This window comes from Chrysemys picta, chromosome 9, assembly GCF_011386835.1.
Source record: "Chrysemys picta bellii isolate R12L10 chromosome 9, ASM1138683v2, whole genome shotgun sequence".
Lineage (NCBI taxonomy): Eukaryota > Metazoa > Chordata > Testudines > Emydidae > Chrysemys > Chrysemys picta.
The window spans coordinates 34,924,304-35,409,364 of NC_088799.1; the positions used below are offsets into that span (position 1 = coordinate 34,924,304).

At 42.5% G+C, this 485,061-nt stretch overlaps 5 protein-coding genes and 3 long non-coding RNA genes across 39 annotated transcripts; 1 reads left to right on the forward strand and 7 right to left on the reverse strand.

Moving 5' to 3' along the window:
• Window positions 1-12,082: 12,082 nt before the first annotated feature.
• Window positions 12,083-20,921, reverse strand: MRPL44 (mitochondrial ribosomal protein L44). The gene is made up of 4 exons (XM_005282587.5): window positions 20,588-20,921; window positions 17,617-18,085; window positions 14,467-14,645; window positions 12,083-13,427 (listed from the first exon to the last, which is right to left on the reverse strand). Exons 1-4 carry the CDS (start codon window positions 20,749-20,751, stop codon window positions 13,256-13,258), a joined length of 984 nt encoding a protein of 327 aa, XP_005282644.2. The 5' UTR covers window positions 20,752-20,921; the 3' UTR covers window positions 12,083-13,255.
• A 1,604-nt stretch (window positions 20,922-22,525) lies between these two features.
• On the reverse strand, window positions 22,526-58,354 carry MFF (mitochondrial fission factor). Of its 15 annotated transcripts, XM_008165885.3 has the most exons (11): window positions 58,162-58,295; window positions 55,353-55,399; window positions 55,052-55,217; window positions 51,561-51,778; window positions 49,647-49,819; window positions 46,903-46,991; window positions 36,585-36,743; window positions 34,032-34,049; window positions 28,759-28,821; window positions 23,967-24,051; window positions 22,526-23,412 (listed from the first exon to the last, which is right to left on the reverse strand). In XM_008165885.3, exons 3-11 carry the CDS (start codon window positions 55,087-55,089, stop codon window positions 23,281-23,283), a joined length of 975 nt encoding a protein of 324 aa, XP_008164107.1. In that variant the 5' UTR covers window positions 55,090-55,217; window positions 55,353-55,399; window positions 58,162-58,295; the 3' UTR covers window positions 22,526-23,280. The 15 variants fall into 15 exon arrangements, with proteins under 15 accessions (XP_008164107.1, XP_065414063.1, XP_023958979.1 ...); XM_065557991.1 differs by lacking the exon at window positions 34,032-34,049 and having other exon boundaries at window positions 58,162-58,354; XM_024103211.2 differs by lacking the exon at window positions 55,353-55,399 and having other exon boundaries at window positions 58,162-58,302.
• A 9,137-nt stretch (window positions 58,355-67,491) lies between these two features.
• On the reverse strand, window positions 67,492-187,260 carry COL4A3 (collagen type IV alpha 3 chain). Of its 5 annotated transcripts, XR_010590654.1 has the most exons (53): window positions 187,074-187,260; window positions 161,220-161,276; window positions 150,074-150,163; window positions 144,453-144,497; window positions 143,910-143,954; window positions 143,620-143,682; window positions 142,276-142,329; window positions 141,381-141,407; window positions 138,585-138,662; window positions 135,953-136,015; window positions 135,343-135,378; window positions 135,180-135,221; window positions 130,229-130,306; window positions 128,743-128,805; window positions 128,457-128,513; window positions 126,133-126,177; window positions 125,302-125,355; window positions 125,001-125,042; window positions 123,503-123,590; window positions 122,342-122,377; window positions 117,771-117,935; window positions 114,997-115,089; window positions 113,682-113,777; window positions 110,396-110,466; window positions 107,511-107,699; window positions 106,018-106,186; window positions 105,047-105,139; window positions 103,800-103,904; window positions 101,199-101,296; window positions 99,536-99,677; window positions 99,272-99,385; window positions 96,947-97,114; window positions 95,616-95,705; window positions 94,264-94,398; window positions 93,370-93,468; window positions 91,623-91,712; window positions 90,205-90,344; window positions 88,770-88,896; window positions 88,397-88,477; window positions 87,285-87,383; window positions 86,211-86,261; window positions 84,988-85,173; window positions 84,236-84,366; window positions 82,692-82,764; window positions 81,716-81,787; window positions 81,492-81,611; window positions 77,564-77,662; window positions 76,282-76,494; window positions 75,492-75,669; window positions 71,987-72,101; window positions 71,626-71,754; window positions 70,209-70,381; window positions 67,492-68,665 (listed from the first exon to the last, which is right to left on the reverse strand). XR_010590654.1 is itself a non-coding variant. In XM_065558004.1 (52 exons), exons 1-52 carry the CDS (start codon window positions 187,152-187,154, stop codon window positions 68,575-68,577), a joined length of 5,010 nt encoding a protein of 1,669 aa, XP_065414076.1. In that variant the 5' UTR covers window positions 187,155-187,257; the 3' UTR covers window positions 67,492-68,574. The 5 variants fall into 5 exon arrangements, 3 of the variants coding, with proteins under 3 accessions (XP_065414076.1, XP_005282637.3, XP_065414077.1); XM_065558004.1 differs by lacking the exon at window positions 71,626-71,754 and having other exon boundaries at window positions 187,074-187,257; XM_005282580.5 differs by lacking the exons at window positions 71,626-71,754; window positions 187,074-187,260 and adding an exon at window positions 186,590-186,723.
• COL4A4 (collagen type IV alpha 4 chain) lies at window positions 186,945-317,621 on the forward strand. Of its 3 annotated transcripts, XM_065558006.1 has the most exons (46): window positions 186,945-187,076; window positions 188,274-188,313; window positions 202,290-202,367; window positions 239,003-239,137; window positions 240,502-240,546; window positions 242,493-242,609; window positions 246,532-246,600; window positions 250,400-250,435; window positions 253,048-253,110; window positions 253,657-253,692; window positions 253,877-253,918; window positions 254,412-254,492; window positions 256,474-256,527; window positions 257,907-257,966; window positions 258,642-258,686; window positions 259,535-259,588; window positions 261,349-261,418; window positions 263,714-263,818; window positions 264,840-265,004; window positions 266,403-266,495; window positions 266,906-267,069; window positions 271,761-271,833; window positions 274,992-275,098; window positions 277,406-277,589; window positions 279,915-279,983; window positions 283,142-283,249; window positions 283,883-284,101; window positions 284,292-284,444; window positions 284,880-285,050; window positions 286,328-286,471; window positions 287,233-287,340; window positions 287,678-287,859; window positions 289,234-289,297; window positions 292,784-292,858; window positions 293,470-293,577; window positions 293,945-294,052; window positions 299,185-299,256; window positions 300,022-300,150; window positions 300,650-300,757; window positions 302,075-302,230; window positions 303,872-303,970; window positions 306,943-307,077; window positions 310,140-310,256; window positions 312,624-312,812; window positions 314,740-315,026; window positions 316,354-317,621. In XM_065558006.1, the coding sequence occupies exons 1-46, from the start codon at window positions 187,039-187,041 to the stop codon at window positions 316,615-316,617; spliced, it is 5,019 nt and encodes a 1,672-aa protein (XP_065414078.1). In that variant the 5' UTR covers window positions 186,945-187,038; the 3' UTR covers window positions 316,618-317,621. The 3 variants fall into 3 exon arrangements, 1 of the variants encoding a protein (XP_065414078.1); XR_010590655.1 differs by lacking the exons at window positions 310,140-310,256; window positions 312,624-312,812; window positions 314,740-315,026; window positions 316,354-317,621 and having other exon boundaries at window positions 303,872-305,790; XR_010590656.1 differs by lacking the exons at window positions 186,945-187,076; window positions 188,274-188,313; window positions 202,290-202,367; ... (2 more) ...; window positions 314,740-315,026; window positions 316,354-317,621 and adding an exon at window positions 231,643-232,010 and having other exon boundaries at window positions 303,872-305,790.
• LOC122174015 (uncharacterized) lies at window positions 227,855-231,642 on the reverse strand. The gene is made up of 2 exons (XR_006175232.2): window positions 231,441-231,642; window positions 227,855-228,387 (listed from the first exon to the last, which is right to left on the reverse strand). It is a non-coding gene; the product is annotated as an uncharacterized LOC122174015 (long non-coding RNA).
• On the reverse strand, window positions 292,563-320,172 carry LOC122174014 (uncharacterized). 3 transcript variants are annotated; one of them, XR_010590657.1, is made up of 4 exons: window positions 318,651-320,172; window positions 298,973-299,100; window positions 295,286-297,311; window positions 292,563-293,145 (listed from the first exon to the last, which is right to left on the reverse strand). It is a non-coding gene; the product is annotated as an uncharacterized LOC122174014 (long non-coding RNA). The 3 variants fall into 3 exon arrangements; XR_006175230.2 differs by having other exon boundaries at window positions 292,566-293,145; window positions 295,286-295,401; XR_006175231.2 differs by lacking the exon at window positions 318,651-320,172 and adding an exon at window positions 299,838-300,026 and having other exon boundaries at window positions 292,566-293,145; window positions 295,286-295,401.
• On the reverse strand, window positions 306,955-310,145 carry LOC135973688 (uncharacterized). The gene is made up of 2 exons (XR_010590658.1): window positions 309,590-310,145; window positions 306,955-307,578 (listed from the first exon to the last, which is right to left on the reverse strand). It is a non-coding gene; the product is annotated as an uncharacterized LOC135973688 (long non-coding RNA).
• A 4,332-nt stretch (window positions 320,173-324,504) lies between the features above and the next one.
• Window positions 324,505-435,230, reverse strand: RHBDD1 (rhomboid domain containing 1). Of its 10 annotated transcripts, none has more exons than XR_010590659.1 (8): window positions 434,676-434,812; window positions 415,653-416,171; window positions 414,591-414,723; window positions 399,203-399,291; window positions 394,417-394,467; window positions 392,947-393,130; window positions 382,210-382,329; window positions 336,757-337,405 (listed from the first exon to the last, which is right to left on the reverse strand). XR_010590659.1 is itself a non-coding variant. In XM_024103272.3 (8 exons), the coding sequence occupies exons 2-8, from the start codon at window positions 416,083-416,085 to the stop codon at window positions 337,399-337,401; spliced, it is 912 nt and encodes a 303-aa protein (XP_023959040.1). In that variant the 5' UTR covers window positions 416,086-416,171; window positions 434,676-434,812; the 3' UTR covers window positions 337,262-337,398. The 10 variants fall into 10 exon arrangements, 9 of the variants coding, with proteins under 9 accessions (XP_042709530.1, XP_005282628.1, XP_023959041.1 ...); XM_024103272.3 differs by lacking the exon at window positions 392,947-393,130 and adding an exon at window positions 374,759-374,837 and having other exon boundaries at window positions 337,262-337,405; XM_042853596.2 differs by lacking the exons at window positions 336,757-337,405; window positions 392,947-393,130 and adding an exon at window positions 324,505-324,722.
• Window positions 435,231-485,061: the final 49,831 nt, after the last annotated feature.

Sequence of the window (485,061 nt, forward strand, 5' to 3'; positions counted from 1 at the left end):
TTGCTTGGGCTGTCCACTGGGGTGGAGTGGGAGGGTGCACAGAGCCTCACCCGCCCACGTTCTTGGGAGTCTGGGTGAGGAGGCTATGGCACATGATGAGGGGCGAGGGCGGTCATACAGGGGCTTCAGTGGCACTCTGTGATCCTGCTGCCGTTCCTGAAGCTCCACCAGATGCCAGAGCATGTCCGTTTGATCACGCTGCAGCCCCAGCATTGCAGCCTGCCACCTCTCATCTCGAGCATCCCTCATGGCCTCACATTCACTGGTATCTTTCCTGTACTTTGATACCGTGTTCTTCCACTCATTCAGATGAGCTCTTTCATCGCGGGTCGATTGCATGATTTCCGAGAACATGTCGTCTCGCGTGCATTTTTTTCACCGCCTTATCTGAGATAGCCTTCGGGATGGAGGAGGGAGGCTTGAAAAATTTGCAGCTGTGGGAGGGAGGGAAAAAAGGGAGAGAAGTATTTAAAAGATACATTTTACAGAACAATGCTTATACTTTTTCACGGTGAAAAACACTATTCACATTACATAGGACATGTGATTTCGGTTCAAGGTCGCATTTTGCACCTTAATATTGAGTGCCTGCGGCTTTGGTGTTAGAGACCACAGACGCAGGTCTGGGCAACAGAATTCGGCTTGCATGCGGCCATGGTAAGCCATTGTCTTTCGGCTTCTGCAACCTTCCTAAAAGCAGCGCCCTCCTTTCCCACATACCAAGCAAAGCCCATTGAGTGCTGCAGTTTTCCTGTTAACGTGCAGCAGCAGAAACCAAACTAACCAATCCAATTCTCTGGGATGATCGCTTTATCCCTCCCCCCACCGCGTGGCTGGTATCAGGGAAGATCCCTGCAGAAACCAAACTAACCCCCCCCCCATCCAATTCTCTGGGATGATTGCTTTACCCCTCCCCCCACCGCGTGGCTGGTATCAGGGAAGATCCCTGCTAGCCAAACGTGAAAAGCTCAGCACCAATCCCCCCTCCTCCTCCCCGCTTGGCTAACTACAGGGAAGGATTTCTTTTCAGCCACAGGCAAACAGCCCAGTAGGAACAGCCACCTCTGTCCCCTTCATTAAATTCCCGTATTTCAACCAGGTTACCATGAACGATATCACTCTTCTGAAGATAACACAGCGAGATAAAGAACAGATGTTGCTTGAATGCCAGCAAACACCGGGACCATACGCTGCCAGGCTTTGTCATGCAATGATACCAGATTACTTGCTACTAGCATGGCGTGGTCAAGTGTCCTACCATGGAGGACAGAATAAGGCTGCAATGCCCAGAAACCTTCTGCAAAGGCTTTTGGAGTACCTCCAGGAGAGCTTCATGAGATGTCCCTGGAGGATTTCCGCTCCATCCCCAGACATGTTAACAGACTTTTCCAGTAGCTGTACTGGCCACGAATGCATCCCAAGTCCTCAGGGCAAATTAATCATTAAAAAACGCTTGCTTTTAAACCATGTTTTATATTTACAAAGGTACACTCTCCAGAGGTCCCTTCCATGGCCTCATTGTCTGGGATACCACCTTGGGAGGGTTGGGAGGGTACTTCAGTCAGGCTGAGAAAAAGATCCTGGCTGTTGGGCAGAACGGAGTGCTGTGTGCTCTCCACAAGCTCCTCCTCCTCCTCCTCCTCCTCCTCATCTTCCCTGTCAGCAGAATCCTCAGGCATGGCTGAGATTACCTCCTCCTCGGAATCCACAGTCAGAGGTGGGGTAGTGATGGCGGCCCCCCTAGAATTGCATGCAGCTCAGCGTAGAAGCGGCATGTCTGCAGCTCTGACCCAGGGCGACCATTTGCCTCCTTTGTTTTTTGATAGGCTTGTCTGAGCTCCTTAACTTTCATGCGACACTGATATGAGTCCCTATTGTGGCCTCTCTCCATCATGCCCTTGGAGATTTTTTCAAATCTTTTGGCATTTCGTCTTTTGGAACGTAGTTCTGCTAGCACGGAATCCTCTTCCCATATAGCGATCAGACCCAGTACCTCCCGTACGGTCCATGCTGGTGCTCTTTTTCGATTCTCAGACTGCATGGTTACCTGTGCTGATGAGCTCTGCGTGGTCACCTGTGCTCTCCACGCTGGGCAAACAGGAAATGAAATTCAAAAGTTCGCAGGGCTTTTCCTGTCTACCTGGCCAGTGCATCCGAGTTCAGATTGCTGTCCAGAGCGGTCACAATGGTGCACTGTGGGATAGCTCCCGGAGGCCAATACCGTCAAATTTCATCCACGCTAACCCTAATTCGAACCGGCAATGTCGATTTCGGCGCTACTCTCCTCGTCGGAGAGAAGTACAGAAATCGATTTTAAGACCCCTTTATGTTGAAGTAAATGGCTTCGTTGTGTGGACGAGTGGAGGGTTAATTTGATTTAACGCTGTTAAATTCGTCCTAAACTCATAGTGTAGACCAAGCCTCAGAAAAAAGGAGAACAAGAGGCAGAAATTTTGCAATACAAGCTTTTGAGCAGAACATACCACTTACGTGTACAGATGCTGATAGCTGGAAACAGGCACATGCCAAATATAAAGCTTTGAGTTTTACCATTGGGAACAGAGTTAAGCTAATGTTGAGAAATTTTGGAATCCCATTCTTTAAACCCTCCCTATTTCCCTTGATTTATCAAAGCTCTTAAGCAGTTTGATGAATAGGCTTACCCTAATGGGCCAGGAGCCAAAGTTTGCCAACCCCTGAAATATAGGGTTGGCTTATGAAAGGGTCATACAGTTTTTGCTATTTTTACCTAACTATCTTGGGGGGTTGGCTTATAAACGAACGGGCTAATGAACAAGTATATACGGTACTTAGATTCCTAAAGTTAAGCAAATGTTTAAGTACTTTGATGAACTGGGGACCATAGACCTTACTGTCATGAATAGTTAAACTTTCTATTTACTTTACTGGGAACACTCAGGGCCGGTGCTACCATTTAGGCAAACTAGGCGGTTGCCTAGGGCGCCAAGATTTGGGGGTGCCAAAAAGCGGTGCCCCCAATTTTTTTTTACAGCGTTCCTACGCCCCCCCTCCCCGAGCATGCGGTCGCTGCTCCACTTCTCCCATCTCCCAGGCTTGTGGCACCAATCAGCTGTTTGACGCCGCAAGCCTGGAAGGGGAGGAGAATTAGAGGGGGGGGCGGTGTGCTCGGGGAGGAGCGGAGCAGAGGTGAGCTGGGGTGGGGAGCTGCCGCACGGCTCCTCGGGCCGAGGGGGGGGGGGGAGCTGCCGCGGGGGTGCCTCAGGGCGGGGAGCTGCCGCAGGGCTCCCCACCCCAGCTCACCTCTGCTACGCCCCCTCCCCGAGCATGCCGTCACTGCTCCACTTCTCCCGCCTCCCAAGCTTGTGGCGCCAATCAGCTGTTTGGCACCGCAAGCCTGGGAGGGGAAGAGAATTAGAGCGGGGGCGGTGTGCTCGGGGAGGAGGCGGAGCAGAGGTGAGCTAGGGTGGGGAGCTGCCGCACGGCTCCCCGGGGGGGGGAAGCTGCCGCGGGGGGGGCACCTCAGGGCAGATGGGGGGCCGGGGAGCTGCCGCAGGGCTGGCGGCGGCCGCAAGTGGCAGTAACTTAATCGGGGGAAGATGTGTAGTGTACTGAGAACTGTGCTGGAATTGCAAACTATTGCTCTAAGGGTTTATCTCAGGGGTGGGCAAACTTTTTGGCCCGAGGGCCATATCTGGGAATAGAAATTGTATGGCGGGCCATGAACGCTCACTAAATTGGCGTTGGAGAGTGGGAGGGAGTGAGAGCTCCTGAGTGGGGCCAGAAATGAGGAGTTCAGGGTGCACAAGGGGGCTCTGGGCTGGGGTGGGTGAATGGGGGGGGGAATGAGGTCTCCAGCTGGGGGTGCAGGCTCTGGGGTGGGGCTAGGGATGAGGAGTTTGGGGTGTAGGAGGGTGCTCTGGGCTGGGACCTAGGGGTTCGGAGGGTGGGAGGGAGATCGGGGTGAGGTGCGGGGGGAGACTCAGGGGTGCAGGCTCTGGGTGGTGCTCAAGTGGCTCCCAGAAGCAGTGGCATGTCCCTTCTACGGCTCCTAGGCAGAGGTCCAGCCAGGCAGCTCTGCACACTACCCTGTCTGCAGGCACTGCCCCTGCAGCTCCCATTGGCTGCAGTTCCCGGCCAATGGGAGCTGTGGGGGCAGCTTGCAGAGTGGAGCCCCCTGGCTGCCCCTACATGTAGGAGCCATAGGGGAGCCATGCCGCTGCTTCTGGGAGCCGCGTGGTGTGGCCCCTGATCCTGCTCCCTGGGTGGAGCACTGGAGCAGGGCAAGCCCCAGACCCCACTCCCCAGTGGGAGCTTGAGGGCCGGATTAAAATGGCTGGTGGGCCGGATGCGGCCTGCGGGCTGTACTTTGCCCACCTCTGGTTTAGCCACACTGCAATTAAAAACCCACAGCTGGTCTGTGCCAGTTGACAGAGGCTTGCGGGGCTCAGGCTAAGGGGCTGTTTAATTGCCGTGTAGACATTCGAGCTCGGGCTGGAGCTGCAGTCTGCGCTCTAAGACCCTGCGAGGTGGAGGGTCCTCAACCTCAGGCTGCAGCCTGAGCCTGAATGTCTACATTACAATTAAATAGCTCCACAGCGGGAGTCAGCTGGCATGGGCCAGTCATGGGTGTCTAATTGCAGTGTAGACACACTCAAAGAGCAGCGGGTGTGGGAGGGGTTCTGGGTCCTGCTTGTAGGCTAAAGCAGGGGTTCTCAACCTTTTCTTTCTGAGGCCCCCCCAACATGTTATAAAAACTCCATGGCCCACCTGTGTCACAACAACTGTTTTTCTGCATATAAAAGCCAGGGCTGGCGGTAGGGGGTAGCAAGCAGGGCAATTGCTGTGGGCCCCACACCACAGGGGCCCCACAAAGCTAAGCTGCTCAGACTTCAGCTGCTGTCCTGAGTGGTGGGGCTCAGGGCGGTGGGGCTTCAGCTTTCTGTCTTAGGCCCCAGTGAGTCTAATGCTGGCCCTGTTTGTTGGGTCCCCGGGCCCTGAAACCTGCTTGCAGTTCCCTAAGGCAGGAGTTCTTAACCTTCTTCTGTCTGAGCCCCCTCCCCAAACATGCTATAAAAACTCCATGGCCCACCTGTGTCACAATAACTGGTAGCAAGTTGGGCAGTTGCCCGGGGTCCCATTCCACCAGGGTCCCCACAAAGCTATATTGATCAGGCTTTGGCTTCAGCCCCCGATGGTGGGACTCAGGGCCCCAGGCTTCAGCCCCATGCAGTGGGGCTTCGGATTTCTGCCCCGGACCCTAGCGAGTCTAATGCTGGCCCTACTTGGCAGCCCTCCTGAAACCTGCTCATGGTCCCCGAGGGGGGCCCAGACCCCTGGTTGAGAACCACTGCTGTAAGGGGCCTTGGACTCTTGGTTGAGAACTGCTGGGCTAAATGGCACTGGACTAGCAAAGAGTGGGAGTGGGAGCACAGTCTGTCTGGAAAGAGCCTGCTTAAAGCTAGATGGGGTGTGTTTTGCCTCTCTGCCTGAGGGATTTGCCAGGATTTTTCTCTCTATTTGGGTTCTTGGGTGTTCTGAATTCTAACCTGAATTCTGAATTCATAACATTGTGTTATGTTGCCACCTTCCTGCAAGAGTATTTCAGTTTTTATCTAATTTCTCTGTGTGTATACTGTGAACATAACAAGAAGGAGGCTCAGGATGCATGTTTAGAAGCTCTATAGTATGTGGCAATGGAGCAAGTACAAGGTTCCTTCCTAGCCTTCTTGCACCCCATTACATAAACTCCCTTACTTCTGTAGCTGCTCCACGGATTGTCTTTTGGTGGCTTGGTGCACAGACTGTGTAGGCTTCCCCACAGGACTAACTCATGTGCACAATGTGTTTTGTATATACCAAGCTTCACTCAAAGGTGGATTTGTAGGGTCAGATTATAAACCCAGGAAGAGGGCAGCATTTTAAAAGAAAGACTCTTCTTGTTTACAACAGATTTAATCTCTGTGTTTTTTCACCGTGACAGCAATATAAGGGTTTGTTAGACGACAGCTAGAAACTGTTATTAGTGTCATCAGTAAGGATGATAACATATCTATGTTGTTAGCTTTGACCATTTGTTCTGTGATGTCACATGCATAATAAATCAAGAGACATAACTGGTTAGCTGGAAGGGTGGGAGCACAATGACTCAGCACACTGCGTCAGTGGCAGGCACCAAGGTCTTTTCCTCAGGGATTAGTGATTATATCAAGAAAGTAAAATAATATAACATGATCAGCAGTAAACAGAAAAATTCCCCAGCTGGGGCTTCTCACCCATTCTTATGACCTTTGGATGTCAGCCCTACCTTCCCCAAAGCAGCCTCCTTCCTTTGTCTCCCAAACAGCCATTCCTTTGGCCCTTTCATTGAGTAGCAGTGACTGGAAAGGGGCAGCTGTGCTGGAGTTGATTGCTTGTTCACCAGCTAAACAGATGTTAACCCCTCCATCCCCTCACAGAGGGCTCCTTTGCCTTGAAATCAATCTGGCAAGTCAGGGGGAAACCTCAGGCTGCAAGAGTCTGAAGACTTCCTTCTTCTTCCAGTGACTTTAAAGGTATTTGGAGGGGGCATTAAAATAAGGCTAATCAAAATTCATACTTACAGATGTAAGCTCATTATTGGCATGGTTTACAAAGCACCTTTCCATGCCCTCCCATGTAAAACCTCACACAAATGGTGAGGTGTACTATGTATAAGGTTTTGTTCTGTCTACTTTTTCTTAACATTTGGGTATTGACTGCTACAGAAGGCAGGAGACAAAGACTTCTTAGATAGACCAATCAAACCCATGGTCTGATGCAATATGGAAAAGCCTGTGTTAAGACTGCCTTTTGTCACCTTTTTTTGCTGGTGAAAATAGTGCAGCTCTTAAAAAGATGGCAAACTGGTGTAATCTGAAGAAGCTGAAAGCATTCTGCACTACAAAAATTTGTCTTCCCACAATTTTTGATGAAGCAAATAGAAGATTTTCCAGTTCTAGCACTGAATATTATGCTGGGCTATCAGGAAATGTTATTAATCCAATTAAATTAGATGATAAACACCTGAATTGCTTTTTTATTGCTCATGTATGTTTCAGCTGTTAAAAGGCAGACAAGGTACTAACTAGGAGGGTGAGAGTTAGCGTTGAATTCTTGAGTCTATGGTGTGGGATGGGAATAACAGGTGGAATATTTCAAAACTTTAGTATGTTAGCCCAGGGGTCGGCAACCTCGGGCACGCGGCTCGCCAGGGTAAGCACCCTGGTGGGCCAGGTCAGTTTGTTTACCTGCCGCGTCGGCAGGTTCGGCCGATTGCGGCTCCCACTGGCCGCGGTTCGCCGTCCCAGGCCAATGGGGGTGGCGGGAAGCGGCGCGGGCAAGGGATGTGCTGGCCACGGCTTCCTGCCACCCCTATTGGCCTGGGATGGCGAACCGCGGCCAGTGGGAGCCGCGATCGGCCGAACCTGCCGACGCGGCAGGTAAACAAACTGGCCCGGCCCACCAGGGTGCTTACCCTGGCGAGCTGCGTGCCCGAGGTTGCCGACCCGTGTTAGCCTATGAAACTGCTTTTTAGAACCGATAAAATGGACTGAGACCGAGGAGGTAAGACTAAACTGAGGGTAATACCAGTTATCTATGTTAGGCAGGAAGAAAGCATTGACTTCATCACGCTTGTTTAATGAGCGGAACTTCTTACTATATTACCAGCTCCAAGTGTTCAGGACTCAGGCATAAAAAAAAAATCAGAAGACTGTCTTAAAAATCGTAAGGGATTTTTAAAATTAAAAAATGTTTTTTTTAACCTTTTGAGTTCACATTTTCAAGTTTTCTCTGAAACCACAAAAGCTGGAAATTTACATTTTAAAAGAACGAAGGCTGAAATTCCCATGTAATCACTTGACTCCAGGAGCTGGGGCTTTAAAGAAAATATCAGCTATCAAACAGTTGGCCCCATAAATCTTGCTAGCATTTTTTAAACTTCAAAACTAGCTCTGTAGAGGACAGAAATTCCATTTTGCGACAGATTTTGAAATTTAGTTTCATTCCAAATCAGAACAAAACCCAATTTTGAAACTCTCCAATTTTTTTTTTAAAAAGTGTTTTGACAAAAGATTTAATTTTGACTTTTTTATTCTATAAAATTAGAAAATTCAAAATGAAAAGTAGTGACCCTTTTATTTATTGTTTCTGTGATTTATTGGTGCTCCTTGCAGTGGCAATGTCTTTGGCTGCCAAAATCAGAGCAAGTTGCATCTTCAGAATAGGGGTATGTACAGAGCAGAGGTTGTGATAATGAATGGTTTAAGGTGCAGCACCAGCAACTCTTGAGATCAGACATAACTTGTTAAAAGTGCACAAAGTACTGTGCGCAACAGCAATTTATTCATTTTAGATGCCCAGCCAGGACTTCAATACAAGAGAAAGTATCTTCCCTTTTTTAAAATAAAGTCAGCTTAATAATATGGTGAGAGAAAGGAAGGAGAGTTCTCATGGTTACATATAAGGAGAGATGAATCACAATCAGAATATTTGATCTTAGGGATGAATTTCTGATTCCAAACAGCAAAACTCCCTACTGACTTCAGTGGAGTCAAGATTTCACCACTGATATTCAATCCACTTTATATATTTATAAATTGACTTAAATCCACACTAATGTATATTTGCATGTTAAATATCAATAGAAAGTTCAAGGCAGGGTATTATTTATTAAAGAAACTGGAAAAGAACCAACACAGAATACTGTGCTTTAGGCAAATTTGATTGTTAAAATACAGATGACACTGAATATTGCAGGTTATGTATACAAGAAATTATTACTGTGACCTGATGTATTAATTGTAACTGTATTATAATCCTTACTAAATGTGAGGTTTGAAAGAGTTAAGAAAGTGCAGTATAAAGAAAAATGTAACAAGTTGACTAATTAGGTGATTTTAACAGATTATATATTTCCGTGAGTGCTAAGTATCTAACACATCCTTAGTTCATGCCAAGTTAATTTAGTGGCCATGATAATTTCCACAATGAACATCAGTGATAATGGAATTGGATTGCAGTAATGGACTGTATTGATTTTTTTAAAGTGACATATATGTTTTAGAAGCTGCTTGATTTACTATCTTCTCGGCCTGTCCCATGAGAAATTATATGAGGGAGGATACATTGGCTGAATGCGAGCTATGCAGTTGTGCTGAATATATGCAATCAGAATTTTTGCCAGCTAGTTACATGGCTCCTTCCATCCATGGAAGTAATCCTACACCCATGGAAGCCAGTGGCAAAATTCCCACTGACTTCAGTCATGCACAATCACTCCTGTAATCTCCATTTTCAGAGGAAATGAGCATTTTTATCAGACTCTGTAGAAACTGACAAGGGTCTTTTGAAAAAGTGTTTTAAAGATATTTCCCCCTAGATATTTGTTATGGCCTGATTTCAGCAAAACACTTAAGCATATGATTAATTTAAAGCATGTGAATTATCCCAGTCCTATAAAGCATTTAAGCACATGCTAGTCCCACTAAACTAAATACATTAGGTATGTGCTTAACTGCTTTGCTGAATTGCAGTCTAGCTCAGACTCTTGGAAGCTGAAAACTAATATTTTTTTTTTAACCAGAAACCCTCTTTTCAGTCATCATATATTCACACTCTAGTCTGTTATGACAGGGTTATTTTGGGTGCTGAGCTATTGACCCACATAATACAGCATTGTAACATTTGATTTGAAAAGGGGGGCGGGGAATGTAAAGCTCTTGCTTTCCAAACATTAGCTACCTGTGAAATAATACATAATGGGGTGGTGTGGGCTTAAGCTTTTATTAACATGAGTTTGGGATAGCTTTTACTAGACCTGAGTTACTGCAAATTATGACAAACTCATAAAACCAATGAAATCTTTAAAAAAAAAAAAAAAACACACACCACCACTGGGTATTCTGTATATACCCTGGGTCCTACCCAACTTCTGTCTAAATGAATGGAAAGACTCCTATTAACCTGAATAGGAACTGGATCCGGCGTATGAGTCCTACTGTCTCAGAGGAAAAGAAAAATAACATTTTGGAAACCTCAATTACCAGAGCAGCCTTTCTAGACATAATAATGTTAGTTTTAAAGTACATCATCTCGGGATCTTCCAGAGCTAGAAACAATAACCTGTTGGAAACTTAGGCTTCCCTGGCTTTCCAATGGCCTAACTCTTACAATGTTAGTTCTCACCTTAAACCAGGGGTCGGCAACTTTTCAGAAGTGGTGTGCCGAGTCTTCATTTATTCACTCTAATTTAAGGTTTCACGTGCCAGTAATATTTTAACGTTTTTAGAAGGTCTCTTTCTATAAGTCTATAATATATAACGAACCTATTGTTGTATGTAAAGTAAATAAGGTTTTTTAAATGTTTAAGAAACTTCATTTAAAATTAAACTAAAGTGCAGAGCCCCCGGACCGGTGGCCAGGACCCGGGCAGTGTGAGTGCCACTGAAAATCAGCTCGCATGCTGCCTTCGGCACACGTGCAATAGGTTGCCTATCCCTGCCTTAAACCATCACTGGTCCAGGGCTAAAAATTGCTTACCCTACATCTCAGATCAGTGTAACTGTTTTTCTGAAGAGTAAAGGAAGCCTCACTTCACCAGGTTGTTTGAAAAAGACATACACATGTGGCATATGAAACACTGCAAAGCCAATTGAAACGTTCTTGCTTTAATATCTTCATTTTGTTTGTTTCATTCCTTAAATCCTCTGCTTCCTTCCTTCCTTAATTCTGTCTCCATTTCACTTCATCTGTTCCCAAACTGTCTTTTACTCATAAATCCAGGCTTCTGACTGGAGCAATTCCACATACTTATTACACAATAAATTCAATATACCCCGCACCATTCATTTTCCACCTGCACTCACCCTCCAAACTCATTTCTACTATGACATTCCAATTTTCTGAACTGTGGAGTAGCTTCATGCAGTTCTTTTTAAAAGCCAATCTGCTGGCAAAATGTTTTCTTTTACACACACACACACACACACACACACACACACACACACACACACACACACCCCCACCCACCTTTTGGGGGTAAAAATTCTGAGAGTCCTTTTAAAACAGAAATACTGCACAATTGAAAAATAGAAGCATGAACTAGTTTCCTCTTTTCAGATGCTATCATACATTCTGAATGGAGTGCTGCATTGTGGGTAGATGTCTATTCTTTTTCAGTGGACCTCAAGTTTGTCATAGTGAGAGCAGTATTTTCTTTAGCTGTAATTTTTCAGATAAACCTAAGGTAGGCAACCAGACCTTCCTGAGCCCATATCTTATTACTCTCATTACAAGCTATATTGACCATGATGCTGTGCATTTTAGTCAGAAACTATTTTTTCCACATAAGTAAATTGCAGTACTAGAAGCAAGCAGAAAGACTACACTTATCTACTCGCAAGCGTTTCACATGTGCAGAGATACATGTCAGAACAATGACAGATTTGTGGCTTTCTTTGAATTGACTAACTAGGCTACAGTTTTATTATATCTTAGGGCCAAACCTTCATCTCTGAAAAACAGCCCTGGTCAGTAGGACTTGACTAGGGAGCTCCGTGGATATTGTGGGATGGAATTCTCATGCCCAGGCTATAGAGCTGTTTCACAGTCACTACTGCAATCTCAGGACGGTGGAGGATTTTGTACCTGCTTTGCCACTGCTCCCCCACCCTACACTGGGGTTTTGGCCAGCAGATACATATGGCTACTTGCCCCCTCCGTCAGGCAGCACAGCCACCCATAACTGCTCAAGTAGATTCACCTAATGAATGCATTTCTCAAGTACCATCAGCATGGTATCAGGCAAGGGAGCACCAGTGAACTATCCTCTGAATTTCCCACACATTCAGACTCCCTCCACCAACACCACTATGCTGGTTCTCTCCTTTTATGGGAGTTTCATGCATAGATCAGATTTTGGCCATAAATGACCATTTTACCTGGAGTGGAGTCTTACTGGTGACTGAGATGAAAAGCTCCATATCACAAAACCAAACCTGAGTTATCTAGTCCTGCCTGACTACCCCTGTTCCAAACTGTAGGTAATCACAGACTTATTTGATAAAGACGAGTTAGACTAAAATGAATTCCAGATGCAAATCTTTTATTCACATTGGGAATGTACAGATGCAAACTTTCAGAGATTCAACTGCACACAACAGATTTTGAATGTCAAACGGAAAAAAAGTTATTTTCTGTATGATCACCAGTACCCACTGCTAAACCATCAGACTGTATTGAGCATGTAATGATATAGTAGCATCCTCATTAAAGCAGCTTTTTGAGCCAAATGTTTTGAGTGTTAGAAAGGGGTGGTGCAAAGGCAAATAGATTTTCATATAATCCAATATTGTGCAGGCCTAGAAAACTGTTCAGTCTGAGCCGTTCAAAAGAAGGGGTGAAGTCTATTGGATGGGTGAAACAAAAAGTTAGCGAATATGAAGCACCAAGATCTTTTGTCAACCTAATATTAGCAGTCACCAGGCCAACAAGAAAAGAAGGTACTCTGTTGATTTACTTTTATATCATGTAGAAACTTAAGCTCTTTCCTCCCTGTCACTCCAAACACAATTTTTTCTAATTAAGAATACGCTCTCTTTCAGTGTCTAGAAACAAATGGCAAATGTCTACGGCAAATGAACAATAAATTACCAAATTAGCAAGCAAACTGTTGGTAAGGCCTTAACAGCATCAGTGTACGCAACTGATGTCAGAGCATATCCTGTATTCTGATCTGTGGATTTTACCACAACTCAAGGCCAACTGACTTCAGATGCACGTCTCATGCTAATGTTACATTTTTAATTCAATGCTAATTTGTTGTTAATACTCTCAAAACTGGTCCAGATACCTGTACATAAGTTTTTTTCCTATACGGAGACAGTTTGCTTAAAAAAAAAAAAAAAAAAAAGGCAGTCACAGATTACAATACATTCTTAAGAGTTATGTGCTTGGACATATAATCAAGTTCTTAGACAAATAGTGGGAACTCAGTGGGGAAAACCCTCCTGCTTTGTTACTGACAAGAAATATCACATTTTCCTCAGTTACTTTATAATAGGAAACATTTTACAGAAGGAAATAAATCTATTCAAGTTTGGAGAATTCTAAACGTATATGGATGGCTGGAATTTTCAAAACATATCCTTTATACCAAAGAGCTGAATTGCTGAAGTTTGCTTTTCTGAAAACACATTTATACTTAGCATGGAGAACATGGCTTTTGTGGATAGAGAGAAGAAGTAGGCTTAGTTGTCTAAGTGTTGCTAATAGCCTTTTCTGCTCTCCATCCCTCTCTTGGTTTAGAGTAGTCCCACGGTTGCCTGTTCTCAGTGAATCCATACAGTTTCCGCAGTGCCACACGGGCAGCTTCTTCCTCTGCAGCTAACACTGTTTCGCCAGGACCTTCAGCTATAAGCCTCTTATCGCTGGGAGAAAAAAAAATATCAAGTAAATGTCCTCATGAGAAAATTGTGAACACCACCGTGCACCATTAATATATGATAGGAGTCCTCTAACCAGCATTTCATATTTACTGGAGGGAAAACATTTAGATTTTAGTGGTCTTTTGGGCAACCGTACATAGAATCATAGAATATCAGGGTTGGAAGGGACCTCAGGAGGTCCCTTCCAACCCCCTGCTCAAAGCAGGACCAATCCCCAGACAGATTTTTGCCCCAGATCCCTAAATGGCCCCCTCAAGGATTGAACTCACAACCCTGGGTTTAGCAGGCCAATGCTCAAACCACTGAGCTATCCCTCCCCCCCATACATGCGTATATACTTATTGATGGACACTCAAGTAAGAATTACACTGAATTCCTGAAGAAGTACAACGGTGTTAATTCAGATTCACATTCCATTACCAATTGCCTGAACTATCCAATCTCTGTTAGAACTTTAAAAAAATATACAAGTACATCATCGTGATATCCCTCTCTCTTTTCCTTGTAAACAATCATTTTAAAGTGTCCTTTCTTTACACAGTTCAGCAATAGATTTATTCAAAAATAGTTCAATTAGGAGAGAAACAATCTTCATGGCAACATAAATGAGGCCATGATTTGGCCTTAAATACTCTAAAGTAACTCTTGTACTTCGAGGATTCTCTTGTCAATCCCACTTCCCTTTTGCATCCTCCTCCCATGCTACCCCTGAAGCATAGGACAGTTTCATTCTTTTTCAAAGCTGTTCAACAACATCTGCAAGAACCCTATTAAAATTTGCACCTGCATTCAATGTACTGCATATGTCTATACTAGATTATAAACTCCTTGAGACAGGGACTGTCTCTTTATACATCTGTATGAGAAAAAACATGTCAATCCTCAAACGTTTATATAAAAGTCATTGCATAAATTGCATCTTTCTTCTAAAATTATTTTTACTTGTGAAAAACAGACCATTTCCTTCCTCCCTCCCCCCAAAACTGGAATCCGTTTGACTTCAGATGAACGTTTTACTAACCAGTACAATCCAACAAAGTACAGTGGAAGAACTGTACTGGCTCCTGACTGCCTGGTAAGTCTTGGTTCTGGAGGAGACATATTCCTCTTGGCCAGTTCCTCCAATAGCAAACCCATTGGGTTTATAACATCCCAGATCTCAAAAAGGTCTTTTCCAATCAGCTGAGGAATTAAGAAGTCCTGGACAAAAACATTACAATTATCAGAAAGGAAGGGGAATGAATGCTCTGGTGTCCCTGCCAACAAAAGTAATATAAGGGGGAAGGGAGGAGAGGAGCAGTTAACAGTAAGTTGCTAGCTTCGCTATGTGCAGTGTGCCTTTAAATTAAGGTTGATGAATTTTTATGGTACCAGAGTCTCCCATGCATTCTTATAGTGAAAGACAACACAGCTCAGCGGATCTGGTGCCAACCCATGTGCCAAAATACATACTCATGTAACTCCCTAGCTATAGTTCCTACAGAATTCTTATGAACGAACCTGTAGGGATATTTTGCGTTTTCTAAATGTACATTTCTGAAATAAATGGTACTTTGACTGCTCTGTGCTTGTGAGGCACTTTAGATTTTAATTCACTTTTAGCTGGGTCACTCCTTTATTCAAAATTACATTAAGAAACCACCCAAGGCTAAATATCACTGCCATATAAGGGATTCTAATTAAAGGGAGAACTGGAATCAGGCCACCTGGAAAATAAAAGCCTTCACAAAATCCAGATTAAAATCACAAATATTGAAAGTGCTACTCAGGGCTTATATAGGATGGTTGAGAACTACAATGAGACCTCTCACCATCTGAGACATTCAAATTGCTAGGACTTAACATTAAAATAGTCTTTACAAACTGTTTTGCAAAAAGATTAAAGACACTTCACTTTTTGTTTCTCTTCAAATATTTTGCTAAATAATAGCATTAAGAAGGATAACTACAAAAAATTAATTCTTAACATAGTTATGAGACCAGCAGGGCTTCCACTACCCTCCAATTAGCCTGCTGCCTGTTGTTCTGTACTGAAAGGCAGTACAAGCTGAAATTCCTAGGCCGCAACTAAATTAGCATATCTTGTAGCTCCAGTTCACCACTGGTGACAGCGACAGTGGATGCTGTAGTATAGACAGGACTTGGGTGGTTTAGACAACAGTGGAAAAAATTCATGTTCAAGTCCTCTGAACACTGCAGCTTCTACCATTGCTACCACTGGAGAAATAGAACCAATGCTGAATCATGGCTATAAAGCTAGCTAGCGTACCCAAGCCCTGGAACTTTAGGCTTGACTCTGCCATTGACTTGCTGCTTGGCTTGGGCAAGGTCACTTAATCTCTCTCTCCCTGTTATTCCCCCAATTATAAAATGGGAATACCACCACCTGCATTCCAGGGATGATGTGGGGATTAGCTACGCAGTACTGAGTGCTTTGTAAGTGCTAACTAACTACAGAGTTGTGGTAGAAAATCCAATACAGAAATGTATTACAAGATATTTTGAATGAAATTCATGATCCCTTAAACAATGAGACAGAATTTTCTAAATAGTTGCTTTTTCCTACAGACATATCTGAATGCCATGCAGCAGAAGTAACATGGTTTTGGTTGTTCCATATTATGTCTCTTAGCTGACATTTCTCTGATACAAAATAGAAGTAAGTAAATGGCATAAACTGGAAGGATAGCAACTGCTAAAATGATTTCCTTCTCACAATATATTTTAATAAGAAACCTTTCGATGTTCGATTCCAGAGAGACTCTTGTTAACAAATCTCTGAACTGATTTGACTTTCTATGCATAATGTTAAGAAACTGCAGAGTTTTTCTGGAACAGTTTCATGACTGTACTAACCATCAAATAACTGTTTAAAAAGTTATACTGTAGCCACTGATTCAGCCATGAAATATCTAACAAATCAGACCAAAAGCAAATAGTGCTACTTAAATAAATAAGTAAGTTGCTATTCCTTGAAAAGTAGAGGTTGGCTTAGGTAAAGTAGAATCATAGGACTGGAAGGGACTTCTAGGTCATCTAGTTCAGTCCCCTGCACCATGGCAGGGCTATGTATTATCTAGATCAGTGGTCCCCAAGCTTTCCATGTGGTGGGCGCTGGATGACTAGCTGCCAAGGAGCGTGGCCACCGGACAAGCAGCTGCAGAAATGCCGCCAAGAGGCGTCGCCGCCAAAAAACAGCAGCATTTCGGCGGTAACGCTTCTTGACGTTGCCGCTTCCTGGCGGCTGTTTGTCCGGCAGCCAGTAGGTGGGCGCCATGGCACCCGCGGGCACCGAGTTGGGGACCACTGATCTAGACCATCCCTGACAGGTGTTTGTCTATCCTGCTCCTAAAAATCTTCAATGATGGAGATTCCACAACCTCCGTAGGCAATTTATTCCAGTGCTTAACTACCCTGACAGTTAGGAAGTATTTCGTAATGTCCAACCTAAACCGCCCTTGCTGTAATTTAAGCCCATTGCTTCTTTTCCTATCCTCAGAGGTTAAGGAGATCAATTTTTCTCCCTCCTCCTTTGAACAACCTTTTATGTACTTGAAAACTTATGTCCCCTCTCAGTCTTCTCTTCTCCAGACTAAACAAACTCCGTTTTTTCAATCTTCCCTCATAGGTCATGTTTTCTAGACCTTTAATTATTTTTGTTGTCCTTCTCTGGACTTTCTCCAATTTGTCCACATCTTTCCTGAAATGTGGTGTCCAGAATTGGACAAAATACTCCAGTTGAGGGCCTAATCAGCGTAGAGTAGAATGAAAGAATTACTTCTCATGTCTTGCTTACCAAATTCTTGCTAATACATCCCAGAATGCTGTTTGGCTTTTTTTGCAAGTGTTATACTGACTCATATTTAGCTTTTAATCCACTATGACCTCCAGATCCCTTTCTGCAGTACCCTTTCCTAGGCAGTCATTTCCCATTTTGTATGTGCACAACAGATGGTTCCGTCCTTAAGTGGAGTATTTCTCCTAGCTCTTGCATATATGCATATCAGTTAGACCTGAATGTGGGAAATAAGTTTGTAGGGGGTCTGGCTTTTGCTGGCTGTCAGAGATAAGCTACTATTTAATTATTTTTATTTTTGGTCTTATAATTTGATACTGGGATCCCACTACAGCCATAGAGAGGTGCCAAAGAAATAAAAATAATAGTACTTACCCTGATAAATATCCCTGTTTTCTGCGGCCCACTGCTTTCAAACAATGCCCCTATTACAGCAAAGAAAGTCTGCTGCAGCACACTGGGTGGGACAGGAAACTCTGCACAAAGTGTTAAATCCTGTATGGATAGGTTTCTGGCCACATAAGACACAAGTTCCTGGCTCGTGAGAAAATCAACGAGGGCTCGTATCCCTTCAGAGGGCATCTTTGGATAAGCATCTTCAAAGCACTGAGTGAGGTAAGAGCGTGAAAGAGATACCCCTTGTTCAGAAAGTTTGTGATTATCCTGGAGATTGAGGGCAACCGCTTCTTTGCCTAGCCCAAGTTCTTGGTGTCTGGTCTCCTCACTTTTAATATAACAAGAATTAACAAATGCAGTTTTGAGGAGGTCCAAGGAAAAGGTTTCCTGTAGTCGGTGGCTAAAAGCCTGTATCTCTGCATGGTAATCCCAGTTAGGCTTCTCTGAACTATAATCATACAAGAGAGAAAGAACTCAAGAGTAGAACAGATCTTCCAGACAGATAGTCATCTGTTCCACTAAACAGCTTAGATATGAAACCATTTATTAAAAGGAAATGTAAAAATAAACAGAATATTTCAGACATCTTCAAGTAGGCTTATTGCTAGAGCCCTTGAAATCTATGGATATCTGCATCCAGACAGTTTTTGCGGATCATGGTTTGGATGCTGACACAAATTTTGTATCCATGCAGGGCTCTAAATATAGCATCTCAAAGGCTGGGAAGAAGTTGTCTGCAGCTCATAGCCTATGAGGCTGCTAGCCCTTAACCTGCCCTTCTCCCTTCTTCAAAAGACATGTCCCTGTGTGAACCCTTTTGACAGATGCCATGCAGGGCTGCCAGCACCTCCTCCCAACAGATCACATGCCCCCAAATATTATTATTTGTTGTTTGCATTACTATAGTCCCTAAGAGCCCTGGATCAGGACCCTATTGTGCTAGCCCTGTACAAACACAGAACAAAAGACAGTCACTGCCCCCACACTGCTAATAATTTAAGTATAAGATAAGAAATGATAAACAGATACAGAGAGGGGAGTAAAAGGAAACAATGAGACCATACGCCTCAGCACCATAGATCAGGGGAGGCCAAACCACAGCTCGAGAGCCAAATGCAGCTCTTTTACAGTTAAAGTGCAGCTCACGGAGCCTCCCCCCCCCAACTTCCCATTCTCCATCTACCAGACGGGGGGGGGGGGGGGAAGGGCTGACTCAGGGCTTCTGCCCTGCAGCAGAGTGGTGGGGCTAGGGCAGAGGTGGGCAAAGTACGGCCCGCGGGACCATCCTGCCCAGCCCCGGACCTCCTGCTGTCTCCCCTCCCCCACAGCCTCAGCTCACTTGCTCCACTGCCGGCACAATGCTCTGGGCGGTGGGGCTGTGAGCTCCTGGGGCAGCCCAGCTGCTGAGCCTGGCCTGACCCAGTGCTCTGTGCTGCGTGGTTGATGCCGTGGCTGTAGCGCTGCCAGCCACCGGTGCTCCAGGCAGCGCGGTAGGGGGGCACGGAGTGTGTGTGTGTGTGTGTGTGTGTGGAGGTTAGATAGAAGGAAGGGGAGTTCAGGGTGGGGGTCAGGGTGTGGGGGTGTGGATAGGGGTCGGGGGGGAACAGGAGGTTGAATGGGGGCAGTCAGGAAGGAGAGGTGGTTGGATGGGGTGGCAAGGGGCAATCAGGGGACAGGGACAAAGGGTGATTGGATGGGGCAGGGGTCTGGGGTGGGGCCCGTCAGAAATGAGAGGAGGGGTTAGATGGGGTGGCGGGAGTCTGGGGGCAGTGAGGGGACAGGGAGTGGGGGTGTGTGGATGGGGCAGACGTCCCGAGGGGCCATCAGGGAACGGGGGGGAGGGTTGGATGGGGCAGGAGTCTGGGGTGGAGGGGGGAGGCAAATAGGAGTAGGGCCAGCGCTTCCACCAGGCGACCCTAGGCAGTCGCCTAGGGTGGCAGGATTTGGGGGGCGGCATTTTGCTGTCCTTGGCGGAAATTCAGCCGAGGGAGAGGTATCCTTCCGCTCCGGGTCTTCGGCAGAGGGTCCTTCACTCGGTCCGGGACCCACCGCCGAAGTGCCCTGAAGACACGGAACAGAAGGACCCCCGCCGCCGAATGCTTAGAGGAGGAGCGCTACTGCCTACAGCGGCAAAAACCCTGGCGCCGCTCCTGAATAGGAGGTGGGGCTAAGCCACGACCCCCTCCCCTAACCGGCCCTCCATACAATTTACGAAACCTGATGAGGCCCTCAGGCCAAAAAGTTTGCCCGCCCCTGGGCTAGGGGATTCTGGGCCTCAGACCCAGGGGGGAGAGCCCTCCCATGTGGCTGACACCCCGAGCCCTGGCAGGCACATGCCCCGTTTCTTGAACTTCTGTAGATTGTCGTATGCAGCTCAAGAGGGTCAGTAAGTTTGGCTACGCCTGCCATAGGCCAGAGCCTCAGCACACCAGCACTCTAAATATGGTCAAGTTTTGTGTTGGCATTATGCAAAAGGAGCCTGTGAGGGAGGATTTTGAACGAGAAGAACGAGGGTCCCATGCACCTTGTCTGCACTAAAACTGAGCTGCGGGGGGCAGGACCCAGCGCACGCTACTGTAATAGTGACAATAAACAACAGTGTTGGTCTGGGCCAGGCGCCTCCACGCCCTGTGCTGGTTCCCGATGGGGCGCGGGGGTCCAGCAAGAGGAATGATGGTGATAAAGCCCCAGGACGGGGTGTGTGCGAAGGGATGCAGAGACCCGGGACAGCCTAGCATGGGCCTACCAATGACCTTTCTCCACCTCCGCCCGGACTCGGGGCCCGGGAGCGGGAGTAGCTGGGGGCAGAAGCGGGAAGGGGCGAGGAAGAACGGAGCGACGGGGAACGAGGCAGGGGAAGGAGCCGGGCCCCGGAGGGGACAGGGAGCCCCCAGCACGGGGCGGTAGGGCCGGGGGGATCCAACCCAGGAGCGCTGGACCCGGCTCTTACCGGCGGGTAGCGGGCGCCCGCAGCCGCTGCTGCTCCAGGTAGGCGCGGAGCCAGAGCTTTTTGTCCCGGCGCTGCTGATGCTGGAGGCAGAGCGCGGCCCGCCCGGCCCCGCCGGCAGCGGCCAGGAGGCGACGAGGCGCCCGCAGTAACAGCCCCGTGGCCATAGCTGCTCGGCGCGGACTGGGAACAGGAAGGAGTTCACCATGAGACCCGGCCGCGGGAACCAGCCCTCGGCCCTTCAGTTCCGGGGAGAAACGTTCCGGGCGCGCCTTAGCGCGTGACCCGCCCGAGGGACAGGGCGGCTCTGGGGACTTCAATTCCCAGTAGGCGCTGCTCCAGCCACAGCCCTCCCCCCAGGCCTGCCTGTCGGGAGCTATAGTGCTCTGGGCCCACCTCTACCCTGCAAGGGCGCCCGGGGCGGCGTGTGCACGGGCGGGGACAGCGTTAGCCCAATGCTGGGCCAGGGCCAGGCCTCCAGGAGCTCAGGTTACGCCGGTCCCTCCCCCCTTTGCAAGCTCAGAGTCGCCGACCCCGCCCGCGTTCCTGCCTGATGCCCCAGGGTCACTCACACAACCAGGGGAAGAGAAGGGATCGGCCCCTTTACCATAACCTCTTGCTGCCCCTGCCCTCGCTAAGGGCTGGCCTACACTAGGGGGTGGGGATCGATCTAAGATACGCAACTTCAACTACGCGAATAGCATAGCTGAAGTCGAAGTATCTTAGATCGAATTACCTGGGGTCCACACAGCACGGGATCGACGGCCGTGGCTCCCCCGTCTACTGCGCTACCGCCGCTCGCTCTGGTGGAGTTCCAGAGTCGATGGTGAGCACGTTTAGGGATCGATATATCGTGTCTTAACGAGACATGATATCGATCCCAGATAAATCGATTGCTACCCACCAGTACAGCGGGTAGTGAAGACATAACTTAGCAGCTGCCTAGGCAAGGGCATATGCACCTGGGCACTGCTCTGACCCCAATTTAGGGTTGCCAACCTTCCAGGATTGTCCTTGAATCTCCAGGAATTAAAGATTATGTCATGTGATGAAACCTCCAAGAATACGTCCAACCATAATTGGCAATTTAGGCCAGAAAGCTGCAGTGCTGCCTCATCCCAGCACACATCAGTTTTGCAGTTGCTGCATTAATACACACAGCAGCACAGCACCCAGTTAACTCTTCTCAGGAGCTCTAAAGCACGCACCGCTGTCCTAGATCAACAGCCTACACTGCCAGTGAAGGGCTGCACTCTCATCTCATCCCACCCTCTCTCAGCTGATCATATACATTTTAAGGATAAAGACTAGGGGGGGAAGGCCAGGCTGTTTAAATAACTAAAAATAAACAAGCACACTAGGCAATTGCTTGTAGCACAGTGTGGACAAAACCCAAAGGGTGTGCATGAGTGGGGTGGTGATGAACATATAACATTCAACAAAATGGGAAACCTGCTTCCAACCAGAAATTACTGAACGCTAGGATATTTTGCCTTTAATACAGACCCTACAGATTTTCTTCCTTTGCCTTTTAGAAAATTCTTTGGCTGCCTTTTAAAGTTAAAGATAATTGATTTAAAATTTAAGAAATAAAAAGCACATGCTGAATCTCAGTAAGTTTCCAAATTGGAAAACATGTTATGAATAGCAAATTCAATAAACTTGTTTCTACCTATGAGAGACGTAGATGAGACATCTATGAAGACACTCAACATCTCTAGTTTTACGTAATGAAACAGATAAGTAGTTTTGGGACAGTGATTCTGGAAATGATGCCTGGCTAGAGGAAGTGAAGAGGAAGTATATTTAGCATTTTGAAGGAAGAATATGTTTTTGTCTCAAAATACAGGATTCCTGCACATTTGAATGAAACAGTGTTTAAGAATTCCCAAGATAAGACAGGTAATGAAAACCATTTAAAAACTTACATTAAATTCTGCGTTGGTTTGACAGATTTATTAAATACACTACATTGGTACCTTATATTTCATAATCTTTAGATCACTCACAGACAGACTTGCTTAAAAATGTCTTTTATAGAAAAACATCTGCAAAATTAAAGCTAAAATATGAAAATACATATTACACACTGGATAATCTGCTGAATCATGTTAGCAAAGAATGCCTTTCATTCAATCTGTACATGTGCATAAACGAGGGATATATTCATGAACTAAGGTTGCGGGGGGTTTTTTGTTTGTGTTTTTTTTTTTTTAAATCTGGCACACTGCTGTAACTAGTTTGGCTAAAGGAAAACTGGTGCAATAATGTTTAACCATAAAATTACTGCATCTAACAGGAGAACAACAATAAAAAAATCCTCCAACTTGTATTATGTACTTTGTTTACAGAGACTTTCTTTTCCAAATCCATTCTCTTCCTACCACAAGAGAGACAATGATTATTTCTGCAGGTCACCATCCTTACATAGCAGAGAAGCAAATTCCTTTCCAAAATGAGTCTATTTATATTTACATTGAGACATGCAAAGGGACAATACTGTAAGTATGTGAGTACAAACTGATAAAAATAAATATTACTGAGTCACAGAATGTCCCTTTAACACTGTAACTCTACAGCCTTTTTCTGTGGCAGAAGTTCTCAGTGCATGGATTATAAAACAGCATACCATTTAGAGACAAAAATTTTTGCAAATTTTTATATTTCCAGCTATTAAATCTTTTGGAGAGCTGTGTCTAGCGCCGAAACCATAGCCAGCTATTGAGTAGCCAGAAAGCTACAGTAATTGAGTACATGATCATTTCTCTTTTAGCGCGCTCTTTGTTTTCTTCTTCCAGAAGCTGTAGACGGCGATTAAGTTTGATTATCTAAAAAAAAGAAAGTCTGCTTTAGTGCCCGGTATAAGACTGCTAGATTCTCTAAAGAATATATAAAAAAGTATGTAGAATGCATTATTCTTAAAGATTAGATTGCACAACCTCACTGTTTAGGAGGTTCATTGACTAAGGACAAAATTTTCCTGTTTTTGTTCAGTTCTTTATAGGAAAATAATTTGCACTGATCTTGTAGAAAGCTGGGTCACCCTCCTCTTAACTGTTACATAGTCATGCTATATTTAACTCTTTTCTTCTTTCCTCATCAATCAGTCAATCCTTCAAGACCACTATACACCATACTTGTTATTCTTCTATGAATTCCTTTGTATTTGCCAACATCCCTCTGACATTGAGATGCCCAGAATAATACAGAGTATTTTAGATGCAATTGCGCCAGTGAATACAGAGATGACCAATTACCACAGATGTGATGTCAGAGATATTCTTCCTTTGCAAATTATACAGAAATCACATATCTAACCTGTTCTCCCATTTTCAACTCTAAATCTTTTTCTTTATCTCACCAGCAAGCTTATTTTAAATACCTGTCTTCTTAAGGAAGCAGCATCCACAACTGACATGTCATCTGGAGTTCCCTCAAGTGTTGTGTCCAAGTTTGAAAGACCATACCTATCAGAGGGGGGAAAAAGTTTAGATGCTCTACATGTTGAGTGAAGAGTAATTGGTACATTATTTGATGTTCTCTGTAACAAACAGGAATTTTCAGAAAAAAAGCTCTTTTTCAACTTTTAAAAAAGCATCTGATACTTTAGGGCCCTAATTTAAGAAAACACTTAGAAAAGGGCTCATGTCCCATTTACTTTAATGTTTGCATGTGCTTAATTGCTTGGCAGAATTGGGGCTTTAATGCTTTCCAGGACTAAGTATTTTGTAGATGCTCCACAAAACAAAGAAATGGGGGAAGTAATCTTTATTGTGGCTTGGACCGTAAGGTAAATCTCTCAGAATTGCTTGATCTAATATTGAAACCTGCAAAGAGCTTGAGCCAAAACCTCAAAAATATATCCTACATGAAGGAACAACAAATAAATACGATATTCAAACTAAATGCTTATTTTGACAAAAAAAAATAAACTTGAGAATGTGTATTAGTTTAGAACAGGGGTTCTCAAATTTCACTGCACCACAACCCCCTTCTGAGAAAAAAAAAATTATTACATGACCCCAGGAGGGGGGACCGAAGCCTGAGCCTGCCAAAGCCCGGCTGCCTTGGGCTGGGGGGGTGGGATGTCAAAACTGAAGCCTATGGGCTTCAGCCTCAGACAAGGGTTCTGTAACCTAAGCGCTGCCACCCAGGGCTGAAGCACAGTTTGAGAACTGCTGGCTTAGAAACTTTGCAAACAAAGAAAAGCTACTATCCCTGAGGTCATAATCCAACAAAGAGCCTTCTAGAGAAGAGTTCAGAAATAAATCATTTTTATAGAATTCTGAAGACGCTGGAAGAGGGTATTTTACCCTAGGGAGCTAATAATAATCTCCCCCAAACTGACAGCTGTTTAGGCTGGAGCTCCTGATACTCTTAGCTCTCAGCCAGAGACTGGGAAGCTATTAAAGCCCTTGCCAATGAGTTCTGAATCACTGCCACTGAATTTCATAAACCCTTAGGGTACAGCTACACTGCACACTTCTTGCAGCAGCGTTTAGAGTACATATGCTGCATGCCTCCCCAGCATGAATATAAAGAACAGGATAGATGATGAGGCACTGCTTACACAAGTGAAGACTTGCCTGAACACTGTGGGTGTGTACCCTACCAGGCTTTCTACATGCTCAAGCAGTACCATCCCCATCTGCACTGCTATTTTTAGCAGTGTTGAGTCCCACTGCCTCCCCGCTGCCACAATCTTTCCGTGCTGCCTCTCCCCTGACACAGCCTTTCACTGATGTAGCTACACACCAGAGTGTGAATGCAGCGTGTAGCTACATGTACCCAACTGCCATCAGTGGCGTGCAGTATAGACGTACCCTTTAGAAAATAAATTCGTTTCCAGGCCACTTCCTGGACAGCCCGCTCAACATGATGATTATTTTATGCTCTAAAAGAAGGACAAAGAGTGCACTAATTTAACTCTAGTGTAGATTTAGCTAATTAACTCTACATTAATCAAGAAGGGTTTCTATCCAAATTAACCCTGACTAAAGCACATTCATTAGAGGCTGGCATGGTGCTGACAATTCAAGAAACCTGGTAAACGACCATCAAAGGCTACCTCTTAATCAGATTTTCTTGCAGCAAATAACAGTTACAAGTAATCTCAGGTACTACACCTTTCTCTGAGTGTCTGACTTTTTTTTTTTTTTTTTTTGGCTTTAAAGTCACATTTTCCTATTTTATTTATTTCTCTTTCCTGATGTGATGTTATGATGTGGGGAAAAAAAAACCCTGCAAACAGCATGGGAAACTGACTGCTTATACTGGAAAAACACTGAGACTTAAGATACAGAGTGCTGGTAAATGCAGAAAAGAAAAACTAGAAAATGAATTTTTGTACATAATCCCTCAATTATAGTAAATGTAGGTTTCACTTAATAAAAAAATCAGATGCAAGTGGGATTCTTTTAATTGGCAGTGTCCCTTTAAATAAGGAAAGTTCTTTTGCATTTAACATTCTCTTGGGCCACTTATAGTGAAACAAGTTTCTGTAGAGTGCAATTAGCTGAATACACAATTTAACTAGAATTCATAATTTCTTCTAGTTACAGGTCAGTTACCCTGTAGTTTGTCAATATTTTGGTGGTTTAAAAAAATTAAATAGAAGCTTTGATAACAATGAGAACCCTGAGAAATGCTGTGTCTGAAAGAGATTGGCTGGATTATCAATTGATATGTGAAAAAACTAGTTTTTGAAAGGCAAGGAACTGTAGTGAACTTTGTTAAGGGACAACCTGATTAGGCAACCTCCTGTCAAAAGAGCCACTGTCATCCTCAGTCACTATACAACAAACATTTCCTTACCTATAAGGATAATTAAAACAGGGGGACTTTTAAAATTCAATTTACTGTGTGTTATTTATGCTGTTTACTATTTCCATTTCCCTCAGCTTGGACTATATGAAAATCAATGAAGTTTTTCACTTTCAGGATCTCTCCACTGCAGCAATCAGGTTGCAAATACAGCAGAGGAATGTTTAAATCTACATTTCAGTATGTTAAAAACCACTGTGAAGATTTCTGCTGGTCTAGGTTTTATAAAACATTGTAGAAAAAACTAAATTTGAATCCAAGGATCGTTTCTCAGAGATAACCAGTATCCATAGACTTGATGAGTACAATTGTGTTTCATCTTTATTGGGCAGATTTCCTGGAGGAAAAAAATATGAACTAGGCACAGTCCCCTAAACCAGAGAAGGAATGTACCTGTCCTTGAGCTGTTTTAAGGGGATAATCTCACAGGCCATCTAGGAAATGAATCCTCAGGTTTTACCTAACTATAGCCTGGAGAGAATAAAAATACACATTCTCGATGGGCCTAACTGCCCCCATCCCTTCCAGAACTGCAGGAAGCGACACTGGCTGGAATTCAAAGACAACTCTGCATTAGTCCCCTCAGGATAGTGCTGTTATGCCACAGAGGTAGAAAGCTCTATCTGGATTGGAGCAAATTTATATGTGCAGAAACTTGAAAATCCCTCACAGCAAGGAAGACTTGATACTGAGGCCAGGTGGAGGCAGCTTATATTAAATGGTTCCACATGGCATGATTTCCTAATGTTGTGATGACACAAAGGCCTTTTTCTTGCTTCAGATATAGCTGTGGCATAATACTTAAATGGTATAAATCACTCAGACTTTCCACTACAATTGCTCCAGCCATCTCCCTTTGCTTAACCTGTCACAGATCATTTGTAAGGGAGTAGGGAACTTTTAGGGGCTACTGCATCAATGGCTGAAGAAAAGAAAAAAAAAAGGCATATACAATTCCCACCAGACCACTTGCAGACCAGTCTGTTGGTACCACAATCCTATCCCTCAGAGCTGGCTGAAACCTCACTGGTTCTATCAATCTCCTCAAATGGCATATTGAAAACAGAGCCATCACTCCAATGACACAGGTGGACTCCAACCTCAGACTGCAGCAGTTATGAAGTCTATGACAAGTGTATCATTATCACCTCACCAACCTCCAATCCCCTTCCAAATATGAGATCCAGATTGTAATCAGCTATACTGGCAGAGCCAGAAATCACTCTCAATTATGAAAGCTATAAATTCCCAAGTCAACCCACAAGAATGATCTGTATGGATCCGGACTTGGAGATCTGTTGAGGGTTATTTTTATAGACCAATTTTTCTGACTTTAAAACACTAATGTTTAGATAACAGAAAAAGGAGTTACCATCCCTACTCAGCTTTTAAAAATCTTTATAACTTTTGTATATTTAGGATGTCTACTTTGGGGAGATGGCAGGGGTGGTAAAGAGTGGGAGGTGGAAGATGTGATATTTACATAATATGCAGAAAGAAAGCTTTATTTCTCAGAGTCTCAGCCATCAGATCATAAATTAGGTTTTTACCCACTTACATTGAAATGACACCCATCTAACAGAAAAATGGATGGGGGAAACCCCATGCAAAACAATAATAGGCACATTATTGAAAACGTCTACATTTTACTGTTTATACACACTTTAGATATTAGTTGGCTTCACACCAATTTATTTACTTCCCTTAGGGTATGTCTACACTACCCGCCGGATCAGCAGATAGCGATCGATCTATCGGGGATTGATTTATCGCGTGTAGTGTAGACACGATAAATTGATCCCCGATCGCTCTCCCGTCGACTGCTGAACTCCAGCTCGGTGAGATGCGGAAGCAAAGCTGACGGGGGAGCCGCGGCAGTCGATCCCGCGCCACGAGGATGCGAAGTAAGTAATTCTAAGTCGATCTAAGCTACGTTGACTTCAGCTATGCTATTCTCGTAGCTGAAGTTGCGTATCTTAGATCGATCCCCCCCCCCCCCGCAGTGTAGACCAGGCCTCAGAGAAAAGCAGAGGTCAGAGGCCCAATGGACATACTACCACATGTGCTTTTATCATAGATTAAAAGCTTCAATTGACATATTGAAACTGAATTCTAAAGCTTACAACACATTTTAAGAACCTGAACCTTAATGAGAGCTTTGCTAATGACTGTGATGGGCATACGGTCATGCCCTACAGAACATCTCTAGGCACAGAAAGAATGTTGATCAAGTGTTATGTTAAGCATAAGTGGCCCAAAAATTATTTTGGGATTCAGTAATCAAGAACAATTATGTCATGAAATTTTAAAGCCTAAAATAGTGCACCCTGACTAAAAAGAAATAAGTTTACCTGGTGTTTTCATGATGAGGGTTAGAGGAAGTGGCAGCAGCCGACCCACCTCGTAACACAGGCCTATGGCAGGTTATTGCAGATAGGAGGCACAAGACAGAAGCAGGAAACAGCATAAACACAGAGAAAAGATACAACAAAAGAAACAAGGACAAAGAAATGTCAAAATATTTTCAATTATATTGTATGGTATTTCAATACAATATAATATCTAGTTACTATCGTGTTGTAAACTGTATTTTCAAAATACCCCATATAATATTCTTATTTAATATAGCACTAACAATAAAAGTATGCAGCTATCGTAACAACCTAGTCATTCTTGATGGTATAGACTGATTTATGGGAATATATGCTGTTGAGATTCAAGTCTGTGAATAAGAGCTCTTGATATAGGCTTTTTAAATGTGCTAATAATGAAAAACAATCTCAGCTCCTTCTCTTCTCCCCTTCACTTACTGTCTTTCTTCCCAATTTCTTTTTTAACTCTTTCCTTTCTATCCTCTTCGGATCCATCTCAGGAGAAACTGAAGAGCCCAGGCTTCCCAGGTTGCTACAATTGTGTCTAGTATGCTCATGGCTGCTGAACAGGTACTAAGGTCCCGATTTCCAGAACTGCTGAGCACCCACAGCACCTCCTAACTTACTGTGGAGTTGCGGTTGTGTAGCACTTCTCAAATGAGGCTGTAACTCACCTCTAGCATCTGTCTGTTTGCTGAAACATCTATGATGTGTAATCACTTCTCCAAGGGCTTGGGGTCACTTTTTTTTCCACTCTTATCTCACTTCTGGGCAGCTGCAGACATCTGCACAACATGCTAGTCCCAAGAATATACTAGGCTCTATAATAAGACTAAAGAATCCAGGTGTGATGACCTTTAGAGCAGAAATGTGTGGGCAAGAGGATACACACAGCCCACAGGTCTGGTGCTGAGAAGGCTGAGAGAACACTCTCCGGAGAAGGAGTAGAGGTGAGCAGCCGTGTGCACAAAAGAACACACAAAAACACCTCACAATTAGTAGTTTCATTTCAAGAAGATGAAGATTGACGTGCACAAGCAGAATTGTGCAGAAACCTTGAACTGTGCTTACTTGCACTAGGCCTGGCTCTGATCAGTAATATTGGTGCTTAACTTACATCAGCAACAAACTCACCCATAAAATTAAAAATAAAAAAAAAGTTTGCACGACATATGCTGAACACTAGCCAGCAGAATGTGAAATCAGTGCAGAAATAGGGTTGCCAACTTTCTGATTGCCGAAAACTGAACACCCTTGCCCTGCCCGCTTTCTCGCGGCCACACCCCCCCACTCACTACATCCCCCCTCCCTCCCTCTGTTGCTCTCCCCCACCCTTGCTCACTCGCTCATTTTCACTAGGCTGGGGTAGTGGGTTGGGTGCGGGAGAGGGCTCCGGCTGGGGGTGCAAACTCTGGGGTGGGGCTGGGTTGAGCGGTTTGGGGTGCAGGATGGGGCTCAGGGCTGGGGCAGAGGGATTGGGGTGCGGGGAGCAAGCTCCTGGCAGCACTTATCTCAGGCAGCTCCTGGAAGCGACCGGCATGTCCCTGTGGCCCCTAGATGCAGGGGCGGCCAAGCAGCTCCACACGCTGCCCTCACCTACAGGTGCTGCCCCCACAGCTCCCTTTGGCTGTGGTTCCGGCCAACGGGAGCCTCGGAGTTAGCGCCTGCAGGTGGGGAAGAGCACTCGGAACCACCTGGCTGCCTCTACACCTAGGGGCCGCAGGGATATGCTGGCCACTTCTGGGAGCCGTGCAGAGCCAGGGCAAGTAGGCAGCCTGCCTTAGCCCCGCTGCAACACCGACTGGACTTTAAGCAGCCTGGTCACCAGAGCTGACTGGAGTTGCCAGGGTCCCTTTTTGACTGGGTGTTCCGGTAAAAAACCTGATGCCTGGAAACTCTATGCAGAAAGTTATTTTACAAAAGAAAACAAAAGACCCCCGTCCCCACCAACACACACATAACAGGACAGCATTCTTGCCCAAAAGAATTAGGTCTGTTGTATTTAATAACGATCATTTGCTGCAAATATTTCCTCTTCAGAACAGAGAGTTTATTTAATAAGTTTATAAGAACATAGGAACTGCCATTCCTGATCAGACCAGTGTTCCATCTAGTCCAGGATCCTGTGTTGACAGATGCCAGAACTAGATACTTCTGAAGAAACTGTAAGAAACCCTGTAATGGGCAACTGTGGAATAGGTTGCCAAGAAAGGAAGTTTCTTTCCACTCAGGCAGTTAGTGGTTAGTTTACACTATGATGCATGAGTTTTGATATCCCTTATTCATTTCTTATCCCCCTAATAATAATGTTGGTGTTCTCATTACCCACAATTCAAGAATTTTCAAACTCTTTCTAAGTTTTTGCCCTCCATAATAATTTGTGGCAGTTTAGTTCTGTAGCATCTGGAAAACCTTGTTATCTAACTGATCTCAAACACACTACCCTTCTAGAGGTAACTACATTTTCTAGGAAACAGCTATCTGGGGGCTAGAGACTGGGAGCTAGAACACCATGAGGTTCTAATCCAAACTAATATTCTGATTTAATCTATGGACAAGTCTCTAAGGCCCGGATGTTTAAAGATATTTAGATGTTGCTCTGTTCAGTATTGCAACACTTAACTGCATTAGGAGCTTAAGTGCCTAAGTCACTTTTGAAAATGAGACTTCGGCCTTCTAATGCTGAGCAGAATAATGCCTAAATACCGTTCAAAATCTGGGCCTTAATTCCTCTATCCAGATCAAATTAAATGTAAAGCTGTAAGTTCCTGGGCAAACTGGATGGGTAGAAGTACTTTGCCCTGCCACATCTTCGTTGATTGTATATTTCAAAAAGGTAACATTCACTTCAAGTATACGTTCCTCATATAGCACGCAGCAACCATTAAAATCAATACAACTAACTTTTAGGTCTCTTTGCACTTTATCTAAAACTAGCAATTAGTTTATTTTTTACAGATCTATGAGTACAACAGACAGTTAGTCTGGTTATTAGCTTTCTATATGGGCTTCCTTAATGACCGGAGTAACTTTTGTCATAAATTATTTAAAACTTTGAATTTCCTTGCTGATATCATTTTGGTCACCACATTAAGTAGATTTAATACTAATAAATGATCAAAATTAAGCACATCCCTGATGCCATCTGTACATAGTATATCACAATATTCCATTGCAAACACAATGGAACATGGAGGGAACCATGCCGCAATGTGTCGCAACACAATAGGGGAGGCGAAAACAGACAGTAGTACAGTGGCTGAAATGGTCAATCTGAGCTCATCTTCCTTTGTTTGGAACAGAGCACATTTTGGGGGATCCCTTAACAAAATAATTCAGTAGCGAACTCATGGATGTTGAGGAAAAAAAAATATAAGAAAGACACTGTCTTTCATTCAGACTAAGTGTGAATGTCTTGGCTTTCAGTTTGTGTTAGTGTGTGTGCACATGTGTGTGAGAGAGAGAGAGAATGAGAATGTAGTGATCATTAAAGGTTTTGGTTTGACACCCCTGGAAATCCACGTCCTCTCTTTATACACAAAAAAGTAGCAGTAGTGTCAGATTCCCTATGCTGACCCACCAATGCTGATTTACAGGCCAGAGTGCCTTAAGTCTGATCTGGAAATCTTTGGAGTGAGGTGAGGCAAGAATGATGCAAGGCCATAGGAGAACTGGAGGTGGGTTGGGTGAGAAGCTCTGCTCTGATTAATTGCTTACAGTACATCAGAGAGGAGCTGTGAACTGACAGACTACAGGCATCGGACTAAAGCTGCTCTCCCCTGGCTCCTTTCAGCACCACCAGGAGAGCCCTTAATGTGCTAATGCCTTGGCAGAGACATTAGGGGTATGTCTACACTGCAATGTCAGCCCAGGGCTAGTAGAACTTGAGTTAGCAGAACCTGGGTTTGTTAACCTAGGGCTTGAGCATCTACACTCATTTGTAACCCCAGGGTAGGAATTGTTGAATATTGGGTTCCAGCCTGTGGCTCCAGTATCTACACTTCATTATGCAGGCCCGAGTTCACCACCTGTATCCCAGACTTCCTAGCACCCTCCCAAAACGTGGCCACTCTAGCCCTTTGTTCATGGTGCAGTGTGATAAAACTTGACTGTCCACCAAACTTGACTGTCCAGAGGACAAAGAAAGTAGGCCTGTGGGATACTTTTGTGAACTTCCCGAGCACGAGTCCAGTGGGGCTGCATCTGCACTGCAAAGCAATAAGTTTTGAACCCTTGGTCCCAGCTTGACTTCGACCCTCCACTCTCATGAGGTGCTTGGTCCCTGGGTTTAAGTCCTGGGTTAGTGTAATTTGTATGTAGATGGAATGGGGGTTAGGCTTGAGTCCGAGTTCGAACTCTGGGTTTACACTGCAGTGTAGACATACCCTAAGTTTATACCACTTCCAGCCCCTTATCCCCCTGCACAGCCATGGAACTACAACTCCCCACTCTAAATATACCACCCCCCAACCTCCATAAAACCTCTTCCTATCAATCTCAGGTTTCCCCAAACACTGCCAAATTCACAAAGCCCTTCTCAACTCGTCATGCCCCACAGAACCCTATTTACTCTCCCCTCTATGATCTCATCTCAAATCCCGTATCTGAATGGTTCTGTCAGCTAATCTTAGCTTCGCTAAAAACAGTTATGCCAAATAAGGTGAGCAATTGTTTGTTTAATTCAAACATTTCAAAAGCGGCCTGTTCTGAGATGTTGAGTGAGCATGTTACATTTGTCATCTGTGGGGGACAATGGTTATTTAGCTAGACTCTAAAGGATTCAAAAGAAGCGTGTGGAAAACAGAGTAGAACTTCAAAGAAGGAGCATTTTTAAAATGTCTCCTCTGAAAACTGTTAGTAAATATTTTACCTTAAAAATTATATAGAAAATTCCATTTCCCTCTGAAAAGTTATTGGTCCAAATGTAAAGTGAAAATTAAAATTATTAGAGTGGGAAAGAGTTATTTTAATTCTGATGCAAATGCAAATCTCAGCTCTAATTTAACTATGGAGTTGCTACCAACATTTTAGGGGGTGTTATTATAAACACGGGTCAACCTAAAAGGGACACTAGTTTTAGGTCCCAAGCTTAAGTTGTACCAAAAATAAAAAAAGGTTTCTCAAAACTTAATTTAAAAAATCTGGTTGCACTGAAAATGTAAACACTCCTCTGTAGCTTTGGAAACACAAAACAGACATTACCGCAGGAGAACCAGAAAGTGAAGACTTGTTATAAAGAAAATGAAACTGACCTATTTTCATTGTCCAAGCTGAATAAAATGCAAGAGTAAACAGACAGTATAAATAGTGAGAATTAAATTATATTTTCAATTTAAATAGTCTAATAGGTTAGTAATACTAATAAAATTCTAAGAATAATTCCTTATCTACAATAGCATAAAACTACCATCAGCAATTTTACTAGACTGGGACATCAACTGGCAATATTTTGAAACAGAAAAGCAAGCCAAAACCAAACCAAAGAGTATTTCCAGTAAATAGAACAATCAAAACTTGTTCATTTAAAAAGATCTTTCAGTGACACCAAATGACAAAAGTATATAATTAATATTAAAATAAGAACAGATATGCCTTGAAATACATAGGGAACACTATGCTACATAGAGCAAAGAAAAACAGTTTGAAACATTTAAAATATATCTATTTTGTAACCATGCATGTGGATTATCCAAATTTCACATTCCCACTTTAGTCACAGAATAGTCTGGAAGATCTAAACATCTGAAAATATGTTTACTCAAGAAAGAAAAAAAAAAAAAAGACCATCCCTTTAGTCCATCAATAGTTTTATATTTGAACCCTGCCAAAATTGTAGATGGATAGTAATAGTTTGCAGTTTCCTTTAGGAATTTCCATAAAGAAATACATCAAAATCAAAATAAAATCCAGAAACAGTAAGGCTGTTCTCTGAAATTTTCAGGGAAGCTCATCAGATAATTATGAGACAGGCAAACAATATTTGAAGGTTCTATTTTTTTTCCATAAATCCAAGAGAATATGGGTGAAATCCTGCCCCATTGAAGTAAAAGGCAAACCTCTCATTAAACTCAATGGGAACAGTATTTCACCATATATTTTTAATGAGTCTTCTACATGCTATAAATCTTTAAATGTTTTTTTTTTTCTTAAGCTTGGACAGTTAACTCTGCCTTACTTGGGAGGGGCAATTTTGCAAAACTAAAACATATTACAGTTATGTTTAACCTTTTATTGATATGGATATGAAAATGTTAAGTCATTACTATCCACCAAACTGTTGGACAAGGATCAAAATCTTGGTAAAAATTATGGGTGCGGTTTTAAAAAGACCCTAAGGGAGTCATTAGGTGCCCAACTCAGTGGAATTCAATAGGAACTGGGTATCTAACTCTCTTAGGCCTCTTTGAAAATCTGTCTTTGAGCGTAAGACCAACAAGTCTGGAGTGCTTCACAATTACGTGACCTTGAGATAGATAGATAATTCTGTGTGAACATGTTGACAACTCTATTAGCTATAGGAGGGGTCAGTTTGAACACTGACCACACACTATAAGATTGGCTTGACAGTCACGATACGATCCCTTACCAAAATGAATGGGAAAGAAACAGCTTAACTTAAGCCTTGTCTACACCAGGGAATATTATAGAAACATTTCATTGGGATGCTATAATCGAGAGGGTGAGGGGCAGAGTTTTTAAGAATTCCCTGATGCAGACAATTCCAGTGCTAAAATGCTATTCCAAGAATTCCCCAGTAATTACTTCAAAGGCTTTTGGGTCAACTCCGCAGGAACTGGAAGCAAGTTATGTGTACCTCTCTAATGCAGCCCATTAAATTAACAGATGAGGTTTGATAAATTAACGTCACCATTATTAGTCTTTATAAGTGATGTTATATTGTTGGATGCGTCAATCTTACAGTACTAACAAATTAAGGATAAAGGATCAAATTCAGCGTACAATAAATGGCACAAATGGGCTAATTCTGGCCAAATAACTACCCTTTATAAACCAGCTTATCCATAAAAGTGTAATAGTATACTTCTCAATAAGACGGTCACCAAAGAATGGCAGTACTGAACAAATAGTTCTCAGAATACCATCCAGAAAGTATTTCAATAGCAATGCAGTTAATACCTATCATCTGAGCACAACATGTAGACAAAATGACAGTCATCGGTTACATAATTAACTTATTTACTATTTGGAATAACAACTGGCACAGGTTAAAGGTCTAACATTTTTTCCAAAAATATTGTTTGGAAAAATATTGGAGGTGAATTATCTTAGGTAAGTTTCCAACTTGCTCCTTCATATTAGTTCCACTGAATCATGACAACGTCAACCCAATCTTATTGATTTGTTCCAACAGCGAGTAACAGAAAGGTCAAGGATGTTGTAAGAAGCCTGCAGACTTGTGATCCATCATCATTTGGATTGCCAAAAGCTACAGAAAACATCTAACAAATTAACAATTTGCAAACAGCACATAAACTAAGCCTTCCAATCACCAGATTAGCCTTTCCTATTTTGATTTTTACATGAAGGGAAATAGAAACCAAACACACACTCTTTAAATGCTATATTTGATTGAAGTAAGATACTAGATAATGGAGCCTTTTGAAATGTGAATTTTGGACAATTAAGTTATTTATAAACAATGAAAGCAAAAGAAAGCAAAGCAAAGTAATATCATCCCATATTAATTAGTAAACAGATACCACACTCCACTAAAAAGGAGAAAACAGGGGGAAGAAAAAAAAAAAAAGCAGTAAGAGCTGGCAGAATCACTGATGGCCAATCACCTGCGATTTTCATCCAGCACATCCAAGACCTGCTGGTAAGCCCTACGAGTAGAAGACTGGATAAGCGACAAAATGCCACGAGCAGAGTAAATATTAGATCCATCTTCAGGTAACATATGAGGACGACAGACACGAGCCTGTTGTAGTGATGGTGTCACACTGTTTGTACAAGCATAGCAAATGAAGAGAAAAACACTGTTGTCAGATTTTAAATAAAGAACTTCTTCAGCCAGCCCCAGTTCCAAAGTTTAAGTGGATTCCATTTGATCTTACCCTTTGCCCACCAATACCAGGTAAACACTGTCAAAAAGAGTAGTAGATGGATTCACATTTACATTTGTTAATAATCTTAGGAACCAAATACAATTTACATTACACAAGGCTGTGATTTTGTTACAGATATAGAGGGTGTTTTTTTTCCAGAAGTCCTCAGTATTCACTGACATCAATGGGAGCAGAGTTAGGCCAACATCTGACATTTTTGAAAATCCCACCCATAATCTCTTTTGAAGTACTACTTCAAGATAATTATGTATTAATGCAACCATGACAACCTGGCATAAGTCCATCTCTTGAAGCAAAAAAAGGTCTCTTACGTTTAACAATGAAAGTGAGATTATGATAGTATTTTGATTTGATTGTGTCTGACGGTTAAAGAACCAAGGTTTAACTGTAAGAAGTTAGAATAAAACTACAAAATTCATCTACCAAAGATGACGAAGTGTATGAACTGAAATTCTGACCATTCTATCAAAGAAAAGTGAACTGCGTTTAAAATGTAAGCATTACAGGGGATTTTTTGTACATGATTTATTTTGCAAACATTTCTGCTGGACACTATTAAATTCTGATCAAACATCTTTGTGTTGTATATTTATTCCTCTTATTAACTTGCCATTAGCCATATAAGCCTTTACACCAGGATATTTATTTTTAGGAAAATAAAAACAAATTTTAATTAATAATGATATGCTTGTTTAGCCTGAATTCATTCTTGCTAAGTTGATAATTTAGTACAGTAACTCCTCACTTAAAGTCATCCTGGTTAACATTGTTTCGTTGCAGATCAATTAGGGAACATGCTCATTTTCAGTTGTGCAATGCTCCCTTCTAACGTTGTTTGGCAGCCACCTGCTTTGTCCACTGCTTGCAGGAAGAGCAGCCCGTTGCAGTTAGCTGGTGGGGGCTTGGAACCAGGGTGGACCGGCAGCCCCATCAACTCCCCGCTCCCCTAAATTCCCTGTGCTGCAGCCGCCCAGCAGGCTATCAATCGGCAGTTTAGCTATCCCTCCCCATGCTGCCATGTGCTGCTCTTGCCCTCTGCCTTGGAGCTGCTCCCAGAGACTCCTGCTTGCTGTGCAAGGAGGGAAGGAAGGGAGGGCTAATGTCAAGGTGTCCCCCTCCCCCGCCCCCGCTTACCCCTTCTCCATAGAGAGCAGGGAGGGGACACGGCTGGAGAGAGACAGAGAGAGCTTGGGGCAGCAGCTGCTGTCTCAATTTCCTGATCCACTTAAAAAGACAATGCACTTAAGAGTGGGTCAGTTTACTTAAAGGGGCGGTGTGCATCTCTCTCTCTCTCTCCCACACACAAGGTGTGTGTCTGTCTCCCCTCCCTCGTGTTCGTGCTGCCTTGTGTGAGAGGCTACATTAACAGCAATGTGTTAACCCTTCAGGGCTCAGCTGAGTGCTAGTTCATCATTTAGCAGCAAGGCATTCCCTTGGAAATACCCCACCCTCTAACTTCACCACCTCAACCACGCTTCACAATCATCATAGCTGTGAACAGTATTCAATTGTTTGTTTAAAACATATACTGTGTGTATGTCTATATAATATATAGTTTTTTGTCTGGTGAAAAAAAGTGTCCCTGAAACCTAACCCCCCCTATTTACATTAATTCGTATGGGGAAATTGGATTTGCTTAACATCGTTTCGCTTAAAGTCACATTTTTCAGGAACATAACTACAACATTAAACGAGGAGTTACTGTAATTATATTTGAAAGAGTCTGATTCACTGTACTCTTTAGAATTCTGAGATGGTTTGTAATTCAAGACGATTGCTCGTGACCAACACTGGATGTTCCTTTGAGCTTCTTTGTCTATCATTGCTGCTTTACTGCTACAATATTCTGAGTTTGAGTTCCAATCTTCCTGAGCTTTTGCCTGTGTTCTCAAGAAACTGTTATTTAAGTAAAGCTTTAACTGTGGAAATGAGTATACCTGAATCCCTCCTTTGCTGGATCAGAGATTTTCATTGTCTAGTTATTCTTGGATTGTGGAAGGTGTGTTCAGCTGATGCGGAGATTAAAACAATGGGTGGTACAAAAAACAACTGTACTGAAAAGGAGGGTCAGCATCACACTGGCCATCAGTCCATTCACAACAGTGGCACAGCCAGCTTGAGGATCAACAGGAATGCAAAAGTTGGATTTCTGACTCCCAATCCAAAGATGAAGACATAAGGAGAGATGAGATGAGGAATAACTTTTACTGCATAGTATCTCGACAGATGCGATAAGCTTAGTTCGCAACTGAAGTTTTGTCCTGAAATCATGAATTACCTTGGTGCTTGACTGACAATGGCCAACATGGTGTTTATTGGGAGATATTTTCACAAGACTTTAGAGATGTAGCACTTAGGCAAGAATTTACAGAAATAGAAACAAAGACTATAGCAAACATTTATTTTGCCATTTTATGGTTTTGGCTGTGTTCTTACTTGAAAAAAAATAAATCACCTGCACGTTCCTTTTTTCCATACTTAAGATTACTTTTGCACTGTGATTACATATTATAAATATCCAGGGTGGATAGAAATCAATGATTTAAAAAAAAAAATCAAATAAAACAGATTTTTTTTAATTTAAATCAGATTTTTTTGATAAAATGCTTTTTGAAGAAAAAACCTATCTAAAGATTGTTTTAATTAAGATACATTATAGCTCAAAGATATCTCATCATGGAATAGGGATTATAAAGTCTAATTTTATAGTATGAGACAATATATTCATGTAATGTTTAAGAAAAGTTTTGTAAATGAGTTCCAATAGTTCATGGATTAGGGACCCAATCATATGGGGTCCCAGGGGCTTCTGTATAGATTACTTAGGTTAATCTTTCTATCTACCCAGTGGGACTCAGTGCTCAGTCTAGAACACACCATCAGAGATGCTTAGTTTTGCCGTTCTCAAACTGTGGATTTGTGTCTCCAGAGATAACATGCTTGTTAACAGCAAAAATGTTTTTAAAATAAATAAAGAATATAGAGAGGTGAGAAATAACAGACTTCAACCCTATTGTCCCTCTGCAAATTTCTGTACACAGTCAATCCCTTATCAATCTCTAGAAGTGCAAAGTTTCAAAAAGTTAAATGAATAGAAGATTGTTGGAGGCGGAATAGATCTGGGCAAGGAGAAGTCGTCTTGAGATAAATGTGAGAAAGGAGGGACATGCAGTAGAAACAAAAATGAAACTGTTTGAGCAGCATATTCCAGAAGTCTTAAGATCTTTCTGAGTGTAGCCTTCATTGATTTGAGATCTACCATACCATTCTCTCACTAGCAGGAAAAACCTATAATGGCAGCAGGCCGTAAAAGACACCCAATTTGGGAATAAGAACCATTCAAGAAATATATGCTTGCTGCTGATGTTTTGAAGAAAGTCACACCAGTGAACTGGTGGAAGTCACTTAAGCACTTGGATTCAGACACTGTTGTAGTGATAATCTCACTTTTAACAGAAGTAGCTGCTTCTGCCGGTGTAGAAAGAATATTTTCTTCCGTTGGACTAATTCATTCCAAATTGAGAAATCATTTGGGACCTGAAAAAGCAAGAAAGCTTGTTTTTCTTTTCCAGATTATGAACAAACAGGAAAATGAAGGGGAAGATGATTGAGTTAGCTGCAGAAGCCATTGGTATTCACCGAAGAGATCTGAAGGAACTCAAATGTGAAATTGCAGAACTACTAACTGTAGTCTGTAACCTATCATTTAAATCAGCTTCTGTACTAGATGATTGGAGGATAGCTAATGTGATGCCAATTTTTAAAAAGGGCTCCAGAGGTGATCCCAGCAATTGCAGGTCTGTAAACCTGACTTCAGTACTGGGCAAACTGGTTGAAACTATAATAAAGAACAATATTGTCAGACATATAGATGAACATAATTTGTTGAGGAAGAGTCAACATGGTTTTAGTAAAGGGAAATCATGCTTCACCAATCTACTAGAATTCTTTGAGGGGGTCAACAAGCACGTGGACCAAGGGGATCCAGTGGATATAGTGTTCTTAGATTTTCAGAAAGCCTTTGACAAGGTCCCTTACCAAAGGCTCTTAAGCAAAGTAAGCAGTCATGGGATAAGAGGGAAGGACCTCTCATGGATTGGTAACTGATTAAAAGATAGGGAAAAAAGGGTAGGTATAAATGGTCAGTTTTCAGAATGGAGAGAGGTGAATTGTGGTGTCCCCCAGGGGTCTGTTCTGGGACCACTCCTATTCAACATATTCATAAATTATCTGGAAAAAGGGGTAAACAGTGATGTGGCAAAATTTGCAGATGATACACAATTACTAAAGATAGTTAAGACCCAGGCAGACTGCAAAGAGCTACAAAAGGATCTCTCAAAACTGGATGACTGGGCAACAAAATGGCAGATTATATTTAATGTTAATAAATGCAAAGTAATGCACATTGGAAAGCATAATCCCAACTCTACATATAAAATGATGGGGTCTAAATTAGCTGTTACCACTCAAGAAAGAGATCTTGGAGTCATTGTGGATAGTTCTCTGAAAACATCCACTCAATGTGCAGCAGCAGTCAAAAAAGCAAACAGAATGCTGGGAATAATTAAGAAAGGGATAGATAATAGGACAGAAAATATCATGTTGTCTCTATATAAATCCATGGTATGCCCACATCTTGAAAAAAGATATATTGGAACTGGAAAAGGTTCAGAAAAGGGCAACAAAAATGATTAATCTTTATGAGGAAAGATTAATAAGACTGGGACTTTTCAGCTTGGAAAAGAGATGGCTAAGGGGAGATATGATTGAGGTCTATAAAATCATGACTGGTGTAGAGAAAGTAGATAAGGAAGTGTTGTTTACTACTTCTCATAACACAAGAACTAGGGATCACCAAATGAAATTAATAGGCAGCAGGTTTAAAACAAATAAAAGGAAGCATTTCTTCACACAACACACAGTCAACCTGTGGAACTTCTTGCCAGAGGATGTTGTGAAGGCCAGGGTTCAAAAAAGAACTAGATAAATTCATGGAGGATAGGTCCATCAATGGCTATTAGCCAGGATGGGTAGGAATGGTGTCCCTAGCCTCTGTTTGCCAGAATCTGGAAATGAGCGACAGGGGAAGGATCACTTGATGATTATCTGTTCATTCCCTCTGGGGCACCTGGCAGTGGCCACTGTCAGAAGACAGGATACTGGGCTAGATAGACCTTTGGTCTGACCCAGTAGGGCAATTCTTATGTTCTTATGATAACAAATATAGAGGTTGGACAAACTACAGAATGCTTCCCTCTTCACACTCCCTCTCCCCCACCCCCCGCCCCGGTCTATAAATACTAAATACCTCAGTAATGTTATCTATATACAAAAGGTTTTGTAAAGATTTCGAGGGAACCACTGAATAGAAACATATATTGTACTTCTAGTAGACATTTTGCATTAACAGCTGTGCTGAATAAATTGAAGGTCTCACAACAAGAACTAGCTGCTTGAATTTGTATACCATCAAATTATTCTGAATTGTCTCTGAGAACGTCAATTGGCTTTACAAAGTGGGTAAATATTATCACTCAATTTAATGGAGGAAAACTGAGAACCAGAGAGATTAAGTGACTTCCACAATATCACAGAGCAAGCTAAAGTCCGAGCTGAGAATATAATCCAGAGCTACATGACTCTTAGTCCTTGATCTAATCGCTAGTCCACTGTACTACATCCAGTTCAGCGAGCCCCAAACTGGCTACAAGAAAGGATTGTTTTATAGGCTGCTTGCAAGGACAGTCTCAGAGATTATTCAAATCGTAAGATTTATTTGCTTTTGGATAGGAGCCAAACTACACAGGCAGAAAGACAATTCTTATTAAGAAAGTTTTCTCCACAAAGGCAATTTGTTAACTTATATATCCCTCTAAACTAGATAATCAGTGTAAGAGAAACCCTTCTGTTTTGGTTCTGACCAAGCTTGGGAATTATTACGCAGACACAGCTTGAAGTTTCAGGGGCAGAAAATGAATTGTATGTGAAAACAGAAGTAGTTAAGGAAAACTGAATTGAGTTAATTCCCCTTCTGTGATCTTCCCTCGGGATTCAAGGGCATACAGCTATAGTTGATTCATTTGTTAAGTCTCTGAAGGTAATTCTACACAGCAATTGAACGCTTGTGGCTAGCCTGGGTCAGCTGACTTGGGCTCGCATCGCTCGGGCTACAAGGCTAAAAATTGCTGTGTAGACATTTGGGCATGGGCTGGAGCTTAGACTCTGGGACTCTGTGCTGTGGGTCTTTTATTCCAGTGTAGATGTACCCTAAAGTATTCTATACACAAAGTCAAGCAGATAGTATGAAGTAGTATATGGAGTAAACATTTCATGTACAGCTCTCCCAAGGGAATTACATACAAGGTGCTCCTACATTTCAGTGTTTCACACTTGTCATCAGTTACTCTAACTACTGTACTATCTACAAAACCTTTTTCTGCCTTTCTTTTGTCTTTTCTATTTTTGTAATTAAACCTTCTTGGGATTTAATACTATATTGCTGCAGAGATTTCACAAAAGGCATTTTCAGGAAGCATTTTAGCAGGTTTGTAACTATAGACTGCTTAAAACATGTAAATGAAGGATGTGCATTTGGGATGAAATTGAACCAACTGGGAAATTATTGAAACAATAAACTAGTAGAGCTCAGCAACACTGTAAAATATTTAAGGTTTATGGTTGAACAGTGTTTGCAGGAAGGCCAGTTAGACAACTGTGGAAGACGTAGAGGTGTCTTACTTATTATTCAGACTTGGATCTGCCTCATGCTTCTAAAGGAGCAAATTTCCAGTAAATAGATTTAGATAATCAGGATGATTAAATAGCTTTAACACAGATTAATTAAGATGTATTAGGAGTTAAAGCATGTTCCATTTCTAAAATGTAAACTCCATCACCTCCTTCCCCCACAAGAACAGCATTTCTCAAACTATGAGGTTAGTCTCCCCGAGGAGGCACCAGCCTCTTCCAGGGAAAAGGAGAGAGTCTAGAAAAAAATAAATACTCTCCTCTGCCACATATTCTTGCTGGACCACTTGTTTTAGAATAAAAAGTCATCAATCCTTGGATTCAGTGTCAGCTGGTAATAACCAACATAAAGCTCTGTTTCCCCAGCTAAGCTGAAATGGCCAAGGAATGTCCATACGTTGAACATATTCCTCTGTTTTTTGCTTTGCAACTACACCTCTACCCCATATAACGCTATCTTCGGGAACCAAAAAATCTTACCGTGTTATAGGTGAAGCCACGTTATACTGAACTTGCTTTGATCTGCTGGAGCATGCAGCCCCAGCCACCCGGAGCGCTGCTTTACCGCGTTATATCCAAATTCGTGTTATATCGGGGTAGAGGTGTATGTTCTGAGTGGAAATTCTCCCCTCTTAACTTCTGCCTGCGCTTAAATTAAGAGAGAGTTTCCACTAATGTAAGCCCAAACATTTCTTTACCCCAGTACCTTACAGGAAGAATGAGGTGTAAAGTTTGAGAAATCCTGCAACAGAATTACAGGTAGAAGTCAGGCTCTCAGCATACTAAGAACTATTTCAAGTATTATGCATTGAATTACAGACATTCTAATTATAAGATTAGTAGTGCAGAGAGCTACATAATTAAAAATACTCTTGACTTTCATGTACTGTAATTAACAGTTAAGCTTATGTGTAGTCCTTAGTCGAGAAGGGTGACTGGAATCGTGACATCTTATTTCTTGGGACAGTATCTGATCTGTGCCACCTTAAATAATAATTGTGATTCTCTTAAATAAGCATCATATTAAATAAATGGAAGGTAATTTAGAGAACCATCATTACTGCTCAACAGTTAGTTATTGTACCAACACGTGCCTAGTCATTACCACGTCAACTGGTCCTTACAAACATTTGAGAATCTAAGTATTACTGTCACTGTTCAACTCCCATCCAACTACAAATTCTCATGACAGCCACTGCATGCAATAGGGTAACAAGGAGATAAATGACAACACATTCAGCAACATCTGTCAACTCCACTCCGACCCCACACACATACAAAATCAGGAGCAGTGCCAACTCCTTCCCTCAAATCCGGGCTGGCTCTTCGAAGAATGTTTTTATTTCTGTCACTCTCACAGCACACATACTGGAATGTCACACAACCTATCAGCCCATCTTTATTCCAAAATATTATAGCTGTTAAGAGTCAGGTATTTAATGTACTTTAAAGACAAAATCTCTCTACATTTTTATCACTGTAGGGTTTGAGAGTACAATGACTCTGCAAAGTCATTTGTTTATGTGATATTTTGGAGGAAAAGATAAAAGCCCAAGCTGCAATTTGCAAAGGAACCTAAAAGTTAGGCACTCAACTCCCATTGACTTTCAGTGGGATATGGGTGCTTAATTCCTCTTAAATTCCTTTGAAAAATCTCAGCCATAATCTGTACAGTGTTATAGCTATTTGAGGTACAACATGCTCCCAGAAAGCTTTAAAAAGCAGAATAGAAAAATCTTTAACTCTCCCCTTCCCTGTTTTAAAAATAGTTCCTAGAAGTGCATGAGAATCATCTTATGCCCTAGTTATGTAGGAATTATACCATGTTAGCAGGACTAGTTTAAGCATGGTATAAACAGTTTGTCTGGCCAGAGTGGATAGGGAATAAGATTTAAAAATACAGGGCTATGCTTCTGTCACTATGTTCTAGTCTAGAGAATATTTTTAAATGGTTTTGCTCCATATACACTAGTTATGCAAATTGTATTTACAATGGATTCTGAAGATTAATCTCCAGGTTAGATGGAGCCTTTATTGAGACACCAAAGTGGACAATGCACAATGATACTTGGCTGTCAGTCAAACCAGCATGTAAAGTTAGACCAAGAGGACAAGATAAGCAAGGGTTAAACATCCTAAGAGGCAAAATGTTTTGACAGGACTGTCTTTTTAATTAAAGGGTTTAATGTAACTTGAATTTAAGCTGCTTACTGTGGGCTCTTCTCCTGTTTGTGGAGGAAAGTGAATCAGACCCATCCAATGGCAAGAATAAAAGCCTAAAATTACTCAAATAAGCTTCTGTCAATAATTCACTATACCATGGAAACTGTGATCCTTACAGCTGAATAGAATGGAGAACTAGCACATATTTCATACAATATATAGGCTTATTATCCAAGTCACAATTGTTTAGATCCAGCAAACACATTCCTAATTCCAATTAGAACACAGGGGTGGCAATTTCAGACAGTAGCAGAAGGAATACAAGGCACAATTGCAATGATTAAAAAAAAAAAACAGCCAGCCTCTTGTGTTTTTATACCATGGTGAAAAAACTTAACTGAAGTATACTCAAAATTTAACTACTTAAATGTTCTATTAAATTTCATCAAAAGGGGATGAGATGTATATGATTACAACATTTCCACATCCACCCACACCCAATAAAAAGGGGTGTCTGCCACTCGCCCGCTTCTCAACGTGAAGATATATTGATAGATTTCAAATAAATTATATTTTTATGACGTTAGAGAAAATTACTTATGTAATTATGAGGGTGCACCAATTTCTTTGCTCTTATTCAATGGATCACACAAAAAGGTGGGGACATCTTTGACACACAATGTAAAACTCAATTTCTTGGAAGAATATCCTGAAACGTGGGAGAAAGTATTGCACACAGAATCATGATCTGATAACCTCTTTCAAGTTACAGGCAGACAACTAGAAGTCACATGGAAAAGCAGTTGAGCTAAAGTTGTGATCTGCAGCTCATGGCAAAAAACAGCAAAACCACAACTGAAAAAAGATCCTAAACTCCAAACAGAACAGGAAGATTGTATCGTAAATGAAGTCAGCCAACTGCACAAAAAACAGGGTTAAAGAGTTGATTATTCAGGAAACATATTGCAGTTCTATAATGTTCAAACTTGTGTTACTTACCTGGGATTCAGTGTTTGAAATTAGTATACCAAACATCAATGGGAAAAGCAAACAGGAGGAAAGAGAGAGAACAAAATACTAATTAAGTTGCCCTTAAGTCACTGCATCCCAGATCTCTACTCACATGGAATCGTTTCTGACCAATTGACCATTTTGGCGAACAGCGTTTTCACTCATGGAACGTTCTCTCTTCAATCTTCCCACTGAACGAACCTGCAAAAACAAAAAGAAGTGGAAGAGGGAGACAAAGAGAGGAAGAGAGATTGTTTTTCAGGAGTTTTCCTCAAGCACTGTGCTAAAGGCTGTTCACCGAATCTGCTCTCAGAACACATTCATAGCTCTCATTGATATCAAAGTGAGTACAGAAGTGCACCGGATGGCAGAATCTGGCCCTGTTTACAGTATACAGAATTGAGTTTCTAATACAGTTTATCCCAAATGACTTGGTGCTGTCCAAGACCCTTGAATAAATGGAATTTTAGAAAGACAAAGTGGGTGAGATAATATCTTTTACTGGATGAACTTCTGGTGGGGAGAGAGACGAGCTTTCAAGTAAGTTTCCCAGACCTGAAAAAGAGTTCTCCGTAATCTCGAAAGCTTGTCTCTCTCCCCACCAGAAGTTCGTCCAGTAAAAGATATTATCTCACCCACTTTGTCTATCTAAAATTCCATTTATTCAAGTGTCTTGGACAGCACCAAGTCATTTGGGATAAACTGTATTAGAAACTCAATTAAAAGATATTACCTCACCACCTTGTCTCCAACTTCTGTGGGTGAAACAGACAAACTTTTGAGCTACACAGAGCTCTTCTTCAGACCAGGGAAAGGCACTCAGTGACACAGCTAAATGCAAGGTAGAACAGATTGGTTAGCATAAGTAATTAACACATATTCTAAGGCCATGTTTCTCAACGATCAGTCAATGGGCCGGCGCTGGTCCCTGAGAGCTCCCTGGAAAGCAGCCTGTCCCTGGTATCAAACAGGTTCAGAAACACTGTTCCCAGGGACTATTCAAGATGAAGTGGCCTGTTAATACCTCTGCAGTCATAGGACACACAAAAAAAAAGGGGGGGGGGTGAAGACTAGTGGGTTACACATTGTTATAATAAGCCATTAATCCAGCATCTCTCAAGACCATGATTTTTAGTGTCTAGCGAAGTTATGAATTTAAGCTCTCAGGCTTGTCTTTTGAAGGTGTTGCGAAGGCTTCCTTTGAAGATGAGGACTGAGAGGTCAGATATGGAGTGATTGTTTTGTGAAAAGTGTTCACCTATGGATGATATGGTGTTTTTGTTTTATTTTCTGTGAGAGTTCATTTGAGAGTGTAGCAATTATCTGGTTTCACCCACACAGTTGCTATTGGGGCATTTAGTACACTGGATGAGGTACACCACATGTTGTGACAGGCATGTGTAGGACCCATGGATCTTGAAAGGTGTGTTGTGGGAGGTATTGGAATTTTAGATGAATGAGGAGGCAATCCCTTATGCCCATTACTGCTTCTATTAACCATCCACACAATTACTGTTAGAAAGGATAGTAGAAGCCCATCAAGTCTGAAACAATAAACAGTAATTCTGTGTTTTACATATGCAGTTTAACAAACATTTGGCTGCTTAGAAAATTGGAGACAGAACATATCTATTAAGTCATCTTATCCATCCCTAAGCCAGTGCTGTCTTGTTCCCTGAAACACATTTTTACAGCTTTATTAACAACATTTTACTTACTGTTGATTATATCAACAATGGAAACTGGTTTTCATGCAGATCTGATACTTTTTTAATCCCGCTATTCTCTTGCTCTCAATAATATCCTGTGGCAATAGTTACACTGGTTAATTATATACTGTGTAAAAAAGAATCCCCTTTTATCAGTTTTAAATTAAATTAGTTGTCTTTCAGTTTCATTTGTTGTCCCTTTGTGCTAGTATTATAAAGAAAGGGTAAATAGGAGCTCCTGATTTACCCTCTCTAAACTGCATTATTTTATACCTTTATCACATCATCTCTTATTTATCTGATCTAAAACAAAGTCCCAATTCCTTTTTAATCACTCCTATTATTGAAGTTTTGCATGTCTCTAATCACTTTCATTATCCTTTGCTGAACCCTTTCTATTTCTGCCATGTTCTATTTGAGATGAAGTGACTGGAATTGAAGTATTCAAGGTGATGATTTAAACAATCTTATGTCATTTGCCTTTTTGACTCCCGTATGCATTTAGCAAATATTTTAATTGAACTGGCTTTAAGGACACTTAGTTTCCTGAGTCTCAGACTTAATTTAGAACCTACTGATGCATTTTCAACACACTGACATAAAATTCTGCATTGACCTGGACACCAAGATTGTTCCTGGTGCAATTCAAACATGGCCAAGTTAAAGCATACGCATCTGGAAAATAGGGAATAAAATGAAAATACTGACAGCCATGGCTATAAAATAGACACTTACCTATTAGAGCTGGTTAGGAAATATATTTTATTTCCCACCAAATAATTGAGAAATTTTTTTTGTTTTCACTGAATTTTTAGATTTTCGGTTTTCTGATAACCTGAAAAATGTCAGTGAAAACAGAATTTTCTTGTGTAAGTTTCCCTTTAGTCAAACAAGGCATTTTGTTCTTTTATTTTTAAACCAGTTCTAACGATGGTATCTAGGTTCTATATTCACTTTAACTGCAAATGGTTAGAGGGTTATCTTATTACTAGTATGTGCACACAGTACTTTGTAAAAATATTTTTATATCTACCCATTTTATGGTAATAAACTCATCTGGATCACAATGTAGGGATCATTCACCATTCCATGTTTCTTCTTCAGTAAACTTTCACAACTAGGAAAAAGTTAAAAATAAAATACTAGCCTCTTCACTCTGAGGTGTCTGCGTTGGGGGTCTTTCTAGATCCAGAAAATCTAGTGGTCGCTCGCTAAGTGAGATAACCCGGGGAGGAGTTTTCAATGACAGAGGTTTGAATGGAGCAGACTGTATAAGGTCCAGATCTGATGGTCTGGAAAATGGAATGTCTTCACTATTACCTGCAACAACATAGTTGAGATTACTTTAATCAATATCAAGTAAACACATTAACAGGTGAAAAGTTAGTGAAAAAGTTCAAGACGACAAAGACATCCCTCACACTTCCACGAATAGATCAAATATTTGCAAGAAAATTTATGCCATAGGAACTAAGGAAATATAACATCAAAATGTAATCAACTCAGAAAACCAAACAATTATGAAAGAAAGCTGCTAGTAGTCCCGCACTTAAGGATATATTGAGATTTTTTAAAAGTATTTTCCTTAACTATATTTCTGTGCTCCAAAATATCCTTACCACAACCTGTTTTTTCTAGACCTAGCCGTTATTTGCCTCTGTATCCCCACTGAGATATATTCCTGTGAATTCTGTTGACCATGATAAGTGAGGCCACACATTCCACAACACCTGAGGAACATAACTTCAGTCACCTTTAAACCTGCTGCGTGATGATAATTATTGAGTGACTTGACCACACTCTCATCATCCAAATAACCTGTTCATACAACTCAATTTTTAGACAGTTGTTTAAAAAACCCCAAACATCTGAAAGGTTTTCCTTTGTTGCCTTGGCAAATTATATATAAAGCTAAAAATGCAGGAGGGACATTTGATACACAATTTTTTTTGGGGGGGGGGGGAGGGAGGGAGGAGGTTTAAGATAGCCATCATATACATAACACCTAACCTTAGAGAATATGATTAAGCCCACCTATCTCTCACATGGTTTTTGCTTATTACAAGCCACGGTTATAGCCCTTTGACACACTTATAGCTTTTGTTCACTGTTACCTGTGTAGCATTCTCTGGACACAAATTATGATCCTGGAAGCACCTGATTCACTGAGAGCATTCTCTAACCTGCAGAATTAGGTCTTACCAAAGCTCTCTTTGTTCAGATATAAAGATGAATAGAAGTTGGAATGTCTGAGTATTTCAAACTGTGGGACAAATGCGTACCAGCAACAAGCACAAGCTTTGAAAAGATGTAAGAACTGCAGATGTTCTTAAGCTTTATCATCATAGTATCATCAAATGCATTTTATTATATACCATAAGCTTATTATCCATAAGGCCAACTCAGCAGCAGAGACATCATCAATATGATGTTGATGCTCCTATTAATCAGAATAATTTTGCATTATATCTAATGGGCCAGACAAAGTATACTTTTAGAATATACTGCAGTTACTGTAGCTTATTCCTATTATATTAAGAGTCAGAAGTCAGTCAGTAGGTATGGGTGGGTGAAATTCTGTGGCCTGCAATGTGCACGAGGTCAGACTAGAAGATCACGATGGTCTCTTCTGGCCTTAAAGTCTATGAGTACAAAGTAAATTTTGCTGGGGTCCATTTGTAGTACTCATAATTCATGCATGAAAGACACAGTAAGAGTTTGGTGCATGTAATTATTTCAGCTTATTGTCAATATACATTCAGACATAGCACATCAAAATTATGGAACAGTGCATGTCAACATCTTGCCTTAAAAATTATCCCAATGTCTCCGATAAATAAAGCATTTTTCATATTTTAAGAAACTTTAGAGGTCATAATTGATCAGCAGCTCCTATTTGGAAGATTGGGATACATTTCATAAGTCTTTGTTTTTGAATAATATTTTTTTCCCAAAACATCACTAAATGATTTTTTTAATCCCCCAAAACAAGCTAAATTGGACATAGAGCAAATCAGCATAATGCTTTAGTTGCTACTTTTACCCTACAGCGTACACATACCTGCCACTACAATCCTCTCTGGAACCTGCATAGTTACACTGGCATTTGGAAGTCCTTCTTGGATACCTTGCTCAAGATCAGCAGTTGGTGGAGCTACCTTTAATTTTTCTGGTACCCTCATTCGCTGGCTGATCCCTTCAGTGTACTCAATTTCATACTGAATTCGATTAATTTCAGCCATCTCAGCAGCTGGAGATGGGAACACTGCCCCATTCATTCTGATGAAAGAAAACCAAAAAGCCGTGAATTATTAACGGACAGCAAAACTAAACATTAGGTGGGTTTCTTTCTCGATGCACAGTAGTGTTAAGTGGATAAATTTCTCCAATAACTGGGCAAGTGTCAGATCCCCTTGACTGAGCATACACAATATTTAGTGAGAATAACTCCAATGTAAATTCAAAGAGCAAAAGTTTCCAGCTGCAAAGGATACAGCAATGACCCATATGCTACCCAAACCCCACACTGGGGCTATGCAGGTGATCTGTTGGCTCAATGGCGACACAGGGCTGCCTGCAATTCCTTACACAACATTGATAAGGTTTCCATGCTAGCCCCCACATAGGCTAGGACAGGAAGCTACATTGAATAAGAAGTCGGGGCACAGATGTGTTTGTGCAACACCAGTATCCCAAGCAATGGGAATACAGGGGCTGTGGCTGCTATTTCAGACTATAGGATGGAACGGTGACTGCAGGCTGCTGGGTGCCGGATAAACGAAAGGGACAGGGCTGCACAGTAGCCTCGCAACATGGCCCTGAGTTGGCGGGGGAATTCACTTACACAGAACCCAGTTTTACCAAGAAGGAAGTTTCTCACCAATAAGCTGTCAAATCAGTTTCAGAAATTCAGCATTCCTACAACATGGCCCATTTGATTTATTCAGAACTTCTAGTTTAAAGACAAGTTGCACCTCTACCCCGATATAATGCGGTCCAATATGACGCGAATTCAGATATAACGCAGTAAAGCAGCACTCCAGGGGATGGGGTTGCTTTACCTCCTTATATCCAAATTCATGTTACCGCAAGCGGTTCCTCTGCGCCCGCCCGTTACTTGCTGCGGCCCTCCCCGGGGTCCCCCCCTCCCCAGCTCACCTCCACTCCGCCTCCTCCCACAAGCGTGCTGCAGCTCCGCTTCTCTCCCCTCCCTCCCAGGCTTGCCGCGCCAATCAGCTGTTTGGCGCCAAACAGCTGATTGGTGCAGCAAGCCTGGGAGGGAGGGCGGGAAACGGAGCTGCGGTGTGCTCATGGGAGGAGGTGGAGCAGAGGTGAGCTGGAGCAGGGGGGCCCCGGGGAGGGCCGCAGCAAGTAAAGGGGGGTGCAGAGGAACCGCTCCCTGCTCCAGCTCATCTCTGCCTCCTCCCCTGAGCGCACCGCTGCCACTCCGCTTCTCCCCCGCTCCAACCTTCCAGGCTTGCCGGGCCAAACAGCTGATTGGCGCGGCAAGCCTGGAAGGGAGGGAGGGAGGGAAGGAGAAGCGAAGTGGCAGTGGCACGCTTTGGGAGGAGGCTGAGGCAGAGCAGAGGTGAGCTGGGGCGGGGAGCAGTTCCTCTCCCTACCCTGATATAACGCGGCCTCACCTATAACACGGTGAGATTTTTTGGCTCCCGAGGTCCGAGTTATATTGGGATAGAGGTGTATTTTGTAAACTTACAGACTTTTTACTAATATGTATCTGATGATCTGGACAGACAAAAAATATATCTACAATATACAATCTGAGTGCTCCCGAAAGTGGAAATCCTACATCTGCAGAACAGATGCACCATGGGAAGAAGCAGTAAGAGTTTTCCCACAGAGCCAAACCAGAGTACAGTATTTCCACCCTGAGATGGAGGGCCCCCTCTAGCGGCATGAAGGGAATTCAGTCTGCTTGACCATGCTCTCTTGCCTCTGTGATGAGACTAACAGTAATGGTGTTTTTTACAATATGGATAGTACAGATCCTAGTGGCCCAAATGAGACTACTCACTTATATCACATTCTCAATTTAATAACTTTCTGAAAGGAAAAGGATATCTGAGCATTTCCATAAGCTATCAAGCACTGGAATCCAAACATAGGGACAGTTTCTCAAAAGAAAGCATCTGTAAGTCATTTGGGTACCTTTGGTTAATTTGCATATTAAACCTCATATAGAGAAGTCAGCCCATTGCTGATCTGTAATTATAGTGAAACTAAGTTATTGATATATTTACTAATAATATATAGGAGAGATGCCTTTCCGCATGTCCCATTCATACCCTACCACCAAAATTAATCTCTGAGTTTTGTATTTTGGGTGACTCAAAAAGACAGTTAGTTTCATTACACAGGAGACAGGATTAAATTATGAAGTGGAAACAAATGTAAGTGTGCCAGAGATAAGATTGACCTTGGAACCAATACAGGGATACTCAGGGTTGTGATGGGGATTCCCCAACACACTATACCCCTGGCAATTAGAAGGAATCCCACCAACCTGAAAACATATAACACAAGAACCAGTGGTCAGGTCACCCAATGAAATTAATAGGGAGTAGATTTAAAACAAATAAAAGGAAATACTTCTTCACACAATGCATAGTCAACCTGTGGAACTCATTGCCAGGGGATGTTGTGAAGGCCAAACTATAACTGGATTCAATAAAAGAATTAGATAAGTTCATGGAGGATAGGTCCATCAGTGGCTATTAGCCAAGATGGTCAGTGATGCAATCCCATGCTCTAGGTGTCCCTAACCCTCTCACTGCCAGGTACTGGGACTGGACGACATGGGATGGCTCACTTGATGATTGCCCTGTTCTGTTCATTCCCTTTGTAGCATCTGGCATTGGCCACTGTCAGCAGACAGGATACTGGGCTAGCTGGACCACTGGTCTGACCCAGTATGGCCATTCTTATGTTTATGTCTTATATGTTTATATTTAAAACCTCACATCAGCAATCAGGGAAGGAAAAACACCCTGGTTTATGCAAGCTTGCAAAAAAATTACATTTCTTTTCCTTCATTGGGCTGAGAACCATGCAGAGTTAGGCTGTCTGTATTAACTCCTGCAGGTTGTACAGCTCCAATAGAAGGAACTGACAGAACCCAAAAATCAGGAGCAGAAGTGAGTCCATCTCTCATTGACAGGCGCTCACCAGTTGCTCAAGCAGCTCTGCCACACTTAAATGCATAGACTTTAGCCTCTCCCTCCACCCCACCCTTTTGGTCTCAGAGCAGATTTACCCTTCCTGCTACAATAAAGTAGCCTCATGTATTGTGGCCAAAGTACATACTGTCTTCTGAGATTTCCACACCCCAAAAGGCCATCTACAGTTCAGGCAGTAGAAGCAGTAAAGCACTTCAAGATCTTTTTGAGCTGAGAGTCCCTATGCAAATAAAAGTATTTAATTTTAACAAGAATTTAAAAATACCAAGAGTATTCTATGGCAACAGTCTGGTTAAATGGCCACAATCTATTAAGTGTTACATGTACCAGATGAGTTCTATAAGATTTCACTAACCTCCCTAGAGGTGATTCACTGCTTGTTCTTTTGTTCATTTTGAAATATTTGCCCAGCTATAATTTTGTAATCAAATATCACTACACTGCAGCACAGTTTACTTTACAACACAGTAAAGTTTGGATCTGTTTTTGTACATAAGACAGCATGACAACTGCTCTTCCAGCTGTAAAAAAATAAATAAAGAACAGCATTAGAAGAGTCAACTTCATAAATATTTAGAATCTAAATATCAGTTTCATAATGCGAGTCTGGCAGTACTTGCCAAGTATCTACAAATACAATACTTCAATATGCTCACATGCGTCTTAAGATTCAGATGTAATTTCTGGAGAATTCATTGATTTTCTAAATGGCAGAAAGGAAAAACAGTGAGATTTCAGCTGCTGAATCCTTACACTACTGAAGCTTACTAATTAAACTAGAGATGTATGTGTATGGGGGAAAAGAAGAGGAGGTCCATAATAAAAGATGTTGCTCGATATTAGAAAGCAGAATAGTTAGCACAGAGACCTAAGGCTGAGATCCTGCAACCTGCTCCATAGTAGGCAGATTCCTGCACCTATGCAAAACATTGGGTATGTCTACACTGCATTTAAGAGTGAGCCTCCCAGCCCGGGTAGACAAACCTGTGATAGCATGCTAAAAATAGCTGCATGCCCCTGGGTCTAAGCTTGGATGGCTAAACTGAGTCTCCACTGGTGCTACAATGTCCACACCGTTATTTTTGAGCATGCTAGTGTGAGTCACACTAACCCAAGTCTTTTTAGGGGGCTTGTTTTCAGGTGCAATGTAGACAGCCTTAGTGACCCCAATGGCAGTGCACTTGTACAGAGCAGTTTGCAGGATTGAGGCTTAAGTCAGAAGATGTAGATGCCCATTCCACTCCTGATTTAGTGTGTGACCTTTGACCTATCCATGCCTCAGTTTCCTGTGTAAAATAGCGACAATATTTAAACCAACTTTGTAAGCCATATTAGATCTTAAAATAATAACAAAAAGTTCATTACCATCAAGAGATCTCAAACTGAAAGCACAAATTAGAAAAGTAAAATTCTTAGCTCTTTTATGGTAAATGAAAAGCAGAACTGTCATTATGGAAAAATCTGAGTGGTTGAACAGTATTCAAAGTCAACAGGGAAAAGGACGTTTTAAGATGACATTTACAGAACTCAGTGGTTGTAAAGGTGGGGGAGGAATGAAAGCTGGAGAAAGATAAATAATCGCAAATAGAAACATGACTAATTATACAGAATCATGGAGAAGGGATAGAGGAGGCCAATGAGAGAGTGCACACAGGAGTGTAAATGGGAACGCAGGAGAGCTATTTTGAATAGGATTTGGAGATGAACATGAATCAAGTAGATCAAGGAGACAATACAATATGACACAGACTTCTTGGAGCCAGAAAGTAGCATGCATATCCCATTCTGGATCTCCTGAAAAGGACTGTCATTGTAACGGCAGTTTGTGATTAAGGAGTGTATATGGATGTGTATATACAAAGTTAAACAAAGGATGAATTTGGATACCATGATATGGCAATCGCCAGACACAGACAAGAGAGATGAGGGAGAGAAAAAGTTTGTCATAAACGACATGACAGTTTTGGGCTTTGGAAGCAAAGTTAAGAGGATGTGTTATGGGACACAGAGGATTGCTTAACTGTCAGCGCATCAGTCACTGAAGCATTTAGAATTAGAAGCTATGACGTAACAAAGCACTATCAGGGTGATTGGAGGGGGATCACAGAATATCAGGGTTGAAAGGGACCTTAGGAGGTCATCTAGTCTAACCCCCTGCTCAAAGCCGGACCAAACCCCAGACAGATTTTTGCCCCAAATCCCTAAATTAACAGAGCTACATGTCATCTGCACACAAGGGATAAATACTCAAATGCATTCATCATGATACATGTGTCAGACCTATTTATGCACATCACCTCTTCACATCATATACATGGAAGGAATGAAAAAATGTTAGCGAGGCTTTGGGTTCCTATAATATTTAACGAATGCAAGAGAGCGAATGCCACTCTGCCAGCAGCAGCTCTGAAGCTGCAATGCATAGCGAAGATCCCAATTGGGGCAAAGAGGTAGCTTTACAAGCAAACATCTTTATTTTTCTAGTAGAAGATAAGTATTGTAAAATTAGCACAAATTAGAAAAAAGGCTGTAGTTTGATAAGCTGCTACTTTGAAATATCCAGGTTGGCACTGAGAGGCAACACTTCAAATAATGCTGCTAACAGAGTGACAATTACTAAAGTTAAAACAGAGTAAAATGGAAATTCACTGGGCCTGAGTCTGAGCGAATACTGGTATCACAGCACTGTTTTCTGCTGAATGTGTCCTGATTTACAGGGGCATAAATGAGAGGGAAAAAACAGGCCCAGCAGGTTAGAGTATTACATAATCCTAACCATTCAGGTCTCATAACTATTTAAGATGACATTTAAAACTATTTTGTTGATAGAGGGTTCTCCACAATGTAGATATACCCTTAATGTTTAGGATCTTTCAAAATGTGAAGTCAGGGGCATCCAGCCCCAGAGGGGGCTACCGAAAGCAGCACCCCCTATTAAGCTCATATATTTAAATTAAAATAGTGTGGGCAGAGAAAATGGAAACACGTTGGGGGGGGGGGGTAGGGCATGAGAAAAAGAAAATAGGCCAGCTGGGGGTATAAAAGATAATAGCCAGGCAAAGAGAAAGTGAGAGTGGCAGAGAAACTGGGATGGGCATTAAGAAGATGGGGGAGGGCAAAGCTGGCTAGGCAGTGAATGTGGGTGGGCACAGCTGGGGGGGTTGTAACAGGCCAGGGAACAACAAATGGGGGATGGGCATAACAGAGGGCTAGAGCAGGCGGGGGGTAAGGCTGGGGGGGCCTGTAGTGGGAGGGGCTAGAGCAGGCGTGGGTAAAGCTCGGGGAGCTGTAGCTAGGAGGGGCTACAGCAGGCGGGGGGGGCTACAGCAGGCGAGGGTACGTCCGTGGACCCTATAGTTGGGGTTGGGGGCAGAGTAGGGGGTGTATTGCTGGGGGGGACAGTTAGGATCTTCCGACCCTGGCTGCGGGGGTCTGGCGGAGCAGGCCCCAGCGTTACCGACTCACCCAGAGGCCGGCGGGAAGCCGTCTGGCAGGCCCCTCTCGCGCTCCAGACACTCAAGGGCTCTCTCTCAGTGATAAGGAAGCGCAATGCAGCCCGGGCCGCTTAGACGGAAAAACGGACTGAATTGTCCCCATCGAACCGCCGTAGCCGCCACTGAGCAGGTAGCCGTGTAATGTCACGTGACCTAAGAAGGGCGGAAGTGACTCTCTGGCCTTTCAACTGAGAGCGAGCCATGGGGAAGCCATATTTACTGTGGTCAGACAGATCGTGAGCGCTGTGCGCCTTTGTGATGCTATTGCCGTAATTGCCGCCACAGGCCCCTAGCTACCTATACAGTGCTGGTCAGTGGCGCTGACGGTGTAGTGTGTTAGGTGATAATCCTGAGTGAATGCCCCTAATGTCTATCACTAGTTATAGTTTACTATCACCAGCAATGTGGACCAATTAGTGGTGATCATTAATAGAGAGAGAGATAGCTCAGTGGTTTGAGCATTGGCATATTAACCCTAGAGTTTCAGAGTAACAGCCGTGTTAGTCTGTATCCGCAAAAAGAAGAACAGGAGTACTTGTGGCACCTTAGAGACTAACAAATTTATTAGAGCATAAGCTTTCGTGGACTACGTGGGCTGTAGTCCACGAAAGCTTATGCTCTAATAAATTTGTTAGTCTCTAAGGTGCCACAAGTACTCCTGTTCTTCTTTTAACCCTAGAGTTGTGAGTTCAATCCTTGAGGGGGCCATTTGGGGCAAAAATCCATCTGGGGATTGGTCCTGCTTTGAGTAGTGTGTTGGACTAGATGACCTCCTGAGGTCCTGTCCAACCCTGATATACTAATAGTACTAATGGGATGCTGGAGCAATTTTTATAGTGGGGATGCTGAGAGCCATTGAACCAAACTGTAAACCCTGTCTATAACAGAAACCCCTTCAAGCCAGGGGGTGCTGTGGCCACCCTCCCCCCGCACCCGTAGTTCCAGCACTTATGAGTACCAGAACATTAATTCTATCAGTCTGATACCAGCATAGTGCTTCTCAGCTACTAAGAACAAAGAAGCAGCCATAGGTACCGACTTCTGCTCCCGCTGGTGGGTACTTGACCCCACCCTCTGCCCCCGGCCCTGCCCCACCCCTGCCCCTATTCCAATTCCTTCCCCAAATCCCCGCCCCAACCTGCCCCTTCCCTGAGCACACCACGTTCCCGCTCCTCCCCCTCCCTCCCAGCATGCTGCCAAACAGCTGTGTGGCGGCCAGGTGGGAAGTGCTGGGAGGTAGGCGGAGGAGTGCGGCTGCAGTGCGCTCGGGGTGCTGGGAGCTTGGTTGCCAGTGGGTGCAGAGCACCCACTAATTTTTCCCCATGGGTTCTCCAGCCCTGGAGCACCCACAGAGTCAGTGCCTATGGAAGCAGCATGGCCTAATGCATAGAGTACTAGTCACAGATACAGGAACCTAAGGTTCTAGTCCTAGCTTTACCCCTCAGCAGTTGTGCAGGTCACTGCACCTTTCTCTGGCTGTTTCCCTTCCTATCCTTTATCTGTCCTATCTATTCAGATTGTGAGCTCTCTAGGAGAAGGACAGTCTTACTGAGTGTATGCAAAGGGCTTAGAGCAATGGGAGCCTGATCATATTGCCACCATAATACAAATATCTATCAAAAATATCAACATAATATTTATCAGTAATATAACAAAGTTAATAAGATTATATTTATATTAGTTAATATTACTACTGCTAATATAACAATAATTCGGTATTAATGTTACATAGGTTTTGATCTTGCAGTGTAAAATCAGTGGGACACCACACATGTCGTAGGGGACCTAGTAGTGTGCATTGCACGATCAGGGCCAAAGTAATGGTGCTGGCTAATAGCAGCCCACTCTTTAGCCAGATTTAGCTACCAACTTTGATTAAAAACTGAGTGCTCTATGATGACCTCTAATGAAAAGGTCAAATTTCAGACTGTATCCAGTAGTCCTTAGAAAATGAATTTCAAAACTATAGTGCAATAGGAAGATGGAAATTAATTTTGTCAGTGATCCATACACAAGCATCTCTTTATTATTAGACAATACATAACTAATATTATTATAACATTGACATATCAATATTTTTATTAGTGGGGAGCTTTAAATTTGCTCTTATTGTCTTTTTTTCCTCAGTAGGATACTGCATATTCAATTCAAATCCCTACCATTTTCCATCACTCGTACATGTCAACCCAGAACCAGCTCCCTCTCAAGACTGATTTGTGTGAGCTGTTGCGATGCAACCTCATGCCTTGCTGATGTTGGGTCTTAATGGTTCTGCAGTACAGTATTACGCCAGTACTTGAGGACACACCACAGCATAAAGGTGTAAACATTACACTGTTACACTATAATGATTTTGTCTCAAAACTAGAACACTCATACAGAAACCATTTACCTGTACCCTGCCCTAATTGCTACAACCATTGTCATACTAACAAGTACTGCATAGAAATCCAGTTGAAGCCAATCCTCATGATACGTTTATCAGCAAGAAGAGCTGCTCGTGTACAACATTTTCAGCATCTTCTCATATCTTCATATTATGATGAATTGATGTAAGGTTGTATTGAGGAGACGTGAAGATCTAACATCATCAACATTGAGATGGGTGGAATCTGGCTCTGGGTGATCATATAGAAGTGATGAGACCGGGACCAGATTCTGGATCTCATCAGAACCCCTGCTATGGCACAGGTCCAGTCACTTAGTTCGCACTGTGTGTTTTATCTATTAACTGATACACATTACAAAGGAGGTTCTGTTCAAATTATATTTCTTCCTGTCATAAGCATTTCTATAGCATTCATGACCATGGTATCAAAGCACAAAATTAAAGATGGCAACCAAATGTGACTACTAATGCATTTACTCTCTAACCTTAAAACCCAGTTTATTCAGGGGTACACAAAACGTTAGAGAGACATCATTTTATTATATTGGTTTTAGTATTACCTCTGTAAGGGCCAGATTATGCAACCATTACTGAGGTTAGCAATTACTTATTCACAGCACAGGCTGCAGCTGCTCAAGACCAGCTGTTTTCTTGTGGTCTGAGTAACTCTAGGTTTGCCTGAAAATCTTGTTGCAGCATGCGACTGTAATAGCTAAAATTCTAAACTAATAGATACAAAAGCATCAATATCTAAATTATGAACTAAAATTGTGATTTGGTTAATGGCCACAGCTACAGCTATAGATGTCCGAGTGGGAAGAAATGCCATAAGCAGCACTGACTGTTACATTGTTCCAAGATCTGGCACTTGCTGTATTCAGTCCTGCACATGTGCCAAAAACATTGAGACAGAGGCAGTTACAGGTATAAAATCTGATCTCTCACTAGACATCAGACAGGGCTAGAAATAAAGGTTTTATATTATTGAAAAGCTGGAAATTTCAAGCTTTCTAGACATGAAAAGCATTTCTGTCTTACTGTCATAGGACACAGGACATTGGACTTTCAAATCACATAATTTTTACTACCATCTTGATCGTCTTCCTAGTTTCATTTCCAACTTTATTTTAGTAGGGTTACCATATTTTAATTTTTAAAAAGGAGGATGCTCCAGGAGGCCCCGACCCCATCCCAACTCCGCCCCTTCCCCGCCCCAACTCTGCCCCCTCCCCTGAACACTCCGTCCCTTGCTCCTCCCCCCTCCCCTGCTTCCCGCGAATCAAATGTTCGCGGGAAGCCTGAAACAGGGAGGCAGCAGGTAAGCTGGGGCTGGGGCGGGTTGCGGTGCGGCCCAGTCCGGCCCCCCTGGCCGAGCGGCTCCCTCCGGTGGCTGGCCGGCCCAGGTCAAGAGGCTCTGGCCCTGGCGTCTCCTGCCCGGCTCGAGCCCTGAGGCGCCGGCCCCCGGCCAAGTGCCCACGCCCCTGGCCCCGGCTCCAGCCAAGCACCGTGCCGGCCCTGGGCCCCAGGCGTCAGCCCCGGGCCCTGGCCGAGCACCGCGACGGCCCCCGGCCAAGTGCCCGTGCCCCCAGCTCCGGCTCTGGCCTAGCACTGCGCCGGCCCCGGCCAAGTGCCCGCCCTCCCGGCCCCGGCTTTGGCCGAATACTGCGCCGGCCCCGGCCCTCGGCCAAGTGCCCCCGGCCCCGGCCGAGCACCGTGCCGGCCCTGACCAAGTGCCCGCGCCCCCGCGCCGGCCCCCGGCCCCTGTTGAGCACTGCGCCGGCCCCGCACCGCCGGGCCCTTCCTCCCTATTTTCCCGGACATGTCCGACTTTTTGGGATTTCCCCCCGGACGGGGATTTGAGGCCCAAAAAGCCGGACATGTCCGGGAAAATCCGGACGTATGGTAACCCTAATTTTAGCAGCTGCTATCTTGAGACATGCTACATCTAGAAACCAGTTGCAACTGTTACATTGTATATTGCCTTAGGGCTCCATCCCACTGCCACTGCAATACACCTCTACCCCGATATAACACGACCCGATATAACACAAATTCGGCTATAACGCGGTAAAGCAGTGCTCGGGGGGGGGGGGGGGGGGGAGGGGGGGCAGGGCTGCGCACTCCGGTGGATCAAAGCAAGTTCGATATAACACGGTTTCACCTATAATGCGGTAAGATTTTTTGGCTCCCGAGGACAGTATTATATCGGGGTAGAGGTGTACTCCCATTGATTTCAATGGAAGCTGGATTGGGCCCTTAATCTTTAACTCTAGCAGCCATGAGGATATTAGGTGTTGAGGCCCAGATCCACAAAGCTATTTAGGTTCCTAACTTCCATTGAAAGACTGTTGCAAAAGGGGCTTACAGTAGTTTTTGGCCCAGCTCTAATGCTTTCAGAACCAATAAACTTTTCCAACCACTCGTTCTGGATTAATTTTGAAAAAACTAAAAATCAGTCCCGTTTAAACTAGTGGAAAAATAGGCACTCTAACTATTGACTGGAAGCTATTTTAAAATTGAAATACTCATTGGTACCACTGCTTAAAGTGTGCGAAATACAGCAATCTTTGAACATTTGGCCCTCTATTTGATTATAAAGTTGTGAACAGTTATGTAATACTGGAGCTAACATTTTAAAACTATAACAGTAAAAACAATTCCATTCTGTTCTTCAAACAGACTCTGCAGATTAATGTTGACTTTACAAAAAGCCAGTATTTTTTTAATTAACCAGAAATCAGGAAAGAGAGTAAATATACAAATAACAGAGGGATGATTCTTTAATTCCTGCTTACAGCCAGTAAAAAATATGCAGTTTCTTTTAAAAGCTTTCTTTATTTGCAAAATGCATAAAGATTTTCAATCAAAATTAAGAAGGCAACAATCTTTTAAAAATTAATTTAAAATGAACATACCAGATAGCGTCTGATAGGTTTTAAATTAGGGTATGTCTACACTGGCAAGTTTCTGCACCACAAGTTATACCACGTTTATTAAAATGCTGGAATTAAATCGCTGTTGCATGTCCACACTGTGCTCCTTGTGACGCTGGAGCACATCTACATTAGCAGCTCTTGCAACGGCAAAGACAGCAGTGCGTTGTGGTAGCTATCCCACTGTGCAACTGGATGCAGGGTGCTTTGGGAAAGGTTTGCAATGCCTCATGGGGCAGAATTCTGAATGTTCACATGAGGCTCTAGTTAAGTCTTATATTCTGAAAACTTCTGCTGCAGGATATACAATTGTTCAATGCAGAGGCCAGATCTTGCTCTGGCAAATAGGAGTTTTGCCACTGACTTCAAAGGGCCATATTATAACTTTACTCATACTGAATGGGCGGTCCTACTGAAGTCAACAGAACTACTTAAGGAGAAAGGTACTATGCATTGTAAGTAAGGGTACCAAGTCAAGTTCAACGAGAGCAGGATGAAGGTGAAGCCCTACAATAGATATTAGAGCTGGATGGAAAACTAGGAGAGAGAAAAATTGCAAGCATTTTTGCAAACTTTTTTACTGCTTTTTGTTGAAATATAACTTAGACATTTCTATAGACAGCTACTGTAGTTCTTAATGTTGTGCCAAAATCTGCTCTCACTTTTCTGTCTTTAATCCTGTGCAACCTTAATGAAATCAATTACATTGCACAGGGTGTAAGCCATGGCAAATTTGGCCCATTACCTTAAGTGACACTCAAATATACAGCAGTTTTCATTAAGCAAGGGTTACTCTACAAGGGATCTGTGACGCCCAAGAGTCCAAAGGGTAGGTGCTGAGAATGCTGGTGTAGTCAATTAAATAACAGGCCCAAATATTTGTAACTCAGCTGGTTAAAGGTAACATAATATTTTATTGCCTGGTATAAGAAGGGTCATGTGTGTGTGTAACAGCTGGAAAAAAATTATCATTCCAGGAAAAATATTATCATCTACATCCACATGAAGAGTTAATCTTGCCCACAAAATTCAAGGGGTAATTGTGCAGCGTGAAGAGGCTCATTCCAAGACAAATCATTACATGCTTTTTCATTAGTTTTCAGTCAAAAGTAGGGTTACCATATTTAACAAAAAAAGAGGACCCTCCACGGGGCCCTGGCCCCGCCCATTTCTCCACTCCCAGCCCACACCAACTCCGCCCCTTTCCCCGCCCCAACTCCGCCCTAACCCCACCCCCTCCTCCCTCCCACTCCCAGCCACGCGAAAAGGGCTGCCTGAGCGCTACCGGCTTCATGGTTTGCCGGGCAGCCCCCAGACCCTGCGCCCCCGGCCAGCGCTTCCCCAGCACAGCTGGAGCCCGGGAGGGGAAGCGCCCAACCGGGGGCGCAGGGTCTGGAGGCTGCCCGGCAAACCGTGAAGCCGGTAGCGCTTGGGCTTCGGGCAGCCCCCTATGCCTCCGGACCCTGCGCCCCCGGCTGGGCACTTCCCCTCCTGGGCTCCGGCGGCGCAGGGTCCGGAGGCATGGGGGCTGCCCAAAGCCCGTAGCGCTTGGCTCTTAAACAGAGCCGAAGAGTCAGGGGAGAAGCAGAGCTGCCGCGGCCGGAGGTTCTGCTCCTCCCCTGACTCTTCGGCTCTGTTTAAGAGCCGAGCTGCCCCAGCGCTACCAGCTTCGGGCAGCCCCCATGCCTCCGGACCCTGCGCCGCCGGAGCCCGGGAGGGGAAGTGCCCGGCCGGCGGCTGGGGTCCAGAGGCAAGGGGGCTGCCTGAAGCCCATAGCGCTCGGGCAGCTTGGCTCTTAAACAGAGCCAAAGAGTCAGGGGAGGAGCAGAGCCGCCGCGAGAGGGGAAATGCCCAGCCGGCATTTTCCCGGACATGTTCGGCTTTTTGGCAATTCCCCCCGGACGGGGGTTTGATTGCCGAAAAGCTGGACATGTCTGGGAAAAACCGGACATATGGTAACCCTAGTCAAAAGACACAATCGCTCCAATGTGCAGAATAACTGTAACCTGCTATTCTCAAATCTTCACTGACTGGGAAAGTAACTGACCTCTGGGAGTCACTGATCTAATTTTATAAATCCTTCAGGGAAATATTTAAAAAGAAACTGGGAGATGGGAGCAATTTTAGCTACAGTGATTTCCATGGTCAATGAATGGTTCAAATGAAAGACTGCATAAATCCAATAGATACAGTGAGGGTTTGGCTTATATATCTCATAGAGCTGAAAGGGACCTTGGAAGGTCATTGAGTTAAGTTCAGTCCCCTGTCTTCAGCAAGACTAATTTCTGCCCCAGATCCCTAAATGGCCCCCCTAAGGATTGAACTCACAACCCTGGGTTTAGTGGGCCAATGCTCAAACCACTTAGCTATCCCTCCCCTCCATAAATTGGTATAAACTAAATGACATGAAACTATCAACAGTGTAAAGCACCAAGACATCAAACCAACTATAAAAAACAGCCTCACGTTAAGAAACATTAGGTTGGTTGCATTTCCTGAGGGCACGGAGACAGACAGGGCTTGAAGTATTCTTACTGTAATAGATTATACAGGTGGATGGCAGGCAAGGCTTGTTTATGTTTCTCTGTTGGTGAGATATATAGCAGGCAGACTGTGCATGTACAGTAGTGGAAATGGTTTCAGAGGACTCTGCTTTGTAGGACTTCTCTGTCTTTTTACTGTGAGCATTGCTTTATTCTCCCTTCCAGATGTCTGGCATGAAATAACAAAACTTCCATTCACCTCAATGGAGCCAGGATTTCACCCTGTTCTAAAAGCAACCAGCACTATATTTATTTGAAATATCAGATATCATAGGTGTCACCCTTCTGTGATTTACCCTTTTTATTTTGTTGTCCAAGCTGAAAGTTGTGATGTTAAAAAGGGAGTTCTGCTCAAAACCTGGCAGAATGATATAGCTCCATTTATGGTTTTTAATCAGAAGACAAGCTATTAAATATTTGGATATTTTTATATATACAAGGAGGGAAAGAAATAAGTTTAATTAACTTTTCCCTATACAGTCAGAGTTACTTATTTGGTTGCGTTTAGTGAAAGGATTTCTTTTCCCGTCTTTTTGATTATTTGCTCATTATTTCTGATTGCCCATAGTGCCACTTGCATTCTTTTAATACAATATATTAACACTTTGCACTTCTTTAGCACCTTTTCCCCAAGGCTCTCAAAGCACTTTACAGACATTAGCTAGCTAATATTCACAATGCTGAGTGATAGGAAAGTGAGGCATAAAGATATTTTTAAGGCCAACATTTTAAAAATATGGCCTTTGATTGTGGGTGCCCAATTTAAAACCTGCTGGGTTTGATTTTCAGAGGTGCTGAACACTTTCATCTCCAGTTGCAGTTAATGGGAGCTGCGAGTGCTCATCACTTATGAAGAGTCTGAAGCTGCCCAAAATATTTTAGCCAACGTGACTTGTCCAGGGCCACACAGTAAGTGAGTGGCAGAGTCCAGACCTGGAAACAAAACCCTGATTACCTGACTTCATCTCATGCTCTAACTGCTAGACTACATTCGCCATCTTTTACTGCTGAGTTTAAAACTTTGTAATAATCCAGGTAATATACACGTTACACTATATTTCATACCCTACTGTGCATCTCCAGTGGTCTTAACTCTGATGGACTTAAGGTCTGGATTTTACAAGTATGCTCTCAGAGGGACTCAGAAACTGATATAATGCCTTCATGTGCATCTGTTGATGCTGAGTTTATCCTCACCCTAATAGTGAACAGTTTTCAAAAGAAATGGTGGGTATTTTCCTGTATTTACAGCAGAATTTAGGACTCAGGGAAAAAAACATGACATGTGATTGTCACACTTGAAGATATAAGCAGATTTGAAGGAAAGACTTTTACACCTCACAATGCCCTCTTATCAGCAACATGCATCTGCTGAGAGTATTTTATAAAGTGTAATATTTTGAATTGTGTTTTGCAAACAGAGATACTGCAATCTATTTAAGGAAATAAAAATCTTTAATATTAATTCAATTAATGTAAATGCTGTGTTTAAATTAGCTTAAGCAGATGACCCTGGCATGTTACATATGGGGAAAACTGTTTCTAGTTATATTAACAGAGAAAATTCGAGTATTAATACAAACATACTGGAAATATTTTAATAAATAAATATAAAATATTTTACTTGCAAAAAATAGGCCTCAATGAGAAATCTTTCTTACTTCAACTGACTTCTAGATCCTTCAGCTGACTTCTAGACCCTACATTTAAAATGATGCATTTATTAAACTTGTCAAATTAATTATGCTTTATCTATAAAATTAAATAATTGAACTGGAATTCTGATAGTTGTGTGCAAGTATTAAAAGTTATTAACTTTTTAAATGTCAACATTAAAATTTTAAATAGTGCTGCATGTACAATATCATAAATACCAAAATATTCAGAGCTACAGTTTTAGTCATTTAATTTATAGAAAGTGCTTATCAGGTATTTAAATCCATTTACAGTTGAATTCACTGGTGTAAATCAGTGCTCAGAGTTGACTATTTGACCATTTGACTATCACTCATAACAAATCTTTTATTTTAAGATACTTTCACCTGACTAGATGGAATAGGAGGTTTTATTTCTGCAGATGTTCATGACAAATATTTAATGTTTCAAATACTTTATAAAAGGTGTAGATTTTGTGTTTCTTTTTGCAGTGCATTTTTAAAAACAGACTTATAACTGAAGGTTTGCGTTCACTTAGGAATGCCATGGAAGCTCTTAAGTCACGGACTTAACTCTACGGTCCACCTAAATCCCAGACGCTTTTTTTCTCACCCAGAGAAGTTGGTTCAATAAAAGATTACATCATCCACCTTGCCTCACAGTTCAGAAGATGAAGATCTGTAGTACTGCCATTACAACAGCCTTCTCCAAAAAAGTGCTTTGCAATTTGTTTAGAAAAAAGAAAATCAAAATGCTGCACTAGCATTTTAGAGCTCATTGTCCAGAAACAGTTTGGCTTTAATAAATGCACATTCTGGAGAGTTAGGCTATTCTTTGCAATAAAATCAAAGTTTGATGCTCTGTCAAGAATTTCTGTCTCTCTTCATGCAGACCTGACAGCGACTGATGACGTTTTCCAATTCCCCTGCTTTTAAAATCTGTGGTAAAGGCTTCCTAAAAGAAAGAGAATAACACATGTACTTTTCTTTTTAAAATAGGAGTGAGGTGGTGGGAGTTTTCTATATTTGCACTCTTGTCTCTGTCCCCATCACCCCAGCTCTCACATAGCTCTTAGCCAGCCTCACCAGGGCATGTATCACAAGGACTCCCTACACTAAATATCAGAGGGGTAGCCATGTTAGTCTGAATCTGTAAAAAGCAACAGAGGGTCCTGTGGCACCTTTGAGACTAACAGAAGTATTGGGAGCATAAGCTTTCGTGGAAAGCTTATGCTCCCAATACTTCTGTTAGTCTCAAAGGTGCCACAGGACCCTCTGTTGCTTTTTACACTAAGTACTGATTTTGAGCCAGAGTAAGTGAGGTAAAGTACCACAATCCCATCATTGTTATCTAGACTGTTAGGGTCTAATCCAAAGACCAAGTCTTTATATTGGGTTTTGGATCAAAGCTTTAGATTCCCCTATTTTTAAAAATCGGTTCTCATCTCCTTAAGCAAGAGGTGAAAGGTAATGTCAATGTAACCCACACATCTCCTGGTTGTGGTGTTCTGTCCCATCTAGTAGCATCAAGACCACTTAGAGAGAGAGAGAGAGAAAATGAGTCTCCTCTACAGCCTTAGCTAACAGCCAGTTGGCTTTTAGCTCATGTGGTAGAGACTCATGCACTAAACTCCAGAAGTCCCAGATTTGATCCCGACCGACGACGACCAGGGTCTGTCAGCGTTGCATCAACTGACAAGACTGGGGCATGACCATTAGCTGCCTTGAAGAATGAAATGTGTGTTAGTATACAGTGAGCATATGCTGACAGTGCAGCCCTCAAGAGCATAGGGATATGTACAGCAACACACAATGCATGTGTGTAGGGTTGCCCCTGAATGTGTACAAGATGACCACAAGGCATAAAGTACATGCCAAGAAAAGATGGAGGGATTATAAAGGACACATTCTTGAAACATCAGTGCTGTTTATGGTTGTAGGAAGAAATATAAAAAGCTTTCTGGGATATATGAACTTGGAAAATACTCACTTTTCCCCATATCGAAATTTAGCATGAAGGAGCCAAATTCTGCACTAATATACACCTTGGAAATCCCACTGAAATTGTCGGGATTGTATAGGGTGGAAATCAGTATAGAATCAGGATCGAGAAGTTCCAGTGCGCTTTGGCTTACTTGCTGCTCTCTAGAAAATTCACCATTGACATAAGCAAAGGAAACCGCTGAAGATAATGGAATTGCACCTGCTTATATTAGTGGTGAATATTTCCCGATGCATTTAAAAGACTTGTTTTGGGAAGGCTGAGATTTAAAGAAATTAAGGCTTTGATCCTCTGTTAGGCCCCTTTGTGCTGTTCCAACACTGCAAAATGACCCTAAAGCCAACTTAGCCACCCTCGCAAGAATGACTCACAGGATGTTCAGATAATGTACAGCTAAGTTAATGGCTCCTATGCTACCCCTGGACCTGCAGCAACGGTGGCTGGTGTGGATGAAGGCAACGGGTCATAGCTGAGTCACTGGGAAAGCAAAGGTTACCTGAACATTCTTCTTGGATCTAGTGAAGCCAGCCAGAAGCTGTAGGAATTTGTGTAGTAGTTGCATGTCCCTCTACCATGACATTCTATGAATGGAATGGCACGGAATTCTTCCAAGCAGGATCCAGGTGATGCCAATGCTTGGCCAGAGGCTTCTGAACCGGCACTTGTGTACTGTAACCACAAAACTATCTTTAATGAACATCTGCTAAACACCTTTTACTGAACAGAATGCAAGAAATATCTTTCTAAAAAGCACTGTGTGAAGTAGCATTCTAGCAAAGTACCATTGTGCAGCCGAGCTAAAACAACAATCAGCACAGATTAATTTTACTGAATGATGGATTATATTTTGGGATGGTGGTATTTTGACATTAATACAATTTACTACCTTGTAATGAAGTCCAGTACAGAAGCTTTAGGACAATTCAAAGGACTTTGTGGTATTTCTCTAATCCCTGCAAAGGTGTTTTTCTCTGTCAGGTGAGAGGTCATGAGAACCAGCTCCCAGGACAAAGATGGAAATTCCCTGGAAGAGGTTTGGCACCTGCTTAGTTAAGGACCATAGTAACCTGATTTCAAATGAGCCATTTCTCCAATTTTAATCTGTGCATTGTTTTCCCTTGCACTGATTGCTTCTCTCTTCATAGAAAGCGGAGAAGGAACTTTTCTTATCTGCAGTGGAAAATGTGCTGGTAGAAATGCCCATAAAATGACCCTTTACAGTAGAACACTTTGGATGGAAACCTCTTGCAGTTGATAAAAATCTGCATGTTTAAAATCAGCACACGGTCGTAACCACACCCTAGAAACAAGCTATCTTTCTTTCCTTTCTTCTTGAAGCAGCTTTACATTACTTAGGGACAAATCCTGGGAAAACAGCAAACCCCACTCTCCATGTAAAAGGGTGTTACTCCACGTGAAAAGGATGTGGAGCAGAAGGATGGAATTTTTAGTCTCGGTCAGTCATCCACAGCTGCTAATGTAGGGTATAAGGATTCGGAGGAGTAGGAAAGGTTGTATGATGATCCCCCCCACCCTCCAATATGGACACACACCTACCCCCTTACCCATCCCTCTCCATGGTAAGTCACAGAGGATCTTCTCCAAATTTCATAAATGGGATGTGCTCTCCCCCTTGACGGGGTTTATGTTGCTGCTGTCCTGCTCTGCAATCAGCACACAATTTTTAACCAGATTATGGATTTTCAGTGGAGTTTGGCCCTTACGTTTGATTTACATTAACACTGCCTGGTATTGTTAAGGCTATAACTCTAGTTTCTAAAATGGTGTTGAATATGTTTTGCCCTCAGCTACACTTGCTCTGCAACTGTATTTAGGAAGAGTTCAGCTGCACCATCGATGACACCTGTTTTTGTTGTAGTCTAGACAGTTATGAAAAAACACAGTTCATTTACTTTTCATCTGTCCACAGTAACCAGAATCCCAAAGTTCTCCTTTCACTACTTCCCCTTTTCTTCTAGAGGCTGGCACCTATTGCTTAGATAGATCCGAGACCCTTCCTGTAGCTGGTTGTTCTGGAGCTTCTGCCATTAGCATGAAAGTCAAAAGGATTAATAAGAGTCTTGCCTGTTTTTAGCCAAAAAAAGAGAGAACATTATGGCATTCTTAAAACAAAACAAAAAAACCTATGGGCAAATGCCAGAAATACTGAGAGGACAGAAATAGGGAGAGTTCTTTTCAGGTAGAAGAACGCGTTAGCTTTCCAAACTCTGTTAGCAGCACCCAGTGAGTATTTTTTGTCTATTTTCCCCTTACCATAACAAAGGAAAAACCCTTCCAGAGAGATATCCAGCCTTGAGGACATAAAGGAATTGCAGTTGTTTGGCTGTGAACTGCTATTACCACTGCTGGTCCTTCACAAACAATACATCTGTAATACGAAACACATAAATATTGGGTGAATTATTCCAGACATTTATATACAATTCCCATCCCATTACAAGCATTGGTCTGAATTTTGGAATTTGCACTCATAACATTGCCCCCATGGAAACAGGTAAACTGGTAACCAGCTGTCAGGTACTAGACTATCCAAAATACATGACTTTACAATTTCCATCCACTGCAAGGAATTGGTGAGGCAAGGAGATTAGCCCTAGAACACTTTAATCATCCTAATGCTGCCATTACTGAAATGAAAGGTTAAAACTTGCTTGCTTTAGATACTCACTGCTTGTGGTGTTATATATTTTTACCCTGGAATACTCGGCAACTTTATTTGCCACGATTAGAAAAATCTGTTTCATCCACTAACGAAGGAATATAGACCAAATCTTGGGGTGTGACTGAACTGCACGGAGTGCTGCAAAGGGGGGTGGGGTGCATGTTGATCTAAAGCTTGCTTTTACACCCTCTGGCCTTATGATGCTCTGTGCAGTGCTGCTGATGTTTTAAAGTTGCCTGAGCGCTTCTCTAACTTAGGCTAGGCTGAAAAAGGCCATATGGGACCAAAAATGCAGCTGAGGACTGACACAGTACAGGAGCACCACAGCCATGCCCCATTTCTTCCAGCCACATTCTCTTTTTCTCAAACTCTGATTCTGTAACTAAATAAATAAAATAAATTAATGGAGATATCCCATCTCCTAGAACTGGAAGGGACCTTGAAAGGTAATCAAGTCCAGCCCCCTACCTTCACTAGCAGGACCAAGTACTGATTTTGCCCCAGATCCCTAAATGGCCCCCTCAAGGATTGAACTTACAACCCTGGGTTTAGCAGGCAAATGCTCAAACCACTGAGCTATCCCTCCCCCCCAAGGACAGAGATCTGTTGTCAGCTATACATCTCTCAAGAATCATCTGTGCATACAATAGTGTGATTCTCCCTGGTCCAGTGAAGATGGCTTTAGGGGCAGATTACATGGGTGGTATGGTACAAAGTGGCTGTGGAAAATCTGGCCCTACAGGTGCAGGAGGTCCCCAAATACTATGACAGGTTTCAGAGTAGCAGCCGTGTTAGTCTGTATCCGCAAAAAGAACAGGAGTACTTGTGGCACCTTAGAGACTAACAAAGAAGAAGAAGTGGGCTGTAGTCCACGAAAGCTTATGCTCTAATAAATTTGTTAGTCTCTAAGGTGCCACAAGTACTCCTGTTCTTTTCCCAAATACTATGGTGATAGAGTCTTGAAGATGGGTCTGTAAACAGGATAAAGGATGTAAAATGAGACCCTACACCGCATAACTACCTTGGGACATTGTGCACAAGAATTCTCAGCTTTAGGGCTTGTCTATACTACCCACCGGATCGGCGGGCGGTGAGTGATCCAGCGGGGGGCACAATAAATTGACTGCTGAGTACTCTTCTGTCGACTCCGGTACTCCACCGGAACGAGGAGCGCAAGCAGAGCTGACGGCAGAGCGTCAGCTGTCGACCTACCGCAGTGAAGACACCATGGTAAGTAGATCTAAGTATGTCAACTCCAGCTACGCTATTCACATAGCTGAAGTTGCGTATCTTAGATCGACTCTATGCGGTAGTGTAGACAAGCCCTCAGTCTCTAATTTTCCTGCACTGATCACAGTAACTATGGTTTATTCCAGTATATGTTCATTAAAGTAAATTCAACTGTAAGAAGACAACACATTCCTAATGTTGAAATGAAGTGTTTCCTTTTAGCCTGTCCAAATCTAAGAGCTTGTCTACACTGCCGTGTGGGGTTGATCTAAGGCCTGGTCTACACTGGGGAGGGGGAATCAATCTAAGATATGCAACTTCAGCTACGAGAATAGCATAGCTGAAGTCGACGTATCTTAGATCAACTTAGAATCACTTACTTCATGTCCTCGCGGCGCGGGATCGACGGCTGCCTCTCCCCCGTCGACTCCGCTTCTGCCTCTCGCCGTGGTGGAGTTCCAGAGTCGACGGCAGAGCGATCAGGGATCGATTTATCGCATCTACACTAGACGCGATAAATCGATCTCTGATAGATCGATCAATACCCGCCGATCCGGCGGGTATTGTAGACGTACCCTAAGATACGCAACTTCAGCTATGTGAATAGCGTAGCTGGAGTCGACATACTTAGATCTACTTACCGCGGTGTCTTGACTGCAATAAGTCAACAGCTGATGCTCTGCCGTCGACTCCACTTGCGCTCCTCGTTCCGGTGGAGTACCGGAGTTGACAGAAGAGCGCTCAGCGGTCGATTTATTGCGTCTATAATTGACCCCTGCTGGATCGATCACTGCCCGCTGATCTGGGCCCTAATACACCTGCACATGGAGCAGCTGATCATTATGTAACTATTGCTACTTAATATCATCAGGGTCAGTGAGATTTTGGGTTGTCTTTCTTATGCCAGTTATGCAAATTAAACATACCGTAGCTTTAACTAGGATAACTGAATGTTTAAATGAACATTTGCAGTAGCCATGTTTGTCCCAGGCTATTAGAGAGACAAGTTGGGTGAGGTAATATCTTGTATTGGACCAACTTCTGTTAGTGTAAGAGACAAGCTTTCGACCTACACAGAGCTCTTCTTCAGGTCAGGGAAAGGTATTCAGGGATGTCAGAGCTAAATACAAAATTGTCTAGTATAATTAGTTAACACATATTCTAAGAAATTATTTAAATTGAAGTGGCCCATTAACACCCCTGCAGTCATAGGACAAAAAAGGAAGGTAAGTGAGTTTCAGACTGTGTAAAAAGCCATGGCTTATTACAATCTGTTGGAAGCTAAACCATCTGTTTTACCTTGTATTTAGCTGTGACATCCCGAGTACCTTTCCCAGGTCTGAAGAAGAGTTTTGTGTAGTTTGAAAGCTTGTCTCTCTCACCAACAGCAGTTGGTCCAATAAAAGATATTACCCCACCCATCTTATCTCTTTAAATGAACGTCTCAGTTTTGGTTTCGGGGTCTTCTTGATATTTTCTCATTTAGGTTAGATCTAAATTATTCACCATTTTGGACTTTGGTACCACATATCAAACACATATTCAAACATGATCAAATATCCAGGTGGCTGAATTCAGAGCTTGTATTGGCTAAGACAGGCAGGCTGCCCGGAAAAAACAAGATCGTATTACAGAACTGTGAATGGAGGAGTTTGAAATATTTCTACTGGAGCCTTGCAAATTCTTCTGTTCACAGAGAGAGATTGTTATTGCAAGTCTAGTTAATTTGTTAGCTACTGGCATAGTATTTTTTAATATTTTTTCATTTTGAAAGCTTAACTCATCTGTACTTGGCATTTTGCTGTTCAAAATAAATGAAGTTATCTGTGTAGGTCGGAAGAGGGGCTGAAGTTATTAAACTCATACCTGCTAATATAGGGCTGTAAGGCTCTGCCAGAGATTGGTGCCATGTCTTCTGGCATTGGTGCTGCAGTTGACAGCCAGTATGAATAGTCATTGCGAGAAGCAAAACTGCAAACGTCATTGGTGTTACAGAATAAAAATGGCATGGTGGTAAATCGCTGCAGGCAGCTACCAACTGTCCCTGAAAGACATAGGATGGCAGCCTTGTGAAAGCTATGAGAGATATTTAGCATAACAAATGGAACAGTGATAAGATCCAAACTACAGCACTAAGAATAAATACAGATAGAGCATGTAAAGAAAAGAAGCCACTTCTCTGTACAGTAGTACCATAAGTAAGGGACTCTGATGATTAAATACAAAGAGGCTACATTAAAATAGCATGGGGGCTAAGAACAAAATCTGTTGAAAGCAAGGAATTATTTCTTTTGATTAATTCTGCAATAATATCCTTCACCTAGTCCCTGATACTGAATGGCCAAGGGGAGCAAAGGAGACAGGGATGCTGGGAAGGAACTATCTCCCTGAGCCATGATTTCTTCCCTGGGTCTCTCTTGAGGTGGTAGAGCTACTTACTTCCCCTTTTATGGGACTGGTTGCATGAGCACTATCTAGCCCTTAGTGTACAGTGGAGATTAGTATCTCTGACTGATATTTTCATTTCAGGTAAATGATGAGATATTTACTGCACATTTGCCTTTCTCGTCACTAGTTTAGGCTCATTGCCCTATTCAGTAAGGTGGCCATGGGTTTTATAGAAAATAGTTTTAAAAAATTCTTTCTAAGATGGTACCAAGGTCTTGGCCATGTGCTTGCTCATTTCCTTGTACAAAGAGAAGAGAATAACCACTGTAGATCTGAGCTGTCCCAGATGGGCATGAAGGAATCTTTGTTGACTGGCTGTGCCGGGTAAAGATGAAGCCTCTTCTTGTTGGACCAGGTATTGAAATACCTGGGGAACCAGGTAGGCCCTGTACTCCTGGAAAGCCAATAAGCCCAGGAGATCCTGTAAAACAAAACAAAACAAAACAAATCAACACCACACCAAAACATACATAATTTTATCCTATTACTCTTTAAACAGTATGTCTCTGATTTGTTTCTGAAGTGACTGAACCCATCCGGAAACAAAATTTTAAATAGTTCAACAACTTAAATATTGTTATTATCTGCCTTCCAGTAGCATCTAGAGTTCCCAACAGACAAACAACCCCTGTCCCAAAGAGCTTGCACTCTAAAGAGACAAGACAGACAAAAGCTTGGAAGGCAAAGAGATGTGAAATGACCCGTGGAAGGTAACATAGTAGGAGAGTCAGGAATAGAATCTGGAACTCCCACGTGAATGTCTGAGCCACTAGAATACACTGTCTCTCCTGGATCAAGCTATCGTCCCACATATATCTACATGTATCTTTCTACAAAAACTACATTTTAAAATTCTCACCTAACTTGAGAAATTTGATAATTTCACGTACATTATACAAATAGATATTGTACAAAACCGATACATGTTTTAAATACGTTCAAAAGGTACATGAATAGCTTTTGTGTGGAACAAATAAAACAATATTAGTTATAAAATACAATGCAATTTGATTCTATATAGCATTCTTCTAAAATGCACAGTGCTAAAAAACATGGTTTCCTTTGCAGGAGATGGGTAAATGTAAAAACATTTTATGGTGAATGACTTAAAAACAAGCAGGTCCAATTTGCTGTTCTATAATTGACTGTTTATATAAAAAGTAAGGAGCCTTGGTGATTGGTGATGGACATGGACTTCTAAATAAACAAACAAACATTGTCAATCACAGAGGGAGAGAGAAGTTAAGCAGCATAACCAAGGGAGGAAAGGGATGTTTTCAAATGAGATCTGAAAAGAGATGATTTTAGTGGGACTATTCATGTGTTTAAAGTTAAGCATGTGCATAAGTGCTTTGCTGAATCTAAGCCTGAGTGAGGGTGTCATAATGTAATTTGTATCTGAATGGAAGGATCCCCAGAATGGAGTCCAACTTATCTGCAGCTTCAGTCAGCATGATGGGACACAAAGAGCTATGTCTGCTTCACTGTACCTCTTTGTCCTTGAAATCCTTTGTCTCCTTTTGGACCAACTGGTCCAACTATGCCTGGATTTCCACAATGGCCTGGTAGGCCTTTTACACCTTGACGTCCTGTGTTGTATACACAAGAATATATATATGTTAATATAACAATAATTATTCTACATATACACAATTACCAATGACAAAAAACAAACAAAACAAAAACAATCAGCCAGACAAACAACACCTGAGTGCAGCTTCATAACAGCAGATACTGTGGCATAGTTTTCTATAGAATCAAATGCTTTAAAGTCAGAATTCTATAACATTTCTGTCACCAGATTTTGCATCAAATAAATTAGGAAGATGATATAAAAATAGTAGCTATATGTAGAACGTTTTAATTTTCACAATAGATTGTGTTAATATTATTGTTAATTTTGTAACAGTCAGGCCTCGATTTACACGGGTTTTTTTGCATGGTTTCAGTTATGCATGGTAAATTAATTGTGGCCCTTTATTTTTGTACACGGTATGGATTCTCTTTTACATGGTGTGGCGCGGTCACCAAGATGCGCAGATCAATGGCGTAGCCAGGATGGGACACTTGGGTGGGCCCTGACTTTGTGTGGGTGGGTGGGCAATGACAGGGGTAGGAGTAGAGTTACCATATTTCCACAAGGAAAAAAGGGGACATGGGGGGGAGGAGCCCCGTTCTAGCCCCACCCCTGCCCCACCCCCATCCACTCCCTCCCACTTCCCACCCCGATTGCCCCCCTCAGAACCTCCAACCCCCCCCCGCTCCTTGTCCCCTGACTGCCCCCTCCAGGGACCCCTGCCAGTAACTGCCCCCTAGGATCCCACCCCCTATCTAAGCCGCCCTGCTTCTTGTCCCCTCACTGCCCCCCTACGACCCTACCTGTCCCCTGACTGCCCCGACCATTATCCACACCCCCACCCCATATTCACACCCCCGCCCCCAGACAGACCCCCGGGACTCCCATGCCCTATCCAACTGCTCCCCACCCCGACAGGACCCCCAGAACTCCCAACCTATCCAACCCCCTCTGCTCCCTGCCTGCCTCAACCCCTCTCCACACCCCTGTCCCCGACAGCCCCCCCCAGAACCCCAGACCCATCTAACCCCCCCTGCTCCATCCCTGACTGTCCCAACCCCTCTCCACACCCCTACCCCCCCCCCCGAAAGCCCCCTCTCCGAACTCCCGACCCATCCAACCCCCTCTCCCTGTCCCCTGACCAGGGCCGGCTTTAAAGAGCCCAGGAATCGGGCTGTGCTCCGGCCGGAGCTCCGACCAGGGTTGCGGGGCTTGGGGCCGGGCCGGAGGTACTCAGCCGAGGCTGGGCCGGTGCGCTCGGCTGGAACCGGGGCGGCGCTGCTGGGGCCCGAGCCGGTGCTGCTGGGGCCTGAGCCGGGGGTGCTCGGTCAGCGCCGGGCTGGCGCGCTCAGCCGGAACCGGGGCCGCCGCCCTGGAGCCCGAGCCAGGCTGGAGCCGCTGGGGTCGCCGGGCGCAGTTTGGCCCGGGCCGGAGGGAGCCGCTCGGCCAGGGCTGCGCCTCCCCGGAGCTCTCCTCCTCGTGCCCCCCCGCCCCAGCTTACCTGCTGCGGCCTCCCACCTGCCCCTGCTTCTTTTCAGACCTTCGTGGGAAGCAGGGGAGGGGGAGAAGCAGGTGGGCGGAGCGTTCAGGGGAGGGGAGGAGGGGGAAGACAGCTGCAGGGCCGGATGGCGTGGTAAGGCTGCAGGGGATGGGGGGAGCCGGGAAGGGGCTTTGGCTGCCCAGCGGCGCTTGGCCGCCGCTTTTCTGTCTATAAATAGCTGACCGGGGGGAAATCCCGGACATTTTTAGATTTTTAAAAATCCCCCCCGGACAGCTATTTATAGACCGAAAAGCCGGACATGTCCGGGGAAATCTGGACATAAGGTAGCCCTCGGTAGGAGAGGGGAGGCAGGAGGGAGGCTGCTTCCCCTAACCCCCTGCAGCTGGCCTTGCAGGGGGCGATGGACACTCTGCACCCCCGCATGCCCCAGGTGCGCATTGGGGGGGCCCCTGGAACCCCACTCCACCCACCTAGCATTCCAGCTGGGGAGCAGGCAAGCCCCTGCACCCCGAACCCACTCCCCGGCTGGAGCGCTGGGTGGAGTGGGGTAAGCCCCTGTGCCCCGACCCTTCTCCCCGGCTGGAGTGCTGGGCAGGCAGAATGGGGCAAGTCCCCATGCCCTGACCCTGGGAGGAGCACCGGGCTGGTGGAGAGGGGTGAGCCCCCGCACCCTGACCCTGCTCCTTGGGTGCACGACTGGGGTGTGGGGGCCCCTGACCAGAGTGTCCATCGACCCCCACAAGGCCGGCTGAGGGGGTCAGGGGAGGAGGCCCCGATCCTTCCTGCCTTCCATCCCCACCCCCATCAATGCCCACCCACCTGAAGTCGGGACCCACCCAAGTGTCCTGTCCTGGCTAAGGCACTGCTTCACACTCCCCGGCCTCCCCAGACACTCCAGATTAACCGTCGGCATTCTGACTTAAACAGCATCAGCATTATCATCATATCAAGTTCATCCTCAACATCAGTAAAGGTTAGTAGCAAGTTAAAATTTCATTAAAATTTTTTAATAAAACCTGTATTGGATAAATTAGGGAGGTCATCTTGAGAGCCTGGAACCAAAACCCTTATTTCCCATAGACCCGTGGTATCTTTTTAAGCGATTTCTATTTGCACGGTGTTTTTTCAAGATCATAACCATAGTGTAAATCGAGGCCCAGCTATATACCTTTTGCAGCATTTGTTGTTTTATTGAAATTTTCCAAAAGTACAATAGCAATCCAAAACGGTATGAGTTGCTGCTCTTAGTTGCATAAATAATGTAGATTCCAATACAAGATACATTTTCTTGTAAGAGGCAAAAAATGCTCCTTTATTCTATGCCTTTTGTTAACCCTTAGGGAACCGGCTAAGTCTTGGGAAGCTTACACCTTAAGGATTGGCCAGATTTCAGAGGAGCACCATAGCATAAAACAGAAATTGATTTTGGTTGCTAAGAGGTGCTGGTTCAGGATTCTCAGTAGTTCTAACTGGCCTTATGTGCTTCTGCTAGGAACACCCACTTCTCTGGCATGCCTGATCTGCTCCACTTCCCTGCAGGTTGGTCTCATCCCCTCCTTTAGTTTGAAAGCAGTTGGGAAATGGTGTTCAGTATCAGCTGAGGACACTGGCATGGAGGAATCAGCATGATGCTGGCAAGGTGTCTCAGCGGCAAGATCAGCTAAGCTAAAATGGAAAGAAATCAAAAGGCTCTCCACTCAGTGGGAGGAGGGTCTCCTTTGGAACTTTCTGACTGAGATGGTAAGAATCAGAGGTAAGTCATGGGGAGAGTGAAAACAAAAAGGGGAACAGGAGTAGAGAGGAAGTGGGATGGTGGCTGAGTTTACTTGGCTCCTGTCTTTCATTTAAGAACCTTTGGGATGAGAATACTCATCCTGATGGGGGCCAGGATTCTTCAAAAAGCAATTTCTGAGCTGACGTGAAGTAGAGTAAAAAAACAAAACAAATGCCCCCACATGACAATCAGACAAAAATGCTATGAGGTCAACCCCTGAAAGAGATACACATTTTGTTATGTATTATAACGGGTATTTTTTGTCAAGGTGAATCACCTTTTACAAATATAACGGTTATGAATCTACTCAAAAGGAAATTGTGAACAGCATGACAAAAATGTTTGTGAATTGTTTTTTGCACAGGTCTATGTTAAGGGAACTGCTCATCAACCCACTGAACTAGAGGGGTAAAGTTATGAATAGGAGGCTGTCAATATGACACTAAAATACAATAGAAAAGGAAAGCGATATTAAGAGAGATAAACGTGTCTATGCAGAAATTCAGGGTGCCAGCCAACCATGAACAAGTCTCATCAAGTAGCCTAGGCAAATGGTAAAACATATACCATGTAATCCTGGTGGCCCTCGAGGTCCTGGATCTCCTGGTAGTCCTGGGCTTCCAGGTGATCCAGCAGATCCTTGGTTTCCTGGGATATATGTTGCTTTCCTAGGTGCTCCAGGCTGACCTAAGAGTGGAAATACAACAAAGAGCTGGATGCTTTATATTAACACCCCACCCCCCAAAACAGTTTTGGGGCACTAGAATGAGAAAGACTGCAATAATGGTTACCAGGGGGGCCCTTTGGTCCAATAGATCCTGCTGCACCCATTGGTCCAGGGGGTCCTCGATTACCCTTTTCTCCTAAAAAGGAAGATTAGACACATGCATGATTGTAGAAGCCAAAAGAACTGTCAGTGGTTTCAGAGATTTGTTTCAGAATCCTCCGGATACATGATCTCACAGAGTCTTAACAAAAAGCTACAGTGACTGTTTACTTGGTAAAAATGGCACTGTAGGGTTCCATGATTACTGATGCTCAATTATTTACATATAAAATATAGTCAATTTACAATAATACAGATTTTTATTTGTAACAGCTGCCAAATATGGGATGGAATCCTGGTCATTTGCCCAGGGCTGTGTTGGCAATAAAATGCATTATCCTGTATTAAAATAGCATACAGAAGGCCCAATCAGGATCAGAGTCCCATTGTGCTAGGTGCTGTGCAAACATAAAAGACAGTCCCTGACCCAAAAAACTGGGGTTGTGGCAAACTAAAAATGTATCCTCATCCCAACCCCCATAACATTTTTATGTAAAATCAATCGGCTTTGGGTGGAATGTATCCCAAAGAATCATTTGGCAAACCTTCCCCCAAATCCTTATGGTGTTCTTGTGCATAGTGATGGATCATGGTGGATAAGAATAGGGTTCAATTGGCTGTGCTGACTAGAAACCATGGCCGAAAGGTCTCGTAAACCATAGGAGCCACCCTGTTTTGTATTGTGAGTTTATTGATTGAAAAGTTGCATGGAGGGAAGGCAGATGCTTTTTATTGAGTTGGTGTCAGGTTGGGCTAAACCAGAATCTCTGCAATAAAACACAACCCAGAGAGGATGAGTTGTGAGCAAACCTGGTCTTCTGGTGAATTTTCCATCCCTGACCCTTCTACAGCCACGTTTTACTAATAAGGTTCCATGTCTCCAGTTATACAACTGGTACTGTGCTGTCCACAAAAAGTATGTTTAATAAATAGGTGAATACCGGTTACACCTGGAAGTCCTGGAAAGCCAGGTTCACCTCTAGGGCCTGAATTGCCTGGGGTGCCTTCAACTCCCTGCAAGTCAGACAACAAGAATGAAGAAAAATCATAACAGTATTCAGACACTGCAAGATATGCTGTCTGGGTTTTTACTTAGAATTTAATATGTTACCGACTATGCTATTTTTCAGGCAAACAGAATGACACAAAACATGTTCAATAATTTATACAACTTAACTAAAAATTGAGAGAGAATGTCCAAAGGGGAAATAGCTGAGCTACTGCAAAATGTGCCTACAAACATACTATAATCAGACAACATCTGACCCTTCGTGTTTGCAAGCTCACTAAAAATATTCTGCCCATTGTTAAGAAGTAAACAAGTAAACAGAATTTCATCCACCAAGAGCTACACTCAGGAATGATAAAACAGCAAAATCAGGAAACTACTATAAATTCATGGTGATGTGTTCTATGCTGTCAAGGCTGATTCCCCACTCTGGCACTTCAAGTGCAGAAGGTGGGGGCCTGCAAGGATTCTAACTATTAATACTGGCCACTCCAGGCTTGTATTAAACTTCCAAGGTACAGCTTCTCTCTAACCTTGGATGGGTAGATGCTGCCACCACCCAAATGCAAAAAAAAACCCCTTTGAACACAGGAAGGTGCACTTAGGAATTCCTCCCTGTGGGGTACCCTCAAGCCCTTTCACCCCTCCTCTGGGGAAGAGCTGAGAAAGAAAACAAAGCAAATCACCTGTTGCCGCCAGCTAATTAAACAACATATTCACAAACCTCTTAGAACACAAAAACCCCAATCCTGTTCTTAAAAAAGGTAAATTTTATTAAAAACAAAAAGAAAATACATCTGGAACTTAGGCTATTGCTAGATTTTAAAAGAGGAAATAAAATAATTAAGCATCAAGAATGGTTTTCTTGAGGTCCAGCTTAAAGGTTACAAGCAAAACAAAAGCATTTGGGGTTATCACAGAGGAGTACGTAAGCCTTACAGAAAGAAAACAGATAAACCTCATTGCGTCTTCCTAGACATTTCCTGATCTACTTACATATCTGGGGTTTCAAATGAGTAGTTTCTAGGTATGATTTGATGATTTTTCATACCTGGTGCAAGCTTCTTACAGCATTGCTGCTCTGTGTCTCCTCTCCAGGAGAACAACAGACAGACAGACAAAGGGAAAGTTTTTTCCCCCCAAGTTTAAAAAGTTCTAGCCCTTCCATTGGCTCTTTTGGTCAGGTGCCCACTCCCTTCCTTTTACCTATGGGCTTTTTTAACCTTTTACAGGTAAAGCAAGTAGAGAACAGCTACTAACAGGGATTTTATAGCTAACTGGCTGGCTGGGTGTCCATAAAAGGGAGCTACCCCCCCTCCCCTTCATTTATCACAGATGCCCTCTGAAGCTTATGCACAACAAGTACTCACCTTAATTTCTTTCTTACATCACAACTTTTTTTGCCTGGGTGTAATTTTCACCAAAACTGTGAAATTAAAAAGTGAGTGAGAAAGGAGGAGTATTCATTTCACTTACTGTTAAACCTGGAGGACCAATATTGCCTACCAATCCTGGTGGTCCTGGTATGCCATCTATACCTCTAACACCTTTGTTTCCTTTTATGCTGTACACAGGGGTTCCAGAAGATCCTGGTCTACCAGGAATACCTACATTAAAAAAAAGCTGAATCAGTAAAGGCATCCAGTAGGCATATTTCATGGCAGCATTATTTACAGCACAGCTCTGCCATGAAAAGTGACTCTGCAGAAGTGGCATCATGGGGCTCCATGTTCAATGGCCCTCAATGATTCCAAAGCAAGAAGCATAAGTGTGTATTTTTTCCAGCTGCCAGCCCTGCACACACAACCTGAAATCTGGGTTGAGAGCTGCACCCAGCACCAGTTACCAAATTAGGCTTTTAGTGACACCAGTGCTACCTCCTTGCCTTTAAGTAGGCTCTCGGTAATACATGTGCAAACCCACTGGTCCAGGCCTGGCGCAGGATCCAAGGGGAAATGGGTTTATGTAGGGGTCAGGGGAGGGATTGGGATTTTAGCAGAAGATTTGGTTCATGGATTGAGAGCCATTATGTTATTTTAATTTTATGTTTCACTGTGTAGACGTCCCTCATTTTTTGCAATGGGAAAGATATACCAACTGATAAAGCAATTATCTGTTTAATTATAAAGTGCATAAGCCCCTGTCACCGGTGATTCTAGATTTGCCAAACCATCTCCACTAGATACTAAAACTTCTTTTCGCATCAATAAGAAATAAGAGCAACACACCCAGTCGTCCATCCACTCCGGCAAGACCTCTATTTCCTTTCTGGCCAGGAATCATTATGCCTGGTGCACCTGGGAATCCTGGCTTTCCATTCAATCCAGGAGGTCCAATTGGTCCTGGATCCCCCATTAGACCTTTAATACCTTCTGGTCCTGGACAACCAGGAATCCCCACGTCACCTTTGATTCCTGTGAAACATAAAAAGTTGCATAATAAGTTCTGAGATAATTTTCAGTAGGGCAGCCATTACTTTCAGAATCCCGTCAACCAAGAATGCACACATTTATTATATGTTGAAAATGGGACTGTTGTCAGAGTACGTGCCAAGTGCTGTTTGTTACACAAGACAACTTGTTGTAAGCCAATGTAGCTCAGGGCAGGCAGCACTCACTGTGGGATGGTTAACATGCTGCTGTTTATCAGACTGCACTGAAGAGCTTGGCTGTGCAAAGGAGTTATTTTGATAAAGGAGTGGAAAGATTTGAGGAAGAAAGAACAACATGGGATTGTTGGTTGCCATGATAAAAAGAATGCTATAGTTTTGCAGCGGGAACTGGCAAATCCTTTTAAACCAAGTCACAGCTAAAAATATCAGGATCCAGAACTGACTTATTTTGTTCATAGTGCTGTTCTTGAACTCCTTGTTTTACATGTGAAGGGAAATCTTTTCATTACTGAGGGATGTTACTGGATACCTCCCAGTATTAGAAAAACAATGCGAAACATAGAGATTGGGAACTGCTGTTGTCACGCTCAGGAAATCATTTCCCCCTCTTGCAACTCCAACCATGTAGATACAAGAAGAGAGAGCTGACTGAAAGGGAATTTACATGAAAAGAAATGGATGTGGCTTTCTTTTATCCTGGCAGACAATGGTTAGTGCACAGTAGCAACAGCTACCTGTGTTAGAACATATCCTGATAAACAAATCGCAATAAAAAACAAACTAGAGACTCCTGTGCTTGATTACACCTTTATAAAAGCAGAAAATATGTCCTTGATTTCTCTGTATTATATAGACTTAACTGTACAAGTAAGACATCTTGAAACCTAACAAATAGGGCCAGATCACTGATTTTAACTACAGCCTCACTCTCCCTCTTTTTAAGAGCCTAAGTGACAATTTAAGCATCCAAGTGCAGAATTTAGCTTAAAAAAAGGGGGGGGGGGAAATCCCCAAACCTGTTTAAAAACCAAACTCATGGTATCTGAAAAGAAAACTCACCTTTAGGACCAGAAATACCTTGCGGACCTTTAATCTGCCATCCTGGTGCACCTGCAAAATAACATTTCACGTGCGACTCAACAGCCCCTAAGCACTGGTGGAAGATACATGTTATATTCGTCTAACATTCCATACATCTGTTCAACATATATTGGATCAAACATCACATTTTAATTATCTGAAAAATCTTTATTAGTTTGGATCTGTGCTATGCTGCTACTCAGAAATACGAATGAGGTACCATCTTTTTTTTTTATCTGGGAGGCACATTTTACAGTCATATTTGAGGTGAATCTTACCAGTGCTCAAGCCTTTTCACACACACACACACACACACACACACACACACACACACGCCAGGAAAACCACTGCATTTGTTTTAAATCAGCGACTAAGAAAAATGAGAAAAGAAACTTAAGTATGTGAAAAGTGAAAATAATATGCCAGTTGTTATTAAGAACTTGATATGAAGAAATAATACTGAATATCTGTTTTTGTACTAACACACAAAAAAGCAACTTGAGGCTAAAAATGTGAAAACACTTTTCTTCTGTCAATGAGGAAGAACTGTAACTTTCTGTGGCTGCTGGGGAAAAAGAGGAAGAGCATCTAACTGAAGGATTTGAGAGTTAAAGGGTTGGATCCTGCAAAGATGTTGGCAGGTAAGTAATTTTATTCATATGAGTAAACCCAAGATTGGCTTCTAAGTTCTTATTCTATCTAGAAGTTGAGGCTATTGCTTCATCATAAAGGTGTAAAATCTCTAACTCTTTTTGAGGCCACCTAAGATGTTAGCAGCAATACCCTTATCTTTGTAGAAGTAGACATTAAAATGGATTATGTAATGATCACAATGACCCAGAAATGTCATGCAGGAGCCATGTGTATATACTGTATTTTGATGTCCTATGCAAAATTCATACAGAAAGTTTGTGAAGTGTGAAAGAAACCTTTTAGTTACCAACATAATTTTTGTATTTCAGGGATTCCTCTTTTAGCCCACAGGATTGACAAGAATTGTGAACAGGAAAGGAGATGAGTTTCAAATAACATGAAAATATTATACTGCAGTACCTCGTTCTCCCTTTTCCCCTGGGAAGCCAGGAATACCATCCCGTCCTTGATTCCCCCTTTCCCCAACAGCTCCGTTGGCTCCAGGGGCTCCTATTGCACCTGAGAATTATAAACTGTCATTTTCATTTTTACTTATCTGTTTGAAATGCAAAATGACAAGGAAATTATGCTCATTTACTAAAGTGTTATTAACAGTGGTGCATTAAAAAAACCCACAACTGTACTAGTGTATAAATGGTGGTAAAGTGCAGCATCCTGCTCCCATGGAACTCACTGGCAAAACTCCCATGGACTTCAATGGATTCAGGATTAGACCCACATTATGCTTACAGGCTACTTTCTTCTGTCTTTCAGAGAAATTGTAGGACCCAGTCCATCAATGGGATCACAATAATGGGACCCCATCTGGGCCACAGGGTCTCAATGCCAAGATCATATGGCGCGTTTGAGGCTTAGTGAGTGAGAATGAGAGTCTGACCTCTCTTATACTAGTATAAATCTAAAGTAATTTCATGGAAGTCAACAGCACTACTCCATATTTACCTTGGTGTAAATGAGACCGGAATCTGGCTATGACAATACTCGATACTAATTTTGTTGATAATGGCTATTTCCCCCATTGTTTTCACTTCAATAAAATGTATAGTAGATATTTATAGAACTCCCTGTATGTATCAGTGTTCGGATCTCTATTACTCTAACAATGGACTGTCATGCTCTGTCTTTTTCGCTCTCTTCTCTGATTGCTTCTTTTCTACTTCTGGCTAAGTCTTTGTTTTTTTCATCCACTGTGGAGATCTCAATGATCCATAAGGCAGAGCAGGCCTTTCTCACCACTTGTGAGGCTATTACATGTCCCTGCTATCTTTAGTGTCCTGATATTTAAAAAACCCTTTCTCTGGGTTTAAAACTGTACTAAAACTTTATAACTGTACCTATAGCTTTATGATGGAAATGTTAAAAAACCTTAGAACTCAATTTGAAAAATAAATAAAGTAATTTGCAAAAAACTCAGAAGAAATTGAAAATCTCAACTATCTCATGCCAACAGAGGAAACAAACAAGCATGCAGAGAGCTGGGAAAGAAATGAGAGAGAGGATAAAAATCCAACCTGGAGGGCCTTCAGTGCCTCTCGGTCCTGCCACCCCCTTGCACCCTTTAGCGCCAGTATCTCCAGCACATTTAGATGGCCCTGTAAATGGGGGGGGGGGGGGAGAGTTTGGGAGAAAAAGAAGAAAAAGCTGCATCACCCTGAATTCAGGTCAATACTGGATCCAGAGTTAATGGTTTGTTAGATCTACTATTATTTTACTTTGACCAGATTCTCAGCTGATGTAAACTAGCACGGCTCCCTTAATTTCAATGGTGCTTTGCCAACTCCCATCAGCTGAGGAACTGGCCTAGTTATTTCTGTTGGAAGATTTGGAGATTCCCTTTTGCTAAAAACATGTAAAATCTCACCATTTTCCAAAACCAAAACTCACCTGGAGCTCCTGGTTTTCCACAATCCCCCCTGTTTCCAGGTAGTCCAGGTTCTCCTACAAGTCCTGGCTGACCTGGTGATCCTCTTTCCCCTTTTCTTCCCATTTCTCCTGGGGGACCTGGATCACCCTAAGAAGCAGCAGCCAAATACATTTTAGATAAGTGTTTTATTAAGTTAAAATGCATATTGAATTAGTAGCATTTAAAAAAAATCACATATATTAAAGGTGATGTGAATATAATCATGGCTATTTGTTGTGAGATGATCTGCAGACAGAAAATATCAAAGTAGGCATATGAAATGTTGCTCCTAAAATTTTATAATGCACCACTGATGGTTTCAAAGAGAGATCTTAGTTTCTAAAACACATGTCCAATGTATTTTAAATATCTCACAAAGCAGTTCCCCGAATCTCTGGCCTCTATTTTCCCCCACACTCAGCATCACCAACAGCACACACACTTTATCTGCATTTACACTAGCTGTTTTAACAGCTCCTGAATATAAAATGGTCATCCTCTGGGGGGCTTGGAATTAATTTCTCCATAATATATAGTTGTACATAAAGGTCCAGATGAGTTGGGTTTTTTTTTTTAAATTCCCACCTTCCTCTGAATTATCTGGTTTAGGCCACTGTCAAAAACAAGGCTCTGAAGTAGACGGATAATTGGTCCGACCCAATATAATTTGTATGTTCTTACATATAGGTCCAAGATAATAAGTAATGGTGCCTAAATAGAACAAGCATGGGCATGGTATAAAAATCAAGACACACAGATTGGATGGAATGCCTAAGGTATAATACAACACACAAGCTGATCCACACATTTCAAATTATTTTATGCAGCAAGTAAAACAGATTACAGTTAATTTGCCTTTGAAAAAGTGGGTTTTAGCTGCTCCTGGGCCTGAATATGTGACATTGAATTACAGGCACGTGGCCTACGTTTTCTAGAGAAAGTTGAACTGTTTAAAAAAGTAACAACTCATGTTTCATCATGACATTACTACTCTGTCAAAAACTGATAGCACAACTTTAAAACTGTTATTTTCTTTACATGTGAAAAATGGATTTTTTTCTGTACCACTCGATAATAGTCAGCAAATATTTGTAAGCACCAGTTCTTATTCTCAAAAGGACCAGTCTTCATAAATAAAAATATGAAAATTATTCCAAAAGGTTCCATCTTTACAAATATGAAACTCCTGGACCCAGGGGAAAAAAACCCAACTCATTGATTTATCCTAAAATGTTGACAGAATAGGATTTCAATATTTCTCATCAACAGCAGATTATTTCCCTACAACGCTGAATGGGTTAGTTTGCTCCATAATAATTTTCTGCCCTTACTTATACTTCAGATTATTTCATCCGCATTCAAAGGTGCTGCCTATTGTGTCATTACCATAGCTTATCCGTTGTCTTCTTGCTGTACCTTTGGTCCTGGTTTTCCTGGAGGCCCAGATGCTGAACTAGCTGGTTCTCCTTTATCACCTGGAAAACCAAGAAGGCCTGGAGGGCCTTGTGCACCAGATGGTCCTGGTAAACCTTGAGATCCTCTCTCCCCTTTAGAACCTAGAGTGATGCAAATATAGGTATCACTCTCAAAAGCATCATCCTTACATATCATACTAGATACTTTCTATGCTTTATGGCCTATCTTTTTAGTTACCAACTCTTCATTAAAGAAAAACAAATAATTCACAGTACGCTTTATTTTCTTACATATTAAAAGAAATGGTTGCAATTAAAAGTAGTAAGGGAAAACTGCAGAGTTGAGATAGTATAGGTTATGAGTTACAGAAGGTACATTGCATTTATTAGCTGCTATCACAAGCAATCTTAACAAGTTCTGTCTTCGTTTAACTTCAGCAAATCAAGACATTTTCCTAATACTTTAATAATAGAAGTTTGGGGGAAAATATCCCTGAAATAACTCTTGGATCAATTTTCCAGCATCAGACCTGAAGTCTTTGGGATAATCCTAGAAGAGTTTTCCTATATCATGGCATTCCTCCAGCATTTTCCGGTGAATTTTGTGTCATTCGTGTTTTGCAAGATTGGTGTGATGCCCTATATTTTTTTTAATGGCTTTGAATTCTGTGGGTGCTATTTTGTGCCTGCTATTAATTGGAGTTGCAGAAATTATAGCAGTTAGGCACAACATTAATATACAAGGAAAATCAGATAGTCACACTGCTAAATTGTATAATTTATACCTCCAGTTAATTGCAGGCACATCATTTGAGGCTAAAATGAGGTCCGCTTAAAAAATAGTGCATAGAGTAATAAATTTAGCCCAAAGTGTAAAACAAAATTTCTTCTGTAATCTTATATGAATTGGTATAATATTACATATTGTGTTAGTTGACAAAAATACATAGTGATATGAAGAGACCATAAGGCATAAGAACAAGAACAATTAAATTTGAGCTTTCAGCTTCACCTTTTGTAATACAGTAACTCCTCACTTAAAATCATCCTGGTTAACGTTTTTTCATTGTTACGTTGCTGATCAGAGAACATGCTAGTTTAAAGTTGCGCAATGTTCCCTTATAACGTTGTTTGGCAGCCGCCTGCTTTGTCCACTGCTTGCAGAAAGAGCAGCCCGTTGGAGCTAGCTGGTAGGGGCTTGGAACCAGGGTGGACCAGCAGCCCCCCTAGCAGCTCCCCGTTCCCCTAAGTTCCCTGTGCGGCAGCCGCACAGCAGGCGATCAATTGCCAGGCAGTTCAGCTGTCCCTCCCCCCACTGCCGTATGCAGCTCCTGCCCTCTGCCTTGGAGCTGCTCCTGGGAGTGTGCAGCTATTTCTATGTAGTATATGAATTTGTAACAAGATTTTATAAAGAATCACCTGGCACTCCCATATCACCTCTGTCTCCTGGAGGTCCTGGTAATCCTTGTCTTCCAGGAATTCCTTGTAGACCTACAAATCCTTTGGGACCTGTCAGATGACAAAGTATCAACATTTTCTCAACATGTGTGCCTCAGATTTAGGCTACCTGGTACATTTATCATGAGCACAAAGTATCCATTCCCATGCTCATTGCTATGGCATCTCAGAAGTGTATAAATCAATTAGTAGTCTAAACATTTCTTCCTCTGCCCAGCACATGTACAAATTTTTCATTATTACTACTGTTTTTGGAAAGCCATAGCAAAGAGATGGGTCTTGTATTTCAACCTGGAGACTGGCAGGTTAGCAGTCATTCTTAGGTCCTGTGGATGGCAGTTCCATAGCTGTGATATCCCAAGTCTAGTCCATTGGGGACTTCAGAGATAAAGATCAAGATTTTGTTTTTGCTTTGGATTTTTCTTCCCTTGTAGGTCTGAGACTGGTGACCTTCTGGCACATTGCAAGGGCCTACATTATCTATCCACCAAATGCTTTGCAATAAGATTAGAGAGGAATTGAGCGTTTTTTGTGTGGTTTGTGGAGTTTCTTCATGACCTTATCTTGTGTTAGTGTGGATACATTTTAGTTTGGTGACTTTTTAACTTAATATAGTTTAGAATTGCCACCCATATGCCTAATGTCTCTGATAGACACGATGCATACTTTGGCTGGTTCCGCTGCATATAGAGACAGGCGAGATTTGGTTCTGCTCTACATGAGACATTAAAAAGAGGGACACAGCTGGAGCATCAGCATTCTTTCTTGCTAGTTACTGCTTTTTCCTATTACTGGTACTGGCCTCTTCCTGTTGCCTACTTGGTCTATTAATAATGATATCTAACATGGACTATTTCTCGCCTGGTGTGGGCTATTTTTGTGAGCACAAGTCCAGATATATTTTTACTTATTTAATTATTATATGATTTCTAAAAAGAAATAATCTCAAAGACATAGTTAAAAAGAACACATGGTGATGCAGCATACGGCATCAAACTTTTATCCACATGAACCTGAGAAGACTGCGCTACTCATAAGTAGCACAGCCACAACTGAGTTAATAACTACGTCATCTCAATCCAGACTAAATAAACACTTTTCAATACACCATCCCCCAACATCATGTGTTGGGAGAGAAGAATTGTAATTAAAATAAGAAACTTCTAAAGTATCTAAAATAGCTTTTCTATCAATCTGAATACCACAATACTTTTAGAAGTTTCTTACAATTGCTTTATACCACTGGGAAAACAGTGGATTCCAAACTTCTCTCCAATAGTACAAAGCACCCATTTCTAGCACTGCTGGCTCATGAGATATTTGGATCTTAGACTTGTCATTGGTCAGGACTTAATATTGCTTGTCCTGCATATCAAACACATGTAATCTGGTGGAATTCCACATCTGGGAAGAAAGAAGGGAACATCTGGGGGGCAGATTTTTTTTTTTTAAATTAGCAGCTTTTTGAAGCTGCTCATAATTTTGGAATGCTTGAAATAATCACAGCAGAGGTAGATTAACAGAGTTCAGGTGAAGTAATAAAAGTTTTAAGGGTATAATAAGATAAAATAAAATAAAATTAATAATAATAATAATAATATTATGCACTCTTCTTTGTGCTTACCACCATCTCTATAGTCTATGTAGTACTGTAAACATGCTGCTATAGAAATTTAAGTTTTTAATTTTCATAGCAGATGCTGCATACCTGGCAGACCTGATACTCCTGATGTCCCATCAAGCCCTGCTGATCCTTGTATACCTTTATCTCCTCTTTCTCCTTTCAGACCTATTCTTCCTGGAAATCCTATAGCAGCAATTGTATGGAATAAAATTAAAAACAGTATCTCATAATATCATTAAATCATCTCTTAAAAGCATCAGAAAAGGAAAAATGGAGCCTAAAGTGATTAATTTGGAGTTATCCTCTTACAAGAAAACACATTACAAAATACAAGGGCCCTCTGTTAAAGTTTCCATAATTTCTCATATGGAATTAAAAAAAGAGAGTATTTGAACATCTATAACACCACAAGCCTGATTGAAAAGGTTAAGTGTATGCAACTTGTGTGCAGATATGTGCATGGCGCCTAGCAAATACCAGTGTACCTCTGCAAATCAGGTATTTGTGAGCACATTCCATCTGTTTGCTCACAAATACCCAATGGGTGGGCACACATAAGTCTTTGCATGCATGGGTTATTAAATGTTTGCAAATGCATGCATACCAAAAGCGCATGACTAAACTTCATACACTATTGATATGACCAGCATATCACACCTGATATGACATCACACTGATATTACTTTTTAGGAATATGGATTGTAATAAGTAATTTAAAAGAGAAAATAGGTGGGGAAGCCAAAGCTCAAGGGCTTCAGCCTCAGGCAGGGGGCTGTAACCTGAACCCCGCATCCAGGGCTGAAGCCCTCTGGCTCCAATTTTGGCCCTGGGCGGTGGGGCTTGGGCTTTGGCCCTGGGCCCCAGCAAATCTAAGTCAGTCCTGGCAACCCACAAGCTGTGGGTCGCCAGGCTGTTTGAATTGTAATTTGGATGATCTGTCTCGAATTGTTTTCAAATTAAATAGAAAAAGAGATGTACCTTTTGATCCTGGTTCTCCTTTATCCCCAGGATTCCCTCTGGTTTCTGATGGTCCAGGAAATCCTTTATCACCTGGTTCACCCTTTGCCCCTAAAAACCCTTTTCTTCCCTTCAGTCCTGGAAGGCCAGGAGAACCTGCAAAGCAATATAATGTTATATGTGGAGGAAACCTGACTAGCAGATAGTAAATGGAAAAGAAACAAAATATACTACTGTTTTTAAGAATGATTGTATGTGACTATGCTAAAGAGGTGGAAGAACCAGCTTCTTAAAAGCAGCAGTCTTCAACAAGACTTCTTTTTTCACCCTCAGCTGAGAAGACAATGGCAACTTGGTTTCTTCCATTCCCACTATTACAAGGAAATAGCAGGATGCCAGAGGCCTGATCATTCCATCAGCTGCACATGTGAAATTCCCATTGGTTTTAATTGGAGTTGCCTGTGCACAAGTGCTTGGCTGACTAAATGATGTTATTTAGATCATTATTTAACCAAAGAATGGATTCACGGTGAATTAACGAGATTGCTGAGGTGAAATTAGCATGCCCACATCAGAAATAATCCACAAATTGTGTAAATTAAAAAACTCTCATATGAAGAGAGATTGAAAAGACTGGGACTGTTTATTTTAGGAAGAAGATGAATAAAAAGGACTTGATAACAGTATTTTAAAAAGTTGATGGTCTAGAGAAGGTAGGTGAGGAACTTCTATTCTCCTCATCTCATAACACAAAACAAGAGGACATTCAATGAAATTAAAAGGTTTCAAATTCAAAACTGATAGAAGGAAATACTTTTTCACCCAATTTATAAGTGGACTGTGGAACTCATTAAGGCTAAGAATTTAGCAAGATTCAAAGACTGGACATTTATCTACATAAGAAGGCATAGGTGGGTGCTCGGGGAAGGTAGAGTGCGGGCAGGGCCTGGGGCAGAGTGGGGGTGGGAAGAGGTGGGGGTGGGGGTTTGGAGGAAGGGGTAGAATGGGGGTGGGGCCTAGGGCAGAGTGGGAGTTGAGCACCCCCAGCGTGAGGAGGAAGATGGCGCCTGTGTAACAAGGATATTCAGAGTTATAATAGTTAATGCTAAGAAAAAGCATTCTGGAAGGGATAAAAATATCACGTTTCAAGTTTTAATTAATTAATCTCTAGCTATTAGGGATAAAGTTTAGACCTTCCTGGGGGGCAGATTATACCACATTTGCCTAGTCTGGGATTTCTTGCATCTTCTTCTGAAGCATATGATTCAGTGTGGGTGACAAGATCCTGTATTAAACAGACCACATGTCTGATCTACTATGGCAATTCCTATGTTCTTAAATAATTAGATAAGGTAAATATTATAGCAACTCACCTCTGTTTCCTGGAATGCCTGGGTGTCCAAAGACACCAGGAGGTCCAGGAATTCCTAAATTGCCCATTATACCTCGTTCTCCTCTTTGGCCTGGGGAAATGGAGAAATATAAAGCATGTTTCTGAAGTGTTTGCTTAGTAAAGTGTTCCCAGAACATTAGTTTTGAAAAATAAATGTTTGTAAATATGTATGTATGTTTGTTTGTGGCTAATTACTTGTAGTGATATGTGGTATGTAAATGCCTAACTATGTAATCACTTTCTCTTTTATTTTTAATTATTTTCTCATTTACTTAACATTCTTTAGGGCCCAGTCTTGCAACCCTAAGTAATGTGAGTAGTCCCTACATGTATAATATCCCCAAATGTTACTCATGTGAGTAAGGCTTGCAGCATCTGACCCTTGGCTTTTAACAGACAATATTTAATGAGATTATCTACAGACACACTATATTTCTATAATTAATTTTATGGGTTGTATTTTACAAAAGATATGCAAAATATACTGGGCATTGAAAAAATGAAGGATTTAGTCTTTGGCTGTAAATAAGAAGCAGTGCACACTTGACTTCATCCTTTCTCCTCACAAATTTTAAAACCATTAAGAACATATTCTTTAACAACTATGGGGATGCCCATTCCAAGAAACAGGGGAAGCTCTGGTTAACCCTTGGAGGGAGACAGATTCTAATCTCAGTTATGTATTTATAAATCCACGCATCAGATTCAGTATTTGAACACATTAAAGTAAACAAATGAATAATGGATTTCCTTTCACTGTACTGAAATTAAGATAAAATAAGGAAGATGGCATTTACAGGAATAAGTTTTATAAGGCAAAGAGGGCCTCTACCACTGCAGAAGTCAGAAGGAAGGACATATACTAGGTAAAAACCTAAAAACAGATAGGGAGAATTTCTGTAGAACGAAAACTGTTTCTTGTACAGGGGGATGGGCCAGCAGAAAGTTAGATTTGGCAACATCAATATTTCAATAATTAGCAGCATACTGAATTTACAGACTGCAGGGGAAGTTTTGGATTACTTCCTGGGAAGATGGAGGAACATAGTGAGCAGGAGGATCCTGGAACATCCTCTTGGCCAAGAAGCACTGTATTGGAGCCTCCAGACATTTTGTACCAAGGTCTGCTGATCAGTCTGGGCAGAACACACTCATTTGTTTTCTGTATAAATCAGAACACCATCCAGAAGCATAGCTGCCAGAGAAGCTCTGTCTGTACTGGGAGGAACCATTCTTCTGTTTCTATGTGAAAGAAATGATAGCCAAGTTATAACAAAGGGTGGTATAAACATGTATCTGGAAAATCCTTACCTGGTGCACCTGGTATTCCTGGTCTGCCGGGCTGACCCTTGAGACCAGGCGATCCTGTGTCTCCTTGGCGACCTGGCAATCCAGGCAGCCCAAATTGTCCAGGGAATCCTGGGACACCCAAGCCTGGAATACTGGGGTCTCCTTTTGATCCTAGTACACCTCTTTCTCCTAAGAAAACAAATACATGGCATACAGTAAATATATGTAATCTCCTGTGAAGAAAACCACACCAGACTGGGTCCTGTAGTCATGCCTGTGAAACTCAGCTAGCAGGGCAGTTGGCGGAGAGGTGTGGCAGGTGGCCAGCAGGGCGGCTGGCCCAGAAGCATGGCAAGTGGCCAGCAGAGAAGCTGGTGGAGAGGGCCAGAGCAGAGCCCTGCAAAGGCATGGCAATTGGCTGTTGGGGCAACGAGCGAGTGGAAAAGGACACTGCCCAACTTACTTGGGGGTGGGTCTTTTGTTCATGGTTTGTGTTTATGAACCCTAGTTGTGGTGTTTCCCCAAATTAATGCGGAGTTAATTCCCTCCTTTTATTAAAAGTTTTCGCATCATTCGGACTCTGTGCTTGCGAGAGGGGAAGCATTGCCTCTTAGAGGCGCCCAAGGAGTGGTGTGTAATTGTCCCAGGTCACTGGCTGGGGGCTCGAGACGGTTTTGTGTTGTATTGTTGAAAAGGAACCCCTAGATACTGAACCCGGCCCTTGTTGCTGCTGTTTGATTCGCACTGTTAAACAATAGTAGAATACCAAGTTAAATTTATTATAAATATTTGTGGATGTTTTTCTACATTTTCAAATATATTGATTTCAATTACAACCCAGAATATAAAGTGTAGAGTGCTCACTTTATATTATTATTTTTGATTACAAATATTTGCACTGTAAAAAAACAAACAAAAGAAATAGTATTTTTCAATTCACCTCACACAAGTACTGTAGTACAATATCTTTATCGTGGAAGTGCAACTCACAAATGTAGATTTTTTCCCCACATAACTGCACTCAAAAACAAAATAATGTAAAACTTTACAGCCTACAAGTCCACGCAGTCCTATTTCTTTTGTTCAACTAATCACTAAGACAAACAAGTTTGTTAACATTTACAGGAGATAATGCTACTCACTTTTAATTTACAATGTTACTGGAAAATGAGAACAGGCATTTGCATCGCACTGTTGTAGCTGACGTTGCAAGATATTTGCATGCTAGATGTGCTAAACATTCATATGCTCCTTCATGCTTCAACTTGTAGATTTTTTACAGTGCAAATATTTATAATAAAAATAATAATATAAAGTGAGTACTGTACACTTTGTATTCTGTGTTGTAATTAAAATCAATATATTTGAAAATGTTGGAAAACATCAAATATATATAATTTAAATTGGTATTCTCTTATTGTTTAACAGTGGGATTAAAACTGTGATTAATCTGAACTACTTTTTAAAATCTCACAATTAATTGGGATTATTTTTTTAATTGTTTGACAGCCCTAAAAATCTATATATTAAAAATCTTTTGAGGTCACCTTTAAAAGACACAGAAGAGGAAGACACATCTGCATTGCTACTTTGCCACACTGTCTCCTTCAGGAAGGGAGGTATTCTGCAATAAATGCAGATGCTAGGAGCCACAGATGACAAACCCATGGATCTGGTTTCCCCCTAGCAGGACCCTTCTTCTCTGCCACTTCTGTGCCCCAGCTCCCACTCTGGACAATGATATTGCCTCATTTTACTTCTAGGGTCAGCCATCCACAAAGCTTTCTCCATGGCGCAGAGAACTATGGAAAGGGATTTGGACCAGCAGCAGCAAATTTGATTGCTTAAAGCACTGTAATTCCCAATTAACTTCAATAAGCACATGTTTGCACAGGCTCTGTGACTCCTCACCCTAGGCATATCCCCTTCTGCCATACAAAGTTGAGCTCCATCACATGTGCTGGGGAGGGGGACCATGTGACATTCCTTTCCCCTCTGCATGACACCCCCTCTGATCTCCTATGTAATCTGAGCCAGTCTGCTCTTCTCTGTGTTGTGTAAGCAGCAGGGAGCATATGGCCCTAATGTGTTAGGACCCAGCACTGAAATGTGATCCCCTACATGAAGTCCAATCAGACTCCATGCTGTTGTTAAGGTCTGCCTATGGAGATCATATTGCAGAATTGTGGCCTTTAACTGGTCTAATATTCTCTGCATAATATTACATCAAATATCCATAAGACCTTTTCATCATCATTTAGGCAACTGTAGGGTAAAAATAAAACCAAACCCCACTCAGTCAACTATATATCAGGCAGATCTGGCAGGTATTCTGTGTATTCCTACCTTGTTGACCTGTTAAACCATGTGCACCTGGGAGACCTGGTGGACCAATAAGACAATCACCAAGCTTCCCTGGAAGTCCCTTTTCTCCGGGAGCTCCGGGACAGCCAGGTTCTCCTAAGAGAGAGAAAACATTAAATTAATTACTACTTGAATTTTTGTAGGTGGACAATAAACTTGTCCTTTCCCCCCTTTTCTTAGAGCCTCGCTTAACAAAATGGGTGTAAGGTAAAGAGTTCCTTGGCTGTTTTTTGTTAATGACAATACCTCTTGGCCCATCAGCACCATTATGTCCTGGGAATCCTGGTAGACCTGGAATTCCTCTGTCACCTTTTACCCCTGGAAAGCCGCCTTGTCCTGGGGAACCTAATCCACCCTGTTGGCCAGGAATAATTAATCCAGGGTCTCCCTGAAACAGAGGAAAAACATAAATGCATAATGTAGATTACATTTTGTAAATCTGAAAATATGACTCTCTCTGTCCTGTCAGTAGTTCATGTCTTCTGTCAAATTATTATCTCCACTCCCAGGGGATCTTTCACATTTATGTCAAAGCACTGAAAATACATTTCTCCCCTCCCCACCAAACACCCCTTTACACCTCTTGCTCTTGGTTTAGTATTATTATTCTACATGAGCAGGGCTTCCCCACACAGCTGGAAGAGTCATTGTTGAACAATAGAAGGTAGTCCCGTCCCGCTCTCTGCCTCTGCAGCTCTCAGATATCCTGCTGCACCTGTACTTCAGACAACTCAAGTATCAGTCATTCAAGTTCTACACTTAACTTCACATTACCCAGCATTCATACTTTTGGCTAAATATATATTTAAATAATGGGCCAGCAAATCAAGCAATCTGATTTGGTACTAGCCCTGCCACTAACAGAGAATGAGAACAAGGTTCAGTACATGGGTCAGCACTCAGATACCATGCCTCAGAAATACCCTGACATATGTTAGGTGAGGCTGTTTTCTTCAAAAGGAAAATTCTATGAAAGAAAAATTCCTGACAGGAAAGTCTGACCTGCTCTTTTTGACAAGCTGACTGAACTGCTTTGGACTGGCTTTCAAATAAGCAGGTAAATTCAACAATTTATTAATTATTATTAATTATTATTATTATTACCACCACCTCAGAGCCTACAAGCCCTAGTCATAACCCAGGACCCCACTGTGCTAGATGCTGTACAAACACAAAAGAAAAGGGCAGTCCCTGCCCCAAAGAGCTAAATCACATCCAGAGGAACTTAGTTTATATGCAATTACTGATTGTGTATTTAGACCACAAAGGCCTTTCCGAAGGCTGCCATAAACCGAAGTAAGTCCTACGTTACTGGGGCAGGTGGAATCTTGCTGACTAGTTCCATACCTGGACATTTTATGGGCTGTGTGTGGTACCTTTTTAATCTTTTACATTCCATTTAGGTGACTTTAAGCAACCAAACAAATAATCAGAGTAGATAGCAAAATAGGACCAAGCAGAAAAGACAGAAAGCCAGTCTGATGCAAAGAAATGTGTTTTATTTTATTAAAAACAAAACCACTTTTGGGGCTTGATGACACAGCAAACAGCAAAGCCCTAACATCAAAAATGGCGTTAGTAGCTGAGCTCTCATTTATCTGCATTTTTGATTACACCTGCGGCCTCTGACCTTGTTTTTTTTTTAAATGTCCTGATTCAGGAGAGCACTTAAGCATATGATTGACATTAGCATATGCTTAAGTCCCATTTACTTGAGTGGGATGTAAGCATATGTTTAATCGCTGTTCCTGAACAGTGATGCTTTCAGGAATTATGGCCTTGTAGATAGTTTTCACAATTAGAAACCAAATCCTGTGCTCCTTAGATCTCTCATTTGCTTAATTTGTTTGGAAACATGCTTGCTGACAAGCAGCCCTGATTAAGCTTGGGGTGTGTTTCTAAATCAAACCTTTTCTCCTGGGTATCCAGGCTGTCCAGGCGAGCCTGGTTCTCCTGCCTTTCCTGGCAAACCTGGTGATCCTTTAGACCCTCGAAGACCTTTATCCCCTGCAAAGCAAACCAAATGGCAGATGAAAACACCTTGCTTATCCATCTATTTTGCTGAATAAGCACAGAGAGATTTTTACTTTCTTGTTCATACGGCTCTGACTTTTGTAACTATTAGCGTAAGTTATGTGAATTGCTGGCAGCATTCTGACTCCAGGGTTGAATTAGCACCCACTATAACCCGTTCACCTTGGTATTCATTCAAACATTGATTGTCGCACTGCCTAGTTTTAGGACTCATTTAATTAGCTCTCTTTGAGTTGCCTTTACAAGTTGATTTGATGCCAGGTAGAAAAGGACTAGAGTTATTTTGCTCAATTTCTGTTTGCTCTTATCTAATTTTAAATGGGGCATTACTATGGTCAATTTCTTGGTCACTCACTACAGAAAGTGGCAAACTTATGATTTCAGTATCAATGCTCTGGATGGGTTTTCTTTAACTATAAGGGGGGAACACAAAGAGCCAAGGGCATCTAATATTTCTGGAATGGTATCTGGAGACATTTTAGAAGCGGGGCTTACATTTGCATGGAGAAGGACTAAATTCATGGTACTCGAAACACCTTCTATTCCCTTTACCAAGAGAGCTGGTATGGCATGAACACAACTATATACCTTATAACTAAAGCATTGGTACTTACAAAGGCCTTATCTCTGTAATATGTAAGTACCTCAGTGATACAATAGTATTAGCCATCATAGAATCATAGAATATTAGGGTTGGAAGAGACCTCAGGAGGTCATCTAGTCCAATCCCCTCTTCAAAGCAGGACCAACACCAACTAAATCATCTCAGCCAGGGCCTCAAAAACCCCTAAGAATGGAGATTCCACCACCTCCCTAGGTAATCCATTCCAGTGCTTCACCATCCTCCTAATGAAATAGTGTTTCCTAATATCCAACCTAGACCTCCCCCACTGCAACTTGAAACCATTGCTTCTTGTTCTGTCATTTACCACCCCTGAGACCAGTCTAGCTCCATCCTCTTTGGAACCCCCCTTCAGGTAGTTGAAGGCTGCTATCAAATCCCCCTTCACTCGTATCTTTTGCAGACTAAATAACCCCAGTTCCCTCAGCCTCTCCTCGTAAGTCATGTGCCCCAGCCCCCTAATCATTTTCGTTGCCCTCCGCTGGACTCTCTCCAATTTGTCCACATCCCTTCTGTAGTGGGGGGACCAAAACTGGATGCAATACTCCAGGTGTGGCCTCACCAGTGCCGAATAGAGGGGAATAATCACTTCCCTCGATTTGCTGGCAATGCTCCTACTAATACAGCCCAATATGCCGTTGGCCTTCTTGGCAACAAGGGCACACTGCTGACTCGTATCCAGTTTCTCGTCCACTATAATCCCCAGGTCCTTTTCTGCAGAGTATCTAAGCACTGCACAGAGAAATTAGATCTGTGTGGCAAGTGTTTTAGTCTCCCTCTCCTTATAGGAAGTTTTCCTTGAGGTACATTATATGTCTGGTGTGTCTCTATATGCATTTTCAAGATGTTATAGTAAGGCAAATTTTCCAGCTAAATCCTTGTGCACATCTTTCCAGACATACTCCAATTTTTCAGTTCTGATACCTGATAAAAATATTTTATATTTGCAATTTACATGCTTTAATGTAGACAACCGTACGAGTACGATCAGATGATCAGAGGAATGGAAAACCTGTCGTATGAAAGGAGACTAGAGGAGCTTGGGCTGTTTAGTCTGACAAAGCGAAGGCTGAGGGGGGATATGATTGCTATCTTTAAATATATCAGAGGGATAAATACAAGGGAGGGAGAGGAACTATTCCAGCTTAGTACTAATGTGGACACGAGAACGAATGGATATAAACTGGCCGTGGGGAAGTTCAGGCTTGAAATTAGACGAAGGTTTCTGACCGTCAGAGGGGTGAAATATTGGAACGGCCTTCCGAGGGAAACGGTGGGGGCGACGGACCTGTCTGGTTTTAAGATTAAGTTAGATAAGTTTATGGAGGGAATGGTTTAATGGTAAAACATAGTAGCCGAGGAAAACCAAGCAATGGTACGTAAATAGTATAATGGCCAACAGGGGTCAGACTAGAGACTCTTGCCTACATGCTCGGGGTCTTACTGATCGCCATATTTGGGGGTCGGGAAGGAATTTTCCTCCAGGGTAAATTGGCTGAGCCTCTGGAGGTTTTTCGCCTTCCTCCGCAGCATGGGGCAGGGATCACTAGCAGGAGGGTCTCTGCCGATTGAAGTCACTAAAACACAGGATTGGGGACTTCAACGGCAGAGTCCAGGGAAGGGTTTTGTGGCCTGCAGCATGCAGGGGGTCAGACCAGATGATCATAATGGTCCCTTCTGACCTTAAAGTCTATGAGTCTATGAGTCTATGAGTACTGTAATACCGACCTTTTCAAGAGTTATTTGCCTGAACTGTGTATGGGTTAAAATAGTTTTTCTGTCAGTCTCTCCAATGATTTTATTGTCCAAAACAACTACAAAAGAATTATAAAAAATCGTAAAGGAACATTCTACCTTTTGGACCAGGATCTCCAGGAAATCCAGTCCCTGAAAATCCTGGAGCACCATCAGACCCAGGTAATCCCAAATCACCATGTTGTCCTCTAGATCCAACATTTCCTACCAGAAGAAAACAAACTCTCAGATATTTTGCCATAGATCTTCTGCATTTAGCAATTTTGTGTTTGCCACCTTATCATACCCCATAACGATGTAGTCAATTGGTTTAGTAGAACTCAGACACCATTTTTACTCCTCACTCTAACACTTTCTTCCAGGTGAGTTTTTTCCAGATAAAATGCTAAACGTCAATCACAGGGGCATGAGTCTGCAAGTCAGGCATATGCAATGCCTTCTGTTATGTGCACAGGTCTGGGATGCATGTGTGTAGCTATGTGCATACACAAATCTTCGACTTGCATGTTCTTATTGACCACATATGAACATGCATTGTGTGTGTCTGGGGGAGGGGGTAGCTGAGGATTCCCCTATGCTGTTTAGGGGCTGCTTTAAGGTCCCTTTGTGCCATGGGAGCAATGCAAAGGGGCTTTAAGATGGACAAGAATCTGGACCCACAGTCTTTGAAATCATTTTGTGTAACCTATAAAGCATAACATTTTATAAAAAAGTAACAGTGGACCAAAAACCCCAGCAACAATATAGAACTATGTTACATAACAAACACTTAAAACAAAAAGAAGCTAGAAGCTTTGTTACAAATCTGTTCTTTCCAGCAAGCTCAGAAACAGTGGGTGAGGTTCTGTGCTACGCTTCTTTCTGGTGTAGCACAGAACTCCCAGTCCAGGGCGTGGAGGCGGGGGGAAAGAGGGATGGCCAAAGGTGGCTCAATTACTGTCTTCAATTACTGCCTTCTCTGGGGGCTGGAGCAGCCTCAGTGTAATTCAGACAGTGTTGGGAACCAGTCTAAATTATAGCAGCCTCCCCAGGCTGCCTTATGAATGGCAACACTGCCCAGAATCTCCACAGCACTAAGTGTTCCAGACACCCCCAGAATGTTCTTCTTGCCCCCACCTATGCCCCCTACACCAGGGCTTGCAAGGGGATCCTCGGAAGGCAATCTTATGGCTGTCTCTACAGTGCCAGCGCTGAGGGAATTCACTCACCCAGAACTTTTAGGGTATCTTTACACTCCTTTGGCCCTTTTACCCAGCATAAAGAAGCCAGAGTGGGGGTTAGAATTTCATGCAGAATCTCTCTGATGTGCTTAATTTTATTGCATTTAACCTAGAAGATGCTCTCACCCATTGCTCCTGGGGGTCCTGGTAAACCCTCTGACCCCCGAGGTCCTGGTGGTCCAGGTATTGGATTTACTGTACCAAGTTCTCCTTTTGGACCTTTAGAAAGTATATATAACAAAAGGTTAAGGAGGTTTGTGGAGATATAGTGTGTGCTCTTGTGCTTTTTAAAAACAATATTCATGGAAAATTCTGTTCAGTTAAAAAATACTGTGTTGCACAGTTTCTACAGCTTAGATGCTCCAACAAGCCCATAGAAATGGGCTACATAACAATTAAAGAGATAGCATTTTACTGCCACCAAAATATCCCCGAGACACTTCTTTAAATATATTAGAACGTATGGAATTGTGCATCAGGGGGACACAGCAAAGGAAGCACGCAGGCAATAGGACAGCTTACAGATACTTAATCCTCAGATCTATTCCAAAAAGATCTAACATGTCTCTCTGGCTGCATTGATTCTGAAACCTCCAGGAATAATTCCCAGGTTTGTCTTGGAGATTCAAGCCAACGAATGAGAGTTATCATGGATGTTGAAGTCCACCAGGACAATAAATGTTGAAAAGGCCAATGCAAGACCAAAAGAGACTCATTTAGACTGGGTAGGACTCATGATGTGAGAGTCTGTACACTACAAGGATTCCCAAATGTATCTTATCCCCAGGATCAACAACCAGATTGATACAATCAAATAATTTCATTTCTGGGAGGGGAAACCTATGCCTGCAGAGTCAAAGTGTCTTCTCGACATCAACTAGCACCGATGACTATTAAATCTTTTTACTGCTAGGGTCCTGCGAATTTAGTGTCTATTAGCTTATCTCAGAAACTTTGACTATCTTTCTATTGTAAACTACTTTGCATCCTTCCAAATCACATCACTTGCCACCATACAGGTCAGTTCATCAGTGTGTTTAAATGAAAGTCAAACACTTTAAAAAGGGAAGCTAGTGATAAGCTATAAAGTTACAAACCAATTGCTCCAGGCAATCCAGGCAATCCAGACATTCCCTTAGCGCCTTTGGGACCTGTCATTCCTTGTGGTCCATATCCTGGTGGTCCAGTGAGCCCCATTTCTCCAGGAAGACCTGGGTTACCAGGCAATCCTGATAACCCTCTGTCCCCTTTCGAACCATCCAGTCCCTATTAATAATTAGACACATTTGCATAGTGTGCATTGCTTATTTTTCCGTGTTAGTTCCAGCAGCAACAAGTTTTGATACATTGGACTGATTATGATCTTACACTATTTTAACAAAAGAGTAACTCAATCATCTTAAGCAAAGTACTGCTGACTTGCATAGTGTGAGACACAAAATTATCTGTTTATTGTACCCTTATCTAATCCTGTGCCTTTGTGAGATCCTAAAAGAAAATGCAATAGTACTGCAAGAATACAGGAGGGATTTGCCCATTCTGGGATACTGCCTTCTGATCCTCCCAGGGAACCTACTTCTTCCAATCCAAATTCTTAGAGACATTCCAGCAGCTAAAACTAATGAATAGGACCTTTCATCTTCCAATTTATGTATATGTAACATAGACCACAAAAATGATTTGATCAATGCTTTGATTTGACTAAATTTGCCCATGTATAATGGAAGCTGCCCACACAATTCCATGCAAATTGCAAATAAGTAAGTGTAATCAAGCTTTACCACTTTGCCACCATTTTAAGCCTCACAGAAAACATCAGACAAAAATAAAAATTTCTGTCCTATGGGAAATTCTGATATTTTAATATTTTTGTCCAAATTGGGATGAAAAATTGAAATATCAACATTTTTTGCAGAACAAAAAGTGATGACAAAGTTTGATTCCCCTAACCCTTGTAGCTACAGATAATTAGCGTCAATGCCTAGATATCTTTGATGAGTATACATTTTAAGACCAGAGGGGACCATTTGATTATCTCATCTAAACTCCTGCAAAACATACACCATAGAATATTACCCAGTAACTCCTGCATCAAGACTATATCCTGTGGTTAGGTTAGAGAAGTGGTTCTCAACCTTTTTCTTTCTGAAGCCCACCCAACATGCTATAAAATCTCCATGGCCTACCTGGGCCACAATAATTGGTTTTCTGCATATAAAAGCCAGGGCTGGCATTGGGGGATAGTAAGCAGGGCAATTGCCAAGGGGCCCTGCAAAGCTACACTGCTCAGGCTTTGGCTTCAGCCCTGGGTAGTGGGGCTCAGGGCCCCAGGCGTCAGACCCATGCAGTGGGACTTTGGCTTTCTGCCTTGGGCCCAAGTGAGTCTAATGCTGGCCCTGCTTGGCGGACCCCCTGAAACCTGCTCGCTGCCCCCTAGGGGGTCCTGGACCCCTTGTTGAGAACCACTGGATTAGAGCTATCTTTACAGATGTTACAGTGTTTTAATTCTAATGAATAGGGCTGTGAAATGTATAATTATTTACTTAGCTTTCTATTAATTCTAAAATAATTGAAAATAATGTATACCAACCCTTTCGCCTTTAGGACCTTTTGAGCCTTTTGAACCATGTTTTTTGTGCAATCCATCTGAACCTTTCCTCCCTGGATTTCCTCTGATCCCTGGATCTCCTCTGTTTCCTTTTTGCCCTTCTGGATACACATATCCCGGTTCACCGTTTGGCCCTTTCAGTCCTTGATCTCCTGGAAAACCTGGAAGTCCCTAGGACACAGCAGTTAAGAATTTCCATGTTAGATTTATGTCAAGTAGTTTTTTTATATCAACACTAAATGACTAAGTTTCTTTCTTCCTTAGGCAATTCTTTAGAGGGTCCCAGGATTTTAATTTAATTTTGTCTTCACTAATTTCACTAGTCAAATAAGAATTATTATTTTCATTTACTTGTTGTCCCTGAGGCTGATAATTTAAGTTAGGGGGTCAGATCCTTGGCCCTGCTCCTTCCCCTTCGCACTGCTTTGGTGGTGGAAAGGGATGACAGAAAGATGGCTTAAACCACTAAGGGTATGTCTACACTACCCACTGGATCGGCGGGCAGCTATCGATCCAGCCGAGATCAATTTATCACATCTAGACGCGATAAATTGACCCCTGAGCCCTCTCCCGTAGACTCCTGTACTCCAGCGCTGCGAGAGGCGCAGGCAGAGTCGACGGGGGAGCAGCAGCAGTCGATTCACTGCGGTGAAGACACCACAGTAAGTCGATCTAAGTATGTCAACTTCAGCTACGTTATTCACATAGCTGAAGTTGTGTAACTTAGATCGACTCCACCTGCCCCCCCCCCCCAGTGTAGATCAGGGCTAAGATGGGAATTTCCTGTTGCATGTTAATGCTGACACAGATGGCTCTATGTCACCCACTACGGGTCCACCAGTGTAGGGGACATTTGGGGATTGAAGCACACTTTACTCCGGTGATCCTGGGCTGTTGAACTGATGATTGTAAGCTCTTTGGGACAGAGATGATCAATTTGTTCTGTGTTATACTTAGGGCCCTACCAAATTCATGGTATATTTTGGTTGATTTCATAGTAATAGGATTTTAAAAATCGTCAGTTTCATGATTTCAGCTATTTAAATCTGAAATTTCATGGTGTTGTACTTGTTGGGGTCCTGACCCAAAAAGGAGTTGTGTGTGTGTGTGTGGAGGGGGGGGGGGGGTTGCAAGGGGATGTGTGTGATACTGCTACCCTTACTTCTACGCTGCCTTCAGAGCTTGGTGGCTGGAGAGCGGTGGCTGGTGGCTGGGAGCCCAGCTATGAAGGCAGAGTTGCCGTCAGCAGCAGCACAGAAGTAAGGATGGCGTGATATGGTATTGCCAACCTTACATCTGTACTGCTGCAGGCGGGGCACTGCCTTCAGAGCTGGGTGCATGGCCAACAGCCACTGCTCTCAGCCACCCAGCTCTGAAGGCAGCACAGAAGTAAGGATGTCAATACCCTTACCCCACTAAAATAACCTTGTGACCCCCTGCAACTTCCTTTTGGGTCAGGGCCCCTAATTTGAGAAATGGTGGTCTCCCCTGTGAAATCTGTATGATATAGGGTAAAAACACACAAAAGACCAGATGTCATCGGAGGAGACCAGATTTCACGACCCGTGACGCATTTTTCATGGCTGTGAATTTGGTAGGGCCCTAGTTATACTGAGTTATAAGGAGTCCTGGTCTATGACTGGGGCTCCTGGGCAGTATTGTAATATGTCTAATAATAAAATAATATTAATTAATTAATAGGGAGCCACTACTGCTGGTGCAAGTTGAAGCAGACACAAGGAAGATCCCTTAAAGATGCTTTGAGGGAATCTTTGTCTCTTGCCCCAGCCAATGGAGCTAGGGTTTTACACCCTCTCAAAGGGCAGCATAAAGCTAGCTTCTCCCACACTCCCTGGGGCTTGAGGAGCCACTGTGCCTCCTTGAGGAAACAAAGCATCCCAGAATTCCTAAGAATCAGAGCTGCCCTTAGCGTTTTGGGGTGGGCCAGTCAAACATTTCCAGTGCTTTGTAGGGGAAATGGAACCCCATGGCTTGCACTGGGGTCTAGGGATAATCACCAGCATTAAGAATAGGTTTATAAAGGGCAATTATCTGAATAAATATGCGGTTTGGAGTGTATGTAGTGAATTTTAACATATACACACACTTTAAACACTAACTAATTAGTCTCCACAACCACCTTTGACTGTGAGATAGGTATCATTGTCATTACCATCTTTATTTCACAGCTGAGGACACTAAGATAGAGAGATTTGACTAAGATTACAGAGGAAGTCTGAGTCAAGCCTAAATTTGAACACAGGAGGCTCTTGCTCTTAGTTCCCTTTAAAATTCAATAGGTTATACTGCCTCTCACATTACCTAGATAAGTCATTATAGCCTCTGGTAATGGGTTTCAGGAGATGGCTTATAGGTGGCCAGCTAGGAGAGGAGCATATAACAGACATAGTACCATGAGTGACAATGTGGGCAGCATTGCCCATATAAACATGCACTGATCTGGAGAACTTCTAAAAATCAAAGGACCAGTGAGCATGTATTTCATGAAGCTAAATGGCCACCCCAGGCATTGTAGTATTCATGGTGATGTGTATTTCCTTGTGATATTCAGGAAAAATGTATGTTACATTTTCCACCCTAGTGATTGGTTTACACTGGTTCATATTTTTGAGGATATCTTTACAAGGAAAAAAGCTAAAGCACATTTTTTCCACACCCCTCCCCATTTTTTAATTAAAACTGAAATTAGCCCTAATTCTAGACTCTGAAAGTACCACCTTCCTGGAACCATCAAGCTAAAATAGTAACAGTATATCCTGCATATGGCAATAAAACTAGACACCACGATTCTCATCTAACGAAAATTCAATATTGCAACTGAAAGATCCATTTAATTTAAATCTTACTTGAGGACCTGAAGGCCCTTGTGCCCCTGGAGAACCTCGAGATCCTTTGGGACCACTTATTCCTTGTCTACCTGTGACAGGTGAAAGATAAATCAGTTTTTCATTCCTTTGACAGGCTCTGGTACTAACATACAATACAGAGAATTGCTGCCTTTCGGATACAACACAATTCAACAAACTGCCTTGGAAGAGACGTTGGTAAATGGCTGGCTGGTGGGTGTATAAAGAAATCCCTCCGGTATACTTGTTATTTTGGAATTTCTTCCTCCCCATTATTAATTTCCTAGAAAAATTACAATACAGGCTCCCTACTAAAGGTTTCCTAGGTAAATGTTTTCCTTGCCAGAAAAACATTTGCATGTATTGACAACTTCCCTGAGTTTCTCACTCCCTGATACTGAATTAATTCCATATACTTCCCCAGTGTTCTCAAGGAATTGAACTCCTTCAAGATGCAATACTCTTCCTCCTGGGGTAGTTTCCTTCTAATTGTTCCACTGGAGAAATTGTGTGCGTGATGGTGGCGAGCAGGGAGTTCACCCTCTGTGAGATTAAAAGGACTGGAGTTTGCCCCCCTAAATCAGCAGGTTATTCTAAGACCGAAAGGCTCCATATTCAGCTCCAATCTGTAGTGTATTCATAGAATCTAAAGCCAGAAGGAACCACTGTGATCATCTAGTCTGACCTCCTGTATAGTACAGTCCACAGAACTTCCCCAAATTAATTCCTAGAGCAGGTCTTTTAGAAAAACATCCAATCTTGATTTAAAAATTGTCAGTCATAGAGAATCCACCATGACACTTGGTAAATTTATTTACAGCTGCCTTAACTTTACCTTTAAATCAGGTTTGTTTTTTAACCAGCAGAGCCTTCTTCCTCAATTGTGGCTTTTGGGGCATCTAGTAAAGCAGGGGTGGGCAAACTTTTTGGCCCTAGGGCCACATCGGGTACAGAAATTGTATGGAGGGCCGGGTAGGGAAGTCTGGGGGAGGCTATGTCTCCCCAAACAGTGAGGTGTGGCCTGGCCCCCGTCCCCTATCCAGTCCCCTGGAACTCCCACCCCCATCCAACCCCACCCTTGACTGCCCCCCGGGACTCCCAAATCCTATCAAAACATCCCATCTCTCTGCCCCGACCGTCCCCTGGGGCACCTGTCCCCTATCCAATCCCCCCTGCTCCCTACCCTCTGACCACCCCCGGGACCCCCACCCCTATCAAATCTTCCCTGCTCCCCACCCCCTGACCTCCCCCCTGACCTCCCCCTTGGGGTCCCCCCACCCTCTATCCAATCCTCCCTGCTCTCCCCACCCCACGTTACCTGTGGGGTGGGGGAAAGGGCAGCTCCATCCTTTCCTTGTGCATTTCCCCTGCTCATTTGGCTGCTCTCCCTGGCAGTCAGGCAGAGCTCGCTCCCTGTCTGGGCTTGGCTGCTGGGGACAGGAGCCAAGCATGCTGGGGATAGAGGGAGGCCATGGCTTGCTCTGGCCCTGTCCCCGGCAGCAGGGCTCAGGCCCCTTGACTGCCCCCCTGCAACTCGCCCTGCTCCCCGCCCCCACCCCCCGGAACTCTCCCCGCCCCCCACTCCCTGAAGCACCAGGTCTGGTGGCGCTATAGCTGTGCCGCCCGGCCGGAGCTGCAGCCATGCTGCCCAGGTGCTGGGGGAACTGTGACTGCGAGGGAGGGAGAGAGAGGAGCAGAAGGGGAGGAGCCAGGGGCTAGCTTCCACCCGCTCACTGTGCTGCCGGGGAGTTGGGCTGGCTCTTCGCAAGCCTGTCCTAACCCTGCTCCCTGACAGGAGCTCGGGTCCCATTTTTTTTACAGGGGAGCCAAGAAATCTGCAGAAGGTATGATTTCGACACAGAATTCCCCCAGGAGTAATACATAAGCTACCATTAACTTTTAGTTGTGTGATCAGTTCAGCTTTATCTATTAAGACAAGGTCTAATAAGGAATTCCCCATGTGTTGGCTGCATCGCTTTATTAGGAAATTGTTATCTTAATGTTTAGAAATTCAAAGGATGTTTTAGTACTAGCAGCATAAGACCTCCAGCATATGTCACTCAAATGGAAGTCCCCCATGATCACACAGTTTCCCCCCATAAACATTATAGATGGGTGTGTAAGGAGGCAGTCATCTTGTTCCCTAGTGTGATTTGTTGGTCTGTAGCAGACACCAATAACCCATCTTGTGCTTTATCTCTTAGAACAGTGGTTCTCAACCAGGGGTCGGGGGGGAGTTGCAAGCAGGTTTCAGAGGGTCCAAGCAGGGCCAGCGTTAGACTCGCTGGGGCCAGGGCAGAAAGCCAAAGCACCACTGCATGGGGCTGAAGCCTATGGCCCTGAGCCCTGCCATCTGGGGCTGAAGCCAAAGCCTGAGCAACGTAGCTTTGTGGAGGCCCCTGTGGCATGGGGCCCCAGGCAACTGCCCTGCTTACTATCCCCTAATGCTGGCCCTGGCTTTTATATGCAGAAAACCAGTTGTTGTGGCACAGATGGGCCGTGGAGTTTTTACAGCGGGGCGGGGGGAGGGAGGGGAAGAGGGGGCTCAGAAAGAAAAAGGTTGAGAACCCCTGTGTTAGGACATTGATCCATAAGCATGAAAGTTCATTTTCTTCTGTGTTAAGAGTGACTCAGAAACAGGTAATGACAGAGTGCCACTCCCCTTCTCTTTTTCCCCACGCAATCCTTCCTAAATAGGTTATAACCATTGATGTTAACATTCCAATCGTGCGAATCATCCCACCAGGTTAAAGTGATACCACCTAAATCAAATGTATGCTCATAAATGAACAATTCCAATTCCTCTTGTTTGTTACCAGGCTGCTGGCATTAGTGTACAGTATAGGCAATTGAAGAAGTCTTGTTTTCATGTTCTCTGGTTTCTTGATTAATTTTGTAGTCAACATCTCAGTTTTCTGCTGAGTGCTCATATCCTTCCTCTTTTTTTACCTTCTCCTTTTGCTCTCAGTGTAACCCCTCCTGACTACCTTAGCCAACCTGTCCCCAAGGAGATAGCCTCCATCTCCATAGCAGGGGAACCAATCTAAACTGTACAGCCCCCTCTTCCCATAGAAAGTGGACTAGTGGGCCACAAAATCAAAGCCCTCCATCCTGGATATCCAGTCCCTGGCCCCAAACCTCCAGTTTCAGACAGTTTTGAGTATTGATTAAAAGAAGCATCTCACTGTAATTGAGTCAATGCTGTTGGATTTGTGCAGCTAAAGATGGTGCATGAAGAAACATTGGCATTTCCCAATAACAATTTAGTAAAGCCAAGATATTTTACCAGTAACTCCTTCTTGACCATCTTGCCCAGGAGCACCAGGAAGTCCAGGTCCTCCTGGTATATAACTGCATTGATTACAAGGACTTGCTTCTTCACCTGGAACAAAATTATACCTTCATTAATTGTTATAGTGGCAAATTACTTTTGTGTTCAATGAATAGCTTGCATCAGGCCCGCTCAACTACCTAACGTATCTCCTGGGTTAAAGAGGTGTGAAAACACTGGGAATACAGCTTCATTTTAATCATTAATCATCAATAATCAAGGATTTACAGATCCTTTTAAACACAGCCTGGTTTATCTCTTGGCACCAGAGCCTACAGCATTATCAATTAAAAGACAGGATCACTCAGTTTCAATAGCCTGGTTTTTGTTCTCTATTTTAGTATTCTGCTGAGAAACACTCATAAGCCAAATCCTGTAAAGCAGGAGGAAAGCATGCCCAGGCCTTTAACTCCTATGCATGGTGGCTCCACAATAGGCTGGCTGACCCTAGAAGTTGTCATCTTGAGCATGTTGGACAATACAGAGCTGCAGTAGTCCCTGTGGTGCAATCTGCAGGGGGACACAGAGTGGCTCAGGCGTGGGGACCTCATTTCCAGCCCCCTCTCTCACATGGCATTGTGGGCAGGAAGAGGTGAGGATTGTGGGAGTGTGTGACTCTCCCTTCCCCAGACTGTCCTGAGTGGAATTACCCTTTGTCCCACTGGAGCAGTTATCTGGCTCCAGTATCTTGGCAGTGCAAGGGGGAACTTGGCCCTCTTGCTGTTTCCACACACACACAAAAAAGACACGGAGAAGTCCCGCTAACACAAATTAATTCATTAATTAATTTCTGATTGGTAATTCCCAAGGAGTAGCCAGAATCAGCATAATAATTTTTAATCCATCTATATATCTTGTTTTTTAGCTGAAAAGAAAGAATCAGTTCATGTCAATTATAACATGGCCCAATCCTGATCTCACACGTGTGGGTGTATTGTAGAAACCCTACTGCACTCAGTGGAGTTACACTGACATGAAAATGAGGCACAGCAGAATTGGATCCAATTATTTAGTCTGACAAACAGTAGAATGATCACATTCAGCTCTGTATTGAATCTTGACTGAATCTGATTTTTCAGCTCAGTTGCTGTTTTCTGTAAGTTACAGCAGCTTTCCTGAACATGGAACAGTTTGTTGTTTGATAGAAAGGTTAAATGAAATTTCTGTATCTTGTTTCTCCATCTGAATCAATAGTAAATTAATTCTAGGAACATATTTATAAACACACACACACACACACACACACACACACACACACACGATTGCTGACCTTTCACTCCACTATCTCCTGGAAGTCCTGGAGGTCCCACACATCCGGGGTTTCCTGGAACTCCTGGTGGGTGCGTTTCAAACGTTACTTTACCTGATGATAGCATGAGTATGACAACATTAATTTAGCAGACTGTTCAAAGAGTTTTAGTTTTTGCAAAGAGAGAGATAGACACCACCATGATGGGTTGTAGAGGATATTCAGGCTCAAAGGAAGAACAATCTTATGCTAAACACATCTGAAATTTTGAAGAAAGACCGACAAGGCCTTGTACATGGAAGTACCAGAGGAAAAATCTGGTAAAGCAGCAGTAAATCTCATTTGGTCTGCTGGATATGTTTATGCTAATGGGGTGATGACCTTTAAAGAACACAGTTCTGTGACTCCAGATAAAGATTTTGTACTTTTATTTTGGATAAGAAGTAAATAAATTAAAGCTCCAGTTATGAAAGGGGAAACTTTGAACCCCAAATTTATGTTGCTCGTGTCTCTTCATCAGCGCTGCTTTCGGCATTCTCAGCTACCTCAAAACAACAGAAAAGCCTTTAGAAATAGCACAATGTATTACCACCAATAACACTTGGGCTAATACAAATTGCAAAGCTCTACTGTTTATAATACAACTTTATTTGGCTTTACCATGAATTGCTACTTTGAATAAAAAATTGGTTCTGTTGCACACCCATTTGAATCCCACTGAGTTTGCATCTTCCTCAAATTTTATAACCTGCACTTAGCTGATCACCCCATTTTTCACTTACCACTTACCAGCATTGCAAGGGGCGTATTATCACACAGAATTACTGCTTCAAAGTCCACTGTAGTCAGTAAGAGCTTTGCCATTGATTTCAATGGGGTTTGAATTGGGTCCTGTTGAATTTACTGTTCCAGATTTACTGAAATTTTGGAAATGTCAACCACATAAACAGGCTTTCCTTTAACATCACCAGAGTGTTCTTCATGACTATTCTTTCTTCCTCACTGTGCAGTAGATGTGTACTGTCACCCTTGTCCAACTCCTCTGTAATGGTGGGAAGTCCTTACATTTTTCGTACAGAATCTCAGAATAATGATGGAACCCAGCACCTTGTTACGTGCACTGTTTCTGTTAATAATGTACATGATGTTTGCTCTTTGGAAATCCCTTTCAACCAGGCTATTCAGAGAATTCTCAAGAAGTCACTTCTCATGAAGTGTTAAGACACTGGGCCAGCTTTCTGATCTCAGTGATACCAGCCAATTCCACAGATATTGAAATTACTCTGGATTTGTGCCAGTGTAATTGAGACCATAATCTGGCCCATTATATACACCAGGGGTCGGCAACCTTTCAGAAGTGGTGTGACGAGTCTTCATTGATTCACTTTAATTTAAGGTTTCACGTGCCGCTAATACATTTTAACATTTTTTAGAAGGTCTCCCTCTATAGGTCTATATATAATATAACGAAACTACTGTTGTATGTAAAGTAAACAAGGTTTTCAAAATGTTTAAGAAGCTTCACTTAAAATTAAATTAAAATGCTGATCTTAAGCCGCCAGCCTGCTCAGCCTGCTGCCGGCCTGGGGTTCCGTTCACCTAGGCTGGCAGCAGGCTGAGCGGGGCCTGCGGCCGGAACCCCGGCTGGCAAGGGGCTGGTAGCCAGAACCCCAGGTTGGCAGCAGGCTGAGCGGGGCCAGGCGCTGGGATCCCAGACCGGTGGTGGGCTGAGCGGGGCTGGCACTCCAGACTAGCAGCGGGCCGAGCGGCTCAGCCCACTGCCGATCTGGGGTTCCGTCCGCTGGCTCCTGCCAGCCAGGGTCCCAGCTGCCGGCCCCGCTCAGCCCGCTGCCAGTCTGGGGTTCTGGCTGCCGGCCTCTTGCCCCAGCTGCCGACCCCGCTTGGCCCGCTGCCAACCTGGTGCTCAGGGTGGGGGGTGGGGATGTGGGGGGTGCAAGAGTCAGGGCATGGGGTGGGGGGGGGCTGGGTATGTGTGGAGACTGCAGGAGTCAGAGCAGGGGGTGTGGGGAGTGCAGGAGTCAGGGCAGGGGAATGTGGGGAGGCTGGGGACGTGTGGAGAGTGCAGGGGTCAGGGCAGAGGGCTGGGGGCATGTGAGGGGGTGCAGGAGTCAGGGCATGGGGGGCGGGTATGTGTGGAGGGTGCAGGAATCAGGGATGGGGTTGTGGGGGGGATGCAGGGGGCTGGGGTGCAAGGGGGTGCAGGGGTCAAGGCAGAGGGCTGGGGGGGCTGCGATCAGGGGGGTGCTCCCAGCCCCCTGCCCTGAGCAGCTCACGGCAGGCGGCTGGAGGGATACGCCCAGCTCCTACCACCCCCTGCCTCTTCTCCGCCTCCTTACTGGTCTGAGCAGCGAGGGCCCTGGGGCTGCTCTTCTCTCCCTCCTGCCACCGATGGCCCTTGCGAGGGAGGAGAGGAGGCAGGGCTCGACGCAGCACGCTGGTGGAAGAGGCGGGGGAGGGGGAAGCTTGGCTGCCGGCGGAGCCTGCCCTACAGCAGCAGCTGGCAGGACCACGCTTGCTTCTGCTCCCTGCCCCCACCAGAGAGAGCAGTAAGTGGGGGGCGGAGAAGAGCGGGCTGGGTCGAGCAGGATTTTTAATGGCATGCTGCTGCCTGCCGGGATCCGGCTCAGTCCGCTGCCGGGGTTCAGCAGCGGGCTGAGCGGGACCCCGGCAGGCAGCAGTGTGCCATTAAAAATCGGCTCATGTGCCGTCATTGGCACACATGCCATAGGTTGCCGACCCCTGATGTACACAGTTACACAAGTTCTATGCTGTACCTGGCTGTCCTGCAGGACCTGGTGATCCTACAGAACCAGGTCTGCCTGGAAACCCATGAAGTCCTGGAGATCCCACAGCATTCATGCCAGGCTGTCCTTTCTCTCCCTTATTTCCTTTCAGTCCTGGATATCCTTGTGGACCATTTATGCCAGGTCTCGATACACCTAACAAAAGATAAAACTGTTATTTAATTTCAAGGATCCTAGATGACCTTATAGAGCTAATAAGAGTTTTTAAAAAGTATGTTCTGTAACAGGGGAAGGTGTAGCACGTTAGAACTTTTGTTTCTATCATTCAAATGTGTGTTGAGTTTTGGCCATTTAGGGTATGTGTACACTGCTGACTTTACATGTGCCCAGGAGCAAGGATATGTCCAACTCTCCCCCCCCGGCCCTCAACCTTTTCCACACTCAAAACACCTGAAACATGCATCTCAGGATGGGTAGATCCCAAGCTAGTTAGCTCGTCTGAAGGTGTGGGTTTGTGCTCGGGTCAGCTGTAACCATCCAACTTTGCAGATTGATGTGGTGAAGGCATGGTAACAAGGTCTCAAATCTCACTAGTTCTCCACTCCCATGCCCACAATTCCCTGTACCTTTATCTTTCTAGGACACTAGAATTTTAATAAATATCTGGCAGGAGTACAGCTGGCAGCACAGTTTTACCTGGTGCAGTAAGGACAGCCCCATAAACACTCATGTTTCTAGAAAGCTAGTGGAGTATGGCATTGACCATTCTGCTGCTTTGTGCCGAAAAAGAATGAAGCACTTAAAACAGCAGTACAGGAAAGTCTGGGACTTGAACACTTGAAATTTTACAAATATTTACTATATTATCAAAGGGAAAAAATGAGAAATTTTGTAATCTCTTTACTACACTTCGGGCAAGTCACAAGTAAAATCCAAACAAACAATCATCAGTGACTGCAACTGTCCCCAGTACCAACTCCACCCCATATTACAAACTCATTTCAGGAAACCTGTCCAGAGAGGATCAATAGTGTGTGAATTGGGGCAAGCACTTACATGGTGACAATCTGAACAATCATGCAATTACTTCAACTGTCCCCATCCTAACCGGTAAACACATTCCAGGTAAACTGTTAAAATGGATTACATACCAGCGTGAACTGTGACAAGCACAAAACAGTGACAATCCCAGCAAGTGCAAATCAGATAAAACTAAAATAATAAAAAGCCACTTGTGGCCTATACCAATTTTGGCATGTACCTTCATTTAAGGTTAAAGCAGATTTATGAAAGGCTATCAAAGTGCCCCCAGTAGCAGCACAAGTCAGACATCATCCTCTTTCTCCCAGCACTGCCAGGATCTATCAACTCTTATTTTCCTTGCCAGTCTGGACCCAGCACCACTCTGGAGCTGGTTGCCTGTACTGGGCTTGCATACACTCAATGTCCTGAGCCTACTCCAGGTGGAAATACTTGTCTTTTGCCTTGCCTTGTGCAGTGTACAGCAGGCCACGATTATATAAATGGCATTGAGCACACTGGCATCCAGACATGTTTGAAGGCAGCGCCATCTAGCCTTGAGTCTACCAATGGCAAATTCTACTACCATCCTGCAGCCATTGAGCTCAAAATTGAATTCCCTTTTCCCAGGGCCCTGACATCACTATACAGTTTCATGAGTAAGGCTAGCTTTTAATCACGGGTATTTTTAGTAAAAGTCATGGAGAGGTCACGACCAATACACAAAAATTCACGGCCTGTGACCTGTCCATGACTTTTACTAAAAATACCCGGGACTAAATCTTAGGTGCTCTAGAGGGCTCTGAGGTGCTGCTGCTGCTCTAGCAGGCTCCAGGGTGCTGCTCCTGCTGGGGTCCCGCGGCTGTCCCCCAGCACAAGCTGCCTGAGGCAGCCCTGGGATCAGCCACACTGCCACTGCAGAAGTCGTGTAGGTCCCGGAAAGTCACGGAAGCCATGACTTCTGCGACCTCCATGACAGACTTGCAGCCTTATTCATGAGCCATAGCACGAGTGGGTATGTGGAGGTCCCCATAATAACTATTGGCACAGATACACCTTTCATAACAATATTGTTTGTTGGGAATAAAGTATCTGCTTCCCCCTTCAAGTACCAGCCAAATCTCCTCAGCCCCCTGGCATCGTGAACCTTTCCCGTACTTCCAGTGATAGTGCTTAAGAACCTGTCTCTGTGGTCAATCAAGCCTTGAAGAATGATGGAATAGTATTCTTTGTGGTTCACATACTCACTAGCCCCTTTTGTCGGGCAAACTACGGGCATCTGAGTGTCATTGATGGACCTAGTGGAATTTGGATGTCCCAGAGTAGTTTGGGTCCCCCATCCTCTGAAAGCCAGCTATTATTTCAGGAACATTTCTTATCTCCACCACCATTAATTGCTTCACAAACCTCCATTCTCACAACACCAACAGATGACTTGCCAACACCAAAGCAGTTTACTATGTACCTCTAGCTGTCCATACCACTAAGCTGGGGTTCTCAAACTTCATTGCATCGCGACCCTCTTCTGACAATAAAAATTACTACGTGACCCCAGGAGGGGGGGACTGAAGCCTGAGCCTGCCCGAGCCCCAACACCGCGAGTGGGGGGGCCAACGCCAAAGCCCAAGCCCCACCGCTCAGGGCAGGGGGCCAAAGCAGAAGCCCAAGGGCTTAAGCTCCAGGTGAGTGGTCTGTAACCTGAGCCCCCCAACCCAGGACTTTTCGGCCCCAGGTGGTGGGGCTCGGGCTTCGAGCCCAGGCCCCAACAAGTCTAATGCCAGTCCTGGTGATCCAATTAAAATGGGGTCACGACTCTCTTTGGGATCCTGACCCACAGTTTGAGAACCACCGTGCTAAAACTTTCCTATTCAAGTGGTCAGGCACTGGAGGATTGGTGCTAGTTCCTCACATCGCCCCATGAAGGTCTATTTCCTCATGCAGAAGTTTTGGAGCCACTGCTGGTTTCCCCAAGTCTGCAAGATGATGTGATCACACCACACTGTGCTACTTCTCCTGCACTAGAAGCGTTGGTAAACCGAGGGGATTTCATGGCAATAGCAGCATTGTTCACGTCTGTCCAGTCTGCCATGAATTAATTGTTCTCATCTCCCCAAGTCCTGCTGTTTTTGACATCTCAGAAAATGCTCCTGAAATGCAATCCAGCATCTCGCTGAGCACCTATTCCACTGCATAAACGTTTCACCCACAGAAGGCGCAGGAGCAGCTCCTCCAATGGATCCATGACTTTGACCCTGTTTTGACCAGACAGAAGTGAGAGGTGACGTGACCTGGAAGTGCCACTGGTAAATGTAAGAAGGTGGGGGAAAAACGTCTTCTGCACAGGGGTTTAGGAAGGAAAGGAACATGGTACCAAGAACACACCACAGATCAGTTTCTGGAGTGGCTCCATCTGATGCAAAGAATACTGGAATACGAGCCCTGAAATGGCAGCACTAAACTATACTAGAGCAGCAGCATGGATGTGGTTTTCTACGTGTGACCAGCACAACAAAGGTGCACTCTCAGGGTGGGTTTGCCTGGATTACACCTGCATGCACCTGATCTAGTACAAAAACTCCTCACTTAAAGTCATCCCGGTTAACGTTGCTTCGTTGTTATGTTGCTGATCAATTAGGGAACATGCTCATTTAAAGTTGTGCAATGCTCCCTTATAACGTTGTTTGGCAGACACCTGCTTTGTCCACTGCTTGCAGAAAGAGCAGCCTATTGCAGCTAGCTGGTGGGGGCTTGGAACCAGGGTTGACCGGTAGCCCCCCTATCAGCTCCCCACTCCCCTAAGTTCCCTGTGCGGCAACCGCCCAGTAGGCTACCAATTGCCGGCAGTTCAGCTGTCCCTCCCCACACTACCATGTGCTGCTCCTGCCCGCTGCCTTGGAGCTGCTCCTGGGAGCTTTCTGCTTGCTGTTCACAGGGGGGATTGAGGGGGGCTAATGTCAGGGTGTCCCCCTCCCCCCTGCTCCTGCCCCCCGCTTACCCCATCTCTATAGAGCAGTGGGGGACACAACAGGGCTCAGGATGGAGGGAACTTCCTGGCAGCAGCTGCTGTCTCAACTTGCTGATCTACTTAAAAAGGCAATGTACCTAGACTGGGGTCAGCATACTTAAAGGGGCAATGCGCATCTCTCTCTCTCTCTCTCTCTCTCTCTCTCTCTCTCTCTCTCTCTCTCACACACACACACACGGTGTGTGTGTCTCTGTCTCTGTCTGCCATGCTGTCTCCCCTCCCTCCATTTGTGCTACCTTGTAGAGTGTGAGGCTACATTAACAACAACGTATTAACCCTTGAGAGCTCAGCGGAATGCTAGTTCATTATTTAGCAGATATTTAGAAATATCCCACCCTCTTCCACGCTCTGACTTCACCACCTCAACCAAGCTTCACAATCATCATTGCAAGGAGTTACTGTACTCAGGTATGCACACCAGTGTAGACATACCCCTAGAGATGTCCATTTTCAAACATGAGAAATGATCACTGCCTTCATAATACTAAGTAAGTAAAATAAGCAAAACGAATACTGCATTAGGCTTTTTAGTGTGCTGTTGGTTCATGACACATACCTGGTCTTCCTGTCACACCTAGGGGACCTCTTGGCCCTGCAAAAGCAATAAATTAAAAATCTGAATTAAACCACTGTATATATTGGATTTTCACTTCAAATACCTGTGTTGTGTTTTTAACTACATGCTGGATTGTATAATAAGGCTGAACAGCATTTTTGACTTAAAAACCAAAATGTTACACATATTTTGAACTGTGAGTTTTAATCTGATTTTGCCTAATAGGGATTTGTCATTTATCCAGTCCTGCAATTGTTACACAAAGAACTGCCGCTGACATCCAATGAGAGCTTTATGTGCACAACAGTCATGGGATCAAACCATTACAATAGGCCGAGTGTTGAGCACCCCTGCAAGGTATTGGGTGCCCTCAATTCCCACTGACTTCAGTAACATGAATAACTTTATACAGGAGAGTAGCCCCCATTGAACTCTATGAGACCACTTGTGTATATAAAGGTTTACAGAATTGGGGCTCTAAAGAATAAAGTCTGGGTTGGTGAGGATGGATACGAGGCAAACAAATTGCATCTACTGTGTCAGAGTTTAACACACAAACCCTTCACTACACTGTGATGTGTCCTGAATGACAAACTGATCAGGGTTTGTTTTTGATTTTTGGCAGTATGTTTTCATTTTATAGCATTACCAAATTAAAAAAACCAAACAGTTAAAACCCATGTTGATGCCTTTACCATTTCCGAATGGCATGCATGAAAGGGGAAAAAGATAATGAAAATTAGTGTGAAATAAATGCTCTTTCCTAGGGACTGGTTATGGCCTTCATCTTTCAATTCCTTGCCTGGTGTGTGGCAAAGATGAGTTGATGATGATGTGTTCCAGTGAGAGTGTGAGCAGGGGCACACAAGTAAGGGTGAAAAGAACAGAAGTAAGTGTCAGGGTCCTTGTGTCCCTTCTCCCATAGTCTGAATATGGCCTTCACTGTGATGCTCAGAATACAAGTCAGGCACTTAGCTATGAGCCTCTTCGGTCTCACTTCTACTACTTGATGGCAGGAATTTGATGGCTGCACAGTGTCACTCTCGTGAGTGACACTGTGCAGGTTCCATGTGACAACTCTTCCTCCCTGTGCTGTGCATGATCAAGCCTTGGCATAGATTTCTTTTTCTATTATGTTTATAGTTTTCAGAGCTCTCTCACCAGGTATGCCAGGTTGACCTTTAAGTCCTGGGGGTCCTGGATATCCTTCATCTCCTTTTTCACCAGCCACCTCATCATAATACTTTGTCTTAAAAGAGACGAGAGAGAGAGAGAAAGAATAGTAACAATGAAGAGAAAGGCAGTCTCACATAACGAGTGGCTTGACATGAGTAATTTGCTTTCAGATACACCTGATTTCTTCCATTAACTCTCAAACCCCAAGTCATGTAGGCCGAGGAAGGTTCCTGTATTTATCAGAATCCTTCAGTTTACTTGCAAGACACGGGGTCTGGAGAGGCTGTGTTACGCTAAACAGCAGCTAAATCAATACTGATTATTCCTAGACTGGCTGTTCTGTTGGGAGAAATATTGGGATGTAGGCCATTCTTTCTGACCTTATGACATCACAAGACTTTGTATTTACTCATTGCTAATTCCAGAATAATTGTTCACAAGCCACCGTATTTGAAGTTAGGTTCTATATATATGTGTAATGAGCTATGGCCACATATATGCAGACAGTCCTGGGACTTTCAGCATTACTTGCACTGAAGGAGAAATCTCTCACCTGTGAGTATGGTCACTGGGGCAAGCTGGAGACATTCACAAACATTAAGCCAGTGTATTACATGTACATAAAGGATGGATGTTTCCATAAATGATAATACTACAGTGCTACCAAGTTTGCATGAAACATGTGCATGAGCAAAACTGGAACTTAGAGAGAACAAGAAGTTATTGCTCCTTTGTGGATTATTTTCCTGGTGAATAAACCAAGTTGACCATCAGCCACCTTTCAAACCACTGTATGTATTTCATTCATTTGACAGTGGCCAGATAATAGTGATCACCATTGCCTAACCACACGCAGTATAGTGAGGCATATATAAATCAAACAACATAACATGAATGTTAGCCCTGAAATTAAAGAAATGTCAAAGACTGAGCTTGAAGCTCACAAATATTTTTCATTTACTAATTTATTTATTTTGTACAAAGCTCTTGCTAAGCCAGATGCTACAAACAGGTTAATGTTTTAAAAAAGGACTGAGTGTAAGCAACTGGGGTCAAAGGCTGCCCTCAGACATGTACACGGGCTTCCAGGAAAGTCAGAAACCGCATGCATGCATCAATGAGCTGATTTTGCTTCTAGTTTACAAAGTCTTTTGGTATTTAAAAACTAGCAGCAATTGTTCTAGACCTGATTATGGTTTCACTTCGGAAATTTAACTATTGTGAACTTTCGTGACTGTTTCATGACAATTATCTCTCCAGTTGAAATGAATGAGGTGCATGCTTCTTAGGGCCCATTCTTGCAATGAGCTCTGCACACGGGGGGAGAGCCCCACTGACTCCATATTTTGACACAGCAGTGCTTTACTCATGGCACCATGGGGATTTCACTATGGCATCCTTCAGTCAAAATGGCATTACTTTTATGTGAACATTAAAAAAAAAATGACATTACCATGTTAATCTAAGCACAATTTGCACTTACGGGACCAGGAAATCCTGGTGGGCCAATGTCTCCTTTCCTCCCCTGCATGAGAAAACAGAAATAGGCCATCAGTTAGATACATTAAAAACAACATACTCAGAAGCCTTCACAGCCTATGTTAATCAGACAGACCTCTTAGCTGAACTTCATACTAAGCAGAGCTGAGTGGATTGCTGTTTATGGTGTTTATTAAATGATTTCACTTATGAGGAACACTGTATGTCTAGTGATATATGAGTCAAAATCCAATAAACAAACCAGAAAACCCAACCCCAAAATAACAAGGATATTACATAATTACCTTAGTGCCTGCTACGCCAGGTGATCCTGGGTAGCCGCGTTCACCCTTCTCTCCCTGTAGATGAGAGCACAGAATTATTATTAGGGGTTAGTCCTCTACCTATTTCATACATAAAATCCAACATTAAAAGCTTAGATCATTCCTACTGATGGAAAGAAGAGTGAGAGTGTCTCGGGGGAGAAAGTCCCTGTGAGAATTCCTGTACGGAGATCTCCCCACATCATCCTATTAGGTTTACATGCCTATAAGCCCAACCTTCAAATCTGGCAGATCAAGGGACATCTTCAGGAGGACAAGTACATCTGCATGGAGGCCCTCTATCCCATACTGATTATAGCCACCTCAGGGCCTCCCCTCAGTGAACTGTAGCCCATTTGAAGCTTTGCTATTTGGACATCTCTGATTGCGGTTGCCCCCACGACTCCCAAGAGTTTGAAGCGGATAAAATAACACATTATCAGCTATATTTTCTTTTCTGACTCATTTTAACAGAGCTAGATGGGGGAAAATGTGAATCTCTCCAGCCCAGCCACTCCTCCCTAGAGACTGCCCAGGCCTGTGTAAGGTCTGGAGGGGAAAGAATGCTACAGAGGCAGCCGGTCCTCCTGTCTGCATGAAAGCAGGGAAGACTGCATGCAAAGCATCCCCTCTGTGCCTGGATCTCTGGCCCAAAGCTTGGTGTATAGGAATACAGTTTCAAAATGTATTCAGATGTATATTTCAAGTGCAAATCGAAGTAGAGAAGAGCTGTATATACACAGAGATACAGTCCTGTCACACTTACACAGCTCTTATTAATATAACAGAACAATTAAAAGATGTCTTCATTACCAGAAAGCCATGTGGACCGGGGGTACCATCTTTTCCAGGTTTACCCTACCAAAAAACAAAAACAAAAAACCCATGTACACAATCACAAAAAGGTAACAAGTGATGCTGAATTCTGGAGAACAAATGGCCAAATTCTCCACTCATGTCTGTGCTTTCTATCCTTACAGCTCTAGGACAGAGATTGAAGTTATTTTAAAATGTACATTATTGTTGCTAATCACTTATAGCTCTGCCAATGCATACAGAGCTTTACAAAACACAGAGTAAGACATTCCTCTGACTAAAGAGCTAATAGTCCTACAAAGGGGTGGTAAATGCAGCCTCTTTCACCAGCAGAGTCCCACTGACCTGCAGGATGCTCTTTGAAGTGAGGCAAACAAAAGACAAGACAGTAAACAAGACAACAGCTCTGATAAAAGAGACAGCTGAGGAAATAAGGTAGAAAAGACTCGTGCAGGAAATGGGTTTAAGGAATGATTTCAAAAGGAGAAAAGTGAGAGCAGCCATTTGGTGAAAAAGAATTGGGACACTGTTCTGAACGTAGTGCAAGCAGGAAATAAAGTGTAAAAGTAAGAGTGGAAGAAGACGACGACTAAATTATTTGGGGGCACAGACTGTAATTTTCTGTGTGTATGTACAGAGTTTGGCACAACAAATCCCTGGCTTGGTTGGTCTCTAGTTTCTACTGCAGTATAAATATCAAAAATATTAACAATAATTAAAAAGAGAGGCCTAGGAAGGAGAGTGTGTGTGCAGAAGGATAATAGGAGGAAACAGGAGGAGAGATGTAGGCAAACGAGAGATTATTTAGCACTTTGAAGGTGAGCATGAGGAACTCGAATTTGGAAAGGTTTCAGAGTAGCAGCCGTGTTAGTCTATCCCCAAAAAGAACAGGAGTACTTGTGGCACCTTAGAGACTAACAAATTTATTAGAGCATAAGCTTTCGTGGACTACAGCCCACTTCTTCGGATGCATCCACGAAAGCTTATGCTCTAATAAATTTGTTAGTCTCTAAGGTGCCACAAGTACTCCTGTTCTTTTTGCGAATTTGGAAAGTGAGTCAGTCAGAGCAGTAGGGGAGGAAGTTCAGTTTAGCAGCAGCTTTTGGATATACTGAAGAGAGGAAAAGATTACATGGCAAAAGATGGCCAAGGCATGAGCACTTGTACTAGAGAGAATAGGGGAAAGAATGACAGGACTTAACAAGAGATAGTTCAAGCCTCACTGTGTTGGCCAAGAGGGTGGCCATCACAAATGCACTTGTGAAGAAGAGACAGTGAAGAGAAGAAGCAGTAGAGGCTGAGGAGGAATCATGAGAAGCTCTGACCTGTTGGGTTACATAAATATTTACTATTTTGCACTAAGAAGTCAAACAGAAAAGAGATTTTTCATAATTTACCTTTTCATAAAAATAATATTGCAAATTACTGTAAATAGCATCTTTCATCAGAGGATCTCAGAGAACCCCATAATCATCATAAATTCAATATAAGCACATTACAGGCCCAGTCTTCCAGTTATTACTCATATGACTAAAGCTATTGAAGCCCATGAGACTTTGATGTGAGGAAGGGCTGCTGGATCACACCATAAGTAAGTGGTACAAAATTAGCAGGCTCAAAGGCTGAAAACTGATTCTTTGAATACATTTCCTGTTTCTTTCCAAATCTATATGCATCCTACAAAGATTATAAAAACTAGCATTCACACTTGTCTATTAAACTCTTTTCAAAATGTGCAGAGATAAAATTAACCTCTTATATCTTCATTGCTATCAGTCTTATTATTTACATGCAATATTTCAAACACTGGAATCAGTTCTTTGAAACTGTATGAAGTACTGATATGGTAAGAAAACTATCGAAAGTTGGCTCCTTTCTCCACAGACCTGTTGGAGTGGAATGTATTCAGACTCATGTCTTCTGCCTTAATTGACAAAAATATGTCTACTTAAAATATCTTTACTTCTGCTAGCACTGAACAGCCACTACATCTATTGGAGAGCGAGCAGGATTCCTTTCTGGCTCATGCATCATAACAGAACTGTTGACCAAGTTCCAATCACAGAACCTTTGCCCTATGATATGCAGAAGTGCGCCCTCAATTGAGCTTTAAGTACAGCTCAGGAAGCATGTCCCAGAAAGAACACGCACTTGACTTTCAGATTCCAGGTTGAGTTCACTGGACAAAAATCTCTTTTCACCTGGAAGCCTAATAAATTTGCTCTGGAAGTCATTGAAAGACAAAGCTGGAACTCCACAATAACACAGAAATGTTTTCAGAGAAGAATGGCACTTTAAAGGGTTTAATTTTTCATACGTACCTGCGGGCCAGGCTCTCCTGGGTCACCTTTTTCACTTTGAAAATCTCCAGGAAAACCCTGTGACAAATCCACACATATTTTCAGATTCACATTTTTGCATCTTAATCCATTTTGTATTATTTTATTACCTTGTACAATGAAGTCTAATTACAGCCGCTGTTAATAGATCTTAATTGATGGCTAGACCAAGTAGTATAAATATGGACTCCAAATAGCAACGTTTTCCATGTGAATGTGATGCTGTATGAAGGTCCTGGATTTTGAGAGATTTACTTTGATCACTTACCAATGACCCAACTGGTCCTGGGAGACCCCTTGATCCTTTCTCTCCTTTATCTCCTTTCAAGCCCTGTCACAACAAAATAAAATATTTATTTAGTCTTTCAGATTTTTCAGTGCCCCCCGCCCCAAAAAAAAATCTAGGTGTTTTATACATAGGGAAACCCAAATTACAGACAAGTTTGAATAATTAAATAAATTAAAAGCTGATCTGGATAAGGCAGAGATAATGTTAGTAGCCTGATTAAGCAGATAGAAAAGTTGGCAATTTTTTTATCACTATCCTTGACTGAGGTGATTTGCCATTTGCAAATCAAGGGACCAATCATTTTCTCAGATGTTTGTCTCTTGGACTGAAATTTTCCAGATTTGTTCTTAACCTGAGTAAAAAATTTTTGGAAAGTTTGAACAAAAACAGTTTAATCGTTTTCAGGTGAAAAGAGGGAAAATATACTTTTACCTGTATAAAAATATTTTTGTGAGCCTTTTTGGAACAGCTCTAGTGACTCAGGCACCTAGATACCTTTGAAGATCTGAGCCTAACTCCCATTGATTTCAATGGGATATCAGTGCCTAAATAAATACCCTGGAGGATCTGGGTCTCAGTGATTTGGGATAAAAACCTGAAATTTGTCAGGGACATGGGCTATAGGTCAACACAGCCTTTCGCAGTCTACTGAAAATCCATTTGGTTTGGCCAAGTTGAAAGTGTTCTACTTTGCACATACCCACTGGTTTTTGTTTCCACAACAGGTTTTTTACAAATGATCACTAACATCCCACTGGCACTCTGCGCATGTGCATATTGGTATCATTGCCTCATCTATGACAGCTGTATGAACATATAATAAGAGCTTGCTATCTAAATAGACAAAGGGTGGGAGAAAGAAATTATTGTTATCCCCATTTTCCAGATATGGAAATGAGGCATTAAAGGCCACTTTTTCAAAGCTATTTAGGCACCTAGTGAGATTTTCAAAAGTGCCTAAGCAAGTTAGGCACCTAACTCTGAACTGAATTCAAGTGACTTGCCCAAGGTCATGCAGGAAGTCTGTGGCAAAACTGGGAATTGAACCTACATCTCCCGAGTCCCAGACCAGTGACTCAGTCACAAGACTGTCTTTTCAATTGCCAAGACAGTCTCATTCAATGCACAACTTCTCAATGTTCTATTGGTTCGGCACATGCATGTGCCAGAAAGTTGAGTGGAATTTCATTTTTAATGTGTGGGGGTGCTTGGAATATAAGGATGTGGATGGAAACAGACCATACGTCTAAGCTGCCCTGCATCATTCTATCTGACATATAAAGGTTTGCTGAGGAGGGGGCTGGGCTCTGAAGGAGAAAATAGAATAAACATAAAATACCAAAAGTATAAATACTGAGAAACTTCTGTCTTGTGACCCAGAGCAAAGCAACTGTATATATGACCCACAGCAAATGTGGCCCAAGGTAAAACACACAAGTTAGTTTATAAATGATTATTTTACTACCTTCATATTATCTGGTCCGCTTAATGTCACAATAACTGTTCCTGGGAGCCCAGGGGGTCCTGCTGATCCAGGATCACCCTGAAAATAAAAAGAAAGATGATTTAAATAAAGTTAATATTCTGCATTCAAAATCCATGAAATCTGACATTGCCAAATTAAATTAATTTGCATGACAATGGTTATTTATTCACCCACCCCTCCACTTAAAAAGACACACAAAAAGTATAGGACTTTGAATGCTATTTCTATCTTTTCTACATGCAGAAGAGTAGAGATGTGTATGTTTATTTACATCACAGTACCTAAAAACAGCTCACAGATATAAATGTGGTTTCCAATGCAGTTTCTACAAAACTGATATAGCATCACTTTCTCCCTAATCGTTATTTAAAGAATCTCTCCTCGTAGCAGTTGGAGTTCTTCTTCCACTCTGATGAAGTTAACCTGTTAGTAAAGTACATCGTCCCTTTGCTAAATTCTTTTCAAGATTGCAGCCTAATATAATACAGATAGATGGTTGTAATAGATTGCTGCCTGACACAATCAGCTTTCACGTTTGACCTAAATGTTGGAATTTTAGTTCACTCTTTCAGTGAGGGCTGCTGAGAAGAGAAAAAAATCCTAAAAACTGTCAGCAGTCATTTTAAACAGCCATTCACGTGTTATTTTGCGTATGTTATCAGTATATAACAAATATAGCAACGTCTTCTGTGAGGCTAGCTAGCTAGAATTTGGAAGAGTCAAGGTCACCTGAGGTCATCAGTTCCATTTATAGGAATTTGGCAAAGACAATTTCAATAAATATGTTTACCAGCTAGGTGATTACATAAAAAACAGTTACTCACCTTCTCGTAACTGTTGTTCTTTGAGATGTGTTGTTCATGTCCATTCCAACCAGGTGTGGGCGTGCCAGCCGGAAGACTGTTCCCTTAGCAACGTCTGTAGGGTCGGCCTGGGCCAAAATAGTGCCCTGCCGACCCCTCATCCCCTCAGTTCCTTCTTGCCGGCTACTCCGATAGAAGGGTAGGAGGGTGGGTATTGGAATTGACATGAACAACAAATCTCGAAGAACAACAGTTACAAGAAGGTGAGTAACCATTTTTTCTTCTTCGAGTGCTTGTTCATGTCCATTCCAACCAGATGACTCACAAGCCAAAGTTCAGGAGGTGGGGTCGGAGTCATCCACTGATTGGAGCACAGCTCGTCCAAAGGCCGCATCGTCTCTGGCTTGCTGTGTGATCGCACAGTGCGTCGTAAACGTGTGTATCGAGGACCACGTCGCTGGTCTGCAGATCTTCTGGGTGGGGACCTGCGCCAGGAATGCAGCTAAGTGAGCGGTGATTGGCAGAGCTGGCACCTTTGCCAGGCCGTAACACTCGCGAATGCAAGGTGTGATCCACGACAAGATGCGCTGGGAAGAGACGGGGGGGCCCTTCATCCTGTCTGCCACCGCTGTGAATAACTGGACGGACTTTTGGAATGGCTTAGTTCTCTCTATATAGAAGGACAGCACTCTGCTGATATCCCATGAGTGAAGCCTTCGCTCCCTGTCGCAGGAATGTGGCTTAGGATAAAACACTGGGAGGAAGATGTCCTGGTTCATGTGAAAGTGGGAGACAACTTTAGGGAGAAATGCCGGATGTGGTCTGAGCTGAACCTTGTCCTTATGAAATACTGCGTAAGGGGGCTCAGATGTAAGTGCCCTGAGCTCCGACACTTTCCTAGCTGAGGTTATCGCCACCAGGAATGCCATCCTGTAAGAGAGATAAAGCAGGGAGCACGTCACCATTGGCTCAAATGGGGGGCCTGTAAGTCTGGCAAGAACTAGGTTAAAGTCCCAGGTTGGGACAGACTGATGAGTTTGCAGGTAGAGTCTGTTGAGGCCTTTGAGGAAACGGGTAACCATGGGGTTCACAAAGACCGAGAAGCTGTCTGCGCCTGGATGGAAGGCAGAGATGGACCCTTATTGATGACAAGGACAGAGCCTGTTTAAGATGGAGGAGGTAGTCCAGTATGAAAGGGACCAGGGCAAGCATCGGTGACTGATGGTGCTGCTCCGACCAGAGAGGGAACCTCTTCCACTTGGCAAGGTACGTTGCCCTTGTAGAGGGCTTCCTACTGCCAAGGAGAACTTGTCTGACTTGATCAGAACAGGACAGTTCCATAGCATTTAGCCATGGAACATCCAAGCTGTGAGGTGGAGCGACTCTAGGTTCGGATGCTGGAGGCGGCCGTGATCCTGCGTCATCGGGTCCGGGACCAGCAGTAAGGTGAGCAGGGTCGCCACGGACATTTCCAGGAGCGATGTGAACCAGTGCTGGCATGGCCATGCCAGAGCTATCAATATGACCTGGTCCCTGTCCCTGTGGGCCTTGAGGAGCAGCTTGTGGACCAGCGGTATTGGTGGGAACACGGAGAGCAGACTGTCTCCCCACGGAAGAAGGAAGGCATCTGTGATGGAACCCAGACTGTGATTCATGAAGGAGCAAAATAACTGACACTTCCTGTTGCTGCGTGTGGCAAACAGGTCTATCGGAGGAAAGCCCCAGAGACGGAAAATTGAACTCACTACGTCCAACCGGAGGGACGACTTGTGGCCGTGAAAAGTTCAGCTGAGGCTGTCCGCCAGCTTGTTCTGCACCCCGGGGAGGTATGAAGCCTGCAGGTGTATTGAGTGCTCTACACAGAAGTCCCAGAAGGCTTCCTGGCACAGGAGAGAGGAGCATGTACCCCCGTTTGTTGATATAAAACATTGCCGTGGTGTTGTCTGCGAGGACTGATACCCATCTGCCTGATATATGGGTTCTGAAAACTTGGCACGCCCGACCCACCGCTTTCAGCTCTCTGACGTGGATATGCTGAGCGAGATCCGCCTGAGACCAGAGGCCCTGAGTTCTGAGGTCTCCCAAATGCGCCCCTCAGCCCAGATCCGAGGCATCTGTCACTAACGAGAGGGATGGCTGGGGGCTGGTGAAAGGTACTCCTGCACAAAACACCTGTGGGTCGAGCCACCACAGGAGGGAGTCTAGTACACAGTGGGGCAGGGTTACAATGCCGTCCAGAGTGTCCCACGCCAGTCGATAAACCGACGCCAGCCATGACTGAAGTGGGCGAAGTCTGAGTCTGGCATGCTGTACTACGTAGGTGCATGCAGCCATGTGCCCCAGCAGTTTCAAGCAGTTCCTTGCTGGAGTCAGAGGGAACTGTCTAAGGCCCCGTATGATGTCCCCTAGAGACTGAAACCTAGTTTCCGGGAGGTACACCCTGGCTTGGGTTGAGTCCAGCACTGTGCCTGTAAACTCTATCCTCTGCACCAGGGACAGAGTGGATTTGGCCTCGTTGAGAAGGAGACCTAGTTTGAGGAAGGTCCTTCTTATGAAGCCAACCTGATCCTCCACTTGGGATCTGGAGTGGCCTTTGATCAGCCAGTTGTTGAGGTATGGGAAAACCTGAATCTGCTTGTGCAGGAACGCAGCGACAACTGCCATGCATTTGGTGAAAACACGAGGTGCTGCTGGAGAACCCAATTATCCTCCAGAGCTGGGGCCACTGACGCCCCCATGACCGCTTCATCTGGCGAGGATGATGAGGAGAGAACTGGCAGCAGACCTTGCTCACTGCCTTCAGTGCTCTTTGGGTCTCTCGGCACGCAGTGTTCGATGGGATGTGACAGGGCCGCTGGAGGTGGGAGCCTCGGTACTGCAGTTGGTGCGGGAGCCACTAGATCCGGTGGTGCCGACCTTGTTGACACCAGTGGAGTCGGAGCTGAAGCCTTCGTCGGTGCCATTGAAGGAAGGGTCATTGCCGGAGCTGTTTGTAACAGCGGGGTTGGCACTTCGGTCAGAGGTGCCGGCGTTGCTGGCGGTGGAACAAAAGACGCCGAAAACACCGATGCCAACCAGGACCTTGGGCCTGACTCTGGCGGTATGCCCAAGGTGTCCAAAAGGGCCATTGGGATGATGGCTCCCACTGCTGTGGCCATGGTGTGCCAAAGCGCTTGCCACAAGAGTGAGCGATGTTCCAGCCACCGTCACTAGTGGTAAGAAGGAACTGAGGGGGTGGGGCGTCAGCAGGGCACTATATTGGGCGCCATGAAGGCGCGACTCCAGGGGGTGCTCAGGCCAACCCTACGGACGCTGCTAAGGGAAAAATCTTCCGGCTGGCATGCACACAGTGTGCACACTCCTGGTTGGAATGGACATGAACAAGCACTCGAAGAAGAATTAACATTAACTTCAGTGTACCCAACTCCTGTAATCAGATCTGCACAGACAAAATATTGCATTCATGACTCCAAAGACTAAACTGGGACTCTGCACAGATGTACAGATCCACTTGTCTGGATCCAATTGCAAGATTGGGGTCTACGAGACTTTACATTTGCTTATAGTCAATTGTAATTTGCATTGAGACACATTTGATCATGGGGTGATATAATAGTGAGAGTGACAAAACATCCTATTTTTATGGTATAACTTTGGAGGATTTCTTGGAAGATATTCTTGGAGTTTCAGATAGCATCATGAAGATGAACACTTAAAAAGGCAGGATCAGAGCATCTAAGAGTGAAGTCTATGACAGCTATTATTAGTTTATTTATTATTTAACTCCTTGGCTAGCGGAGGAACAGGATTTCTAAACACTGTATACCAATGTAATGTAAACCACATTACTGCTTTCTATTAGTAAATACTGACGGCTGGCTCCAACAAGTTAAGCTTCCTCTTAAACTGTTAGCCTGCTTCTATCTTTCACTGTTAGGTGAAGACAGTATCCTTTGATGTCACCTTGTCCCCATACATTAGTGAAAGTAGTCTGCAAAGATTCTCCATTAATATATGTAGAGCAAATTATTTTTGCTTCACAGTACTTCCTCTTCAAAAGATTTCACCATAGTAAGAAGAAATCTGAAGCAAAACTTTCTAATGTTATAATTATATTACAGAGTTACCTGTACTCCTTTGGTTCCTATGATCTTAATCCCCATGACACCCTACAAAAGAGTTTTTAAAACATTACTTTTTTCTTGTTTTAAAAAGCACCCACAAATAATGAATGAAAAAATGTTACATGAGATTTAAGAGTTTTAATTTTTATAGCAAATCTCAAGCTACCTTACGTCCTGGAAGTCCCATTCTCCCTGAAACACCCTAGAGAAAACAAAATGAAATGAAAAGGAAAAAAAACAGCACAGTAAAATAGTAAATAGTAGAATTCTCAGTCCTGATATAGGGTCTTATTCAAAGCCCACTGAAGTCAATGGGAGTATTTCCGTTGACTTCAATGGGTTTTGGATCAAGCTTCTAGTGCCAGATATTCATCCAGGTCTTGCCATGGTTTATTTTTTGTGCTTGCAATTCATTGTGGATACAAATATCTGTAGCATGTCTAAACACCTGATTTGCAAGTGCAAACACTATGTGTATAACTGGAATTTAATGCGAATTTAAAAAATATATGTGCAATTATTTGAAGATGCAAAATTATGCCCACACTAATTGAAGCTACTCTTGAAAATCTAAACTTTAATTAGCAAACAAACAAACAAAATAAATAAAAAACCCAAATCTGTCAGACACATGAATTTACAGATTTTACATACTCATGGAATTTTCATACTATCTATTGAAGTCAGTGGCCCATATTCTTGGGAGATGGGTGCCTAACTCCCTTAGGCTTCTTGGAAACTCTTAAATCATAAAAATATACTGATTTTATACTCACTGAAGATCCCGGAGGGCCTTGTGGTCCAACTTGCCCTTGGAGTCCTCGAGGACCTGGTTCACCCTTTATATTACACAAGAAACAAGAATAAATTTCCTGATGGTAAGAAAATGCAAGAATATAAATGATCCACTATGCATGGAAATATTTGGGCACTAGAGGGTGAGTTACAGACACAGAAGTAATGTTATCTCTAAATTCCCTTCTTTTCATGTCTCAGTGCAATGTTATTTAATCCAGGCTTTTGTTTTTAATGTCTTTATATTAATGATAATCACCTTTTAAGTATAGGTTTTTATAACTATGGAACCAAAATCACTCAATGGAAAAATTACAGTTTTTCCATGGAAATCATTACTGCTATTTCACAAATATTACTTGGTCAAATTTGCAATAAGTTGGGCAGGACCACTTATGAACAAAAGAATTGCCATCCTGGACCAGACCAGTAGTCTTCCTAATAATCCTGAATCCTGTCTGTGGAAACAGCCATATCCACAGGAAAGTGCCATAAGTGCTTTAGGGTATGTCTACGCTGTAATGTTAGCCCAGAGCTAGTAGAACTCGAGTTAGCAGACCTTGGGTTTGTTAGCCTAGGGCTTGAGCATCTACACTCATTTGTAATCCCAGGCTAGGAATTGTTGGACTCTGGGACCCAACCTGGGGCTCCAGGATCTACACAGCATTATGTGGGCCTTAGTCCAACCACCATTTTTCCAGATTTCCTAGTGTCCCTCTCAATATGTAGCCACTCTAGCCCTTTGTTTGTGGAGCAGTATGAGAAAAATCTGACTGTCCACCAAACTTGACTGTCCAGACCACAAAGAAAGTTGGCCCATGGGGTTGTGGGATTCTTTTGGTGGACTCCCAGAACATGAGTCCAGTGGGACTGCATCTACCCTGCAAAGCAATAGGGTTTGAGCCCTAGCTCCTGGCTTGACTGAGGGTCGAACCCTCCACCCCTGAGGGTCTTGGCACCCTGGGTCCGTGATCTGGGTTAGTGCAATTTGTATGTAGACGGAAGAGAGAACAGGCTTTAGCCTGAGATCGAACCCTGAGTTTACCTTGCAGTTTAGACATATCCTCTGTGGACACTTACGGAATAATCACCCAGATGGAACATTTCTTCCTAACTCCATCAGTTACTGGTTGGCTTGTGCCTTGTAACACGAGGATATACACCTTTGTACACCTTTACCATGTTCTCTCTATTTATTTTTCTCTCTAAACAGTCAGGATCTTTTCAGTCTCTCTTCATATGGAAATTTCTCTAAGCATTATTGTTGCCCATCTCTCTATCTCTAATATATCCCTTCTGGGATTGGGTGACCAGAGCTAAATAAAGTAATCCAGGTTAGAGCATATCTTTGAATCACAGAAAGGCTTGATAATATTTTCAAATCCATTATTTAAGTACCATAACATTCTGTTTGCTTCTTGACCTCCACTGCAGACTGAATAAAGGTCTTTATTGAGCTGTCCACAATGTTGTCCAGATGTTTTCCCTCAGTGGTTAGTTAATGTATAGCAATAGATCAAATTATTCCATCCGAAGTGCATTCATCAACAATGAATTTTATTTATTATAATGCTGTCTATTCAACAACCTTTATTAGATAATTTGGAAGTACCCTACACTCTTCTCCAGCTTCAATTACCCTAATTCAGAGGTTCTCAAACTGTGGACCACCAGTGGTTTGCGAGCTCCATTCAGATGGTCTGCAGATAGTTCCCTCTAAGGTGTGTGCCTGGGCGGCCGCACACAAAAGAATAAAGGGCCACCCACCTAATTAGTGGAGCTGCGCAGGTGTGGCTCTACTAATTAGGTGCCTGGACCCTGGAGAAGACTCACGTATAAGGTGAGGTGGTGGCCTTGGGGGGAATAGGCGGTGGGTGGGAGGGGCCAGTGGGGTGAGAAGAGGGAGTGGGGGAATTTGGGATGTGCAGGGCTGAAGCAGAGAAAGAGGCAATTTCCCCCAGCTCCAGGGCTGCGGCTGCCAGGGAGAGACAGCCCTCCTTCCCAGCCTCAGTTCTGTGACTGCTGTGCAAGGGGAGAGACACCCCCACTTCCCAGCCCAGCTTGGTGGCTGCCATGGTGGGGGAGAGAGGGCACATCCATTGCATTAGAAAGGTACGACTACTGATATTAATATGAGATGTGTGCTTTATTTATAGAACAAAAAAAGTTAATTATTACGTTTTTTATATAGCGCTTTTATCCAAAGCACTTTACAATAGTTAGCTAACGGTACAAACAATATTTGGAAAGATCATTGAGTGGTCCACCAAGACCCTCAGCAATTTTCAAGTGGTCCGCAAAAAAAAGTTTGAGAATCACTGCCCTAATTAATGCTGTCTCATCTGCAAATGGTGCCACCTCACTGTTCACCCCCTTTTCCCTATACTTAACAAATATAGTAAACACCACCAGTCCTAGCAAGCAAAACTGACCCCTAATGGCTTGGGGAAATTTGAATTTTGAAAGGGATAAAAAGAATAACTTTATCTCTCTCACCTTTATAATATAAACCCAATATCACATTCAGAACTGAAGTTATTTTCTGATTTAAGAACAATAATACATTACTTTTTTTAAAAATATACATAACACAGTGTAAATTCTTTTAATTACCTGGCGTCCAGGTATTCCTGGTAATCCAGGGTCACCTCTTCCATCATATCCCGGGTCATATCCACTTGCAGGGCACCCCTTGACAATAAGTAATTAAAAAAGCCTCATCAACTGTTATATTATGAAATTCGTTTGTATAACTCAAGGCAATAAAGCTCACAATAAGATACACAGAGAAATCCAACATCAGAAATCTCCTAATGCTGGCTATTGTCCATTATGGACAATTCTACCCCCAAAAAATCATTATTCAATACATACTACACGATATGTTCATATGATCTGTACTTCTTGGTCCTTACGAACCTCCTTCTTTTTTAGACCTACACATACTTCCTTCACACACATACATGGTTTTATCTAATGTTTTCTTTTAAGGATATGTTTATTGGATTCTATTACAAGAGTTCTATTATTGGCAATTTGCATAAACTCCAACAGAATATAGAGAGCCTCTTTCTACCTGATCTGAGTTACACCCTGATTTCACTAGAGTTACTGTGGACTTACACTGGGGTAACGAAGATCAGAATCTGGCCCAAAACCATTTGCATCATGTAACTGACGGTGTCAAGTTCTCTACATTAGAACAGTTCCTAGAGTAAAACATTCAAGTGGGGGCCAAAATCTCATTTTATTTCTTTATATCACTTACATCAACGTCATCTTTGCTTTATTGTTTATTTATTTGTGTCTTTGTTCCCACCAGGGTAAGAGTGCTGCTAATAGGATGAAAGCACTTCAGACCATATTATCATAGGTTTCAGAGTAGCAGCCGTGTTAGTCTGTATCCGCAAAAAGAAGAACAGGAGTACTTGTGGCACCTTAGAGACTAACAAATTTATTAGAGCATAAGCTTTCGTGGACTACAGCCCACTTCTTCAGATGCATATAGAATGGAACATATATTGAGGAGATATATATACACACATACAGAGAGCATAAACAGGTGGGAGTTGTCTTACCAACTCTGAGAGGCCAATTAATTAAGAGAAAAAAAACTTTTGAAGTGATAATCAAGCTAGCCCAGTACAGACAGTTAAGAAGTGTGAGAATACTTACAAGGGGAGATAGATTCAATGTTTGTAATGGCTCAGCCATTCCCAGTCCTTATTCAAACCGGAGTTGATTGTGTCTAGTTTGCATATCAATTCTAGCTCAGCAGTCTCTCTTTGGAGTCTGTTTTTGAAGTTTTTCTGTTGTAATATAGCCACCCGCAGGTCTGTCACTGAATGACCAGACAGGTTAAAGTGTTCTCCCACTGGTTTTTGAGTATTTTGATTCAAAATTTGAGGAATCAAAATACTCAAAAACCAGTGGGAGAACACTTTAACCTGTCTGGTCATTCAGTGACAGACCTGCGGGTGGCTATATTACAACAGAAAAACTTCAAAAACAGACTCCAAAGAGAGACTGCTGAGCTAGAATTGATATGCAAACTAGACACAATCAACTCCGGTTTGAATAAGGACTGGGAATGGCTGAGCCATTACAAACATTGAATCTATCTCCCCTTGTAAGTATTCTCACACTTCTTAACTGTCTGTACTAGGCTAGCTTGATTATCACTTCAAAAGTTTTTTTTCTCTCAATTAATTGGCCTCTCAGAGTTGGTAAGACAACTCCCACCTGTTTATGCTCTCTGTATGTGTGTATATATATCTCCTCAATATATGTTCCATTCTATATGCATCCGAAGAAGTGGGCTGTAGTCCACGAAAGCTTATGCTCTAATAAATTTGTTAGTCTCTAAGGTGCCACAAGTACTCCTGTTCTTCTTTTTGCATATTATCATAGTAATCTCCAAAGTCTTTGTACAACACTGCTGTATTTTAAAAAAACTGTAAGAACTTCTTAAAGGAAAAGAGTTTGATTCACTGCTGTGTTACTCTAGTTTTCATCTGGTGAAATCAGTATAATGTAGTGAAGAATCAGACCCAAAATATTCAGATTCATGTTGTGTTCAACTGCTTCACTAGTGTACATGAAAGGTGGAGGGCTCAAGGAGCTCCCTTTAATAATCTGTGCAGCAGTCAGGCATATTTGCCTGAACTCCGTGGAGTGTGCAGATTGCTATCTCCAGGCAAGCGGGGCTGACAGACACCTTCAAGGAGGTGCAGCAGGAAAAAAGGTCACGGCCTTGGTCCCTGTGCACAGAAAAGAGTATGGCATTTTCATAAAGCCATGTAGCAGTACAGGCATTCTGCAGTCTACATGCCTGGGCATTCTGGGAAGAATTCTGCCTCAAGGAAGAATTCTTCCTGTAGCAACCCCTGGGGTGGGCAACACACAGCTGTGTTTAAATGAAACAGAGCCCATATTAACTAGACTCAGCACTTGACTTTTCAAAGTAACTCATCTTCATGCCTCATTTCTTCCTGCCCCTGTGGTTAGAATGGTCTTCCTCTTCAAACACACTCTTCTGAAGCGTTCCAAAAATGATCTTCCTGATCATTTCTGAACTCCTTTGATCTGAACTCTTATCCAGTGTCTGCATGGCACTTATAAGCTCTTTGGGAGAGGGACCTGGTCCTTGGTGTGTTTGTAAAGAATACTCGTACAACACTCAGTAATAGTCATCACAGAAAATAAGAAATATTGAATTGTAACCAAGGATGAATGTGGCAATCATATACTAGGTTCCGGTATGAGCTGCATTGCTCTTCTTCTGGGGAAATAAGCTCTCTAGCTGCAGTGGATGAAGATAGCTATTATAGATCTTTTACCAAGAGCTGTACAAATTCAAAGTTTTGCTCGTCAATGAATATTCAATACAACATACTGTGAATAACTTACCTTATCTCCTTTGAGGCCATCAATACCCTAGGGACAGTAAAAATAATAAAAATCATATTGTTAAAAAAGGCAACTGGTAACATAGGTGATAAGGGCAGTCAAGATGTTTAGTAGAGGCAAACTTAAGAAAATGACTTATTTTCATGAATGGCATGGGTGAGTAACCTTGGCTGGTTCTGATGCACAAGGATGAATTTCATGCCTTATGCACCAGACTTCAATCTCAGAAGAATGGACTTGTTGGAAAGTGACCGGCCTACCAGCTGGGCTTTCAAAATTATTGTAAATTTGATTTGTGCGGCCTGACTCTTTTTGGGGTGTAGGAGGACTTTTTAAAATAGAAAAAATATATATCTTTCGAGGGATTTTGTGCCAATGATAGTGCTCCATTTTTATTCCTTGTTTATAGTTTACCTTTGAGATAATTTCTGTAGAGCAAACCAAGCTCTAGTGGTTAAAGCAAGAATCCTGGGTTCTGCTTCTGTCATTGACTTACCTTAGGTAAGTCACTTAGGTGTACATTTTTAAAGAGTATTTTCTAATGTTGGGTGCCTCCTGTTTTTGGATGCCCAGCTTGAGACACCCAAGGCCTGATATGCAGAAAGTACTGAGCATCCACAACTTCAACCAAAGATAGCAAGAACTGCAGGTGTCCATCACCTGTGAAGCTCAGAGCCAATGTGTTTCAAATTGGGCCCCCAAAATCAGGTCACTTTTGAAAATGTTCTCTTAACCTTTCCACTGTTTTCCAGCCAGTGGGGATACTAACATTATCCCACCTCACAGGTGTATTGTGGGGCTTAATTAATTAATATATTAACAACCATTTTAAGCTTTAAGGAATTAAGGGCTTTATATGGTAGAAATGCACATTATGTTTAATGTTACCACTTACTGGTTTGCCTGGAGCACCTCCTGGCCCTGGAGGCCCTGGAAATCCTTGTTCACCCTGATAGTAATAAACATTGTAACTGTTACAAAAGCCACTGATATGATTAACTAGTCCTTTCCTGTGCTCCTAGAGTATTACGGAATATTCAGTTTCCTTTACTGTAAGCATAGACGTAATTTGACTGTTATATTTGGGCAGGCAAAGTGAGCCCAGGCACATGTGCATACTGAAGCCAGTCCCCTGGGTTCACTGGCTGTCTCCCCCCACCTACAGTGGTACCTAGGCTGCCAGTGCTGGGGGGTGGAGGGGACGGCGTAAAGGGGAAGCCCGAGCTGCTGCTGGCAGCCACTCCAGCACTGGCTGCTGCAGCGATGTCGCTGCTCTGGTGCTGCTGCGATTGCCTCCCTGCTGGGGCTGGGGCTGCTGCTGCCCAGGGGACGCCACATGCCAGGTTCCTGCTTCCTCCCGCTCATTCCCATATCCCCTTCTCTTCCCCATCCCCTCCTCCTTCCTCTCCCCCCCGCTTCATTCCACCCCCCCTTTCCCACTGCCTCTTCTCCGCACACCCCCCTCCACCCCAGTGGGCACTCATGGTTGTAGAGGAAATGGGCAGGCACTAGGACCCAGGAGGCATGCCCATCTGCTGGTGGAGGACCCGGAGCACAGGGGGAAAGTGCCGGCGGAAGGGGTGGGGGCAGGAGGGGAAGTGCAGCATGGAAATGACAAAGCCACCTTCTCCCCCTACTCCAGGCCGAATAGAGCAAGCCCTGCAGGGCAGCTCAATGCTTGCAGAAATGGGGGGAGGGGTGCATGACCTCTCCCCCCATGCCTCCCCTCTGTCTGGGGGGGCAATGCCCCCTGGCACCACCCAAACTATGCCTATGACTGTAAGGCTAGATGAAAGCCATTTTGCGGTCAAATAAAATGAAAACTTGAAATAAAGTGATTAACTACAGACTTTAACTTTTCCTCAGGCTGCAGTTCAGGACTCATACCCATACCAAGAATAGAGGCTCAAAGCACAATACAGAACATAGAATTTCAAACTGCTGAGTGAAATTGCTTATGATTATTCCACTTCCCATCATCCTGCATCTTCAGGGTAGGTAAAAACAATATAGAAGACAAAGAAAAGATAGTCACACAAGTACTTGCAACACTTTTGCTTTCCATGACTATTGTGAACAGAATTTCTCTCCGATCAATCAGTGAAGTTGCAAGCTGCAACAAAAGAACTCTGCTGTGCATTTGAGAAAATGTTTGAGAATACTTTTGGGCAGTATCCACTGATTTTTAAGCTTAGCTCCTGGCAATCCCCATTGTCATCACGTTCTACTTGATCCCTACCTTTGGGCCACTGCATCCTGGAATTCCTGGACCTCCAGGAGGACCAATGTTTCCTGGTTCACCCTAAACAAGTTCAAAATTGACAGTTTTGTTATTGAACATTTATATTTTCCTGTAACTACACTGAAATAGTTTATGTGGATACAGTATGGTGAATAAGAATTGCTGATACCAAGATTGTTATCTCTAGGTTAATTGATAGAGACAATGCTGAAATTGACACTGGGTTGGGGAATACTGAGATGCCGTATAAGTAGAGGACTTGGTTTATCTTGTTTTATTTTACTTACTGGAAGACCTGGGAGACCTGAAAAACCAGGTAATCCTAGCATTCCCTAATGATACAAAAAGAAACAGAGAAAGAATAATTCAAATTAATAGGAAAAATGCATGCAGTGCATTTTTTTACTCCATTTTTAAGAACAATAAGCATTAACAGAAGGTAGTCTATCAGGGGATTTTCATTTGACTACTACATTTTACCTAACCAACTATTCCATGGGCACACCTCATATGACTGTAAACTGTTACATGGAGATTAACAGATTTTAAGGCCAGAGCGACCATTATGATCTAGTCTGACTCCTACATAAAACAGGCCAATACTTCATAAACACATGCATGAAATCTCATATATGCAACACAGCAAATTGAAAAACAGCAGCTACAGTTCTAAAAAAGGAAAAAATGGGAGTTCAGTGCCACATCTTTCAAAAATATAGTAACATAATATAGTGTTTTTATTTGATTTTATAGAAAAGGCAGTTATTAAATCACTTTAATAATAAAAAGGATACATAATACATTAAAAGTTTGCTTAAATATATATTTACCCTTTCACCTTTGGGTCCGACTAAACCTATCCGCCCTGGAAAACCCTAAACACCAAACAGAAAAAAAGCATGTATTAAATCTTTGTGCAATGTTTATAATGCCAAGATCAGAACATACCACTCATTTATTTTGTTTATTTATATTGTTCACATCTTGTGCATTACAGAAATTAACATGAACAAAAATTCACAACAGTCGGCACAAACCCCAGCCTCTACCATACCCGCTGATTATTCAAAAGGTATTCATCCCATTACAGGCCCAACAAAAATCAACAGTGCTATTTAGGGAGGTGGTCACTGAGAGAGAGTTAAGTCTCAAGTCATTTAGGGTTTTATAGACAATAACCAGCACCTTCCATTGCACCCAGAAGGGAACTGAAAGACTGCAGAGGCTAGAATACTGGAGTATGTGTGTTTATACATTACTTTGAGGCCTTAAAGTATAAGTAAACAGAATGCATTACAACAGTCCACCCAGGGGATAGCAAAGGAATGCATAACTGAGGAGAGGTCCATGTTGGATAGGACCATCCTTATTCACAAACATACCTACTGGAGTAAAAATTTGTACTTTTGAGTCATTTCCCCTTTGATAAAAGTATATTTGTTCCACTTAACATTTTTTTAACCAGTTGAACAAAATACCTTTACAACATTCTTGTAAACACAGCATGGATTTATACCAAATATTGAAACAGTATCCAAACAAAAATTACAAGCAGGATTTATTTACACAAAGAGTAATTTGTCGTTTGAGGAGGTGATTTCCTGATAACGGAACTCTTTGTCTGAGACAAATTTGAATAAAATAAATTTGTAATAAACGAATTAAATAATTGCAAATGTTTCTTTCCACTCTTCCAGGACACAGTGCAAATCCCTATGCAGCTTGACAGTTCCTACGAATTAATGAGAAGAGATCATTGCAGAGGCTTCCTTCTTCTCCTTTTCCCCCTTTTCTTTTGTTTTATTATTTGTCACAGCACCAATTTGGTTTTATCCATTTCTAATGATGATAAACATAGTTCTTGGATAGCAAATTGTTAAGAAATCACTCCACATCACAATCTGTGGCTCAAGGTTATTGTCTTTGTCCTGTATGGATAGTCTTTACACACACATTGCTCTATTGAGTTGAAAATAAAATTAAAATATTACGTATAAAAACATTCTGTTTCAATGACAAGCTGCAATAATGCCAACTGTAAATATAGAGGGCGAAATTTAGAGGTGATGTGTAAGAGGATGACATTAGATGCAATAGATGCTATTGTGGTATTCGGGCAATGTGTCCATACAACTTATGAATTCTGGTTAATATTGTGAAGTTGTCGTTATGAAAATTATTGTATCATGGAATGAATGCCTCTAACCACCATGGGCTGACAGGACCTGTAGCAAACACATACCAAACTAAGCACAATGGAGAGTACTTAACTTTAATGACTGCACTCTGACCTATAAGCCTCCTCCAGCTTGTCTGTTTCAGGTGGCATATAGAGACTCACAGGGCCACAAAAGAAGCTTTGAGGAGGAGGAAGGAAGGGGACGGACCAGCCAAGGTCAGAGAAGCCTAGCCAGGGAGAGAAGGCTCATGTTTCAGAACACAAGCCGTGCACTGCAGCAGAAAGATCCTGGATGCCCCAGATCACTATGACCAGAGCCCAAAGAATGTGCTGGAGTGGTGAGGAAACTGAAGCAGGGAAACTCATGTATGGTTTATTGTTTTGGTATAGACCTGTGTATTTCTCATGCAGTTAAGTGCAATGGTGTTAGAATCCTGTGCAAAGCTTGTGTGCGTTGTATGTGTAACACCTACCATGTATCCCTTGAAGTGCTAAACTGTGGGTTCAGAACTCCAGAGGGCTGAATCTTTGGGAAAGGGCATGTTTAAACTACAAGGGAGTCTGAGTGGTTAGTTCTGATTCGAGGGGCTTAGCAGTGGGCTGTGTGGTTGCATCTCTCAGGATAGGGTGCTAGACAAAGGATCTGTACCCCAAGAGTGTGTCCAGAGGCCTCAAGACCGGAACAGTATATGGGTTCTGTTCAGAATCTGGAAGCTTAAACACACACAGGATCTTGTGGCTGGACCCCTCTCTCAGCAGTCTGGCGAATGTCCAGCAGCGGGAACTTGACTGGACCTGTGACAGCCATCATGCTGTTGTAAACTCCCGTACACTCAGGACTTCTTTATATCTCTTTAAACCTCTTAAAGTTGTGTAAGTTGAACTTACACAATGAGGAGCTGGAAGAAGGTTTAAGTCCCAGCAGGAGATGATCTACTTCAACAGAGACATTATGGCACATTCCTGTTAGTTGTTTTGCTACATCCCTCTCTGCTAGCCTCTTGGCATGAATTTTACTTACTTACACCTGACATGATGGAGGAAGTGTATAAAAAAGCCCATGCTGGTATACGGGAGAATCCAGTCCATGAAAAGAAACCCAAGAGAGAAGGAGCCTGATCAATCAATTAATTAATTAAATAAATAATCAATCCCCTCATAGAAAGTTTTGACAAAAAAAAATACCCTTTGATTGATATTTTCCACAGATAGTTGAGTTTTCTGCCAAGAACTTAAAACCCAAAAGTTTTGAGCAGAAAAGCTACAGATTCCATAGAAAGCAGTCACTTCTTGCAAAAAAAAAAAAACTGTTCAGTATAGAAAACCAAATTTTCTGTCAAAACACAGCTTTGATGGAAAATTTCAGCCAAGCCATATCCCTCTATTACACCCAGGATATGTCTACACTGAAAAACAAAAAAAAAATCCAGCAGCAGCAAGTCTCAAAATCTGGGTCAACTGACTTGGGGTCTCAGGGTTTGCACCATGGGTCTAAAAATACAGGCATTCCCACTTGGACTGGAGTCCAGGCTCCGAGACCCTCCCCTATTCCAGGGTTTCAGAGCCCGGGCTCCAGTCTGAGTGGGAACATCTACACTGCTATCTTTAGACCCACAAGTGAATCCCATGAATTGACTGAGCTCAGAGACTTGCTGCTGCGGGGTTTTTTGCAATGTAGACGTACCCTCACTATGCGAAATTCAGAGGTGATGTATGCAGTGGGGACATGAAAATGAGACAGTGGTGCAGTCAGCGGGTGAGAATCAAAGGGCTTGTCTAGACTTAAAACGCTGCAGCTGAGTCACAGGTGCCGGCTTCCTCTAGGTCCCGGGGGTGCTCAACCCCCCTGCTCCTCCCCAGGCCCTGCCCCAACCCAACCCCTTCCCACAAGCCCCCACACTGCTCTGTCTCTTCCCGCTCCCACTCCACCCCTGCTTCTTCCCATCCAGTTCCAACCCCTCCCCCAAGCATGTTGTAGAGGGGTGGTCACCCAACTACAGCCTCAGCAAGGGTTAAAAGCCAGCCCTTGGAAAGGGCTGGGGCTAAGAGCCAATCAGAAAAGGCTGAGAGGCAGCCCATCAGGGCCAGGCTGGGCCCTATAAAAGGGCTGCAGGGCCAGAAGGCAAAGAGTCTCTCTCTCTCTCTCTGTCTCTCTCTCTCTCTCTCAGGGCCTAGCTGCTGGGAGCAGGCCACTGGACAGAGCAGTGCTGGGGAAAGGCAAGAGGAGCTGGGGAGCTCCAGCCTGGCAAATCCCCAGGCTGCAGGCCTTGTTAAAGGCCAAAGCAGGTACTGGAGTTGCAGAGGTGCATCCCGGGTCCGCTGGTCCAACCCCCCTTGCCAATGATGAGTGGCCATTACACTGCAGTCTGCTCTAGTGAACGGGAGCTAGATGATGACTGACAGTAGCCACTGAGGCGAGATGGGCTTAAAGGGTTGGGGGTTCCTCTGGGAGGGGAGACCCAGAGTGTGGGGGTACTGCAAGGCAGAACCCCGAGGTAAAGGGCACCGGGGTCCGGGAGGGACACGGGGCCTAAGGCAGGCGAGACACCGGCCAGAAGCAGGCACTCCATAAGCTGGAGAGCTAATTCCTGAGATGACCAGCAGGAGGCACCACACCGGTGAGTCTCGACCTTGCTACACATGCCCTGTCACTGCTCCTCCCCCTTCCCCCCCCCCCCAGTGCCTCCTGCACACAACAGAACAACTGATCGCAACGGTCAGGAGGAGCTGGGAAGGGGGGGAAGCTGGAGCACCCACGGAGTAGGCACCTATGAGCTGAGCTGCGGTAGTACTTCAGTGTAGACCCTACTAATGCTGATGAGGTTCTCCCGTCAGAGTAGGTAATCTACCTTCCTGAGAGGTGGTAACAAAGTTGATGGAAGAATTCTTCCATTGACCTAGTGCTGTCTACACGGGGACTTAGGCTGGCTTAACTACATCACTTGGCATGTGGATTTTTCACACCTCGGAGCAATGTAGCTGGGCCGATCTAATTTTCGAGTGTCTATGAAACAATTATCAGGGGGTAGCCGTGTTAGTCTGTATCCATAAAAACAACTAGGAGTCCGGTGGCACCTTAAAGACTAAGGGCTTGGCTACACTTGCAGATGTAGAGCGCTGGGAGTTAAACCAGCCTTCGGAGACTGCAGCAGGGAAAATGCTGCTGTGTTTTTACACTGTCAGCTGCAAGGGCACTGGCTTGGCCACATTAGCAGCTCTTGCAACACCACAAAGAGCAGTGCATTGTGGTAGCTATCCCACTGTGCAAGTGGCTACAACGTGCTTTTCAAATGGGGGGGGGGTGGAGTGTGACAGGGAGTGTGTTGTGTGTATGTGGGAGGAGAGACAGTGTGTTTTGGGGGGCAGAGAGTGTGTCAGCATGCGGTCTTGTAAGTTCAGACAGCAGCAAATCCCCCTTCCCCCTGCCTCTTTCTCTCTCTCTCTCACACACTCACAGCATTCCAGAGTAATGGTTTGCTTTGTCCCAGAGCAGATAAGCATGCCGGCAGTCGGAAATGGAGCTTTGAAAGGGGATATCTGCATGCCTGCAGCCGAGTTCAAAACAATGGCAAGAGTGGCCACTTGACTTCAGGGGATTATGGGATGTTTCCAGAGGCCAATCACAGCGCAGTAATGCAACACGTCGTCCACGCTGACACCAGGACGTTTCAGCTGGGGCGCAGCAAGCTTTATGCTTCTCGTGGAGATGGATTACCAGGAGCACTCCAGCTGCAGAGTCCAGGTGCTCTAAGTGCCTTGCCAGTGTGGACACCTCAGGAGTTAGGGCCCCTGGGGCTGATTTAATGCACAAGAGCAAGTGTAGTCAAGCCCTAACAGATTTATTTGGGCATAAGCTTTCGTGGGTAAAAAACCCACTTCTTCAGATGCATGGAGTTAAAATTACAGATGCAGGCATAAATATACTGAAACATGAAGAGAAGGGAGTTACCTTACAAGCGTAGAACCAGTGTTTACAAGGGGGGGGGGGGGGGAAGCAGAATAAGACGTAGTTCTGTAGCTATGTGCCATTTGCTCTCATTTGGATTCCCCTCTGAATATGGTCCATAGGCTCTAGTGCTAGTCATCAGGCAGCAGAAGTGTTATGCCTGTGCTCTCATCAATTACTTTCAGTAATTAGCCAAGCAGCAACTCTGTAGATCCTGACTAAGTACATTTTACAACATTTTTGAGCGAAATTGTAAACTCTGAAATCACACACACACACACACACACACACACACACACACACACACACACAGGTCAGCAACCTACCGTGGGTCCCTGTGGTCCTGGAGGTCCCTCAGGGCCACAGAAACCTGTCTGGCCAGGTACACCTTGAGCACCAGAAAATCCTTTTTCACCCTGCAAAAAGCATAACAAACAAGCCCTTAGAACCATCTCTGTGTTTTCCTTCTGATAATTTATTTCAGAGATACTAATTATTTGGGGCATCACTTAGCTTTTATTTTCCCATCTCTGTGCAAGATTATGATTTACCCTTGCTCACACTGGGACTACAAGAGCTATTTAATGGGAATATGGGTATCAGAATCTGCACCTCTGTGTTTAATCTTATTGTAAAGCACATAGATTAGCTGGCAGAAGATGTGGTCTTAACAATGCAGCTGACACACATTTCTTGCAAACAACTCTATAATTTGCTTAGCCTCCACAAGCCCCAGAATTCTGATCCTACTGAAAAACTCCGAAGGCTCAGCTGGCAGATCTGATAGCTGCTGCTGTGTAATTGAGTTGGCAAACCATTCCATTCCACTCCACTCCACTCCATCCCCATATGCAAACCATGTAAAGAAACAAAGCAATAGTGAAATATAATGTAACTGTTTAGGTACAGTAAAATAGCAGTTTGCTTTAAAAAGTTATGTTTTTATTATGCCAAGTCACATAGATTAAGCTACACAGCCAGTTTAAATGTAAATTTTGACTGAAAACTTTCAGATTAGCCTAAGGCCAAGTTCAGACTACTAACCCATGGCCAGGAAACACAGGAGGCTAAAACCATATGAGCAGAACAGTAGGGTTAAGTTACACTCTCTTTCTTTGTTGAATATGCTGGGGTTGTGAGGTGGACCATAAAGAAAGCCACTGGCTGAACACAGCACTCCAAGGAGCACCAGTACTATTCCAGCAGAAGTTTAGAGCTTTTATGCTTGTCCTACACCAGCTTGAGAGGTGGCCATTTCCACCCACTTTTAGGCCCCTTTACTCTGCTAAAGCAGCATTACGTGGCCTCAGGGCAATGGAGAACTAAGCCACATAGTTTAAAACTATTTGACATTGTCATCTATGGATAACACAGGCCATTCACTGTCATACAACACAAGACTGCCAGACCATAGGTAAAAGAAAGTCAAAGAAACTTAGACATGCATGTAAAAATACTCCCAGTCAGTTCCTTTTCAATACCACTTTTCATGAGTGCAGGTTGTTTGCACTGGCTGATATTTTCAGAACCAGATACGGAGTTAAAAGTAGTTATGTGATATGTTTAAAGGGGGCTTGGAGGATTTATTTTGGCTGGGTAAAGCTATTTAATACATTCTTGATCTGAAACATTTGTCTCTTTGGATATGTTTACACAGCGACTGGCAGTGAGTCTCAGAGCCCAGCCCGACAGACACAGGCTCATGCTACAGCACTGGAAGTAGCTGTGTAGACATTTGGGCTCGGGCTGGAGCAGCAACATCTACACAACTATTTTTAGTGTGGTAGCACAAGCCCTGTGAGTCCAAGTCTGTTGCCCCAGGCTCGGAGGCTCATTGGATGGGCTGTGTAGACATACCTATGGCCAGAGTTTAGGAAAACACCCTATTCATGACAGCACTTCAGCACAGGCTTAACTTAAAACAGATGGCAACTCAATGGGACTTAAGCACATACTTAAGTGCTGTTTTGAATAGGATGGAATTAACACAGGCACTGATTCAGGAAGGCACATAAGCATAGGTGAATAACATAAAGTAGCCTAGCATGACATTTTGCCCTCCAAACACACAGAGTTTCAGAAAAATTTCCAGACATGCCAATCTTTCTTGGCACTGTTAGTGGAAGGAATTCTTATATTAAAAGTATCAATGTACATAAAAATGTTTGCTAAGATTACAGGCTCATCTAGCCCAGTATCCTATCTTTTGACAGTGGCCAATGCCAGGTGCCCCAGAGGGAATGAACAGAACAGGTAATCATCAAGTGATTTACCACATTTCAACACATTTCAAGGAAGACTGGAGAAAGATTTAATAATGCAATACCAAGATCTGCCACTGGATGGGGTACAATACTAACTCATATGGAGAAATTTAAGGACTTGATCTTTCTTCATTAAGCTTGAATATCTTGCCAAAGAAGCAAGTTATAGGAGTGATCCCCTCTATTGTGTCAGGGACCCACAGGTGAATCCAGGCACAGCTTACTGCCCTCTGCTGATTCACCTGATGAACCTGCCCCTCTGACTGGCTGAAGGCCCCCGCAGACACATTCTTAAACCCTGAAGCAGGTTTGGGACTCTAGCTACTCAATAGGGTTCCATGCCTGCATCTGTGCTGCCTGCCTATGGTGACCCTATTTCCCAAAGTGAAAATGGGACAACAGGCAGGGCTGGCCCAAGCCCCCTACTCAGGTCTGTAAAGTTATTCATGCTCTGAAATGTTTGCCAGGCTTGGGCCTATCTATGTCATTTCAATATGCCAATCACCACAGTGCTTAGAAGCAGTCTGAACTCTACCCAGGATTTGCTTACAACGCTGCACTCATTTGTGATTAGGTTGGGCTAGTCTGAGTCTTTGCTGGAGCCACAGTCTCCTAAGCACAGCCATACTGGGTCAGATCAATGGTCCATCTAGCCCAGTATCTTGTCTTCTGACAGTGGTCATTGCCAGATGCTTCAGAGGGAATGAACAGAACAGGGCAATTGAGTGATCCATCCCGTTGTCCAGTCCCAACTTCTAGCACTCAAAGATTTAAGGACATCCAGAGCATAGGATTGCATCCCTGACCATCCTGGCTAATAGCAATTGATGAACCTAACCTCCATGAACTTATTTAATTTTTTTGAACCCAGTTATACTTTTGACCTTCACAACATTCCCTGGAAACAAATTCCACAGGTTGATTGTGTGTTGTGTGAAGAAATACTTTCTTTTGTTTGTTTTAAACCTATTGTCTGTTAATTTCAGTGGTGACCTCTGGACCTTGTGTTATGTGAAGGGATAAGTAAACTTCTTATTCATTTTCTCATCATTCATGATTTTATAGACCTCTGTCTGATCCCCCCCCTTAGTCATCTCTTTTCTAAAATGAACCATCTCAGTCTTTTTAATCTCTCCTTATATAGAAACTGTTCCATACACCTGTTCATTTTTGTTGCTCTTCTCTGTAGCTTTTCTAGTTGTAATATATCTTTTTGACCATAATGTCCTTTGGCAACCAGAACTGTGCACAGTATTCCAGGTGTGGGAGTACCATGGATTTATATAGTGGCCATTATGATATTTTCTGTCTTATTATCTATCCATTTCCTAATGGTTCCTAGCACTGTTATTTTTTGACTGCGGTGGTACAGTGAGCTGAGGTTTTCAGCGAACTACCACAATAACTCCCAGATATCTCTTTTGAGTGGCAACAGCTAATTTAGACCCCATAATTTTGTATGTATACACCTATACCCCGATATAATGTTGTCCTCGGGAGCCAAAAAATCTTACCGCATTATAGGTAAAACCGTGTTATAGCGAACTTGCTTTGATCCACCGGAGTGCGCAGCCCCGCCCCCCTGGAGCACTGCTTTACCGCATTATATCCAAATTAGTGTTATATCGGGTCGCGTTATATTGGGGTAGAGATGTAGTTAGGATTTTTTTTCCAATGTGCATTACTTTGCATTTATCAACATTGAATTTCGTTGGCCATTTTGTTGTCCAGTCACTAAGTTTTGTGAGATTGCTTTGTAAACTTTTTGCAGTCAGCTTTGGACATAAGTATCTTGAGTAATTTTATATCACATACTGTACAAATGTCACCACCTCACTGCTTACCTCTTTTTCCATCACTGGTACAGCAGTTTCCAGTACAGATCCTTGGGGGGTTTCTCTCCACTCTCCACTGTGAAATCTGACCATTTATTCCTACCCTTTCCCCCCCTATCTTTTAACCAGTTACGGATCCATAAGACCTTCCCTCCTATTCCATGACTGCTTACTTCACTTAGGAAGTGGTACTAAGTACACATTCTGACAGTCCTAGTACACCATATCTACATATTAGCTGACCCCTTCAAAGAATTCTAATAGATTGGAGAGACATGATTTCCCTTTGCAAAAGCCATGTTCACTCTTCCCCAGCATACCATGTTCATCTGATAATTCCATTCTTTATTATAGCTTCCACCAATCTGCCTTGTACAGTAGAGCCCCGACCCGGGGTATTCTCCCTGCTACCCAAAATCCATAAACCTGGGAATCTTGGATGCCCCAACATCTCAGGCATTGGCACCCTGACAGCAGGATTGTCTGGCTATGTAGACTCTCTCCTTGGGCCCTATGCTACCAGCACTCCCAGCTATCTTCGAGACACCACTGACTTCCTGAGTAAACTACAATCCCTTGATCTTCCAGAAAACACCATGCTAGCCTATGGATGTAGAAGCCTTCTACACCAACATTCTACACAAAGATGGACTACGAGCCATCAGGAATAGCATCCCCGATACCATCACGGCAAACCTGGTGGCTGAACTTTGTGACTTTGTCCTCACCCACAACTACTTCAGATTTGGGAACAATTTATACCTTCAAGTCAGCGGGACTGCTATGGGTACTCGCATGGCCCCTCAGTATGCCAACATTTTTATGGCTGACTTAGAACAACGCTTCCTCAGCTCTCATCCCCTTATGCCCCTACTCTATTTGCGCTACACTGATGACATCTTCATCACCTGGACCCATGGGAAGGAGACCCTTGAGGAATTCCACCAAGATTTCAATGATTTCCATCCTACCATCAACCTCAGCCTCGACTAGTCCACACAAGAGGTCCACTTCCTAGACACTACGGGGCTAATAAGCATTGGTCACATAAACACCATCCTATACCGGAAACCTACTGCCTGCTATACTTACCTACATGCCTCCAGTTTTCATCCAGACCACATCACACGATCCATTGTCTACAGCCAACTCTAAGATTCATAGATTCTAGGACTGGAAGGGACCTTGAGAGGTCATCGAGTCCAGTCCCCTGCCCGCATGGCAGGACCAAATACTGTCTAGACCATCCCTGATAGACTTTTATCTAACCTACTCTTAAATATCTCCAGAGATGGAGATTCCACAACCTCCCTAGGCAATTTATTCCAGTGTTTAACCACCCTGACAGTTAGGAACTTTTTCCTAGATACAACCGCATTTGCTCCGATCCTTCAGACAGAGGCAAACACCTACAGAATCTCTATCAAGCGTTCTTAAAACTGCAATACCCACCTGGTGACGTGAAGAAACAGATTGACAAAGCCAGAAGTGTACCGAGAAGTCACCTACTACAAGACTGGCCCAACAAAGAAAGTAACAGAACACCACTAGCCGTCACCTACAGCCCCCAACTAAAACGTCTCCAGCACATCATCAAGGATCTACAACCTATCCTGAAGGACGATCCCTCACTCTCACGGACCTTGGGAGACAGGCCAGTCCTTGACTACAGACAGCCCCCCAACCTGAAGCAAATACTCACCAGCAACTACACACCACACAACAAAAACACCAACCCAGGAACCAAACCCTGCTACAAATCCCGATGCCAACTCTCTCCACATATCTATTCAAGGGATACCATCACAGACCTAACTACATCAGCCACACCATCCGGGGCTCGTTCACCTGCACATCTACCAATGTGATATATGCCATCATGTGCAAGCAATGCCCCTCTGCCATGTACATTGGCCAAACCAGACAGTCTCTACACAAAAGAATAAATGGACACAAAGCTGACATCAGGAATCATAACATTCAAAAACCAGTAGGAGAACACTTCAATCTCTCTGGTCACTCAATAACAGACCTAAAAGTGGCAATTCTTCAACAACAAAACTTCAAAAACCAGACTCCAATGTGAAGCTGCAGAATTTGAATTAATTTGCAAACTGGATACCATCAGATTAGGCCTGAATAAAGACTGGGAGTGGTTGGGTCATTACAAAACCTAAACTTAATTTCCCCAATACTAATTTCTCCCTACTGTTACTCACACCTTCTTGTCAACTGTCTGTAATGGGCCACTCTCTTACCACTTCAAAAGTTATTTTTCCTCCCTTGGTATCCTGCTGTTAATTGATTTATCTCATTAGATTGACCTCACACTTGATAAAGCAACCCCCATCCTTTCATGTATTTATACCTGCTCCTGTATTTTTCACTTCATACACCTGATGAAGTGGATTCTAGCCCATGAAAGCTTATGCCCAAATAAATTTGTTAGTCTCTAAGGTGCCACAAGGACTCCTCGTTTTTGCTGATACAGACTAACATGGCTACCACTCTGAAACTCCACTTAACTGTGTTCCCTCCCTCCATTCAAGCTGCCTTGTAGAGCATGAGGCTCCATTAACAACGTGTTAACCCTTGAGAGCTCAGCTGAGTGCTAGTTCATCATTTAGCAGTAAGATGTTCCCTGGGAAATATCCCACCCTCATCCACCCTCTGATTCCATCACCTCAACCAAGCTTCACAATCATCATTGCTGTGCACAGTATTAAATTGTTTGTTTAAAATGTATACTGTGTATATGTGTGGCGAAAAAAATTTCCCTGGAACATAACTCCCCCTATTTACATTAATTCTTATGGGGAAATTGGATTCGCTTAACATCATTTTGCTTAAAGTACCATTTTTCAGGAACATAACTACAGTGTTAAGCAAGGAGTTAATGTACTGAAGTTAGTCTTAACAGCCTGTAATTGCAGGGATCGCCTCTGGAGCCTTTTAAAAAAAATCAGCATTACATTAGCTATTCACCAGTCATGTGGTACAGAGGCTGATTTAAGCAATAGGTTACATATACCACTTTTAGTCGTTCTGCAGTTTCATATTTGAGTTCTTTCAGAACTCTTGTGTGAATATCATCTGGTCCTGGTGACTTATTACTGTTTAATTTATCAATTTGTTCCAAAACCACCTCTACTAACACCTCAGCCTGAGACAGTTCCCTCACATTTTTCACCTAAAAATAATGGCTCAGACATAATCTTCCTCACATCCTCTGCAATGAAGACCAATGTAAAGAATTCATTTAGCTTCTTCTCAATGGCCGTATCTTCCTTGAGTGCTCCTTTAGCACCTTAATCATTTAGTGACACCACTGACTGTTTGGCAGGTTTCCTGCTTCTGATGTACTCAAAAAACCCAAACAAACAACCTTTTGTTGTTCATTTTTGTGTCTTTTGCCAATTGCTTTTCAATTGTTTTTGGTTAGCCTACCTAATTATACTTTTACATTTGACTTGCAAGAGTTTGTTCCTTTCCATTTTCCTCAGTGGGATTTGACTTCAAATTTTTAAAAGATGTCTTTTTGCCTCTAATTGCCTCTTTTACTCTGTGTAGCCCTGGTGGGGTGTTTTTGGTCCTCCTACTGTTTTGTCTGGTTTTCACTTGGGGTATCCATACAATTTGAGCCTCTGTTATGGTGTTTTAAAATAGTTTCCATGCAGCTTGCAGGCATTTCACTCGTGACTATTCTTTTTTAATTTCCATTTAAGTAGCCTCCTCATTTTTATGTAGATCCCCTTTCTATAGTGAATTGTTACTGTGGTGGGTTTCTTTGGTATCCCCCCACCCCCCACAAGGATGTTAAATTTAATTACAATATGGTCACTATTACTGAGCGGTTCAGCTATATTCACCTCTTAGTTGGAACAGATCCTGTGCTCCACTTAGGACTAAATCAGAATATGCCTCTTTCCTTGTGGATTCCAGGACTAGCTGCTCCACGAAGCAGTCATTAATGGTATCTAGAAATTTTAACTTTTCATCCTGTCCTGAGGTGACATGTACCCAGTCAATATGGGGATAGTGGAAATCCCCATTATTATTGGATTTTCTATTTTTTATAGTAGCCTCTCTAATCCCTTGAGCATTTCACAAATCACTATCACCATCCTGGCCGGGTGGTCGGTAGTACATTCCTACTGCTATACAATTAGTACTCTAGCATGGAATCTATGACTTTTCTAATAAATAAACTCTTTGTTTATTTTTATCTAAAGTAGGTCTCTGTTGTGCAAACTGTGAGGAGTTAAACTCCAGTGCATGCTGCAAGGCCCATCTTTCTTCCTTAGGCTGCGGGGAGCTGGACAAGCTGGGGACTGGAGACAGGGGGCCTCTGGAGGTGATTTTGTTAGTATGTGATCTGATTTGCACCCCACACCAGCCCTGAGAGGGTTAATGAGGGTCTGAGACACAAATTAGAATACCTGGCATCACCCCTGAGAGGGAGGGCCAGGGTTAAATAAGAGTGAAGCCCAGCGGTGGAAGGGCTGCAACAGTACTATAAAGCCAGGAGGCTGAAAGCAGAAGGGGGAATTGTAGGGGAAGGAAGCTGCCGTCACTTCCTGGGATAAGGGAGGTTGTCAGAGATGAGAAGGAAGTCCAGGGAGAGAGTAAATCCGGTGATCCTGCCCTGGAGTAAGGAGTCTAGCAAGAAGCTAGGAGAGGGTAAGTAGCCACAGGGAGTAGTGCAGGCTCCATGGTAAACCCATAAACAGTCAAGGGACGAGAAGGAACTCAGGGAAACAACAATGGGGATGGGGACTGAGCAGACCTGGACTGCTAGCTATAGGATCCCTGAGCCGGAACCTGGTGCAGCAGGTGGGCCCAGATTCATCTGCCAGTCACTGGTATAGAGGCATGGGCCCCCAAACTGGGGCTAAACACCACCCAGAAGAGGCATTTGGATAGTGGTCCTGTTGGACTTCCTAAACCCAGGAGGGCTGGACTAACTGGGGACTTGGCTGGAGGGCCAAGTTACAAGACAAGAGACTATTGCAGAGTGAGCACAGAACAGAAGGGGGCACCTGATGCCACGAGAGTTACTTTCCCAGATCTAGACATGGGAAGGTGCCCTAACAGTGAGTGGGAACCCTGTTGCATGACATTATTAAATCTTTATTATATTTATGTTCTTGTCAGGATAGTGTTATTAGTGGGTACTTGAAGAGTTCTGTGTTGCTCAAAAGCTTGTACCTTCCACCAACAGAAGTTGTTCCAATAAAAAATGTTACCTCACCCACCTTGTTCTCTCATATCCTGAGACCAAAACAGCTCCAACACCACCACAAATAACTTTGGAAGATATTGAATTTTGCTACTTAAAATGGAAATTTCACAACATGATGTTATGTAAAGCCTCCGCTCAAATGCAATTGTAAGATCTGTAACTTGTATCATTAAGTTCTGCAACCTTTTTTGCAGACTTTGTAACTTCAGTTATTGGTAGCATAGCCTTTTAAGTTTTGTAACCTTTGCAAGCTCTGTAACCTTTTCAAGTTACCACTTGTATGAACTTCCAAGCTTTGTAATATCCCATCCCTCAGAGAGAGTGTGAACGAGGGAGTGTGAACAAGGGACTGTATGTGGGACTGGGCGGAGAGGAGCTGCAAGGAGAAAGGAGTCCAGAGACAGGTGTGTCTGATATAATCTGCCCTGAGAAGGCAATCACGAAGTGCTGTAAAGAGAAGAAGAACCTGGTATGCATGAAAGGAACTGGTCCGGGAATGCTTCTCGGTGATGGACACAGAAGGGAAACTCAGTGTACATGACAGGAGCCGCCCCGTTCCAGAAAAAGGAAGCAGCCATCCACACAAGCAGCTGCTGCTCCTTGACCTGCTCAGCAGCCTGGATTCGTGACCGCGGGCAGACACACCAGATCTCCCCCGCTTCGGCTTCTCCGTCCCCATGCTGTCTCCGGTAACTCTCCGCCTGTGTAAGTGTGTGGGTGCATGAGGGTATGAATGCAGTGAATGTGTGCATGTATGAATACGCTCCATCTCTTTTCTATCTGACCCAACAGCAGCATCGTAATAAAACTAATAAAAGTGTGACCCTGGGTTGGTTTTTAGGGGAACAGAGGTAACACATGAAGAAACCCAAATCTAAAGAAGAGCTCTGTGTATGTAGCTTAGGGAAGCCACTTATCTGGTTTTATACTTGGGGGGGTCAGCTTTTTGGCTGATTTGTCCCGTCTCGTACTGGTACAAAACTGGATATGGTTTTGTCCAGTACCTGACGGGGATCCCATTTTGAAGAGCATGCTGCTCTGTCCCTGCTGGTGGACAGGGCATGTGAGATCACGCTGGCGGGGATGGGGTCACGCAGGCAGGGGTAGGCTCATGCCTTTCCCAGAACTGCTGAAAAGTCCAGTATTCTAGGAATGCACAAGTAGCCACCTTGGTGTAGCTTGAAAGCTCATGCCTTCCACCAACAGAAGTTGGTCCAATAAGATATTACCTCACCCACCTCGTTTCTCTCGTATTGTGATAATCAGGGTCCAGACTGCCCAAGGGGAGACGAGGGGGTCTAAACTCCAAAGAATAAACAACGGAATCAACTGGTTTGAATACAGTGTTATTGTCTCTAAATGTGTCAAGTAAGGCCTTTCATGAAACCTGGTAATGTTCTGAACGTGATGGCCGTTAAGAGATATGTATACAGGTTATGGTTATGATTATAGATAGATAGATAGATAGATAGGGGTGTGTGTGTGTGTGTAGAACATTGTAATTGTAACTAGGATGCAACTGCAGCATTGCCTTGCTGAAGTGTGGGGAAGCTATAAGGGAAGGAGGCTACCCAGGCTAGTTGTTTACATGAAACTAACTCCAAGCACCTACCATTGTACAACCTACACTGCCACTTACCGTGCTGAAACTTTCTTCGCTCAAGGGTGTGAAAATACACCCCCCCCTGAGCGATGCAAGTTTCAGCGCTGTAAAGTGGCAGTGTAGATAGTGCACCAGCACTGGCTGGTAGCTACTCCCCTCGTGGAGGCTGTTTTATTACAGCCCTGAGAGAGCTCTCTCCCAGCACTGGAGCTGTGACTACACCGCCACGTTAAAGCTCCCCTGCAGCAGCGCTTTAACACCGGCTGTGTAGACATTTCCATTTAGTTAGGGTCAGTTTTTAAAACTTTTACATTCTTCCTAGTTAAACAGTGTGTACATAGTTATTCTGAGAGGTGAACGTGAGGTAGTGAATCCATCTGAGGGCTGTCTTTACCAGAAATATCTGTTTGTACCACCACCCAGTAAATTTATTCTGTCTATCATTCATATGTTATTAATTTGCACCAATGATTTATTGGGGGAGGTGGGGGGAGAAATAGGAACAGGATAACAAATTTAGTCTCTTACCTTATTACCTTTCATTCCATCACAGTAGCAATGGCTTTTACCTTTGCAGACACAACTCTGAAAAGAAAAGATAGGAACTTTACAATAAAGGGAATTAATTATTTCAATGTGCTGTCTGATGAAGGACAATTGCCTTGAAAATATTAGATCTATGTGGTATTTAAATGAAATATAACAATTTCTAAGTAACATATCGATATCTATACATGGCAGTATGTACAACAGTCATCCTTAGCACTTGAACATTAGTTAGTTACTCATCACAACAGATCCATGAGGCAGGTAAAGGATGCTATCCCCATTTTTATAGTTGGGAAAATTGGGGCTAAGAGCACATCACTTTCCCATGGCACAAAGGCAGTAAGTATCATGAAATTCAAGAGTTTCTGGCTCACAGTCATGGGCTGTGACCATTCCTGGTATATCCTTTAGAAACTGAACATAGAACCAGAGCACAAGCACCGACATTCCAAAGTGCTGGGGGGTGCTCGACCCCTGGCTCTGTCCCAGGCCCCGCCCCCACCCCACCCCTCCCTCAAGGCTTCTCCCCACCTCTTCCCGCCCTTGCTCCACCCCTGCCCCGCCTCTTCCTGTCCCCACCCTGCCTCTTCCCGCCCAGTTTGGGCCCCTTCCCCAGAGTGCGCTATGTCCTCGCTCCTCCCCCTCCCCCCCCAGCCTTCTGCACGCCACGAAACAGCTGTTCGCGCCTGGTGGGAGGTGCAGGGAGGGAGGAGGAGGCACTGAACTGCGGGGCCCACCTGCAGGTGGGAGGCGATGGGGGGTGGGGGAGAGCTGATAAGGGGGCTGCCGGTGGGTGCTCAGCATCCACCATTTTTCCCTGTGGGTGCTCCAGCCCCAGAGCACCCACAGAGTCGGTGCCTATGAACCAGAGGAATAGTAAGCCCCAGTCTACAGAGTTAGGTCAACATAAGGCAGCTTACACTGACCTAACTCTGTAAGCATCTGCACTAAAATGCAGCTCCCACCAATGCAACTCGCACACTACACCGACTTAACTTCACCTCCACAAGAGGCATAGCTCTTAAGTCAATGTAATTAGGCTGATGCAGTGTCAGTGTAGACATTGAGTTGCTTACATTGATTGCTGCAGCTTTTCAGAAGCTATCCCACAGTGCCCCACTCTGGCAGTTAAATCGGTTCAAGCGCTCCTGGTGAAGACACACCACTGGACAAGGAGCATAGTGTGAACATGCAAAAGCAGTTTAATTACTGTGGTGGCTGTACATCTACTTAACTTAGATTGACTTAATTTCGTAGTGTAGACTTGCCCTGAGAGAGAGAGAGAGAGAGTGTGTGTGATGGGGGAAGGTGGAATATGGTTCTAAGTTACAATGGTATTTTTTTCCCTTTTGGCTCAATCTAGTTACAAATACTTTTTTCTGACTTCCTCATGTTGCACCTACCTACCCTCAGACCTCTGTACATCATGATAACTAAGGGCCTGATCAGTAAGTGCCGAAGCCAATTGAAAGATTTCCACTGACTTCAATGAGTGTTGAATCAGATCCAAAGTGCCCAATCACTTGTGTTGGAGAGAATATATCCAGTACCGATATAATGAATACACAGTATACATTCTGCTGCTTATAAAACACACAAAATACACCTATAATTTCAGCCTTTGGTCTTCTTTACTCAACTAGGCTCTAAATACAGTACACTCTACAAAAAATAGTTTTCAACCATGAATTATGGCTAGAAATTAAAACCAAAATTTATTTTTTTAAAAAGGACTGTGTTTCAAACTGGCCTAGAATAACTTGAAAACTTTATTACACACCTGCTAATCTCAACAAGAATTTAAACTATGATTGCAATCCATGGAAGCACATTTAGTCTTGGTTACGGATTGCTATTTCTGTTCATTTTAAACTCAGTTTTATAGCTATTTTTAATCTATACAAAATTGTTTTTCTACTAGAAATCACTATGAAGATCATCTCACTTTTGACAGGCACAATAAACAATATCTGCTAGATAACTGCAAAAGTAGTTTTTTATATAAGTATAATCAAAAGCAAAGGGAAGACCAGCTTAATTTTTTTGTCTTATACATCTGAATGTGGACAACAAGTATTTGGAAAGCTATAGAGTTATTATTGTTATGAGATAGTTACAGTGGAGCAAAAGGGAACAAACAGAGAAGCAGCATATCAGAACATTTTAATGGAGAGCTTTACACTGGAGACAGGGGTGTCATAAACATACAGCTAAGGGTAGCATAAAATCCCTCCTTTACCTGTAAAAGGTTAAGAAGCTCATATAATCTGGTTGGCACCTAACCAAAAGGACCAATGAGGGGAGAAGATACTTTCAAATCTGTGGGGGAAGGTTTTTGTTTTGTCTCTCTTTGTGTTGTTCTCTCCAGGTCAGCGAGGAATCAGGGCAGGGAAAATACATCTCCCAAAGCCATATCTAAACTAAGCATCTAAGACTACAAATTGTAAGTAATAGGAAAAAAATGTGTTAGATTATCTTTTGATGTAGCTTGTAAATTTTCCCTATGCTAAGAGGGAGGTTTATTCCTGTTTTTTTGTAACTTTAAAGTTTTGCTTAGAGGGGAATCCTCTGTGTTATAAATCTTATTACCCTGTAAAATTATCTTCCATCCTGATTTTACAGAGGTGCTTCTTTTACTTTTTTCTTTATAATAAAGTTCTGCTTTTAAGAACCTGATTGGTTTTTAGTGTCCTAAAAACCCAAGGGCAGGTCTGTGCCCACTTTGTTAACCTATTTGGTTGGTATATTATTCTCAAGCCTCCCCAGAAAAGGGGATGAAGGAACTTGGGGGGGGGGGGGAACAGGAACTCCAAGTGGTTATTTTCCTTAAATCTTTGTTTAACCATATTTAACAATCTTTGGTGGTGGCAGCAGTACTCATCCAAGGACAAGGAAGGATTTGTGCCTTGGGGAAGTTTTAACCTAAGCTGGTATAAATAAGCTTAGGGGGTCTTTCATGTGGGTCCCCACATCTGTACCCCAGAGTTCAGAGTGGGGAGGGAACCCTAACAGGGGGTAATTAATATTAGCAAGCATAGCATTCCAATATCATGATGATGAGTGCAAGCTGGATAGACAGATGCCTTTATTCTCCATTTGACAGCTGCTCTCTCTTCCTAGGACTTTTTATTTTCTTTTTCAATTATGTTTAAATTCCATCCAGTCAGATTTTCTTATAATTTATACTGCCTAGAATTTTAATCAATTAGGATTCATGAATTTGAGAATATCCAGGTCTAAGATTTCCACCCACGATATTAGAACTGTTCCTGAATTCCATACCACTTCAACTAACTTTAAACTACAAAAATTAAACATAAAAGTGTTTCTCATACTGCACTTCAGTCATGTTCCAAACAGGCATTACATTACAATTACTACAGTCGGGCCTCGATTTACACAGTGATTATGTTCTTGAAGAAACACCGTGCAAATAGAAATCGCGTAAAAAGATACCAAGGGTCTATGGGAAATAAGGGTTTAGGTTCCAGGCTCACAAGATGACCTCCCTAATATATCCAATACAGGTTTTCTTTAAAAAATGTAATGAAATTTAAACTTGCTACTGATCTTTCCTGATGTTGAGGATGAACTTGATAGGATAATAATGCTGATGTTGTTGAAGTCAGAACTCCGAGGGTTCATCTGGGGAGGCCAGGGAGTGTGGTGCAGTGGCATAGACAGGATGGGACACTTGGGTGGGCCCCCACTTTGGGTGGGTGGGCAGGGGTGGGGGAGGTGAGGCAGGAGAGATTTGTACCTCCTCCCTTCACCCTCTCCAGCTGGCCATGTGGGGGGCGAAGGACACTCTGGCCAGGGCTCCCCCTGGGCCCGAGGCGTGCACCCAGGGAGCGGGGTCAGGACACGGGGGCTTGCCCGCTCCCCGGCTGGAATGCTGGGCAGGCGGAGTGGGGTAAGCACCCGTGCCCTGACTCCACTCCCCGGCTGGAATGCCGGGCGGGCAGGGCAGGGTACGCCCCCAACCCCCTCCCAGGCAGGGGCGCCAGGTGGAGCAGGTAAGCCCCCATCCCCAAACCCCATTCCTCGTCTGGAACACCGGGCAGGCAGAGCAGGGCAAGCCCTTGATCCCACTGCCTGGCTGGAGCATGGGGCGAGTGGGCAGAGCAGGGCAAGCACTAGGGCTGGATGGGCCTGGATGCTAAGGGCCAGTCCCACCCGTGGCTACGGAGTGGAATTGGTGTCAGAAGACGTGTGAAAAAAAAAAAAACTGGTGATGGCCAATTGTTTGGCTTTCTTCTGCATATCTTTGTAAATTTCCCTGTAAGGAGCCAACGCACCCTCAAGCTCTCTTGAATTTCAAGCTACGTTCCACGAATGGATCCTCAGCACACACACACACACAAAAAGGTCTCCGAGTTCCTTGGCCAATCAAAAAGCCTTATCCAGACTCTCCATTGTCAGCTGCAGCTTCGGTGCCACCTTCTCACTGTCCTTGTCACTGGTGCTTGACTGAATCAGCTCCTCCAGCTCTTCCTCACTGAGCTCGGTAGTGTGGGACTCCCGTAGCTCCTCTATCTCCGCTGCCTGGAGATTGTCAAATCCCTGCCCTCCCACACGACAACCCAGCTCTGTAATTTCTTCCACCTCACGTCACATTTCAGGGAAACCACGAAAATCATTCACTGCCTTTTGCCACAAGTTTTTCCAACTATTTTTCTACTGAAGAACAGCTAGCCAAAAACTCAATAGGTAATAAAATGTTAAGTACATCAGAAGCAGGAAGCATGCTAAACAGCCAGTGGGGCCCCTGGATGATCGAGATACAAAAGGAGCACTTAAAGATGATCAAGACATTGCGGAGAAACTAAATGAACTCTTTGCTTCAGTCTTCACGGCTGAGGATGTTAGGGAGATTCCCAAACCTGAGCTGGCTTCTGTAGGTGACAAATCTGAGGAATTGTTACAGATTGAGGTGTCACTAGAGGAGGTTTTGGAATTAATTGATAAACTTAACAGTAACAAGTCACCAGGACCAGATGGCATTCACCCAAGAGTTCTGAAAGAACTCAAATGTGAAATTGCGGAACTACTAACTATGGTTTGTAACCTGTCCTTTAAATCGGCTTCTGTACCCAATGACTGGAAGATAATGTAATGCCAATATTTAAAAAGGGCTCTAGAGGTGATCCCGGCAATTACAGTCCGGTAAGTCTAACTTCAGTACCGGGCAAATTAGTTGAAACAATTGTAAAGAATAAAATTGTCAGACATAGAAGAACATAAACTATTAGGCAAAAGTCAACATGGTTTCTGTAAAGGGAAATCATGTCTTACTAATCTATTAGAGTTCTCTGAAGGGGTCAAACAAACATGTGGACAAGGGGGACCCAGTGGACATAGTGTACTTAAAAAGAGAACAGGAGTACTTGTGGCACCTTAGAGACTAACAAATTTATTAGAGCATAAGCTTTCGTGGACTACAGCCCACTTCTTCGGATGCATACTCTGAAACCTGTCATAGTGTACTTAGATTTCCAGAAAGACTTTGACAAGGTCCCTCACCAAAGGCTCTTACGTAAATTAAGTTGTCATGGGATAAGAGGGAAGATTCTTTCATGGATTGAGAACTGGTTAAAAGACAGGGAACAAAGGGTAGGAATAAATGGTACATTTTCAGAATGGAGAGGGGTAACTAGTGGTGTTCCCCAAGGGTCAGTCCTAGGACCAATCCTATTCAACTTATTCATAAATGATCTGGAGAAAGAAGTAAAAGTGAGGTGGCAAAGTTTGCAGATGATACTAAACTGTTCAAGATAGTTAAGACCAAAGCAGACTGAAGAACTTCAAAAAGATCTCACAAAACTAAGTGATTGGGTAACAAAATGGCAAACGAAATTTAATGTGGATAAATGTAAAGTAATGCACATTGGGAAAAATAACCCCAACTATACATACAATATGATGGGGGCTAATTTATCTACAACTAATCAGGAAAAAGATCTTGGAGTCATCGTGGATAGTTCTCTGAAGATGTCCATGCAGTGTGCAGCGGCAGTCAAAAAAACAAACAGGATGTTAGTAATCATTAAAATGGGGATAGAGAATAAGACAGAGAATATCTTATTGCCCTTATATAAATCTGTGGTAGGCCCACATCTTGAGGAGACCACATCTGTGCTCAGTATTCATCTCAAAAAAGATATACTGGCATTAGAAAAGGTTCAGAGAAGGGCAACCAAATGATTAGGGGTTGGAATGGGTCCCATATGAGGAGAGATTAAAGAGGCTAGGACTTTTCAGCTTGGAAAAGAGGACACTAAGGGGGGATATGATAGAGGTATATAAAATCATGAGTGATGTGGAGAAAGTGAATAAGGAAAAGTTATTTACTTGTTCCCATAATATAAGAACTAGGAGCCATCAAATGAAATTAATGGGCAGCAGGTTTAAAACAAATAAAAGGAAGTTCTTCTTCACCCAGCGCACAACTTGTGGAACTCCTTGCCTGAGGAGGTTGTGAAGGCTATGATTATAACAGGGTTTAAAGATAACTGGATAAATTCATGGAGGTTAAGTCCATTAATGGCTATTAGCCGGGATGGGTAAGGAATGGTGTCCCTAGCCTCTGTTTGTCAGAGGGTGGAGATGGACGGCAGGAGAGAGATCACTTGATCATTACCTGTTAGGTTCACTCCCTCTGGGGCACCTGGCATTGGCCACTTTCGGTAGACAGGATACTGGGCTGGATGGACCTTTGGTCTGACCAAGTATGGCCATTCTTATGTTCTTAACATGCATTGATTGATGATGAAGGCTTAATTTCATCCAGAGACTTTTATATTTTTAAACACACACACTGCTATGGTGTAATCCTTCCAGCACTGTGTCACTGTTAAGCTTGGATCACTGTCCATAGCATCTAGGATGCAGCGAAACGTGCGGTGAGAGTAATAAACTTTAAAAGTTGCGATGATACCTTGGTTAAGGGGCTGGAGGAGTGATGTGGTGTTTGGAGGCAGAAAATCCACCTCCAATTTGGGCTGTGCAGCCTGAAGGCTTGCAGGGTGGCCTGGAGCATTATCAAGGATCCGTAGGACCTTAAATGCCAGGTTCTTTGATGCCAGGTAGTGTTCTACTTCATGCACAAAACAATTCTGAAACTAGTCCATAAAAAGCCCTGAAGTGACCCACACATGCCGATTAGACCTCCAAAACACTGGTAGCTGATATTTATCTTTGGCCTTGAGCGCATGGGGGTTCTGGGCTCGGTAAAGGAGCATTGGCTTTACCATAAAATCCTCCATTGCATTTCCACAGATGAGAAGGGTAAGTTGGTCTTTCGCAGCCTTGTAACCCGGAGCAGATTTCTCATCTTTTGAAAGAAAGGTTCTCTTTGGCATCTGTTTCCAAAATAAGCCAGTCTCATCTGCGTTAATAACTTGCCCTGGCTTGTAACCTTTCTCCTCAATGAGTTCAGCCAGCTTGGGTGGAAACCTTGCTGTTGCTTCATGTTTTGCAAATGCACTTTCACTGACCAATTTAACATTATGCAGCCCATACCTCCTTTTGAACTTCTCAAACCATCTCTTGCTGGCTATAAAAGTAGATTCCTTGGCTACACTGCTCTCCCCCAAAGTTGACACAGCATCCTGTGTTAAGTGATCATACAATCTCTTAGCTTTTTCTCTAATCAGTGGCCCATCCAATGGAACTCTTTTCTGTGTTTGGTCCCCAAACCGCATGTTCATTGCTTTCTCCATCTTTTGTATGGTAATATCACAAGTATGGAATAACATTTTAGCACCTTTGCATTTGCAGCAACACTTGCTCTAATTTTTGCCTCATTTCTCTTCACTATACACACAGTCGACTCATTAAGGCCAAAAGCCCTAGTTACGGATGATGAACCTTCACCCTTAGCGAGCTTATCCAACATTTCCATTTCTGTACTAAAGTCAACCCTTTTTTCTGCTTCTTCACATGTGATGCATCACTTTTTGAGCTACTTTCTCTCAATTTCCTCTTTGAGCTTATGGTAAACACTTATTAAGGTTGATAAATAGCAGGTAAAGGCAAGTGGACAATGTGATGTTTACGAGACAATATCCGATCACACAGAGCAGCGTGGTGGAGTGGGGGCAGGAAGCACCCAGCAGATTCTAGACATATCTGCGCATCTTGGCGACTGCGCTGCACCATGTAAAAGTGAATCCATACCATATACAAAAAGAAAGGGTCACAATTAATTGACTGTGCATAACTGAAACCATGCAAAAAAATACCATGTAAATCGAGGCCTGACTGTAATCAAAATTCAGTGCAGAGCTCTGAATAGTAACACAAACTGACACTTTGTAGCACTTTCTGAACTGACCTAGGGGCCACAATGCAGGCTATAAAGTGTGCTGTGACAAAAGTTAGCAAATAAGGAACATTTGGAGCATGAGTTGGATTTTTCATTTTATACTGTTTGGGTGGCTTTAATATTTTCCTTTTATCAAAAAGTTCAGCCTGCAGCTAACTAATATATGTCAAATTCTGATGTCAAGAATAGAATGCCTTGTTGGTGGTAACGTCAAATTAGGAAAGTATAATAATAAATCACATGTATTGTATGGCTTACAAAGTACATAAGGGTGTGATCCTGACTGCCATGCAATGCCTGGAATTCCTACGGAAGTCAATGGAATTGGAGGGTGCTCAGCACCTAGCAGGACCAGCCTCTAAGGTACTTTGGTGAAGCTAGAAGGATGCACTGTATATTTATAGGATAATTGCATGTTTGGAATGTAGATGTATTCCCAGCATAGTTCTCTCTCTGATTCACACACAGGGATAACAGAAACTACAGATTGTTACGTCAAAAAATTCACAGAATCATAAAATGTAGGGCTGGATGGGACCTGAAGACGTCATCTAGTCCACTCTCCTTTGCCGGACCAAGCATACCTAGACCATCCCTGACAGGTGTTTGTCCAACCTGTTCACCAAAACCTTCAGTGAGGGGGATTCCACAACCTCCCTTGGTAACCTATTCCAGTACTTAACTAACCTTATCATTAGAAAGTTTTTTCTAATTCTAACCTAAATTTCCCTTGTTGCAAATTAAGCTGATTACTTCTTATTCTACCTTCAGTGGATATGGAGAACAACAGATCATCATCTTCTTTGTAGCCCTTAACATATCTGAGGACTTTTCAGGTCTTCCCCCTCTGTCTTCTTTTTCAAGACTAAACATGCTCGGGTTTTTTTTTTTTTTTCACCTTTCATCATAGGGCAGGTTTTCTAAATATTTTATCATTTTTGTTGCTCTCCTCCAAATTATCTCCAGTTTGTCCACATCTTTCTTAAAGCGTGGTGCCCAAAACTGGACACAATACTCCAGCTGAGGCCTTACCAATCCTGAGTAGAGTGAAACATTTACTTCCCATGTCTTTATTATACTACTCCTGTTGATATACCCCAGAATGACATTAGCCTTATCTATTTTTACCTCTACTGCAGTAAGGAAAACAAAATAATCTATTATATATAATATACATATTACTAACATTATACACTTCATATAATACAAACATAGGGTTAAAGTGCATTTATCATGTTCCTTCGACCACTTCACTTCTTACCCTTATTTATCCACTAAAAGCTTTTAGTGCATTGTTTCTTTTATTCTACTCTTTAAGATATTTTTAGTGTATCCTTTATTTGGAATTTAAAAAAAAAAGCTATGTACCTTTCATTATGGCAGATGTTGTGGATCGGTTTTTCAGAGACAATAAAAGGAGAGACAATGTCACAGAATTTTTTTTTCATTTATAGTCTATAAATAAACTTTTGTTTCTAAATCGTGCAAAACTCAAAGTGAAGCAAGTGTTTTTTCTTAAGAGATACAGGCATTTAAGACTTAGTAATATAAAATTTCCATTCGGATTCTGAAAAAGGAATTAGGCTATGTCTACACTACACAATTTCATCAATGAAAGTCAGCTTTTGTTGAAAAAATGGTGGAGGTGAACACATTGCATTTAACTCTCTTGCTACGCCGACTTAATAAAGTCACCTGAATGAGAAGCAAAGAGTATTTGCGACAAAGTCAGAGCGACATAGTGTAGACACTGCGTTACTTATGTCACCCTAAGTGATCTCCAGGAGGTTTCCCGCAATGCCCACAATGCTCTGGTCACCAGTTTGAACTTCGCTGCCCTGAAGCCAGGTAGACAGGTAGGCAAACCTCCCCCTTTAAAGGCTGGGAATTTTTGAAATTCCTCTTCCTGGTCACTCAGCATGGACAGCTCACATTGCATCTTCCCAGCTGACCCTACCAGGTGCAGTCACAGCTCCGCTCCAGCTGTAGAAACTTTGATACCTACCTTCAGTCCAAAGGCAGGAAATTTTGCGAGAGTAGCTAATTTCATGAGATTATCATGAGACTGACCAAGCACTGGACTGCCCAAGAGACAGTCCTGGCAGCTCTAAATTGTCCCCTTTTGAACAGTCACACTCTGAAATAAGTATCAGAGGGTAGCCGTGTTAGTCTGTATCTACAAAAACAACGAGGAGTCTGGTGGCACTTTAAAGACTAACAGATTTATTTGGGCATAAGCTTTCGTGGGTAAAAACCTCACTTCTTCAGATGCATCTTCTGAAATAAGACATGCATATTAAGTGACTCTGATGAATGCTTGAGAAACGGTTGAGAAGGGATTTTCTTACAGTCTCTGGTTTTGTCACAGAAATAGTGAGTACTGGAATAAGTTAACTGATTATTTAGGAAAAAGTATGATTTTTAAAATTGCCACATGGATGCTTGTTGATCCTATACACAGTCAGTTACTGTAGAGTTAACACAACTTTTTAGAAGGTGATTATTTTTATGTTTGGTGCAAAGTGACTTTTGTAAAGAAATCTGCAAATTACACTTCTACCCTGATATAACGCGACCCAATATAACACGAATTTGGATATAACGCGGTAAAGCAGCACTCTGGGGGGGCGGGGCTGTGCACTCCGGTGGATCAAAGCAAGTTCGATATAACACAGTTTCACCTATAACGCGGTAAGATTTTTTGGCTCCCGAGGACAGCGTTATATCGGGGTAGAGGTGTAAATTGATATTAATGATGAATGACTGGTACAGAGATATGGCAGAAGTGTTTGCAGATGAACAGTTAGGGTCCGATTTACACACTTTTTTTACTGATGTCAAATCAATGAGTATACTAAAATCTCTTTTTAATATCAGATGCTCAGTAAATACCTTTAGGAGTGTACTTTTCATTTTCTAAAGTAAAATTCACTATGTAGCAACGATCTTGCAATCCTTTGGCCAACTGTCTTTATTCTAACTATTAATAACTATTGTAAGAAAGGAAGTAAACTGTAGAGTCTCTAAAATGAAATAAAATAGAAGGCAACAAAATCTTCAGCAGATTCCTATGTCGTACATAAATATTGTAAAAAGGGGCAAGTTATGGCCTACAAGGAGTATATAAAAACTCAACAATGAACTTGGTCTCAATCCTGCAACGTATGGTATGTGAAGGAATTGCTGCTTCTGCATGCCACATGCTGCAGGATCACGGCATTTGTCTTGTAAAACTATTGTAAATAATAACTGCACAGTATATATATCACTTTCATTAAATGTCTTTTTACAACATTTCATACATACCTGCTCCAATCTACATCTGGAATTAATTTTTAAAAATACCCTTTAAGTAGGTGCCATTCAAGCCGGTCTCTTTTGGTAAACATGATGAGGGTATTTCTTCTCTGCAGAATTAACCTGAGTTATCGACACTCGAGTTAGCCTACCTCAAGTGAGAGTGGCCACACTGCAAAATAACAGTCGAACTGCTGTATCCATGCTGTGTTCACTCAGGTGAGGAGGTAAGACTTTTGGGGGCATATCCCAGGCTTCTTTACCTTGTAGTAAACTCTAGAAATTCTTTCCCAGTGAATTGTAGGAGAACTTGTCTCTCATTTCTGGGCACACAGGGGGAAGTGTGGGAAGGGACCTGGATGACTAGCAGCACTTGCCTGGAGCTAGCATTTATATTGTAAACTCTTAGGGGCAAGAACTGTCTATTGCTCTGTTTGTACAGTGCCTACCACTACAGGGCCCAACTCTTCTCCCCATGCACTTCAGTAACAAACTTGATTAATAATAATAGGCTGTGTTACTACTGAGTGGTTGTGTTAGCAGCAGACAAGCTCTGCTAACTCTAGCCTTTACCCTCGCTAGGCCAGCTCACTTGAGATACAAGCTCTACCATACTCAAGAGTTTTAGTGTGTGGACAAGAAGTGAATTTGAGGCAAAGCTCAAGTTATAACTCAGGAGTAAACCTTGCAGTGAAGAAAAGTCCTTAGGGCCTGATTAACCACTACGTTACTTCAGCTTTAAACCAGTGCAATACATGGATACCACCTAGACCCACAAACCATTAATAGTCGCTTGTGGAAGCCTGAATATTTTAGTGAAAATGATAAATAATCCTTTCTTAGCCCTGCATGGTAAGTACATTAGAGATCCCTTGTACTAAACTAGGACTTGGGGAAACCATGAAAAAGCAATTAAGTAATCTGCCTGCTGCTCAAGGAGTCAGCATGAGGATTAGCACAGAGTTCCCACGCCGGTTCTCATACCACTAGACTAGACCACACGGTAGAACTGTGACTGTCAAAATAGAAACAGAAACCCTGACTTTTTACTACCATCAATAATTCTCCTCTCAAAGGATAAAACAACTCCCAGTGTAATCAATGCCAGTTAACATACCCTGACTGGGGTGGGAACAAGCAAACAAAATGGTGGTCTATTATGGTTATTTTTTTCTCCCAAAACTTGGATGATTAGTTATTTTCAATGTTCATACCATTACCATAGCCCCACATTCTTGGATCTTGTGACTATCTAAATGGATAGATTTGGGCTTATTTGACATTAATTATTAATTTGATGTTTTCATGAACTCTGTGGTTTGTGTTCCACTGTACTGACTGAAATTTTTAAAAAATAATGAACTATAAACACATGAAACTCTCTAGCAATACAAAATTGCATTTGCATAAGATTTTTTAGCACTACCTCCATGGCCAATGCAATTTTTATAGCATTGATCCTGGAATATAGAGGTAATAAGTATAATTATTTTTCCTATATATTGTATAATTATTGCTTTAACAAATCTAGGTCATGAGAATTAATGAAGTTTAGTCATCAGCTAACCATATGGAATAAAGTGGTGGAAATGTCTAAACCTTAGCCTTAGGGATGCTAGGTATAAACTGAAAAGTGTTCCTTTAGCATATATGCTGATTTTATGTTATGTTTTTCTGATAATCTTCTTACCTCAAATAAAATGTCGTATGATCACATATATCAGGTTTCAGTGGTGTATGTATTAATACCATAGCAAATATGTGTTTGTTATACATTACCATAGCAAAAATACATTTAAATTATTTTAATGACTTGGTATATCTAATTTTTCTCTTGATAACCCCACTCCATCTTCCCAGTCATTAATATTTGTGCTTTATGGTGACACTTATTACAAAAGATGACACTAGAGGAAATAGGAACGGCAAGTTGTGTTGGTCTAGCACTAGAAACACTGTCTGCCTCAAACAACATACGGTGTTTAAATCTATTTCTTTCTCTCTAATGAAATCCAAGGTCAATTCCCAAGGTGAAATCATATTTGATGGGGGTCCTCCTGGTGATATCCTTTTATACAGGTGTTTAAATATACAGGGTCGGAGTCTTCTCAAACTTAAACTGGGTTTATACCTGTACAACTCCATTACTACTGATGTACACCAGTATGGGAACAGAATCAGGCTCGGGATGTTTAATTGTGTGGTTGGAGAACACCCAACACCTCTCTCTTTCTCTCAGATTTTGCTTGGAGTTCATGTGTGCGTGCAGTGGAGTCAGAGGAGGGCACACTGATCCTTCTTCCCAATTTACACAATCCTCATAAGGACATGATAGAATTGCCATTGCTGTACTTGGAGGACATCAGGGACCGTTCCGCAAAATGGCCACAGAAGAAGCAAGAACTCTATACACCCAGTTCTTTGCTATGAACCAGCCCATGGAGCTGGCTGCCTGGCCTAGAGGTACTGAGCTACACCACACACAGGGATGTAGCAGCAAGGCAATTCACGGCACACTATACACCTGCTAGGCTTGGTGTCCAGCTCTGGCGTGGGTGTAAGTTAACCCTGATAAAAATGATTAACATGATTTGCATGTCTTCAGTCTCAGAGATGCAAAGAGGACATTTCCCTAGGTTCTATGGAGCCTAGCTTGAACCCTCCTGTAGAACATAATCTGAAATGAGCATAGTATTAGACCATGTTATTGTAAATTAAATTTAGATAGTAACCATACATCTACTCCACTTAGCCCAAGAACAAGAAGATCATGTTCTCTTAATCTTTGCTTGAATAACATGTACTCCTTCAGAAAGTTGAGTTTGCCAAGTACATTAATTGAAGACATAATCCCATTTAATGAACATTATGTACCCCGAAGTTTACACTATCTTGATTTAAAAAGCAGAATCCCATTCTGGAATTTCCTAAACATGTTTTACATATTATGATGCATGCCTGGAACCAAATATCTAAGAGGCACAAAATTAAGCTAACTGCAGTGTATAAAAATACTCCAAAAATATAATTGTCTCTTTTGTGCTACTTTATTGCTAAAATCTAATACTTCTCATCTTTTAGTGGTTTTCCCACTTCAATTTCCATTCATCCTAATTTATCATAAAATTAAATAGTAGTTACTGTTCCTTTAAGGTTTAGGAGCGAAACCATCCTCATCCAGTACTACCACAGCAGGTTTCCTGGATCAATACTGTGGCAATAGGGGGAGCAATCACAGAGGGGGAGGGAGGGTTTGGGTAAAGTAGTCTGGGAACTTCTAAGGAAACAGATGGTGCTGACTGATCTCAGGACCCCAGGCTGGAGTTCCATGAGTAATAGTCTAGAACCTCCTGCTCCTCCCTATGATTAGGGTTCAAGTGGGCAAGTTTGAGGGGTTACAGCCAGCCTCTTTTTCAGAATCAGAAGAACAAAGCACTGGAAATTAAGGGGCCTTTATAAATAGCACCCTTCCAGAAAAAGGAAGCAGGTTGGGGCAATGGGTCTCTCCAACAAGCAATTGTGTATTTTATTCTATTATGTATTCTTTGCAAAGACTTTCAGGCAGATCCCTCTGACAATGGTCTCTGATATAGTTTTATTATTGAGGGGGAAAATGAACTGAACCCCAGAGCAGGAGGAATTTTGTTACAAATCCCAGAGATGCACTTTTTATTTTCCTGCCGAGCCTAACACAGGCAGTAACAAATCAAAAGGAGACAAAGTGTAATAGACATATTTCAGTTTCTATTCTCCTTAATAAAGTCCATAATAGATTTCCTGGTAGTACTGGCAGTTCACATATTACGGATCCTACTCATGCCCACACTACTGCATTTAATATGATGGGAATTTTATAATTGTTTTTTTTAAATCAAGGCAAGATAGAATGGGCAGATAGTCCTGGAGTTTTACTAGTGGTGCTACTGATAATGCACCCTGCAGTAGTGCCTAGGGGTGCCAATTATGGACCAAGGCCCCATTGTGTTAGGAGCTGCACAAACATATAACAAAGACAGACCTAGGCCCAAGGAGTTTACAATCTAAGTAGGTGTGCCGCTTCTCACTCTCATGTCTATTACAGAAACAGGAGGTGAATTCATGCATCAGTGGATGACACTGTCAGAATGGCTTAAGTGTCTGTTGGACAAAAGTTTTTTATTTAAACTCACTGTGGAGCTTTTCTGGTGAGAGTGAGCCTGCTTGTTGGAGAGTGAATGGGTCTTCTGTAAAATCAGTCTTTTATTCTCCTCTCACACTAGTTTTCCTGTTTGAGGGTCTTATTCTGCAGTTCTCGCTCAGACAGTTCCTATGGGGTCAATCATAGCACTGCCTGAGCAGGAACAGTGTAATCAAGAACATTTAACTTCCCCTTCTTCCACCAAAACATCTGCACAGATGGAGGGGTGGGTGGCATGGAGGGTACTTGGCCCAGATTCAGATTTATAGCCCCATCTTGACCAGTTTATGATTAATTTGAGGATAATTTAACTAAAATCCTACAATTTATCAAGGAGTGTATGGGAATAGGGTGGTTTAAATAGTTTGTGAGCAATATATTGGTGCTCACTATCCTAGAGTGTAGAAACTGGTTAAAACCAGTCCGAACAGCAGTATAGCTAGGCCTTGCATGTCTGCCTATATTTAGCAAACACTGTTTTTTGGGGGGACCTGACTGTGCCTATGTGGTTTCTTCATATTGTTTTTGTTGCATAAAGAGCAAAAGGTACAACAGGCACTTATTACCTCTCAACAAACAAAATACTGATATTGTTCTTTTTGTGTGCAAGATAAATGGGCAAGATTCTTATACTTGTACTCATAGCAATTAGCATCTTACTCCAGGTAGGTCAAGGTACTATTCAGTGTAATTAAGGGTATCAGAATCTGGCCCAAAGTGTTTAAATTGTCAGGCTGGCAGAGTTTCCAAAGGCTGTTCAGTAGCCATGTATCCCCGGGAGTTCCTTCTCCAAGGCTTTTGTCCTTGAAATTATTCAAAGCAGAAAGTCCCATTAGGCTAAATAAATGTAGCCTTCAATAAGAACTATGTTGGAAAGTGTTCAAATAAATCCCCCTTCCTGGATTAGCCAAAACATTCTCAGAGAATTTGGTCTTGTGGAGAAACTTTGAAGAGGTTTTGATTAGCTTGTTCTGCTGCCAACCTTTGTCCCGCTTCACCTCCTCGCTCCTTTCCTAACAGGGAGTCATTTTAATAGAGCAACCTAACCAGGAACTATATTATCCAACTGGTGAGATGCAAAATTTTACTAACAAGTGCCATGCATAACATCACCTCAAACACTGTGCTTGTATATGGCATCTCCTTACTCCCCCATCCATTGTCCGGTGGGCGCAGGGGGTATTAATTTATATTGTAGGTCTTCTGGTTCAAGGACCTGTCTTTTTGCATGTTTATACAATTCCTACCATGCTTTTGGACACTATATAAATAATATTATTTTAAAAATCAGTTCCTAAAGGCCACACATAGGGAAAAAAGAGGCTATGCAATAGCATGCCATACCACTGAACAGTAAAAAACCTTCCCTACCACAAAACGTAACTGGTGGAAATGCAATGTAGGAAAAAGGGTGCTGGCCTTCTGAAAGTAGATGGAGTCAGAGAACGACCACTATATGTAGCATGATCCCCTTGCAAAGTGACGCAAGTTCTGACATAATGGTAAATTGTGCTAGAAACGGACTATAACAATATTAGCTTTCTCAGAACAAGCCCACAATACACACTTTGATTTCTGTTATCAATAGTTCTGGAAGCACCAAAGATGTGCAGGCTACATTTTTTTTAAATGGCCACTAATATTGGGTGAGTTTCAAGTTGGGCTCCCAAAATTAGAGACAACTTTTACAAATTTTTGCCACACATCAGTTGATTTTGTGGCAATCTGTTTGGCATGCAGATGTCAAGGAATGATATAATGCAACCTACTGCTCCAAATCCCAGTATATTTTGTTATGTCAGTTTTCTCTATGTTGTTCTGTGTAAAAGTGGAGCACATATGGCCACAGTTGGTAAATTTTCATTTGAACAGAGGGAAAGAATGTCAAATAAGTTAGGAAGTTAGCCTCTCTGTGCCAGTTTTGACAGAAGCTTCCCTACCCTATCACAGAATTGGTAGGTAAAAGAACAAAACGAACTACAAATATAAAGCTGAAAAAATACAAAAACATAATATAAATGATCAGGCAAAATGGAATCCTTTCAGTGTATTTAAGAACTGTTGTGGTTTCAAACAGTTAAGAAGAAAACCAACAGCCATTGAGTTTTGCACCTGATTTCTGGAATCACGTAATTTATGCCAACATACTGAGTTTATTATTATTACTTTGTTAAATGAGGATGGTAGAGTGAAAAGGTGCCAATAAAACAGATAACCAGATATCCTGTAGTACTTGCACTTAACAGCAGAGTATTTTGTGTCAAGGCCATGTTATGATAAGACATCCCTAGGTCTAAGTTGCCACTGTAGTTCTTCCACAATAAAATCTGAGTATGTTTGTGACTATCTAAGCTGCAAAGCAGTGGAGAATATGACCCAATTTTTGCTCTGCAAGTGTAATAATTTTAATGATCTTTAAGATATAACTTGGATTATAGTTTTGTTTTAACATATACCTTGTGTATTTGTAAGAACAAGACTATACGTCAAGAGCTGACAATTCATCTGTTATGAATTTTATCATGGCACAGTAATTCATTCATTCGAGTGTCTTATTGCAATTATAAAATGCATCACGGAGAGGATTTTTAAATTATATCCCTGTTAATATAATCGGTTCTGAGCAGGAAATTACCGTAGTTGTAGTGATGTAACAGTTCTGAATACCAGATTTCCAGGCAGAATACTTAATTTCTCTTGGCCAAGACACAATAATAGGTCAGATGTCAGCTGGTGTAAATCGGGATAACTCCGCTGTTTCAATATGTTGACTTCAGTGTAATCACTGATTTATACCACATGATGATCTGGGCCAATAAGAGTAATTTCACACTCCAGTACTCAACGTCCTACACAAGGGTGTAATCAGCATTTGCTACACTTAGCACTGTACCTGTTGCTTTTTATGTGGTTTGCAGTGGACTGGTGACAGCTAATTATAGAGACAATCAAGACCAGTGCAAGCCAGCCCCGGAAGACAACCACATTTAGAGGCCAATCCTGTATATCTTAAATAGGTAACATTCCTGCTTAACTCAGGAATGAATTGTATAAGAATTAACCAACCCAACAGCACACTTAACCAGGAGTGTATTTTTATAGAGTGGTTGATTAACTGTGTTATACATTTTCAAATGTACAGCCTCAATGTCAAATGAGGCAACTATGCAAATCAGGGCAGATAAATCTCAGTACCCGAGTGTTCCCAAAAGCATGCCTAAGGGCAAGTGTTATAACTTTGACAACATTTTGCCCCTCCTACATCTTGGCTCATTGTCAAAGCGTACCATTCTGCATGACATTTCTAGCAGACATTGGTATAGGTATGCTTATGGACCACCTACAACATAATTATGTTAATTTTTTTCTTCTGCTATAACTTTCCTGTTTCATATTTCGAGACATATTTTATACTATAACTTCATTAAGGTTTATTTAAAAAAAAAAGACAGGTCATCATAAAAAAGAATCATAGAAACGTAGGACTGAAAGGGACATCGAGAGGTCATCTAGTCTAGTCTGCTCCACTCATGGCAAGACTAAGTATTATCTGGAAGACCATCCATGACAGATGTTTGTCCAGCCTGCTCTTAAAGATCTCCAATGATGGAGATTCCACAAGAAGATCTCATAAACATTTGCTTTTCAACGCTGATGTAGTCAAAACTGAACTAAAAGGGAAATATAAGCCTGCTACACTAATTTAGCTCAGAGTTACAGAACATACACATAACTGGCTGTAAATGAAAGAATTAGAGCAAGTATTGATTTCAATGGGCTTCTTATGCAGGATCAAAGTGGAAATAAATTTAGTTGTTTTTAATTATTTTTAATTAAAAATTAAAGCTTCAACAGCAGTCTTTTAAAAGATTCACATGCTCTCTCCTTTTCTTTTAAGCAGAGATTTTTCTGAGCTAGAAGAACTGGACTCTAATAATATTGAGTATTTTGTTGACAAAACTTTTGTTGGCATCTGCCATGAATGGATTAATTTTGTATTTATTTTATATTATGTTATGAATACACAGTGTGAAGTGTTACTGGTTTGTCTTTAGCAACTGGATCAGCTAACATGTCTTAAGCAGGCTAGTCACAGTCTGAATGGGAAATATGACAGTTAGTCCCGGGTCACCTCTTTACTCCAGGGAGAAAATATCTGCATCAGCCCTTCACCTGGTGTGTATTACCTTCCCATCTGCATCTGCTCTGCAAGCACTTTTGGGGGCTGAGTAAAGTTTCTACTTACTGCACACCTTTCCCAGTCTATCTGCACAGGGAGGAGAGAAGGCTGCTATCCTCCCACACAGTAACCCACAATGTAGCTAGCACACACATGGAACGGGGGGGGGGGGCGTGATTTTATGTTTCTTATGCAAGCGTGTAAGGTTTTAATATGACGTTGTAGGCATCTAGCATGGAAATGCGTGCAAAGTAACCTACTCATACTTTGCTTAGTCCCTGCCCCAAGGAACTTACAGTCTATCTTTTTTGTTCTATGTTGCACAGTGCCTAGAACTATGGGGCTTTGGTCCATAACTGGTTCTCCTATGTACTATTGCAAATACAAAGACTACATTTTAGTTAGTTAGTTTACTTACTATCGTCATTTTGATATAGCAAAATCATGAGTTGCTTGGATTCTTGTGCAATTTTAGAGTGCATATTAACTGTGAAACAATTAAGCGGCAAGTGCACTAATCATTACTTTAAGTACAGGACTCACAGTACTATAAACAAGCCTTCTAACTTTCAAGTATTATCTGAGCAGATAAAGTACTATCATTTTGAATGTTTCTGGAAGTAGAGATTTCACAAGTGAATTAATAGGGAAACTTGGTTATCTATGCCAGTCAAGCTTAATCTTAAGCAACAGAAGCTTCAGTTTCCACTTGCAGAGAAGAATAAATTCTTAAAAAAAGATTTTCTACACAAACTGACCTCTGAAGGACAAATTCATTGAATTAATGAGATTTCATTTCACAGTATAAAATATGCTTAAGGCAATAATTTGGTATCAAAGATACTGTACATAAACTGAATGTACAGATTGCTACTCATATCTGACTTTGGTGTATCAAATGACTCTGGTCTGATCTGCTACTGTTTCACTCAGTAATGAGAGCCAAGTTTGACCCTCAAATCCCTTCAACACAATGGAAAAAAACTATACACATTTTTGGTTACAGTAAGACACAAAGAATGAAACATAGTGGACCCATATACTTTTGCAGCCTACTTACAGATGTTAGGTACCTAAACACTCTGGAAAAATCCCACTAGATGCCTATCTGCATCTTTAGGGCCGTAAATATCTGGCACTTATATACCACAATGATGAACACAGTACAAGAGCCTAGAAAGACAAATTAAGTTTTCTGAAAATTGATTTATATATCTGCAGATAACACTATTGTATTAACTACTTTAAAAAAATAACACATCTGGCATTTACTTCTATAACTATTTGATAAATTATGGAAGTAGATTAATAGGGCATAAGAGTGCCATTTATTCAAAACATTCAAAAAATGAAAAATATTTGATTTTCAATGAACCTATCCTACGACATCTGCTTCTCTTTGTTAATGCCCTTCAAACCCTCCACTAGGTCTGCCATCAAGTATACCTTCTACAATTCAAGTTGCCAAATTGCATCTTATATATTACTTTATACCATCTTTTCTCTCTCCTACAAATCCAGCTGTTTTATTCTTAAGGACTTTATAATTGATTATTATATTCTCCACAGGAATTAATCACTCAGTTCCCCCAGATTCTAAAGCTTTCTATCTTAGGTTTTATCCTGCCACTCATTACCAAAATATCAGAGCATCTTCCATGTAAAATTGGTAGCTATAGTGAAATCTGTAGTGGACTTCATGGAGTCTCTAGCACTTCTCTTGTCTTGAGATCAAAACACTGCTTTTGGTTGGAGATTTGGTTTTGATTTTTTAGACTGTACTAATTTCCTCTTTGGGTTTAGAGGTTTATTGGGTAACAGGGGCTTCAGTATTGAGAATTTAATTCTTATAGTAGAAAAGCTTTTTCGAAGAGCACGGTTTTGCAGCATTTGCTAAAGATGCTCAGACTCTGGATTCACCTCGTCTCCTCTGGAAGTTTGTTCCATATGATTTAAGATGCCCTCAACCTACACTCACATGCTTTGTCCACAGTTTATGTTCTGCATTGTCCCACAGGAGCACAGTGGTTCATAGGTCAAAATTTGGTCTTTAACATAGTGGGGGATTGATCCACTAATTGCGTTGAAAATTAGTATCAAGGCCTTGAACTGGTATCAGAAGGTAACAAGGAGGGACTTGAACATGGGCCTGATGTGCTCACAAAGGCCTAAGCCATGGAGAAGGTGGGCTGCCTTATTCTGTACCATCTGAAGCTTGTGCATCATCTTCATATTCTTAGGATCTGGGGACCATCTTTTTAATCACATTTTTGTACAGTTACTACCACAATGGGGTCCAGACATTGACCTCCTAAAAAAAATTTGAGGTAAAGAATGCAAACAACAACATTACAGAAAATGAGAAAACTCCCCAACACATTCCAGAAAGCTCAAGCTCCTCGGGGCAGGGATTGTGGCTTCCTACTTGTTGCAAAGAACTGTGAACATCACTATTGTCATATAAACAATAAATAAATACCACCACTACCACCACCACCCATTATAGTTTTCACTCTTATCTTTGGATAAACTGTTTACTGACATACTAAAAGAAACAAACCTGCAAAACAGTCTATAAACATTTTGCAGCTTATGTCTACAAGAACAAAATGTTCAGAAGTAGTTGGACATTGTTCACTAGTTAAATATTTTACTTTACTTTTAAAATGTAAACAAGGATTTGTCATAATGACAGTCCAATCAAGAGGAGATGGTTCACTGATAAACAAGCTAATGCCAATTGATATTAGCAACTAAAATCAAATTATTATTATTATTTTTAATAATCTCAGGTTAGGGAGTCTCACTTTTGATCCAAATTGTTATCAGCTGGAAATATCTATGCAGAACTGATTTCCTCACTTTAGACAATACTGGCATGCACATACAAGAACAGCAATTGAGGTGACTTTGGATAGGAACCTGATCTCAATTACCCTGCTGTAAACCAAAAATAAATCTATTATATGTTTCTCTCACACAAACACAATTGAAATCAACTGAACTGCCAAAGAAATACTGAACCTAGTAGAGTTCTGAACAGACCTATGACAGGTTTGAAACAAGTTTGCAGAAAAATATGTAATGTATTGAAAAGGAAAATACAACTGTGATGCTGGATCTTCACTAAAGCAATTATTAAGTATGTTTGATTACCTTAAAAACAAACACGTTGATCTTGATTAAACGGTTAAAGTTTGTCTGCAAGTTCCTTGTGCCAGAGAAGAAATATCTGAATATGTAGAAAAAGTCACCTGAGAGTCATTTATTTAATTTTAAATACTTTATCCAGAATGGGTTAACAATAAAATAGCCAGAATATTTTAAGATAGCAGCAATGACTAAACAATCTTGTGCTAGGAATCTTTATACCAGAAACTGTTTAAATCTATCAATGAAAAATAAAGAATCAACATATTTTTATTTATATCATGGACTGCTGAATATTTTGTAATTCCACCACAACTATACAGCATTACTACTTCTCCATTGAAGCACTAAAAGATAATTGTGACTATTTTTTAAAAGGGAAAATAAACCAATTACTATAATGCAAGAAATTTAATATGGAAATTCAACAGAAATTGCTAATTTCATCAGTTTACAATTTGACATACAGCAGAAATGTTGCTGGCGAGCCACACCTAGGGTTACACAGTAGCATCCAACCACAAAATAGTTACCTCCTGCTCCACTGTCAGAACAGATGCATTTGCAGGGATTAATGGCCAGCCAGAGAGGATTGGAAATCCCTCTAGTCAGCTTGCTCTCAAGGGAAAGTTGTGTACTAAATTGCAGCGTAGGGTAATGCAGATGGTACCAGTGTTAAAATATGAATCAAATAGGCATACTGTATATTATAAAAAGTTCAAACTGAGGTTGATGTAGATGGTAAATGGTTCTTCGTGTGTGTGCGTGCGCGCGTAGACAGATATAGAGCTACTAATATACCACAAAAGGAAGAAGAATTACTATTATTAACTAAATAGTCCTGTACCGCAACCAGATTGAGGCTGCCCAGGTAAAACTCCACACTGGAAACAGAATTAAGGCTCTTATCTTGGTCTTTCTGGTGACGAAAGTTGATTACTCAAATATTGCAGAAATAACAATACTGAGTCTCTCAACAGGTACAAATTACATTATTTGTGAAACCTTGGGAAATGAGTTGATTATTAATGCAATCAAATTTGTTCTGGGTCTCTTATTTTTTTTATTTTTAATATTTAGTATTATGTATCTGAAATAGCCTGAAATAAAATACTGACATTTAGGTGCTTAGACATCAGGCTGTTTTACATATTACAAGTTTTATCCCATGGCTGTCCTTGTGCATTTTATGTAACAATGTTTCACATATGTGTGTGGGTATCTGAACTATAAGTGTTACAAAGCGATATTTTATTTTAATAAAATGCCAATTCTGAACTGTAAAACCATTGTATTTTGATAAACAGAACATTTTGTTTTAATAATTACGTCAGATCCTGCATTCCTCACTCACCATAAATCAAGGTGGACTTCAGTGACACGTTTAATTCTGATACAGACACCCCCCCAAAATAAAAAATCCTGCTGGATTTCATCTGTTTTCTCTTCATAAGGCCGTGACTCAGGAAAGTGTCTCTCTCCAAGAAGTGCATTTAAACACGTTTAAAGCAAAGCATGTACTGAAGTGCTTTACAGAATCAAGCTCTAAATTACAAAGTAATTACCTGCTCTATATTGGTTACTTCTCCTAAGCAAAAGCCCCAGGTTGCTGCCACTGAAGTTAACGCCTCCATTGCCGTCAGTGGCAAAGGTACCCAGCACCAATTCCTTTCCACTGCATATACCAGTAACTTTGCCTATGACAAAAATGTCGGGTTTTTGCAAGAAAGAAGTTGAAAGGACAGGGCTTACAGCGGCGGGGTCGGATCGCAAGGGCTCGCAGACCGGGCGAAGAGAAAACAATCTCCAGCGGGGCTGCTGAGTGGCGCACTTGAAACACGGTTTTAACCAAGTTTCTGATCCTAGATTATGACAGCGGCTGTGTGACAGCCGCCGCTCCCGTCACTTTTTTTCAGATCACTCTGAGCGCTGCTTCAGCACAAACAACAGCTACAACCAAGAGCTGCTTTTTCACTTGCAAAAAATGAGCTACAGTGAAATGACCTGCACCTTCTCTGTCACTTCTGGCCCTTCCCACCCCCGTCAGGCCCATAATTACAACACGTGCATAGATGGGGTCATCCACTGATTTGGGTGGGTGGGTGAAATATCGCCCCCTGGCACCACCTCCAGCCCCCACACAGCTGTTCCCGCCTCTAAACAGCGAGTCACTAGCCCGGCGGCAGGGACAGGTTCCCCCCGCGCGCCCCGACCCTCACCTTGGCGGCGGCGAAGCCGTCGGGCCAGCGCAGGCTGCCGAGTAGGGCGAAGAGCAGCAGCCGCAGGCAGCCCCCGCGGGTCATTTCAGCACCAGCGCGCCCGGCCAGGCCACCCCGCGTCCAGCAGCGGCCGCTCCAGGGCTGGGGTCTCTCGGGGAAGCCGGGGCGGGGCCGGCGAGCCCTCCTGGGCGAAGGGGGCGGTGGCTGTCCCTACGAGGCCCCGCGGAGGAAGGCCGGGCCGGGCGGGGAGCCAGCCAGGGGTTGGGCACCCCCCCGGCGCTGGGGGCAGACGGGCCAAGCGGCAGGAGCTGCGCGAAGGGGCGGGAGCACCGGCTAGCGGGTATCTCTGGCGTCTTTCCCGCAGCAGCGACTCTGCCTCCGCCTGGAGTCCCTCCGCAGCAGCCCTGCCAGCGGGCCCGGGAGAGCCGCCCGCCAGCCCCCTCCGCGGCATGCCCAGCGCAGGGCTTCTTCTAAGCGCTCCTACCTGGTGGGTACCGTAGAACCCAGGGCGTGGCGCCGCCGCTGCTGGGGGTTCGCTGGGATCCAGCCCTGGGTGTCTTCTCATCAGCCTCACGTGCGCCTTGCTGCCAAACGGCACAGTGTGTGAGGGGACGGCAGGGTGGGAGGTAATATCTTGTATGGACCAGCTTCTGGTGTCCCACGGAGATCTCTCCTTCAGGCTGGAGACCAATAGCAGCATTTGGGAACATTAATGGTCATGCTTTGATTTGAGTGATAAGGAAGAGCTGACTGCCACTAGTATGCAGGCCGTATTAGTGCCGCTCTGCTCTTTTGGGCATTTTCAAAATCTTGCCAGGGGTCACCACTGTGGTTTAATTACCTGATAACTTCACGTTGCTTAACCATTTACTTGTTTCTAATGCACCCAATGGCAGTATAGCTTGTCTTTGCCTGTGGTCACTATTCCTTTAGTTCTTTCCACAAACTTTTTGGTTATATACACACACAATCTGTGTAGTACTCCTGCATCGTTTCTCCCAAGCATAAAGGCTTGAAGGATCAGGGCCATATTGTGTATTGTAGTTGTTGGCCAAGAACTTTTCCCTCCAATTTTACTTAACTTTTGATTTGTGCATGTCCAAGTCATTAAGGGCTGGGCTGTAATTTATAATTCAGCTCCAACAAGGCCCAGCATGTAGCCATGCTGCCCCAGAAGCAGGGCAGGAACCAAATTGTTAGTGAGTGCCAAGCTGGCCCCTGCTGCTTTCTTGTTCTGGAGAAAACTAAGTTGCACCAGATGTCTTGATGGTGTAATATCCCCCTGCACAGGCTCCATTGTGCTAGTTGCTGCATTGTAGGGGCAGATGCAAGGTTCTCCCTGTCCTCCCCCCCCCCCCTTGCTCACCTGAGCATGATGGAGAGTAGCAGTGGGGGCGGTGGCAGCTGCTCTCCTCACATTCTAACTTTGGAGATGGGGGGGGGGCATTAAACTCCTTACCTGCCCCCTGTAGACAGGGTCACTGCCTAGCCTAAATTGATGGAATTACACAGTACAGTGGCAATTACGTGATGGCATGTAACCCATTAGATATATTCCTTTTCAGTTGATAGTCATTTCAAACCTATCTGAATATTTAGACATTTACCACTTTTTAGAGTTTGTGTTTTGTAGTGGGTTTGGTACTGACAGTTTTAAATTAATGTAGCCCTTTCTTTCTACCAGGTGGCTAGTGACAGTTTTTTCAGTGCAACAAATTTATGGGGTAAGTGATATGGATGCTAATTTTAGACAGTCAATGCTGCACACTTCAACCAGGTGGCATTCCCTACCAAGATGAATATAGCTGTCTCTCTCCCCCCATCCAAGCTGTGGCCAAATCTTATTACTTGTCCCTCCACATTATTTCTAAACTCCTCTTTTTCCTTTCAGGCCTGTGGCCAAGTTGCTTGTCCATGCCATAACTATAGTAATCTGCTGTCCAGTCTCATTAATACTGACCTTGGTGCCCCACCCCTGCCACATCCATCCAAACCCCACTACCAAAATCATCCTTCTTACCTTTTGCTTCAAGCATGTCACCTGCCTTTTCTAATCACTTCAGTGGTCCCTAATCTTCCCTCTAATTTTTCCCATACGTGTGCAGAATGAATTTTGTTATGTGCACCAATATGGAGGTGATGTGTGATGGGGCTGAGGGGTTTGGAGTGTGGGAGGGGGCTCAGGGCAGGGGTTGGAGCATGTTGGGCACCCCCATGGGAGGGGGAGGTCTCTGACTGGGGGTGCAGGGTGTAGGAGAGAGCTGAGGCAGAGGCATGGTGGGGTGAGGGCTCCAGATGGGAGTGCATACTCTGGGCTAGGGCCAGTGATAAGAGGTTTGGGGTGCAGGCTGCAGCAGGGAGAGAGGACTCCCCCCAGCCCTCTCTCACCACAGCAGCTCCGGAGCTGGGGGAGAGCGTGTCTCCCCTGCCGCCGCAGCTCCAGAGCTGGGGCCAAGGGGAGGTGTGACGCCCTTGATAGGCTGCTTATGTATGGAATGCACTTGTTAGGCTGCTTACCTTTGGAATGCCCTTTCCTTCGGAATGCCCGTCTGAATTTGTTTGCCAACCCATGTACTTTACCTCATTTGAATACCAACTAAAAACTCACTTTTGCCATGAAAGGGAGAAGATATATAACCCCTCCAAAAGAGAGCAGGACCCAAACTATCAAGGCATATATATGCCTTACTGAGTAATCATGGGACCACCCTGCTACTCCCATCCTTCCTCTCACTTTTCTTTTCCTGTGCTATTAAATATAGACTGTATGTGTAACCCACTCCAGCACAGTATCTACCCTTTTCCCTTTCTAGACGCTGGTTCACATAAGTTAAAAGCTTATTACTTCTACTTGCTAGAAAAGTATTCCTTTAGCTCAAGTGATAGAAGCTCAGGCTTTTAGTGCTGAAAGACTTGGCATCAGACCCTGCTGAGAACCAAGTGTGGGGTTATTAAATATGCTTCCTGGGGAAGGGAACATGTCCACTATATTTTGAAGTCATTGGTACATTTTGCAGTACTAAAAATAAAAAAATTGTTTAAGGAAACGGTTTTTAATCTTTTTATCCCAAAGACAATAATAATCTGATAGAATCCTTATTTATTCATATTTTAGAGCAAATTTGAAAGAGCTTACAAAAATCTTTAATTGTAATTTGATCTAAATACTGAAAGCCAGAGAAAATTGAAGGAATTAACTTGGAAGTTAGCAGAATGAATTCAAAATTGCCAAACCACAGTTAGTCATTACCATTAAGAGATCAATATTAACAATTTGAGACACTACACTGGGATTTTTTATGAAATAGGAAATAAAGAAACACTATTAAGGCTACAAAGTGAGGCACTCAAAAGTTTGTAAATGTTAGCATTAAGATAGGCTTTGCGACCTTAATTCTGCCCCACATGCTTTATAATGTAGTTATACATTATCTCATACTGTTTTTCCTCACAGCATTCCTCCCTTATGGAGTTAGAATCATAGAATATTAGGGTTGGAAGAGACCTCAGGAGGTTATCTAGTCCAACCCCCTGCTCAAAGCAGGACCAACACCAACTAAATCATCCTAGCCAAAGCTTTGTCACTTCAGGCCTTAAAAACCTCTAAGGATGGAGATTCCACCACCTCCCTAGGTAACCCATTCCAGTGCTTCACCACCTTCCTAGGTAAATAGTGTTTCCTAATATCCAACCTAGACTTCCCCCACTGCAACTTGAGACCATTGCTTCTTGTTCTGTCATCTGCGACCACTGAGAACAGCCTAGCTCCATCCTCTTTGGAACCCCCCTTCAGGTAGTTGAAGGCTGCTATCAAATCCCCCCTCACTCTTATTTTCTGTAGACTAAATAACCCCAGTTCCCTCGGCCTCTGCTTGTAAGTCATGTTCCCCAACCCCCTATTCATTTTCATTGTCCTCTGCTGGACTCTCTCCAATTTGTTCACATCCCTTCTGTAGTTGGGGGACCAAAGTGGACGCAGTACTCCAGGTGTGGCCTCACCAGTGTCGAATAATCACTTCCCTTGATCTGCTGGCAATGCTCCTGCTAATACAGCCCAATATGTCGTTGGCCTTCTTGGCAATGAGGGCACACTGCTGACTCATATCCAGCTTCTCATCCACTGTAATCCCCAGGTCCTTTTCTGTAGAACTGCTGCTTAGCCAGTCAGTCCCCAGCCTGTAGTGGTGCATGAGATTTTCTTCCTAAGTGCAGAACTCTGCACTTGTCCTTGTTGAACCTCAGATTTCTTTTGGCCCAATCCTCCAATTTGTCTAGGTCACTCTGGATTCTGTCCCTACCCTCCAGCTTATCTACCTCTCCCCCAGTTTAGTGTCATCTGCAAACTTGCTGAGGGTGCAATTAATCCCATAATCCAGATAATTAATAAAGATGTTGAACAAAACCGACCCCAGGACCAACCCCTGGGGCACTCTGCTTGATACTGGCTGTCAACTAGACATTGAGCCACTGATGACTACCTGTTGAGCCTGACAGTCTAGCCAGCTTTCTATCCACCTTATAGTCTATTCATCCAATCCATACTTCTTTAACTTGCTGTAAAGAATACTGTTGGAGACCATATCAAAAGCTTTGCTAAAGTCAAGATATATCATGTCCCCTACTTTCCCCATATCCACAGAGCTAGTTATATCATCATAGAAGGCAATCATGTTGGTCAGGCATGACTTGCTCTTGGTGAATCAATGTTGACTGTTCCTGCTCACCTTCCTCTCCTCCAAGTGCTTCAAAATGGATTCCTTGAGGACCTGCTACATGATTTTGCCAGGGACTGAAGTGAGGCTGACTGGTCTGTAGTTCCCCCGGTTCTCTTTCTTCCCTTTTTAAATATGGGCACTATATTTGCCTTTTTCCAATCATCCGGGACCATCCCCGATCACTACGAATTTTCAAAGATAATGGCCAATGGCTCTGCAGTCACATAGCCAACTCCCTCAGCATCCTTGGATGCATTAGATCTGGACCTATGGACTTGTGCACGTCCAGCTTTTCTAAATAGTCCTTAACCTGTTCTTTCGCTACTGAGGGCTGCTCCCCTCCTCCCCATACTGTGTTGCCCAGTGCAGTAGTCTGGGAGCTGACCTTGTCTGTGAAAACCGAGGCAAAGAAAGCATTGAGTACGTCAGCTTTTTCCACATCATCTGACACTATGTTGCGTCCCTCATTCAGTAAGGGTCCCACACTTTCCCTGACCACCTTCTTGTTGCTAACATACCTGTAGAAACCCTTCTTGTTACCCTTCACATTCCTTTCTAGCTGCAACTCCAATTGTGCCTTGGCCTTCCTAAATACACCCCTGCATGCTCTAGCAATTTTTTAATACTCCTCCATAGTCATCTGTCCAAATTTCCACTTCTTGTAAGCTTCCTTTTTGAGTTTAAGCTCACCAAAGATTTCACTGTTAAGTCAAGCTGGTCACCTGCCATATTTGCTATTTTTTCTGCACTTCGGGATGGTTTGTTCCTGCACCTTCAGTAAAGCTTCTTTAAGTTCACAGTACATACCTTGCTCAGTGAATGAGGCAGAAGTTCAATATTTCTTTTTAGCTTCATCCTCCAGTATATGCCGTCATTCATTATTTAGGTGGCAGTTCAGCAACTTCAAGGTGTCTAACTTCAAGTGTACAAATAGTCCCACTGAAGTCATTGGAACTAATCATGTGTTTAAAGTTAGATATCTACTTCAGATACCTTGCAGAATTGGGGCCTTAATGCACATCATCCAAATCCCTCTGAGTAAGAATTTGTTAATTTATTCTTTACTATGGCACTCTTCTTTGTAGACTGAGTTCCTCAAATATTAGTAAATCTATTTTCATAATTCCTTTGAGAGGTAGGGAAGTATTATTATTCCCATTTGTTATCCCCATTTTACAGATAGGCAACTGAGCCATAAAGATTAAGGCCCAACTTTGCAAAAGAGGACACTAACTTTGGGAGCCCAACTCAAAACATTTAAGGTCTGATCTTTTCTCCCCAGAGGCGCTAAGCATTCACACCTCCCATTTAGTTCAGTTGGATGTGAGTGTTCACACTGGGTATCCAGAAAATGAGAAACACCTAATTAGTGGCCATTTCCAAAATATTTACCCTACATTACATTGAAAGTATGTAGAGAGCCAGGGATGCAACCTAGTTCTCACAAGTCCCCGCTTAGAGATTTAGCCATAAGACATAATTTCTCTTCCAGCAACCCCTGCCACATAGGAGGAGGAATAGCTCAGTGGTTTGAGCATAGGCCTGCTAAACACAGGCTTGTGAGTTCAATCTTTGAGGGGGCCATTTACGGAACTGGGGCAAAAATCTGTCTGGGGTTGGGTCCTGCTTTGGGCAGGGGGTTGGACTAGATGACCTTCCAACCCTGATACTCATTGATCCCAACAATGGGACTATGTATAGAGTAAGGTACTACTCAGCTGGGGTTAAAGCAGCAGAATCTAATCCTAGGTTACTAAATCTGCTGCTCCAGGTCTTCAAAGAGTCAAAAATAACTGCAAAGATGTCCTATTTTTCTAATATATATATAAAATGTTAGTAAGATAAAATTTAAATAGTTTAAGTTGTTTAAATAAAGGAAATTTGCAGATATCCTACTTATGATAGAGATAACATTGAAAATAGGTATCTTGTATAAAAAAAGAGCACCTGTGGGATGTCTAACTATTGATGTAGTTCTTGGTGTAGTGTACTCTCAATGTTCTAAGAGTCTGGTCACTACAGAAGGCAGCTGTCATTTTCTGAGGGCAGAAGTTGATACAAAATGTTATAGAGAAGACACATACTGTTCTGTCACAGAGGCTTTATTTTTGTTCTATGTTTGTTATAAACTATGTATGTTTTGAAATTTAAACATAACGAAAGGATTTGGTTATTCTTTGACTTTGGAAAAATTTAACAATTAGAACAGTGGTTCCCAAACTTGTTCCGCTGCTTGTGCAGGGAAAGCCCCTGGTGGGCCGGGCCGGTTTGTTTACCTGCCACGTCTGCAGGTTCGGCCAATCACGGCTCCCATTGGCCTGGAGCAGCGAACTGCGGCCACTGGGAGCCGCGATTGGCCAAACCTGCAGACGTGGCAGGTAAACAAACCGGCCCGGCCCGCCAGGGGCTTTCCCTGCACAAGCAGCGGAACAAGTTTGGGAACCACTGAATTAGAACATTGTTTTCTTCCCTTGAAACAACAATGTTCAAAATTCAGGAAATTTGTATCTGCACCAACCTTCCATTTAATGAAGACAAGGGTGTTACAAACTACAGATGAAAGCGCCTCTCTCAGTCCTTGACTTTCTGCCCAGAAAGTAGTAAGGTCTGAGCCTGTCTTGGTGAACATGTACTTGAGCCTGTGTAGAATGGAAAAGAGAAAGCTGCATCATCTGAGTTCTAGCTGTTGGATGGGGGCCTCTCAATTGTATCAGTATGGTGAATAAGTTAAACACTGAGCTTTCAGTAAAGCATTTTCAACACAAAAATATCCTCATCATACCCAAGTAATTATCTGTATTAGAATACTAAATCTCATGCATTGAAGTTTGAATAAATAGGAACTTAAACTTTAGCTATATGGTACTCATGATCTAACAGCTGCTAGTCACTAAGGTTTCAAAATAAAGACTGATTGTCTCCTTTAGAAAGGATGACCCTAAAATAGGGAAATGCTCAAACATTGAAAATCTGGTTAATTTGAATAGAAGAAGGTGCAATGAGTGCCACTGTAGAAGTACATATTTTATATAAGTTTTATCATTTATCTGCACAGATTGGCCACTTGACATTCAGATGTACAAATGGTTATTTGTGTGTATAAATTTGTGGGGGAGGGATAGCTCAGTGGTTTGAGCATTGGCTTGCTAAACCCAGCATTGAGAGTTTAATCCTTGAGGGGGCCACTTGGGGATCTGGGACAACATCAGTACTTGGTCCTGCTAGTGAAGGCAGGGGGCTGGACTCAATGACCTTTCAAGGTCCCTTCCAGTTCTAGGAGATGGGATATCTCCATTAATTATATTATAATTATAAATCTGTTTAGGGTTTTTGCCGATACAGGGAATGTTTTTATTAGTTTTGCGGATGCAACTGTTGTCTGTCCTTGAAAGGTTAATTTTCAGACATTCCACAATTCTGTCTATACATCTTTGTTTAAAGTTAAAAAGAACGGGACCAAATAGGCTTTATTCACAAAGGCTCTTTCATATGAAAACCATAATCAGTTATGACACTCTTAAGGTAAATTTCTTCCAACATCCATCCAGTAAATTAATCAGGTGACACTTTGCACAGGGGCTTATCAATATGTAGGAGAGAAACCATAAAATTCAGAGCCATTGGCATAAATTGTTGTACCACACCTGTTTTGCTGTCATGACCATGACAACTACTGAAAAGGTGGGGTAAAGCCAAAATATGAAGGTACTATTCTTATCTCATCAGAAAATGACCACAAAAGGACACTAAATCTCTGTGAAGTTAACACGGTCATACAAATTAGTGTTAGAGAAGCAATAAGACAGTTTTACTATGAGGCAGATTATGCCAATTTCTAATAAGTAGGGCTGTTGATTAATTGCAGTTAACTCACGCAATAAACTCAAATTAATTGCAATTTAAAAAATTAATCGCGATTAATCGCAGTTTTAATTGCACTGTTAAACAATAGAATACCAATTGAAATTTATTAAATATTTTTGGATGTTTTTCTACATTTTCATATATATTGATTTCAATTACACAGTATACAAAGTAGACAGTGCTCACTTTTTCATTACAAATATTTGCATTGTAAAAATGGTACAAGAAATAGTATTTTTCAATTCACTTCATACAAGTACTGTAGTGCAATCTCTTTGTGGTGAACTTACAAATGTAGATTTTTTTGTGTTACATAACTGCACTCAAAAACAAAACAAAGTAAAACTTCAGAGCCTATAAGTCTACTCAGTCCTACTTCTTGTTCAGCCAATCACTAAGAGAAACAAGTTTGGTTACATTTGCGTAAGATAATGCTGCCTGCTTCTTATTTACATCACCTGAAAATGAGAACAGATGTTCGCATGGCACGTTTTTAGCCGGCATTGCAAGGTATTTACATGCCAGATATGCTAAATATTCATATGTCCCTTCGTACTTCAGCCATCATTCCAGAGGACATGCTTCCAAGCTGATGATGCTTGTTAAAAATAATGCATTAATTAAATGTGTTTGAAATTTCTCTCCTTCTGAGAGAAGGTCTCTTGTTCTGTTTTACCTGCATTCTGCCATATATTTCATGTTATAGCAGTCTCGGCTGATGACCCAGCACATGTTGTTCATTTTAAGAATACTTTCACTGCAGATTTGACAAAACGCAAAGAAGGTACCAATGTGAGATTTCTAAAGATGGCTACATCACTCAACCCAAGGTTTAAGAATCTGAAGTACCTTCCAAAAAAATTGGTGAGGAACATGGTGTGGAATGTGCTTTCAGAAGTCTTAAAAGAGCAACACTCTGATGCGGAAGCTACAGAACCAAAACACCAAAAAAGAAAATCTAACTTCTGCTGTTGGCATCTGACTCAGATGATGAAAATGAACATGCGTCAGTCTGCACTGCTTTGGATGGTTATCAAGCAGAAACTGTTATCAGCATGGATACCTCCTCTGGAATGGTGGCTGAAGCATGAAGGGATATATGAATAGTTAGTGCATCTGGCACGTAAATATCTTGTGATGCTGGCTACAACAGTGCCATGTGAACGCCAGTTCTCACTTTCAGGTGATACTGTAAACACTAAGTGGGCAGCATTATCTCCTGCAAATGCCAACAAACTTGTTTGTCTGAGCAATTGGCTGAACAAGAAGTAGGACTGAGTGTACTCTCAGGCTCTGAAGTTTTATATTGTTTTGTTTTTGTGTGCAGTTATGTAACAAAAAAAATCTACATTTATAAGTTACACTTTCACCATAACGATATTGTACTACAGTACTTGTATGAAGTGAATTGAAAAATACTCTTGTTTTATTCAGTGCAAATATTTGTAATAAAAAATATAAAGTGAGCACTTTATAGTTTGTATACTGTGTTGTAATTTAAATCAATATATTTGAAAATTTAGGAAGTATTCAAAACTATTTAAATAAATGATATTCTATTATTCTTTAACAGCCCTACTAATAAAGGTTTATAAAACAGCTATTCTGTTAATTTATGTGGTGACTGCTGACATATTTGCATCTTTGGTACAAGGTTAAATGCTGAACTAGTTATTTAAATAAATACTTTTCCTAGTATGATAAAGAAACGTTAGTAGAAACTTGCAGTCCTTTGACATTCCAGGAGAGTCAAGTTTTTAATAACAAGGAAAGGGACTAATGTGGAACAGTTATGCATTCTCATGGGAAATTTAGTACATGATAGAGAAGAAGTCTGTCAGTAATTCCTTCTTGTTCTGAAGTTCAGTATCACAGACATTTTGAAAATATTTGAGATAAAACAAACTGACTCCTCCTCATCTAAAGTTTGATTAATTTTCTCCTTGAAAAACTGAAATATGAGCCCTATTGTTGTCTCTCTCTTACTGAAACCAATGGCAAAACTTACACTGATTTCTATGGAATCAGGATCAGGCACTGAATTAGTATATTTCATGTGTCATTTTTTGAATTCATTTACCTAAATTATAGTTTATCAGCCTTTTAAATATTAGGCCTATTTTTTCAAGACCACCTATGGCATTTGGACACTCATTTCTAGTTAAAATTAATGGAAACTGGGTGTTCAAATTACCTAAGCAGCTTTGTAAATGTTATTCTTAATCTGCATGTTACATAGGCATAGTCAATTGTTGACTTAATACTGCTCATTTGCTGGCAGTGTTGTCACAAAATTAAATACCATAAAAATTGCCATTTTGGGACACAAACTAAAAAGAACATGTTTGTTCTACTTATTACATTGTAAGTCAATTGAATGTATGCATCCTGATATATTATTAGGTTCCTATTAAACATACACCTCTACCCCGATATAATGCGGTCCTCAGGAGACAAGAAATCTCACCGTGTTATAGGTGAGACTGCATTATATCGCATTTGCTTTGGCCTCCCCTGTTCCCTGACCGCCCCCTCCAGAGACCCCTGTCCCTAATCACCCCCAGGACCCCACCCTCTACCCAGTCCCCCTGCTCCCTGTCCCCTGACTGCTCCAACCCATATCCACACCCTCTGCCCCCTGACAGGCACCCATCGGCGGGAAGTGGAGCAACGTGGCCCCAGCCTGCTCCACTCCGCCACTTCCCAGCCGCGGTGCTCTGCTTTCCGCCACCGGTGAGGTTGGGGAAAGGACGCCCCCCCGTACTCACCTGTGGTGGAAAGCAGGGAGCTGGTGGAGTACAGCGGGCTAGGGTCGGGCTGCTCCGCTTCCCGTCGCCGGTGAGTGCGGGGAGGTTGGGGAAAGGACGCCCTCTGCACTCACCGGCAGTGGTAAGCAGAGCGACGCAGCCCCAGCCTGCTCCGCTTTCCTTGCCCCGGCCCCAGCAGTGTCGCTGGCGGGGGAGGGGGGGGAAGGAGGGGGTTGGGGAAAGGTCCCACACCCACCTGTGGCGGGAAGCAGAGTGCTGCGGCTGGAAGTTGGCGGAGTGGAGTGGGCTGGGGCCGGGCTGCTCCGCTTCTGCCGCTACCGGTGAGTGCGGGGAGGGGGATCCCTTCCCCCAATCCCCCCTGCCCTGAGCGACATGGCTGGGGCAAGGGAAGCGGAGTGGGCTGCTCCTGGCCCCCTGCTAATACTCCAGGCCACTCTGGGACTGCAGGGCCCCCAAAAGTGCCCCCCCCCAGCTCCTGCCTCCCAGACCCAGGGTGGGGGAGGGAAAGCTCCTGACCGCCCCGGAGACCCTCTGTCCCTTATCCAACCCCTCGGGCCCGTCCCAGCACCCTTAACGCACTGCTCAGAGCAGCGTTTCAGAGCTTTACTACGTTGTATGCGAACCCGCGTTATATCGGATCACGTTATATCCAGGTAGAGGTGTATTTGTTTTCAACATTACATCAATGTCATGGAAGGAAAAAGTCTTTCACCTCCTTGTTACTAACAATATAATTTTATTTATATTATATTATTATAAATATAATATTTATTAGAAAGAAAAGAGCTCCATTATGTCAGTCTGTCCCCAATTCTATGTAATGCAGTATTGCTTTGTGCAGACACTTGAGCACTTTTTTTTTTTTTAAAGGCCCAGATCCTCAAAGGTATTGGTGCTTAATTCCTACTGTGGAGTGACTTGCCTAAATACCTTTCTAGAGCTTGGCCTAAGTTTTAATTTTGACTGGCCTAGGCCTAAACACTTACTGTAGCAACATTTTTCCTGATATTTAGCATAGATTTTGTATTCCTTAATTACATCCCATTATACCTAGTTAATAATCACCTGATACCACTTGTCACGGGGTCACTCACCACACTGGTGCCTCATGCTGGGCCTTTTGGGAATTAGCTCAGTCCCAGCGGGTGCACCCTCAGGTGGTGGTGGCTCTCCTGTCATCTCCTGCAGACTTGTTACAGCTCCTTCCTCTGGGCATCTGCTTTGTGGCACAGTCCTCTGACCGTGTCACCATCTGGTTCCCCCCCTTCCGGGGGACTTCTCCAATAAGAGTCCAGCCACTCCTCGCAGCGGCTTGGCAGGCTTGGCTAGTGACGGGGGAGACCCACTACTTCGGGCCCCAGCCCACGGATCCTGCGAACAGCAGCTTCCTGATGCCTCTTCCTTCCAGCTCACTGTCTGTATTCCCTGGGTCACTTCCAGGAGCAGAAGGAACTGAGGCTGTGGGGATCTAACTCTCTTTGCCCTCTTCCTAGGGCCTCGAACCTGTAAATCCTCGTGTAATGCTGACAGACCTTGGTCATCAGCAGGTGGGATCCAACCGGGGACCACTGGAGTTTAGTGCATGAGCCTCTACCGCATGAGCTAAAAGCCAACTGGCTGCTGTTAGCTAAAGTTGTAGAGCAGACTCATTTTATACCTCTCTCTAAGTGGTCTTGGTACCACTAGATGGGACAGAACACCACATCCACAAGGTGTGTGGATTACACTGGTAGCCCATCAGGAATCCTCTAGGAAGCCAGTCTTCTCCCTAGGGCTCCCTGCAGTAGACTCTTTTACATTGGTCTGCAGCTTCCTTTTATATGGGCCAGCTGGGCCCTGATCAGCTGGGCCAGCTGCCGCCTTAATTGTCTGCAGCTACTGCCCTAAAGCCCTAATTGGCTGTTTCCCCTGCAGCCATTCCTTTGGCTGCCTGCGGCTCAGCCTCCCTAGGCTGGTTTTAACCCTCTCAGGGCCAGTGCAGGGCAGGTGCCCCATCACACCGCCCCTAGTTTGATTCCTTTCCCTCCTTGGGGTTTAGTTCTTTAAAATATTTGTAGACTTCTGTCCTACACCCCTTCTTCCCCTTTAGCTTTATGAGTTTTAGCTCTTTTAATAATTCCTTGCAGGTTACTATTTCTGCCTCCCTGATCATTTTGCTGCTTTTCTAAACTCTCTAATTGGGAAGTACATTTCTGGTAAATGGGGTGCCCCCAAGAGTTTGGGAGGGTTTTCCACATGGACATTGGTTTTCATTTGTGTGGTTTGTTAATTTTGCACAAGAATCAAGTGCTATAGACAGGCACATTCGAAGTTAATCTAAACGCATCTGTCAAGTGAACTGGCACCAAATACACTAAAGTTTGGCTGTGTCTCAGCCTCAAAAAAAGCAAAACTTCTAAACTTTGTCTCTTCTGATATGGCCCTAACATGGACAGTTAGACAAATCTATATACAGTAACCCAATATGCAGGATGTGTGGATCTCTCTGGGACTCTACACATCTCTGGGTCCCTGCAAACCCTATGACTGGCTCTGTATGAGAATGGCCTTTACATCCCAGAAGAGTTCCACTCTGCCAAACCATTCCAAGCATGTGTGTCTCCACCTGCAAACAGAAGCCGGGACAAGCTGCCACTAAGCACTACTGAAACCAGCACTCAACTCAATGCAAGAGTAGCGTATCAAGATTTCTTTATTTATGTAGGCAGAGAAAGAACCACACAACCACCAACACATGACAGCCTGCAGAGAATATTTCATGCTGGCGAGAGCAGAACTTTGAATAGGATTCATAGCCAGAAAGTTGGATTGAGATAAAGAATTTTACTTAAGGGAGAGTCGACTCAGGCTAATTGTTCTGGGTGAGATTTTAACTCTTCAGTGTGTCCTACGTAAGGGGCAGTGCACAGCTGCATTGCCTTCAAAACAGGCTGGAGAATTAATTGAGGTTCTGAGTCCCCTTTGCTCTGGAGAGGAAATTCTTCACCCCTTTTTCTGGAGTGGCTTTATTTCCCCCCTATGTGCAGCCAACCAACTACTCTGACCAATGAATAGTGGGGCGGAGTCTGGACTTCTACCGCCCCTCTCCACCACTTGCTGGCCACCTGCTTAACAGGGGAGTATCAGGCAAGTAGGTTCTGCTCTCTCACCTGTGGCTGGAGTCACAGGCAGAGCAGGGTCGAGCAGGAGAGAAAGGGGCCTTATTTTTCCACACGTCCCTGCGTGACTGAGAAAGGGCTGTGACAATAGAGCTCTCCAGAGGCTTATTTTAATAATTCTGCATTTTCAACTGTACTATAAAATGCACCTTCAGGCAGAAACCAAGCCTGGAAAACTTCAGCCTCATAGGTGAATGTTGTAAACATTTCAGAGAAGTGGGTCTTACAGAAAACTTTACTTGCACCAACCATGTTAGGGAAGAGTTATCTGTTGTACAGTACAGAAGCTGTACTGAACTGCTTACTCTAGTTAGTCTCCTATCTAATGATGGGAAAGGCTTGCTTTGAAATTTGGTAAGCTACAGCATTTTAAAGATTATTTATTTGAATTACTGTAGTGCCTAGAGGCTTGGATTGAGAACACAGCCCCCTTTCCCTAGGCAAGGTATAAACTCATAGTAAGAGATGGACCCTGATCCAAAAAGCTTACAGTTTACATTAAAAAAATGGAGAAAGCGAGAGGGGAAACAGAGGCACAAAAAGGTGAAGTTACTAGCTGGAGGTCACACAGCAAGTCAGTGGTGGAGTTGGGATTAGAATCCAGCGCTCTTGATTTCCAGTACAATGCCCTATCCACCAGGCCATGCTGCTTCTCCTATTTCTATTCTGCTTTGAAAACATTTAGCTTTTCCTGTTCTTGGTTGTGCTAGATCCCAGTTATAACACTGCAGAATCTAAAGTATTGGTGGTCTTCCCCAAGATCAAAAATATTGTTTCTTTAATATGTCATTTTATACCACATTCTCAAGATTGCTCCTAAACTTTGTTTTTGTGCATTCAGAAATCACTGTTGACATAACATCAGAGTAGCTGAATTGTGTCTATAGAGGTTGGGTATCAAAATCAGCTAGTAAGACATTTGGACCTATGATATAGCTCTATTTTTTCTCTGTTATTTAAGAATTAATGACAGCTTTTTTTGAAAAAATGTTTGTATAGAATCCAGGAATCTACATGAAATTATTAGCATTGGTTAACATAATTAAATAATAGTTTCTTCTTTATATTATGGTTTACATCTCTATTTCCATGAAGTCTTGAGCTGTTCATTGATGTTCTTTGTTTCATTAAAATGTGTTATATTGGATAACAAGTATACTGTATATAAATAAACTAATAACCTCTTAATTTTTAGGGCAAATATTCATATATTGGTCCATGTGGAGGACAAGATTGTTCAGTTTGCCAGTGCTTTCCTGAAAAGGGATCAAGAGTAAGTGATTTATTATAACAATAATTGTTATTGCAAAATATTGCTCATTTTGTGTACATCTCTCATTTAAAATCACCAGGGCTGTTGAGCATTGGGAGCTCAAATAAGAAAGTCCCGACGAGGCAAGACAGGAAACAGATCTAAGTCTGCCCATTGGTGTGAAGTACAAGCACTTGCAATATCAAAGACCATAGGTCTGCCCAAAAACCTAGGAAGATTAGCCCGCAGAGAAGGTAGGGTCGTAATAACATAATTTCATTTTAAAGAGATTAGAGACTTGTCAGGATGAGCAGGACAATTAGAAAAATGTCATTTTAAAGGCATCTTCAGTTTGGAATCTGTCAGCCTTCTCAGATGTCCTCTGAATGGCCAGTCAAAGGAGAGTATGTTTTTGTGATTTTATAATTGCATTTTTGCAGAAACTTAGGTTCTTTTTTATCTTCATGTTGATCTTAAATTTGTTTTGCTTCTCCTAATCTTTTATTGCCTTTTCATGATTTTCAGCACTAGATAAGTGTCCTAGGTATAAGAAAACTTGAGCTATTTCATTGTATTGGATTTAAAATGTGAAATTCAGCAGGTGTGGTTTTTTTAGCTAATATTGTTAGGACTAATAATGTAAGTATCTCCTTAGACAGAGATGTTACATAGTACTCACTAGGTATGAATATTGAAATGCTACCGGCTTTTGGCAGTTTATACAAGTTGCTATTTGTTTATAAGTATGTGGCCTGCTGTTACTGGTTTATAAATTTGATAAAGACGAAGTAGGTGAGGTAATTTTTTTATTGGATGAACTTCTGTTGGTGGAAGGTGTGACACTATGCCCCATATACGTCATAGAAATATTGTTATAATATGATTATAGTATATCTAAAATATATTTTATGCAAGATTGGTCTTGTGAGGTATCATTGGAAAGATTATGATTTAGTGAATATTATTATCCTATTTATATGCATGTATCATTTTTGTATCTAAAGTTAGGAATATTGATTATACATCTGTACTACAAAAGTGTTTGCACCTGGGGAACACCCACCAGACAAAATACAATCAGTCTGGCTGGTTAGCTGGGGACAAGTCACTGAACCACTAGGGAGGACAGTAGGTCTTTGAAGATGCTAATTTCCCACCTTCCTGAGAAGCTTCCTGGGGTGCTTCAAACAGCCTTTGACTCATGTCTGCTTTGACACTGCAGGGTCATGTGATCACATCACCAGGTACTGGACTCCATGATAGAATACCAGTATTTTTCCACTTGGTGAAGGGGGGAACCACACTAGAAAACAAAGGATTCCTGCCATATATAAATCCTATTTAAGATAGGGGAGTGAGATGATGGGGTTCATTCTTCACTGAATCCCCACCCAGGATGACTGCTGGAAACATCTAAGAAACAAAGACAAGGTCGGGGGAGGGGGAAGGACTGACCCCAGACTGGAAAAAGTGTCTGGCCGGTGAAAGAAATACCTAGAGTCTTAAGCTGCAAGCAAGAGCAGCCTGTCTTCAAGAACCACAGCAATCTGCTAAAAACAACACTAGAATGAGAAATTACTACTTGTAGCTAGTTTATTTAGTGTATTAAGCTTAGTTTGTGTGTTTGTTTTATTTGCTCAGTAATCTGCTTTGATCTGTTTGCTATCCCTTATAATCACTTAAAATATATCTTTTGTAGTTAATAGATTTGTTTTTGTTTTTTCTAAAACCAGTTTGTGGAACTCATAACTGGTGGGGGGAGGGAAAGCTCCACATTGACGGAGGGGGCGAATTTAATGAGCTTACGCTGTACAGTTCTCTGTGCAGTGCAAGTCAATACAGTTCTGGATTTGCACCCCAGAGGGCATGTGCACTTCAGTGATGGGCAATTCCCTAGCTGAGTCTTCCCATGCAGAGCTGATTTCAGTGTCTGTGTCTTTCTGCAGCTGAGTGCGGCCTTATCTGTGTGTGTGCTGGAGGAGGCTTGAGGGCCTGGCTCAGCAGGACAGTGTAAGGGAGCCCAGGCTGGTGGAACATGCGAGCTCAGTGGTACCCCAGTATATCAGAGGGCACCCCGAAGTGGGGGGCAGCCTGTCACAGAAGGTACCAGTTTTCAAGCTACACAGAAGCTTTTCTTCAGGTCTGGGGAAGGAAGTGGAGTATCTGAACTAAATACACATTGGGACAGCTTGTTAAGCAGTTAATCTCCACGCCAGATTCCAGTATGGAGAAGGTGAGTAAAATGAGAGGAGACATAGCTGGGGAGATGAGATTGGACATAGGAAGGACAGGAGGGACGGACAATAGGAGGCCCGCAACATATAGTGCTGCTAATGGGAGACGGGCTAAACGACATACATTAGGGTGTCTATACACCAATGCCAGAAGCCTAGGTAATAAAATGGAGGAATTGGAGCTCCTGGTCCAAGAGCTGAAACCAGATATCATAGGAATAACGGAAACGTGGTGGAATGACAGTCACGTCTGGAACACAGGTATGGAGGGGTATGCACTGTTTAGGAAAGACCGGAACAGAGGTAATGGTGGGGGGGTGGCATTGTATGTCAATAGTGAAATAAACTGTAAAGAAATAATAGTGGATGGATTAGACAACACAGAGTCCGTCTGGGCAATACTCACAATGGGTAATAGGACTTCTAGAGCCTCTCCGGGGATAGTGCTTGGAGTGTGCTATAGACCGCCGGGATCGACCCAGGATATGGATAAGGAACTATTTAATGTGCTTAGAGAAGTAATTACTAATAGAAACTGTGTAATTATGGGGGACTTTAACTTCCCGGATATAGATTGGGGAACAAACGCTAGTAGCAATAATAGGGCTCAGATGTTCCTAGATGTGCTTGCTGATCAATTCCTCCATCAAGTGGTAGCTGAACCGACGAGGGGGGAGGCCATTTTAGATTTGATTCTGGTAAGTAGTGAGGACCTCGTTGAGGAAGTGGTAGTAGGGGACAATTTGGGCTCCAGTGATCATGAGCTAATTCGGTTTAAAATACAGGGAAGGAGTAACAGAATCAAGTCAAAGACTAGGGTTTATAATTTTCAAAAGGCCAATTTTAACAAATTAAGGGGACTGGTAAGGGAAGTGGATTGGGCAAACGTATTAATGGATTTAAAGGCAGAAGAAGCCTGGGATTACTTTAAGTTAAAGATGCATGAGCTGTCGGAGGCCTGTATTCCCAAAAAGGGAAAAAGATTACCAAGCAAGAGATTTAGACCGAGCTGGATGAGCGACCGACTCAAAGGGGCGATTAGGAAAAAACAGAAAGCGTACAAAGAGTGGAAGAGGGGAGGGATCAGTAAGGAAATGTACCAAAGTGAAGTCAGAGAATGTAGAGATAGAGTGAGAAAGGCCAAAGGCCGTGTAGAATTGGACCTAGCGAGGGGAATTAAAAGCAATAGTAAGAGGTTTTACAGCCACATAAACAGGAAGAAAGCAAAGAAAGAAGAAGTGGGACCGCTGAAGACTATTGCCGGAGAGGAGATTAAAGACAATCTAGGCATGGCGCAATATCTCAATGAATATTTTGCGTCGGTGTTTAATAAGGCCAATGAAGGGATTAGGGATACTAGCACCATTACAGAGGGGCGTTCGGGATGGGGGATTACCGTATCCGAGGTAGAAACAAAACTTGAACGCCTTAATGGGGCTAAGTCGGGAGGACCGGACGATCTTCATCCAAGAATATTGAAGGAATTGGCGCGGGAAATAGCAGGCCCGTTAGCGATAATATTTAATGAATCTGTAAACTCGGGGGTGGTCCCGTTAGACTGGAGAATAGCTAATGTGGTTCCTATTTTCAAGAAAGGGAAAAAAAGTGATCCGGGTAACTACAGGCCTGTTAGTTTAACATCTGTAGCGTGCAAGGTGTTAGAGAAAATTTTGAAGGAGAAACTAGTTGAGGACCTGGAGGGTAGTGGCAATTGCGATAATTTACAACATGGTTTTACGAAGGGCAGATCGTGCCAAACTAATCTGATCTCCTTCTTTGAGAAAGTAACGGATTTATTAGATAAGGGAAATGCGGTGGACCTAATATACCTGGATTTCAGTAAAGCGTTTGATACTGTACCCCATGAGGAATTATTGGTTAAACTGAAAAACATGGGGATCGATATGAAAATCCAGAGATGGATAAGGAATTGGTTAATGGGGAGAATGCAGCGGGTCGTATTGAAGGGTGAACTGTCGGGTTGGAGGGAGGTTACCAGTGGAGTTCCCCAAGGTTCGGTTTTGGGACCCATTTTATTTAATCTATTTATAACTGACCTCGGAACCGATTGCAGGAGTAGGCTGGTAAAGTTTGCGGATGATACGAAGGTGGGAGGCGTTGTAAATTCGGAAGAGGATAGGGATATCCTGCAGGGAGACTTGAATGAGCTTGTGAATTGGAGTGTCAGAAATAGGATGAAATTTAATAGTGAAAAGTGTAAGGTGATGCATTTGGGGATGACCAATAACAATTTTAGTTACAAGATGGGGACGCATTGGTTAGAAGTAACGGAAGAGGAGAAGGACCTAGGGGTCCTTGTAGACCGCAGGATGACTATGAGTCGACAGTGTGACGTGGCGGTGAAAAAAGCCAATGCTGTCTTGGGATGCATTAGGCGAGGTATATCTAGTAGGGATAAGGAGGTCCTGCTTCCGTTGTACAAGGCGCTGGTGAGACCTCATTTGGAGTACTGTGTGCAGTTCTGGTCTCCCATGTTTAAAAAAGATGAACTTAAACTGGAACGGGTGCAGAGAAGGGCCACTAGGATGATTAGAGGAATGGAAAACCTGACGTATGAAAGGAGACTAGAGGAGCTTGGGTTGTTTAGTCTGACAAAGCGAAGGCTGAGGGGGGATATGATTGCTATCTTTAAATATATTAGAGGGATTAATACAAGGGAGGGAGATGAATTATTCCAGCTTAGTACTAACGTGGATACGAGAACGAATGGATATAAACTGGCCGTGGGGAAGTTCAGGCTTGAAATTAGACGAAGGTTTCTGACCGTTAGAGGGGTGAAATATTGGAACGGCCTTCCGAGGGAAACGGTGGGGGCGAGGGATTTGTCTGGCTTTAAGATTAAGTTAGATAAGTTTATGGAGGGAATGGTTTAATGGTAAAACATAGTTGTCAAGGAAAACCAAGCAATGGTAGGTAAATAGCATAATGGCTAAAAGGGGTCAGGATGGAGACTCTTGCCTATATGCTCGGGGTCTTACTGATCGCCATATTTGGGGTCGGGAAGGAATTTTCCTCCAGGGCAGATTGGCTGAGCCTCTGGAGGTTTTTCGCCTTCCTCCGCAGCATGGGGCAGGGATCTCTAGCAGGAGGGTCTCTGCCGATTGAGGTCACTAATAACAGGATTGGGGACTTCAGCAGCAGAGTCCAGGGAAGGGGCGGGGACGGTTTTATGGCCTGCAGCGTGCAGGGGGTCAGACCAGATGATCATAATGGTCCCTTCTGACCTTAAAGTCTATGAGTCTATGAGTAAGCAGAAGGGGTAACACATTTGAGTTGGACAGTTGAAATGAAGTTGGCAGTGGGGGCTAGATTGTTATACAGAAAGAGTTTGAAGTGGGCAAATAAGAGTAGCAGGCAGTGTGGTGTGTTACAAATTGTTGTAAAGAGCTATAAGTCCTGTTCCTGTTAAGTCCATGGATTTTGGTGTTTAGGAGAGTTATGAATGTAAATTCACAGGCTTGCCTTTTGAAGGTGTTGTGCAGGTTTCGTTTGAGGACAAGTATTGAAAGATCAGATATGGAGTGATCGCTTTGTGAAAAATGTTTGCCTGTGGATTTTGTCTTTTATCATTTTTCTGTATGAGTTCATTTGAGAGCATAGTGATTGTCTGGTTTCATCTGCATAGTTGTTACTGAGGTACCCCATGTGATGTGATAAACATGCGTAGGACCCAGGAACCATGAAAGGTGTGATGTGGGGGCTATTGGTCATCGTAGTCATGGAGATATGTTCACAGGTTTTGCATCTGTTTTTCAGGCAGGGTCTGGTGCTGCTTTGAGTTGGTGTGTCCCAGTTGGTGGGGAGCTTGCTTCTGATGATGAGCTTAGCAAAGTTTGGGGTTTTTTTCTTGGTCTGTTTGGGGTGGTTGCTGGAGCTGTGGAGGTAAGTGCCATGATTGGTGGGTTTCTTCTATACAGCTATCTGCATTGTTCCATTGTTTAAGATAATCTAGGAAGTTGATGCTGGTGTGGGAGTTTGATGGATGGGTGGTGATGGTTGAAGTTGTGGAAATCTGTGAGGGAGTTTAGGTTGCCTGTCCAGAGGATGAAAATATCATCAATGTTTCTCAGGTATATCATTGGTTGATTGTGCATTTTCCCAGAAATTCTTCCTTGAGGTGGCTATGAAGAGGATGGCATATTGGAGCACCATTCTAGTACTTCTGGCTGTTCCCATGGTTTGGACAAAGGGTTTATTGTTAAATGTGAGGTTGTTGTGGATGAGAATAAAATGGATGAGTTTGGCGTTGTATTTTGGCCAAATTGATGTCATAATATAAATTGATGTCAGCTCCACCTCAAAATACATAGCAGTGCAGTGACAGAAAACATAAGTTAGGAGTGTGATTGAGTTAGGTGATTCAGAAAGTAATGTAGGCCTATGGATTTGGGATTGGATACCCATGCTGTTGTGCAATACAGTATACTTAATATGCTTCAGTGTAACTGTAGCTATATATTTTACTTCTATCACAAGTCAATATTATATGCAAATTGTGTAATTTAAGCCAGCACACACACTGAAAGATGTAAACTGTACTAGGAAATGCCAGGAGGAATCCCAGCTATAGAGAATCTCAGAGAATGCATGCTACAGCACTAACATTACTATCCTTTCAGCTCTTGCTCCTTTCTGCTCCCAGCAAGCTCTGCTAGCCAGTGTGGAAGGGGTTCAGGCCATGGCCTTGCCCTTTCCCTGTGTCTCCCTATGCCCTTTGAGGGCTCAGACCAACTTCCATTAAAAGAAGGACTCCCACTCCCTGCTCCCTCATACACCAGCATAAGGACAGGTACAGTTGAACTCTAGGGGCCATATTCTCAGCTGATGTAAATTGGCCTAGCTCTGTGGATGTCAATGGAATTAGGTTAATTTACACCATTTGAGGATCCCACTCAATATTTTGAATTTTGTATAGTAAGTATTTAAATACTTTTGAGAAAAAAAATAAAACCACAACTGACATGAACGACCAATCTTGCAGGCAGCCTCAGCAGTGTGACTAAGGATTGAATGAGTGTGGAGTATGAACTCTTCCCCTCTCACTCATACAGATAGTCCCCAACAGGCCAGGATTAAGGCTCATTCACAGGATGATACAAGGAAACTTTCACTGCCACTTTCCACACTTGTACTTATACAGAAGACTTCAGCTTCCTGGGTTGTGAATCCCACATCTTTCCATATATTTAAAACAAAATATAACATTTACTTATTAAAGCAAATTTTAATCCATTTCTGTTTCTTTCCCAGAAAGGTTTTACCTCATTCTCTTCTAACATCTAAAACAGTCAGGTTGAGATATTTCTAAACTGGAAAGGAAATAAAACATTACAAATGAGCTCTAATTAATATAAGAAAACCTACCACTGTAATGACTAAATAATTATTTATTCAAAAGTTACTGGAAGGGCACATCCACCTTTTCACTATAAATATTATGCAATAGTGGATTAAAACTACATTGTTCCCAAGTCCACCAGAGCAGTCACCATGCATGCTAGTCACACCAGCTGGGTCCGTCCCATTGCTCCAAGCTATTGCCTGCCCCTTTTTTAGGTTCATGTTGCAAATTAAGGATTTTCATAATATGGGAGCTAAGATATTTCATACTTCAGTAATAGTATGATAACTTTGAGTTACCCCAGGAGATCTATTTATGGGGATTAACAGCATCTCTCTGTGTTACTGAGTATCATGGTTTGGATAAAATAAAGACTGATTTGAAACGTCATTTAAAAACCAAACTTTGTCAAAATACCATGGGAGAAGATTCTTGGACCGTGTCTGCTAGAAGCTAGAAGTTGTACTAATTCTCTCTCAAGAACCTGTTCCAAAGTTTTGGTCCATACCAAACTTCTGAACCTTTTAGGGGTATACTCATCACTAGTACCAAGGTTTCTAGATATTCAGTGATGTTTTTCATAGATTATAGGACTGGAAGGGACCTCGAGAGGTCATCGAGTCCAGTCCCCTGCCCGCATGGCAGGACCAAATACTGTCTAGACCATCCCTGATAGACATTTATCTAACCTACTCTTAAATATCTCCAGAGATGGAGATTCCACAACCTCCCTAGGCAATTTGTTCCAGTGTTTAACCACCCTGACAGTTAGGAACTTTTTCCTAATGTCCAACCTAGACCTCCCTTGCTGCAGTTTAAACCCATTGTTTCTGGTTCTATCCTTAGAGGATAAGGTGAATAAGTTCTCTCCCTCCTCCTTATGACACCCTTTTAGATACCTGAAAACTGCTATCATGTCCCCTCTCAGTCTTCTCTTTTCCAAACTAAACAAACCCAGTTCTTTCAGCCTTCCTTCATAGGTCATGTTCTCAAGACCTTTAATCATTCTTGTTGCTCTTCTTTGGACCCTTTCCAATTTCTCCACATCTTTTTTAAAATGCGGCGCCCAGAACTGGACACAATACTCCAGCTGAGGCCTAACCAGAGCAGAGTAAAGCGGAAGAATGACTTCTCGTGTCTTGCTCACAACACACCTGTTAATGCATCCCAGAATCATGTTTGCTTTTTTTGCAACAGCATCACACTGTTGACTCATATTTAGCTTGTGGTCCACTATAACCCCTAGATCCCTTTCTGCCGTACTCCTTCCTAGACAGTCTTTTCCCATTCTGTATGTGTGAAATTGATTTTTCCTTCCTAAGTGGAGCACTTTGCATTTGTCTTTGTTAAACTTCATCCTGTTTAACTCAGACCATTTCTCCAATTTGTCCAGATCATTTTGAATTATGACCCTGTCCTCCAAAGTAGTTGCAATCCCTCCCAGTTTGGTATCAGCCGCAAACTTAATAAGCGTACTTTCTATGCCAATATCTAAGTCGTTGATGACGTTGCTGTCACTACGTTCCATATAGAATATACTGTAAGCAATAGACATTTTAAAAAGGAAATTTAATACAATTAAGCAGCTGTAAATCTGTGAGAATTGCATTGTGTGATGTAACAGCTTTGAAATCTATATACTACTTGAAGGATTCCCTCAAATGTAATAACCTTATATTTCATATAGCTATTACCTTTAACCTTTATGTAGGCAGCAAAACATCCACTTTATGGGCGATAGCTACAGTAAACATCAGTTGAAACAGACAATGTATTGGAAGAATGAGATCCTGATATATGTACATATTTTCTGAAATAAAATATTGCATAGATTTATATTGTGCGGAATCATTTCAAATCTTCCCCCCCCCCCCCCCAACGTACAACCCTGCTTATTTTGGGAGGTATGTCACTGCATTCAGTAAACCAACAAACCTTTATGTTTTTCTCTTTAAACTTTGGCAGTAAACTGTTTGGATTTTGTAAGGGCTGCTGATTATAAAGTAACAAAAACATGTATCTTATTTCTGAAGTTTGCTCTCCAGAAGCCAAAACATCAAATTTTATTTACATTTCACTTTGAATTTGCTGGAGATACCATCTATTATTCTTCCTCAGTCCTTTTACTGGGATGCAAAAACAAGAGATGAACATTGAAATCCCTTAGTGTGGTACAGTATGTAACCCTCTCCAAAACTAACCAAAATGTACATGTCAGAAGTGCACATCTTTCAGATATATCTATTTCTTCCAGTTTAGTTAGGGGCAACACAGTAGAGCTCCATTGTTTATCACAAATTTTTTCCATCTTCAGTATCGCACCTCAGACAGACTGTCTGGTAAAGACAAAGATATTTTTCAGTTTCAGAGTCCTACATTAACCGGTATTAAATATATCAGCTTTTCACAGGAGCTTAGATTTCACTCAGCCCACAAAGACACTAGGATTTTTTCAATCTCTGTTTTGCGCTAACACCCATTGTATATATTGACAAAACAGTGGGTCAAACTCACCACTGATGTAAGCAGGCATATCTCCGTTTTAGCCAATAAAGTTGTACCTATTTACACTAGTGATGAATTTGGATTGGTGACTTTACACTGAGATGCTCTGCTACATATTTAGTCTACATTGTCTAAAACTAAAAAATGAGTTTTGGGTTAGTTTATATTTTCTAAAGCTAAACTGAACCAAAACTAAGATTCAGGGGATACCAAATTGAACCACCAACTTCAGACTGTTATAATTAATCCTACTTTACTAATGGGAAAAATAGTTCTTTGACCCAGCTAAATGAAATGGTAAATAACACATCCAAGTGCTGAAGGTGAGTCCTTGACCTGAATTGGCTTTTGAAATATAGACCTGCTGACAATGCCAATTTGGATTTTTTTTTTTTTTTGTAATCTATGGACAGGCCCGGCTCCAGGCACCAGCCGAGCAAGCTCGTGATTGGGGCAGCAGATTCTAAGGGGCGGCATTCCCTCCAATCCTTTTTTTTTTTTTTTTGCTTTACTGCTCTGCCCGCCCCGCAGGTTTCTTTTCATTTTGGTTCGCCCCTCTGTAGGGGGTGGCGGGCGGAGAAGGGGAGTGCCCCGCTGGGAGCGGGCTGCGCACTCCGTCTGCCCCAGCCGGTGCCAGGTCTGCAGCAAGGCTGGCAGGGCAGCCCACGTCCTTCCCTGCCCGCCGACCAGAGCAGCACGGAGCCCTCCCGGCAGGCAGCGCGACTGGAAGGAAGGAAGCCCTGGCCGCCCCCCTTCTCTCTCTCCCCCCACTCCCTCCCTCTCCCCCCCGCTAGCCGGGGCGTGCACTCCGCTGCCCAGGGCATGTCTGCAGTGCAGGGAGTCTCCCTGCACCCTGCTTCTGGCCGCCCCACACGGATTTTTTTTTTCCTTGGGGCGTCAAAAAAGCCAAAGCCGGCCCTGTCTATGGAGGTGATATAACCGATCCCAAGTTAGGTTCCAGCTTCAAAGTAGAATTTTCAAAGGATTCACTACACTTTTCAGTTCACTTGGTATGCAGATCTCAGTACTCATTCTATATCCCTAAGTAAGGGATCTGTCCTGAAAGAAGGCAAAAAATAGGAATCGCATCTTTACTTTGGAGGAAATTATTGTCTGGTTATTTACTAAAAAATTTCCGGGCTTCACTTTGACCCCTTTGTCTTGGCATGACCCTCTTCTGGTTATTATATGTTGAAATATTTAATGATTTCTCAGTTTGATAGTCTGGTTACAACTCTATACTTCATTGTTTTCTAATACCTTTCAAGTGGCTACCTATTGCTATAAAAAGAAGGTACAATACTTAAGGGTCATACCTTATCTTTGGTAAAACGTACGGGAGAACAGATGGCCTAGAAAATTCTGTATCATTCATTTTATGTGGTGTCCTTTTAAATTCTCAACTTGAGGAGAGGGAATTCGGGGACTGCAGAGAGTGCAGGTGCTGCAGCCTCTAAAGCTTGTGGATCCCAGGATTGATATTGGCCTCTCTCTAGTACCGGTTGCGCTCCTCCAAGGCTATATGAATTCCTTATGCTTTGTGCTGCCATGGACTTACTCCTTCATGACCCCACCAAATTTGCTCATCTCACTGCAGAGCATGCCATGGAGTTAAGTGGTCCCCCTACCCAAGACATTCTGTTTCCCAGAGCCCCAGTTCCATCTTTTTTAAAATGCCGGGTGGGGCTCAGAACGCTGGGTGGGAAAGCAATAGCCTAGTTGCTGATGTTTGTTTACAAATCATAAATAGGCTTGAATTTAGAGAGACAAATGATCAAAGTTCATGTGTGAGATAAAGGCTGTGTTTATTTAACTTGTTTTCCATTAAACAGCATGGTATAGTTTGCAAGAAAACAGGTTTTTCATGGAAAGCAATCAGTAAAATGTGTTGTATTTTAGCCTGTTTTCATTAAGTAGTTAGTTTGTAAACCAGTACAATCTGAAGCAAACTTTAAAATTCAACTTTGTAGAATTAGGAACGGTAGAGTTTAGAGAATATCAAGAAATGATTTTCCTGTGTTCATTACTGAGTTTCTGGTTGACTAGTCTGAAAAACACAAATGCTTGATCCAAAGTCCATTGAAATCCATGGAAAGATTTTCATTGACTTCAGAAGTGTGTTGGATGAGGCCCATATATAGTAAAAGGTTATTGTAGTTACATGGATTTTGTCACAGAGCTTTAGCAGGCTTTTGGGGTTCAGCTGCTTTAGAGCTAAGGATTCAAGGACTGATTGTCTTTAACTGGACTTTCAAGACATCTCTAGACTATTAGTGTCTAGTGAAAAGTCTGGCCTGGTCCTTGATTCTTGCAGAATCAGTTTTTAAACACAGGGTATCTGTGGGTAAGCTTCTCTGATGATCTATTTTTTCTTTGTGTTCTGCACAGTTAGGGCTGTTTCTTGCGTGGTAAGAACACACATGCCTTTTTACATCTCATGCTCCACAAGTAAGACAACCCTGTACTTGATTAGTTAATGTTATGTGCATTCAGTAATGTATTTTAGGTTATAGGTTACATTGATTTGACTAACTAGTGGTTAAGCTTGTTAGTTGGTGCCATTGATCTATCACAGTGGTTTTCAATCTTTTTTCATTTGCAGACCCCTAAAAAATTTCAAAGGTGCAGACCCTTTTGGAAATCTTAGACATAGTTTTCGTACCACAGGTTGAAAACCACTGTTCTGTGAAATGACAACCTTTTGCGGACCTTTTAGACATAGTCTGCAGACCCCTGTCTAAAAGACTCCCTGGGGGGTCTGCAGACTGCAAGTTGAAAACCACTGATCGATCATAAAAAGGTGCATTGGGGTGAAAACATACTTTCTGAAAGTGCATTATTTGTGATACACTTGCTTGAATGCATAGGAATGATTTTTTGCAGAAAAGATATTACTTCTGTCATTGTGGTGACTTTGAGTCTAAACCCATCATTGCTTTATACTTGTCCTTGGGCCAAACAATGTTAAGTGTTAGCTGTACACCTGAATGCGTCTGAACAGCAAACAGTTATCACATGATTAATCAAGTCTAGTACATGAGGCCAGGCGTTCTAGCTGAATGCAGTATGTTCAGACTGCTGTCGTTCCTGAGTTGGTGCATTTTGTTAAAGGGATTTTCCATGTATAATCCAATTCTTAGGTGGAATAACTTTCAACAAAAATAGCTGCTATTTTCATTTAAGGGAGTTTTTTGTGGCTATTTAAAATAAGGCATAGTAAAGGGAATATATAATAGCACTGGTGGCATTATAAACTTCAGAATGTAGTCTGTTTAGAGTTTCTTCAGTAAACTCGCTCACTGTAATGTGTTTTGCTAAGTAGATGATGAGACAGTAGAGCATTTTGACATATACTCAGTACCGGGCTGTTGCACTTTTATTAGAAAACTGCTTCCATTAAGCAATCACTGTTAAAATGGAGATAACAGACTTGTACTCATTACATTTGGAAATAGTTCTGAATGGTTCTTCAAGACAGGCAGTTGGCTAATAAGAGTGGTCTCTGTGACTAATAAATCCCTCCAGAACACTGACTTAATGCAGTTTCCCATCACACTTACGGAAAAAGCCTTAGTAAACAAAGGAGCCTTTCAACCATGGCCTCAAGGTGAAAAGGCTTCATCTGATCAACATGGGAGTGAATACTATCAGGCTGGCTTTCCCCAGGCTCCAAGAACTCCTGTTATGCTCATACAAAGCACATGGGATCTTTATAGAGGAAGGTAAATACACACAGCGTTTATTGAGAATACCACAGTTAGCATAAGCTTTTTAGACACACACACACACACACACACACACACACACACACACACACACACACACACACACACACACACACACTCTCTCTCTCTCTCTCTCTCTCTCTCTCTCTCTCTCTCTCTCTCTCTCCCCTGCCAGTGATGTTCATAGTTACCAGTCTGTTGTAACTCAAGTCAATCTAATGGCCAGTTAGACTGAGCACGAGTGTGGAGCTGGGTTCTGTCGGTCGCTATCCGATGCTCCGAGGCTTTGCAGGACTGAACCCAGAGTTCCATGGCAAAACACCCTAGCTTTATAGATGTAAATTTCCATTTGAGTCCATGCATTTTGCAATGTCATCCTGTCATCATTAGTCCTTAAGTGGTGGTATCATTTGATGGTTATTGTCGGGCTTCCCATCGTTATCTCTTATTTGTTGTCTTGCCTCACCTCTGAGGTTGTCAATGCTGCTAACATGTTTAACATCGGATACAATGGATGTTTTCTGATTGTCTTCTGGTCTTTCCAAGTCTCTCACTTCTTCTTGACCATCTGGACATTTGTGATGGCTTTCACACCTTATCTTTTTCTGATGCATGCATGCCTCATTCACACAAACAATCTCTTACAGAAACCTTCAAAGGTATACAGACAGCAGTATTGTATATTCAGCAGAATACATTGTAAATCAAGCCTTGCTAAATCTTATAACTAAAACAATTCACATTGGGGCTTCAGGCCCTCAACATTCCTCTAATCTTCTTAACATAGGTACAATAGAGAATCCTGTCTCTTACTTCCTAATTTGTAATACATATAGGAAACCATAGTAGCTTTATAACTTATTCTAAAACAAAAGGGTGACCGTAATCACTCATAAGGGTTGTTCTGGTCTGTCATTCCTTTCTGCTATTCAAAAAGGGGTGGCTGACAGGATGAAATTAAATCATACATTAATTCTCATAGTACATTATAAAATCCAGCTCCTACACTCCAAGTTTGAGTAGTCACCTAAGATGTGCACTCAGAGACTTGGGGCTTGTCTACGCTGTGCATTAGCCCACATAGAGGGGTGTAAATTCTAGTACACGCACACTAACTGAGCCATATCTGGGCACTAACTGACCCTGCTGGCACTCACTAAAAGTCCCCTAGTCCACATTAATGTAGTACTATTTGGGTCACAGCAGTGCCAGCAGGGTCCCCACGGGACAGTTAATGTACGTGTGATGTAAGTCACTGAAAAGATAGAATTTTAACACATGCACACACACACACACAAACACACACACGCACGCTAGAATTAAACTAATAGAGGGTAGAGACTAAACAGTTATTAATTAAATAATATTGGCCCAATTCTCCACTTTGTTATACCTGCTACGTCAATGTAATGAAATGTTGAATCGGGGCTAATTCTTTTAGGATCTAACTTTACTTTACATTTCTAAAACTGAAGTGCATCTGCTCATAGTGATGTCATTGTTGAATTACAGGTATTTTCTATGCTTCCTTAAAACATGTTCTAATTTGCTTTGTGGCTTTTCTTACTGCACACAAGTGTAGATCAACATGATTTAATTGCAAGTAATGGTGACGGGTGAAATATATTTAACTTTGTAAATTAAGATTGAAGTGAAGCTATCTTCATGCACTGGATAGCCTAAAGAAAAGACTAAAGTAACATTTTAGAAGACAATAGGAGCCTGAAATTAGGCTCCTCCATATTTAGGTTACTGATATAAGTGGCCTGATTTTTCAGAAGTGCTGAGCACCTGGAAGTTCCCATTGATTTCAAAATCTTTATCTTACTATATTTCACATAACATTTACTGGGTATTTATCGCATTTTTATACAGCGCACCTACTATTAATTATGGCTGGGGTTTTCAGAGGTTTCTAAAGGAGTTAGGCACCCAACTCTCATTGGAAATCAAAGGGAGTTGGGCCCCTAAAACCATTTTTGCCTGTGAAAAGAAAATCTCCCCCATAAAATGACAGGTTAGGAAAGATTCTCCCCTGGACAAGGATATCTTGAGAAGTGGGAGCTAGATAAAGGAAGGATGAGGCAAGCAATACCATGGTAATCAAGAATGGAAACACTGATAGGCATGCTTGAATTAACAGAAACTGTGCTAGGTGGAAGAAAAGTAAGGACAATTATATACATGTTAAAATAGAAGCAGATGGACAAATATCTTGACATCCTAGTTGCCAGACAGTCTTTTAACAGATCACGTAAAAACACCAGTATAACCTCCTGCTCCTTGAGAGACAAGACCTACTCATACTGTCCAGACTGCAATCCTTCATTGGTCAGGAGAATGGGCCAAATCACAGGAAAACCTCAAGGTCTGCTCAGGGGGTGCACTGGTCTACTAGTGTGTAGGAATTACTCTTCCTTTATAGCACCCGGGTGTTAAACTTCTGCCTGAGTTTAGAAGGCCTCTTTTCTTCGGAGGGCCTCCTCTGACGGTGCCATTTAAACCTTCTGCAAGTACTGTCTGGCATGGTGCATATGCATCTAATGACTGTGATGCAAATAAACACAGGAAAAGAAAAGTCACTAGTGCAAGTAAATAAGCAGGTAAGCAGCACATTGCACATTACAGGGATGGGATGTATACTGCACTCACTTTTATAATACAAGTAAAGAAAAGTTTGTTAATTATATATATGTAATGGTCCTTTTAGTGATGCTATGCAATAACCATACAATCATGATTGATATATATTAGGGCTGCAGTCAGGAATCTAATTTTAGGTTAGATTAAAATGGTTTTTAAATCCAGTTCCAGATTAGATTAAATTGACTTTTAGAGACACATTTCTCTTTTATTGTCACCACAGGGCAAAGTTAAGGTTGTTTGGATGCCTCTTAACTGCATTTTCATACCTCAGCATGTTCAGATTTGTTTTAAGGTTAGCTTTTACTGAATTTCCTAGGTTTGCAGTGTTTATTTTGGGGATGATTACCATAGTCCATAGGCTTTATTCCAAATGACTGATATTTACCCTCAACCTGAACTCCATCTTATTGTAGCTTTTGTCTAAAATAAATAAAGTTGCTTTTCCAAATGTAAGAACATATAGTCACACACTGCCAGTTGAAGCAAGTGAAGAGCTTAAGTTATGAACACAATTCAGTTGCACGCACACAGCCATGTGTACATGTACATACTTGATTTCCATGTGCATATCAGTTAGTTGCATGCAAAAATTAGGCAGTGCAATTGTATATGTTTCATTATGCATGCATTCGGGCCAATCCTGCAAATGCTTATGTGAGTAATTTTAATTGGATCACTAGTCCCTTTGTCAATGGGAATACTTACACAACTGGAGTTACTGACGTATGTGTTTGCTGGACCACACCTTAAATTTGAAAATCTTGCTGGGTTATTTTTTTTCATTATTCTGCAGAGACCAAGTGAGGGGCACTTTTATAAACTGAAAAATAAAGTCAATAATTAAATTTAAACATGGTAATGCAGGAAATGGTGCCGGTAACATGATGAGTAGAATGGGAGAAAGAGGGTCAGGTTTCAGGAGGGACCTATGCTGAAGAAAGACCAGGGCCAGAGTAGACAGACAAAAAGTGCAGAGCCTCCTAGCATATTTAATAAAGTTTTGTCTCCTACCATTCTGCTTGCCTGCTGCATCATTTGTTGCTAATTAAACAGTCACCTTTATAATTAGTTTCCTACTTTGGGACTAGCTTGTGCAACCCTTAATCATGTGGGTGTGCACTTATTCACATGAGTAGGCTCTCTGAAGTCAATGGCCCCGACTATGCAAAGATTTTTGCATGTGATTAACATTATGCACATGACACTATTTGTGTTAAGTAAGTGCTGCATAATCTCAAGGGTTCTGCAATCTAGCCCTTAGGTTTTAATTGGTAAAATTATCTCTAAGCTATTTTTCATGGGTTTTTTCCTCTCACTAAAAAGAATGTAAGCTATTTTGAATTTTCAACTTTTCTGTTGGAGAATGTCCCCAAGTATGTTGTTGAGAAGTTGTCTAATTCAGTAGACATATATCAAGTGGGAGAACATTTTCTGAATTGAAAATTTTAACTGGGAGGAAAATTTGGACTGAAATGCTTTGGAAATTAGATTTTTGAATAGATAAAATGAATCAGTCTGAAAATGGGTCATAGTCTGCATAAAATAAACTAAAAACTAAAAACTTTACACCAAAACCCAGAAGCCCTATTTATAAAGAAAGTTATTTTAGAAAATGTGCCAAACTTTCAGTCTTTGACAAGTGACTTTCAGCTTCAATTTTCACACCCACACCCCTTACACCATTTTGGTGTAATCCAAATTTCGGGAGCTATCAACAAGTCGCTTTTGTTTTCCACTCCCAATACCTTCTTCCAGTGGCTTCAGAGGGAAGCCATAGATGACCTTACACTTGGGAAGTCTATTTGTTTGCTAGGGTAAGCAAAACTACTTGGTCCAGGCTGGCATTCCAGGAACAGGCATGGCCAGATGCAGCTCTTCATGCTATCTCTCTGCTGCACAGCATATCTGGTCCTGTCAACACAATGAAAAATCTTCAGCTACTCTTGCTTTTTTCCCTCCCTCAAGCAGGTGTGTGGGAACACCGGACATTACCCTTATTGCCATTGTGGAGGAACAGCAGGCATTTTCCATATTGCCCAAGTGATTCACTGTTTATTACTTACATTCAACATCCAAAGAGGAAAGAATGGGATATTATTAGTTTACGAGTCCTGATGGAATTCATATAGAAAACCAGAACTTGCCAAGCTATCCACCAAGAAGTCAGAGAACATTCCATGCAGGTCCATTGAGCTGCCTCCAGGGCTCTATTATTCCTGTTTATTGCTGGAAGCAATCTGCAGGAGGGATCACATTAGCATAAACTATTCCTAATTACAACAAGGTCATGAAGTCACTGGCTAGATCAGATTCACACCCACCATCAGGGAACAACAGCTAGAGCTAAATTCTGTCCTAAGCTATAGCCTCTTTGCACTATCCTAAAATTGCATTAAATAAGTAGTTAGGGATCCTTGTAGCATGGAGGAATTAAGCCAAACACTCTCCTGCCACAAAGGGAGGGAAGGGTGTGGGCAGAACACACTGCATTCCAGTGATGTCCTGTGGTGTGGCAGTCTAGATATTAAAAACAAACAATGGTATCCAGTTATTAAAAAATGTAACATCCCTAGTAGGGATTCCCTTTTTGTGATTATATAGGGAAGCATACAAGTTTAACACAGAGAGCTAAATTCTGCACTCAGATACACATGTGGCTCCTATTTGAGTTCAGTGGAATCTGTGCACATACAGCTAAGGATCAGACTTGATCCCAAATGTACACTTCAAACAAAGGCATTCTCTGTTAATGTGTCATGAAAGGGGAATGTTTCATAGTACTTTTAAGTAGAATTGGCTCAACACGCTTAATCCATGCAAATAATCCTTTTCTCCAGTTCTACTGCTTGAAGAGACCGCTGCCTCCACATCCTTTTCTGATGCCCAGTTTGCTTGTGTGTGTGCTGGAATTAAGGAGAGCATCCCACCTTTCACAGGTCAAGTTGGGAATGAGGAAAAGCAACATATTAAAAGCTGTTTGACTTGCTGAGTCTTGAAGCGAAATCCTAGATTAAATATGGGTGTAGAAAAAGATTCCTGCACACCAGTTTCACGCCAGGTACTTTGTGAGGTGGGAGAGCTCTTAGGTGGTGGAATAATTCAGCAAGAAATCGAACACAGAGACAACATCAGCAAGGTCTTTCTCTAAAGTACCTCTGCTTATAACAAGAAAGCAAAATATATTAACTTAAGTAGATACGGAAACAAAGAAATCCCCACTTCGGAGCTTAACCCAGTCCTGTGACTTTGGATGCTTAATGTGAACTTCCCAATGATATTTGCTTGCCTCTCACAAGCAGCTAATTTACAGCCTTGAAAGGGGTGGGGAGCAGCAAACATAATTATAAAGGTGTTAAATTGTGTCTATGCCAGGTGTTAAGAGGGGGTTCAAATTATGTTAGCTAACATGATTTTTTAAATCACCTTTTCTGGTCACCTAGACAGGCTAAGGTGTTTGTTGTGAGAGAAGAGATCTCGGATCAAATTCAGATGTGATGTATAACAAGGAGCTTGATCCCTTTTTGCTAACTGTGGTCTTGTCTACACACAAACTTGCACTAGTTTAGTTAAACTTGTTTAGTTAAATCAGTACAAATCCCTGTGTGGACACACTTATTTCAGTTTAGTGTGTAAATTGATCCCTAATCGATTTAAGCCACACCAGAATAAGTGTGTCCACCGTTTTTTGTACCAGTTTAATTAAATTGGTATAACATCACAGCTTGAGTTAAACCAGAGCAATTCTGTATCTAGACATGCTGTAAGACTCCCTTACACTGTCTGAGGGAGTCTAAGGGCATGGCTACACTTGCGAGTTAGAGCACACAGGGCTGCTTTAATGCACTCTAACTCACAACGTGTCCACACTGTCAAGGCACGTAGAGCGTTCTGACTCAGTGGCTGGAGCGCTCCTGGTAATCCACCTCCGCAAGAGGCATAATGCTTGGTGTGCCCTGGCTGGAGCGCCACTGCGCCAGTGTGGATGCCCTGTCCTGTCAATGCGCTCTGATCAGCCTCCAGAAGTGTCCCACAATGCCTGTTCTAGCCACTCTGGTCATCACTTCGAATTCTACTGCCCTGCCCTCAGGTGACCAACCATCAGACCCATCCTTTAAATTCTCTGGGAATTTTGAAAATCCCCTTTCTGTTCGCTCAGCCAGGCGTGGAGTGCTCTCAGCGCATCTTTCCAGGTAACCATGCCTCCACATGCCCCAGTATGGAGCAGAGGCGAGGTGCTGGACCTCATCAGTGTTTGGGGAGAGGAAGCTGTCCAGTCCCAGCTGTGCTCCAGCCGTAGGAATTACGATACCTTCGGGCAGATATCAAGGGACATGATGGAAAGAGGCCATGACCGGGACACACTGCAGTGCAGGGTTAAAGTGAAGGAGCTGCGGAATGCCTACCGCAAAGCCCGCGAGGCAAACTGCCGCTCCGGTGCTGCCCCCGTGACCTGCCGTTTCTACAAAGAGCTGGATGCAATACTGGTTGGCAACCCCACCAAGAACCACCATGGACACTTCAGAGCCCAGTTCACCAAGGCAGGAGGAGGAGGAAAGCGGGAGCAAGGGTGCTGAGGCAGAGGAAGACACCCCGGAATCCCTAGATGCATGCAGCCAGGAGCTGTTCTCAAGCCAGGAGGGAGGTAGCCAGTTGCAGCAGCCGGTGCCTGGAGAAAGACAAACACCAGAGGAGGTTCCCGGTAAGCGGCTTTTATTTTGGGAAGGAAGTTATTCAGTGCAGGCTCTTGGGGCAAGGAGGGTTAGGGCTGCATGCATGCCTAGATGTGGAATAGGGTGTTGATGCGCTCTCTCACATTGTGGTAATCGGCCTCAGTGATCTCTTCAAAGGTCTCATCTAGAAGGTGTGCAATTCACTTGTGCAGGTTCCTTGGGAGCACTACTTTACTCCTTGTCCCAGTCAGGCTAACATGTCCGCACCACTGTGCCATGACAGGCGGGGGGACCATTGCTGCGCACAGGCAAGCTGTATATGGGCCAGGCAGAAGCTGCATTGCAGTAGAAGACCCTCCCTTGCTTCCCAGGTCACCCTCAGCAACGAGATATCTTCCAGGATGAACTCCTGTGGAAAATATGGGGACAGTGTTCAGTATAGGGGCTCCCTGCAGCTGTTGGCTCTCCCCAAGGCACAGAAACCCAGAGGACAGTACGGCAGTGAAACGATCAGTCCCCCTCGACTCTGTGCTTACTCACCATTTGGGGGCTTCTGTGGGTTATGTGTGCTTGCTTTGGGACAGGAAAATTCTGCTATTGTATAGACTGTGCTTGTCTTTAAGTACGGGCAAATCATTGCTCTGTCTGGTGTGAATCAAAAAGTGCAGGAGTAGAGGGAGAGTGAAAGAAGGTTCTGCCAGCAGAATGATGAGCGCTAGTACCAAAGTGCAGAGCGCCGGCAACAAAGCACGGAGCAGCTGATAAACATCATGGAGCGCCAAGCAGACTCGATCCAGGCACTCATAGCCATGCAGGCGGAGCACTACCGTGCCTGCCCCCCTCCCTGCAGCCCTTGTCCCAAAACTCTTTCCCTTGTGCCCCCATGTCACCTCCAACCCACTTTCCCCAACATCTGGGTTCTTATCGCCACCAGCTGCCTCCAACACTTGTAGCTTCACCTCCCAGCCCTGCAAACTACGACCCTTACTCACTGCACACAACCCCCATCACCATGCATTATAGCGATCCTGAAATGCAGCACTCATTGCACAGCACTCCAGACAGGAAGGCTGAGTATGAGAACAGGACATATGCAAATCTGTGATTGAACCACTCCCCACCCCATCCCCTTTCTCTTTCTGTTTCCCAAACAGTTGTGTTTCTTTTCAATACATGAATTTTCTTTTCAATAAATGATTTTTTGGCTTTGAAAACATTCTTTATTCTTGCATAAGGTAAAAGATACCTTAGCCCAGGAAAGCAACAGGCACTGCAAGTCAGTGTAGCAAGTACAGATTCCTACTAACATTGGAACCACTGCACTTCACTCCCGTGCAGGGCACCAAACATTACTGGTGGCTTTCAGCCTCAAATTGCTCCCTCAAGGCATCCCTAATCCTTGCAGCCCCGTGTTGGGCCCCTCTAATAGCCCTGCTCTCTGGCTGTTCAAATTCAGCCTCCAAGTGTTGAACCTCCGAGTTCCATGCCTGAGTGAATCTTTCACCCTTCCCTTCACAAATGTTATGGAGGGTACAGCACGCGGATATAACCGCAGGGATGCTGTCACTGGTTACGGTCCAGCTTCCCATACAAAAAGAGCCAGCAGCCCTTTAAATGGCCAAAAGCACACTCCACAGTCATTCTGCACCTGCTCAGCCTGTTGTTGAACCACTTCTTGCTGCTCCCTGTGTAGGGTTTCCTGAGCCACGGCATTACAGTGTAAGCGGGGTCTCCAAGGATCACAATGGGCATTTCGACTTCCACTACGGTGATCTTCTGGCCTGGGAAAAAAGTCCCGGCTTGCAGGTTCCTGAACAGGCTAGTGTTCTGAAAGATGCGTGTCATGCACCTTTCTGGACCAGCCTGTGTTAATGTCAATGAAATGCCCACGGTGATCCACAAGTGCCTGGAGAACCATAGAAAAATACCCCTTCCGATTAATGTACTCGGAGGCTAGGTGGGCTGGTGCCAGAATTGGAATATGCGTCCCATATATCACTCCTCCGCTGTCAGGGAAACCCATTTGTGCAAAGCCAGCCACAATGTCCTGCATGTTACCCAGAGTCATGGTTCTTCTGAGCAGGATGTGATTAATGGCCCTGCAAACTTGCATCAACATGATTTCAACGGTCAACTTTCCCACTCCAAACTGGTTAGCGACCGATCGGTAGCTGTCTGGAGTTGCCACCTGCTTCTCCACTGGCAAGGCAGCTCTCAATCTCATGTCCTTGCTCTGAAGGGTGGAGGGGTGAGCTCATCACACAATCCCATGAAAGTGGCTTTTCTCATCCGAAAGTTCTGCAGCCACTGCTCGTCGTCCCAGACTTGCATGATGATGTGATCCCACCACTCGGTGCTTGTTTCCCAAACTCGAAAGCGGCATTCCACAGTGGTGAGCATGTCCGTGAATGCCACATGCAATCTCGTGTCATATGTGTTATGTTAGTCGATATCATCATCGACTCCAAGGAGTAACTCGACTGCCAAACGTGACATGCTGTTGAGACCCATCAGCATATTCCTCAGCACTTCGGGATCCATTCCCGCAGAACGAAAGGGAAACAGAGTGCGCAGTACAAAAAACGTTGAAAGATGGTGCCAAATGTGGACGGAAGCACAGGGATTGCTGGGATGTGAAGCAATGCATCACGGGGCATTGGGACAGGACCCAGAATGCCCCCCCGCCCCATTCCCACAAGCCACAGCACCAGAATGGGAAGAGGTGCTCTGTGGGATAGTTGCTCATAATGCACCACTCCCAATGCCATTGCAAGTGCCGCAAATGTGGCCACGCCAGTGTGCTTGCAGCTGACAGTGTGGACACACTGCAGCGCTTTCCCTAATGTGCTCTCTGAGGGCTGGTTTAACTCACAGTGCTCTACATCTGCAAGTGTAGCCATGCCCTAAGGGTATGTCTACACTTACAGAGTTTTTGTGCTGTAAGTTTCACCGGTGATAGGTAACCGGGGGAAAGTAAAACGCTGGTTTGTGTACTCACTTAATTCCTCAGGCATCAGAGTGTTTACATTAGTAGCACTTCCATCGCTGATGAGAGCAGCACACTAGGGCTGCTATCCCACAGTACAGCTCTCTCCATTTTGACAATAGGTCTTGTGGGAAGAGGGTGGGGTGAGCGCAAGGCATTCTGGTCCCTGCTCAGTGCCCTGTGATGCACTGCTTCATGTCCCACCAGCCTCATTACTTCCTTGCTTCTTTCACGGCATTTTTTAACACCCCTTTCTGTCTGGCTGCTTTCCCCGCCACATCTACAAGTAGGAATGGATCCTGCTCTATTGTCCACTGCGCTGATAGCTGTCACCTGCACATCGCGCGTGGCAGTGCAGCTCTTCTTAAACTTCCAAAGAGAACTGCAGTCAGAGCTGCCTGATGAGCTGCCTGAAATGGAAATAAGTAACATTCGATTGCTTTTGGCATTAGCTGAGCACTATGGAACAGCTAGGGAAACTCGCTCAGAGTGGGGGGATCATATCATTATGCATGTCTGGGATGATGACCAGTAGCTTCAAAACTTTCGGATGCAGAAAGCCACCTTCATGGAACTGGGTGCTGAGCTTTCTCCAGACCTGCGTCGCAAGGACACCAGACTGAGAGCTGCATTCACTGTAGAGAAGTGTGTGGCAATTGCATTGTGGAAGTTGGAGACAACGGACAGTTACAAACCAGTTTGGAGTGGGTTGATCGACCATTGGTGCCGTGGTAACTTAAGTGTGCAAGACCATTAATCACATCCTACTGCGCAGGACCGTGACTCTCGGTAATGTGCGTGACATTTTGGATGGTTTGTAGAAATGGGCTTCCCTAACTGTGATGGGGTGATAGATGGAACGCACATCCCTATTGTTTCCCCGGCCCACCTTGGCACCGAGTACATAAATCGTATGTCGAATGTACATTTGGCCATTTGAAAGCACGCTGGAGATGTTTGTACAGTAGACTGGAAATGAGTGAGGAAAATATTCCCATGGTTATTGCGGCGTGCTGTACTTTACATAACATTTGTGAGGGGAAGGGCGAAAGATTTACTCATACGGGGAGCGTGGAGGCCGAACCCCTGGCTGCTGAATTTCAGCAGCCAGATACCAGGGCTATTAGAGGGGCACAACATGTGGCAGTTAGGATCCAAGATGCCTTGAGGGAAAAGTTTGAAAATCAAAATCATTAAAGTTTGTTGCTGTGCTTGGGAAAGGAAGTGTTAACAGCATGTGCTGTGCTACATGGTGGTTCTGTCTGTAATTTCAGTGAAGATGAAGTGCTAGTTGACTTGTAGCTGTGATGACATGTAAAGAAATGTGAACTCACAAATGAATCTTGCTTCTTTTTGAAAAATGTGTGCTTTTTATTTAAAAAAAAAAAAAGAGAGAAAACACCATATGCACATATATCCATCCTCAGTGATGGTGGTGTTCAGGGTGGGGGGCCCGTATACCTCACAGCTGTGTGTAACGCCAGCTGTTGTTTGACAAGCTGTCTGGGGGTGTGGATTGTTGAGGCATGGAAAAATTTGCAGTGAGCCTATAAGAATGTGCAGTGGGAGTTTGGGGAGTGCATGGGAAAGAATTCTGCACTTGCTGCAATGGGGGGCGGGCACGAATCAGGTCACTCGGCAGTGTAATGAGAGAATGCAACCTATCTGTCTGATGCTCCAGAACGCTGATTAGCCTCCCCGTGGCTTCCCTATGGAATGCATTATTCTCTTTTTGGTCTCGGTTCTCTCCCTCTTTCCAGTTTGTCATGGTTTCTCTCCATTTATTTTTATCATGTGTCTCCGCTTCAGAGTGCAGAATCACCTCACGAAACATGTCTGCCTTAGTGCATCTTGGCCGCTTATGTGTCACAGACGGTCTGCTACAGTGAGGGGTGGGTCTTCCACAGTCATTTCTGGGGAGACAGAAGCAACACATTGCTGTGAAACATACATACAGGAATCACTATGTACATTGCAATATACCTAGGGTTACCATTCGTCCGGATTCCCCCGGACAAGTCCGGCTTTTTCGGGTTAAAAATAGCGTCCGGGGGGAATTTGTCAATGTCCGGACTTCCCCTCCTCCCCCGCCCCCATGCAGAGCGTGCGCGTGGCTTACAGACCAGCCGGGGCTCCGACAGCCAGAGCCAGAGCCCTGCTTGCACTTCCCCCTCCTCCCTCCTGAAACTTGACACCACTCCCCTCCTCTCCCTCCCTCCCCCCGCCCTGCACTCACAGATCACCGGCCGTTCGCCTGGAGCTCCGAGCCTGCTGCCCTCCCCCGCTGTCGAGCGCGCTGCTCTGCAGCACAGTAAGGGGGCCGGAGGGGCCAGAGAAGCGGCAGGGAGGTTGGGGGGGGGGGGGTAATCAAGAGACAGGGAGCAGGGGGGAGGGTTGGATGGGTCAGGGAGTTTGGGGGGGGGGCTGTCTGGGTGTTGGGGGTGTAAGGTTTTGGGCAGAGTACAGGTGGGGGGTCTCAGGAGGGGGCAGTTAGGGGACAAGGAGCGGTGGGGGTGTTTGGGAGTTCTGGGGGGGGGCTGTCTGGGGGTTGGGGGTGTAAGGTTTTGGGCAGTCAGGGTACAGGTGGGGGGTCTCAGGAGGGGGCAGTTAGGGGACAAGGAGCGGGGGGGGTCGGGAGTTCGGGGCGGGCTTTCTGGGGGAGGGTGGATAAGGTTTTGGGCAGTCAGGGTACAGGTAGGGGGTAGGGTCCTGGGGGGCAGTTAGGGAGAGGGGTCTTAGGAAGGGGCAGTTAGGGGATAAGGAACAGGGAGGCTTAGGTAGGGGGTGGGGTTCTGGAGGGCAGTTAGGAGCAGGGGTCCCAGGAGGGGGCTGTCAGGGGACAGGGAGCAGAGGGGTTTAGATGGGTCAGGAGTTCTGGGGGGGGGCTGTCAGGGGGTGGGGGTGTGGATAAGGGTTGGGGCAGTCAGGGGACAGGTAGGGGGTAGGGTCCTAGGGGGCCAGTTAGGATGTGGCGAAGGTCTCAGGAGGAGGCAGTCAGGGGACAAGAGGCAGGGAGGCTTAGGGAGGGGGTGGAGTCCTGGGGGGCAATCAGGGGACAAGGAGTGGGGGGGAGGGTTGGGGGTTCTGAGGGGGCAGGAAGTGGGAGGGAGTGGAAGGGGCAGGGGCGGGGCTAGGACAGGACGGGGGTGGGGCTAGGGCAAGGGCGGGGCTCCTCCCGTCCTCTTTTTTGATTGTTGAAATATGGTAACCCTAAATATACCACTGGTAAGAAATCACTGTCTTGGTGACAAAAATCAAGCACCCATGGTGCACAAGAACCCAGCAATGGCAAGGGAACGCAGGGTTAGAGGGTTTATTGCATACACCCATTCTGAAAAGGGCTAGCATGAAGGGAGGGCACCCAGCACACAAACACAGCCACCTTAGTACTTTTCTGTGCCCTCAACCTGCTTTATCCATTGTCAAAACAAAGCAACTTACCAGAGCTCTGCTCTCTTGCCTCTGCCTCAGCAGACAGTGGCTGCTCACACTGGCTAGACACCTCCAGAGTGGAGAAGGGGCCCTGAGTGCATGCAGCAGCGGGCTCCACAGCTTCCTCAGCCTCCTCCTCCTCATATATAACCTCCTCCTCCTCCTGGCTAAGCCCACTTTCCACTGCCTCCAGATATGCAGAAGTGTCCACTGGGCACTTTGCAATGGAGGTGGGGGCAGGGCCGGCTCTAGTTTCTTTGCTGCCCCAAGCAAAAAAAATTTTGGCTGCCCCCCACCCCAGTTCTGGGTTCTCCCCCTCCCCCCCCCCCAACTGCACCCTCCTGCCGCCCCAGCCCTGGGTCACTGGTAACTCGCTCCCAGGGCAGGTCATTCAGCAGGAATTTTGGATGTGCACAGAACACAGACAGGATTGGTTCCCATATGGTTACAGAACTGCAGTAAAGTGGAACAATGTTCAGCTTGTGTGACTGGAGGATATCTGGATGCATATTATAAGACTGTCCTACATAAATGAGAAGAAGTTGAGGTGCCTTTATTATTCTTTTGTTTCTATGGGGAATGCATTATCACGGTCTTCCTTTTAAACAAATAAAACTAAAACAAAAAACAAAAAAACAAAAAACAATGGCTGTTGAAAATAGCAATTCCAGTCCTAATAACCACTGGGAAGTGTTTCTTGCTCAATTTATTCTACTTTTTCTACAGCAAGTTACAGTGGAGCCGTATATTTGATTTGGGGGAAATGAAGTAACAGCTGCCCAAATTGAGCTTGAGCACTCCTGAATTTTGAGGGTGTTCAAATCAGGAAGGCAGGTGCTAGATTCCCTTTCTGAATATTAGCTATATCTGGAAAGGAAAAGTCAATTTCTGCTTCCATGGCTCAGAAGTAGAAATTCTCCTAAGTGCCTGGTTCTGTATCTAAAGCTGCCCAGGTCCTCTAGCAGAGCCTCCCCTCCCTTACTTTTCATTTTAAATTCTAGTGGGATCCACGTACCTCCCTTGCTAGGCTTCAGATAGAGAGGTGCACTGTCCATTTAGTCCCCCCAATTCCTTCTTTGGGGGAGAGCCCAGGGCTGGGGCGGCAGGAGGTGCGTGTGGGGGAAGAGCCCAGGACTAGGGCAGCAGGGGGTACGGGTGGGGGCCAGAGCTGGGGTGGCAGGGGGTACAGGGGGGGGGAGAGAGCCCAGGGCTGGGGCAGCAGGAGGTGCGGGTGGGGAGAGAGCCCAGGGCTGGGGCAGCAGGGGAGTGCAGGTGGGGGCCAGAGCTGGGGCAGCAGGGGGTGAGGGAGGGGATGCCCAGGGCTGGGGCAGCAGGGGGGTGCAGGTGGGGGCCAGAGCTGGGGCGGCAGGGGGCGTGTGGGGGGGGAAGAGCCCAGGGCTGGGGCAGCAGGGGAGTGCAGGTGGGGGCCAGAGCTGGGGCAGCAAGGGGTGTGGGCAGGGGAGAGTCCAGGGCTGGGGCAGTACAGGGGTGTGGGGGGGGGCAGCAAAAAACCTAGAGCTGGCTCTGTACCTACCGTTCACAACAAGCTGCAGATTTCAGTTCCACACTCCTTCCCGCACCCTTTCCTGTTGCTAGTGGCCAAGGGAATGCTGGGAAATGTAGTTCTTTCCCTGCTCCAGGGCTGGCTCTATAGGCAGGGAGCTAACCAAGGAACTACAGCTCCCAGGGCCCCCTGTTGGTTCTCAGCTCCCATGCTGGATTCTTGCGCCCCTTGCAAATCTGCTGCCCCAAGCAACTGCTTGCTTTCCTAGAGCCGGCCCTGGGTGGGGGTCACCACTTAGGATTGCATCCAACTCACTGTAAAAACGGCAGCTTTGGGGCGCAGCACCATACCCACGGTTTGCCTCCCTCACCTTGTGGTATGTGTTCCTCAGCTCCTTCACCTTTGCTCTGCACTTCAGTGTTTCCCTGTTATGCCCCTTCTCCTGCAAGCTGCGTGCAATCTGCTCGTAGGTATTGCAATTCCTACGGCTGGAACACAGCTGGCACTCCTCTCCCCAAACAGTGATCAGGTCCAGTAGCTCGGCATTGCTCCAAGCAGGGGATGGTTTGCTACGTGGAGCAGCCATGGTCACCTGTCCAGGTGAGTACTCACAACAGGAAAGGGAGTTTCAAACTTCCTGGGATTTACATGGGGAGGGGTGGACGTTCGTTTACCTGGGGTCAGAGCAGCGGAGGTGCTGGCCAGAATGGTCACTTTTGGCACTGTGGGTATCCTCCAGAGGCCAAAAAGTGTTTACACTGGAAGAACGTGTCTTCACTTTCACATCACCGCAAAAAGAACAGTGGTAAGAGCTGTATGCCTCTCATGAAGGTGGTTTTCTTTTTGTGGTGAAACTTCACCGCAAAAAGTCATTAACAAGTGTAGACGCTCCCAGAGTTTTTGCACAAAAAAGGGACATTTTGCACTTTAAATGGCAAGTGTAGACATGCCCTAAGGTGATGCAATTAGTTATATTAACTTGCTGAGGGCCAGTCAGCCCCTCCTGCAGATTTTCCCAGAGGCCAGGTCCAGGTCTGGGGTTCCTCTTACACGTCATCAAGTCATTCTGTCAGGAGGGTGGGTTCCCCTCTATGGAACAAATGGGGGCTGGTTTTGCCACAAATTCAAAGGTCTCTCAAGGGCCACATGGATTTGAATAACTGCACTACTCAGGTATCAGAGGGGTAGCCGTGTTAGTCTTGCATCTGAAGAAGTGAGGTTCTTACCCACGAAAGCTTATGCTCCCAGTACTTCTGTTAGTCTCAAAGGTGCCACAGGACCCTCTGTTGCTTTGCACTACTCAGGGCATCCTTCAGCCATACCCTGGCAGCTTGGCTCAGTTGGTTCTACTGTACTTATAAGGTTCATCTTGCGCCCACGCTAAGTGCATGATCCTGCACCACTGAAGTCAATGGGAGCAGGGCTTACTCATCGCTTTTTTTTTTTTTTTTTAAAGACCAGAAGGGACCATTATGATCATCTGACCTGCATGACAGCAGGCCATGGAAAGTCCTGCATTGAGTTTAGTAAATTGTGGTAAATTATATTGTTGCTACCTATGTTTCTTCTGCTATCTCAGTTAAACATGGTACTTTACTTCTTGCCCTAAGCTGTTGTGCACAGTTGCTATGAAATGTTGGAGAGCTGCTGAGTACCACATGAGTGGGGGGCTGCATTTCAGCCGTGGTCGAAGTGATCCCTATCTCATATCCTTTCCCTAGCTCACAAAGGTGTGCTGTGGTTTAATCAATAAATGTTGAAATCCTCCAATCAAAGTCAGTAACAAAATTCAAAAGAATTACTGTTTTATTCATGGACTCATATGCAAATATCCTATATCATCTTTAAAAGATGAGGAGGCTTACACCATGGTCCTCTTAATTTAAGAAAAAATAAAGGAACAAATATAAAGAAAAGGGGCCTCGTCACCCCAAACCCCTAATTGTAATTCAAGGAAAAGATTGTGTTCATACAGAATCAAGTGTTCAAATTAAAAGTCTAAACTGGGTAAAATTTACCTCTCTTCTGCCACTTAAAGAAATAATTTTACTACTGAAGCCAACAAATATCTGTCTGCATCCCTTGTTAATTGACATTTTGCGCTCTTCCAACCCCTGAAATGAAGTGAATGTACTGGCTGTTGTTTCTGTGACTGGAGATTGCATTCCAGAATTCTTTGCTGCCCTCAGGTGGTCAGCTTTGAGCCATACGCTTTCCCTTAGAAGATTGGGCTCAATTCTGCCCTTGGATTATGTTAGATACAGTAGTAGATAGGCTAAGTCAGAAAAGAAAAAAAACAATCTTCAAAAGGAGGAGACTATGTTTCAGAGAAAAACAAATATACCGTAATTAAATAGTGACAGTGAAAAAGGTACACGGTAGGAAGTGTAGGAATGGAGAGGGGGGCAGGTAAAGAAAAACCTACCTATTATAAATTTAATAGAAAGCTTGCTGTATTCAATCTTTTGAATATAACATTAGTTAAAGTTCATTAGGCTACTTGGAGGGGAAAAAAACTGAAAAATGTTGCTAACCTTTGGCTAGGGAAGGGAACAGACACCATCCTTAAGCCTTTTCCCTTTTGGAATATATATATTACTTTAAAATATATACAGGTGATCTGTATAGTATTGCTAGGCATAGACATTAGTTACAGAGATGTTTACAAAGAAGTTACCTAATAACCATCATATTAATTTTACAGAAATTTAGCAATTGTTGAATGATACATTTAACTCTGGGAGAAAATGATGGAAGATATATAAGCTAGAAAAACTGATAGAAGTGCAAATATCACTTGAAAGAAAAAACATTCCCAATTCAGTCTGACTTTCACAGTCTCTTTGATTGTGCTAAAATAATGAGTCTCTGATCATGCTTCTGAGGGACTAAAATGTGGCACTCATTGAGTTCTAAAGCTTACAAAAGGTAGAACGTGCATTGGCATAGCCAGCAAAAGTGTAACTGATGCTAGGCATCTCACAGAAGGTATTGGAGACCCGATGAAGGTTCCAGCGAGAAACAGTTATTATCTTGAGGAACGTATTTTTCCTGGAAATTAAACTCTATTTTCATAGAGAACTAAGCACAGGGCAAGATTGCACATTTTACTGCAAGCTGTCTTTGAATTATGAGTAGGCCAAAAAGGTTAAAATAACTTTAACAAATAGAAAATCAAGTAATTTTTCAAAGTCATAGAATCATAGAATATCAGAGTTGGAAGGGACCTCAAGAGGTCATCTAGTCCAACCCCCTGCTCAAAGCAGGACCAATTCCCAGCTAAATCATCCCAGCCAGGGCTTTGTCAAGCCGGGCCTTAAAAACCTCCAAGGAAGGAGACTCCACCACCTCCCTAGGTAACGCATTCCAGTGTTTCACCACCCTCCTAGTGAAATAGTTTTTCCTGATATCCAACCTGGACCTCCCCCACTGCAACTTGAGTCCAGCAAACTAGTACAGCTTCTCTGATTTACTGTCAGCTCTCCTGACCCTGGCTAAGCATCAGGTCTTTCAGAAAAAGAGAACAGTAAGAAGGGAGTAAAAAGCAGGGTGGATAAAAATCAATTAATTTTTTTTTAAAATCGGATTTTTTTTATTTAAATCAGATTTTTTTGATAAAATGCTTTTTGAGGAAAAAACCTATCTAAAGATAGTTTTAATTAAGATACATTATAGCTCAAATATATCTCATCATGGAATAGGGATTATAAATTCTAATTCTATAGTATGAGACAATATATTCATGTAATGTTTAAGAAAAGTTTTGTATATCATAGAAAATATAATCATAGAAATGTAGGGCTGGAAGGAACCTTGAAAGGTTATCTAGTCCAGCCCTCTGTGAAGAGGCAGAGCCAAGTAAACGCCTAGACAATCAGTGACCGTGTCTAAGCTGTTCTTAAAAACCTCCAATAACAGGAATTCCATAACCTCCCTTGGTAAGTTATTAAAGTCCTTAACTTTGCTTACAGTTAGAACATTTCTCATAATATTTAACTTAAAATCTCTTTACCTTCAGTGGACATGGAGAAGAATTGATCACAATCTTATTTACAACATCCCGTAACATATTTGAGGACTATTATCCGATCAACTCTCAGTCTTCTTTTCTCAAGACTAAACACACCCAGTTCTTTTAATCTTTCCTCTCAGCTCAGGTTTTCTTTTATCATTTTGGGGGCTCTCTTTTGGACTCTCTCAAATTTGTCCACCTTTTTCCTAAAGTGGAGTGCCTGGAACTGGACACAGTACTCCAGCCTTTTTTGCAACTGCAGCACATTGTTGACTCATATTCGGTTCACGATTTACTATAGCTCCCAGATCCTTTTCAGCAGTACTACCACCTAGCCAATTATTCTCCATTTTGTAGTTGTGCATTCAGTTTTTCATTCCTAAGTGAAGTACTTTGCACATACTGTACCTTTATTGAATTTCATCTTGTTGGTTTCAGACCAATTCTTCCAATTTGTCTTCCAATTTGTCATTTGAATTCTATTCCTGTCCTTCTAAGCGCTAGCAACCCCACCCAGTTTGTCCTTATCTGCAAATTTTATAAGCACACTCTCCTCTCCATCATCCAAGTAATTAATGAAAATGTTGAACAGTACCAGACCACTGACGGATCCCACTAGATACGTTCTCCCAGCCTGACAGAAAGTCATTTTAACCAGTTTTTCACCCACTTTATAGTAATTTCATCCAAACTACACTTTCCTACTTGGCTTATGAAAATGTCACATGGAACTGTGTCAAAAGACTTACTTAAACAAAAACAAAAATCACATCTATAGCTTCCCCCTATCCACTAGGCCAGTAACCCTATCAAAGAAGGAAATTAAGTTGGTTTGGCATGATTTGTTCTCGACTAACCCATGCCAGCTATTACTTATAACTTTATTATCCTCTAGGTGCTTAATAATTGGAATAAATTATCTTTCCAGCTATTGAAGTTTGGCTGACTGGTCTATAATTCCCTGGGTCTTCTCTGTCGTCGTCTCCCTCCCCCCCCCACACACATCACATTTAAAAAAATATATATAAAGACAGGTACTGTGTTAGCCCTTTTCCAGTCCTCTGGGATCTCACCTGTCCTTCATGAATTCTCAAAGATAATCACTACGAGTTCCACAATTGCTTCAGCTAGTTCCTTAAGACAAGTACTCCACGGTGAATTTCAGTAGGCCCTACCAACTTGAATACATCCAATTTATCTAAATATTCTTTAGCATGTCCTTTCCCTATTTTGGCTTGTGTTCCTTCTCTCTTGATGTTCATGTTTATAAATGAGTTCCAATAGTTCATGGATTAGGGATCCAATTTTATGGCGTTCCAGGGGCTTCTGTATAGGTTAATCTTTCTATCTACCCAATGGGACTCAGTGCTCAGTCTAGAAGATACCATCAGAGATACTTAGTTTTGCAGTTCTCAAACTGTGGATTTGTGTCTCCAGAGATAACTTGCTTGTAAAAAGCAGGATATATAGATGTGAGAAATATAATAAATAAATGTATAGAGGTGGGAAATAACAGACCTCAACACTATTGTCCCTCTGCAAATTTGTGTACATAGAGTCAATCCCTTATCTCTCTTTAAAAGTGCAAAGTTTCAAAAAGTTCAATGAATAGAAGATTGTTGGGGATGGAATAGATCTGGGCAAGGAGAAGACGTCTGGAGATAAATGTGAGATGGGAGGGACAGGAAGTAGAAACAAAAGTGAAACTGTTTGTGCAGCATATTCCAGAAGTCTTGAGGTCTTTCTGAGTGTAGCTTTCATTGATTTAAGATCTACCATACCATTCTCTCACTAGAAGGAAAAACCTATAATGACAGCATGCTGAAAAAAAGATCCAGTTTGGGAATAAGAACCATTCAAGAAATATATGCTTGCTGCTGATCTTTTAAAGAAAGTCACACCAGTGAACTGGTGGAAGTCACTTAAGAACTTGGATTCAGAGACTGTTGAAGTGATAATCTCACTTTTAACAGAAGTAGCTGCTTCTGCCAGTGTAGAAAGAATATTTTCTTCCTTTGGACTAATTCATTCCAAATTGAGAAATAGTTTGGGACCTGAAAAAGCAGGAAAGCTTGTTTTTCTTTTCCAGATTATGGACAAATAGGAAAATGAAGGGGAAGACGACTGAGTTAGCTGCAGAAGCCAATATAAGTTTCTCATGTTGACCTGGCTGACATTGTCGATTTAATTTTTTTTTTTTTTAATATTTCATGAAACTATTTTAGTTTAAAACAATTTTAACAAAAACAAACCTGATTTTTAAAAAACTTGAATGTTTAACTAAATTCAAAAATTCATATGCTTGTTTTGTTAAAATATTATATGTTTGCTGTTGAAGAAAAAAATTCAGAATACATAACGTTGTTGTTTTAATTAAATAAAACAATTTAAATGTCTGTCTGGTGATGTTCTCTTCCTAATACAGCATGGCAAGAAAATCCTCCAAATATTAATGATTAACCTGTTGAGTTGGAAATAGTTCACCTCCCAATGACTTCATAAATATCTGCTTCAATTACCTTTGGTAAATGAAATAACCAAACAATCATTCATTTTCTGATATAGCTGTAAAACTAATCTGAAAAGTTTTCAAAATAAATCACTTTAAAAACGTATAATGTGTACCTTCTAAAAATGAAACCTACATCTATCTCTGAGTTGTGAAGAATATGTATTAAGCTTATAACAACCAACAAGAATGCACTTTTATGTAGAAATCAATGATTAAATTGAGTCTTCCTGACTAGTGATCATGATTTAAATCAATTTGATTTAGATCAAATCCACCCTGGTAAAAAGAATGACTTAGAACTGAAAGTTTTTCAGTCTTAATTATGAAGTTACTACTGTGACACTAATGTCTAAACCAACTTTAGAAGAGCAAAGAGAACCTTAAGTTAAAGGGAGACTGTCAGTTGGACAATCATTTTTCCTCTAATAATGTTGTATTTGCTAGTAACACCTAGAATGACTATGGGGGAAAGAACTTAGTGAGCAAACCAGTTCTTAATATTTTTCAGTTTGTTTATTTTGTGCACGTGGCAGCACTTTGTGTATTGCCATTTTACTGATTCCCCAAATAGGTAGTTTCTCCCTCACTGAAACATTGACAGGTAAGATGAACAGATATACTTTTTGAAAAAGGTACTTTTAAAAAAATCCCAACCATTCTATTTAAATGTACTCTGTTGGAACCTGGATTTTTTTTTAAATTAGTCATTATAAAATGATTCAGATTGACAGGTAAAATTTTCAGAAGTGGACAAGTGATATAGGAGCTTAAATCCTATAGGACTTTAGCACCTTTTACATTTTATTCAAAGCATAAACATGCCAAAAGTGTAGTATTCGTCTGCAATATCAATAGAGAGTAACCACAACAACATAAAAGTAAAGCCAAAATATTTTTCAAAGCGACTATCTGAAATATTGGTAATTATATTACTAAATGTACAATTTGTAAATATTTCAAACTTTGTTTTACTCACAGTGTTCTCCACACCATCAGCAGCAGCCAGAGGGAGGCTAAGTATATTTGTTTACTGAACTAACTCTGAATTATTTCTTCTGTTTCTTTCAGGGTCAGCCTGGTCACCTAGGGGCTCAAGGTCCAATTGGATCTTTGGGATGTACAGGGCCAGCTGGTTTGCAAGGAGAAAAAGGACAGAGAGGTGAGAATGGGCTGCCTGGGCCCGCTGGAGAAAAGGGTGATAAGGTAGGAAATACCATGGGAAGGTCTTTTTTAGTATGTAAAATGTAACGGTGAATATTGCAAAATGAAACAAATCAAGAACAATAAAAGCCTTTACTGAATGTTAAAATTACATGGGCATCTCCTGTTCTTACCCATGCAAAACTTCCACTGAAATCAGTTATAGAGCTGCCTGAGAAAGAACTGCAAAATTTGGCCCCACGTTATTAAATCAAAGTTGGCAGTAAAAAAGTTAAAATTCAGGGGTCTAAGTGCCCATTTGATATGTCCCACCTCACTCACATTAGCATCAAGAAGGTTACGTGCACATATGTGGGGGAAAAATAGAACTTTAAAATAATACTGTACAATAGGCATAACTTTGCCACCTTTGGTTATGGTGAGAAATGGAATCATAAATGGTGCCTTTTATTATAATTCAGCCTTTGGTTTTACACATTTCTACAATCCTTGAACCTTTACCCTGGCTTTCACTGGTCTAATTTCATTGACACCAGTGTCAGTGAGATCAGAATTTAGCTTCTTGTGTACAACTCCACTGATATAGAGCTTGATCCTCCTCTGGAGTCAATAGAAGTTGTGTTGTGCCATTGATATAAGTGGGAGCAGAAGCCAGCCTGTAATATGGCACATACCATTATTTTACACATTATGGCTAAATTCATCTTTTGAGTAATCCCTTGTGTTTTAATGGATGAAATTGGCCCTAAGAATTTAATATTGTCCCCCAGTACCATTTGTGGCATTCATAGCTATCATTGATCATTGTTCAAGATACACTCAGGCAGAGTCTGTCCACTTTATATCAGAGATGCAAGGTGGGTGAGGTATACCTTTTATTGGACCAATTTCTGTTGGTGAGAGAGAAAAGTTTTCAAGCTACACAGAACTCTTTTTTTAGGTCTGGGAAAGGTAGTCAGAGTGTCACAACTAAATACAAGGTGTTTAACCATAACTGGTCACTTGACCTTGAATGGTCTCTTACAATATGTGTTAACTATTTATGCTAAACAATCTGTTCCACCTTGCGTTTAGCTGGGACACTCTGAATATCTTTCCCAGACCTGAAGAAGACCTCTGTGTAGCTCAAAAGCTTGACTCTCTCACCAGCAAAAGTTGGTCGAATAAAAGATATTACCTCACCCATCTTGTTTCTCTAATATCCTGGGATCAACACAGCTACAACACTGCAAACATCTTATCTAGCCATTTATCCTGCAGTGAGGTGTTAAATTCATGATTCAAATGTGACTTTATTTCCTGATACTTTTTGACCTAATTTTACAGTACCACATCCTCATGTTGTCCTCAGTTTTTAAGTGTTCTCAAAGAACAAAAATTGTAAAAGTGATTTTTTTTTTTTTTAGGGCCCAACAGGAGTCCCAGGATTTCCTGGTTTAGATGGTGTGCCTGTAAGTACACTGCCAATATTGTGTTATAAAGATTACAATTCATCTGAACCCATAGGGAACTATTTTAACAGATTACCTTAATAATCAGATATGTTTAGTTTTATACCCTTCGTTACTGTATCACCTGGAGAGCTGCATATTTTGTACATGTGTGAAAAACAAAGTAAACCATTATTATATTTAGTATTGATAATACTTCATTCTTAACATGTTTTCCAAAAGACAGTACAAACCAACTAATTCAATCCATTAACATCCCTTTGAGGTAAGTAAATATTATTATTCCCATTTTACAGAGGAGGGACTGGAGGTAGAGAGGTTAACTGAGACTTGCACAAATCCATGCAGCACGGAAATGCCAATGCCAGGATTAAAAACTAGTAGTCTCTAGCTCCAGGCTCTAAAGTAGACCACACGGTTTCTGAATACATTCTTAAAATAGCAAAAAGGATCCCAAGGTAGTAGTTCTTTTTCTGTTGAAACATTTTGAGCACTGTCCAGCAGTCCTTACTCAAATAAAAACTCCATTGAAACCAGCAAGAGATTTCCTGAATAGGAACTATAGATTTGGACACCTCAGTATTAAGGTAGATGGAAACACAGCTTTGTGTACAAGCTGTCATATATGAATGGAAATGAGTAGGGTGAAAGGATAGGATGCTCTATTAAATCCAATAATTTGAAAATGATTTTCTATTAGAGTTAAATCCTGAGAGGCCCTTTATGACTACACAGGGGTCAACCAAAGTGGAAATAGTGCACTTTGGATGTTCACGTAGGCCAGGAAGCAGAGATCCTGTGGAGGGGATCTCTGATCCATTTGTGCTCTGTGTTTGCTCTCCATATCTGTCCATGTAGTTGGGATTGTTGCTAGAGGAGCTGTCAAATACATGGTTCCATAAGACCAAAATCTAGCATAGAGAAGAGAACAGGGTTGTGTCTGCTAGAGTTGTCTGGGAAATAGAAATCCCTTTTCATGAAAAATTGCATGTTTGAGAAAAAAATTATCCTGAATCAAGGATGCAAAATTGTTCACAGGAATGGATTTTTAGAAAAATATTGTTTCAGAAGCACTGAAATGGGATTTTTTTGATTTGCCAGCTTCCCACTTGGAAGATTCTTCTGCCAGACAACAGTCTTCCAGGTTGGCAGCTGAGGAGTAGTCATTTCAGTTTTCGCAATGGAAAACCTAACTTTTTTTTTTGGCAAAACTGAAATTTTCATGTGAAAATTTTTAATTTTGCCCCAAAGGCATTTTCAGTTGGAAAATTATTCTGATAGAAAATTCCCAACCAACCCCACTGTCCGCTACTCTTCCCATCCCCTATAATAGTGAATGGTCAATGCATCGGGGGGTTGGAAAATCAGTTCCTCCATCCCAGAATTTGTCTGTGGGTTTTCCTGAGCTCACAGTATGTTTGACTCAAGTTGTACCCTATTTACTTGAATTGCATCCTAACAGTAAAAAGGGGCCTAGCTAGTTTGGGATGACTTTAGTGTATGTCATTCACAAGGAATAAAACCTTTGCATGTTTCCCCAAATGTGATAGCTCTTTATTGCTTCCAGACGGAATTTACTCTCAAAGAGCTTGATTTTGCTTCCATTGAAAAAAAACTTTTGTTATTGATTCTAATGAGAGCAGCACCCAGCCTAATTCTCTTCCTCACCCGGCAGAGCTACTGTGCATTAAAGAAGGGAATGTAAGAGGTATCAGACCAAACACTCTAGTTTCAGATTACAGCCCCGTTGAGCCTATTGCTAGGTGTAAGGAAAATTCTCATAGATCTCAACGGGAGACTTTTCCAGTGTAAGAAGTATAGAAGCGAGACCTATGTGGGTGATCCTATGTCCCAGTTCTGGGTTACCAGTGTCACTGCTGTGTTTAGACAAAACCTGAACCTAAATAACCATGCCACATCTTTACATGTAATTAAACCCTCACTAGGGATATCCTGGAATTGAAGGGTCCAGGGGCAAACCTGGCTTGGATGGCTGCAATGGTTCAAGAGGAGAGCCCGGATTTCCAGGAGAGACAGGGTGTATTGGACCAAGAGGCTCATTTGTAAGTTATGAGCTTTATTATAATACATTTAAACTTTCTCTCCAGGTTAACACCTTTTAAAATTAAAGGGGCATTAGACTATGGCACTAGGTTTATGGCTCTGGCTACCCGAGCTCATGTCTGACTGCTTCTACACTGCACCTTATTTGAGCTGCTGACTGGGCTTCCCACTCCTGTTAACTTCAGTGAAGTGGAGGGTGCTCAGAACCTTGCAGGATCTGGTGTTAGGTTAAAGATGAAATTAAGTTTGCTAACCCTTAAATTGAAGTTCTGCAATACTTGATCACACAAGAACTCCTTCAAGCTCAGGGAACGCAGTTGTCTGGTCTGGCCTTTATGCAGGGAAAGTTCCCTATGCTACACGCCACTGAGGTTATAGTATAGAGAGCTGTGTAGGAAACATACTTGCATATATACCCACACCCTTCAGGCGTGCCTTTACTCTACTTGCCTAAGCTATGCCTCACCGGCTATACTACCGTTTATACCCATGCTAGGGGGACTGTACCCCATATGCAGCTGAAAGAAGCATGCCGTGTAGACATACCTTGAGACACACACAAGCACCTTGTGCTCCCATGTAATAGCCAGCCACAGTCTGGCCCCGAGGTATATTTTATAAGACTGAAATATTTAAAATTACCTTTAAGATGATTAGCTTTTCCCTCTGAAAACAGGAAGTGTGTCTGAATTAAAATTGGTCCAATATTTTAATACTGGCTAAAGGAGATTAAAAACTCAGAACCAGATACTCAGTTGGTGGAAACTGGTATAGCTCCAGTGACTGCAATGGAACTATGCTGATTTACATCAGCCAAGGATCTGACCCACAGTCTTTGACCTTTTGCAAAAACACGGGTCATTAGGTTAAGGCTCTAAATTTTCTAAACTAAACAATAAACAGTTCTGGATGTTATGCTAAAGTCAAACCCATTTAACTGAAGGTACTTGGTTGATCACCATGTGTAAGCATTATACTACTTGAAAGACATTAGAGGTCACCGTGTTTGCTGTATTTGAGCCTTAGTTTAATAAAAGGGTCATCTGAGGGAAGACGCAATTAATTGATTAATCTGTGCCAAAGTTAGTACTGTGCTGTTAGCACCATTTCTGACTGTTACCCTATGGCCTTATTATATTTATTGTTTGTAATCCAGGAATGCCCCACGACATGGCTAGTACTGCTCATACTAATAGCCTGAGGCCCTGACTCAGTAAGTTACTAAAACACATGCCTAACTTTAAGCATGTGAGCAATCCTATTGAAGCCAGTGAAACTATTCAGATGCTTAAAATTAGGCATGTACCTAAATTCCTTGCTGAATCCAGGCCAAGCAATATACAAGCAAAGGGTAAAGCAGAGGGATAAAACATGATCCAAATACGATAATTAACCCTCCCGACATTTCTGGTGGCGCAGTTTTAATAGGCTGCAACATGCCACCAGCAAACAATTTGATAAAAATCAAACGCACTACACCTTTCAGAACAATAAAATAACTTCTGTTCAACATGGTAACGGTAGCTGCTAGGAAATCTCTGACTGTACTATGTCTCATGGACTAGACTGTCACCTACAAGAAGTAAAGGGATGAGATCAAAGAAAAAGTGAGACATGGAACAAAACTATAGCCTGAACCCAGCTGGTTCAAGGAAATCTGAGCCTTTGCAGACCTATCACTCCCAGCATATAAAAGAACATAAAACAACAGACACGCAGCCTTGGATCCGAACTAAAATGCCAACACCAATACATTGGGCTTTCTAGGAAAACATGACAAAGTCAGAGCAAATATCTTAATTATCTACTTGAGTATAATAATGCCACACCAAGCTCTGTATATAGACTGACTCCAATTTACTAACTGATTTATTGTACCAAATACCCACTTGATTACCTACTACCAGTATCACAATGGACTGTTAATTTCCCTGTTACTTCCTGTTTATATCGTTTTCCTGTATAATTTCGTATATAAACTAAATACATGTTAATTTCACTTATCTTAAATATATACCTATTACTGTCCCTTTAAATCACAAATAAATGGTTGGAAAAATTAAAGGAAGGGTTGACAATATAAAATCCTAGCTTAAGAAGCTGAAAAGGTGACAAGATTCATTTAATAAAAATATATTGTTGTACAAAGAAATCAAACTTGAAATTTGTTTAGAGACATAAGTGTAAATAAGGCAGAGGTAAATACAGCTTGCAGTGTGACAGTTCCAGAAAGGCCTCTGTTTAACAGGTCCATTCTGCTATAGAAGCGTTTTTCAAAGTTCAGGTTGCTACCCAGTACTGGGTCGCGGCATGTAAGGCACTGGCTCACTCTGGTCAGCACCATCGACTGGGATGTTAAAAATCCTGTCGGCGGTGCTGCCCAGCTAAGGCAGGCTAGTGCCTAGATGTTCCGACACCGCGCTGCGCCCCGGAAACGGCCAGCAGCGGGTCTGGCTTCTACGTAGGGGAGCCACAGGGCTCCGCATGCTGCCCTCGCTGCAAGCACCGCCCAGCCACTGGGAACTGGAGGACGGTGCCTGCAGGCGAGAGCTTGCGCACCTCTGCCTAGGAGCCAGACCTGCTACTGGCTGCTTCAGGTGCGGGAGCCCTGCCTTTGCACCCTGGCTGCACCGCTGACCGGGAGCCGCCAGAGGTAAGTCCATGCCCCAACCCCACACCCCAATCCCCTGCCTCAGCCCTGAGCCCCCTCAAACCTGGAGCCCCTTCTGCACCCAAACCCCTCATCCCCGGCCCCACCCCAGAGCCCTGAATGTCTCCCGCACCCCAGCCCCCTGCTCCAGCCCTGAGCCCCCCCAGAACCCAGAGCCCCTCCTGCACCCCCAGCCCAGAGCCTGCACCCAGAGCCCTGACCCCCTCCTGCATCCCAACCCCCTGCCCCAGTCCAGAGCCCATACCCTGCACCCCTCATTCCTGGCCTCACCCCGCAGCCCTCACCCCTGCCCGAGAACCCTCTGCCCCAGCTCTGAGCCCACCCCAAGCCCCTCATCCCCAGCTCCGTTGTGGGTCGTAGATGTTAACCATTTTCTTCAACTGGGTCCCCAGAAAAAAAGTTTGAAAACCACTGTGCTATAGCTACCTCCAGCTGTATGCGGCTGCTGCTCTTCAATTTATTATTGCATTCCTGTGATAATTACTTTCCTATTCATTTCTGACCTCAGGCTTTAGAATGTCAGTGTAAGACTGGGCTGACACTGTGATTCATTGAGTACAGATTCTGGATGTTTATGTTCTGTGGAAGATGATATCCTGGTTCTACTGAAGTCCAGCCCTGGGGCATCCATGGAAAAAATATAGTGGGTGATTTTGCTAACTCTCATCGACAGCAGTAGGGCCAGGATTTCACCAAGTGTGATTTTGGTTTATTGTGAGGAATAAGTGTTAAGGGATAAGTGTTGTGATATATCTGTTCCTACTGTGTACATCATGCCCTTCATAGTTAATTAAGCACAGACATTCTGTTTTGCAGGAGCAATGAAATCTGTTCCTGCTGAAGCAGGTTAAGATTTTGTGGGTACCAAGACAAGCAAAGTTATGTGTGGACTCTACAGCAAGTCCCATGGACATCACATTAGACATCACATTTATTTTTGGTATAAAGTATATGTACTAATGATTGAAGAATTTAGTTTCTTTAGGTTCAGCAATTGGTAGCTCCAGATTTCCTACTTTAAACAGGATACCACTGGCTTCTTATAAATCCTGGTATGAATTTCTAGGAAAGGTAAAGAACTTACATGCTGGTAGCCACTGCGTCCATTGAAATTAAATATGGCTGGGAGTTATAGAGAGTATTAATGCCATCAAAACTGAGAAGTGTACAGTAGCTTAGAGTATCAGAGGACAGATCATAATGTTATTACAGAACATAATCTGATTTTTAATTACTGACTGATTTTTCAGGGTGTTCTTGGGCAAAAAGGAGAAAAAGGAAACTCTGCATATATTTCAGATTTCATTAGAGGTGCTCCAGTAAGTATATTATTGTGGAAATAACTATAAAATGTAGGCAGACATGTATAGCAAATGTAAGTATTCTAATAACTCTAAATTGTTTAATAAAAGCTAATTTATCTCTTTTAAAAATGGAAATTAAATGCAAATATGTTAACTGCAGTATACAGATTGAGATATTAATTGTCCTAAAGTCAGGAAATTCTCACAACAGCTATAAATTGCCCCCCAACTCTCTAGGGACAAATAGACAGGCCATTAAAATTAACATTGTATACAGTAATGGAAAATTCTACAAATGTACAAAAGAAGCTGAATTAGGGTTGCTGTGGGAATCAGAACTTCAAATTGCCATGGACATTTATGGAAGTATAATCTCAGCCTTGTATGTACACAGGGCCAAATCCTGACCTAGAGCCAAACACTTGTTGAATTTTGGGGCTGATGGGTAACACAATTGGCACAGTGAGTTGACATAACACATGGATGAAAGCTTTGTAGCTGCTTCTCTCAGTAAGATGCCTCTGTGCTCCCTAATTGCTTCCAGTTACTGCTTGCTGCTGATTGCAGGTTTGGTTTAGTATGCATCTGCTTCCTGCACACCACATCCATTTGGAGGTATCATTATTATTGTTTCTAACAGTGCCTATTATGTACTAGGTGCTTTTCAAACATAAAAGAAGGCATGGACTCTGCCCCAAAAGAGGTTATACTCTGGCTCCGATCTTGCAAACACTTATGCACAAATTAACTTTACCCGCCTTTGCAGCATTGGGATCTAAAAGACAGAGCAGAGAGAGAGAGAGAGAGAGAGAGAGAGAGAGAGATGGAGGTTCAGGGAAAGGGGAACAGCAAACTAGTAGGATACTGATAAACAAACCAGTAAGGTACTGGGATTGGCCACATCATGATAATGCAAAATTTTAATGATGCTTTAAAAGAAAAAACAAACTTATAAGCATATCCTTAACTGGTGTAAATAATATAGTTCCACTGACATCAGTGGAGCTATGCTGATTTATACCAATTGAAGTTCTAGACCTTTCTATCTCAAGATGTATAAACTAATCCTTCACTGCCCTACAACCATGACAAAACTCCCATTGAATTCAGCAGGGCTGGCTTTAGCAAGAGCGGGCAAGCCCCGCCCCCAGGAATCGGGCCACACTTTGGCCGGAGCTCCGGCCAGGATCTTGGGGCTTGGGTCCAGGTTGGAGCCGCTGGGACCGGAGCCGGAGCCGCTGGGGCCGGGGGTGCTCGGCCGCTGGCCAGCGCCGCTCGGCCAGAGCCAGGGCCAGGGCCGGGGCCGGGCTGGAGCTGCTCGGCCGGAACCGGGGCCCGAGCCGAGCCAAGCCGGGCTGGAGCCGCTGGGACCGGGGCTGGGGGTGCTCGGCTGCTGGCCGGCGCTGCTCGGTCAGGGCCGGGGCCGGGGCTGGTGCCCCGGGGCCCGAGACGAGCTGGAGTCTCTAGGGCCGGGGCCGGAGCCGCCGGGGCTGGGGCCGGGCCGGAGCCACTCGGCCGGAACCGGGGCCGGCGCCCCAAGGTCCGAGCCGGGCTGGAGCTGCCGGGGCCTGCCACCAGAGGGAGCCGCTCGGCCAGGGGGGCCGGACTGGGCCGCGCTTCCTCGCACCCCCACCCCCAGCTTACCTGCTGCCTGCCTGTTTCAGGCTTCCCGCGAACATTTGATTCGCGGGAAGCAGGGGAGGGGGAGGAGCAGGGGGGCAGAGCATTCGGGGGGAGGAGGGGGAAGTGAAGCGGGGTGGACAGCTGCTGCGGGGCCCTCTTGGCGCGGGGCCCGATTCAGCCAAATCGGCTGAATCCTCCTAAAGCTGGCCCTGGAATTCAGTCGAGCAGAGCAGACACATAGTGAGTGCTCTGCCATGGTAGTCATGCACATCTCTTGGTGGACTCACTCCTTTGTACTCTGGAGGGATGTTTCCTGATGCTTGAAGATAGGAAGAACGTTCCTTCTCTCTTCCATTCTCTCACGCAGCGGTATACCAGAATGCAGTCTGTGGCTCATTATCTTTTGCATTTAATCTTCAGTTCATCTGGAATTAGATTAATAGTAAAAACTTTACTTAACCCTATGTTTAAATGTAGGGGTTTTTGCTAACTTGAATATAGTAGAGTGAAAATGTTAAGCGAAGAGCTGGAGCTGTCACCCTTTATCAATAATTCATTTTTCATACATGCAGTTTGGGAGTATTTTTATGATTTAAAGTAAAATCAAATCAACAAAAGTATAATCAAATACACGACTTCAACTGCACTCCTATGAACTGTTCCTTGTTTTAGAGACCCATAGGTGCATCTGTATATGAAGTTAGTTATTGTTTTTCTGTATTTTCTTCATTATTGGACATTTTTGTGTTTTCACAAAGGCTTTCTCCCTTAATGTTCCCTCTTTCCTTTTGGTTGACCCAGTACTGACATCATAATCCTGTACTAATGACACTAGTCTGTTGCCCTGGAAATCATTGTGTTGTCACTAATTCATCATTATGTCTTAACTGTGAGATCAAAATGAAAATTTGGGCTTGAGGAAGCCAGTTTTCCTTTAAAATACTAAAAGCTTTAGTATGTAGATAACATTATAAAATTTCTTAGAAAAATTCTCTGGAAAATATTTAAATGTATGTTAGTAGTTAAATTATATATTTAAATGTTGTGATATCAAGTTCTTTAAACCCAAAGCTTGATGTCATTTAAATGATTATTTCTGTGTGATGAAAAATCACATGTTGGCTCACAATTCTGTGATAAAGTGAAAGTGTGATCCTTTACAGTAACTCCTCGCTTAACGTTGTAGTTATGTTCCTGAAAAATGCGACTTTAAGCGAAACGATGTTAAGCTAATCCAATTTCCCCATAAGAATTAATGTAAGTAGGGGGGGGTTAGGTTCCAGGGAAATTTTTTTCACCAGACAAAAGACTATACTGTTACACACAGTATAAGTTTTAAACAAACAATTTAACACTGGTACACAGCAATGATGATTGTGAAGCTTGGTTGAGGTGGTGGAGTCAGAGAGTGGGCTATTTCCCATGGAATGCCTTACTGCTAAATGATGAACTAGCAATTGGCTGAGCCCTCAAGGGTTAACTCATTGTTGTTAATGTAGCCTCACATTCTACAGGGCAGCACGAATGGAGGGAGGGGAGAAAGCATGGCAGACAGAGACACACACTGTGTGTGTGAGAGAGAGATGCGCATTGCTCCTTTAAAAATGCTGACCCCACTCTAAGTACATTGCCTTTTAAGTTGATCAGCAAGCTGAGACAGCAGCTGCTGCCAGGAAGCTCCCGCCGTCCTGAGCCCTGTTGTGTGTGTCGTCCCCCCCCCCGCTCTATGGAAGATGGGGTAAGCGGGGGGGGGGGGGCAGGAGCTGGGGGGAGGGGGACACCTGACATTAGTCCCCCTCATTTCCCCCCACCCCCGCACAGCAAGCAGGAGGCTCCCGGGAGCAGCTCCAAGGCAGAGGCCAGGACAGCACATGGGGAGGGACAGCTGAACTGCCGGCAATTGATAGCCTGCTGAGCGGCTGCCGCACAGGGAACTTGGGGGAATGGGGAGCTGATGGGGGGCTGCCGGTCCATCCTCGTTTCAAGCCCCCACCAGCTAGCTCCAACGGGCTGCTCTTTCTGCAAGCAGTGGACAAAGCAGGCGGCTGCCAGACAACGTTATAAGGGAGCACTGCACAACTTTAAATGAGCATGTTCTCTAACTGATCAGCAACGTAACAATAAAACAACGTTAATCGGGACAACTTTAAGTGAGGAGTTACTGTATTTAGCAAAATACTTGTCATTCCAGGGAGCAAGAGGTGAACCGGGCCCCCCTGGCACACCTGTAAGTATCTTCCTGCAGCTCACGTATATGCTTGTTTGTTTTCAACAACATACTGTAGCATGAGTACATTACTTCCATGTATTAAGAGTGAGTAATCCTTACTTATGAATGTTCTAATTGAAAATGTAATAGTGAATGATAGTAGGAGAGAGAACAGATCAACAGCTTTTAGCCTGACTTGCCTTCACTATTACCACGCACACATGAGAGATTAAAGGTAGTGTAGGAAAAGCAGAAGATGATAGAGTGTATCATGAGTGAGGCTCAAGCTGATGTGATTGGAGGTGCTAGGCTGCTTCACTTTTGGAGCACACGATACTAAGTGCAAGAGGAGAAAAGTCACAAGAATAGATGAGCAGGCCAACATAGCCAGGTCACGTTGACCCACACCAGCTGTGAGGAACAGAAGCAAAGATTGCCAATGCTTCCCACATTGCAAGTGGTCTTGGTCCAGTGGATCTGCAGGGTACTGACCAACTGATGCCCTGTCACATTCACGAGCCGCAGGAAATCTCTGTGACAAGTAAGCAGTGGAGGGCAGAGCCTCACTATGTGGGGCTGCTGGGTCTTCCCAGAGTGTGCCGAGCATCCTGGAATTGGGTTTCATAAATTGTATGGAGGGCCAGTTAGGGGAGGGGGTCGTGGCCAGGCCCCCACCTCCTATCTGCCGCCCCCCCCCAGACCCTGCCCCATCCAACCACCGTTCTCCCCTGTCCCCTGACTGTCCCTGGAACCCCTGCCCCTGACTGCCCCCTGCCGCCCCATCCAACCCCCCCCCCCTTCCTGACTGTCCCCCCTGGGATCCCTGTCCCCATTCAACGCCCTGTTTCCCACCACCGGCCGCCCCTACCCCTATCCACACCCCCGCCCCCAACCACCACCCCGAACTTCCCTGCCCTCTATCCAACCCCCCCTGCTCCTTGCCCCCTTACTGCGCTGCCTGGAGCACCAGTGGTTGGTGGTGCTACAGCCATGCCACCTGGCTGGAGCCGGGCCACGCCGCCGCTGCCGCCACCACACAGCTCAGAGCACCGGGTCAAGCCGGGCTCTGCAGCTGCGCTGCCCCAGGAGTTCACAGCCCCGCTGCCCATAGCATTGCGCTGGCGGCGGGGCGAGCTAAGGCTGCGGGAGAGGAGGAACAGTGTGGGAGGGGCCGGGGGCTAGCCTCCCAGGTCAGGAGCTCGGGGGTCGGGCAGGACAGTCCTGCAGACCGGATGTGGCCCACGGGCCATAGTTTGCCTACCCCTGTAGTAGAGAGACTAGTGTGTACTGGATGAGGTAATATCTTTTATTGGATCAACTTCTGTTGGTGAGAGAGACAAGCTTTCTAGCTACACAAGCTTTTCTTCAGGTCTGGGAAAGGTAGTCAGAGTGTCACAGCTAAATACGAGGTGGTACAGATTGTTTAGCATAAATAGTGAACACATTTTGTAAGAGATCATTAAACGCAAAGTGGTCCGTTAATACCTCTTCACCTAGGCGCCAACTCCGTGGGTGCTCCGGGGCCAGAGCACCCATGGAAAATAAATTGGTGGGTGCTGAGCACCCACTGGCAGCTCCCCATGGCCCCGCCCCACCCCTCTGCTCCAGCTCGCCGCCTCCTCCTCCGTGAGCGCACCGCCGTGTCCTGCTTCTCCTCCCTCCCAGCCCTTGTGCTGCGACACAGCTGATTCGCGGGGCAGGGAGGTAGGGGGGCGGAGGGGGAACGCCGCGCACTGGGGGAAGAGGTGGGGTTGGGGCAGGGATTTGGGGAAGGGATCCAATAGGAGCAGGGAGGGGACGGAGTTAGGGCGGGGACTTTGGGGATGGGGTTGAAATGGGGGCGAGGCCGGGGGCGAGGAAAGGGGCGGGGGGCGCGGGCACCCACCGGCGCCGGAGAAAATTGGCGCCGCTGCCTCTGCAGTCATTTGACAAAAAAGGGGGGTTAGTGGGATATAGATTGTTGTAATAAGCCATCAATCCACTGTCTTTGTTAAGACCATTTTTTTACTGTCTAGCAAAGTTATGAAGTTAAGCCCAGACTCATCTTTTGAAAGTGTTATGCAAGTTTCCTTTAAGGATGAGGACTGAGAGGTCAGATAAGGAGTGTCATTTTGTGAATCTGTTCCACCTTCTATTTAGCTGTGACACCCTTACCACCTTTCCCAAACCTGAAGAAGAGCTCTATGTAGCTCGAAAGATTGTCTTTCTCACCAACAGAAGTTGGTCCAATAGAAGATATTACCTCACCCACATGTCTTTCTGATATCCTGGGATAAACACGGCTACAAGGCTAACGCAAACAACAATAGTCTATACTAGTATAACTGTCTACAAGTTATAGTATATATAATGTACTATGTACTAGTACACATAACCATATACATAGCGTCTGTACTGCATGACGTAGGAGTTGTTCTAGAACATCAGTCAAATCGGAATAAACAGGCTGCCAGTTGTATATGACTGGAATAGTGCCAATGGGCCGTAGATGGAGTCCAAGTGATATAGGCATTTAGGAGCTTAATGAGAATTTGGAGCCACTATGTGACATGTTGAGCAATTCTGTGCGAGGAAGAAATTAAGATGCTAGTGTTTTCACAAACAAATACATCTTTTGTCCTCTTTTTCAGGGACCTAGAGGAGCTAGGGGACCAATGGGCCGACATGGATTGCCAGGCCAACCAGGCTTGCAGGTAAGACTGGCACTGTTCTATAATACTGCATTTTGAGATCATATATAAATGCTTGTCCACTCATCTAAAAAGTTCAGCCCCAGTATAAATTCATGCCTAGACATTTGCTATAAGGCAGTTAATTAAAGGGCCTGATTCTGCCTGGCACTTATACAGGTCTGCAGTGGGAGAATGAGAGTACAAGAACCCTTCCACATGCTTGTGCACACACATGTAAGGTCCAGGCAGAATTCCAGTGGGCATAGAGAAGTGCTGGTAATGCTCTCTCCCGACTCCTTCCCTGCAACCAAAGCCTTTAAGGAGGCAGGGAAGATATGGAGCCAGAGTTCCACATCACTAAGGGTAGACAAGTGGAGCAAGGGATGAGTTGTGCAATCCCATAGGGAGATAAGGCAATAGGCACACAGCCTGTGCACCTCAGGTGAGCTCTGGGAGAAATTTTGCCTTCAGGTGCTCCCTCTAAAGAGTTGCAGCTCTGGATCATTCTCAGTGAAAAGCTTTGCTTTCAAGTCAGAATATTAAGTTGTTTGACTCTCTTTTTTAAAGGGAGCTACAGGCCTTCCTGGTTTGCAAGGTGAACAGGTGAGTGTCTGCTTTCCATGGTGTTTGTACAGTTTCAGTGAAATATATATTTATGCTGATATTTAAAGTGTTCTTTGACTATTTCTTTTAGCAAAGTTTCAAAAACTTTAATTGTTAAATTATTTTGCAAGGATTTTTGTGATTATTTTTACTCACCATCACTAGTTTTAATTTTTTTCTTTAGGGCAATCCAGGTATCGGAGTGGATGGACAAAAGGGGGAGCCGGTAAGCAAACAATTAATGATATTAAAGGTGGCCTGGATGTAGAATTAAATATATATATTGCTTAGGAAAATACGTAGTCCATATAGTTTTACTTAGCATACAGTTTTTATGGTTAGTTACAGATGTCCATATAGTTTTACTTATGAGACAGTCCCTCTAGCCCTGCCTTGATCCTGCACAGAGATCCGTGTAGGCAGACTGCGATCTGCTTGAAGTCCTACTGACTTCATTGGCGCTCGAAGTACCATGGTATAGTATGGTATCGTATATACTCCTGTAATGGATATAGGGAGCATTACCTTCTTTTGATTGAAAGAGTCCCGTCTGGTTGACAGGCCTCTGCAGAGCTCTTTGTACCCACAAATCAGCAGAAGCTGTTCGATAAGAGTAGAGATATTAGTGTTGTAAGTAGGAGATTTAAATGTTTTGGAGCCATGCAGAGCCAGTGTGTTGAACCAGATATCCATTTCTACTGCTTCTCTGGCTTTTACAGGGTGATGTTGGACCTCCTGGATCTCCAGGACAGCCATTGTTGGTTTGGCCGCCTGGTTCTTTCCTGGTTAAAGGAGAAAAGGTTTGCAAATTAAAGTCTATTTTTAAACACTACTGTACTCACTTTACTGGAAGTGCTATCCCATGATGCATTTTTGCACAGATTTTATATTAAGGACATTTATTTTATTGAGTAATGTACCACCAGTATCAATAGAAATGCTGTTATCCAGTATTGTACTGGCAGACAGAGGCCAGGCCAGCCATCCTGTTACTGCTGCAGCCCACCTATTCCCTCCATGAGGTGACTCTGTGCCATAGCAGGAGGGTAAAAGGAAATACCATTCCCCTTTGTCCTTTTTCCCCACTCTGCATCATTGACAAACTGCCTGAGAGCTAGGCTAAATTTACCCACATTAGCAAAAACTCACTAAGAGTCTGTCAAGACTGACGCTATGTCTACACTACACAGCTTTTAGCGACATGGCTATGTTGCCACAGCCAAGCCGCTAAAAGTCATTCAGCGGAGCCGCTGTTTGTCGGCTCTCCTGCCGACAAAAAACTTCTACCCCCAATGAGCGGCGTTTGTGTTGTCGGCAGCAGAGTGCTCCTGCCGACAGTGCACTGTTCACACTGGCAGTTGTCGCAGCAAAACTTTGTCCTTCAGGGGGAAGGGGTTTAACAGTTCTGAAAGACAAAAGTTTTGTCGTTCAATTGCCAGTGTAGACATAACCTTATCATCTCTGGCACTAAATCCCTTTCTCTACCCATCTCACAGTTTCATTCATTCCCTTAGACCTTTGTATTTAGTTTATGTTATTGGAGAGAGGTATTAGATTTCTTCAGCAAGTTTCAGGCTCTGCTGAAGACAGGTCAAACTGTCAGGCAGCCAATCTTGATGTATTACTTATGAAAAATAAGTGTGGTCCCCGTATCTATTTTTGAATATGAAATCATGGTATTTAGAGTAATTCCTCTATGACAGGTGTGCTTTGGCTAGAGTTGTAGCACCCCAGGTAGTCAAAATGGATAGAATAATCCTAGCAATTTACTCTACAGAGTGACGGACTGTCCTTTGCTGTAGATCTTAAAGCATTTAAAATGCACCTCTGGTCTAAAAAACAATTGTAAAAATTGTATTATGGAGTTCTATATTGGAATCTCAGTGATGCTCAGATCTAATTAACATTATATACAAATGGAAAGATATTTGTTGCTAATGGCCAGCTCAGCAGAGACAAGGTGGGGGAGGTAATATCTTTTATTGGACCAACTTCCGTTGGTGAGAGAGACAAGCTTTCAAGCCACACACAGCTCTTCTTCAGGTCTGGGAAAGGAACTCCTAGGGCTGGTCTACACTGGGTGGGGGGGATTGATCCAAGATACGCAACTTCAGCTACGCGAATAGCATAGCTGAAGTCGAAGTATCTTGGATCGAATTACCTGGGGTCCAGACAGCGCGGGATCGATGGCCACGGCTGCCCCGTCAACTGCGCTACCGCCGCTCGCTCTGGTGGAGTTCCGGAGTCGACGGTGAGCATGTTCGGGGGTCGATATATCATGTCTTAACAAGACGTGATATATTGATCCCGGATAAATCGATTGCTACTCGCCGATACGGCGGGTAGTGAAGACATACCCCTAGTCTCAAAGCAAAGTGCAGGTGGAAGAGATTGTTTAGCATAAGTAGTTAGCACGTATTGTAAGGGACCAATCAAGTCTGCAGCACATATTGTAAGGGACCATTAACACATATTGTAAGGGTCCATTCCAGGTCTGCAGACTCAATCTGGGAAATGAGAGTCAAGCTGGGATCTTTCCTGCTGTGAATCACTCACAGTAATTTTGTCCTCAGTTACAGCTGTGCAACTCTGACTCAGGGCAAAAATTTGCTTTGTAATGTCAAGCTTTTTTGACTCTATACACGCACAGGTTACAGTCTGAATGAGTAACAAGATGCCATATTTACAGACACTTTTCAGAGCAGAACAAAACTTCAGAATTATACAAGACAAATATATTCTGCATGTTAAAATGAAAAAATTCTACTTATTTATATTTAGGGTGTAAAAGGAATGCCTGGGTTGGTAGGACCTAAAGGATCACCTGGGCCCAAAGTAAGTAACATGTTTTGCTATGCATTGTTTCATTTCCTTCTAGCAATAAAGATATTTAAGTACTGCAATAGGTTACCAAGGGAGGTTGCAGAATCCCCGTCATTAGAGGTTTTAAAGAACAGATTAGACAGGGATGGTCTAGGTTTACTTAGACCTGCCTCAGGGTAGGGAGATGGACTAAATGACCTCTCAAGGTCCCTTTCAGCCCTACATTTCTATGTTTTGATCATTCTCTGATTTCCTAAATGATGCTGGCAGAGTTTCCTTTTGTGTTACTAAAAACACCTTTTCAGTGAGTGAATGACTTAGGAAATAACATAGCATTATACTGTGGAATTTAATCATCACACAAACCAATGTGAAAGCATAAATGTTGCAAAATCTTCTGGAAAAATCTGTCCACCAACAATCTCTTTTACAGCTGACTATCAAATGTTGCCTCACACAGGCATATCAGTCCTTTTTCAATTAGAAGGTAAGGAAGCAGAAAGGACAGCAAACTCCAGGTTCATCCCTTGCAGATGGAGTGGGATTTTAGAGGTGTGAAGTGCATAGGAAAGGAAGCCTCCCAACTCCACAGGTCCTGAGTATCCTCAGGAAAGCTCACTGCAAAGTTACTAGTCCCCCCACCCCCGGCATAGTTCCTTTAGCATTTGTTCTGCCCCAGGAAGACTCCCATGCTGCTGTAACAGTAATAGTCAGAGAGCAGACTCTACAGCATTAACATATATTTTCTGAAGGGAAATCCATAGGGCCTCATGGAAGCAGAGACAGTTCTTAGGGCCAGGATCTTTTTTGGGGGAAGGAAAGGGAGAGAAGATGCACACAGTTAATATCTGCTGAGAAGTAAATTATGATCCAGAGTATTAATTTCTGTACTTTGAGTCCAGGCAGCACCTTTTCTTTCAGCCATTTCCTGCCACATAGAAATGCAAGTCAGTGGAACTACTCCATGTGGGTTTGGGAGGCAAAACCAGGGCTTCGGGGTGTGGAGTAAGAACTGCATTTTCTCTTTATGTTTTATTTTTAAAAACTTGTTTCCTGTGTGTTGTCCCTCCTTGCAAATAATTTTATAAATAAATCTTTTTCCTGGTTATTTATAACCGATAAATGCACTGGCACCTTAAAATCCCAAAGGTTATTCTTAGCTAGGAGAACAGCAGGTGTATCTACTCCTGGGTAATTAAAGCCAAAGGACACTGGGGTGAATGGAATGTGAAGTCAATCTAAGATATCTGGCCCTAACCAGGGGCTGTAAATGAAGTCCATAACACTGATATTTGTGTTTTTACTTTTTCTGCCCATGCACACATTGCAAACTCTCTAGGACTGTCATCTCTGGGTAATCTTTTTAAACAGAGTTTTTTGAATGATAATAGGGTGCACCTGGAAATGGAGAGAAGAGTGAAAAAGGTATTCCTGGAGTCCCTGGAATGCAGGTAAGGAAACTTCAGAATAAACCCTTTCAAGTACTTATCATAATTAGTTTATAAAATACTAGGTAGTTAGTTTAAATATGTTAAGATAATTCAAAACAGGATTTTAAGATGCTTTAAATTAATCTTCATTGCTTTGTACATAGAGTACTTTGATTCGTAAAACAAGGTATTCATGTGTTCCAGACTCAAACGTAAATCCAATTAGATTTTGATGTCCTTGCAAAGACAAAAAAATTGGAATCTGATCTTGTAAATATTTACTACTGGACAAAGTGTGGGCTGCTCTGAGCAGCCTTGACAAATTCAATGGGACTGCCTCAGAGTAGTAAGCACTTCCCCAGAAGTGTTTTCAGGACTGCATCCTTAATATGTATAGTATTTCTCACATCAGACTTTTCCAAGGCTCTTCATGATACAGTATAGTAGAAATTAGAATTGGGCCCCATCTAATTTGACTTTGATCCATTGTTCTAGGTCATACCCATCTTTTAAAAAATGTTTGAAAAGATGTTGCAGAAACTAGATACTGGGGAACATTATAGCAAATAAATAGTTCTTTCACACAAACTTGTGCAAGAAAGAACATTTATATTAAATAAATTGGAAATAGATATAAGCAATAATATAAGACTGGTTTCTGTTGTTTTGGTTTTCATTCTACTTGCTTTTAATTAGGGTAGCCCTGGTTCTTGTGGAGCTCGCGGTTTTCCAGGAATAAAGGTAAGGCGATATAAAAATACAATGACACAGGCATGGCAGCTCATGCATGTTGCCATTCACTTTTAGGTACATTTTTCTTTTTACATTATATGGTCTTCTGGTTGATGAGATAGCAGTTTTCCAATATAGTCTGCTGTAAATCTGAGTTCTGAATCTATGCACCACACCAGATTTAAAACAGAGTGGACACAGCTACATTTGCATAAATCTTTCTCCTTTTCCTGCCTGTACTCTCCAAATCTAGTTAAGGCCACAGTTACACTAATCATTAATTGTAACTACTGTGCAAATTACTCACTCCTGAATTGCATATCCAAGTATCTGTTTTGCCTGTATTACTTTCCTTTATACATGGCTAATGAATTAAACCCACTATCTACCCAGAGAGTCGTTGTAGTCTATCGGGTAGGTATATTAATAGAACTCAACAAGAAAGGGGGCACTGTGGCTTCAGATGAAGCTGAAGTGAGGCTGCTTCCCATCTACTTGTTCTTGTTAAGGGTGGAGTCATTCAGCAACCAATCAGCCAGTCCCAGCTGGATTAGGCAATAGTAGTCTGCTCATGGCAGACGAGCTTGTGCTCTTGTCCTGCCACCAGGAGTCCCCAGGCACTGTCCAAATAACTGGGTGACAGTTAAAAGATCTTTTCTTTTAACATAAGAGATCCCTTAAAAATGTATCATCTACAAAACCAAATCCTATACAGTGCTGTGAAACAATGTATAATTATTAACAGATGACAGTATTGTATGGTATGACACGTTAACTAATTTCTAATACACATTTAACTATATGACATGTGGTCCTATCAAATTAATACACAGAGACGTTTCTGTCATTGGTTCCAGGGGGAAAGTGGAGTTCCTGGTGTTCCTGGTCAGGCTGGTTATGCAGGAATAAAGGTAAAAGTGCAGAAGCCCTTTATGTTTAGTTAGCTAAGATCATTATCAGATGTACTAGCTTGTCAAGGCACAGCCCTCTCCTCATTCAAATTATTCTAAAACTCACTTCTTCCATGATGTCTACAACAAATGAGGCAGCAATAAGCATTAACAAACAAACAACTTTTGATTGAATCATCATGGTGTACACATATCTAACCTAAGTAATTTAATATCAGTATTATTATTTATTTGTATTATTGTAGCACCTAGGAGCCCCAGTCATGGACCAGGACTCCATTGCATGAGACACATTACAAACAGAACAAAAAGTTAGTCCATGCTGTATACACTTTGGAGTCTAAGTAACTACATGATCTTGTTGCTGTAATCCTCACTCTTCCCCTCCCCACCCATTCTGTCATTTTAAAATTAGCTTGTAAAAGTATCAGGGCTGGGACCACGTCTTTCTATGTGTACTGTAGAGATCTAGCTACTTTTGGGCACTGTACAAATACTACATAATAACAAATATTCACAGTCAGCAAATAAACCTTAAGTATATGTTAGCAGATCTTAAAATATTTTGCAAGTTTGAAAGCAGAGAAATAAACCTATTCGTTTTGTTTTTCTTTTTTGCATGATGAAAACCTTTTTGCTTTATTATCAAAGAAGACAAACTTAGGTTGCTGTTTAAAATAGCTAGAAGGGCCACAATTATAGCATTACAGTCAATAAAATAAGTTGAACAGAAAAAGTTCCTGCAGCTGTTGAAAAGGGGAGCAGTCAACAATAGCTCCCACACTGTCAGAGGCTCAGATACTACAGAGATGGCAGCAGGATAAAAACTTATAAAAATGAGCATCCAGTTTTATAGTCCCAGTTCTCCAAGTTGCAGTCCTAAAGAGGCCCGCAGTCCCACCAGGCAATTCCCATATTTCACAGAAAGAGATTGTACTTTCTTAGGCACCCAATTCCTGTTTGCCACAGAGAGCTGGATTGATGCCTAATCTACAAGAAAGAGAAAGTTGCAAAATTCCTCCATCACTGCTTCATTGATTTAATCTGTCATATCAGAGAGTCCTTTAACATCTGAAATTCACTTCTTCCCAATTCAAAGTAGATAATAGTACAAGCTAATTTAGAAATTCTCAAAACTGGTCCTGAAAAGATTTTCATTGCAATTATGCATATTGTATTTGTATGTTTCTCTGAAGCAGCTGGCTAAACTATCTGTAAGAACTTTGGGTATCTCTTAACATGTCATTGTTTGTCAATCTATGGAAGATCTCTTTCCATCTTAGTGCTTACCTATCATTATGAAAAACCATTTCCCAATTTCTGTATAAAATTTTAAATCAAATCACTACATTTTAATGGCTAAATCAAAATAATTTTAATTAACTATATTTATAATAAGCCTTGTGCTATTGAATTTCCTGTAATTGACTCAATATCACTTGTGTTTAACACAATATACTAATGTAACCAGATATTACAGTTAGAGCTCTGAAAATTCAAGCAGACAAGCACATTTGAGCAGTCTATCCCAGTTAGTCACTGATTTCTTCAAAGATATTGAGTAGTTTTTATAGTATTGTATTAAAAAAAAAATTAAATTAAAAATGTTAAGGTTTCAGAGGCAAACACTCAAAAATTAAGACATGTCCGAATTAAGGTTGCCAGGCCCCCTTGTGTGTATGCCATATGATACCATCTTTAATTACATGGTGGCACACTGCATGCTACTATCTATCAATAAACTTAATGAATTCTTACAGGGGGATTGTGGAGAACGAGGGCAACCAGGCCTGCCTGGAGTTTTTGGAACACCACCTGTTGCTATGAAAGGTTTCACTTGGTTTTAATTACTCTTTATATTATGTAATGCATACAGGCCCCTGTGCTCTGAGGTGCTGAGAGCAATTGATGGGAGCATACTAAGTACCTCAGAACACTGGATCTCTACTGGCCACATTCTGTCATTGCCTGCACCTTGTTGATGTCAGTGGAATTGCATAGGATATATGAGAACAGGATTTGGCCCAAAGCATGTACTTCAGATAAATACATGTTAGCAAGACCTCAGCGCGCACACAAACACACCCAGATCTGTCAATTTATTCCTGGTTCTTAGGTCTAAGAATATTTTTAAAATAGCTGGGAAGAGGAGGGCCATTCTGGGGACTGGCATGCAGATGAGCAGAGCACACCTCCTACAGCATTTCAGAATTCTTATATCCCGAATTGCCACAACATGGAGATTCTTGGCTTCAACTGAAGTCTGGGGTTGCACACCTTGGTTGATAATCCTGGCCCTAATGAAGTTGATGGTAAAACTCCCATTGACTTTGATAGGGCCAGAATTTCACCCCTAGGTTCTACCAGTTTTAAAAGTTATATCAGATTAATATAAACTCCAAAATGTATATATTATATTTCCATGTGGCTTTATGTGCTGGTGACCTAGTAACAGAATAATATGCTTAATACAGTATTATCATTAGCAGTTAAAATGATCTCATATTTGCAACATTATTGCAATAAAAACTTACGGACCTGCTGCAGCGAGTCTCGGAGCCTGGGTCTGCAGACTTGGACTCCCAGGGCTCCCATTACAGCGCTGAAAATAGTGGTGTAGCCGTTCTCCACTTAGACTCGAGTTTGGATTCTGAAGCCTGGGTAGGGGGCTGGATTTCAGAGCCCAAACTCCAGCTGGAACAGGAATGTCTACACTGCTATTTTTTGTGCTGTAGTGAGACTGAGTCTCTATATCTGGGCTTTGAGATTTACTGCCACGGGGTTGTTGTGTGGTTTGGGTTTTTTTGTATTTTTTCAGTGTAGACAAACCCAGATATACAGTGGGACAAATTCTTCTCCCATTGAAATATTAGCATCCCCACTCAGGCCCCAATTCAACAGAACATCCGCAAAGCCTGATCCAAAGACAGTTGAAGTAAATAGGTGTCTTTCTGTTGATTTCAATGGTCTTTGAGATCAAGTCACAGAGTACGTAACCATGTGCTTAAATGGGATTTAAGGTTAAGCATACGCTTAATTGCTTTGCTGAAGTGGGGCCTAAGTGAGGTAGTTTGGCTGTTAACCGATAGCAGAATTTATACCAGTGTTTTGCTATTCCAGCTTAACTCCATTTTCTTCAACTGTGTATGATCAAATATAAATGTTCGTTTATTGATATATAGCTATAATAATAAATAATACTTCTGTTCATGGGCGGCGTGGCGCATAGGCTGGGGAGGGCTGTGCCGACCCAAACAGCCCGACGTGGCCCCGCCCACGTTCCTCCCCGAAGCCCTGCTTGTCCTTCCCCCTTGGCCCCAGCCCAGGCAGGCTGCTCCTCTTCAGGGAAGCAGCGTGCTGGGACTGGGGCTGGGGCGGCCGGAACTTGGGATGGCTGGGGCCATGACTACATATGATAAAAGTAGGGTGACCAGATCACACAAGTGAAATATCGGGATGTGGGGGATGGGGGGACAGAGAAAAAAAAAAACGGAGCTCCACACTCTGCCCCCCCCCCCGCACCAGTTTGCCTCCGCTCCGTCTCCACCTCCCCCCCTCCCTCCAGTGCTTGCGCTGCCATACAGCTGATCAGTGCAAGCGTGGGAGGGAGGGGGGAGGAGGAGGAATGCGGCATGTTTGGGGAGAGGCGGGGCCAGGGCAGGGATTTGGGGAGGGATCCAATGGGGGAAGGAGGGGTCGGAGTCGGGGCGCGAGCCCGTGTGCCGGCCCGGAGCGGAGGCAAAATATCGGGACAATTCATGTCCCGACCGAAGGTAGGTCGGGACGCGGGACAAATAAGCAAATATCAGGACAGTCCCAATAAAATTGGGACGTCTGGTCACCCTAGATAAGAAAGCCATTTTCTAAATGAAAGCGAATTCTCAATATAATCCTAGGTGAATGCTTCAAGAAGATAAGTAATGTAATAAAAGGGAAGGGCTCCAGTGATAAAAGCAACTAAATTCCCCTGCTTTATAATTAAATTACTTCACATTGAAACCAATGTAATAAAGAAAAGGTGATGTATTTTAATTATAAATGGTTCCCAAATCATAATTTCAACTGGGACTAAAAGCTGTCAGTTGCACAAGGTTTTAAATTGACATTTCCTGTAATCCCATATAGGTCCTCGAGGGGATCCTGGATCACCAGGTCCTTCTGGAGAGGAGGGGTTGATTGGACTAACTGGTCCTCCAGGCCCATCAGGAAGACCTGGTGAAGATGGAGCAAGTAAGAGATCATAGACTTATAAATATAAACTGTGAGGTCTATATACTGTCCTTGATCCACCTGCCAACAGAAACTGAGCACAGACCCAGGGAAGTCATGTGTTATTTTAACCTTTGCAACATTCAGTGTGGGGAGGCCAGGTAAAACAGGGAAGGTGATGTTGAGTGAAGAAGGATTACCTGGCAGTGGGGGATTAGCTGGATCCTTTAACTGTTCATTTCAGGGTTTCTAATGTTGGAGTGTTTTAAAAGTTGAAGATGACTTTTTGTAAAGAAAGGGTAACACTGGTTTTTATATCAGTACAACTTCACTGAAGCACACTTTCAACTTCAACTTCTTTTTAATTTTTGTTGTTATTGCTCACCTGTGTATGTCCCATACATACACACACTCTCTTATATATAATGGACAGGACTTATATTAACCTCTGTCAGAAAAGACCTTAATGAAGAGGAGAGGGCAGCAGGACTAATGTGTTCCTCCTCTCCCCAGGAGTCTGTAACAGCTCTTTAGAGCCAACATCACATGGTTAGGTCTCTGACTTTGCAATGGAGTAGCATGTCCAGGTGGGGGAAAACATGGCATTCACTTTACATGGCATCCTCTCCATTGGAACTAGTGAAAATATAACCTTCTAAACCACTGGTAGTTAACTCTGCTCTTTGCTGTCCCTTCACGTGAGGGTGTCTAGCACATGGTAGCAAGAGCAGCAGAGAGGGCACTGGAATAGAGGGAACAGTTTCTCCACAAGGCTTCCTTTCCCCATGGATCCTGAGGAACCAAAGGATTTGAAGGCCATGCCCCTGCCTCCTCAGCAGCCTCAGAAACCCATTTCCCCAGAGGGAAATACGAGTTACAAATTCCACAAGATAAACTTCAGAGACCTTGGCTTTTCTAGCCTCCCCCACCCCCCATGAAGCCTTTTCATAGGAGGTACTGTATGGCCCATAATTTATTCTTCATAACTCTTAAATATTCATAATTGCTCTGTATAATTTATACTTACCTATTTTCCCGATAGGCCTCCCTGGTCTGCCAGGAGCATGTGGGGAACAAGGTCCTAAAGGTTCTCAAGGGGACCCTGGTCTCCCTGGAACAGCTGAATCAACTCCAGGAAGACCAGGGTCTCCAGGAGCACCAGGATTACCAGGAGCACCAGGAAGACAGGGTTTGCCTGGACCACCTGGTAAGAGAAACAGTACAAGTGTCTTGTGTGAGGAACATTATAAATAATTAATAGATTTATGGAGTCAGTGAGAACATGCTAATAGAAATGGTATTTTCTTGTAGGCCTGCTCTATGGTGTTGCATCTGGTATACAGTAAATACAATACTTTATTTTGTTACTATCTTTAGAATATTGTTAATTCTGTTTGAGAGGATAGGGGCCCATTCTTTGCGTGTGTGTGTGTGTGTGTGTGTGTGTGTGTGTGTGTGTGTGTGTGTGTGTAGCTTTTGAGTAGGAGGTCTTTCCCACTGAATTGGATTAATTAATTTTACAGCTAGGACTCCAACTGTTATCAGTCTTATGTGAGATGTAGGGGAAATGTTTTTTACTATTAATTTTTTCATAGGAATCGTCAGCATAGAACCAATTTCTCTCATGTCTTTATATATTAAACTAAATCTAAATGTTCACCAGTAATCGTTGAGGTGTCAAGGTTTAGAAAGAAGCCAGTGTAGTCATTGTAAATAGCTGATGGCTTCGTTCTGATGGCTGTGCTGGATGATAGAGAACAGTAGAATTGTTGGAAGATTCCAGTGGAGAAAGGACAGTTGTAGGTATTCTTGCTTTTTAAAAAATATGCTGTGCCTGATTTTCTATTGTCGTGCACCTTGTGCAGCCGTTATATCAATGCAAAGAGGGTGTAAAAAGTCACTATGTCTGAACTGTGATGTTTTGCAGTGGTGCAAAATGACCGCACGAGGTACATGGCAATAGTGAATAGAGACACACACTGTTCATTAATGATTTGAAAAGTATTTTTTCTTCAGGCCAGATCCTCAGCTGAAAACCTGGCTCTAATTTTTTAATAGTTATTAAAATGCATTATGTAGTACATTAATTATTTGTAGGTGAAGTGTTCGAGTTTAACTTCTTTTGCTTCAGTGGAGGTACTCCTGATTAACACCAATATAATTGTAATTAGAATCAGGACCTTACTCTCAAGTTAAGCCTTAACTAACAGAGAACCATATCTATTAAAATGCATGGAATGTCTGTGTCTAAATTGCCTAGATTGCTTTGAAAATCTCAAGCTAAATCCAGAAGTCATGACCAAAACAGGGGAAAATGCCCCAAATCAACACCCATTAAAAGAGATATGAACCCCAATATTCTAAAAAAGGCAGTATCGGAGAGTAGACGTGGACAGGAGTATTGCCTATAACCTTATTTTGATCTCTTCCATCCTCTAGCTTACTCCAAGAACAATTCCATACGCAGTGGCTTGTAAGCGATTTCATAACATCCCTAGCTATTTATTGAGATCCCAATGAATGAGAGAGATGGTGGAAGGGAGAGAATATGTCACCTAAGCTGTAAAAATATTCAGTCCAAATAAGTGCCCTTTTTCTTCTTAAGGTATAGTTTGTCATGGCAGAGGACTTCGTGGACAGCAAGGAATAAAAGGCCAAATGGGACCCCTGGGAAGAAGAGGTGAAAAAGGAGAAAAAGGTAAGTATGCATCAATAACAGATTTTAATGCAGAGGAGATCTTAGCTGAGCTCCATCCTTTTGTTTCACTGTTAAAGACCAGAACCTGCAAGCAGAAGTCGAGGGCAGCTCCCTAAATGGAGGGCTTGGAGCATCAGGCCAAGTCATGAAAATACGGTCCAAATTTTCAGCCAGCTTAATGCCATTGAAGTCAGTGGAATTACTCCAGTAGAGAATTTGTTCCAGAGTGTGTAAAGATTCCACATCTAGTATAGGGAATCACGTGACTTTTGTTTCCTGGGGCTGTGGTGGAATATAACAGGCCTTTACCCACTTACTTCCCACCTGCATACAGAAAAAAGAATGAATGATATTTCTGTTTATATTGTATATCACAACCAGTTCAAAGTTGTTTTCCTACATTTGTGTAGGGAATCACGGCCACTGTTCATGTGACCTTGGTCCTGCTGGCCCACCTGGTAGACGAGGGCCACTTGGTCATCAAGGAAGGAAAGGACAGATGGGATTTCCTGGAAGCTATGGAGAAAAGGGTGATCCAGGTTTCTCTGGCACAATAGGACCAACAGGACTCCCAGTGAGTAATTCTTACAAGTTTCAATTAAAAATAAAGTCAACAAAAACTCACTTCTCCAGGAAGGGAAGTGTCCATTTGGAGGAGGAAGAAGCAGAAGACACTTGGTGCTTGTACTCTTGTATTGCATGCAGTATCAATTGGGCACCATTCTCTCTGGGGTTTTTTCAGCATTATGACTAAGGCTCTTTGAAGGCTACATTTTCCCTTTTATTTGCTACAAAGGCAGTCCCCATTTTTTTTATTTCTCAGTTTCCTTTGGGGAGTTGATATTTTTTTGTTGATCTGTAAAGAAATCCTGTCCGGTGGAAGGCTGGGCTAGAAGAGAAAATGTTGGTTTTATATTAATTGATCGGGAAGGTTTTGGATGAGTTATTTTTGGGTTTTTTGGGTTGCCTTACTCTCTCTTGTGCTTCTGGTTTAGAGAAACAACCTTTTTTCTTGGAAATATTTTAGACATACACTATTTGCCATTGAAGATTGTTGGGCTTTACTTAATTAGATTATGGGGAAAGACTCCCAACAAAATATTTAAAAGGCAAGTAATATCAAATTTGAGTCACATGATGTCAGCAGGGGAAAAAGCAAACTTAAGTCTACACACAGCCACAGATTTTTCATTTTTCTGTTAGTCTCAAAGGTGCCACAGGACCCTCTGTTGCTTTTTACAGATTTTTCATAGTTATATTCAAGATCATCAGTCAAAAATAATAAAAAAAAAAAAACCTCCCAAAAATTCCCTCTACATGATATATACTTTTAATACAAACTAATGCTTTCCTTAATAAAACATAGTAAGAATTTATTTTTGGAACTCACTATTACTGTTGATTGGTAGATAGAACTATCATGAAGTTGGTAATTTTTACTCTGATTTCATTGTCATTTCAAAGTATTCCATTAATTTTTTTCTAAAAAAATATTTGAGGTGCTTAATGCAGCATTCACTGAGCTCATTTGTTTAATGAGCCAAATTGAATTTAATATAGAACCTAATGTTCCCTACAGACACTGTAATATAAAATGGTATCCAATCAACCCAACAGTATCCATATGCAAAAAGTGCCTGAAAATGACTAGATCCAACAAATTAAAGTATTTTCACTTGCCTACGTGGCATTACTGCTATATAACAATTTCACCTAAAGAAAATAATTCTTACAAAATAGATGAATGAGTTACTGGTAATAAAAGATTTATGTACTAGAATCATTTGATATCTGCACACAGCAGTTTATATTTTCTAGTATAGCTTTGTTTTAATATTGTCAAATCTGGCATGTAATTTATCATAAACCACTTTTATAAGGAAAATAGCAAGGTGAATTAATTCATCATTACAAAACACCTCAAATGTGTGTGTCTACCTCTATCTTATTTGTGTGCTTTTTTATTGGGAATGGCTGCCAGCAGGTCTAACAAATGAAAGGAAATCTCAGCTGAAGACCTAGATATTCAGTGGGTTGATTTATATGAGGACATTTGTTACCTAATCCACAGTATATCTATTAATTCTAGACAGAGACTTATTTTCTTTAGTGTGCTTCAGGGAGTGTAATTTACACCCCACAGCTGGCCACAGTGCAAAAGCAGACTTAACCTAACTGCCTTCTGTGTACGTTTCAAGAAAATGATCTATTAGTTTTGGTCCAACGTGTGGACACTGTATCCAAGAGAGTATGTATTGAAGTGCTGCCAGATCTGAATTTCTGTATTTTGTTATGTGATACAGTTACCATGAATAAGTATAAACAAAAATATGTATGTGTGTGCGGTCTTACTGTGGCTGACTCATCATAAGATATATCACTTTGCTGTACATATTTGGATATCATAAAACAGTAGAGAAATGACTTATGGGGTTTCCAAAATATTATTTCTCAGGTTATATCTACACTACCATGTATGTTGGCAAAACTTATGAAGCACAGGGGGATGAATACTCCACCCCCTTAAGTGACATAAGTTACACCAACGTAAGCATTAGTGTGCGCAGCGCTATGTCGGCAGGAGAGCTTCTCCCACCGACATAGCTTGTGCCAGTCACAGGGGTGGGTTTTTATGCCGACAGGAGAGCTCTCTCACATTGGCATAGAGTGTCTTAGCCAGATGGCCTGCAGAGGCGCTGCTGCAGCACTGTACATGTAGACAGGGCCTCAGAAAACATCACTGTGATTCAGATGTGGAATTTAAAGAAATGGCTGCAGAACTCAGTGTTATCAACGCCCTCAGTTTTATTACTGGCCTCACACAGGGGCACCAGGTTTGTATAATTTTTGGTGGTGCCCAGAACAGGTCCAAGTGCCGCCCCCCCCCGTCCCCACCTGCCTTGTAAGCTGATATATATTTTTTAAAATAATGTAAAAATGTGAGGGCTCTGGGGTGGAGCTGGTGGTGAGAGGTTTGGGGTGTGGGAGGGGCTCAGGCAGAGCATTGGGGTGCAGGGGTGCAGGCTCTGGGGTGGGGCCGGGGATGAGGGGTTCACAATGCAGGAGGGGGCTCAGGGCTGGGGCAGAGGGTTAGGGTGCAGGGGGATGAGGGCTCGGGCTGAGGATGAGGGGTGTGGGAGGGGCTCAGTGCTAGGGCAGAGGGTTGAGGTGCAGGGGGGTGAGGGCTCTGGCTGGGGCTGGGGATGAGGGTTTTGGAGTGTGTGAGGGGCTCAGGGCTGGGGCAGAGGGTTGAGGTGCAGGGGGGCGAGGGGTCTGGCTGGGGGTGAGGGCTCTGGGGTGGGGCAAGGCTGAGGCTGAGGAGTTTGGGGTGCAGGCAGACTGCCCTGGGGCCGGGGCCAGAGAAGAGGACCCCCCCAGCCCTCTCTCCCGCGGCAGCACACTCACCTCGCACCACTGTCACTGCATGTGCTCCTAGGGCCCCTCTCAGGTCCAGAAAGCCGCCTCGCCTCCTCTCTGGTGGGTGCCGGGGGGGGGCTGCTATCACATGTGCACCTCCTCCCCTGCTGCTGCCCCTCACTGTAGCCTCACTGGGGGTGAGGGATGGGGCTGCCCCTTGCCCAGCATGGGGCAAGAGTGGTGTCTGCGGGCGTGGGGGGCCCTGTGCTAGTGATGGGTCATGCCGGAAAAGGGAAAGGTCCGAGGCGGATGGGCAGGGGCAGGGTCAGCCTGCTCCGGCACTAGTGGTTGGGGGGCACGAGGACCCTGTGGCGGCAGTTAATGCTGGGAGCCAGCAGAGCAGAGGCAGTGCTGAGCTGCAGGGTAGAGGCTGGGACGCTCTGGGGCCCAGGGGAGGCGCGTGGGTGCAGCAAGTGGGGGCCAGGGGACACTTGGGTGAGGTGCGTGGGGGCAGCAGGCAGGCCGGGAGAGAGACCTGGCCCCAAACATTGGTGGAGCCGGGCCCCCAGGCCCTGAATATTGCTGTAGCCTGGGCACCATGGGCCCATATAACTCGCTGCCCTTGGTCTCACAATATTTATTTTTTCCCCCTTAAAATCCCAGCTCCTGGAGTCAACTGATGATGCAAGAATCATCTTTCTTTGTTTTTTAAAGTATATTTTTAGCCCTTATTACGGTTGCAAAGAAAAGTTTTGAAGCCATGACCTGAGTGTTCCTCAAAGCTCAGAATCAGGAAGGCAAAGAAACATACCATTAAATTTATTATTTTTAAAAACCTCATTATGTTTAACCCAATCTGATGATTTTTTTAATGTTTTGGGTTGGCAATATGAGCAATAGTTCATCTGCATTTATCGACTATCTGAGGAGCTGTAGGTATGCACATTCAAGAAATGTGCACCAAAGAGACATTTCAATATAATCATATAGATTCTTGTAGGACAACATTTAATTTTTTCTTTAATTTTTTTTATTTGAAATAACTCTTTGTTCTGAAATTTAAGCCAATTATAATAACAAATAAATAAGATCAAAATCCAAACAAAATATTTCAAAATTATGAAAACAAAATGTTTCAATTAACCCCAATTGACCATTTGTTTTCAGATTGTTGGCTTGTGAAAATGTAAGTTTTCAACTTTTTGTTCCAATTTGGGATGGGAACATTTTTTTGAATTCTCAGAATTTTTCCCAACATGGGAACATCATTTCCTACCCCGTTCCAGAAAATACTTTGTTTCCTCTAATCCATTTCAGTTATTGAAGTCTGACATTTTACTTGTAACAAAGTAATAATTCAGTAGGTACAACATTTTCAGACAAATGAGATTTTAACTTAACTGCATCCGTTCAAACGCTGGTCACGACAAAGCAAATCAGCTTCAGCTGGCACAAAAGATTTTATTTACCTACCCATGTGCTCTCACATAGCATGGGCCTGATCCAACAGCCATTGAAATCCTGTTGGCATCAGTGGGTGCTGGGCCAGATGCTATAACGGGAAGAGCATCTAAATACTACAACTTGCTTTAGTCTTAAGACTCTTAACTTTACATACCCTGGTTGAATAAAGACCAGAGGCCTGATTCCTTGCTCCATTACTATGATTTTACATAGTCGTATCTCCCTGGACATCAGTGGAGTTATTAAAAATGATACAAAAACAATGAACCTCCTTCTCTAAGGTGATCCCATGAGTTACAGTGGTTTTTTTCCTCAGTGTGTTGCTTTGATTGATGTATATTTGGAAATAATTTTAGAACAACAGAATACTAGAGATATGCTATTTATTGTGATTCCTTACTTGAGCTTAAATGGTTAAAAATTCATATTTTTTTAAATCATAAGGGCAAACCTGGTTCTTCTGGAATAACTGGTGAAAAAGGAGAAAAGGGTGACCTGGCCAGAGTGAAAATCAAAGGTAAACCTGTATTTATTATCATCCATTGTATTTCATGTACTGCATGCAGGATAATAACAGAGAGGACTCCATGCTTGTAAAATTACACAGGCTCTTTATTAAAGCAGCTCAGAGGTGCTAGCACTGAAGCCAAGTTCACACAGATTGATTTCCTGGTGCCTCCTCGAAAATCTTTCCTCCTGCAACCTGAACTCCTCCCTCCAAATTCTGTGCAGATTGCATAATAGCTTGCCATTGCTGCTACCAAGTGACTATTAATATGTCACATGAATATTTTTATTTAGGCACTTACAGAGACGTACACAGTTAGGACTGAGCAAAAATGGGAAATGACTGCCTAGGAAGAAGGAGTACTGTGGAAAGGGATCTGGGCATCATAGTGGACCTGTAACGGTGGGTGACTCACCACTGTGGTGCCTCCTGCTGGCTGTCCTGGGAATTAGCTTGGGGTTTGCCAGTACACCCTTCTCAGATGGTGTCTCGCCCGTTGTCTCATCTGTCTCCACCTCCAGGACCCGCGTCGTCCTCTTCTGGACGCAGTCCTCCAGCTGTGCCCCACTCAGTTCTTTCCTCCCTTCTGGGGGACCAACAGTCCATAGTCCAAACACTTGCCTCAGTGGCAAATTGCAGTCCCGTTCTAGCCTCTCATCTCAGTGGCAAACTGCAGTCCATTCACCGGTCACTCCCGTCAGTAGCAAGTGGGCGGGGGAGAACCCAGGCCCACCCGCTACTCCCAGTCCCAACCCAGGGACCCTATAGCCGGCAGACTCGTACTGCCCCTCCTCCAACTCTGCCATCTCCTTCCCTGGGCCACTCCCCCGCAACCCCAGCACCTCCTCTGCCTTTGTATTGGGGCCTCACTCTGGCAGTCGTCATACTCTACTGACCCTGCCCAGCACTGCTCTGTCCATGGTGCTACAGACTTCTAAGCAGCCAGTCCTCCTCCCTCAAACGCCAGGGAGTGACTGCCTCAGCCACCCCATCACAGGACCACAAGCTAAATATGAGTCAACAGTGTAACACCGTTGCAAAAAAAGCGAACATCATTCTGGGATGTATTAGCAGGAGTGTTGTAAGCAAGACACAAGAAGTAATTCTTCCGCTCTACTCCGTGCTGATTAGGCCTGAATTGGAGTATTGTGTCCAATTCTGGGCACCACATTTCAGGAAAGATGTGGACAAATTGGAGAAAGTCCAGAGAAGAGCAACAAAAATGATTAGAGGTCTAGAAAACATGACCTATGAGGGAAGATTGAAAAAATCTGTCAGGGTGGTTAAACACTGGAATAAATTGCCTAGGGAGGTTGTGGAATCTCCATGATTGGAAATTTTGAAGAGCAGGTTAGACAAACACCTGTCAAGGATGGTCTAGATAATACTTAGTTCTGCCATAAGTGCAGGGGACTGGACTAGATGACCTCTCGAGGTCCCGTCCAGTTCTATCATTCTATGAAAATGCAGTTACTGTGTGCATATAAAGATCATTGGATTTAAATTGTTTCCTGAAATTCCCTAAGCCTGCCTGTCACTGCTACCTCTCCCCAAACTAAGCACACTCCCACCCAGAGAAATTCAACATCTCTGTGGCCTTTGGAAACCATCCTTCTATTTGTCAGAGTTACACTTAATCACTTAGGGATCAAAACCAATAGGTGATCAATCACACAACATGAATTCTAAAAATAATGTTGAATGAATTATTCTATGAACAAGAAATATAATGAATAAAGTATTCTTCACAAATAATTCATTATTTGTTTGCACATGTGTATGTGCTGTAGGGTGTTGCTGTGCTGTCACACACATGCACAGACTCTGAAGCAGTACAAATTATTCCTGGTTTATTTGCCATAGATTTCCTGAGACACTGGTGTGAATCCTTTGGAGTTAATATTTTTTGCCATGTTTAATTTTTGCAAATAGAGTATTTTCATAAATGTTCAGGGAAAAATATAAAACTCTTGCAATTAAATTACTCCACATTATTTACCATGCTCCAGCATAACACTATGAGTGAAATCCTGGCTCCACTGAAGCAGATAGCAAAGTTCCCACTTAATACAATATGTAAAGAGAGAGAGAGACACCCGCCTCCCATATGTCCTCATGATATCCATATGATAAACTGCAATTTTGTGACAATTGCATGTGACAATTACATTTAGTTGTTTCATCTGCATTCTGCCCATAAATGCATCTCCCCAAAGATATATCAACTATGCTAACATCCTAAATCTTTGAGCAGTTATGTCAATCACTTAAACAAAACAACAACAAAAACTATCATTAAAAACATTTCTTCCTTGTGCCCAAATGTCCTCAAAACTACACTGCTTTGAGGTGCAGTTTACACCCCTGCATTACTGTGTGGTTTAAGGTTCAATATCTTGTAACTATGCATAACTAAAAACATGAATCTTACCTAATTGAAAAAGGGAGATTCCCAAATTGCTTCTAGCTCTTGCAGTGTACTGCAATATCTGATTTTAAAGACATGACATTTTTATGTACACAAAAGTGATTTTAGATCATTTATAGAGGCTTCATTAGTTTTAATTTGTCTTTTCTTCTGACCGTCGTACAGATAGATAGATTATGCTAAATAATAGATCTATCTTTAAAGGTAGAAGAGTGGAAGTCACAGTTCCAATAATGAAAAAAAATTCTCTAAAGCATTTGTTGGAAACCGAACATATGCACAAACAGGACAGATGGTGGTGTGATGTAGTATATCGGTTTTACTGACACTCATTTGGGTTGCATAATGTAGCCACTCCAAACTCACGGTAATTACGATCATGTAATCTAACCTCGCATATCACAGGCCAAAGAACTTCACCCAGTAATCTCTGCATCAAGCCAGTAACTTCTGTTTTAACTAGGATGTACCTTTGAGAAAGAGATCCAGTCTTGATTTAAAGACTTCAACCCACCACAATCCTAGATAAATTGTTCCAAATTAGGAGAGATGAACAGAGGAAGAAACTTAAATCCTTCATTAAAGAAATCCCACTTTATGAGCTAAAGAAAATTTTTGTAGAGCCGCAGACATTTTGTCCAAATATCAATAATGATTACCTATCATTCAGAGGAGCAGAAAGGAATAGACAAACAGCTGCTATCTATATTACTCTAAGCTTCTTTTTAATTGTTTTAAGGAATAAAAGGAAAAAGAGGACCTCTGGGGGCTCCAGGGCTTCCAGGCCAAAAAGGTACTGCTGGCAGAGATGGAGATCCAGGATTGCCTGGAGAGAGAGGAATTCAAGTATGTTTAACTTTGTTAGCAGCTGATTCATTCTTTGTTTTGAATTAATTTCTCATTTTACTAACAAATCAGTAAATTTCCAAATTATTTACAGATTAAACTGTTTTATATTTTCCTAGTAACCTGTAGCTAACTGCTGACAAATGAAAAAATCTAACTTCCTTATACAGACACTGCTCTTTATTTTAGGGATCTTAGGTGTATTTTCTGAATATACTGTATCTGCATGATGAGACTGTGAATACACAAACGCTACTCTGATCCCATTGCCTTCAATCTCTCTCCATTAACTTCCTCCTTCATGCCCTAAAATTTGGCTTCTGTCCCATCCACTTCACTCCAATGAGTTCCTCTTGGTAAAATCCCAAGATTCCCTTCTCCACCCTTCTCTTCCTATCCGTGGTCTTTGACTGGTGAAATCTCTGTATGAAAATCACCTACCTCATTCTGCTCTGATTGCTTTCAGGCCCTCATGAAATCATTCCACTCACTCCCTTTTCAAGTCAAATTCAAGGCTTGACAATGTAACTTCTCCTTAGCTCTCTGCTTTGGTCTCCTTATTGGTCACAGTCATCTCCTGTGATTTCTTTGCTCTACCCATCTACTCATCTAGATCTCCCCTTTATGTCCTTATCCTACACACATCTATGCACCTTTCACATTCTGTGTATGGAACTCCCTTCCTGACCTTAGTTGCTAGGCCACCTCCCTCTCATTCTTTAAGTATCTTCATCAAGGTGGTTTATAAAGGATAGCCCTATATACAATACAAATAATTATCAACCCAGTTGCATGCACTAGCTTCTTAGTAATGTAATACCATGGCTATCACAATCAAGCAACTTCTCCTGACATTTACTGCTTATGAACTTGGCATAAAACAGTTCATATGACAGTATGTGATTCACAGACTTCTATAAAGTAAAACAAATATCTCAAAATGATTGTTATTTTAAAAATCTTTATTTGCAGCCTTCCACCCATGTTTGCCACTTCTATTTTACTCTTGTACATCTTGATGTTCAGCACACACACAAACTCATTTTCCTCTGAAGCCCAGCTTAACCTTCCAATCCTGCAGGAATGTGTGGTGCTGATACATTTTAGTTTGTGGCCATTCTCCACTCTTAATTTTATTTTAATTTGCTTAAGTGGCAGAGATGCCTGAGGCATTCAGATCACGGCTTTCCTTTCATATCCACCTTCAAGGAAAGAGGGCCAGGCAAGGAGGCCAGAGAATTAGGTTAGCTAAGGCCATTATTTCATTAGCCAAGCAGTAAACTGGTGTACAGTCCATTGAGCCACGGAGGCATAGCTTCCATGTGTATCTATCTACCAGATATTCCTATTAAGGCCTTGGCTACACTTACCGGCAAGTTCGACGGCTGGAAATCGAACTTCTGGGTTCGACTTATCGCGTCTAGTCTGGACGCGATAAGTCGAACCCGGAAGTGCTCGCCGTCGACTGCGGTACTCCAGCTCGCCGAGAGGAGTACCGCGGAGTCGACGGGGGAGCCTGCCTGCCGAGTGTGGACCAAGGTAAGTTTGAACTAATTCGAAATAAGGTACTTCGAACTTCAGCTACGTTATTCACGTAGCTGAAGTTGCGTACCTTAGTTCGAATTAGGGGGGGTAGTGTAGACCAAGCCTAAGACAACCTTGTTCAGAGCACAGACTTTAAGGGGTTTCCTTTAAGTTGTACATCAGATGTACAGAAATATTTAGCTTTGATCAGGACTTCAGTTTTAAAATGTTTATCAACAACTTGATTGAAAATGATCTTAGACCAGATTCCACTCTGTTACTCCTCATCAACCCCACTGACTGCAGTGTAACTAAAAGTGAAACTCACTTCTTGGTGAACGGCTTGCTCAAGTTTTTCCAAGCCATTAACTATCTCCAAAATTCATGCATGCGTTGAGCCAAGCAGTCCTGTGGTCTGTCCCAAGGAGGATTCTAGCCTCTACAGCTACCCTTACCTAATTTCCTGCACAAAGCCCATCACTCGGGCTTTGTGCAGTGAGTGGGGAGGGCAAAGGAGGGATTGGATCTTACCCAGAGAAGAAATTGGTTCTTTATTTCAGGGCCAACTACATGTAGAGAACTGTAAAGTTACTGAGCCTATATTGCAGTTTGTAGGCCTACCACAAGATTAATTTTAAAAAAATCACATGTATCATCCATTTAGTCATTTCGTTGTGTAACCAAAGATTTTTCAAATATTGCTCTAATACTTGAGTTACTGAAAGAAAGCAAATGTGCTAGTCTTACTGAGCTTATATATATTCTTTTTTTTTTTTTAAATAGGGTGATGGTGGATCAGCACTGCCAGGTGATAAAGGTTTTCTTGGGGCACCAGGACTTCCTGGTTCAAGAGGGTCTATGGGACCATCAGGTTTGGGATTTCCTGGCCCACCGGGAATCGGGGGTCATCCTGGAGACCCAGGAAGTACTGGTATAAGTGGGCTACCTGGTCAAAAGGGTCAAAAAGGTAAGTTTGAATCTTAACATTAAAAACTCTCTCATTGTATATGTGCTTGGTAGGATTCAAGTAATCTGCTTTTCAACTGGGATATCTGCATTCAGGAGTGGACAGAGGTGAGGCACAAGAAACGTGAAATATCTGTGAATGTTGATTCACTGAGGCCCTGAACCTACAAACCAATACACTTCTACCCCAATATAACGCTGTCTTCGGGAGCAAAAAAATCTTACTGCGTTATAGGTGAAACCGTGTTACATCGAACTTGCTTTGATCCGCTGGAGTGCGCAGCCCCGCCCCCCCGGAGCGCTGCTTTGTCACGTTATATCCGAATTCATGTTATATTGGGGTAGAGGTGTACTTCTGTGATGCTGGTGGGACTACTCTCTGGAGCGAGGAGTATTAATCTGAATAAAGATTTGCAGGGCTGGATGAAGGAACAGGGAAAAATGACACAGTATTTACACAATATAGAGCCATTGCTGATTCACAAAGTAGTGTTAGAATAACCTATGGGAAGATGTCAAACAGACAGAGAAGGTGGAATAACATATGAAAAAGAAATAATAGATCAAAGTAGTAAAACTGAGATTAGTAAACACATTGTAAATATAATTTCCATGTGCTACATTTTAAGTATATACAGTACAATATTTAATATAAAACTATGCAGTTTAAGTTAGCTACGTGATTCCAAAATTTCTAACTTCTATATTCTCAATTCTTTTGCTTTCAGTGTATTCCCGTTAATCTCGTGAATAAATCTTGTTTATTAATACAAACTGCTACACGTGGAAAGCTAATTCTATCTAAAAATTACTTGGTTAAATCTGGTTAATTTTTCTCTCGATTCTAATAAATCCAAATACACCTCTACCCCGACATAACATGAATTCAGATATAACGTGGTAAAGCAGCGCTCCGGGGGGGTGGGGCTGCGCACTCTAGCGGATCAAAGCAAGTTCGATTTAATGCGGTTTCACCTATAATGCAGTAAGATTTTTTCGCTCCCGAGGACAGCGTTATATTGGGGTAGAGGTGTATAAATGTTTACTTCCTTAACTGATAGGGATTCTCATTTGAATAAAGTTAAAAAGATTTGGTCTTTATTTATATTTTATAATTCCAGTTAATGTAGACTTTTTTTTAAAAGCAAGTATGTATTTAAATGTTAATACTGAAGTCATTACACTCTTCTGCACTTTATGGTAGACAAACTATGGTTGAATTTCAGGTTTCCATCTTGCAGACTCCTTCCCTTATGAACCTTTGCATTCTCCCCTGATCTTCCCAAACTTCCTTCTCTGTTACTTCTAAAGATCACTTACCTTGTGCTAGAGACCTTGACTTTCAGTTAAACACCTTTATTGTTTTATCAAACATCTTGTGTATGACAAACCTTTTTCTATGTTTGACTTATACAAACACCAAACCATGGTGAATTTTCCAGTTCTTTAACTTTCTTGGAGCCTTCTTTCCAAATAACGTAGCTCAATGATACATAAATTCTATTTTGAACAAGCAACAGCTATCACACTCACCCCCATTTGCTATAACAACCCAGACAGGGTGAAGGCTATTAATGAAGTGCCCTTTTTGGTTCTATACTGTGTGCTCTGCTATCACACTGAATTGTTTCTCTGCAGAATGTAAAGATATTTTAGCAGCTAAAGGAAAATTTTAAATAATTTTTAAATTATCACTACTACCTATTTGCTGCTGACACTGTTGGTCCTGGAATACTTTACTTGTCTGATATGCATGGGGTCAAAACTTGTTCTGGGAATTCAAAACTAATCTTAACCTGAACATCTCAGGTAGCGGATCAGTGGAGCCTGTCATTTCAGTGTTAAGGCAGCTTTAACCAAGAACAAAATGCTTTGATGCAATATAGCATTCAGTGGATATTGTGGAATTGCCTTAATTGTAGGCAAAGCAGAAATTTCCATACTTGAGATTAGAATGTCATCTTCAAATTCTCTGCACCTCCTCTCAAAGAATATTTTAAAGACAATATTTTTACTGCCAACACCACAGAAAATAAAAATATATTATTATTTAATCTCTGCAGAATATATTCCCCATACCAACATTACAGTTGATCAAGTTACTAATATAACCTTATACCAAATGTATAACAAGAACATTACAATTAAAATAGCCCTAAGCTTAAAGAATATGGAAATAACTATTTGCATAAATATTCTATAATCCATATAGTTTGTACATTTGGTTAATGATAATATTGACATGTTTGCAAACCTTACAGTAGATAATCAAACTTGGTTTATTTGCGTACAATATTTGCATAATGTTTTTTTCCTCTTGTTTCAGGTGATATCCACTGTTATGTTCCACCATATCCTGGAAGTCCAGGCCCTCCAGGTTTTCAAGGGGCTCAAGGTCTGTTTATTCAGAGGGGAAAATGGGGGTGTTCTGATTTTTAAAGAATTTGTTATCAGTGTTTAAATAATAGTGAGTTGGCTACTGAAAACTAGCCAACTAGGAAACAGTAAGCCACATGGTGAACGCTCTAGTTCAGGGGTTCTCAAACTGTGGGTCGGGCTTCGGTCCCCCCTCCTGGAGTCATGTATTAATTTTTATTGTTGAAAAGGGGCTACAATGCAATGAAGCTTGTGAACCCCTGCTCTAGTTATTGAAGCGGAACACAAAAGGTCTCAAAATGGAAGATTGTAAATAGACAGGAATAGACTGTAAACTAATTATAACCACCAATAATTAAGGACTAGGCTATGGCCCAGCTTGTGTGGCCCCAAAGAGCATGAGTGGGTGGAAGCTGCCCCCTTGCAATGACTACCAGGGTCACAAGTGGCCACATGAGGAGATCAGCATATGTGGAGCTGCTACATCCCGTGCCGATGCAGATAGCTCGGACAGGTTGGGAAGAGCCTTGGCTCCATCAATTAACTAGGAGTATCTACATCCACGTGCTGGGGGAAGTAAACATGCTGGGCATACACCTAGCACTGGGCACTTCCCCCACAAAGCAAGCAGGAGCCCAGAGGGCAGAGTGTGACTTTCGACGTCATAATCTGATACAAGGGCAGAACAGGCACTGGTATGACCCTTGCTTGGTGCTCCTGGCAAAGCCACAACTCAGCCCTATTTTTACTAGAAAGACATGTCCAAATTCATCCCTTGTCTAATTCCATTTTAAATGCATAGAGTTAAACCAGGGATTGACCAACAGCCTATTCATTGTTGCTTGTGGTCAGGAAAACTCCAAGAAAATAGAGAAAGATCCCACCGAAAGCAAGTGAACACTTTGGACTTCCACTGAAGCCACTTTTAGATGACCTTTGTACAGCAGCCTGATATAAATATTTTAAGTTTTAGCTAGACTGGAACCTCATACACCCTGAAGTGAAAGAACAGGAAACAATACATTCTGATCAACTGTGCCATCCCAGAATAAATTAGGAGGGAGTGCAGAACATATGAGAACTATTACTTTGACCCTGTAAGTCTTGGGATTCAAAGATTTTATTTTCTCTTACTTTATGCACAAAGAAATTGAGTTAGGACCCAGTTTTCAGTAGGTTTATATCATTGGTAGCTTTATAATTTATTCTAGAGCTGTCAAGCGATTTAAAAAATTAATCGCAATTAATCGCGCAATTAAACAAATTTATCATGTTAAACAATAATAGAATATCATTTATTTAAATATTTTTGGATGTTTTCTACATTTTCAAATATATTGATTTCAATTACAACACAGAATACAAAGTGTACAGTGCTCACTTTATATTTATTTTATTACAAATATTTGCACTATAAAAAAACAAAAGAAATAGTATTTTTCAATTCACCTAATACAAGTACTGTAGTTCAGTCCCTTTATCATGAAAGTTGAACTTATAAATGTAGAATTATGTACAAAAAATAACTGTATTCAAAAATAAAGCAATGCAAAACTTAAGATCCTACAAGTCCATTCAGTCCTACTTCTTGTTCAGAAAATCGCTCAGACAAACAAGTTTGTTTACATTTTCAGGAGATAATGCTGCCCACTTTTTGTTTACAATGTCACCTGAAAGTCAGGACAGGTGTTAGAATTGCACTGTTGTAGCCGGTATCACAAGATATTTACGTGCCAGATGCGGTAAAGATTCGTATGTCCCTTCGTGCTTCAACCACCATTCCAGAGGACATGCATCCATGCTGATGATAAGTTCTGCTCGATAACAATCCAAAGCAGTTCATTTTCATCATCTGAGTCAGATGCCACCAGCAGAAGGTTGATTTTCTTTTTCGGTGGTTCGGGTTCTGTAGTTTCTGCATCGGAGTGTTGCTCTTTTAAGAGTTCTGAAATCATGTTCCACACCTTGTCCCTCTCAGATTTTGGAAGGCACTTCAGATTCTTAAACCTTGGGTCAAGTGCTGTAGCTATCTTTAGAAATCTCACATTGGTACCTTCTTTGTGAAATCTGCAGTAAAAGTGAACAACATGTGCTGGGCTATCATCCGAGACTGCTATAACATAAAATATATGGCAGAATGTGTGGAAAACAGAAGGAGACATACAATTCTCCCCCAAGGAGTTCAGCCACAAATTTAATTAATGCATTATTTTTTTAACAAGTGTCATCAGCATGGAAACATGACCTCTGGAATGGTGGCCGAAGCATGAAGGGGCATATGAATGTTTATCAAATCTGGCATGTAAATACTTTGCAGTGCTGGCTACAAAAGTGCCATGTGAATGCCTGTTCTCACCTTCAGGTGACATTGTAAATAAGAAGTGGGCAGCATATCTCCCATAAATGTAAACAAACTTGTTTGTCTTAGTGATTGGCTGAACAAGAAGTAGGACTAAGTGGACTTGTCGGCTCTAAGGTTTTACATTGTTTTGTTTTTGAGTGTAGTTATGTAACACAAAATTTCTACATTTATAAGTTGCACTTTCATGATAAAGAGATTGTATGTACTACAGTACTTGAATGAGGTGAACTGAAAAATATTATTTCTTTTATCATTTTTACAGTGCAAATATTTGTAATAAAAATAATAATATAAAAGTGAACACTGTACAGTTTGTATTCTGTGTTGTAATAGAAATCAATATGCTTGAAAAAGTAGAAATCAAAAATATTTAATAAATTTCAATTGGTATTCTATTGTTTAACAGTGTGATTAAAACTGTGCTTAATCGCGATTAATTTTTTTAATCACATGAGTTAACTGTGATTAATCAACAGCCCTAATTTATTCTGCTGTTTTACAGTTGTTTTACTATCAGAGGGACCCAGAGTAACCTCATTCTGGAGATTTACAGACTAGTGCACAGCCCTTGGGTCCAAGCTGTCAGTCATACCTTCCTGGGCCAACTTGTGTGGCCCGTCCCACAATGTTCAGATAGATATGAAAGCACTCGATCTTCACAGAAGATAAAAAGGACGGCTTGCTTGTAAATTCTGCACAATGCAGCATACAATGAAGATGCACCACTAGTTACTTACATCTCCTTTTAGTTCACAGAGAGGTTTGGTAGGTTATAAGCAGATCCTGTAAAATCTGTATTCTTTCTGTGTTCTTAGGACCAAAGGGATTAAGAGGACCCCCTGGTCCTCCTGGGCCAAATGGCTTTGATGGGCAAAAGGGCCAACGAGGCAAACCAGGGACATCAGGTGATATAGGGCCAAACGGTAAGTGAGAGAGATAGTATCTTTTTACCCCTGAAACATGGAGCTGCACAGACTGTTAATACATGTGCATGTATACTTACACAGGATAGGATAAGCTGCCTTGCTACTTTTAACCATCTCGGCCTCCTTTCCCTGAAATGCAGGATGTGTCTCTAAAGTTCAGTTGTAAGGTTGTTCAGGTTGGGATGGAAGTGATTTCTCCAGTTAGGCTGATGTATAGATGAATCCCTTCCAGTGTGCTCTGTTACTACCACAATAGAAGGTGCTGCTGAGTCTTGATCAATTCAGAACCTGTAGCAGGAGCATGATTGTTATATGTAAACCTTGCAGGCACATGGAGAATATATTTACTTACCAAAGGGATTGGAATAAACAAGGATGGGGAATACACAAAACAAATATATGCTGCCCCAAACACGTAGGTATCACCCCCCAAGCGTATCAATTCCACAATGGCTCGTTGGTTTCTTGTGCAATATCATTATCCAATGAGAAACCTGAAGTATGCAAATATTATTTTGCATATAATTTGAATATATTTTCATTCTGTTACATTTGCATTATGGTAGCCCAAACCTTTAAAACATACCATCTGAACGGTTGTCTGTGTTGTGTGATTTTTAAATTCAATAGGCTTTCGAGGCAATGCTGGTGATCCAGGTGATGAAGGTGAAAGAGGTTCTTCTCCTGACGGTGCCCCAGGTTTTCCTGGCACTCCTGGACTTGCAGGCCAGAAAGGTGTTCCAGGTGATACTAGTTACGGTCTTCCAGGAATTCCAGGCCACAGAGGATTGCCAGGATTATCTGGTTCACAAGGAATACGAGGTGAATCAGGTGCTCCTGGGCCACAAGGTATGAGTCATATTTCTACTCCAAAGTGCAGGAAAGTATCAAACATTTTTGAAAACCTATAGAAAAGAACCATCCATGTGGGTGGGTAAAATACAACAATAATTGAATACGTTGCTCTGAACTCTACAGGGAGGTTGCCAGGGGAGTGGATGGGAAGTTTTTTGTCAGGAGAAATATTGCATCTTTTTAGGACAGTCTGGCAGACCAGGATTTCCAGGTGCTAAAGGTCTGAGAGGCAGAAAAGGTGAAATAGGCGCTCCAGGCTCACCCGGTCAGCCATGTGATAAAGGCTTACAAGGGCCACCAGGACAGCCAGGAGTTCTTGGACAGCAAGGCCCTCCAGGTAAATTGTGCTCATAACATTACATCCCAGCTCTGAACTTTGGGCATCTTTTTCAGGTGAATATCTACAAACTCAGTAATCCCCCATTCCATTTATTCTCTGTTCCATTGATTTTCTATCTGCAGATAATCACTTTGAGTCTCTCCTTATTCCCAGAGAATGCCAATAGCAAAGCTCCCATTGATTTCAGTGGTACCAGAGCAAAAACCTTTGTGAAGCTGTCATTTTGATTTAAGAAAAACATCAGCTAAAAATGACTAAGTTATGTGGCTAGTGAAAATTATTCACTATCTTAAGGTGTAGTAAACTGAAAGTGTCTCCCGTTCTTCTGAGCGACTTCTCCCCCAAAACTAGCTCATTTCTACAGTGGTGTCCTCCTGCTATCTTCTTTTGTGCTTCTGGTTATAAAGTGAGTAAAATAAACTCTTTTCTCAGGCTTACCAGGTTTTAAAGGTCAGAAAGGAGACATGGGCCCACCAGGGCCAGCTGGAATAAAAGGCCTACCAGGAACTCCTGGTGTACCAGGGTCCCCTGGTCCTCCAGGCCCTCGAGGATATCCAGGGCTTCCTGGGAATGATGGATTACCTGGACTCCCGGGCCAACGAGGTATATGAAGCCTAATATATCTATCACCCTGTTACATATAATTCTTTTAAAGAGCTGCTCCTTCTCAAGTGATGTCAGTGAGAGTACTTTGCGCTGTTCGCACCCTTCCAGCTTCTACTACATGGATCTGTGAAAAACAATGAGAATATCACCCTTTCTTATGTCTCTCAGAGCAAAAGTCAAGCAAGTGTAAAGACTTTGCAGCTTGCAGGGCACACCAAAGATTCTTTGGTTTTGGTTGTTTTATGAAAGTAACAGGCAAATTTCTATGGACTATTTCATTCTTCCTGTCTGCAACAGGTCATTATTGTGTCCTGGTTTCAGTGCAATATTGTATGAGAGCATACTCATGTGTGCCTAAGAAGTATGAGGTCATGTGAGTGGGGAAACAGCTTCCCCCAGCTGGGAATCCTCTCTAATGCTACCAGCATTTGGGGAATTGTTTAGTAAAACCTTAGCAACAGTTTAGATATGAAAGTAAGAGACATTTACTGAGGCACTAATGAAATGCTTTAAAAATGCATAAATACATTTACAAACGACTGAACTACTTTCCTCAAACTTAAAAAGAAATAACCATTGGGCTTGAACCTAAGCATGAAATAAGCGTTTTATCCCCAAAGGAGGAGAATTTTCCAGAAAGTTATATGAGAATGAAAATAGGGGAGGTTAATTGTCTATGGGCTGGCTGCTCCAGTCTGTTAGGCCACTTTATACCCCATAATGTCACAAAGTGGCTTTAAGATGGCTGGAGTTAGCTGGCAGAGGGGGACTCTGCCAGAGGAAATCAGGCGGAGACAGCCACACACCTCGTGCTGGAGGAAAAAAGAGAGAGGGAGTATATCCAGAAGTCCTAGAGGAGGAGCAGGGTAGGCGGAGCCCCAGTATGCTTGATCTTCCACTGATGTAAAGTCTGAGTTAAAGTTAGAGCAGCGGAAGGCTAACACTTTTGCCAGGGCTGGGTTGGAGAGTATCAAGGAGCCGCAATTGGCTCCCTTCCATTACACCCGAATACAATTCCATGTGTAACCTTTTGTAGCTCAGATACCAGTGATGAGCATCAGCTAAGTACCTAGATAGTGAATGTCTGCTACTGTGTGTTCTATTGTTACCTAGCTTTACCTTAGTGTTACCCAAATACATCTGCTGTTGACTCTCATATATTACTGACTTTCCAAAACTCTCTCTAAACTGTCTCCCTTTTGCTTTGCACTCTTTCTAATAACACCACAGTAGGCTGTTAGATAAGCACATCAGTATCTTAACATTATTACCAGGTAGCAAAGGCGTCCAAGGCATCCAAGGTTTTCCAGGAATCCCAGGAAAAGGAGGACAGACAGGAATCCCGGGTGGAAATGGTGAACAAGGAGAAATGGGTTCAAGGGGGCCTTCTGGAGAATGTGGGGATGGAGGGCAAAAAGGTATGGAGAATCCATATTACCTCTGCCTTTCAACTGGCTTTCTTTCATTTTTGTTAATAAACTTGTTTTAATTTCGTGTTTGTTATAAAGGACTTTAATCAATTCACTGCCATTTTCCAATGGGATCAGTGGAGTTAAACCAGTGTAAATCAGGTGTACATGCAAGCAGAATCAGATGGTCTGTTTAATGAGTCTGCTTTTTCATGCACCTGTTTGTTTTTATGTGCCCTTTACACACACTGCTGCATCTGGTGCAGCGCTCTCTCAACAGGGGTGATGAGCAATTTTATGTCATCACCAACAGATTTGAAGCAGGGCATTCTTTAAGATTCTGTCATGTTTTTCTCATTGTTCAATGTAAATATAAAGGTTATTGGCAATATCATGTCCCAACATTAAAACAAGGAATAAAGATCAACCTGCCAAATACATAGTTAGTGAGAACCAAAAGATCTGCACAATGGCAAGTCCAGTAGCCCTCAGGCAAACTACTCTACCCACACCAGAAGCAATTCCCAACTTACACAAAGAAAAGATGTTTACAGATTAATATAAAGAGGGGAAAGACAAAATAACTTCAATGATAAACTTGTTGAAATAAATGGGACTTACATTACGTTCTAAAGAGAAGAGAAAAGGGCACTCTTGTAAGACTTTGGGAGAGAGTTCAAGCAGCTAAATGTATTTTTAATGACATTTTATGATACAGTGTGGTCAGCTAGCATTTGTATATATTATATTCACCGTGTTCTTCTTCAAAGGTGAAAGAGGTGCTCAAGGAGACAGTGGCTTCATTACCTTATGGCTGGAGAAAGGACAAAAGGGAGAACAAGGGCTTCCTGGTGAGGCTGGGTTTCCAGGGGAAACAGGTGAGCTCATGAGAGAGTGTGTGTGTGTGTGTACACCCACCTTGCCTGATTTTTAAAAAGGTCTACAATTTTTTGTCACAGTGCCACAATTAATAGTAGTTTCAAAATTTCAGGCATAACTGTGGACACAAATAGTAGCATTTGAATATCCAACTACCCCATTATGTGGACATGTCCTTTAGTTAGTTGTATAAATACTACAGTTTATGCCTACAATTTATTGTGTACTTCATGAATTGTGAGCACACAAGTGTACCCACAAAAATGTGGTACTAAAATGCATAACCCAAGAGCCAGGATAAATTTACAATAATCTTTTGTTGTGGAATAATTTCAGGTGAAAAAGGCAGTCCTGGAATCAGAGGGATCTCAGGATTTCCAGGCAAAGATGGACTCCCAGGAATTCAGAAGGGTGAACCTGGTGATAGTGGACAGATTGGGTTTCCAGGGCTGCCAGGCTTCCCAGGATCGGCAGGTTTAGGAGGAATTAGTGGTTTTCAAGGGCAACCAGGTGACCAGGTAAGCTAAGAGCAATAGTGCAAGATCATGGATACATAGTACTGAACTGCATTTTTATACTTCTTGAGAGCTCAAAATCCAAGCAACAGGTCTGATTGTGGTACACAAGCCATACGAACATGATTATAAAGCTCATACGTCTGGTCACACCAAAACCTCTGATTGGCAGAAGCTGGGACTGGATGACATGAGATGGATCCCTCAATAAATTGCCCTGTCCTATTCATTTCCTCTGAAGTATCTGGTACTGGCCAGTATCGGAAGATAGGATACTGAGCTAGACGGACCATTGGTGTGACCCAATGTGGCTGTTCTTATGATCTTATTCAGAAGACAGCATTGGCCTAGCATGTAAGGTCAACAAATGTGAAATTTGTTTGTTGCTTTTATTTTCACTTATTTTATACTGGGGCTGAATGGGGTCCTTTGTCACCTCAATGGTCCATAGAGTTGTTTGGTTCCACTCTCTGTAGTTGGGAACCCTCATCAGATTTCACAAGAAAGGTGCATGAGTAGTCTATCCTCTGATATTATTCCCAAGGACACATGGGTGGAGTCACCTACTCCACCCGTAGTGAGATAGCCACTTCCAAGAGCAGCCTGCTTGTTTGCATGCATAGTCCAGGAGCATCCCTTGGTCTTTGTCACCCTCAGAGGCAGCTTACAGTGAACAGAACCCTGGAAAATACTATTTCCAAAGGAAAAATGTACAAATATGCATGATATAGATGAAATTAGAGGCAAATTCTTCACTATCTTGCATCCCATGCAATGAGTCAATGGGATTGCACAAATGTAAATCCGGGTTAAATTTAAGCCGTTATAGTTACATATCATCTGTTTTCAGTGTTGGGTCTGTGTTTTACCAAGTTATTTCTGAGGGACAGTGTGAGCTTTGTATTGCTGACTACAACTCCTTGTTTATGATTAAAAATTAGATTATCTTTTTTTAATATTAGAGGGTCAACACTAATTTCTTGGGGGTCAGCAAAAGGGGAGACCTTTTTTTTCATTTGTGTTCTTGTGTAAAATACATTACTGAAGTACCATTTTTTAATTAAACTACAGTTGCATTAATTGGATCACCTAGAGGGAATTTAAGATATTTGATCCAAATTCTAGCCTTAGCGATAGATACACAGATCTAACTCAAGACAATTGGCATTTCCTGCATATATCCAAGATCAGTATTTAGCCATTATTTGACACAGACTAGTGGATTACTCCACAGAAAATCATACAGTGAAGAAACAATAATATTGACATTTAGTATCAGTCTGTTCATCAGAGCAACAAAATCATATGTTTTTACAGATTGTGCCTGTTATGTATATTATATTTTAAACACAGCATGTTTTTTTAATAATGTATCAGGGTGAACGAGGTTTACCGGGAATTCCTGGATGTCCAGGGCATGATGGTACAAAAGGACTTAAAGGTAATGAGATGAAACATACAAGCTATATGAAATAAATAGTATTTTGTTAGGTTGCTGTATACTTTGATATATTCATTGCATCCTGTAGGACAGTGTTTCCCAAACTTGGGACGCCGCTTGTGTAGGGAAAGCCCCTGGCGGGCCGGGCCGGTTTGTTTACCTGCCGCGTCTGCAGGTTCGGCCGATCGCGGCTCCCACTGGCCGCAGTTCGCTGCTCCAGGCCAATGGGAGCTGCTGGAAGTGGCGCAGGCCGAGGGACCTACTGGCCGCCACTTCTAGCAGCTCCCATTGGCCTGGAGCAGCGAACTGCGGCCAGTGGGAGCCGCGATCGGCCGAACCTGCGGACGCGGCAGGTAAACAAACCGGCCCGGCCCGCCAGGGGCTTTCCCTACACAAGCGGCGTCCCAAGTTTGGGAAACACTGCTCTAGGAGAAAGAGACAGAGAATTCACATATGAAAATCGTTAGACACAAGACTGTTTTATGTCTAAATAAAAAGTTTTCATTTAACTATAGTAGGACATTTGGTGATTTATCACTTAAAGGCTTTCCGTGACTTTGAAGATGACTGTGTCTTAGTTAAATTTCACAAGATCACAGCTTCGTCCCAAAAATGAGAAACACCAATACATGTATAAAATACCATGGGATCAAATGACAGGACACAATGGTTATCTAGATGGCGTTTGTGATTAAACTTGTATTAGTTTTCAGATACAGTATGTGCATGACCTAAGGAGAAAGGGGAACATCACCCATGTGTGGAAGAGAAGACAGAAGGAGAAAAAGTACTTGCATGAAAAGATGAACATGAAACTATTTTGTAGACAACTAAGGGTCACATTTGCAAAAATGGCCTCTAGATGTGTGCCTTGTTTTGGCAAAGTGTTGCCAACTCACAGTTTTATTGCAAGTCTCACAACAACAGCGTGGGGTTGGAGTTTTTTAAAGGTTCTTGTTATATTTGGATTTCTGCCTCCAAACTCATGCAGTTTATCTTGAAGGGGATCCAGGGAAATGTGTCATGACAGAGTGGGAGAATGTGATGGGGAGGAGAATGAGGAGAAAGGGAGGGAAATACGGATGTGATAAATTTAGTGAATAGGTAGGGACAGTAGACTGCGGGGAGCACTGAGAGGAGAATTAGAATGGGGACAGCTGCCTATCTAGAGAGGAGAAGAGAGAGAGAATGGCAGCTCTCCACACCCCCGGGGATAGACGAGGATGATCAGTAAACAAGGCAGCCTGATTTTTGCATGTGTATTTCTGGCTGAATTTTGAACATGAGATGATCTCACACCAGTTGAGATGGGGGATTCCCTAAAATAGGTGACATCATAATAAAATGGCCAAAAAAACAACACAATTTATAATTATTTTTAAATCTCATGCTTTTGGGTCATCTAGATTATAATTTTTGAATGTTTAGGACATCTGTAAATCTGATTTGTGTGTACAAATTTGGTAGATAGTTTACACACACACACAACCTTTGACACCAACAAGTTTTCGTGTGCAAATTTTGACCTATTTCGAGGATGAGCTGAGACCAATTTGAAAATTTGACTTTGAATATTTAAAGGCAGTTTATGAAGAGCAAGAAGTAACAGCTGAATTGTTCTATTGTTTCAAGCTTCCGTAGAATATGATTTTCTTCTTAAAACTAGTTTATACAAAAATAAGAGTAAAAGAATGTGAAGACCAGTGATTTTATTTGGAAGAAAATACAGAGCAAGGGAAATTCCTTCTCCAGATTATCTTTTCCATGACTCTAGCAATTCAGCATCTTCCTAGCCAGGGAATGTATTTTCACAAAAAACAAAAAAGAATTTATGAACAAATATTTGAGATAAAGAGAAATTCTTTATCAGAAATGGGCTAAAAGGGGGTTAAAACACATGTAACTGATTTTTTTTTTAAAGAAGTTGGCTGAAGTAGGTGGCAATCAAGGCACTAAACAGGATCTCCTCTGGTCAGGGAGGATTGCTGTCACATAGAATCACTGATAACACTTGAATTCAAGAGTCTTCCCTATGCGTTTCACAAGAGTCTCAGACAGAGAAGCTAGAAGCCAGCAGGAGTGAGTGAGAGGTGTTAGACACCTGCATAATATTCTGGGGTGAAAGGCTGTGGCACCATGAATTTGATGTGGGAGGAGTTTGAGGAATAGCAACAACAGAAAAGTCTGTTATAAAGGGAGGAATTGAAGTAGAGTGGAGAAGGCCAGACACAGCATTTGTGTTGGCTCAGAAACCTAAAAATTGTTCTTAGGGAGCCTTTTCTGAGTAAACAAACTTAAACTGTGCTGATTTTTCTTGCCTTTTCAAAGTTATTTCTGTAGGAACTGTCTGTACTTTATTATAATACTTGGTATTTATGTAGCACTTTTCAAATCGGGGGCAATTAATGAGATCTTTACTGAGTTTTTACTCAGGCAAATTCCCATTGAACTTAATGGGAGTCATACTGAATTGATACCTCCAGATGTGGCTTTTGATCAAACAGTCTGAGAATTAAATGATGTATTAGGGAAATGGGGATATAATATTTCCACCTGTCACAAGCTATAGAATGACATAATATTCAGTAGCTAATGAAACTTGCCCCTCAAAAACTGTCCTTAAATATTCAAGGCCATCATTATCTAATTAACTAGAAATAGACAGGGATATTGTACTAATGCTGTGTCTGTGTCCATTCTCATTTTTCTCCTAAAGCAGAAATGAACCGCTTCTACAGTCCAAAGCTTCCTGATTTTCAGGAAGTCATTTCAGTATTTCTCATCTATGTATTTTTCTGTTAATTCCATTATCATTTGCTAAATGTTTTATGATACACTACTTACCTTGGTCCACACCTTTAAGACGTTTGTGTGCATCTTGCTATACTAGAGATTTCACAAATAAATCACTTATGAAGGCTAAAACAAGCTTACAAAAGCAAGTGAAAGATTAAGTTTTCAGTAGACTCTCAGTTATGATGATGATGGGGGCTATACAAATACTTAGCTATACAGAATACCCAGACTCCTGAAGTTTCCAAAAAGTTGATTGATACACTTGTTTTTAGAATGCTGTTGGCATACTCAACAGTCTGTTACTGTGTGTGTATAGGACCTGGCACAATGGGGCCCATTCCCAATTAGTGCTTAAGTGATACTGCAGTAACAAAAATACAGCTATATTGTCCATATTTAACATAAAAACTTAGCACAGTCACTTGCAAAGAAGCTTTCCCTTAATCCCACATTCTATTTCCTAGTATGAATTTATCAAGGACAATCCTCTAGTTTTTTGTGTTCTTTTGGTGTAATGTAATAAAATAATAGAATTTGTTTTGTTTTTTTAATTGAGAATTGTTTTTGTGATTTTAGTGATTAATATTTGTAAGTTACTGGGCCTTCAAAATTATTTATCTTTGGTTTTGCGGATGAAACAGACACTGATGTCTAACGAAAGTCATTTATTTGTATTTTTAACTTGAATAGGTAACAGAGGTGACTCGGGCAGTCAACGTGGTCCACCTGGTCAAAGAGGGCCTCCAGGAGATCATGGATCACCAGGTACATTTAGGTTATTAAGAAAAAAATTAGTGCTTAAATACATTTGAAATTTGCTATAGGATTTGTTCATGTTTTGCTGCTTTTAGTATTTGCAGCTTAATACTAATGACTAATGCACAACAATGGCTTTTGAGCCTTTGGAAGCCCAGGACCAAAAAAGGCCGCACAATTTATAATATAGTCCACAAATGAACACAGGCGTTAGGGTCTTCTGCTGTCCAGATGCATCACTGATGAGCACTCCGCTAGCCACCAGAAAGTTCTGTCTCTGGAAACAGACCCTCCTTCTTCAGCCACATAGAAGAGGAAGGAAAAAAGGAAAATCTGTCAACTTCTTCCCAATCACACTGAGAGTAAAAGGAAGATCAGTAATTCCGTGCCCTATCGCTAATTTAAATAACTTCACAGTCCACACATCAGAGAGACCAGAGCAAAACAGCATAATAAACACATCTGTGTGTCTGAAATGTTGAACTATTTGTGTAAAGCTCGTCCTTTATTCAGGAGTACGACATGAGGGAGCATATTGAGCTTGGCATTTTGTAAACATACCACAGTGTGAGGCATGGATGCCTTTAAACCTGAAACTGTTATATTTATCTTTCTTTAAGGACCCTGTGGATTCCCAGGAGAGCAGGGTTTACCAGGTTTCCAAGGGGAACCTGGAAGACAAGGACCCAAGGGGATGCCTGGATCCCCAGGAGCAAATGGCTTTCCAGGTAATGTCAAATTTAAAACAAAAAACAAAAAACAGAAATGGATGAGAATTACTTCAAAATGGAAAAAAGTGAGGCAGTCTGCAGTGCAATTCAAAACCATGCAGCTGATGAAGCTGGCAACAGAGAGTAGGTTGGTATCAAAGGCAGCATGAAGGCTTGTATCAGAAACTATTGCAGCAAAGTAGCAGAGATTCTTCCAAGAGGGGCCATAAAGGAGATTCAAGGAAAGCTGACAATGCTTTTGGATAGAATTTTTGGCTCCAGATGCCTGTCAATAACCATTGTGTACTGAATAGTATGGGAGAAATAACAGCTAAGGGGGCAGGAGTAAAAAGGTTTGCATATTAAAAATATTTTCCACCTTCAGGTGCCATATGTGATTCAGGATTGCCAGGAGTTCCAGGTGAACAAGGTAATACCGGGCCTTTAGGAGCTGCAGGATTGCCAGGATTACCTGGTCCCCCAGGCAGAAAAGGTAAGTGCTATAAACAGTGCAGCGTTAGTCACACATTACAGTTCAAGTAATGGTGTCAGAAATTACTGGGAATTTTGTGCTATAACAAACGTAACTGAAAATAGAGAGGATTTTAAAAAGTGCTTAGCATTGGCCTAAGTCTGCTCCCATTAAAATCAATAGTAAAACTCCCCTTTGACTTCAGTAGCTAGAAGAGTTAGGCCAACTTTGAGCACGTTTGAAAATCCCACCCTTAAAGCCAAATGTTGGCCAAAGAAATCAGGCTACAATCTAAAGTAAATAAGGAGGCAGAGATATAAACCTCAAATTCTGGTTCAGCTGGTGCAACTGAGGGCAGAGTTTGACACAAGAACAGTAAAATTCTCCGACAATAGATATTTCACTAACACTTCAGTTACACTGTAATTTATTTTCTGGCCATGTAGTGCCACTGTTACTCTGCATACAGCACACATGAATACGAATAGCAGATCACACTGTAGTGGAAAACATTAATGAAAAAGGTGGCCAATTCAAATATAGGAAATCTCATATGATTGGTGCATTTTATCAAAATGTGGTAACAAAATAAGTACTGTTTGCAAGACAGCTGATCTATTGGCAGATTACACTTAGAAATACTTCCAATCAATGATAAATTACATCTTTCATGGCAATCACTGTGTTTAGATTGAAAAAACTGTGCATCTAAAAATCTCTTCCCCCATAAAGGATACAATATAACTGTTATGTATTGTAGCTAATTAAAATTTAGTGTATATTATATCACCATTATACTAAGATAAATTATATAATCAGAAATGAAGCTATCTTGTTTATTTTTACTGGGTGGTCACAATCTGCATCCTAAACTGCTCCTGTGGTACAACATGCTACCCCAGACTTGGGGCTCAAGACAAAGCCACCCTTGAGTCCATAATAAATTTTCCCAAAAGGGAACAATCAATTTTTGTACAGAAAACGTTCGTTTTTTCAGTTTCAGTCTACGGCAAACTTGGGCAGTTCAAAACTGAAAACCGAGGTTTACATGAAAGCTTTTTCTGATTATCTGTGGGAAGGTAGGGGGTGCTGATATAATACAATGATAACGAATTCCTTGTTCCTGTGTAATCTGTAGGAAAACAGTTTACTGTGTTGCACACAACAGTATACCCATTAGCTACAGCACTGGGAGTCATGCTGCAATGACAAGGATTTCCAAATTGCCCTCCACTTGAAAAGGTATTTACACACCTGATAGTGAAAACTCGTTAGTTGCAGAAGTGTCCTGTTCTTCTTTAGGAGCAGGCATTTTATTTGTTTTATGCAGCTAACTTCACTCATTCATTTTACGGAAATCATTTTAGGCCCTACAAAGGAAACACAAGAGATCAACAGGTGCACAGGGACAGAAAAATAGGTAGCTCAGATAAAAACGGAAATTCAGTAGGGATCAAGCCACCCAAAAAAGATTAGCTCCAGTGTGGATTAATTCTACCAAAATGTTTGAAATGAAGGATTATAAATTTTAAAATGTATCCAATTACAAAGAATTAATGGAATTGGTATGCCAGTGTACTGTGGAGCATGGCTTTTAAATAATATTAATAGTTCCATTTTTAATAATGAAGAAGCATTTGTGATTGTCATTAGAAGTGAAATGGTTAACCAGTTGTTCATTATTAAGGACTAAGCCTTGTTAGCCTAATTGCTTTTCATTTACATTAAAGATCTCATGCATGAACAATTTTTCAGATTTAGGGATTGAAGTTACAGGCATTCATCAAAACAACAGTTTCTTTATTACAGAGAGACAGTCTCACTAATTAAGGGCCCAATCCTGCAAGCTGCATTCATAAGTAGTCCTTATTCAAGCAAACAGTCCCATTAATTTCAGAAGGATTGTGAGAGTAAAGATTGCAGGATTGGGCCCTAAAATTTAGGAACCATAGTTCATGTATAGATCAGCCAATTCAGCTGTAGCTGGAAGTATGGGACTGTAACAGTTCAAAATCTAGATTTACAAGTGCTAATGTTATAATGAAGTGTTGACAAATGTGTTAGACATTTCCTGGAAAACAAAGTAAACCAATATCAATGACTAAAAAAACAAAGCATCAAAAATTTTTTAAACAAAATGGGTTTCCAAAAATTGTTAGTGTTTGTGATCATTTAGGTAAATTCTCAACATTGGCAAACAACTTGTACATAAGCCTTTCACAAGGAACTCCCTTGACGTATAGATGAGGCCATAGTAAACAGGATTGGAAAGGTGAACAAGTGTCATGAAAAGTTATTGTACAGTAATGAATTAAGGGCAGAAAGAATATTACAGGTAAGGCTGGTACCACCATGTAGTATTGACGTTTCTGACATTTCCAATTATAAGCCCATGTTTTAATTTGCTTATAACTTTACCAAACTTTAACTGTTTCAGCTGAAATTTTCCATGCCAGTCGTCTGCCTCAAGTTGAACTGTTCTGAAAAGTTAAAGCAAGATTGTTCAGCCTTTTGAGGACAAGGCTGTGAAAAGATACATTAAGTTCTGTTAAATTCTGACAACCTTTACTTTGAAAATTCTTAGAGCCCCCATGGTTTGGAGCAGGGACTTGAAATTCAGCAGGGGCAAGGCCTTTGTGTCAGGGATATGCCTTTGTTTGTCCCCATGAAAATCTGCCCAAATTTGGCCAAGTTATAAACCTTTGAGAAATCAGTTTGTGTTTGCTCAATAGAGACCTTTTAGCAACTAAATTCTATCCAAACCGGGAATGCTCCTGCCTGGAGATGAAGGCTTTTCCTTCAGTTGTAGCTTTTGGCTGGTTGGGCAAAGAGACTGGGACAAGAAGACCTAAGCCGAGAAAACCCGGACCGTCTAGGGGAGAAGAATGGGACTGTGAGGAGAAGCCAGGGTAGGGAAAAGACTCGGAGAATGACAGGTTGGAGGGGATGGGGCAGAAGGGGGTCATGCTTATGGGTGGAAGAGGGTGTGTCCACTAGCACCCACTCCCCTTCAGAGCATAGAATGGCATTAAAGATTCCTGAGTCTCAATAATTCCTCTGCTGTCAGCCAATGTCTGTGAAACCCACTTAGAAAGTGTCCCTTCTCTCTGCAGTGCTGGTGCATATGTAGGATAACAACCTACTATCGGTTGCTCCATTAGCTCCAGTGGTTAGACATCAGTGCAGTGGATCTAAAGCTTTCAATCCTGCTGATGAGACATGTTGGTTGATGCCACATGATGGAATTTCTGCGTTTTTTTGCGTTTCCTTTTTTAAAAACCTAGGAAATTACATACCAAACAAACTAAACAAACACCCAGTATGTTAAAAGAACATGATTAAGGTTGTGAAGTCAAGCACTCAAATTTTACAGGACACTAAACATATTACCATTCTACTAGAAAAGACTCCTAAAGCAAAACTGTTTGACTCCCTATAACCTTGGGAGGGGAGGATTAGGCTATCACTATGACTGAAGCATACTTCAGAAATTATAGCAAGCTCTGTACCCAATGTAGTGAGCATGAACTTCTACCCCATCTTAAAATGAAGTACTTTCCCTTGCAGATATTTATTGTTTGAAATTTAGACAGTAAGGCACAATCAAGGAAGTTCTTAATTTCAGCTATGCTAAAACAAAACCTAAAAGTTATATTAAAGCCAGCTAAGTAATTAGCCTGTGTTACTACAAAAGTTATGTGCCATTTGATTCAGCAAAATGCTTTGCTAAGCAAAAATTTAGACATAAATGCCAAGAAGGTGTGATTTATATTTAATATAAATTATTGTAATTTCTATCCTGAAAAGATGAGTTTTGTCGATAAGTTTTAAAATGTATAAATAAAACTTCAACAAAAATTATTATTTTACCCTCCAATAAAAATGGGAAAGAAAGTAGAGTATTTCTACCCTGAAAAGAGACTGTAAAAATGGCATCAAAGCGTTATCTCTTTGTTGTGTTTTAATTATCTTCTTATCAAATGTCCTCAGTTTACAAATAAAAGATGTTCTTTCTACCTGCCTATCCTGAAACTCAGTCTGATCTTTCCACCTAGTGCATCACCACCAGGGACAATGAGTCTGCATACTCGTTTAAGTCCTCAATTACACATGTTCAACCCCATTGTCTTTAAATGATTTGCAAATTAGAGAATTTTGTAATGTTACTAATTTGTTACCAATAAGGGTATTAGTAAGGTTTGAATTTATTCAGTAATTAAAGAGACCTCATAATAAATCAGCTGGATTTGAGTTATTAAGATAATTAGACAGCACATAACAGAAAGAAATGTACATCACTACAATGTGTGAGAACCTCTTCCTGCAGTCTGTAGACAAGACAGTTAGCTTACAGCATGGTACTATGATACTAGAGGGGCCTATAGTTTCATTTTCACTTATTTCCTGTTTTTCATAGACATATATTACTTTTATCCCCAAAATTTCCAGTATATTAGCATCTGTTGTTTATCTCTGTAAATCCTCCTAAGCTAAGCGGCTCTTACAATAATTAGTACATCTAAAAGAATATTTATTGTTTAACAATTCTTGCAAAGATTGTCAAATCTTTTAGTGGTAATTCTTAGGCAAGCTATTTTTCCCTTCTTAATAAGACTCCCACAACACTTTGAGAGTTTAACTCACAAATAAGCGATAGGCCTTACAAAAGTCTGGCTCATAGGTCAACAGTAAATAATCCTGCACAAAATAGGATCGAGTCCAAAGCTCATTCTGTTTTACCTGTGTTGGTTCTCCAGGGTTAACAGGAATAAAAAGCAGTAAAATCTCATTTTTATCAAGTTGGTAGATGATGGTTATCAATGCACACGGAGCAGATGCAATGCATAAAGAAGTGCCATGTTTCTAGTCACTTTTCAAAGTAAAATCACACTAAAGATTAAAGGTAAATGTTCTCATTGCTAATATATGAAAGGAAATTACCTCTGCTGCTTTCATATTTCCTTCACTGTCCAGCAATCTATGAATGATGCTCCTTTTTCAAAACAGGCTTCAACTTTAATGATGTAGTTCATTCTTCAGTTGTCAAAACACTTTCAGCAAACACTGTACTGAACCAGAAATGTATTGTCAAGTTTTATATATTTACAAGTTTTTTGGATCATGCTTCTAATAATGTTTACAATACTTGTAAGGTTTATCAGGGTTGCCTGGATTAGATGGCTTGAATGGACTGCAAGGTCAAAAGGGCTCACCAGGAGTTCCAGGTAAAGAATGAAAATGTACAGAATTTTTTTAAATAAAAATGAATATGAAATGATCCATGATATTTTGATATTTATCCTGTCATTAAGGATCAGACTAAACTTTAAAGCAGTGCCGATAGTTAATGGTTTAGAGAAACACACCAACAATCATTTGTGGGGAAAGACTTAAAATCCTTCATCAGTCTAATAGTCTTGCTGGAATCCTTTGAGAATATTTTTACAATGAAAATATTCGGTGCAGATGATTCAAAGTGAAGCCAAGTCTCAAAACTTTTATATGTACAAGATAAACAATAGCAAATAGATTAAAAGGAGACTCATGGGGGAAGATCTTGGCCCCAGTGAAGTCAATGGGAGTTTTGCCATTGACTTCAGTGGAGCCAGGATTTCATCCATGGTGATCTATTTGAAGCTTTCAAAACACCCTACCGACCATTGTTAAAATCAATGCTAAGTGCCAGTCTAAGAGATCATGAGAATAAGATATAAAATGAAAATTAAGAAATTGAAAGCAAAAAGAATAAAACTAAGGATTTCAAATTAAGGACAAGGACTATGCCTTGAATCAAGGAGCCTAATACCTTTGAAAGGATGAATGAGGGCCAGATTCAAAAAACTCCACCCAGCTTACATATGAGAACCAGACAACTAGAGATAGACTAATCACAAAAAGAACATCATCATCTGCAGCTGGTATTTCTATTCTGTACATCTGTATTTGCATTCACTGTAGACTTCATGCACTGTAATTGTTTTCCTCTGGAGGTCAAAGTGAAATAGGGCCTTCAGGATCCACAGGAGCACCTGGACCAAAAGGAGACAAGGGTGAACCTGGACAGCCAGGAGTTTCTCTTCCAGGACCTCCTGGAGACATGGGTTTGCCAGGACACCCAGGTAAGAAACATTTTCTCCGCAACAGTGAACTGCAAAGCTGAAATGAAAACTGAACTAGTTCCCTGCCACTTGGTTAGCAGGCCCATGGAGCACGTACATCTGGGATCTTTTCTTTAAGTAAAGTATTTTTCTCATCCGAGAAGTATGCTAGCATTTCCTGACTTGCTACAGATATCCCAGAATGCAGGATTCTGCTACATCACTGAACCCGTGGGTTGCATGAGACTTGTGGAATCAGTGATGTCAAGGAATGATGCATTCTGGGACCTCTTTAGCTCCAGTGGATATTATGGAAAGGAATTAGAATTTTTTTTTAAAAGAATTATATTTTCTGTGCCAAATGCCTCCCACGGTCTATTTAGCAGGGAAATGCAGCACACAAGTATGGGGTTAACTGCATGTCCTTGCACCTCAACTCCCTTAAATTAATATTTTATTTCTGTTATCCAAAGTATAAAATACTGAAAACTCAAAACTAGCATATGATCTGCTCCCTCAGGTAGAACAGGAGGTCCTGGGCCTGCGGGACCTGTGGGAAGATCTCCTGAAACTGCAGCTTCTGGTCCTCCAGGTGATCAGGGGCCACCTGGCTCACATGGCATCAGAGGTACAAGAAAATCGAACATGATCAATTAACCAAAACAGTGAAAACTGTATTCTAATCCTATATATATATATGTATGTGATATGGGAAGAGGCAAAGAGGGTAATAAATATGGCTAATCCCCACTGTTTTAATGCTCCTCTTTCTAGCTCTGTAGGATCACAGTATATCGCACCTTAAAAGTGTTACTCGTCTAGGACTGACTACCCCCTGTCCTTTGGTAGGTGCTACCCCATGATAAAATTGAAGACCATGTGATAAACTGGAAGCATCATGTACTTCTGTCCACTTCAATTGCACTCCTTCTGCTTATGAATCTCTGCCGGGATTACTTCCAGCCTTGTACAGCTCTGAGCACTTATGACAGTAGACATTTTTTTAAGCATTGTTCCTTCTTTACCCCTAATTGTGGAATTTTCCCATTAAAATGACACCAGCAGGAGACGAAGGATGGACAATATTTGGTTCGGGGCAATTTTCCTATGAGTTTTAAGTTCCAATATCTTACAACCCAGCCAAGCTAGAAAGAGGAACTTTTCATCCTTGCAAAAAGGTTGATTCACTGCTCTCCAATAGGTTGCAGAGCACTTGCTTGTAGTCCTGGAAGGTCCTATGATATTAGGGCTTAAAATGATGACACTCATGTATAGTAAAGCCATTTACAAAAAGAACAGAACTAAAATAGCTTTTCTGTCCCTAGAAGTGGGGAAGAGGAGGGAAGTGGGAGCTGCATGTTTATGTATATAACCTCTGTAGATGAGGGCTGTTTTCGTGCAAAGCTTAAACTGTAGTCAGTTCAAGAACCGATGATTGGTCACCAAACTCTGCAAGTGAAGTCAGCAGAGTTTGTACATTCCACAAGCCCAATTACACTGGTTGAAGAGGTTAAACGCCTTAGTCATAGTAGCTCTGGATTTTTCTTATATGTATTGAAAAAACGAGGGCATTGAAATACAAAGTCCCCTATAGCTGATCATGGTGCTGGTAGCTCACTGCAATGAAGCTGCATCACCAGGCAGCTGGGAGTTGAGGAGGGGAGGGCAGCCAGGAGCACAAAGCCAACATGGACAGGTGTGGTCTCAATGCAGATAGCACTCACCTGCCTCTTACTGATTGCGGAGGATCCCAGTGGTTTCAGGGGGGGCTATCCCATGGAGACTTTCTCCCCTGTATTATCTTGAAGTAGGACTTAGGACAACATTTTCTAACATATCTTGGTCACTTAGGATCCTACTTCCCATTGAAATCGGTGGGACTTAAGGACTTCTGAAAAGATTACCCTTTGTGAGTGAATTATTAATATCCATGGTTTTGTTTTAGGCCTGCCTGGCCATCCTGGCCCTCCCGGAAAGACTATCTTTGTGAAAGGCGATCCAGGGGAATTTGGTGTTCCAGGTGCACCCGGTATTCCTGGCCAGCCAGGGCAGCAAGGAGCCAAAGGCTTTCCAGGAAATCGAGGAAGAGAAGGCCTGAAAGGTATGATTTCAAGTGTATGGTTTTGTGTGAGGGTATACCTGTCTTCAGGCAGATTCTTCTGAGTATCTATATTATGGTAACTTCACATTTTTGAGAAATTGCCTACTCAGGCTTCACATTTTTAAACAGTAAGAATTTAAGACCCATGTGCTTTTGGGGATCTGCTTCCAGCCAGGTGGAAGGGGAGGGTCAGACTCCCCTGGCCACTGTACTGTCATGGATCTCCACACAGGAGGATCTGGGAAGGAGTCAAGTGGACACACACTGTTTGTTCCCCACCAAACTGTGGGGATTCCACTGGAAATCAAATGAAATCCGATTGACAGATGTTTCCTGTGGGGACCCCCAATCCCCGCTCCTCTAAAGGAGGTTTGGGGGTCTTCCACAGGTGGGGCAAACCCCAGCAGCTGACTCCAGTATAATGGTGGACAACCTGCGGCCCATCAGGGTAATCTGATTGCGGGCCTCGAAACATTTTATGGACATTGACCGTTCTCAGCCAATGGGAACTGCAGGAAGCGGTGGGCAGCAAGGACGTGCTGGCCACCACTTCCCGCAGCTCCCATTGGCTGGGAACAGCAAACTGCAGCCACTGGGAGCTGTGGGGGGCCATGCCTGCAGAGGGGCAATGTCAGCAAAATGTCTCGTGGCTCACAATCAGATTACCCTGATGGGCTGCATGCATTCCGTGAGCTGCAGGTTGCCCACCACTGCTCCAGTAGAATCATAGTGCCAGGGAGTTGTAAAAGCTGCAGGGTGCCATGGAACCAATGCAGAGCACATTGTGACATTGCACTTTATATGATTTTATGAAAATATGCTAATGAGTTTGAATATAATGTAACTGGAATATGCTTCATGCAAAAGGTCTCTTGTAAGGTATCATTACAAATCTTATAATCTACTGAGTGTGATCATCCTATTTGTATAAATGTACCACTCTTGTATCTGAAACTTGAAATATAACTCTGAGGGCCTATTGTAATTATGCAAAGTGTGGGCCATTAATGGTGGTTTGGAATCTTGACGACTCCCATTAACCAGGACAATTGACTGCAGATGGCTCTGTTTTACTTGTAAGTCTCCCTGTATATGCGTGTGCTGGCAAGTGGGTAATGAAGTCTTACAGTGACATGTGATCATGTCACCTGAACTGGAATCCATCTTTAACCTGGTGCTTTTCCATTGAGAAGGAGGGGGTGGGAACCCAGAGAGAGACAAAGGATTCCCGCCTTATGCAAAAGATATATAAATGGGTGGAACAGAACAACGGGGGAAGCAGCCATCATGAGGAATCCCCTAGCTACCACCTGAGCTGGAACAAGGGCTGTACCAGGGGAAAGGACTGTGCCCAGACTAGGAAGGCATCCAGTCTGTGAAAGAAACTTATTGAAACATTTCTGAGGGTGAGATTTTATTTGTACTCAGTTATATTACTGTATTAGACTTAGATTTGCGTGTTTTATTTTATTTTACTTGGTAATTCACTTTGTTCTGTCTGTCACTACTTGGAACCACTTAAATCCTACTTTCTGTATTTAATAAAATCACTTTTTACTTATTAATTAACCCAGAGTATGTATTAATACCTGGGGGGGCAAACAGCTGTGCATATCTCTCTACCCCCCCTTTTTTTTTTAGGTCCGATGGGAAACCCTGGCCCCCAGGGTTCCCCTGGCCCTTTTGGGCCATCTGGGGATCGAGGTTTTCAAGGACAACCTGGCCCTCGAGGTCCTGAAGGTACTTTTGAACAACACATGGTTCTTTGCCATGCAGCAGTGTGCGTGCTGGCCACTCAGCCTTGATAGGCTTTGATCTTAATAGCTGTACAGAATACTTTTATATAGTGTTCACTTGCATGAAAAGAGTTTATAGCAACCTGACAAAATCCTAGCTGCCCACTCACTTGGGATGAGGAAATATCGTTGAGTAAGTTAGATATAATTATTTTATTATTGTAATCAGTCTTCATTGATGAAGTATGTGCTTGGTCTGGTAAATTTTCCTGAGCAAGGCTGGTTTAAAATGGTAGTTGCAGCCTTCAATTACATAGAACATTTTTGAGTCACTGAAACAATTTAATAAATGATCATTTTCTTCTGATACTTGCAATAGTTTGCAAGACTAGAGAGCATGAGCATGCCAGGTGAGGGTTCTTGCAAAGATGTACCATATGTGAATAGATGCTATTTGCTGTAAAAGAAGCAAAGTTAATACTGCGTATTTCATCACCCACTTTTCCTTTCCTATATTATCTTTCTCAAGTAACATTCATTAAGCACAATATCTTAATATCCAGAATACTACATGCCACAGTATCAAGAATTCCAGTACACAGTAAGAAGTCTTACCTTTGCCTGTTGCATCAAAATAAGAAGCTCTGGGGAGAATTAATATATTCTAAATCGATAAGGGAGTTTCTCAAGATTAGAAAATGTAATATATATTTTATTTACCAATTAAAAAACCTTTCTTAGTAATAAAGAACAGATGTTTTATAATTATGCAAATTTGAAAAGTAGTTTAGAATATAGTCATTTCATCTAATCATATGTGACGCTTTCTTTGCTGAGTGCCGTACCAGTCTCTACCCTTGTGGGAATAAGGGATGAATACAAAGTATTGTGGGCCAAATCCTTAGGTCCTTACTTAGTTTTTTAACTCAGCTGTTAAGAGTTTGTAAGTAAGAGTTTGATTCAATAAAGACTAAGTGTATAGTAAATGCTGAGACCCAGATCACCCTTTATTAAAGGAGGCGGCCAGAAGGGCAGGAGAAAACTGAGATTCCAATCACAGAATTCCCTGCAAATCATTCACTGATTAGGTTTATGAAGAGGGGTTGAACTGATACAGGGGATCTGTGAGAGAAGGCAGCCTGAGGCCAGCTCTTGCCTATGTTACACCAACCCTGCCCTTCTGGCTTTTCTGTAACAGCTGTGGGAAGCCACAAGGAACTATTTTATCTCCCTGATATAGCTGTATAGAACGCAAATGTCAGTCCACCAAAGAAGGGCCTTGGAGGCATGTCCAGTCCCTGGTCCTACTTCAGTCATATATGTAGCACCTTTTTGTACAAAACCACAATGGAGGGGCATCTCTGGGGTATGTAAATGCATGACAGAGGTGGTATCTCTGCTTATATATAGTCATGGGGAATTCCTCACATAGAAAGGCCTCTCCACATGTGGTTCCCAGTGAAAGGACTTAGCCTTGAGCAAGGACCTTGGGATTTGGCACTGTGTGAACTGGTCATCTAGAAGAGTTTGCACATCACACAAAGCACCTCACCATTCAGCAATACCATGTATTACAAAATCACATTGATTTTGGATTCCTTTTTGTTCTTGTGAAAACTGTTTGCAGGCAGTATTCTAAGACATGTATTTTATATTTTGCCATTATTATTTATATCAGCATGAATAATGTCAGGTTCATACAAACTATTTCAGTTCTCGTTCCATTCCTTGTTCTAATTTACATGCCTGAAACTTGTTTCCATTTTTCTTGGCAATGGCTGGCATGGTCTGCTTTCCATTTGATGAATCCTTCAGGTTGCAGAGGTAAGCTGGAGAATGCCTTATTAACCAAATATTTGTTCTGCATGTCTGGGTTTCTTTCTGTACATTCTACGCTCCCTGGGTAGTAAAGCCATAGCTGGAAGCGAAGAATGACAGATATCGTTATAACAGGGTGATTATAATTGATTTTAACATAGCTGGGTTGTATTTACAGGCAGAGTAATCTTGTACTATGCCGAGGAGCCCCACAATAAAGTGTCAAATATGTGTACATAGAATTCTGTATGCAAGTATGTAAAATACAAGTGTTTTCTCTTTTTATCTGCTGTCACAGCAGGCTCTTTCTAAATGAAGCCAACTAGCCAAGGCCCCAATCCTGCTATCAGATCAGTGGAAGCAGACATTGAGCCTCACTGACTTTGAACTAATCCAATAAGTCTTCTAGCGCAGTGTTTCCCAAACTTGGGACGCTGCTTGTGTAGGGAAAGCCCCTGGCGGGCCGGGCCAGTTTGTTTACCTGCCCTGTCCGCAGGTCCGGCCGATCGCGGCTCCCACTGGCCATGGTTCACTGCTCCAGGCAGACCTGCGGACAGGGCAGGTAAACAAACTGGCCCGGCCCGCCAGGGGCTTTCCCTACACAAGCAGCATCCCAAGTTCGGGAAACACTGTTCTAGACAAATGTACTTATTACAGAATGCAAATGGTGAACAACACTAAACAACAAACAATACATAAACTGTAGCCATTCTCTCATGGCTTTCATTTAAAGTGAGTGAGTAATGTGGGATGGAACCCCTACTCCCTTATGCCCAGGCTGTATGTGGAGACATTCTCAGCTGCCTTCGGTGCGTAGACAAGGCAGTATATACTTTAACATGTGCTCAATTGAGTTAAAGCCTATGTTCCACCCAGGCTTCAATTCAGCCGGTTTAGCACACATTAAGGGCGGTGGTCCCTTGTCTACACTAGATTTTTAAAATGTATTAGCTAGCACATGCTAACAATACACCTTTAAATCCTAGGCTAGACACAGTCTGAAAGTAACGTTAAACCTATGTATCTCATGGATTAAAGTTTTGGGAACTCAGCCCCAGAAATGCACTATTATATCAAAAGCAATTAAAAGGGGAATGTTGTTCTCCCACAGATTTTTGTTCCAATTTGTGTTGTTTTAATTTTATTGCATAATTCCAGGTGACCCTGGTGAACCAGGAAAAACAGAACACTCCCCATGTCCCAAGACACCGGGTCCTCGTGGAGTAATAGGACAAAGAGGAGCTGAAGGGCCTATAGGATTTCCAGGTCCAATAGGTTACCCTGGACCCCCAGGTAAGGCCTGTGATTTAAATACTTGGTAATTTAAGACAAACAGAACATTTAAAGCCCGGAGAAGTGTATTCTCTGCACCCTTCATGCAAAGCTGTGTGGAGTGTACAGGGGTAGGAAGAGGAGAGAGGGGTGTTTAATATTTTGCCCAAAATGTTTTAGGCATTTTTCTCCTCTTATTTCTTGTATATGGCACAATGGCTAGGCTCATCAATAAGACCGTGAGAGATTTATTTGGAAATTTAACAAATAAATGTTATTCTTGGTCAGTAAAATGAAAGCAAAAAAAAATCCCTACAGTGTTAGGTTTTATGACTTATTGAAATTCAGAATTACTATAAAATCTCATTTCACAACATGCCCCCGGTCATGCTGAAGAGTGCCTTCTTATGCTGCAAGTAGATTCACTGAAAGCAATCTGTGAAAGGGTGGCAGAATGGAGTCCATAACAAATAAACATCTGTGTGATAAGCTTTTTGTGGTTTTGGAGGTTTGGAAACAAGACTGGGAGAGAGAAAATTGAGTAAGAAACATGAAAGCTTTGCTGATCTTAGAACATCCTACATTGGGGCACTATGCGATACTGTGTATACCCCTGAAACTGCTTCCCATTTGGTGCCAGCAATGATTGGGGTCTAAACTGAAAATAATGCTGAAGTAACTCATAAGAGTATTCTTCTCAGAGTAGAGAATTTAGTTACTGGGCTCTATCTTGTGCATGCTCCCTCTCCATCTCTAAATTAAGGAATCAGACTTTACAACCTCTTTCTACTATTCAGATCTTGCGTTAAAAAAATAAAGCAGCACACCACACCAATGGCTTCCGGAAACATATTGTTTAATACTGAGATACTTCGTACAGATAGACATGCAGAGTGACTGAGAGATTTGGCTGCCGAAGTGCATTGTACTGTTTGAATCCAGAACAAGGAGAACAGGGCATCATGCATTGGGGATGCCAACCTGATCAATAATGTTCCTCCTTTTTACAAACTAAAAACAAACCTAACACCCTCATGTAGCATTTATAAAAATGCTACCCAAGTTACTGGGCTAGGGAAAAAATTATTTGGAAAAATTAAATGTAACAATAATTATTAGCAGGCTAATGCTACTAAAAGGCCTGAAAGGACCCTAAAATGAGTTGGATGCATACTACAGTGTTTTGTGTCTCCTGGAATTTGGCAATGTAGTTACAATAGAAGAAAAATAGCCAGAGAAAGTATTTAAAGGGGAGCATGTAAGAGGCTGACATTCAGTGATTTTGTCTGGTAGATAAAAGATTATGCGGTAAAACAGCTAGTGATGATTCCAGTGCACAACTTGATAGAAATGTGGAGGCTGTGTCTTAATTAGCTCTAGATAATGGGATACATCCAACACTCTCAGGCAGTTATCACCTAGGGAATTCATGTTTTTCACGGTGGTATTACTGGATATCTTCATATCTTCAGAGGAAGATGCTCAGGTTGATCTTTGATCTAATGTAATTGAGTAAAAGACTTTTTACTGCACTGCTTAGTTTACTACACTGAATTAATTCATTAATCAACTAAGAGGCATTTTTGGGATCAGGGCATAGTGTTTTCATTATATAAATCTTTAAACAGTTTCTATACAACCAGGTGTTACAGTGATACATACTCATGTTGGTGTGTTAGGAGAAAATTTAATGATGCTTTTGCTTTTACTGACACAACAGGGACCAATCTTATCCCTGCTGGGAAAGTTATGCAACAGAAAAGAAAACTAGAAATTTTACTGAGGGATAATATTTATTACAAAAACTTTCCAGTACATGAACTTTGGCAAACAATTAGGCAACAGATATTGAAAAGCTGTTAAATTATGTTGTGACTGTTTTAGATTCTCTCAAACATAATAAAAAGTAAAAGGTTGGGAACTTTTCAAGTTTGTCTCACAGTATTAAAAATCATTTTCCGAAGGGTAAACACCTAATGCAAGCGTGCAAAGAATTAAGCATACAAATCTCACCAATGAGAATTGACCCTAAGGAAACATGTTCATCTTGAAATTCTCATTCTCTCTCTCTGAAAGGGGCTGCCAAACACCACAATATCTGACAGGTGGAACTGTATCAAACTCAAAAAATTATCTGCTTAAAAATATCCAGTAAACATATCCAACACTGTCTGCTGCCTTTGCAATCAAATATCAAGCACTCATTGGCACCATCTACTAATCAACAGTGCATTCACATTAATATGGCATTTGTTGCACATCTGAGAAAAAGAGGTGATGCATTCTTTGAGGGATATTACAGGCTTATGGTGCCTTCTTCCTTCTCCACTGAACAAACAAGTAAGCCCAATTCAGCAAAGCCTATCCCTATTTAGCAAAGCATTCAAGCACATGTTTACCTTCAGCTTGACCTAAAGAGACTCCAGTACATGTTTAAATGCTGTGCTGAATGGGGGCCTGAAAGACCAATACCTGTTGTGAAACTAGTGATGTAAGAACTAAAGATACTTTTGATAAAAGTGGTACCACCTACCTGATTGTACCTAGCACAATCTGCCACCCAGTTACGGAGAAGGGTGCGGAATCTAATAGCAGTTTCAGGTCAGGAAAGCAGTGAGCTTGTTCTGAGGGACTGTTCAAACAATGAATCAAGTGGAAATAGACATCTTGGTACAGGCTTCCCCTGGTTTCAGTTTTTATTACAGAATTTTTTATAGAGCTCTGCAGGATTGTAAACTTTGAAATCCAGAGGCAGGGACATTCTGGAATAGGGATATGAAGTCCAATTGGTGATAGCAATATTATCACACCACTGTATCTAACCTTACAGTCACAGGGAAAGAGCACAACTCTTACACACACACCCGGAACCCCCAGTACCAAGTACTGTAATACTTATGTACTCTGTAGGTGTCATTTTTGAGTATTTTAAGAATATCTGGGGCAGGACTAGATACAGCATTGTAAAGCAGGCCCCTGCGCACAGTACTATTAAATGGTTCCTTGTACACTACGTCTTTGGACTGTATTTACCTTTATATGCAGCCATATGAAGATAAAATGCATCCTTCATTTTTGTCTAGGAAGTAAAGGTGAAGAAGGGTTGTTTGGCTTGCCAGGTCAAGATGGTTTACCTGGTCCACCAGGACCCTCAGGTAACCAAGGTGTCATAGGAGAACGAGGATACACTGGTCCAGAAGGTAAGAATGATCACTTTCTGCTGCAAACATTTGTCAGGTTGACACAGATGATAGACAGACTAATACAAAATATAGCTTCAATTCAGGAAAACATCTAAGCATGGGTCAATTAGGGCTGTCAAGCGATTAAAAAAATTAATTGCGATTAATCACACTGTTAAACAATAATAGAATACCATTTATTTAAATAGTTTTGGATGTTTTCTATATTTTCAAGCATATTGATTTCAATTACAACACAGAATACAAAGTGGCCAGTGCTTACTTTATATTTATTTTTGATTACAAGTATTTGCACTGTAAAAAAACAAAAGAAATAGTATTTTTCAATTCACCTAATACAAGTACTCTTGTGCAATCTCTTTATCATGAAAGTTGAACTTACAAATGTAGAATTAGGTACAAAAAAACCTGCATTCAAAAATAAAACAATGTAAAATTTTGGAGCCTGCAAGTCCACTCAGTCCTACTTCTTGTTCAGCCAATCGCTCAGACAAACAAGTTTCTTTACATTTGCAGGAGATAATGATGCCCACTTCTTGTTTACAATGTCACCTGAATGTGAGAACAGGCGTTTTCATGGCACTGCTGTAGCTGGCATCGCAAGATACTTATGTGCCAGATGTGCTAAAGGTTCATATGTCCCTTCATGCTTCAACCACCATTCAAGGGACATGCGTCCATGCTGATGATGGGTTCTGCTCAATAACAATCCAAAGCAGTGCAGACCGACGCATGTTCATTTTCATTATCTGAGTCAGATGCCACCAGCAGAAGGTTGATTTTCTTTTTTAGTGGTTTGGGTTCTGTAGTTTCTGCATCGGATTGTTGCTCTTTTAAAATTTCTGAAAGCATGCTCCACACTTCATCCCTCTCAGATTTTGGAAAGCACTTCAGATTCTTAAACCTGGGGTTGAGTTCTGTAGCTATCTTTAGAAATCTCACATTGGTATCTTCTTTACGTTTTGTGAAATCTGCAGTAAAAGCGTTCTTAAAATGAACAACGTGTGCTGGGTCATCATCAGAGACTGCTATAACATGAAATATATGGCAAAATGTGAGTAAAACAGAGCAGGGGACGTACAATTCTTCTGCAAGAAGTTCAATCACAAATTTAATTAACACTTTTTTTTTAACGAGCGTCATCAGCATGGAAGCATGTCCTCTGGAATGGTGGCCGAAGCATGAAGGGGCATACAAATGTTTAGCATATCTGGCATGTAAATATCTTGCAATGCCAGGTAAAAAAAGTGTCATGCAAATGCCTGTTCTCACTTTCTGGTGACACTATAAATAAGAAGATGGCAGCATTATCTCCTGTAAATGTAAACAAACTTCTTTGTCTTAGAGATTGGCTGAACAAGAAGTAGGACTGAGTAGACTTGTAGGCTCTAAAGTTTTACATTGTTTTGTTTTTGAGTGCAGTTATGTAACAGAAAAAAAATCTACATTTGTAAGTTGCACTTTCAAGACAAAGATTTCACTACTTGTATGAGGTGAATTGAAAAATACTATTTCTTTTGTTTATCATTTTTACAGTGCAAATATTTGTAAAATAAAATATACACGTTGATTTCAATTACAACACAGAATAAAATATATATATGAGAATGTAGAAAAATAGCCAAAATATTTAATACATTTCAATTGCTATGCTATTGTTTAACAGCGTGATTAAAACTGTGATTAATCACCATTAATTTTTTGAGTTAATCACATGAGTTAACTGCAATTAATGACAGCCCTAAGTTAAATCCATTCAGTAAACCTGTGTTAAAGTCCCATTGACTTTAAAGATAAGCATGTGCTTAAGCACCATACCTGACTAGGGATGCTTTCCTGAGGTGGGGCCTAAATGATCATTTTTTGCAGATAATTAAAACTACATCTCCGATATGACTTCTGTTAACAAACTGGTCTTACTGATACCTGTTGTTGGTCACAGACATTATGCCTTTTCACACTTGTTCAAATTCAGGCCAAGCCGGAAAGTCCTCATAGTGATCAGCAGCTATGTGAAATTACTAGCTGGCCTCAGTCCATTTCTTAGTGGACATGTATCCATGCTGAAAAAATCAGAGGCACAATTGGCACTGCTGATAGTCTCAGCTCAAAGGATTCAGTGGGCACGTGAGGGAACTACACTCCAAATCAGGGTTGAGATGCAATATCAGGATAGCATGAACCACCTTGTGCTTGTACTGCCCTTGACAATCCCTGGATAAGAACAGTACTTCAGTGTGAATTGCAATCAATCTGGAACCTTTGAGCATTAAAATTCATCCTGAAAAACTAAAGCGACACCTGTCTTGGCTGAAATATTTAAATGTTCAAGCAATCATCTTTGTTTTGCCTCTTCTCCCTAAGGTCCACCTGGCCAAGCTGGGATCCCAGGACCACCAGCGCCTGAAACTAGAGCTGCAAGTGGATTCCTGCTCATTCTTCACAGTCAGTCAGATAAAGAACCGTTTTGTCCTGAGGGAATGCCAAGATTGTGGACAGGATATAGTCTGCTGTATCTGGAAGGACAGGAGAAAGCTCATAATCAAGATCTTGGTAAGTACTGCAGTAAGTGATGGACATTCTTTATTCATTATATCTCATCCAAAATGTTCTTGCCAGATATGTACTGCTCATACACAACAAATGATGAGTGTATTGCAGCATATTGTATTAAGCTTTATTATGCAATAGTTGACTCAGTTTATATAGGAAGTGAGTGTATGATACTCAAAATACTGATCCTAATGTCTGCATGTTTCTTATACTATTGGACTGTTTCTTAAACCACTATAGAAAATGTTGCTATAATAGCATCCTGTTACTTGATAAATTACATGTTATAATATAGATTTAAATGACTTTTTCAAAACAACATCATCATAAAATCCATGTATGTCAGAGTGTCTAATCTTCTGAGCACCTGATGGAGCCAAAATTCTCCTGAATCCTAATGCTAGCTCCAAAAAGGCTCTTTTATGTGCCTTGGGTCACTTATACTGACATTTCAAACAGAGTTGACTAAAGATAGGCACCAAATAACTGCCTATATATTTAGAAGTTCTGAGCATCATCCTATGTATTATGTAAAAGGCATAGGAGTCGTCTTTTTTCTTTTATGGAGAAAAGGCTAGAGGTTTAATAAACTTTGCATGCAAAGGGGTTTTTAAGCAATGACTTTTGTTTAACAGCCAAAATTGGCCTCTTCTTGTATTACATTTTTTTGTGTTTAAATAGTTTCATTTCTACACAAGGTAACAGAAAGATCTACAAAACAGTCATAAAAATCTTTAAAAGTCAACTAATATAAAATCTCAGTATCTTTTATTCAGAACCCCCACTCCCTACCTCTGACCTGTCCTCTTTTCTTTATTTATGCCCCCATACTGCAATAGGATCTGTTAGCCCAGACCTTTATACCCACCCACATTAGCAGATGCTATTGCAGGATCAGGGAATAAAGAGTGCTGTTTGAGGCAGTGATCATGCCTTTTGTTTGTCCATGAAGCACATAGCACACTTTGGGGTGTTATAAAATAATAATCAGCTTATTGTGTACAGGATTCACCTTTAGGATATGTACCTGTTGTCATTTTTATAATTCTTCTTTATATAATAGACCATTATAGGTACAACACTTTTGGGATCCAGTCTTGGCAGGAGAACCCATGCCGAGTGCTGAGTACTTTTTAATTCCCACTGAAGTCTGCTTGATGGTAATGGTCAGAATGTTGCAGGACTGGGCCATTTCAGATGGTCTGATCCCTCTACTGTAATTATAAATCCTTGTGAAATTTTTGCTGGGAGGCAGTAAACTTGTTATTGAGGTTTAATCTTATTGAGTCAGTAGCAATGGCCTATCGGACTTTACAAAATTAACTGATCACAAGTTGTCATTTACGTTTCCATTGCTGATAATGAGTTGTTATGAATAGCCAGTCTCCCTCCTAACCCTCCTCCCTTTGCCTAATTTTTTTTAGGATGTCACAGTCCAAAGTATTTGTTTTCACAGTTGCTTCCCATGATGCCAAATCGTGTCATGTTTAATTGACTCTCCACTAAATGTATTGGTAGGAGCAAACTGATTTGCAAGAAGAAACTTATTTGCATAACCACTCTGCTGAACACCAGTTTAGGAGACTAGCTGATAATTCAGTGAAGTTTTCTGACATTTTAAAGTTGGCCAGGCTTGCAATAAAGTAAGCTAGAATATTATTTCAAACTGTCTAGAAACAAACTTTATATTATGACAATGACTTTAGCACAGAGGTCGGTCATGAGGGAGGAATTTACAGTGCTATTCATTGAAAAACAATAGGAAAAATTTGCAAAGCATTGCAGGATTCATTGCCTGTGGGAGACTTGTAGGGTCCAACAGCCTTGTACTAACTTTTCCTGATGTTTCCACTGCTTTGAAATGGATGGCCTGTTTGTGGGTGACTATGTACAGGTGCTGGATTTTCAGGATATGTAATTGTTTCAGGTCTGGCTGGATCTTGTCTTCCTGTATTCAACACCATGCCATTTGTCTACTGCAACATCAACCAAGTTTGTTACTATGCCAGTCGAAATGATAAGTCCTACTGGCTGTCAACTGCTGCTCCTTTACCAATGATGCCGCTCTCTGAAGATGAAATACAACCCTACATTAGCAGATGTGCTGTATGTGAGGCCTCTGCCCAAGCTGTAGCAGTTCATAGCCAAGATCAGTCCATTCCCCCCTGCCCATTGAACTGGAGAAGTCTTTGGATAGGCTATTCTTTTTTAATGGTAAGACTGAAATATACTTGGTTATATTCAAGTTTCTATTATAAAACTTTACTGTGCTTTTCCTTAGCGATCATCAAGATTGGGAATGATAGCCTCTTGGATTACGTAGCTTATATTATATACACATACAAAGTTGATAATGGAGCTGGCCGAAAAATAGTCATAAAAATCTTAATCATGATTTCAGTATTTTCCTGTGAGAAATGGAAAGCTTCACCTGTTTGCACTTAACTTTCATTTTTCACTTGGGACCCTCATTGTTTGGAAGGAAAGGCAGTGGGAACAGTTGAAAAAAAATCTGTAAAAGTTACAGATTTGTAATATTTGTATTATAGCTGTAATCATTGTGGTTCTAGAAACAGTAGTTTTTTGCTGACTTGGTTATTTATGCAAAATCATAAATGGGCATAGCACTTTACAGACAATTGAGACACAATGGACCTGCTGCTTCTTTCAGTTACAGGAATATAAAAGCTGGATAATATCACTTACTTCAATGGAATTACTCTATTTTACACTGGAGCGTAACAGAGCATTATATGTCCCAGGCCCAGAGTGTAAATCATCATTAGGGCGATTTCCCCCCCTTCTCGTTATAGCCTTTGGACACTTCATAGAATCATAGAACTGGAAGGGACCTCGAGAGGTCATCTAGACCAGTCCCCTGCACTCATGGCAGGACTCAGTATTATCTAGACCATTCCTGACAGGTGTTTGTCTAACCTAGTCAATCTCCCTAGTCAATTTATTCCAGTGCTTAACCACCCTGGCAGTTAGGCTCCCCAGGTTTTTCACACCTTAGGAACTGAGCAGTTTTGAACCATGAGGGCAAGGAGGAAGGGTTTGGACCAGTGGAATCTTTTCTACAGTGTAGCTTCCACCTGTGCTATAGTTAGGAGAAACACTCATAATGAATTACTGTTCCAAGAAAACCTGGGGTAGACAAGACTCGGGCTTTTAAATCATGTCATTTAACTCTGCTTTGAGCAAGTTTAGATAACACTATTGTTAAAAAATCCCAGGCCCATCTAAACTACAGCTTCCCCCCCGTATGACATGTACCTGGTGCTGACCTGCAAGGGTGGTCTGGACTTTTGAGATAAGCCAGTCCCAGAATGACTAGATCTGATTCTTCCTGCCATGAAAGGAAGTTTATTGTAACTTGAGTTCTCCAAGTATTATGCCTTTGCAGATTTACACATCTGGGAGCATTTGCCTTGGTGCAAAAAGTCCCAGAACCAAATAAAAGCAATAGCCAAGACTGTTTGCACATCTCTTTCCTGTTTTTCACATGCAATTATTTAATTCTTTCATTATTTTTTTCCAGCACACTGGGTCTGGAGATCAGGGAGGTGGACAGTCCCTTATGTCACCTGGAAGTTGCCTTGAAGACTTTAGATCAGCACCATTCATCGAATGCCAGGGTCAGCGGGGAACATGCCATTTTTTTGCTAATGAATATAGCTTCTGGTTAACAATCGTCAGGCCAGAATTGCAGTTTGTGTCTGCTCCTCTGTCAGAAACCCTTAAAGAAGGGCAGGAACAGCGCAAAAAAATCAGCAGATGTCAGGTCTGCATGAAGCATGGCTAAAAGAGAAAACAAACTGAGGAGTTACACTGAGGGACTTGCCGGGGGAAGAAGCAAATTGTGCTAAAGATTTAAATGGTGCTTACTGTCCAATTTCAATTGAAGTGTGCACAGCTCTATTCCATCTGTTTAAAAGTTTGCTGCCTGTATAGTACTGAAAGATAAAAATGGTGTATTTTATTTATATATATATATATATATATATATATATACACACACACACGCACACAAGCATATGAATAGTGAAACCTAGTGTAAGTGACCAGCCAAAGGACCAGAAAAATTAAGTTCTGTTACATTGTGTTCACCAGCCTAGTGTACAGGCGACAAGTACAGTTTGGTCTTACACTGAAGGTATAATCAAGTTGATCTGGAATCCTTAGGAAACTTTAAAATGAGTGCTCACAATAGCAGTTTTCCTGTTGATTCTATGTGTATCCCTCTATGAGATGTATAAACGTAGTTCTGTCCACACAATTTCTTACATATTTGGTTGAATTTACACTCATACATTTTTAAATTGTGGGAGGAGAATGTGATTTTGTTGCAAACTTCTGCTAGCACATAGTAAAAACAAACATGAGATCAATGACCATTTTACTAGTTACAGAACTAACCCAGATTGCAAAATTAATTTGCTAATGAAATTTCATAAGCAATGAAAAGCAAAATCTTGTCAAAATATGCTAATGGTTGATTGTTATGCAAGAAAATAAACAAACCAGATAATGAAGGAGTAAAATGCTGTTTATATTTTCTTTGCAATTAATTTCTCAGCACATTTAAATGAAAATGTAAAGCCGTAATCCATGTAGCTGAAGACAACAAACAGTTGTCAATTCTAATTAAAAAGAAAAGTGAAACCTCCACCACAGAGGCCTGTAGTAACAGAGCTCTAAAGATGACTTTATATTATTGAAAGTGATTTAAAAGATGGCAAGCTAAAACACTAGCCACATTTTTAACAAGTTGAAAACCCACAAATCTTTTACCTAGCTGTAAAAGAATGGAAATGTCCATTGTAGTAAACGCCTGTTTGAATAGCACTAAAACTACTGAAAAACTTGTTCACAATAGAGGGGAAATTCATTCTGGTGCAAAGAGCCCACAAAGGTTCTATACTAGAGCTGGTTTTGTCAGAATTTGCCAAAATGGAAACATTTCTTGGAGACTATTTGAGATCAACAGTGTTCCAACAGAACCCTGCCTGCCAAAGAAGCCTGCCTAGTTTCCTGCCAACTTGTCCATCTGGCTCTTTGTCAACTCGCACTACCAGGGTTTGTGGCCCCAGGGTAAAATGTCAAGAGACTTGCACTGGAGCCAGGGCTCCATTTCCTTTCATGGAGAATTTTGAAGTGTTGGATGATCCTTCCTAACTGGAATGAAACCAAATTTCAAAATATCAAATCCTCTGTTAAACAGAACTACCTTTCTCTGCCCAGTTCTACTCTATACACCACTTAAATGAGGTAAGAATCTACTTCTGCGGTAAAGTTCAGAGCACTGAGAAACAGACTTTGATTCAGAGGGTTTTCAAACAGACTAATTACAGAGACATATCCCTTTAAAGCCAATAGCGGTGTAACCAACCACCCTGGGAGTTGAGCTCATGGCCTCTAAATTAGTTCCCAAAAGGAAGGGCTCAATCGCAGTCAAAGGACAATAAAACAATCAAGAGCAGTTCCTTTTGGCCCCAGAAAACAACTGCAGGGCAACTTCTGTCTGCCTCATCCAACTGTATATTCCTTCAGCCAAACGGAAACCTGTACTGCGTTTGATTACCATGTCTGGGTGTCATCTTATCCCTCCTCTTTTCCAGACAGGATCTGCTTCTCTTCTCACCCCCCCACTTCTGGGAGCATTTGCTCCCTTTTTATGACTTTCTCTGCTTAGCAGGCACAGCTATCAATTCCACCTCCCAATGGTTGAACAATCCACAGCTGACCACTCTTTTTTTCCAAATCCAGCATCTCAGGCCATTCTTGAGAGATAGTTTCCACCATTTTGTCCAGTGAAGGACTTTAACCCCATCCTACCTTACACAGACGCAGGTCACAAGTGCCCAGTCCCAGGGAGTATGAGTGAGTAACGGCTGAGAGCTTGACGCTGCAAGGTGCTGAGCATGTCAGAGTCCTCAGGATTTGGTCCATGATGAAGACACATAGAGGGGGAGAACACACTATTAACATATATCGCTTAAACAGTGCAAAGCATCCTAGATGTGAAAAAAAGATCATGGGTGTGATTTTCAAAGCAATTTAAGAAGTTAGTTGTCAACTTCCACTCATCTTCCATGGGAATTGCTCACCTAATTCCCTTGGGTATTTTGGAAAATCCCACCCCATGTTCTTGCAAATAATGACACTTTCCCTTACATACATAACACCTCCTCTGTCGTGCACTGGTTGTCCGGTCGTATGCTTAGATTGTAAACTCTTAGCCAAAAGTGCATACGCTGTGTCAATGTGTATGTCCATTGTGCCTAGAACAATGACACTGGGGCCTCTAGGTGCTAACCATGATAAAAACACATACGTAAATAATGAAATGAGCCAAATTATTAGATGATTTTTACAGTTCCATTAACCTTGCTGAGATGGATGAATTAGAGAGAGGATTAGGAGGATTAGCTTTAGGATTTTTCTGTGCATTAGTTAAGTAAATATTTTTGCTATGAAAGTCAACAAAAACAAAAACAAAAAACAAAGACTTTCTGAAAATCTCAAAGCTGATCGGCCTTGATACTGAAAATGCCTAGAACTCACTCTGTCCTTGAAAGATGGGATTTTGTTTCTTTGTGTGTATCTGAGTTGACAAATCTTAGATCTAGATGTAATGATTATTTGGATACAATGATCAAAACAGGAGTTGCCCAGCTCTGCCTTATAACTGGATCCCACTGCTGTGTCTACAATTTCAAAAACTAGTCAAAAAAAGCATCAGTGGAGTACAGTCATTCACACCACCTGGGAATCTTGCCAACTAACTACACTAACCAGAGAAAACTCCATTTCTACAATTCAAATAGTTGTTCTAGCACTTTCTTACTCAGATCTCAAATTGATAGTCTTTATAAGCCTTCCACTTTTCTAGCAACTTTGTATGGAACCTCAAAAGCTAATTAGAGGTCTAAGATGCAATACATTGTTGTATGAAGCAGAAGAAAAACAGTAAAACAAAATATGAGCTAATTTATCACTTTGGTTTGAGTATCCTAAATAAATAGGATTGTGCGGGTATAGCTAAGAACAGAAAGTAGCCCAATAACTCTAAAAATACTGTGATGGAAACTGCACATTCTTAGCTACAACATAATGCTTTATATTCCCCAAGGGAAAAAGTTCTGCACTTCAACAAAGTGTTAACATAAATCTCCCTTCATGTTTCTTCACTTAAACACCCTGAACATTCATTTCATTCCAGCAACAGTAAAATGGGAATTCAAACTCTAGGACCTGAGAGTTAGGATTATCTAAGTATCAGGGGGTAGCCGTGTTAGTCTGTATCCACAACAACAACAACGAGTCCGGTGGCACCTTAAAGACTAACAGATTTATTTGGGCATAAGCTTTCGTGGGTTAAAAAAAAACCCACTTCTCCATGCATCTGAAGAAGTGGGTTTTTTTTACCCACGAAAGCTTATGCCCAAATAAATCTGTTAATCTTTAAGATGCCACCCGACTCCTTGTTGTTTTTGAGGATTTTCTAACTAATTGCTAATGAAAGAAAACTGTATTAAAATCTTGACTTTCCAGTTTAAGACAGCAGACCAAGGAACAACTGTTCTGTATGCTTATCAGCAATTTCAACAGTCTTTAGAATATTTTTCCATATGTAGTATATACCAGAAGTTCACATCCTGTGGGTCAGAAATAGAACAGATGGAAACCTCCTGGTACCCCAACAAAAAGATTGGGATAGCTTCTACTGATATGGCTCTCAGAACAGTGCTTTTGGATTTTGGATAAATTATTTACTAAATTTGCATAGTTTGTGGGGATTATTAAAACAAAGTTGCACTACTATGCAATGGATCCTGTGTGGGATTTTGTCTTTTATATGTTGCTTACTAAAATCATTCATATACTACACAGCTAACCTTACAACCTTCTGCAGTTTTGCATTGTGGAAGGCAGATTTGTTTTCATTTAGAATAGTGGAGATGGTTAAAATTCCCCATGGGGAGAGAGTAATAAAATTCTGCATGGAAATACGTAAATCTACATCACAATGTTTACTTTGAGACAGTCACTACTGTAATATGTCAGGACTCCTGCACATGGAATTTATTGAGCTAAATCCCAAAGCGGCTTTGATGGAATTTCTTCCATTTATATAAGTGTTGTTTCACTGTTTACATCAGCACTGAATTTGGCTCATTAAGAGTAGCATGATCCATGTGTTAGCTAGAACAGAAAAAATACATGGGCATCTTCAGGCATACATTTAACAGAGAACTCTTTGCTTAAATGTTATTTGACACATTTGAGATCATTCAGAAATTAGCAAAAAATCTGAGACACTCAAATTCCATCCTCAGTAACATTATGTAAATTTGAGATCTTTGTCTTGTCCATAGAGAAATGTATGGTGTACACGCAACCAGATTCTATATGTGTGGCCAGATTTTCCAAAACTGTTTAGCACGCTGCAATCCAGGAACTGTTGAGTACTGTGCACTTGTGAAATCAGCACCTGTAGTGCTTTCACTTGTGCAGATACACTATGGACATTAACTTTCACTTTATAAGCAATCCAAGTTAGTATAAAAGTTACCATTGTACAGTTGAAATATTTTATTTAACAGACACTGAGTAATATTAAGGCCACAAAGTGAAATGGACAACTCTATTTTCTTTGTCAATGCTGAGGCAAGTCAAAATGTAAACAGGATAAAGAAAAAGAAATGAGTTTCAAAATCCCTTCAGATTTAATTCTCTAATATTACTGACAGAACTAAGGAAATGTGGTTACTAAAAACGTGAATTTTAACTTGATCCCTTTCATTGGTTCCAAACATCACGTATAACAGAATATAGCTGAAAGGAACTTGCTGAACTATGAGACATGAGACATGAGTGCAACTTTTTGTGACGTGACAAGACTCGCATACAAATGAAAGGCAGGTCAAAGTCTAGTTTTTCAACTAAGGTATTGCATAGCCTTGATGGCGCATGGCATACATGTCACAAAATGTTGCAAAGACAGAGCTCTGTTACACTCTGAAAAGCAAACAGCACTTGTCTGTATAGGTGGCATTATGGACTTCAATGACTACTGACTGTTACTGGTCAGCAAATCTGCTCTGTGTACAAGTTAAAACAAGTTTTCTGACCCCCAAAACTGCACACTCAACCTCAGACCTGAAAATCAAAGTTTCCTTACTGTCTCTTGAATAATCAGTAATAAAGAGCCTGTCAATTAAATTTAGTTACCATTTATGTTGATGATGCAGAAGCCAAAATAGAATCCATCTCATTAAACAGACCAAAGTACTCCACTTATGAAAGAATAATTAGTTGCATGCAGACAAATTGGGAAATGACTGCCTAGGAAGAAGTATTGCAGAAAGGGATCTGGGAGTCATAGTGGATCATAAGCTAAATGAGTCAACAGGGTAACACTATTGCAAAAAAAGCAAACATGATTCCGGGATGTATTAGCAGGAGTGTTGTAAGCAAGACACAAGAAGGAATTCTGCTCTACTCCCATAATAATTAGGCCTCAACTGGAGTATTGTGTCCAGTTCTGGGCACCACATTTCAGGAAAGATGTGGAGAAATTGGAGAAAATCCAGAGAAGAGCAACAAAAATGATGAAAGGTCTAGAAAACATGACCGATGAGGGAATACTGAAAAAATTGGGTTTGTTTAGTCTGGAGAAGAGAAGACTGAGGGGGACAAGATAATTTTCAAGTACATAAAAGGTTGTTACAAAGAGGAGGGAGAAAAATTGTTCTCTTTAACATCTGAGGATAAGACAAAAAGCAATGGGCTTAAATAGCAGCAAGGGCAATTTAGGTTAGACATTAGGAAAAACTTCTGAACTGTCAGGGTGGTTAAGCACAGGAATAAATTGTCTAGGGAGGTTGTAGAATCTCTGTCATTGGAGATGTTTAAGAGTAGGTTAGACAAACACCTGTCAGAGATGGTTTAGATCAGTAATTCTCAAACTGGGGGTCAGGACCCGAAAGTGGGTCCTGACCCTGTTTTAATGGGGTCTCCAGGGCTAGGGTTTAGACTTCCTGGGGACCGGGCTCGAAGTCTGAGCCCCACTGTCTGAGGCCAAAGCTGAAGCCCAAGCTCTACCACATGGGGCCGAAGCCTGAGTGCTTCAGTGCTGGGTGGCAGGGCTCAGATTACAGGCTCCCCACAAAGGGCTGAAGCTCTTGTGCTTCAACTTTGGCCCCCACCCAGGGCGGTGGGGCTCAGGCTTTGACACCCATTTCCCCCCCACTCCCCCGGGTAACGTAGTAATTTTCATTGTCAGAAGGGGGGTCGTGGTGCAATGAAATTTGAGAACCGCTGGCTTAGATAATACTTAGTCCTGCCTTGAGTGCAGGAAACTGTCTTAGAAGACTTCGAGGTCCCTTCCAGTCCTACAATTCCTACAATGAAAAGGTGGGGGGGGGGATTTTTAAAAGAAAAATGGAAGCTCTAGAAAATTCTACTAAAGGAAACAGAAACTTCATAAGAACCTATAAACGAAACACTATCCACTAGAAAGAAGTAAGTAATCCAGACTGCTACCCACTCCATCTCAGGCCAAGGGCAGTTGAGAAGGAACTGAATATGCTTCGCCCGTGCAATGCTAGATAGCCTCGAGGCACAGCAAGAGGGAGGGAGAGCGCATGTGCAAACAGAATGGACACAGTTACCTAAAATCTCCAATTAGAGGCGCAGGGGTGCAGACACCCTGAGATAAATGAAGGGGGGGGATAGCTTCCTTTTATGGACACCCAGACAGCCAGCTAGCTATAAAATCCCTCTTGGCTGTTCTCTACTTTCTTTACCTTGTGGAAGTGGAGAAAGGGAGAAAGGGAATTTGAACATAGAGATCTTAGTCTCTAGGAATGGAGCAAGAGTCAGGCTAACAAAGGCCTTGGCTACACTTGCAGCTGTACAGTGCTGTGAGGTAAACCTGTCTTTGTACAGCTGAGTAGGGTAAAGCGCTGCAGTCTGTCCATACTGCCAGTTGCCAGCGCAGTGGCGTGGCCACACTTGCAACATTTGCAGCTGTGTTGGGAGCAGTGCATTATGGGCAGCTATCCCAGCATTCACGTGGCTGCAACGTGCTTTTCAAAACGGGGGTGGGGTGGGGTGGATTGTGACAGAGAGTGTGGGGGAAGAGAGAGTGCTTTTTGGAGCATGTCAGCACTCTATTTTGCAAGTTCCGAACTCCCGGCCCCCTGCTCATTCATTTACTCACTCAAAGCAAGCTGCAAACTGTTTGCTTTTCTCTGTGGTACGAGCTTTGAAACCGACACTTCCGCATTCCTGCAACTGGTCACAATGGAGAGGATTGGCCACTTGACAAGGTGATTAGTACAGCGCTGCAAGTGTTTACACTCACACCCGTGAGTCGTAGCCACTCTGCTGCAGCTGTTATTCCTCTCGGGGAGGTGGAGTACCTGCAGTGGTGTACCCAGGGAGATACAGCGCTGTAAGTGCCCTGCCAGTGTGGATGGGGAGTGAGTTACAGCGCTCGGGGGAGGCTTTACAGCACTGTAACTCGCAAGTGTAGCCAAGGCCAAAGTCAGGCTGACACTGACTCTAATAATGCGAGACTTGAAGGCCTAGGCAAGTAGAAAGTGAATGGGAACAGACTGTAAGAGATATTGTTTTGACCTTGTGCTAGATAAGAATGGAATGTATACTGTGGCAGAAATTAATGAGAAAAGTGAGATATCAGGAAGAAAAATGTATAACAAAATGTAGCTATTGCTCATTATTGTGTGTAATGAAAGGTATAAAAGCTTGCCTAATTGTTTATCTACCGGAGACCGGCCCGTGTGCACTCTTCTGTGCATATTGCAATTGCTCGAAAATAAAGCTGCCTCTGGCTCGTTGCTCCAAACTCAGAGTGAGGACTCGTTTTTCTCCCACAACCTGTAAAGGGTTAAAAAAGCGCATAGGTAAAAAGAAGGGAGTGGGCACCTGACCAAAAGAGCCAATGGGAGGGCTAGAACTTTTTAAAATTGAGAAAAAAACCTTTCCCTTTGTCTGATTGTTGTTGTTCTCTGGAGAGAGGAGATGCAGTGCAGTAACCGGGCTGAACTCTGATGTAGGAAGCTTTAAACCAGGTATGAAAAACCATCAGATTATACCTAGAGATTGCTTATCTGAAACCCCAGATATGTAAGTAAGTCAGGGAAGGTCCAGGAAGACACGATTACAGTTATTTCTTATTGGCATGTGGACTCTTCTGTGCTAACCCCAGGTGCCTTTGTTTTCCTTGTAATTTTTAAGCTGAACCTCAAGAGAGCTATCTTGATGCTTAATTTTTGTAATTTTTTTTTTAATCTAGCAAAAAGCCTAAATTCAGAAGTATTTTCTTTCTTTTTGTTTTTAATAAAATTTACCTTTTTTAAGAACCGGATTGGATTTTTGTGTCCCTACAAGGTTTGTGCATATATTGTTTAATTAGCTGGTGGCAACAGCTGATTTCCTGTTTTTCTTTCTCAGCTATTCCCCGGAGGGGTGTGTGTGAAAGGACAGTTACCTGTTCTGTAACTGGCGTTCTTCAAGATGTGTTGCTCCTGTTTATTCCACAGTAGGTGTGCGTGCTCACTACGTGCACCAGTGCCAGAAGTTTTTCCCTTAGCAGTATCCGTAGGATGGGAGCACCAATGCAACCCGTGGAGTGGCGCCTCTATATCGCACTATAAGGGGAGCTGCGCACTCACCCCCAGGAGCGCTGCCAGCTTTTCTGCTGCCCTAGGCAGCAGAAGGTCCCGCCCCCCACAGAGGTGGCGGAAGGTCCCGCCGCGATCACTGCCCCCAAATTGTAGTGCCCTAGGCGACCGCCTAGGTCGCCGAATGGGTTGGGCTGGCCCTGCTCCCTCCACCGTCGGTTCCTTCTTGCCAGACAACTCTGACAGAGGGAAAGGAGGGCAGGATGTGGAATAGACAGGAGCAACACATCTTGAAGAATGCCAGTTACAGAACAGCTAACTGTCCTTTCTTCTTCGAGTAATTGCTCCTGTGTATTCCACATAGGGTGACCAGACAGCAAGTGTGAATATCGGGACGGGGGTGGGGGGTGGGGTAATAGGAGCCAATATAAGAAAAAGACCCAAAAATCAGGACTGTCCCTATAAAATTGGGACATCTGGTCACCCTAATTCCACAGAAGGTGACTCCAAGCTATATCTGATGGAGGTGGGTAGGAATTTAAAAGGTTAGCGGGATGGAGTACCGCCCTACCAAACCCAGCGTCATCCCGTGCTTGGGAGACGATCACATAGTGCGAGGAAAAGGTATGGACAGAGGACCACGTGAAAGCCCTACATATGTCCTGGATAGGGACGTGGGCTACATAGGCGGCCGACGAGGCTTGCGCTCTCATAGAATGCGCCTTCACGTTAGGCGGTGGGGGAACCCCTGCCAAGTTGTAACACGTGCGTATGCATGAGATGATCCAGCGGGAAAGGCGCTGGGTGCCCCTTCAGATGCTCAGCCGACCAACAAACAGTTGCGAGGATTTCCTGAATGGCCTGGTTCGGTCCAGGCAGAAGGCCAGAGCTCTACATATGTCTAGTGTGTGTAGGCGGCATTCCTCATTGGAAGAATGGGGCTTGGGACAGAGTACTGGTAGGAAAAGATCCTGATCCATATGGAAGGTGGAGATCACCTTCGGGAGAAAAGCGGGGTGGGGCGAAGCTGGACCTTATCCTTGTGGAAAACCGTATAAGGGGGTTCCGAGGTCAAGGCCCTAAGCTCCGAGACCCGATGGGCTGAGGTGATAGCCACCAAAAATGCCACTTTCCATGATAGGTGGAACCAGGAACACGTGGCCAAGAGTTCAAAGGGAGGACCTGTGAGGCAGGATAGCACTAGGTCAGATCCCATTGCAGGACTGGGGCCCTGGCATATGGGAATGCGCAATCTAGGCCCTTTAAAAAGCGGGAGGTCATTTGATGGGAAAACACCAAGTGACCTTGCACCGGAGGGTGGAAGGCCGAAATGGCTGCTAAATGTACCCTAATGGAGGCAGGAGCTAGTCTTTGGGTCCTAAGGGCCAGGAGGTAACCGAGAATGAGCTGGAGGGATGCGGATGACGGGAAGGCACCCCGCTCCCCCGCCCACCTGGAGAACCTAGACCATTTGGCAAGGTACGTCCGCCATGTGGACAGCTTTCTGCTCTTCAGCAGAATTCATCTTACATCCTCCGAACACCTTCCCTCCTCCTCGTTTAACCATGGAGCAACCACACTGTCAGGTGGAGCGCGGCCAGGTTGGGGTGGAGAAGGCATCACCTCTCGTGGGAGAGGAGGTCCGGGCGAAGCCGCAGCCTCCGCGGGGGTGGGGGGAGGAAGCTAAAAGTTGCAGAAGGGTCCTGTACCAATGTTGACGGGGCCAACCCGGGGCTATTAGGATAACCCTCGACCTGTCTGCCTTTACCTTCTGCAGAACCTTGCCTATCAGTGGGAAGGTTGGAAAAGCATAGAACAGTTGGCCTGACCACCAGAGGAGGAATGCATCCAAGATCACCCCCCTTTCTGCCCCTGCCCTGGAGCAGAACTGAGGGCAGCATCTGTTCAGGGTGGTAGCGAAGAGGTCGACCCGGGGAGCTCCCCACTCTCAGAAGAGCTGTTGGGCGACTTCCCAGGGGCGTGACCACTCATATTGGTGTGAGAACACCCTACTGAGGTGATCGGCTCGCACATTGTGCGCTTGGTAGGTGGAAGGCCCATAGGGAGATATTGTGGGCTATACAAAACTCCCATAGGTCCAAGGCTTCCCGGCAGAGGGCCAAGGAGCGCGTGCCCCCCTGCCTGTTGACGTAATACATCATGACCGTGTTGTCCGTGAGGACTCTGACCGCCTTCCCGTGAAGGTGCAAACTGAACGCTATGCATGCTATGCACGCTATGCCCTAAGCTCCCTGACGTTTATGTGCAGACACAATTCCAAGGTCGACCACCTGCCTTGGGTTTGAATGTCCCCTATATGGGCTCCCCAGCCGAGGTCCGAGGCATCCGACACCAGGTCTAGTGAGGGAGGGGTTTCCCGGAAGGGGATCCAGTTTAGCATATTGCTCGGGAGGGACCACCATTGCAGCATGGCCACCATGTTGGGTGGCATCATGACTACCTTGTCCAGGCTGTCCCTGGACTGGGAATACTGGGAGGCCAACCAGAGCTGGAGAGGTCTCATTCTGAGTTTGGCATGTCGCACCACAGACGTGCGTGCTGCTATGTGACCCAGGATTTGAAGGCACACCCTTGCCGTCGTCACGGGGAAGGTTGTGACCGAGGCTACAAGACTTTTGAGTGTCTTGAATCTGTCCCAGGAAGAGAGGCTGTGTCTAGCAGAGCCCCTATAAAGTGTATGCGCTGGACCAGTACCAACGTGGACTTGGCCTCGTTCACCACTAGGCCCAGACGTGCACATGTGGACAGTAGGAATTGCATCTGGGCCTGCACCTGGGAACGAGAGCTGCCCTTGAGGAACCAATCATCTAGGTAAGGAAAAATTTGCAGCCCGTTCCTCTGGAGGTGGGCTGCCACTACAGTCATACATTTGGTAAAAACCTTGGGGGCCGTGGAAAGGCCAAAAGGGAGGACCGCAAACTGGTAATGGTCCTGCCCTTCCAGGAAGCGCCTGTGACCCTCGAAAATGTGGATGTGGAAATACGCATCCTGGAGGTCCAGGGACGCGAACCAATCCCCCGGGTCTAGAGAGGGGATGATGGAGGTCAGGGATACCATGTGGAACTTGTAGTGGACCATAAAGCCGTTGAGACTCTGCAGGTCTAGGATGGGCCAGAGCCCGCCTTTCGCCTTCGGGATCAAGAAATACCTGGGAGTAAAACCCCTTGCCCTGGAATTCTACTGGTACTCTTTCCACTGTGCCCAGGTCGAGGAGGCGTGCCACCTCTTGGCTTAAAAGGAGAGCTTGTTCTGGGTCCCTGAGGTCCTCCCGGGGTGGGTGGTGGTGGAGGAGGCGTGAGGCGAACTGCAACATGTAGTCCCTGGAAATCGTGCTGAGGACCCACTGGTCTGACGTTACATGGGACTACTCCACTAGGAACGCAGATAAACTGTTGCAGAACACAAACTTTATTAACTGGGGGGCAACAGGCCCGGTGACTCCCCGCGAAGAGTCAAAACCACCTCTTCCCCTGCCTCTTGCCCTTCAAGGGGCCTGGTTGCGGGGCCGAGCGGGATTGATGCTGGGACCTGCGTCTCTGCTCCCTTGGTCTCTTAGGCAGGGGTTCATATCTGCCCCTAGCGGGAGGAGCAGAGGTCTGTGGCCTAGGTTTGTCCTTTGCTGGCGGGACATACAGACCCAGAGTTTGCAGAGTGGTACGGGAGTCTTTCATCCCATGCAGGCGGACATCGGTTTGGTCCGCAAACAACGCTTTCCCGTCGAAGGGAAGGTCCTGCATCAGAGACTGGGACTCTGCAGACAGACCGGACAAGAGAAGCCACGATGCCCTGTGCATGGATATGGCCGAGGCCATTGAACGGGCTGCTGTGTCAGCCGCATCCGAGGTGGCCTGGAGGGCTGCCTTCGCCGCTTCTGCTCCTTCCTCAACCAGAGCCTTGAACTCCTTCTTGTCCCGCTCTGGGAGAAGAGGCTCGAACTTTGGCAGAGACCCCCACAAGTTAAAGTCATAGCGGCTCAACAGGGCTTGGTGGTTGGCCACCCTGAGTTGAAAGCTCGCGGAAGAATAAACCTTCCTGCAAAAAGAGTCCAGTCTCCTGGCGCCTTTTTCCTTGGGGGTGGGTGCGGGCTGACCATGGTGCTCCCGGAGGTACACTGACTCCACCACCAAGGTGGGTGCCAGGTGGGAGTACAGGTACTCGTGTCCCTTGGCTCGCACAAAGTACTTTCTTTCCGCTTTCTTGGAGATAGGCACCAAGGAAGCTGGGTTTTGCCATAGGGCGGTCAATATTTTGGCCACCCCTTGGTGAAGAGGTAGGGCCACAGGGCCCGGTGCCGAGGAAGACAGCACATTGAAAAGGGTGTCCGACGGCTCCTCCATCTCCTCAGCCTGGAGCTGGAGATTTGAGGCCACCCGCTTGAGGAGCTCTTGATGAGCTTTAAAGTCCTCCTGTAGGATGGACGGAAGGGCCGCTACAGTCTCTTCCGGTGCTGGTGAGGGGGCCGGTCCGGCTCCCAGGGCGTCGGGAGGTGCTGGAGGTTCGACTCCCAAGACCGAATCTGGGCCCGGTGCCGCCGGTTCGGTGCCCGTCGACTTCTGACTCTGTCAAGGGGGGACACCGAATGGGCCTGGGATGCTCCGGCTACCAAACAGGGTCTAGCCTGTGTGGGCAATTGCAGCCATGGTGCCCATTGACACCATTGCCCCCCTGCCACGGTGCCCCTTGCCACTGATCGGCTTGGGTGCTGAGCGGTGAAGACTGCTCTTGAGGAGCGGTGCGGCTCAGGGAAGGGCGGCTGGGTGCCGAGGCCGAGGTCGCCGTTGACCGCACGGTGCTGTAAGAGCGGCGGGAGCGTCTACGGTCGTGCTGGTGCCAGCCTTGAGATCTGGACCTCGATGATGACGAGGAGCAGTACTCGACCGAGGTGTTGCTCTCGTAGTCATCCCGGCGGTCGTAGCTATGACGCTTCAGTGCCGGTAACACTCATGGGGAGCTCCGAGCATGGTGTCTGGCGGAACGGACACTCGAACCTGAATGTCTGTGCCGGTGGTGTCGGGATCTGCTCCTGTAGCTCTGAGTCGAGGAGGAGCATCGACACTGCTTGTCTCGGTGCCTGTGCCCTGGTGGGGAGTGGAGGACCTTTGAGACTCCCACGCGGGCGAGTCAGCCAGTTTGACTGGAGTGGAGGGCTGACGCGAGCTATGTGAGGACCTCGTCGAACAGGGCACACGGTCCTCGGAGCACGGACTGTGTCATGGCGGGGAGGGCGGGTGTGGGCCCAACGGTGGCTTCCCTTGGGACCGGGGGCCCATCTCAGGCGGCGCACCCGGCACTGGGAGGGAGAGGATGTCATGCGCAGCCTGTGCAGTCTCCAGCGTCGATGGCATTCTCACCACGGGACAGGCACGCGCAAACGGGACCAGGCTACTCCACTCAGCGCGAGTTGGAGGTCTGGGTCCCGAGGGGGATCGTGGGCTGCCCAACTCGGGTCCGGCCTCACCCCGGTCCTTTTGTCGGCACCGCTGAGTCTTTCCTTGCTTTTTAGCGGGTGACCGGTGCCGGCTGGTGGAGGGAGCCTCGCTCTGCACCGAGGACGTAGTGCCCGGTGCCGGGTCCGGTCGGCGCGCCGGTGCCAACGGAGATTCCATTAGCAGGGCCCGGAGCCGGATCTCTCTCTCATGTTTAGTTCGAGGCTTGAACGATCTACAGATTTTACAGCGATCCGTTATGTGGGTCTCACCCAAGCAGTGAAGACACTGAGTGTGCGGGTCGCTTTTTGGCATAGATCGGCGACAGGAGTCGCACGACTTGAAGCCTGGGGTAAGGGGCATGCCCCGCACCAGGCAACTAACTAAAGAAGTTATCCAACTATGGAGAAGATGAGTACTACTAAGGCTACTAGAAGAGCTACAGCAAGGCTGGAGCACAAAGTTCCGATTACCTTCACTGGTGGCAAGAAGGAACTGAGGGTGGGGGGAGTGCGCAGCTCCCCTTATAGCGCAATATAGAGGTGCTACTCCAGGGGTCGTAGCGGTGCTCCTCTCCTACAGGTACTGCTAAGGGAAAAACTTCCAGTACCGGTGCACTTGGTGAGCATGCACACCTACTGTGGCCTTGGCTACACTCGCGCTTCACAGCGCTGCTGCAGCAGTGCTGAGAAGTCCTGAGTGTAGCCAAGGCCTCAGGAATACACAGGAGCAATCACTCGAAGAAGAAAGGTCTTGGAAATTCCTTCCTGTGCAGTACCCTCAAGTGCGCCTTTCTGGGTTCTCAAAAGGGTATTTTTTGCATATGGGTGATGGCAGCATCTACCCATCCAAGGTCAGAGAGAAGCTGTAACCTTGGGAGTTTAATACAAGCCTGGAGTGGCCAGTATTAATTTTTAGAATCCTTGTGGGCCCCCACCTTCTGCACTCGAAGTGCCAAAGTGGAGAATCAGCCTTGACACACCCCTAGAGTGGAACACCCATAGGGACACTATTCAAAGAAGAACTCTCACATCTGTACTATTCTATCAAAATATTGTAGCTATGTTGGTCCCAGGATATTACAGAGACAAGGTGTGTGAGGTAACATCTTTTATTGGACCAAATTAAGAGTTAGGAGACCTGGTTTTTACTTCCAGATGTTCCATTAAAACTTATTTGTACTCTTAGGCACCTTATTGAGGTGGTCTGATCAAAAGCCCATTGAAATAAATTGAAAGACTCCCACGGACCTCAATGGGCTTTGGATCAAGCTCTTATATGATGGCAGCATGATCAATCAACAAGAATATGCTGACTTTTAAGATATTAAATTTGTTTTCTATAGATTCCAAGCTGTACACGTGAGCCTGACATACTTAAAATGAGTGAACTTGTGTGGCAAGTGGGCTTTCTCCAATTTACCTAGCTCCCGACAAAATATAACTCAATGATAGTAATTATTACAAGATTTACTGACAAAAAAGTTGCTATAAAGACATTCTTATAATTGTTGCATGTTATTGTCAAGCTAAAGTAGTCACTGTACATTTAAACACTCTAGAAGAGCATGACCAGCAGTCAGATGAAAAACTACAAATTAAATATTTGTTTTTATACAAAACAAAAAGGAGAATATTTAAATCAATAAGGGTGAATATGTCAGTGCAGCCGTAGGGCAACAGTTACTCATGCACTGACAATTTATTCTGGTTTTATAAGCCAATTTACTCCACTGTCATGATAAATGAATTGTTACCATAGCAACTTCCATAGTAGATACTTAGATTGTCACTGAAATACTATCCACCTTCTTAAATGCACATTATTTCATGGCACTCTGAAAATGGTGTTTTAAAAAGAATTTTTATGAACCTGTTTGTTTTTTTTGTTTTTTGTTTTTAATAAAAACTCAAGTGTTTTTTGTCCATGTTTTTCGTCTGACAGTACATACACAGAAGAGGCATCATTTGGAACTGTGCATGTCAAATCATGATGATTTCCCACCATTTTAGATTAAACTGAATTTTGTTTTTACTGCAGATGTCTGCGTAACCCACACACATAACAACTGGAATGATATGGAAAGAGAAGGCATCAGCATCGTGAGAGTTGTGAGCAGCAGCAGCACAGCAAAGTCCGTCATTGCACCTGTTGAAAACTCAACCGGCTGTATTTAAGACCTCGTCCAAAGCCCATTGACTTCAGTTTGCTTTGACAATTACTGCAAGGGTTCTGGACACTACTAGTCTATTATGCCACCCTATGCGTGCATGGCAAGTCGCTGAACGCAATTAGCAGCATGTAACACCACCACAAAAACATTCTTTCCAGCAGCTCTGGATTTCCATCGGAACATGCAGAGCTCCAGAATTAGTATGTGTTAACCAGCTGCCTCCAGGGAAGAGATGAGAAAGGAAAACAAAGAAATCAGCTGTTGCCACCATCTAACTAAAAAACATGTGCACAAACCTTTTAAGACACAAAAGTCCAAATCCTGTTCTTAAAAAAGGTAAATTTTATTAAAAACAAAAAGAAAGAAAATACATTTGAAAACTCAGGCTATTCCTACATTTTTAAAAGAGCAATTCCAAAAATTAAGCACCCAAAATAGTTTTCTGGGGGTTCAGCTTAAAGGTTACAAGCAACAAAAGCATCTGGGGTTAGCACAGAGGAATCCAAAAGCCATATGAAATAAACCTAATAGCATCTTCCTACACATTTTCTGATCTACCTACATATCTGGGTTCCAAATCTAGGTATAATTCTGATGATTTTTATACCTGGCTTCAGCTTCTCACAGCATAACTGCTGCCATGTTCCCCTCTTCCCCGGAGAACCACAATACACAGACAAAGGGAAGTTTTCCCCCCCAAGTTCTAGCTTTCCCATTGGCTCTTTTGGTCAGGTGCCCACTCACTTCCCTTTACCTATGCATGCAGCAGACTTTTTAACCCTTTACAGGTAAAGCAAGTAGAGAACAGCTATCAAGAGGGATTCTATAGCTAACTGGCGGTCTGGGTGTCCACAAAAGGGAGCTAACCACCCCTCCCCCCTCATTTATCAGCATGTTTATGCAGGAAGTGCTGAATGTTTCAAATTCAAATTCTTACTACCGTGCCTAGGTATTGAGGAACCAAGGTAGCCTTAGATATTCAATCCATGACGTCACATCTGCAATCAGGGCTCTCCAAGCTAAATGGATTTATTTTTAAAAGAAGAGTTTATGTTCCATTTTGGGAAAGTGCAGGGTAAAACCATATGACAGAAACAGCATTTTTTTACATATTTAATCAGTGAACTGTATCAGAGATTACTATTCATGACAGCGTAAGGACCTGATCCAGCTCCCATTGCAATCAGCAGCAAACTTCCATTGATTTCAATGGGAGCAGATACAGGCCATAATGCAGTCAATTTGTTTCATCTACATTACCTTATAATGAGCTTTGACTGAATGTACAAATATGGTATCTTCTGTGCTGATCTTTTATTAGATATTACGATTAAAATGGAGAAGAAATTGACAGGCTGAAACGTAAAAACAGGTATTTATTTCAATTTCGCAGTAAGAAAACGTGAAGAAGCTGTATATTTAACAATCCGTAGTTATTGCTGACAGTGTTATTATCCAGGCATATTTCATGACAGTGGTGCTTACTAAGGCAGTAAAAAGAAAGACAATAAAAGGACCCAGCTCATGAGATTTCTGTGATCACGTGGAGTTTTGTTTTAAGGGAGCACAGGACACCTCTAGCACTAAGTTGCCTTGTGCTGAGATTTCTAAACCAACATTACGAGAGTAAATAAATGCCATGAAATGTGATTTTTTTTGGCTTTGTTTAAATAGTTTTCATTGTACTAAAAATGCCACAAGACTGTCATTCTTTTACCATATATTTTCTGGCTATATCAGTCTGACTGCTTTAAATAACTGAAATTATGGAGCTTCATGAACATGACCAACTACACTGGAAACCAAACACCACAGCAATGAGATCAGTTTTCAAGGAGACAATGCTATGGTGAAGGATAAAAAATATGCACAATCACAAATATTCAAATGTGTAAGTTTGCTTGCTTTGTTATATTATTTACTCAGTGAAGAAGGCCGGAAATTATTAGAAAAATCAACCTATTTAAATATACATGAATATTGGACATTCTAGTTTGTGGCTAGTATATATAATATACACAAAGCACAGATAGCTAACTAGAAAAAGTCCTTATACCAACTATGCAATCCTGATGGTGATCAAGAAAATGGGCATTTACAATACAATTTTTCCTGTATTGAGGGTCCTCCAGAAAGCATTGTGAATAATGGGTATGAACAGTATCTGCAAGTAAGATTTCTAGCTCTGCACTTGAAAAGCCAAATGTTTGGCATGCCCATTTCATGCTTCTCCATTGCATGAAATGGACAAGAAGGGAAAGAGACAAGCAGATGATAGGAAGCAGCCTGTGCAAATAAAAGACTTTGTCCATTGATGAAAACATATGTATTTACTGTGCATCCAGTAATTTAACTTTCAGCTATTTTATTATTAAAATACATACAGGTCAAAACTCCATGGAGAGGTAGAGGTTCCAAGATTTCATAAAGCACAGATCACTGATCCTGATAGGTCCCTGAAAATAATCTATACAAGGACTTTTCAATCCAACACTAACCCAAATTAATGCTCAAGAGATGCTACTAGTTACACACCATAGGATGGCAATGAATTGTGTTTCATATGGTGACACCTGTTGAAGACTGAAAAGAACAAAACAGAAGAGGTTTGCCTGTTCGGGCATTTCATTGCTCAAACTTTTTGTTTTTAAAACACAGTTTTTCTCAACGTTAACAGACAAAAAAATGAACACAGCTGTTTTTATTAATATTAGCATAGCAGCTATTGTGTGTGAACAATGACATATTTCTTTGTTTTTCTACTTGTAAACTTAACTTAAAGACAGCTCTCTACAGTACATAGCAAAGATCAAGTTATGAATGACCTGGCACAGGTGTGCTAGTGTAGGAACAGAGCACGCTGAAACTTTTGTCCAAAGTAGGCCCCAGGTAGGACAGCCATTACATGATTAGCTGTGCTGAGGAGCAGGAAGGGCAGCTAACATTGCCAGCAGGCTCCAGTAGTCCCCTAGGCTGCAGGTCTCAGCGGGCAATGGTGCTCTCATGACCCACTGCTCTAGAACAATTTTAGCTACATCTTTTCCAAGATGCATCACGTCCTGCTGCCTAGTGTGCTTTCCACAATTCCAAGGAGGCAGAATGCCTCCAGCCACCAATATTTAGGCAGTATACGTCTTCCTTCTCCCTAACACAGCTCACTTTCCTATGAGCTATAGCCAAGCTCCAAATGAGCCAGCATAGTCCATCGAGAGAAACAGTCTGATTTTTTAAAGTTGTATAAAAAAAGATTTGCATGATGGAGTTCCTGTAGTCTACTGAATACAAAGTATTCTTTTAAAGGGAAATAGGTAAGTCAACAACACACAGTAACTTCTTGGATTCCAACTTTCATCTCTTGCCTTGAAAATGTTTCAGTTTTGTTTGTTTAAACCATCTCCCTCCTCCCCCAGAAACAATATATATATGAAAGTACAATAACCCCACAAAAGGAAGATCTTTCCGAGTTAAGGCTGCAACATTAGGATGACCATATTGGTCATAGGCCAGGAGTCTCAAGATAGTGTGAAATGTTACAAATTAGTTTTACTGTATACTCATCCTAGGCAGAATGGGATGATTTGAGACAGGCGTGACCAAATTCTGCAACGTTAAAGGCTGGGCTGGCAATATGTGTACCTAATTTACACATATGCTCAGTCACTGTGATGTTTTAAAATTACCATTTTACTCACCAATCCAAAAAGATTACTTGTCACAGGCAAAGAGAAGAATTTTGCAAGGATGATTTATATAGTTTTAAAATCAAGGACACTCGCTAACATAGTATCTGTATTTTCCCTTTTCCCCCTTGATAGGTGAAGAGAAATTGTTGATTGAGCTCAACAACAAACAAAAAGTCAAGGCATTAACAAAGCCTTTGTAGAGAAATGTCAGAAGTGAGTTGCGGCCTGTTACAATCATTAGTCCACCAGTTTTCTTTCATATTTTAAATACAGCGAAATGGATGGCAGCCATAGACCACATTCTGACTCTTGGACCACACCCTTGGGCACTTATTTTAAGCCTAGATTTTCAGCCATATCTTGCAAAATCCTTGGCATGTTTTGCTGCTGTTAAATTATGTAGCCAGTAGTAAATAGTTCTGAACCAAAGTAGAAACTGTATAAATCAACAGATCTGCAAACATTTTGGCAACTTTGAAGAGCACTTTACATTTTTCATTAGACCCTTGGCAATTTCACCATCTCTCAAATCTATTAAGTCTTTGTCTTCTCACTTCCTCTTCTGATAGCTGTTCAGATGGAAACCAAAACCCATAAGGTCGCCTCTCATTGCTATGACTTCCTGCACTAAAACCTGTAAGACAAAATGAAAAGCAAATGTAAACCACTTTTATCCTCTGCTGAGTGCAGAATCATACATATCCTACGATTTAAACAGTGAAAAAACTGTGTAGTGTAGTAAGGTTGTGAGCATTGTATACTTTTTCTGTTTACTATTATTACAAAACCATATTAAAATAATGTTATTGGTTTTGATATATAACAAGGAAGTTTTAATGCAGGCAAATAACTTACAACTTGTGGCTGAAATAATTTTACGTAACTCATCTTTTGATTAACACCTTGACCAGTAAAGAATCTGAATCATAAATCGCAGCGGAAAAAATAACAGTCATAGAAAAAAAGAAAATACGTAGAACCGAAATAACTAAACAAGAGCAGCAGTTGTCATAACTGAGACCATCCTGTAATGAACTAACTACTGAGTGTGCAGTACTGCCCTCTACTGGACTGAACCAGTTTTGCTCAATTGAGTTACATGGGACCCTATCCGTGCTAACACTAACCATTATGATTATACTCAGATTACCATCGTAACAGAAGATCTTTAATCTTCCTGGAATAGTTTACCATGGAAATATCTTTGAGGGATTTCTGTACAGTTTTTGTTCAATTGCTGTACATGAGAAATTTTTGGTTCAACAGTAAGGAATCTCTTAAATCAGTGCTTAGTTAGCAGATTAATTGGTCCCCTTGGTCTTGGCATTTCTGTATTACTTGATTTCTTAATCGTCTGTACAAATACATTTTAACAAACATGAAATAATTATTGGTCCTTTATATAACTAGGTAAACTTCCAAAATTTACACTGACAAAGCAGATGAAAAAAAATTTCTGCTAGTTTTGGAGCAGTCCCACTACATTAATGTTCATTAAAAATGTATACTTTGAATACAGCAATTACTCTTTAAAAAGCCCAGGACTTCACATTTTTCAGCATCCTTGTTTTATACAGTAACATCTAGACTTTTAAACTATTTACAAGTCCTCAATAGTTACTTTTGGCAAAGCAAGCTTTTTAAGCTTTCAGCTAGTACTACTGTCCAAGATGTGGTGACCCATACCAGATGCACATGTAACTCCATCTTTAGTTGGCAGCAAGCAGATTCAGAAATAAACTACACGTGGCAGTTCAGCTATAGAGAAGCACAGTGAGTAAATTAATCTGAGCAGAAATAGTACACACAAAGCCAGAACAGGCTATAGGTGGTTCTCTCTCCTGGCACTGTTAGAAAGAAAGAACCTCCCCCCTCACCACCAACTAAAGAATTCACAGAATTCACATTCCAAGTCACATAATAAGGAAAGCAAGAAAAGATATAAAGGCTGTGCTTAAGTATGACATCAACTGCCTATATTCTAAGAGTCCTTGGGAAAAAAAGGAGAGATTGGCTTTGAATCTAGCTACATACATTATTAAGGATAAAAAAAGTTAGTTCTAAAGATTAAGGAATAGTTGAGTCAGACTGCATATATTTATAATGTTAGTATTTATTAACTTTTCATCTCAGGATCATGTTTTAATAGCAATAGTGAATATGAAAAACCAAAACCAAGTAGTGTACTATACATATAGTGGAGTTCATTTTCAGATGTGGGGGTGCTTAGCAACCTTAAATACCAGGGGCCAGTTTGTATAGTACACTGATGGCCTATTTACACTGCAGTGAGTAAGGGAGACTTAGTTATTGACCTCTGACTCAGTTATGTTCTAATTTATAGTATAGACAGGACCTTAATAATGGACAAGTTTACAATTCTATGCAAAGACTGGAAGATGCAGAAGGATTTTTTTTGTCCTTGCAAATAGCTCAAACTCTTAGGAAATGCTGCCAAGCCTAACTAGCTGCTCAGGCACCAGTGGTTAGCTATAATAACATGGGATATTCACAAAAAAACAGAAATGGTTGAAGAATGTTTTAATTCACATTAACATGCAGCAAATCAATATAATGTGCATTGTAACACTTTAACCTCAACATGCCCTTGCACATTACTTCTTCAGATTCAGAAACACAATCAGTATTTTCAGATAGAAGCAAAATTAAGTCATATTTAAGAAACATTAAACACAAACACTGCAACTTGTCAATTACTCTTCACCTCACCCGTAAGCACACCCACCATTTTAGAACATGCCACTCTAATTAAGATCTCCTGTATGTGATGAAATATTGCCATCTCCTTTTTAAATACGTTCCTTTAGAAACAAAGCATCCTTCTTGCTAATGTGAAAAAGCCACCTTCACTCCCCAAAGGCCACGGAATACCTCACAACTTGTACCTCCCCACATCCTTCTGTCAAAATGAGACTGATTGAGAGAAGTTAAGACTGATGACAACATAGCAGTTGTGATGTTATGACCTAAACCGTTTCCATTCTGGATCTGGCCTAATCCCTTCTATCACGTGACCCAAAAGAGAAGGCCCACCTTAATTAGGTGACCAATAGGTGTCGTGCATGGCCAGGAACCCTAAACCATACGTGAAGTAATGTTGCAGCCATCCCGTAAACACACACAAGTAGAAACAGCCATGTGCAGATGTTAGAGAAAAATAATTATTCACTTCAGGAGACTGAACATTTTGTGAGCATGAACCTTTGATTTCAGGCAGCTAAAAAGCATTACAGATCATTGAATTGAAAGCAGACCACTGACTAGCATACTAAGGGGATTGTATGTTTAAAATTGTTTATGCATTATACAAACTGGCTATGGTTCATTTGAAAAGAAAGAAAACAATTGTCCCAGATGTGGATGCACAATGGCAGTCAGGTTTCTTATACATGTACTGAGCAAGGAAGCTCAATGATGGTTGTAAATACATCTTAAAGGCTTAAATATGCCCGTGCAAAGGGGTTGAAAGAAAAGACCTAGGGTGTGATCTCTAAAGCTTTTAAATCAATATTCCTTAATGAGAGTGTGTCTCAAAAGCTGGACAGACCGAGGTAAAGAATTCTTTAAAAAAAAAAAAAAAAACTTGTAAAAAATTGTTAAAATAGCATCAAGTTCATTACTTTGTCATTAATTATGATGTCAAGACCACCATGATGGAAAAGTTTATCAGATTTTGAAACTGAAGCTGTGAGCACCTTAGATTTTTCTCAGCTGAATGGATGGGAAGGTATAGTGAAAGAGTGAGCAGTGGGGGCTTTTCAGAGAATTGTTTGGTTTTACATACTGGTACAATTTGTATGGATTTTTAATTAATATTTTGTTCAGACATCCAGAGTTTGGATGGGCATAAATACATTTAAAATATCAAAAATAGTTAAAGCATGAATAAAATATTAAAACCACTGCATGTAGAGTCAATGTAATAAAGGCCCTGATTGCAAATGACTCTTCATGGGCACACCACAAGGCCACACAGAGACCTACTGAAGTCACTGGAGCTTTTCATGTGAGCAGGGATCCAGCCACACAGTCAACTGCACAACTTGGACTTCAATCGTATTGCATCTTTAACTAACATTATGACATACTTTTCTAGATTATTGCTACTTTCTGGGAAAAAAAAGTTTTTCATTTTCCTTCTTATGTATTACAATAAAACGTTTAACTAAAAATTGGGGTCTTCCAGGATCCTGTTATAGAGTGCCCATGTCCAGTTTCAGTAGCTGGAAGATAAGACAACTACATCAGAGTTAAACAAAAACTATGCACAGTACTCACAACCCCTTAAAGTCCAGCCCCTATACCATCACCAAAACAAAAAAGAGCTGGTGAAAAAAGTAGGTACATTTGCTCAATTATACAGTGACCCAAAATGAAAGGCCTTGAGCCTTGAAGACAGCTTCAGAGACGTCCTCCAGGAAAATGTCCTCACTGAGAGAATTCCATATATGAATGCCCAGAAACATGAATGCCCTACTCCTGGTCTTATTCAGATAAGAGATAGAAAGCTGAAATGTTCTTGTACACACTGGGGGAGAGGTGGTTGCTCACGCCCCTTGTATTAAGGGTTTTATACATTATTAGAATACGGCTGGATACTGATTGCCCAAAGCCACATTTTGACTAGCTAGTTGGGCCTTTTTGATGAGGTCATAGTCATGCAACAACTTCTCTGCCCTGGTCTACCCTACAAATGAATGTCGATATAAGTATGTAACTCTGGAGTGTGGAAAATCGATACACCTGAGTGACATAGTTATACCGACCTAAGCCCCAGTGAAGACAGCACTATGTCAGTAGCAGGGCGTCTCCTGTCAACATAGCTCCCATCTCTCTGAGAGGTGGAGTACCTGCGCTGATAGGAGAAGGTAGCGTCTTCACTAAATGCTACAGCAGATCAGCTACACCAATTAAGATGTTATCATTTAAGCACACCAATAATTCCTTACATTAGGGTTACCATTCGTCCGGATTTACCCGGACATGTCCTCCTTTTTGTGTTAAAAATAGCGTCCAGGGGGGAATTTGTAAATCACTAATAATGTCCGGGATTTCCCCCCCCATGCAGAGCAGAGCGAGCGGCTGGGAGGGCTGCAGGAAAGTCAGCCGCTCGCATGGGGCTCTGACAGCCAGAGCCCTTCCCCCTGCAGCTTGCCGGGCTGGACTCCGGAGCAGCTGTAGAGCTCCTCCTCCCCGCCCCTCCCTCCCTGCATTCTGAGCCGACCGGCCTGCCGGGCCGTTTGCATCGGGCCTGGGCAGCTCCTCCTCCCCTGCAGCCCAGCGCCCCGCTCCGGCAGCACTGTGCAGGGGCAGGGACCGGGTTGTGTGTTGCGTTGGGGAGCGCAGCCACGTGTCCGGCTCCGCACAGAGCCCAACACCATGTTCTGAGCGGCAGGGTAAGGGGGCCAGGGGGCAGGAGAAGGGGCAGGGAGATTTTGGAGGGGGCAGTCAAGAGACGGGGGGGGGTCGGGAGTTCGGGGGGGGGCTTTTTGGGGGGGTGGAGAAGGTTTTGGGCAGTCAGGATACGGGTAGGGTCCTGGGGGGCAGTTTGGTGGGGGGTCTTAGGAGGGGGCAGTTAGGGGACAAGGAACAGGGAGGCTTAATGGCTCTCTTAATGGCTCTCCATGCGTCTCTGGACCCTCTCAGCTGTCGGGCTTGGACGGAAACATTGCCTGAGGGTAGTGAGAGAATGGGTTATCGGTGAGGTGGGGGTGGGCGTGAGCCCGGTCAATAGGGGCAACCCCTACCAAGATCTGAGCCTTTTCTCACACGCCCGTTAGAGCTCGACATTATGCTGTTTGGGACCCCTCTTTGAGGAAAGCCTCTGGATTGCAAGTCCAACCGCTACCTCCTCGTGGTGAGAGTCGGTAACTGGCTTGGATAGCCAGGCGGATTGCGGAGGACGAACCCACATCCCACATTCAGTGGGGTGTGGGACGGGGTTGGGCAGCCCCATATGGTGCCACATGGATGCCCCCCTGGTAAGGGTAGCCTCCCCCAGGTACGGGTTGACTCCCCCTGGTAAGGGTTAGATTCCCCCTGGTAAGGGTAGCCTCCCCCAGGCACGGGTTAGTTTCCCCCTGGAAAGGGTAAGTTTCCCCCTGGAAAGGGTAAGTTTCCCCCTGGAAAGGGTAAATCTTTTAGCTATGGAAAAAAGTAATTTATATTTTTATACCGGATTGGCGCTGGACCGGGTTAATAACGCCCCCGCTGTTGGCTTTGATGCCCCGGCCGACAGTGTTAAATATATTAGGGGTGTGATCAGGGTCGCTGGACCAATGGATAAAATGGTGTGGACTATAATGAAGTCTCATGAGAATGAGAGTGAGAATCAAGTCCTCCCAGTGGAGCATGGAGAGGAGGTAGAGGAGAATGTTTGTGATGATCGTGGTGAGGAGATTTTATCTATCTTACCGATGGTTTTTACAAGGGACACTTTTAATGATTTAACTATGGACAGTTTTAATCCAGATTTTAAGTATTTAAGTACATTTGATGATCCATATGTTAGGGAATCGGGATATCTTAATGCTCATTTAGTTAATGGGTCTAGTTTATTAAATAGTTTTAGACCAAGTACTGATTTTAATAGGGATCGTAATAAGGATCTTAACAGTACTGGTAGTAATATAAATATATTAGAAAGTAGTTCGTGGAAGGATGGGGTTTTTTATTTAGAGTATCCCGTTGATAGTTTTAATTGTCCAATATGTCCCCAGATATTACCAACATTTGGTAAATGGGCCAAACACATTAATGTGGTTCATAAAAGTAAAGCCATACGAGTTGTATGTAGTAAATGTGGAAAATCTTCTCAATATCGTAATATAGCTTGCCACTACCCCAAGTGCATACCCAAGAAGGCGGATACCCCAATGAAGAGCCATACGTGCTCGGTCTGTGGGCTTGGTTTTCATACTAGATCTGGATTGAGCCAACACTGTAGACATAGACACCCTGCTGTGAGGAATGAGCAAAGAAAAGAAGATATGGCTGCTAAAAGTAAGATCAAAGAGGGATCGATTAGATCTCGTATATGGACCAAAGATGAGGTTGCGCAGCTTATACAGTTGGAAAGGAAATATATTGGGAAAAGGAATATAAATAAATGTATTGAGAGCGAGATGAGGACCAAAACGAATAAACAAATATCAGATAAAAGACGAGAATTAGCAAAGAAGAAGTTAGTGGTAACAGGAGATAGGGAGGAAGTGACTGAGGTAGAGGACATTAGAGTAAATATATTAGAAATTCCGCCCCCAAGAGAGAGGATTTTCCCACTAAAAGGACATCCAGAAGTGGATTTAGTGGAGAAAATATGTAAACGGGGAAAACAAAGTAGGGAGGGAAGAGAAATAATAAATAGTTTAGGGGAAATTGAAGGATTATTAAAGGAGGATTTAACAAAAGCTCTCGGATGGGCAATGTTGGAGAAATTATGTTATTCATTAGTAGAGGGAAAGGACCCTAGAAATGAAAGTCAAATAGAGTTGAGGAATAAAGGAAAAGGGAAGACGAGAAAGGAGGGGAGAAGGAAGCAATTTAATGCAAGTAGGAGATATGCTACAAAGAAAGCTAAGTATAAATTCTATCAACAATTATTTGATAAGGATAGAAGAAGATTGACTCGCATTATAATGGGAGAGCCAGATAAGGCTAAGTGTGCTATCCCTATGAAAGAAATTGAGGAATACTATGTAAATATTTTGGGAACAATTGGACATGGTAATATGATAGGGTGGCCATCATCCACAGAGAATGCGGATAATGATATATTAATGAGTCCGATCTCTGTGGATGAGATTAGAATAGCTTTAAGAGAAATAAGAAAAGATAGTGCTCCTGGCCCAGATAAAGTAAAAGTGAGCAATTTGTGGGATATTTTTAATTTAGACTCCTTAATACTTACAAAAATTTTTAATATATGGTTTCTAAATAGACAGGTACCAGATGAATTTAAGAAAAATAGAACGATTTTAATACCAAAGACACAAGATGAGGAGGAAATGAAGAAGTTAACATCTTGGAGACCATTGACAATTGGGTCAGTTTGGATTAGAATCTATACCAAAATATTAGCAAAAAGACTGGTGGAAACAGTTAAGATATGTAGTAGACAAAAAGGGTTTATATCCGCCCCTGGGTGTGAGGAAAATATTGCTATATTAGATAATTTGATTAAAGGGGCTAAACGAAATGGGAATGAAATTGCAATAGTGTTTGTAGATCTGGCTAAAGCATTTGATTCTGTGGGACACGGACATATAATAGCCGGGTTGAGAAGACTTGGTATAGATGAACATTTTATAGATATTATTAGGGACCTTTATGATAATTGCACAACTAGGGTATGGGTGGGTGATGAAGCTACTGAGTCTATTTTAATTAGGAGGGGGGTCAAGCAGGGTGACCCGTTGTCCCCAATTTTGTTTAATATTGCTATGGATCCCCTTTTAACTAGATTAGAAGTAGAAGGAAGTGGGTTTTATGTTAAGGGTAATAGTGTCACGTCATTGGCTTTTGCCGATGATGTGGCAATTTTAAGTAGCTCATATAAAGGAATGATCAAAAATTTGGGTATATTAGAGGAGTTTTGTAAAAATACTAATCTCTCTGTTAATGTGAAGAAAACTAAAGGCTTTCATATTTTAACTAAACATAAAACCTATGTAGTTAATCCTAAGGATAATTGGCAGATAGGGTCAGAGGAGATTGAATATGTTCAACCAGGGGATTTTGAAAAATATTTAGGAGCTAGAATAGATCCCTGGATAGGTGTAGGGGGACCGGTACTTAAAGAAAAATTGAAAGATTGGAGTGAGAATTTAATTAAGGCCCCATTAAAACCGGCCCCAAAAATATTAATTTTACAGACATACATCTTACCGAAGCTATTTTATAATCTTCTTTTAATAGAACCCCCTTTTAATCTTTTAGATGATCTTGATGTGTTAGTTAGAAAAATAGTTAAAGAGATTTTACATTTACCTCAGTGTACCACAGATGGGATATTTTATTCTAGAGGTAGGGATGGTGGTTTAGCTCTCACTAAGTTTAGTGTGCAAATTCCAAATATGTTAATTCGTAAATGGAGGAGACATATTGTCTCGAGAGATGATTGGATGGACCTATCTTATCTATATGCAGGAGAAAATCTTGTGGATAAAATATTGTTATTTAGTGCAGTAACATCTCATCCCAAGAAATGGAGGGAAGAGGAATTTTTAAGATGGTCGGAACTGAGATGTCAGGGAATAGGGATAAAATATTTTAAAAATGATTTAATTAGTAATTCGATTTTTAGAAACTCTAGTAAAGTTAAATCGTCAGCGTATATCGCAGCATTGCAGCTTAGGGCAAATATTTATCCTACTAGGGAGACATTAGCAAGAGGAAGAGGAGGTGTGAATGCTCTTTGTAGATGGTGCGGTAAAGTGCGGGAGACTGTTCCCCATATCTCAGGACAATGTTATAAGACTAAGAATGCTAGGATAAAAAGGCATAATAGAGTAGTGTCTGCAGTTGTAGATAAGGTTGGTAAATTAGGGTGGAAGGCAATAATAGAGCCCCATTTGAGAAATAGTAAGGGTGAGTTAAGAAAGCCGGATATTATATTTATAAAAGGAGATACAGCAGTGGTGGTTGATGTTACAGTGCAATGGGAGGATAATGCCGGAAGTTTGGAACAAGCCCACAGTGAGAAGGTGGCTTATTATCTTGAGTTAGAGGAAGAAATTAAAAACTTAACGGGAGGTAAAAATATCCACTTCTTTGGTTTTGTGCTTGGGGCGCGTGGCAAGTGGAGTGAAGGGAATAATGATTTGTTACAATTATTGGGAATGGACAGAAGTAAAAATTTTAAGGAGAGTATATGTAGACTTGTTTTATATTCCACTATTGGTATGATGGCTATATTCAGTGACAGGTAAAGATCCCGGAGTTTCCATTCCGTGTATCTTGCCAAAACTAAATTTTAGCTATTTTGGTTTCCATGCTCTAAATTTTCAAATTTTTAATATTGTTTTGAACATTAACATATTTAGTGTTATTTAATATCTGTCCTTTAATAGAATGGTTTTAACTATATAATAAATACTTATTAATGGATGAAATTCCAATTTAAATTATTAGTTTATTTATTTATTTATTTTTAACTACTGGATGTGGATTCGGACTGGCCGCGTATAGTAACCAGGAAAGGGCAGGTAGTCACGCCTGTACATAAATAGAGGGTGGGGTTCTGGAGGGCAGTTAGGAGCAGGGGTCCCAGGAGGGGGGGACAGGGAGCAGAGGGGTTTAGATGGGTCAGGAGTTCTGGGCGGGGCTGTCAGGGGGTGGGGGTGTGGATAAGGGTTGGGGCAGTCAGGGGACAGGTAGGGGGTAGGGTCCTAGGGGGCCAGTTAGGATGTGGGGAAGGTCTCAGGAGGGGGCAGTCAGGGGAGAAGAGGCAGGGAGGCTTAGGGAGGGGGTGGAGTCCTGGGGGGCAGTTAGGGGCAGGGGTCCCAGGAGGGGGCAGTCAGGGGACAAGGAACGGGGGAGGGTTGGGGGTTCTGAGGGGGGCGGGAAGTGGGAGGGGCAGGGGTGGGGCTAGGGCAGGACGGGGGCGGGGCTCCTCCCGTCCTCTTTTTTGCTTGCTGAAATATGGTAACCCTACTTACATACAGAGGAAATGTTAAGGCAGGGAAGGGACAAGATGAGAAAACTTAGGAGAGAGCAGTAAAAAGAGGCAATTGAGTGGGGGATGTTTCCACTTGAGGCTAAAGGAAAAAAGTGACAGTTTAAACTGCCTTCTTTGCCAAAATAACAAGTTACCCCTTTGGTCACTTTTAATCCACTGTGTACTATAAAAGATGAACTAGAATATTTTCAGTAGTGCAAAAGATTATTTGCCAACCACAGTATGCTGAAAGTGGTGGTTAATTCAGAAACTGCTGCCAAAAAGGGCACCTGGATTTCTGAGTAAAAAATCAGGTTGCAAACATCCAAATAATCCACAAAAATGTAAAAGTAATTGAAGGGATAAATTCTTAGGACCAGATTTCTGAAAGCATTTGGGCATTACTGGGCTCAATGTTGCAACACCCAACTGATTTAGGAGTCTAAATTTCATTTTCAAAAGTGATTTGGGCACTTAGATTGTCAATGGAATTTGGACTCGTGTCTAAATCCCTTCTGAAAAATGATATTTAGACTCCTAAATCAGTTAAGTGTTGCAACACTGAGCACAGCAATGCCTAAATACCTTTAGAAATGCCTTAGCCACTTAATCCTTGCCTACAACTAGAGAATTTTACAAGAAAAAAATTCCACCAGAGCTACCAGTGTTTCAACCGAACCTGTACAAATAAGAGCCCAATGTATAGATAAAGCTGTGGCAGCTTTTGGCATTTTATCACCATGTTAAGTAAACCTGCTTTTCAGCCATTAGCTACCTCTCCTGCAGTCCAGCTACTGTAATGAAGCACACAATTCTGAATCTACTATTTTTTCACAGAAATGATTATGTAACATATGTGTTGAGGATACTGCAGGTACACTCCATGCAATGACTACCTGGCATGTCAGACATCAAAAAGTGGTTAATTAACATATATGAAGACAATCTTCAGATATTGTATGTTACAAAATCATTTTTAAATAAAAAATAATTACTATCATCCAGGGTAATATTTAGAGAAGAAATCATTTGCATGGCAGCATAAAAGGAGCTTTGAGGGAGGCATGCTAAAAAACCTTGATGGCTGAACTTGGATGACATTTTTATTAGTAACAAAAAATAATGCTGTTATTCAAAGTTACTTAAATCAGAGAATAAGATATAATGTAGAAAACTAAAATTTTATGCAGAAATATAATTTGTTGGTATTAACGGAAGTTGTTAAAACAAAAAAAAAATAGAAACACAAAAACTCAGGAGGTTACAGAGGTTATCAGCTTATTTCATTTTAACAATAATAAATTCAATTTGACCTAAACAGATTTTTCCACTCAAGTGCTGAGTTTGGAAGCAAGCTACAGGCATTTTAAACACAGTCATTATATGATGTGATCACCTAAACTCAATGAGACAGACAAAAATACATAGCCTGGATGCAAGAGAAATTAAGTATTCAACCACCAGTGATGGTTAACTCCCTGTGCTGAAAATGTGAAGCCCAATATTGATTTCTATAATGCCTAAGAAGGTGAAAGCTGTTATTTTATATTCAACTCCAATTACCTCAGTTATTCTTGATAATTAAAAAAACAACTGAAAATGTATTAAAAAAGACTTGTACTCAATCCACTACGTCCAAGGCCTTAGAGCCAGATCCTCAGAGGCACTCAGCTTCCACAATTCCAAATGACTTCAGTGTGATTGCCCATGCTTATCACCTCTATAGATTAGGCTCTTAAACTGACATTCTTAAGCACTATATAATAGAATATTTTATCTTAACAATCATGGCACAAGACACACTAACATTCTAAGCACCTGTTTCTTCCAAAAAAGTAATAAGCTTCCTGCTGTATTCTTACACTAGAGGCATAAAAAGAAACAGATCATTTGGGATATTCCATTACTGCAATAAATGCAAAGAATTAACGATTGTTACCTTCTTCCCCACCCACAAAAATAATTTTGCTTTCTAGTTACAGGGTTTTCTTCTTTGTAATTCATGTAGAAAGGTTTTTTTGCTTTTCTATCTATCACTGTTAACTGTTCTCATTTACATTTTGGGCACTTTCTAAAACTGTTCACCTGTAGGACTATGAATGGCTAGCCAACTACAGAAGCAGTTTCTCCTCCCTTGGTGTTCACACTTCAACTGCTAGCAGTGGACCTCACCCTCCCTGATTGAACTAACCTTGTTATCTCCAGACTGATTCTTGCCAGCATATTTATACCTGCCCCTGGAAATTTCCGTTACATGCATCCGACAAAGTGGGCATTCACCCACGAAAGCTTATGCTCCAATACATCTGTTAGTCTTAAAGGTGCCACAGGACTCTCTGTTGCTTTTTACAGATCCAGACTAACACGGCTACCCCACTGATACAAAAGAACTGCTATCACTGGGCTAAGAACAGTTTGACCTGTCTAGCCTCATCTTTTGCAAAGAGTTCCACAATGTCAAACTGCATTTTGGAGGATCTATTGGAAAACAGTTAATCATGCTGTAATGCAAAACTTAGAAGCTAATGAAAACTATACAGCGTCTTTCAACCACACTGAATTTCCCTTGACAATGCTGATTACCTTTACTGTAAAGTTGGCTTCCTGGAGAGCTATGAAGCTCCCTTCTGGACTTTGTAGTAGATAATATCATTGCGACTCCATGCAATCCCACTGATCTCAGTAGGATTGCATGGGATATATATATAAGGTAGCAGTCGGCCCACTGTCTCCAAACTAGTACACCAGTCTACATCTGGACTATTATAATTTTGGGAAGAACACTTTTCATTGTATGTGCGATGTTCCATAAGCAAATAAGTGGGGTGTCTAGAAAACAATAAGATTTGGGATCTTTCCATCACCACTAAAAGTTGAATGGATGACTGCTGAAGTAAACAAAGTGCTGATGCTGTTAGATTTGAAATATTTACTCGAAGGCATACTTCATATTTATCCAGGAGATGGCACCAGAGTCACATAGTCAAAACATTCAAGGAAACTAGGACAAACCCTAGACAACAAAGCATTCCGCATAGTAAGCAGAATTAGGGTTATTTTGAAACAGATGGGCTCTACAGAAGCTGCTGCACTGAATTTTATAGAGTTGTTTATTGTCTGGCTGGTTTGAAACCCAGGGATTATTCACAAGCATCTAGCAGTTTCTGTGTCACATCAGGTTTCATGTGAAGCAGTGTAAAGTTAAAGTCCAATGGAATACATTACACACACACACACACGTACTAATCCAGTCCTGCATTCAATTGTGCCCTGTACTTTGTAACCCAATGTTTGTTCTGGAAAGATCAGCATCATAACCAATATTCTAACTCTAATGCAGAGCAGTGAGCTAACAGACCCAATCCGCTGGACTACATTTAGGAGGCCTGTTTTGTTTTGTATTTTTAAATCCTTGTATTCAATGAAAAATGTATATACATCCAACATCTTTTCTAGTTTAACAAAATATATCATAGATTCTAGGACTGGAAGGGACCTCGAGAGGTCATCGAGTCCAGTCCCCTGCCCTCATGGCAGGACCAAATACTGTCTAGACCATCCCTGATAGACATTTATCTAACCTACTCTTAAATATCTCCAGAGATGGAGATTCCACAACCTCCCTAGTCAATTTATTCCATGTTTAACCACCCTGACAGTTAGGAACTTTTTCCTAATGTCCAACCTAAACCTCCCTTGCTGCGGTTTAAGCCCATTGCTTCTTGTTCTATCCTTAGAGGTTAAGGTGAACAAGTTTTCTCCCTTCTCCTTATGACACCCTTTTAGATACCTGAAAACTGCTATCATGTCCCCTCTCAGTCTTCTCTTTTCCAAACTAAACAAACCCAATTATTTCAGCCTTCCTTCATAGGTCATGTTCTCTAGACCTTTAATCATTCTTGTTGCTCTTCTCTGGACCCTCTCCAATTTCTCCACATCTTTCTTGAAATGCGGTGCTCAGAACTGGACACAATAGTCCAGTTGAGGCCTAACCAGCGCAGAGTAGAGCGAAAGAATGACTTCTCGTGTCTTGCTCACAACACACCTGTTAATGCATCCCAGAATCATGTTTGCTTTTTTTGCAACAGCATCACACTGTTGACTCATATTTAGCTTGTGGTCCACTATAACCCCTAGATCCCTTTCTGCAATACTCCTTTCTAGACAGTCTCTTCCCATTCTGTATGTGTGAAACTGATTGTTCCTTCCTAAGTGGAGCACTTTGCATTTGTCTTTATTAAACTTCATCCTGTTTACCTCAGACCATTTATCCAGATCATTTTGAATTATGATCCTATCCTCCAAAGCAGTTGAGCATAAAAAGCTGTCCGTTGAACTCTTGTGCAGGAGTTCTCTTGTGCAAGATATTATAAGAACATCATGTTTCAAAGGACTTATTAAAGCCGGAAGCCACTTAACATCCATCTACTGCAGGTGGGTATAGGCAATGAGGAGCCATTCTTCTAAAAATCTTAAACCTGTTCATCACTGCTGTATATTACAAGCATGAACACAGTAACAAGGCTCAAAGTAACAGAGTATCATCTGCAAATAATATATTTGAAAAAAATCTAAAGAAACACAGATTTAATAAACTATATCCAGAGTACTTGGTAAAATGCTTTCATAGGGTTCTAGTAGTGACATCCTATAAGTCGCCAGACGGGGATCTGAGTCACCAAAGTTAATGTATTTTTGTGGGAAAGTAGATAGCATGAGGGGGAGGTGGATTCATTATTTAACACAATGGATGATTCTAAATAACTAAGTGCCTCAGTGTCTGTCTCCTAGTCTATCTTCTTCTTGTGTTCACTTCATAACTTTTCACCAGTGTCTTTTTTCACCCACTTGTATTTTACATTGCTGTCCCTCAAATGGCACAACTAAATAGTTTTTAAAATACAGCTCATAGTAGGGAAAGGAGAACCTGAGGCAGGAAGCAACTTCAAAAATTAACTGCACCAACAACAGCAATTTTATATCTCAATAAGGTATTTTGGTGGGAAAAGGAAAACATCTAAACGGGGAGACAGAAGAGCTGATTCTAGGAAGAATTCTGAGAAGAATATTTCCTGTTGAGAGGCCTGGGTAAAATCCCAACCCTACTGAAGTCAATAAGGATTTCACTCTGTGTCGTAGCTGAAGAACTTTTGCCCTGAATTCTGGAGAGTAAGGGCGGCCTACAGAAAGTCCTAGCTGAGGATGTGGTTTAGTAATGAGTGACAAAGACAACAGCATGTCCAAGAAAGCCCTGGCATGTTGCTGAAAAAGGCATTTGGGTTCCGCTTTAAGAGATATGAGTTTTAAGAGTTCCTCTTTTCCTGCTGTTTAATTCCTTGCCTGAAGTCCTAATTCAACATTTGTGGCATAACAACTATTTCCAGCTACCATTTGTGGCATCTCAACCAGGATTATGACGTCTCAGTTCATTGCTGTGGAATGTGCATAGGGTGACCAGATCACAACACTAAAATATCGGGACACATTCGGATGCCGTCAGCCCCGCCCACAGTCCACTCCCGCTCCTTCCAGGCTCTGCCCCAGGTCCTGCCCACTCCCCGCGCCCTTCCTCATCTCCCATCCCCCTGCTGGCTTGCTGCGTCCATCCTCAGTCCCCCACCCACCGCTCGCCTCCTCACCCCGCCCGCCTGCCGCTTGCTCACCTCTTCACCTTCCCCGCCTGCCACTCACCCCTACGGTGCCAACTTCCCCTCTATCGGGTGGGTGCTCGCCCACCCCCCACCTCTTCCCACCCAAGTATCTGCCCTCGCTCTGCCCCCATTCAAGCCCCCTCCCCCAAGTCCTCACCCCTGTCCTGCCCCTTCTCCACCTCCTCCCCTGAGCGTGCTGCATCCCCGCTCCTCCCTCCTGGAAAGCGCTAAGCGCCACCGAACAGCTGTTAGGCGGGAGGAAGTGCTGGGAGGTGGGGAGGAGCGGGGATGAAGCGTGGTGGGGGGGGGGAGAAGGAGGTGAGGAGTGGGGAGCTTGGCTGCAGTTTTTCCCCGTGGGTGTTCCAACCCTGAAGTACCCACAGAGTCGGCGCTTCCCTCCCACTCGCCTCCTTAGCTGAATATCAGGACAAATGGCGTCCCAATCATACATTGATCGGGACAAATGGCATCCCGATCGTACATTGATTGGGACGTGGGACAAAGGGTTAAATATCGGGACATCTGGTCACCCTAAATGTGCATGACATAAGGAACATAGGGTTATGATATGACTTTAAGCAAGGAATAAGCAGCAGGAGCAGGCAAACCCGTAAGAGACAAATATCCTGTTTTCATACAAATATCCTTAATAAGACAAGAAACCCGAAAAAAATGACCTACAAGCAGAATGCTTTCTTAAAGAGAATGTTTTCCCACTAGTGCCAAACAGATTTTAATGCTGTATAAAATATCTTTTTTAAAAAATTGTATTTGTTATGGAAACAGCAAAGCATATTTTACAATCCAAACAAATTTAACATCCGAATCGTCATAAAGGGAAGATTTGTAAAACTGTAGGAATGAAACACAATAACTGTACACAAATCTAATTAAGAGCTTTGCTTAAAAGTGCTTAGTGTTAGCCTATCTTTGCTCCCATTCAAGTAAACAGAAGTTTTAATGCATTTGGAAATACCTCCCTAGGTTTCCAGTGTGAAACTTCATCTCTTAAGCAGCTCAAGGTTCCTTATGGTGGTTTTATAAAAGTTCAAGGAGTTTGTAAAAATTCTTGAAATAGATGTTCCAGTTTATTTACCAGTTTGACTAAACAACAACAGTTTGAGAAATATTTGATGTACTATCATCAAAACTTTAAATTCATGCTTGGCTTTCATTTACCTCAGATGACATTTCTTCCATAGCAATATACAGTAGTTTGGTCTGCTAATTATGCTGTAATGTCAGGGCATTATTTCATGTGTTTCAAAGTTCACAAATCGCTCCTGGGCATGGTACAGATTATACAAATGCATTACACAGCAGTCTCTGTAGCATATACTTGGTTTGGCTTGCTTTTCCAACATAAAATGCCAATATTCAAGTAGTTTTATTATAACCACCATAAAGGAATCTATCAGATTATAAACATAACTTTTTCATGAAAATCTGTCCATTTCTAGCACACAAAGTATGAAGAGGAAAGTTGAAAACAAAGCATACAAAATAAGGGCCAGATTTCCAGCCCTTCCTGCCATTCAGGCAGTGCAGAGAAGTCATGAGGCCACCTTAACTGGCTACCTGAGGATTTCTCCAGTGGGGGGAGAATGCTCAGGGGGACGTAGAATGCCCAGGCTGCTCTAATTGCACTGGGAGCCAAATGGCCAAAGAATTGGAAAGTCACAAAGAGAGCATAAAACTATATTTTTTTCTTCCCACCTACACCCCTGTGTTGTGTACAGCTGAGTCATACCAAATGATCTGGCCATTATCATTTAAAATCATATTGCCTTGCCTAGATGATGTTGCTTCTACCTAGCTCACAGAGTATCACTTCCAGCAATCTATGCTGTCATTTCCAACATTCTACATGAAACTTGTGCAATTCCAAAGTGTGAAAGAGCTTTGTCATGCTGCGGCACACTTGCATACATTCAAATGCTCACAAATTCTTTTTCCTGACAACAATGTCTATAGACATACTCTAAAGATTCTAAGATGATAGAGGCTGATGCAAAGGAGAAAAGAAAGTCCAGCTAGATAGCGGACCATACTTTGGAATGGCTGACAGTTGACAACCGACGTTGGCAGGAAATTAATCATAGCCTAAGGAAGTCGGCTGAAAAAGCAACCTGTAATGAGTTCAGATACAGCTAGATTCTTATAAGGAGAGCAAGTGAGAAATACTCAACAAAGAACACATTTAAAGGCTCTCTACACAAACATCCCACACACAGATGGAATACAAGCTGTCAGGAACAGTATCCCTGATGATGACACAGCACAACTTATTGCTGAGCTCTGTGACTTTATCCTCACGCACAATTATTTCAAATTTGGTGACAATATATACCTCCAGACCAGTGGCACCGCTATGGGCACCCGCATGGCCCCACAATATGCCAACATTTTTATGGCTGACCTGGAACAACGCTTCCTCAGCTCTCGTCCACTCATGCCCCTTCTCTACCTACGCTATATTGATGACATCTTCATCATCTGGACCCATGGGAAGGAGACCCTGGAAGAATTCCACCATGCTTTCAACAGCTTCCACCCCACCATCAACCTCAGCCTGGACCAATCTACACGGGAGATCCACTTCCTAGACACCACCGTACAAATAAGCGATGGCCACATTAACACCACCCTATACCGAAAACCCACCGACCGCTACGCCTACCTTCATGCCTCCAGCTTCCACCCCGGTCACACCAAACGATCCATCATCTACAGCCAAGCACTGAGGTACAATCGCATCTGCTCCAACCCCTCAGACAGAGACCAACACCTACAAGATCTCCACCAAGCATTCTCAAAACTACGATACCCACACAAGGAAATAAAGAAACAGATCAACAGAGCCAGACGTGTACCCAGAAGCCTCCTGCTACAAGACAGGCCCAGAAGAGAAACCAACAGAACTCCACTGGCCATCACCTACAGTCCTCAGCTTAAACCTCTCCAACGCATCATCAGTGATCTACAACCCATCCTGGACAATGATCCCTCACTTTCACAGACCCTGGGAGGCAGGCCAGTCCTCGCCCACAGACAACCTGCCAACCTTAAGCATATTCTCACCAGCAACCACGCACCGCACCATAACAACTCTAACTCAGGAACCAACCCATGCAACAAACATCGATGCCAACTCTGCCCACATATCTACACCAGCAACACCATCACAGGACCTAACCAGATCAGCTACAACATCACCGACTCATTCACCTGCACCTCCACCAACGTTATATATGCCATCATATGCCACCAATGCCCCTCTGCTATGTACATTGGCCAAACTGGACAGTCACTACGCAAGAGGATAAATGGACACAAGTCAGATATCAGGAATGGCAATATACAAAAACCTGTAGGAGAACACTTCAACCTCCCTGGCCACACAATAGCAGATGTAAAGGTAGCCATCTTACAGCAAAAAAACTTCAGGACCAGACTCCAAAGAGAAACTGCTGAGCTCCAGTTCATTTGCAAATTTGACACCATCAGATCAGGATTAAACAAAGACTGAATGGCTATCCAACTACAGAAGCAGTTTCTCCTCCCTTGGTGTTCACACCTCAACTGCTAGCAGAGCACCTCACCCTCCCTGATTGAACTAACCTCGTTATCTCCACACTGATTTATACCTGCCTCTGGAGATTTCCATTACTTGCATCTGAAGAAGTGAGGTTCTTACACACGAAAGCTTATGCTCCCAATACTTCTGTTAGTCTCAAAGGTGCCACAGGACCCTCTGTTGCTTTTTACACATCCCTGTAATATCTCAGTCTAAATTGGTACCAATTGGTATTGTCTCTTTAGGAAAAAGATCTATGCAGGGTTTTTACCACATCTGGAAAATTGTGTTAACTAGGCATGTCAATTATTTGCAGTTAACTCACACGATTAACTCAAAAAAATTTATTGTGATTAAAAAATGTAATCGCGATTAATCACATTGTTAAACAATAGAATACCAATTGAAATTTATTAAATATTTTGGATGTTTTTCTACATTTTCAAATATATGATTTTTATTACAAAGCAGAATACAAAGTATACAGTGCTCACTTTATATTATTTTTATTACAAATATTTGCACTGTAAAAATGATTAAAAGAAATAGTTTTTTTCAGTTCACTTCCTACAAGTACTGTAGTGCAATTTCTTTATCGTAAAAATGCAACTTACAAATGTTGATTTTTGTTTGTTACATAACTTTGCACTCAAAAACAAAACAATGTAAAACTTTAGAGCCTGCAAAGGTCTACTCAGACCTACTTCTTGTTCAGCCAATCTCTAAGACAAACAAGTTTGTTTAAATTTATGGGAAATACTGTTGCCTGCTTCTTATTTACGTCACCTGAAAGTGAGAACTGGAGTTTGCATTAGACTTTTGTAGCTGGTGTTGCAAGGTATTTACGTGCCAGATATGTTAAACATTGTATGCCCCTTCATGCTTCGGCCACCATTCCAGAGGACATGCTTCGATGCTGATGATGCTTGTTAAAAAATAATGCATTAATTAAATTTGTGACTGAACACCTTGGGGGAGAATTGTGTCTCCTGTTCTGTTTTACCCGCATTCTGCTATATATTTCATGTTATAGCTGTCTCGGATGATGACCCAAGCACATGTTCGTTTTAAGAACACTTTCACTGCAGATTTGATGCAAAGAAGGTACCAATGTGAGATTTCTAAAAATAGCGACAGCACTCGACCCAAGGTTTAAGACTCTGAAGTGCCGTCCAAAATCTGAAAGGGACGAGGTGTGGAGAATGCTTTCAGAAATCTTAAAAGACCAACCCTTCTGATGAAGAAACTACAGAACCTGAACCACCAAATAAGAAAATCAACCGTCTTCTGGTGGCATCTGACTCAGATGATGAAAATGAACATGCATCAGTCCACTTTGCTTTGGATCATTATCAAGCAGAACCCATCATCAGCATGGACGCATATCCTCTGGAATGGTGATTGAAGCATGAAGGGGCATACAATGTTTAGCATATCTGGCATGTAAATACTTTGCAACGCCAGCTACAACAGTGCCATGTGAATGCCTGTTCTCACTTTCAGGTGACGTTGTAAATAAGAAGCAGGCAGCAGTATCTCCCATAAATGTTAGCAAACTTGTTTCTCTTAGTGATTGGCTGAACAAGAAGTAGGACTGAGAGGACTTGTAGGCTCTAAAGTTTTACAGTGTTTTGTTTTGGAGTGCAGTTATTTTTTTGTACATAATTCTACATTTGTAAGTTCAATTTTCATGATAAAGAGATTGCACTACAATACTTGTATTCGGTGAAGTGAAAAATACTATTTCTTTTGTTTTTTATAGTGCAAATATTTGTAATAAAAATAAATATAAAGTGAGCACTGTTTTGAAATTGAAATAGATATATTTGAAAATGTAGAAAACACCCAAAAATATTTAAATAAATGGTATTCTATTATCACGCGATTAATCGCGATTAATTTTTTTAATTGCTTGACAGCCCTACTGTTAACTAGAGAGTAATTTAGAGACGATTTGTGCTATTCACCGCCTGTAGCTCAAGCCAGCCACCAGACCATTGTCTTTCCCCAACACATGTAGAGCTGTGAGTGTAAGCTGTGCAGCCACCAGCTGAACACATCATTGCACAGAAAAATGGTCCAAGCATCTCCCTCAGGGCTGACATAATACCTTGCAGCAATATGGTCAAGATCTATAATGACCTGCTATTTATCCAGTCAGTAAGCTTTGAGTGAAGCTTCATCACTGTTAGTAACAGTACATTTATGTGAAGTTGGTGTCTTCAGACTTCCATAGACCCTACACTGTAACTCATTTAAATAAGCCCTCCATCTAAGGCAAAATGCATCCACACTAATTACAGATGCAGGAAGAGGAGGTGGTGTCTCCACGAAGACTTGGGGAATTAACCACCATAACTTGGAATTCAAGAAACACTCAAGGTACGGACAGCAGGGACTGAATATTGTTCTGTTAAGTTGAGCTCTGGAGACAAGGAATCTAGAACACCCTTAGGAATGTAAATAACTGAGTTAATGTGAAAGTAGACATTTCTGGAAGAGAGAACAGTTTCTGGAGGAGGACTGAATTCCTTGAGGGGAAAGAGTCCTAGCTATATCTATGTAAAATCCTAGTGGAGACAAGGCACGGTAGGTTTGTATGTCAATGTAGCTAGTCAAGGTAAACCCCAGGTTGGAGTTAAAAGGTTCACCTTGTCTAGTTACATTGGGATGCAGTGTCATGAATGTCTTGTCTCCATTAGGGTTTTACATAGAAATAGCTATCTCAATGTAAAAATCACTCCTCTCCCCCCACCCAGTGAAGACACAGTCTAGATGAAAGACAGGATGTGACGGGCAGAAAACACACCCAAATGGGGTGAGGAAGAGTTGAAGGTTGAGGTAACAAAATGTACAGAATTTAACAGAGAAACAGAACAGAAACCATTCTCTCAATACAACTGAAGGCTTCTATTACTTCCAGTTTGATAGAGGGGGCCAGTTTTTTATGTATGTTCCCATGAGAGAATTCCCTGAGAAGGGATATTGAAGGGTTTGGGGAGGCACTATAGGAATGGAATTAAACAGAATAGGCTCTCGCCATCATGCTGCCTTGCAGTGGATGTTGTAATTGGGCCAGCAGGTGCAGAAGAGGCTGCCTAATATAGCTGTCTTCCCTTGCATCTGCCAAAATACACAGAACTAGCAGCAGAACTCTGATATGAAATCCAAACCAGAGTAGTCAGCTTCCAATACCAAAAAAGCATAACACACTCTTTAGAAGAGGCTAGGGTTATAGACAACATTTTTTTCTGCATTCTCTCAACAAGATTTAGGAATTCCATGTAACATTTAGAGAAAAGAATAATGTAAAGAAATATCTGATTTAAACTAGTTCATAGATCATGTAAGCAGACAAAATGCAACATACCTTTGGAAACTGACATTTTACTAAGGAGTTATGCAGCAGAAATTATGCAGAACATAATTATAATGAAAAATCTCCTATAAATAGTAGATTAGATTCAAAGCTCCTTCCATCACAATCAACAGGTATCCTCATGATTGCTACAAATCTGGAAAGTATGTATTTTTATGGCCTACCAGTACATAGAATCATAGAATATCAGGGTTGGAAGGGACCTCAGGAGGTCATCTAGTCCAACCCCCTGCTCAAAGCAGGACCAATCCTCAGACAGATTTTTGCCCCAGATCCCTAAATGGCCCCCTCAAGGACTGAACTCACAACCCTGGGTTTAGCAGGCCAATGCCCAAACCACTGAGTTATCCCTCCCCCCATATCATTGCCAAGACAACGGATTCTGTATCTTCCACAATTTGTTCAATCACTCGTGTGCTTTTTATTTAGTTATGGGGAACACTTCCATTTAAAATTCTGAATTGTCATTGTCATTGTTGTAGAATTACTGTTTTCCAAGATTAAAATATATTTTGTTTTATGATAAATACTGATAAAGAAGGCTTTGACTTGTTTTGCAGAATAAACAGTTTTAGAATGCTGTTTATGTGTTTGTAATTGAATTCTAGTTTTCATTCAAACGCAGCTTGACACCTACCACAGTTACAAAATCAATCATCTAGTAAATAAGAAATGCACCATTTTAACATTAAAAACCTGTAAACATTAAAAATCTGAATAAATGTATGTTAAGCTAGATAGTTGCTTAAATAAATGTGTATAGATATAAACATTCCTTATCAAAAGGTACCAAATTCTACCAACTCATTAGAATTAACCTGTCTTAAGAACAATAACTAAAAAGGACAAAGGTAAAATAAGATTAAAATCAGATCACGTTATTGTCTTGGCCAAGTCAAGAAACTGAGGTTACTCACCTTATAGTAACTGGAGTTCTTTGAGATGTGTAGTCCCTATGGGTATTCACTGTGGGTGCACACACGTTCCATGCACCTGAGATGGAAAGGTTTTTCAGTAGCAGTGTCTGTTGTCCACACCCATGCCCTACATCTCCTCATGTTCTGAACCGAGAGCACAAGGGGCATTGCAAGCCGACCACCTCTCCAGTTTCTACTCTTCTGTGAATCAAGTGAGGATATAAGCAGAGGGAAAGGAGGAATACCCATAGAGACCACGCATCTTGAAGAACTCCAGCTACTATAAAGTTAGTAACTCCATTTCTTCTTAGGGTATGTCTACACTGCAATGTAAGCCCTTGCTTGAACCTGGGCTCAATGCTAACCCCGCTTGCAACTACACTGCAATTGTGTTAATCCAGGGCTTGGACTCAGGTCCCAGGACCCTGCAGGACTGGAGGGTCCGAGCTCAAGTCAAGCCGGGACCCAGGGTTCGAGTCCTATTGCTTTGCAGTGTAGACGCAACCCTACTTGACTCAGGTCCCAGGAATCATCTGGAAGTATCCAGAATTCCATGGAACAACTTCCTTAGTTCTCTCTATCCGAACAGTCAGTAATCCACTCTATTGAAAATGGAAGCCACACCCCTTTTGCAAACAGCAGCAGCTCAGGTTAGCATTAACCCATTCTGTTCAAATCACCCATCTGCAAGCGCACTATCAGTGAGCCTCCTGGGTTTGCAATGGATGCTTGAGAAGGTTGACGTATAGCTTGGATCCCTTCAGAGTCCAGGAGCCCTGCACTATCTGGTCAGCCAAGTGAGTTCTCGAGCTCAACAGGGAAGCATTCATAATGCGAGTCTTTACGTGGTGGGTTTATGATGGTGTGGGAATGAAGGGAACCCCTACTTCGACAGTCTCTTTGATTTGCCACCAGGTGAGGGACATAAAGATGTGCAGAGGAAGCAACACTCATTTGTCCAGGATGTCTGCCTGCAGGTGCCGCACCCCAGTGCCGCAGCCGGGACTGGGTGAAGTGGCCTGAGCCACCCAGGGACTGTGGCAGGGTGGCCAGGAGCAGCAGCAGCAGCAGCGGGGCCATAGAGGGGACCAGTGCCCGGAGTGCTGCCGTGTGGGGCCCACGTCCCACTCTCTGGGGCTCCGCTCCCTCTGGGGCTGCCCTGCCCTGGCTCCTCAGCTCTCTGCCGGGCGGTCCCCCGGCTCTGCCCTCCTGGGTCCCGGCTGATCCTGGAGGCGGGAGCCCCGGCTGGAGGGAACCTGGGCTGAGGCGCGGCCCGGGAGCGCCGCTGTTTACCCCGACCCTGCCAGCACTGGACCAGCTGGAGGCGAGGGGGGAGTGGGCGGAGTCAGCACTGGTGGGGGGGAGCCCAGGGCTGGGGCGGCAGTGGGTGTGGGTGGGGTGGGGGGGAAAGCCCAGCACTGGGGTGGCAGGGGGTGCGGGTGGGGGGGGAGAGCCCAGGGTTGGGGCGGCAGGGGGTGGGGGAGAGCCCAGTGCTGGGGCGGCAGGGGGAGCAGGTGGGGTAGGGGGGGACCCCAGGGCTCGGGTGGGGGGCAGCCAAAATTTTTTTTGCTTGGGGTGGCAAAAAGCCTAGAGCCGGCCCTGGTGGTGAGGGACTAAGCTAAGCAGGGAAGACTTGGTACAAAAAGTCACTTGCTCAGAGAACTCAAGAGCTGCAGAGGCAGCTAACTGGGGAGTTTTGGAGGGAGTGTGAGAGGCTCTCTTTCCAGGCCCAGCACTACCTATGATATCAAGATGGCCAGCAATGAAACAGTGGTGGTGACGTACAACAGATTGCCATGTTCTCTTTCCTGCCTGAAGACAGACAGGATTTCATGAACATGTAGTGCAAGTTCATGGTTGTACTGCAGTAAGACATTCTTGGATTGAATGGCTAATAGAGATGCTATTGAGAAGCTGAGGAGTACATAGACAGCCATGTTTGGGAAACACCAGTACCTCAGGTTAAAGGAAGAACGGAGTTGGACACCAAGCCATAGAAGAAAGAGGAAGTAAGAGAGGAGCCCTGGCAGTTCATAACAATGAGAGACAGGAGATCATGGCAGCATTCTATGTGGTTGGAGACAGATAAGAATGAGCAGGCTGTGGCCACCAGAGAGAAGAGGACCAGGAGGCATTCCACACTGCTACTAGATACCAGGTTGTCAATGTGGAAACTTTGGAAAATACCACAAGATCCAGCAGATCCAAGGGAACTGAGAGATGTATAGGGCATCTATATGGATCACAGCTCAACCCAATCTGTAAGAAAGTTAACCAAGCTTGCCCACAAAGAATTCTCTAACCATCCAAGAAGACAGATGATACTTGCTGGAGATTGAGTACTCAGGGGAATTGAAAGAACATTCAGCAAGGGACAGAGGGCAAAGATACTAGATGTCACTTGGGCATGGAGTCATACTTGACACTGGGTGTGGGGAAGAAGCAGTCCACATTTTAGAGGATTTATGAGGCAATTTATCTTTAAGGAGGTGTGTACCCTCCACATGCCTCTGTTTAAATAAGTCTAATTTGAGGGCTAGCTTGAGGAACCAGAGCATCGATGCTGGAGGGGCACTACCTAGAGGCTCTGGTCACTGTGCCAGGGAGCAGAAAGGCCCAGGATCAGATCAGGGCCTCATGGAAAACTCCGTTAAGTGCCTGTGGAGCTGGAACTCCCAAGATGGTCTAGTCCAAGGGGAAAAGGAATGGTGGATTTCACACTTAGAGGGAATGTATGATTCCCCAAGACTGAGCTCTTGTGAGGGTCACTAATTGGAAAGACCTGGGGCCAGGCCAGGCAGGGCTTAAAAAATGGCTTATTGGGCACACTCGTTTCCCCCAAAAGATGAGATAGTAAGGGTGGGGGAAAACCCTTAAGCCCCAAAACTATCTAACAATGATCTAAAAAACTATTTAAAAAAAAGAAAAAAAAAAGGTTCAAGCGGAAAGACTAGCAGAAACTGCAGTTAAGAACGTAAGAACAGCCATACTGGGTCAGACCAAAGGTCCATCTAGCCCAGTATCCTATCTTCTGACAGTGGCCAATGGCAGGTGCCCCAGAGGAAATGAACGAAATAGGTAACCATCAAGTGATCCATCCCCTGTAGCTCATTCTCAGCTTCAGTCAAACAGAGGCTAGGGACACCATCCCCCAGTTACTGAACAGTTCCGTCTCAGACTGCAATTGGTAGAAAGAAACTGGAAAGATGGTTGGTCCGTGACACCCATTATGCCCTCAGTTCAGAACACAAGCAGGCACAGGTTGCAGGTGCAGTTCAACAGACACTGCTATTGAAAAATCTTCTGGCCTCAGGTGCATGAAGTGCATGCACTCCCACAGAGAATACCCATAGGGACCAGCTCTCAAAGAACACCAAGTTTTTATTTTCTAGTTGATGCAATTTACATTCCTAAGAAATATGAACATTTATTTAACAACCTTTCCAATAAAGAAACTTCGAACAAAATCTCTCCCAAGTGCCAAGACTGAGAAACTCAGCTGGGTGCTGTCGAACTCCAGAGTGGAGTCATTCCACAACTATAATTGTTCATGCTTTGTCCATAGTACAAGAGGGAGTACCCTTATGCAGCTTCCACAGAGCATCTCCTAATTAGGCCCAGACTCATTCAGCAGAATTGCATGTTTGACAGGAAGGTGGTCCTGTCAAGGCCATGGTGGAAGGGGCAGGATTTGTTCCTCAGAAATCATGAAAGCTATTACTGAGATAAAATCTGTCTTCCAAACTAGGGGCCTGATTAAACAAACAAACACTGAAGTGAACAAAAATTCTAAATTTACATCAGCAGGCACTGGATCAGACTCTAGGACCCAGACTTTACCTTCAGCTCCAAACCATGCATCAGTAAAAATTATTCTTTGGAGGGACTAATTGTGATTGCCATGCATGAAACATGAACCTACTGTTATTAAAGATCTTTTTTAAAACCAAAAAAAGAATATCCACGGACAGGTATCCTTGTAGTTGTATAAGTCTGCTTGACAATGAATACATCTTTTTTTTCTTTGTAAAGAAGACAATAGAGGCATTTGGGAGGGTTAAAATGCCACGTTGGAAATGCCTACCCCCGGGGGGGGGGGGGAGGGGAGAGAAGAGAGAAGAAAGGCCTCCTTAATCAAACCTTTTTGAACTACAAAAAAAAAATTGGATTACATTTGATTCTAGGTGTGGTCTGAAGGTTCAGAGATCCTTATTTTGACCTTAGGTTGCTTGTACCTGAGGAATAAAGAAGCAATTATGTAGAAATGTATCTCTTTGTAGCACTTTACAAACATGCAGCAATAATCAAGCATGCAATTTTGATGCTGCTGTTTTAAAAGAAAGTTTCTTGCTGTATTCACAACCCATTTAAAAAAAATTTACAACAGATTTATCAGTCCCATTTTCTTTGGGAATATAGACTCCCCACAAGAAGGGAAGCATCCAAAAGGAAGTTGAACTGGCAAGTCACTTTAAAAAGATGTGCTCTCACTTTAAAATTACAGTAAGAAAAAGTAGTAACTTATGCACATTTTAATATACAGTCTGCAAATTCAAATAAACACCTACTGTGTCAGTACTATATTTACACTTTTTCAATCAGCAAATGCGTACCACATTGTATGATAACATCTATTGCAGTGAAAGGATACTTCTTTTACTCAGGTTTACCATCTGGAATTCAGAAACAATCAGAATGTAGGGATATATATGCCATAGCCAATAGCTTGTCTTTTAAAGATTCCGTTAAATCAACATGAAGATAACCCATTAGGGTATCAATCTGAGAACATTAAATTATATTCTAAACAATGTTTCAATGTCAAAAATGTTTTAATGTTTTACTCTTTCGTAATGTCTCAATTTAATGCTAAGTGCAATCACATTATTGCTTCTCCACTGAGCGAAATGAGCCTCTACATTCAACTTGATGACATTACTGTGTGTGTCCATATGTAACATGATAACTTTGGAACCATCCAACCAATTTCAAAATTTTGGGGAACGTTCTAGAAATCAATGGGCAGGACCCTATTTATTTTGAGGAAAATCAGAAAACCAGAGTGTGAAAATGGGGGACACACAGAGTCCCTGTATCTGCTTAGAACACCCATCATCTGTAACCAGCTCTGTAATTACTATAGAACAGAGAACCAGCTGATAGCAACCATTAATGCCTTTCAGCGTAATACACAACCCCCATCTCAGCTCTGCCCCCTGGAGTTTAAAATGCTGACACCAAGAATGAATTATCTCCAAAGACAGAAAGAGAAAAAAATAATAGTAGTTTGCCAGAAAGAGGAGAAAACAAAGGAGGCTTCAATTTCTTCCTCATAGTGTGTTGCCTCCCCAAAACCTGATCTATGGGGTGTGTAAGAGAGCCAGTGAACACCAGCCATCTGTCCATCACTTCCAATCTGGGACAATTATAAGGCACTTTAGGATGGTGAAAAAAAGTAGAGCCCTGGCATAGGGGAGGAGTATGGGGGACCATGATATGGGTAAGACATAGTGTATAAGCTGAGGTGCAAGTCACTGGAAAACATGCCCACAGTACTTTGTGTAGCATTTGATAAATACACAGAATGAAGTACCCACACCACAATTACCTAGTGCTGGAAAACCAGAAATGTAGCTTGCTCTCAAAGCCAGGTTCCTCTTCTTTGGGCCTGGGGTGTGACTATTCATAAGTCGCGGGGGAGGGGTTCTCACATTATCAAAAAGTAGTTGTTGATGTCAGACAACATGAATTCACAGCTGGTTACATATATGTAGCCCTATCAAGGGTCCAAACATTTGAGAGGTATTATGTTGGACCCTAGGTTCAATTACGAACATATACAAAATATAAAAAATATGAAACGGATAAACAATGAAGAGGATCTGAGTGGTTTAGACAATTTAATCAAAATTAGATTTAGAAGCAGTACCCTGTGAAATTGCCAGATGTTACAGTCTATCCATAGATTCTCACTGTTTATGTTATTTTCAAAAAACCTGAAAAGATATTTGTACTTAAAAATTTGAACAACACACAGACTTCAGTCTACATAAGCAATGAAGTGAGGATGGAGGCATGCAAGGACCACTTGGTACATGCAAAGAGCTTGGCCTAAAGAAGCAAAGCATGCAACCCTCTAGTGATTAAATACCCATCTGCAGTTAACAAATTGCTTTGACCATGTAAATAAAATCTTTGTAAACAAGATAGATTTAATTGCAAAAGTACAACTTGAAAGTCCTGACTGCTGTTAGCCACATTTTGGAGAAGTCTTAAAAATCATTATAATTTCATCTCTAATGCCAACATCTCCATAGTGATTTAATCACTATGAATGATTAATACTATCACAGATATCCTATATCTGTATTAGATAACATATGTTATCTTTAAAAGGTACTTTTTGGCACAAATTTATCTTAAATATTTGTTGTACAAATTACTGAACCTGCAAATATTAAAAGCTGGAATTATTATTTGTATTTTGGCAGCTCCCAGAGATCCCACTGTGCGAGGTGCTGTCAACGTGAACAAAATTTGATTTAAAAAAAACAATTAAAATGGATTTTTAATTGGATTTTTTATTTATATTAAATACAGATTTTTTAAAAATAACCCTATTTAAGTTTAACATTATGACAATGTATGTAAAGACCTAAACTATAATCTATTAGAATCATTTAAATTAAGTTTAAAAAGAATATTCAAGCAGTATATGTTTACTGAAGTTTTAAAGAAAGTTATACCACTGAAATGGTGGAAGTCACTGGGTAAGCACCTGAAAACACATTTTGTTGAAGAATAGTGCTAAACCAAAAGCAAATACTGTATTGCCTTGGAGCTAAAGCTTCAGTCGGGAGGCGGGGGCTACAGCCATAGGGTGGGGACGTCAGGGGTCTAGGTTAGGGTCACCAGATGTCCCGATTTTATAGGGACAGTCCCAATATTTGGGGCTTTGTGTTATATAGACGCCTATTACCACCCTACCTGATCCCGATTTTTCATACTTGCTGTCTGGTCACCCTAGCCTAAGTGGGGCTTGAGGCTTCTAACCCTTGGGAGCACCAGGGTTCAGGGCTTTAGACTGGCGCGGGGGGGGGGGGGGGAAGAGTGCTGGGACTTGGGGCTTTAGCTCTGCGGCTCCACTCCCACTTTCAGCCCCACGAGGGGGGCACTGGGGCTTTAGCTACAAGGGGAGCGCTGGTTTCAGCCCCAGTGCTCCCACCGTAGCTAAAGCCCCAAGCCCTGGCGTGCACTCACCCTGCTGAAGCCAGGAACAGAGCTGTGGGGCTGAAGCCCTGAGCCCCGGTGCCCCCTGCGAGACTGAAACCAGGAGTGGGGCCAAAGGGCTGAAACCCTGAGCCACAGCGCTCCCCTCAGGTCTAAAGCACTGAGCCCCAGTGCTCCTGCAGGGCAGAAGCCCTAGCTCTCCCGCCCGGAGCCCTGACTCCTTTCCACCCCCGCTTCATGCGGCTGCAACCCCAACCCCCCATGTGGCTGAAGTCCATAACCTCTTCTTTAGAGTTATAGACAACCTCCATTCCCAAAGTGTCCGTAACTCTAAGGTTGTACTGTACTGGATAGTTGGCTAACAAATATCAATACACTTCTTGCCCTGCACATAAAAATACAGAAATAATAGTTTCTACTGTAGATCTAAATTCTCCTAACTCAGTCCATCTTGACAGAAAAGCTGAACTCTTAGTTATTATATTGCCCTTCTGGAATACCAAAAAGGAACTAAAAGAAAGTCAGTTCTGCAACCTTTGTAGCAAAAACTGTTACAATGCTAACTTGCAAAGAGAAAACATCTAACGCTCTAAAGAAGAGACACACAAGTGTTGAGGAGCCAAATTAAAGCTTCAAACATTTTTTGAAGTCACTATATATAAATGTTGGTTGCTGTTCTGAGAAACTCATTCTCCCTTAGAGAAAACTTACGGAAAGAAAAAAGTTCAGTCCTCTTGTAAGGATTCCAAACCACAGACAGATAAAATTTGGTAGTTTTCCAGCAATTCTTTTAGTAACCTACAGTCCTGAAAAGATCAAACAGGACATAACTCCTTTGATACAGACTGTCTCATAATAGCATAGGAGGGTTTTTGTTCTCTGAGCTCATCTACCTGCCCTGTAAAGTCAATAAGACTCTCAGTAACTACAACAGAAATCAATTGCTGATATAGATTTTAAGCCCCTGGCAGAGTCTGGAAGCTTCTCCTCTGAGCTACTATTTTACTTTAATCCAGCCTAGATTATTAGAATCAAGGAATTTGGAATACTTCTCAATGTACAATGGAAGCGTCCGGTCAAAGGAACGATCTGAAGAAGTGAGGTTTTTTTACCCACGAATGCTTATGCCCAAATAAATCTGTTAGTCTTTAAGATGCCACCGGACTACTTATTTTTTTTGTGGATACAGACTAACACAGCTACCCCCTGATAATGAAGAGTAGAATGCCACTTTTGGTTTTACTGAGTTGCAAATTGTCTCAAGTAGGCACATGCCCAAACCACCCTACCATACACATGCACCTTCCTGAAAACTAACCAACACCGTTTTATTTCTCCAAGGAAAAACAATCTACCCTTTTGTTTAGTTATTCTGTTTGCAGTTTTTAATTCTCAGACAGTTGAAAAACAGGAAGAACTATTTGACTTTGTCTTACTCCAATATTAAATAAGGTTTCTGGTAGATAAACATCTCAAAGATTGTCCCTATCTCTGGTGAGATATATAACTATTTTATATTTTAATTTATTAGGCTCCTTAGGTTTGCACTGAGTGTAAGTCATTAAGAAACCAGCTCATTATTGGCTCTCAGTAAAACACATTATCTGTCCTTCACTCTAAATTTCTCTGCAATTTTCAGTCCCACCATGCCTGCTTGCTCAGATTGTTATTCAGGAACTATGACTATTCTGGTTCCAAAAAGGATTATATCTTAACTAACTATTTCTTGGTCTCAAATCGAGTTAAGAAGGTGTTGACTGAGTCCTAGGTTGTTTGTCTCCGCATGAGCTTAAGCTTGACCATACAGAACATGTGCACCATCAAGACTAGCTCCAACAGAGATTATCCTCGAATAACTTTTTTATGGTCAGAACAAATTTCCTCTGCACAGTATACAAAAGTTGTTTGCCCTTTGTTTTAGAATATGTATTTTACTGAACATTAGGGAAAAAAAGTTTTCCAAACTTTTTCAATATAGTTCACTTAGTAAAAAGCAATTTTTTTTTTTACTTAAAGCTTGGATTGATCTTTTACCAGCCAGTTGTCCAAGTAAGAAAATATGTGCACTCATATCTTTTTTAGGAATGCAGTGAGGACTTGTAGAGTCTCTCCCCTTTGATTTGAAGGGCCAGAAGAATAGCCTTCAATTCCCCGCATGTCTATGTGGAGATCCAAATCCTATTGAGACAACTGACCTTGAGTTCATAGGTTTCCTAGGTCAGATCCCCAACTTAGAGAGGAAGTACCCATAACTAGAGTCAATGTGGGTAAGGGAGGAGTGAAGGGAACTCCCATACATACATTGGCTGGATCCAATGAAGCTACTATTCTTGCAGGAACTCAAATCAGCATGTCCAGTGGGTGACGAGCCAGAGTACGCTGACTTTAACCATCTCTGCAATTTTCTGAGATGAAGTCTGACATGCCAAACCATATACATGCAGGAGCCCAAGTTGACCCAATAGTCTTAGGCAATTTCTTATTGTTGTGAGCAGATGGGTTTTGAGATCTATATAAGTTTTAATGTCTGGAATCCGGCTTGCGTCAGGAACACCCTGGCTAGGATTGCCCCTATAAATTCTATTCTCTGAACTGGAGAGAAGACTGACTTTTCCTCATTGATCAAAAGACCCAGAATACTGAAAAGGGATCAGATCCTGCATAGACTGAGTTCTACTTAAAGCTTGGATTGACCTTTTACCAGCCAGTTGTCCAAGTAAGAAAATACGTGCACTCATATCTTCTTTAGGAATGCAGCCACTACAACAATACATTTTGTGAATACTCAAGGGGAAGCAGAGAGATCGAAGGGCAAGAACAGAAACCGATAATGTATGTTGTTGACCAGAAATTTTAGGAATCTCTTGTGGTTTTGACAGATTGCCACATGAAAATATGCATCTGTCAAGTTGAAGACAGCAGTCCCCTGGATCCTGGACGCTAGAGTGACCATGTGAAACCTTATTTTCTTTATATATTTGTTCAAATTTCACAAGCCCAGGATGGATCTGATACTTTCTTTTGCCTTTGTCTTCTCTAGCAGAGCCACGTCTCAGCTTTTTCAATGAAAGGTCCTATCTTTTGTGCTTCTTTCTCAGCACCAGAGAAGAGAATTGGTACCAATGTTCAGAAGCAATATCCAAAGGGCAAGCCTCACTGATGCCAAAGTACTGGTGTCCAACCCAAGCAGGAAGGTTCAGAAGGCAGATGCAGGACAGCCTTTATAGGAATGTGGTGCAGTCTCACGTCCTTGCCCTTCTTTGTCCAGTGTATGTGAAGTCTCTGCAAATCTGACAGTGGTCTCGCACGTGATCCTCAGTGAGGCACTTCAGGCAGGGTCATGCTCCAGCACAGATTTCTTGCAGCCAGCACACAGCTTAAAACTCAGAGACAAATGCACACCCTGGTACCAGATGTTGATACCCCATAAATAAGAGGGACCCCACACTCCAAGAAAAAACAACAAAAAGATCCTATACTAATCTAACAGTAACAAATACTAATTAACTATTTACAGAAACAGAAGATAATTGATGTGCTCTGACTACTGATCACAGGCTATCAGAACAAACAAAGGGAGATCTGGGGCAGCTGCACCTGTCATACCATCACGCAGCAACACGAGGCAGTGGAGAATGTATAAATTGCCCCAACGGGTACTGCATTAAGGGGAAAATCTCCAACTCTGGGCACACACACATCTCAAGTGGAATGGACATGTGCAAATCACCTGAACTAGAAACTGAATGCCTGTACACAAATTAAAACAGGTTGATATTTATTCATCAAACTAGAAGACCAAGGTATTAAAAAGCTTAGCTACTGTTAGTCAGAAAAACAGCAAGATCACTGTAAGACAGTGGTTTTCATACTTTTTTCATTTTTGGACCCCTACAAAATTTTGAATGAAGGTGCGGACCCTTTGGAAATTTTAGGCATACAGTAGGACCTCACAGTTACGAACACCAGAGTTATGAACTGACCAGTCCAGTACACACCTCATTTGGAACCAGAAGTACACAATCAGGCAGCAGTTGAGGCAAAAAAAAAATGCAAATACAGTACAGTACTGTGTTAAACGTAAATTACTAAAAAAATAAAGGGAAAGCAGCATTTTTCTTCTGCATATTAAAGTTTCAAAGCTGTATTAAGTCAATGTTCAGCTGTAAACTTTTGAAAGAACCACCATAACGTTTTGTTCAGAGATACAAACATTTCAGAGTTGCAACCAACATCCATTCCCGAGGTGTTCATAACTCAGATTCTACTGTAGTCTGCAGACCCACCAGGGTCTGCAGACCACAGGTTGAAAACCACTGGAATAAGAGTCATTTGTGCTGTATAAAGTAGTTTGAACATCTGAAAATGCAAGGAATTTTTCTTTTTAGTGAAACGTGAAAGTTAAAAAAGGAGATGTTAGGTCAAACGCACTGTCAGGATTCCCTCCCCACTCTGAACTCTAGGGTACAGATGTGGGCACCCGCATGAAAGACCCCCTACGCTTATTTCTACCAGCTTAGGTTAAAAACTCCCCAAGGCACAAATTCTCCCTTGTACTAGGAAACTCTGCCAGCGCCATGTGATTAGACAAAACTCAGGGAAAGGACCACTTGGATTTCCTACTCCCGCCTAATATACCCCCAAGCCCTACATCCCCTTTCCTGGAGAGGCTTGAGAATAAACAAGATGAGCACAGACCAACCTTGGGTTTTTTTAGGACACTAAAAAAACCAAATCAGATTCTTAAAAAAAAACAGAACTTTATTAGAAAGAAAAAAGGTAAAAGAAGCACCTCTGTAAAATTAGAATGGAAGATAATCTCACAGGGCAATCAGACTCAAAACACAGAGGAGTTCCCTCTGGGCAAAACTTTAAAGTTACAAAAAGAAAACCAGGAACACAGCTCCCTCTCAGCACAGAGAAAATCACAAGCCAAAATAAAAGTAAGCTAACGCATTCCCTTGCTAGTACTTACTAATTCTAATGGAGTTGGATTGCTTGCTTTCTTGATCTGTCTCCAGCAAGCACCCAGAACAGACAGACAAAGAACAGACAAAACAAAGCCTCCCTCCCTCTCCTCCCCCAGATTTGAAAGTATCTTGTCCCCTTATTGGTCCTTTTGGTCAGGTGCCAGCTAGGTTACCTGAGCTTCTTAACCCTTTACAGGTAAAAGGATTTTGTGCCTCTGGCCAGGAGGGATTTTATAGTATTGTATACAGGAAGGTTGTTACCCTTGCCTTTATATTTATGACACACATGCTCTACGGAGATGTGGCTGCAGAAAAATCGTACAGTGATGTGGCCACAAAATCAGCACAAAACAGAAATGAACAGCTAGAATGTTTTATTTTCACAATATAAAACTTAAAGATGGAGGATGTTACTATCATCACAAATTGTTATTTTAAAATGTCACAGAAGATTCAGATTTCTATTTATGAGGGCTTATTACATACCAATCCTTTTCTATGTTGTATTTGAAGAAATCTATGATTTAGGTTTATGGCCAATATAAAGTTACAATAATGATAATCATAAATGGAAATAAAATGTAAGAATAAATCACCTAAAAACACAACATATAAAAGTAATCTCTGATAATCTTTAGTATAATATACAACTATCATTTTAATTTATTGAGCTATAGCCATTCTAAAATTAGTAATATGAACAATCTACACAATGGCTTCTATTATGGAATATGCCTAAGCATTGCATGTCAGTTTGATAATGCAGACTAAAACAGATATATACAAAAATAGAATACACTTTTAAAATCTCAGATAAATAAACCTAGCATTCACTTTGTAGCAATAAACAACCCTTATTTTTGCTCTAGAAATTTCTAATACTTTTAGAAAATACTATATAACTGAACTCTTTGTATAGGTTGGTGGGATACAAAATTCTATATCTTTACTCAATATTCCAGGACCTAAAATCCTGATAGACTTATTTCTCCAACTAATAGGACATTAACTGCAATGCCACCTTTCAACCAAACTGCAGAGCAATTATAACAGTAGCAGAAGCTGAGGTGTCACAATTGCAGCAGAAGAAAGAGAAATAAAGATATAGAAATTAAGGTAGCTTTAAATTTAGATTAAGTGATACCTGTCTTTACATCTATCTATCCATCTGTTTCCAATTATATGATTTAATTTTTACTCATGTAAGTGGCTGTTTCACCAGCCATGTAATTGTAAACAGCAGAGAATTACATGCTTTTAGGAAACGCACATCCTTTGAAAGGGCAGTGCTTATTCAGGCTCATTATTCTTCAAGTTAATTGACAGGGAAGAACATCTTAATTGCTCATTATCACTTTAAATGTACTCAGTGTCTTGTGGCAGGGTCTAAGGAGACATACAGAGCATGCAGCTGCATATTACTGATTTTTGGAACGGAAATCACTGTGCTTACATAGGCAGGTAACTGAAATGTTTACATTTTAAGAAAAAATCTTTTTTAAATACTGTAAGTTTTGAGCTTTAAACATCTTTAGTTCTTCAAATTTAAGGATAGATTAAATAATAAAAATGAAGAAAATCTTACTGCCAATGTATCCAGTGGGTGCTTGTCCAGGTGGCCGGAAGAAAAGGGATGGTTGCCTCTTTATAGGCTCCCTCTGCAACTGGTAGCAGAGGGAGAGGAAAGAGAAAGTTTATCTGGTTAGAGCAGCAAGTGGCTTAATCTGGGGGAGGGGAGCATTAACCTTCCAACAGACTGGAAAGGGGGAGTATATTCAAATCCCGAGCAGTGCCAGAGAAGCCTGCTTTCACCTGGATAGGGAGGGGGAGACAGCCATATTATATTGCTGGCACCCCCATATGGCAGATGTTCAGCGCAGGTAATGGCTGTAAAAGGGAAATGGTTATCTGATAAAATGGACTGGAAAAAGACTTAAAGAAAAGCATCCCTTATAGGACCTAGCGAAGGGGGGTTCAGCAGGGAGCCAACCTCCTTAACATTCATATGAGGCGAGAGCGACAGGGTCCCAGCAACCGGGTAGATGGGACAAGGTTGGAAAGGGGGAAGGCTGATGGCTGCCCCTCCAAATAGGTGGAAATGATCATGACTGCCTGCACTGTGTAATTTATTGCTGGGTATTCCCAGGTATTTGAAGTTAATATTTTAAGACATAAAATGGTGGCCTAATTAAACCACATCTATTGCCACCTGTCTTTTTTCCAGCATGGCTGGACAATGAAAATAATGTTGTAAAAACAATACAAAGACAAAACAATACTAAAATAAGTTCTACAGGACAGAAGTTGTATTGGACGCAATACACAGGATTTCCCATGTTTTACACATCTATGATTATTCACAATTAAAATTAGCATTAAAACACTAAGAAAGGGACACTGCCATAGTCTGATCAATGTTGCTGTCTAAAGCTAAAGTTTAAAAATGTGCCTTGCCATGCCAAAGCTATCTACCAGTCAGACACCCTCATGCCTCAGATACTATCTGAATTCTTTCTCTCCCATGTCTCACCAAAGGGCATTCTCCAAATAAGAATAAATTACCTCTTAGAGTTGAAAATTTATCTTTGTCAAAACCTGACATAATATAACAAAATGGTGGTGGTGGTGGTGGAGGATATAGGCTGTTAACCTGCAGTGATGCAGGTTATTTAAAGCTTGTTGAAGGTGTTTCAAGCTGATTTATTAACTTCTTTCTGAAGTACGTATTAAATTATTATTTATTTCTATTACCATCGTTTTGTCTTGGTTATTATAGATTGAACTCACTTTGTGATAGTGCAAATACAAACAAATGTTTTAATGAAATGACATCCCACATCATACATCTCTTCTGCAGCAAGATTAAAATTAATGTATGTCCAAATCTTTTTATAATAATACGTAAGGATCTCATAGTATTTGCCATGGCTTCATTTTTACAGCATGACTTATAATCCACTCCAGTATGAGAAAATACAGATTTAAGTCCACACCTCCTAAAACACCATTTATTTGTTAGCTATCTATAGCCTTCTATTTATAATGGTCCAATAGCAATAGAATTATTTATAATTCTGAATCCTTAGAGATATCATGTGAAGAAACAAGACTATTTTAAGAACTGTAATTTTCATTTATAATAGAAACAGCAGTTTTCAGTTTCCTCTCACTAGCAACACAACAAAATAAAACTGATGTGAGAGCATATGTCATTATTAGTTACGCAGCTTATTTCAAAAGATTTAAAACTAAAATAATCGAAGTGAATTTTACTTCGGACATGTCTTTACAATGAAACACAGAATACCCATCACTAAAGCTTTTGTCAACCCCCCAAAAAATCCATATAATGTTTAATGCTACAATATAGTGCTGTGTATTGCTTTCTTTAGTTTGTTTTTAACTCCAGAAAGAAGAATGTGCAGTAGCTGATTTTGTGATTTTCTGGTCATTAGAATATTATATTGATTAGCTGAATATCAGTGCTGTAATAAAATATCAGAGCAAAACCAAACTACAACAATATATAAAGGCTTATGAGGTAATATCTTGTATTGGACCAACTTCTGTGGGTGAGACACAAGCTTTCAAGCTTACACAGAGTACTTCCTTAGGTCCTGACCAGGCCAATAAAAGATATTACTTCATCCAACTCATCTCTCTAATATCCTGGGACCAACATGGCTACAACAACAACGTATATATACACACTTGGCAGGATTCCATTTAATCTTATAGATATTGGTAAACATGGATTTCAACTGACTCACTAACATTGATTTAAAAAAAAAAAACTATTGGTATCAGTCAGCATGTGTAGCCTCCCTCCACACCTTGCACCTAGACAGAACGGGTGTCCCTCAGGGAGCCCTCCGTAGCCCTGCTGCTATGGGAGTGAGGGAAGCAGGGCTGTCCAAGCAGGGTTGCAGAGGGCTCCCTGCACTGCTGCACAGCTGAGACAATCGATCCCTGCAGGCACAAGATGTGGAGAAGACAGTGGTCCTAGTGGGCAGAGGAGAGACCCCTGGCCAGGACTGCAAGGAGGAGGACGATGAGCCCCTGGATGGGGGAAGAGGTCACCCCACTGCTGAACAGCTCCATCCCTGGGCAGGAGCCATTCAGCAGTGGGGTGGCCTCCTCTGCTTTGCCATGCCAAGACCGCAGCCTTCCTCACACCTTGTGCCTGCATTGATCCAATGTCACCAGTCCCGCACACTTGCAGGGAGCCCTCTGTCACAGCCCTGCTCCCTCACTCACCAGCCAGGAGTGCAGAGGCTATCGTCAGGCAGAGGAGTGGCCTCCCCTGCAGCCGGGGCTCATCCTCCGTAGAATCCTAGCCAGGGTTTCTATGGTGCATGGCCAAGACCATAGCTTTCCCTACGCTTTACGCATGTGTGTCTTGGGCCCCTTGGCCGCACATGGAGCTCCCTGCATCCCCAGTGTCAGCCATGCCCTAATCCTAACATTTACCCTATCCCCCCCTTAATTTCCCATGCTGTAACAATAGTTACAATCAATTGTTTTTAAAAAATCAGTGTTGTTGAAATAGCAATATATATATATATCAAATTCTACCAAACCTACATATAGATCCCTCTTTTTTAAATTAAAGATTTATGATCAGATACTGCCACATTTACTCACATTAAATAATACCTTACTTTGAGAATCGCCTCTGATTTTAATAGAACTACTTGCAGAGTAAGATGTTACTCAATATACGGATATCAGACTCTGGTCCTTTATGTGCAACACTGCTCTACAGCCAAAATGCTTCTGAAATAAATGTAGTCAAACTTTACTAATTCTGGGTCACTGAGAACGAAAATGATGCTTAAAATTGTTGATTGGTTCTAGTTTTCAAGATATGCTATTGGGTCAGTATATACGACCCTTGACTTGGGAATGGCGGAGGATAAGTGAGTTATAAAGGGAAGGGATCTCAATTTAAACCAGAAATGACTAAAATACATCTTTGACTGGATCTATGAATAAATCTATGACTGGGTTTGGACAGTACTTGCTTTTTAGGCAAAACAATGAATGATGCAATCTGAAGCTGGTATTGCATCATACATGATATGAATTGCATCATGTTATTCCTAGAAGTCATGGATGATGCAATCATAACGAAGCTTACATCACTCTGCTGAACAAATTGCCCTATATCAGCTCTAGAAATCATACAGTGTCGTGCTCTCTTATTTGTCAGTGTTTGATTTTGCAAAGGGACACACATTTCTGTTTAGCCAAAGTGAACAGAGATGCCTCGTACTTGTGTGAACAGTGCAGATAACTTCTGCTCTGTTTGTGGTGAAGTGACTTTTGCATCACAAAAGCGCAGTATAACCACTATGGTTAAGAAAGCCTATCACCTTTATTTTGGCTGCAAAATTGGAGTTCAGGACAAGAGGTGGGCCCCACACATATGCTGCAACACTTGTGCAACAAATCTTCGCCAGTGGTTGAACAGGAAAAGGAAATCTATGCCTTTTGCAGTGCCAATGATTTGGAGAGAGCCAACAGATCATACCAACAATTGTTACTTCTGCATGGTGCCTCCAGTTGGGAAAGGTGTGTCAAAGAAGAAAAAGTGGATTGTGCATTATCCAAACATTCCATCAGCTATACGCCCAGTACCCCACGGAGAAGGACTGCCGGTTCCTGATGCACCGGAATCATCCTCACTTGAGTCAGACGAGGAAGAGGATGAAACTTCTGGTCCTGAACCATCAATGTCACAGGACCCACGTTTTCTCCCATCGTCCTCCTCGGAACCACACCTCATAACACAAGGTGAACTGAATGACCTTGTCAGGGATTTGGAACTACCCAAGAGTAAGGCAGAGCTGTTGGGCTCCAGACTACAGCAGTGGAATCTCCTGGCAGGTGATGTTAGGGTTTCCATGTTCCGTGACCGTCAAAAGGATCTTGTCCCATTCTTCTTCATGGAAGGTGATCTTGTAGCCTGCAACAAAATCGATGGTTTGATGGCAGCCCTCAACATCGTTCACGATCCAGATGAGTGGAGACTGTTCATTGATTCATCGAAGACGAGTCTTAAAGCTGTTTTACTGCATAATGGCAATATTTTACCATCAATTCCAGTTGGTCATGCAGTCCATATGAAGGAAACCTATGACAACATGAAACAACTTTTGAGCTGCATAAACTATGACCAACATCAGTGGCAGCTTTGTGGCGATTTGAAGGTTGTTGCTCTCTTGGTCTGCAGACTGGATACACAAAGTACTGCTGTTTTCTCTGCGAATAGGATAGTCGTGCAAGAGATTCCCACTACATCAAGAAAGATTAGCCACTCCGACAGTCATTGGAGCCTGGGAGGAAAAGTGTTCAGCATCCACCACTTGTTGAATCAAGGAAGATTTTGTTACCACCCTTACACATCAAGCTGGGTCTGATGAAGAACTTTGTCCAGGCCATTGATAAAACACAAGCAGCTTTCAAGTACCTCCGTGGAAAATTTCCAATGTTAAGTGAAGCTAAGATAAAGGAAGGTGTCTTTGTTGGTCCTCAGATTCGTGAACTTCTTCGAAATGATGCATTTGACCATGCACTGCGTGGCAAGGAAAAGACGGCATGGAAAGCCTTCCAGTTAGTGGCAATAAATTTTCTCGGAAACAACAAGGCAGACAACTACAGGTTGTTGGTGGAAAACCTCCTCAAGGCATACAAAAGCCTTGGTTGCAACATGTCACTAAAGATACATTTTTTGCACTCTCATCTAGATTTCTTTCCACCGAACTGCGGAGCAGTGAGCGACGAGCATGGCAAGCAATTTCACCAGGACATTGCAACAATGGAGAAACGCTATCAGGGCAAATGGAGCCCATCAATGCTTGCAGACTATTGCTGGACAGTGACAAGAGATGCTCTATTTAATGAATACAAGAGACAAGCCAAGAAGCGCCGAGTAAACACTGAATAGGACTAAACTATGTACATAATAGTTTTTTGCCTTTTGTTTCATAATAAATTTTATTTATATAACCCTTTTGCTGATTTTTAAAGTGTTACATAAACAGGAGAGGTGAAATATTATCATGTAAAGCAACCATAAACACATGAAAAGACCTAGGTTTACAATTTATGATTAAAACTCTACTATCTACACAATATACATAGACATAAAATGTAAAAACTTAAATATCTTAGAAACAGTAGCCAGTTGTTTTAATTGTCATATTTGAATTCAGCATATCAAAGTACATAATAAATAGCACATTTTATCTCTGAAGCAGACGACTTCTCAAAAATTGTAGACCAGTGTTATAGGCCCTGTCAGCCTGACATGAACTCTGAGGAAAACAATGGAATGGCTGATATGAGACTTGATTAATAAAGAACTAAAGGAGGATAATATTATTAATGCCAGTCAGTATGGGTTTATGGAAAACATATCTTGTCAAACTGATCTTATATCTTTTTGGGGTGAGATTACAAATTGGGTTGATAAAGATAATAGTATTGATATTTAGACTTCTGTAAGGCATTAAAGTTAGTGTTGCATGACAGCCCCGCGCTGTGGGAGGGGGGGGAGCTCCAGGGGGCCAGCTGCTGCTCTGGCCACCCTGGGACCACTGCCAGGAGCCACTGAACTGCGGTGGCTCCAGCTGCCCCCTGGACCGCTGCTCAGGCAGTCCCCAGGGCCAGCTGCATCGGCTGCTTGGGCGGTCCCCAGGACCAGCTGCCTGGGGCCGCTAGAGCAACAGCCGGTGCGGCTGGCCACTCCAGCAGCAGCTGGTGTGGTTGGCTGCGGGGCCGCCCGAGCGGCTGGCTGCAGAGCCGCTCCAGCAGCAGCCAGTGTGGCTGTCCCCAGGGCCAGCTGCTTGGGCGCCCCTTGGGTCAGCCACACTGGCCGCTGCAGAAGTCACGGAGGTCACAGAAAGTCACAGAATCCATGATTTCTGCAATCTCTGTGAAAAACACAGAGCCCTAACAATTAATGACAGGTTTCAGAGGGGTAGCCATGTTAGCCCGTATCAGTAAAAATAACTAGGAGTCCTTGTGGCACCTTCGAGACTAACAAATTTATTTGGGCATAAGCTTTCATGGGCTATAACCCAGTTCATCAGATGCATGGAGCGGAAAATACAATAAGCATGTCTATTCAAGGGACACCATCATAGGACCTAACCACATCAGCCACACCATTAGGGGCTTGTTCACCTGCACATCTAGCAATATGATAGATGCCATCATGTGCCTGTATAAATATACAGCACATGAAAAGATGGGAGTTGTCCTACCAAGTGGGGGGTCAGTGCTAACGAGGCCAATTCAATTAGGGAAGATGTGGCTCATTCCCAACAGTTGACAAGAAGGGGTGAGTATCAATAGAGGGAAAATTATTTTTTGTAGTGACCCAGACACTCCCAGTCTTTATTCAAGCCTAATTTGATGGTGTCAAGTTTGCAAATTAATTCCAGTTCTGCAGTTACTCGTTGAAGTGTGTTTTTGAAGGTTTTTTGTTAAAGAATGGCCACTTTTTAAAGTCAGTTATTGAGTGTCCAGGGGGACTGAAGTGTTCTCCTACTGGTTTTTGAATGTTACAATTCTTGATGTCTGATTTGTGTCCATTTATTCTTTTGCGTAGAGACTGTCCAGTTTGGCCAATGTACATGGCAGAGGGGCATTGCTGGCACATGATGGCATCTATCATATTGCTAGATGTGCAGGTGAACGAGCCCCTAATGGTGTGGCTGATGTGGTTAGGTCCTATGATGGTGTCCCTTGAATAGATATGCGGACAGAGTTGGCAGCGGGGTTTGTTGCAGCAAGGACTCCTTGTTGTTTTTACTAACAATTAATATAAGCCATATTTACAGAATGGGGAACTTTATCCAGTATAGCATCACACTCCATACTGTGAAAATTCATTCAAGCAACTTTTCTTGATTTTGCTTGTAAAAGGGCTGTTTACTTCCTATATTTTGAAAATTATGAACTCTGAATGATTCACTCTCTGTCAAGATAAACAATAGCTTAGGATATCCAATGCTATAAAATTCCTACCTCTATCGTGAAGACTGTTTCTCAATGCCCTTTCAAACTGTTCTTCTTCAGTAAGCCCACCAGTGTACGTGTCATAATCCCCTGGTGTGTTGTATGGGTAACTTGGGTGTCTAGAATACCCTATAGAATGAGAACAAAAAAGCTAAAATAAATAAATAAAATGCTGGCATTGAATAAAATATTTGATTTTATTGTCTATCATCGCCTCAAGCAGGTTTTCCTTTTGAATTAGAAAACAAGTTTTAGATGGAAAAAAATGTGATTAATAAAGAATCTGCTACAAGCATATATGCAGTAAAACAAACTATTTGCCAGTTTTGTATGTTATAAATGATAGACTATGGTGGCAGGCAAGGCCTCCGGTAATTAATATTTTAAAGAAAATTGTATTCAATTTTTTTAAAATTACTTCATGGTTTATAAAAGTGTAATAAAATGCTCCATTTCAATAAAAGACTTTTACTCTAAAATTAAAAGGCTGAGTTTTAATGAGCCTTTTAAAATTTAAATGCCAAGAACTGGAGACCATATTAATGTGACAGAGTTAAAAAACAGAACTAAACTGAATTTTCAGTTACCTTTCATGCATCTTTTGACCTGTACTTCATTTCACTTCTCTCCACAGTCCCCAGCCCTCATTGTCTGCAACCATCAGCACTTTTCAGAATTGTCTTTGAGACCTAAAAAATCCCTGGCTCAAGGTACTCCTGCCAGAAAACCCTGCAATTTGCACGACAATCCAGAATTTAATATCTAACTGCTGCTGTACAAGCCTACTGATAGCACTGTGCTACTTGTACAGAGTATGAGTGAAAATTAGCATGATACTCACAGCCAGATCCAGGAACCCCCCCACTGTTAGATCTTCTTTAACATCCCAGCCACCACTTGTGGTCTGTTATTACCATCAACAACCAATCCTCACTTGAGTACTCAGAGCCTAATTCAGGGATCAGCAACCTATAGCATGTGTGCCAAAGGCAGCACGCGAGCTGATTTTCCGTGGCACTCTGCTGCCAGCTGGGGTTCCGTCCACCGGCCCCGCTTAGCCCACTGCTGGCCTAGGGTACAGGCTGCCGGCCCAGGGCTCTGCTCCTGGCCTCAGCCTGGCACTCTGCAGCCACCCCCAGCTGTGGCCCACTAGCCCCAGCCTGGGGCAGTGAGGGGTTCAGACAGGGGCAAGAGAGGGCGCAGCTCAGCACCCCCACCTTAAAAATTGTTCCAGCACCACTGGGATATTTTTAAGTCCTGATTTGCTGCTTATACCATGCCATGTGGAACAGCACACTGCGTTTGACGTTGTGCGTGCCGTCTGTCGCGATTCCCCCACCCCTTTCCCGCTGTGAGTTGAGGGGTACATTTGACAAAATGTCAGTTCCTAAGAAAGCAAAGTTAGATGTCCATTCATTTCAGCTTTCCTGGACAGGCACATTTGGATTTATTCAAAAGAAGGACCGTGCTGTTTGTGCTTTCTGTTGTGAAAGTGTTGTTTGTCGCACATCAAGTGTTCAACAACATTTTGAAACGAAGCACGAGAAAACCTTTCTTGATGAAGCAGACAAGCCTGAATCGATCAAAAAGGCAGTAGCAGGATATGAGAAACAAAGCAGTGTTTTAAATGCTTAAGTGTAAGTAAAAATCAAACTACAGAAGGAAGTTACAAGATTGCACAGTGCACTGCAAAAAACAGAAAGCCGTTTACAGATGGGGAATATAAAAAAGAAGTTTTTCTCAGCAGTTCAGAGGTTTTGTTCAATGATTTGCCAAATAAAGAAAGGATCGTATCTAGAATAAAAGAACTGCCTGTCTCTGCCAGAACAGTTGAGACACGCATAAGCGAAATGGCAGAAAACATTAACGAAAAGCAGACGACTGCATTAAAAGACTAAGCAGTGTTCAGTATTGCAGTTGATGGGAGTGTGGATATAAACAACGTTCCACATTTGGCAGTTGTTGCAAGATATTGTGCTTCCGATGAAAGCCAAGAGGAACTTTGTTGCCTAAAACCCCTGCATGGCACAACAAAGGGGGAAGATATAGTGGAAAGTTTTGTAAACCATTTTGAAGAACAAGGAGTTGAAATCAGAAAAATATTTTGTGCGACAACAGATGGTGCTCCTGCCATGGTTGGAAAACAGAAAGGATTTGTAAAGTTACTTGAAGTCAAATTGGCCGCCCAACAGCCAAATTTCACTGCATCATCCATCAAGAAAACCTGTGTGCTAAAATTTCTAATTCAGAGCTTAATAATGTGATGAATACAGTGGTGCGAATTGTGAATTTCCTTGTTGCTCGATCTGCTTTGACTCAGAGACAGTTTCAAGCACTGCTAGAAGAGATGGACAGTGCTTATAACGAAATTCCACTTCACAGGTGGCCTTTTTGTTGGAAAAAGCACAAAACTACCCTGAACTGGATAATGACAAATGGTTGTGTAAGCTCATGTTTCTAACTGACATCACCATTCACCTAAACGAACTCAACCTCTGTCTCCAACGTGCAGGGAAAACGGTTCTGGATCTTTATGAAGCCTGGAAGGCATTTGTTGTAAATCTAGCAATTTTTTCTCGGAATATTCGAACTTCGACTTTCCGCTACTTCCAACACATAAAAGAGCTATTGACACGTTGCATTGTCAGTGTTGATGAGATTGGAATGTACATGCAAGAACTGGAATCAGAATTTTCTGACAGATTTCAAGATTTCCAGCGATTTGGCTTAATGCTTTCTTTTCTAATTAAACCTGAAAAGTTCAAAGAAAGCGACTTGGATTTGTCTGCATCTCAGTGGATGGGTGTTGAAGATTTCAAAATGCAGCTCATTCAGTTAAAAAGCTCAGAATTGCGGGTATCAAAGTTTGGAGTTCTGCAGAGTGCACTTGAAGTTACCGAGAGAGCTCATGGGGCCTCTATTCTGACCTGCTGGATGTCCCTGCAAGTGAAATTTTACTGTTTGAAGAAAATTGCGTTTGCAATGCTTTTAGCATTTGAAGCCACATACCTGTGTGAGCAGGTATTTTCACACATGAAATCTGTCCTCTGTCCCTCTCGGAGCCGGTTAACAACTGATCACTCAGAAGCCTGTGTGCAGCTTAAAGTATCTAAATACGTGCCAGACACTGGAAATCTCAGCAAGGAAAAGCAAGGGCAAGGATCACACTAAACTGATATGATCTGCATTTTAATTTAATTTTAAATGAATTAATATAGACTTATAGAGAGAGACCTAAAAACATTAAAATGTATTACTGGCACGCGAAACCTTAAATTACAGTGAATAAATGAAGACTTGGCACATCACTTCTGAAAGGTAGCTGACCCTTGGCCTAGTTCAAGACATAAAGATCCACAGTTCATTGTCCAACTGACCATATGGAAGCAGAAAAAGAGGAAAGGAATTTAGAAGGTGAGGGGACAAGCAAGAGAGTAATTCTCCCTTCCAAAACAGATTTATAATTTTGGTGGACACCAGAAATCCTCAAGCCTGCCATTCACCTTGATGCTCCCGAATATGAAAAATGTTTGAGTTACAGTAAGTGAAATGTATGAAGATGCAAAACAAAAACTGTTACTAACCTTTCGTAACTGTTCTTCTTCAAGATGTATTGCTCATGTCCATTCCATGCTAGATGTGTTCGCACCGCGTGCACGGTTTTCCCTCAGTGGTATCCATTGAGACAGCTCTTCTGCCCTCTGGAGTCTAAAGGGTGCATTATAAACGCCCTGCAACCTCTCAGTTACTTCTTGCCAGTAACTCTGACAGAGGGGTAAGGAGGGTGGTCATGGAATGGACTAAGCAACACGTCTCAAAGAACAACAGGCGGAGTCGACAGTGCCATCACTGGCTCAGGGGAGGAAGAGTGGCCCGGCACGGGTCTCACTGTATTAATCTCTCCCCGCTTGTCTCTGTTTTGCACCAGAGAGCATCCTCTCCGGGTGCGCTGTTTATGTTTCTTCCACCACACCGGAAATGGTAAACGGTACGAGAGGGGTGCTCCACACAGATGTTGAAGTGCTTGGCACCGATTCAGAGGGGCTCGGCTCCAAGACTGGTCAGCCAAAGGTCCCTGTCCTTTTTAGTGTGAAGTCTGAAGTCCCTGCCGATCTGGCACTTATTTTACGTGAGTTTCCCCCAGATACTTTAAACAGCTAGAGTGCAGATCACTCATTGGCATAGGCTTGCCGCAAGAGGCACATGGCTTGAAGCCCCGGGGACTGGGGGCATGCCCAGTCCCTGGGGCAAAGAGTCCCTTGATGACACGGACCAACTATTCCCATTACTATATACATTAACACTAACTAACAAGTATATACACTAACTACAATAACTACACAAACCATGCACAAATTGTCCAAACCACTGGGAAAGAAGCCTTGCTGCAAAAAGGATTGTCCAGCAACCATCAAGAGTGGTAAAAAGGAACTGAGAGGGTGCAAGGCCAGTGGTGCCCCTTATACTGGCGCATATGTGCGCAACTCGAGAGGGCACTAGAACCGGCCCATCGGATACCGCTGAGGGAAAAATCTCTGACTACCTTGCACGCACACATCTAGCATGCAATGGACATGTGCAAGCACTCGAAGTAGTAGTGAACTATCAGGAAAAAAATAATCTTAAAATCTTCCCCATCTTGCCTCTCAAAAACACCAAATATTGGTTGACATTCTCTCGACTATTGTAACCTACCATATATACAATTTCAAAGACTACAAGTTAGCTCAGAAGCATTCAAACCCAGTGTGACACTACGCTCCTATATTCTTCATAGAGATATTGTTATGATATGATTGTGGCATAACTAGGATGTATTTTACACACGATAGCTCATGTGACATATCATTGAAAAGATTATGATTTACTGAATATGATTATCCTATTTGTATGCCTGTATCATTTTTGTATCTGAAGTTAGGAATATCATCTATGCTTTTATTACAAATGTGTGTATACCTGGGGAACACCCACTAGACAGAATGGAATCAGTTTATATGGCTGGCTGGGAAGGGCCATTAGGGAAAACAATAGGACTTTGAAGATGCTAATCTCCCACTGGGGAGCCTTTCTGGGAAGCTTTCCTGAGGACCTTACAAACAGTCTCTGTCTCATGGCTGCTATGGCCCTACAGAGGCATGTGACCAAGTCATCTGGTACTGGACTCCATCATAACACTAGTGTTTTTCCACTAACCGGGCATGAGAATCAAACTGGGAGACAAAGGTTCCTGCCATATGCTAAAGCTATTTAAAGCAGGGGAGTGACATCATCCCTGCCCAAAATGACTGCAGTAAACATCTAAGAAACAAAGATCGAAATGGGGGAGAAAGGCTGTACCCAAGCTAGAGCGCTTTTTAGCCTGTGAAAGGAATACCTAGAGTTTTAAGCTGCAAGCAAGTGCAGCTTGCCCTCAGGAATATCTGCAAACTACTTAAAAACAACCGTTAGGGTGAGAATTTGCTACTTTTATGTTCAATTTCTTTAGTATATTAAGCTTAGATTGTGTTTTGTTTTATTTGCTAGGTAATCTACTTTGATCTCTTTGCTATCCCTTATAATCACTTAAAATCTATCTTTTGTAGTTAATAAACTTGTCTTGTTTTGTCCAAAACCAGTGTGTGGAAATCATAACCTGGAGCAGAAAGCTGTATATTCCTCTCTACATTGAGGGAGGGGGAAATTTCATGAGCTTGCGCTTTACAGTTCTCTGTGCAGCACAAGATGGTATAATTTTGGGTTTGCCCTCTAGAGGGGGGTATGCACTTGAGTAACTGGGAAGTTCCCTAGCTTAGCCTTCCTATGCAAAGCTGATCTCAGCATCACTGTGAGTAGCTGCAGTTGGGTGTGCCCCTACCTGTATGTGTGCTGGTGAAGTGCAGTCTGAAGCCTGAGAAAGCATTTGGCAGGCTTGCCTCAGCAGTACTGTGTAAAAGGAGCCCAGGTTGGTGAGCAGGCGGGCTCAGTGGTACCCCAGTTCTAGGCGGAACCCCGAGGGGGGGGGAACGCATCACATCCAGTTCCTCCCATCCAATCAAAAATACATTCTATTTCTTCTCAATTTGAAAAATTAGAATATTTATGCATGAATCAAGCTGAGCATACCATTTCTCTTTATCTTCAGACTTAATACAACTAACAGTCATATTAATTAACTTAAAACATCAGCACAAAGTTAGCCCTCATATTGGGGTCCATGTGGATTTATTGACATATGTTAGGTAAATGAGTACAGACTGCAAGATGAAAATGTGAGAGACAAGGTGGGTGAGGTAACAGCTTTCATTGGACCAACTCCTGTTGGTGAAAGACAAGCTTTTGAGCTACACAGATCTCAAGAAGAGCTGTGTAACACAAAAGCTTGTCTCTCTCACCAACAGAAGTTTGTGCGGTGACAGATATTACCTCACCTACCCTGTCTTTCTAATATCTTGGGACCAGTACGGCTATGAGACCACTGCAAATAAAAGATGAAAACATGGCAGTTGATTATTATTTGTATTACAGAGTTTTGGTGCCGTAAACAAAGAAAAAGACAGATCTCGATATTACAGTCAAATAAGCTGCAAGATACAGACATAACCTGAATGTATATGTCTGCTACATCTATGGGCCTGAATAATGTCCTAAAAAATACTACCACTTGAAACAACAAATCAAACCTTTCAAAGAAATAGCTCATCTTAATGTATCAAATTACACAGTAGAATACAGTGATTTGAAAATCTCAAGAAAATGGGTATCTTTGCCCTTCTGCATATTTTTGAGAACAGAAACGAACAAATGAAACCAATTAAGAAATGTTAAAAAGTTTCGTGCTATTAATGCAATGAACATGGCAGAATTTCAAGGCATCACGGATGATGATTGCCCTAAACAGTCTAATTTATAAAAGAAAATATTTCTTTGTTATCATACTTTAACAAGCTGTAAAAGACCTTCAGTCATGCTGGTTCTTTTTAAAACCATATTTTTACATACAAATTAAGCCGACTGCATGACCCTATTGATTTGTACATACTTTTGATGCAATCCTTACATATTTTTCCCCATCCACATTATGTTCATTGAATGAATATTTTCCCTCCTGTAAATGTGAGTTAATCTTCTGGATATAATTTTATGTTGAACTTAGCTCAATAACTGCTTACTGATTTGTAGAATTCAACACTGCACATTTGACCATTATAAAAATAATTCTGGCACTAAAAAATGTAAATATATTCCTTGCCATACAAAAAAAAGAACGTATGTCATGTTTACGTTTGTTCCATAGCCAGAGTCTTATATGCTCAAGGTACTACATTTGATTAATTACCTTTACAAAGCCTTCAAATTGTAGTTCATAATGAGAAAGTGCCCCAAAACAACTTCCCAAGTTATGTGGGGTTCCTACTGTTCTAATTCTACTGTTCATATTTTCATAAGCTACATTTCTAAAAAACCCTAACACTCAAGTACTTATCCTAAACAAATTAAATAATGTTTACAACTACAAGTAGCTTGGCAGACACACAGGAAAATACAGCTAATGCACACCCCTTTGGCCGGCTACCATCCATACAGACTCATGGGCAGCAATAGCCTGAGCTGATGGTTTCCCGAGATGGGTGCCATAGGCTCCTTGCTTCTCCCAATCAGCCACAGCCCTGCTTGATGTAGGGCTGCACCAAAGATTGCACCTTTGGTGATAAGGAGCCCCTCTTATTGGCCAGCTCAGCTGAATACACGGAGATGCAAAAGTGTAATATTCTGCACCGTCCTCCTTAGTTGTGAGCTGGGGGAGGAATCAAAGGATCATTCAGGAGCTCCTTCTCCTACAGCAAGGTCTGCCCTCCAACCGATATGCTGGGGCAGGGGGGAAAGACAGCTTAAGAAAAGCAGTTGGTCGCTATCCTTGGGAGACTGTATTGGTACATAATTGCCAAATGTAAGTTATTATATTGATTGATACAGAATTGTGTTGAAGTTTCCATGTGTTCTACTACTTTGTGTTGCAATTTTGGTGGTGGATGTATTCTTTGCAGGGAGTACATTTGTTCTGCTCTTTGAGCCAGGATGGCAAGAAAGGGAAGATGTATAAAACTCCCAGAATTGTGGTTCTTATGTAGCTGGGACTGATACTCGTAAGCAAAAGCTGCATGGAGTCTGTCCTGTGTTGGCTCTAATGCTCTTTATAGGGGTAGTGCATGGCCTGGTACAAGCTAAATGTCCTGGCTCGGGTGGGACAGAGTATCTCTACCTGGTTAGCCATTTTTACTTTGGGGTCTGTCAATCATGAAAAGGGGTGGCTCATGCTGACTGGCTATAGCTACCCTTTGTGGCATATCCCTCCATTTTTAAAAATATTCTTCTTATTTAATAAACGTGCAGCCTTTGTGCCATAAACTATTCTTAACTTGTAAAGTGTCACTGTGGGGATCATTTGAGCAAATCTTAGTTGTTACTTCTAAACAACCATAGGTAAAAAGATTTCATATGCAAGAGTTTTTAAATTCATGGTGTTCTTTTAACTGAAAGCACAGAGAAAAAATGTCTTTACATGGCTCCCATCACCATTCAACAGGAAAAATTTGGTCAGAAAACTAGACCCACTCTTGCAAAAAAATTCTATGGGATCTTTAATTGCCACAAGTGCCAGGGATTATCAAACAAACAGATATTCTGATATGGAAAATACCCAGTCAGAGCTCTTATTAGGTGGGAAATACTCAGAAAAAATATTAATGGAATCCAGGACAAAATAAAAATCATGATGGACAAAAGGGTGTAGAAAGTATCAGCACTGGAAATGCAGGCAGAGAGGCAAAGAAATTTGAGACAGACTTTTACTTGTGGTGAGTGAAAGCTCCTTCAAGAGAAGTCACCAGGGGAGCGGGGGTGGGGAGAGGAGGAAAACATGATACATAGATAGTCTCAAGTAGGCCATAACTGGGCTCACTGTGGGAATGATAATGAGATGTGTCCGGGATCCTCTTTTGTCTGCTACTCCAAAACAGGCTGTGGAGACCTACAAGTATATGCACTACAACAGGGGTTCTCAAACTAGGAGTCGGGACCCCTCAGGGGGTTGTGAGGTTATTGGGGGGGGGGGGCGCGAGCTGTCAGCCTCCACCCCAAACCCTGCTTTGCCTCCAGCATTTATAATGGTGTTAAATATATTAAAAAGTGTTTTTAATTTATAAGGGTGGGTCGCACTCAGAGGCTTGCTGTGTGAAAGGGGTCACCAGAACAAAAGTTTGAGAACTACTGCACTACAAGAAGGACATGGATCAATGTACTGCACTATAAATGAAGTCATATGGAGCATGTTAAAGAAGTATGGGCTGGATGAATGAACTATAAGGTGGATAGAAAGCTGGCTAGATCGTCGGGCTCAACAGGTAGTGATCAACGGCTCCATGTCTAGTTGGCAGCCGGTTTCAAGCGGTCGGTCCTGGGGCCAGTTTTGTTCAATATCTTCATTAATGATCTGGAGGATGGCATGGACTGCACTCTCAGCAGGTTTGAGGATGATACTAAACTGGGAGGAGTGGTAGATACGCTGGAGGGTAGGGATAGGACACAGAGGGACCCAGACAAATTAGAGGATTGGGCCAAAAGAAACCTGATGTGGTTCAACAAGGACAAGTGCAGAGTCCTGCACTTAGGACAGAAGAATCCCATTCACTGTTACAGATTAGGGACCAAATGGCTAGGAAGCAGTTCTGCAGAAAAGGACCTAGGGGTTACAGTGGACGAGAAGCTGGATATGAGCCAAGAGCGTGCCCTTGTTGCCAAGAAGGTTAACGGCATTTTGGGCTGTATAAGTAGAGGCATTGCCAGAAGATCAAGGGACGTGATCATTCCCCTCTATTCGACATTGGTGAGGCCTCAACTGGAGTACTGTGTCCAGTTTTGGGCCCCACACTACAAGAAGGATGTGGAAAAATTGGAAAGAGTCCGCTGCCCCAGCGGAGGGCAACAAAAATGATTAGGGGGCTGGAGCACATGACTTATAAGGAGAGGCTGAGGGAACTGGGATTGTTTAGTCTGCAGAAGAGAAGAATGAGGGGGGATTTGATAGCTGCTTTCAACTACCTGAAAGGGGGTTCCAAAGAGGATGGATTTAGACTGTTCTCAGTGATACCTGATGACAGAACAAGGAGTAATGGTCTCAAGTTGCAGTGGGGGAGGTTTAGGTTGGATAATAGGAAAAACTTTTTCACTAGGAGGGTGGTGAAGCACTGGAATGGGTTCCCTAGGGAGGTGGTGGAATCTCCTTCCTTAGAGGTTTTTAAGGTCAGACTTGACAAAGCCCTGACTGGGATGATTTAGTTGGGGTTGGTCCTGCTTTGAGCAGGGGGTTGGACTACATGACCTCCTGAGGTCCCTTCCAACCCTGATATTCTATGATTCTATGTTCAAAGAGTTCTAATTCTCTAACTAGTGCCTCCGTCCATACACACTGGTATTGGCCTACAGTTCCTCTATGTCCTAACTTCACAATCCTCTGACAAAATTTAATTTTTCTAATCAAGTAACGCAACATGTAACTCGGGGTTCCAATAGATGCTCTTGTCCTGTAAAATTATACTGGCCATAAGGCTATTCTGCAGAATGTCTTCATTTTTCTCAATTACCAGTAGCTTACTACCACCACTAAGTGACAGAAGTTGTGTGCTGCAGCAACAGCGTCTCATAGGGATTGAGGATTTGAACAAAGCAATGGATAGTGCACTAGTGTCCAACATTAATTGCTTTTACCTTATCAGTCCCATTGTCAGTGATAAAGCAGCTAACTTTAGACTTCCCATCTAGACACATATCCAGGTTTCCCTGTAGTTTGTCCATTCTGTTTAGGAAAACATCTTTGTTGAGGAGGGTCATGTGAAGCAGAGATAATGTGTAGGGGTTCTGGGTCACGCACTGGCTGGAGAATTAAAAGAGCCTTAGGAGGAAGGAAGAAGGTAGTAATTAAGCTGTTAAGTGTCCAAAGATAGGAAAGGCATGAATTAAAAATTTCATGATGATCCAAATATTAGTAGCATAGTAAATGACATCCCCAGCGGTTCCCTTAAGAAACTTTCTTTGGGCCCTTCGATAAATACATAGAAAAAAAGCATCTCAAAACTATCTCAGCTACTAAAAACTGTTTCCCTAGTTAGCTGCCTGATCTGCTGTACAGTACCGTTAAAACAAGGCTCCTTGTCCATTGGCATCACAAAATGTTTGCATGCTGAGACCAGCAGTAAGTGTTAATGCTGCTGGTGCTATTGCTGAACTGACTTTGCTTTTGCTTTCTCCAATAGGGGCCCATCCCAGAGAGGAGAACCGAGAATTTAAGGGCTGTGTTGTTATTGCAGCTGCTATTACTACATAAGAGGAGAGAAAGAGGAGAAACACACCTAGTAGCAGTGGAGAAAATAACATGACAGGAAGGAATAGAGGTAGTGTCAAGTGTCATTCCACAACCACTACTGTTTTTAATAAAAAATGGCGATTTGAAATTCATACTCAATCTGAATGTAGTAGGTGGAGTATAATAACTAGGCTCAGGTTGCACAGACCATTTCTTTTGCTACACTGGTGCATGCTCATCATGCAGGAAATGGGAGAGTTACAGAGATAATTCCACTAAGGGTTGTCATCCTTTGTAGGTTTTCACCATGACTAATATTATGCATATATACAGTATCCGTACTTTGTGAGGTATTGGCTATGTGAAGCAGAAATCACCACCTATAGCACTTGTCTCAGCACATTTACCAATGTCTACATACTCCTCACACTTCCAGTATTTACATAATGTGACATGGAACAAAAGACTGCACTCTAACCAATTTCCTCTACTGAGGTTTTCAGCCTCTTCGTAGAGAAACTGCTTTTGAACTACCTATACATTCACCTAAAGAGGAAGGAAAAATATGGCACAGTATCACCAACATATAATCTTCCATCCTGAATGCTTTGAATTTCATATAATTTAATAAGAACAATGTTCAAAGTTGCTATTTAAAAAAAACCTGGTTATTTTATTTGTATATTTTGAGGCCAAGATACTTTCTTATGTACATTCATCATTTTCCACCACTTAACCAAATTTCATTTTCCAAATAACCAAATATTCTACAGTTCATAAAATGGTATCTTTATTTTTATTATTTTAAAGAAAAAAATACAAAGTTGAAAGGAAAAGTGAACAAAATTTTTAGACAATGGAGTGAAAGTGCTCACCTGAGTAGTAGTCTCTCTGTCTTGCAGAGTCATTAAAGTAGGGAAAGTCACCTACCAGGAAGAAATGTAATACACTTAATATTCATAAATAATTTTATAACCCTTCTACAAAAATTAAAAATTGAGTTTGCAGTATTACCACCTACAGAATCTTGGTCTTGTGTGATGAGGTTGTAGAACAGCGGGTTTTCTATAAAATTTTGCTCAGTAATAGTCAAAGTATTTAATGTTTATAATCTTAATATTTTTCTCTAAGTCTCAAAGTGATGTCTGATATAATAAAAAGGGAAGAACCATGCAGAAGAGAAGATACCCAGTAAACATTCTGCAGGGTAGGGAAATTTTTGCAGGTAAATTGTGCACTGGGAAGTTCCTCTGGAGCGGAGAAAGGAGCTAGCTGTTCAGTTTCAGGCCACGCCACAGAAAACTTACGGCTAGAGTAGCCCCTGTTCTGTCTGTGCCCTGCTACATAAGAGGAGGAAGAGAAGACTTGTGGATCCAGGAAACAATCAGTTGGCCCTGCCCCCAAATCCTGGCTGTACAGCAGTGTCCAGGTGATATCCTTCCCGCAGCAAAGAGCTCTCTCCAAATCCGGCCTCACCCATTGTACTACACTGTTTCTACCACCAGAGAGCACTACTACAGATGGGTGAAAGATTCACCCTTAAAAAAGGTGCGAACTGTCTCATATCTACCAAGCGGGTTGTGAAATCTCTCTCTCTTAGTTTTGCCACTTAAAAGTGCTAAATATCTGGAACTTACGGAGGCTTCATCACCAAACCCTGCATGCACTTCAAGCACCGTAAACTAGGTTCGACGGGGGACAGGTGAGCAAAGCCCACAGGTAAGTGGGGAACATGGAGACCGGGGAGATGGGTCGGAAACGAGAGGGAGTGTGGGCTATATTGGCAGAGAGAAAGGAGAGTCAGGACAAAACTGGGAGAAAAGATCAAACCAGTATCTTAGATGCCTATATACAAATGCGAGAAGTATGGGGAACAAGCAGGAAGAACTGGAAGTGCTAATAAATAAATACAACTATGACATTGTTGGCATCACTGAAACTTGGTGGGATAATACACATGATTGGAATGTTGGTGTGGATGGGTACAGCTTGCTCAGGAAGGATAGACAGGGGAAAAAGGGAGGAGGTGTTGCCTTATATATTAAAAATGTACACACTTGGACTGAGGTAGAGATGGACATAGGAGACGGAAGTGTTGAGAGTCTCTGGGTTAGGCTAAAAGGGGCAAAAAACAAGGGAGATGTCATGCTAGGAGTCTACTACAGGCCACCTAACCAGGTGGAAGAGGTGGATGAGGCTTTTTTCAAGCAACTAACAAAATCATCCAAAGCCCAAGATTTGGTGGTGATGGGGGACTTCAACTATCCGGATATATGTTGGGAAAATAACACAGCGGGGCACAGACTATCCAACAAATTCTTGGACTGCATTGGAGACAACTTTTTATTTCAGAAGGTTGAAAAAGCTACTGGGGGGAAGCTGTTCTAGACTTGATTTTAACAAATAGGGAGGAACTCGTTGAGAATGTGAAAGTAGAAGGCAGCCTGGGTGAAAGTGATCATGAAATCATAGAGTTTGCAATTCTAAGGAAGGGTAGAAGGGAGAACAGCAAAATAGAGACAATGGATTTCAGGAAGGCAGATTTTGGGAAGCTCAGAGAGCTGATAGGTAAGGTCCCATGGGAATCAAGACTGAGGGGAAAAACAACTGAGGAGAGTTGGCAGTTTTTCAAAGGGACACTATTAAGGGCCCAAAAGCAAGCTATTCCGCTGGTTAGGAAAGATAGAAAATGTGGCAAAAGACCACCTTGGCTTAACCACGAGATCTTGCACGATCTAAAAAATAAAAAGGAGTCATATAAAAAATGGAAACTAGGACAGATTACAAAGGATGAATATAGGCAAACAACACAGGAATGCAGGGGCAAGATTAGAAAGGCAAAGGCACAAAAGGAGCTCAAACTAGCTACGGGAATAAAAGGAAACAAGAAGACTTTTTATCAATACATTAGAAGCAAGAGGAAGACCAAAGACAGGGTAGGCCCACTGCTTAGTGAAGAGGGAGAAACAGTAACAGGAAACTTGGACATGGCAGAGATGCTTAATGACTTCTTTGTTTCGGTCTTCACCGAGAAGTCTGAAGGAATGCCTAACATAGTGAATACTAATGGGAAGGGGGTAGGTTTAGCGGATAAAATAAAAAAAGAACAAGTTAAAAATCACTTAGAAAAGTTAGATGCCTGCAAGTCACCCGGGCCTGATGAAATGCATCCTAGAATACTCAAGGAGCTAATAGAGGAGGTATCTGAGCCTCTAGCTATTATCTTTGGAAAGTCATGGGAGACGGGAGAGATTCCAGAAGACTGGAAAAGGGCAAATATAGTGCCCATCTATAAAAAGGGAAATAAAAACAACCCAGGAAACTACAGACCAGTTAGTTTAACTTCTGTGCCAGGGAAGATAATGGAGCAAGTAATTAAGGAAATCATCTGCAAACACTTGGAAGGTGGTAAGGTGATAGGGAACAGCCAGCATGGATTTGTGAAGAACAAATCATGTCAAACCAATCTAATAGCTTTCTTTGATAGGATAACGAGCCTTGTGGATAAGGGTGAAGCGGTGGATGTGGTATACCTAGACTTTAGTAAGGCATTTGATACGGTCTCGCATGATATTCTTATCGATAAACTAGGCAAATACAATTTAGATGTGGCTACTATAAGGTGGGTGCATAACTGGCTGGATAACCGTACTCAGAGAGTTGTTATTAATGGTTCCCAATCCTGCTGGAAAGGCGTAACGAGTGGGGTACCGCAGGGGTCTGTTTTGGGACCGGCTCTGTTCAATATCTTCATCAACGACTTAGATATTGGCATAGAAAGTACGCTTATTAAGTTTGCGGATGATACCAAACTGGGAGGGATTGCAACTACTTTGGAGGACAGGGTCATAATTCAAAATGACCTGGACAAATTGGAGAAATGGTCTGAGTTAAACAGGATGAAGTTTAACAAAGACAAATGCAAAGTGCTCCACTTAGGAAGGAAAAATCAATTTCACACATACAGAATGGGAAAAGACTGTCTAGGTAGGAGTACGGCAGAAAAGGATCTAGGGGTTATAGTGGACCACAAGCTAAATATGAGTCAACAGTGTGATGCTGTTGCAAAAAAAGCAAACATGATTCTGGGATGTATTAACAGGTGTGTTGTGAGCAAGACACGAGAAGTCATTCTTCCGCTCTACTCTGCTCTGGTTAGGCCTCAGCTGGAGTATTGTGTCCAGTTCTGGGCGCCGCACTTTAAAAAAGATGTGGAGAAATTGGAAAGGGTCCAAAGAAGAGCAACAAGAATGATTAAAGGTCTTGAGAACATGACCTATGAAGGAAGGCTGAAAGAATTGGGTTTGTTTAGTTTGGAAAAGAGAAGACTGAGAGGGGACATGATAGCAGTTTTCAGGTATCTAAAAGGGTGTCATAAGGAGGAGGGAGAGAACTTGTTCACCTTAGCCTCTAAGGATAGAACCAGAAACAATGGGTTTAAACTGCAGCAAGGGAGGTCTAGGTTGGACATTAGGAAAAAGTTCCTAACTGTCAGGGTGGTTAAACACTGGAACAAATTGCCTAGGGAGGTTGTGGAATCTCCGTCTCTGGAGATATTTAAGAGTAGGTTAGATAAATGTCTATCAGGGATGGTCTAGACAGTATTTGGTCCTGCCATGAGGGCAGGGGACTGGACTCGATGACCTCTCGAGGTCCCTTCCAGTCCTATAATCTATGAATCTATGAATCTATTGACAGCAAGTAGGATAAATCTTCAGGCTAGTGACCTACTGGATTATTTGTTAACGATTTATTTTGCTATTTAAAAACAGAGCTAAAACAAATCATTTAATATAACAGCTTCAGTGAAAAGTAGAAAGAGAACAGAATTCTGAACTGATAAGGTAGTCTCATTATACATTAGCTATATTCACATTTAACAAGGTATCATGAATAAATATATTACATTGGTCAACCTTATTGTAAATAAGCTACATATCCATATTTATTATTATTTTTAGTTTACCCAAATATTTATTGTGAAAAGCTTTTGTTATGCTGAGAACATCAGCTACTATAGAAAATTCAAAGCACAACTTTTGACTATTTACATTTTTGAATGAACATATAAAACACACTATGTCATCAGGCCCAGCCCTGCAAACTTTCAGTAATGTCACCCTTGTATTTTTACCTGATTCAAACAGTGAAGTCAGTGGGACTACTCACATAAGGAGTTGCAGGACTGGGCCCATGGTTTGTATTTCTAAATACACAGATGTGCAGTATTTGCATTCCCCCCCCCCCCCCCATTTAACTAGCACCATGTGTAAACCTGTAGTAATACAATACCAAAATCAACAATATTGGAAATTCTTTAGACAACTGTCTAAACGCCAAAAGCTCACTTTCAAAATGTGGGTACTTCCAATATAATTTATACAGGTAATAAAAAGATAGAAATGTACCATACTCAGCATAATATAACAACATGATATTTCTCTGGGTTTACTACACTTCATTTAAAATGAAGGTTTTTAAATGGCATTTTAATTTTAGCCCAGATTTTTTTTAAATAATTTATTGTCTTAGGAAGTACAAACATTTGAAAAATATTTGATCCTGTTCTTGGCTCTATTTATTTCTAATAACCCAAATCTTAAATTTAATATTGAGCTAGAATGTTAACTTCTTGTCATGCCAAGAGTGTTCACTATGTACCTGCAATTGCTTTCATGAGCATCTTCAGAGGCCCCAGCGTGTACATCAATCCAACAAGAATACCTGCCAGATGCCCAGCAAAAGAAGTCCTAGGAGGAACAGAATCACTTGTGAGAGTTTGTATGCCTGACGATTAGATATATTCTGTATTCCCATTATTCCAATGTATGTCAATTGGTCACAGTTTGCAGTCTTTGTTCCATATGTCTTTTATTCTGTGCAGTTTAATACATCTCAAAGAACAACATTTTCCACCTTTTTTGACCGCTGAAATGAGTAACAACCACAATATGTTTTAAAGGAACACCGCTGACCAAATGAGGAGCTAAAAGTGACTGATATATTACAAGAATCAATATGCCTCAAACAAAATAAGAAGAGTTGGACAAATGGTATAAATTTCATTCAGCTTTAGTTTGTTTCTGTTGTACAAAAAGCATCATCTAAAATTAGTTCTCTTTTTAGCTCTTGAAATTCCTGATTCAGCATTACACTGCTCCTGTTTTACATCAATGGAACTCTACTGAAATCAGCGACGCTACAAAGGCATAAAACTGGAGTAAAGCCATGGTAAATCAGGTCATTGTAAAAGGTAAATTACCACACTGTGTTTATAAAATAATTCAGAACTACTGCACATTTTAAAATATTAAATATATAGGTAATGAGTAGCACTACAATATCTTTTGTAAGTAAACAGATCTGGCTTTGTTTCTAAACAAGAGCTTTATATAACTAATATTTTTAATTTTGGTGATGGTTTGGATAATGAGGTTCTCTTTCCCATGAACTCACTATAAACTCTGGCTAGCAGTGCAAGGCTTCTTTAAAACTGTATGTCGAAAAAATTTGGTCCTACTCTTTAGTTTTCTAAGACCCTCCAGTCTGACCCCCGCCCAAAATCTTATTATGTAGTAGTACTAAGTAATAAGTAGTACTGCAGAAAAAGATGTAGGGCAGTGGTCCCCAAATATTCTTGTGTCACGCCCCACCTTATCCGTAATGGAATCTGTCCGTGCCCCTCACTCCCAGGAGCTGCAATCGGGAGATGGGGCCATGGACAAGAGTAGAGCCGGGCCCAGGAGTAGAGGCACGATCGGGGCCAGGAGCCGAAGCTGCGACTGGGAGCGAGGCTGTGGCTGGAGCCCAAGGCCGGGAGCCAAGCTGGGCCTGGGGGTGGGGCCAGAGCAGAGCTGGGGGCAGAGCAGGGCTGTGTGGTGCTTCCTCCCTGCCCCCTACTGGGGTTGGCTCAGGCCCCACTGCACCCCCTCCGAACATTCCTCCGCACTCCACCAGGGGGGTGCATCCCACAGTTTGAAGATTATTAGGGGTTATTAAAGTGGATCAGAAGTTGCATATAAGCCAATGATGTGATGCAGTTGTGAAAAAGGCTATTATTCTGGGTGTTGCACCGTACTGAGCACTGGGGAGGCTTCAGCTGGAGTACTGTGTCCAGTTTTCGGCAACATACTTTAAGAAAGCTGTGGACAAACAGAAAAGAGTCCAGAGGAACAACTAAAATGATAAATGGTTTAGAAAACCTGAACTATGAGGAAAGGTTAAAAGAACTAGGCAAGTTTAGCCTTGAGAAAAGAAGACTAGGGGAAAAAGAGTAAGGAACTTGAGAACAGTCTTCAATTTTCAGCTTTCAGAGCTATTGTTCTGAAGAGTTCTTCCTGAAGCGAAGGTACGAAGCCCTGATTCAGTGCTGGTCTACTTCCAGTTAATATATGAAGAAGAATGCGCCACTGTAAAGACTGCGAACAAAGAGGGCACACAATGCCAAAATGTTCATTCTACAATTTATTCACCTAGATCTCTGTCAAAGAATTTTTCCAAATGCTATAAAAATCTGAGGTGACCAACTCTGCCACTAACAAGATCTAGTTTTGGCTATTACACCCACATGGAGGCATATTTAGGTTACAGCATTAAGATTTAAAAAAAAGTCAAAGTGTGAAAAAGAAAAACTTGTTTTAGCTTGTTAGAACTTACAGCTGGTATCCAACGTATTGAAGGATAAGACAGACCAGTTCCCAAAGATAAATGAAACCCTGGATTTTGCTAGTGGTCCTCCTGCTTATGTGAAAACAGGAGACCTGAAGTCTTTGTAGACTGAGCTCCTCCCTTGGGAACCTCTAGCCCCCAACCCTTTTGTAGGGGAGGTAGGAAGGATTCAGAAGCAAGCTGAGTCATAGGGGTGAGCCAAAGCGGGATGACTCCATGTTACTGGTTCTGTGTTGGGAGTCCTGAACACGATTCTGGACCCAGTTAAATGCCTGGTATGAGAGAGCAGGAAGTGGGGTGCCATGCACCCCTCCCAGTGTTAAATAAAGTTGCGACCAGCTGCTTAAATTCATTCTATGTATCTGCTATTCATTCACCTGCATGTATTGATCAACTACATTGGCATTTACAGCAATTGGGTCAGGACTTCCAGTGTAAGTTGGTTTCAGAGTAGCAGCCGTGTTAGTCTGTATCCGCAAAAAGAACAGGAGTACTTGTGGCACCTTAGAGACTAACAAATTTATTAGAGCATAAGCTTTCGTGGACTACAGCCCACTTCTTCGGATGCATATATATATGTGTAAGTTGCTTTTCTATAAGTTTAAAGCTCTATAAGTACTCCCTCCAGGCTGGAATTTGACTTTAAATTTTTTGGCATCCAAGTAATTTTAACACACGTCCTAAAGACATAATGTAATACCTGCACATGAAAAACCTTTCATAACTTATAGTAAGATCATCCTGTCTGAAGATTTTTAATTACAAGGAATCACTTAACAGTGAGAGTATGAAATCTCTACTTCTTTATTGTTTTGCTTTTATGGTCCCTACTTCTCTCTTATTTAACTGTATAGTTTCTGTCTGTTACATAACTAATTTTGCAAGATGTAAGTCACCTAAGGTGGTGGCAGGGCTTTGGAGCTGTGCTCTGGCTCCACTCCAGCTCCAGGCAAAAACCTGCAGCTCCACTGCTCCGGAGCTGCTCCACACTCCAGCTCCGGGCTCCGTTCCAAAGCCCTGGGTGGGATAGAATTGGGTAAAGGATTATTTTGAAATATATTAGGATATAATCAAAGAATTATTTTGTAATACTTTAGTAAAATGATTGGTTAAGGTATAGCTAAGCAGGACTCAAGTTTCACTATATCAACCGAGTTCCAAAAGGAAGTTCTTTGGAATCAACTCCAGGACACAGCCCCAAGATCAGAACTGCCAGATCTCAACATCCTGTCAACTATATCGTACAGAAACTGGAGTCCCCGGATGACCCGATTCTGACTGTCCAGCAGGAAAAGTTCGTCTGCCTTATTGGGAGTGGTGAGCATTGTATGCTTAGTGTGTGCATTCTGTTTTGATGATTGTTAATAAACATAGGTTAGGGATTTCACTGTGTAAGGATCTTTCACTGGTGAAAGACCCTGCAAACCTGCAGAGCGTAAGGGTTACGCCTTGAGCCTTAGGGTATGTCTACACTTGCAGAGTTTTTGCACTGCAAGTTTCACCGGTGATAGGGAACCGGTGAAAGAAAAGCGCTGGTTTGTGTACTCACTTAATTTCTCAGGCGTCAGAGAGTGTTTACACTAGCAGCACTTCCATCGCCGATGAGAGCAGCGCTGTAGGGCAGCTATCCCACAGTGCAGCTCTCTCGATAGGTCTTGTGGGAAGGGGAAGGTGAGCGGAAGGCATTCTGGGTCGCTGCTCAGTGCCCCGTGCTGCACTGCTTCATGTCCCAGCAGCCACATTACTTCCTTGTTTCTTTCATGGCATTTTTTTTAAAAACCCCTGCTGTCTGGCTGCTTTCCCTGCCATATCTACGAGCAATGGGAAAGGGAGTTTCAAACTTCCCAGGGCTTACAGGGGGAGGGGCGGACGTCCATTTACCTAGCATCAGAGCAGCAGAAATTCTGGCCAGAGTGACACTTTTGGAACTGTGGAATATCCTTCAGAGGCCAAAAAGTGTTTACACTGGTAGAACGTGTCTTCACTTTCACAACAGCGCAAAAAGAACAGCGGTAAGAGCTGTATGCCTCTTGTGAAGGTAGTTTTCTTTTTGCGGTGAAACTTCTGAGTTTCACTGCAAAAAGTCATTAACAAGTGTAGACGCTCCTATGATTTTAAAGGGACATATTGCGCTTTAAATGACAAGTGTAGACATAGTCTTAGGAACAGGGTAAAGGTGGTTGCCCTAGAGTGTGAGGTTATGCACTGAGCCCTAGGAACTGGGTAAAGGTGGATGCCCCTAGAGTGTGCAGGTAACAAAAACGATCAAGAACATTACAGGAAAGCAAATGAAATCCAAATGATTTGTTTGCATATGAAAAACTTAATTTTTCCCACAATTTTATTCTAATGGTATACTAATACAGAACTGGGATCTTCATTTTTTAATTAGAAATAACTTCTGTGACAGACCCAGACCAGTGGGGTACAGGAGTCTGGTAGAGGGCAAATATACTGGTCACTGGATGAGTAGTTTTCTGTTCCCTGAGTGACCAGAGCAGGGGTTGCACTAGAGTAATCAGGAACCTGCTAGAACCAGTTAAGGCAGGCAGACTAATTAAGTCACCTGGAGCCAATTAAGAAGAAGCTGCTAGAATCAATTAAGGCAGGCTAATCAGGGCACCTGGGTTTTAAAAGGAGCTCACTTCAGTTTGTGGTGCGAGTGTGAGGAGCTGGGAGCAAGAGGCGCAAGGAGCTGAGAGTCAGAGGGTGTGCTGCTGAAGGAGTGAGGAGCACAAGCGTTATCAGACACCAGGAGGAAGGTCCTGTGGCGAGAATAAGGAAGGTGTTTGGAGGAGGCCATGGGGAAGTAGCCCAGGGAGTTGTAGTTGTCATGCAGCTGTTACTGGAGGGTAGGGTTACCATACGTCCGGTTTTTCCCGGACATGTCCGGCTTTTTGATAATCAAACCCCCGTCTGGAGGGAATTGCCAAAAAGCCAAACATGTCCGGGAAAATACCAGCCAGGCACTTCCCCTCCCGCGGCTGCTCTGCTCCTCCCCTGACTCTTCGGCTCTGTTTAAGAGCCGAGCTGCCCAAGCGCTACCGGCTTCGGGCAGCCTCCATGCCACCGGACCCTGCGCCGCCGGAGCAGAGCAGCTGGAGCCCGGGAGGGGAACTGCCCGGCCGGTAGCTGGGGTCTGGAGGCATGGGGGCTGCCCGAAGCCGGTAGCGCTCGGGCAGCTTGGCTCTTAAACAGAGCCGAAGAGTCAGGGGCGGAGCAGAGCAGCCGCGGGAGGGGAAGTGCCCGGCCGGGGGCGCAGAGTCCGGAGGCATGGGGGCTGCCCGAAACCTGAGCGCTACCGGCTTCACGGTTTGCTGGGCAGCCTCCAGACCCTGCGCCCCCAGCTGGGCGCTTCCCCTCCCAGGCTCCAGCTGCGCTAGGGAAGCGCCGGCTGGGGGCGCAGGGTCTGGAGGCTGCCCGGCAAACCGTGAAGCCGGTAGCGCTTGGGCAGCCGTTTTCGTGTGGCTGGGAGGAAGGAGGGGAAGTTAGGGCGGGGACTTTGGGGATGGGGCGGGGAATGGGCAGAGTTGGGGCAGGGAATGGGCGGAGTTGGGGCAGGGAATGGGCGGAGTTGGGGCGGGGCCAAGGCCCAGTGGAGTGTCCTCTTTTTTTATTTTTTAAATATAGTAACCCTACAGGAGGGACTATATTCAGCTGCAGTCCACAGGGCCCTGGGCTGGAACCCGGGGTAGAGGGCAGGCCCGTGTTCCCCCCCAAACCTCCCATTTGACCTGGACTGTGGGTTCTTCCAGAGGGGAAGGTCTCTGGGCTGTTCCCCAACCCACATGGTGAATCTCCGAGGCAAGAAAATCCGCCAATAAGCGCAGGCCCCACCAAGATACAGGAGGAACTTTGTCACACTTATCACCAACATTGCATGATTTATCTTACATTGTTTCAATCTTTCTAACATTTGTAGCTTTAATCATCTGAAATATCGAATTTTAACAGAACAAAAATATTTATGTCACCATCTCTTTTTAACAGTGTTCTGTAGTTAAAAAAAAAAGTGATTGGCGTTATACAGATATAAATTATAGGACAGCACATCAGCCAACCATTTAGTCCAGAACTTTTAGCTCAAACCACCATTATTACAGTCTTTTGGAGAAACAGCTTCTTATTTGTTTTCATGTATTTCTTACCATTTGTCTACTGAGAGGCCACATTAGATTAAAGTGTGCTCTTAAAAAAAAAAAAAAAAAAAAGCAACAGCTTTAGGAAACTGACATACTGTAAGCTACCACTTTCTTTAGACTTTCTTTAGATAAAGTGATGAATTTCTCAAAACAATAAGTGCTAGTTCAACTAAATCAATGGCACGTACAGCCAAATACACAAGCCGATTTATGTTCTTCATTGCTAAATTAAAACATGCTTAGCAAGTAGGCCCTATAGCTAATTTAAGAATTCAAACTATTTGAATGCAAATCAGACCACATTAAATCATCACACAAGGAGGAATCAACTACTGATTTAGAGCAGCACTGCACAGAAAAACACTATTGAGTTTTATTATTATTAATTATTATTATTAACAAGCTTTCCCCTTTCAGGTTATTTTGTAATAAATCTGGAATTTTGAATTACCTGGTAAATCTTTACCAGCCAAGTCTGGCAAAGAACAGAAGCCAGGAAACTGGCTCTCACTGGTTAACATCACTTCTCCAGACTCATATGAAATTAATTTCCTTGTGTAACTGAATGTTAGCAGGTCGGAAGGCACCAAAGAAACTAGACATTCCATGCAGCGTACTGTATCTCTCTAAAACAGAGTTTTTCAAACTGTGGGGTGTGCCCCCCCACCTCAAAGGGGAGCGTGGAGCAACATTCGGGGGCCCGAGCAGCAGCGGCAGGCGGCTCGGGCCAGCCCCACATGATGATGCAGGGAGAGGGTGGTGCAGGGAGAGAGTGCCACCTTCATCCCTTGACTCGCCTCAGCATGCCACCTAGCCTGTGGGTCAGTGTCAATATCTGCCGTGGGTGTGCTGATTTCTACTTCCAGCAGCCTCCGTGCCCAGCGCTGCCTCCCCCTACAGAGTCCATCGCATGTGCCTTCCCCCAACCTGAAAACCCAAGGCGGGAGGGGCAGAGGGGTAGGTATTGGCCCCGCCCTAGCAGTGCAGCCTGGCTGCAAGGTAGAAGCAGCCTGCTGCTGAGGAAGCCTTGGCTGTGCCATTGGTAAGTATCTGTGGATTTGACACTTACAAGTGTGGGCAATTTAAAGTTGTTACGGTCTCTGTTAGATTTATGAGTAGGCTATCAAGCATATTTTTGCATGTCTCTATTTTTGTCTGGGTTGTGGGGGCGCTACCAAAAATCGTAACTCAAAGAGGGGGGAGAAGGAGGGTCAGCTCAAAAAGTTTGCAAACTGCTGCTCTAAAGAGTAATTTTTTTAATTTAAAAACAATCCAATGATTCCCTGTTCCCTCATTTCAGTCAGAAAATTTCAGCAGTGATTACACCAACCTTTTTAAGAAACATTGATATATTTCAGGCAAGTACCAGAAGCCTCAAACCTGAAAGCTCAAATCTGAGAGTGAGGACCCATATAATAAGTCAGTGCACAACCCCACCAAAGTCAAGAGGACAAGGCACAGAAGTGGGCAAAGGAGTTCACCCAAGAACAGCTTGTAGGATCAGGTCTGAATTAGTCCTGCAGATTTTCATGACAACCAATTTGCACAAAACCATTTGAAATTCACTCATGACAACCAATATAACACATAGAGCCCACATGAGACCAGAGGCACTTCTGGCTTTACATACCTGAAGGCCGCCCCATGTGACACCAGGCTGGAAGTTGCCATCCCCATGGATGTTGGGTGGGGTTTTATTTAAGAGTTTTGGCACAGAAAGATAATTTTTGTTATGATTTTCAAACTTGACCAAAGATTCCAGGTGCCTTAGTTTTCTAGAAAGGGATGAATATGCCTCCTGAAACACCCTTTTAGGTGCCAAGTTGAACACCCAAATATTCAGGTACAAAATTATTAGTTCTGAAAATCTTGACCTGTGTAATTTTATCAATAGGCATATGTACAATAGTTGAGGAAGGCAACAGTTTGTTTAAAAAATGCTGTTAGGCTAGGTATAACACTGAAAATAAAGCACACAACTTGGTAGTAGTAGTAGTTGTGGGGAGACGTATCGACATAAAATGCATATAGACAAAGACGTGATGTGTGTTTTATCCCTTCCCCCCACCCCCACTGACAAGGTTTGTTTTACTAGATTATAAGTAATTCAGGGCACAAAGTGTATCATATATATGTATATAGCACCTTGCACAACTACTTATTTGTTTTGTGATGGCACACAGAGGCTTCAGGAATGACTGGGGGTCCCCAGTAAGAGCTGATGCATTACCAATAAATTATTAATAATTAATAAATAAATAAATAAATAAATATGAAGCAGTGTAAAATGGTAAACAACTAAATACTTCAGCAGAATGTTAGAAAGCTCCAACTATCATAAACTGTCACATTTAGATTGTTAAAATGAACAAGTAGGAAGAAAATATTTATATTATAAATGTTTAATCCATTAGTACCAAGCAACATGATGATAATATTATCTCAGTACATTTCTAGATTTAGAAAACTACATGGCCCTAATGATTTACTATATGCAGGAACAGTGACACTAATGTCACTAAAATAAAAAGGGGCGTGCTACTTTTTAGAATAATTTTTAGAGAACGTGCTGGGGTGAATAGCAGCACAGACAACTATTTCCCCTCTAATGAGAAGTCAGACAAAAGATTAGCTTCTCACCAATAAACTGTGTTGCTTGAACTGCGCCACAGTTAACCTGCATATCTCAATCGCACTCTTGAAATTCCCAGTTGCAGGATCAATTACAATAGGTTACTTTTTTAAATGTGCCCACAACCAATTCAAGAAAAGAAAAGGAGATACTCTATCCATGTATCTCCTGAGTCAATTTATATCGCTGTTACAGCTTTCATTGGCATGACATTACTGTGAAGACACATATTAATAGTACTGCAGGCAAGAGAAAGGTGGGGAAAATGTACTGAAAGTAACAGAAATGTTTGCCATGCAAGAATAAGTTGGCTCATTGATTTAGCAGCTCTCAAAGATGAAGCTATAAACTAAAACGTGAAGGAGACTGAAAGTTTCTTAGCATCAGCAACTCAAGTCATAAGTCAATAACCATAACCACTATTAACATGGCAAAGTTGTAAGACAGCTCTCATCAATAAAGCAGTATTTAAATACAAGTGATATTAACAATGTGGCTCCCAAAACTCAACTAGTGAGCAAAAATACAAAGCTTTTAATCAGACTACACAGTAATATAGCAAAATACCAAAATCTCATGACATAAATCTTTTAATTTACAGCTGTACAAAATGCTGACAATGATACCTGAAACTACACAAAACTCTCCTGGTTTCATGAAAAACTCAAAATTCAAATCAGGCTTGACAAATTCTTCTTCGATATCTGCAAAATTAAGCCCAGTTTTGAGCAAACCTGGAATGGTTTATGGCTTTACATGAAAAACTGGAATTCTCAGTTGTGTGTGTTGCCAAACTAAAAAAGTAATACTGCATTGGCAGTTCTGACTGGGTTTTGTTTTCAGATTTTAGCTGTCTTTGAAACCACATAGAATGAAACCAAAGAAAATGTTCATATGGTTCTCTAAGAAGTGAAACCACCAAGTGTTTTGGTTTGTGTGTCTTTTGTTTTTTTGCAATTCTATTAAGTCTTACCACACTACAGGATTGACCCATCATAAAATACCCTTATTTTTCAACAAATAATACACTGAAGACTTCACTATAAATCTCTGACATTTGGTTGTGTGTTTAAGAAGCTGACTGAAGTCTCTGTACCTAAATAATAATCTGCTAGCATGCACCTGCTCCTCAAAACTGGGATAGTTCTCATGTCTTTCCCTTTGTGCACGTTAGAGGTGCCCAGTGAGAGTATGGTATTACTGAGAGTGGGCAGAACTGTCTTAAATCCATTTTAATCAACTGTGTTGATTAATAACAGGCAGATATGAATGGAAAACTTTGAACATACGTTAATGGTGACCTGAGCTAGAAAAATCTTCCTTTTCAGCATCAGCCATGCACCCCATTAAATATGAGAAATGTATTACATTTTGTGGTATATGCCATCTTACAAATCTGGAAAAATTTACCAGACACCTTGTGATGCTGTATGATTGAAATTTGACCATTTATATCATTGATATTCCCACTGTTCTACAATTGCAACAACTCTTGTACAAAGGCTATCATGTAAGGTGTCCATGGAAAAGTTATGATTTGCTAAATACGATTATCCTGTTTAAATCCATGTATCATCACTGTATCTGAAGTTATAAATATTGGCTATGTCTCTGTATCTCAAATGTGTTTGTTCCTGGAGTAACACCCACAAGGTAGTTAACATCCAGTCAAGCCAGCCCATTATGAATGAACTATTCAAGCTTGATGGCCATTAAGGACACTCCACTCTAACTATGGGCCATAGAAGAAACATCCCTCCCAGTAAGCCTTCCTCCTATGGATGCCTCAACCAGAATATGGGTAATGGCTACCTCTGGGAGTCATCAAAGCACATAAGGACTTGTGATATGCCCATGTGATCCCAGATTCCATCCTCAAAAAGATGCAGAGTTCCACTTTCTTTGTCTCTCTCCCCCAAGTAGCTAGTGAAAGGGGGAGCATTTCTCCAGCTACACCATCCTGAAAGGGGCAGAGGTTGGAAAGAGTCTACATGTGCTATGATGGAGTGTCCAGTATGGGATTTGTACAACAAGAGGGTTAAGGATCTGCTCTGGGCTCAGGCAGCTCCGCCCTGCCACTCCTGCATGCACAGGCTGGAGGAGGAACTTAAAAGGGGAGCAGAGGAGCGCTCTTGTTGGCAGACCAGGGACGAGAACAGATCTTCAGCCCTGAGCTCCTGAGGAAAGGGCTGACTAAAGGCAAGAGCTTCCTAGACAACCATTGCCTGAAGGCCCCTCCCTGAATGAAGGAAGGACCAGATTCTGATTCATCTTGAGAGGGAATTATTCCCCTCTGTTTCTTATTACCTCAGTTTATTTGCATTAATTCCCCTGGCTTTTTGTTCATGGGCTGCCCCAGAAGGGGAGAGACTTGAAAGTGACCTGGCCAAAGGGCCCAGTAACAGGAAAAGGCAGGACGCTGCAGAGGCAGAACAGCCATCGGCAGGAGACACCCAACAGGGAGGGAGCAGCCACTCCCGGCCACAAGGAGTCAGTGGTGAATCCCATCACACTGCCCTCAAAAACTTCCTGGCTGCTGAAAACCGAGGTTCCCACTCTCTTCCTCATTCCTCCTCTCTCACCCTCCAAGTATTTTTGGGGTTATCCATCTTCCTTCCTTCATCTTTCTCAGACTCTGTTATTTAATTGCGAAGCAGTGTGAAACTGAGTAGAGCACCCAGCCCCGAACCCGTACATTTTTCCTCTACCAGTCTGGCAAAAGTTGGTGTTTATTTCAGAGGGAGTAACATTATCTCTTATTATCTTCTCCTGGTAATAAGCTCAGGTTAAGGGCTCATGTGGCTTTGTAGATAAATAATCTTGGCTATCATTGACCATAACTGTTTTTGAAGAGGATAGGATAATTCTTCTGTAAGTGTGCTCATTGCTCTCTGCAAATTTCAAAAAGGCAAATCTTTCAAGGATCCTTCCACTCCAAGGATCCTTATGTAAGGCCTTCATCTCCTTTTTTTAAATCAAACCCAGTGTCTGCAGTTTTCTAGTAACAGAATGAAATGGAAGAGTGGAGGTGAGCAAGCAGGATAGGTGTCAATTTGAATAAGACAAAAAAGTAATACTGATAAAAACTGCACTCCCCTTCTGCCTCTCAAAGTGTGTTGTTCATCCTTCCCAATAGTCTGCAATCTGAGTGTTATTTCTGAATCCATCACTCCTCGATTCTCAGGTGATGCTGTGGCATACGGTCCCTTTTTCATCTATATCAGACCTAATTTGAGTCCATGTTATCATATACAGCTGACAGATCCACAAGAATAGCATCAACTTTCTTGCCCTTCTTGAAGCCATCTTCAATGTCTTGTGTTAGGCGAATAATTTGAACTCGGGTTGTCTGAACACAGCCTGAAAAAGGGCACTCATGGTTCAATAACCTCGCTGATGTGCATCAGAATCAGGCTCTCCATAAGCTTATATGTGACACAAATGAGAGTTATGTTGCTGATTATTCCCTCTTAGCCTTGGTCTGGTTTGTCGTGGAAATAATGAACTGCAGTTTCATCTCGCAAGCTGGAGACAAAATCAGCCAGCTTAGGCATCTCCATAGCAGACTCCCAGAACTATCTGTTCTGGCTCCTCTCCTTTTCAACATATATACTTACAACCTACCAACAACTAAAGCCAATAAGTACATGTACACAGATGACATCTGTCTTGCGGATGTTGGTAATTATCTACAGCATATAGATGGGTGACTCGCCCAGGACATTAATTCTCTGGCTGTTTACCTTTGTCAGTGGAGTCTTAGATTAAGTGAGTCTAAGATGATAGCCACAACCTTCCATCTGAACAATCACCTGGCCAATCAACTCCTTACCGCCTATGTTGAGGATAGTCCACCCTATTTCCAGCCAGTTGCCACTTATTTAGAAGTCAATCTGGACCACAGTCTAACACACCAATCTCATCTGGGACACAAAGAAAATGATCTCATCCCATACTGCCTAAACCCAGGAACCTCCTGGGAAGTAGAGGCCAACGTTCCTCAAAGCTCAGTCCTGGTGCTGATACTCACTCCAGCAAAATATTTTGCATCAGTTTGGGGCAGAAGTAGAGTCAAAACGAGTCTTGTTTATTCAGAGCAGAACACAACCACCCATATCATTAGTGGTTGCCTTAGCCACACATTAACATTAACTTCATGTGTGTTGGCTCATATAGCTCCCTAAAAGTTAAGACAAGATAACATCACCCTAAAACAGTATGGAGGGCTATGACAGATGAAAGCAATGTGCTGCACACAAGGCTGAAAATAATTCCAATATGTGCAAATAAGCAATGTATACTGCCACAAGAAGATCTGCCCGCCTCTAGGAGAAAACACCTACACCTGCAGTGACTACAACTGATTTCACAACATCCTTTTGCAATAGCCGTTCATCACTCATGTCTAACGCTGCCAAAGCTCAGCTGAACAATGGTTTATCAGAGCCGACAGCTGTGAGACAGGCATGCTGACTAATTTCAGGCGGCCTTATATAGATCCAACGGTTTGCGATCTGGGATGCAGATCCTAGACTAGGCTTAACAATCTGTGGCCTGGAACAGCCAGAATGGCTGCCACAACACAGAAATTTGGTGGCCTAGTCTAGTCTCCACAATGTGACTACCAAGCAGCAATGCAGATGGTCAAAAATGTGGTGGAGGAGCGCACCATTAGAAGACCGAAGGGTGAACCGCAATACATTGCTACCCTCAATGATGCAACAGTTAGATGGCCGAACAATCTAGACATTGACTTGCGATGCATACGAAAGAAGTAGGAAAGTTTTTGCAATAATGTCAAAGAAGTGGTATAGTAGTTTTACAATTTAATTAGCACACAATAACTACATTCACTGACAGTAAAATTGTGCTAGGAGACATCCCATCCATCCACCACCTTAAAAGCATGGAAGAAAGAACTTAAGGGGGGAAATCTGTGCTTTCTTTTCCATCTTCATATTGCATATCCCACAGATAACGTTTTAGTGCCCCATAAGACTTTCAATTCCATCTCCACGATACCCAAAAACAATCCGTATCCCAATTTCAAATGTGCACTTTAAAGCAAAACCTTAACAGTGATCTCATATGCTTTTATATCAATTATATCAATAGATTAGCACATATGATTTTCACACATACCATGGATTCAGGAAGTTATTCTGCCTTAACACTTCTGGAGTCACTGCTAAGATTTTGCATTAGAATACAAGTTTGATGAAGTTGGTGATTGTGATGATTCACACTATGATTTCCATATTATATTTTTAAAGTGGTCTTTTCATGGTGTGAACCACATGCAACCATACCATTCCCCCACACAGATCAGCAGCAAGGTTTGAAACCCCTGACCTTCAAGAGTGCTAAATTAGACCCTTACTATTTGAGCTACAGGAGTAATTGCTAGTCCCTTTCCAGATCAGCCACTGGAGAAGGACTTGACACACATTCAGAGTGGATAACACAATTATTTTTATTATTCAGCAGTAGAATATTGGTAATCAGGAAACTAGATTCTATCCTATACTCAGGGAGAGGAGTGGGAGTAATATAGTGGTTAGAAATAGTACAGTAGTTTAGACACAATGAAATGCAGTATAGTGGAATTATAAAAGATTTGGGTTGGTCATGTTAGAAAGCTTGACTCTATGCCTGCAATGACTTTGCACGAGCTCTCTGCCAATTTAGTTAAAAATTGTAGGTGGGTGGGAGACTGTTCAGTAGCTCTTCCCTGTCTCCTAGACTGGGTTCATGGCAGCCGTCAATAGTAAGGGTTGTAAATTGCACAGGAATTTAAACATCACTAAGAGTGGAGATTTAAATTCTCCGTCTCCTCCTTTCCAGCTCAGGGAACTTTTCCTAAACTATAGTACCATTGGATTAGGGAGCGTTTTGTTGTGTCTCTCATGTTTTTAACCACCCCCTGAAACAGGTGATAATGCTCACAGACTGGTAATAAAATTAAAATTTGGTGGGTTTATCATTTTCCATTATGGTTAAGAAGTTATGAAATACTCTGTTACCTAACACTGTTGACATATAACCGATTTTCAGGAAATCTGTACAAAAGGAAGAGGAGGAAGATTCTAAACCAAGAGAGGAATGGGATGGGTTGGGAGGATTGAGCACAAGGTAGAATGGAGTCATGTGGCCAGTGAGGTTGTGGTTTAATTGGTGTAGGGCTTGGGAGAAAATAGGATAAGAGATAGATTGGGGAGAAGAGGGGACTGGCATTAGGAGTGAACTGTTAAAAAGTGACAGACGGATAAATATTTGTTTTTACCTGCCAGGCCCTTTCATGCAATATATCCCAGTTTTTCAAGTGAGTGGGAAAATAAAGAGTGTGTTCCTTCTGTTTCCCAACCAATCTTTGTTCTTTTTAACCAAAACACTTCTCAGTGACCCCCCTGAGCAAGGTGTCCCATTTTTTTTCCTTTGACAAGCATGATCAACCTACAAGGTGTGGAGGAGAGAGATGCAGATTGCTACCTGCAACTCCACTATTTATTTTGGGTACCAGACATCATTGCTCACGTGTCACAATGTATATATACCTAAATGGATCCAAAAATTTGTATGTGACCTGAGAACGATTTAATGAACTTACCCTGGGGAACATAAATGAATGGCCACAAGCTCCAGCCAACAAGCATATCTGCTGGATACACGAATTCCCATGATGTTGCTGGTCCCTCCTGGGTGATAATGATTGTTAAGGACTTTCAAAGCAAATAATACTCCTAAAAACAAAACAAAAAACACACCAAAAAAGAAATAGTTGAGTTCAGATTATGTGAAAAACTCCACTGCAAAACAAACAAAAATGGCTGAAAACATCTGGGGTGTTTTGAGGAATCCCTGAAGTTAGGGACAAGTATACTCAGTGAATTGAGAAATGAAACTGGTCAAAAGCCAAAATAAATGATTGGGTCTGATTAGCCAAAGATATTACAGAATGTTAAGTAGCCTGAGCTGGTAGAAAAATCTGAGCAGCATCAAAGGATAGAAAGTGAACCTTTGGTCAGAAAATAAGTAGGAAGGGTTCTAGAAAGAACTGAGACACTGGCTTTTTGAATAAAGAGAGTGGAGTTTTTCCTCCACAGCCAGTATCTTTGAGGACTAATAATCTAAAAGCTAGTGGAGTCTCGATCTGCCCTGTGCTGAAAGCACAAGACCCCAAGAGAGGCAATCTTAAGATTACAAGTATTCTTAATAAAAACATTTCTACAGTATTTGCTGCTGACTTTGATTTGCACAAACTGTAAACTTAAATATATAATAGAAAACGAAAATTACTCACACTACAATAACTGTAATTCGACAAAACATGTTGCCCATATACATCCCACTCTTGGTGTGCACGCACTACATGCATTCAAGTTTAGATCCTTTTGGCCAGCAGTGTACGTTGTGGCTGTACCTCTGTCCTGCGAGTCCTCATGCCTCCACCCAGAAAATCTAAATTCAAGTGCATGCGCACACATGCACCAAGAGTGGAATATATACATATATATTAACAAGCACTCAAAGAAGTAGTGATGCATATTACCTGTTCTAATCCATGTTCATTAGGGAAAATATTTCCATTTTCTATATTATAAAATATTACTATACAGAATCTATAAATGTGCACTTCAATAAATTAGCCTGTACCTCCTGCATGCCTTACCTGAAAAGCCTACAGCACAATTCATTTTGTATGAAGAGTCATTTAGAAGTCCTGCAAGTGCAAATTCCAACACCATGTACACAATGCCAATCAGCACTGAAAATACTGCAATTATGTACCCAAACAATACGCTTCCAAGCTTACGTTCCAACTTTATCCCCTTCCAAAGCAAGGAGACCATGTTAAAATATAAATGCCAATCATCTGCATGGTGAACTGGCGCAAGCAGCAAACGTTGCCAGTCTTTCTGGTAATAACCTTGGTCTACACTGATACACACTTTCAGCAGTGGTTTCAGAGGTTTCAAAAAAAGAAAAACGTTCAGTGCTAGGGTCCCAAGTGTTACAGGTGGAATGTTTTCAAGCCCAACTTGAAATACTTGAGAAAGTAGCAAGATTAGTCCAACATCTACTCCCCTCCGTCTTCGCTGCATAATCACTTCTTATTCTGAGAAATTATAGGATTGTTCCAATTTTCAGTCTATTGTTGGAATCCAGAAATACACAAGTTTAAGAAATTCTGAAAGAAAAATAAATCTCTATTAATTGACAAACAATTATTTTATCAATAACTAATCAAACACACAAGGGGCATTTTCAAGCTCACTGGATGTTTTCTAAAAATACATGGACTATTCACAAATTCGGCAGAATTTTCTCAACTGTAACAGATGCAGACAGCACAGTTAAAGACAAAAATACAATTTACATTAACAAAGTTCAAGCACACAAGTTTACCATAAATACAGGATTATGTTCTGCATCCCTTTGTAAGGTCTGAGGTAAAGGACTTTGCACAGTAGATTCATAAAGGCATGAAAGAGAGAAAGGAACCTGCGAGAACAGCAGCAATTTGCATCTCACAGCCCTATGTAGGGTTGTAGTTGATCTATGCTGTTCATGAATGTGCTAGCCATGTTTCCTCGTCCACTCTGATCTACTCACAACTAACTTGTGACCCCAAACTGTCATGAAAGAGTTGGAAAGTTCCTCTCTATGGTCTCAGCATTCTGGCATTCCATTTTTAGTTTTCCATGGCCCTAGAGCAGGGGTTCTCAAAAACTGGGAGTCGGGACCCCTCAGGGGGGTCACGCGGTTATTACATGGGGGGTTGTGAGCTCTCAACCTCCACCACAAACCCCATTTGCCTCCAGCATTTATAATGGTGTTTAATATATTAAAAAGTGTGTTTAATTTATTAGGGGGGTTGCACTCAGAGGCTTGCCATGTGAAAGGGGTCACCAGTAAACAAGTTTAAGACCCACTGTCCTAGAATGAGAATCATTCTATCTGAAATCCTCCCACTATCTTTTCTTCTAAAATTTTACAGATATTCAAGAGACACCAAGAATGGTAATCTAAATAACTATGTCAGGTTGCAATATAAAAAAAATTCTGCTCATATAATTAAGTGGTTCCACATAGGAACTTACTTTAAAAACTGAGACTATTAATGTAGTTCTTGGAAAAACTTTGTAGAGTGGTTAAAATACATACTTCATATTTTCCTCAATACCATACTTCTTTAAGATATAGTAGAAATGAGCCGGGGTGAAAGTAACATTCAACACTTCCTGGTACGGGGGCTGGCTTTTCATCCTTTTCCCCCCACCTCCTGGCGTGTGTGTTCTGTCCAGCACCTCTAAGAGATGCAGCACAGAATTTCACCCAATATATGTATTAATCATACAGAACCAGGAACAAAGATCAAATTCATCACAGTCAACCTTATCTTTCAAAATTACACCATGAAATCATTTCCATGCTTCCCAAAGTTCTTATCTTAACGTAACAATACTCAAGACATTTTCCAGATAAAATCCATTATTTTAGAAAAATGAATATTTATATACAATATAAAAGTAGAGTGGCTTATTTTGGTTTAGCGTAAGTCTGTATTTCACAGTTCTGCATTATTAGAACTGGGAGCCTTAAAAACCATTGCGATTGGGAGGAATTCCAGCTTCCTAATGGGACCCGGCACTCGCTAATACTCTTGGAATTGCCAGAGATAAGCCCTGTTTTAAATGTAATATTTTTATTTTCAAAGAAGTTATCTGAGATCATTTGAGAGTTTATGGCTCCCTCTGCTCCCTATATATTTGGATTCATGGTGTAGTGACCTCATGCAATAACCACAGTATTATCATTAAACCATTTTAGTGTTTGTGGTTCTAGATTAGACATTTTACAAGACATATTAAACATTTTTCCCCTCATGGAATCACTAAATGGAAGAGTTAAAGCTGTTTCAGTTTTTTAACAATCCATTTCTTACCTTAATATGTTTGGATTTCTCTTAAATGCAATCTCAACTTTGAATTTCCTGGGTATATAACACTTGGGCCTAGAGATAAGTACAACCTTACTTTTTTTTAAAACTCACAAGTTACTAATACATACTCTCACCTTTGCATAGATTTTTGCCTGGGATTTACTGAATAGTTTTAAATTATTAAAATATCATACATGAACACAATACAAGAAACCCAAGGAGAAAGAAACCACGTACTAATTTCTAACAATCTGAAAATATGTACTATGATGTTTAATTTTTTTTTTTTAAGTTTAACTTTTACCGGCAGATTCACTGGTACACTAGAGCATCCAGATTATACCAGACAGTTAAACTGGGTTTACATCACAAAAGGAGCTTAAAGCAACCAAAGTGTACTGGGTGAACCAGGCTCTTATTTTGCAATTGACTTATTGGTTTACATTAGATGGCTGTGTTAGTGTCACTACATGAAAGAGACACAGGGAGAACCCAGTCCCTGGGTCCCAATGTCCATGTGCTTTAAGGGCTCCCCCTGAATTTCTGCTTAAGTTCCACTGGCAGTGCTGCCTAAGGCCTGGTCTACACTACAACTTTAATTCGGATTTATCAGCTTTAATTCGAATTTACCCTGTAACCGTCCACACAATGACGCTATTTATTTCGATGTAAAGGGCCCTTTAAATCGATTTCTGTACTCCACCCCGACGAGCGGAGTAGCGCCAAAATCGATTTTAACATTTCGAATTAGGGATAGTGTGGCCGCAATTCGATGGTATTGGCCTCCGGGAGCTATCCCACAGTGCATCATTGTGACCGCTCTGGACAGCAATCTAAACTCGGATGCACTGGCCAGGTAGACAGGAAAAGCCCCGCGAACATTTGAATTTCATTTCCTGTTTGCCCAGCGTGGAGAGCACAGGTGACCACAGATAGCTCATCAGCACAGGTAACCATGCAGGCTGATAATCGAAAAAGAGCACCAGCATGGACCGTGAGGGAGGTACTGGATCTGATCGCTGTATGGGGAGAGGATTCAGTGCTTGCAGAACTTCGTTCTAAAAGACGAAATGCCAAAACTTTTGAAAAAATCTCCAAGGGCATGATGGAGAGAGGCCACAATAGGGACTCAGATCAGTGCCGCGTGAAAGTCAAGGAGCTCAAACAAGCCTATCAAAAAACAAAGGAGGCAAACGGTCGCTCCGGGTCAGAGCCGCGGACATGCCGCTTCTACGCCGAGCTGCATGCAATTCTAGGGGGAGCTGCCACCACTACCCCACCTGTGATCGTGGATTCCGGGTCGGGGATAGTCTCATCAGCGACACCTGAGGATTCTGCCGATGGGGGAGAGGAGGAGGAGGAGGAGAATGAGCTTGCAGAGAGCACACAGCACTCCGTTCTCCCCAACAGCCAGGATCTTTTTCTCACCCTGACTGAAGTACCCTCCCAACCCAGTACGCAAGACTCTGACCCCATGGAAGGGACCTCAGGTGAGTTTACCTTTTAAAATATAAAACTCGTTTTAAAAGCAAACGGTTTTTAATGATTACTTTGCCCTGAGGACTTGGGATGCATTCGCGGTCAGTTCAGCTACTGGAAAAGTCTGTTAACGTGTCTGGGGATGGAGCAGAAATCCTCCAGGGACATCTCCATGAAGCTCTCCTGGAGGTACTCCAAAAGCCTTGCCACAAGGTTTCTGGGCAGTGCATCCTTATTCCGTCCTCCATGGTAGGACACTTGACCACGCCATGCTTGCAGCAAGTAATCTGGTATCATTGCCTGACAAAGCCTGGCAGCGTATGGTCCCGGTGTTTGCTGGCATTCAAGCAACATCCGTTCTTTATCTTGTTGTGTAATCCTCAGGAGAGTGATATCACTCCTGCTAACCTGGTTGAAATACTGGAACTTAATTAAGGGGACAGAGGTGGCCGTTCCTACTGGGCTGTTTGCCTGTGGCGGAAAATAAATCCTTCCCTGCAGTTAGCCAACCGCAGATGGGAAATTGGCCGTGAGCTTTTCGCGTTTGGCTAGCAGGGATCTTCCCTGTTACCAGCCACGCGGTGGGGGGAGGGGTACCGTGATCATCCCAGAGAATTCATGGCGGGAGGGGGGCGGCGGCGGGGGGGGGGGGTGGTGGTTAGTTTGGTGCCTGCAGGGATCTTCCCTGATACCAGCCACGCGGTGGGGGGGGGGAGGGGTACAGCGATCATCCCAGAGAATTCATGGCGGGAGGGGGGGCGGTGGTTAGTTTGTTTTCTGCTGCTGCTGAATGTTAACAGAAAAAACGCAGCACTCTACAGGCTATGCTTGGTATGTGGGAAAGGAGGGCGCAGAAGCTGTAAGACAATGGCTTACCATGGCCGCATGCAAGCCGAATTCTGTTGCCCAGACCTGTGATCTCTAGCAGCAAAGCCACAGGCACTCAGCATTAAGAGGCAAAATGCGACCTTGCACAGAAATCACACGTGCTATGTAATGTGAATAGTGTTGGTCACCGTGAAAGAGTATAAGCATTGTTCTGCAAAATGTAGCTTTTTAAACAATTCTCTCTTTTTTCCCCTCCCTACAGCAGCTGCAAATTCCTCAAGCCTCCCTCCTCCATCCCGAAGGTTATCACAGATAAGGCGTCGTAAGAAGAGAACGCGAGATGAGATGTTTTCTGAAATTATGGAATCCAGCCGCAGTGACAGAGCTCATCTGAATGAGTGGAAGGAAACAGTTTCAAAGTATAGGAAAGAAGCCAGTGAACGTGAGGACAGGAGGGACCAACGTGAGGACAGGAGGGACCAACGTGAGGACAGGAGGGACGCTCGAGATGAGAGGTGGCGGCAGGAAGATCAGAGGAGGCAGGATGCAACGCTGGGGCTGCTGCGTGAGCAAACAGACATGCTCTGGCGTCTGGTGGAGCTTCAAGAATGGCAGCAGGAAAACAGACTGCCGCTTCAGCCCCTGTTCCACCCTCCCCCCTCCCCATGTTCTGTATCCTCCTCACCCAGACATGTAAGAACGCGGGGGGTTAGGCTCCGTACACCTTCCCATTCCACCCCAGTAGACAGCCCAAGCAAAAGGCTGTCATTTTTTTAACCTTTTCTTAGTGGCTTTTTCCTTCCCAGCAATCCTCCTCCCAAATACCACCCGGGTTCCCTCCCTCTTTTTCTAATCTATTAATAAAGAATAAATGATTTTTAAATGATAGTGACTTTATTTGGTTTGAAAGAAAGCTGGGGGAAGGGGGAGGGTGGGTTCCTTACAGAAAATCAGTCAATAAAGGGGGCGGGTTTTCATGAAGGAGAAACAAACAGATATTTCACACTGTAGCCTGGCCAGTCATGAAACTGGTTTTTAAAGCTTCTCTGATGCACAGCGCTTCCTGGTGTGCTCTTCTAATCGCCCTGGTGTCTGGCTGCGCGTAATCAGCAGCCAGGTGATTTGCCTCAGCCTCCCACCCCGCCATAAAGGTCTCCCCCTTGCTTTCACAGAGATTGTGGAGCACACAGCAAGCAGAAATAACAATGGGGAGATTTCTTTGGCTGAGGTCAGAGCGAGTCAATAATGATCGCCAGCGACCTTTTAAACGGCCAAATGCACATTCTACCACCATTCTGCACTTGCTTAGCCTGTAGTTAAACAGCTCCTGACTCCTGTCCAGGCTGCCTGTGTACGGCTTCATGAGCCATGGCATTAAGGGGTAGGCTGGGTCCCCAAGAATAACTATTGGCATTTCAACATCCCCAACGGTTATTTTCTGGTCCGGAAAGTAAGTCCCTTGCTGCAGCCCTTTAAACAGAGTAGTGTTCCTGAAGACGCGAGCGTCATGAACCCTTCCCGCCCAGCCTGCGTTGATGTTGGTGAAACGTCCCTTGTGATCCACAAGTGCTTGCAGCACCACTGAAAAGTACCCCTTGCAGTTTATGTACTCGGTGGCTTGGTGCTCCGGTGCCAAGATAGGGATATGGGTTCCGTCTATCGCCCCACCACAGTTAGGGAATCCCATTGCAGCAAAACCATCCACTATGGCCTGCACATTTCCCAGAGTCACTAACTTTCGTAGCAGCACCTGAGTGATTGCTTTGGCTACTTGCATCACAGCAGCCCCCACAGTAGATTTGCCCACTCCAAATTGATTCCCGACTGACCTGGCGTTGCAAGCTTCCACAGGGCTATCACCACGCGCTTCTCAACTGTGAGGGCTGCTCTCATCTTGGTATTCTGGCGTTTCAGGGCAGGGGACAGCAAGTCACAAAGTTCCATGAAAGTGCCCTTACGCATGCGAAAGTTCCGCAGCCACTGGGAATCGTCCCACATCTGCAACACTATGCGGTCCCACCAGTCTGTGCTTGTTTCCCTTGCCCAGAATCGGCGTTCCATGGATAGAATCCGCCCCATTAACAACATGATCTCCAAAGCACCGGGGCCCGTGGTTTCACAGAATTCTGTATCCGTGTCCATGTCCATGTCAATGTCCTCATCATGCTTGTCGCTGCGCTGCCGCCGCCGCTGCCTCCTCGCCTCGTTTTTCTGGTCCTGGCTGAGCATAAACTCCACGAGAACGCGCGAGGTGTTTACAATGTTCATGGCTGCTGTCTTGAGCTGAGCGGGCTCCATGCTTGCCGTGGTATGGAGTCTGCAGTGTTCACCCACCCAGGAAAAAAGGCGCGAAATGGTTGTCTGCCGTCCGTTGCTTTCATGCAGGGAGGGAGGGAGGGAGGGAGGGAGGAGGTGAGGCTGTACCCAGAACCACCTGTGACGATGTTTTTTGTCCCATCAGGCACTGGGATCTTAACCCAGAATTCCAATGGGCGCGGGAGACTGCGGGAACTATGGGATAGCTATGGGATAGCTACCCACAGTGCAACGCTGCAGAAATCGACGCTAGCCCCGGTACTTGGACGCACACCACCGAATTAATGTGCTTAGTGTGGCCGCATACATTTCGACTTTATACAACCTGTTTTTCAAATCCGAATTATATAAATTCGGATTAATCCCGTAGTGTAGACATACCCTAAGTGTGCAGTGGGACTGAGGTAGCAGCACTATGGAGAGTCTGTCAAGCACTGATGCTCTAGCTAGCATGCAACGAAAAAAATAAAATAAAAAAATCTTTAAACAGTGGTAGCTGAGCCAAGTAATCTAACCAATGAGAACTTTTGACACAGGCCCAATCTCCCTCTGCCACTGAGTCATCACAACCAATAGAATCATTGCATGCAAAATAGCTACAGAAAAGTTATAAGGATTAGTTACTTGAGGCATCACAATGGCTCATTTAATAGTTATCTGAGATGTGACCTGAGCCTGCCTGTAGCCTGTAATAGATGCAATCATCAATAATTTGACTTAATTGCAACCTAATTTCTTCAAATATAGTCTATGAACAAGATTTCAATTAACTACATGACAAATTTCAAGTGTCTGCATTATTCCCTTGATAACGTCATTGAGGACAGTGAAGTACCCTTACCTATGGTAGCAAAAAGTCCACAAAGACCCAGATCAATAATGTCACAGTAACACATGCACCTGCTCCTCTGTCCCCTTTCTGGTGTCTCTGAGTGCACTTCCCTCAGGTGTTATGCCTTGTACCTTTACCTCTCTGGAGTTGGAATGCTACTTTTAGACCAGGCCATGGGCTGCAGTACCCTACATATCAACCGTGCTTATCCAAGAGGTCTGACTGGTTTCAGCACCTACAATTCTTCTCTTTGGGAATCTGTAACTAGTGGTGAATATAGTGACCAAACAGTCTTTTTAAACCCAAATATTGTTTACTTTAACAGTAGGCAAAAAGCAGAAGACATAAAAGGCTTTCAAAACAAAAACAAAATTTATAAAACTCTTACCTAAAGTCTTACTATCCTAAATGGTAACCCACGCAACCCTGACTTCTTCAGACATCCCCAAGGGGTGCCTGTGTGTCAGTCTAGTTCCTGTTGAACAACTCCCTGAACAGTCAACCCCTTTTGAGACAGAGTACCTTTTAAAAACTACCATAGTTCTTTTGATCTTCAGGTTCCCAGACCGTGGCCCAGGTCATCAAAACCAGTTTTGTAAATTGGCTGGAGTAAGGAGTTAGAATCTTAAAAGTTAATAGTTTGGGCAAAGTGTCTTACATGTTATTAAGTGTTAGCTGAGAAGTGGCTTATCTTGAGCCATTCTTCTTCCCTTCCTACTCGTTCTCCTTACAGTTCCCCATTAAACTAAACCAATATATTCATACAGTTAACACGCTCAATTACCAGGTCAATACATACTACTCATAATTTATTGCAGAGCATGTCCCTCACAGACGTTTACAGTAATTTCTCCAAGAACATAATATAAGAACGGCCATGCTGGGTAAGACCAAAGGTCCCTCTAGCCCAGTATCCTGTCTTCTGACAGTGGCCAATGCCAGGTGCCCCAGAGGGAATGAACAGAACAGGTAATCATCAAGTGATCCATCCTTGGCACCCATTCCCCGCTTCTGGCAAACAGAGGTTAGGGACACTATTGATGGACCTATCCTCCATGAATTTATCTAATTCTTTTTTGAATCCTGTTATAGTCTTGGCCTTCACATCCTTTGGCAAGGAGTTCCACAAGCTGACTGTGTGTTGTGTGAAGAAATACTTCCTTTTGTTTGTTTTAAACCTGCTGCCTATTAATTTCATTTGGTGACCCCAAGTTCTTGCGTTATGACAAGGAGCAAATAACAGTAAAAATACTCCAGTTAATGTAACAGTGCAAAAGTTGTTTCTTCTTCTTAGCTAAAGATCCTAAAACTAGAAAGAAAATTGTCTTTTATCATTACAATATCTTTCTCATACAGTATAGTTACATTTCATTAAAATGTATGTAGCGTATAGTATCAAAACAATATATTTCACTGCTTATATTTAAAAAACAAATTTAAAATAATGTAATGGTATGAAAGTGTCCTGTACATTATTATACCTCTTATCAAATTTACAGAAAAAAATGGACTAACAGACTGATAGTTTTATAAGTACTATTCTATTTTCCCCATCAATTTAAAGGAAATTCATTGTTTATTTTTTAACAAGTTTGGTCTCCCAAAAATTAAAATAAGAATTCTTATAAAAACAGAAGAAATCCCTGGGTCAAAAATAAAAAGCATACCATAGAATTCTAAGAAATTCCTTATAGAACTCTAAGAGAGTAACCCAAAATATGACAACAAGAAACAGCATTACTTTAAGGTTCAAAATTCACTCATGAGCGTCACATTTAAATTATGAAAAAAAAAAAAAAAAGAGTATAAAAAGTAAGTAACAAAAAATATTTGGCATTGGTTAGTATATGACAATGTAAAACACCTTTGTAGTGCGTGTGAAATGGGGGTTACCACTCAAGTGCCCCCTCATGGCCAAAGTTCACGCTGCAGTACCCTGCCTCTGTTTTTCTGCCTCCTTCACTGGACACCAAAGAGCCATCTCACTCTCCCCTTATATCGGGGCGGATCGAAGTGCACACATTCTCCACCATACAGGGGCGGCTCCAGGCACCAGAGCAACAAGCGCATGCCGGGGGCGGCGTGTCGGTCGCTGTGATGGCAGCAGTCAGGCACCCTTGGCGGCATGCCTGCAGGAGGTCCACCGGTCCCGCAGCTTCAGCGGCAATTCAGCAGCAGGTACGCTGAAGGCGCGGGACCGGCAGATCACCCACAGAAACGCCGCCAAATCTGCGTGACCAGCCGAAAGCCGCCTGACTGCCATGCTTGGGACGGTAAAAAACATAGAGCCACCCCTGCCACCACATATTGGCTTGTCAGAATTCTATTTGAATCTATAACTGTCAGTAAATGTACATTTCAGCTGACATACAAATCACAAAAAAACCACCACCAACCACCCACTACAATTGGTAACAGTTAGCTCACCTGCAGTGATAGTCTGCCTCCTTGCACTCATGGGCAGGGGTCTCAGCTCCATTGAGCTGGGCAACTGCAGCCTCCCCTATTATATCTTGTGCCCCATATCTTGAGCTCCTCTGCCATGCAGGGAGCCCCCTACAGCCCCGCTCATAGTACTGCCCTAACCATAACCCCAACCATACATCCCCCTTAACTTCCTACAACTATAAAAATAATCAAAATTAGAAAAAAATAAAAATCAAGTTCTTCCATTCCTAATCATATGTAGCACAGCAGGACTTCTCCGCAGATTAATAAGTACATATTGTCATGCCCAGTCTCCTTTAAGTAGGTTTATTTGTCCAAACATAAGCACATAAGAGACAAAAACAGTTCCTCAACGGATCTTTTGTCCTAGGGTTTCACGGCCTGCCCTCCCAGGGGTCTCCGGTAATCCTGCTTCTTGCGGCTTCCCAGTCACAGCCAGCTCTCATTCCCCTTCTGGAACACCGGCTCCAGGGTTTACCCACTCAGCACCTGGCCCTTTGTTCCAGGGACTCGCTCCTAGAGTTAGTTCCACCCCTCTGTAGTTCCTCTCCCCAGGCATAGCCTGCCCCAATCACTCTTTTTCTCTTCTTGCCCTCCAACAGGCCTTTATAGTCACAGGGGTGGCCCTGCCCCCTTAATTGGCTGAACTGGGCTCACCTGCTCTGACACAGGGGAACTGGGCCTGGTCTACTCACAGGGACCAGCTACCCTGTGACAGTGCCTTAGTTTCCGAGGAATTTTTCTGTCCCCCTGAAAATACACAAGACACAGGAGTGCTCACTTTCACAGTAATATCTCTGGCTAAGAACAAAGATTTCTCTGCTATTGCCGAGAAAAGGAAGCAGAAAAATCATTCCCTTCATTTCAGCACCTACAAAACAGCAGCTCATTTAGGCCCCAATTCAGAAAAGCATCCCTATTCAGTACAGCATTAAGCATGTGCCTAGGGGGCTTTCATTAATTTGGGCAATACTTGGGAGCATTGTATTGCAATAAGATGATTAATTCTCTTTCCGCCACATTTCTTACACTCTGTTTACTCTTTTCCATTCTCTTTGTATCTTCCTCTCATTTCTAATTTTATACCTTTTTACATCAGCTCCTTATGTCTGGAATACGTGCCTTCCTTTTGTCAAAGACCCTTTCGCTCCTCCTTCAAAACAGACTTCTTTCATCAGATTTCACATCCCTAATTTCAATTTCATCATTCTTGCCCATTCATAACAGAACAAAAAAAGAAATACAGAACAGCAACTGATTAAATTACCTGAATTCTCAATACATTTTCCTCTTTACCACAGCATTCCATTTTGCGTACTTTATTCATCCTTGTTTCCTCTGGCTCTCATCACTCCTGATAATGATATTAATCTAAGATCCTTTACTATAATTATCACTGTAAGGTCCTTGAATCAGAAATTTTGCCTTTTTATCTTTTTAATTGTTTAACCGGTTCACTTTTTAAATGATATTTACATCCCTAACTACAACAGGGCCCCAATCTTACTGGGACCTCTGAACGCTAGCATAATGTGAATAAATAATAATAATGGTAATGTATCCTCAAAAATGTGTCATCCAAGAAGCTTTATATTTGGCCCCTATAAGTGAAACACACAAGAAAGATAGCAAACAGTTTCTAGAGAGCCTTTTGGAATGCAATTCATTTAAAACTTATTGTGCTTTCAACTGTTCGAAAAATTCTTCTTCCAGTCTCTACTGTGTTTATGAAAAGACTAATGAGACTTGAAACAATGAAGGACTTATTCTGTTCTTCTTCAACAATTTCCAAAACATGCCACCGCCTCCAAAATGTACAAATTTTCAGAATAGGCTTGAACTGGACGTTTGTCTTTAACCTACGCTGCCACGTGTCTGCATTTTTTTGTCATCTACTCAAGATAAATGTATGAACTAAACATTCTAGGAATTTGTTTTTGTTTGTTTGTTTTGCACTAATTCAGTGAAAAGCATTTAAGGATTTATTTTTAATTTGAATAGAACCCCTTCGGCTTCAGAAAAGTTGTTTGACAGCCATAGGAGATTATACTGTGATTAACGGATTACCATTATTAAATTGCCTGTTAGTAACATTCCTTAAAATATTTTTATAGATGACAACTAAGAATTAATTCTGTTACTGCTATGTTACTAACTTTCCCTTAAGCACCAGAGTGGATGACACACCACATTAAAACCCCTGTTTCTTGAGAAAGGACTGAGTTACAAATGTCTAACAACATGGACTAGGGCTCTGCTTAAGTGAAATATATTTTTAAGGAGGCAAAAACTCAACTCTTGCGTTGGGTCTACATTCTGCAAGTAAACAGAGAAATAAGACATTGGTAGAGCATCCTTTCCCCTTACCATTCCCCAAGTTAGGTGTTGTAGACAGGGTATGTCTCAGTGCAGCCATATTTGAGGCTTTGGAACTGCTTCAGTAATTATGGGGGTGGGAGAACTTGAACCTTGGAAGAGCTGTCATCAATCTTCTCTCAAAAAGCTAAGGGTACTGCAGTAAGAGCAGCCTAGAGCCAACAAAATTGATTTGTAATCAGAATTCCTAGTTAGAACATGTGCAGTAACCATTGTAATAAAATCAATGAACAAACACCCTTTGTAAAGTATTAGTGTTGTATCTACCTTAACACTGAAGCAGAATAGAAGCAGAAATTCTATGAAAGAAAAGGCTGGTGGTCCAATGAGGCAAATACTACTCTGGATGGTTTATCCTGATTTATCAGGAAGATCTAATCATCTAGGGTGCTAAAACTGCAGTATAAAACCAAACATGTGTTTCAAAGAGTATGTCTACTCTATAGGTACGATACAGGCATAGCTATGGTCGTATAACCTCAGAACACAGATGCAGTCTACACAATGGAAGGGGTTTTTCCTGTCGCAGTAGGAACACCATCTTCCTGAATGACAGTAGCTAGGTGAACGGAAGTATTCTTCCATCGACCTAGCTGTGTCTACACTGGGGATTAGGTCAACATAGCTACACAGGTCAGGGATGTGGATTTTTCACACTTTGACCTAAATGTTAAGTGTAAAAAGGCCAAAGTAATAAGTTAGGCCACTTCCTTTAGCATTAGCTTCAATACCTGGAAAATCATCTACTAGTGAATTAGAAATGAGAATGCAAGTAGAAAAAACTGAACCAGCATGAGAAGCAGCTCAAAAATTTGAAATAGGGTGAACTTCCTTTATATATTCAATGTGTATGCTTAATTTGAATGTAAACAGAAGGCCAACCCCCTAGCTATAAATTTCACAGCTTTTTGTAACTTGCAGTCAATTTCGTGGTTAATAACAAAAGACAAGGTTGTGACATCATTATAGTTGTAATTAACTTACACAGAGTGACTTCTGGTTAATCAAATGGCTCTCTAAAGGATTTAATGATTTTTCATTTGTAAAGCAATACCCAGCTTTGTTAACTGAACAAAGTTTTTAATTTAATATGAAAAAGCTGTTTTGAAAAGATATTTAAGGAATATGTTTCTAAAAAACACACTCTTATAATACAGCCACTGCTATCTTGTTCACAAGAAACAAGACAGGCAGGAATGCCAACACAAAATTAATACAATACAGTACAAATAACAAAAATCACCCCTAACGAGCGGCGGTATCTATGTTGGCGGGAGAGAGTCTCCAATTTTAAAAACACCAATTTTTATCCCTTAACTTTTATTTCCTATACTTAAATTCACTGGCTCCATATATCTGACCAATGATTTAAAATCTATTTAGTGGTTATGAAAGTTACCTGCCTTAGCAAGCGATATCTCATTAATCCACAGAGTAAGTACACAACATACACACAGCCAACATAACATAAGCTTTCTCAAATGACTACGTCAACACGATTCAATCGTAGGTGTGGTCTACACCAGTGCTTCTCAAAGTCAGGCCGCCGCTTGTTCAGGGAAAGCCCCTGGCAGTCCGGGCCGGTTTGTTTACCAGCCGAGTCCGCAGGTTTGGCCAATCGCGGCTCCCACTGGCCGTGGTTCGCCGCTCCAGGCCAATAGGGGCTGCAGGAAGGGCGGCCAGCACATCCCTCGACCCACGCCGCTTTCCACAGCCCCCATTGGCCTGGAGCGGCGAACCGCAGCCAGTGGGAGCCACGATCAGCCAAACCTGCGGATGCAGCAGGTAAACAAACCGGCCCGGACCACCAGGGGCTTTCCATGAACAAGTGGCGGCCCGACTTTGAGAAGCACTGGTTTACACTACAGAGTTATGTCGACGTAAGGCAGCTTAGCTCGACCTAACTCTGTAAACATCTACACTATAATGTAGCTCCTACCGATGTAAGTCACTACATCACTACACTACATCGACTCAATAACTCCACCTCCACAAAAGGCATAGCTCTTAGCTCAATGTACTTAGGGTGACACAGTATCAGCGTAGACATTGCATTATCTGCATCGCCTGGTGGCTGTCAGCTAGATTCCCCACCCATCTGCCCCACGCTGATAGCCTGCCCCAAGGCTCACAGCTGGAGCCCTGCCACCCCAGGGCTCAGAGCTGGAGGGCCCCCCCATCACTGCCCCACGCTGACAGCCCCACATTGAACTCACAGCTGGAGGCCCCCGCTGCCCTACCCTGACAGGCCGTGCTGTCAGCCCTGCACCGGGGCTTACACAGAAAAACAAGAAAAGTGAATAGCTTGCATCTCTTTACGGTAATATCTCCTCTCTGACCACTTTTTGGTCAGACTGCCAGAATCACTTGCTCTCTAGATACCCTTTCTTTGGCTCTCCATGGACACATATGGGAGTGGTCTATATTAGGAGAACCCAGTTACGTCCCTCAAGCGTGTGAAAAATTCACAGCTCTGAAAGACATAGTTAAGACGTAATCCTTCGGTCAACCTAGCTACTGTCCTTGGGGAGGTGGATTTACTACAATGACAGAACCCCTTCCATTGCTGTAGTGCAGGGGTGGGCAATCTTTTTGGCCCGAGGGCCACATTGGGGTTGCAAAACTGTATGGAGGACCAGGTAGGGAAGGCTGTGCCTCCCCAAACAGCCTGGCCCTCGCCCCCTCCCACTTCCCGCCCCCTGACTGCCCCCCTCAGAGCCCCCACCCATCCAACCCTCCCTGCTCCTTGTTCCCTAACCGCCCCCGGGACCCCACCCCCTATCCAACCCCCTGCTCCCAGTTCCCTGACTGCTCTGACCCCTATCCACACCCTCACCCCCTCACAGGCCCCCCGGGACTCCCACGCTTATCCAACCCCCATCCCCTGACTGCCCCCCAAACCTCCACCCCATCCAACCGCCCTTGCTCCCTGTCCCCTGACTGCTCCCCAGGACCCCCGCCCCTTATCCAATCCCCCAGCCCCCGCCCCCTTACCATGCCACTCAGAGCAGCATGTCTGGCAGCCACGCCGCTCGGAGTCAGACACGCTGTCGCAGGTGTGCGCAACCCCACTGCCCAGAGTGCTGCCCGCGCAGCAGCGTGGCTGAGGGGGAGGGGGGACAGCGGGGGAGTGGCTGGGGGCTAGCCTCCCTGGCTGGGAGCTCAAGGTCTAGGCAGGACAGTCTCGCGGGCCAGATGTGGCCAGCGGGCCGTAGTTTGCTCACCTCTGCTGTAGTGTCTACACTGCAGCTGTGCCGGTGTATAATTTCTACATTGTCTAGTGTAGACAAACCCTTAGACCAGTTCTACACTTAAAGTTTTACCTGCATAGCAATAACATAACATGTTAAACTCTATTGGAAGAATGAGTAGAGATAAGATGGGGTATTATGCTAGAGGCATTAATCGGTTCCATCAAACAGTTGTTTGATCTATAGACAATTGAAGACGTGCCTGAAATGGTGACTGAGCTAATCAGGAGCTCTATGTCTCCTTCATTTTTGGTTTTCTCACTGCCCCCTCAAATCAGTTGGATTCTGGCCATTGATGCCCTGAACATTACCTGCCATTTTAGAATCAGTTGTATGCCATGTCTACATACATGTAGAGAGACAGAAAACTTAATCCTGGGATGAGATTATTAATCCCCTGCCCAGTTTTCCCAAAGTTTTGTGAAGACAAAGCAGCCACAACAGAGTAGGATAAATAGTTTCAGCATCCACTTCCCAAGAGATGGTTCACTGAGAAAGAGAAAACCTGTAACAATGATTAATGGCCACTTTCCAAAGATTTAGACTGGAGCATGTCTACAAATGTACTGGGTAGAGTTAGAGTGCTACCATCCCACTGGACATAGTTATATTAGTATAAATATGTTTTTACCAGTATATTTTATTTGCATATAAAAAACAGAATAAACTATACCTGTATAAATTCATTTATATCAGTATAACCACATCTACACTGGAGGACTATATAGTATCGCTTCTCGGCTCTATGAGCTAAGATGTGAAAAAAGTATCTAAGTTATACCTTCTCTGTGTTGATAAACCCTCAGACACCACCTTTTAGGGCTGTATCTAGTTTTGGTCAGACCTCTTATGACTTGCCTTCACATAAAAATTGTACCACTTTTCAACTAATACCAAGACAGTTAAAGGAGTGCAACCCTAGTGTGTGTACAGTTGTTTCAATATAAAAGTATCTCAGCACTTACCTACTGCTGGGGACGGTAAACGTGACTCACATATTGAAAACATTTTAAAAACATGTGAACTACATTAATCAGCTATTTGCATGAAACAGAAGAAATAAGAAATGGTATACGGCATTTTATCTACTCCTTGTTTCTTTTATTTTTTTTCTTCAGTGCTATTTGACAGCCTGTTAAAAATATTCATTTCCTGTTAAGAATGAGACATCTGTCGTAACTTGTGGTGCAAAAATGTAGTACAAAAAAATCTTCCAACTAAAATGTTTAAATAATTTGTAAGCATTCTTGTACTTCACTAAGGTAGAACCCACTGTGAACAGCAATTTAGTAGCCACACAAACTGATGAATCTCATCACACAACCACCACCTAAAACTCAAGGGCCAGTTTCTGTATCAAATTTTGGTAAAATATTTAGAATTTAAAGCCCACACATAAAAGTCTCCTGCTCTCGTTTCATATCCGCCACTGACTTGCTAAACGGTCTTGTACAAATTACAATCTCTCTTCCTCAGTTTCCCTATTAGTAAAATGGAGAAATAAAATAAAATAATAAATAATTAAAAGGAATAAAATATAATCATGACTGGTGTGAAGAAAGTAAATAAGAAAGTGTTATTTACTCCTCATAACACAAGAACTAGGGGGTCACCAAATGAAATTAATAGGCAGATTTAAAATAAACAAAATAAAGTATTTTTCACACAACGCATGACCTGTGGAACTCCTTGCCAGATGATGATGTGAAGGCCAAGACTATAACAAGGTTCAAACAAGAACTAGATAAGTTCATGGGGCATAGATCTATCAATGGCTATTAGACAGGATGGACAGGGATGGTGTCCCTCGCCTGTTTGCCAGAAGCTGGGAATGGGCAACAGGGGATGGATCACTTGATGATTATCTGGCTCTGTTCATTCCTTCTGGGGCACCTGGCATTGGTCACTGGCGGAAAACAGGATACTGGGTTAGATCAGGGGTCAGCAACCTTTCAGAAGTGGTGTGCCGAGTCTTCATTTATTCACTCTAATTTAAGGTTTCACGTGCCAGTAATAAATTTTAACTTTCTTAAGTCTCTTTCTATAAGTCTATAATATATAACTAAACTATTGTTGTATGTAAAGTAAATAAGGTTTGTAAAATGTTTAAGAAGCTTCATTTAAAATTAAATTAAAATGCAGAGCCCCCCGGGCCAGTGGCCAGGACCCAGGCAGTGTGAGTGCCACTGAAAATCAGCTCATGTGCAACCTGTGGCACGCGTGCCATAGGTTGCCTACCCCTGGGTTGGATGGACCTGTGGTCTGACCCAGTATGGCCGTCCTTACACTTATCGCCAATGGGTTGGAAACAGTAAAGTGCTATATAAATGAAGAGTTTTATCTTTGCTATGCAAACTGGCTACACGTCCACATGTGACATCTGATTTTTTTGCATAATGCCAGGGCACTAGGCTACCCTGTAATTCCAGAACCATCAACGTAGACTTATTAAACCATCAGTGCTACGCTGCCATAATTACGCTTGGAGCAGGATACTGATTTCAGAAGAGCTTTTATTAGAAGCCTATTTTCAAGTGCTTAGAACTGGAGGGGGAAATATTCCCCATAGGTGGGGACTGCCCGTAGCCCTCCGCCCCCCACCCGCCCGAGGAGCTCATCTGAACTGTGGGGGAAAACAGCACGTTATCTCCGTCTGGGAGGAGGTGCATAGGCGTGTTGGGTTGGGAGGAGGTGCATAGCCGTGTAGCTATTGCCGGGCACTGTGGCAGCTCGCAGAATCGGGACGGAAAGCTTCAGGCGCGGCCCCCGAGTGCAGAGGGAGCAGGCGCGGCTGGCTGCAAGCAACCCCCGGTTACCTGGGGCACAGCAGTGCGGTGCTGGCGAACGTGCTCACCCCACAGCACCGAGCGCAGAGCCTGGTCTGGCCCGGCCCCTCTGTGCACAGGTTGCGCCAAGAGAGCACGACAGGCACCTGCCCTGCTGCCAGTACAGGCTAGCGGAGGTGGGGGTATCCTGGGCCAAGAGATGGGCGGGCCTGAGGCCCGGCCACCACCGTGAGCGGCGGCCAGTCGCCCGGCAACGCCCCCGAGTTCCCGCGGGCGGGGGGTGGTTGCCCCAGGCAGACTGGAAGCAGCAGACCTCCCCTCAGGGTTCCAGGGGACGGGGGTGGGGGTCTGCGCGCGCCCAGAGGGAGTCGGGATGCCACAGGCGAAAAGTCACATCCGGGAACCGCCCCGAACCCCCTCTCCCCACACTCACGTTCTCCGCCGCGCGCAACGCAACAACGGCCCCGGCCCAACAGACTCAGCACGTGACCCTGACGTAGCTCAACCACAGGCAGCGGGACTCACTACGACTCTCCCAATCCCGAACGCGCATGCGGGCCCCTCCCTTCCTCCTGCCAGCTCTGGGTGGTGTATGAGCTCCCCCGCCCAGAGGGGGGTTCTGACCGCTCTGTCCGGCTGTTGGAGCGGAAGGGGGCGGGCGATCACTGCGAGGGCGGGAGGGGCAGCCCCGCCCTGAGGCGTTGGCAAGGGGCTGGCTGGGCCCCGGGGGGACTCCAGGGGTGCTACAGAGCGGGAACTCGTTTGCCGCTGAACGAGCTCCCAGCTTAGGAGCGGTAAAGGCGCCCTAGGCGAGAGGCGTGTGAAGCGGTGTGGTGTTGGGAGGTGAAAGCGGCATTCCCGCGCCGCTTCCCACCCCGTGTTTTAAAACTCACCCTTCTCAGGGCTGGCTTTACTAATCACCTGTCACGCACTAAACTCCAGCCAAGCCACCTCCTCAGGCTTGTCTGTTGCTAGGGTTTCTCCCTTAGCGCCACCCACCCTCGGGCCCTAGATCCCTGGGAGCAGAGGGCTCCTTTCCACTCACTTATAGCCACCTGATGAGCTGCACCTGCCATCCCGAGTCACCAGGAGATATCTCCTTGCCGGTTTCCAGAACCTGCGAATAGGTTGGGTCAACAGAAAACCCCATCCAGCCTGTTACGCTGGCTAGCATGAATAGAAGTGAGCCACGTGTTAATTTAGGAAAAAATGTTGTCTTTAGGGTGAGTTTTGCATTGAAGACAAGTTCAGGTGATATACTTTTTAGCTCTAGTGTAGATGGGGGCCTGAAAACTACAAGGCTCCACTGACAGTCATTCATTTCTCCCTCATACCTTGTTTGTTTCTCTCATACCTGCTCATCCACATCACAGATGTTTACCCCAAGCTCTTCCAGTGATTCTGTTCACAGTTGCAGTAACACAGCTCACCGTGTTAAGGCAAGTTTAGCCTCAGGATGTTGCTTTCCAGTAGCCAGTGTCAGCTCAGTTCCCCTTCAAGAGATTTTCAGGGCAGTCACTAGAACTATGTCTACAATTAAACTGAGTGAAGAAACTACTGAAGATGCCTAGTGCTAATGCTCCTAACAGGGGCTTCTGGATAATTGCAATATATGAGGCACTGTATTGCGAGACGAAGTTAAAACTGACTGAACTGGTGCTGCTGCAATGCTTCATGTATGTTCTGGGAAGAAATCAATATAGGTTGCACAAGCCCAGCCAGATGAGTTACAGATCCCATCCCAAAATGCCTGGCTGAGTTGTTGGTATGGACACAAGAAGAACAGACATTATAAGCTCCATGCGAAAGTTCTTGTTTTATAACTTCCATCTTCTTAAAAAGAACAGGAGTACTTGTGGCACCTTAGAGACTAACAAATTTATTAGAGCATAAGCTTTCGTGGACTACAGCCCACTTCTTCGGATGCATATAGAATGGAACATATATTGAGGAGATATATATACACACATACAGAGAGCATGAACAGGTGGGAGTTGTCTTACCAACTCTGAGAGGCCAATTAAGTAAGAGAAAAAACAACTTTTGAAGTGATAATTAAGCTAGCCCAGTACAGACAGGTTGATAAGAAGTGTGAGAATACTTACACTTGTAAGTAGAAGAACAGGAGGACTTGTGGCACCTTAGAGACTAACAAATTTATTAGAGCATAAGCTTTCGTGGACTACAGCCCACTTCTTCGGATGCATATAGAATGGATATATGTGTGTATATATATCTCCTCAATATATGTCCATTCTATATGCATCCGAAGAAGTGGGCTGTAGTCCACGAAAGCTTATGCTCTAATAAATTTGTTAGTCTCTAAGGTGCCACAAGTACTCCTGTTCTTTTTGCGGATACAGACTAACACAGCTGCTACTCTGAAACCTTCCATCTTGTTTCACGAAACCTATTACCTCATACCGCATATCGTGGAGATTATTTTTTCTCTTTTGGGGGAGCCTAAAGCTAAGGTGTTACATATTCTGCAATTGAAGAATGTAGAATTTTTCTTTTATCAATACAATTTTGTTTCATATACTTTGTTATTAGAAAGGAGCTGTGGGGGCCACTAGGAAGTACCAGGTCTCTTGGCAGGGGTGTACACAGTCCATTTTGCTATTGGCCAGAAGCTTAGCTATAGGATTCTTGCCAGTTACGCTTCCACAGATATGTTTCTGCTATGACTACACCTTCTTACAGAACAAGATTTATATGTCATTTTTTACTGATTTTTATACATATCCCATTAGTTTTCAGTACAACAGAGCAGCGATGCAAGTACAACGGAGAAAAGCTAAGTGAAACAATTGTAAATACAGTAATATTCATTTGCTCAAAGTTTCACTGATATGTAAAAGCTATTGGAATATTTTCTGGCAAATACAAAGTCATGATTGCTTTTAATTTGGTTGCTTCTAATTGACCACTGAAATATCCTACGAAAGCCCTTGTGGGGAGTACTCAAGAAAAATAAAATCCATAGGTAGAAGAAGAAACTGGTCATCAGCCCTTCACATCTAAAATTTTCGGATGACTGCACTAGCATCTCTTTCCTGTACATTTTTTGTAAAATGAGTGTGAAAATACTACCTTACAAAACAGTTAAATCTAATCTGAGGAAACAAGCATGGTCCACAATAAAAAGAATTTCCTTACCACACCAAAAAAAAAAAAAAAAAAAATGATTGCCTGTTCTCATGCACAATGCTTGCTTAAATATATTAATACTACTTGATTCACCCAAATGGATTTGTTGAGATAAGCCAACTTTTGACAGTAGAAATCTCTATTTTTTAAGATATTTTCTTTTTCTAGATTAGTTTATTCAAATTTGAGAGATTAAATGAGAGTAGAACAAGCAGAAAACTCATCTTTCTGTTACAACCTCTGCTTTGTTCTGGGGGGGTTCGGGGGAACATTTGAGCCCTATGAATTACAAATTTCTGTTCAGTTTTAGACCTGCTTTTCCATGATGATCCTTTCTTACTTCCTACAGTTTCTCTTGATTTCACAAAACCATCAAATTGTAACAGGACAGGAGGTACTCACCTTCCTGGTTGGAAGGCTCCATCATTATTTTTACCCCCAAAAGTGAGAGTTAAAATATCAGCCTTACTTGTACCTATTCATGTTAAAAGGGGTAATAAGGATCCTTATGAAAAATATTTAATGAACATGTGCAGAACTAATCAAATTTTGTAAGTTTAATAATTCAGCTGTTTTAATTTTTTTCCAAACACTAAAAGCAACTAGACCAACACATTAGTTTCAATTGCATGTAGAATATCAATACCTGACCTTAAGGATGAACTGTTCTTTCAATGAAATTGATACAAATATCTGGACTGCAAGCTTAGTCGACGTTCAGCATAGAACAATTTTTTGAGAATTGACAAATGCCTAAAATAATAGTTTATCATAGAAATGTTGACATCCCCCTCAATCTGATGGTTCAAATATGTGACTATAAAACCAAGACAAAATTGCATGTAAACAACTCAATTTTTCCATAATTCATGTGGCACTTGCATTGGACTACCAAAGGAAATTTTGGCAAATTATAAAACTATGTCAAAGAAGTTATATGAAAATTGTATTCTGCCCTTCCAAAAAACATCCCATGGCTCAGAAGACTGGCAGGAACAAAAAGGGCTGAGTTCCTAGAAATGGGGCAGAGATCAAGTAAAAGGAGTTGAACTTGCCAAAATAAGCAAGTTTGGCATATTCTTCTCTTCCGAAAACAAAAAAATGCCAAAAGAGCAGGGCAACTTCAGCTCTGCCCTCACTTAAGCACATTATCTTAAACTCTTGAATTTTGCAAAAAGAACAGGAGTACTTGTGGCACCTTAGAGACTAACAAATTTATTTGAGCATAAGCTTTCGTGGGCTACAGCCCACTTCCTCAGATGCATAGAATGGAACATATAGTAAGAAGATACACATACAGAGAACATGAAAAGGTGGAAGTTGCCATACCAACTCTAAGAGGCTAATTAATTAAGATGAGCTATTATCAGCAGGAGGAAAAAAAACTTTTGTAGTGATAATCAAGATGGCCCATTCCAGACAGTTGACAAGAAGGTGTTAGGATACTTTACATGGGGAAATAGATTCAATTTGTGTAATGACCCAGCCACTCCCAGTCTCTATTCAAGCCCAAGTTAATGGTATCTAGTTTGCAAATTAATTCTAGGTCAGAAGTTTCTCATTGGAGTCTGTTTTTGAAGCTTATCTGTTGCAAAATTGCCACCTTTAAGTCTGTTACTGAGTGACCAGAGCGGTTGAAGTGTTCTCCTATTTTTGAATGTTTTTGAATGTTATGATTCCTGATGTCAGATTTGTGTCCATTTATTCTTTTGCGTAGAGACTGTCCAGTTTGGCCAGTGTACATGGCATCGGGGCATTGCTGGCACATATCACATTGGTAGATGTGCAGGTGAATGAGCCCCTGATGGTGTGGCTGATGTGATTAGGTCCTATGATGGTGTCACTTGAATAGATATGTGGATAGAATTGGCATCGGGCTTTGTTGCAAGGATAGGTTCCTGGGTTAGTGTTTTTGTTGTGTGGTTGCTGGTGAGTATTTGTTTCATGTTGGGGGGGCTGTCTGTAAGCGAGGACTGGTCTGTCTCCCAAGATCTGTGAGAGTGAGGGATCATCTTTCAGGATAGGTTGTAGATCTTTGATGATGCGCTGGAGAGGTTTTAGTTGGGGGCTGAAGGTGACGGCTAGTGGCGTTCTGTTATTTTCTTTGTTGGGCCTGTCCTATAGTAGGTGATTTCTGGGTACTCTTCTGGCTCTGTCAGTCTGTTTTTTCACTACAGCAGATGGGCATTGTAGTTTTAAGAATGCTTGTTAGAGATCTTGTAGGTGTTTGTCTCTGTCTGAGGGATTGGAGCAAATGTGGTTGTATCTTAGAGCTTGTCTGTAGACAATGGATCATGTGGTGTGTCCTGGATGGAAGCTGGAGGCATGTAGGTTTCCGGTATAGGGTGGTGTTTATGTGACCATTGCTTATTAGCACAGTAGTGTCCAGGAAATGGACCGCTTGTGTGGATTGGTCCAGGCTGAGGTTGATGGTGGGATGGAAATTGTTGAAATAATAGTGGAATTCCTCAAGGGCTTCTTTTCCATGGGTCCAGGTGATGATGATTTCATCAATGTAGTGCAAGTAGAGTAGGGGCATTAGGGGATGAGAGTTAAGGAAGCATTGTTCTAAGTCAGCCATAAAGATGTTGGCATACTGTGGGCCCATGCGGGTAGCCATAGCAGTGCTGCTGAGTTGAAGGTATATATTGTCCCCAAATGTGAAATAGTTGTGGGTGAGGACAAAGTCACAAAGTTCAGCCACCAGGACATTGCTGTGACATTATCGGGGATACTGTTCCTGATAGCTTGTAGTCCATCTTTGTGTAGAATGTTGGTGTAGAAGGCTTCTGTATCCATAGTGGCCAGGATGGTGTTTTCTGGAAGTTCACCGATGGACTGTAGTTTCCTCAGGAAGTCAGTGGTGTCTCAAAGATAGCTGGGAGTGCTGGTAGCGTAAGGCCTGAGAAGAGAGTCCACATAGTCAGACAATCCTGCTGTTAGGGTGCCAATGCCTGAGATGATGGGGCATCCAGGATTTCCAGGTTTATGGATCTTGGGTAGCAAATAGAATACCCCTGGTCAGGGTTCTAGGCATGTGTCTGTACAGATCTGTTCCTGTGGTTTTTCAGGGAGTTTCTTGAGCAGATGGTGTAGTTTCTTTTGGTAATCCTCAGTGGGATCAGAGGATAATGGCCTGTAGAATGTGGAGTTAGAGAGCTGCCTAGCAGCCTCTTGTTCATGATGACGCACATTTATATCTGTTACTTCAATTCATGCTAATCTTATCTATTCTCAGAAACAGCAGTAATGAGAGAGAGAAAATTTCTAACAAAATTTCTGATTTTTAATAATTGATACAGATTTCTATAATAGCATCATCTACTTTCTTGCCATCATACTTCAAATGCAAGTTTCATTTAAAAGGACCACAAATCACTCATTCCTAACAATATAATGCTTTGCTGCAGACTGAGGGTCCAATTCCAGATCCCATTACTGAATATTCAAGTTGTACTCAAGGTGGTTAAGGTTTTGGACTGGGACCCAGGAGATCTGGGTTCAGTTCCTACCTCTGCTACAGACTTCTTGTGTAATCTTGAGCAAGTCACTTAATCTCTCTGTTCCTCAATTCCTTATCTGTAAAGTAGGAATATTAGTATTTTCCTACCTCACAGGGATGTTGGAAGGATAAATTAGTGATTATGAGGTGTTGAGGTAGTATGGTAATGGAGCCATATATTAGATACTGTAGATGGGTATTCCTGTGCCAAAGGGCCATGTCCAAATGCAAGATTAAGCTTCCTATTAAGGTGTGAAAATTGGGTTCTTCCTTGGCATGCAGAGAAGTTAATTTTAAAAAATATGCAGCAGTCAACATAGACTTCACCAATGTTATTTTATTCTGTTTACATTCTCTTATCTTTTCAGATACAACCTGCCTCTTCAAATCATGCTTGCTTTTGAGGGAGATGAATGGATTATTTTGTGCTCACAAAGAGCGACCTAATCAGAAAATGGCAGCATAGTGTTTCTGTGGAAATGTTGATTTATCTTTGAAAAGCTAAAAAAAATGCAGAAAACCAAAATTTTCAGTCAAAAACGGGGGAAAGTTTTGGCTAAAAATTGTTTTGACTTTCAGTTTATGAAAAATCTGTAATGTAGATGTAGCCTTAGTAGGGAAGGGGATCAGGGGGTTGAGGTACAGGGGATGGGTGTGAGGGCTCCAGCTGGGGGTGCAGGCTCTGAGGTGGGGCTGGGGATGAGGGGTTTGGGGTACAAGGGCTGGGATTGAGGAGGGCAGGAGGGAGATCAGGGCTGTGGCAGGGGATTGGGGGGTGGGGTGGGCTCAGGCTCTGGGCAGCACTTACCGCAAGCAGCTCCCCTCCGGTTCCAAGGCATGCGCGCTGCCCTGTCCACAGGTGCCACCCCCTGCAACTCTCAGATCCTTCTCAGCAGTGCTGCTGCCAGGCCAGTTATCCCCCATTCTTATTCGTGCATTTGTTATTTCTTTCCTTCGTATAGCACTTTACATTTGTCTTTGTAGAATTTAATTTTGTTGACTATAGCCCAGTTCTTTAATCTATCAAGATCCCTTTGAATTGTAGCTCTATCCTCCAAAATATTGGCCACACCCTGGCTTTGTGTCATCTGCAAATTTGATCAGTATACTCTCTATTCTTACATCCAGATCATTGATAAAAATGTCAAACAATCCTGGGCCCAGAACAGATTCCTGTGGAACCCCACTTGAGATCTCCCTCCAATCTGACATCATTCCATTAATAGTTATTTTGTTTGCAGTTATTTAGCCAATTATGTATCCATGTAACGGTAATTCCGCTGAGCCTGCATTTCTCCAGCTTATTTATCAGAATGTCTTGTGGGACTGCGTCAAAAGCCTTGCCAAAGTCCAGATGTATTATGTCCACCGCATTCCCCCTATCTACCAAACCAGTTACCCTGTCAAAGAAGGAAATCAAGCTGGTATGGCATGATTTGTTCTTAGTAAATTCCTACTGGCTGCTAGTGATTACCCCTTCATCCTCCAAGTATTCACAAATAGAATGTTTTATAGATTGTTCTAGTAGCTTCCCAGGTATAGAAGTCAGGCTGACTGGTCTATACTTCAATCTGAAGGAATTCAAATCTGTAGGGCAGTCAGAAGGTCTCTGATATGTTCTTTACTTATCCCAATCTGCATCCCTTCCCCCTTATTGTCCATGGTAGCTTTGCTAGTCATCCAGTCACATGTTATTTTTTCTGAGAAGACTGAAGCAAAGTAGGCATTGAGCAGTTCTGCCTTCCTATCATCTTCTGTTACCAGCTCACCTTCTCCATTGAGCAGCGGACCCACACCATCCCTGATCGCTCTGTTTTTCTGACATTTGAAAAAACCCTTCTTGTTGTCACTAACATTTCTTGCCAGCTGTAACTCATTCTTTGCCTAAATTATGTCTACACCACGGTTAAACACCTGCAGCTGGCCTGTGTCAGCTGACTTGGGCTTACGGGGCTCAAGCTGCAAGGCTGTAAAATTGTCGAGTAGACATTTGGGCTCCAGACAAAGCCCAGACATCTACACAAAATTAAACAGCCCAAGGCCCATTAACGCGAGTCAGCTGACACAGGCCAGCTGCTGGTGTTTAACTGCGGTATAGACATAGCCCAAGTCACTTTTGAAAATGAGACTTTGATGCTTTTGAAAATCCTACCCTTACTCTGATTGCTTAACATTGTTACAGAGTGAATAGGAGAGGCATGTTGTTTTATATATTATTCTAATGTCCAGGGTCCTAACCTTCAAATTTAATGATAAATTGTTTCCCCACATGTGCTTTGGGATATTAACAAAATAAAAACTTTCACAAAATATGAATATTGTTAGTTGATAATTAAAGAATTGAAATAGCCTTTTCCATTTAGCAGAAGTCTGAAAAGGCAAGATTTCTTCAGCTGAGAAGACTAAAATTCTACAATTAGATGACAGAAATAAAAATAAGTCACAGATAAGAAATGCTTTGGTCCTTCAGAGCATGAAGAAGGGAGATGCAGAAAATTTATTTTTGCTGACGAGTTAGTAGAAATTTTTGGATTACAAAACTTTGCTGGGGGGGGTGTGATCTTGACGCAGACGGGTGTCTACTTTTGAAGAGGCGGGCCAATTCTGCTTGAGGGTGTTTATCCTGGATAACATGCAGTTCCCTTGAAATGAGCAAGTTCTTACTAGAAGTGGGACAGTACTAAAACCCCAGATCTGAATGCTCTAGAAATTTGTTTTATAAATTGGTATGGTGAAGAAAGAAGTCAGTTCAAGAGGAATTTGAGTCTATCAGGGTTCTTGAATGACCACCATGATGTTAGTAGCTGAGTGCCTCCCAAATTAATAAAAAAGATAAACAAAAATAACTTTCCCTTCTTTCCCTGCAGGAATAGCTTGACAGAAAGGAGATGACTGCCCCCTCCCCCTTCTTCCTCTCACTATGCCTGTGTGTGCATTGTCTGTGAAAAGAGTTATTGTGCGGAAAACTAAGTTGAAGAAGTACTAAGATTAGGAGGCTATTCTAAGCATGGGTGGCTGGTGAACCGCAGGCTCGAGGAGGCTACCCCCAGCCCAGCCTGCCTTTTCTGCCCAGGGCCCCTTCTGCCCCCGGGGCTCCTCCCTCTGACTCACTGGGGTGATGGAAGGAAAATTAGGGTTAAACTGGGACATTCTCAATAGCCTAATAAAAGTTGGAATCTTGAAACCTCTCCACCCTGAGACTGACAGAGAATAAAGGGGTGGGGACTGGAAATTCCTCAAAGGATCTATAGAGATACTAAGGATTAGATAAGGACTAGTGATAATTTTTGATAAATAAATTTAAGTATTTTTTCTTCGTATAAAAATATTTGTGTGTAGTATGTATATAGGCCATACCCTGTTTGAAACAATCTTTTGTGCAGCTTGTACACCTCATACTTAGTTTTAGATTTAAGGATAAACACGGTTTACCTTTTCCCCATTCAAATGCTTTTAGGTAAAGACCAATGATTTAAAGAAGGAGGCAAACAGTCCACTGTGACTGCTTTCTAGTCTAGACCAGTGGTTCTCTACCTTTCCAGATTACTTTCAGGAGTCTGATTTATCTTGTGTACCCCAACCACAGGCACTGACTCCCCCCCCCCCATGGGTTTACCATCCCCGCTCTGCCTCGAAGCCCTGCCCTCACTCTGCCTTTTCCCTCTACCCCCGTCCGCAAGGCTCCTCCCGTGTGCCCCCCGCTCACTCCTCTCCGCCTCCCCGAGTCTTTCCGGCAGCCGCTCGCTCCTCCACTGGCTGCCCCAGGGGCTCGCCGAACAGCTGATTAGCAGCCAGCCCTTGGACTGGAACCACTGAGGCTGGTGGGTGCTTGGCACCCCCTATTTTTTTTCCTGCGGAGCACCCACAGAGTCAGCACCCATGACCCCAACTTTCACCTCACTTAAAAACTACTTGCTTACAAAATCAAACATAAAAATACAAATGTCACAGCACATTATTACTGCAAAATTGCTTACTTTCTCATTTTGTCTGTATGAAATTTTAGTTAGTGTTGACTTTGCTAATACTTTTATGTAGCCAGTTGTAAAACTAGGCAAATATCTAGATGAGTTGATGTACGTCCTGGAAGACATCTGCATTGAGAACTACTGCACTAGACAAGTTGTTATAATAAAAGAGAACATAACCTTAGCCTAAAATTATGTAAACAAAACTGAAGTTACTTGAGGTAGTATAATGATTTTTTAATTGTCTCTCTAAAATTCAAAGAGAAAATGCCTTTGATAAAGGCAGCTTTTGGATCTGCAAGAGCCAGCCATGGCATGGTTACCAAATTATATTTTCCCCAAAAGAAGAAATATGCCATTCATATTTGCATTTGCCTAAAAGAATAAGTTAATTCCTGTGCTGTCATTTTTTCATGATAGGATTCTATACAATTGTTATGAAAAGTTCCCTGGAGATATTCCAGGTATGGAAGCAGGCTCTGAAGTGCTTTCCAATGAGACAGACCTTCTCTTTTCTCAAATAAAATCAGGGAAGAGCTCCTCAAGAGATTCCCATAGAGAAGTCCTCCTCATTTACTACAGGAGATGGTGATGCAGTCCATAATTCTCTTTCAGTCTGAAATATATATATGGACATATTTGTGGTTCTCAGATTCAGGTGTCAAACAGTATACAGTATCTTGCTACAACTTTCAGATTTATTTATTTTGGAATTTGTGTTCATTTTGATTTGTGTTCAGTGAGCTTTGGAAATGCATATGTATTATTTTTAATCAATTACGTTCCTTGTTCCATAACCACTTTTCCTTTTGCAAGATAATGATCTGTGGCAGTTTTTTGGCTTTTGGCATAACAAAGTGTCTAGATTAGTTACAACAAGGTGACTCAGGCTATGTCTACACTGCACTTTCGTTGGTAAAACTTTTGTCGGTGAGGGATGTGGAAAAAAAAACAAAAAAAAACCACCCCTACCTGACAAAAGTTTTACTGACGAAAAGCACCGGTGTGGATAGCGCTTTGTCGGCCGAAGACACTCTCCCACTGACAAAGCTACCACCTTGTTGGGGATAATTTTATTTTGCTGGCAGGAGAGCTCTCTCCTGCCAGCAAAGAGTGGCTACACAGGAGACCTTTCAGTGGCATGGCTATAGCTGTAAGGTACACAGTGTAGACATAGCCTAAGTATTCTGCGCATCAACTTGTGACTTCAGCAAGGTCTTCCCTTGATTAATGAGCACTGGCCTATTCTTCAGATGAATTTACACTAGATGTTGCCCAATGGCTACAGCATGGGCATCCCAGGGAATTTATTGAAATAAATCTGTACTTGAACCATCTTTTCTTGGAGATCTAATTACTCTAAAAACAGCTTGTTTGAAGATAATGCCAATGATAAGGGAAAGAGCCAGTCAAAAATATAAAAGGAAATTTGTTCATGAAAACTTTTCACAAATTGAAACCGATCATTTCTCAAATTAGGGATTATGTGAGACACTCAACGCTGGGCCTACTCCTCTGATGTGAGTGGGCATTCCCATTACGTTCAAAGATCTGGCTAATGTCTGATACTAGCTTGCCCAGGTGTACAAGTGGGGGACAGTTTACAAGGAGCATCTCCCCATTCTATGCTCTTCTAATTATTCCCTGTTACACCAGCCACCCCAAAAGAGGTTGGGAGGGGCAGTGCTCTGGACTGAACAACAACAAAAAATGCTGTACATTTCAAAAATGTGAAATATCCCCACTCACCCTGGTTACCAGGCAAGTACATCAATATAATATTTTTGTATGAAAACTGAAAGCAAGTTTTGATGCCACACTGGATGGCTACAGAGAACTGAAATATCTAGCAAAATACTTGGCATGCAAATACAAATTCAACTACCTTCTCTATGTTGACGATTCACAGATATACCTCTACTCCAGACGTGTTGCCTTCTGTCCAAACTAAAAACTTTGGCCAGTCTCTTTGACATCTCCTTGTGAATATCTAGCCCTCAGCTCAAGCTAAACATGGCTAAAACAAAGGCCGCCTCACTACCTCCTTTCTCAATCACTGTGGACAATGCCACCATTTTGCCTGTTGCTCAGGCTGTAAGCTGGGCATCATCTTCGATTCAATCTCTCTCTAGGTCTTCACATCCATACTGTATCTAATCTTGCTGATTCTTTCTGCATAATATCTCTAAGATACAGCCTTTCTTATCCATTCACACAGCTATAACTCCTGTCCAAGCTCTCATCATCTCATATCTTGATAACTGCAACATCCTTCTCTCTGGCCTTGACAAATGCAATCTTGCCCCACTTATATGCATTCAGAATGCTGCTGCAGAGATCATTTTCCTGGCTTGTTGCTTTGACCACGTCACCCCTCTCTTTGAGTCCCACCACTGACTCCCCCTTCTCTATTACATCAAACATAAGCTGCTTGTGTTCATTTTCAAGGACCTTAAAGGTCAATCCCCACCCTACCAATCACCTCTCATTCGCTGTTGAGTGGGTGATGCTCATCTCCAATCAGTCCATGATGCCAGATTTCATTGCCACTTGTTAAATTTTCAAACAATCACCTTCATGCTTTCTCCCATGATTCCCTGCATGCTTGGGAGGAGCTCTTCATAAACATCCACAAAGCTATCTCATTATGTACTTTCAAATCTCTCCTCAAAACTCTCCTTTTCTGTGATGCCTACAAAAAACTTGATAAAGGTTAGGCTGTGTGTGCTTAACATCCATCAGTAGTTCCAAGAGAGTGTGTATCAAGGGAAAATATCCCCCTAAGTGATTTTGCAATCTCCAGGCTCATTTTCAGGAGGAAAGGAGACTAAAACCAAAAGATCAGCATACCAAGTGAAAGAAAACAGCAAGAAATGAGAAGCACAACTCCATGTGTGTTTTAGAATGACAATAAATTTAAAATAACAATAAATAAACATGGCTTATTTAATTTTTGAAAAGTAATCCCATTCACAACTGAATTAACAAAGACATATCCCTATGAAGATAACTTTCATTATGTAAATCAGTGCACTGATGTCTTTTTGAGTTTGCAGCCAAACAATAGCACCATCAAAGGTGTGAAGTTCCCTGATCATCTAAATAAATTGATAACTTCAAAGCCTAGTTGTGACAATCTAAATGTCATCACTATTAAACAAGTAGCCAAAATGCAAACAACCATCTTAAATCATTAAAATGTAATTATAAGAGACAGCTGGGTCCAATATTAATTTAGACTGTGGGGACTCATAATGGGGAAAAATATGAAACTTTCACATAACCAAAATTAAACTGCTGAATGTGCCAGCCAGAGCTGTACACCGAGAACATGTGAAACGTGTTTTGTGCGTATCCATTTGTAACAAATGCTTATCGAATGCTTGCACTATTATATGGATATTGAAAGCAACACAGTGATAGCAACAAATTCAAGCATCATCTTTACCCTCCCTCTATCTTATATGCAAAATACTTTTCATGTAAACAACTGAGGCTATGAAATAGCCACCTGTTGCTAAAAAGTGAGGTAGCTGAATTGGATAGGTAGTTGGAAAGTGGTAGTGTCACATAAGCTCCATCAGAAATAGCTATGAAATAGAGATTCAAATCACCCCTTTGCAGAATGCCAGCACAAGGTTTATGCACCACAAATCTAATTTAAGTGGTGCAAATACTTTAGGCTGGCTCTCTGCACAGGGGTGAATTTCATCCCAAAGCCCTAACCAAGCACACACATACATAAGTAATCCCAGTGGGTTTACTCATGGGCAGAAGGATATATACATAAACATTTGCAGGATTAGGCTGTAAATGTGTAATATGAGGGTTGTTTTTAGTTCTGGTTGTAAAATTATTACACTACTTTGTATTTCTCCTGTATATTCTACTTGATTTTTATTGGTGGCATTTTGAGATGTGGACTGGTAGTTTGCAGGGCAGAGTATGTTACTGGCAGGAGTAGGCAGCTAGTAAAAAAAAAGCGATTTGGGCACTCGTATAGGAGTTGGGAGATGCAAGTACAATTCCTTGCTCTGCCATAGACTTCCAGTTTCACAAATGTGGATAACAACAGACTTCACTATCTCACAATGGTGTTGTGAGGATAAATACGGTTAAGATTGTCGGATGCTTGGATACTACAGCACTGAAAAACATGCAGGTACCTCAGATGGATAGTAACTATAGGCTGGACCCGGAGAGCTAGATTATTTTTAAGAACATAAGAATGGCCATACTGGGTCAGACCAGTGGTCCATCTAGCCCAATATCCTTGTCTTCCAGCAGTGGCTGGTGCCAGATGCTTCAGTGGGAGCAAACAGAACAGGGCATTTCATGAAGTGATCCACCCTGACCTCAGGGGGCAAGGAGATAATGAGGAGTCACACAAAGCTAGGGTTACCATATTTTGTGCCTCCAAATGGAGGACACTCCACGGGGCCCCGGCCCCGCCCCCAGCCCCGCCCCAACTCCGCCCCCTCCCCCAAAGTCTCCGCCCCCTCCCCTGCTTCCCGCGAACATTTAATTCGCGGGAAGCCTGAAGCGGGTAAGGGGGAGTGTGGGGGGAGTGTGGGGGGAGGAGGCGGGGCCCAGGCTGGCCCCCCGGCGGCTCCAGCCTGGGTCGGCTCGGGGGCTGGGGGCGGGGCCGGGGCCCCGTGGAGTGTCCTCCATTTGGAGGCACAAAATATGGTAAGGATGCTCCATCTTCAGGCTGCAGAGAATGAGTAGGACTTTCCCTGCAATTGTTCCTCCTGGCTGGTGGGGTTGCCAGGCTGCTGGGCACCAAAACTGAGATCAGGATGAGCGTCTCCTTGCGCCCTTTGCTGGCACCTCGGCAATGTGGAGAAGAGGGAGGTGTTAATTCCATTCTCTATCTCCTAACTTTCAAGTGCTTGACTTTGCTTAGTATTCTTTTAATGTAGTGCTTTTTGATGCAATAGCTATACAACAGTTGAAAACCTTCCAGTAGAGGTAATGCCATTGGAAAGCAGAACCTGGTGCAATCGGGGTGGAGATGGGGGTGGCTTATTTCAAAAGTAGGGAGGAAAGAGGAAAACAAGTGATGTCTCTGCTTTCTGAGCATTCCTCCCCTAAATGTCTCTGGATCTGCTGTGCTTTAAGAAGTGCTCAGGCATGTAACCATCTAATCCTGAGTGACTCAATGCCTGTCTGCTAGGCAGCCCCATGGCAATGTCAGTGAGTCAGTAACTTGGTCTCCATCACATTCCTGCAGGCTGTACACCACTGGGGTGTAAAAATCTACTTCTGCCACCAAGATGCTGCTGAATCTGAGATGACCTCATCCTGGATGTTAAAAGAAAAAGATCCAGTGTGATCAAGGCTTCGATGTGAAGCTGGAAAGGGTAGACCACTAGTTAGCTCCCTTGTTATCCTGTGAGAATTGATACTGAACTTGTGTGAATTTTGCACTCCTCACCAAGCTTGACATTCTAAAGCGCCTTCTGAAATTTTTGTTAATTTGTAAGTGATCTAGTCTAGAACATAGCCTGTTTCAGCATGTGGACTCGAAGAACACTCTAAATCTGAAATAGATGCCACCTCAAAACTTTGGTCACAACTTGCTTGTGCCAGAGTTCAGCTGACTCCTTTGAATAGGGGTATGATAACTTCTCTGACTTATCCTTTCCAGTATCACTAAAGATCAGGGTAGCAGGGGGAGGGAAAGGTGTTTTGGTCCACCTGTGCCCATGATTCCAGTCCAGCTGGAGTTTTATGCTTAAATGATCAGCAATGAAATAGTTAGCAGTATTCATGGTGAATTTGGATGCTTAATGACAATCTAACATCCATTTAAAATTTCAGAGCTCCTGAATGCAGACACCTGTTCCCTATATACAGGTCCATAGTTATGCAGGGCGCTCTAAATAATAATGCTTAGGCCCGCGGCCCGGCGCACCCCCCCCCTACCCCGGACCGCGGCCCGGCACACACCCCCCCGCTACCCCGGACCGGCTCCCCGCCCGGCCCCGCGCACCCCCCCCTCCCCCCGCTACCCCGGACGGCCCCGCGCACCCCCGGCTCCCCGCCCGGCCCCGCGGCCCGGCGCACCCCCCCGCTACCCCGGACCGCGGCCCGGCGCACCCCCCCCCCGCTACCCCGGACCGGCTCCCCGCCCGGCCCCGCGGCCCCGCGCACCCCCCCCCCCGCTACCCCGGACGGCCCCGCGCACCCCCGGCTCCCCGCCCGGCCCCGCGGCCCGGCGCACCCCACCCCCACCCCGGCCCGGCGCACACACCCCCCCCCGCTACCCCGGACGGCCCCGCGCACCCCCGGCTCCCCGCCCGGCCCCGCAGCCCGGCGCACCCCCCCCCCCCCCACGGCCCGGCACCGCGCCCCCGGCTCCCCGCCCGGCCCCGCGCCCGGCCCGGCACCATGCCCCGGCCCCGCGACCCCGGCCAAAGAGACCCCGGCCGAGCCCTCCATCCCTCCCTCCCGATTTTCCCGGACATGCCCGGCTTTGGGGGATTTCCCCCCGGACGGGGATTTGAACCCCCAAAAGCCGGACATGTCCGGGAAAATCCGGACGTATGGTAACCCTACACAAAGCCCCTTGCATGGGTGGGAGAATGGATATCCTGGCATGGGGGAAAAAATGGAGGCCTGACAATGGAGGTCACACCAAGCCCCTGACACAAGGGAGTGCACGGGGGGAAATCACTGAATAGAGTGGAGGGAATGGAGGAATGCAAAGAGCCCCTGGTGTGGGCAATGAGCTTGGCCTATATAAGCAACAAAGTGTGCAACCCTCTAGTTTATACATAGAGGTTTACTACAAAACAGTATTACAATATGTATTTTGAAAAGCACTGAACCCCCTCCCCCCCCCGACTTTTATACTACTTCACTACACATGGGAATTCATTATATATAGCCTAGCATCTAAAATAGGTTCCACAGTCTGTGTGTCCATTACTTGTGTGTGAATTATGGAGAAGCAACAGCAACCAGCTTCCACTAATGCACCCTGTTTTCCCCAGACTTTTGGAAGGTGATGGGATGAAGGTAGGAAGACTTTTGGTTTTATTATTATCATTATATTTGCTGATGGATATTTAGTTCCCAAAAATGGACTGAGTAGTCATTTTCTATTGTATTGCATATTTTCATGTATCTAATGGGTATCCCAAGCATAGGATGGTTGCTTATTGAGGCTTATATAAATTTAACTATTGATAAGCCTAAAATGCAAACTGCATACATAAATAACTTTACCAGTTGTCAATATTGTGCATTTCTTCTGTAAAACTATTTGTAATACATTATCCTCAAGAAACAACAATTGAGTTTTTTGACAAAAAAATCCCAGTCATTTAGTTACCAAATAATAAATAATAAACATATCTTAAAAAAAAAAAAATCAATGAGCCAAGATTGCTTGTTGTGACTGTAGCAAAGTGAGATTCACCAGTGCAGCACCTCCTGCTGGTTATCCTGGGAATTAGCTCTTTTCCAGCTCCAGAGCGCCCTCTGATGTCTCACCTGCCTCAGGCCCCGTGTCCCTCCTGGACCCCAGTGCCCTTTGCCTGAGGGTTCTGCCCCAGCAGTACCCCACCATGCTCTGGGTCTCCCCTCCCAGGGGAACCCCCAGCCCTCTCACCTACCTTGCCTCAGTGGCTACTGCCAGTTGTCATCTAGCCCCCGCTCACTGGGGCAGACTGCAGTCCGTAAAGGCCACTCATCATTGGCAAGGGGGTTGGACCAGCTGCCTCTGCCTAAGCTCAAGCTGCAGCCTCTGCAATCCCAGTACCTGTTGTGGCCTTTCAGCAAGGCCCACAGCCTGGGGATTTACCAGGCTGGAGCTCCCCCAGCTCTGCTTTGTCTCAAGTACCCTTCTTTCCCAGGCAGGCAGGTCCTTCTCTCTCAAGATCTACAGAGAGACTGGTTTAGCTGCTGGTTCACAGCCCTTTTATAGGGCCAGCTGACTCCTAATTAGGCGTGGCCCCAGCTGTGGCTGCCTTCCTAATCAGCCTTTTCTTATTGGCTGTCAGCCCCAGCCCTCTCCAAAGGCTGGCATTTAAGCCTCTCTGAGTCGGAGCAGGGTGACCACCCCGATACAGTGACATATAATACACATTTATTTAGTTGAGTTAAGAACAATGAATTTCACCTAGTGGCTAGAGCGCTGGACTGGGACTCAAGAGATATGGGTTCTAATTCCAGCTCTACTCTGGGCCTGCTGGCAAGTAGCTTTATCTCTCTGGCCTTTATTTTCCCTTCCCCATCTATAAAATGGGATAATGATACTGACCTTCTTTGTAAAGCACTATGAGATCTACTGAATAAAAGCATTATATAAGAGGTAGATATTCTTCATTATGGTTTGATCTATTTCCTTCTTTCCTTTCAATTGCTTGTAAATGATATAAGTTGGTACATCGGTATAATTATCAACCTAGACTGTTTTTTTTTAATTAAGCTTTTTGTTTTTAGCATATGCTGTTGTACAAAAAAATCTGGTTTGTGTCTATATGACTTCAGTTGGTGTGAAGTTTAGACAACTACTTAAAATCAGTAACTGTTTCTAGTGAAGGGATGTGCTTTTTTCTGATGCAAATGGAAAGCCAGCTTGGCAGATTTTTTCCCCTTTTTCCCCCCACACAGAAGGATACAGCATCTCAGACTTTGTCCTCATTTTTTTGGCACATTTGGACTGCCCTACTCAAGGGCATAAAGAAGCCTCTCAACATATCAACAATAAAAATAGGACAATGACCTGCCAAATGTAAGGAAATTAATAAACTGAGGGACAGTAAAAGTCACTGAAGTAGGAAACTTCAAGCAATGAGGAAATGATTTCCTATACAATATAAGCAAAATGTTCTGCTGCTTCAGTTTCACATTGCTACACTGAGGGCTAATACATTTTAGTAACCAATTCTGTTATGAAAACCAATTCCATAGGTAGATCAGGTTGGCTTATGGATTGGGCAGTTTGATTATTTTGAAAAGGAAAAAAACAACAGTTGTACTTTCCTCCTATTTGCATATATTCTTAACTGAATGAGACTAGATTCCTAATTCAGAATATTCAAATGAAATGTTAAGTCTCCAGGCACAGTTACAGGTCCTGAATTTGTGTTAGCAAAAGATACAGCTACATTAAATTTGTCACCACATAGTAAGAGTCAGCAAGATGACATTGTACAACAGGGGCCGGCAACCTTTCAGAAGTGGTGTGCCAAGTCTTAATTTATTCACTCTAATTTAAGGTTTCGCCAGTAATACATTTTAACATTTTTAGAAGGTCTCTTGCTATAAGTCTATAATATATAACTAAACTATTGTTGTATGTAAAGTAAATAAGGTTTGTAAAATGTTTAAGAAGCTTCATTTAAAATTAAATTAAAATGCAGAGCCCTCCGGACCGGTGGCCAGGACCCGGGCAGTGTGCGTGCCACTGAAAATCAGCTCGCATGCCACCTTCGGCACATGTGCCATAGGTTGCCTACCCCTGTTGTACAATATCCTTAGCACTACTCAGTTAGAAAGTCTGCGGGAGAAGGTCAAAGAAAGGTCAGCTGCTAAGATCAAATCAGGAGCCAGATGTGCTGACCCTTAATCGTAGGCTTTATAGACTGCAATTCAGAATAACATTATTGAATTCACCTTTAGATTAAGCTGGTCTGCTTTGACATATACAACCGCATAGGCAAGTTAATGGCTGTGTCATCTACTTAATTATGCAAGCTTTGATAACAGACCAGTGAGGCCACCTCTGCAACTGAGAGAAGTCTTTAAGATCTTAATTGTTTGCATTTTCAACAAAGTGACATTCCCAGTGTAGCTAATGTTTGGTAATTAGTTATACGTATATAAATTAAAACTTGAGAACAATCATAGTGAGAGAGAGACTTTTTTAAAAAATCAGGAACAAAGGCTGTGAGACTACTCAAGGGACTAAAACTAAGCATGTACATACGTGTTTGAAGGGTTGGGACCTCTGTAAAGAGAACATTAAGGTTGCAAGTTAACCACCCAAAAGTCAGGAAATGCCAAAGTTAAGATTACACACAAAGCCATAAATCTCACTCTTTGTCCTTTTGAATTACTATATAGTCTTTAATTACTTGATCACATACCATTATTTCCATTGAATCCCAATATTAAAACAGAAGTGAAGAAGAAGGCTTCTCACAGTACAATATCTGTGTGTTTATCAAATTTTAAAATACTTACTTTTTAGAAATTAAATTATGTATTTTAATAATTTATTGTTATAATCTTTGTTCAATGAATGTGCTTCTGATTTATTCACTGCACATTGTTTAATCTGCAAATTGCAGGATAACTAGTGACTGGCAACCAGCCCTACCTCATTTATTGTGCACCACCAACCCATGAACTGAGAGATACATTTTGCTCCAAGTCGCACAAATGTAAATTCAGAGTGACTCTTCTGACATCACTGCAGATACTCTGATTTTACAATGTTGTAAATGAGAACAGAGGATGTATAAGAACGTGTCAGGGATCCTTATGGCCCCTGCCTCAATCATTGAGTACATGAGGTAGAGGTGCGACAGAAACAGTATTTTGTGATTGTATAGGGCCTGATCCACCTTCCACTGAAGTAAATGGAAGTCTCTCCAGTGACTTTAATGGGAGTTGGACCATGCCTATAATGAAAGGCTATATTCTGTCTGTCTATATGCGACCTGCCAACCCACCCAGATTTTTATAGTCATGCCCATTATCACAGTGTTTCAATACATCACAGAGAATTGTAAAACACAAACCAAAAAAGCCCAATGATCTGGTTTTGTCCCTACTTCCGCCAAGGCAGTCAGGGCTATATAAGTGTATACGTGGTATTTTTTGTTTGTTGAGTATTTCCTTCTTCTCTGTTTTCTCACCACTCATACTACTTTTTTCTCTTCATTATTGATTTACCTCTTTCATTTTCCTCTTTCTCTTTCTCTCTTCCTTCTTTGTTGTTATTCGTGTAGCTGTGGGAAGCTCAGTTGAAAAAAATATTTTTACACCTAGGTCTGAAGGCAGTGAAACTTGTGGTCATTCTAATCTCCTCCATATGTGCAATGTGCCTCAGGTGGCACGTGACCAAGATTCATCACTGAATTTGGTCCACTGGTTGGGTCATTAGCTTCCCCATCTTGGGCTGGGTGAGTTCCAAAGCCTTGACCTTAATATCTCCTGCTTGCATAAGCTTCATTCTGGGGATTGACAGCTTCATCATTCCTGAGGAACATAGCTGCCAAGGGAGATTGTCATCATAGACAGAGAGGGTCTCTTTTAGCTACACTGGAACAATTCCATGGAGGGCCCTGAAAATTAGAATTGAGATTTTGAAATGACTCACTATTATATTGTTAGCCATTGTGCTATACAGAGCAGTACAGTGATGTGCTCTTGGTGTTGAGAAGATAGGCTGCTGCCTTCTGAACTAATCAAAATGTTTTTAAAAGGTCTATTTTGATCATGCCTAGGTGGAACAAGTTACAGAAAGGTCACAAAGGCATGTATCACTCTGGTCAAATTATCATTCCACTAGAACGGATGGTCTTTTACCTGAACTTAGATATGAGTCATTTTTCACAGTTCTAGCTATGTTAGACTCCAGCAGTAACAAGGAATAGGGGAAAATCCAAAGGCTGCAGATTAATTTGAAGATGTGGGGTGGGCAGACATCCTCAGTAGAGGGTGATGTGATGCTAGCGCAGTGTTGCTCAAACTGGGGCCGCCACTTGTGTAGGGAAAGCCTCTGGTGGGCCAGGCCGGTTTGTTTACCTGCCCCGTCCGCAGGTCCGGCCAATCGCGGCTCCTACTGGCTGCGGTTTGCTGCTCCAGGCCAATGGGAGCTGCTGGAAGCGGCGCGGGCTGAGGGACTTACAGGCCGCCACTTCCAGAAGCCCCCATTGGCCTGCAGCAGCGAACCGCGGCCAGTGGGAGCCACGATCGGCCAGACTTGCAGACGGGGCAGGTAAACAAACCGGCCCGGCCCGCCAGGGGCTTTCCCTACACAAGTGGTGACCCCAGTTTGAGAAACACTGTGCTAGCGAGTTCTTAAGAGTATCTCCCTCTTCATACTATTCTAACAGCATGTCATTGTTAAAAAGGGTGCGGGAGAACTGAGTCTTGCAGAACATTACAGTTAAGCGTCCTAGGGGTGAGAGAACTCATCACCATGTTATTCATCAGCATTTTATTTCATGTCCTGAAAGAAAGAATTGTAACTGTTTCAGCATTTTTCCATTGACCCATGCTAGGGTCTGCAGAAAGAAAGTAGTACACCATGGTCAACAATATCAAATGCGGTAGACAGATTCAAGCGTATGATATTAACATCCTCTTGCTTCTATTGTCAGTAGGAAGTCATCTGTCAGTGCCACCAGCTTCCAGGATCAGATCTGAAACCTAACTGTGAGGGGTCTATTGACAGTGGATAGATGCCTTCAGTGATGACTTTTAGCTGCTTTCTTGATTACCTATCTCAAAGATGAGCATTGGATACCAGTGGCAGTTTGTGAGGGCCACTGGCTCAAGAGAAAGTTTCTTGGGGAAAGGCCAGACTATTATATCAATGGATAATTATGACAATCTCTGGAAGCACACAGTATGGCAAAGTTGAGGTTTTATAAACAATCTTACCTTTGACATTGTTGCCTTTTGAGTGATTAACTTTGCAGCCTTTTTATAGATTTTTATATGGAATCTACTTTAATATCTACCATTAATAATTTCTCTCAGCTGTATTCAAGATAATTTAGGTGCTTGAAATTTAAGGTTTGTTTCCAGGGATGCCATTCAGAAGTCAGCTCTTTGTCATTTATTTGATGAGAACTTATAGGCTTTGTACATTGAACATTTGTCCATGATCTCGCACACGACACCATCTTCTTCACATCCTTCCTTATATCTCACTTCTTTCTACAATATCTCCAACAATGACTGACACTCCCATGGACATATGTTCTGTGTAAAAGCAAACACAGTACATTTGAAAAACCTAATTTTCAAAAATGTCCTCCTCTTTGCATTATTTGAGCTCTCTGTGTGTCATGTTACATAGTATCTAATTAGACTGTAAACTCCTTGGGGTATGGACCATGTCTTTATTGTCTAGGTAAAATACTTTGATACATCACAGTGTTATATTAAAATTACCGTAAATATAAAAATAATGTACTACATGAAATTAACAAAAGTTAGGGAAGAATATTTTTCATACATAAGACTAGGTATCTCATAATATGAATTGCTGTTTACATAAATATTATCAAGCACATACAATGCATACTTTATCATATAATTTCATCCTGTATTGGATCTCTTTGCACCCTTGCCATACCAATGTGGTCAGAAAACATTAGCATTTCAGCTGCATCAGTGTAACAGGCATCCTAACACAGTCCCACAATTACCCTGAGCTGCTTCTTCTGACTGCTTTGGTCAGTGCTTTGCACCTCCAACCAGATATGTTTCACCTGTAAATTATAACCTCTTAAATGTTACATGTATAATTTGTTTAACTTTTATACACCTCTACCTCGATATAACGCTGTCCTCGGGAGCCAAAAAAATCTTACCACGTTATAGGTGAAACCGCGTTGTATTGAACTTGCTTTGATTCACCGGAGTGCGAAGCCCGGCCCCCCAGAGCACTGCTTTACTGCGTTATATCCAAATCCATGTTATATCGGGTCGCGTTATATCAAGGTAGCGGTGTATGTGTGCAGAATATTCATATGAACATTATAGATATAAAATATAATAATTTACTTTTATTACTAGAAAACAGGACAGAGATTTGGATGGGGAACTGTGCTGGAAACTGCGGGTTAGGTATCCAGAATGAATTGCTGTGGTATTTGTGCAGATTGCACTGTGTGAATCTGAAACAGGATGGCTTGTGTTGTGGACATTGCAAAATTCATCAGTTCAAATACACTAGTGCAGATTGCAACAATGCATCTCCCATATGGAGAAAACTTATAAAATAAACTGGTGATTGCATTCTAGTTCCTAATTGCCAGGTGTCTACATCATAATTGACCACTTCAACAGAGGTCAAGGAATGAATGGACACCGAATGATTAGATTGTACCTTTTTACTCCATGTCATCCTTCCAGAACAGGGTGCATTGATATTGCAATACATGGAAGCTTGCATTACTGCTGCATCTATAATGAAGGCCCCATGTACAGTTTGGCAAGGTGAACCTAAATTCTCCAGCAAGTCCCTGGATTCTGTAGCACTCCGAGATGGCAGAAGAGACTGAATAATTTAAACGAAGCTGCTGTAGACTAATTACAACCTTCAGTTTTTTAAATATGAAAAAGAATGATACAATCAGGGTGTTATCCCCGAATGTTTATTTTGTTAAAAAATTATCCACCAGATTGCCAGCTTTAGACTATAGTTTAAGAACATTAGCTGGATGTTTCTGCTAAAATGATCAGCAGTGAAATAGTCACTAATATTGACATTTAAACTTATCTTTAGGTTCCAGACTTGTCAACCTATTGAGATAAATGGTCATACCCCTCTGATATACTGTTTCAGACTGTCTGCAGACTCAGAAAGACATCACTGCATTGGCTTACACTCAGTTCATGTTTTGAAGGTGACCTCTATGATGACGAGGGCTAGAAACGTTTTTTTTTTTTAATGAAAGCTGAGATTCTTGAGCATAGCTCTTCAGGAAGGGATTAATTCAATGACAAACTCCATAGCCATGGAATATTGGAATATATGGGACCCTGTTAACACTATGAATAAATTGAGTGTTTCAGATTACTGGGCTAGCAGTCTAGCACCTTGCACGAGTAATAAAAACTCTCTATAAAAGGATTTTAAAAGAGTGGAGGAAATTAAATTCAGAATTCATTAGTTCATATGTATCTGGTGCAATTTTTAAAAGTAACAGAGTAATAGAGTAAGCAGATACATTACTTCTAGCAGCTATATTCATGTTTATCATTTAATCCTATGAGAGAGAAAGGAAGAGAAGCAATTGCATTCATCTGCATAAATCTGAATTTTCTTAGAGGGATGTTCAGGTTTATTTTTAGTAAAAGTATTCAAGTCAGAAAGTAATTTTATCCTTAATATGTCATCTCTGTGCAGACTGAGCATAGAAACTGCAAATGGATATATTACCAGGCCTTTTGGAAATAGCTGCTGCATTTGCTGACACAATCACTGCATCACAATTTCTAGAGTACAAAACGCATTGGATCAAACCAAATTCTATTTTATTGTGTAACATCAACAGTAAATTCATGCTTGCACCAACTGAACTACCAATAAATACAAAATTATTCAAATAGCTTCTACTTGAGATAAACTCAGTATCTGGAACTTGGAGAGAAACTGAATTAAAGGCTAGTTGGAGTTGCTCTACCTCTAGTTGAAGTAAGGAGGAGAAAAGATTGGAGAGCTATATTCCTATTGGGGGCATTCCTTATTCATGAAAAGTTTCTGTAGAATGCCCAGATATTACTGAGATAAGCACTTAAAATATGTAATTATTAATAGTATTTAATATTATGAGATACAGCCAAAGCAGTCAATAATGTATACCAAACAGTGTTTATCTTTCTCACAAAAAAAGGAAAATCCTATTTAAAAAAAAGCATTTTATCAGCACTTTCCTAGCTGCAGGGCTGGCCTATAACATTTTCGCACCTGAGGCAGGGAGCTTAAATGATGCCCGCATGCCTGTGCCTTCTTGGTTGCAAAGATTTGAACTGCTTCCTGAAGGTCCACAGTCTGGGCCAGCTCATGCTCTGTTGAGATGGTTGCAAGGCCAACCAGCCTCTCCTGTGTCATTGTGGAGCGTAGATGTGTTTTTATTAACTTCAGCTTGAAAAAGCTGTGTTCTCCACTGGCAACTGTTACAGGAAGTGTTAGAAGTATGCGCAGAGCAACAAAAGCATTTGGAAAGAGGGTGGTCATCTTATTTGTGCACATATATTCCAGAACAGCCTTTGGAGTTGATCCTGCTGAAATGTATCTTGAAAGGGCTTTCAGTTCATCACTTAAATCACTCGCATCAATATCGTGCATGTAATCATGTGTCAACACTGTCTCTAGTGCCCTGCATTGCTGGTGTAGGTCTTCTTCAGATACAGTGAGGAGTTTTGGAATATCATACAACATCCCAAATATACTGCTGTGTTCCTTGAGCTGCATGAAACGTTCTTCAACTGACTGTATTGCACAATCTAGCACCTGGTTAAAGAATTCAACTTTGAATTGTTGTTTGGGGATCTCTTATGGGATTATCCCGTGCCTCATAATCAAAGTGTCATCTTCTTCGGTGACTCTTGTATTCTTGGATGGGTGGGAAAATAGCTTCAGTGTGAAGTTCCTCTGCCAACCTCTGTGCACTCTTCAGAATGTTTTGAAATCCCTCATCTGACCGGTAAGACTGTAGGTATGACTTTGCTTTGTCCAGTTGTTCCATTGCTCCAGATATATCAAGGTCAACACCTTGGAGTCTCTTGCTTACAACATTTATTTCAAATAGTATGTCATGCCACAACACCAAGCCACACAGAAATTTGAAGCTATGTATGTTTCTGGTGATTCCATTTCCCTCTGCCACTGTTCTCCCACAAACAGTTTCTGTCATAGCATTATCCTCCAAAATGGCAACTATGGCATCATCTATCTTTCCAATTTGGTGTTTGATAGGCTTTATCGCCTCCACTCGACTTTCCCATTGTGTGGCACTTAGTGGTTTCAGTGTCAGAGAGGATGTTCCCAGATGTTGCTTCAAAATTTGCCATTGATGAGTTGATGCAGAGAAAAATACATAGACGCTTTGAATTACATTAAAAAATTCAGCAGCCTCACTAGAAGCTGATGCTGCATCACTGACCGCCAAGTTCAATGAATGAGAACTGCATGGGACAAAAAAAGCTCGAGGGTTTAACTCTCGGATCCGAGTCTGCACTCCTCTGTTCTTTCCTTTCATGTTAGCACCATTATCGTAGCCCTGACCTCTCATGTCAGCTATCGCAATTCCCGTATCTTCCAGCTTTTTAAGAAGCATATTTGTCATACCAGCTCCTATAGTATCATCAATGTCACTAAATTCTAGAAAATGCTCTCTGACAGTCACCATTGCAGGGACATTTTCACTGTGTTCTGTTGTTGTTGTAGTAAGATGAGGCCCTGAAACATAAAGTCTTCTGTCAGAGGCCCAGTCTGAGGCCTGAAGCCTGAACCAAAGTACTTCCAGGCATTGCTAAGCAAAAGCTGGGCTGTGAGCGAGAAGCAGGCCCCACTCACAGAAGTTGGCGAGAAGAGGGTTGCTAGAAGCAGGTGCATCCACACATTGATGCTAATAAGAGGAACTTGTGCCAAGATGACATCAGAACACTCCACAGACATAACAAGGAACGGGCAGGTGCATCTTAAAGACTGGGTCAAAAGGACAGCATGATGGATAGATATGTTTGTTTGAACCGACGTGATCAAAGAGGGAGACAGCTCCCAATGAGTCAAGGGGCTGTACTTCAATATGTCAGTAGGGATGAGTAATCTGTCCTGTAACTGTATAAAAGTAGGTCCCGGAGTGCGCATCTTTGTCTGGCCTAGGGGGCAGTGGAAAGTCCCACCACTGACTGAGCCGGTCCATTGCCAGGGGGCACAAATTCGTAGTATGTCTTGAGAGTCTACGGGAAACTATTACTGTGCTTCGTTTGACAATAAACCTGGCTCGGATTCCTTTGTACCTTACTAGAGTCTGTGGTCTTTGGGGGTTCTCTCAGGGTCTGCTGTGTCAGCTATCTGCGCAGAGCTGGGGCAGCACACAGAGGGAACACGCACGCAGCCGACTGTTATCATCATCAAACAAGAGCAGAGCACCACACCGGTAGTTACTGACAACATTTGTTACAAAACGCACTATTAAAGTCATTTGTTCCGTATAGCTGATGTTAGTGCAGTCCAGAATAACAGAGTAATATCTTGCTGACTTCAGATCTGCCACAATCTTCTGTTCGACTTTTGTTGCCAGTAGTTGTATGATCTCATTTTGAATTGTTTTTCCAAGGTAGTGGTGTGTGTACATTTCTTGGGTATTGACTCTTCTTAGATGCTCCTGGAGTACAGCATCAAACTCAGCCATCAGCTCCACAATTTTAAGGAAGTTTCCATTGTTTGGCACATACAGTGGATCTGAAGTGCCACGCAGTGCTAGGTTTTAGGTAGCAAGCATTCTCGCAATGGCAATGAGCCTTTTCAGAACATTTTGCCAGTAAAGAGACTCTGATGCAATCTTCTCTTGATGCTGATCATCTATGGTGGCCTTTAACCTTAGTCTCATCTCAAGCTCTTTCCACCTATGGAATGCTCTTTGGTTATTTGCTGCCTTCTCAAGGCATGCCAGATTTCTAGCCAAATTTTTCCAGCCCTTTGTTCCTGTAGAACCCAATGTGGCTGGAACATTAGATTGGAAGAGTTTGCAACAAAAACAGTATGCAGCATTCTGGGTTTTTGAGTACATAAGCCATGGCCTCTTCACTTTGTCACCATTGGGAATTTCACGCCAGTAATGTGTTGGATGGAAACTTCTATTTTCATTGTCTTTGGGGAACATGAAGTTTTTCATTTGCTGTGGCCCATGCAGTACAAGGAAGTCCCTCAGTGGGTCCACAGTCCTGGATCATCTAGATTTAAGGAACTAAACTCAGCAGCAGCTGTTTCTTGTGCCTCCACCACATTCTTCTCTGATCTACACTTTTCTTCAGGAATGTGTGGTTACATCCATTTGAGATGGAGATATGGATGCTGCAGTAGCTGCCAGATCACCTGCACTCTGACTAACTGGAAGATCAGGCATCTCCACACCATTCACATCCTCACTGGGGCTGGAAGGCTCACCGTGAGCATTTGTGTCTATGTATCTCAGGAGAGCTCCTTCCTGTTAGATAGAAAAGCTTCCTTTGCTTTCTTTCTTTTTCTGAGGGGCGTTTTCTTCTTTCACTCAGACTGCTGTTCTGTGCCAGCTATAGTGGCTCTTAATACTCAATTGAAGAGGACAAATAAGCAGGCTGGTAGCAGGGCCTGAGTGAGGGAAGATATCAGTGTCTTAAGGGGCTAACTGGCTCCTACTACTTCAGTTGACAGCCTGTTCTCCTCAAATGGGTTCAGGGAAGCAGCAGGAAACAGGAAGCTCCCTGAGAGGCTGGTGCTAATCAGTCCAGGCTCCTGGGGGTGCTAGAGAGATACATAAGAGGATCCTCCTCCTCTCTCTCCCTGCAGCTCCTGCTGCTTTCTGTTATTCCCTCTCACCTTTTCTCCTGCCTGCCTGTTATGTCTCTTGTGCCCTCCTTCCTCCAGCACAACACTCCACCATCTCTGTGCATCTAGAGCAGAGAGAATACATATGCACAAGCAGCAGACACAATTTTCTACACTCTGGGTCCTAGTCTGGCACCTGAGGCGGCCGCCTCAGTTCACTTCATGGTAAGGCCAGCCCTGCCTAGCTGCATTAAAGCCTCTCTCTGTATTGCAGTTGGTAAACAGAATTAACTAACCAGATTTGTCTATTATTGTTAGCAAACAGATTTTCCACTTCAAGTTGGAGGTCTCACAGTAACTCGCCTTTTACTTTTTCTTCTCAAAGCTATCAGGGAGAGATGCAGATTCTGTTCTAGTTCCATGATTCCTGACTCTAAGCAAAATAAAAGTGAGTATCAGTGAAATTTTTATAAAATATTATAATATTTGTAAAATAGCTTTTCTTTAAAGTACATAGTAGACACAAAATACTTGATGACATTGTGTGATAAACATACTTATAGGTACAAACACTGCTTTGGTATAATCTGGTATAAACTGCCTAGGGCTATCAGTTAATCACAGTTAACTCACGCAATTAACTAAAAAAAAATTGATCATGATTTAAAAAATTAATTGCGATTAATCGCAGTTTTAATTGCACTGTTAAACAATATAATACCAATTGAAATTTATTAAATATTTTGGCTGTTTTTCTACATTTTCAAATATATTGATTTCAATTACAACACAGAATACAAAGTGTACAATGCTTACTTTAAATTATTATTTTTGATTACAAATATTTGCACTGTAAAAATGATAAAAGAAATTGTATTTTTCAATTCATCTCATTCAAGTACTGTAGTGCAATCTCTTTATCGTGAAAGTGCAACTTACAAATGTAGATTCAAAACAAAACAATGTAAAACTTTAGACCCTATAAGTCCACTCAGTCCTACTTCTTGTTCAGCCAATCGCTAAGACAAACAAATTTGTTTACATTTACGGGAGGTAATGCTGTCCACTTCTTATTTACAGTGTCACCAGAAAGTGAGAACAGACATTCACATGGGACTTTTGTAGCTGGGATTGCAAGGTACCTACGTGCCAGATATGCTAAACATTCATATGCCTCTTCATGCTTCGGCCTCTATTTCAGAGGACATGCTTCCATGCTGATGACGCACATTAAAAAAATATTGCATTAATTAAATTTGTGACTGAACTCCTTAGGGGAGAATTGTATGTCTCTGGCTCTGTTTTAGCCGTATTCTGCCATATATTTCATGTTATAGCAGTCTCGGATTATGACTCACCACATGTTCATTTTAAGAACACTTTCACTGCAAATTTGACAAAACGCAAAGAGGGTACCAATGTGAGATTTCTAAAGATAGCTATAGCACTCGACCCAAAGTTTAAGAATCTGAAGTGCCTTCCAAAATCTGAGAGGGATGAGGTACAGAGTATGCTTTCAGATGTCTTAAAAGAGCAACACTCCGATGTAGAAACTACAGAACCTGAAACACCAAAAAAGAAAATCAGCCTTCTGCTGGTGGCATTTGACTCAGATGATGAAAATGAACATGTGTTGGTCTGCACTGCTTTGGATTGTTATCGATCAGAACCCGTCATCAGCAGCATGTCTTCTGGAATGGTGGTTGAAGCATTAAGGGATATATGAATCTTTAGTGCATCTGGCATGTAAATATCTTGCGATGCTGGCTAGAACAATGCCATGCAAACACCTGTTCTCACTTTCCGGTGACATTGTGAACAAGAAGTGGGCAGCATTATCTCCTGCAAATGTCAATAAACTTATTTGTCTGAGGGATTGGCTGAACAAGAAATAGGACTGAGTGGATTTGTAGGCTCTAAAGTTTTACATTGTTTTGTTTTTGAATGCAGTTATTTTTTTGTACATAATTCTACATTCATAAGTTCAACTTTCATGAAAATGAGATTGCACCACAGTATTTGTATTAGGTGAATTGTTTTGTACAGTGCAAACATTTGTAATAAAAAATAAATATAAAGTGAGCACTATTTGTATTCTGTATTATAATTAAAATCAATATATTTGAAAATGTGGAAAACATCCAAAAATATTTAAATAAACGGTATTCTATTATTGTTTAACAGTGCGATTCATCGTGCGATTCATCATGATTAATTTTTTTAATCACTTGACAGCCCTAGTATAAATAGTTTATTGGCATAAAATTAGGTTGATGGCATTACTCACAAACAGAGTGCATTGAAATGTATTAAAACTGATATTAAGTATTGTTTGAACAATAAATTGAAGCTTATAATAATTGCATTATATACTTTAGGGCAGTCGAAATGTATACCTGAGAAAAATCTATGATATGCTAAGAAAAATGGTGTTTCCCTAAAATGTTCCTTAAAATAAATCACTGTCCCTTATTTTTCAGTTGATTGTCCCTTTTTTCCATCCAACAAAGGTGATCATCCTACTCACAAATCATAAAATTCAGAGTCTCGCTAATCTCTATCTCAGATGGAAGGTAGTCTGAAACCACCTCAGAATTAGTAGTGTCTCAAACTCTGGAACATTCAAATTTAGATGTCCATAACATTAATATTACTGAATAATTTTCTTCAAACTTGGCTTGTTTTGTCGGTCTTCTGGAGATTTAAAGATCAAAGTCTGAAGACTCTGTATATTATGGTAACTTCCTGTAGTAAGATTTTAAGAAATTCCAGAATACCTTTATGAATTGTCAGCTAACTGATAATTTATAAGTAGAGCTTTTGATTTTAGGTTTTAACTGATAAAATACCCTGATACAAAAGAAAAAAAGAAATCAATGTTTATCCAATAAACCCTGGAAATGGTTACTTGCAATCTAAAGATCTGTCTACATGGAGCAGTAATGCGAACTGTGGAGGTTTGATTTCTAAAGTGCACTAATGTGTTGGGCATTAATTGGTCCAAAGAGACCCTACTGGATTGCACTAAAGCTTCCTTAGTGTGCTTTCACATAGTACTGTTTGAAACATTAGTATGTTAATACACACTAGAGAACATTATAAAGAGATTACTCATTACAGTATATACAGAGAGAAGTCCCCTCCTCCCCCCTCCAGTTTTTGGATATCTATATAAAAATAAAAATGTGCTAAAAATAAACCCCAAAAAATTAAATTAATAAACCCTGAAAAACAGAAGTCCTGTTTATAAGATATAATGAGATTTTAGGCTTCTAAAGGCAAACATCTAATTTTCTTTCTTGTTTGTAAAGCATCTAGCACACTGTTGGCACTACACAAATAAATGGCAATCATATTAAGGGAGGCTATACTAAGGGCTGGTCCACACTAACCCCCAGTTCGAACTAAGATACACAACTTCAGCTACGTGAATAACGTAGCTGAAGTCGAAGTACCTTAGTTCGAACTACAAGGTACTTACCGCGGGTCCACATGCAGCAGGCAGGCTCCCCCGTCGACTTGGTGTACTCCTCTCGCAGAGCAGGAGTACCGGCGTTGACGGCGAGCACTTCCGGGATTGATTGCTTACCGCCGAACCCGGAGGTAAGTATAGACGTACCCTAAGGCTGGGCTTTCAACATTAATTCTGCATTACTTGACTTTTGAGTCTTGGATTCCTCAACTAAATGTTTGCATTAGTGCTAGTTTTTTTAATGAATAAAAATTGCCATTAGACCCTCTGAATTACATTTTTTGGAATTTTTTGACTGAATAAGTCCTGAACCCAACTACCCTTTACCAAGGCCAACAGAACTCAGCCTCCTTTGATTGAGGCCTCCTGGGCAAGCAGGGAAATGTAACCCTTAACCTTTATTTGTCATTTCCGTAGTTCAAACACTAAAACCAGAGTTTAGAATTTCACACCAGTTTAACAACTGGTTGAACACCACTTTGGTCAAAATTCCTAAATTTGGCAGGTCAGTTTGAGACACCCAAGTTTTTCTAGTGGTATACACAAAATTTGAGGCATCCAGGATTGGTAGACACTTTTGAAAGAGTCAGTATTAACTACTTGGCATTAATTAAAACTGACCCTATCACAACAATTTTTTGTTAACATTGTCCCAGTTAAGTAGCAGTCATTGTCATTCACTATTATTTAGCTAAAAATCAGTTTCTGGGGGAGTGCCCAGTAAAGTGACTGTCCCAATTTAGTATGTCCCATTTAAGTAGCGCCTACTGTAGTAAGATTTTAAATGTATCTAGAATCTTTCATTCTAAAGCTTTACAGTAGACTGGGGAGTGGAGGAAAGCTGCTAGATTGTGAGTCGGATGCTTCAAAACAGTCAAGGAAGGGAAAAGTTTGTGCATTGGTACCAATGAAAAAGGGTGTACATTTATTTTTTCACACATCTGGAACTCAAACAGGTTGCACAGGTTTTGCTTATACATTCCCAAAATAATTTGCCAGCTTCTTGTCTGAGATGAGTCATGGAATTTGAGCCCAAAAAGCATTTGAGAAAGCTGTGAAGCATGGGGCTAAAAGGGGAGTTAAAATTTAAGCTTAACACCAGTTGCTATCACTACCTTTCCAGATATGATAAACCATATGAATTTACAGAAGTGCTACACTCAAAACCAGGCATATTCCAATAACAGCTGTCAATGCTAGAAGATAAATGTAAATCCTTAGCAAAAACATCTAAGTCGCCTTTATTGGCAGATGGACAGAACTAAAATGAGGACTAAACACAATAATAAGTATGATAAACCATGGTTATACCATATCCTTGTTATAAAATTTTTGAAAAGCATTTTCACTGAATCAACCCCTAGATAATGATCAGCTATTTGAGAATCAACTGGAGAACAGGAATACCTGTGCACTTAGAATACCCAGGGGAAAAGAAACTTCTGAGAACATCGCTTTCATTGGAAAATTTATTGCTGAACTACTTGACCCTAGAAGTAGAGTTCAAAGTGCTTACCAGGAACCTAGATGTGGATAGAGGTAATGGATGTAGTCTAATAACTACTTTGTCAAATCAAGATGACTGCAAATGAATTTTAAGAATATCCCAGAAAGGTAGTCTACTATTGGAAAGTAGCAAAGTTTTATTTTCTTGCACTGAAATTAACTATACAAAGAGCGAGGATTTTGTTGGCATGAACGGTGTTTTTCTAAAGAAGTGAAATTGCTACACCAATACTGCCTGGATCACACTTAAACTACAGCCTCTTAATAAACACAAATATATTTTCTAGGACTCTGCCTCACCTCAGAAACTGCTCAGAGAGTAGGGTTTAGGAGAGGTATAGGACTCTAAATGGATTACTTAACTAGTGCTTTGAAGTATTTCCCTTTCAGTGGCTCTTTTTAGAAGGCATTTATTGGATTCTTTAGTGCATTGACATTAAAAAAAAAGTTCTTGGCAGCTTTGTCCATGTTTTCTGTTTGAACTGTATGGGATTAATACTACTGTTTACTAAATGTATGTCTGAGTTCCCTTGAATCTAGAAAACTGTTTTTCATTTCTGTTCTGTTGTGTTAGGTGTATAACCATGCAGTAACTGCTAAAAGACTGGGGGAGATGTCCTCATCTGCACTTCTTTCATCATTAGTTATGCTTTTATCCCTGGAGACTGTGCTTACAGAGACTGGATTTGATTCTACTTGCCTTATGCCATGCTACAGGGTGTCTAGAGGATTACTGCAATATTGCTGAGTTTGCATTTTGCAATCTTAACTTTTCTTTAGTTTGTCAAAATCTTCTGAGTTGGATTCTAATTAGCATATCTTATAACATGTAAAATCAATAAGCAGAATACATAAAACAATATATGAAATAAACAAAATGTGAGTTCCAAATGCAAAGACAAAGGAAACACATCTAGATGATTATGTGATTTCAAAAAATTAATAGGCTGTCACACATGATTTAACGTTGTAATTAACTATTTTAAAGCTGCTACATTTTCAGTATTAAGTTGGCATGTTTATTATGGTCCATATTGACTAGAACCTAAAGGCTAATAGATTGTCCTTTCCAGTGATCAGAAGCTGAGGTGTTTGGCATGATGTAATTAAAAAGAATATAACACACTTAGTTTACTAATCCTTGTTTAATATCCAGTAAATAAGAATTTCATTTGGCTACATATCTGTCTGAATTTTTAAAAGGGACCTTAACCCAACCTTCAATTTTGCACTTTCAATCAAGTGAGGGCATAAGTTAGCTGATGCAAATAATTGTGGGTGCAAATGACTCCCCCAATCCTGACCCCCCCCCAGTTAATCCCTCTTCCCCCAAATCTACCTCCAATCCTGCCCCTCAGCCTCTCCAAACCTGCCCCCACTCCCTCTTGCCCCTGAAATCTGATCCCCCAAACCTGGCCATCTGTAACCACCCCAATCTTGCCCCTAGATGCTCAAGCCCCAAAATGTGCCCCACCAGGTTTAGACAACAGTAGAAACAATTCTTACAAGACTATACCACTGCAGTAAAAGAATGTAAAAAGCCTTCTAATCCTCTACGTGCAAGGCAGCAGAAACACAACTGGCAGAGCTATTCCACCTAGTAAACTGGCTAATCAACCAAGGCTGCATAACCCAGATGTTGAACCCAAGCATTGACCATTGTGAAAGGTTGTCGGTGTACTTTGTTGATAAGATCAACCAAATACATATGGAACTAACTTGGAAATAAAACTTGATTCTTGGCCAGACTGTACTACTATCCATCCTGCCACCCATGATTGATTTTGTCCGCATCACACATTCTGAAGCACAAGAAGCCCTGCAGTGTATTAGAGCCACAACCTGTGAAATGAGTCAGTGCTCCTCCTGGCTGACAAGAGTCACTGAAGAACAGCCATACCCACCACTAATGGAAATAGTCCATGCCTGCTTTAGAGAAGCACACCTGCCAAACTTGAAAAATGCAATAGTCCATCCTCTCCTCAAGGAGCCATCACTCAAGCCTGATGCCCTCTCTAAATACCATCCTATCTCCAGCTTCCCATTCCTAGGCAAAATAATTGAGAAAGTAGTAACCACCAAGCTCCAACAGCATTCCTCATCACCCATCACCTTGGAGTAAGCACAATCAGGGTTGAGATGCACAGCACAAACCCTAGTGGCACTGAAAAACAGCTTCCTTATAGCCATGGACACAGAAAAGATCTCTGTGCTTATACTGCTGCATCTCTTTCTGGCACAGTAGACCTCCAGGTACTACTAATCCACGTAAATGACATATCAGGAATAGATAGCACAGCACTACAATGGCTCTAATCATTCCTCTCCCGCAAAACTCAGAGAGTAGCGATGGATAACTGCTCCTCCTCTCCAAAGACCTGTGAGTTTCCACAGGGATCCATACTATTCTTCCTCTTCGATATCCACAGGAGACAACTGTGAGAGATAGTGAGACACCAGTATGAAGATAACACTCAATTGTATATCTCATTCACAAATGATACAATCACCAGCACTACTAAGATGTCAGAATACATACAAGAAATCAGCTCTTGAATGAACAGCAGCTGGCTTATGCTGAACCCAAGCAAGATGGAAATGATGTTGGAAGAAAGAAAGTATTGACCAAGATACTGTCCAAGAAGCTGTATTCTGCCCCCATTTGTCCAAATGGTGCAGAGCCTCAGGATCCTGTTTGGTGCTTCACTAAGCCTGAATAACCAGACAGCATCAATGGGAGGCATTCAGATAAAGTGGTGATGAACAATAGGTAAAAACGAAGACAGATACAGTGAGAACACATATTGGAATTCAAGAAGAGGAAATCTAGCAGGAATTAACAGAAAAAGATAAGTGGAAAAATAAAAAGCAGAATGATGCAATGCTAGGGTGACGGTCCCTTTAATGAGAGGGAGATCTCAGACCCATCTGTGACACTGCAAATTCTCCTCTGAAGAGGAGAGGGGGGAAATGAAGGTCATTTGACCAATGGGTCATAGGACCCAGTTAGGCCTCTGGGGTAGCGCCTGGGCAGGGCCGGCTCCAGCTTTTTTGTTGCCCCAAGTGGAGAAGTCGGGGGGGAGATAAAGCCATGATCGGCAGCAGTTCGGCGGCAGTTGTACCGTGCCACTTCATTCTTCGGCAGCGGGTCCTTCGCCCTGAGAGGGACCGAGGGACCCGCTGCCGAATTGCCGCCGAAGACCCGGACGTGCTGCCCCTTTGCATTGTCTGCCCCAAGCACCTGCTTCCTTTGCTGTTGCCTGGAGCTGGCCCTGCGCCTGGGCTTGTAACAGGGCAGTCTGACCTAGTGGTCAGAGCCAGGGGGCACTGTCAGGGTCACAGTCAGAAGTCACACCAAGGATCAAAGTCAAAGTTCAATGAATAATCCAGAATCAGGGGACACACCAAGGGTCAGTACCAGAGTCGGAGTCAGTAGCCACACCTAGGCTTAAGCCAGAATCGGAGTTAGAAGTCAAGCCGGAATCAATCATTGGAATTAGGGCAAGGAAGCAAGTAACAGGAGCAATGAGCAGAAACCACGTAAAGAGGCAGGAACTAAGAACAAGGATCAAGGTGTGGTAACAAGAGCAAGGAGCACCAGAACTTGGTTTCAAGGAGTCTGGTCAGCAGCAGACCTAGCAATTAGTTTCTCAGGCAAGGGTTGGGATAGGATTAGGAAGCTTTATGCCCAGTCAGCAGTCTGCTGCTAGCCACCAGACCCAGCCTCTGGTGTGGGGTGTTAGCTGCAGTTCCCTCAGATGCCCTCGCAGTGTTATGGTGCAGCAGGTAAGGCTCTTGCTTAGCAACCCTATAGGCCTAGGTTTGGGTCCTGTGATACTTGACAGGTAGATAAGGAAGAGGCCTGTGGAAAGATTCAAGGTGGGAAGGCATAGAAGTGGGGATAAGAGGACTGTAGAGTATTAGAAGGTGGCGGGCGGGAGAGCCTGAAACACTAGGGGAGAAAAGATGCTAGCTAGGTTGGGTGAAAAGTGACCTGTCAAGGCAGGGAATACCAGGTAGGAAGGCTTGGGAGTGGCTTGACGAAGAGTGGGGAAATATGACTATATAGACCTTGAAATACTTGGACTTTGAGGATGCATTTTGGAACTGTTTATGATCATAAACCAGCCAAAATAAAGCTGTTGTTGGCTATGAGAAAGCCTTTCTGAAATTAAGAAAGGTGTCTTACAACTATATCAGTAGAAACAGAAATAGGTCTATTGATAATTAGAACTCAGACCATAAAAATTTGAGGTGGAAAGGATCTGTCCAAATTATCCTGCCCACCCCTCTGCCAATGCAGGATTTTTTTATATATATATTTTGTCCAGTCTAGTTTTAACTGTCTCAACTGGTATGTCTTCCGTACATCTCATTGTTAAGAAATTATCCCCTGATATTCATATTAAATTATCCTTTACTTCTTCGAGTGGTGTCCCTGTGGGTGCTCCACTTTAGGTGTCATTGTGCTCCTGTGCTCGTAGCCGGAGATTTATGGTAGCAGTGCCCTGGTTGGGCCGCACATGCGCAGTCCCCATCTTGCGCTGCTTCAACCCCCCCGCCCCAGTTCCTTCTCTACCGCCGTTGGCTCGAGTCGGAAAACTCAGCAGCTAGAAATAATCCTTTTTCCTGTCCCTTTAGCAGTAGTTCGTAGTTCTTAGGCCTGGTCTACACTATGGGGTTAGGTAGAATGTAGCCACGTTAGGTTGATTTAAAAATGAATGCGTCCACACAACCAACCACGTTCCGTCAACCTAAAGGGTTCTTAAAATTGACTTCTGTACTCCTCCCCGGCGAGGGGAGTAGCGCTAAAATCGACTTTGCTGGGTCGAATTTGGGGTAGTGCGGACACAAATCGAAGGTATTGGCCTCTGGGAGCCTATCCCAGAGTGCTCCATTGTGACCGCTATGGACAGCACTTTGAACTCCGATGTACTAGCCAGGTACACAGGAAAAGCCCTGGGAACTTTTGAATTTTATTTCCTGTTTGGTCAGCGTGGCGAATTCAGCAGCACAGGTGACCATGCAGTCCCCCCAGAATCGTAGAGTGTAGAATGTTTCTATGCTCCCCCTATCATCTCTGTCCCTGAGGTTATCGCAGATTAGAAGGCGAAAAAAAACGCACTCGCAGTGACATGTTTTCCAAGCTCATGCAGTCCTCCCGCACTGATAGGGCACAGCTTAATGCATGGAGGCATTCAGTGGCAGAGGCCAGGAAAGAATTAAGTGAGCGCAAAGAGCGGAGGCAGGACGCGATGCTGAGATCTAATGGAGGAGCAAACGGACATGATGAAGCGTCTGTTAGAGGTGCAGGAAAGCCAACAAAAGCACAGACCCTCCCCCGCTGCATCCACTATATAACCGCCTACCCTCCTCCCCACATTCCATAGCTTTCTATCCCAGACGCCCAAGAACGCAGGGGGGGAGGTTCCGGGCACCCAGTCACTCCATTCCAGAGGATGGCCCAAGCAACAGAAGGCTGTCATTCAAACAGTTTGATTTTTAGTGTGGCTACAATAAGCAATGTGTCCTTGTCCTTCCCTCCTCCCCACCTCACCCGGGCTACCTTGTCCGTTATCTCATTTTTTTTAATTAATAAAGAAAGAATGCATGGTTTCAAAACAATAGTTACTTTATTTTGAAGGGAGGAGGGTGGTTGGCTTACAGGGAATTAAAATCAACAAAGGGTGCGGGTTTGCATCAAGGAGAAACACACACAACTGTCACACCGAAGCCTGGCCAGTCATGAAACTGGTTTTCAAAGCCTCTTTGTTGCACAGCGCGCCTTCCTGTGCTCTTCTAATCGCCCTGCTATCTGGCGTGAAACGATTGTCTGCCATTGCTTTCACAGAGGGAGGGGCGACTGACGACATGTACCCAAAACCACCCGCGACAATGTTTTTGCCCCATCAAGCATTGGGAGCTCAACCCAGAATTCCAAAGGGCAGCGGAGACTGCGGGAACTGTGGGATAGTTACTCACAGTGCACCGCTCCATAAGTCGATGCTAGCCACGGTAGTGAGGATGCACTCCGCCGACTTAATGCGCTTAGAGTGGACATACGCAATCAACTGTATAAAATCGATTTCTAAAAATCGACTTCTATAAAATCGACCTAATTTCGTAGTGTAGACATACCCTTAGAATACAATAGATTATTTCCCTTCCTTCCTTATCCCCATCCTTTAAAATATAAATTTCCTCCTAGGACCGTAAGTTTGTCTCCCTGATCGCAGCGGCACTATAGTCTTCTATCTCTCTACATCACTGAGAGAATATGCTCTCTGGGGGCATGCCTGGCTTCCCAGGCTTCCAATGCTGCACTACCTGCCGGCTTTCAATACCCCTCTCAGATGGACACTCTCAGTGTGTCCGCAGTCTTGGTGAAGAACATATACCGCAAAAGTGCTCGCACTGTCACAACTTGAAAGCCCACACGAGAAAGGCAAGAGATTTACAGCTAAAGCTTCTCCTCATGGAGAAATCTCTTCACCAGGCATCTGAGCCTGAGGTACAAACCCCTCATGGCCAGAAATCAGTGACTGCTGCCTCGGACAAAGGCCCCTCTTTCAGGGGAAAAGATCCTGAACAACTTGCTAAGAAGACAGCAAAGAAACGGGGTACCAAATCCCCAACTCCGGAGTTGGCCAAGAAAAGGCACTGAGATAATGGCCAAATGCTACCGGTACTGACCGCACAGACCATATCAACGGCTGACAGACCAGGTCCCTCCGGTACCGATAGGACTAAGAAATCCAGAGCTCCTAAGCGGTCGAGCTCTGCCACAGGCATTAAGGAGAAAGTGAAACCATATGTCGCAGCACTGACAACAACAAGCAAGCCATCGGTACCGAGCATCCCAGCACTAATGCTACCACCTACTGCTGGTACTATGCATTCCAGCCACACACCTGCGCTGATAAGCTCACTCCAGCACATGATACTGAGCTCCACCATCCCACCGGTACCGAGACCAGGTACGTCACAGCAGTTCCTATGTCACACACACCTATTTGTCTCATCGGTACCATAGTCTCCTCTCCTCAGCACTGACGGTACACACGATACTTAGCCAGTCCAGTTCTCCACAGCTTTCAACATAATTCTGTAGTGGGGAGGACAATTGAGAGGAGGATAAAGGACACTCGCCACAGCTTTCCTCTCCTGTGGCTACTCCTGCCACACAGCCCCCACCAAGAATGGGCTTCCCTGTAAAGTTTACAAACCAACCCTGGTATGGCCAACCCTGGATGCCCACAATGCCCTTCCAACTGCAATGGCCATTCTGGCAGCCATGGGCTCCATACCCACAACAGCAACAACAGGGAGTACCCACTGCTCTGCCTGCAACTGGGGCACCTCAAACACCCATATTGCCATCAAAGGCACCTTCTGCCATTTCCAAACAAGGGGCAGAAGAACAGGAGCAATTCTCAGACCCAGACAAACCAGCTGACATTCAATTTTCATCTTCCACACCGGATGATACAATAATGCCTCCAACTCCCACCACAGCCAACAATTTCAAGCAGTTTCAGGATCTCTACAAGAGAGTGGCCGCTTCCTTAGACATCTTTCTGGAAGAGGTCCAGGAATCTCACCACAAGCTACACACGTCCACTTCATCCAAAATTGCCCTTCCCATGAAGGATGCGATTATGGACCCCATGAAGTTGCTTTGGCAAACCCCAGCAACGATTCCACCTACATGTAAAAGATCTGATAAGAAGAATTGCATGCCAGCCCAGGGTACTGAATTCCTTTTCTCATCCAACACCAAATTCACTGGATTTCGACATGGTGAACGAACGGGATAAACAAGAATACTGTAGAAACACCCCATGTGATAAAGACTGGAAATGGCTCGACCTATTTGGTCGTAAAGCATACTCGGCTGTGACCTTACAATTGAGACTTGCCAACTATGAGGCCCTACTGGCAAAGTACGATCACAATAATAAACTCTTCAATGGTTCCGACCCCCTCCGTATACTCAAGGAAATAGGTATTACGACTAACAGGGGCGGAAACAGAAAACTTTCAGGAAAAGGCAATCCGTTTCCTCAACTACTACCTCTTAGCCATCAACCTCTGGACAACAGATTTGAAGCCTTGGTCGAGGGCTTGAGAATCCCATCTCTATCAATGCTGGCCCCATCTGCCACTGGCGACATTTTGGAGATTGCCTACTTCCATTCTACCCCATCTGGCAGTCCCTCACCACAGACAGATGGGTATTAGAAATCGTCAAAACTGGTTACTCCATCCCCCTTACCTGCAAACACCCTACCCACTCCCCTTCCCCATCCCTCTTCAGGGACCGCTTTCACGAACATCTACTGCTAGAAGAGGTGAACCATCTCATATCCCTGGGAGCAGTAGAACCTTTAATGACCGGGTACAGAGGGAAGGGGTTCTATTCCCACTACTTTCTCACACAGAAAAAAACAGGAGTTTGGAGACCTATTCTTGATCTATGGCAACTCAACAAGTTTGTAAAAACACAAAGATTCAAAATGGTCACACGAGGCACCATAATCCCAGCATTAGAAGGGGGGGACTGGTTCTCAGCCCTCGACCTACAGGACTCATATTTTCATATATCTATCCATCCCTCGCATCAGAAATTTCTCCGGTTCACAATAGCACAGGACCACTTTCAGTACAAAGTTCTACCCTTCAGCCTTTTCACTGCACCACGGGTATTTTCCAAAGTACTCACCGTAGTAGCAGCCTACCTACGCAGAGAGGGAATAATAATATTCCTGTACTTGGACAACTGCCTGCCGAAAGCACAAACACTGCAAGCAGCCATAGATTCCCACCCAATGTACGATTCACATCCTTACCTCCTTAGGACTTCAAATAAACTTACAAAAGTCCACCCTAACACCTGTCCAACACCTGGAATTCATTGGAGTGGACCTCAACTCCCTCGAAGCGGTCACACTCCCTATGTGCGGAAGCCATGCGTCTTTGGCAATGGTGCATCAAACACAATGTCCATGTTATAGCTTCGTACCTACCTGGCCGCCAGAACAACACAATGGATGCTCTGAGCAGAAAGTTTTATCAAGACCACGAATGGGAGCTGAACACATGGGTCATCCAAGACATTTTCCAGATGTGGGGGTTCTCAACAGTAGACCTCTTTGCAACCACAAAAAACTCCAAATGCTCCCAGTTCTGCTCCTGAGCAGGACTTGGTCGACACTCTCTGGGCAACACCTTCCTCATCAAGTTGGAGCACCCTCCTCCTGTACGTCTTCTTTCCACCCTCCTCCTTGCCCATGTACTCCACAAGATAAAGCAAGATGGATCCAGAGTGATCCTAATAGCCCCCACATGGACATGACAAATGTGGTACTCTTACCTTCTCCACACGTCGGTCTGTCCCCCACGCATGTTCCTGCTTCTGCCTTGGCTTCTATCTCAGGATGCAGGGCGCATCCTCCATCCAGATCCCAAAAAACTTCATCTCAAAGCCTGGTTACTACATGGCTCTCAGGATCTGAAATGACATGTTCCACAGAAGTTCAGAACATATTATTAAACAGCCATAGGGCAACTATCCGACACACATATGGATATAAGTGGAAACAATTTGAATCATGGTGCCAACGCAAACAGATTGCACCTGTGTCAGCCTCCTTACCTCTTATTTTAGACTATCTACTGGAACCTAAACAAATGGGACTTTCCATGAGTTCCATCCACGTACACCTGTTGGCCATCACAACATTTAATCATAAAGTTGACGGATTCTCTGTTTCCACACATCCCATCACTAAATGCTTCCTAAAGGGTCTCTCCAACTCCTATCTGGAAGTGAGAAATCCCACCCCACCATGGGACCTCAACCTACTCCTCCACGCCCTCACCAGGCCCCCTTTCAAGCCCATAGCTACAAGCTCATTACTACACCTCGCTATGAAGGTTGCATTTCTAGTGGCCATTACATCTGCCAGGTGGGTGGGAGAACTAGCTGCTCTCATGATGAACCCACCCTATACGATCTTTTTTAAAGATAAAGTATCTCTCAGACCCCATCCTAAGTTTTTGCCTAAGGTGGCTTCATCGTTCCACCTTAACCAACCTATATACTTACCTACATTTTTTCCGAAACCACATATAGATAGTAGACAATCCAGACTACACTCCTGGGACATCCGCAAGGCTCTCACTTTTTTTATCGATAGAACAAAATATTTCTGCCATTTCCAAACAACACCTATCCAAATGGATATCAGACTGAATCAAACCCTGTTATCTCCAGCCTGAACGACAACCCCCTGTGGGGATCCGTACGCATTCTACTAGGAGTCTCTCAACCTCCATAGCATTTCTCAACAACATCCTTATTGCGGAAATCTGTAGGACCGCAACCTGGACCTCACCGCACACTTTTACACAACAATATGTGTTGCAACAACATGCATCTTCTGATGCCCTGTTTGGTAACACGGTGCTTTTATCTGCTATGACTTCAACTCCAAATCCCCCTCCTTCCACCTGCTCTGCAGTCACCTAAAGTGGAACACCCACAGGGACACCACTTGAAGAAGAGAAAGTTACTCACCTTGTGCAGTAATGGAGGTTCTTCGAGATGTGTCCCCCTGTGGGTGCTCCACTACCCTCCCTACTCCCCTGTGCTTTGGAGTTCTATCAAATACAGACTTTGCAGTAGAGAAAGAATGGGGGGTAGGGGGGAGTTGGTCGCACAGCACTGGTTAACCGCCTGAAGTGGCGCAAGATGGAGACTGTGCATGTGAGGCCCAACCGGGGCACTGCTACCATAAATCTCTGGCTACGAGCGCAGGGGCGCAATGACACCTAAAGTGGAGCACCCACAGGGGGATACATCTTGAAGAACCTCTGTTATTGCACAAGGTGAGTCACTTTCTCTTTATTTTACCCTATTACTCCTAGCTACATCCCTTTGAACAATACTTAACAATTCCACTCTTCTTTATGAGAGTCCTGTGGCACCTTTAAGTCTAACAGATGTATTGGAGCATAAGCTTTCGTGGGTGAATGCCCACTTCGTCGGATGCATCCGACGAAGTGGGCATTCACCCACGAAAGCTTATGCTCCAATACATCTGTTAGCCTTAAAGGTGCCACAGGACTCTCTGTTGCTTTTTACAGATCCAGACTAACACGGCTACCCCTCTGATACTCTTCTTTATGGCATTAATACCCTTCAGGTTCTTATCATAGAGTATCAGGGTTGGAAGGGACCTCGGGAGGTCATCCTGTCCAACCCCCTGCTCAAAGCAGGACCAATTCCCAACTAAATCATCCCAGCCAGGGCTTTGTCAAGCCTGACCTTAAAAACCTCTAAGGAAGGAGATTCCACCACCTCCCTAGATAACCCATTCCAGTGCTTCACCACCCTCCTAGTGAAAAAGTTTTTCCTAATATCCAACCTAAACCTTCCCCACTGCAACTTGAGACCATTACTCCTTGTTCTGTCATCTGGTACCACTGAGAACAGTCTAGATCCATCCTCTTTGGAACCCCTTTCAGATAGTTGAAAGCAGCTATCAAATCCCCCCTCATTCTTCTCTTCTGCAGACTAAACAATCCCAGTTCCCTCAGCCTCTCCTCATAAGTCATGTGCTCCAGCCCCCTAATCATTTTTGTTGCCCTCCGCTGGACTCTTTCCAATTTTTCCACATCCTTCTTGTAGTGTAGGGCCAAAACTGGACACAGTACTCCAGATGAGGCCTCACCAATGTTGAATAGAGGGGAATGATCACATCCCTCGATCTGCTGGCAATGCCCCTACTTATACAGCCCAAAATGCCATTAGCCTTCTTGACAACAAGAGCACACTGTTGACTCATATCCAGCTTCTCGTCCACTGTAAACCGTAGGTCCTTTTCTGCAGAACTGCTGCCTAGCCATTTGGTCCCTAGTCTGTACCAGTGAATGGGATTCTTCTGTCCTAAGTGCAGGACTCTGCACTTGTCCTTGTTGAACCTCATCAGGTTTCTTTTGGCCCAATCCTCTAATCTGTCTAGGTCCCTCTGTATCCTATCCCTACCCTCCAGCGTATCTACCACTCCTCCCAGTTTAGTGTCATCTGCAACTTGCTGAGAGTGCAGTCCATGCCATCCTCCTTATGGGTGCCTACTCTATGACAAGATATCTTCCCCATATTCTACCACCCTGGGGCAAGACCATCTGCAGTGCTTTGATTTTTCATGTCCCTATTGATTTCACCATACTTTTATTGTAAAATATGTGATTCCTTCCTCAATCAAGGACTGCTCAAGACTGTCACGTTTTGTAACACAGAAATAAAAATACTTATAAACTGGATTAAAAACTGCACCATCAGTATCTCACTTTGGAAATCAGTGTTCCTGGGAATATTGTTTGTAGAGGGGAAAAGAAACACCAAGAATTAAAAGTGAAAAAGTTTCTATGAAGTGTGGAGGCCTTTTTTTAACTTATTACAGAGAAATCTAAAGGGATTCCAGGTTGAACAGTCTAATTTGGGAATTATCCCATCATATTCTTTAATTTGCTCTTAGGTTCATAGTGCAGCATTGGAAATTCCTTGTTACTTACTAGGAAGAAGTGGGAGCAGGGCTCCATCTCTCTCTCTCTCTCTCTCTCTCTCTCTCTCTCTCTCTCTTTAGTTAGGGAGGTAGGAGTGAGATGGGAAAAATACAAAAATTACTATAACTATGCAATGTTATTAACACACAGTTCTGAAGAGACAAGATGGATTAACTGATTACTGTTACATAATTGTTTTACAAATTAACTGGACAAAACACAAGAGAATATACAGGAGAAACCATCTGAATAAACAGGAGCATGGACAAGATAATTTACTAGGACTCTTGCAATTCTAATTTCTATGATTCTGTGAACTATAACTGCTAACAACTGGATAAAGCATTAAAGCTTACTGTTTTGGATGTAATAGATCTGAAGAGTCTCATTACTCATTCTACATGTTCCTCCTATACAATATGTTTCTGCCTCAGAGATGTCAGTGGAAGTTGTGGGTGTACAAGGAATGCAGGATCCAGCATAATTTTTCTCTGTGTTTTGTATTTGTGCTATAAACATTGCATTTGTAGCATTCCTCTGATAAGAAAAACAACCTGTTTGCTTAAAGAAGTAATTACTAATTTATCATGTAGAATAAAGCTACTTCAAGAATGCAACCATTCTGATCTTGGAGAAGGAGCTAGGCAAGTATAATCTATGCTGTAGGACACGGAAAAGTAAATACTATCAGTCAACTTAGAACAAATAAAAGATGTAATCAAATCAACTTTGAAACAAGGACTATAATAATGGGTACATATGCCATCAAATAATATTTAGCAGGTAGTGGTTTTATGGTCAAATTGTTTTACAAATACTGTAGAAGTGTGAGCCTCTGCAATTCTCAGGAATAGGAAAGGGAAAATTAGGGGGAAAATATAAAGGAACTAAGAATACTTACAAGTTGCAAAAGAGGAAGATGCAGCAATCAGATCAAAAATGGTCAGTGCTTAGCCCTGCCAAACGTGAAAGGCCGGTGAAATTAGAAGCTACCATGACAGTTGGGATCCGAAGGTCTCTTTGCAATTGTGAATAGCAGTTGGGACCAGAAGATCCTGCTATATTTAGAATTGGGATAGCTGATGAGGGAAGACCTGATTCTTATCTCACACTAGTTTACAACTGTGTAACTCTGTTAATTTCAGTGAAGTTACTCCTGATTTATGCCCCTGTAAGTGAGTCTGAATCAGCCCTAGAAGTCTGAAAAAAAAATTGACAGGAGCAGGATCCCTTTTTACAAGGAGAGAACAGGGAACAGTCACTTAGGAAAGGTCAATAGAAAAGAGAGCAAAGTCTTAAGAAGAAATGTCAAGGGAGTGAAAGGGAGTTGAGAAAAGAGAGAGCAAAAGAAACTTGTGAAAGCCGGGGAACATAGGGACTGAAATTCACCTGAATAAATATAAATAAATAAAGATAAATATGTAATGGGCTCTCACTGCACTGGGGGTATATGTAGACTTTGAATTGTTGACTGACCTGTCAATATTTCAAATGGAAAAATTAAACATATTAGGCTAGAAAGTCATGTATGTCAGAGCTCTGCTTGGTGGTGGTGGTGGTGGTGTGTGTGTGTGTGTGTGTGTACAAAGGTGGCTTTAGGCCACACTAGTCCCCACAGTAATTTACACTACAGCTTCTTTAAATTCTGCTGGCTTGCAATGGCCCTCTTATAGGTTGTTCTTTTAGCCCAGGACCACCAACACACTAGGTTCCTCTGGCCCATGACCCTTTCCTCAGCATACCCACTATATTGGGTTTGGTGGGGATATGGTAGGAGTTGATGGCATAGATCACCCCATGCCACATTAATCCTCAGCTACCTATTTAGGACAGCTTTGTAGACCCTTTGTGCTCACAGAATGATACAATGAAACTTTAGCATGGGCCAGAATCTGGTACATTATTATATTTCCTTCATTTCTCCATAATGAATAAATTTATTGTCTCTATAACAATAGTTAGTTCTAGCATATTTAAATATGTGTAACCTCTGTGCAGGGTGAAGGTGTTTGAGAAATATAATTGTGTTGGTTTAAGGATCCTGCCACAACCACCAAAATGGAATTGTGTATCATCCATGTGTGCTAAAACAGACCTAGCCCCAGAGAAAGAGGATAGAAAGGATACAGGCAGAGACACATCCTGCTTGTTTGGTGTGCTGTCCTGCAAACCTGAATATTGTTAGATTATAAAAAAAATTGAATATTTCAGAGTTTAATATGCTACAGTCCCAAGTTAAAACAGCTAGGAAACTCCTCCAAGATGGTGTCTGCTGGGATGTAAACTGTCCACTAAAGTTGTAGCTTTGAAAGCCTGATAAAGGTATAAGATGTTCCCTTTTATAATGTATCAAATGAAGGGCTCAAATCTGTATAAAAATGTTTGAGGACAGTTATGGAAACACTCAATTTGAAAATCAGAAATAGAATACAAAATCTTGATATCTGCAAAGTAAGTTTGTTGTTGGTGATAAATGAGTGGACAATCCTATCTGCTGAATGCGGACATGAATGATCTCATGACTCTTTTTTTAGAGTGTAAAAGTTTACCCCATTATTCTTGTTCCAAATCTCCTCTCCATCATTCTTGCGCAGCATGCTGCATGCCAGATGTCTGTCCACCTAAAAGTGACTGTATTTCAGTGTTGTATTTCCCAATATTATTTATGAAATACATTGGGATCATTTGGAAGGAAAAGCACTGTATACAGTAAATTTAATACATTGTTATTTATTACCAGAAACATAACACATCTTCAAAACTTATCCATTCAACAACAATAGCCAAATCTACGTTGCGTGTCTACACAGATGCATGTGCCTCTGGGAGCAGGGAGAAGGGGTACAAAAGTCATGCTGTCACAGACAGCTGCACCAATTTGAAAAGCAGCAGTGTGCACCACCCACTAGCACAGACTGTGGTATGCAGGATGTACACTAGCTGGCTTTGGGGTCTGGCCTTGCCCTATGGTCAACAAGCCATACCCCTTGGAATTCTTCATTGACTGGCTGGCGTGGTAGCTAATCACTGTTCTCAACAGACATTTAAGGCTGAAATTCTGCCGAGCAGCAGCTCCATGAAGTTTGGGGATGGGGGTGAGGAAGCTCCCGACCCTGTCCATACACACCATAAGGTAAGATTTGGTCCATAATGGGCTGAAATCCAGTGTACATGAAGCTGATTTATTTTTGGTATAACTCCTTGTTTCTTTGCTTAACTATTTTGCAAAGGGTGAGTATTTAGGGCGCTGACAATGGGAAAGAGAAAGCCATATAGGTGCATTCCTGACCACTTCTTAACAATTTGACTCTGTTCCTATGTATTGCACAATACAAATAATAATATAATAGTTATGTAACTGGCATTTTATCTAGATTAATAACTCTAAGAGGAATAGACATTAAGGCTGCAATGATG

What these genes read in the sequence shown, in the direction of transcription:
- MRPL44 (XM_005282587.5), bottom strand. Translation starts at nt 20,751, where the DNA reads ATGGCCACGGGGCTGTTACTGCGGGCGCCTCGTCGCCTCCTGGCCGCT. An exon ending in CGGGCGCCCGCTACCCGCCG is followed by an intron (nt 18,086 to 20,587) that starts GTAAGAGCCGGG and finishes GTATGATTATAG; the next exon opens with TTCAGAGAAGCCTAACTGGG. An exon ending in TACTTTGTTGGATTGTACTG is followed by an intron (nt 13,428 to 14,466) that starts GTTAGTAAAACG and finishes TTTTTCTCCCAG; the next exon opens with CGATAAGAGGCTTATAGCTG.
- COL4A3 (XM_005282580.5), bottom strand. Translation starts at nt 186,673, where the DNA reads ATGACCCGCGGGGGCTGCCTGCGGCTGCTGCTCTTCGCCCTACTCGGC. An exon ending in AAGGGCCTTCAGGTCCTCAA is followed by an intron (nt 107,700 to 110,395) that starts GTAAGATTTAAA and finishes GCTGTGTCCTAG; the next exon opens with GGACTTCCAGGTTTTCCAGG. An exon ending in AGGACTTCCAGGTGTAACCG is followed by an intron (nt 81,788 to 82,691) that starts GTATTCACCTAT and finishes CTTCCTTTTTAG; the next exon opens with GAGAAAAGGGTAATCGAGGA.
- MFF (XM_024103211.2), bottom strand. Translation starts at nt 55,089, where the DNA reads ATGAACAAAAGAACAAGCAGTGAATCACCTCTAGGGAG. An exon ending in AGACACCTCAGAGTGAAGAG is followed by an intron (nt 46,992 to 49,646) that starts GCTAGTATTTTA and finishes TTGTTTTTGCAG; the next exon opens with GTTCGTTCAGTGGGAAGATT. An exon ending in TTGGTCAGAAACGATTCCAT is followed by an intron (nt 36,744 to 46,902) that starts GTGAGTAGAGAT and finishes TTGTACAAACAG; the next exon opens with TGTGACACCATCACTACAAC.
- RHBDD1 (XM_005282571.4), bottom strand. Translation starts at nt 416,085, where the DNA reads ATGCAGCGAAGACGGAGGGGAGTAGATGTTGGACTAATCTTGCTACTT. An exon ending in TTGTGCTGTAGGCTTTTCAG is followed by an intron (nt 414,724 to 415,652) that starts GTAAGGCATGCA and finishes TTTTGTTTTTAG; the next exon opens with GAGTATTATTTGCTTTGAAA. An exon ending in ATTCATTTATGTTCCCCAGG is followed by an intron (nt 399,292 to 414,590) that starts GTAAGTTCATTA and finishes TGTTCCTCCTAG; the next exon opens with GACTTCTTTTGCTGGGCATC.
- COL4A4 (XM_065558006.1), top strand. Translation starts at nt 187,039, where the DNA reads ATGCCCAGCGCAGGGCTTCTTCTAAGCGCTCCTACCTG. An exon ending in AGGTGAAAAAGGAGAAAAAG is followed by an intron (nt 266,496 to 266,905) that starts GTAAGTATGCAT and finishes ACATTTGTGTAG; the next exon opens with GGAATCACGGCCACTGTTCA. An exon ending in AGGAGCAAATGGCTTTCCAG is followed by an intron (nt 293,578 to 293,944) that starts GTAATGTCAAAT and finishes TTCCACCTTCAG; the next exon opens with GTGCCATATGTGATTCAGGA.